At 42.3% G+C, this 576,716-nt stretch overlaps 2 protein-coding genes across 4 annotated transcripts; both read right to left on the bottom strand.

The window, feature by feature from the left end:
- Nucleotides 1–146,680: 146,680 nt before the first annotated feature.
- LYPD6B (LY6/PLAUR domain containing 6B) lies at nucleotides 146,681–384,685 on the bottom strand. 3 transcript variants are annotated; one of them, XM_032636481.1, is made up of 6 exons: nucleotides 384,616–384,685; nucleotides 185,600–185,658; nucleotides 166,224–166,376; nucleotides 163,097–163,195; nucleotides 159,400–159,530; nucleotides 146,681–147,396 (listed from the first exon to the last, which is right to left on the bottom strand). In XM_032636481.1, the coding sequence occupies exons 3-6, from the start codon at nucleotides 166,336–166,338 to the stop codon at nucleotides 147,232–147,234; spliced, it is 510 nt and encodes a 169-aa protein (XP_032492372.1). In that variant the 5' UTR covers nucleotides 166,339–166,376; nucleotides 185,600–185,658; nucleotides 384,616–384,685; the 3' UTR covers nucleotides 146,681–147,231. The 3 variants fall into 3 exon arrangements, with proteins under 3 accessions (XP_032492372.1, XP_032492373.1, XP_032492374.1); XM_032636482.1 differs by lacking the exon at nucleotides 384,616–384,685 and adding an exon at nucleotides 351,819–351,873; XM_032636483.1 differs by lacking the exon at nucleotides 163,097–163,195.
- An 8,914-nt stretch (nucleotides 384,686–393,599) lies between these two features.
- On the bottom strand, nucleotides 393,600–559,755 carry KIF5C (kinesin family member 5C). Its single transcript, XM_032638533.1, has 26 exons — nucleotides 559,211–559,755; nucleotides 505,257–505,347; nucleotides 496,969–497,042; nucleotides 490,095–490,199; nucleotides 484,115–484,163; nucleotides 483,792–483,847; nucleotides 482,816–482,903; nucleotides 478,320–478,444; nucleotides 475,579–475,683; nucleotides 475,059–475,207; nucleotides 460,930–461,078; nucleotides 450,006–450,181; nucleotides 444,438–444,506; nucleotides 442,059–442,265; nucleotides 439,734–439,880; nucleotides 433,224–433,412; nucleotides 429,371–429,488; nucleotides 426,925–427,001; nucleotides 425,858–425,967; nucleotides 423,711–423,812; nucleotides 423,267–423,327; nucleotides 418,235–418,306; nucleotides 414,979–415,083; nucleotides 412,840–413,056; nucleotides 411,571–411,684; nucleotides 393,600–397,443 (listed from the first exon to the last, which is right to left on the bottom strand). The coding sequence occupies exons 1-25, from the start codon at nucleotides 559,334–559,336 to the stop codon at nucleotides 411,578–411,580; spliced, it is 2,874 nt and encodes a 957-aa protein (XP_032494424.1). The 5' UTR covers nucleotides 559,337–559,755; the 3' UTR covers nucleotides 393,600–397,443; nucleotides 411,571–411,577.
- Nucleotides 559,756–576,716: the final 16,961 nt, after the last annotated feature.

A 576,716-nucleotide genomic window follows, 5' to 3' on the forward strand; every position in this document is an offset into this window, starting at 1 on the left:
GATTGACTTCCTTGCTTAGTTTCTCACTTTTCTTTAGGAGTCAAGGACAACTGTGCACACTGTCTCTGTCTCTGGCCTTGCTCGTCTACTAGAGGCAATGCCCTGGAGTAATTCGATAAGAGGTAGTGTTGGTTACACATACATTTTTTCCCAACCCCCAATAAATTCTGCACTAGTTCCCTAAGGTTTCATCAAAATAACCTGTCTAGGGCTTAGCTAAGCAAATGAGCCTTTCTTAAAGTTTTTTAAGGAGGGGAACTAGCATTTCCTGGGTACCTTCCACGTGGCTGTCATTAATACCATGTTACCTCACTGAAGTGTTGCAAACAGCCTCATGAGTTATGTACTGTTACCCCTGTTTTGCAAATAAGAAATCGAGCAACTCACAGGTGAAGTCTCTTTGCCCAAATTACACAGATGCTAAATAGCAGAGATGAAATTAGTGCCCAAGTCAGCTTGGCTTCAAAATAGCTCTTTTGTCTACAATACAGTACATCATTCTGTCTCTAGACAAATTCTACTCTTCCAAGAAACAGAAGAACAGGACCTACCGACCCACTATCTCTCCTGGCCAGAAGAATAAATATATAAAATTCACATTTTTTGTTAACGGTCCCTTGTATATTATTCCCAGGTGAGTGGAGGCAAGCAGGTCATTCCAGGAGTACTCATGATAGAAAGACATTATAAAATCATTTTTAATCTTTAATTCCTAAAGTTTATTTAAGGCTCTATCAAAAGTATCCTTACGATTTAGTATCACACTAACTAACCCTTGAATCTAGTCAAAATTTACTAGCTTGTTTTTGAATATTATTGACCCTGAGCATACATGGCATGTTTGAGTCTACAAAATAGCCATCAAGTATCAGAAAACAAAGAACATTTTTAAAATGTGGATGTATGGCTCATCTAACATAAGAACTGAATATGTAATTGGGAATATCTGTGTTTTCAACTACATGTCTCCCTCCCCTCCCAGCTGTTTAGCTTTGTGAATATAAATGCTGTCTGTCACCAATCTCTTGTTTGTTCTTCCTTCAAAGAATTCCTTGGTTTTGCCTCTTACTGTCCATTCTTATAAGCGTGGTCTGTGGCTTTTCATTCTTTTGTTGCTCTGAAACCTTCCTAAATGCAGTCTCTCTGCCTCCAATTCATCCAACATACCATAATAGCCAGACTAATGTTCTTAAAGCTTTGCTTTCATCCTTTTACCCCAGTGCACGAACATTTCCAACAGTTCTGCCCATTTCATCAAATATAAAATTGCTCTGTCTAACTGCTGAGGCTCTCTAAAATCAAGCCCTGTCCCCATTGGAGTCCTTTCTCACTATTCTGCAGTACAAACCCATTGCTCCCATCAGGACAGTTATTTCTTTGGGCTCCATGTGAGCTGCTGCCTGTGCTGCAGAGCCTGAGTCCCATCTCTGTGCCATGATTACATGGATGCCTTGATCTGGCGCCTTCTCCACACCCTACTCACGTTTCATAACTGAATGAGTGTGATGGAATGACCTCCCAGTGAACAGCCAGAAACTAAGGGCCAAGCAGACACCAGGTAACCTGAAGAAGACCCAGGAAAAGTCATGGAAACTGTGCTGCCACAGGAACTGAATTTCAGCAACTAACCTAGGAGGGACGAAGAGTGGACAGAAATGGGAAGAAAGGAAGAAACTGATGGAAAGAGTTAAACCAGTGTTACAGTTTCTGGCATAAGGGTCAGGGAGAAACTGGGTCTGGGAAAGCAGAGCATGAGCCCATTTCTGGAACTTTGGGAAGAAACTGGAGATCATTGAAAGTCATGAACCAAATGGGTAGGTTTCTGTTCTCCTCACGTGGACTCACGTTTACAGAGTCCAAAGACAGGCCTACCTGTAGTGGTGGGCAAAGTAACTAAAACCTGCGAACATGAGAAAAAGGTATTATCAGGGTGCCAACTAGAGCATCAAGGCATTGAAACTCCCGGGGGTGGTTCAGCAGCTTTCAAGAGCACCCAAACCTGAGATTCCCTTCTCCTTTCACAGAGGGCACATTTGCTTAATCTCACAATGCCCAGCATCTTTCTTGTAACTCCTGGAACTGTTTCGAAGATCAAGTGCAACTTATCTCTTTGCTTATGTGCATTTGTGGTCGAGGGTATGGGGAGGAGCCATTATTATAAATCCTAAAGATAGCACACCTGGACTAGAAAGATGTCTTTGGATTTTTTTTTTTTTTCTCTCTCTCTTACTTGAAACTCATGCATCTTTTCCAACTGTGTGCGAATCTGGAGATCTGTGGGTGAAAATTAATCTTCCTATGGCCTTCAGAGTGCCCAGGGGATTTTCCTTTTGGACTGGTTGGATGGTAGCAAGGTAATACTGGAGTTGCTATTCATATTACTACACAATATTTTCTCTGGTAGAGGGGAGTTGGGGTCAGAAATTTGGCAGCAAATACAAAATCCCTAACAAGAGACTTAACAATAGACTTAACAACAGACTTAGAATTTGGCCACATTCTAGTGGGACAGGATTTTTGAAGAGCCCCTTGACTGTGTAATGGGCACTGAGAATTCAGCAAAAGCTTATTTTCAATGTGATGATCCTGAGGAAATATATGGGCAGCAGTCAAATTAACCTCTTTAAGTTTCAAGTTCCTCAACTCTAAAATGTATGTACTTTTAGTACCAGAGTCTTACAGTATTAGTGTGAGAATTAAATAATACATGCAAAGTCCTAAGCATATGGCCTGGCAGCCAGCAGCTATATAACCATACTGACAATGCAAATAATAACTCCTTGTTTTGCAGCATTGTTTGGAAATGTGATGCATTTTGCAAGTAACTAAAGCATAATTCTGTATTAAACCTTTAAATTTTTGATCGTTTTAGTTGAAAATATTTCTGAAATGTGTTCAGTACATTTCTGTCTTACACTTCCTTAAACTGAGATAAGTTCTGTTCTAGGAAAAGAGCACAGGGGGCTCCGAAGGAAGGATGTTGTGCTTTCACTTTAATCCCTGGATTTTCTGTTACTATTTTAGTTTTTAGAAATTAGACCCAAAAGGGATTCTGACAGACTAAGAGTCTCAAGATTAATAGAAAATTTGTGTCAGTCTGAGTCTTTATTTCCATACCCCAAAACACCTTGCAACCCCTGGTGGGAAGGAATTAATTTGTCCATTTAGCAAATATCCATTGGGTGTCTACTGTGTTGCAGGATGCTGAATAAACAGTAGGACACAGACAAAAATTCCTGCTCTCATAGAGTTTACATTCCAGTTGCAGCTATATTCAGGCAATAAACAAAGAAAATAAATTTTATATAAGATATTAAAAGGTGATAAGTGCTGGGGAGGAATACGATTTTAAATTATTAGTCAGGTGAAACCTCACTGGTAAGGTGCAATTTGATCAAAGACATGAAGGAAATGAGGGAGGAAACCATGAAGAATTATGAGGAAAAAGCATTCCAGGCAAAGGAAACAGCAGCTGTTAAGATCCTGAGGTGGGACCCACCGGCCCTCAAGCACTGGGGCCCGGGAGGCTGTTGATGAGTTAGAGTAGAAGGGACTGGTAGGAGATGAGGCCAGGAAGGGTTTGGAGGATATGGATACCATTTTCAGGTCCTTGGCTTTTCTCCTGTGCAAAGGGAAAGTCCTTGGAATGTTTTGAGCAGAGAAGTGATTTGACTTAAGTTTTCAAAAGTTCTTGAAACTCCAGCTGTTTGAAAGTAGGCTCTAGGGGCAAGGGTGGGAGCAGAGATCAGTATTGTCATGATGGTGGCTACAGAAGTGGTCAGATTCTGGAGTTTTGTTTTGTTTTGTTTTGCGGTATGCGGGCCTCCCACTGTTGTGGCCTCTCTCGTTGTGGAGCACAGGCTCCGGACGTGCAGGCTCATCGGCCATGGCTCTCAGCCAGGGCCTAGCCGCTCTGCGGCATGTGGGATCTTCCCAGAATGTGGCACGAACCCCTGTCCCCTGCATTCATGTGTAAAGACTGTCAACCACCGCACCACCAGGGAAGCCCCAGAGATTCTGGAGTTTTTTGAAAGTAGATTTACATACTTTGGCAATATAAGGTGCAAGAGAGAGTATCCACCATAACGCCAAGATCTTTGGCCTGAATAATTAGAAGAATGGAATTATGACAAAGTGAGATGGTGAAGGCCACATGTAGAACAGGTTTGAAGGGGAAGAAGGAATTCAGTTTGGGGATATGAACTTGACATGTCTATTAGATATCCAAGTGGCACCGTCAAGTAAGGCATTTGGATATCTGAGTCTGGAGTTCTAGAGAGAGATCCAGAAACAGCCCCTCACATTAGCAATCAATTTTTACACAGGAACCAAAATAATTCAATCAGGAAATTGAAATAGTTTCAATAAATGCTGCTGGAAGTAGATATTTATGTGGAAAAACGTAAACCTGGATCCCTAACTCATACCATATGTATACATTAATCCGAGATGGATCATACATCTAGTCAAAACTAAAAGAAACATGAGGGAATATCACCTTGAAGTAGGCAAAGGTTCTTAGGCGACACACGCAAAAAGGATTAACTATGGGAGGGACTGAGAATTTAAATGTCATCAAAATGTTTAAGTTCTGTTCCTAAAATGGCCATTAAGAACATTTAAAACAAGTCTCAGAAGGAGGAAAATATTTGTAATATGTCTGATAAATGACATGTGTCCAGAATACATAAAGATTTCTCCTAAATCAACAATAAAATGACAGTCCAATCTTTTAAAAGGGCAGAAGTTTTGAATAGTCATTCCATAAAAGAAGACATAAAAATAAGCACCTGAAAATGTGCTCAACATCATTAGTCATCAAGAAAGTGCATTTATGGACTTCCCTGGTGGCGCAGTGGTTGGGAGTCCGCCTGCCGATGCAGGGGACACGCGTTCGTGCCCCTGTCCGGGAAGATCCCACATGCCGCGGAGTGGCTGGGCCCGTGAGCCATGGCCGCTGAACCTGCGCGTCCGGAGCCTGTGCTCCGCAGCGGGAGAGGCCACGGCAGTGAGAGGCCCGCGTACCGCAAATTTAAAAAAAAAAAGAAACTCCCATGAGACACTACTTCAAACCCGTTAGAATGGCTAAAATTAAATGAAATTTGACAATACCAAATGTTGGGAGGGATGTGCAAAACATGAATCCTCACACACTCCTGTTTAGACAGTAACGTGTTACAACAACTATGGGAAATCATGATGGCAGTTCATACATTTGCCCTTTGACCCAGAAAGTCTACTCTCAGATATTTACCCAAAAGAAATGAAAACACATGTCCACAAAAAAAAAGTACAACAATATTCATAGCAGCTTTATTGATAATAGCCTTTGGGCTAGAAACAACCCAAATGTGTATCAACATGTGAATGGATAAAACAATGGTGGTATAGTCATACAATGAACTACTACTCAGCAATAAACAGGAACAAATTATTGACACATGCAACCACATGGATGCATGTGGAAAACATTTGGCTGAGAGAAGCTAGACTGTCTTCCCCAAAAAGTACATACGATAGTATGATTGCATTTATGTGAATTATAAAAATAGGCAAAACTGATCTGTAATATTAGAAAATCAGAAGAGTGGTTGCCTGTCTAGTGAGAAAGGCTTGACTGGATATGACACAGGGAATTCTCTAGGGTGAGAGAAATGTTCTATATCTTGATCGGATGTTGGTTACACAGGTTACACATCTGTCAAAACTTATCACTCTGTCCGTGTAAGATCTGTGTATTTTATGGAATGAAAACTATTTTCCAATTTTAAAATAGAACTCTAGGGGCTTCCCTGGTGGCGCAGTGGTTGAGAGTCCGCCTGCCGATGCAGGGGACACGCGTTCGTGCCCCGGTCCGGGAAGATCCCACATGCCGCGGAGCGGCTGGGCCCGTGAGCCATGGCAGCTGAGGCTGCGCATCCGGAGCCTGTGCTCCGCGACGGGAGAGGCCACAACAGTGAGAGGCCCGCGTACTGCAAAAAAAATAAAATAAAATAAAATAGAACTCTAAAACTGTCCATGGCCTCTTCCTCTTCCACATGAACATTTTAGCCCACTGTTCTCTCAGTGCTATTACAAGATTTCTCCTCAGATAAATGAAAAAGTGCACAACTGTGAGTAAGAACATCTCAAGCTCTACCAGGTGTTGCTACTTATACTTATCCTTAGACCTTGCATTGATGGGAGAGAGACGAGGGAAGAATTTTTAGAAAAGGTAGAATTAGTTGTTATGGGCATGTCAAAGCTGAGTTATTTCTTCCAGGCTTCCAGCTGTCCCATTTGTACCCTAGGTTAAAATAACATGGTTTATTTAAGTAGTTATGCATTCTGTAGTGTTATCTTTTTTTTTTTTTTTTTTTTTGCGGTACGTGGGCCTCTCACTGTTGTGGCTTTTCCCGTTGCGGAGCGCAGGCTCCGGATGCGCAGGCTCAGTGGCCATGGCTCACGGGCCCAGCCGCTCCGTGGCATGCAGGATCTTCCCGGACCGGGGCACGAACCCGTGTCCCCTGCATCGGCAGGTGGACTCTCAATCACTGCACCACCAGGGAAGCCCTGTAGTGTTATCTTTACAAAAGTTGAATGTTCCCACAAGCAGTTTTCCAAAGAGAAAAATACACACTTGCCAAATAATGGATGCAACTATATTGTGAGCTGATTTAAATTTTGATTCCAGTTTACGTCTTCTATATTTTGTACTGATCATAAGTAAGGACTGAAATCTATTACATAAAATGCAGTTGGCAGAGCAGGGTCTGAGTTTTCCCCATTCTTCACTCTGACCCAGTTTAGTTGAAGAGAGTGGTTTTAAGTCTGTGAGTATGTGAAAAATAAAAATTTTGTTTTTGGCCGTGCTGCACAGCTTGCGGTATCTTAGTTCCCTGACCAGGGACTGAACCTGGGCTGCAGCACTGAAAGCGCAGAGACCTAACTACTAGGCCACCAGGGAACTCCCATGAATATTTTTTTATAACCTGAGTTCTTCATGAATATAAATCATTTAGTGAAAGTCTCAGAGGTGTTTAAGATCTTTAAAGAGTTTTGCCTTACATTAAGTAATCCCAAATAACTCTGATTGAATCTTCAAGACTACTTTGTAGTGTTTTCTGCCTCCCACCTTTCAGTCAGGCTGATCACAATCATTTCTTGACGTGCTCATGCTCCCTTTAAGAGCCTTGAGGTTGCTTTTTTTTTTTTTTTTGCGGTACGCGGGCCTCTCACTGTTGTGGCCTCTTCCGTTGCGGAGCACAGGCTCCGGATGCGCAGCCTCAGCTGCCATGGCTCACGGGCCCAGCCGCTCCGCGGCATGTGGGATCTTCCCGGACCGGGGCACGAACGCGTGTCCCCTGCATCGGCAGGCGGACTCTCAACCACTGCGCCACCAGGGAAGCCCGCGGTTGCTTCTTGTAATTGGCTAAGGACAAAGAAACTAGAAACCTAGTCCAGTATTGCATAAGTAAGTAAATTGAGTGTATACCCAACAATAATTGAAACTAGTATAACACCAATGAAGAAATGTATTGATGAAACACCATAGAAATTGCAGAAGCTGTTGTATAAATCAGAAATTAGAATATTTCAAATAAATAGAGAAGGGGTGGATCATTCACCAAATGGGTGGATTAAAAGACTAAAAATTTGGGAAAAATAGGGAAGTCTTTCCATTTTATACCAAACACCAAAAGCAATTCCAGTTTGATTAAAGTTTTAAAAGTACAAAAGAGATACTATAAAAACAATAGAAAAAAATATGTGTGAATATTAATATATTCTTAGGATGGGATTGTACCTTCTAGCATACTCAAAGAAGAAATAATAAATAAAAGGATTGATTGATTTCACTACAGAAAACTATAACAATTTCATGTGTAAAGAATGAATAAAATTATAAAGCAATCAACAGATAGAAAAATAGCTGTACATTTATGACAACCCAAGGATTAATAGGCTTAGTATATAAAGAGTTCCTGCAAACCAATTTAAGAATCACTCAAGTGAAAAATGACAAAGAACATGCAAAAGCAATTCATGAAGGAAATGTGCCTGCAAGAGTAAAGTATTAGATGGATTCTCCTAAACAAAGAGATGCAGGGACATAGGCTTTATGACTGCTATTTGTGTAATTTTATGGTCTCTCTAGTCCCCCTTCTTGCTTCCTGAATGGTTAAATTTGTCAGTTAAATGTGCAGGGGTAAAGAAGGATTTTCACTGTTGGAGCCATCTTGTCACTGGGCTTCCATTAAGCCATGACTACCCTCACAAGACAAGTAGCTTGGGCTAAGAATGCAGCCTATGGACAGGGAATAAATCAAAGTTTCTTGTTTTTTCCAGCCCGGAACACATGACTCTGCCTTTATTTACATAATTGTCCAAAGTTCCTGAGGTAAGCAGCCATAGACGCCAAACATTTTCTTCCATCTCTTTCGTGCAGGGATCAGGTGGTGGAGGCAGTTCCATGGAGGGGTCAAAGAGGAGAACCTGGGCTGGTCTAGAGTCATGGCTGCCTCATTGGGAATCTCCGCTCACAATTTACAACCTGAGTTCTTAAACTCTCTGAGCCTGACTTTCCCAGCTGTAAAATAGAGATAAAGATAGTACCTACCTTACAAAATCACTATTAATGTTTAATGAGATTATACATATAAAGCACTTAGCATTGTGACTATACATAGGAACTACTCAGTCATTGTTGGCTAGTATCTTTACTATGGGCAAAGAACCTTAATTATCAACCTTCTGAATAAAAATGCACTAAAACATCGAAGGATGATTTAGTTTCCTTTTATGTGGATATTCACGTGGTACATGGGGAAAAGTATAGTACAGTTGGCCCTCCATATCCATGGATGTGAAACTCATGGATATGAAGAGTCGACTGTTTTCATTGTACTATGCCATTTTATATAATGGACTTCTGGCATTCGAGGGGACTCCTGGAACCAATCCCCTGCAGATACCAAGGGACAATTGTACTGGCATTAGAAGATCTGATCATAGTCCTAACCTCGCCTCTAACGTTAGAAGTCACATGACCCCTCTGGGCCTCAAGTTCTGTATTTTTTTTTTTTTTTTTTTTTTTGCGGTACGCAGGCCTCTCACTGTTGTGGCCTCTCCCGTTGCAGAGCACAGGCTCTGGATGCGCAGGCTCAGCGGCCATGGCTCACGGGCCCAGCCGCTCCGCGGCATGTGGGATCTTCCCGGACCGGGACACGAACCCGTGTCCCCTGCATTGGCAGGCAGACTCTCAACCACTGCGCCACCAGGGAAGCCCTTTAGTTTACTCTTGATGTCTTCTTGCTATTCAGCTCCCTCTAAGCTTGTAAATTCACATAATTTGTGTGAAAGCACTAAAAAACATGAATTTCAGTATTAACCCAAGCAAAATGTAATTAAGGAAGTAAATCTATAACAGAAAAAAGCAGGGTAATTCTTTGCAATGTCCAAGAAAAATGGCTTTTGGATTATCTGCTATTAGGAAGTATTTTATTCATAAGCTCTTCTCTCCTCATTCATTTATTCACTCTGTAGTTACAGGGAACATGCTAAATACACAGGACTTGGACCCTTATTTGAGGCAGATCATGGTGCTGAATCGATGCTACTGAATTGATGTTGAGCAGCTGTTATCACCATTCACCTGTTGGTCTCCTTCCAGAGGTGTCCTTTGATCCTTAAGAAGAGCTGCAAAAAGTAAAAAAGAAAGAAAACAATGAGCACTGGCCACACTTAGGGCTTTGTCTTTTGGGCAGAGAGTTCAAGGTGGATTTACAGGTAAATCTTTCACAACCATATGCCAATTATACATCTGAGTCTCACCCTCCATGGATCTTGTCCTAATCTCCCCCAAAATACAGAGGTCACTTTGAAAGTGCCTCAAACATACTCTAAATTACCAGGATTTAAAAAGATAATCACCCTCTATCATTACTTGCATCTAGCAGCAGAGTAAAGAGGAAATTAAATTCTTCTTCATTCTTTCCTACAAAATGAACTAGAATCTCCCTCAATCTTCCCCACATTATATGTAGGAATGGAACACAACAAAATGCTTCTCTCTCTCTCTCTCTCTCTCTCTCTCTTTCAAAAAGGAAAAGGTAAAATACAGCCTGTTCTAAATCTTTCACAGTTGGAGAGAAATTCCAGGGAGAGTTCTATTTCTACCAGAGGTTTTGATATATTGTGAAGGTCTGAAAATATTTACAAGTTCATGAGAGGTTAGGTGTCTAGCAAATGAGATGTACCTTATGAAATATTCAACAAAAACTGTTGAAGTCTTTATAAGTATGTTACCCTACATATTTTATCATCAGTGTTCAGCAACTCCTTTATGTTTCTTTTTAATAAGGATACTCAATCCCAACATTTCCCTTCTATTTCAAACTTTTCCATAGGCTGGCCTGAATGTAAACTAGAAACCTTGTGTTTTACTAACGGCAGGGTGCTCAGCTTGAGCTCCGTGAATAAAATATGACTCTGATCATTAAAATGTAATAAAAGCCAGTGCTTTGAAACCTTAACCTAAACAAGCTTGCTCTCGGATCCTGGAGGCGAACTTCAGCTGTTCTCTAAGCAGGGGCTCCTCTGCAGAAAGCCCAGGCCTCATACAAACCATTGGAACCTGCTAATCTGACATGTGCTGCTAAGCACACAGTCAGAGCCATTGCCCCAGTAGCGATCTCCCGGTGGCTCTCAGCGCTTTGTCATTTGCAGGCCACCAGAGTCTTCCTACTCCCACTCTCCTCCCACAAAGATTAAATCAAGAGGTAAGAGTCAGGCTCAAAGGTTACATTTGTGGTTGAGTGTCCCTCACCTTGTCTCTCCAAAAATCTCCTTGCAGGAGAACAGACCAAGGAGACTTCGATCAGCTCATTCTTTAAGGGAAGTTTCAGTAAATGTTCACCAAGATTAGCCAATGGGATTGAGAGGAGAAGACCCTCAAGTAAGTAGTGTGGAAACAGCAGTCAAACTGTGCTCTTGGAATTTCTTTTTTACTGGTTCAAATGTAACCCGCACAGCAGTGGGTGGGAAATAGCCCTAAACTGCTACTCCCACCAGGATTCCGCAGAAAGGATGTTTAACTCCCAGAGTTAAACCTTAAGGCCTGTGTTTCTACGCTGGGGTGAAAAGGCCAATTTCAGCTCACACCCCAAGATGGAAGTCACTTTTTCTGCTCAAGAGAACATAGTTCAAGATTTCCCTCCTATTACCACAGAACAAACAAAATAGAACTGCCCAACTAGAGGGAAAAGAGATTTTATTGAAGAAAAAGGAAGTAAATAAATAAAAATTCCCATGTAATATGTAACTGATGTCAGATTTCTTTGCAGTGCTTAATTTTATACTTAAAGGGAGTTTGGGGCAGTCATGTAAAAATAATAACTTCCTGGTGGGGAAGAAAAAAGGACTGAAAGTCTAAATGCAAGATCCCAAATATCCTTGTGCTGGGGAGGTGTCACTACAACAAAAAGATGTGTTTTGATTCTACTGAAACACTGATCACTGTAAGTTTTTACTCATAAGACATGGCTAGCAGCAGAGGGAAAACTAGCTCTCATTTTTATTCTATGGAATGCCTTGACTCTCTCACTGTCTATCTCTTCCCCTTTCTCTTATACTTTGCTCTCTCCCTCAGCTTTTTTTTTTTTTCTGTTTTCTCTTTTCTGTTTCCCTTCGTATCACTTCTGTCCACTCCCACTTCTGTAATCTTCTAGAAGTATAATGATTTTTGTAGTGTTTTTCTGTAAGTCATTGGGGCTCAGTCTATTTAAGGGCCATATATGGAAGGAAATGTACACGTAAGGATGTAAAATGAAAAATAAGTCTTGTCTTCATTGTGTGCAGAAGAAGAAACATTTCAAAATGACATATTAAAATTCCCACTCTGCCGTCCTTGGATACATTGCCACAAGGCACCCTGTTCTTGACCTTCCCTAACCAACAAGCCAAGCTTGTTTCCGTAAATTACCTGATTGCTTGTTCAGCCAAAGCCATGTTTGGCCACTGGGTTGCTCCCTCCTCCTATGTCTTCCATCCACACTACCTACCCTAGTCCCAGATTTTCACAGCCTTGGACAAACCTTAGGACAGTCATATCCCTTCCAACTAATAGCAGCCTAATTCATGAAGCTGAGTCAGCAGATTTCAAGGGGCACTGCCAGGCCTAGCAGATGACATGCACAAAAACAGCAGAGATTTTCCAAATAAAGCAAAAGAGGATGGTTAGACTGCCCCACAGCACAGGTGTCCCAAGTATACCTTGCCCTCCTGGGCCTGTTTGTCTTAGATTGATTCCCTGCCCTTCCCCCACCCACTCTGCTCTGTTTCCCAGATCAGGTGGCTTCTGGATGGGTTCAGCCATTGGGAGACACTGACTGGAGGAAGGACGAAGCCAGTGTGTCTCTCCTCTTTCCTTCCTGCTCTGGACTATTTAGCCCCCACTTTTCTGCTTTAGACAGGACTCTGAGTTGACAATCTGTTCCTCGGTTGTTTTTTCAGCCTCTTCCATCTCCAGGGAAACCAGTTCCCTGAATTAAATTCCCTCTGTTTTCTGGGCATATACCCAGAGAAAACCATAACTCAAAAAGACACACCCCAATGTTCATTGCAGCACTATTTACAATAGCCAGGACATGGAAGCAACCTAAATGCCCATCAACAGACAAATGGATAAAGAAGATGTGGTACATACATATACAATGGAATATTACTCAGCCATAAAAAGGAACAAAATTGGGTCATTTGTAGAGATGTGGATGGACCTAGAGGCTGTCATACAGAGTGAAGTAAGTCAGAAAGAGAAAAACAAATATCATATATTAACGCATATTTGTGGAATCTAGAAAAATGGTACAGATGAACCTGTTTGCAAGGCAGAAATAGAGACACAGACGTGGAGAACAAATGTATGGACACCAAGGGGGGATGGGGGCGGGTGGGATGAATTGGGAGATTGGGATTGACATATATACACTAACTAAAATGTATGAAATAGATAACTAATGAGAACCTGCTGTATAGCACAGGGAACTCCACTTTGCTGTACAGTAGAAACTAACACAACATTGTAAAACAACTATACCCCAATTAAAACAAAACAAAACAAAACTCCCTCTGCTTTAAATGCTCGCAGTAGTTTCCATTTTTCTGGATGGACCTTGACTGATACATCTCCTTAGGAGCAACCACCTTTCTAAAAGGCAGCTCTACTCCTGTCTACCCCTGCTCCTAACATCCCCACGCCACACATGCACACGCATTTCAGCCACCACCTACACAAATGCGCACCTTCCATTCTGCCAGTCTAGTTAAATGCCTGTCACTGCAGGAACTGCAGATCTAATTTTCCTCCACTAGAGGAAATAGAAGGGACTAGCAGGTCAGGATTCAAATCACGGAATAGGAGCTGTCTCCCCAGCACCCAGCACCTGTCCCTAATCCCAGCCCAGTCATCATAAACTGAGCAGTCAAGTGACAAAAACTTCCCTGGAGCTTCCCAGATGGATGCCAGGGAATCAGAAAACCTCATGAGATGCTACATGAAACTTCATTTGAATACATACATATGTTTTGTTTTCCTTGGGAGACAGTCTATTTATTTCGTTGATTTCTCAAAGGGCCCACAAGTCTAAAACTGATTAAGAAGAATGTGACTACATCAAAATTTAAAACTTTGTACATCAAAGGACACAATCAACAGAGTGAAAAGGCAACCAACCCAATGGGAGAAGATAGTTCCAAATCATCTATTTGATAAGGAGTTATGTCCAGAATATATAAAGAACTCCTATATCGGGGCTTCCCTGGTGGCACAGTGGTTGGGAGTCCGCCTGCCGATGCAGGGGACACGGGTTCATGCCCCGGTCCGGGAGGATCCCACATGCCGCGGAGCGGCTGGGCCCGTGAGCCATGGCCACTGAGCCTGCGCGTCCGGAGCCTGTGCTCCGCAGTGGGAGAGGCCACAGCAGTGAGAGGCCCGCCTACCGCAAAAAACCCCACAAAAAACTCCTATAACTCAGCAAAAACATCAACAACAAAACCCAATTAAAAATGGGCAAAGGACTTGAGTAATACACTTCTCCGAAGGCCAAAAAACACATGAAAAGACTTCACTAATTATCAGGGAAAAGCAAATCAAAACCATGAGATACCGTTTCACCCCCATTGGGATGGTTACTGTAAAGAGAAAAAAAACAAACAAAAGCCAAAAAACAGAACATACCAAGTACTGGTGAGGATGTGGAGAAATTAGAACCCTTGTGCACTGCTGGTAGGACTGTAAAATGGTGCAAACTCTATGAAAAAGTGTTCGGTGGATCCTCAAAAAATTGAAAATAGAATTACTGTATGATCCAGTAATTCCACTTCTGGGTATATACCCAAAAGAATTGAAAGCAGGGTCTCAAAGAGATATTTGTACACCCATATTCATAACAGCAGTATTCACAATAGCAAAAAAGTGGAAGCAACCCAAGTGTCCATCAGGAGACAAATGGATAAGCAAAATGTGGTACATACAAACAATGGAATACTACTCAGCCTTAAGAAAGAAGGAAATTCTGACACGTTACAGTGGATGAGTTTTTTTGTTTTTTTTTTTTTTTGCGGTACGCGGGCCTCTCACTGTTGTGGCCTCTCCCGTTGTGGAGCACAGGCTCCGGACGCGCAGGCTCAGCGGCCATGGCTCACGGGCCCAGCCACTCCACGGCATGTGGGATCTTCCTGGACCGGGGCACGAACCCGTGTCCCCTGCATCGGCAGGCAGACTCTCAACCACTGTGCCACCAGGGAAGCCCACAGTGGGTGAGTTTTAAGGACATTAGGCTAAGTGAAATAACCAGTCCCCGAAAGACAAATACCCTATGATTCCACTTATATGAGGTACCTAGAATAGCCAGATTCATAGAGACAGAAAGTACAATGGTGGTCACTAGAGGCTGGGAGAGGGGAGACTGGAGATTGTTGTTTAATGGATATAGATTTTCAGTTTTGCAAAATGAAAAGAGTTCTGGAGATTAATTGCACAGCAAGGTAAATGTACTTAACACTACTGAACTGAACACTTAAAAATTATTAAGATGATAAATGTTATGTGTATTTTACTGCAATTAGAAAACTTTAAAACAATTTTTTTTAAATAAAGGTGAAACCTACCGTATACTTGAGATCCTATTTTTATTGCCCAAAAGGATGGATTAAGGAAGATTGGATTCAGGTCACATTATATCTTTTTATCTCCACAACTTATAGAATTTATTGAGTTGGGATATCGTTCACTTAGTTTAGAGGTATGAAACTGACCAGAATTTCTTAGATGAAGATGACTTTGAAGATGTGGTTCAGAAACGTCGATTTTAGATTTTAATGGACATCACATGATAAATGGACTTACTGCTGTGTAGCTAATCCTGGTAGCTCTGCCCTCTGGTGAAAGAAAGCAATGTGATATGATGAGAGGAAATTTAACCCGGAGTCAGGAAGTCTGGGCATGAATCTTTGTCCCATCACTGATGACCTAGGGCAAGTCAAACAACTTCTCTGAGCCTCAGATGCTCTGTCTGTAAAATGAGACAGATAATCCCTGTTTCTTATTTCCTAGTGTGTTATGAGGTTCAAATAGGAAAATAAATGCAAATACATTTAAAAACTGTAAAGTGTGATCCAGAAAAAAGGTATTTAGTCTAATTCTCACTTATTATCCTTGGTTATATTCGCCTTCAATTATTGTTACATCACTTTTCCAAGTCAATCTATTATTTACTAGTTCTATTGACTTAAGCAATGCAGGACACAACAAAGAATATAATAAACACTTAATAACAGCCTTATGAAAATTATCTTTTAATCTTTATTAATGTGCAGGCATATAACTCTATATTGGAATTAGCTGTTGTCTGCTACTTTATGTTCTGTTGTTTCCACTTAACATCATACCCCATACTCAGGTAATAAGAGGAATTATGAAAACATCTCTGTTACAGCAAATATTAACATGCTATAGTTTGTGGCATCATTCCTCAAGAGGCCCTAGTCTTAAAATATCAGCCAATAAACAGAAGCTTTTAGAGACAAACTGATGTACAGAATATGCCCTTGCACAAAAGTGCCAAACTATAATCTGACGGAATTGGGAACAGAAGGCTTGTCAACCTTTTTGGCTGAGAGAGTTCTGAGGCAATGCCCTAAGGAAGACAGAAATGATGAATGTGGTAAGTGACAGTCCTGGGAGAGAGAGACCTAAATTCTGCCAAGTTTTTAACTAGGAAGCAAGACTAGATTTATCACAGGTGAAAACCCAAAACCGTCCAGTAGGGAGCCAAGAGCAGGGAGACAATAGATAAAGTGGTTCACAATTTCAGTAGCAGTCCGTAAAACTTGGGTTTGAGTTCTGATTCTGCCACCAACTGATGCCACTTACTTATCATTGGGAAGGATACCTAACCTCTACGAGTCTCCATTGTCCCATCTAAGAGAAGAGAGACTAGTAGTATCTAACTCATAGGATTGCTTGGAAAATTGAATGAGATAATACATATGAAGCACTTCACACATGCTCAGAAATCACAGATGTAAGATTAAATTTGGCAATACATTTCTATATCTTAAACACTCACAATGTGAAGGCTAAATGAACTCTCTCTGGAGTGCTCAAGTCATATCAACCTTGCAGGAGTCAGATATACCCAACTGGAGGTGCCAACTCAGTCTGTTTTCAAGGATGTTAAATTTAAAAAGCAGCACTTCTGTTATTGATACATTCAGTCAGTGACAAGATGGCACCCATACCTCCTACTATAAACCCCTGATTGGGTGCAGGGTACAGTATGTACTATTTACAGATGTCTGATCATCTAGCATTAATAAGGCAGTGTGGCAGCCAACCCTACCTCAAGTCTCGGGTATTTGAAATTCATCCTTCATTAGATAGCAGTATCTGTTGGCAAAGAAAAAAGTATTGAAGTCCACTTCTCGACATTACAAATTCTGGATGCATAGAAAACATTTCTTAAGCTGCTAATGAGAAGTAGGTTTATCCAAGTATGAAAGCAAATCCTGTGATCTGAGGAAGGCAAGGGGCATGAAAGCAGCAAGCACTCCATGGAGTTACTAAATTCCAAGGGTCTGAAACTGCTCCACAAGCCACAACACCCAGCAGCTTCAAAACGTGTTTTTCTTCTTAGGATTGACCCGGGAGCAACAGTTAGCTCATATGGCAGAAAAGCTACACTTTCCAACATGTAGAAAACAAGGAGTTGATGTGGGGAAGGAGGCTTGTGCAATTTTCCTGTGTTTCCAGTATTTGACTTTTACAGGCATAACCTATGCCCCAGCAATTCCATTCCTAGGTATATGCTCAACAGACAGTCATCCATATGTGCACGTACAAAATAGCAATAGCAGCTTCGTTCATAACAGCCCCAAAGTAGAAACAACCCAAAGGTCCATAGTTGAAATGGATAATTAAATTGTGGTATATTCAAATAAATAAATAATAATCAGCAATGAAAATGAATACACTACCACTGCACGCAACAGTATGAATGAATCTCATGAGCATAACGTCAAGAAGCCAGATAGAAAACAACGATATGTGCCTTATGATTGCTGTTTTAAAAAGCTCAAAAACAGGCTGGCCTAATCTATGATGCTGAAGGTTTTGAGAGTGATCACCTTTGCGGAGGAGGAGGGGTTAGTGAGTGGGAAAGTGTCCACTGGGGCTTCTGGGATGCTCATAATGTTTTCTTTCTTTCTTTTTTTAAAAATTAATTAATTAATTTTTGGCTGCTTTGGGTCTTTGTTTCTGCGCGGGCGAGGGGGGGCTACTCTTTGTTGCGGTGCGCCGGGCTTCTCATTGCAGTGGCTTCTCTTGTTGCAGAGCGCAGCCTCTAGGCACCCGGGCATCAGTAGTTGTGGCATGTGGGCTCAGTAGTTGTGGCTCACGGGCTCTAGAGAGCAGGCTCAGTAGTTGTGGCGCACGGACTTAGTTGCTCCGCGGCATGTGGGATCTTCCCAGACCAGGGATCAAACCCGTGTCCCCTGCATTGGCAGGTGGATTCTTAACCACTGTGCCACGAGGTAAGTCCCATAAAGTTCTATTTTTTGACTTAGGAGGTAGTTAGTGAGTGTGTTAGCTTTGTACTAATTCATCCAACTGTCACTTTGATTTGTTCACTTTTCTATATGCATATGTACTTTAATTTTAAATTTTATTAAAATAGATTTTTACCAAATTGACTAATACAAAAAAATGGACAAATTGCCTTACTAGATCAGATTGATGGACAATTCAGTCTAACTTCCTTATAACGAAACCAAGAGACATGCATTAAGGTTGTTATCTGTACTGTCATCATTAAGTTAAACTTCTTTCTTTTGTCCAAATAACCTGCTCTGATGCTTTAATCTGATAATCCATTATTACCTTCATGAAGTTGATTATTTTTATTTATTTGATTTAACAAGTTCTATGTATTCATTATTGCTGTTAAAAACATTGCCTTCTATGTATTAAATGATCTATTTCAAGCCTCAAGGGGTATCCCTCCCATGCTAGTATGCCAAAATTTAATCAGTAAGTCCACTTTCATATTTTATAATTTTGTCAGTGTGTTTGGTATACTTTCTCCATATTCATATTTCCAGGTTCAACACTTCTAAGGTTTAGTCTCTGTTGGTAGAACCTCAGATTTGGAGTTCCTTTTTTATACATGACCTTCTGGCTTCCTGAGCATTTTAGCAGCCTTCTTTGAACCTGGTCTGCATTCATTAAGCCTTTTTTTTAATGTTTATTTATTTATTTTCTTATTAGTCATCCACTTTATACACATCAGTGTGTACATGTCAATCCCAATCTCCCAATTCATCCCACCACCCCCACCATCCCCCACCGCTTTCCCCCCTTGGTGTCCATATGTTTGTTCTCTACATCTGTGTTTCAATTTCTGCCCTGCAAACCGGTTCATCTGTACCATTTTCTAGGTTCCACATCTATGCCATAATATACGATTTTTTTTTCTCTTTCTGACTTACTTCACTCTGTATGACAGTCTCTAGATGCATCCAAGTCACTACAAATGACCCAATTTCATTCCTTTTTATGGCTGAGAAATATTCCTTTGCATATATGTACCACATCTTCTTTACCCATTTATCTGTCGATGGGCATTTAGGTTGCTTCCATGTCCTGGCTATTGTAAATAGTGCTGCAATGAACACTGGGGTGCATGAGTCTTCTTGAATTATGGTTTTCTCTGGGTATATGCCCAGTAGTGGGATTGCTGGGTCATATGGTAATTCTATTTTTAGTTCCTTAAGGAACCTCCATACTGTTCTCCATAGTGGCTGTATCAATTTACATTCCCACCAACAGTGCAAGAGGGTCCCCTTACTCCACACCCTCTCCAGCATTTGTTGTTTGTAGATTTTCTGATGATGCCCATTCTAACTGGTGTGAGGTGATACCTCATTGTAGTTTTGATTTGCATTTCTCTAATAATTAGTGATGCTGAGCATCTTTTCATGTGCTTCTTGGCCATCTGTATGTCTTCTGTGGAGAAATGTCTATTTAGGTCTTCTGCCCATTTTTGAATTGGGCTGTTTGTTTTTTTAATAGCGAGCTGCATGAGCTGTTTATATATTTTGGAGATTAATCCTTTCTCCATTGTTTCATTTGCAATATTTTCTCCCATTCTGAGGGTTGTCTTTTCATCTTGTTTATGGTTTCCTTTGCTGTGCAAAAGCTTTTAAGTTTCATTAGGTCGCATTTATTTATTTTTGTTTTTACTTGCGTACTCTAAGAGGTGGGTCAAAAAATATCTTGCTGTGATTTATGTCAAAGAGTGTTCTTCCTATGTTTTCCTCTAAGAGTTTTATAGTGTCCGGTCTTACATTTAGGTCTTGAATCCATTTTGAGTTTATTTTTGTGCATGGTGTTAGGGAGGGTTCTAATTTCATACTTTTACATGTAGCTGTCCAGTTTTCCCAGCACAACTTCTTGAAGAGACTGTCTTTTCTCCATTGTATATCCTTGACTCCTTTGTCAGAGATTAGTTGACCATGGGTGCATGGGTTTATCTCTGGGCTTTCTACCCTGTTCCATTGATCTATATTTCTGTTTTTGTGCCAGTACCATATTGTCTTGATTACTGTAGCTTTGTAGTATAGTCTGAAGTCAGGGAGTCTGATTCCTCCAGCTCCGTTTTTTTCCCTCAAGACTGCTTTGGCTATTTGGGGTCTTTTGTGTCTCCATACAAATTTTAAGATTTTTTTGTTCTAGTTCTGTAAAAAATGTCATTGGTAATTTGATAAGGATTGCATTGAATCTGTAGATTGATTTGGGTAGTACTCATTTTCACAATATTGATTCTTCCAATCCAAGAACATGGTATATCTCTCCATCTGTTGGTATCATCTTTAATTTCTTTCATCAGTGTCTTACAGTTTTCTGCATACAGGTCTTTTTTCTCCCTAGGTAGGTTTATTCCTAGGTATTTTATTCTTTTTGTTGCAGTGGTAAATGGGAGTGTTTCCTTAATTTCTCTTTCAGATTTTTCATCATTAGTGTATAGGAATGCAAGAGGTTTCAGTGTATTAATTTTGTATCCTGCAACTTTACCAAATTCATTGATTAGCTCTAGTAGTTTTCTGGTGGCATCTTTAGGATTCTCTATGTATAGTATCATGTCATCTGCAAACAGTGAAAGTTTTACTTCCTCTTTTCCAATTTGTATTCCTTTTACTTCTTTTTCTTCTCTGATTGCCATGGCTAGGACTTCCAAAACTATGTTGAATAATAGTGGTGAGAGTGGACATCCTTGTCTTCTTCCTGACCTTAGAGGAAATGCTTTCAATTTTTCACCATTGAGAATGGTGTTTGCTGTGGGTTTGTCGTATATGGCCTTTATTATGTTGAAGTAGGTTCTCTCTGTGCCCACTTTCTGGAGAGTTTTTATCTTAAATGGGTGTTAAATTTTGTCAAAAGCTTTTTATTCATCTATTGAGATGATCCTATGGTTTTTATTCTTCACTTTGTTAATATGGTGTATCACATTGATTGATTTGCATATACTGAAGAATCCTTGCATCTCGGGGATAAATCCCACTTGATCATGGTGTATGATCCTTTTAATGTGTTGTTGGATTCTGTTTGCTAGTATTTTGTTGAGGATTTTTTCATCGATGTTCATCAGTGATATTGGTCTGTAATTTTCTTTTTTTGTAGTATCTTTGTCTGGTTTTGGTATCAGGGTGATGGTGGCCTCATAGAATGAGTTTGGGAGTGTTCCTTCCTCTGCAATTTTTTGGAAGAGTTTGAGAAGGATGGGTGTTAACTCTTCTCTAAATGTTTCATAGAATTCACCTGTGAAGCCATCTGGTACTGGACTTCTGTTTGATGGAAGATTTTTAATCACAGTTTCAATTTCTTTACTTGTGATTGGTCTGTTCATCTTTCCTATTTCTTCCTGGTTCAGTCTTGGAAGGTTCTACCTTTCTAAGAATTTGTCCATTTCTTCCAGGTTGTCCATTTTATTGGCATAGAGTTGTTTGTAGTAGTCTCTTAGGATGCTTTGTATTTCTGCGGTGTCTCTTGTAACTTCTCCTTTTCATTTCTAATTTTATTGATCTGAGTCCTCTCCCTCTTTTTCTTGATGAGTCTGGCTAATGGTTTATCAATTTTGTTTATCTTCTCAAAGAACCAGCTTTTAGTTTTGTTGATCTTTGCTCTTGTTTTCTTTGTTTCTATTTCATTTATTTCTGCTCTGATCTTTATGATTTCTTTCCTTCTGCTAACTTTGGGTTTTGTTTGTTCTTCTTTCTCTAGTTCCTTTAGGTGTAAGGTTAGATTGTTTATTTGAGATTTTTCTTGTTTCTTGAGGTAGGCTTGTATAGCTATAAACTTCCCTATTAGAACTGCTTTTGCTGCATCCCATAGGTTTTGGATCGTCGTGTTTTCATTGTCATTTGTCTCTAGGTATTTTTTGATTTCCTCTTTGATTTCTTCAGTGATCTCTTGGTTATTTAGTAACGTATTGTTTAACCTCCATGTGTTTGTGTTTTTTACGTTTTTTCCCTGTAATTTATTTCTAATCTCACAGCACTGTGGTCACATGCTTGATATGATTTCAATTTTCTAAAATGTACTGAGACTTGATTTATGAACCAAGATGTGATATATACTGGAGAATGTTCCGTGTGCACTTGAGATGAAAGTGTAATCTGCTGTTTGGGGATGGAATATCCTAAAATATCTATCAAATCTATCTGGTCTTTTGTGTCATTTAAAGCTTGTGTTTCCTTAGTAATTTTCTGTTTGGATGATCCGTCCATTGGTGCAAGTGAGGTGTTAAAGTCCCCCACTATTATTGTGTTACTGTCGATTTCCTCTTTTATAGCTGTTAGCAGTTGCCTTATGTATTGAGGTGTTCCTCCTATGTTGGGTGCATATGTATTTATAATTGTTATATCTTTTTCTTGGATTGATCCCTTGATTATTATGTAGTGTCCTTCCTTGACTCTTGCAACATTCTTTATTTTAAAGTCTATTTTATCTGATATGAGTATTGCTGCTCCAGCTTTCTTTCGATTTCCATTTGCAAGGAATATCTTTTCCATCCCCTCACTTTCAGTCTGTATGTGTCCCTAGTTCTGAAGTGGGTCTCTTGCAGACAGCATATATATGTGTCTTGTTTTTGTATCCATTCAGCAAGCCTGTGTCTTTTGGTTGGAGCATTTAATCCATTCACATTTAAGGTAATTATCGATATGTATGTTCCTATTACCATTTTCTTAATTGTTTTGGGCTTGTTTTTGTAGGTCCTTTTCTTCTCTTGTGTTCTCCATTTAGAGAAGTTCCTTTAGCATTTGTTGTAGAACTGGTTTGCTGGTGCTGAATTCTCTTAGCTTTTGCTTGTCTGTAAAGGTTTTAATTTCTCCGTGCAATGTGAATGAGATCCCTGATGGGTAGAGTAATCTTGGTTGTAGGTTCTTCCCTTTCATCACTTTAAGTATATCATTCCACTCCCTTCTGGCTTGTAGGGTTTCTGCTGAGAAATCAGCTGTTAACCTTATGGGAGTTTCCCTTGTATGTTATTTGTCCTTTTTCCCTTGCTGCTTTCAGTAATTTTTCTTTGTCTCTAATTTTTGCCAATTTGATTACTATGTGTCTTGGCGTGTTTCTCCTTGGGTTTATCCTGTGTGGGACTCTCTGTGCTTCCTGGACTTGGGTGGCTATTTCCTTTCCCATGTTAGGGAAGTTTTCGACTATACTCTCTTCAAATATTTTCTTGGGTCCTTTCTCTCTCTCTTTTCCTTCTGGGACCCCTATAATGTAAATGTTGTTGAATTTAATGTCGTCCCAGAGGTCTCTTTGGCTGTCTTCATTTCTTTTCATTCTTTTTTCTTTATTCTGTTCTGCAGCAGTGGATTCCACCATTCTGTCTTCCAGGTCACTTATCCATTCTTCTGCTATTGATTCCTTCTCGTGTATTTCTCATTTCTGTTATTGTATTGTTCATCTCTGTTTGTTTGTTCTTTAATTCTTCTAAATGTTTGTTAAACATTTCTTGCATGTGCTTGATCTTTGCCTCCATTCTTTTTCCAAGGTCCTGGATCATCTTCACTATCATTATTCTGAATTATTTTTCTGGAAGATTGCCTATCTCCATTTCATTTAGCTGTTTTTCTGGGGTTTTATCTTGTTCCTTCATCTGGTACATAGCCCTCTGCCTTTCCATCTTGTCAGTGTTTCTGTGAATGTGGCTTTTGATCCACAGGCTGCAGGATTGTAGTTCTTCTTGCTTCTGCTGTCTGCCCTCTGGTAGATCTGTTCATTAAGTCTTTCTGAAAGTTTCAATTTGCAGTGATGCTACAGGAAGTGGGTTAGCTCTGCATTGCCTGAGCACCCTTCCCTTGCATAACCAGCCTCCTGGACAATTTTGGAAGCTTTCAGGAAGATGAAAATTGCCAGCCGGGCTGACCTGTATCCCAAGCTGTTAGCTCACCTTTTGTATATGTTACTGAGAAATGCGTTATTTGTATTTGTCACACTGAAGCTCATCTGTCTACCTCATTCTTGGAACACTCACAGAGCCTTCCATTCTCTTTCTGAAATAAATCTACTAGAGATCCCAAGCGTTTCTTGATTCTCTTTGTAAAGTTGACAACATCAGTGTGTATTCCTGCCTTCAACACAATTATAAAACAGTTAAAAATGTATGAGCTCAGCATCAACTCCTACATAACCCCACATTTAGCCTTGGTGATCCGGAGAAGTACTTATGTAATTTTTAGTTGACATTTCCTGGCATTAGTCTGGTTTTCTTATCCTTGATAATATATTTTGCAAAGTCTATAATAATGTTTTTTTTAAAGGAATTTGACATGAAGTCTAATCTATAACCTTTTGAAAAGTCATATATGCAGCAGTTGACACTTATCTGAATAATGACAACAGCAACAACTAACATTGGGATCTTACCATGTACTGAGGACCCTGATCAATGATTACATGCTTTTATCTCTTTTAATCCCTTCAGATATCCCGGGAGGTGAGTACTGTCACCATTCCAAGTTTAACAACCAGGCTGAGATAACCTGTCTCTCACTGGTAGAACCTAGCTGTGAATTCAGGTGTGCTTGATGCTGTCTACAGTGCTGGCACATCACTGCTGCCCACACTGCTGGCACATCACTGCTGCCCCTTCAGCATATGTAACTTCCTTAAACAATCTAACTAGATACACCACACTGTGTGAAATATTATGAATCTTAATTATCCTATATTAAAATTAAAATACCACAATGCCTTTCAAAGTGAAATTTAAGTTATTTTTGGATTATGAATGCTCTTAAGTTATCCACCGCCATTAGCATTGGTAATCAAGGTTTGAAAGCAAACAGTAACAATTTAAAGAGTGGTTGAAAAAAATACTTGGCTCAAAGTTTTGGTGCAAAGAAAAGAAAGGAACAGAAAAGAATCTCCCTTCTTGTCTGACTTTATTGCTGCAGGTTACTGTGATCCTGTTGCTCTGAAGATATTGCTGGTAACCAAATCTGTAGGCAGGAGGATTAGGTATCTTTAATTTTATTTTTTACTTTATTTTTTTCCTCATCCTTTATTCTCAAGTTAGGAGACAATGGGATTAGTGTGCCAGGCACATTTTTTTTGTTGTTGTTACACGGGCGTCTCACCGCTGTGGCCTCTCCCGTTGCGGAGCACAGGCTCCGGACGCACAGGCTCAGTGGCCATGGCTCACGGGCCCAGCCGCTCTGCGGCATGTGGGATCCTCCCAGACCGGGACACGAACCCGCGTCCCCTGCATCGGCAGGCAGACTCTCAACCACTGTGCCACCAGGGAAGCCCACATTTTTAATGTTAATAGTATGAATTGTACTTTGAAATTAAAGTACTATGACAAATGCCTAGATCCACTCTCCAGCAATCTCAAGAAAGTAGTGCTTAAACTTCCAGAGAAAAAGTGAGGAACCACACGGTCACTGAGGACATTATGCTAATGTATATAAATACAGATGAACAGAGCCCGCTGCACTGGCAGCTTTGAACTTCACAGGTAAGATAAGTGAGGGTCACTATGAAAGTATCGGTCTAAGATTGCTCCTTGAAAACAGGCTCAAGTGAGGAAGAGCAAATTTTAAAAAGCTGAGTTTAAGATGAGCTGCAAGGACTTCCCTGGTGGTGCAGTGGTTGAAAGTCCACCTGCTGATGCAGGGGACACGGGGTCGTGCCCCGGTCCGGGAAGATCCCACATGCCATGGAGCGGCTGGGCCCATGAGCCATGGCCGCTGAGCCTGCGCGTACAGAGCCTGTGCTCTGCAACGGGAGAGGCCACAGCAGTGAGAGGCCCGCGTACTGCAAAAAAAAAAAAAAAAAGGAGACGAGCCAGGCCAAGAAAAGTCTCGTTTGCTAAGTGTGTTAATGCAAAAGCTCTGAGATCACATCCTACTCAGTGCAAATCTCAGGCGCCTTTGGGAACTGAGCAACGAAGAAAGAAGGCTGATGACAGCGGAAAGATATTTGTTCAATGCAAGTATAAGCCAATTTCAACAGTGTTGAACTATCTCCTTGGAAGTGATAATAAAATACTTATCAGGCTTAAGCTTTTCCATGAAGAAAGAGAAAAAAATAACCCCAGCTCTCCTCACTGAGTCTGATGTATCTGTCCTAACTGCAGTTGCAAAGGGTGGAGGGAAGGAGGGAAGGAAGGAGGGAATGACAATTCTTTATCCTTTGTCCAAAAGGCAAAGATAATGTTCATGGTGAGGCTAAGGGCATAGTCTCTAAACTATCCCCACCGCTGTCCCACTGTATCCTCTTTTTCTGCTGTATTTTTCTTCATGGTGCTCATCTATACTGGACATAGCGTCTATCACTTGGCTATTTGCGGGTCGCATGTACTTTCTCCACTGCAATGTAGGCTGCAGGCGACGTGTCATCTCACTGCAGCTGTCCTCTAGCTCCCAGAACAGTGCCTAGAATGGTAGGTGCTCAATACATACTGGTGGAATAACAAATGGGTGAATTGATTCACTACTAGCTAATTAATTAATTTGCTTGGGGGTATCAGAATATCTTCCTTTTTCAAAATATTAATATCTGGGCTTCCTTTTCCCCTTTCCCCAGGCATGGGGAGATGCTGACATTACTCCCCCAAGCCTAAGCCCAGCTTAGGACCACAGTCTTATGAACACACACAAAATTTTGCTTATGCAAAGAAATTCAAACTAAAAAGAAAATATACTCTGATAGAAAGTGAGAAGACAGAACAGGCAATTCAAAAAAATGAAAAGAAATACAAAAATACACCCTCTGCAGTAACTGAAGAAGTAACTAAAACATTGATGAGAGACTAGTTTTTTAGAATCTTTGCCATTTAGATGCAAAAAAGCAATATCCATTTTTTTTACAATTGTACAGGGAAATGAACACTTTTATGTACTGTTAGTGAAGTGTCAAGGGTTAGACAGTCTCTTCACTCTCTGTAGTCTTACGTGGAGTGGGCTGTCAACTACAACGTCTGTCCTGCCACAGAGGTAAGCCCAAGATGGACCCAACGTAGGGGAGATAGGAAATTGCGCTGCGAAGACTAATTCTTTAGTTCCTGCAGATCACTACAGATGTTTAAGGATGTTGAACTCATTCAGACAACTCAATACCTAAGGACTGACCCACTACTCTTCAACTGACCATAAGTGCAGCATCTTCTGTGGACTTCCAGAGAAGCAGAAATTAAAAGAACCTTGTTCTCTTTAAGAGTCAAAATTAAGAAGATTGCATTGTCTAAAGCAAAGAAAACTATCCTGTAAGTATCCAGCTCTCACTAAGCCGAAACCCGTCAGAACTACATCATTATCTAATAACACAGTGAAGAGGAGAGTAAGAAAGGAAATGCCCCACTGAACTACATGCTGGGCATAGAGCTAGAGACTCTATACCTGTTAGTCCTCTCCCTATATGCTTCTCCCTTGGGAGTCAGTAGCTTTGCTTTCTAAGGTGTAATAGACATTTATCGATCTATATACTGGAGGATGCCTGGACAATTTTGCATTTGGTATTAATACAAGAACAGTCTTTTTAAATGGGTTTTAGTTTGATTTGCATGAACATAGGTTAGCTAGATAATGAGTCATTTTTCAATCAAAGCCATATGGAATTTTTCTGTTTCAGTCATCATTTTCCTAAAGTGATTTTAAATAAGTAAATGGAAATATGTTCTCTATTCTATACATTTTTAAAAGAATCAATAGCAGTTTTCATAGTTTTTCAACCAAATGTCTTCCTCTGAAGAATACCTACAAAGAAAATGTAAATTCTGAACATAGCTAATTTGGTGATGTAAAAGTCAAATTGTCAAGTCCCCAGAGCTAGCTGGTGATAACTGGGGCAGGGGTGGTGGTGGTTCAATTGTGTGAAGTGAGAACCTTTATCCCTAGACATACTGCCACCAATTTCCACTGGTCCCAAGAGGGGTCCACCATAGGGGGTGAGAAAATGTTACTCCTTTTCAATTTCCAAACTTCTTCACTGAGCAGGAGACCGTGATTCTTCTATTTTCTACCGTTGCCTCTCAAATTACAAATGTAATTTCCAGAATTTCTAAAGAGGGATGGAGAAAATAATACAAAATAAAACTCAGAAATCTTACCCAGAGCGATTCAAAATCCTTTCCATGGAAAGGCCTCATCCCTGTTTCTCCCTTCCTCCATACCCTTCCTTGCAAGTAACAGAATGTTCCCCTATGTGTCTTAAGAAAAACAAACCTTCACTTTTACTATCAAATCCAGAGGCACTACAGTTCCAGACTCAATTGGTTCTGGATCTGATTCTCTGATTCTCTCTTGGCTCTTATCCTCCTAGGCATAAAATGGCTGCCTTAGCCCCAAGCATCATGCTCTCATTTTACATTGCCAGAGACAGAACGGAAGGCAGAGCAGTGATTTCTCTCATATTCACAGGAAGACCGTAGAGTTTATCACTTGAATTAGAATTTTTTTCAAGTGAAAGAAAGTATTATTAGTAATTTTACCAGGACAATACACATAAACCAGCACTATCTCAGAAAAGTGAGATATGTGCTCGCCTTACTTATTAGAGACAAAAGCATTTCCCAGAAGCCCAGGGGGTTTGGAAGGGACTCCCCTTCCCTGAGCACACTGACACCCATACAGGCTTCGGTTAATAAGGAAGAAGGTGAGTTCGCTGTTGAGTAGGCAACAAACTGTATCTACCATCAATCCAGGTCCATGACAATAAAACTAAATTTCCTCTAAATGGAGAAGGAGACCTGCTTTTCTGAGAGCACAGCTGCAGAAGGAGGTAGAGCTGTCATGCTAGTAACCATCTTTCCTCCAGACTTAAATCCTCATAAACGCCATTATTAGACAAAAAACTTTCTATCGTCCCATTTGAGCTAGTATTCTCAAAGTGCATAGAGCAGTGCCCTACACTTGGGATGAGCTCACAGTCGGTCTTGCAGTGAGTGGGCATTCCACAGCTCAAAGCAGGAACATCTACCTGCAGGCAAGGATGCTGATGCCGGGAGATATATTTCAGTCTGAGTGTCGGGTTGAATGGCATTTATACTCTCAAAGTTGAGAATTCTAGAATAAATACCTTGAGACTTTATTCTAGCTTCATTCTCCAAGTCATAACAGTGAAGTATTGCCTCTTACACAATCTCTAACCATGCCATTTAAAAAATCATTTGATGTACCTTTAAACAAAAATGCCTCAAAGTCCTGAAAGGTTATTCAGAAGTTTGGCAAGCAATCAAACAGATGTGCAATCAAAACCTTTGTCATCCTTTTTTCATGGTATCTGAATCATCAGAAAACACAAAACTAATATTCTGTTCCAAGACTTTGTTTCTTATGGTGGGAACACACATGTAACATGCCTCAAAAACTGTAAATGCTGACGGTGCTGACTTAGTTCAAGTCCAGTATGTTCACAACCAAAGGGTAAATACTCACCTGTCAGATTTTGACTTTATATAGAGTATGATGGCTAAGGTCCAAAAACCAAGACTTGGACACTCAGCATGAAAAAATACTTTTAAATCCTTATTATATTTCTATTATTAAATCTTGATTTCTATCTGGAATAACTGACAGTGAAGAGTGGGGTCAAGAAAATTTTTTTTACACTTGCCTAAATCTGATGCCTGACTTAAGCTGCTGCAACAAATGGGCTTATGAACATGGTTGTAGGATGTATGTGCTTGTATGTCATGTTTCAGGGGACCATGCTGGTCACTCAGGGAGAATTAGACCCAACCTCCCCTCTTCCAGAAGTATCTTTCCAACGTCCCTGGGGACAGGAAATTAACCTACATGTCAACTGCCGATGCTCTCAGCTTGTGAAATACTGAAAACCCATAATTAAGTAGAAACCAATGGAAATCAGACAAGGTTCTGGGTTTTAGCATAATTATAACCCCATTATTCTAAAGTGAGAGGTTCTACTCAGTTTTTAGAATGTGTTGGGGAAGCGCCTCCCTTTCCATGAATGTATAATATGCCCAAGAAATAGAGACCCAACTATATTTTAGACTTTGGCTCCTGTGACAATTTATCAAGGAGGATTGGTACCCTTATGAATATTCTTCTCAAATGATAGTGTATGTACTCTAATCAATCTAGTCTCTTTTTAACCAGATCTTTAGTATTTCATTATTGTTTTGGTCCACATTGAATTGTTCAAAAACAAACTCAAAACTATCAACTTAAACATTAAAAAACATTCTATTCACCCAGGTAATGAACAAGGGCAATTCTGACGTTTCAGTGATTCCCCTCTATGGCAGACTTTTTTCATTCAACAAAAAAAGAAATGATGACATAGGCAAAGATATTAAAAAAGTGCTTTCCAGCAAAAGTCATTTCTGGACTTAAATCATTTCCAATGAGGAAAAACAAAGCAGTTTTGTACCTGTCTGACAAAAGGAACTTCATCTGGCACCTTGCAAAGTGAACTTGTCACAGTCTCCTGCTAAGTCTCAGATTGAACCCTGATGGCACCACGTCCGTGCATTGCAGTTCTGTGTGCAAAGCTCTCATATCAAAACATGTCATCTTAGGAAAGGCGCAGAAGTAAAATGCAGTCTTCGGATCCTGTCCAAGCGTATTAGAAGGTTGACAAACAGACTTGGAGGTAAAATTTTTCTTCTTCAACAATGGTCTCAAAAAGCCACAGAAACATGTTCTGCATGTGTGCTTTTAAACATGCCCCATTTATCTAGCCTACAATTGTGTATTGCTTGGCAAACGGGAGTATTATTTTAGGCTGAGGACAAATTTCATCAAACTGTGGATGATTTGCCTCAAGTTTCCCAGGCAGTGGTTAGCTCAACGGGGTTCTCAGTAAAGGCATGCCTAACTCAGGAAGGCCCCTGAGGAGGAAGGGATTAGAAAATAAAACAACTCCAATAATGAGGTTTTTGTTCCTGAACTGTCTCCACACTCTTGTATTGAAAACAAAACCCCCTAAATAAGTCCAGTTGTTCTCAGTACACGAGTTCACACTGTCTTCTCCGGGGTGGAAATCAAGTCTCCTCTATAGGATTAATGACTGAAACAGGCTGGGGTGGCTTGAGCCAGCAGTGCCAAAATTTAATAAAAGACCTTCGCAGCCAAGTCGCCCTTCAAACTCACAGTGCTGAAATAGTTTCTCTGCTTTATTGTGACACTTCTGTTCTAGAACTTGAGTTGTCTTTTCACCTCTACGTTATGTGTTGACTTAAAAAGATGCTCAACTTTTAAAAATTAAATGGAAAAATATACATAGGAATAATATTGTAAGACAGGAGTAGTTATTCTGGGGTGTAAATTAGGAGTCGTATTTATATTTTTATTTTTCAAGTATTCCTAGAACTCTTCAATGAGTATTTATTTGCATAAAGAAAAATAGATGCACAGAAAACTAATAGTCACAATACTTGTATTGCTGATATATTCTCTTTCTAAAATAAAGCTTCTAGATTTTTCTAAATGCAAATTTATGCAGTTCCCTTCAGTAGGTTTATTTTTACTCAACTTATTTCACCTTCTTCATTTCTTTAGAATTTCTAGATTTATTTTAGGTTGGAAAGAGCTGCCTCCTTGGTCCTGTTTAACAGACCTTTTAGACATTAGTTGAATACAAATGGATTATGTATACTGTGTTGCAACATATAAATACCTTCCAAGCATCTGCGTATTTCTCCTTCTCAGAGACACGTCTTAGGGTAGGGAAATTATGTATCTATGCATCGTGTGCAGCTGTAACTATGAGAGCTTAAGTGGAAAAATAATACAGGACCTAGTCTCTAACCTGAAAGTTTTATTTATTCATTATCTGTTCACATGTTCCCAAAACTAAACTAATCTGAAGCCCCAGAGTCCTGAATGATAAAGTGTGGAAGAGATGTGCTAGATCTGGGAGATTCTGAGGGCAGGGTTTATCAACTTTCTGCCTCTTACAAAATATAACTTTAATAGTGTTCCGGTAGAATACTTGATTTTTGAGGAAGCCTGCATACCAATGAGCCTGCCGGGTTGGTTAGCTGTAAAATGTACTCCCAGGTGAATCATTTAATGGTGCCTTCTGGTGCACTGCAAGAGCCCCTTTTAAATACAATTTCCACATTTATTTGAAATTATTCACGTGCATGTCTATCACTCCAGACAGGAGGGCAGAACATGTGCTTCTCCTTCCTCTTCAGTCCTACCAGAGCGCTGAGTACTTAGTTGACACTTATTAAATATTTATTCAGTGATTCACTTAACAGTGTATTGATTATTTGAACTTTTAGATGAATAACACTATATAGGAAGGAAATGCTGTTTTGAGAAGGCCTGTGCAATGACACAGGTTAGGCAAGGCATGACACTTCAGTAGCCTCCTCTGTCCAATACTGTTCCCCGCTCCCTTCTTTTCACGGGTGTTGATCCCTAATTAACATCATGCATCCCAAAGTCTGTTTCAGCGTCTTCTGCCAGAGAATCCAACCCATGAATAACTGGAATAAAATATAAGACAAAGCCTTCAAGGCAAAATACCTCAATGGCCTCTGCACAAATGGCACATCCTCAAAGAAGCCTTTGCTGACCCCGTCCCTAAAGTTCTTCCCCTCAATCACTCACGCCCATTCCACCACTCTTCATTTCCCTGTGTTGCTGTAGTTTCTTTCCTAGCAGTATCTCTTCCTGGATTGCTCAGTGTCTCCCTGCGCCAGAAGATAAATTCCGTAAAGCAAAGACTTTGACTTATTCATTGCTGTTGGCCCAGCCCTGAGAGCACTGCCTGCAATACAGTAGGCATTCAATAATGAATGAATGAATGAACCACTGGTAGATTTATTATCTTAGAAACATAAAGGGAAAACCTAGAAGCCAGGTTCTATATATTGAAATTTTAATAAGAGTTCCTTCCTATGGTTAACTTAAAAAAAAAAATCACTGAATATATCGAATAGCCTCAGCAGTTAATTGGATTCAGCAGTTCTAACTATAAGCCTTTGTGCAGTCATGGAAATAATTACTAATTCATAAATCCTGAACCAATAAAAATTGGAGGCAGACCTAAGAGGATCATCACCCATCTTCCCCCAACTATTGTATTTTGGCTTGGTTTCCATGTAACTTTTTTGTGTTTTGTTTTGTTTTGTTTTTAGAGAAAACTCCAAGGGTATTTGTTTCGTGAAGATCTCATTCTTTTATAGGCTACACAGGGAGATCACAATAGAGGAAAAAGCAACGGCCAGGGAGGGAAGGGTAGAACATTATTCAATACAGGTTCAGCCTATTCATTAATTTACTTTAAAAGCATGTATTTAAAAGGGTGTGTTGAAGGGCTCCTATGATCTGAGCGTAATGCTAGACCCCTTACCTCACATGGAGTGTATATAAGTAGGAAAGACAGATAATAGACAGGTGAACAGATAAGGAAACCAAATGATTATCACTGTGAAAACCCCTTAAAAGAAAAAAAAGAGTGCTATCCATGATAAAGAGTAAAGAGGTGCCAGGTGGGATTACGATAGGATGATCACCTTCCCTAAGGAAGTGTCATTTAGGCTGAGACATAAGGAAAAGAAGGAACCATCCATGCAGTGATCTGGTGGATGGTAGATTCCATGCGAAGGGAAACGAATGAGCAAAGATCATGAAGCAGGAATGACCCTGCTGGCTTGAGCAGGGTAGGAATTAGGAGGAGGCATTCATCTAGGTTGCAGAGTTCAAGGGGGTGCCAAAAAACTCAGAAAAATAATGCTTTAATGCAATATTTTCAAAATCAAAATTAATGCAAAGACCCATCTGTGATGAACAAAATATCAGTCTTTTAAATAAAGGCATGTTCAGTATCATTGACTTTTCTTTTTGCCTCAAGCTCCAGTATAGCTGGGCATAACACTGGTAATGATCCTATCTTAAAATTTTTTATGTTTTGTGAGTTATTCACCTCACATTGGCCCCAGCCCTATAGGAGTGAGAAACAGAAGCAGGGCAGAGGGGCTGGAGTGCAGTAAGTAAGAGGAGAGGGAAGCAGGGGCCATTCGGGCTGTGGTAGAAGCATGCATTTTATTCCTGGGGTCATGGGGAGTCAGTGATTTAAGCAAAGGTGTGTTAAGCCTCTGTTGACAGTTTTAAAAGATCATTCGCACTATGAGTGCTTGACCAGAAGTGGGGTGACTAGGGAGAAGCTTAGATGTGGGTTGCCCTAGATTGGTGTGGTGGTGGAAATATATTTTAGAAGTAGAAACAAGGCTTACTGATGTGAGGAAACCACAATGACCCCACCTTCCTGGTTTGAGCTGGATGGATGGTGGTATCATTTACTGAGATAGAAAAGACTGAAGAAGGGAGGAGTGGATTGGAGGAAAGGGAGTAAATCAAGAATTCCATCTCTGGGACTTCCCTTGTGGCCCAGTGGGTAAGACTCCGCGCTCCCAATGCAGGGGGCCTGGTTTCGATCCCTGGTTGGAGAGCTAGATCCTGCATGCATGCCAAAACTAAGAAGCCCACATGCTGCAAGTAAAAGATCCCGCATGCCGCAACAGAGATCCCGTGTGCCACAGCTAAGACCTGGCGCAGCCGAAAGAAAGAAGTATTAAAAAAAAAAAAAGAATTCCATTTTGGTTTGTTGATGTTTGAAATGCCATTGAGCCATATACTAGGTCAAATACACAACTGGAAATATGATTTTAGATTCTACAGGAGAGATCTGAAGTAGAGTTAGAAATCTGGGATGTACCAACATAGAGATGACTTTCAAAGCTTTGGAAACAGATCCAACCATCTAGGAGAGAGCTTACAACATGGCTTGTCAATCTTCACTTTTCATTAGAATTAGTATTGTATCATTTCACATTTCATCTCTCAAACTTCAATTTTTCCTTGTATTTCCTACTTCACACTTCCTACTTCCCACTCACAAATGTAAAACTTTGTAATGCTACACTTTTGTTTTTTTCCTGCCCCCTATTCATTTTTTTTTTTTTTTTTTTTTTTGCGGTATGCAGGCCTCTCACTGTTGTGGCCTCTCCCATTGCAGAGCATAGTCTCGGGACACGCAGGCCTAGCGGCCATGGCTCACGGGCCCAGCCGCTCCGCGGCACGTAGGATCTTCCCAGACCGGGGCACAAACCCACGTCCCCTGCATCGGCAAGCGGACTCTCAACCACTGCGCCACCAGGGAAGCCCCTGCCCTCTATTCTTTTGTGCCATTGTTGTCCCATCTTTTACTTCTACATTCATCATAAACTCCACCTTAAAATGTTATCATTTTTGTTTTAAAGAGTCAGATGTCCTTAGAAGGGAAAAACCATATTCATTTATATTTACACATTTACCATGTTTTGTAGTTCTCATTCCCTTCCTATAGATCCAAATTTCCTCATGGTTTCATTTCTCTCCAACCTGAAGCATTTAGTTTCTCTTACAATACAATTCTGCTGGCTAAATATTGTTACCCTTCATTTATCTGAAAATGTCTTTATTCCACCCTCATTTTTTAAAAAAATTCAGTATATAGAAAATACAGTGCAGAGACATTTGCTTTTTCTCTCACTTTCAAGGCGTCATTTGGTCTTCGTTGCCTTGATTTTTGTCATTGTCTTTTGGTTTCCATTGTTTTTGATAGGAAGTCCAGCCATCATTTGTAGCATCATTCTCCTCTGTAATGTGGCATCTTTCTCTGGCTGCTTTCAGGATTTTTCTTTTATCTTTGGATTTCAGCAGTTTGACCATGATGTGCCTAGGTGTGGTGTTTTTGTGTTTATACTGTTGGGGATCACTGAGTTTCTTGAATATCTAAGTTGATTTTTTTAAATCAGTTTGGGAAAGTTAGGCCAGTATTTCTTCAAATATTTGTCTGCCACATACTCTTCTTTTTCTTAGCCTCCAATTACACGTATACAAGACCATCTGATAGGCCCCCAAGGCTATGTTCACCTCTCCTCAATCTTTTTTCTCTATGTTCTCCAGATTGGATATTTTTTTATTGATCTTCAAGTTCACTGACTCTCTATTCTACCATCTTCAATCTGCTATTAAAACCACCCAGTGAATTTTTCATTTCCGTTATTGTATTTTTTAGTTCTAGATTTTTCAAAAATTTTATAGTATAGAAAGAGAGATGGAAGGTGCAGAAGAGAAGGGAAACGGGATCTAGTGAAAAAGATGAGAGATTTACTGTTAACAAATCCACAATGAAGGGGAGGAAGAAGACAGGTTCAGATGAAGATCAACTTTTAGATTCTATCGTGAGGAGATTTCAGAACTCCGTTCAACAGCTTTTGATTTCTCAGTGAAATATGAAGCATGTTGTCAACTGGAAAGTAAGAGAGGCTTAAGGAGACAGAAGATGGTAGTAAGCTGTTATTTTCAAAAGTAGTAAAGTTTCTTTATTAGGGAAATGAGCAGGGTTTGTTATATGAAGGCTATTTTTGTGATTTTCTCCCAAGATGAGATGACATGGATGAAGATAATAGGAAGTTTTGCAGACAGGTGTGACAGAGGTAGAGAGAGGGCACAGATTTGAGTGCACTTGTTATGCAGTATAGTGATGAACGAAAAGATGGATAGAGAGCAAAGTAAAGACACAAAGGAACTTGTGAGAAAGTGTTGGGATCACTTAAGTGAAGGTCACGATGAGTTTGAAGATCTGTGGCAGTGAGGGTAGAAGCATCAGTGAGCCTGTGTAGAGTTGGGTGTGATCAAAGGATGGGATGTTTAAAACTGAGAATTTTAATTTGGTACAGTTTCTAGTAAAAAAAAAAAAACAGCAAACATTTAGGATATGAATATGAGAGGAGTTTATGGTTAAGGAGATTCAGGGATTAAGACGCTAGGGTATAAGATTGATAATAGGGCTTGGGAAGGTGAGAAATTTTACAAACCCAAAGGTAAACTAGGTACAGAGGAAGGACTTTGGAGAGAAGAGAGAAATTAGGAGATGTATCAAGCAGTATGTAGAAAAAAGTCCAGGTGATGACAGATACTTGGGAAAGAGAGTGAGACTTTTGGAAGGATCAGAAATAAACAGGGATGAAACAGGGGTGGTAGAACAAGTTTTGAAGGTCTCTTAGAGGGTGAGAACTTACTTCTAAAGCTGTGGACCTGAATATTTAGCTCCTTCCAGCTCAAAAGCATTCTGGCAGCAAAATGATTTGTGAAAACTATGAGCAATTCTTCTGAAGGTCTCTGACACAGGCTTGGGCAAGCTGATGATGAACTCTACCTCAATGGCAATATCAAATCTGCCCAAAGATTTTTTTTTTTAAATGCATGTCATATATCTAGCTTTGAAGTTCCTCAACTATCCCTGAACCAAGTCAACATAATAAATTTAATAAAGGTACAGATGGAGATTTTGTTTTCAATTTAAAGGAGAAATAAGTCATAGAAGTATTTTAGTCAATTGGCATACATCTGAGTTTGTTCAGGAACAATGCAGCAACATGTACCCAGAGGCCCTTTTGAAATGAGATTATCACACTCAAATGTAGTTTATAAGTGTAGTCTGAAGAAACTTTCTGTTATCTTCATGTTATAGGCCAGATGAAGTAATATTAAAGAGGAGCGTATATGTTAGAACTTGAACTCAAGTGGTCCAGCATAGCTCCTTAAGCAAGCAGCCCAGACTCCTTCATGCTTGCAAGCTAAACAAGCAAACTACAGCATGGTTTCAAATTTTAAAACATCTTCATTACACATTCGTTGAAAAGGACCCTCTAAAGGTGAAGCCAGTCACATTTATAATAAGATAGGTGCCCCTTCCATGTACTCTGACTTTTTGGAAATTTGTATTTTGGTATCTGTATTCTTTTTTGGTCTTTCCTGCTGCTCTTAGAGTGGGACCTGTTGTTACAAAGACCAACACCCTCAGTGTTGGTTGAGTTGTTACACCCTCAGTGTCTGACGTATAGTAGGTACTCAAGAAGGATTTGTTGAGTGAATGGATGTAGACAGTCAAAAGAGAACAACTAATGTAGTCTGGTAAGGAAATAAAAGCTGTAACCTCTTGAATTCAGGATCTAAGACAGAATAATAGTTTATTTTCTCCATCTGTTTCTCATGAAAAGTAAGAGTTAAAATAATGACATGAGTAAGAAAAATTATCAGACCCACTCTTAAAACTAAGTTTTGAATAGCAGTGCCCTGAAAAAGAGAGTCTTAATGCTTCTAGGACAAAGAAAATGAAGAGAATTTACTGGCTTGCCAAAATGTGCCAAGGAGTTGACTAGACCAAATGGTTGTAGAAGATCCTGCAGCATTCATAGAAATATTGAGACATTTGATAGTTGGTCTCTGTCTGAGTTAGTTCGGGCTACTATATACAACAAAATGCAAGAGGCTGGGCAGTGTATGAACAACAGAAATTTATTTCTCACAGTTCTGAAGCCTGGAAATCTGAGATCAGGGTGCCAGTATGGTGATGGCCCTCTTCTGGCTTACAGGCTGCCAACTTCTCGCTGCATCCTTACATGGCAGAATGAGAGCAAGAGAGTTCTCTGGAGTCCCTTTTATAAGCGCACTAATTCCTTTCATGAGGACTCCACCCTCATGATCTAATCACCTCCCAAAGTCCCCACCTTCTAATACCATCACATTGGGGGTTGATATCTCAACATATGAATGGGGGGGGGCAAGAGGAACATTCAGTTCATAACAGCCTCTACCAACACTAAACTGAGCATAGCATTTCTTGGCATGTTGTAACAATTCACTCTAGGGCGACAAATAAAACAGGGATATCACAGTTGGCACTAGCTGCACCATTGGAAGTTTCTGGTTCAATCCTCTTCTCTTGTCTGCTACTTCGTATGGCTTCATGTACTATCACCTTTTCCAGTTACTTCAGTGGAAAACAGGAGTGGATAAACTGTATCTCAGTTCAAGGAAGAGGAAATTGGTATACAAACATACACTTTAAAAAGAAAAAAATATGGTGAATTGGCAGTATATTCAATATATAGTCATTGCAGTAGCAGAAATCTTAAAGGACAAAATCTAGATTTTGCCTCCAAAAATGATAAGCTAGATTTCTCAACAGTAGCAATGGTAATACACTTCCTGTGGCCCACGACGTACCTATGATCACTGAGCACTTCCCTGCATGGCTGTCTGCAGCCACAGTACTTTGCACTGATTCATGTATTTCCTTTGTGAATACAAACCCTGTTTTTCTCATTACAGTAAATATTTACAAAAGGACGTGTACTTCCTCTTTTTGTTCTTTTCTTCTGTGTCTCTGCCTTTTCTTCTGTCTTTGCGGCTTTCTTTCCAACTTTCTCTTTATTTAATCTCCAGAGGGGTTATCTCAATTCATACGTCTCTATCCTTATTTACTACCACATCCTCACCCTCACCCTTAACTCCTTGGCTCTCTCATAGTCTTGGAACTTGACTGAGTAAATGGAAAGTGTTCCATGCAGAAGGGTCAGAAAGAGTTAGTGTTGGGTAGGAGTTTACTTAAGTCCTACCTCTTCTTCGGTGCATCTCTTGGAGATGTAGAGCCCTGTGAGAAGATGGAGGCTTAGCTTTACAATCATGTCATTCACGCTGGGGCAGGAAAAGAATGTCCAGCCTTGGGACTGAAAAAAAAAGGGTCACCTCTGACCTCAAGGGCTGAAATATGGAGGTGGGGGGAGGACGACTCATTCTAGCTGTAGTGTGTAGCCAAGACTGGAAACTCCTCAGACCCATCTACCTGCTGTGGCACCATAGGAATGCCTGGGGGAATGTGTGTACTTAAAACCCAGAAGAGCTGGTAACTTTAGGAACCCAGTTCTGGGGAAGCTCAGAATGACATTAAATGAGCAAAACAACTGAAGACTTCTCATCTCTAACCCAGGACCTAGATCACCAAAACTCCCTTCTCTAGTGGACACATATCACCCCAGGCCCAGGTTATGGGACTTCAGTGCTGTGCCCATCGACACATCACTGTGGAGCTTCCAGCAATGGCTGGCATGGCGCCGGGTGGCCTGATCGTCAGTGATTCAATAGCATAAAGGCGGTGACAACTACTCCCAAAATAAGAGGACTGTTTGTGGACTGAGGTTGCCTGGATTTCTGTCAAGAGGAGATGATCAAATTCGTTCTAGATTCCTGGGCAGAGTGAACACTGTTGAAGTTCTTGGAGAAATCCTGGGAGGGGAAGCAGGAGGGAGAGAAGAATTAAACTATTTGTGATAGATGGAGGGAGAAACCATGACATTTAATGTTAAAAGTAATGAAATGCTGTTCTACGCCCAGAGGTCACATGCAGACAATTCCCGCACAACGAAGCACCAGGCAGCTCTCTCTGAAAGGAGCACAAGTTGTTCAGTCAATGCACAGGGCAGCCCAGCAGGGCTGCATGTCTGTACCAGGGATCGGTGGATAAATGCCTCAGCTTCCTCACCCCTCAAGGAGATGTTGCTGAGGTTTCTCACACAGTTTCTCACAAGGCCCCAGGGGGATTAAGTCTCAGTTGTCCATAGGTAATCTGCTCATTTGTGTTCTCCTAAGGGGTTTGCTCCCTTCCCTGTCCTACTTCCCCACTCCCTGAAGTGCTTCCTGGGACAAGCTCTCCTCCCCCTATAGGAGAGAGAGAGAGAGAGAGAGAGAGAGAGAGAGAGACTGAAACCAACACACAAGAAGGGCTGAGTGGGAGTGAACACCGTTGAACAACCAATGGTCCCACGTGGGTGAGACCCAGAGGGGCTCCTGAGCTCAGCCTCACCTGCTGGTGCAAGAAGCTGTCCCAAGGGCAGGCTTCTTCACAGCTCCACCCCGGGACACCAGCCTCCACACCACCATAGACGGAGTGCAGCTGGAGGAGGGCACACCTAGGTGGGGCAACCTCTGTGATTTTTTTCCAGGTTGGCCTTGCCCAGTGTGACGTGGTCAGCCAGGCAACACCACATCTTAAACACCCATCTGTGCAGGACTCACTGATGAAGGGGAATGGGGTCCAGGCCTTGAGAGTGTTAAGCCTATTGTTGGGGGAAGGGGTGGGCAGGCCACTTGGCCGTGCCTTCACCTTAACAGACAGCCTCCAGTTGTGGCTTCTGAGGTTCAATGTGCAGTCACTGGAGTGTACTGAAATGGTTCCAGGAAGGAATGGTCTCCATGCAACTTTAAAGTTGTACAGGGTTTCCTGTACTGGGCTTGGAATGGATTTCTTTAATGAGTCTTGAAATTAACATGTAAGTAGCAGCATCACACATCATCTGTGCGTGTGTGTGTGTGTTAAGACCATTCATTTGTTCAATGGAACACTTTAAAAAATATACCACATTCTTCCTATCCTATTCTGACACATCTTTGTTTTTGAAAGGGTCAGGGCCTCAGTAAATGCTAATGGCTCAGGTCACACCTGACCTCTGAGAGGCCTGGAAAGGCCATGGACTAGAGAACGCAGACCAAACCCAAGCCCCATTTCTGCAGAAGTTGAAAACTTCCCAGCCGTAGGTCCCAGCAGCCCTCCAGGGCCCCAGACTCAGCTCTGCTATCAGCTGTGGGATGTTGGGTCCGTCACTCAAAGTCTGGGCTCTCTGTCTGTGCAATGCAAGGCTGGCAGGACAGCATTATACATCTGAGTTCCTCTGCCTGTGACATCTTAAGAAGTTAAAGATTTGCTACACAGCTTCCAAAGGTGCCCTGGATGAGTAGACCTCCTACAAGCCAGCTTCTTGCCTGCCATTCGGAGGGGAAGTAAGCAGTACAGAGAGGAGGGGTGGCCTGGAAGCCAGGCACCCTGACTCTAGGCTCTTTGACAAAGTTTTGCTGGAGCAGACTCTGGCCTGGGGGGTCCAGCAGGAGGCTGGACTCAAAGGACTAGGTCACACCTGATTTGTTCATCAGGTATTAACTGTCCTGGCTTTGTTCACCTCTGGCGATTGAACATGGACAGGAGAGGTTCCTGCCCCGCCTGGGGCTTACAGTCTAGAAGTGGGGAGGACATCACTATCTGAAATGACCTTATTTATAGTTTAAAGCCATTATTTTAAAAAGGAGGAGAATCATGTGAGGGGTGTGTGAAGTGGGGATGGGGGAGGGTGGAATGGTCGGAAAAGGCCTTTCTGAGCTCTTCCAGTTCTGAACTAACTTGCCCCTGGCCCCATCATTTTCACCCTGAAGGTCTCGGTTCTCGGTTTCTACAGCCCACAACGAAAGGGGCTGGCCTCCCCTCTTCCTGCTCAGCGGGGCTCGACTCCCACGCTCTGCGATCCACTTCCCCAGCGGGCCAGGCTGTGTGGAAACAGGCCGGGCCCTGGCTTCCCGCCGCCCGCCAAGGACTAACCGTCCCAGGTGTCTCCTGTTAAGCGGCCGCCGGAGCCTCCCTTCCACCCCGCGGAGAATTCCCGAAGAGCCCGAGGCCCGGGCTGCTCGCGGCGGGCGGGGCCCACCTATCTTGGCGCTGTCACGCCCCTTCCCGGGCGTCCCAGGTGGCTCGGGGCGGGGAGGGGCCGCACCAACGCCAGCCAGCCGCCAGTGAGCTGCTAGCCGGGACGGGGTGCCGGGAACAGGGAGCCGGCCGGACGCGCGGACAGGCCCGGCGAGCGCGGCGGAGCTGGTGAGCCGGCGGGCACAGCGGGCTGGGGGCGGCGGTCGGCGAGGGACGGCGGGCTCCGCGCGCGGGTCCTGCGTGGCCGAGCGGCTGCGGCGGGCAGTGCGGGGCTCCCTTGCCTGGCGCACCGGGGGAGCGAGCGTGCCGGGGTCGCGGCACAGCGGAGGGGTCGGGGTCCCGTAGCTGCCTGGGGGCGAACAGCTGCGACCCTCTGCACCGGGCTGGAGCTGGGGGCGGGGGTGGGCGCGGGGACAGGGCCGGGGCTGCGTGGGTCTCTGGGCGGCGCGGAGGCGCTCTGTCCGCGGCGCTGGTGGGGAGAGGGGAGGCTGGGGCCCCACTGCTGCGGAGAGCGCGGAGCAGCGCGGGGGGCTCAGGCGCGCGGGGGGGACCCGAGCGAGCTCCCGCCTTTCTCTCTGCGGCGCTTCCCAGGGGCCGGCTCAGGTGCAGCTGCTCCCTCTGCCCGGCGCTTTACTTTTGCTGCTGGTGTTGAGTGTCCGACATACACCTGGGTTAGTTACCTGGGGCTTCCAAAAAACTGGGTATGCAGGGCTGCTCTGACTCCAGGGGCCTGCGCTTGTAAGGCTCCATTCCAGGTCTGTGTGTCCTGGGGCGCTGTTGGGGGTTGGGGTGGAGGCGGAGGGTGCGCTGCATCTCCCAGGCCCTGGCCATCGGTGTGATAAAGTGGAAGAAGTCTAGAATTTAAATTCTAGTTACTAGCTGTGTGACCTTGAGGAAGTTGCTTAACTTCGCTGATTCTCAGTTTGCTCAAAGGTAAAAAGGTTATTATAATCATTACAACGGCCTGAAGTTATACGATGTTCATAAAGCCCATAGCACGTTGCTTGATGAAAGTTCCCTTTGTATTAATGTAACACTTCATGCCTTCCAGAGGTCCCCACTCCTTCCTGAACAGAAGGGAGATCCAGGAGGCTCAGAGTACCCTCCTTTAGGAGGGAAGGTGGTGGTGTGTGGTTTGGGGGGTGGCATTTTTTCCATTCTAACTTGTTCATGGCTAGGCCTCCTCCAGGCAGTTTTACTTCCTGACACCATTCTAGAAGCCCGGTTTGAGAGGTGACAGTGCACAGGTCCTGAATATAGAAGGGATGTTATCGGCTTGCTTTCATCATTACTGACTGTATTTGTCAGAATTATTTTCTTCGGGTTGGGTTTGGTCATTTGAAAATTGCTTTATGCAGTATAGAAATTGATTGGGTCATATAAATGAAAAGGCTGAGGGTTTTAGCTTTAGGCATAGCTTGATCCAGGGGCTCACATAGGTTTGCCGGGCTTGTTCTCTCTTTTTCCCTCTGTGTTGACTGTTCTTAGTATTGAGTGATAAAAAGCACGGCATCTCAGGCTTATCTGTTCCTTTAGAGTGGGGGGGGGGGGATAGGAGGGATCTCTCTTCTTCTATCACCTCTATCCTTACAGCAAACGTTATTGATACACTAGACCAAAGCGGGGCCAAGCCATCTCAGTGGACAGGGAGTGGGTTTCCACCATAGCAGTGGGTACTTTGCTCAGGTGCCGCTGTGATAGCCAGTCCCACCCCAGGTGCTGGGGATTGGGCAGGGACAGTTCCCAATGAGAGGTCTGACTTCTGGGCAGATAAAATAGGACCTGTTCATTGCGCCGTCTCTGCCTTTGCTCAGCACCGCCTAAAGGAAGTCTTTAGTAGAGTGTAGACTGCCTGGGTGCCCTGTTCCATCTGTCAATTGTCAAGTCTTATCCCAGGCAAGGAAGGCATCCTGCATGTTCCTCCTTTGATTCCTTGTTTTGTTGTTTGCTTGTTGGTTGATTCATTCATTCAGCATTTAATAAATGCCCAGCATACACCAGGGCCTCTGCCAAGGGTGAACATGTTTGCTTTTGAGAAGCTCACGGTCTAGTTGGAGAGGCAGATGTGCAGAGAACAGAGTCTGGGACCGTGTAACCGTCTGGGGACAAGCAAAGACTTCCCAAGGAAACTGTACTTGAGCTCTAAATTGGAGATAGTAGGAGGAAAAGTTGCAGGGACTTCCCAGGCCAAGCGGTGTGGTGTGGTAGGGTACTTTCTGTTGTAAGTAACACTAGTTAGGTTACTTTACTGTCTTGCTTAAGAAGTCTAGAGGTAGGTGGTTCAAAGTGGCCACAGTTCTGGGTTGGCTTCTTGAAGATTCTCTGGGTTTTCCCTGCCCTGCCACAGGGTGACTGGAGCTCCATCATGCCTTCACGTGATAACACGTAGAGCAAAAAGGGAGGGAGACGGCTTGCTTCTCAGTGATTCTCTAGATAACAAAGGTCAGAATTTCCCAGAGGTTCCCTGTGCCACTGGCCAGAATGGTCATACGCCCGTGCTGAGCCAGTCACTGGCAAAGGAGGAGAGGGTGGCTGTGATTGTCGTGGCCCAGCCATGTTCTGGAGCTGGGGGAGGGGTCACCTTCCCTGAGCACGTTGGTGCCCCTATCTGAAAATCGGAATTCTGTTAGCAAGGCAGAAAGCGAGACTGGCTTGCCTGTCGGGCTGTTAGGTAGCCAGTCACCCGTGTCTCCTGCAGGTGGTGACAGATGATGAAAGACATGGCCTTACAGGAAGCAGGAGAAGCTCAGGATGGTAGGGAAAGGGTAGGGTGTGGCTGAGGGGAGGGAAGGAGCTGAGGTTGGAGGCGCAGTAGAGACAGGAAAACCCTGTGTTAGATGCCCTCTGGATATCACTAAGAAGCCTAAATCTCAGTCCCATTCCTCAAAGAGCTTACACTCAAAACCTGGGAAAGTTTTTCTGGGTCTGTCACACTCCCATGGTAACAGCAACAGTGGCTCACTCTGTGGAGGTAACTGTGCGGGGATTAGGGTGGAAGAGTTTAGGGAGGGGCCGTGTGCAGTTTGAAGAAGCCTCACAGCTGGTTCTGCTGTGCCTCCCACTCCCCAGTGCCCCCTTCACCTTCTCCCCTGCCCCTTATTGAGAACATTTGCTCTAAATCATGTCTTTGTTTCGGCATCCTTACCTGTCTTCAAGCTAACAGGCTGGGACTTGGAGAAGATGCAGTTAGTGGTAGATCCTGGACTAGAAAACAGTTCTCCTGATGATAGTCCAGCGGGTGAATACTATATAACCGTGTTCAGTAGGGAACCAGCCTCCACTGTCTACTGCTTTTCTGTTTTTTAAACAGCATTTATTTTTTATTTTTTGCGGTACGCGGGCCTGTCACTGTTGTGGCCTCTCCCGTTGCGGAGCACAGGCTTCGGACGCGCAGGCTCAGCGGCCATGGCTCACGGGCCTAGCCGCTCCGCAGCATGTGGGATCCTCCCAGACCAGGGCACGAACCCGCACCCTGTGCATCGGCAGCGGACTCTCAACCACTGCGCCACCAGGGAAGCCCATAAACAGCATTTTTAAAAAATTTTATTTATTTATTTTTTGTACAGCAGGTTCTTATTAGCTATATATTTTATACATATTAGTGTATATATGTCGATCCCAATCTCCCAATTCATCCCACCCATCCACCCTCGCTTCCCCCCCTTGGTGTCTCTACATTTGTTCTCTACATCTGTGTCTCGATTTCTGCCTTGCAAACTGGTTCATCTGTACCATTTTTCTAGATTCCACATATATGCATGATATATGTGGTATTTGTTTTTCTCTTTCTGACTTCACTCTGTATGACAGTCTCTGCGTCCAGCCACGTCTGTACAAATGACCCAATTTCATTCCGTTTCATGGCTGAGTAATATTCCAGCGTACCACATCTTCTTTAACCATTTGTCTGCTGATGGCATTTAGGTTGCTCCCGTGACCTGGCTATTGTAAATAGTGCAGCAATGAACATTGGGGTGCATGTGTCTTTTTGAATTATGGTTTTCTTTGGGTATATGTGCAGTAGTGGGATTGCTGGATCATACGGTAATTCTATTTTTAGTTTTTTAAGGTGCCTCCATACTGTTCTCCATAGTGGCTGTATAAATTTACATTCCCACCAACAGTGCAAGAGGGTTTCCTTTTCTCCACACCCTCTCCAACATTTGTTGTTTGTAGATTTTCTGATGATGCCCATTCCAGTTGGTGTGAGGTGGTACCTCATTGTAGTTTTGATTTGCATTTCTGTAATAATTAGTGATGTTGAGCAGCTTTTCATGTGCTTCTTGGCCATCTGTATGTCTTCTTTGGAGAAATGTCTAGTTAGGTCTGCCCATTTTTTGATTGGGTTGTTTGTTTAATATTGAGCTGCATGAGCTGTTTATATACTTTGGAGATTAATCCTTTGTTGATTTGTTTGCAAATATTTTCTCCCATTCTGAGGATTTTCGATTCATCTTTATAGTTTCCTTTCTTGTGCAAAAGCTTTTAAGTTTCATTAGGTCCCATTTGTTTATTTTTGTTTTTATTTCCATTACTCTGGGAGGTGGGTGAAAAAAGATCTTGCTGTGATTTATGTCGAAGAGTGTTCTTCCTATGTTTTCCTCTAAGAGTTTTATGGTGTCCAGTCTTACATTTAGGTCTTTAATCCATTTTGAGTTGATTTTTGTGTATGGTGTTAGGGAGTGTCTAATTTCATTCTTTTACATGTAGCTGTCCAGTTTTCCCAGCACCATTTATTGAAGAGACTGTCTTTTGTCCATTGTATAGTCTTGCCTTGTTTGTCATAGATTAATTGACCATAGATGCATGGGTGTATCTCTAAGCTTTCTATCCTGTTCCATTGATCTATATTTCTGTTTTTGTGCCAGTACCATATTGTCTTGATTACTGTAGATTGTAGTATAGTCTGAAGTCAGGGAGTCTGATTCCTCCAGCTCCGTATTTTCCCCTCAAGATTGCTTTGGCTATTCACTGTCTTTTGTGTCTCTGTACAAATTTTAAGATATTTTTGTTCTAGCTCTGTAAAAAAATGCCACTGGTAATTTGATAGGGATTGCACTGAATCTGTGGATTGCTTTGGGTGGTATAGTTATTTTCACAATATTGATTCTTCCAATTCAAGAACGTGGTATATCTCTTCATCTGTTTGTGTCATCTTTGATGTCTTTCATCAGTGTTTTATAGTTTTCTGAGTACAGGTCTTTTACTTCCTTAGGTAGGTTTATTCCTAGGTATTTTATTCTTTTTGTTGCAGAGGTGTATGGGAATGTTTCCTTAATTTTTCTTTCTGATCTTTTGTTGTTAGTATGTAGGAATGCAAGAGAATGTGCATTATTTTGTATCCTGAACCTACCAGATTCATTGATTAGCTCTAGTAGTTTTCTGGTGGCTTCTTTAGGATTAGCTATGTATGGTGTCATGTCATGTGCAAACGGTAACAGTTTTACTGCTTCTTTTCCAATATATATTCCTTTTATTTCTTTTTCTTCTCTGATTGCCATGGCTAGGACTTCCAAAACTGTATTGAATAATAGTGGTGAGCGTGGACATCCTTGTCTTGTTCCTGATCTTAGAGGAAATGCTTTCAGTTTTTCACTATTGAGAATGATGTTTGCTGTGGGTTTGTCATATATGGCCTTTATTATGTTGAGGTAGGTTCCTTTATGCCCACTTTCTGGAGAGTTTTTATCGTAAATGGGTGTTGAATTTTGTCAAAAGCTTTTCCTGCGTCTATTGAGATGATCCTATGGTTTTTATTCTTCACTTTGTTAATATGGTGTATCACACTGATTGATTTGCATATATTGAAGAATCCGTGCATCCCTGGGATAAATCCCACTTAATCATAGTGTATGATCCTTTTAATGTGTTGTTGGATTCTGTTTGCTAGTATTTTGTTGAGGATTTTTGCATCTATATTCATCAGTGATATTGGTCTGTAATTTTCTTTTCTTGTAGTATCTTTGTCTGGTTTTGGTATCAGGGTGATTTGTGGCCTCATAGAATGAGTTTGGGAGTGTTCCTTCTTCTGCAAATTTTGGAAGAGTTTGAGAAGGATGGGTTTTAGCTCTTCCCTAAATGTTTTATAGAATTCACCTGTGAAGCCATCTGGTCCTGGACTTTTGTTTGTTGGAAGATTTTTAATCACAGTTTCAATTTCATTACTTGTGATTGGTCTGTTCATATTTTCCATTTCTTCCTGGTTCAGTCTCAGAAGGTTGTGCTTTTCTAAGAATTTGTCCATTTCTTCCAGGTTGTCCATTTTATTGGCATAGAGTTGCTTGTAGTAGTCTCTTACAATGCTTTCTGCCGTGTCTACTGTAACTTCTCCTTTTTCATCTCTAATTTTATTGATTTGAATCCTCTCCCTCTTTTTCTTGATGAGTCTCGCTAAAGGTTTATCAATTTTGTTTATCTTCTCAAAGAACCAGCTGTTTAGTTTTATTGATCTTTACTATAGTTTTGTTTCTATTTCATTTATTTCTGGTCTGATCTTTATGATCTCTTTCCTTCTACTAACTTTGGATTTTGTTTGTTCTTCTTTCTCTAGTTCCTTTAGGTGTAAAGTTAGGTTGTTTATTTGAGAGTTTTCTTGTTTCTTGAGGTAGGATTATATTGCTATAAACTCCCTCTTAGAACTGCTTTTGTTGCATCCCATAGGTTTTGGATCATCGTGTTTTGTAGTCATTTGTCTCTAGGTAATTTTTTATTTCCTCTCTGATTTCTTCAGTGAAATCTTGGTATTTAGTAACATTTTGTTTAGCCTCCATTTGTTTGTGTTTTTTACGTTTTTCCCCCTGTCATTTATTTCTAATTTCATAGCATTGTGGTCAGAAAAGATGCTTGATATAATTTCAATTTTCTTAAGTTTACTGAGGCTTGATTTGTGACCCAAGATATGTTCTATCCTGCAGGATATTCCATGTGCATTTGAGAAGAAAATGTAATCTGATGTTTTCGGATGGAATGTCCTATAAATATCAATTAAATGTATCTGGCCCATTGTGTCATTTAAAGCTTGTGTTTCCTTATTAATTTTTTGACTGAATGATTTGTCCATTGGTGTAAGTGAGGTGTTAAAGTCCCCCACTATTATTGTGTTACTGTCGATTTCCTCTTTTAGAGCTGTTAATATTTGCCTCATGTATTGAGGTGCTCCTATGTTGGGTGCATACATATTTATAATTTTTATATCTTCTTTTTGCATTGATCCCTTTATCTTTGTGTAGTGTCCTTCCTTGTCCCTTGTAACATTCTTTATTTAAAGGTCTATTTTTCTTTTATGAGTATTGCTACTCCAGGTTTCTTTTGATTTCCATTTGCAAGGAATATCTTTTTCCATCCCCTCACTTTCAGTCTGTGTCCCTAGGTCTGAATTGGGTCTCTTGTGGACAGCATATATATGGGTCTTATTTTTTATCCATTCAGCGAGCCTGTGTCTTTTGGTTGGAGCATTTAACCCATTCACATTTAAAGTAATTATCGATATGTATGTTCCTATTACCATCTTCTTAATTGTTTTGGGTTTGTTTTTGTAGGTCCTTTTCTTCTCTTGTGTTTCCCATTTAGAGAAGTTCCTTTAGCATTTGTTGTAGAGCTGGTTTGGTGGTGCTGAATTCTCTTAGCTTTTGCTTGTCTGTAAAGCTTTTGATTTCTCCATTGAATCTGAATGAGATCCTTGCTGTGTAGAGTAATCTTGGTTGTAGTTTCTTCCCTTTCATCACTTTATATATATCATGCCACTTCCTTCTGGATTGTAGAGTTTCTGCTAATAAATCAGCTGTTAACCTTATGGGAGTTCCCTTGTGTGTTATTTGTCATTTATCCCTTATTGCTTTTAATAATTTTTCTTTGTCTTTGATTTTTGTCAGTTTGATTACTATGTGTCTCTGCATGTTTCTCCTTGGGTTTAGCCTGTGTGGGACTCTCTGTGGTTCCTGGACTTGGGTGGCTATTTCCTTTCCCATGTTAGGGAAGTTTTTGGCTATAATCTCTTTAAATATTTTCTCGGGTCCTTTCTCTCTCTTTTCTTCTTCTGGGTCCTCTATAATACAAATGTTGTTGCGTTTAATGTTGTCCCAGAGGTCTCTTAGGCTGTCTTCATTTCTTTTCATTCTTTTTTTTTTTTTATTGTATTCTGCAGCAGTGAATTCCATCATTCTGTCTTCCAGGTCACTTATCTGTTCTTCTGCCTCCATTATTCTGCTGTTGATTCCTTCTAGTGTTTTTTCATTTTAGTTATTGTATTGTTCATCTCTGTTCGTTTGTTCTTTAATTTTTCTAGGTGTTTGTTCTTTAATTCTTTTATGTTTTGTTAAACATTTCTTGCATCTTCTCAGTCTTTGCCTCCATTCTTTTTCCAAGGTCCTGGATCACCTTCACTATCATTATTATGAATTCTTTTTCTGGAAGGTTGCCTATCTCCACTTCATTTAGTTGTTTTTCTGGGGTTTTATCTTGTTCCTTCATCTGGTACATATTCCTCTGCTTTTTCATTTTGTCTGTCTTTCTGTGAATGTGGTTTTCGACTGTCTGCTGCTTTTAAAGCATTTAGCCTGTTTTCATTTGAAGTATGAGGTGAGAGCTGCTTTTTGTTTCCATTTGACATGGTGGACATTGGTGGGCATTTGGAGTTAGATTGGCAAGCAGGATGCTACTTCTTATGATCCACTGTCCTCAGTATCTACTTAGCACAGAAATTGGCAGAAAGATCTAGTCACTAATCCTGGAAGAAAGGAGGGAGTGTAGGGCAGCATATTTTGTTGTTTCCATCAGCAGTCCTGCCGAGGGCTGCCCAGGATCACTGGCAGAGTGTGAGGGAATGAGGTAGAGAGATGCATTGGGCAGTCATTCATTCACAAATATTTATTGAACACCTGCTGGGTGCAGACACTGCTCTGGGAATAAAAAGAGTATATAAGAAAGACAAAGTCTGTTCTCTGAGCTTACACTTTCCTGGAAGGAGACATATTTGTTTTGTCTCCTATGTCAGGTGATGAGAAGTACTATAATGAAAAATAAGGTAGGTTAAGTGAAGACTGCAGTAGTTTGAAACAAGCTGGATATAGTACTACAAATCATCAAAGTTTAGTCTCTCTCTGTTTTCCAGCAGAGAAATATGGCCAGAATTGGTATGGTATTGGGCAAAAAAAAGACGTTCATTTGGAGGAACGGGATTACATATTGAATAACTTGATCTTAAAGGATTTCTTTCATGCAGAATCTCTTTGTTATACTTCGCATAGTTCCCAGACATGATTTACAATGAGTTATAAAACATAGTACCAAGTGATGAGAAATAAATGAAGAAATACAAGCAAAGGGAAAATAAAGTTCATTTCTTTCATCATTGTTTTCCAGAATTGTTTAGGTTTGGTAGCAGGGGAAGAAGGAAGTATGGTGATAAAAAATGTGGTGATTCATGTGGTGATTCATGTGGTGATCCATTTCATTATTTAAAAGGTGACAAAATAGGGCTTCCCTGGTGGCACAGTGGTTGAGAGTCCTCCTGCCGATGCAGGGGACACGGGTTCGTGCCCTGGTCCAGGAAGATCCCACATGCTGTGGAGCGGCTGGGCCCGTGAGCCATGGCCGCTGAGCCTGCACATCCAGAGCCTGTGCTCCGCAATGGGAGAGGCCACAACAGTGAGAGGCCCGCGTACCGGAAAAAAAAAAAAGTGACAAAATAAATTTTTGATGCCTCAGAAAGTTATAACTTTTTTGGGTCTGTGTGTAAAGAATCAATTTTATTTTATAGGCAAAAATAGTCTCTATACTAAAGATGTATATGAAAATTATCTCCTGAGTTCAAAGAAATTTAATAGTATTTTTTAGGTCAGTATGAAGTGCATTAAATGTTAACAGAGACCAAAAGCCTAATTCCAGGGTCAAATAATATGGTATAAATAAAAATTGGTGAGAATTTAAGTTTGGACTTATAACTGGCTGGGAAAATATACAAATTCAGATTAAAATTTACAGCATACAAGTGTTATGCAGAGGTAATTTTGATTACCTATTTTTATTGGCTTGTTTTGTTATTGTTGAGTTTTGAGAGTTCTTTACATAATCTGGATATATGTCCTGTGTCAGAAATGTGATTTTCAAATAAATTCTCTCAGTCTGTGCCTTATCTTTTTATTCCCATAGCAGTGTCTTTCTCAGGGCAAAAGTTTTTTAGCTTTAGTAAACCAATGTATCAATTTTTCTATGGATTAGACTTTTGTTGTTGTATCTAAGATCCTTTGCCAAATTACAAGTCTTGAAACTTTTCTACATTTTCTTCTAGAAGTTTCATAGTTCTATGTTTTACACTTAGGTTTATGATCCATTTTGGGTTAAGTTTTATATAAGGTGTAAACTATGAGTCAAGAATTTTTTTTTTTTTTTGCATGTGGAATTCCAGTTTTTCCGGCACCATTTGTTGAAAAGACTATGCTTTCCCTAGAATTATATGGACATTTTTGTAGATAATCAGTTGGCCATAATTGTAAGGATTTTTTTCTGGATTCTCAATTTTATTACATTGATCTGTAAGCCTACTTTGTGCCAACACTACACTGGCTTGATGCTGTGACTTTATAATAAATTTTGAAAATAGGTAGTATAAATCCTCCAAGTTTATTTCTTTTCAAAATTGTTACGGCTCTCCTAGTTCCTTGGCCTTTTCATATAGGTTGTAGAGTCAGCTTGTCAATATCTGCAAAAAGTCCTGCTGGGATTTTGAATGGGCTTGCATTGAATCTATAGGTTCATTTAGGAAGAATTGATATCTTTACAATATTGAGTATTCCAGTCCATTAACACAATATTGTTTATCACTTTGTTTATTATTGCTGTTTTTATTTTTTTATCAGCATTTGGTACTTTTCAGGATATAGATCTTCCACATGTTTTGTTAGATTTATACTTTAGTATTTCATTTGGGGGCTCCTCTTGTTGCTAATATAAAGAAATACAATTGATTTTTGTATTTTGATATTGTATTCTGTTACCTCTCTGAAGTCACTTATTCTAGGAGGTTTATTTATAGATTTTTGGGGATTTTCTACACAGACAGTCATGTTATCTGTGAATAATGACAGTTTTATTTTTTCCCTTCCAATCTAGACGCCTTTTATTTCTTTTACTTGCCTTATTCTACTGGCTAAGTCTAGTAGTACAATGTTTAAAAGGAGTGGTGAGAGAGAACATCCTTGCCTTGTTTCCCATAATAGGGGAGAAGTAATTTTTCACTATGAAGTATGTTAGCTGAGGATTTTTATAGGTGCCCCATGAGGTTAAGGAATTTCACTTGTATCCCTAGTTTACTGAGAGTTTTTATTATGAATGGATTTTGAATTTTGTTGTATACTTTTTCTCTGTCTATTGACAGGGTCATGTGATTTATTCATATTTACTATGGTGAATGACATTGATTGATTTTCAGATGTTGAACCAGCTTTGTATTCCTGGGATAAACCCTACTTGGTTGTAATGTATTTTTGGAAGAGACTGTGTAAGATTGCTATTTTTTCCTCCTTCAGTATTTGGTAGAATTCATTAGTGAAACCATCTAGGCCTAGAGTTTTCTCTAATGGAAGGTTTTTAAACTACAAATTTAACTTCTTTAATAGATACAGGACAATTCAGGTTATCCAGTTTTTCTTGATAAGTTTTAATTGTTTATATCTTTCAAGGAATGGGTCTTCTTCACCTAAGTTGTCAAATTAATGGATATAGAATTGTTTGTGGTGTTCTCCTATTATTCATTTAATGTATTTGGGGTCTGTAGTGATGTTCCCCCTTTCATTCCTGATATTGGTAATTTGTGTCTTCAGTCATTTTCTTTGTCTAGAAGTTCAGCAACTTTATTAATCTTTCACAGATCCAGATTTTGATTTCATTAATTTTTTCTGTTTTTCTGTTTTCAATTTTATTGATTTATGCCCTTTTTATTTCCTTCACCTTGCTTTGGGTTTAATATGCTCCTATTTTCTTAAGGGGTAAGCTTATATTACTGATGTGAGATTTTAATTCTGTTTTAATATAAGCATTTAGTGCTATACATTTCCCTTTAACCACCGCTTTAGCCTGCATTTAACAATTTTGATATGTGCATATTCATTTTTATTTATTTAAAATTAAAATATTTAAAATTTCCCTTGAGACTTCCTCTTGACCCATGTGTTATTTCAAAGTATGTCATTTACTTTTCAAATACTTGGGAATTTTCCAGAAGTTTTCTTGTTATCAGTTTCTAGTTTAATTCTCTTATTGTCCCATAATATAATTTCTATTTCTTTATTTTTGGCTGTGTTGGGTCTTCGTGTCTGTACGTGGGCTTTCTCTGGTTGTGATGAGCAGGGCTACTCTTCGTTGCGGTGTGCAAGCTTCTCATTGTCGTGGCTTCTCGTTGCGGAGCACCGGCTCTGGGTGCACAGGCTTCAGTAGTTGTGGCACGTGAGCTCAGTAGTTGTGGCTTGCAGGCTCTAGAGGTCAGGCTTAGTAGTTGTGTGCACTGGCTTAGTTGCTCCATGGCATGTGGGATCTTCCCAGGCCAGGGCTCGAACCCGTGTCCCTTGCATTGGCAGGCAGATTCTTAACCATTGTGCCACAAGGGAAGCACCATCCCATAATATAATTTGCATGGTTTTTATTCTTTTAAATTTGTTCACATTTGTTTTATGGCCCAGAATATCTTGGTGAATGTTCAGTGTGCACTTGAAAAGAATGTGTATTCTGCTATTGTTGGGTAGAATGTTCTGGAAATATTAGGTGAAGTTGCCTGATACGTTTGTTCAGGTCTCCTGTGTCCTTGTTCATTATCTATCTACTTGTTTTATCAATAACAGAGAGGCATGTTAGAATCTTCAACTACAATTGTCAATTTTAAAATTTCTTGTTTCAGTTCTGTCACTTTTTGATTCATGTATTTTGACCATTTGTTCTGAAGTGCAACTTTAATAGTATAATAGCTAGTTATTTTACCAGTGAAAGCAAGTTTTTTCTGGACTAGCCAAAGGAATTGCAATTCAGGATATATGAACTATGGTATACCATAGGCAAATCCAAAAACAAGGAAGGGGAACTTTTATAGGAAAAAGCGAAACTTGGAAGAGCTGTAATAACCAAAGAGACCTGTTGCAGGAAACTGGGCGTCCAGTGTATGGAGGCTTCTCATTGGTTGGGCTGCTACAGTGTCTGATTGGCTGGACTGCCTTCCAGCAGAGAGAAGCAGCAGCAATACCTTCCTATTTGGAGTAATAGATAGTGCATGGTGGGCCCTGAGAGCTCCCCCTACAGGCCATCCCAACTCCAATTTTAGCGGAGGTTTTTAATTCCACAGTGCATACACATTTAGGATTGTTATGTCCTCTTGGAAAATTGATCCTGTGCTCATTATATAATATTCCTCTTTATCCTGGTTAATATTCCTTGTTCTGGGGTCTACTTTGGGTGTTAATAATATAGCTATTTCAGCTTTCTTTTGCTTAGTGTTTGCAGCCATATCTTTTCCTATTCTTTTCATTTTAACCTGTCTGTGTCTGTATATTTAAGGCACATTCCTTGTAAACCTCAGATAGTTGGGTCTTACCTTTTTTTTTTTTTTTTTTTTTTTGCGGTACACGGGCCTCTCACTGTTGTGGCCTCTCCCGTTGCAGAGCACAGGCTCTGGATGCGCAGGCTCAGCGGCCATGGCTCACAGGCCCAGCCGCTCTGTGGCATGTGGGACCTTCCCGGACTGGGGCACGAACCCGTGTCCCCTGCATCGGCAGGCAGACTCTCAACCACTGCACCACCAGGGATGTGTGGGTCTTACTTTTAAAATCAATCTAACAATATCTGTCTTTTAACTGGTGTATTAGACCATTCACATTTACTGTGGTGTTAATATGGCTTAATTAAAAGCTACCATCTTGCTAGTTATTTTCTCTCTGTTCCATTTTTCCCTATTACCTGAGCATTTCTTGATTCCCTTTTATCTCCACTTCTTATTTATGCTTCTTTAACATTTTTAGTGATTCCCCTAGAGTGTTTATTTATATCTATATATCTTTAATTAATCAGAGTCTACTTTCAAGTAATATTACACCATTTCATGTGTAGTCTAAGGAACTTTCAGCAGTATATTTCCAACCCTTCTCTTCCATTCTTTGTGTTATTGTTATTTTTTTTCTACATATGCTGTAAACAAAATGTTGTTACTGTTTTTGTTTTAGACCAAGGGTCAGCAAACCTTTTTTTTTGTAGAGGCCCAGAAAGTAAATATTTTGCTCTGAGGCCACATATGGTCTCTGCTGCATATTCTTTTTTTTCTGAAACAACACTTTAAGAATATAAAAACCATCCTTAGCTCACAGGTCATACAAAAACAGACTGCGGGCTGCATTTGGTTTGCAGGCCATAGTTTGCTGATTTTCTTTAAACATTCAGTTACCTTTTATAGCAATTAAATATCAGAAAAAGAAGAATTATATTTGACATTCATTTGTTCCATTTCTAACACTTTTCATTTGTGTAGATCCAGATTTCTGTCTGGCATCATATTCCTTCTGACTATAAAACCTCATGTAGTATTTCTTGTAGTGTAGGTCTTTTGGTAATGAATTTTTTCAGTTTTTGTTTGCCTATTGCAGTTATTTCTCCTTCATTTCTGAAGGATATTTTCACTAAGTATAGAATTCTGTGTTGACAGTTTATTTCTTTCAGTATGTTGAAGCTGTTGCTTCATTGTCTTACTTGCATGCCTTCTGACAAGGTGTCTTCTGAAATTTTTATCTTCGTTCCTTTGTATTTAATGTTTCATTTTTTCCCACTAGGTTTGAGACTTTCTTTCTTTTTTTTTTAGCTTTCAAAAACTTTTAAAAACATTATAAAGTTTTATAAAATGTCACAAAATACAAGTTAAATCAGTCAGATATTTTGAGTAACCTTGCAATTTACTACAAAAGTCAAGTATTACAAATGCTTGTGGATTTTTATTTATAGGAATTTCCTGAGGATTTCATTTCTACATATATAAAACCCCTTCACCATGTCCAATATGAACTATGTTTTTAAGTTCTCTCAAACATTTAAAATTGCTGTACCATTTAAATTGCTTCAATTTAAGTATTTAGTGATACTTCTTTATATAAAAATACAGATACATAAAACAAAATAGCACCTTTTAGATTTTGGAAAGAAATGCAGCTTTTTAGTTAGCATTGAGGCAAAGCAGGGCACCTGCTTCTTTCCAACTGCACTTGGGTCTCTGCAGATATACACTAGGCACTGAGAAACTTGCCTGTTCACCAGCGTGAGGAGTTCTGTGAATTCTAAGGAGGAGTTGAATTTTCCCAGCATCTCGCATAAATCTTGAATGTATCATGAGCCAGTCACAGTTTACCGATGAAAATAATAACCTTCTGCCACAAAGTAACACATGACAAAGTCTGCTCCAGCAGGAAGTGTATAAACTGAGGCTGAATCCACCTGGTTAGGTTGACGTCCAGCTTGTCTGTCTGATGATCCACTACATCCAAAGGGATGACTGGCACATCGCGCTGGTTTCCCCGACATGCCTGAATGTTAAATATCTTGGGTCTTCCAACCAGGCTCTGACACTTGTCTCCTTTGAACAAGCCAGTCAGTGTCTGAATTTCAGTTTTGGCATCATATGCATAGATGTGGTTGCCTTCACCATGACTCAGGAAAACACACAGAAAGTAATCGGCGTCTGCGTGGCTAGCGGTTGACGCCTTGTGGATTCTGAGCAGTAGTTCTTCTGCTTTAAGATCATCAAAGCATTTCACTTCAAATCCTAGATCTGAAAACCTGGGCTTAAGATTGTCTCTGTCGGTGCTGGTGCCCTGCTTGTGTGGCAGGGTTAAGTGCCAGAAGATCCTCTCATGATTGAAGATTAAAGCAATTCCTCTCCTCTTGTGGTCCCTTTTGTACGTTTCTGCCATATCAAACACTTCTCTGTTTATGAAAAGTTTAAAAAACAATCACTTAAGCCATATTAAATAATGAGCTCCTCCAAGCCCAAGGTCAACATATAGAGTAGATAGAGGTCTGCTGCATCCTCCTCCTCTTCCAGGCAGACAGACCACTGGTGTGCCCCAGGAAAGCCTCCCAGCCATACTGGCAAGGAAAGTCCTGAAATATTGGGTTGGCCAAAAAGTTCTTTTGCAATTTAAGTAAAAAGACACATTTTCCATTTTCACCAAGAACTTTATTGAACAACGTGTTCACCATTTTGTTCCATTACCTTCTGCCATTTTTCAGGCTACTTCAATTCCATCTTCCCAAAACTTTTTATCTTTTTGAGCAAAGAACTGTTCCAGGTGCCTTTTACAGTCTTCCAGGAAATTGACATTTTTTCCATTAAGAGAATTTTGTAAAGACCGAAATAAATGGAAATCCGAAGGTGCAATGTCTGGTGAATACGGCAGACGAATCAGAACTTCCCAGCCAAGCTGTAAGTTTTTGCCTGGTCATCAAAGAAACGTGCAGTCTTGCATTATCCTGATGCAAGATTATGCGTTTTCTGTTGACTAATTCCGGACACTTTTCGTCGAGTGCTGCTTTCAGTTGGTCTAATTGGGAGCAGTACTTGTTGGAATGAATCGTTTCATTTTCCAGAAGGAGCTCATAATAGAGGACTCCCTTCCAATCCCACCATATACACAACATCACCTTCTTTGGATGAAGACCGGCCTTTGGTGTGGTTAGTGGTGGTCCCTTTTGCTTGCCCCACAATCTCTTCTGTTCCACATTATTGTACAGTATCCACTTTTCATCTCCCGTCACAATTTGTTTTAAAAATGGAATGTTTTCATTACGTAAAGAATCACATGTGGAAATATGGTCAAGAAGGTTTTTTTCACTTATGTGGAACCCAAACGTCAAAGTGATTAACATTAACCAAGTTGGTGTAGATGATATTCAGCGCTTTATTTGGATATTTTGAGTATGTCAGCTATCGCCTGCGTGGTATAATGTTGATTGTCCTCAATTAATGTCTTGATTTGATCTCTCTCAACTTCAGCTGGTCTACATGGCCATGGAGCATTGTTCAGTGAGCAGTCTCCAGCGTGAAGTTTTGCAAACCACTTTTGACACGTTTGATCAGCCACAGCACCTTCTCCATACACTGCACAAATCTTTTTTTGCGTTTCGGTTGCGTTTTTACCCTTCTCATAGGGAAGGCATCTGTTTCTGTCATGTTTTGCTCACCTGCGCCGCGAGCCCCACGGAGCCCTGGTGCCGAGCTCATTGCAGCTGAGTGCACAGCACTGATGCCTAGGCGGCCTCCTCTTCCTGCAGCCGGGCCACAGCCCCCCAAGATTTTCTTTTTGTCTTTGATTTGCAGCCTCTGATATGCCTCTGTGTGTGTGTGTGCGTGCACACGCGCGCACATGCTTAGTTTTTATCCTCTAGCATTCTTGAGTTTTTGGTTCTGTGGTTTGGTATATGTCATTAATTTTAGAAAATTCTTAGCAGTTATTTCTTCAAATATTTCTTTTGCCCTATTCTCTTTCTTTTCTCCTTCTGAAATTTCAACTACACCTAGGTTAGGACTTTTGGTATTATTCCACGGCTATTGGACACTTTGGTTTTGCTTCATTCCTCTTTTTGTTTCTCCTTATTTTAGTTGGGGATCTCTGTTGACCTGTTTTCAATTCACTGATTCTTTCCTTGGATGTGTCACCTCTACTGAAGAATGCCTGTTGAGAGCATTTTTCATTTCTGTTATTGTGTTTAGCCTTTCCAGCATTTCCATTTGATTCTTTCTTATAGTTTCTATCTGTTTAAAAATATGCATTTGATCTTTCATGTTGCCCACCCTTTCTATTAGGGACTTTTACCATTAATTACGGTTATTTTAAATTCTGTGTCTGATAACTTCCCCATATGTGTCATATCTGAGTCTGGTTCTGTTAATGGCTGTGTCTTTTGGCAGTGTTGTTTTTCTTTTTGTACACCCTGTAATGTTTTGTCAGGATGTGGACCTCTTGTGCAGGCCATTAGAGGCTGAGATAAATAGATTTTATTCCTGGAAATGGAATGCCTTTCTATTTCTGCTAGCCCTTTTGTGTGGGGAATTGATCATTCTGGTCAGGAGTTGACTGGATTTGAGGTGTGTTGTTGGTGAGCCTATCCTCAGGGCACCACAGACTCAGATTCCTCTAGTGACACCTTGAGTTTAGAGTTGGGGCTGGTTTGCTGAAGGGCTTTTCTCATTGTTTCAGTGTCAGCCTTCGGTCTTCCTTCTGCACTGTGGCTCAGAGTGGTCGGTCTCCATGCTCTTTCAACTCTCCCAGCAGTGTTCCATTGTTATTTGTTACTTGATGCTTGTTAGCCAGTGTCCAAGTGCATCTACCTCAGGTAAACAAGTGCTCATGTCTTGTCTCTTCCTACAGATGCCTGGTTCTCCTCAGGTTCTGGGCTAGTTTGTTCCACTGAGACCTCAGCTGTCTAATGGATTCAAGAAAGATATGAACTTGTAGTTGATCTGACTTTTTATCTGTAAGCATGGGAGTGATGCTCTTTTCAGCTCTCTACACCCTGAGCAGAATTCAAAAGCCATGATTTGATGTTTTCCAGCTCTTTCTTTTTATTATATTCATGTAAAATTCTGGAGCTATTTTCCTTCCCTGTATGCTTTATAAAATGTCATTTTTTACATTTTATACATATAAATCAGGGGTTTGCAATTCTTACCTGGGAAACAGAAATAAAATACAAGTGTTGGGCCCCAGTGTTTTAATTGATATATGTTGGGATCCAGGCGTGGGTATCTTCTGCAGGTTCCGCAGATGATTCTGATGTATCCCTAGGTTGAGAACCCTTAGGCTAAGTATCACTTATAACTTTTCCTTTCACAGAGGTGCTGTTCCAGGATAAACGACCAAATGAAATTTCAGGCTGTATACATTCACCCCTGTAACTCTGTGGAGTTGTTTCCCTCCTAATTGTGCTTTCAGTGGCAGTTAAGTGCCTGTGATCTAGACCGACAGTCTCATAGAATGGGGAGGAAACTTGGAGTTCTTCCTATTTAACTTTCCACTAATGTGAATATCCTCCTTGACAATCTACGGCTTTGGTGCTGCTTGGGGTCTTTCAGGGGCTGGAAGCTGTCTGCCAATCACAATGATAAACCCCATTGTGAGACAGTTTCACTTGTTTGAGGTGTTTTCCTTCAATTGAATTGAAATTTGTCCTTCTATAAGCTACCAAATAATTTGTCTAATTCACAGCCTTGCAAACTGTTTTGAAAAAAATCCGTTTGCATGCCCCAGTGTGCATGCCTGTGCACATACACACACGCACTCATTTGCATGACGAGCATTTTATGAAACAGCACTTACTGTTAGTCTTCTACCTCTAGATTGGTTTCATGACCCACCTATGGGTGGCTTTTTGCAGTATGAAAAATGCTTATCCAGCCCATCTTCCCCTAGGCAAGCTTTCAAAGGTGTCACGACAGCTCTCCTGGCTCCTCAGAGTTTTCTTGTGCCTGGGGTAACGCTGCTTCCTTTGGCTGTGGTTCAGCTTCCTCACTGCCCTGGCCAGAGTCATGCACTAGGTGGGCTTCAGTGTGTGGAGTCTTCTGCAAATGAACGGCCTAGTTCAGAGGCCAGGGCTCTGCAAGTGGCAGGTCAGTTCAGAGTAGAGGGAGGTCTCTTGTCTTTTGCTAGACATCATTTCTAGTCCTGTGGCCCAAATTCAGTGGGATGTAAACTGAAGCCATCTCTTGAGGAACATAGTTGATGGCTTTTCTTTGCAGTTTTTATGTGTCCTCTCCCTTTTTTCATATTAATAACATGTTATTCTAATTAGCTACATATGCATCTTCAGTTTCCAAGAGACTGAACTCCTTAGACGTCAAGAAGAATATTTCCTTCTTTTTCTCCATTGTGAACAGCACAAAAAATTTAATTTGTTAAACTAACCTTAGAAAATGTGTTCCCAGTCAAGAAACTTTGGACTTTTATCACCGTTGCTTTGCTAACAGTTGTGCTACCAACCTTACCTATAACTTACCAAGGGGGCAGTGGACAACCTGGGAATTTAGATGAACTTGTCACCTTGGTACTCATGCACAAGACACTGTGGCCGGTGCTGGGTGAGATGCCCAGTATTTCACAGCCTACAGCCTGGTTGGGGACACATGCATGCAAGATGAGTGTCAGTGAGTTGTGTAGTGGGAATGTGTTCTTAGAGGTCAGAGATGAAACAAAGGTCACACAGCTTGTCAGGAAAGACTTGATTTCGGCCTTGAAGATAAGCATCAGACGTAAGGAATGGAAGGTATTTAGGGGTGGAGAGGACTTGGAAGGAGAAGAATGCTATTTTAATAGTCTCCCAAGTTCTACAAAGTCTTTGCTCTCTCTAGGAGTGGCTTCGATCTGAGAGAAACTGTAGGTAAGATACAGAGGGAAATATAATTTAAATTGTTTCTGTAGGAAGGATAGACATTAACCGAAGGTAATAGGCTCGGTTTTCCTCACCCCCGTCCCCAATGTCTGAGTCTTCAGGGACTCTGACTCTGACAGATTTAGTTTGGAAGTGACTTCTTGTCATGGTGAGGGTTCAGCTTGCCAGGGGCCACCTCAGGGCTGTTAGTTTACCTCTGCCTCTTTGTGGCTTCCATCAACTTTCAGAGCAACCATTCATAGCCATTGACTTAATTTTTTCTACTTTCTTTTCTTAGAGGGCTCTTAAAAGATGTATTATTTAGAATTTCTACTTTCTCTTCTTAGAGGGCTCTTAAAAGATGTATTATTAAGAAACTTACATTCTCAAAGTATGTCACATCTACCACTCCTCAAGATCCACTGCATCTGTGAGACAGTCTTCTGAGTATTCTTGTGAAACAGTGACACCATCAAAATATTGCATAAAAATCAGATATTGTATCATTGGTGTCTTACTGAAACCATCCCATTCATCTGGGGGCTGTTTTGCTATGGTAGGAAAATAGGGATGGAAGTACATTATGAAAAAAATACCAGGCACTGTGTGTGTGGTATTTGTCCCTCAGTGAGATATGGGGACCACAGCTCTTAAGCAGCTACAAGAGTAGTTAGAACAAAGATAAGGGCTGTGAGTAATCCCCCGATGTCTTGCTCTACAGGGTAGGTATTAGTGTTATCGAGAAAAGTACATCATACATTTCTCTTAGAATCTAGTGCCAGGATGGTAGTTTATCTTCTGGGAAGAACTGATAAATCAAACAGTGGAAACCTGTATAAGTCTTTATATTTCTTTGTGCCTTTGCAGCCAGGAAGCCTGGAGCCAACTGTAAAAATCCTCAACTATCATGATAATTTTGTTTCTAGTTCTAAGGACAGAGATTTCCTGTCTTAAATCAATATGATTTCATTTTTTTAAAAACAGTAACTTTTATTTTTTTCTTATTACCACAGTGATACATGTTCATTATAGAAAAGGTGGAAAATAATAGATTACCTCCTGCATCAGCTATTTTCCTGCCACATAGTAGGTGACACTGTTTATGTTTTAATCATTTTCACTTCTTCTAAGCATATGTGTGTATATACTTTTTCTTGGTACTTGTCACACTGTATTAAAACTTAAAAAAAAACCCTTAACCTTTATAAACATTTTCCATGTCATTAAATATTCCTGCACAGCATTATTTTTTAATGGCTAGTATAATATTCCACCATGAAGCCATATCTTGTACTTTTAGGTTGAATTCAGCCTTCTGCCCCTGTAAACAACTCTGTCATGTACATTCTTGTAGCTAAATCTCCGAGCACATCCTCGATTATTTCCTTAGAATAGAATTTCAAGAAGTGACACAGTTGCTTAAAGGGCTGTAATATTTTTAAGGCTTTAGATATATATTTCCATGCTGTCCTCCAGAAAGTATGAGCTAATCGCCTAAAGTTTGAGAGTGCCTCTTCCCCAAGCCTCTTGCAGTTCCAAAGTGATTATTGTTCAGAATCTCTATCAGCAGGAAGGACTTCAGGCTGTGGCCACTTGAGGAGGTTGCACATCCTCTTCCCCAGAAAGCAACTCTATATCTGGACAAAATGAGCAGAAACAGCTGTTCCATCACTCTGGTAATCCATCCATCACACAACGGTCTGTGAAGCTGCCCCTGCCCTGTGGGTGCAGAGGTGTTGTCTCAGCAGGGGAGGACCAGCCCCTTTGCTGCCCAGATCAGAGGGACTCCCTGCATTTGTGCTGGGCGATACCTGCACCCAGTGAGTGTTTTTCCAGATCCCTTCTCCCCTGTTTCAGTTTACTTTGAATCTTTAAAAAATAAAAATATTCTTCTATTATAAACATTTATATTTATTACAGGAAAAGTGAGAAATAAACATAAAGAGAAGAAAATTAAAAACACTGATAAGCCCTCTTAGTGTGTGTTCTTCTGTTTCAGCTCATTTCAGTAGAACTTTCACCATGATGGGAATGTTCTGTGCTGTCCAGTACAGTAGCCACTGTCTTCCTGTGTTTACTGAGCACTTGATGTGGCTAGTGTAACTGAGGAACGGAATTCTTAATTTTGGTTAATTCTTATTAATTTAAATTTAAATATCCACCTTGGCTAGTGGCTATAGTGTTGGGCTGCCTAGTTCTATTATTTCTATAACATGGAGGCATGAATACATACATATATAGTTTAAAAAAACAAAAGTAGGATCATACTGCCTATTGTATTTTGTATCCTCCTTTTTCTGGTTAACAGTATATCGTAAACATAATTTTAATAGGTGACGTATTAAACTGAATAGATGTACCATAAATGGTTTAACAAAATCTCTGTTGTGCCTTCAGGCTATTCCCAATAATTTGGTATTATAAATAATATTGCAGATAATCTTTAGAGCTAAAGTTGTGACATTATTTATAGAGGGTAAATTCTTATAATTTGATTTATCAGGTAAAATTTGATACCATTTTCCAGACCTCTCTTTCAAGAAGTTCTACTAGTGAATATTCTTACCAGCATGAAAATATATGAAAGTATCTCACCATTATTACTGTTAATTAATTGAGATAAATACATGTGCCATAAAATTCACCCTTTTAAAGTGTACAATCCAGTGGTTCTTAGTATGTTCACAAAATTGTGCAACCATCATCACTAATTCCAGAATGTTTTCATGACTCTACAAAGACACTCATACCATTGACAATCACTCCCCATTTCCTCCTTCCCTCATCCCCTGACGATCGCTAATCTGCTCCCTATTGTATGGGTTTGCCTATTCTGGACATTTCATATAAATGGAATCATTCAGTATGCAGCCTTTTGTGTCTAGCTTCTTTAGCATAATGTTTTCAAGATTTAAGGTTCAGAAACCAGTACTTCATTCCTTTTTATGGCTGAAAAGTATCCTTATTATATGGATATACCATATTCTGTATATCTATTCATCTTGATGGAAATTTGGGTTATTTTCACTTTTTGACTATTACAAATAATGCTTCTATGAACATACATGTATAAATTTTTGTGTGGACTATATGTTTTAATTTCTTTGGGGTATATACCTGGGGTGGAATTGCTGGATCATATGGTAAGTCTATGTTTAACTTTTTGAGGAACTTCCAAACTATATCCAAAGCAGCTGTGCAATTTTACATTCCCACCAGCAATGTGTGAGGGTTCCAGTTTCTCTACATCCTCACTGACACTTTTTTTTTTTTTTGTGGTACGCGAGCCTCTCACTGCTGTGGCCTCTCCTGTTGTGGAGCACAGGCTCCGGACGCGCAGGCTCAGCAGCCATGGCTCACGGGCCTAGCCGCTCTGCGGCATGTGTGATCTTCCCGGACCGGGACACGAACCTGCGTCCCCTGCATCGGCAGGCGGACTCTCAACCACTGTGCCACCAGGGAAGCCCCTCACTGACACTTTTTATTGTCCATCTTTTTGCTTATAGTCATCTTAGTAGGTATGAAGTAGTAGCTCTTTGTGGTTTGTATTTACATTTTCTGCTAACTAAAGATATTGATTATCTTTCATGTGCTTATTGACCATTTGTATATCTTCTTTGGAGAAACGTTTATTTAGATCCCTTGCCAATTTTTAATTGGGTTATGTGTCTTATTTTATTTATAAGAGTTCTTTATATATTCTGGGTACTAGACCCTTATCCAATATATGATTTATAAATATTTTCTCTCATTCTGTAGGTTGTCTTTTAACTTCCTTGCTAATATCCTTTGAAACATCAAAGTTTTAATTTTGATAACATCCTGTTTATCTAATTTTTTTCTTTTTTAAGTTGTGCTTTTTGGGTCATATCTAAGAAACTAGTGCCTAATCCAAAATCACAAAGATTTACTTCTAAGGGTATAGGTTTAGCTCTTCTATTTAGATATTTGATCTATTTTGAGTTAATTTTTGTATATGGTGTGAGTTAGGGATCCAAGTTTATTCTTTTGCATGTAACTGTCCAGTTGTCCTGGCACCATTTGTTGAAAAGAGTATTCTTTCTGCCATTGATTGTCATAGCACCCTTGTCAAAAAATCACTTGACCATAAAGATATACAATTACTTCTGTACTCTGAATTCTATTCCATTGATCTATATATCTGTCCTTATGCCACTACCACACAATCTTGATTGTTTTTATTTTGTAGTAGTTTTGAATTCTGGAGTGTTAAGTCTTCCAACTTTGTTCTTTTTTTTTTTCCAAGATTGCTTTGGCTATTCTGGGTCTCTTATATGTCCATGCAAATTTTAGGACTAGTTCGTTAATTTTTGAAAAAAAGCCAGCAGGGATTTTGATAAGGATTACACTGAATCTGGAGATCAATTTGAGGATTATTGCATTTTAACAATATTGTCTTCAAGTCATGAACACAGGATGTTTTTCCAGTTATTTAGGTCTTCTTTAATTTCTTTCAGTGATGTTTGATGGTTTTCCGTGTCCAAGTCTTGCACTTCTTAAATTAAATTTATTGCTGAGCATTTTATTATTTCAGAGGCAGTGTAAATGAAGTTGTCTCAATTTCATTCTTGGTTGTCTGTTTGTAGTACATAGAAATACAATTGATTCTTGTGTTTTGATGGCATATCCTGAAACCTTGCTGAACTCATTGATTGATTCTAATAGTTTTTTACTGAATTCATAAGGATTTTCTGTATACAAGATCATCTAAAAATGGAGATAGTTTAACTTCTCTCTTTCCAGTATGATACTTTTTTTTTCTTGCCTAATTGCCTTGGCTAGAAGTGACAGTACAATGTTGAATAGAAGGGATGAGAGCAGACATCATTGTCTTGTTCCTGTCTAATGTTCCTGATTAAAGAGATGGCCAAGATTATTCTATTTTTCAATGATTGTTTTTATACTCTGAGAATCTGAGAGATAGGGCAGGAGTTGCTGCTTGGTTCTTCCAAGGGAAGGAGGAATAATAGACAATCAAACAATAAAATCAAACAATAAAAATCCCCTTTGTGCTATGTATTGGGAAACTTATCATAGTAGTTACTAGAAAAGAAGTATTTTAGTTGAGGAATCTATTCATGTAACATCTAGGTACCAAGGATTTTGATTAACATCTAATATGTAAGCGTTCATTATTTAAAAATAAAACTTAAATTATCCCTACTAATTTTTCCGTTCTGTCTTTCAACATATTGGACTTCCCCCTATATGCTTCAGGTACTATGCTGGGATCACAAAGATGAATTAAATACAGGCCATGTCTTCAGGGTGCTTGTGGAGAAGGCTTTTGGGGGAGACAGGAAACAGGAAGTTTAATATTCTGGCAAGTGGTTCCCACCAAAGGGTAACCGGTCAGAAGAGGTGAGCTAAACCCTTGGAATTTGGGGATCTCAGTTTGCTGATGGAACATTCACTTCTACTCCACAGAATCAAAGAATTTTAGAATTGGAGGCTTGGAAATCTTTTTATCCAACCCCACATTTTTCAGCAGGAGGACTTCTTACCTTATTCAGTAATTCCTGCTGTCTCTCATCAGCAACTCTTCTTTCTCTGAAATGGTTTACCTCACAAACACATACACACAGACAACACACATGGACGTACACATGTACAGTATTTTCCGTATAGAGGCAATCTATGTTCAGTCCACATCCTGGCTCCATTTGTTGTGTCTGGTTGGGGTAATATAACACCAGCGCCCGTGTTCATCTTCAGTATGACTTGTCTAAGATTCCTGCTTTACCTCGAAGACTGCTTAGCATTGTCCTTCTGATAGGTGCTTCTGACGTGGAGCTGACAAGGACAGGGATGTTATCTGACTCCAAATCTGAGTGACCCAGAGGCTGTGGGAGGCTGCCTGTTCTGTTTAATTGTATGTTCAACTTTCTTTGTAAAGAGCATACTCCACCCATTTTAAACTTGTCAATTCAGAGGATTAACTAGGAGGCATATAAAGACATACCTGTGTGCTTACTGTAAAGTCATCTTTCTAGGAAGGAATGAAAGTAGTATTAACAGAAGCAATTAAACAGGTTCACACCTTGAAAATGTTTACAGAGCCTTTTTTTAATAAGTCAATTCAGAATTGTGTGGAACATGTGTTTTAAAAGAACCTCTTTATTCTAGCTTTATTATATATCATTTATTATTATGATTAAAATAACAGGTTACTTTTTATCATTCCACTAGTAAAATGGAATGTGAACCTTATGGTATTAAGCTACTAAAGGAAATGAATCGTCCCTACAAACCTTTCAAGTTTAATTAACTTTTAAACAAATATGAAGTTCTAGTTTCCCTTTTTCTTTTTTATTACAATGCATTTTTTCTTTTGATTATGTCAGGGGTGAGATAAGGATGCAAAAGTGCTTTCTGGTTCACACTGTTATGGCATATGATACAGCAGCCAATTCGATCAAAAGGGAAATAGGAAGATAACTACTCTATTTGTGCCTCGTAAGCAGCTTGTAAAGTCCCCTCCAGTCCCTACGATTAAATGTTGGCATCTCTCCTTGCAGGCTTCTAAAATGAAATTAAAAAGTGGAGCAAACAGCATTTTAAAATCAAACACATACTGTGTAGGGACAAACCCAGCAAATTGAAGAATCACAGCATTTCAGGCATTTGATTCAGTGCTGTAAGAAATGCTATAGAAAGGGAACGGGCCTGGGGCAGGGGATCCTGAGAAAGTTCCAAGTCATTGAAAGGCTCTGATGAGTTGCCCATGTTGGGGGTCAGTTGGGGTGGGGAGTGGAGGGGATGGGTTGGTAAAAAGCAGAGCTTTCCCTATTGTGTGTGATAAATGCATCAGTGAAACATACTGTCACTAAGTTACTCTTTACCTCAGTCTAAGCCCTGGGGTGGGCCTGGAACTTGCTCACGGGGAGGCAGGGTGTGGAGGGCTGTTACTAGAAAAGGGGGTGGCACCGTTTAGAGGAAAGCGTGTTTGGACCGGCAGTCAGGAACTTGAGTCCTGTTCTTGGTCCTTCTGACTGTGTGACCTTGGATGAGTCACCTTACCCTCCCTGGGCAGTGGTTTCCATACTGCAAAATGCAGGCTTGGGCTAAATGCATGATTTCCAAACCAAATTCCTAAGCCTCCATCAAACCAGCTCAGAGGTTGTCCCTGTATGGACAACTGGGATTCCTGGCTCCTGCCTGCCGAAGGGAGCAGCCTCAGTCTCCTCTCTGGTATTTATGCTTCTGCAAGCTGTTGTTTGAACAAAGCAGTCACTAGAAAGTGAAAATTATTAGGTGGCCTGATCTCAAAGACCTTCTGGTTCTTACGTTCCAGCTGTCTATAACTCTGACATCCCATCCAAGGGATCAGGAACACACGTTATCCCAGCCTCGCCCTGTCTTTCCCAGGAAGCACCGGGGACGAGCGTCTTTGGCATCAGAAACTGCTCATCAGTGGCCGTGAAGCTGCAGTGGGGAAAGGAACCTGCGTTTGTAGGTTTTCAGCCTCCAATTCTGGAACAGAGCATTTCACTCTCATGGGATATAGTTGCCCCTTTGCTCCAAGCTTGAGGCCCAGCTATTGGAAGTGGCCTGGAAGCCGTGTAATTTTGAGGGCTGCTGTAGCCTCCATCCCGTGGCCCTAGTCAGCTTTCCACACGTGCTGTCAGGCTGCTGAGTCCTGAACCTTTACTGGGTGTCTCTGAGGTTAAGGCAGTAATGACCACCTGTCAGCTGCAAGCTGGGATTCTGAGCGCTGGGCCTCTCCCAAGAGTCACTTGCTAGTTGGTGTTAAAGAAGCTTTTTCTGCCCCATGTCAAGGTATCACTTATCTGGTGCCTGTCTTGGGAATCTTTTCCTTTCACTCCTTAATAATGTGCCTTCTTGTGCCACAGATGTTCCTCCATCCCTTTTGAAATCATAGTACGTGTACTCTATTGTTGCCAGGAGTGAACGTTTAGGGAGTAGGCCTTCAGTTTCCCTGCTGCTTGAAGCAAATATAGTGCCTTTTGTTATGTGTCCCAAGACGCCCCGGTGAACACAGACGCCTGCGAGGAAGGTTTGGCAGAGGAAACCATCATGAAAGACCTATTTTAATTGAGGAATATATAGCTGGAGACCCAGAGGTGTTGAGCAGTTTAATTAATGTTGATGAGAAATGAAGACTTGCTGTTTAAAAATGAAAATGCAGACCTCCTGTCTCCATATCCATTTCTCCATCGTGTCGTTGTTCCTTTCACCTGCTTTGTGATTTAGCAAACTTCCCTGGAATGCCTACGATGAGACCAGGCACCTTGCTGAACACGGGGCTGCCAGAGGGGAACAAGCCCAGGCCTTGCCCTCAAGGGGCGTGTGGCCGGGCTCAGGAAGGAGCTAAGCAGTGACAGCCCGAAGTGGTCCATGCACGTTCAGGAAGGTCCTGGGAGTGGGGGACTCGGGGTGAGCAGCCACGTGTTCCTGGCTGGGGCCCGAAGTGTTCCTGCAGGAGGTACCCCAGGGGGATGACCTAGAGGTGCTCCAGAAAGTGGGGAGGGCGTTCCAGGGGGGGCGCGAGGGACTTGGTGGGTTTGGTCAAGTGTAGGAGCTCAGAGTCGCTCTTGGGCCTGACCTTGAGGGAGAGAGGAGGAGGGAGCGGGGGCCTGGACTGGATATGCAGGATCAGGCTGGGGAGGACCTGGAATACTTTACAGCTGTGCTTGTCAGTTTGGGTTTTACCCCGAGGGCGTGGGGACCCGCAGCAGAATTTGGGGCAGATTGGGAGGCATGGGAGGAGGTTTGCAAGGCTGCTGGGCATGGGGTTGATAAGCAAGGGCTCCGGGTGCAGGTGACTGGGGTTTGAATCCTGCCTTTACCGTCTTCCAGCTGTGGGCAGGTTACTTAACTGTGCCTCTGTTGCCTCATCTTTAAAATAGGGATGAAAATCCTCCTTATAGTGTTCTTGTGAGGAAAAAATACATCCACCTAAAGCTCTTACAAAAATGAGTCCAAGATAAGCACTTATTAAAATTTAGTTATCGTATTTTGGGCAAGGGGGCCTGTCGTATTTTCCATGAGCAGTCTCTTAGACTGTGTATCACTTAGCTGTTGGCATAATAACACTGGGTAAAAAATGCTCGAAAATGCAGCAGCTCGGAGCAGTGGTTTATGATCGCTTTTGCAGCTGTGGGCTGGCAGTGGGGCTCGGCTGCTCCACGTTGGGCTTAACTGAGCAGCGGAGCTTCAGGCAGTGGCCCTGGATGGGCCCGCAGGTTGGGTTCACGTCCGCTCCATGTGGGTCCAGGCTGAGGGCAGCAGCCGTCCCGGGGCAGCTCCTGCCAAGGCCGTGGCAGAGCTGGAAGGGGTAAGAGGAAACCTGCAAGGCTTCTTCAGGCCTGGGTTCCCTCCGGCCAAAGCAAGTCACAGGCCAGCAAGCCCGGGGTCAAGGGGCCAGGGGATGATTCTGATCCCCTTTAGTGGGAGGAGCTGCAGAGTCTCTTGGTAAAGGCCATGCACACAGGGAGGGGGACGGTTGGGGCCACCAGTGAGGTGCCATGGGCTGCGCTGGCATTTCCTCCAACTGCAGCCTCTAGAGGGGAGTTTCCACGAGGGGTGGAGCCAACACTCACCTGGCCAAGCGTGAGCCCAGGGTCTGGCTTCAGTTCGTGCCCTTCCTGTTTGTTCCCAGCCCCGACCTTTAGGCTTTGCAAATGCGTGCTTTCTCCTGCTTCTCGGAGGCTTAGGGGGAGACTGCACAATTTAGGGGAAAATGTCCTGGTGTGGGTTTGAATCTTTGAAGTGGGGACGAGAACAGACTCTAATGATCCTCACTGCAGAGATGGGAGAGTAGCCGAGGTGTTGCTCCAGGAATGCTCGGCAGCCTCTCGCAGACTCAACAGGCTACAGCGTCAGTGAGCGTGTCGGCAGATGTGAACTCCACGAGAAGACTTACTGTTTAAATCCAAGAATAAAATGTCTCTGCTTACATGTCTTTTTAGATGCCTTTCTCCCAGTACAGTTGAGGAATTGCATTTTTTTCTGGGCTCCCTGGCATTTGCTTTCTACTCCCTGGGAACGTCTTGTGAGACGTGCCAGGCTCTCGAGTGGCCACCCCTAGGCAAGTGCTGGGAGAGAGGTGAGGGAGAGGCAGCTTGGGTGGGATTTCTTAGTAGGTAACTCTGCCTCTCATCCTCCCAGCCTCCTCCGGGCTCGGGAGTAGGATGGGGACGGAGACGGGAGGAGTCGAACGCTACGGCTTTGCTTTGCCAGCACGTAAGATAATCTCTCTCCTCTTCCCTGGCCTCCTTTTGCTGCATGACAAATGTATCCATTCTTCTCCAACAGAAAAGAGAGAAGCAGGGAACGGGAGGGCATTCTTATAGGTTAGGCTTTTCTATTTTATGTACGAGACTATGCCGTGAGATGAAATATCACATTTCTTAACATGCTAGTCATGTATTCGATTAAAAAATTCAGCAAGATCTCTAAAACTACGCTTAATAATTAAGCATGATATTAAATTGAGCAATTGTTTCAGAGATGGGGAGGAAATACATTCTAGAATTTTTTTGGTAACAAAAACAGCATCAGGTATAACAAGTGAAACGTTTAGCAGTGTGATGGGCATACATAAGATGCTCAGTAAATTGTACCATTGATGGCGATGATGATGGTGCTCTCTCTGGTCTGTTTGTTGGTGGAGGGGATTAAAAGCAGAGAATACCAGGCTGAGCACTGCCATCCAGTGCCTTCGTCCAGAGGAACCTCTCTCAGCCATCCCCTCCTGCCCTGGAAAAGCAGCAGGAAAATGAACCAGAAAAGCTCAGATTCTCAAACCAAGCCATGTAGATACCTAAGAAGTTAAAAAAATTTTTGTCCTTACTTCTAAAAGACACAATTCAAAATAGTCACTCCAAGAATAGACGTGCTGAAACCCTAATGGTGCAATTGTATTCTGAGTCAAAAAAAAACACATAGGGCTAGAAAATGTTGAGTCATAGCTATGCAAATGAAAAGAAAGATCATAGGACTTCCCTGGTGGCGCAGTGGTTAAGAATCCGCCTGCCAATGCACAGGACACAGGTCCGATCCCTGCTCCGGGAAGATCCCACATGCTGCAAAGAAACTAAGCCCGTGCACCACAACTACTGAGCCCATGCGCTGCAACTACAGAAGCCCAAGCGCCTAGAGCCCATGCTGTGCAACAAGAGAAGCCACTGCAGCAAGAAGCCTGCGCATTGCAACGAAGAGTGGCCCCTGCTCGCCACAACTAGGGAAAGCCTGCGTGCAGCAACCAAGTCCCAACGCAGCCATACATACATACATATAAAGTTGAAGATGTAAAAAAAAGGAAGATCATGTCTTGTGCTTCAGGGTGTGAATTGATGGCATAAATCTGTCCATATTACTTAGTAGGGGGAATGAATTCAGATAAAAGTATTCAGTGATATATGTTTGGTTTTTTTTCTTTAAGCATCACTTATGGCTGAGATGCTAAAATAGTTCATCCATTGGCAGCCTTTCCTGAGTGACCACTGTGGGCAAGGCTCAGAAAGAGGTCACTGCAAGGATTGTACATGAGTCCCTCCTTCCTTCATTCTCTAATAGACGCAGCCTTTGCTTTCCAGGAGCTTATATCTTTATGGGAGTGGCAAGATGCAGACATTAGAAACCTAAAAAACAAGGGCAAATTTACATAGTACATACTGTCGATGGTAGGCTTCTAATAGATCTGGAGGAAAAACTCAATTGAGTGAAAATCAGCGTTCTAAATCTTGACCAAATTAAACAATGAATTCTTTGACTTTTTTTTTTTTTCAGGACAAGGAGTGTTATTTCCAGGTGTGTCAAGGTTAGAATAATATTGCCACCTAAGAAGTAGTCCTTCCCCATAAAATAAGCAGAGAATTCAAACAGTTGGTGACTCAGCTACCATATACTTATATACCCTACAATTACATTTTCAAAGCATTCTACTGAATAGGAAGAACTGATTTGAACAGGAATTATCTCTTAGTTGACTGCTGCCCCACTGAGGATGAAATGGCGTGATGATGATTTGATTTGCTGATAATCTCTAGCTGAGGTTTCTAATAAAACTACTATGTATATTTGGATTTTTACTTTGAGGTTCTTGTACTTTATATTAAAAAAAGTAAATTGGAATAGTTTTCTAACTATATATAAATCAAATGTGCTAAATTTTTAAAATAAAGCAATGAGGAAGGATTATTTAATAAATGGTTTGGACATAATAAGATATCAATTTGAACCCACACCAAATATACCCTGCCCCAAATATAAACTCCAGAGAGTTGAATATTGCAAATCAAATAATAGAAACACTAGCAGAAAATATAATATTTATTAGGTCTGCATAGGAATGACAATTTTCATGGCTTCAAACAAAAGAAGCAACCAGGGAAGAAAAAATGAGTAGATTTGAATATATTAAAATTGAAAACTTCTATACTAATGAAGAGACATACTGAGAAAATTTGCATTAAATTTGTGACACATAAATGATATGTGTTATAACCTTAATATATAGCTCATTCAAATGTATAAGAAATGAACTGGGGCCCTAATAGATAAATGTAAATGATAATCGTTCCCATTTATTAAATATTTTTCTATGCCCAAATAGATTTACAAAAAATCAGACGATACTGATCGTTTTGTACACAGAATGTTTTGTAACCAGCTTTTCTCACATGCCCAGACTGTGTTACTAACTAGTCTTCTAAATCACGGCTTCCAGGGGTTGCAAAGTATTTCACTGGCAAAGAAGTACAGCTCAATTTTATTTCACTAAGTTTTCAGTGCTGTATGTGAAGGTTACAGAAATCTAATTTAAGGTGATTTTTCTATAGTCTCTTCTACTTATGAAACCATGGTCTGCTGTTAAAATTATGGTAATGGAAAAATACACCACATTGTACCTTACAGAGAAGCACATTCAATATTGTTTTTATCAACAATTTTATAGGTAGCGTTTGCCACTGAAAGCTGTTTTAGGGAAAGAGGAAATATCATTTGAGATCCCATGCTTTTCACAACATGTCTTCAGTTACCTTTAGAGGCCTTAGTAAAAGGAACACGTTAATTCCCATCCCTGTGAGCATTTCTAGGGTAGTGATGACTGTAATGTTATGTTAGGGCACTTTTTCAAGCATGTCATTCCCTTATCTTGCTTTTATAGCAGAGGAAATAAAGGCACTAGAGAAATGTCTTTGAGGTCACACAACAAGTTAACGGTAGATAAACATTAGAACTGGCAGCTCCAGAATTCCCACTGTGTGTAATTAGTTCACTGCAGGCGGGAAATGGCAGCATGGGGGCTAAATGGCAAATGTGGCGTTTGGGGACCTAGAGGCTGGTGGGAATTCTCTGTGCTCTTGTGAATTGTTAATTAAGTTAGTTTCTTTCTGAGGTTCTCATTGCGTAGAACTTGGAGGCCTCTCAGCCAGGTACCTTATTCCTTAGGGTGAAAGGAAACACTACAGTCACCCTCCAGCGCCTTGATGGGCAAGCGAGGTGGAGGATATTGGCTGTGGGCCTCAGTATTTTCTTGGGCCTTGCAATCTCTTCCTGAGGTTTTTGGAGTTCGAGTGTGGTTCTGTACTTAGCTCCTGATGGGCCCAGGAGGTGGCTGGGGGGAGTGAAAGGGCAGGAACTGTTTGACTGTTTACAAGTTCACCCTCCTTCCCAGCAACTCCAGGGTCCAGAGTCACCTGATAAGCACTTGGTCAGCTCGTGGAGTGCGTGCTTGCCTTTTTTGTTTGTTTACTTTTTTTGGTCTCCTTATGAGTGATACATATGGAATTGGGGGACTGCCTTCTATTCTTAGGCATCTGACAGAATCATTGTAGGAAACAAGGTGGTATTTGAAAGCTACCATCAAGAGATTTGATTTGGAGAATTCTAGAGAGTACAGAGGCAGTCTGCCAAGTTGGAATCAAAGCCTGGCTCCATCTGATGCTCTAACAAGCTCATTAGATTCCGGAATCATGGTTATCTTAATTTCATTGGCCCCCGTTTAAGGACATGACTAAGTATTTAGTCACCAAGGGCTGATTGGAGAGAGAGGAATCTGCCTCTGCTTTAGAACTTTCAAAAGAAGGCGGGATTTGGAGTTCAGCTTCTCTTCTGTCCTCTCTCAAAGGAGCTTGGCAGACTTCACGAGGCTCTACTCACTTCCCCTTGCATCCATCCTGGCTACTCAAAGCGAGGTGCACTGATTGGCAGCATCAGTATCACCTGAGAGCTCGTTAGAACTGCTCAGGTCCCATCACTGTGCTCTCACACACCCTCCAGGTGGTTCTTCCACCTCCTCAAGTTTGAGAAGCACTGGTATGTAAGGTGTCAATTGTTTGACTCTGAAAGGCGGCTTGATCAGTGGCGAAAGCTTTCTTCCTGATTATATTTTGTGTTTATACATTTATGACCCTTAATAAATACTTTAGTCCTTTGACATTTTGATAATTTAAACAGCTTTTTAAAAGGTTGTTTTTCATTGTAAATTACTACATTCTCATTCTAAAAGCTTCAGAAAATACAGAAAAGTGAAAAGTAAAGAGCAACTTACCCCCCAAGTATACTTATTCATAACATTTTAAAGGTACATTTTCTTTCTGTCTTTTCTGTGCATAATTTTGAAAAACGTTACGTTTTGTCCTGCTTGTAGACATAATATATGATTCTTGTAGAAAATCAAGAAACTAGGAGAAAGCATAAAACAGAGAATGGAAACCATCCTATATATTTAGGTTTGGGGATTTTACCTAGTGTTATAAAGTGGTGCTTCAGAGTCTTTGCATCTTTCCTTTGGTTTTAGTTCTTATACTACTTAAAGGTCCTGTTTCTTATTTAAAATGATTTTAAAAGATTCTGGTGTAATCATCAATGTCTCAAATATTTTATTTTGGGGTCAGAATGGAGAATTTAGTATCTTTTTATGTGCAGCTGAGAAATTTAATTGACTCCTCACCAGTAGGGCACATTCTATATTACATATGAATCTTCTTTGACCAGAAACTTCCCAGAGGGTAGAAGGATGCATGACAACCACTGTTGAAGGATGCATGACAACACTTCCCTCCACTTGCCTGATAGGTTGTCTTCCGGAGGGGAAAAGAGGGACAGGTTAGATTGTTGCTCCCTAGAGAAAGTCCTTTTTTCTTAGGTCTACTGCTTAGAAACTTCCAGATGATTGGAGAACACCACTGCAAGGAAGCAGGTTTTTGTTACCTGGGCTCTTGGCTGAGACTGGAAAAATGGAAGACAATGAATCTTTGCCCAAATCTCTGGGTTTTTTAGGTAGTTTGAGAGAAATCTAGCATGGGATTTTGAACATCTGTAGAATGACTGGCTTCAGTGTTTGAGGCAGGTAGGGGACATCTGGTTGTGATTTTCCCTGTGACAACTTTGCCAGGCTTTGTTTTGGAATACGTCATTGCCCTCAATAATGCAGAATGCATTGCGTTAAGCGAAGAATTCACCGCATTTTTTTTTATGTCTGTGGATTAGACTCTGCTCAAGTCTAGTTGTTCCAAGAGTAGTTGATGCAGTTTACCATCCAGAGGAACACAGTTCAGAAACTGAATTAACAAGTATTTCCAAACTTCAAACTTTACTTGACTCTTCCAGAGAACATTAAAAAGAGATTCAATGTATATTTCTAAAAATTGTAAGTAACATCTCTAAAAGTTCTCTCCCTTCTCTCCTGACTCACACTTCTGGTTCACCTCTCCTCAAAACTCATTTTCACTCTTCTGATCCACACCTTTCTGAAGTTCTAGGCACTTCCTCCCCTGTAGTTCTTCACTCTATGGATCACTTTAGCCCCACTGACTTCTTTTAGTTTTCTTTTGATAACTTCCAACTAGGGAGAGTCAGCGATGGGAATTTGTCCAATCTGTGGGTGGGGCAGTGGGTGTGGCCTCAGCAGAACCTGATGGGGAAGGATTGTGGCTACTTAGTTATTAATAATAATAGCTCTTCTTGGTTTTTTTTGGTGTGTGTGTTACACAGGCTTCAGGTGTGCCCTGTAGTCCATGCTTGTTGCCTTAGTGACACTGTGTGTTCTTCGGAACGGTGGAGGCACTCCAGTGACTTGTGCAGAATTTGTTATGAGTGTTTGCTCATTGGAAAACTGAGTATATGATGCATGAAACTGGGCTGATCAGGACTGAATGGAATTGGCAGGTAGCAGATCCGAAGGTACCACACCCAGACACTGCTGTTGCAGATCTTGGCTGAGAGCATCTTACGAAGAAGCTGTTTGGGCAGGAAGGGCGTGTGGTCTGGATATTGCGTTAGCCAGCTTGGCATTTTAATTTGCCAAAGAGTTTGACATATTGCACCATTTACAAAAATGTCCCTATGGTAAATTTCAACGCTTCAGCCTCCTTTAATTCTGCATGTTATTCTTTTTAACCAGCTTGACATCTTTCTACAGCATCACTGCATGTCCAGTCACCCGCGGTGCTGAGCTGTGTTCTCTGTTGTGACGCCTGGTCCCAATCCTATAGAAGCTTACACTGAAAGCCACAGACTGTTCCATTTTTATTAATAGAAGCTTAGGATTTTTCCCCACGCAAATATCTTGGCTTGCTGTGTAATTTTTTTTTTTCTTTTTGTAGAGGGCAATTTGTTCTCTTGAATTAGAAGGAGAGGTTGTGAATAACTCTTCTACCTGTCATAATTGTCCTTGCCCACGTTTTAGACAACCCGGTATAAGCTAGCCCACTCCCTGCACAGAACAGTCTGTGATTTCGAGGTGCATCTGGAGGCTCCCTGTTCTGGCAGGCTTCCCAGTCGGTAACCATAGGAAGTAAACACTCATCGGTATTTGGTGTATAGAGACATGTACCATGACAATGTAAATGCCTCTCTCTCTACATGGTTCTACTATTTCATACATTTCCAAGAAGTCAACAGGTAGGAACAGATGCAACCTGATTGATTTCTGGGAGGGTAAAGACGGAGCATATTTGCTGTGGGATAGGTAAATGGAATCTTTGGCACTGGGATTCCTTTATCGTTTGTCCATGGATAAAACATGTATGACTGACTTATCATTTAATCCCACACCCAACATTAGCAGTGGTGCTAGGTGAGGGGTATGAGGAGAGGGACTTATAAAAAGTGATAAGATGGTGGGAATGTAAAACTCGGCTTGGCAGGGTCTGCCTGGGATTTTGCTGAGTCCATAGCAACACTTAATTAACTGTGCAAAGATTCTATTCAAGATAAGACTATAACAGTTGCCTGGGGGAAAATTCTTTTGAGTCAGTATTTTATCTTTTTTATAGTATTTTGGCTCTGCTGTTCAAACTCTAGCAAAGTTTCTATAATAAATGCCATTTCCAAGGATTTGCTGTATTTACACACAAGGTCAGTCCTGGAAGAGGTAAAGGATTGGAATCACTGTCTAAACAGAGGTTCTAAGGGGTCTCAAATGAATCTTTAAACGTGGAGATCCTTTATTTCAATCAGTTGACAAATAATTATTAAACATCTGTAGTAAGTACTCTGGGAGAAAATTCACAAATACAGGGTAAGATGTTTGCCCTCAATTCGCTTATAATTAGCTGTGGAAATGAAACTTTAATCAGTATATGTGATACAAGATACTTATACTAAATAACAGTAATAATGGCTCTGATTTATTGGCTAATAAACAACACCACACGGTCCTAGTACTTTCCTAAGCATGAGCTGACACGCTCCGTCCTCCCAGTTAGGCAGGTGCTGTTGGTTAGTGTGGAGTTCGCATGGAACAGACAATGCTGTGGGAGTTTGGAGAAAGGTGAGAGAGGGGAGCAGAAGAGACGTGAAGGTGAACCCTAAGGAAGAGGTCTCTCAATCCAGATCTTAAAGGCTGGGAAGCAGCAGGACCTACTGTATAGCACAGGGAACTATACTCAATATCTTGTATAACCTATAATGGAAAAGAATCTGAAAAAGAATGTATATGTGTGTGTGTATAAATAAACCACTTTGCTGTACACCTGAAACTAACACAACATTGTAAATGAAATATACTTCAATTAAAAAAGACACAGATAAAAAATAGTTACAAGTTTTGCTCTAAAAAAATATTTGGAAGCAGATGGCTGTGTCATGGGAAGAAGGAAAAGGGCATGATGGGCATTTGGTTTTTTTCCTTGTAATACTGATACCTTCTTTCACTTTGGAAAGTTGTTTTACCCTTCCTTGACTCTCAGCACATGTGCTTTTGGTGAAGGGGACAATAAATACAGAAGGAAAACATGGAATGTCAGTGTGATAAGTGTTGTGAAGAAGAAGAAATACAGGAAAAGGAAAGGATGCTGAGGTGGTGGAGGAGGGGATTTATGATTGAAAAGGGTGGTCACGGAAGGCTGATTAAGACACTTGGGTGAATATTGAAGGAGGAGAGAGAAAGAGCTATGAAGGTACCTATGGGAAGAGGCTTGTAGGCAGAGGGAACAGCAAGTGCAAAGGCCCTGAGGTGGCAACTTACCTAGTCTGTTCTAGGATCATCAAAGAGGCCAGAGAGGCAGGAGAATGGTAGCAGGTGATGTCTTTAGAGGCAGTGCCTGCCCAGTTGCTGCTAGTTTTGATGAGGGGGATGGTGGTGATGATGTAGGAGGAGCTCTTGAGAGTTTCTGAGTGAGGGGAATTGCAGTTGGGCAGCTGTACCTGCTTCCTCCAGCCCGGTGCGGCTGTGACTTCTCGTGGGCAGAGGCACTTTGGCAGCGTCACATCCATCGCCTGGCAGGTAGGAAACCGGCGATGTAGCTCAAGCCCCGGGCGAGAGCACCCGCGTGAGCCGAGCGACCCCCTCACCTCAATCCTCACGATGTTTTCTTGGCCTGCAATTCTGCGTTTTTCCTTTGGTTTCCTGCTTGGCAGCGACGTTCCTTCTGGAACAGCCACCCTGGCCTGAACTGCAGCCTCTTGGCTGGGTCCTTGGCTCCACCCGGTCCTACCCCGCCAAACCCACCGCCGTGTTGCCGGGGGTCAGTGCTGGTTCTGGGCCGTATCTGTAGTTATCTGGGGCTCTGTGCTGAGTGGAGAGTTAGGAAGATGCTCTGTGCCGCTGGGGCCTCCTTTTCCCTCACCGCGATGTTTTTGGTTATCTCCCCACCACTGCGTGTCTCCTTGGATAACAGACAGGGAAACTGGAATTAGCTCGGTGGCCGCTGCTTCTTTAGACACACGTGCTGGACGGTTGCCAGAGTCCTTGGGGCAGGGCTGTGACGCGTGGATTCCCTCCAGCCTGGGTTTGCCTGTCTCTGATCCTTTCCCTTTAGTCCCTGCAGCTGATCCACTCAGTCATAAGCATAGGCTGTAGCAGAGAGGATGGAGACCTGGGGTGGGGATGGGGACCCAGACCAGGCAGTGCGAATGGCAGACGTGGGGATTTGAAGAAGCCTCGACAACACGGTAAGGTCTGCTCTAAGGCGACATAGTAAAAAGCAGAACCGAAACAAGCATTTAAGGGTTTAGGGATGAATATTAATTCACAAGTTGCAAACGCAACAAGCACTTTCAGTCTTACAGGTGAGTCATGACCAAGTTATGTAAAGAAGAATGTGTCTGCCTTGGAGACCCTGTGAGGGTACAGGTGGGGTTGGGTCCATGTGGATTAAGTTCAGATCAGGCGGTTGAGCTAATATTTGCTCAGCCATAGGGTCACTTGTGTGAGGACACACCCATGCACACACACATACACGCACATTCTCACCCATTCCGTCATTTGGTTTCTGTTTTCAGTTGCTGTTACTTCTGTGTAGGTCTAAAACACCAGTGTGAATGCTGTTAATAGGAACAATTTCAGTGTCAAGGGGCCCCGTTTTGAAAACTACAGACAAGAGGCTGAGGTACTGGAAAGTTCTCTGCAGTGAGAACCTGACTCACTAGAGGTGCACGTAGAAGCGTTTTCGAATTTCCTGTGAATCAAGGCATGCTATTGGGTCCTTCTGGTGCTGGAGAAGAGTAATGGGGTTGAAAATATTATCATAATGAAAATATAAGATTGGCGTGATCCTAGGAGGTGGTTAAACTAAGGCATGTTCCCTCTGTGAAGAAAAATGCTAAGTAAAGTAACTTGTCTCCCTGGCCCGACCACTTACTTTCCTGGGAAATGGATTAATTTAACATTTAGTCAGCTTCCAGAATATCATATGAAATGGTTTAAAATTTTAAAATAAAGTTTATTTTCTGAATAAGTAATTGACTCACGTGATTCAACATTAAAAGCTGCAAAAGAATATTCAGTGAAAACCCTTCCTCTCCCTCCAAGTTGGCTGGTTCCTTCCTCAAGGCAACCCACCTTACCAGTTTCTGATCTATTTTGTTAAATACAATGGAATGTGCCCCACCTGTGTTAATATTAAGGAAAAACAAGGTGGCTTTTCTCTCTTTGAGGAACTTCTATTTAATAAAAGAAAGTGAGCCAATCATTGATACTGTAATTTGGAAACTTTTACTATAAATCCAGTAATTACAAAGTTCTTAGATGCTGAAGTCTATATTTGATACTCAGGTTTTCGGTCCTCAAACTAGCAGCAGTAACAAGCTCCTGGGAGCTTGTTAGAAAGCAGAATCTCTGGCCGACGCTGTGTCTCATTTTCACAGCATTGGCCTCAGGTGGCAGAGTAAGTGAAGGTTCACACAGAATGAAGGAAAGGAGACATGGTCTGAGGTAGAGGTCTACGCCTCACCTTATTCCACGGGCTCTGTTTTGTTACTAAAGTTATATGATGCTGATTTTTTCTTAATTTGCAAGCAGATGAAGGTACTGTGTAAACTTTTTGTGATTTTGATTTTTAAATTCAGAAGTCTTCCAACTTTTCTCCTTCCCTTCCTTATGAATTGTTCTTAAACCTTTGGCACTTACTGTTTGTTGCTTCCTTGTGGGGCTGTGCTGAGCTAAGTGAAATAAGTAATAAGCAAGTGTTAATGGGAAAATGTAGGAACAGCCAACCAGATATAGATTGACAGCTTCTGGTTTGATGGGTACATATGTATATGATTGTGGTTTTATATTATGTTTTGCAGTGTGTTTGTACATTGTGTTAATTTTCACCTTTCTGAGCAATTTAGACTTAATGTATATGTTTGTGCTAATCTCAGTGTGATGGAACTAAATAAATAGTTAATGGGATTCTGAAAAAAAAGATTTAAATTTCTTAAAAGTTGTCAAACTTGTCTTGGAGGAAGGAAACTTTTTTGTTTTGTGTAATTGGAGGAGTAGAGGGCAGAAATAATTGAAAGCCCGATGTTGGGTGAACATGTAAACTAGTGCAAATAATTTGAATTTAACAAGGAACTTGTGGAAAATTTACAAAAAGGAAATTAGATAGTAGATTATAGGACTATATTATGGTTTTTTTGATGTTGTTAAATGCTTAAAAAATGTTTCTAATCACTAAAGGTTTCACCTTCTATAAAACAGGTAAGATAAATATGTGATCCACATGATTTAAAAACTAATGCGAATGGAATACTCTTTTGAGTGTGCTGTGGCAGGGTTGGAGGATGAGTGAAACAGAAACAAAAGCAAATTCATAACAAAACCCTGCCTTCTTAAAAGTGAGACACTTAAGCCTAAGAAACTGGGGCGAGTTCTACTAGTGCTGGAGAAGGAGGCCTAAGGGAGGGAAGAGGCCAGTCCAGGAGAGAAGGCTCCAGAGAAGAGTGGTTTAGGGGAGAAAGGCTGCTGAGTACGGGAAAGTGAAATGTCAGGATTCAACACGGAAATGAGACCCCTTTCGCCAGTGGGACAGTGAAAACTTTAAAATTATTTGCACATTTGGGTAATTACTCACACCTGGGGTAATTCTAATGCTAGAAATCTATTTTCAAGGGAATGTATGAAATTTAAAAAAATCTTTGGCATAAAAATGTTCTTTAAAGTGAAATTTATAATAAAAATGGAAAGTGAGTTTTCTAACAAGAAGGGAATAGATAAGTAAATTGTAGTACATCCATAGGATGGGTCATTTTACAGCTAAAATAATATTTATGATATGTTTTAAATTAGGTATGAAGCAGGATAAAAATAGTTTGGAAAAATGACGGAAGGAATTTTGATGGTGGTTGTTGTATATGTGATGGGTTTTTAAATTTTTATTGGAGTATAGTTGCTTTACAATGTTCTGTTAGTTTCTGCTGTACAGCAAAGTGAATCAGTTATACATATACCTATACCCACTCTTTTTCAGATTCTTTTCCCATATAGGTCATTACAGAGTATTGAGTAGAGTCCCCTGTGCTATACAGTAGGTCCTTATTAGTTATCTGTTTTATATATAGTAGTGTGTATATGTCAGTCCCAATCTTCTAGTTTATCCCTCCCTTCCCTTACTCCTTGGTAACCATAGTTTGTTTTCTACATCTGTAACTCTATTTCTGTTTTATAGATAAGTTTATTTTTACCCTTTTTTAGATTGCACATATAAGTGACATCATATGGTATTTGTCTTTCTGTGTCTGACTTCACTCTGACAATCTCTAGGTCCACCCATGTCATTGCAAATGGCATTATTTCATTCTTTTTTTGTGGCTGAGTAATATTCCACTGTATATATGTACCACATCTTTATACATTCCTGTGTTGATGGGCATTTAGGTTGCTTCCATGTCCTGGCTATTGTAAATAGTGCTGCAATGAACATTGGGTTGCATGTATCTTTTCGAATTATGGTTTTCTCCGGATATAGGCCTAGGAGTGGGATCGCTGGATCATATGGTAGCTCTATTGTTAGTTTTTTAAGGAACCTCCATACTATTCTCCATAGTGGCTGCACCAGTTTACATTCCCACCAGCAGTGTAGGAGGGTTCCCTTTTCTCCACACCCTCTCCAGCGTTTACTGTTTGTAGACTTTTTTGATGATGGCCATTCTGACTGGTGTGAGGTGATACCTCATTGTAATTTTGATTTACATTTCTCTGATAATTAGTGATGTTGAGCATCTTTTCATGTGCTTTTTAGCCATCTTTATGTCTTCTTTGGATAAATATCTATCAAGATCTTCCCATTTTTTGATTGGGTTTTTTTTTTTTTTAATATTGGGCTGCATGATGAACTCTTTGTATATTTTGGAGATTAATCCCTTGTTGGTTGCTTCGTTTGCAAATATTTTCTCCCATTCTGAAGGTTGTCTTTTCATTTTGTTTATGGTTTACTTTGCTATGCAAAAGCTTTTGAGTTACATTAGGCCCAATTTGTTTATTTTTATTTTCATTACTCTAGGAGGTGGATTGAAAAAGATCTTGCTGCAATTTACGTCAAAGAGTGTTCTGCCTATGTTTTCCTCTAAGAGTTTTATAGTATCTGGCCTTACATTTAGGTCTTTAATTCATTTTGAGTTTATTTTTGTATATGGTGTTAGGGAGTGTTCTAATTTCATTCTTTTACATGTAGCTGTCCAGTTTTCCTAGCACCATTTATTGAAGAGACTGTCTTTTCTCCATTGTATATTCTTGCCTCCTTTGTCATAGATTAGGTGACCACAGGTGTGTGGGTTTATCTCTGGACTTTCTATCCTGTTCCACTGATCTATATTTCTGGGTTTTTTTGTGCAGTACCATACTGTTTTGATTACTGTAGCTTTGTAATATAGTCTGAAGTCAGGGAGTCTGATTCCTCCAGCTCAGTTTTTCTTTTTCTTTTTTTAAAATAAATTTATTTATTTTATTTTTGGCTGTGTTGGGTCTTCATTGCTACACGCAGGCTTTCTCTAGTTGCAGTGAGCAGGGGCTACTCTGTTGCGGTGCACGGGCTTACCATTGTGGTGGCTTCTCTTGTGGAGCATGGGCTCTAGGCACACGGGCTTCAGTAATTGTGGTACATGGGCTCAGTAGTTGTGGCTCATGGGATGTAGAGTGCAGGCTCAGTAGCTGTGGTGCACGGGCTTAGTTGCTCCACGGCATGTGGGATCTTCCTGGACCAGGGATCAAACCCATGTCCACTGCATTGGCAGGCTGATTCTTTTTTTTTTTTTTTGAGGTATGCGGGCCTCTCACTGTTGGGGCTTCTCCCGTTGCGGAGCACAGGCTCCAGACGCGCAGGCTCAGCGGCCATAGCTCACGGGCCCAGCCACTCCGCGGCATGTGGGATCTTCCCGGACCGGGGCACGAACCCGCGTCCCCTGCATCGGCAGGCAGACTCTCAACCACTGCACCACCAGGGAAGCCCCAGGTTGATTCTTAACCACCACGCCACCAGGGAAGCCCTCCAGCTCTGTTTTTCTTTCTCAAGATTGCTTTGGCTATTTGGGGTCTTTTGGGTTTCCATACAAATTGTGAAATTTTTTGTTCTAGTTCTGTGAAAAATGCCATTAGTAATTTGATAGGGATTGCATTGACTCTGTAGATTGCTTTGGGTAGTATAGTCATTTTCACAATAGTGATTCTTCCAATCCAAGAGCATGGTATCTCTCTCCATCTGTTTGTGTCATCTTTGATTTCCTTCATCAGTATCTTATAGTTTTCTGAGTACAGGTCTTTTGCCTCCTTAGGTAGATTTATTCCTAGATATTTTGTTCTTTTTGATGCAGTGGTAAATGGGATTTTTTCCTTGATTTCTCCTTCTGATCTTTTGTTGTTAGTATATAGGAATGCAAGAGATTTCTGTGTATTAATTTTGTATCCTGCAACTTTACCAAATTCATTGATGAGCTCTAGTAGTTTTCTGGTAGCATCTTTAGGGTTTTCTATATATAGTATCATGTCATCTGCAAACAGTGACAGTTTTACTACTTCTTTTTCAATTTGGATTCCTTTTATTTCTGTTTCTTCTCTGATTGCCGTGGCTGAGACTTCCAAAACTGTGTTGAATAAAAGTGGCGAGAGTGGACATCCTTTTCTTGTTCCTGATCTTAGAGAACATGCTTTCAGCTTTTCACTGTTGAGTATGATGTTAGCTGTGGGTTTGTCACATATAGCCTTGATTATGTTGAAGTAGGTTCCCTCTGTGCCAACTTTCTGGAGACTTTTTATCATAAATGCGTGGTGAATTTTGTCAAAAACTTTTTCTGCATATATTGAGATGATCATGTGGTTTTTATTCTTCAGTTTGTTGATGTGGTGTATCACACTGATTGATTTGCAGATGTTGAAAAATGCTTGCATGCCGGGGATAAATCCCACTTGATCATGGTGTATGATCCTTTTAATGTGTTGTTGGATTCTGTTCACTAGTATTTTGTTGTGGATTTTTGTGTCTATGTTCATCAGTGTTATTGGCCTGTAATTTTCTTTTTTGTGTGATATCCTTGTCTGGTTTTGGTATGAGGGTGATGGTGGTCTCGTATAATGAGCTTGGGAGTGTTCCTTCCTCTGCAGTTTTTGGAAGAGTTTTGGAAGAGTAGGTGTTAACTCTTCTCTAAATGTTTGATAGAATTTGACTTTGAAGGCATCCGGTCCTGGAATGTTGTTTGTTGAAAGATTTTTAATCACAGTTTCAATTTCAGTACTTGTGATTGGTCTGTTCGTATATTTTATTTCTTCCTAGTTCAGTCTTGGAAGGCTGTACCTCTCTAAGAATTTGTCCATTTCTTCTAGGTTGTCCATTTTATTGGCATAGACTTGCTTGTAGTAGTCTCTTATGATCCTTTGTATTTCTGTGGTGTCCATTGTAACTTCTCCTTTTTCATTTCTAATTTTATTGATTTGAGTCCTTTCCCTTTTTTCTTGACGAGTCTGGCTAAAGGTTTATCAATTTTATCTTCTCAGAGAACCAGCTTTTAGTTTCATTGATCTTTTCTATTGTTTTCGTTGTCTCTATTTCATTTATTTCTGGTCTTATCTTTATGATTTCTTTCCTTCTATTAACTTTGGGTTTTGTTTGCTCTTTCTCTTGTTGCTTTGGTTGTAAGGTTAGGTTGTTTATTCGAGACTTTTCTTGTTTCTTGAGGTAAGATTGTATTGCTGTAAACTTCCCTCTTAGAAATGCTTTTGCTGCTTCCCACAGGTTTTGGATAGCTGTTTTTTGTTGTTGTCATTTGTCTCTAGGTATTTTTTGATTTGCTCTTTGATTTCTTCAGTGATCCATTGGTTATTTAGTAATATATTGTTTAGCCTCCATGTGTTTGTGTTTTTTTAGGTTTTTTTCCTGTAATTGATTTCTAATCTCATAGCATTGCGGTTGGAAAAGATGCTTGTAATGATTTCAATATTCTTAAATTTACCAAGGTTCAATTTGTGACCCAAAATGTGACCTATCCTGGAGAACGTTCCTTGTGCACTTCAGAAGAATGTGTATTCTGCTGCTTTCGGATAGAATGTCCTATAAATATCAGTTAAGTCTATCTGGTCTTATAGGACATTCCATCTGAAAGCAGCATTTAAGGCTTGCGTTTCCTTATTAATTTTCTGTCTGGATGATCTGTCTATTGGTGTAAGTGAGGTGTTAAGATCCCCCACTCTTATTACATTACTGTCAATTTCCCCTTTTATGGCTGTTAGCATTTGCCTTATGTTTTGAGGTGCTCCTGTGTTAGGTGCATATATGTTTACAATTGTTATATCTTCTTCTTGGATTGATCCCTTGATCATTATGTAGTGCCCTCCTTGCCTCTTGTCACAGTCTTTAAAGTCTATTTTGTCTGATATGAGTATTGCTATTCCAGCTTTCTTTTGATTTCCATTTGCATGGAATATCTTTTTCTATCCCCACACTTTCAGTCTGTATGTGTCCCTAGGTCTGAAGTGGGTCTCTTGTAGACAGCATATACACAGGTCTTGTTTCTGTATCCATTCAGCCAGTCTGTCTTGGGTTGGAGCATTTAATCCATTTACATTTAAGATAATTATTGATATGTATGTTCCTATTGCCATTTTCTTAATTGTTTGGGGTTTGTTTTGTAGATCTTCTTTCTTCCCTTCCTCTTTTGTTCTCTTCTTCTGTGTTTCTCGCCTAGAGAAGTTCCTTTAACGTTTGTTGTAAAGTTGGTTTGGTGGTGCTGAATTCTCTTAGCTTTTGCTTGTCTGAGAAACTTTTGATTTCTGCGAATCTGAATGAGAGCCTTGCTGGGTAGCGTATTCTTGGTTGTGGGTTTTTCCCTTTCATCGCTTTAAATATATCATGCCATTCCCTTCTGGCTTGCAGAGCTTCTGCTGAAAAATCAACTGATGATCTGATGAGGATTCCCTTGTATTTTATTTGTTGCTTCCCCCTGTTTTTTTAAAAATGTTTTCTCTTTGTATTTAATTTTTGTTAGTTTGATTAATGTGTGCCTCAGCATGTTTGTGCTTCGGTTTATCCCATATGGGACTCTCTGTACTTCCTGGACTTGGGTGACTCTTTCCTTTCCCATGTTAGGGAAGTTTTCGACTATAATCTCTACAAATATTTTCTCAGGCCTTTTCTCTTTTTCTTCTTCTGGGACCCCTATAATTCAAATGTTGGTGCATTTAATGTTGTCCCAGAGGTCTCTGAGACTGTCCTTATTTCCTTTCATTCTTTTTTCTTTACTCTTTTCCGTGGCAGAGATTTCCACCATTCTGTCTTTCAAGTCACTTATCCATTCTTCCACCTCAGTTATTCTGCTACTGATTCAGTCTAGTATATTTTTCATTTCAGTGCTAGTATTGTTCATCTCTGTTTGTTCTTTTGTTCTTCTAGTTCTTTGTTAAACATTTCTTGTATCTTCTCAATCTGTGCCTCCATTTTTTTTTCTGAGATCTTGGATCATCTTTACTAGCATTACTCTGAATTCTTTGTCAGGTAGATTGCCTTTCTCCTCTTCGTTTAATTGTTCTTGTAGGTTTTTATATTGCTCTTTCATCTGCAGCATATTTCTTTGTCATCTCATTTTGTCAAACTTTCTGTGTTTGTGGTTTCCTTTCTGGAGGCTGTAGACTCGTAGTTCCTCTTCGTTTTAGTGTCTGCCCCCTGGTGGGTGATGTTGGTCCAGAGGCTTTTGCCATTATCCCATTGATAGGGGTTTGATTGGTGTTGTGACCAGAGCCTGCCCTGGATATTGAGCAGTGCCTCCTCTTTGCTTTGTGTCCAGGGCTGTTTCTGATTCTCCAGAGTGTTCTCCCAGATCCAGACTGAGAACTATTTAAGGTCAAGGGCTGTTACTTGCCATCTCTGCCTCTCCTGGGTACACCTTAGTATCTCCTGGGCCGTTTATGTTCCACCAGCCACAGGCACCTCCTCTGTGCAGCCCACCGGCTTCCTCCTGGGGCCCCGGCTCTTGGTCCCCCTGCCCAGACCATCTGAGGGGTGCAGTAGGCGCAGGGCTGAAGGGGCTGCGTGCCACCTGGGCAGGAGTCAGGGGGCCAAAGGAGGCAAAAGAGAGAGAGTGTGATGGGTTTTTTTTTAAAATAAACATTCTGGATCTAATAAATAGGCTGTGTAGCGAGGATATATTACCTGAAAAAGTAGCAGAGAAATCCTTACTCTAATTTAAAAAAAAAAAAAAAAAAAAACCAAAAGTTGAAATGGACAGAAATTTGGTTGCCTTTATTTAGTGGAGGATATTATCAGGAATGTTTTAAATCTGAGGTGTTCAAGGCATTTTTGTAAGTTGCTTGGCAATGTACTGTCAAGGCTAAGATGTACTGGGGTTGGAGATGGCTATATAGGGAGGGGAGGGGAGAAAGGAACTCTTAGTGGGGAGAAGTAAAACATTTCTAATCTGGAATTCACATAGTTTGTAGGCTCCCTCCACCATGTACGTGAGGCATTTGTAATTTGTGGAGATGACAACCAGTGCCTCTGGCTGTAGATGGCCAGGCTGCTGGATGCCTGTAATGGACGACAGCTACAGATATCTTAGTGACCAGTGTCCTGTTAGATGCCACAGGACTCCCTGGCAGCTCATTTTTAATTCCAGGACGTCCCTTGCAACTTTGAAAAGATAGGCAAGAAATCCTTGCCAGAGCATAAGCAGCCTCAGTGATGTCTGCAGGAGGCTCTGGAGACAGTGAAGCCTACCAGCTTTCCAGCAGCCCAGGGAGGTGAGGGCTTTGGTTTCTGGCTTGGTGCGCACACGGAAGGGGAACGCTCCTCCCATGCACTGTCCTGAGACCAGCCCAGAGCCCAGCCTCTGGACCTGATTTCAGTGATAGCCATGGAGGTCAGGCTAATTTTAAAACTGAGAGGAACAAATAGAAATAGCCATCTGGACATAATAGATTAACTCTGAAAAATATGTTCCGTATTAGGAAACTATTGTATTTCTATACATTTCGATTTTTCTTAAGGACAATGTGACATGTAGTAAGAAATGGTACCTATAATTAAAAAAAAAACTTTCCCTAGGACTGTGATGACGCAGCTCCTCAAAGGAGGTTTTTAAAGTGATTTGAAGGGAGTGGCTTTTAAGATTTTCGTCCTTTTCATGTATCTTATTCTTTAAAGTCAGTGAGTTGAGCACATCCATATGAACACATGCAATTATACTGCTCCATTTTTGAGCTCACCTGTGCCACTGTGAAAGATTAGCACAGTGTGTTAGCCTCTATTCTCAAAGTGCTGGGTGTCCTTTTAGTGGATAAAATGCAAACTTAATAATGTAAGACCTGAAGTTAATCATACTGGCATCTAGCTTTCAATTTGTCATTTGGCTGAAGGTGACTCGATTTCATTGAGAAAGAAGGTAAGTTGGAATGGCATCAAGTCCCAACAGGGTAGCTTTGGGCTAAAACTGAGTTGCTGCTCCTTGAAGCAAGTGCTGCTGCTTCAGGAGGAGCGGACGTTAAAGGGGCTGCTCTGCACTGCTTGGTCCTCAACAGCAAAGGACGGTCATGGAATTCACACAAGGATGTGACTGTCAGTGATATTAGTTTGCCTGGTAGGCTGAGACTGTCAGGTCACAGTGCCACAAGGTCAGGCCAGAGGAGGGTCCTTGAAGGCCTGAGGGCATCCCATATGTAGGGTGGTATGAATGCTCCTGGCACCCTTGCCTCCCCTTGGAAAGTGCCATGATGACTGGACGGAGGCCTGTTTCCTGCCATAACCAGATCTTCCTCTGTGTTGGCTTTGCTTCCCTCTCAGTTCATGAAATGCTTTACCCAGATCCCCTCTGAGTATGCTGGAGGGCATATTCCTTTCTATAAACCAATGATGTGAAATGTGGACTTGTCAGCCAAGATGATAAGTGCAGTTTCTTGAAGTTACCTGGTCCTATGAAGATTAAATCAGTGACCTTGGCTTTTTCAGGCTACCCATTGGTCCTCTTTTCAAGTTGGTGCGCACACGAAAGGGGAACGCTTCTCCCGTGCACTGTCCTGAGAGCAGCCCAGAGCCCAGCCTCTGGTACTGATTTCAGTGATAGTCATGGAGGTCTGGCTAATTTTATAACTGAGAAGAACAAATAGAAAATTCTAAGATAGTTGTCACTACCATTTCTCCTTTAAAGACCAGCAAATATTACAACCGTTTGTGTTACCTCTGGATTCCCATTTGAGAACTTCACTCTAAACTCCGTGAGGGCTTTTAGACAGGGCTGGTGTCTATTTTATTCACCCCTAGGTCTGACTTGCAGTGTGGTTTGGCATCTAGCACGTAGCAGGTGCTCAATTAATATTTTTGAAATGTGTGGCTCATTTCATAAAATCTAACTCTACCCATATTGTTCCAGCCAATATTAAATGTAATCTCGATATTACTGACGTTTACTGTAGTTTGGATTTTAGCCATAGCTGGCACACACCAGGGATCAATTCATAAAACCCACCCTAACATTGATTGCTTTTAGAGGTTCATTTGTATTTTCTGTGGCTTCATTTGAAATGGACACCATTGTGCAATTTCTTTGCTGGACTGACACTTTTGGAAGATGATGTAGATTAATTCTATGTTAAATTTCAGAAGTGACTCTGAACTTCTAGCTTCCCTTGAAGTCTCATTACTTATTAAAATGCCATTTCTATTCACATTCTCCTTTTTCTTGCCTCATTTTCAGTAACCACATTCTTTTTAGCAGAGTCAGGCCTTTGAAAAGTAATTCATTCCCGTAGTGGGAATTACAAGTCTTGGGGCAGGTGTGCTGTGTTGGCTTAGACTTGTAGGGGTGGAGGCACCATCGGGGACATACATTAGGTACCTTTCTCTGTAGACAGGGCCACCCCAGGCCCTCCCAGAGAGGAGTTAGCAGGCCTCCAGGAAAGGAGAGTTTGCCATTTCTTTCATGCTTTTACTTCTTATGACTTTTCGCAGCATATTTTTTCTTGATTCCTGAGTTCTAATCTTTGTCAGTGGGGGCTTTGTGACTTACAGCAGTATACTTTATTTCTCTGTACTTGTTTCTTTATCTCTAAGATAAGGATAGAAGTCCTTGTTCACCAACATTGCCACCAAATAAGGTCTCATTCTGAGGACTGGGGGCTAGGACTTCAGCATATGATTTTTCGGGGGACACAATTCAACCTATAACAGTAGGCAAGAAGGTCAAATAGAATTGGGAGGTTTGAAGTAACAGACTGTGCTATTTCTCTCAAGTTCTCTGTTCTTTCTTGCTTTTAAAGAATCTAATATATTAGGGAAAATGCCAACCTGGGACACATAGATTTGCTTTCTGATTGGGATCCTTCTCATAAGGACCAGACAGAAGTTAACTTATGTGGAGTTTTGACTTAATCATGTTTTTATATCAGGACATTAGTAACACGTAGGCCCTTTCTGAATTCAGCTGCTCCCATGCAGAGGTGCAGGATCTGGGGCTGGTGCTGTAAACAGATGAAGACACAGTGGCCTTTGTCAGTGCACTGCTGGGCCTTGTTTGTTTGCTGGCTTCTTTGAGATCCCAGATAGAAGATATAATAGAAGATCAAAGGCCTCTATAATTACTGCCCCCCGCCAGCAGTTCTTGCTAATGCCTGCAGAGTTATTTGTACAGCTATTGCAGGGACTGTGTCTAATTTCACTTTACACGTGGACTTAGGTGTTCTCAATGCCTTGAGCTCTCACTTTCTTGAAGTGGATGATTTTAGATAACACCACCATTTCTGAGGTTGTTTCGAAAGTAGAAGTCAGAGATCTCTTGGTATAGGAATATTAAATTGTCTTCGTATTTATTTATGAACACATGTAGTTGATGTACAATATTATATTAGCTTCAGGGGTACAACATGGTGATCCAGTATTTGTATATATTGCCAAACCGATCACCACCATAGTTAACATCTGTCCCCATACATAGTTGCAGAATTCTTCTTGTGATGAGAACTTTTAAGATTTTCTCCTTTAGCAACTTTCAAATGGACTATACAGTATTTTTAACTATAGTCACCGTGCTGTACATTACATCCACATGACTTACTGTATAACTGGAAGTTTGTACCTTTTGGCCTCCTTTACCCATTTCACCCACCCCCTGTAGAAGTCCCTAGCTGACTGTTCCAAGGCTCTGTGGGGACCTGGGCCATCTTCCTGTGGAGTGGGTTGAATTCCATGAGCCATCATGAGCCTCAGTTGAAACTGTTGGAGCCTCGAAGATAGAAGCTTAACCAAAAGGTTAAACAAACAAGGGCCCAAAAGAACAATAGCCACTAAAAGGGCCTAGAAAAGGGAAGGAACAGTGGAGGCAATATTGCCCCAGTCAGAATTCTGAAGCGATTCTGCTTGAGTGTATATTTTGTTAATCTCGGGGTTAAAGTTTAGCATGTTTCTCTATTTTTAAAATGGAAGGTCTGGTCCTGTTGGTCCCAGGTCTCTTTCTTGGACCAAAAAGTCTTAGTCACAGATTTATAGCAGACGGGAAGACAACGGAGCACTAGATGAAATATAAGATAAATCAGTATGACTGAAAAGAGAAGGGTTATAAGAAAATGAAAACCTCCTGCCAGAAAGTTTTTTACACCTTGTGGGATCCAAGAGAACAAACTAGAGAACCAGTTTTCAGTTTCCCCACACATATTGAATAGTAAGGATTGGTGGTTAATTGTAAACTGCTGTTGTCAGTAAACCATTCCTCCTCAGGGTTTTCTGTGGCCTGGTCTCTTAGATCAGGCCTACAGGCATAAACCTGGGCAAGGGTTTTGAGGCAGGAATATGTTAGTTTGGGGCTTTCAGCAGGCATCAGTGTAGCCGGAATGAACGTTTGGCATGTTTTCAGGTTACCTCTGGGGAGTCAAGGAGTAAAGCCTGGTATTTAGTAAGGTGGTCTCCAGTTAGCCAGTGGTGGCTTTAATCTCCAGAATCCCCTGTACTTGATGAAGGATCTGAACTTCCAGTGACTGTCCAAAGTTAAACTTGTTAGCTTTTTCCACCTTTTTCCAGAGGCAGCCAGGCCAACCTTGGGCCATGGAATTGAGTTGTTTGGAAAAATAGCCTATAGGCCGAGGAACTGCTCTTAGCTCCTGTATAAGGACCCCCCCCAGAGCTGTCCCCTGCTTTTCAGCTGCGTACAAGATGAATGGCTTTTTTAATCTGGGGCTACCCAGAGCAGGAACTCTGGTGAGGGCCTGTTTGATATTATTAAAAGCCTTTTCTTGTTCCCCAGTCCAAAGTAATGATTCTATATCTAGTCCTTTAGTGGCTTCATGTAGGGACTTAGCCATTAGCCCGAATCCTGGAATCCAAATTCAAAGATGTTTCTTTGTCTTTGGGCCACTTAGGCCTAATATAGCTTGTTTTCTATCTGGAGATAGCTGTCTACTTTCAGGGTTTACAATATATCCCAGATATTTAACTTGTTGCTTTGAGATTTGTGCCTTTTTCTGAGAGACTCTGTAACCCCGAGCTCCAAGGAAATTAAGGACTTCAATGGTATTTTGATCTGAGGCCTCCATGATGGGGCTACATATTAATATATCATCTACATACTGTAGAATAGTCCCTTCTTTTAGGTGTATTTCCCTTAGTTCTTTTCCTAGGGCCTGGGTGAACAAGTGTGGGCTGTCCTGAAACCCCTGAGGCAATACTGTCCAGGTATATTGTTGCATTTGGCCCAAGTAGGGGTTAGTTCACTTGAGGGCAAACAGATACTGAGATGAGGGATGAACTGGGATGCAAAAGAAGGCATCCTTGAGGTCAGAGGTCAAGCACAGTAAACCATTTGGCATCTCCTGGAACCTGGACTATATTATAAGGATTGGCCACAAGGGGATGTATAGGGACCACTGTATCATTTACTGCTCTAAGGTCTTGTACCATTTGATATTTCCCATTTGGCTTAACAACTGGCAGAATAGGGGTATTGCATGGAAACTGACAGGGCACCAAGAGGCCATGTATTAAGAATTTATCCATGAGGGGTTATAAACCCTTTTTTGTTTTTAACTTTATGGGGTATTGTCTCTTGTTAGAGTAAGTGGCTTCTGGCTTAAGGCTAATTTTTACAGGTTGGGCATTTATAGCCTTCCCAGGGATTCCCTTGTCCCAAACTGCAGGGTTTGCTGCATGTAGAATATGGCTGGGAATAGGCCCTTGTTCTTTCAGCTGATTTGTCTTAGAGTCAGGAAAAGGGGCTGCTTGGGGCCTCCTAATCATAATATAGCCCTGAGGGAGCCCAGAAGGTCTCTCACCAGTAGTGGGGTAGGTCACTCAGGCACAACTAAAAAGACATGTGAGATCAAATGCTGTTCACATTGGCAAATGAGAGGTCCAGTGAAGTAACGGGTGTGAGGCTTTCCGCCGACACCAGTCACTGTACAGCTTTTGAAAGAAAGAGGCCCAGCATGAGAGATCAGAACAGAGTAACTGGCTTCTGTAACAGTTTAAAAAATTGATTTTCTTATATGCCACATCAGGGACCACCCAGGGCTCCTTGATGGAGATAGACATCTCAGGAAGAGAATCCCTGGGCCACCTCAGTCATCTAGCATGGCCATCTCAGGAGCAGGGGCTCCCCTTCCCCTTTGGGGCTGGGGACTGTTCTACTTCCAGTGACCTGTTCATTTGCAGACTGGGCATGGACCAGGGGGCTCTCTCTGGCGTTCATGGGCCCAGTCACTAGTTGACTTGCATTTGAAGCATTCCCCCTTGCTGGTTTTACCTCCAGATAGATGGTTAAACCTTCTTGTCCCCCTTGCGTTGTCCTGCGATTGCAAGGCATGGCTGACAGCAGCGGCCATCAGTTTAGCATGATCCCTGGCCTGCCTGTTTTCCCATTAGGTCTCTCTTCCTCCTCAGCTTGATCTCGATTATTAAATACCCCAAAGGCCACCTCTAGGACTTGGGGCATAGGGGTCTGTGGGCCTAATTGTAACTTTTGGAGTTTCTGCCTAATATCAGGGGTGGACTGGCTGATAAAATGTTGTCCCAGCAGGGATTGAACCTTGGGAGGGGATGGGTCAATGTTAGCAAATTTTCTAAAAGCCTCCACAAGCCATCCTTGAAAGAGGACTAGATTTTCTTTTTCTTCTTGGGTCACTCCTTTAAGCTTTTTATAGTTAACTGGCTTCTTGATACACTTTCTCATTCCTTTTAATACACATTGGATCACGTGGTTCCTTTGGGGAATTATAATCCCAGTGGGGCTCCTGATTTGAGACTGCGTCTCCACCCATAACAAAATGTTCTGGTTTGTCCCTAGCAGGCTGGTTGCCATGCCCCTGGGCTGCTGCCCAAATTCTGTTTTCCTCAGGAGTACAGCAGGTAGATGGGATCATTTGGACATCCTTCCAAGTTAAATCAAAGGCCAGAGTTAAGGCCTGAAACCCTTCAGCAAACTTATACTGTCTTCAGAAAATCGGCCCAGTCTCTGTTTGCATTGGGCTAAATTGTTTAAAGAGAAGGGCACATATACTCTGTCCCTTTGCCACTTGTCACTTCCATAAGAGGGCATATTTTCCCTGAATCTGGGTGATAGGAAATTTCCCTACTGGTTACCCTGGAGGGACTAGTCTCTCCCTCCTGGGGTAATGGAAGATATAAAGGGACCTAGGGAGTCAGAGTTTGGGATCGGTCAGAGGGATCTGGAGAAGTAGGTGGCTCTGGAAAGGTAGGTGGCACCAGAAAAGCAGGGAAGGCTTGGTTTCCTCCCTGAGAGTTGGGAAAGGTTAGAAGGGGATTGTCTAAGATGTTGGGAGTGTTTTCTGATTCCCCAGGCCTTTGATTACTAAGGCCCCATAGGGTGGGATTTTGGTAAAGGACCATGAAAGCTTGAACATAGGGAATCTCAGTCCATTTTCTCATCTTGCAACAGTAAAGATCCATTTGCAAGATAGTATTATAATTTGGAGATCCATTTTCAGGCCATTTTTCTCCATCCCCCCAACTTGCATAAAGGCCATACAGTGTTACAGTAAAGTTTTTCCTTTTTCAGCCCATCTATTTTTAAAAATTTCCTATTTTTAAGGATATACTCCAGAGGTGTTTCTTCTGGCTTAGAAGGGGATCCTCACATGTTGAGCAATCTGCAACGAAGAACAAGAGAGCTCTCCTAGAAATGGAATCCAGTATCCCAGAAACATTTAGGAGGCTTTAACCTGAAGGGTCAGAGTGTCCTCCACATTCCCTTCGAACCTAATAGGGTTTAGAGCGTCCTCTACTCTCCCATTGACGAACCAGACATCTCTGGTTGACCCAGTCCCTTGCGCAAGGGGTCACTGGGTGGTGGGGACGGGGTGAGGAAAGTTTGAACCATTGTCGGTGCGTTGCCAGGACTCTCCTTGATGGGGATCTGTTGTCTATAAAGCTTATGTGTTATAATAAGTTTTCCTATGCTGGGTTGTATTCCTCACGATTGAGCATCTACAAAGTTTATAATATGGGTTTCTGGGCAGCGGCCAGCACAATAGGCTGTCTGTAGCAGTGTATAGGCTGCCAACGCTTGGAGTAAAGGGGGTCCAATAGATGTAAAGAGGAACCCTTGGAGAAGTTGGAGTTGGGCATTATGGAAGGCAGCATGGGGTTCAAGACCCAAGGGACAGGAGGCAAAAAAATTATTGGGGATTTCTGGAAATAGAGTGAGGTTGGAGATTAACAAAACTGAAAAATTATAACATATCCATCAGTTTACTCAATCCCATGTAATTATTAGTTTTATAAAAGCCCATCAGATTTACCCAGTTTAGTGGTATGATATAGAAGTTACCAGAAACCTGTACTTGTCAAAAGCTCTTTCTATGAATCTTCTTGAAGATGAGGCATTTTTGCAAAGTATCAGCTTAACTGTCTGTGAATGACTAGGCTTAAAGGCACAGTTAAATATCTGATCACAATGCAATTGACAAAGAATCCTGGTTATAATAACTATAATTATGACTGGTAACATTTTATCAGAACATATCAGATTTTTAGGAATTCCATATAAGTTCTAGAATATTTATATTAATAACATTTACCCATACGATACAACCTAAGAAGATTTAGTACTCATTCGACAATGCTTCCCATGTAATTTTTTTTTTTTTTTTTTTGTGGTATGCAAGCCTCTCACTGTTGTGGGTGGGCTCTCCCATTGCGGAGCACAGGCTCCGGACGTGCAGGCTCAGCGGCCATGGCTCACGGGCCCAGCCGCTCCGAACCATGTGGGGTCTTCCCGGACCGGGGCACGAACCCGTGTCCCCTGCATCCTCAGTCGGACTCGCAACCACTGCGCCACCAGGGAAGCCCCGCTTCCCATGTAATTTAACGTACCAAATGAACCTAATTAGTTTAGGGTCTGTCTTTGGGATGCTCCAGGGGCCCACAGTTAGCTGGAAGTCAAAAGAACTTTAATTAGAATTTGACATTCGGGAAGTCTGTCAGAAATTTCCAAGAGTTTTAAAACACCTGCTCAGATAGGATCATAGGTCGCTGTGAAACAATACTTATTGCTTGAGCTAAGGTGAAAAAAAGATTTCAAAAGTAAACACAGATCACTTAAAGGCACAGAAAGTCACATGATCGTTATCAAAAGCAGCATTCCAGAAGAATTTTGTCCTCTTAACAGAGAGAGAGAGAGAGAGAGAGCACCAAATTGAGTCTTGCACCAGCTTACTTTCAACAACAGATTTCATTTTTCTTAATTAAATTCAATCTAAACCTAGCCAATCCCAACCATGCACAAACCTTCCATCACTTTCTATATCCATATTAACTTGTCCCTCATTTTTTCCATCCAGAAACAACCTAAGACAAACCTACTTTCTTTTCCCTTAATAAAATGCAATTCCATTTCTCATACCTTCTTTACTGAAAACACACATCCTACTTTCCTTAAGCAACCATAAACTGTCTTATTGGTAGAGAACATCTCAGGGTGGCACCAAACATATTCATTAACAGTTCTATATACCTTTAGTTTCTCTGTTTAGTAACTGATGTCTAGATATTTTATTTGGGAATGACCTAGCTGTTCAACAAACTTCCATCATTTAACTTAATTTAGGTTCAAGTTACCAAAATCTGGAGAGACTATTTTATATGCATATTTCCAAAACATAATTATAGAGTTTACCAAAAAGCTCTTTTACATTTACATAAAAGTTTAATATCAGGTTATTTTCCTTGTTGACGAATTTCGTAACAAACAATATGCACTTACTGACTTTCAGTAACCCTAGGTACAATAAAAATCTTATACTTTATGTTGATGACTCTAAAGACAGGTCTGTATTAGTTAAACCCACAAGCTTAAGCTGGCTTTAATACCAGATATTCAATACTGAGTACTTCCCGGATCACATGAACCTGAAATGTATTCTGGTGAGTTTCTTTTATATTTCCAAGAATGTATATAAGTGCTCAATTTAAGCCAATTAAATACAGCTCATTTACAAGCTGATTTTTACATAAAGACAGACAGAACCAGAGATCTCATAGTTTTCCTGCCTGAGTTTAACAAGGCCTCTTTTTTTTCCTCACTCTGGGGGACTACAGATGGATCAGATAGTTCCTGAAAGCCCAGGCAGAATAGTTACATTACAAAGGCAGGGGAGAGAAATGCAAGATCCTCTTTTTTTTTTTTTTCATCTTTAAAATCCCACTAAGTAACCCAAGGCTGGAGTCTCAGGCAATGTGAGCTGTGTTTGTATTTCTAAGGCTTAAATGCTCCACTGTGCCCACAATCTTGGCAGAGACTTGTAGCAGCAGCTGGACAGACAAAACTGCATCAGACAAAGATCCTTTTACTCAACATGTACCAATGGCAGAAACTTAAAGACACAAACGAGGTTTTCAGGGTAAAGGGGTTGGGAAAAGGCATAAAAATCAAGGGAGAGGTAAAGCGAGGAGGGACAGAAAAGACTGAAAAAAGAGACAGCAGGAAAATAAGGGTGAGAATACTGGGACAATCAAGACTTTCAGCCACTACAAGATATGAAGTTTAAACCTCTATCACTCTCATAAATCTCCCATCAGGGAGAACCCACTGGACCAAGACCTGCATGGTGCAAGGTGAGCCTCTCCCACCTCTGCTTGTCACCCATCAAGGTGAGCCATTGCCAGCCAGAGGGAGTATATCCTCACAGGCTGAGAGGGATGATGCTGTAGCTGCCCGACGTCCACTCTCTCGGAAGGATAGGACGGAGAAGTAGGAGAGGACAAAGGAGAAGTAGATATCAGGAGAGCGAAAGGGACAAAGGGGAGGGGGAAACTGTTGTCTGAATGAGGGTACTGAGGCCCCCAGGGGCCAGGAAGGCAGACTTAGCAAATGTGGTGACACTGAAGCACGAGGTTCAGGTGGCCACTTGTCACCCATGGGGAAGCTGCATTCAGTGGTCCTTGGGGTGCCCAGATCCTCTCCCAAGAAGGGGAAAACTGCCTCATGTTGGGCGCCACAAAGTCTGTTAACAACCAGGGTTCTTGGCCTTCCTTAATCAATAGAAATCAATAACAGGCCAGACAGGAAATTCAGGCAAGGCTTTATTGGGGCTCCTGCTGCAGAAGCGGGGAGCGAGAACAAGTCGCAGGTTCCCTTGCTCCCTCCCTGAAGGGGGCAGGCGAGCTGGTTCCTTAGCTGGCGTGAGGGCAGGGACGGGTTCACGGGTCAGTCCAGAGGGGTGGCTTAGGTGTTCTGCTCACCTCCTTGGTGGTGCTGTGTGCAGGGGGCATGCGCAGTACCCTGCTTTTGCTCTCAGGTCCTCAGAAGTGGCAGTGGGGTTTTGGTCTTTTTTGTATCTTTTTGTTCCTAATTTGCCCCAACTGCACATGCATACAGCTATTTTTAGTCCCTTAGAGTTTCTTTGTATTTTGTGCAGGTGCAGGCACTGAAGCAGAGGGTCCCAGGTCCCAGCCTGTCTCACCCCTACCTCTGGCAACCACCAATCTGTTTTCTGTACCTGTGAACTTGCTTGTTTGTTTTTTAGATTCCACGTATACATGAGATCATATAATATTTGTCTTTCTCTGACTTACTTCACTAAGCATAATATCCTCAAGGTCCATCCATGTTGCAAACAGCAATATTTCATTCTTTTTAATGGCTGAATAATATTCCATTATATATATGTGTGTGTGTATATCTAAATCTATATATATGTATAGAGATTGTATATATATATATAATCCCACATTTTCTTTTTCCATTCATCCGTCAATGAACACAGGTTATTTTCGTATCTCGGCCATTGTTAATACTGCTGCATTTAACATGGGGGGATATAGGTATCTCTTGGAGATAGCTATTTAATTCCCTGTGGATATGAATATATACCCAGACTGGAATTGCTGAATCATATAGTAGTTCTATTTTTAATTTTTTGAGGAACCTCCATCCTGTTTTCCATAGTGGCTGCACCAATTTACATTACAACCAACAGTGAACGAGGGTTCCCTTTTCTCCAGATCTTCACCAACACTTGTTAATCTCATTTTTTTTATAATAGCCACTCTAACGGATGTGAGGTGATATCTCATTGTGGCTTTGATTGTTTTCACACGTTTTTAGTTAAATTTTTGTAGTGTAACATACATATGGAAAGTACACACAGAAGAATATACAGTTCAATGAATTTTCATGTGCAGAGAACACCTGTATAATCAGCACCCACATAAAGAAATAGAACCTCACCAGCCCCCAGAGACACTCCCTACCCGTGATGCCCCTTCCTAGTTACTACTCTCTTCAAAAGTAACCACTATTCTAAATTCTAATAGCATTAATCATTTTTGCCTTGTTTGAATTTTATTCCGTATACACATTTAAAATATTTTAAAAATTAAAAAAATTTAAATGAGTATATGATACAAAGTGATTGTATGTACTATTTAATGTCTGGCTCCTTTTGTTGAACATTATATGAGATTTCATCCATATTGTTGCCTGTAGTGATGCACATTTTTTCTGTAAGGGAGGAAGCATTTTCCCTCTACCCTTCTAAGTTCTTAGCTGAGACGCTTATAATAAAAGACTAACAAGAGAAAAACAAGTTAACATGCAAATCTCAGTATACATGGGTGATAGTGAAACGGAGCGTGACCCCCCCCCCATGTCCTCTGCCTGCCTTTTGTCTGTGGAAAAACTTTAGCCAAAGAATAAGTTTAATCAGAGAAGTGAGAAAATGCAGAAACAAAAGAAAACAGTCCAACAAGACTAAATAATAATAGTTCAGTCAATAAGCGTAGTCAAGGACCTTTAGTTCCTCTTCATGGGCTATAGATAATCTTCTGAGCCCTATCCTGTGAGCTGTCTGGTAGATACTGAAACCCCACCAGGTGGAAGAAGTTAACTACGTGATGACCAGACTGTAGCCATGACCTAAGCTGCCACAATTCTGAGAACTGGCCTCAAGGAAATGGGAACAAACCGACCCTGGCACTGAAGATTAACTGTACTTAAAACAATCAAGATGACACTGGTCAGACCACTGCATGCCCAATTTCAAGGTGACTGTCGAGCTGACTGTGCTGTTTCTGCATGTAGCCCCCTCCCTGCGTCTATAAAGCTCTTGCCCAGCGATTGTCGGGAGGTGGGGGAGGGGGGAGTCGCCCCCACCCCTCCCCCCACCAGTTGCTGGTGTCCAAAATAAAGCAAACTTTCCTTGCCATCAACCTTGCCTCTTTAATGCCTTTTGAGTGGGGAGCAGCCAGATCCCACTTTGTTACAATACCAGGGGAAAATTAGTAACTTCCCCAGGTGGCTGAGAATTCAGGATTGAAGACCACCTGAATAGAGAAAGGGGAAGTGGGTATAGCCCTCTTAGGGGAGAGTAAATGATTTTTAGGAAGGATGAATGGGCCCTTGAATAGATGGGAGGTATGAGAGTTTGTGACAAAGTTTGTGTTGACTTCTGTTCTGCTCTCTTGTGATAACAGTCAGTTTTCCCCAGTCGATGAAACTCCAGGGAGGGGATTTATGACAGATGTGTTGTTTTTGGAAGCTGTCTTTAGGGAGATTGGGGAGTTTGGAGGAAGCCTCTCCCTGCATTTGCTGTTTCTCAAGTGCCTACAGCTCAGAATAATCAATATTCCCAAGTGGCATGCTTTGGCGTGGCATGTCCTGAACTCCTGTGGTCTTATTTTGGGGGTGGCATATTCTGCTACCCTTCCTTTCCAATTGCTGTATGATATTCCAGTGTAGCCTTCCTATTGTATGAGTAAAAAGTTACTGTCTTCTGGATAGTTACCAGGTGGTTAAATACTGGAGTCAGTTGCTAAATGGTTGACGACACTTCTTTTTTTGTCCATGTTCATGTAATTCAGCTGCCGACCTCCAAGATTCAAATGCCTACCTGACTTCCTTGATGTTTGCAGGTGTTTTTTCCCCTTTATTCTATCCCCAAGGGATATTTGATGCTTCTTTTTCCCCACCCTTAATAACTGTCTGCAGTAACTTTGAGGAGGGAAACATCTGCTCTAGTCTTTAGAACTTTCTAACGCTATTGTGTGAAAAAAGTTGAGCAATGGCAAGTGGCCGATGAGTGATGGCCCAGGAGGAACAACTGGGTTAGGTGATATATCTTTGTTTCTCTTGCTTTGATTGCGGACGTCAGGAAGCAAGCTGTGATTTTTGATTGTGGTACATACTTTCCATAATAAATGGTTATAGATGCTGAGACTTGCAAGAGTTTGAGGGCTGATTTGTGTTAATGGTTTTTATTTTATTTTTTATTTGAAATTTATTTTTGTTTATTTATTTTTGGCTGTGTTGGGTCTTCATTGCTGCGCATGGGCTTTCTCTAGTTGCAGCGAGCTGGGGCTACTCTTCATTGTGGTGTGCGGGCTTCTCGTTGTGGTGGCTTCTCTTGTTGTGGAGCATGGGCTCTAGGTGCACGGGCTTCAGTAGTTGTGGCTTGCAGGCTCAGTAATTGTGGTGCACGGGCTTAGTTGCTCCACGGCACGTGGGATCTTCCCGGACAAGGGCTCGAACCCGTGTCCCCTGCATTGGCAGGAGGATTCTTAACCACTGCGCCACCAGGGAAGTCCTGCATTAATGGTTTTTAGAAAAGAAATACTGAACCTCCTCCCACCTCCAGTATCAATTCCCATTTTTTCAAGCTAAGGTGACTTAGCCTTCTGAATGTGAATATTATTCCAAATTACTTTTTAGCCTTTGCCTACAGTGAGGGTTTCAGTCAGTCCTGGATGGTAGTACTTAATGATAATACGGTAAAGCTTGACCGCTCCTGTAAATCCATACATTAGGATACATCAGGCACTTAGAATGGTGTCTGGTACTTAGTAAGTACTCAAGAACCATGGTTGTCGTTGCTGTTATTGGAAATTATTTGGAACTTTTCTTGTGCCAGCAGAGGGCCCAGGCCGGCTGGACTCCGTTGTGTGGTTAATAATTACCATATGCTGTTAGGCGGCCGGAAAAGCTTGTCAGCTGAACCTGGCTGGGTTCAGCCATAATTCAGGCCTCCCTTTCTACCTCATTGCGTGTAGGAAATAAGGAATTCAGGGTGTGGAACAGCCTTCTCACTGCCTGCCTGTGTGCTCCTAGCTGTGCCTCCATAAAGGAAAGCCAGCAACAGCACACAGAGCAGAGGCTCCTGCTGTCAGATGAGAAAGCCAGTGCAGAACCCCACGGCCCTGGGCTGGAGTCTGGAGACGCCGGACCAAGTACCCATGAACGGGAGTAGCATGGCACAGTAGGGCGTGACTGCAGAGCAGTTCTCTTACAAAAGGAAAGAGCTTCCTGTGTGCCCTGCCAGTACGCTGCACCAGCAAACAGTATTTCGCTATATCTGCTCTTAAGTTTCAGACATCAGAGCATTTCACCCCTAAATACTTCAGGATGCATCTCCTAACAATAAGGACATTTCCCCTTCATTACAGTAATACAGCAGTACCCCTAAGAAAATTAACAGTGGTGGTTTTTACCATCAAATATCCAGTATTTTCAAATTTCCATGCTTATTTGAGAAATGTCTTGTAGTGTTTTTTCAACATTAGGATTCAAGGTTCATGAATTGCATTTGGTTTTGTCTTTTTTAATCCGTTTCAACAGCCTCCACACCTCCTTTTAACTTTTTGGAGAGTCTAGGCTTGTTGTCTTGGAGGATGTCCCACATTATGGGTTTCTTGATGGTTTCCGCATGTATCATTTACTTATTCTTTAGTGTGTGTATTTCCTGTAAACTGGAAATTAGATTTAGAAGTGTGAGTAGATTCAGGTTAGATTATCTCAGTCCACTTAGGCTGCTGTAACAAAAATACTATAGACTGGGTGGCTTATAAACAACAAATTTATTTCTCACAGAACTGGAGGCTGCAAGTCTGAGATCAGGGTGCCTCTGTGGTTGGGTGAGGGCCCCCTTCTGGGCTGCAGATGGTCTCCTTGTACACTCACATGGCAAAAGGGGCAAGGGAACTCTGTAGGGTCTCTTTTATAAGGACACTAATCCCATTCATCAGGGGTATACCCTCATGACCTAATCATCTCCTGAGGCCTTACCTCCAAATACCATCATGCTGGGGATTAGGTCTCAACAGAGGAATTTTGGGTGCGGGGCACAGACATTTCAGCCTATAGCAACCATTTTTGCCAAAACTACTTCATAGGTGATGCTGTGAATTTCATATTACATAATGTCCTGCTGTCTCAGTATTACTGATGCAGAGCCAACGACTCCTGGGTCTTTCCACCAGAAAAGTACCTTTTCCTTTGCAATTAGTAAGAATTTGTGGAGTGATTTTTGGCCAAGTGCAAATATCCTGTTTTCAAACAACTTTTCAACCAAATTTTACCTTCCTTTGCTCCCTGCCTGAATCAGCTCTTACATTGGAAGTACTAAATGGAGATTCTGTGATTCTTTCATTGCTTCTATGTTGAGCTGCTGGCATTCATCTGTGAAGAGTTTCCTCACTCACCCTTTTCTGAGTATCACTATAGATTTGTGGATTTTTTATGGCCGTTATTCTTTTTGATCCTCTTGATGACCTTCTTGTTGAAGGATAATAGGAAACTGAGTTTGTTAGTTGATTAGCTCTGCTTGTATAAGAGTGATAGTGGTGCGATTTAAAGTAGTTTCTTAACTATAGGCAACTGGCTTAAAAGTTGGTTATGTTCAGAAGTATTTAGAATGCCCCACGATGGGGATGGATGTGTGAGGGGTTAGATCTTTGTAAGAATCAGCTTTGTTTCTGGCAGTTATAAAACTGTAAAACCTAAGAAGGGATTTGATGCTGAGTATTGCTATAGCAAGGAGGAGAGTGAGGAATTCATCTAGTAACTTTTGTGCTAAGGTAACAAGCTTTTCTTCTGAGTTGAAGCATTATCCTTTCTCTAAATTTTCTATCATTAATATGGAAGAATGATCAAAGACTAGTGAGAGGGGATAGGAAGGTAGCCCTGTCCAGAGGGCTCATCAGTGAGGACTGGAATCTCCCCAAATAGGAAGTTGGGCTATCGGTGTCTCTCGGTTACTGCAGGCAGTGGCAGAAAGGTCCGTTAAAAACAACTCCATCAAAATCCAAGACGTTAAAAAAAAAAAAAAAATCCAAGACGTTGCCAGGAAGTTGTTCTCAGATGGAGGGCCTGGGTCTTTTGAATGCACAGGTGCACCTTCGGGGAGGTGCTCTGGTGAGGGTGGATGAACATGAAACGTTTCCAGAATATACTCCCCCACCTCCGTACACAGAAACGCCTCTCCAGTGTTAAACAGCCTACCCGTCTATGCGTACATTTAATAATTGTAGAACCAGAGGAGGCGACATCTAGAAAATGGAGAGGAGGTATCAGTTCTCTCCCTGATAAGAAAGGCAAGGAGGGAGCTAGTTGGTTTGGGGTTTGTGGATATTGACCTTCTTTCCTCGCAGCCCTCACCTCCCCCGTCGGGGAGACCCAGGAGGGGAAGAGGAGCCACAGGAGATGAACAGCAGTGGTGCCATGAGCTTCAGGCATCACAAAGTGATAAGTTGTTGAACATCTGGTGCTTCATTCTCTCCTCCCTTTTTCTTAGAGTGTCAGCTCTGAGCACGGCCTGCCTCCTTTCAGAACTAGGACAAGTACACTGCCTAAGGAAGGTATTGGATGAGATAGGATTGCCTTGCTTTTTATACGAGTAGATGTGTTAGTTTGGGAAGCCTGCCATCACAGTGTACCGCAGACGGGGTGGACTAAACGACCACCCAGGTTTCTTCTGAGGCCTCTCTCCTTGGCTTGTAGATGGCCGCCTTCTCCCTATGTCTTTATGTCATCTTCCCTCTGTGTCTGTGTCCAAATTTCTTCCTCTTATAAGGACACCAGTCCTACTGGATTAAGGCCTACCCTACTGACCTCATTTTAATTTAATTACCTCTTTAAAGACCCTATTTCCAAATATAGTCACATTCTGAGGGACTGGGGGTTTGGACTTCAACATATGAATATGTATATGAATTTTATATCCCATAACAGAAGATATAGAAACACATCCTAGTATTTGATCTGAATATTAGAAATCATCAATATATTTGTAACTTAAAAGCAAGCTTCTGAGTGCTGCTTTGATGTGCAACTTGTCTTTTTCCCTTCCCCCAACAAAAAATACCGGCAGTCATCTATAATAATTGAGTTTAGTGGAAAAAAGTACTTAAGTGGTCCTTTCCTTTGTTTCTGCATCTCCTACTCTGTATTTAATTTTTAGGTGTGGAAGGAAAGGATAAATCAGTTACGATAGATAGTACTCTTTAATAGTTCTAATGTACTTCTCTGAGCAGATTGTATATTTGTTGTGCAGGTCCCCTGTACCTGTGGAAGCCTTGCCAGTGTCTTGCCTACCCACTAACAAGTTCTTGCAGTCACTTGGGGGCAGCTGTCAGAATTGGGAACTAGTGCCCAAAGGAAATTCTGTAGCCTCTCTATCTGGTACCACCTGCATCAGAATCACATGTGGTGCAGTGTTCATTGCAGCACTATTTACAATAGTCAGGACGTGGAAGCAACCTAAGTGTCCAATGACAGATGAATGGATAAAGAAGGTGTGGCACATATACACAATGGAGTATTACTCAGCCACAAAAAGAAATGAAATTGAGTTATTTGTAGTGAGGTGGATGGACCTAGAGTCTGTCATACAGAGTGAAGTAAGTCAGAAAGAGAAAAACAAATACCGTATGCTAACACATATATATGGAATCTAAGAAAAAATGGTTCTGATGAGCCTAGAGGCAGGACAGGAATAAAAACACAGACGTAGAGAATGGACTTGAGGACACGGGGAGGGGGAAGGGTAAGCTGGGACAAAGTGAGAGAGTAGCATTGACATATAAACACTACCAAATGTAAAATAGATAGCTAGTGGGAAGTAGCCACATAGCACAGGAAGATCAGCTCGGTGCTTTGTGACCACCTAGAGGGGTGGGATAGGTAGGGTGGGAGGGTGACACAAGAGGGAGGAGATATGGGAATATATGTATACATATAACTGATTCACTTTGTTATACAGCAGAAACTAGCACATTGTAAAGCAATTATACTCCAATAAAGATGTTAAATAAATAAAACTAAGAACGGGAAAAAATCACGTGTGGGGCTTTAAAAAATGCTCATCCGTGGGCACTACACCATATCTAGTGCATCAGTATCTTTGGAAATAGGGCCTAGAAATATGCATTTTAAATACACGCATCAGGAAATTCTCAGGCAGATAGAATTGGAGAACTACTGTGCTGTTGGCAGGACTTGCAAATCTGCACCGCCATGAAGTGTTGACAGTCATTTCACCTCTCAGAAGCCACTGTTTGTAGGCAAATAATTTAACGCTTTGTCTTCCGGCCCCTCTCATCTCCCCTCCACATTTGGTCTTCATTAGAACAAGTTTGATATCTCCTTGTCCCCACGTCCCCACTTTCTGCCTTTGGAATTATTATGTTTATTTGGTGCCAGGTGTCTCCTGGGTTCATACTTCTCTGTGATGGTGGGTAGCTTCTAGAACCTTCCATGACATCTAGAAAGCAGTCTAACCACGTAACACTTTCAGAGGTTTTCTTTGAAATTCTTAGGACCAAGGTTATTTGGAGACACATTTTCTAATTATTTGTTGCCTGTGTTCAGTGTGGGCTGGATTATACCATCCCAGAATATGGTTAACCTGGCAGGGCGAGTAAAATATGAACAGATAAATTAATAGATGTTCTTTTGTTGAGAGGTGATCTTTTAGTTTCCAATTTTAATTATGTGAGCATGTTGTCTTTTAGGTTTGATAATTTCTTCTTTGGATCATTGATTCTTTGGAAAATTCTGATGTCCAGGAGCAGATCCCAGCCACATTGCCTTCCCTCCTGCTTCTTGGTGGTGGCACCCATTCCCCTTTTGACAGCCTAAGGACATGATCACTATGGTCAGCTCTACCACACATGTCCCTCTAAAAAGTTTGTCTTCTAGGTGGAGGAATTTTTCTAAGCAGTATTCCATTTTGCACAGTGCATAAAGTAATAAGATTTAAAGCGAGACAGAGAGAATATGACTCACACCCAAATCCTGTTTTTAGGGTCTGCTTTTGGGAAAACAATGATAACAGTTATAAACTGCAAAGAGGGGTGTGTCTGTTAAATCACTTCGCACGTGTGACTCTCCACTAGACTCAGCTCTCTGGGGACAGGGAATGTGTTTATATTTCTGGCACCTTCCATATCCTGATTCTTTTCAGATTCTTAAATATTTGTTGATTAATGAGGTACTCAAACATGTCCATTTAAGCTATCACATTTTCTTTCTTAGAAGCAACATGCTCAGTTTATTGGGTAAAAGCAAAGTGACAACAGCTGGTGACAGCTATTGTAGCCAATGAAAAGAGGTCCCTACTTCATAAAAAGACATCCACTTAGCTTTTAGCATAATGAGGAGTAAAGAGGACCTCACAGTGTAAGCCTGCCAAGAGTTCGCAGAGGGATTACCCACCACACGCACAAAGTTGCATGACAACTCCACCCAGTGCTGTGCAAGGCAACACCAATACCAAACATCCAGGAAGGGACACGACACAACTAAGGCAAATTCCTTTCCACACAAAAACTCAACAGGGACTTCCCTGGTGGTGCAGTGGTTAAGAATCTGACTGCCAATGCAGGAGACACGGGTTCCATGCCTGGTCTGGGAAGATCCCACATGCCGCGGAGCAACTAAGCCCATGCACCACAACTACTGAGCCTGCATTCTAGAGTCCATGAGCCACAACTACTGAGCCCACACGCCACAACTACTGAAGCCTATGTGCCCTAGAGCCCATGCTCTGCAACAAGAGAATCCATTGCAATGAGAAGCCCGCACACCTCAACGTAGAGTAGGCCCTGCTCACAGCAACTGGAGAAAGCCTGCGTGCAGCAGTGAAGGCCCAACACAGCCAAAAATAAAATTTAAAAAAAGAAAACCTCAACAAATCCCATTCAGGCTGGTGACACAGTGTTTGAACACCACACAATCTAGCAGGACTGCCTTCTTAATCGACTGGCTGTTGCCAGAGTGGAGAAATATCCTGAGTCTCAGCGCTGAAAGACAATAAAAAGCTCCAAACATAATGATCATCCCTTCCTTCTCCACTAATTTTTGCATCTTCCTGTCTCTACCACTCCCCCAAATTAACTACGTCTGTCAAACTATGCCCCCATATCAATGTATTCTTGGTTTTTAAGTCTTAGCTAACACTACTTTTTATATAATTATTTTTTAGCTTAGTGGACCATAAGGTACCATAAGAGTCAGGGGTGGGGTCTCTTGAATGAAGTGGACATTCCTATTCAGTCATCCTGAGATGAGGCAGCTTCTGGGGCAGGCAGGAACGCAGGCCTGGGAGACAGACTAAACCACAAGGGGAAAGAAACGCCTGCCTTTCTCTGTACCAGGTACAGATGGATCCTCCAATAGCTAAAGCATTTAAGATGCCCGGTGGAGGTGTGGTGGCTACAGATGTTGTGGGCAAGGCAGGGAATGGCTGATGGTGGTGAGCTCGCTGCCCGCACAGGAAGACAGGCCCCATGGAGCGACCCTGGGCAGCCACTTCAAGTGTCAGCGTCAGTTGTCATGTGGCGTACTTCTGCTCCAAAATCACCTAACCTGCAATGAAGTTTTGTTCCAATTTGGCAGTATGGGCTCAGCTACGGAGGATTAAGGGAGAGGATTCATGTAGGGGAGGCCGTGCTCTGCCCTCTTAAGTACTGAATGGTGTGAAGAGGGGCAGGCAGTAGGAAAGCAGAAGGGAGTTCATCATGGGGTGTGTGTGTGTGTAATAGAGCAGGACTTGGAGAACCAGCTCCTACAGAAAATGGCACGTTGGGGAAGTTTTTAAGAACAACTAAAATTGCTCTTTTTTTTTTTTTTTTTGCGGTACGTGGGCCTCTCGCTGTTGTGGCCTCTCCCGTTGCGGAGCGGAGCACAGGCTCCGGACGCGCAGGCTCAGCGGCCATGGCTCACGGGCCCAGCCGCTCCGCGGCATGTGGGATCTTCCCGGACCGGGGCACGGACCCGCGTCCCCTGCATCGGCAGGCGGACTCTCAACCACTGCGCCACCAGGGAAGCCCTAAAACTGCTCTTTGATTGTTGTCCCCAAGTCTCCTCAAAGTGGGTATGCTGAGCATTTCATGGATGGCTTTGGTTACATGCAGTTATATCTGTTTGTTCTGCGTGGTGATATGGACGTCATCTTACCCAAGAGATCCCCTCTGTAGCAGACCAGCCAGAAGCAACTGCTCGCTCTCTCTTGAGTATCCACTGCAAACAGTGTCCAGACACTTCTCATCTCCTAATTATTTGGCAGGAAAAGACAAATATCATATATTGATTACAGTGCTGGGTCACTGCAAAGACTCAGGTTAATGATTTGTTCATTTAAACTAGCATGGTGTGTTTATATTAATCATTAGGGTCTAGGAGCAAATATTAAGGAATTTGAATTTTCAAACATCTACTTGAATTTCTCCTTGACCTTGGCATTTGAAAACATAATTCATCAATCTGTGAATTCTTTACTGCCATTTTGACATCAGCGTGTTGGACTTTGCCTTTTAATATAAATCTGTTAGGGTTAATCAATGGCTATTAAATTCTGATTCTCCACATCAATTTCTAGAGCTCCTTTCTCCACACCAACCAACACAAACCTTACACATAGATTATTGAAATGCATGGAAGTTTGAATATTGAATGAGACAATGTTTCTGAAAATTTGAACTTGGAGTACTTTCCTGAAACCAGCTCTTATACACTGATATTCAAAATCTCTTGACCTTCAGGGAACAGGAGAGACAACCTTTTAGCCAGCCCTTGGCCTAATTCAGTTGAGTCCCAGAGCTGACATTATTTATGGACACATAAGCAGTTGGTTGGATGAATGCCCAGGGCCCTTGGCATTGTAGGTACTTAAATAAATCAAATGATCCAGAAAACTGGTATTATGGGAGACCTCCACTTGAACTGCCACCTCCCCCCTACCCACTGGCAAATCCAAAGGGCAGGGAGGACCCTCATCCAGTATGAGGGGTGGGGACAGGCAGAATGAGGGGAGAGAGCCCAGTCAGGCATGCCCAGTGTTTAGTGATATGGAGACCTTGTAATATCGGGGTGGGGGGGCGGATAGAAAGAGATCATGCCCCCTAGAAATGAGAAACACTGCTTACATTGTTTCTGGTGCAGAAGTGGCTTCTAGAATCCAGGCTGTTCTTGGGACCTCTACGGAGGCTTTACTGAAGCGTAAACCACAGGGCCAGGCAGAAGCAAGAAATCACATTTTTAATCAGGTTCTAGTTTTCATTATTTCTATCATTTTACTAAACACCTTTATCCCTGTGGCTTGTTTTTCAAAAATCTGGTTATCTTACAGTGACAGACATTTCTCAGCAATTCCCCCCCAGGAAAATAAAATCCTCCTTGAGCATAATAAGGAAATGCAACCCCACCATCTAAGTATTCAGGATAAAGACAAAAAGGTTTAATTGAATATTGACCAAATAAAGCTACCTTGTTTATTCCTAACTTAAATGTTCTTTCTTGAAGCAAACCTCATCAGTCTGGCCTCTGGTCTGTCAGACAGACCAGCAAGATCAGCAGGAAATTGGAAAAGCTGCATCTAAGATATTTGGGTCATAAGTCTCCCAAAGTGGGACCACATCTACCTCCTGATTGAGTGTGGTTACTTGGAGAGATTGATGAATGTTACATCAATTATCACACCAGCAACACCAGCAAACATGTAGTGAGTTACAGCTTGAATGCATTCCAGATGGATTTCACCTTCATGAAATTTAATTAAATGCTATGTGTATAAATAATGTCATACGTTCTAATTCCCTATCCCAGTCAGAGTAGCCCTGGACTTGCAGCCTCTTTCTCTGCTGCATAACTACGTGTTGATTTGAAAACTCAGAGCAACTAATGAGAGGGTCAAGCCCATAGGAAAAGCAGGCGTTCTGGGCTGTCACCTCTATCACCTTCATTGTGTCACTGTGGATTTTATCCTTTTATAAACATAGCTCCAACTGCCCGGAACATTGGAACACAGAATGTACTTCTCTTCAAAATTTTAAGCCCCTGAAAATGTGATAGCTGGGCAGTCATGGCCTTATTAATTGAAATTCAAATGCTGAAGGAATAGATTTGATGTTGAGGAAGGTTGGGATGTGGAAGGGAGACGAGAGATCATGAGAGGAAGATGCCTCCATATTGTCACATTTAGCTTTAAAAGGACCCTCAAAGGTGTGTCCTACCTTATTATTTAGGGTCCTGATCAATTATAGTACCTAGCTGGCTCATCACCACTTAGAAGGTGCCCTGCGTGGCTGCCTTGCGGAGGGGAGAGTCAGGTCCTCCCCACTGTTGGACCGCACTCCCTGGACCAGGGGTTGGAAAAAGGCCTGGAGTGGAAATGACTTCCAAAGCAAGGAAGTGCTGAGCAGCTCAGACTGTGCAGCAGGAGTGAATGCAGAAAGGTCGGGAGGCAGAGAAGTGACAGGAGCCCAAGGAGCCAGAGTCAGGAAAGATTCAAATGCCTGAATAAGCAGAAGCTACACGACAGAGAGAGGGTCAGGGAGCCAGTTCTTAGGAGGCATAAAAAGAGAAGACATCAAAAAGAGGCGTAATTGGGAAGTCATGGTAAAGGCAATGCAGAAGAGAGACGATCCAGGCTCCTTTGCTTTTACAAGGGTCTTGAACCCCAGTGGGCCTGTAGTTCCAATCTTAGAACAGGCCAAATCAGGTTCTGTTCTGCCCAGGCCTGCTTCCTTCCCTGCCTTGTAGCTGAATCTCTCCCCTCCCCCCACCCCCACCCAGCATATAAAAACTAAGATGCAGATAAGCTGGGCTAATGCTTTTCTGGTGGGCATATTAAAGTCTCCTTATGTGACAAGCATCAAAGGCAGTGTGGGAAAACTGTGATGGATTTTCTTTTAACTGTCAAGTGCAATAGAATGTTACCTATCAGCATCTTGAGATGCAGGCAAAAAGAAAAAAAAAGGATAATTAAACCCAGCCTTTCAAATAAGCATTGTGGCAAAGGTTACAAAACACTGCAGTGTTGCCAAACTTCGTGAAATCAATTTCCATTTTGTTTCAGTGTATGTGTCATACAGAGATTGCTGAAACCAACAAAATGAAAAGCATTAATAATTGGTATTAATAGCTTGTATAAATTAATTTGCTTATTTGCCTAAAAGAAAATTAGGCAAACAATCCATTAAATGGAAGCTCTGCACTTTATGTAGTATAGAGCAGATCCCTCCTATTTTTTTTTAACATCTTTATTGGAGTAAAATTGCTTTACAATGGTGTGTTAGTTTCTGCTTTATAGCAAAGTGAATCAGATATACATATACATATACATACATCCCCATATCTCTTCGCTTTTGCGTCTCCCTTCCTCCCACCCTTCCTATCCCACCCCTATACGTGGTCACAAAGCACCGAGCTGATCTCCCTGTGCTATGTGACTGCTTCCCACTAGCTATCAGTTTTACATTTGGTAGTGTATATATGTCCATGTCACTCTCTCACTTTGTCCCAGCTTACCCTTCCCCCTTCCTGTGTCCTCAAGTCCATTCTCTGTGTCTCTATTCCCGTCCTGCCCCTTCATGACCTTTGGTTTTTTTTTTTTTTGATTCCATATATATGTGTTAACATACAGTATTTGTTTTTCTCTTTCTGACTTACTTCACTCTGTATGACAGACTCTAGGTCCATCCACCTCACTACAAATAACTCAATTTCGTTTCTTTTCATGGCTGAGCAATATTCCATTGCATATATGTGCCACATCTTCTTTATGCATTCATCTGTCGATGGACACTTACGTTGCTTCCATGTCCTGGCTATTGTAAATAGAGCTGCAATGAACATTGTGGTACATGACTCTTTTTGAATTATGGTTTTCTCAGGGTATATGCCCAGAAGTGGGATTGCTGGGTCATATGGTGGTACTATTTTTAGTACTCTAAGAAACCTCCGTACTGTTCTCCATAGTGGCTGTATCAATTTACATTCCCACCAACAGTGCAAGAGGGTTCCCTTTTCTCCACACCCTCTCCAGCATTTATTGTTTCTAGATTTTTTGAGAATGGCCATTCTGACTGGTGTGAGGTGATACCTCATTGTAGTTTTCATTTGCATTTCTCTAATGAATAATGATGTTGAGCATTCTTTCATGTGTTTGTTTGCAATTTGTATATCTTCCTTGGAGAAATGTCTATTTAGGTCTTCTGCCCATTTTTGGATTGGGTTGTTTGTTTTTTTGATATTGAGCTGCATGAGCTGCTGGTAAATTTTGGAGATTAATCCTTTGTCAGTTGCTTCACTTGCAAATATTTTCTCCCATTCTGAGGGTTGTCTTTTCGTCTTGTCTATGGTTTCCTTTGCTGTGCAAAAGATTTTAAGTTTCATTAGGTCCCATTTGTTTATTTTTGTTTTTATTTCCATTTCTCTAGGAGGTGGGTCAAAAACGATCTTGCTGTGATTTATGTCATAGAGTGTTCTACCTATGTTTTCCTCTAAGAGTTTGATAGTGTCTGGCCTTACATTTGGGTCATTTTGAGTTTATTTTGAGTTTATTTTTGTGTATGGTGTTAGGGAGGGTTCTAATTTCATTCTTTTACATGTAGCTGTCCAGTTTTCCCAGCACCACTTTATTGAAGAGGCTGTCTTTTCTCCATTGTATATTCTTGCCTCCTTTATCAAAAATAAGGTGACCATATGTACATGGGTTTACCTCTGGGTTTTCTATCCTGTTCCATTTATCTATATTTCTGTTTTTGGGCCAGTACTATACTGTCTTGATTACTGTAGCTTTGTAGTATAGTCTGAAGTCAGGGAGTCTGATTCCTCCAGCTCCATTTTTCTTTCTCAAGATTGCTTTGGCTATTTGGGGTCTTTTGTGTTTCCATACACATTGTGAAATTTTTTGTTCTAGTTCTGTGAAAAATGCCATTGGTAGTTTGATAGGGACTGCATTGAATCTGTAGATTGCTTTGGGTAGTATAGTCATATTCACAGTGTTGATTCTTCCAATCCAAGAACATGATATATCTCTCCATCTGTTTGTATCATTTTAAATTTCTTTCATCAGTGTCTTATAGTTTTCTGCATACAGGTCTTTTGTCTCCTTAGGTAGGTTTATTCCTAGGTATTTAATTCTTTTTGTTGCAGTGGTAAATGGGAGTGTTTCCTTAATTTCTCTTTCACATTTTTCATCATTAGTGTATAGGAATGCAAGAGATTTCTGTGCATTAATTTTGTATCCTCCAACTTTACCAAATTCACTGATAAGCTCTAGTCGCTTTCTGGTGGTATCTTTAGGATTCTCTATGTATAGTATCATGTCATCTGCAAACAGTGACAGCTTTACTTCTACCTTTCCGATTTGGAGTCCTTTTATTTCTTTTTCTTCTCTGATTGCTGTGGCTAAATCTTCCAAAACAATGTTGAATACGAGTGATGAGAGTGGGCAACCTTGTCTTGTTCCTGATCTTAGTGGAAAGGGTTTCACTTTTTCACCACTGAAGATGATGTTGGCTGTGGGTTTATCATATATGGCCTTTATCATGTTGGTGTAAGTTCCCTCTATGCCTACTTTCTGGAGGGTTTTTATCTTAAATGGTGTTGAATTTTGTCAACAGCTTTTTCTGCATCTATTGAGATGATCATATGGTTTTTCTTCTTCAGTTTGTTAATATGGTGTATCACATTGATTGATTTGCATATATTGAAGAATCCTTGCATTCTTGGGATAAACCCCACTTGATCATGGTGTATGATCCTTTTAATGTGCTGTTGGATTCTGTTTGCTAGTATTTTGTTGAGGATTTTTGCATCTATGTTCATCAGTGATATTGGCCTGTAGTTTTCTTTTTCTGTGACAGCTTTGTCTGGTTTTGGTATCAGGGTGATGGTGGCCTCTTGAATGAGTTTGGGCGTGTTCCTCCCTCTGCTATATTTTGGAATAGTTTCAGAAGGTTAGGTTTTAGCTCGTCTCTAAATGTTTGATAGAATTCATCTGTGAAGCCGTCTGGTCCTGGGCATGCCTTGGAAGATTTTTAATCACCGTTTCCATTTCAGTGCTTGTGATTGGTCTGTTTATATTTTCTGTTTCTTCCTGGTTCAGTCTCGGAAGGTTGTGCTTTTCTAAGAATTTGTCCATTTCTTCCAGGTTGTCCATTTTATTGGCATACAGTTGCTTGTAGTAATCTCTCATGATCCTTTGTATTTCTGCAGTGTCAGTTGTTACTTCTTTTTCGTTTCTAATTCTGTTGATTTGAGTCTTCTCCCTTTTGTTCTTGATGAGTCTGGCTATTTTGTTTATTGTCTCAAAAACCAGCTTTTAATTTTATTGATCTTTGCTATTGTTTCCTTCATTTCTTTTTCATTTATTTCTGATCTGATCTTTATGATTTCTTTCTTTCTGCTAACTTTGGGGTTTTTTCGTTCTTCTTTCTCAAATAGCTTTAGGTGTAAGGTTAGGTTGTTTATTTGAGATGTTCCTTGTTTCTGAAGGTAGGAGTTTATTGCTATAAACTTCCCTCTTAGAACTGCTTTTGCTGTATCCCATAGGTTTTGGGTCATCGTGTTTTCATTGTCATTTGTTTCTAGGTGTTTTTTGATTTCCTCTTTGATTTCTTCAGTGTCCTCTTGATTATTAAGTAGTGTATTGTTTAGCCTCCATGTGTTTGTATTTTTTACAGATTTTTTCCTGTAATGATCTAGTCTCATAGCATTGTGGTCGGAAAAGATACTTGATATGATTTCAATTTTCTTAAAATTTCCAGCGCTTGATTTGTGACCCAAGATATGATCTATCCTGGAGAATGTTCCATGAGCACTTGTGAAGAAAGTGTATTCTGTTGTTTTTGGATGGAATGTCCTATAAATATCAATTAAGTCCATCTTGTTTAATGTATAATTTAAAGCTTGTGTTTCTTTATTTTCATGTTGGATGATATGTTCATTGGTGAAAGCGCTAAAGTCCCCTGCTATGATTGTGTTACTGTCAATTTCCCCTTTTATGGCTGTTAGTATTTGCCTTATGTATAGAGGTGCTCCTATGTTGGGTGCATAAATATTTACAATTGTTATATCGTCTTCTTGGATCGATCCCTTGATCATTATGTAGTGTCCTTCTTTGTCTCTTGTAATAGTCTTTATTTTAAAGTCTATTTTGTCTGATATGAGAATTGCTACTCCAGCTTTCCTTAGATTTCAATTTGCATGCAATATCTTTTTCCATTCCCTCACTTTCAGTCTGTACTTGTCCCTAGGTCTGAAGTGGGTCTCTTGTAGACAACATATATACAGGACTTGTTTTTTTATTCATTCAGCCAATCTGTGTCTTTTGGTTGGAGCATTTAATCCATTTACGTTTAAGATAATTATTGATATGTATGTTGCTATTACCATTTTCTTAATTGTTTTGGGTTTGTTACTGTAGGTCTTTTTATTGTGTTTCCCGCCTAGGGAAATTCCTTTAGCATTTGTTTTAAAGCTGGTTTGATGGTGCTGAATTCTCTTAACTTTTGCTTGTCTGTAAAGGTTTTAATTTCTCTGTCAAATCTGAATGAGATCTTTGCTGGGTAGAGTAATCTTGGTTGTAGGTTTTTCCCTTTCATCACTTTAAATATGTCCTCCCACTCCCTTCTGGCTTGCAGAGTTTCTGCTGAAAGATCAGCTGTTAACCTTATGGGGTTCCCTTGTATGTTATTTGTTGTTTTTCCCTTGCTGCTTTTAATATTTTTTCTTTGTATTTAGTTTTTGATAGCTTGATTAATATATGTATTGGCGTGCTTCTCCTTGGATTTATCCTGTATGGGACTGTGTGCTTCCTGGACTTGATTGACTTTCCTTTCCCATATTAGGGAAGTTTTCAACTATAATCTCTTCAAATATTTTCTCATTCCCTTTCTTTTTCTCTTCTTTTTCTGGAACCCCTATAATTCACATGTTGGTGCATTTATTGTTGTCCCAGAGGCATCTGAGACTCTCCTCAATTCTTTTCATTCTTTTTTCTTTATTCTGCTCTGTGGTAGTTATTGCCACTGTTTTATCTTTCAGGTCACTTAACCATTCTTCTGCCTGTTATTCTGCTATTGATTCCTTCTAGAGAAGTTTTAATTTCATTTATTGTGTTGTTCATCATTGTTTCTTTGCTCTTTAGTTCTTCTACATCCTTGTTAAACGTTTCTTGTGTTTTCTCCATTCTATTTTGAAGATTTTGGATCATCTTTACTATCATTACTCTGAATTCTTTTTCAGATAGACTGCCTATGTCCTCTTCATATGTTTGGTCTTGTGGGTTTTCACCTTGCTTCTTTATCTGCTGTGTGTTTCTCTGTCTTCTCATTTTGCTTAATTTACTGTGTTTGGGGTCTCCTTTTTGCAGGCTGCAGGTTCGTAGTTCCCGTTGTTTTTGGTGTCTTCCCCCAGTGGCTAAGGTTGGTTCAGTGGGTTGTGTAGGCTTCCTTGTGGAGGGGACTGGTGCCTGTGTTCTGGTGGATGAGGCTGGATCTTATCTTTCTGGTGGACAGGTCCTCATTTGGTGGGTGATTTGGGGTGTTTTTGACCTTATTGTGATTTCATGAAGCCTCTCTGCTAATGGGTGGGCTTGTGTTCATGTCTTGCTTGTTGTTTGGCATAGGGTGTCTAGCACTGTAGCTTGCTGGACGTTGAGTGGAGCTGGGTCTTTGCAATGAGAAGGAGATCTCTGGGAGATGGTCGCCATTTGTTATTACGTGGAGCTGGGAGGTCTCTCGTGGACCAGTGTCCTGAACTTGGCTCTCCCACCTCAGAGGCGCAGGCTTGAGACCCAGCCAAAGCACCAAGACCCTGTCATCTACACAGCTCTGAATAAAAGGAAGAAAAAAAGAAAGAAGGAAGAAAGGAAGAACTGAAGGAAGGAAGGAAAAAAGGAAAATAGATTTAAAGTTATTAAAATAAAAAATAATTATTAAAAATTTTAAGTTATAAACAGAAAGAAAGAAGAGAGCAACCAAACCTAAAAACAAATCCACCAATGATAACAAGCGCTAAAAACTATACTAAAAATAAAAAAACAAAAACGGACAAACAGAACCCTAGGACAAATGGTGAAAGCTAAGCTTACAGACAAACTCACACACAGAAGCATATACATACACACTCACAAAAAGAAGAAAAGGAAAAAATATATAGATATATCGTTGCTCCCGAAGTCCACTGCCTCAATTTTGGGATGATTCATTGTCTATTCAGGTATTCCACACATGCAGGGTGCATCAAGTTGATTGTGGAGATTTAATCCTCTGCTCCTGAGGCTGCTGGGAGAAAGTTTCCTTTCTCTTCTTTGTTCTCATGGCTACTGGGGTTCACCTTTGTATTTGGCCCCGCCTCTGCGTGTAGGTCGCCTGAGGGCATCTGTTCTTCGCTCAGACAGGAAGGCGTTAAAGGAGCAGCTGATTTGGGGGCTCTGGCTCACTCAGGTCGGGGGAGGGAGGGGTACGGAATGCAGGGTGAGTCTGTGGGGGCAGGGGCCGGCGTGACGTTGCAGCAGCCTAAGGTGCGCCGTGTGTTCTCCCAGGGAAGTTGTCCCTGGATCACAGGACCCTGGCAGTGGCGGGCTGCACAGGCTCCCAGAAGGGGAGGTGTGACTAGTGACCTGTGCGTGCACACAGGCTTCTTGGAAGCTGCAGCAGCAGCTTTAGCGTCTCATGCCCGTCTCTGGGGTCCGCGCTGTTAGACGGGGGGGGGGGTCCGCCCGTCTCTGGACCTCATTTAGGCAGTGCTCTTAATCTCCTCTCCTCGAGCACCAGGAAACAAAGAGGGAAGAAAAAGTCTCTTGCCTCTTCAGCAGCTCTAGACCTTTTCCCGGACTCCCTCCCAGCTAGCTGTGGCACACCAGCTCCCTTCAGGCTGTGTTCACACAGCCAACCCCAGTCCTCTCCCTGGGATCCGACCGAAGCTGGAGCCTCAGCTCCCAGCCCCGCCCGCTCCGGCGGGTGAGCAGACAAGCCTCTCGGGCTGGTGAGTGCCGGTCGGCCCTGATCCTCTGTGCGGGAATCTCTCTGCTTTGCCCTCCGCATCCTTGTTGCTGTGCTCTCCTCCATGGCTCCGAAGCTTCCCCCCTCTGCCACCTGCAGCCTCCACCCGCGAAGGGGCTTCCTAGTGTGTGGAAACCTTTCCTCCTTCATAGCTCCCTCCCACTGGTGCAGGTCCCGTCCCTATTCTTTTGTCTCTGTTTTTTCTTTTCTTTTGCCCTACCCAGGTATGTGGGGAGTTTCTTGCCTTTTGGGAGGTCTGAGGTCTTCTGCCAGCGTTCAGTAGGTGTGCTGTAGGAGTTGTTCCACGTGTAGATGTATTTCTGATGTATTTGTGGGGAGGAAGGTGATCTCCACGTCTTACTCTTCTGCCATCTTGAAGCTCCTCCCCCTTCCTATTGTTTTAAAATATGTGGCATTTGAAGTTTGAGGAAATCTAACCTATTAATGAAAACTAAATGAGAATCCCTTTGTCAGTAAAATGAAGTCAATTCCATGGGTGCAGAAGGGCATCTTAATGACTTCAAAACCGCAGAAAATATAAAGGGTGGCACATAGCATATAACTGATCAACATGACATAAAATGGAGATAATTTAAGTTCATATAAGTTCATATTTGTTTGCAGCACTTGCTGACTACCAGTACCTAAGAGTAATTACTTGATTCTTCTGCAGTGTCTAGGAGGTGGATGGGGAATAAATAATAAACACAAATGGGACATCAAATGCTGGTGAGCTTAACAACTTTGTGAAAAATAATTCATGGGTTCATTTCAACAGGTACTCCTTGTCAGGCGAAGCCTTGGTTTACCTGCCATTGGCCCAATTACAGGAATCGATGTTGGGTGTGGTGGCACAGGGATTCCTCAACTTCCTGCCCCTCCCCAGTTTTTTGTTTATAATCATATCTCTTTTCACATTCAGCTCTTCAAGGGCTAAGTTACAAGCTTTGAAGACTGTTAGGATCGACTTTTCTCAATTCTTCCTCCCTTCTTGCCTATTCATTTTTAGTAAGCATCCCACCAGAGCTTGGTTTCTAACTGCTCCCTACAAAGGATGAATACATCAAAAGTTGTCTACAATTTTAGGGTTGTAGAAATTTATCATAAAAACGGGCAGGAGTTTACTCACATGGAGCAAAACAGGTTGGGAAGCATCTGAGTCTCAAATAGGATAATACATGATATTGCTAAGCCATTCCCTGATCCCATTTTACAAATAATTGCCTTCACACCTATTGACCTGCCAGTGTCATCCACCCATCCCCCATCCAATAGAACCGCAGAAAATAAGAGTCATCCTTATTCAACCAGCTGGTCCTGAGTGCCTTAGGATGTTAGGCTGTAAATCATTCAAATCCTGGCTGCTTATAAAGCTCAACTCTCAGAACAGAGCTGTAATGGCTGAAGCTCCCGTAGGGTAACCTGTTAGGCTTGCCCCCTGCTGCATTTAAGGTACCATTGAACCGCAGCAGATTCCAAGAGAGTAAGCACTGCAAAACCCCTCCACACATGTGGTTTTCCTACTCATCTGTGTGAATCTCAGATTACACTTCCCTGCAAGACACTGCAGGCTTCTCCGAGTAAAAAAAATTAAATGCTTATTAGGATTCTGCACGTGCTTCCTGTAAACTGCACCCCACATACTACGGTGCTGTCCTTGCCTCGTTAGCACAGACACTTACCCATGGCTGACTAGGGACATCAAACCACTTCAGGTAATTGCATTTCCAGAGCAGTTGATAGTGAAATGGGGAAGATTTGCCCTTGCCCTGATCAAAAAGTAGATAAGGTCTAGCATTCTTGATTTTTAAAAAATAATCAGTCAAAAAAGTTTTGCCTCAAACTATTTGATTGTTTCCTCCCTAACCATGAACTCTAAGCTTTTACCATGTCCTTTGTTTGCAATATGTGTTTCGTTATTTTATTTAATCATGGACTATCTTTCCACTTAATTAAACTCACTTCACTTTGAAACATTGCATTGAAAAGAAAAATACAGATGTCATGTAGAATTATTTCACTAGTCTATTTTCTCAGTCAAATAATTGCTCCCTGCCCCCAGGTAGTTAAAGATGACGCATTGTTGCAACTATGATCAAAATCTTTCTCTTTTCTTTTTTCAAAATTCCACAATTTTTAAGGCTAGGTAACTATAAAAGAGTCAGATCCTGAATACTGCCAAGAAAACATCTTCGAAAATCAGACATTTGGATTTCTGATTAGTTACAAAAAAAGATCCATGAAAAGAAATGGATTAGGGAAAATACTGTAGTGTTCAACTTAGTTATGTCTTCATTTTCTTTTTTTAATTTAATTTTTATTTTATATAGGGGTATAGTTGATTTACAATGCTGTGTTAGTTCAGGTATACAGCAAAGTGATTCAGTTATACATATACATATATCCATTCTTTATCAGATTCTTTTCCCATATAGGTTATTACAGAATATTGAGTGGAGTTCTCTGTGCTACACAGTAGGTCCTTGTTGGTTATCTATTTTATATACAGTAGTGTGTATATGTCAATCCCAATCTCCCAATTTATCCTTCCCCCACTTCCCTTTCTGTAACCATAAGCTTGTTTTCAAAGTCTGTGAGTCTATTTCTGTTTTGTAAATAAGTTCATTTGTATAATCTTTTTAGATTCCACATATAAGTGATATCATATGATATTTCTTCCACCGTCTGACTTACTTCCCTTAGTACGATGATCTCTAGGTCCATCCATGTTGCAAATGGCATTATTTCATTCTTCTGTTGGGCTGAGTAATATTCCATTGTATATATATATATATATATATATATATATATATATATACACCACATCTTCTTTATCCATTGCTCTGTTGATGGACATTTAGGTTGCTTCTGTGTCTTGGCTATCGTAAACAGCGCTGCAATGCATATTCAGGTGCATGTATCTTTTCGAATTATGGTTTTCTCTAGATATGTGCCCAGGAGTTGGGATTGCTGGATCATGTGTAGTTCTATGTTTAGTTTTTTAAGGAACCTCCATACTGTTCTCCACAGTGGCTGTACCAATTTACATCCCTACCAACAGTGTAGGAGGGTTCCCTTTTGCCATACCTACTCCAGCATTTATTGTCTACAACTTTTCGATGATGGCCATTCTGATCGGTGTGAGGAAATACCTCATTGTAGTTTTGATTTGCATTTCTCTAATAATGAGTGATGTTGAGCATCTTTTCATGTGCCTATTGGCCATATGTATGTCTTCTTTGGAGAAATGTCTGTTTAGGTCTTCTGCCCATTTTTTGATTGAGTTGTTTGGTTTTTTTTGCTATTGAGCTACATGAGCTGTTTGTAGATTTTGGAGATTAATCCTTTGTTGGTCGCATTGTTTGCAAATGTTTTCTCCCATTCTGTGAGTTGTCTTTTCGTTCAGTTTAGGGTTTCCTTTGATGTGCAAAAGCTTTTGAGTTTCATTAGGTCCCATTTGTTTATTTTTGTTTTTATTTTCTTTACTCTAGAAAGTAGATCCAGAAAGCTATTGCTGCAATTTATGTCAAAGAGTGTTCTGTCTGTGTTTTCCACTAAGACATATTCATAGTATCCAGTCTTACATCTAGGTCCTTAATCCATTTTCAGTTTGTGTATGGTGTTAGAGAATGTTCTACTTTCATTCTTTTACATGTAGCTGTCCAGTTTCCCCAGCACCACTTATTGAAGAGACTGTCTTTTGTCCATTGTATATTCTTGCCTCCTTTGTTGTAATTAATTGACCATGGATGCATGGGTTTATTTCTGGGCTCTCTATCCTATTCCATTAATCTATATTTCTGTTTTTGTGCCAGTACCATACTGCTTTGATTACCATAGCTTTGTCATATAGTTTGAAGTCAGGGAGCTTGATTCTTCCAGCTCTGTTTTTCTTTCTCAAGATTACTTTGGCTATTCGGGGTATTTTGTTTCCATATGAATTAAAAATGTTTTGTTCTAGTTCTGTGAAAAACGCCATCGGTAATTTGATAGGGATTGCATGGAATCTGTAGATTGCTTTGGGTAGTATAGTCATTTTGACAATAGTGATTCTTCCAATCCAGGAACATGGTGTATCTTTCCATTTGTGTCCTCTTCAATTTCTTTTATCACGTCCTATAGTTCTTAGAATACAGGTCTTTTGCCTCTTTAGGTAGCTTTATTCCAAGGTAGTTTATTCTTTTTAATGAGATGGTAAATGGGATTGTTTCTTTAATTTCTCTTTCTGATCTTTTGTTGTTCGTGTGTAGGAATGCAAGAGATTTCTGTGTATTAATTTTGTATCTTGCAACTTTACCAAATTCATTGATGAGCTCTAGTAGTTTTCTGGTAGCAGCTTTAGGATATTATATATATAGTATCGTGCCATCTGCAAACAGTGACAGTTTTACTTCTTCTTTTCCAATTTGGATTCCTTTTATTTCTTTTTCTTCTCTGATTGCCATGGCTGGGACTTACAAAACTATGTTGAATAAAAGTGGTGACAGTGGACATCCTTCTCTTCTTCCTCATATTAGAGGAAATGCTTTCAACTACTTACTGTTGAATATAATGTTAGATGGGTGTTTGTCATATATGTCCTTGATTATGTTGAGGACATAATCCCACTTTCTGGAGAGTTTTTATTATAATTGGGTATTGAAATTCATCAGAAGCGTTTTCTGCATTTATTGAGATGATCATATGGTTTTTATACTTCAGTTTATTGTCATGTATCACAATGATTGATTTGCAGATATTGAAAAATTCTTGCATCCCTGAGATAAATCCCACTTGATCATGGTGTATGATCCTTTTAGTGTATTGTTGGATGTGGTTTGCTTGTACTTTGTTGAGGATTTTTGCATCTATGTTCATCAGTGATATTGACCTGTAATTTTCCTTTTTTGTTGTATCTTTGTCTGGCTTTCGTATCAGGGTGATGGTGGCCTCGTATAATGAGTTTGGGAGTGTTCCTTTCTCTGCAATTTTTTGGAATAGTTTCAGAAGGATAGGTGTTAACTGTTCTCTAAATGTTTGATAGAATTCACCTGTGAAGCCATCTGTTCTGGACTTTGTTGGAAGTTTTTAAATCAAAGTTTCAATTTCAGTACTTGTGATTGGTCTGTTCATATTTTTTATTTATTCCTGGTTTAGTCTTGGAAGATTGTACCTAAGCATTTGTCCATTTCTTCTAGGTTGTCCATTTTTTTTGGCGTAAAGTTGCTTGTGGTAGTCACTTACGATCCTTTGTATTTCTGTGGTGTCAATTGTAACTTCTCCTTTTTCATTTTTAATTTTACTGATCTGAGCCCTCTCCCTTTTTTCTTGAAGAGTCTGGCTCAAGGTGTATCCATTTTGTTTATCTTCTCAAAGAACCAGCTTTTAGTTTCATTGATTTTTTTCTACTGTTTTGTCTCTATTTTATTTCAGCTCTGATCTTTATGATCAGAAAGTATTCTTTCCATCTACTACCCTTGGGTTTTGTTTGTTGTCCTTTCTCTAGCTGCTTTAGGTGTAAAGTTAGGTTGTTTGAGATTTTTCTTGTTTCCCGAGGTAAGATTGTATGACTGTATGCTTCCCGTGTAGAACTGCTTTGCGAAATCCCAAAGGTTTTGGATCGTTTTGTTTTCTTTTTCATGTCTCTAGGTATTATGAGGTTGTTTTAGTGCATTTTATTTTATTATTTTTTTAACATCTTTATTGGAGTATACTTGCTCTACAATGGCATGTTAGTTTCTGCTTTATAACAAAGTGAATCAGCTATACATATACATATATACCCATATCTCCTCCTCCTTGTGTCTCCCTCCCACCCCACCATCCCACCTCTCTAGGTGGTCACAAAGCACTGAGCTGATCTCCCTGTGCTATGCAGCTGCTTCCCACTAAGTATCTCTTTTACGTTTGGTAGTGTATATATGTCAATGCCACTCTCTCACTTTGTCCCAGCTTACCCTTCCCCCTCCATGTGTCCTCAAGTCCATTCTCTACAACTGTGGCTTTATTCCTGTCCTACCCCAAGGTTCTTCATGACCTTTTATTTTTTTTTTTTTTTAGATTCCATATACATGTGTTAGCATATGGTGTTTGTTTTTCTCTTTCTGACTTACTTCGCTCTGTATGACAGACTCTAGGTCCATCCACCTCACTACAAATGACTCAATTTTGTTTCTTTTTATGGCTGAGTAATATTCTATTCTATATATGTGCCACATCTTCTTTATCCATTCATCTGTTGATGGACACTTACGTTGCTTCCATGTCCTGGCTATTGTAAATAGAGCTGCAATGAATATTGTGATACATGACTTTTTGAATTATGGTTTTCTCAGGGTATATGCCCAGTACTGGGATAGCTGAGTCATATGGGAGTTCTATTTTTCGTTTTTTAAGGAACCTCCATACTGTTCTCCATAGTGGCTGTATCAGTTTACATTCCCACAAACAGTGCAAGAGGGTTCCCTTTTCTCCACACCCTCTCCAGCATTTATTGTTTGTAGATTTTTTTTTTTTCTTGCGGTATGCGGGACTCTCACTGTTGTGGACTCTCCCGTTATGGAGCACAGGCTCCAGACGTGCAGGCTTAGCGGCCATGGCTCATAGGCCCAGCTGCTCCGCAGCATGTGGGATCTTCCCAGACCGGGGCACAAACCCGTGTCCCCTGCATCGGCAGGTGGACTCTCAAACACTGCACCACTAGGGAAGTCCTGTAGATTTTTTGATCATGGCCATTCTGACTGGTGTGAGGTGATACCTCATTGTAGTTTGATTTGCATTAATGATTAGTGCTGTTGAGCATTCTTTCATGTGTTTGTTGGCAATCTGTATATCTTCTTTGGAGAAATGTCTGTTTAGGTCTTCTGCCCATTTTGCATTGGGTTGTTTGTTTTTTTGATATTGAGCTGCATGAGCTGCTGGTAAATTTTGGAGATTAATCCTTTGTTAGTTGCTACACTTGCAAATATTTTTTCCCATTCTGAGGATTATCTTTTCGTCTTGTTTATGGTTTCCTTTGCTGTACAAAAGATTTTAAGTTTCATTAGGTCCCATTTGTTTATTTTTGTTTTTATTTCCATTTCTCTAGGAGGTGGATCAAAAAGGCTCTTGCTGTGATTTATGTCATAGAGTGTTCTGCCTGTGTTTTCCTCTAAGAGTTTGATAGTATCTGGACTTACATTTGGGTCATTTTGAGTTTATTTTGAGTTTATTTTTGTGTATGGTATTAGGGAGGGTTCTAATTTCATTCTTTTACTTGTAGCTGTCCAATTTTCTCAGCACCACTTATTGAAGAGGCTGTCTTTTCTCCATTGTATATTCTTGCCTCCTTTATCAAAAATAAGGTGACCATATGTACATGGGTTTATCTCTGGGTTTTCTATCCTGTTCCATTGATCTATATTTCTGTTTTGGGGCCAGTACAATACTGTCTTGATTACTGTGGATTTGTAGTATAGCCTGAAGTCAGGGAGCCTGATTCCTCCAGCTCCATTTTTCTTTCTCAAGATTGCTTTGGCTATTAGGGGTCTTTTGTGTTTCCATACACATTGTGAAATTTTTTGTTCTAATTCTGTGAAAAATGCCATTGGTAGTTTGATCGGGATTGCATTGAATCTGCAGATTGCTTTGGGTAGTGTATTCATTTTCACAATGTTGATTCTTCCAATCCAAGAACATGGTATTTCTCTCCATCTGTTTGTATCATCATTATTTTCTTTCATCAGTGCCTTATAGTTTTCTGCATACAGGTCTTTTGTCTCCTTAGGTAGGTTTATTCCTAGGTATTTAATTCTTTTTGTTGCAGTGGTAAATGGGAGTGTTTCCTTAATTTCTCTTTCAGATTTTTCATCATTAGTGTATAGGAATGCAAGAGATTTCTGTGCATTAATTTTGCATCCTGCTACTTTACCAAATTCATTGATTAGCTCTAGGCATTTTTTGGTAGCATCTTTTTGATTCTCTATGTGTAATACCATGTCATCCGCAAACAATGACAGCTTTACTTCTTCTTTTCCTATTTGGATTCTTTTGATTTCTTTTTCTTCTCTGATTGCTGTGGCTAAAACTTCCAAAACTATGTTGAATAATAGTGGTGAGAGTAGACAACCTTGACTTGTTCCTGATCTGAGGAAATGGTTTCTGTTTTTCACCACTGAGAACGATGTGTGCTCTGGTTTTGTCATATATGGCCTTTATTATGTTGAGGTAAGTTTCCTCTGTGCCTACTTTCTGGAGGGTTTTTATCATAAACCAGTGTTGAACTTTGTTGCCAGCTTTTTCTGCATCTATTGCGGTGATCATACGGTTTTTCTCCTTCAGTTTGCTAATATGGTGTATCACATTGATTGGTTTGCGTATATTGAAGAATCCTTGCATTCCTGGGATAAACTCCAGTTGATCGTGGTGTATGATCCTTTTACTGTGCTGTTGGATTTGGTTTGCTAGTATTTTGTTGAGGATTTTTGCGTCTGTTCTTCAGTGATAATTGACCTGTAGTGTTCTTCGTGACATCTTTGTTTGGTTTTCGTATCAGGGTGATGGTGGCCTCATAGAATGAGTTTTGGAGTTTCCTCCCTCTGCTATATTTTGGAATAGTTTCAGAAGGTTAGGTGTTAGCTCTTCTCTAAATGTTTGATAGAATTTGCCTGTGAAGCCATCTGGTCCTGGGCGTGAGTTTGTTGGAAGATTTTTAATCACAGTTTCCATTTCAGTGCTTGCGATTGGTCTGTTTATATTTTCTATTTCTTCCTGGTTCAGTCTCAGAAGGTTGTGCTTTTCTAAGAATTTGTCCATTTCTTCCAGGTTGTCCATTTTATTGGCGTAGAGTTGCTTCTAGTAATGTCTCATGATCCTTTGTAGTAATATCTCATGATCCTCAGCAGTGTCAGTTGTTACTTCTCCTTTTTCATTTCTAATTCTATTGATTTGAGTGTTCCCCCTTTTTTCTTGAGGGGTCTGGCTAATCGTTTATCAATTTTGTTTATCTTCTCAAAGAACCAGCTTTTAGTTTTATTGATCTTTGCTATTGTTTCCTTCATTTCTTTTTCATTTATTTCTGATCTGATATTTATGATTTCTTTCCTTCTGCTATTTGGGGTTTTTTTGTTCTTCTTTCTCTAATAGCTTTAGGTTTAGGTTGTTTTTTGAGATGTTTCTTTATTTTATTTTATTTATTTATATTTTGCGGTATGTGGGCCTCTCACTATTGTGGTCTCTCCCGTTGTGGGGCACAGGCTCTGAACGTGCAGGCTCAGCAGCCATGGCTCACAGGCCCAGCCACTCCACGGCATGTGGGGTCTTCCCAGACCGGGGCACGAACCCATGTCCCCTGCATCCGCAGGTGGAGTCTCAACCACTGCACCACCAGGGAAGCCCTGTTTCTTGTTTCTTGAGGTAGGATTGTATTGCTGTAAACTTCCCTCTTAGAACTGCTTTTGCTGCATTCCATAGATCATTCTGTTTTCATTGTCACTTGTTTGTAGGTAATTTTTGATTTCCTCTTTGCTTTCTTCAGTGATCTCTTGGTTACTTAGCAGTGTATTCTTTAGCCTCCATGGGTTTGTATTTTTCAGATTTTTTCTTGTAATTGACCTCTAGTCTGATAGCCTTGTGGTCAGAAAAGATACTTGATACAATTTCAGTTTTCTTAAATTTACCAAGGCTTGATTTGTGATCCAAGATATGATCCATCCTGGAGAACGTTTCATGGGCACTTGAGAAAAAATTGTATTCTGTTGTTTTTGGATGGAATGTCCTCTAAATACCATTTAAGTCCATCTTGTTTAATATGTCATTTAAAGATTGTGTTTCTTTATTTTCATTTTGGATCATCTGTCCATTGGTGAAAGATGGGTGTTAATATCTCCTACAATAATTGTGTCACTGTCGATTTCCCCTTTTATGGCTGTTAGCATTTGCCTTATGTGTTGAGGTGCTCCTATGTTGGGTGCATAAATGTTTACAGTTGTTATATCTTCTTTTTGGATGGATCCCTTGATAATTATGAGTGTCCTTCTTTGCCTCTTGCAATAGTCTTTATTTTATTTTATTTATTTATTTATTTTGCGGTACACAGGCCTCTCACTGTTGTGGCCTCTCCTGTTGAGGAGCACAGGCTCCAGATGCGCAGACTCAGTGGCCATGGCTCACAGGCCCAGCTGCTCCGCGGCATGTGGGATCTTCCCGGACCGGGGCACAAACCCACGTCCCCTGCGTCAGCAGGCGGACTCTCAACCACTGTGCCACCAGGGAAGCCCCAGTAGTCTTTATTTTAACGTCTGTTTTGTTTAATATGAGAATTGCTACTCCAGCTTTCTTTTGGTTTCCATTTGCATGGAATATCTTTTTCCATCCCCTCACTTTCAGTCTGTACGTGTCCGTCAGTCTCTTGTAGACAGCATATATACGGGTCTTTTTTTTGTATCCACTCAGCCAGTCTATGTTTTTTGGTTGGAGCATTTAGTCCATTTACATTTAAGGTAGTTATCGATATGTATGTTCCTATTCCCATTTTCTAAATTGTTTTGGGTTTGTTATTGTAGGTCTTTTCCTCTCTTGTGTTTCCTGCCTAGAGAAGTTCCTTTAGCATTTGTTGTAAAGCTGGTTTGGTGGTGCTGAATTCTCTTAGCTTTTGCTTGTGTGTAAAGCTTTTAATTTCTCTGTTGAATCTGAATGAGATCTATGCTGGGTAGAGTAATCTTGGTTGTAGGTTTTTCCCTTTCATCACTTTAAATATGTCCTGCCACTCCCTTCTGGCTTGCAGAGTTTCTGCTGAAAGATCACCTGTTAACCTTATGGGGATTCCCTTGTATGTTATTTGTTGTTTTTCCCTTGCTGTTTTAATATTTTTTCTTTGTATTTAATTTTTGATCGATTGATTAATATATGTATTGGTGTGCTTCTCCTTGGATTTATCCTGTATGGGACTCTGCGCTTCCTGGACTTGATTGACTATTTCCTTTTCCAGTTTAGGGAAGTTTTCAACTATAATCTCTTCAAATATTTTCTCATTCCCTTTTTCTCTTCTTCTTCTAGGACCCCTATAATTCACATGTTGGTACGTTTATTATTGTCCCACAGGCGTCTGAGACTCTCCTCAATTCTTTTCATTCTTTTTCCTTTATCCTGCTCTGTGGTAGTTATTTCCACTATTTTATCTTCCAGGTCACTTATCTGTTCTTCTGCATCATCTATTCTGCTATTGATTCCTTCTAGAGAATTTTAAATTTCATTTATTGTATTGTTCATCATTGTTTGTTTGCTCTTTAGTTCTTCTACGTCCTTGTTAAACGTTTCTTGTATTTTCTCTATTCTATTTCGAAGATTTTGGATCATCTTTACTATAATTACTCTGTATTTTTTTTTCAGGTAGACTATTTCCTCTTCATTTGATTGGTCTGGTGGATTTTTACCTTGTTCCTTCATCTTCTGTGTGTTTTTCTGTCCTCTCATTTTTCTTAACTTACTGTGTTTGGGGTCTCCTTTTCGCAGGCTTCAGGTTCGTAGTTCCCATTGTTTTTGGTGTCTGCTCCCAGTGGCTAAGGTTGGTTCAGTGGGTTGTGTAGGCTTCCTTGTGGAGGGGACTGGTGCCTGTGTTCTGGTGGATGAGGCTGGATCTTGTCTTTCTGTTGAGCAGGAGTGTGTCTGGTAATGTTTTGGGTTGTGTGACCTTATTATGATTTTAGGCAGACTCTCTGCTAATGGGTGGGGTTGTGTTCATGTCTTGCTAGTTGTTTGGCCTATGGTGTCTAGCACTGTAGCTTGCTGGTCGTTGAGTGGAGCTGGGCCTTAGCACTGAGCTGGAGATCTCTGGGAGAGCTTTCGCTGTTTGATATTGCATGGAGCTGAGAGGTCTCTGGTGGACCAGTGTCCTGAACTCGGCTCTCCCACCTCAGAGGCACATGCCTCATACCCGGCTGGAGCACCAAGACCCTGTCAGCCACACAGCTCAGAAGAAAATGGAGAAAAAAAGAAAGAAAGAAAAATAAAATAAAGTTATTAAAATTTTAAAAATTATTAAAAGTAAAAAAATTAGAAAGTAATAAAAATGATAAAGAAAGAAGATAGCAACCAAACCAAAAAACATATCCACCAATGATAACACACACTAGAAACTATACTAAAAACAAAACAAACAAAAAAAACCAGACAGACAGAACCCAAGGACAAATGGTAAAAGCAAAGCTATACAGACTAACTCACACAAAGAAGCATACACATACACACTCAGAAAAATTGAAAAAGAAAAAACAAAAATATATATATATATTTTTAAAAAAGGAAGAGAACAGCCCAATCAGCAAACAAATCTACCAATGATAATAAACTCTAAATACTAAACTAAGATAAACATAAAACCAGAAACAAATTATTTGCAGAAAGCACACCCCAAGTCTACAGTTGCTCCCGAAGTCCACCACCTCAATCCTGGGATGATTCATTGTCTATTCAGGTATTCCATAGATGCAGGGTACATCAAGTTGATTGTGGAGATTTATCCACTGCTCCTGAGGCTGCTGGGAGGAATTTCCCTTTCTCTTCTTTGTTCGCACAGCTCCTGGGGATCAGCTTTGGATTTGGCCCTGCCTCTGTGTGTAGGTCACCTGAGGGTGTCTGTTCCCTGCCCAGACAGGACAGGGTTAAAGGAGCAGCTGATTAGGGGACTCTGGCTCACTCAGGCCGGGGGGAGGGAGGGGTACGGAATCCAAGGAAAGCCTGTGGTGGCAGAGGCTGCTGTGACATTGCAACTGCCTGAAGTGTGCCATGTGTTCTCCCGGGGAAGTTGTCCCTGGATCACGGACCCTGGCAGTGGTGGGCTGCACAGGCTCCTGCGAAGGGAGGTGTGGTTAGTGACCTGTGCTTGCACACAGGGTTCTTGGTGGCGGCAGCAGCAGCCTTAGTTTTTCATGCCCGTCTCTGGTTTCCGCACTGATAGCCACAGCTCGTGCCCATCTCTGGAGCTCATTTAGGCGGTGCTCTGAATCCCCTCACCTCACACACCCTGAAACTGTGGTCTCTTGCCTCTTAGGCAGTTCCAGACTTTTCCCCAGACTCACTCCCAGCTAGCTGTGGCGCACTAGCCCCCTTCAGGGTGTGTTCACACAGCCAACCCCAGTTATCCTCCTGGGGTCTGACCTCCAAAGCTGGAGCCTCAGCTCCCAGCCGCCCCCCACCCCAGTGGGCGAGCAGACAAGCCTCTCATGCTGGTGAGTGCTAGTTGGCACCAATCTCTGTGTGGGAATCTCTGTGCTTTGCCTTCTGCACCCCTGTTGCTGTGCCCCTCCATGGCTCCAAAGCTTCCCCCCTGCCCACTCCCTATCTCCGTCAGTGAAGGGGCTTCCTAGTGTGTGTAAACTTTTCCTCCTTCACAGCTCCCTCCCCAAGGTGCAGGTCCTGTCCCTATTCTTTTGTCTCTGTTTTTTCTTTTTTCTTTTGCCCTACCCAGGTACGTGGGGAGTTTCTTGCCTTTTGGGAAGTCTGAGGTCTTCTGTCAGCATTCAGTAGGTGTTCTGTAGGAGTTGTTCCACATGTAGATGTATTTCTGATGTACTTGTGGGGAAGATGAGGATCTCCACGTCTTACTCTTCTGCCATCTTAAAGTTCTCTCTCTAGGTATTTTTTGATTTTCTCTTTGATTTCTTTGGTGATTGGTTGTTTAGTAACATAGTAACATATTGTTTAGCCTCCATGAGTTTGTTTTTTACAGTTCTTTTCTTGTACTTGGTTTCTAGTCTCCTAGCATTGTGGTTGGAAATGATGCTTGATATGATTTCAGTGTTCTTAAATTTCCTGAGGTTTGCTTTGTGGCCCAGCATATGATCTACCCTGGAGAATGTTCCACGTGCACTTGAAAGAATGTGTATTTTGCTGCTTCCAGATGGAATGCTCTATAAATATCAATTAAGTCCATCTGGTCTAATGTGTCACTTAAGGCCTGTGTTTCCTTACTGATCTTCTGTCTGGATGATCTATCCATTGATGCAAGTGGGGTGCTAAAATCCCCTACTACTTTAGTGTTACTGTCAATATCTCCTTTTATGGTTACTAGCATTTGCCTTACGTATTGAAGTGCTCCTGTGTAGGGTGCATATATATTTATAATTGTTACATCTTCTTCTTGGGTTGATCCATTATGAAGTAGTGTCCGTCTTTGTCTCTTGCAACAGCCTTTATTTTGAAGTCTGTTTCGTCTGATATGAGCATTGCTACTCCAGCTTTCATTTGATTTCCATTTGCATTGAGTACCTTTTTCCATCCCTTCACTTTTAGTCTGTATGTGTTCCTAGATCTGAAGTGGGTCTCTTGTAGATAGCATATATACAAGTCTTGTTTTTGTATCCATTCAGCCAGTCTGTGTCTTTTGGTTGCAGCATTTAATCCATTTACAGTTAAGATAATTATTGATACGTATATTCTTACTGCCATTTTGTTAATTGTTAGGATTTGTTTTTGTAGGTCATTTTTCTTCCCTTTCTCTTTTGTTCTCTTGTGATTTGATGATTAACTTTAGAGTTGTGTTTGGCTTGCTTTTTCTTTTTTGCATGTGTATTTATTGTAGATTTTTGGTTTGTGGTTACCACGAGGTTTTTTTTTTTTTTTTTTTTTTTACGGTATGCGGGCCTCTCACTGTTGTGGCCTCTCCCGTTGCGGAGCACAGGCTCGGGACGCGCAGGCTCAGCAGCCATGGCTCACGGGCCCAGCCGCTCCGCAGCATGTGGGATCTTCCCGGACCGGGGTACGAACCCGCGTCCCCTGCAACGGCAGGCGGACTCTCAACCACTGCGCCACCAGGGAAGCCCTACCACGAGGTTTTGATATAGAAGTCTATACCTATATACACGATTGTTTTAAGTTGCTGGTCTCTCAATTTCAGATGAATTTCCAATAGCCTGCATTTTTAATTTCCTCAACAATTTCTAGTTTTGATATATTTGTTTGTGAATGAGTTCCTACCTTTATGTTTGCCTTTACTGGTGAGCTTTCTCATTTGTAGTTTTCTTGTTTCTAGTTGTGTCCTTTTCTTTTCCGCCTAGAGAAATTCCTTTAGCATTTGTTTCAAAGCTGGTTTGGTGGTGCTGAATTCTCTTAGCTTTTGCTTGTCTGTAAAGCTTTTGATTTCTCCATTAAATGCGAATAAGAGCCTTGCTGGGTAAAGTATTCTTGTTTGTAGGTTTTTCCCTTTCGTCACTTTAAATATATCATGCCACTCCCATCTGGCTTGCAGAGTTTCTGCTGAGAAATCAACTGATAACTGTATGGGGATTCTGTTGTATATTATTTGTTGCTTTTCCCTTGTGCTTTTTAATATTTTTTGTCTTAATTTTTGTCAGTTTGATTAATATGTGTCTTGGTGTCTTTCTTCTTGGGTTTATCCTGCATGGGACTCTCTGTGCTTCCTGGACTTGAGTGTTTCCTTTCCCATGTTAGGGAAGTTTTCAGCTATTATCTCTTCAAATGTTTTCTCAGGCCCTTTCTCTCTCTTCTTCTCCATGCAAATGTTGGTGCACTTAATGTTCTCCCAGAGATGTCTTAGACTGTCCTCATTTCTTTTCATTCATTTTTCTTTATTCTCTTATGCAGCAGTGATTTCCAGCAGTCTGTCTTCCAGCTCACTTATTCATTCTTCTGCCTCACTTATTCTGCTGTTGATTCCTTCTAGTGTGTTTTTCATTTCAGTTATTGTATTGTTCATCTCTGTTTGTTCTTTAGTTCTTTTGGGTCTTTGTTTAACATTTCTTGAATCTCCTTGATCTGTGTTTCCATTCTTTTTACAAGATCTTGGATCATCTTTATTATCATTACTCTAAATTCTTTTTCAGGCAGATTGCCTATCTCCACTTCACTTAGTTGTTCTTCTGGGATTTTATCTTGTTCCTTTATCTGGAATATACTTCTTTGCTGCCCCATTTTATCTAGCTTTCCGTGTTTGTGGTCTCTGTTTCTCAGGCTGCAGGTTTGTAGTCTGGTGTCTGCCCCTTCGTGGGTGAAGTTGGTCCAGGGGCTTGTGAAGGCTTCATGGTGGGAGAGACTGGCGCCTGCCTACTGATGGGTGGAGCTGGGTCCTGTCCCTCTGGTGGGCAGGGCCGTGTCAAGGGGTGTGTTTAGAAGTAGCTGTGTGCTCAGGATGACTTTAGGCAGCCTGTCTGCTCATGGGTTGGGCTGTATCCCACCCTGTTGGTTGTTTGGCCTGAGGCATTCCAGCACTGGAGCCTGCAGGCTGTTGGGTGGGGCCAGGTCTTGGTGCCACATTGGTGAACTCCAGGAGAGCTCACACTGATGGACATTCATTGGGGCCTCTGCCACCAGTGTCCTTGCCCACACAGTGAACTATAGCCAACCCTTTCTCCCCCAGAGACCCTCCAAGACCCACATGTATGTCTGTTCCAGGCTCCTATGGAGTCACTGCTTTGCCCTGGTCCCAGTGTCCCCCTCCAAGAGTGGAGTCTCTGTTTCCCCCAATCCTGTGGAGCTCCTGCACTCAAACCCTGCTGCCCTTCAAAGCCACATGTTCTGGGGGCTCCTCCTCCCAATACCAGACCCCCAGGCTGGGGAGCCTGATTTGGGGCTCAGAACTCCTATTCCTGTGAGAGAACCTCTGTGGTATCATTATTTTCCAGTCTGTGGGTCACCTACCTGGCAGGTATGGGATTTGATTATATTGTGAAAGCACCTCTCCTACCGTCTCTTTGTGGCTTCTTGTCTTTGGATGTAGAATATCTTTTTTGGTAGGTTACCGTCTTTTTTTGTCGATGGTTGTTTAGGAGTTGTGACTTTGGTGTTTTCATGAGAGGAGGTGAGCTCGAGTCCTTCTACTCCATCATCTTGTCTCCTCCCTTCACCTGAGCAAGTGGCCAGAGGTGCAAGTTAAGGCATCATAGTGGATGGACACCACTGTTGACATGTGGGCAGAGCTTTGTGGCCAGTGGGAAGCGGTTTATGGTAAAAGATGCTTAGGCAAGGCTGTGGGAAGGGGTGTGAGCTCCCTTGCCCTCTCTGAGCCTCCATGTGTTCACCAACCTGGAAGATCCTATCTTCATTTTCTTTTGTTAGATGAGATAAAGACTTTCCTTGAGAGTATGTCCACATCTCTGACAAAAAGGCATCTTCAGTCTATTAGTAAATTCTGACCTAAATTCATTAGTTAAAATAAGGATAAGTACTTAGTATTCAGGACCCATCTCTGACTAAAGATTAATTTCATAATCTAAAAATATTTAAAATAACAAGTGACTACTTCAGATAATTCTTCAAAGGGCATATGGAAAGAGAGGAATACATAATCCTCAGAAAACAGTGCCTTCCAGATTGATTTACAGTTGAGTCCTAAGGAGCAGTGGGCCCTTCAGAGCTAGACAAAAATGCCATGAGTGGGATCAGAATTAGTTCAGGACACTGATAGGTCAACAACATGAGAAAAGAATTTTTTTTAAAGCATTTTGCCCTTTTTTAAGGCAGTGTCTTAGTTTTCTGCCTTTGCTCACCTATGGATGATGGACACAAGTCTGTATAGAATGGAGCCTGAGCTCTTGGAGCAGTGAGTATTTCTGAAGGAGTCAAGGTTTGTGCACTCAGCATGTGTTCACCAACCACCTAGGATATGCCACTTATTTTAGGGGTCAGTTCCATACCCATCCCCCGAGTCCTGCAGCTTTCCCCCCATACTTCTCTACATTTGCAAAGTGGTGTTGGCTTAACAGAGTGTGTTCTATGGAACTCAGATACTTGAGAAAGAAAAGCTTCTCTTGCAGAATAGTTTGGGAAGTGCTGAATACTCTCTCCACTCCGTGCAGATTTACAACATACATTAATCAAAAGAGAACTTGGGGGCTTCCCTGGTGGCGCAGTGGTTGAGAGTCTGCCTGCCGATGCAGGGGACATGGGTTCGTGCCCCGTTCCAGGAGGATCCCACATGCCGCGGAGCGGCTGGGACCGTGAGCCATGGCCGCTGGGCCTGCGCGTCCGGAGCCTGTGCTCCGCAACGGGAGAGGCCACAACAGTGAGAGGCCCGCATACTGCAAAAAAAAAAAAAAAGAGAACTTGGTGGAAATTGCAGTAGGCAGCAGAGTTTCTCTGTCTGGGTCTGCTACCAACTAGCTGTGTGGTTAGGGCAAGTCCGTACAGCTTCAGAGGGCTTGGCTGGCTTATCTCTAACACGTGAGCACTTTCTCAGCCACCTTAACAACTGCTTCCTGACATGGCCTCAGACTGTGGGAATCTGGAGCAGACATTTCTGGCTGTCCTCCCAGATCCATTTCTTCCTTCCTCCTCTTTAATTCCTATTTTGCTCAGCTATCTACCCTCTGCCGTGCACCGCACATGCCTCAGGGGACAGAGATCTCCCTTCAGCTGTACTAAAGCCAAGGGTAACCACACTTGGCTTCCTTTGTGATTTGCTGGGAGCCTGGGTGAAGACTTTTACTTCCTGGCATGTGTCCGGTAGTATCCCTCTGTCTCTTCCCCGGATGTTGGCTGGGACATATGGGATAGCTGTGCCATCTCCTTACCAGAGGACGTGGGGGAGCTGGAGCCAAAAGAACAGCAGAGAACGGAGCTAGAACCACCGAGTTAAGTCCACCCTGAATCCCACTCTCCCTCTGGACTTCTAGTTGTGTGAGCCGCATATTTATTTATGCCAATTTGATTGGGCCTCTCTGTTATTTGTAGTTGAAGTCATCCGGATGGATACATCACTCTCTAAAAGGTACTCTCCTTGGGGACCCTCAACAACCTAGACAGAGTCTGTCTCCAGGACCTGCTTGCCCCTGTTGCTTATCCTCCTTTAGAGAATATTTGAGTTGGATCTGGTCTTTCGTCTCTGCTCAGCCTCTGTGGACAGGCTCCATTGCCCTTGGCTTTGTGTTGCTCCTGCTGCGGACACAGCCATGACTTGCAGGGAGTCTAGTCAGTGGTCAGAACCCTGGACATCCTGCTTGGCTAGATGAGGTACAGGTTTCCTGCAGGTCCCACTTGTCCAGGCCTCCCAGGACCATCCCCAACAGGGCAGCTCTGCCAAGCCACGGTGTCCTCCAGTTGCTCCTAGCCCGTTCACTGGGACCAATTTTCATAGACCAAAAAAGTACAGATACGGAGATTTAGGAGTTGCATGGTGGATGCTCTCAGTAAAGCCTCTACAGCCTTATACTGAGGCCCTGCATTATTGTTTGTAAAGATGATGCCCTAAGACTACCAGTATCAGAATCACCAGATTCATGACCAGATAGATGCTTGTTCAAAATGCAGGTTCCCAGACTCCTTGAATAGTATTCTTGGGATTGAGCTGTGAAAGCCCTATTTTTCACAGCCAACACTCTGAGTAACTCACATTCTGGATTACCCCCTAGATAGCTCAGCTCCTAGCCTCAGCATCTGATAAAAGAGGCCAAGGCAATGAGGGAGGGGGATGGGGGAGGAGACAGAACTATGAAGGCCAAAGGAGAAGTGGGAGGTGTGATAGGAAGATGCTAGACTCTTTCGGGGGCACAGCCGTGGAGCTATGCCTAAAGGCAGACTGAAATTACGACAGCCATTTTCTCTCCAGTTTCTACAACTTTCACCTTTGTGTATCCACTATTCACCCTTGTCCTCTGGCATGCTTTGTCCCGTGACATATCCAGCATCACAGTGAAACCCTCCACAAACCAAAGAGTCAGTGACCAAGATCTAGGTGAAAAATAAAATGTCCAAGATCCAAAGGTCAGAGCAAAGTTTCATAAGATGGCAATTGACGTCACAAAAATCGTGCATTAGAGTTAGTAATTTCTTACCTGTGAGATATTTCCCAGTTCCTAAGTCCGTGCCGGTTCATACTGCTTATTTCACGTTTTGCACAGCTTTATAAGTTTTCTCCCAGTGAGAAAGGGAAACTGACCCACCTCCTTCCCTTTTCTTATGAGATGTATTTTACACAGTGACTGACACAGCAGAATGCAGACTGTATGGAAAATAATACCTGTAATTTCTGGCTGCTAACTTCACTCAGAGTTGGATTTGGGGAGGGTTTAGACACAGCAAGGAAAAGATGTGTTCTGTACCTTTTTTTTTTTTTCTTTTTCAGAAAGTGATGGATGGGAATTCCGTTTATTCTAGAATGTAGATCTATTCAAAATGGACCTTTGACAGGTCATTCCCTCACACACTCCTCATATTCATAGCTAATCCCCTTGTCTCTTTTATAAGAACAAACCTACATACCCTCATGCCCTCACTACTCCAGTTTTCAATGGACATTTTGACAAAGTACTTTTCATCATCTTGCTCATTAGGAGCAAATGAAATTAATCTGAGGTCTGGAACACTTGGCCATTCTAAGTCACTATGCAGTGGACTAAAAAAATCCACACAATGGACTCTGATTAGATTTTTGGATTCTAGTTTTAAAACAGTTACATTGGAGACAGCACACAGAGTCCATTTATAATGCAGAGGGCTTTCAAGGTCAGGTGTTAAAAGTTTGGGCCTTCTGATCAGTAAGTCACCCCCATCTCTCATTCTCTAGTTTAGTGGCTCCCAAAATGGCTATGTATCAGAATCACTTGAGGAATTTATAAAAATACAGATTTTCTGACTCGGCCCCAACAAAAAGAATCTGACTTTCTGGATTTGGGGCCTGGGAGTCTGATTTTCTTTTCTTTTTTTTTTTTTTAAATATAAGTTCCCTGAGTGATTTTCATGCAGCCACCAAGGACCCGTTTACAGAAGACGTTTAGGAAGCACTTCTCTGGTCCAGTGGTTCTTGAACTTGTGTGTGCATCAGAAGCACCTGGAAACTTTATTAAAACACAGATTGAACCCTCAGAATTTCTGATTCAGTGGGCCTAGAATGGAGGCTGAGCATTTGCATTTCTAACAAGTTCCCAGGTGATGCTGACACTGCTGGTCCGGAGACCACAATGAGAACCACAGCTCCAACCCAGGTTACTTGTGAGCATATTTATTATTCATTAGCACTTCTATTATGTGGCCGAAGACTGGGCTTCAGAAAAAGGAATAAACCTCTCAGGTCAAGGGTAACACACCCGGCTGAGCATCATATCATCTGGGAGCTTTTTCTTTAACATTTAATTATTGGGGTTAGGCTTGGGCTTCCATCCCAGATCTACTGAGTCAGTGTCTCCAGGATGCCCTGGGAATTTGTATTGTTTTGAGGTTACCCAGAAGATTCTGATTACAGGGACTTGAAAACATTGCCTTAGATGAGCCACACTTATGAGTTCATGAATAACTTATACTAAAAAATTGTTGTTTATCTGAAATTCCAATTTAATGGGGCATCCCATGCTCTTAAATGTTTGTAAATCTGGCACCCCTACTCACTCAGCTGCCTTTGCAGGAGTTTGTTTCCTCTGTGTGTTCTCTCTTTTGCTCAGCATCGCCCTATCTTAAATGCTCAGTGGACTGGTGTTAAGGTAAGGAGGGCAATCCATGAAAACAAAATGTGTGGGGTGAAGAAGAGAAAATTAAGATGTTTCCTCAAGAAAGGAAAAAAAAGGAAAGATCATTAATCTAGAAAGCAGAAACAAAATCAGAAGAAAATACTGGCTGCTAATGGTTTTTTAACCAATTCGTCAACTACACAGACGAATAAAAAGACACCCACCAAAGGTGCTATTAAAATGTTCCAACTGAAGCCATATATAATTAATTTCAAACAAGCATAAATGATAAAAACTCAAATACTTCAAGGTGCTGAGTGAAAGGCAGGATAAATTTACATCAGGCTTCAAAACGGATGCTTCCAGGTGAGTCGGGGGTTTCAGCCAGAGACAGGGAGGTAACGATGTCTGCTTCCTCCCTGTTGTACTGGAAGCTAAAGAGCCTTAGGATGAGACTCTCTCAGTGTGTCAAGGATGAGAAGAAACAGACGGTTCGGCACCTTACAACAGCACGTAACTACTGAGAGGCTGAATCAAAGGAGTGGAACAAACAATCAAAACGAAGAAACATTCATGGATGCATCTAAGGAAAGTGATCTGGCAAAAACCACTGCAGAGGCTGAGGAACCCCCGTGAGCACCACGGTCCCTGTAAAGCAAGCAGCTTTCTCCCAATGCACTTCTGCCATTTCAGAGGTTAGGGGTCGGCACACTTTTCCTGTAGAAGGCAAAATAGTAAATCTTTTAGATTTCGTGGGCCAGATGCTCTTTGCTGCATCTACTCATCCTCGGTGTTGTAGCAGGAAAGAAGCTTGTAGACAATAGGTAAACGAATAGGCACGGCTGTGTTCCAATAAAACTGTGTTCACAGAAATAGGTAGTTGCTATAGAGTGAGCATCTGTCTCCCCCAAATTCATGTGTTGAAGCCTAAATCCCAGATGTGGTGGTATTTGGATGTGGGCCCTCTGGGAGATGGCTAGGTCATGCAGGTGGAGCCTCCTGAACGCGATTAGTACCCTTACGCTCACTCTGCACTCTGCCTTGAGAGGATATGAGAAAACCAGTCTGCAAACCTGGAAGAGGGCTCTCACCAGACAGTAGATCTGCTGGCACCTTGATCTTGCATTTCCCAGTCTCCAGAACTGTGAGGATGACATGTTTTAGTTTAAGCCACCTGGTCAACAGCCTATTTGCTACAGCAGACTGAGAGCAGTGAGATGTATTTGTCCCATGGCCCATAGTTTGCCAACCCCCATCGTAGATGAGCCCGTGTGGCAAGGACAGCATCATTAGTGGATTCTATGGAGCACTCAGTATTCTAATGGTAGATGCTCAACTCAAAAAAAACCAAACAATTCATTAACTCCTCACTATACATACAAGGGCAGAGTGTTTAAAGGTCACCCCAAAGTGTAAAGGCAGGAAATTAGGATTCTGGGACTGTGTTATAAGAAGGAAAGAGAAGACAAGGGGACCAGACATTTTAGCATGTGTTTAGAAATGTTCTCTTAGTGGCCCTGACATTCAGAGGCAAGTTGACTGGGAGAGGGACACTGGTGCCAGTTTCTCTGTCTTTAAGCTGCTACTTTTGGGGGTCCATCACATGATAAGGTATCCTCTTCCTTGATCAGGGAGGTTTCCTCACCTTCTCAATTCACTAGTTTTGCATTTAGCATCCTAAGAAGGGTCCTTCACCCAAAAGAAAAAACTAAGTCACAATGGCATAGAATTTTGTACTTTAAGCTAGAATATATCACCTGTAGTGCATGAACACGTAACTTCAATTAGCCTCCCTTATGACACTGGTTAATGTTTCACCTGAGGTCTCCACATCAGCCAAGAAACACATAAGCGTGCATTTTACATTGTATAATTTAAAAGTTTTATTTCCCCCCACAATAGCCAATGGGTTTCATATTAGTTCCACTGGAAGTTTTCTTCTTGTAGTTGCCCTTCTCATTGACTACACCGTTGGCGGGGAAATTGTTTTCTTATTGGGGAAGGGTTATATGTCATAGAGATGCTCTGAGCTAATCACAGAAAAGAGAGGGTCTGATCCAGCAGCCCCTGAAGGAGTTGATCAGTCAAGGAGTCCTTTCTGCTCCAGGCCTGGTCAGGTGGGGACAATACAGGCTACCGAACCTGCCCGTAGTAGATGCTGGCAAGACTCTCCTTGCAGTAGTGACCAGATGCAGCCCCTTTGATCAAGAAATATAAAATCCACATAATCCCTCAGTCCCTGCCAAGTCCCCTTCCTCAGTGGCCTCGTGCAGGAGCATTTCAGCTAAGCACCAACTGGCTTCTGCTTTGGGGTCCGATGAGCATTCTTCACCAAGTGCAAGATGGGTCTTCACTCCAAAGTTCACTGTTTACACAGTTGTTGGCTTGTGATTTAGAGGGCTGGTCTCTGCCTCGCCCAGGAATGGTGGTATCACATCAACAGCAGCATGAAGGCCCAGGCCAGCACTGGTAGGTGGAGCGCAGGGGCACGGCTGCCAGACGTCCTCTGAACATGTGTCACAGCAAAGACCGCATTAGTGTGGTTGGTGGGTAACTCAACATTGCAGATCATCCCTTCACAGCAAGACCTACACTCCTGTTACCAAAGGAAGAGGAGAAGGAAAGAGCAAGTGAATAAAGGGAAGAAGAGGGAAGGGTCAAATGAAGAAAAACAAAAGCCTTCTTCAGCTCTGAGGACAGAATTATTTTTTTATCTTTTATGAGTATATAAAATTTTATTTCAATTTAAAAATTTTCTAAAATATGGCATACAAGAGAAAAATGCTATCTTATTTTTTAAATGTTTGAGACTTAGTAAACATTATGAATTTGAAAATGTACCTTTTTCCTATCAAATTGACAAAGATTTCCAAAATGTACATGAGCCTGGGTCCGTGACATGGTAGTAATTTTGATATTCTCAAACACTGCTACTGAGAATATAATTGCTTCAGTTTTTCTGGGGAGAAATTTGGCAATCTTTATCAAGAGCTTCAAGATTATTTATATAAATCAATCCAGTAATATGCACCAAAATCACAAAGATTATGTGGGGCTTATTTTAGAATAAAGAAATATTAAAAGCTGTCTAGTATTTTTAATAAGGAATTAGATAAACAAATTATAGTACAAACACATATTTTAATATTATGTAGCCATTAAGAATATTTCTGAAGAATAGTTAATAGGTAAGTTTTCTTTAAAAATATTTTTATTTTATATTGGAGTATAGTTGATGTGTTAGTTTCAGGTGTCCAGCACCTGAACAGTTAGACATGTATCTATTCTTTTTCAAATTCTTTTCCCATATAAGTTATTGCAGGATATTGAGCAGAGTTCCCTGTGCTACACAGTAGGTCCTTGCTGGTTATCTATTTAAAATATAGTAGTGTGTAAATATCAACCCCAAACTCCCAATTTATCCCTCTCCCCCACCTTTCCCCTTTGGTAACCATAAGTTTGTTTTCAAAGTCTGTGAGTCTGTTTCTGTTTTGTAAATAAGTTCATTTATATCATTTCTTTTAAAGATTCAGCATATAACTGATACCATATATTTATAATACTAAGAAAGAGAAAGACAATCTCCAGGTCATCCATGTTGCTGCAAATGGCATTATTTCATTTTTTTTAATGGCTGAGTAATATTCCATTGTATATATGTCCCACATCTTCTTTATCCATTCATCCGATGATGGACACTTAGGTTGTTTCCATCTCCGGGCTATTGTAAATAGAGCTGCAATGAACATTTTGGTACATGACTCTTTTTGAATTTTGGTTTTCTCAGGGTATATGCCCAGTAGTGGGATTGCTGGGTCATATGGTAATTCTATTTGTAGTTTTTTAAGGAACCTCCATACTGTTCTCCATAGTGGCTGAACCAATTCACATTCCCACCAGCAGTGCAAGAGTGTTCCTTTTTCTCCACACCCTCTCCAGCGTTTATTGTTTCTAGATTTTTTGATGATGGCCATTCTGACTGGTGTGAGATGATATCTCATTGTAGTTTTGATTTGCATTTCTCTAATGATTAATGATGTTGAGCATTCTTTCATGTGTTTGTTGGCATTCTGTATATCTTCTTTGGAGAAATGTCTATTTAGGTCTTCTGCCCATTTTTGGATTGGGTTGTTTGTTTTTTTGTTATTGAGCTGCATGAGCTGCTGGTAAATTTTGGAGATTAATCCTTTGTCAGTTGCTTCATTTGCAAATATTTTCTCCCATTCTGAGGGTTGCCTTTTGGTCTTGTTTATGGTTTCCTTTGCTGTGCAAAAGCTTTGAAGTTCCATTAGGTCCCATTTGTTTATTTTTATTTCCATTACTCTAGGAGGTGGGTCAGAAAGGATCTTGCTGTGATTTTATGTCATAGAGTGTTCTGCCTATGTTTTCCTCTAAGAGTTTGATAGTTTCTGGCCTTACATTTAGGTCTTTAATCCATTTTGAGCTTATTTTTGTGTATGGTGTTAGGGAGTGATCTAATCTCATACTTTTACATGTACCTGTCCAGTTTTCCCAGCACCATTTATTGAAGAGGCTGTCCTTTCTCCACTGTACATTCCTGCCACCTTTATCAAAGATAAGGTGTTCATATGTGCGTGGGTTTATCTCTGGGCTTTCTATCCTGTTCCATTGATCTATCTTTCTGTTTTTGTGCCAGTACCATACTGTCTTGATTACTGTAGCTTTGTAGTATAGTCTGAAGTCAGGGAGCCTGATTCCTCCAGCTCCTTTTTTCGTTCTCAAGATTGCTTTGGCTATTCGGGGTCTTTTGTGTTTCCATACAAATTGCGAAATTTTTTGTTCTAGTTCTGTGAAAAATGCCAGTGGTAGTTTGATAGGGATTGCAGTGAATCTGTAGATTGCTTTGGGTAGTAGAGTCATTTTCACAATGTTGATTCTTCCCATCCAAGAACATGGTATATCTCTCCATCTATTTGTATCATCTTTCATTTCTTTCATCAGTGTCTTATAATTTTCTGCATATAGGTCTTTTGTCTCCTTAGGTAGGTTTATTCCTAGATATTTTATTCTTTTTGTTGCAATGGTAAATGAGAGTGTTTTCTTGATTTCACTTTCAGATTTTTCATCATTAGTATATAGGAATGCCAGAGATTTCTGTGCATTAATTTTGTATCCTGCTACTTTACCAAATTCATTGATTAGCTCTAGTAGTTTTCTGGTAGCATCTTTAGGATTCTCTATGTATAGTATCATGTCATCTGCAAACAGTGACAGCTTTACTTCTTCTTTTCTGATTTAGATTCCTTTTATTTCCTTTTCTTCTCTGATTGCTGTGGCTAAAACTTCCAAAACTATGTTGAATAAGAGTGGTGAGAGTGGACAACCTTGTCTTGTTCCTGATCTTAGTGGAAATGCCTTCAGTTTTTCACCATTGAGGATGATGTTTGCTGTGGGCTTGTCATATATGGCCTTTATTATGTTGAGGAAAGTTCCCTCTGTGCCTACTTTCTGCAGGGTTTTTATCATAAATGGGTGTTGAATTTTGTCGAAAGCGTTCTCTGCATCTATTGAGATAATCATATGGTTTTTCTCCTTCAATTTGTTAATATGGTTTATCACATTGATAGATTTGCGTATATTGAAGAATCATTGCATTCCTGGGATAAACCCCACTTGATCATGGTGTATGATCCTTTTAATGTGCTGTTGGATTCTGTTTGCTAGTATTTTGTTGAGGATTTTTGCATCTATGTTCATCAGTGATATTGGCCTGTAGTTTTCTTTCTTTGTGACATCCTTGTGTGGTTTTGGTATCAAGGTGATGGTGGCCTCCCAGAAGGAATTTGGGAGTGTTCCTCCCTCTGCTATATTTTGGAAGAGTTTGAGAAGGACAGGTGTTAGCTCTTCTCTAAACGTTTGACAGAATTCACCTGTGAAGCCATCTGGTCCTGGGCTTTTGTTTGTTGGAAGATTTTTAATCAGTTTCAATTGCAGTGCTTGCGATTGGTCTGCTCATATTTTCTATTTCTTCCTGATTCAGTCTTGGCAGGTTGTGCATTTCTAAGAATTTGTCCATTTCTTCCAGATTGTCCATTTTATTGGCATAGAGTTGCTTGTAGTAATCTCTCATGATTTTTTTTATTTCTGCAGTGTCAGTTGTTACTTCTCCTTTTTCATTTCTAATTCTATTGATTTGAGTCTTCTCCCTTTTTTTCTTGATGAGTCTGGCTAGTGGTTTAACTATTTTGTTTATCTTCTCAAAGAACCAGCTTTTAGTTTTATTGATCTTTGCTATCGTTTCCTTCATTTCTTTTTCATTTATTTCTGATCTGATTTTTATGATTTCTTTCCTTCTGCTAGCTTTGGGGGCTTTTTGTTCTTCTTTCTCTAACTGCTTTAGGTGCATGGTTAGGTTGTTTATTCGAGATGTTTCCTGCTTCTTAAGGTGGGCTTGTATTGCTATAAACTTCCCCCTTAGAACTGCTTTTGCTGCATCCCATAGGTTTTGGGTCGTTGTGTCTCCACTGTCATTTGTTTCTAGGTATGTTTTTATTTCCTCTTTGATTTCTTCAGTGATCACTTCATTATTAAGTAGTGTATTGTTTAGCCTCCATGTGTTTGTATTTTTTAGCCTCCATGTGTTTGTATTTTTTACAAATCTTTTCCTGTAATTGATATCTAGTCTCATGGCATTGTGGTCAGAAAAGATACTTGATACAATTTCAATTTTCTTAAATTTACCAAGGCTTGATTTGTGACCCAAGATATGATCTATCCTGGAGAATGTTCCATGAGCACCTGAGAAAAATGTGTATTCTGTTGTTTTTGTATGGAGTGTCCTATAAATATCAATTAAGTCCATCTTGTTTAATGTTATCATTTAAAGCTTGTGTTTATTTATTTATTTTCATTTTGGATGATCTGTCCATGGGTGAAAGTGGGGTGTTAAAGTCCCCTACTATGAATGTGTTACTGTCGATCTCCTCTTTTATGGCTGTTAGTATTTGCCTTATGTATTGAGGTGCTCCTATGTTGGGTGCGTAAATATTTACAATTGTTATATCTTCTTCTTGGATCGATCCCTTGATCATTATGTAGTGTCCTTCTTTGTCTCTTTTAATAGTCCTTATTTTAAAGTCTATTTTGTCTGATATGAGAATTGCTACTCCAGCTTTCTTTTGGTTTCCATTTGCATGGAATATCTTTTTCCATCCCCTTACTTTCAGTCTGTATGTGTCTCTAGGTCTGAAGTGGGTCTCTCGTAGACAGCATATATAAGGGTCTTGTTTTTGTATCCATTCAGCCAATCTGTGTCTTTTGGTGGGAGCATTTAGTCCATTTACATTTAAGGTAATTATTGATATGTATGTTCCTATTCCCATTTTCTAAATTGCTTTGGGTTTGTTATTATAGGTCTTTTCCTTCTCTTGTGTTTCTTGTCTAGAGAAGTTCCTTTAGCATTTGTTGTAAAGCTGGTTTGGTGGTGCTGAACTCTCTCAGCTTTTGCTTGTCTGTAAAGGTTTTAATTTCTCCATCAAATGTGAATGAGATCCTTGCTGGGTAGAGTAGTCTTGGTTGCAGGTTTTTCTCCTTCATCACTTTCAGTATGTCCTGCCACTCCCTTCTGGCTGGTAGGGTTTCTGCTGAGAGATCAGCTGTTAACCTTATGGGGGATTCCCTTATGTGTTATTTGTTGTTCTTCCCTTGCTGCTTTTAATATGCTTTCTTTGTATTTAATTTTTGACACTTTGATTAATATGTGTCTTGGCGTGTTTCTTGGATTTATCCTGTATGGGACTCTCTGTGCTTCCTGGACTTGATTAACTATTTCCTTTCCCATATTAGGGAAGTTTTCAGCTATAATCTCTTCAAATATTTTCTCAGTCCCTTTCTTCTTCTTCTGGAACCCCTATAATTCGAATGTTGGTGTGTTTGATGTTGTCCCAGAGGTCTGTGAGGCTGTCCTCAGTTGTTTTCATTCTTTTTTCTTTATTCTGCTCTGCAGTAGTTATTTCCACTACTTTATCTTCCAGGTCACTTATCCGTTCTTCTGCCTCAGTTATTCTGCTATTGATCCCTTCTAGAGTATTTTTAATTTCATTTATTGCATTGTTCATCGTTGCTTGTTTCATCTTTAGTTCTTGTAGGTCCTTGTTAACTGTTTCTTGCATTTTGTCCATTCTACTTCCAAGATTTTGGATCATCCTTACTATCATTATTCTGAATTCTTTTTCAGGTAGAGTGCCTATTTCCTCTTCATTTGTTAGGTCTGGTGCATTTTAATCTTGGTCCTTCATCTTCTGTGTGTTTCTCTGTCTTCTCATTTTGCTTATCTTACTGTGTTTGGGGTCTCCTTTTTGCAGGCTGCAGGTTCGTAGTTCCTGTTGTTTTTGATGTCTGTCTCCAGTGGCTAAGGTTGTTTCAGTGGGTTGTGTAGGCTTCCTGGTGGAGGGGACTAGTGCCTGTGTTGTGGTGGATGAGGCTGGATCTTGTCTCTCTAGTGGGCAGGGTCACGTCTGGTGGTGTGTTTTGGGGTGTCTGTGGCCTTATTATGATTTTAGGCCACCTCTCTGCTAATGGGTGGGGTTGTGTTCCTGTTTTGCTAGTTGTTTGGCATAGGTTGTCCAGCACTGTGGCTTGCTGGTCGTTGAGTGAAGCTGGGTGCTGGTTTTAAGATGGAGGTCTCTGGTAGATTTCTGCCGTTTAATATTATGTGGAGCTGGGAGGTCTCTTGTTGACCAGTGACCTGAAGTTGGCTCTCCTACCTCAGAGGCAGAGCCCTGACTCCTGGCTGGAGCACCAAGAGCCTTTCATCCACACGGCTCAGAATAAAAGGGAGAAAAAGTAGAGAGAATTAGTAGAAGTATGAGGAAAGAAAGAAGGAAAGGAGGAAAGGAAGGAAGGAAGAAAGAAGCAAAGAAGGAAAGAAAGGAGGGAGGGAGGAAGGAAGGAAGGAGGTAAAGAAGGAAAAAAGACAGAAAGAAAGAAGATACAGTAAAAATAAAATAAAGTATAATATAGTTATTGAATTAAAAAATATTTAGAAAAGAAAAAAAAAAAGGGACGATAGAACCTTAGGACAAATGTTGGAAGCAAAGCTATACAGAGAAAATCTTACACAGAAGCATACACATACACCCTCACAAAAAGAGGTAAAGGGGGAAAAATCATAAATCTTGCTCTCAGAGACCACCTCCTCAATTTGGGGTGATTCGTTGTCTAAAGGAGGGAAGGAAGGAAGGAAAGAAAGAGAAAGAATGAAGGTAAAGTATAATGAAGTTATTACAATTAAAATTATTAAGAAAAAAGTTTTTAAAAAAAACCATGGACGGATAGAGCCCTAGGACAAATGGTGGAAACAAGATTATACAGACAAGATCTCACACAGAAGCATACACGTACACATTCACAAAAAGAGGAAAAGGGAAAAAAATCATAGATCTCGCTCCTAAAGTCCACCTCTTCAATTTGGGATCGTTCCTTGTCTATTCAGGTATTCCACAGATGCAGGGTATATCAAGTTGATTGTGGAGCTTTAATCCGCTGCTTCTGAGGCTGCTGGGAGAGATTTCCCTTTCTCTTCTTTGTTCTCACAGCTCACAGGAGCTCAGCTTTGGATTTGGCCTTGCCTCTGCGTGTAGGTTGCTGGAGGGAGTCTGTTTTTTGCTCAGACAGGACGGGGTTAAAGGAGCCGCTGATTTGGGGGCTCCGACTCACTCAGGCCGGGGCGGTGGGGGGGGGGGGGGAGGGAGGGGCACTGCGTGCAGGGCCGGCCTGCGGCGGCAGAGGCCGGCGTGACGTTGCTCCAGCCTGAGGCCTGCTGTGCGTTCTCCCTGGGAAGTTGTCCCTGGATCCCGGGAACTTGGCAGTGGCGGGCTGCACAGGCTCCACGGAAGAGGGGTGTGGAGAGTGACCTGTGCTTGCACACAGGCCCCTTGGTGGCGGCAGCAGCAGCCTTAGCGTCTCCCACCCGTCTCTGGGGTCCGCGCTTTTAGCCGCGGCTCGCACCCGTCTCTGGAGCTCCTTTAAGCAGTGCTCTTAAACCCCTCTCCTTGCGCACCAGGAAACAAAGAGGGAAGAAAAAGTCTCTTGCCTCTTTGGCAGGTGCAGACTTTTCCCCGGACTCCCTCCCGGCTAGCCGTGGTGCACTAATCCCTTCAGGCGATGTTCAAGCCGCCAACCCCAGTCCTCTCCTTGCGCTCCGTCTGAAACCGAAACCGAGCCTCAGCTCGCAGCCCCGCCCGCCCTGGCGGGTGAGCAGACAAGCCTCTCGGGCTGGTGAGTGCCTGTCGGCACTCATCCTCTGTGCGGGAATCTCCCCGCTTTGCCCTCCACACCCGTCACTGTGCACTCCTCCGCGGTCCTGAAGCTCCCTGCTCCGCCTCCCGCAGTCTCCGCCCGCGAAGGGGCTTCCTAGTGTGTGGAAACTTTTCCTCCTTCACAGCTCCCTCCCACTGGTGCAGGTGCCGTCCTTATTCTTTTGTCTCTGTTTTTTCTTTTCTTCTTTTGCCCTACCCAGGTACGTGGGGAGTTTCTTCCCTTTAGGGAGGTCTGAGATCTTCTGCCAGCCTTCAGTAGGTGTTCTGTAGGAGTTGTTCCACGTGTAGTTGTATTTCTGGTGTATCCGTGGGGAGGAGGGCGATCTCCGTGTCTTACTCATCTGCCATCTTCCTATTTTTAGTTTTTTAAGGAAACTCCATACTGCTCTCCATAGTGGCTGTACCAATTTACATTCCCACCAACAGTGTAGGAGGTTCCTCTTTTCTCCACACCTTCTCCAGCATTTATTGTTTGTAGACTTTTTGATGATGGCCATTCTAACTGGTGTGAGGTGATATCTCGTTATAGTTTTGATTTGCATTTCTCTAATAATTAGTGATGTTGAGCAGCTTTTCATGTGCCTCTAGGCCATCTGTATGTCTTCTTTGGAGAAATGTCTATTTAGGTCTTCTGCCCATTTTTGGATTGGGTTGTTTGTTTTTCTGATATTGAGCTGCTTGTATATTTTGAAGATTAATCCCTTGTTGGTTGCTTCATTTGCAAATATTTTCTCCCATTCTGTGGGTTGTCTTTTTGTTTTGTTTATGGTTTCCTTTGCTGTACAAAAGCTCTTGAGTTTAATTAGGTCCTTTTTTGTTTTGTTTGCTTGTTTTATTTCCGTTATTCTAGGAGACGGATCAAAAAAGATACTGCTGTGATTTATGCCAGAGTGTTCTGCCTATGTTTTCCTCTAAGAGTTTTAGAGTATCAGGCCTTACATTTAGGTCTTTAATCCATTTTGAGTTGATTTTTGTGTATGGTGTTAGGGAGTGTCTAATTTCATTCTTTTACATGCTGTCCAGTTTTCCCAGCACCATTTATTGAAGAGACTGTCTTTTCTCCATTGTATAGTCTTGCCTTGTTTTGTCATAGATTAATTGACCATAGGTGTGTGGGTTTATCTCTGGGCTTTCTATCCTGTTCCATGGATCTATATTTCTGTTTTTGTGCCAGTACCATACTGTTTTGGTTACTGTAGCTCTTTGTAAGTGGTACAGTCTGAAGTCAGGGAGCCTGATTCTCCAACTCAGTTTTTCTTTCTCAGGATTGCTTTGGCTATTTGGGGTCTTTTGTGTCTCCATACAAATATTAAAACTTTTTGTTTTAGTTCTCTGAAAAATGCCACTGGTAATTTGATAGAGATTGCATTGAATCTGTAGATTGCTTTGGGTAGTATAGTCATTTTGACAACATTGATTCTTCCATTTCAAGAATATGGTATATCTCTCCATTTGTTTGTGTCACCTTTGATTTCTTTCATCAGCGTCTTAGTTTTCTGAGTACAGGTCTTTTGTCTCCTTAGGTAGGTTTATTCCTAGGTATTTTGTTCTTTTTGATGCAGTGGTAATTGGGATCATTTCTTTGATTTCTCTTTCTGATCTTTCATTGTTAGCATATAGGAATGCAAGAGATTTCTGCATCCCACAACTTTACCAAATTCATTGATGAGCTCTGGTTGTTTTCTGGTAGCATCTTTAGGGTTTTCTATTTATAGTATCATGTCATCTGCAAGCAGTAACAGTTTTACTTCTTTTTCAATTTGGATCCCTTTTCTTTTTCTTCTCTGATTGCCATGGCTAGGACTTCCAAACTATGTTGAATAACAGTGGTGAGAATGGACATCCTTGCCTTGTTCCTGATCTTACAGGAAATGCTTTCAGTTTTTCACCATTGAGAATGATGTTTGCTGTGGGTTTGTCATATATGGCCTTGATTACATTGGTTCCCTCTATGCCCACTTTCTGTAGGGTTATTATCATAAATGGGTGTTGAATTTTGTCAAAAGCTTTTTCTGCATCTATTGAGATGATCCTATGGTTTTTATTCTTCAAATTGTTGATGTGGTGTACCACGCTGATTGATCTGTGTATATCAAAGGAGGTTGGTCCAGGAGCTTAAGCAGGCTTTTCGGTGGGAGGGACTGGTTCCTACCCACTGGTGGGTGGAGCTGGGTCATGTCCCTCTGGTGGGCAGGGCCGTGTCAGGAGGTATATTTAGCTGGTAGCTGTGTGCTCAGGAAGACTTTAAGCAGCCTGCCTGTTGATGGGTGGGGCTGTGTTCCCACCCCGTTGGTTATTTGGCCTGAGGTGTCCCAGCACAGGAGCCTACAGGCTGTTGGGTGGGGCCAGGTGTTGGTGAGAAAATGGCGGGCTCCCAGAGGGCTCATACCAATGAGAACTTCCCAGAACTACCACTGCCAGTGTCTTTGTTCCTGCAGTAAGCCACACCCCGCCTTCACAGGAGACCCTCCAATACCAGCAGGTAGGTCTGGCCCAGACTCTTATGAGGTCCCTGCTTTTCTCCCTGGGTCCTAGTCACACGAGACCCTGTGTGCGCACTCTAAGAGTGGAGTTTGTTTCCTCCAGTCCTGTGGAGCTCCTGTGACAAACCCCAGTGGCCTCAAAGCCAGATTCTCTGGGGGCTCCTCCTCCCATTGCCAGACCCCCAGGCTGGGGAGCTTGATGTGGGGCTCAGAACTTTCACTCCTGTGGGTTAACTTCTGTGACAGAATTATTTTCCAGTTCGTGGGTTGCCCACTGGGCTGGTATGGGATTTGATTTTATCACAGTTGCACCCCTTCTACCATCTCCTTGTGGCTCTTTGTCTTTGGATGTAGGATATCTTTTTTGGTAGGTTTCAGCGTTTTTCTTGTCAATGGTTGTTCAGCAGTTAGCTGTGATTTTGGTGTTTCATAAGGGAAGATGAGCTCATGTCCTTCTACTCCACCATCTTTTCTCCAAGTTTTCATACTGTAATTTTTCTAAGTGGAAACGTTTCTTTGAGGTGGGAATTCAGGAAGGGCCTGGATGGGCAGTTCTGGCTTGGGGTCTCTTAAGTGGTTGCAGTGAGACAGTAACTGAAGTGCAAACATTTAGGAGGTTAAAGACCTCTCTGAGGACAGAATTGAGTTGGCTTTTAGTCTGTGAGTCATCCAGGCCCTTGGGCAGCCTTCCCCCCACTTACCTCAAAGTAAAAACCATCTTGAGAGTCTTTTCATTTTAAGTGTGATACCTGCACCAACCCAAGCATAAGCAAGAGAAAGGCAAACTGAATAAGACTGCTTAACTGAGTCAACAACTCTTCTGAAGGTTTGTAAGCAGAAACACTGAAACAAAAATAAAAGCTAGGAACCTTTTGGATTGGTCATTGATTTTCTTTCTCAGTACTACTTGTTAGGGGATAATTATCACTCTTGTTGTCTGTACTAACACTGATTCCTATCTTTACAGTGGCATGCTCCCTCACAGCACAAGGTGTTCTCAAGGGAAGCACTCCCTGTCATGATATCGGATACAACGCCTCAACCTGATAAACCTGGACATTCACAGAGGCTTTCAGGATAAAGTATCTATATCGAATGGCTTCCAGGATGGCCAGGTAAGATAAAGTATCTACCTCAGTGGTTCTCAATCCTGGCTGCACAATGTATCTATTGCTCATTTTTTTGTGTGTGTGGTACATGGGCCTCTCACTGTTGTGGCCTCTCCTGTTGCAGAGCCCAGGCTCCGCGGCCATGGCTCACGGGCCCAGCCGCTCCGCGGCATGTGGGATCTTCCCGGACCGGGGCACGAACCCGTGTCCCATGCATCAGCAGGCGGACCCCTAACCACTGTACCACCAGGGAAGCCCTCTATTGCTCATTTTAATAAGCTGGGGTTAACCTCTCAGATTCTCACTTCCTCGTCTAAGCAGAGGCAGTAAGTTAGCCACCATTTTCCTCTTTCTACCTTCTTGGTGCAGTGCTCTTGGTGATTTCTAGCCATAAACAAAATATGTAAGCTGGGCTCTGTAATGTTGGTCATCCTCCAGTGCATGGATTGTTTGCTTTTGGGGCTTCCAGAGTTGACTTCAGACAACTCACCCAAAGTCCAAGGTCTAGACCCTGGAATCTAAGAATTATCATTTGTGTTTAGTAATATTATTGTTTGATGGACAGAAAGGCTTCTTCTTTCATCTCCATTTTATCAGTGTAAGGGAGTCTCTCTCAAAGTGTACGTATGTTTGACATTATTTATCCTTCCTGCCTCTTTATATACAACCAGCCATCACCATCAAGAAACCACAGGACAATAACTTTACACACACATACGCTCCTTACCGTGTGTTCAGAATCTTGGCTGTGGTGGCAGCCAACAAAATGACATTCACTTGTGGAGGCACACTTTTTGGTGATGGATGTACTCCTTCCATGACTGGTAAAGTGATGTACTGTCAAACAGTACTGTGTATCTAGGCAGAAAAAAGCAACTTATTTTTTTTGCAATGTAGTAAGCAAACTTTCAACAGTCACTTCAGAAATGACTAAAATTCAGGATGATCCTTACGTTTCTAGGTGGTATTGTTGAACAGACATTAGCTTCTGAAGCACATGTCTATTTTTAAAATGAATATAAATGGGCACCATCAAAACCATAGGTCCAAGGAGTAGGGGATGTGGGGACATGTGTATACATATAGCTGATTCACTTTGTTGTACAACAGAAACTAACACAGTATTGTGAAGCAATTATACTCCAATAAAGGAGTATAACGCCAAAAAAATAGGTCTGCTCATTTCCTAAGAAAGTGTCAGTATGTCTGTGTTTCTCCCTCTGAAGCACATGTTCTGTAACTCTAAAGTAAAATGCAGTGGGTCATAGCACTTGTTGCATTATTCCACATATGTTTCTTTATATACTAATAGGCCATGTGGCAACCTGGACTGAGAAGCAGGTGCCTTAAATTACACACCAAGAGCACCTTGCTTACCTAATTCTTCTCCAGGCTCTAATCCTCCCGGCGTGTTTGATTTTTCCCCAAAGTATTTCCAGCTTTTCTCCTCCTCTTTAGATAACTCTTACCTTCTCTGCCCCCTCCCGCTCTGCAGGGCTAGTTCATTGCCACACAGATTACCCCTTTAACCATTCACATTTTATTCTCAGGGTTCTTTCAAGAAAGTGATTTCATTCACTAACCTAGGACATTCCACTTTAGTTCTGCGCCTCTTACTCTTTAGTTATCTCAGGCCAAGGCAATGCTTCTTAGTTTATTGAGAAGTGACTATGGCAGCAATGCCCTACAAGTGGGGGCAGGGAGCAGGAAAACGTAAGAGTTGAGAAGACGGGGCTTAGGGAACTGCCTGTGTCACAAGTGACGAAGCCACGTGAGAGCCTTTGAGCTCATGTTCGTTTGAGTAAAATTATAAGCGCACGGGTGGTTGACAGGGCTGTTGTAAGCTCTACGTAATGTTAACAATAGCAAATGCCCATTAAGTGCGTACCACCAACCAGGCACTCTTCTAACATGTATTCACTCATTCAGTCCTCACAGCAGGCCTTAAGTCATATTAACATCCTCATTTCACAGAGAAAAAAACCTGAGGCTTACGGTCACATAGGTAGAAAGCGGTGGAAGGTAAGACGCTGACGTAGGCAGTTTTCCAGGGTTTGTGCTCTTCACCAGCATACTATCGTGCCTCTTAGTACACTCAGCATTGAACTGGGCGTGAGCAGAGCGCCCTACAAGAGCAGCTGACTGGGACTCTGAAGGACAGGGAACCACTACATGTTCTGGAAGGCATTCCCATTTGTACTCCAGACAGAGAAGAATTGAGAACTGGTAGCTGCCTGTGTTCCTAGAGACCGTCACACATGCTAAAGCAGCCCTACAAAGTCAGAGTTAAACGCCGGGGTAAATAAAATAAGAAATGTCATTCTTGTCATATCCTGTTACCTAGAGAACCTCTTTTAACACCCCTGGCAGACCACAGAAGCAGAGCTATAAAGTGAGAAGGAAACCTGAGATGACAAAGAATAGCCACAGGCCTGTGTGCCCCAAGAAATGGTTGACCATCACCCCCCTCAATAATGACAAGGTGAAAAGTAAGCAATTACAGCCTCAATTCCAGATGGTTAGTATTTTGGGGGCTTGGCTGGTGTACAATCAAGAATGTACTGTTACGCATGCTGGAATGCGGGGGGCATTCCGAGTCCATCTCTCTCTGAGTCAGGCTTTTTCTTGTTGGCGAAAAGCTGCAGCATCCCCCTTTTGCTCCCATGTTTCAACAGAGATGAATTTCTAAAACCCAGAAATTTCCATGCATGTTCCCGTTAAAAGTGGCTTCGATTACCTAGTAGGAACAGCATTTGGTAAAATCCAAAAGAATAATGCCAGCCATAAAGATGAGGATAAGAAAAGTGCCAGACAGTGTCCATAAAGAGGCTGGACATCAATGCCCCAATCGACCACTGTTCCGAACCCTTCCCATCCAGTTCTTGGGAGAATTTAAAGCAAACGGTTAAAGAATGATACCCACCTTCTGACACAAGCTAGTTAAAGAGAGGCATCCACCAGCCTCAGAAACATTGAAATTAATGTTTGTGAAAAATGTAGAAACAAATCCCCAAAAGCATACATGCACTCACAAGCACAATTCAGTCAACCGCTCTTCAGAACTGTAAAATAACCTCAAGAAAAGAATATTTTGATAATTATTCTTGGAAAGACATGTAAATGTCACAGCCATCTGTGCTAATTTACAGCATAAGATTCTCAGGCCCAGTAGAGGTCTCCAGTGTATATACTATTTCTTGGTTCCACAGTTTGGCATCATCTGGAAGAGGTAAGGCTATTCCACTGCCATAATGTGATATAGAAATGTCCAAAAGATTCAAGGTAATAGTAGACCAAAACTGGTAGTCTCTAAGAGTTTGTTTTTGGTGGCTTTTTACATCTGAAAACTTAAAAAACAGTGCATCCTATAATCCAAATAGCCTGATCTCCTTATAGTTCTAAGTAGAGTTTTTCAATTACAAATCGTCCATCAGCACATGCTTTACCTCCAAGTTTAGTCCAAGTCATCATCTTCTCCTGCCCCAAAACAATGAAAGACCCCATTTGGTGTCCCCTTCTTCTCTTGTGCCCAACCATCCATTTGGCACTCAGCAGCGAGAGAAATATTTTAGAGCACACCTAGCATCTTGTACTCCATGGCTTAAACACCCTTCCCATCACATTTACAATGAAATCCAAACTTCTTATCAGAGCAAATAAGATGCTGCACATCCCAGTCCTTAAATCTCAATCAGATCCTTTCTCCATCTCCTACTATGCCTCACCAGCCAGCCTTCTTCCTGTTCACAGAGGAAGCCAAATCTTGCCTTTGCACCTGCTGTTCCTTCTTCCTGGCATGCTCTTCCTGCAGATGTCCACGCAGCTGACTTGTTTTGGTCATTTGGTTCTCAGTTCAAATGTACATTCCTCAGAGAAGATTTCCCGACTACCTAGTCAAAGGCATCCCTTCATTCTGTCAATATTTACCAAGCACCTAATATGGTCTAGGCACTGGATTAGGCACTGGGGATCTACCAGGGAACTAAACAGACTAAAAAGATGCTCAAATGTTTGTTGAATAAATGAATGAGTTTCTCAAGCATCAGTGTATCTCAAGAGTACAAAAACCTTCCTTTGCTTTAGCCAGTAAGTAGGACTTTTCTAGCAGTATCATCAAGCATTTCTGACATTCTCAGAATGCCCTAGTCAACATTGTGGTCTGTTTGTTCTCCGTGGTAAATATTAAGAAATTCTTCCTCAAAGCCCATACAACTACAAATGGAGGCCATGCATCAGTTTCCATGTACTCTCAGAGTAGTCTGATGTCTGGATAGTCTCGTCAAAAAAAATCTCTGATTTCTATAGAACATCATCAGCCTGCTGGTTTGCTAATCTCATCACATAAGATGCCTCTGCTCAGGGCCAGTTAAGAGAGATCTAAATGAGGTCTGATCACCAAAGAGTTCCAAACTCAGCACACTTACTTCGTGGGCACCATTTGTCTTCTGCCCATCGATTGCAGTTATAATTATCCCCTGCATTTTCACAGGTAAAACACTTGAAGCTGTTTGGAAATGGTGTCGCTTTAAAAAAAAAAAAAAAGGAAAGGGAAACAGTATGGTTAAAAATTTTTTTCAAACATCAAATATGGCATAAAGTTAGCAACTTTCACTAGATCAAATGAAAGTTACAAGTCATTATCCTTACAATTTCTGTTTCTATGGAGCTGGGCCACACTTTGCGGAATTTTCTTTATTCCCTTTTCTTTGAATATTTCATCTATGAATATCTACTACAGAGTAATGCAAATGATTCTATGAGCCACTTTGACATATCCATGGTATTGTTCGATTATAATTTATAACTTGGGGGTAAGTGAGGGTTGAGTGGACAGGCAAAGATGGTGGCAGTATTGGAACCAACCAATACTTTGATATAGTATCGGCCCTGAAAAGAACTGGAGTCACATTAACCTAAGCTTGAATTCTGCGCTTCTCACTAATTGTATGATTTTTTAACCTCTAAGAAATAATAATATTTACAATAATAGTGACAGTGAAGATCCCCAGGACTTGCAGAGATAAAGATTAAACAGCAGGTTGCAAGAAAAATATCTAGTAGAGTCCCTGGCACATCAAAAACCAGGTTGGTTTCCATCCATATGTACTTGCATTACAGCTACACTTAACTTCAAACAAGTAATCTCATTTGATATATGTCAGTTATCCCAACATTAGACCTCTTTCAGGAATGTAACATTTAATAGAAGGATGATAGTAATTCTCAGGCCCTCGTACTCAGGCAAGAGTGTTACTGAAAGGAGGAATTACAAGCCGCCGGAAGTCTGGATTGAGAACAACTAGTATGTTCTTTTTTTTCTTTATGCTTTCTTTTTCCTGGCTTGTATCTTGTTATTTTGTTGGGCGAGGAGTCAAAAGTGGAATAAATTTGACATTTCTCTATAGGCCAGAGTATAAAGCCCTGTATGAAACTTTCAGTTCTCCTATTTTTGGAGAATGAAACAGACACAGATCAAGGTAACCCAAACCATCCCTAAGTTGGGATGATAATTAGAAAGCAGTGCATAAAACAAGAGCAAAATATCAAAAGCTAAAGTTCAGAGGACATGAAATTAGTTCTTGCAATACATTTCATTTTTGCCTGTGCATAAAAGTGAATTAGGTAAGTAAATAAATAATGAAATCCATTTTCACCTATTAATTCAGCACACTTTAAAAAATACTAAAACTCAATGCTGGTAGGTAAATAGTTAATGTATAAACTGGCACAACCTTTTTGATTTAGTAATTCCAAGCATCTATTCTAAGGTCATTCGCCAACTGAAGAGGAAACTTCATTTAAAAAGATTTTCAATGAAGCGTTAACATTTAGCTTGCTTGTGAGAGTGTGTGTGCGTGCACTCCTGGGGGGCCAGTATAAAGCTTGGGGAAATAGTTTACGCACATAGCCAGCTATGTGAGTAAAAACATTTTTAATGTAAGACATTAAAATACTTTCAAAGTCATGGAAAAATATTCAAAACACAATGTAAACGAATAAAAGCTACTGCAAAATTAAATTTGTGTGATCTCTGTCACGAAGTTAAATACACATACAGAGTAAGAACAGTGGAAGGAAACACAGTTGACCCTTGAACAACGTGGAGGTCAGGGGCGCCAGCCCGCCATGCAGTTGAAAATCCTCATGTAATTTATAGTCGGCCCTGCATATGGCCCTCTGCAGATCATGTAGTACTAGAGTATGGACAATGGGGAAAAAATCCACATGTAAGTGGACCCAGGCAGTTCAAACCTGCGTTGTTCAAGGGTCAGCTGTATTCAAAAATGGAAAGAAGAGCTCACTCTGAATCTTGGGATTGTTTTCTTCTACACATTTCCTGTCTCTTTGGAATTTTCTATAGTAATCAAATATTACTTTTTTCTCTTTAATAATTTTTTCTTATAAAAGGTTACAAATTTGTCAGTAATGTAGATTTTATGAAAAGTATGTCTATGCTCTGCCATTAAGCTATCAGTATATGATCACTATCAATTTAGAAATTTGTAATAAATGATGATAGTTTAAGATGTGTGTGGGCTATTTTTCATATGTATATGGTTGTGTAGTATATACGTGCGTACACATACACCTACTAATGACTGAAGGTCCTTAAAAACAGAATGGTAATCATATAGGAGTATGGAGTATGAGTACTCCTCCTTTAGAAGTATAAAGACAGTGGTTCCCGAACCTGGCTGTGTGTCAACAGCATCAGGAGAACTTTTTTAAAAAGAAGAGGGGGAAAAGGGAAAACAAATATTCTGCATACCACCCTTCTGACTACTGAATCTCGGGAGAAGGGACCCAGGAATATGTAGTTTTAAACGCTTTTATTGCGATTCTGATACTCTTACAGATGTGGGAACCACTGGCATTCACATTTCCACGAAACAATTTTCATCTATAACCAATTCTCTGTAAAGTATATCAGAGAAGTTTTACTTGTCTGGAGAGAAAGGAGGTGAGATTATATATATGTTAATACTTCATTAAAAGTATTTTTAAATGCATTTTCCTCTTCAAATGGCTAATGACCTTAGAATCGATTCTTGGAATTACTAAATATATATATATATTATATATGTATATATAGTGACTGTGCGTAACATTAGTGAAAATCTAAGTAGTATTCCCCTCCAAATTTCAAACATGCTAATAATCTGTTTTCAAAATTGTTAATGGCCATTTGAAAGTATATATAATTTATGCAGAAGCTTCCTACAGTCAATATCCTTCTCCAAGGAAGATATCAACAAAGAACACTGAATTTCTCCTGCTGAGCCATTCTTATGGACAGTGTTCAGAAGATTAATTTAAACAAGAACCCTTTTGAGACTTCAGCAGGAAGCCAAACCATTTTAAAGAAATTGAGAAAATTTCTGTCACCATGTGTTACCCTTACTCATGGAAGTAGTAAAGACTTTCTGATTTATGCTGGGTATAAACCAAACGTTCCAGAAAAGGCAAAGTTACTATAGGGAAACAGGGACTTCAAACAGTTACTCTGACCCCCCCCCCCCATCATCAGTGATGGTGACAACCACTACTTACGGTCAAGAGGAGGCTGTACGTTATAGAAGTTGATGTTCTTGGCAAATGCCCGGTTTTCTGAGAAGATAAAGGTCTGGACCACAGCTACAGTGAGGGCATGACAGAGGAGTAGCATTCTGACCCTGGGTGTGGAGAAGTCCAAAACTCATACACCTGCAGCGAAAAGAGACTGGTTGAGTTTATTTGCATTTTATACATCACCAGGAGTACGTTTTGCTTCTGTTTGGAAAGCTTGATTATTCAAATATATTCAACAATCTACTTGTTCTGTAGGGCCAGCACCTGTGAGTAAACTGCATTCTTCCCCATCAGATGAGAGTTAAACAGTGCCTTTTACTGGGCAGGCCTCTGCACGCTGCAGGACGCCCAGTGGCCTGGGTTCCTGGAGATCAAGCAGCAGTCCTGGCCCGGCTGCGCCCCGTTCCACTGCTGCCTCAGTGGGCTGGTTTACTTCGTGCTGAACCACCTGATCTTTGAACAACCACAGATCGGGTCAGAGGCATGCTCAGCTGAAGTTACAGAACCACCTGTCTGAAATTCCATCCCCTGAGTTACATACCTATGGTTGACGAATTTTGCAACTCTTGCAAAACTTGGAAGAAACAATAAAAGTTGGAGCAGTAGGAAGGACACTGAGTAAAAGGGCAACCAGTTTGAGAAACAAAGTCTCTGCTGGATCCCAGAACACACAGACACTGAGAAGAGAAACTAGGGTAACCATGAAATGCCATCCCCACCTGTTTCCGTCACATCGGGAGCAAGGAGAAGCAGCCAGGTGGTTCTCAAGGAAACAGAATAACAGTTGTTTGAAAACCATACATATAACGTTAGTCCTGGCCCACAGATACTGTTCATCACTTTCAGCCACTTAATGACAGCAGGGCCAAAACCCAGTGAAACAACAGAGTAAACACAGCACTGAGTAAGGTGTTCCATCTTAAGCCCCTCAGGTTCCACCCTCTAGCAGCAGACCTGCTAGTAAGGAAATCTTCAGGAGACATGCTCGGAACCTGGAACATCACCACTAGCAGGTTCTCTTTGAGAAGGGGGAGGTGTGGGCCAGTAGAAAAAGTAACTAACTTGGAATCCAAAGACTTTGGTTCAGGTGCTAGCTCTGCTATTTATTAGTGGCCTGACCTTGGGCAAGCTCTTTAAACTCTATTAACCTCAATTTCTTCATCTGTAAAGTGGCTTAATAACACCCGCCCCGCCCACACAGTTGGGTAATTGTGAGCATCAAGTAGAGGCTTGGGTAGGATCACATAGAACTGCTTGCATAAGAGCACTTGTAATACAAGTTCTGTGAAAATTTTGGAATTTTAGGGTTCAAAAATATTGGCTAGGGGCTTCCCTGGTGGCGCAGTGGTTGGGAGTCCGCCTGCCGATGCGGGGGGGGGGGGGGGGGGGGCGCGGGTTCGTGCCCCGGTCCGGGAGGGTCCCGCATGCTGCGGGGCAGCTGGGCCTGTGAGCCGTGGCCGCTGGGCCTGCGCGTCCGGAGCCTGTGCTCCGCGGCGGGAGGGGCCACGGCAGTGGGGGGCCGGTGTACTGCAAAAAATATATATATATATTGGCTAGGGATTCCCCCTGGTGGTCCAGTGGCTAAAATTCCATGCTTCCACTGCAGGGGGCATGGGTTTGATCCCTGGTTGGGGAACTAGGATCCCACATGCCTCATGGCATGGCTAAAAATAAATATATAAATTGTTTTGAAAAAAAAAAAATATATATATATGTATATATATGCTGAACCTGTTTTATTCTTGCTGAATCAATAGGTCTCAGTGGGTTTAGGGAGTCTTCCAAAGAAAAAAAGTTTGACGTCCACAAATCCAACCATAATCCTTCACATGGATACTTTCTTTGAAGCCAGGGTAAGAATGCGTAAGTTCTAGGGATTTTATGCCCCCCGTCTTGTGTTGTGAGTATACTGGTTTTGTATGGGTGGTTAATAATGCCTACCTATAGAGAATGAGCTGAAAATCAGACAGAATGTACCCACGACATCATATCATCCCTACAGATGGCTTTGGCTTTTGCTACTGAGAGAACTGAGTCCCTAAGGAAGGACTCAGGGTGAAAAACCTGGTAAGTTTCACAAAACAATAGCGCTAAACTTTGTACACTGCATTTCAGTTCAGTACAGAATCGGACGTAGTGATACACCAATATATTTCTAATTCTGTCCTTGTTCATTTTAGAAACGAAAATTGACCTTTCACAGTTATCAAGTTTCTAAATCCTACTGTATGCTCTTTCTGAAGAAATGAACATTTAACCAACTCTATTATTCCTTACAGACCAGTGGTTATACTGACACAAATTCTGCTTCCCTATTCATTTCTCTGAGTTGGACTGTTCCGTATTCGCTATGAATCTGTAGCCAAGTAATTGATACCCCTTCTTGACACCAGTGGAGACCTTTTGAATGAGGGAGACTAATCCCTCTCTCACAAGCCTGAAAATGACTGTGTTCCAAGAGCCACCCACAAGTGCTCTTGTAACGTGGAGAGGATGCCTGAGATCACAGCATTCATATTACCTACATTCAAGTCCCTTTTGCATCACTAAGCGACTATGGAAATTGAGACAAGTTGCTTAAGCTTTCCAAGCCTCAGCTTCCCCATCTGCAGAACAGGCATAATGACAGTCCCTATTTCATAGTGTGGAGCTGAGGACTGAGTGACACCATGCATACAAAGCACTCAGCCAGTGCTGGGCACAAGGTCAAAGCTGTATTTATGGAGCACTCTCTGTTCTGTGGTAAAGAGTCTTCATTGACTCACGTACCTGCCTTCAAACCTACAATCTGTGTAGCTTCGTGCAAGTTCCTTAACTTCCCTGTACCACAATTTTTGCATCTACAAAATGGGAGTAATACCAATAATATCTACCTCATAGGGTTATAGGAATTAAATTAGTTAATACATATAAAGCACTTGAACTACCTAATTCGCTACGTGCTCGGCATTTTGCTAATTCTTATGTAAGCATTTACGTAAGCATTTATTATGATGAACAAATCCCCAAATACTTTGGGATCACAATTCAGAACGCCTGATTTTCCTCACATAGTCTCAGTGAGACAAAAGCCCATTCATTCATTCAACATACCATTATTGACCCCTCATACATAACAGATGTTTTTACCACTAGATCCCCAACAAGGTCTTTGCTCTCAAGCAATCTGCATTTTAGAGGGAGAAGACAGCCAGTAAATATGGAAAAGACCATAATTTCTGATCGTCGTAAACTCTGTGGAGGAAAAATAAGGTGATATGTTAGTGAATAGCAGGACCTGCTTTATATATATGGTGGGCCTGGTACATCTGAGTAGGTGACATGCACACAGGTGAATTAAATGTTGAGAAGAAAGCGTCCAAGCAAAGAATCAAGGGAAAAGAAACCAAGGTCCTCAGTTGGGAAGAAGTGTGCCTCGTCGGCGGATCTCAGAAAGCAGCCAGCGTGACGAGAGCATGAGAAAGGGGGAAAGAGACAAAGCCAAGCCAGTGGGGTCAGGCCACACACGCACTTAGCAAGCCGTGGCAAGGATTTCAGGTCCTGCAAAGTCAAAAAACGGTTCGAATTTACATTATCTAGTTTTGAAAAATACTCTTAAGAAAGCTTTGGAGAGTAGTAATTGGTCCCAAACACCTAGCCTTATTTCTAGCTCCTGGAAGAAAGGAAGGCAAGTAAGTGCATTCCTTTCTTCCAGGAGGAATATACAGAGCTCAGATACACCACAAAGGTTCTTCTGAATGGATGACAGAAGACTTAAAAAACGACCGATAGACTTATGTTTTGGTTTCTCCTTTCCTGGAAAGAGCACTGTAGGGAGGATAGTCTCATTACTGTTACATAACAGGACAGGGGGGTTCAGGGGCAGTACACGCCAAGATCCTTGCATGGTCTGAAACATAGCATCCCCTCAAAACATGTCCGCACAGCTTGTTCTAGCACAGAAGTTGAAAATAGTGAAAAACATACCACAAGAATATTGCTTCCATATAGACTAGATCTATTTTCATTTCCATTTTTAGTTAAAACAGCATAGCCTTATTCTATCAAAATCCTCCAAAACTGCAAAGGTTTTACCTGTCAAATGAAGAAAGCACTAAATAACAGTATCTCACATTTTCCAGAGCATGCTTTATAATCTATCACTACATACTGCTTTTCTCCCAAGCACCTATATTTATCTCTGTCTTTCAGTACATAGGTTTGTGTTAACATGACTGCTTTATTTTTTCACAACGAAAAGACATTAGGATAATGAAAAAGCAAATGACTATAGTATCTGAAAATTGTTTTACATTTGGAATCATTTCACGGAGACTCTGAACTAAAAATTATCTGCTGAAACTTTGCTGAGTAGGCTCTCGTTGCAATCTTTCTAGCAGAACAAGGTTATAGCAGAGCTTGTATTCTGCCCCAGAAGGAAAACAAATCTTTAATACAAGCTAGACTAAACCATTCTGGTACTTTCTCTAGGACCATCACATAGAGCAGAGTTCTTCATATGGGGGAGAGGGGACCTGTGAGCTTCTTAAGGTTATTTGCAAAATTGTGTCAATACGTATTTTCCCCCTGGGTTGAGTCTCTCAAAGGAATCTGAGACCTACATAATGGTTAAGAACAGCTGCTTGCTGACTCAGAATATGGCCGTTATGATTTGGCCTCCTGTAACTTAGATGTTTTCTTATATTGACACCAAGAAAGCTCCACATCCATGTTAGGTATCTGGTCCACACTTCTCAAACACAAGGGTACCTCAAAACGTTCCTCCCCAGACACAGCTCATTACCATCATCCATCTTTCCCAGAGAGTAGACCTTGTCAGAAACCCCTCACCTGTGGTGCTGGTCTTTATTTTATGAGTCCTCTCTTTGGAAAGTACATTAATTTTTGTTCTAGAATGCAGTGTGCTTCTTTGCCGAGAGGGAAGGGATTTTTGCAAGGCGCATTGGTAGGGATACAACAGGGGTAGGCAACTCTCAGGCATTCCAGGGAACAGCGGGTAGCCAGATTCGTAAATTTAGGAAACCCCAAGTGAGACTGGCCCGCTACTGCCCGGAGTCAAGGACCTACGTGGCCCTTGGTCCACAAGCATGACTATTTCCCAGGTCTGAGCCATGGCCATCATCTCTTCCTATATGTGGCATTTTTAAGCTTCCTTGGGGAATGTGCGGGCCTGAGGAAGGGACACATCCTTGACCTCAAACGCTTTTGAGGTAGGAAGAGGACTACATTACTTTTTATATTCCCTAGGCCCATACTCAGCACATGGTAGATATTCAATGAGTACGTCTGGGAATAGAACCAACATCATTAGCTATGACCTATATAAGGAGCACCTTTCTTAGCAAGTAAGACAAAGGCTGTGGGCAGTAAGGAGCTGCCAGAGCATCCAAAGATGATAAAGAAATGATGGAATCAAAAAGGAGATGTGAAACAGAAGAGGCCAAGCAGAGGTGGTAAATACTGGCACTTCTTGCACAACTGCTAATAATGAGTCAGCAAGCACCAGGCCAACCTCCACTGCCAATAAAACAAATGAAGTACAAAATTTAAGGGGAGCAGCTCTCCTAAGTCCAACATGCCTATCAACACTCGCATTCACACCTTCCTGCAAGCATCACTTATCCCGCAGCAAGACACTTTAATGACAAACCTAATAGGCCTGGCTACCCTGTAAAAAGAATAGAAGGCAAAGAGGAAATTCAACATAAGTGCTGGAATTTTACTCAGAAACAGTGGAAAAGATGAAAACACTCCTCTGAAAAGGAGAAATCTGACGGAAAACCTTACCGTCCATTCCAAGGGTGGTACTACTTGCTTCTGGCTATTAGGAGAGGTTGGCCAATGGAGATACGCTGGTTCTCATTAAATTTAGGAAGAACGTCACGGGATCTAAGCTGAGACTCTGCTCCAGCTCTCTTCCTTGAGGGGAACCTCGCCTGGGCACTGAGAGCCCAGCTCCTGTGGCTCAGCTTTTACCTTCTCTGACAGATTCTCTGCTCCGGTACATGAAGAGTTTCTTTTCCCCGCTAAGTTTAAATATTAATTTTAAAGATATTTAATTTAGCATCTCTACGTGCCTGAAGCAAAATACAAGAGAGAATTTTAGCTTATGCTCAGTCCATCATGTTTATCTGAAAATACAGAAATCTCCGTGGAGTACCATGGATTCTACTCTTGCATAATAACATTCAGGAGGGAAAAACAGAATCATGATTCAACCTCTCAGTACTGCTTGTCCAAATCTTGAAAGCAGCATGATCGTAAGTCATGCATTCATACTAGGTACTGTGCTGAGCACTTAGTATACAACACTGAATGAGAGAGACACAGTCCCTGTGCTGTCACACGTTATTGGAGCCCAAAAGTCAACGTGAACCACTAGTGAGCTGCGACTGTCAAGAGTTAATACAATCATCTTTGAGGGGGGAAAACAATGGACTTTTGATTCAAGTAGACCTAGGATAAAATTCTGGTTCTACATTTAGTAATCAGGCGACCGCAGAGTTAAGAAGTATTGTCCCCATTTGCCACTAAGACAAGCGAGGCTTAGAGTCGTGTAGGTAGAATTTCTAAACTGTGTGGATTGAGTGCAATTACATAAGTAAGGTACATTTTACTTAGACGATGTTGAAGACATGTTCTCCCCCTTCCCTCCCTCCCCCCGGGCTTTTTCAGGTAACATTAGCAGGAGAATAGAGATCAGATCAAGGGATATAACTGTCCAATTCCATTCCACACCAGCTGGACCAAATCTAGTAAACTGTGTTGAGTTCTCTGCACTCATTTCTTAAGAAGATTCAGAAGTTCCCTCTATTGCAACCAAGTGAGAAGTTGGAATGAATGACTGCCAAGGTTCCTTTCACTTCTAATATTCTATGATTTTAGGGGAAGGATATTAATGAAGACTTTAGTTATGCCATAAAAAGTCATAAATGTAATACAATATCATAATGTTTCAGATTTCTGCTATACTCTTTTAAAGTAAAACTTAAAAAAAAAAATCTCATAAAGCACAGGATCAAAGACTCACAGAACTGAGTATCTCATTTCTAAACATAAAGCTGTGCATTTTGCAGTGCTAAAGATGGGAGTTTTTCCCACTACATGCAACGTGATACAAGATAATGTCTAAAACCGTGCTATTATTAAAATAACTTCATTATGCAAATCAATCGTGAATTAATACAGGGCCCATAAGTGTGTAATTTGGGTGAAGAAATAGTCTAATCAATTTTAAAGACATCTTTTTAAACGTGATTCAAATTTTAAGAAAAAGCTAAAAGACACTTCCAAAGTAATAGCTTTTCAGCTGCATTTAAAAAAAATAAATTTAGGGCTTCCCTTGGTGGCGCAGTGGTTGAGAGTCCGCTTGCCAATGCAGGGGACGCGGGTTCGTGCCTCGGTCTGGGAAGATCCCACATGCCGCGGAGCGGCTGGGCCCGTGAGCCGTGGCCGCTGAGCCTGTGCGTCCCGAGCCGGTGCCCCGCAACGGGAGAGGCCACAACGGTGAGAGGCCCGCGTACCGCAAAAATAAATAAATAAATTTATTTTATTTACTTATTTTGGGCTGCGTTGGGTCTTCGTTGGTGTGCGCGGGCTTCCTCTAGTTGCGCGAGCGGCGGCTAATCTTCATGCGGTGCACAGGCTTCTTACTGCGGTGGCTTCTCTTGTTGCAGAGCACGGGCTCTAGGCGTGTGGGTTTCAGTAGTTGTGGCATGCGGGCCCAGTATTTGTGGCTTGCGGGCTCTAGAGTTCCGGCTCGATCGTTGTGGCACATGGACTTAGTTGCTCCACAGCATGTGGGATCTTTCTGGACCAGGGCTCAAACCCGTGTCCCCTGCATTGGCAGGCGGATTCTTAACCACTGCGCCACCAGGGAAGTCCTGCATTTTTGTCAAAGATACCATTTTACATCTTTTTGAGAAGGCTCTCATGACACAGGAGAATAAGAAGGTAAGAACTCCATGTGAACAAGATTAGATGTTTAGGAGTTAGAAACAGGACTCCTTTTAAAAAGAATCAAGATTGGTTTGTCATGTTGTATTGAACTATGTGGACAAATGGTAGGAATCTAATAAAACTATGTTAATTGATTATATTTGAGAGTATCCTTCACACAGGTGGAATAATTTTTACCCAGTTTGCTTCCATAAATGATTTTTAGGAGGCTGATGCCAAGTCACTTATGCATTAAACCTCTCAAAAGAGTCAAAACCATATTGGATGAGAGGAAAATAAAGATCCTAACCCCTTCTATGAATGGTGTTCCTCTGCTGTATGTCACGCTTTGCTCTGTACTTCCCAGGAGCCAAGAGAGACACACATGGAACACACATTCTCATTATTTGTAAAAAGAAAACTCCCCCTGATCCTTAATTCTCAAACTAGTGGTCCCTATGCATGTTTATACAGAGAGCAGCAAACAACATACGGATAATGCCCGAAATTTGTTTTGAAGAGCTCCAGATGCATCCCTCATTTGGCCGTTTCTTTAAAAAAGCCAAAGGCATAAATATTAAGAGGTAATTTTACAAAGATATTTGCACTGTCAGGCAGGCAAATGAGAGAGATTATTTTCTTTTCTGTGTGAGAGGGGTATTTTGAAATTTGAGAGGAAGATACAATAACTGGACAGAAGTTCTGCGGGAGAGCTGCAGGCACACAGGTGTTGGTGCTGTTAATGGGTGATTCTACCGGCAGAACTGCACGGATATAAACTGAGTGGCAACAGAGGCTGGGCACGGAAGACATCGTTTTTATGTTCCCTATCCTTGCTTGCTGTACTGAACTCATTTCTTTTAATAACCAATCAAAGTTCACATAATAGAAATCTAGGCTGAAATGTCCGACAGCTGGCTAAGGATCCATTATTCTATAATTGTTGAGTGGAGGAGAACCACCCCAAAGATGCATTCTCAAACACACGGCACTCGTGTGAAAATAGCACTCATGCGTGAAGATAGAACTCAACTGAGAAAACAGCTTTCAAGGTCACTAGACGTGCAGGTGATGGCTAGCACTTCTGACTTCATTTAGTCTCAGCTGAGGTAGAAAAATGACCATAAAACTAGAGTGTATACACACAGATGTGTCCCTCATTTGAATCTCTCTGTATATATTCTCTAATATGATGGAATATCTGTACCAAAGCAGAAATCTTAGATGACAGGTTCATCTGGATACGTGTGTGTGTGTATATGTATGTGTATGTGCATGTACACACGCATACATGTATCTTATTGAATGAATTCACTGCTCAAGCACTATGTGCCAGGTGATAAAGAATCCCTAGAACTCTGTTAAGAGACTGTATTACCAGTCACGTCCAATGCTTTCAGCACCTGCACCGTTATCTGTCATTTGGGAGAGCTTTAGGATGCAGAACTCTTAACTATGCATTCGTCCTGTTGTCCTTCTTCTGTGCTGAGGCTTTATGTCACTGACCACTGTTTATAACGCTAGCTCAAATTATTCCTGATTCTGCATCTAAAAGTGTATTATACAAGAACATGTTCATGGCTATCATTCTGAAACAGAAGGGCACTTGAAAACCAACAATAGACTACACGCAATGGCGAAAGACTATCGTGCTGACTTTTTTGCACAGTCACAAAATCCAGAACAGATTATTCAAAGAACTCTCTGGAAGCTGAGAGGCTTATAAAAGCAATCCTAATAAAAAAATTTCTGCATTCTACATATATAACAAAGTTACAGCATGTCACTTGCCCTATAAATTGTCACTATTACCACTTGGAGCAGAAGGAAACGTACACATATAAAGATATATATGTGCATAATTGTATATTCCCAGAGGAAACTGTAAAAGTATGTGCATTAAATAGTGTTTTAATTGCAACATGAAAAACGACGCTTAAGCAATGGTTCACAGTCCCACAAGGGTAAAGTCAAGTGTAAACGCTGCCTAGTATAATGGGGGGAGAATGGACGGGGCACTCAGGCATGGGAGCAAATTCTGATCCTGTCACTAGTTGGATCTATTACTTCTGGCTGATCCCTCTACAGCTCTGAGGTTCAGTTTCCTATCAGTAAAATAGAGATATTAAACATCTATTTTGCAGAGAGTTGTGGGAATTAAAGGACAAGGAATAAGTCCCTACCCATCGCTGCTTTTTCAAATTATTAAATAAATTTAAAAGCTAAAAATAGAGATTTATGGCTCCTCAGTGAATAACATACCAGCCAATATCGTTAAGATTACGCTGTATCTGGCTAGATTTAAGACTGAAATTCAATACACATATTTTCAGCTCTCAAATACTATGATTATCTGAGCATATATGAGAGAAGAATGTAAAACTCCTCTGAAGACAGATTTTAAGAAAACTATTCTAGAATATATGTGGGTACAATATTTAGGCCTCAGTGGAACATTTTCATTTATCTGCTTTCTGATAAATCTATATTCTTTGTCTACGCTCATAAATAAAAGGCAGTTCTCATAAAGTGTGCTCGAGAAAGCAACAGGCTCTGTGCTCTCACATGTGTCATTACCTTGTATTTCTCCACCCCATGGAATAGTCCCCACCCTGAAAAAAGCTTGGGGTTCATTTAGGGACACAAGACTGCCCTCCTTGCTGAGCACTGGGGTGGGCACGGCAGCTCCAGTCCTTGCTTAGAGATGGGCTAAAGGTCTCTAAAGGACTCACACACTTGCAGGCCTTACCTTTAAAAAAAAAAAAAAAAAAAGTAAAGCTTTTCCATCTTTTCCATTTCCATTTCCATGTTCACTGTTCATTTAGATTTTAGGTGAACGATGTGAAGATTGTGAGAACTCTGTTTTCAACAACTGAAGTTCTGCCCACCAATGGCCTATTCACATGTGGTTCAACACACACTAGGTTAGGCCTTAAATATGCTATGACCACACGATCTTCCCAAGCTATCCTAAAAGGGTGAAAGGAGGTGAACCCTGCTGGGCTTTCACCTCTTGCTCCTGTAGCCCCACCCTCCAACCTTGTCCACCCTGCTCTGTGCCCTGGGAAGCCAAGCTATGAAGACCAGGCACACAGCTCCCTTTTCCACCGGCTTTCAGCTTCGTCTGGCCAGTGGCAGAAACTGGCAGATCAGAGGGTGGGCAGAGAGTGAGACTGGGGAAGTTACTCCCCTGACCCACTCCCTGCCAGGCTATCGTCATGTCGCTCAGCTCCCATCAGGTCCCTGGCTCCACAGCTACCTTCTCCTGGGTTCTGGTAACCACTTATCTTATCCTTTAGGCCTATAGGATAGAAATGGCTTCTCTCTGTTGCCAGCTATGAAGACTAGGTGAACCCACACCACTGTAAACAGCCCCTTATTCATTCTCTTAAACAACACCAGTCTGAATATGCCATCTCATTCCTGCCAGGACCCTGACTAAGCCTTGAATCCAGTCTCAAAACACCAGGAAAAGAGCCACACTGAACCAGAGCATCAGGACTTGCTGTTACAGCAGGTATTGATACAAACAGCTGCAATGACTTTAGAAGAGCATAAGAACAGTTGTTACTCTTATGTCATAAGAAACCAACAACTGGATTTATGCTACAAACCAATCAAGGTGAGACTGAAGGCTTTAAAAAGAAAATATCAACAAGAAAAATCTAGCTGAAAATTATTCTTTAATCCCATGCAAATATCACAAGCCCACCAAAAATGCGGCTTTTTCTGCTGCTACCATCACTGAAGAACATCATTAAATAAGGAGAAGGGTGGGGGGGGCAGGGTTCCAGAACCTCAATAAAAGAGCTGAGAAAAATGAACACATAATTTTATGAACATAGCACTGAAGCCCACGGAAGCTTTAGTGTATTCAAGGCTGCACTCTTGCAGCATCATAGAACCTAACACATATCTACACAGAGGTGTAAGTTTATTTAAATATAAAAAATTCACAGAGGGGAGGGGCCAAGATGGGGGAGCAGAAAGACCCTGAGCTCACCCCCTCTCATGAGCACACCAAAACAACATCTGCAGAACCACCATCCATAAAAAAAAAAGACTAGAACCTACTAGAAAAGATCTTCTCCAACTAAAGACATAACGAAGGAACCACAAGACAAGTAGGAAGCGCAGACTCAAGATATAATCAAATCCCATCCCCCAGGGTGGGCGACCCACAAACGGGAGAATTCTATTGCAGAGGTTCTTCCACAGGCATGAGAGTTCTAGGCGCCCTGTCAGGCTCCCCAGCCTGGGGTTCCTGCATCAGGAAGATGATACCCTAGAGCATTTGGCTTTGAAGGCCAAGGGGTTAATTTCCGGAGCCTCGCAGAACTCAGGGAAATAGAGATTTCATTCTTAAAGGGCCTACCCGAAATGTCACACATACCAGGACCCAAGGCAAAAGCAGTAATTTGATAGGACCCTGGGCCAGACCTACCTGCTTGTCTGGGAGAGTCTCCTGGAGAGGTGAGGGATGGCTGCGGCTCACCCAGGGGACATAGACAATGGTGGCAGCCATACTGGGGAACATTCTACCCATGAACACTACTGATGGCAGCTGCCATCTTGGCTCAAGACCTGACCCCACCCAACAGCCTTTAGGCACCAGTACTGGGATGCCTCAGGCCAAACAACTAACTGGACAGAGACACATCCCTATCCATCAACAGATGACAGGCTGCCTTAAGATTTCCTGAGCTCACAGCTGCCTCTAAAAACACCCTAGATACAGCCCTGCCTACCAAAGGGCCAAGACACAGCTCCACTCACCAGTGGGCAGGCACTGGCCCTTCTCTCCAGGAAGCCTGCAAAAGCCTCTAGACCAGCCTCATCCACCAGGGGGCAGACACCAGAAGCAAGAAAACTACAATCCCACAGCCTGCGGCTCCTGCTCGCAGCAGGCCAGATCTTAACCTGGGAACAGCTGGGCCCGGGTCCTGGCCCTGTCCACGAGCAGGCCAGTGCAAACTTCAGGACGCCACAGACCCCATACCCAACTGTGTCAGGAACATCACCCCCCAAACAATCTGAAACAAGATCTGAGATCCCTGGGCCCTGCAGCCAGACTACAGGAAACAGCTCTGTCTACCAGTGGTCCAGCACTAACTCCAGGACCTGGCCTCACCCACCAGTGGGTGGCCAGCAGCCCCGGAGTCTTCAGGACCCTGACTCTGGCCATCAGTGAGCCAAAACTAGGCCTGGGACCCCTGGGGTTCTGCAGCCAGCCTCCTTGTGACCAGGCCCTGCTAACCAGCAGCCAGTAATCATGACGGCCTGCAGAGTACAAATGCAGAGTTTTAAAAATGCATTTGAAATTAAGAGATTGGCAACTTAAAACAATATATATGTAGGCTGCTATACAAAAACCTCATGATAACCGCAAACCAAAAATCCATAATAGATATACATACAAGAAAGAAAAAGGAATCCAAACTTAACACTAAAGATAGTCATCAAATCACAGGAGAATAAAAGAAGAAGAAAGGGAAAAAGACCTATAAAAAATACAAAACAGTTAACAAAAGGGCAATAAGAACATACATATCGATAATTACCTTAAATGTAGTCAGGTTAAATACTCCAACCAAAAGACATAGAGTGGCTGAATGGATACAAAAACAAGACTCATATATATGCTGCCTAGAGAGACTCACTTCAGATCTAGAGACACATATAGACGGAAAGTGAGGGGATGGAAAAAAGTATTCCATACAAATGGAAATCAAAGAAAGCCAGAGTAGCAATACATGTATCAGGCAAAATAGACTTTAAAATAAAGACTGTTACAAGAGACAAAGCAACACACTACATAATGATCAAAGGATCAATCCCAGAAGACATAACAATTGTAAATATATATATGAACCCAACACAGAAGCACCTAAATATTTAAGGCAAATATTAACAGACATAAAAGGAGAAATCAACAATAATACAATACGGTAGGGGACTTTAACACCCTACTTACATCAATGGACAGATCACCAAGACAGAAAATCAGTAAGGAAACACAGGCCTTAAAAACCACATTAGACTAAATGGAATCACTTGATATATAGAGAGCATTCCATCTGAAAGCAGCAGAGTATACATTCTTTTCAGGAGCACATTGAACATTCTCTAGGATAGATCACATGCTAGGCCACAAAACAAGCATTGGTAGATTTAAGAAAACTGAAATCAAATCACACACCTTTTTGACCACAATGTCATGAGATCAGAAATCAACTACAAGAAAAAAACCTGCAGAAAACACAAACATATGGAGGTTAAACATTATGCTACTAAACAACCGATGGATCATTGAAGAAATCAAAGAGGAAATCAAAAAATACCTAGAGACAAATGAAAACACAAAATCAAATACCCATGGGACACAGCAAAAGTTTCTAAGAAGGAAGTTTATAGCAATACAAGCATACCTCAGAGAACAAGAAAAATCTCATAAATACCCTAACCTTACATCTAAAGGAACTAGAAAAAGAAGAATGAACAAAACCCAAAGTTATCAGAAGGAAAGAAATCATAAAGATCAGAGCAGAAATCAATGAAATAGAGACCAAAAAAAAAAAAAAAGATCAATGAAACTAAGAGCTGGTTCTTTGAAAAGATAAACAAAAGTGATAAACCTTTGGCCACACTCATCAAGAAAAAATGAAGAGGGCCCAGGGCTTCCCTGGTGGCGCAGTGGTTGAGAGTCCGCCTGCCGATGCAGGGGACACGGGTTTGTGCCCCGGTCTGGGAGGATCCCACATGCCGTGGAGCCGCTGGGCCCATGAGCCATGGCTGCTGAGCCTGCGCATCCGGAGCCTGTGCTCCACAACGGGAGAGGCCACAACAGTGAGGGGCCTGTGTACCGCAAAAAAAAAAAAAAAAAAAAAAAGCCCAAATAAAAGTCAGAAATGAAAAAGGAGACGTTACAACTGACACCATAGAAATACAAAAGATCATAAGAGATTACTACAGGCTACTATATGCCAATAAAATGGACAACCTAGAAGAAATGGACATATTCTTAGAAAGGTACAATCTCCCAAAACTGAACCAGGAATAGAAAATATGAAAAGACCAGTTACCAGTAATGAAATTGAATCAGTAATTTAAAAACCTCAACAAACAAAAGTCCAGGACCAGATGACTTCACAGGTGAATTTCACCGAACATTTAGAGAAGAATTCATGCTTACCCTTCTGAAACTATTCCAAAAAACTGCAGAGGAAGGAACACTTCTGAACTCATTCTATGAGGCCACCATCACCAAAACCAAAAAGAGATATACCCCCCCCCAAAAAAAATTACAGGCCAGTATCACTGATGAACATAGACACAAAAATCCTCAACAAAATACTAGCAAACCAAATCCAACGATGCATTAAAAGGATCATACACCATGATCAAGTGGGATTTATCCCAGGGATGCAAGGAATTTTCAATACCGCAAATCAATTGGTGTGATACACCACATCAACAAATTGAAGAATTTGTTCTTCAAAAGCCATACGATCATCTCAAAAGATGTAGAAAAAGCTATAAAATTCATCATCCATTTATGATAAAAACTCTTCAGAAAGTGGACATAGAGGGAACCTACCTCAACATAATAAAGGCAAACCCACAGCTAAAATCATACTCAACAGTGAAAAGCTGAAAGCATTTCCTCTAAGATCAGGAACAAGACAAGGATGCCCACTCTCACCACTTTTATTCAACATAGTTTTGTAAGTCGTAGCCACAAGAATCAGTGAAGAAAAACAAAGTAACCAAATTAGAAAGGAAGACTTAAAACTGTCACTGTTTGCAGATGACATGACACTATACATAGAAAATCCTGAAGACACTACCAGAAGACTACTAGAGCTCATTAATGAATTCAATAATGTTGCAGGATACAAAATTAATATATAGAAATCTGCATTTCTCTACATTTATACTGAAGTATCAATATCGAAAGGGAAATTAAGGAAACAATCCCATTTACCACAGCATCAGAAAGAATAAAATACCTGGGAATAAATATACCTAAGGAGGCAAAAAGACCTGTACTCTGAAAACTGTAAGGCACTGATGAAATAAATTGAAGACTACACAAACAGGTAGAAAGATATATACCATGTTCTTGTATTGTAAGAACAAACAGTTTATATGACTATACTGCCCAAGGCATTCTACAGATTCAATGCAGTCCTTATCAAATTAGCAGAGGGAGGAATACTCCCAAACTCATTCTACGAGGCCACCATCACCCTGATACCAAAACCAGACAAAGACGTCACAAAAAAAGAAAACTACAGGCCAATATCACTGATGAACATAGATGCAAAAATCCTCAACAAAATACTAGCAAACAGAATCCAACAGCACATTAAAAGCATCATACACCATGATCAAGTGGGGTTTATCCCAGGGATGCAAGGATTCTTCAATATATGCAAATCAATCAATGTGATATACCATATTAACAAATTGAAGAATAAAAACCATATGATCATCTCAATAGATGCAGAGAAAGCTTTTGACAAAATTCAACACCCATTTATGATAAAAACCCTCCAAAAAGTAGGCATAGAGGGAACTTACCTCAACATAATAAAGGCCATATATGACAAACCCACAGCCAACATCATTCTCAATAGTGAAAAACTGAAACCATTTCCTCTAAGATCAGGAACAAGACAAGGTTGTCCAATCTCACCACTATTATTCAACATAGTTTTGGAAGTTTTAGCCACAGCAATCAGAGAAGAAAAAGAAATGAAAGGAGTTCAAATCGGAAAAGAAGAAGTAAAGCTGTCACTGTTTGCAGATAACATGATACTATACATAGAGAATGCTAAAGATGCTACCAGAAAACTACTAGAGCTAATCAAAGAATTTGGTAAAGTAGCAGGATACAAAATTAATGCACAGAAATCCCTTGCATTCTTATACACTAATGATGAAAAATCTGAAAGTGAAATTAAGGAAACACTCCCATTTACCACTGCAGCAAAAAGAATAAAATACCTAGGAATAAACCTACCTAAGGAGACAAAAGACCTGTATGCGGAAAACTATAAGACACTGATGAAAGAAATTAAAGATGATACAAACAGGTGGAGAGACAGACCATGTTCTTGGATTGGAAGAATCAACACTGTTAAAATGATCATACTACCCAAGGCAATCTACAGATTCAATGCAATCCCCATCAAACTACCAATGGCATTTTGCACAGAACTAGAACAAAAAAATTTACAATTTGTATGGAAACACAAAAGACCCTGAATAACAAAAACAATCTTGAGAAAGAAGAACAGAGCTGGAGGAATCACACTCCCTGACTTCAGGCTATACTACAAAGCTACAGTAATCAAAATAGTGTGGTACCGGCACAAAAACAGACACATAGATCAGAACAGGATAGAAAACCCAGAAATAAATCCACACTTATAGTCAAACTACGATAAAGGTGGCAAAAATATACAATGGAGAAAAAACAGTTTCTTCAGTAAGTGGTGCTGGGAAAACTGGACAGCTACATGTAAAACAATGAAATTAGAACATTCCCTCATACCATATACAAAAATAAACTCAAACTGGATTAAAGACCTAAAAGTAAGACCAAAACCATAAAACACTTAGAGGAAAACATAGGCAGAACATTCTTTGATATAAATTGCAGCGATATTTTTTTGGATCTCTCTCCTAAATTAAAGAAGATAAAAGCAAAAATAAACAAGTGGAACCTAATTAAACTTAAAAGATTTTGCACAGCAAAGGAACAACTGACGAAAAGACAACATATTGAATGGGAGAAAATATTTGCAAATGATATGACTGATAAGCGATTAATATCCAACATATATAAATAGCTCATAGAACTCAACATCAAAAAATAAACAACCAGATTAAAAAATGAGAAGAACTCGACAGACATTTTTCCAAAGAGGACATGCAGATGGCCAATAGGCACATGAAAAGAAGCTCCACATTGCTAATTATTAGAGAAATGCATATAAAAACCACAGTTAGATGTCATCTCACACCTGTCAAAATGACTATCATCAATAAGAACACAAATAACAAATGTTGGCAAGGATGTGGAGAAAAAGGAACCCTTGTACACTGTTGGTGAGAATGTAAATTGGTGCAGCCACTGTGGAAAAGAGTATTAAGGTTTCTCAAAAGCTAAAAATAGAGCTACCATATGACCCACAATTCCACTCCTGGGTATATATCAGAAGAAAGCAAAAACACTAATTCAATAAGATGCACGCACCCCAATGTTCACATCAGCATTATTTACAATTGCCAAGATATGGAAGCAATCTAAGTGTCCATCAGCAGATGAACAGATAAAGAAAAAGTGGTACAGATATACAATGGAATACTACTCAGCCATAAAAAATAATGAAATTTTGCCATTTTTAGCAACATGGATGGACTTGGAGGGCATTATGCTAAGTGAAATATGTCAGAAAAAGAAAGCAATACTGCATGATATCACTTATATGTTGGAGGTTAAAAAATAAACTAGTGAATGTAACAAAAAAGAAGCAGACTCACAGATGTAGAGAATAAACTAGTGGTTACCAGTGGGGGTTGGATGGGAGGGGCAATATAGGGGTGGAGGAGTGGGAGGTACAAACTCTTGTGTTTAAAATAGGCTCAAGAGACTTCCCTGGTGGTGCAGTGGTTAGGAATCTGCCTGCCAATGCAGGGGACATGGGTTTGAGCCCTGGCCCGGGAAGATCCCACATGCCGCAGAGCAACTAAGCCTATGTGCCACAACTACTGAGCCTGTGCTCTAGAGCCCGTGAGCCACAACTACTGAGCCCATGTGCCACAACTACTAAAGCTCGTGTGCCTAGAGCCCATGCTCTGCAACAGAGAAGCCACCACAATGAGAAACCTATGCATTGCAACGAAGAGTAGCCCCCGCTTGCTGCAACTAGAGAAAGCCCACGTGCAGCAACAAAGACCCCACGCAGCCAAAAAATAAATTGATTAAAAAAAATAATAAATAAAGTGGTAAATTTTTAATAAATAAATTAGGCTCAAGGATGTATTGTACAACACAGGAAATATAGCCAATATTTTGTAATAACTATAAATGCAAAGTAACCTTTAAAAATTGTATAATTTTTTTAATAAAATAAAAAAGTCACTGAAAACCAGAATTTCATATTAACACAATGGTGCTTTGCCCTATTCTCCTTTCTTAAAATCTTGTATTTCAAGAAACAACACTATTTTTACATGACAATGGGTTTGTCATTTAACTTAAGGACCTTTTTCCTAATCTGCCTCTGATGATTCTCTGGTTACCTCTCACCTTCCACAGTCCCAAACCTTCCTATTGGGATAATGGTCTTAGCAGCCTCATTTGCCCAGAGAAGCCCTTTACTTCACCTTCCAAATTTACTCATACTCACCTTTCTTAATTTTCTTTTCTCCTCCTCTTTTACTCCCTGCTACCCTCACTCAAGGACACCTGAAAGGAAAAAAAAAAAAAGAAAGAGTTCAGCTTGAAATGTACATTGAGATCTCATCCATATTCTGTACCAATTTCCAGACCATAAAACTCCTTATTGGCAAAGAAAGTGTTCTGTGATAATGCCTGAAATAGTCCCTTTTACCTTGTGCTTAAAATAAAACACACCTTGAACGTACTCTGTAAAGCAGCAGCATGCAATAACAGAAGACAAAGAGGCCAAAAGAGGGGTCTCTTTTCTCTTCCCCTTTTGTTAATGAACACAAAGATTCTTTTCACTGCAAACACCTAGGAGAGAAGACTAGCTTAGGGATTTGATAAGGTTGGCATCTGGAAAGTGAGGGGACTGAGGGAGCGCTGATCACCCTTCTTATTCTTCAGAGTACGCCGGAATGTGGAGCCGACTACAACTGACGCCCAGCTCACATCGTTGATGGCAAAGATGACTTCTCGTCCCCAGAGTCACAATTCTAGGCTACGGTCTTCCACTGTGACTAACAGCCGCCCCAGCAATGCCTGCACCTCAGGGCCATCACTCCTCCTGCCCCCATCATGGCTGCCCGTTACCACTTGCACAGGGTAGACACTGAGTAAGAAATCGTTGAATATGCCCGAACAAGGCTGACTTCACCCATTCATTCAGTCTGCAAAGCCCACTCCCCTGACTCTGATGACGACCAATTTCCATTTACCCTTTGCGGCCTGCATTTGGGCAGCAGGCAACTCCTGGCTGTGCAGCCTCAAATTAGCACGCTCACTACACCACATGACTCCGCAGCCAAGAACTTTCCCATCTGAAACTAATTAATCTTCCCCACATCCCTGTGCGGTAAGCCGGTGTGTTCACCTGCAGGTTATAAGGAGGAAATTGGGGATGAGGAGGTTAGGAGCTGTGCCATGGGTTATTAAGGGTGTCTGCCGGGGATGAAGTCATTCTGTAGTCATCCCCGTTCAGTCTCCACCCGCTCCGGGGACACACACACACACACACACACACACACACACACACACACACACACAGACACACCCCCGCTTTGACCACCTTATCATTCTCTGGGCTTTTGTGAAGCCGCAGAGTCCCAGCAGATACATGCATTTCAAAAGGATAAAAGGTATTATGATTTGCCCCTGCTAAATACTTTAGATGTCTCTCCCACGATAACTCGTACCAGAAGTCCTCTCTCTCAGACCTTTTCCAGTAAAGGTATCTTGTTAGCCAGAACTAATACTGTCTCCTGGAAAGAGGGCTCAGAATAATACAGCTTCATCCTTTGCCTGGGAAAGGCCTCGTAAGGTTCACTCTCGCACCTTCAGAGGCACAAACCAGCACCCAGGCAGCCCTGGAGTTCAGGGTTATTGGCTGCCCAGGCCTGTGAACTGCCCAGAGCACAGTGACGGCACAGCCGCCTCCACACGCTTCATCCGGGCCCTCTGGGCTCTGCAGGATGATTTGCATCTCTGATTGGTTCCCTAGGGCAGGTACACAGCCAATGCTGCAACTTTCTCTACTGTAGGCCTTTCTGACTTTGCCAAAGAGAACCAGGATTGGCTACTTCCAAGGGAGAAGCACGCTTCAACCACCAAAACTATGTCCTTTATCCTTTGCTGGTTCTGCTTTCTCCTCCCACCTCCACATGAGGACCTGCCCCAGGTTTCAAACTTTTATGTTATTACTATTTACTTTCCTATAGTGTTATTACTCTTACTTTCCTTAGGGACCACATTTATGCTCACACATTCTACTCCCACTCCTTGCTGATTTCTAAATCACCAGATCTGACGAGGCTGGACTATAAACTATAATTTTCTGCCATTTTTAAATAGCATAAATTGGAGTAGATGACTTACTATTTCATTTAGGGAATGACTAGTCCTGAAAGACATTAAAACATTCTCTAATGCCACAGTAAATAAAACAGTATAGTAGTAACATTTGAGTAGACTCAAATACACATGGGAATTTATTATACGGTAAAGGTGGCATCTCAAACCAGTAAGGTAAGAATACACTTTAAGAAGCTGAGTTGGGACAACTGGGTAGCCAGGAAAAAAATAAGGTTAGTACACACCTCATACTATACGCATAGAAAACAAAGCCATAAAAGTTGCAGAAAAGAAAATGTGAACACAGAATAGTATTGGATAATCTTAAGGAATTATTGGTATAATAATGTTATAGAAGTTATGTTCTAAAAAGTTCTTACATGTTATTGATATATATTGATATACTTATAAAGAAAATATAATGTCTCGGGTTTGCTTCAGATATTCTCAAAATGGATGGGAGGATAAGATAAAACAAGATTGGCAAAATACCCCTAATTGTTGAAGATGGATGACATATAATTGAGGTTTATTATACTATTTTCTAATTTGTGTATGCTTAAAATTTTCTGTAATAAAATGGGTTCTTAAAAATACAAGAAAATTCCCGTGCCACAACTACTGAGCCTGCGCTCTAGAGCCCGTAAGCCACAACTACTGAAGACTGCATGCCTAGAGCCTGTGCTCCGCAACAAGAAAAGCCACCGCAATGAGAAGCCCGTGCACCGCAATGAGAAGCCCGTGCACCGCAATGAAGAGTAGCCCCCGCTCGCCGCAACTAGAGAAAGCCCGTGTGCAGCAACAAAGACCCAACGCAGCCAAAAATGAAATTAAAAAAACAAAGTCCTACTGTATAGCACAGAGAACTATATTCAATATCCTGTGATGATAAACCCATAATGGAAAAGAATATGAAAAAGAATGTATATATATGTATAACTGAATCACTTTGCTGTACAGCAGAAATTAACACAACATTGTAAATCAACTATACTTCAACAAAATAAATTTAAAAAAAAAAGAAAATAAAACACAAGAAAATATGAGTGACTTCCTGGGAGTGGGGAAGGGCCATTCTGACTATGATTAAAAACCCAGAAAGGGCTTCCCTGGTGTCGTACTGGTTGAGAGTCCGCCTGCTGATGCAGGGGACATGGGTTCGTGCCCCAGTCCAGGAAGATCCCACGGGCCGCGGAGCGGCTGGGCCTGTGAGCCATGGCCGCTGAGCCTGCACGTCTGGAGCCTGTGCTCCGCGACGGGAGAGGCCACAGCAGTGAGAGGCCCGCGTACAGCAAAAAAAAATAAAAAGACCCAGAAAGTATAAAATTAAAGTTTGATTAATTCAATTACATCAAACAACAATACCTTCTGTATGCCAAAAAAAAAATTATAAGCAAAGTAAAAAAAAACAAATAACCTGGGGGAAATATTTTCAACTCATGTCACAGACAAAACAATGGATAATCTCGCTAATATGGAAAGAGCTACTAAAAATCGGTAAGAAAATTATCAGTAACCCAACAGAAAAAGTAGCAAAGAACATTAATAGACATTTCATAGAAAAATGAACAAAATGGCCTTTAAACAACATGAGAAAAGTTGAGCATCTTTTCAAACAGGAGAAATGTAAATTAAAAGTATACTTCATAAATTCCAGATTTTGACTAGTCTGATAGATAAAAATGTTTTCTAATATTCTTTTGAGGAGGCCATGGGAAATCAGTCATTTTCATATATTGCTGGTGGGAATGTGACTCCAAAGAGCAATTTGGTAACATTATTAAAATTTCAAATGTATTTACCCTTGACCCAAAATCTCACTTCTGGGAATTTTTTCTACAGATGGTCTGCTTTCATGCAAAATAATATATTGCCATGACAGTCACTGCAGCACTGTTTACAATAGCAAATGATTGGAAAATCCCAAGTGTCCATCAAAAGAGTATGTGTGTGTGTGTGTGTGTGTGTGTGTGTGTGTGTGTGTGTGTACACATATATATATACACACACCTACGTATACACAACGGAATCTGATGCAGCCATTAAAAAAACGGAATTTCCCTGGTGGTCCAGTGGTTAAGACTCCGCATTTCCACTGCAGGGGGCACGGGTCCGATCCCTGGTCGGGGAACTAAGATCCCGCATGCTGTGTGGCAAGGCCAAAAAAAAAAAAATGAGGATGCTCCTTATATTCTGCTGTGAAAAAAGTCCTAGGACATATATATATATATATATATATATAATATACATATATGTAATATACATATTTATATTATATATATTATATATGCCTATTTATATTATATATATAAATGGAGATAGCTATAAATATAGGAGTATCATGTCTTTGTGTTAAGGAAGGAAAAGATACTATATGTATTTACTTATATGCATAAATACACTCAGGAACAGTATACAGGAAACTAATAAAAGTGATGACCTGTAGGTGGAGGGACAGGGGTAAATAATACACTATAAGGGGACAGAAGTGGGAAGGAAACTTCTCAGAATATACCTCATTTCATTGTTTTGATTTTTGATCCGTATGAATGCATAACTTATTCAAAAGTTAAAAGAGCTTGATTGGCTCTATAGTTTATGGTTAAGCACCTACTATATAGCTAAAGCTCAACAGTTCTCTCTAAATGGACCAGGGGCTTGGAAAATCCAAAGAGTAGATGATACAAAATAGCATTTTTATTTGGCTTTAAAATGTATCTTTTGGTGGTAGGGATGGGAGTCCCAGACGATTCACCATCCTAATTACATTTTGCAAATTCCATTGGTAAAGCCCCTGAGAGCTTAGTAAGAACATAGTCACAGCTCTCTGCAATACAACAGTGGATTAAGAATTCAGGTAAGGAAGATAACAGCCAGGAAGCACTGCCTTCCTGCAGGATAGGGGTGTTCTATCCATTTGAGTATACTGTGATTGTTGACTATTAGTAACATATCCCTCTCTCACGGCAGGTCAATAGGTGCTAATTTTTTCATCCCTAAGGTCCAGACCCCAGATTCCATATTTAGAAGGATTTCTCTAAACTGTATGTAGAAGATAATTAGTTACCCATTTTTAAGACGAAAAGCAAAAGGCACAAGTGCCATGAAAAGTGTCTGACCCACACAAAATAAACTATTACATTAACATGATATATATAATTTGACAAACACACGCAAAAATGTTTTTATACACATTAGCCCACACTGTTTTACTGCCCCTAAATGAGCAATTTCCTGTAGGCTCTTTGAAATATGACAAACAGCTCATCTCCCAGGACTCCATTTGAGGTTCTGAAATCCCAGATTTCAAGCTTTTAAACAGACAAGAGGAAGTGGCCTGGGAAGCCTTTCTGTTTGCCCCTAGCATGCAGGCTTCATAGGTAACAGCTATAACCCACTCCCACAGGAAAGGATGCAATGGTTCCTTGTGCACATAGAGTAAGGGGGGAAATTGCTATTTAGCTGAGTGACGAGCTGAATATTTTGCCACACATGGGCGATTTCTCAGCATTTCAGTTTCCTTACATGTTGAATCAAGTGCTAAGAGTTAGTGCTAACATTGGGCAAGTCACTTAACCTCCCTGTGCCTCAGTTTCCTCATTGTAAAAGATAATAAACAATAACGACCTCAAGGGAGTGAGTTAATATGTCACAATCACTTAGAATAATGTCTGAAGACAGCACAAACTAAATCAGTATTAGCTACCCACATGTAACATCTTAGAGTTGAGTATGTTGAAAACTCTGTCTTTGGAGTCAGACTTCCAGGGCTGCCTGAGATGTTACAGAATACATCTTCTGTCACCATTTTCCTTAGAGCAATTAGCTCTGGTACAGATGGAAATTATTTACTTTCATAACTTCAACTTTACTAGTGTTGAGTGATTTACACAATCCTGTAGCTATGAGGTCCCAGAACTGTATTCCCTTCTTGGGCCAATTTGTACGTCTTCCTTCAAAGGCAGTATTTGTTCATCACGTCTGAGAAATGACTGCAGGGGAGGGTTAGGCAGAGAATGTCAGTCCCTTTCCCCACCCTCTGTTTGTTCGAGGCCTGGAACACAGGGAGCAGAGGAAGGCGCTGTACACAGACAAGGGCAGAACCCACCAGCCCACGGCTTCCCCGGGGAGTTCAGAAGAGACCCCAGGTGGGGCCAGTTTACAAATGGGAGAACAGAGATGCAGCTGGACTCCGGCATCTGGCACTCCCAAGCTTCTCTTTTCCATCACAAGGGGAAGTTAAATTGTCATGATTTGGAAGCAAATAGGAGAAAAGAATGTTTTTAATCAGTCATTTAAACGTGTGCTTGTCTCTCCCCTACAGTGTCTCTTCTTAACATCACGCAAGCAGGACAGGACAGGAGCTGGGAATGCTGCAGCCAGGAGGACCCCATCCAGATCGTTACAAACAGCACCCCCAAATCATTTGATCTTAGGGAAGAAAAGGGAATCAAACCCTGTGCCCCTGACGGGAAATGACAGGATGAACATTTTCCTGGCTAAAAGTTTGAAATATACACCTCTGCCACACACAAAATTTTCACCCATTATTTCTTTCCTTATACTTTCCTCATTTAAAATGTACAATTTCATAGAATAATCCAGTTTATACACCCTAAATGCATGACACCCATTTTTTCAGTTATTCAGTCAGTATTTACGGAGCACCTACCACATGCCAGGCATCGTTTCGTTCACTGCCAAAGCTTCAGTCCCTAAAACAAAGTTGCTGCTCTCAGAGTTCTGACTTCCCCATGCTTTGCTAATGGTTTCCTGCATGAGCCCTCACATACAACACCGTCCTTTTTTAAGATAACATTTTTTGAGGGTTTATGCGTGTCAGGCACTGAACACCATTAATTCATTTAATTCTCACAGCACTCCTGTGAGGTGGTACGATTTCTATCCCCTCTTTAAGGATGAAGAATTTGAAATTTAAAGACAGGATAAGTAACTTACCCAAGGCTACAAAGCTAGTAAATCACAGATAGGATTAAAGTGCAGGTCCAGTTCCAAACTCCTCCATCTTAATCCCTATGCTAAACTGCCTTCGAAACTTCTTAAATATAGTTGGCTATGATGGACATATTTGGTTTAGAGTGGTCTCTTCTGCGTTTTCTTTGTTTGGTTTGCTGTGATTCTCATCTTCTGTACAATGCCTTTCTAGCATCTACAAAATGATCATTTAAAAAGCAATTGTATCAAGTCATGGGACCATGGCAGAGCAGGCTAAAAATCGACAGCCATTTGTACATAAATATTTAAATATATGCACTACACTCCATTTAGTGCATTATTCAAACTCTGGGCTTACATTAAAAAGGTTTCCAGAACTTACCAGCTGCTTCCTTTTGTGATCTCAATAATTCTCACCCAAACAAGACTCAAAGGACCCATTGTCCAAATCGGCTTCCTTATATTTACACCTGTCACTGATGTCATCTGCTTTCTTTTCTGCCAACCCCAAACTGACTAGGGAGGAGGATCAATTTGAATTCTTTCGGACTGCTTCCTTTCCCTTTCCCCAAACCTTGCATTTCTTCCCTAAAACCCCCTAAAGCCAAAACCATAGTTCAGTGAAGTAAGTGTGATTAAGCAAATTATGAACCAGCTCAGGGAGTTGCTCTAGTTGCTCTAATCAGGGCTACTTTCCTGGCTCGGCTGGCAGGAGGCCCGGCCAGCCTAGAGCACCCCCTCCCCGTCGGTGGGCGGTGTGTCAGCCGATGGCAATCACTGCTGCTATTTTTCCAGGTAATGTGAGATTACAGTCTGAAGCCTCAAACTTGAACAATTATTCTCCTCAATGATTTCTTTATTCGTTCCACTGATAAACCTTGCCTTTAATCCCTGAATGGCCCAGCAGCAACCATTCATCAGATGTCAGATTCTTCAATGGGAAGAAGAAGGTGTGCACACAGGCAGGGGTCTGTTTCCCTCTCTCATCATATTCAAGGCCCCTGAAGGTACAGTAGTCTTTCGTCTCCAGCAATGGGACTGGTACAGAGCAGGGGCCCAAATGTTTGCTGAATACTGTGGGATGAAGAAAGGAGATATAAAAGTGCAGTCACATTTTCTTTTAAAGAGCACTTAATGGGACAATGGATTTAATAACAAAATACGTGCATAGGAGATATGCATATCACATATAACACTTAAAGGAGGATGTTTTCCTTAAAGAACTAAAAATAGAGCTACCACATGATCCAGCAATCCCACTCCTGGGCATATATCCGGAAAAGACGAAAACTGTCATTTGAAAAGGTACATGCACCCAATATTCTTAGCAATACTATTTACAATAGCCAAGACATGGAAGCAACCAAAGTGTCTGTTGACAGACGAATGGATAAAGAAGGTGTGGGAGATATACACAATGGAATATTACTCAGCCCTAAAAAAAGAATGAAATAATGCTATCTGCAGCAACATGGATGGACCTAGAGATCATCATACTAAGTAAGCCAGAAAGAGAAAGACAATTATATGATACGATTTATATGTGGAATCTAAAAAAAAATGATACAAATTAAGCGAATTATAGAACAGAAACAGACTGACAGACATAGAAAACAAACAGGGTTGTCAAGGGGGAAAGGGGTGGGAGAGATGAATCGGGTATTTGGGATTAACAGATACTGTGTAAAACAGATAAACAACAAGGACCTACCATATAGCACAGGGGACTATATTCAATATCTTGTAATGACCTATAATGGAAAAGAATCGGAAAAAGTATATATATACATATATATATATGTATATATATAAAACATTGAAAAGACATGGCTAGTTCTTAGTGCATATTTTACAGCAAAGATTAGCTGATTTCTCACCATTAAAACAGTTAAAGGTTGCAAGTCTGTATAAGAAAGAGAGGTTGAAGTACAGAAGAAAAGTATCAAATGGACATCAAATCAGGAACTTCCACTGGGAAAACAGCAGCAGTAGCAATAATCAGTACTCTAACAAGCTTGATGTGGTTATGAAATCCTTCAAGGAAAATTCCAGAGCCTTAGGAACTTAATACCTTACTGAGGCCTACGAGGTGGTTGTACATTAAAATACTGCCAGCCCTGCTTAGGCTTTTACTTAACTGTGTGTACCTTTTGGCAATGGTAGTTCATGAAGGGGAGTTGAGAGAGCACTGTCACTAGAATTCCTCTGGGTCTGGGCTCACTGGGTCCTGCAGGACACATCCAAGAAGACTTGCCAATGTCCTGCAGCTGCCGCATAGCCATACCATGTAGTTCATGGATTTTGGCTTCCTTTTGGGTGGGTGATTTTGTCGAGCACTGCATTAGAAATGTCATGTTCAACAACATCCATCCAAATTTACCTCTGGCGTCTTTTTCTAGCTAAGTAGTAATAAACTTCTTTTTTTTTTTTTTTGCGGTACGCGGGTCTCTCACCGCTGTGGCCTCTCCCTTTGCAGGGCACAGGCTCCGGACGCGCAGGCTCCGCGGCCATGGCTCACGGGCCCAGCCGCTCCACGGCATGTGGGATCTTCCCGGACAGTGGCACGAACCCGTGTCCCCTGCATCGGCAGGCGGACTCCCAACCACTGCACCACCAGGGAAGCCCAGTAATAAACTTTTAAATTGGAAAATGCATACATACACACACACACACACACACACACACACACACACATATATATACCTCTTTTTCATTTAGTAAGCATTCTTGAACATCTACTATGTACTATATGAGGAACTAGAAATAAAAATTTAAGTAAGACATGGTCCATGCCCTACAGTAGATACACTGGATTGTGGAGTGTTACTAACTCTGCTCCACTTACTTTTCTAAAACGCTAGTGACTCCTGTAGCTTGTAGTAGGTAGGGAAGGGTATTATTTATGCTGAAATCATGTAGGGAGGTGCCTAGAAATAAGCAAATCTGCAAAGAACAAATTTATACACATTTAGTTTGGCTAAATAGAAGAAATGTCTCAAGAAACAAATTTTTTTCTTAAAAAGGAGAAAGAAGCATGCTGGCTGAGACTTTCCACAGATAATAATCACCAGGATAAATGCATGGGGGTAGACACACTTAGATCTGTAGCACTGACCAGGATCGTGTGGAGGCTGTGTAGCCTGAACTAGGGATTGGGTAGTCTGGTACACTGATGATTTTCAGCAAAATTCATAGCTCCCATGTCCCCATTCTTGGTTCAGAAATTTCACCCTTCCAACAAAGTTCAATTCTTCCAGAAGCAGAAGGTACACTAGACACGTCAAGCTTGGAGGGGGGGAAATCAAGTTTTACTGATTACCAGCTTACTCATTGCAAATTAAACCTCCAGGGTAGTAAGAGGTACCCAGCATGCCCCTGCCACCCAAAGGAGAGTCCATCACAACAGGTTTACCTTATTTTCCTGAAGGTTCACCTTATTTTAGATAACTTTTAAAAAATGGTATATTTCTGTATGATTTAAAACAAATTTTCACTTACATGAAGTATTTGCCTTCCCCTTACTGAGGCACTAAGAGCACTGACTCTTACAATGGACATAATACAAGAACCTATTTCCTATTTCGACTAGGAGAAAGTTGGAAGCAAATTCATGTGGACTGCTAAAATGTGTCATCAGCTGAAGCCAGCAAAGGGTCTTCTGCTATTTCAGACTGAAGCAGCCTTCTCAGTGAAACCTGGTGTAGTTCTGATAGTCTGGGTGGCATCCTCACTTACTGGGACTTTCTCCCTGTCCAATGTGAGCATCCAGAGAGTCTTTTGGTGGTTTTTTTTTTGTTTTTTTTTTTTTTCGGTACGCGGGCCTCTCACTGCTGCGGCCCCTCCCGCTGCGGAGCACAGGCTCCGGACACGCAGGCTCAGCAGCCATGGCTCACGGGCCCAGCCGCTCCGCGGCATGTGGGATCCTCCCGGACCGGGTCACAAACCCGTGTCCCCTGCATCAGCAGGTGGACTCCCAACCACTGCGCCACCCGGGAAGCCCTTGGTGGTTTTTTTGTTTGTTCGTTTTTCATATGATGTCACTTATATGTGGAATCTAAAAGAATGATACAAATGAACTTATCTACAAAACAGAAATAGACTCACAGACATAGAAAACAAACTTAGGGTTACCAAAGGGGAAAGGGGGTAGGGGGTAGGGGAGGGATAAATTAGGAGTTTGGGATTAACATATACATACTACTTATATAAAATACATAACCAACAAGGACCTACCGCATAGCACAGGGAACTGTAGTAACATCCACAGAGTTGTACAAGGCTACAGTGAGGATGGACTACCAGACTCATGACGACTGATCCAAGAACTGAGTTCTGCCTTTAGTTCATTTTCAAGAGAATAACTCACCCAAACAACTTATTTACCCTGCTTCTAAGGTCTCCCACATCCATTTTATATCCTTAGAATTTCAATCTTGCTTTGGGAAAGTGCCAGAAATTCAAGTATCTATCTGATAATTAACCAACCACCACTGCAGCACAACCAAAACGGGAGGTTCTTGGGAAATATCAGAGATCAAAATTCTATTAAATCCACATGAGGTACCTGCTGTGTGGTCGGCACTGTGATGACCACTGCAGAGTTGTACTTGAGTTACACTTTAAATATATGAAAAATCTTTGACCTAAAGAACTAGTGAGACTAGATATCACACATGAAATGACTGCGGTGAGTACAGGGTAGAGTAGGATTAACAATGAAAACAAGTGCTTTAGGGCACAGTAAGTGATAATAGAGTGCATCCACACGCAATAGTTCTCGTGATTCTTACGACCACATGGCGAGGTCGGCAAGGGAGATACGGTATTATTAACCTCATTTTACAGATGAGGAAACTGTGAGGTCGAAGGCAGCCAAGGGCACCTTGCAAATAAGTGGCAGAATTTGAGGACAGTAGTACTAGCGTTGTCTCCCTGTTCTGTAATCTTGCTGCCACATCACGCTGCCTCCTTGCTAAGTACCACGGAAGATGAAGAGGGAGCATGAAAGGATGTGAAGGGTGAGCTGTAAAGGATACTGCTAGGCAACAAAAAGGATGGGGGTCTTCATGGGGAAAGGTAGAGACAGAAATGGGCAAAGAGCATGACCATGGGCTTGGAGGCAGAGAACTGGGAGGGAATGACTTCCTGAAGTGGGATGTGTGTTAGAAGGAAGAGGGAAATAGGGTTTGACAGAAACATTAAATAATCATGGAACTTGCAGACAAAGTCAGGAGACGAGTTTTGATCTTTCAAGCGATGAGACTAGTTTTTGCCAGGAGACTGACACAATCAATAAGAAAGGTGATATAGTATTCCAGCAGCAGTGGGGTTAGAGGGGTGGGGGTGGGGCAAAGAGTCTGAGTTTCTGGAAGCCAGGAGCGCCTGGCATAGTTCTGAAATGTCGATGTGGGTATGCTTTACAGAATTCATCACCCAATTCATTTGCATATCACTGGAACAACAGCAAAGCTTTAAAAAATACTCTGGTTACAAGAACAGGGCATATAAAAGGATAATTTTTTAGTGCTTAGAAATTTTTGATGGATTAAGCCATTTTAGGTTGGTTGACTTAAAACTGTAAAATATGCTGTCTCCAGGATTCAGGGTTGACAAAGGTAAAATCATCTGCATTTTCAGGCTTTGGTTTGACTTCCTGACAACCAGCCAGCTTGCTATCAGGCTGAACTGATAACAAGCTGTTGGAGTTCCAACAGATGAAGGGGATTTGAGTGGGGTGGGAGGTATTCTGGATCCCTTGTCCACACTTAAATGAGAATAGGTCTGATTTTATAAAACTGCTTGTATTAGGATATTTCACAAAATTTCCTTTGGGTAAAGAGTTCCATAGCTTAAAACATCTGAAAAGCCACTGATCTAGTCCAATCCTAGCCACAGACATATGAGGAAGCAGGACAGAGAGGTACAGGGCCTGGTCCACGGTCACAGGGTAAGTGAGGCCACTTGAGAGGCATTTACAACTACTTTAAATTGGGAACTAAAAAGGCTTTTGTACAGCAAGGGAAGCAATCAACAAAATGAAAAGGCAACCTACGGAATAGGAGAAAATATTTGCAAACCAATATCTGATAAGGGATTAATATCTAAAATATATAAGGAACATATACAACTCAATAGCAAAAAACCAAATAATCCAATTTAAAAATGGACAAAGTGGGGGCTTCCCTGGTGGCGCAGTGGTTAAGAATCTGCCTGCCAATGTAGGGGACACGGGTTCGATCCCTGGCCCAGGAAGATCCCACATGCTGCGGAGCAACTGGGCCCATGCACCGCAACTACTGAGCCTGCGCTCTAGAGCCCGTGAGCCACAACTACTGAAGTCTGTGTGCCTAGAGCCCGTGCTCCGCAAGAGGAGATGCCACTGCAATGAGAAGCCCGTGCACCACAACGAGGAGTGGCCCCCGCTCACCGCAACTAGAGAAAGCCAGCGCACAGCAACAAAGACCCAACACAGCCAATAAATAAATAGACAGATATATAGATAAATAAAATGGACAAAGGACCCAAATAGACATTTTTCCAAAGAAGACGTACAAATGGCCAACAGGTACATGAAAAGATGCTAAGTAACACTGATCATCAGGGAAATGCAAATCAAAACTACAATGAGATATCACCTCACACCTGTCAGAATGGCTATCAATCAAAAAGACAAGAGATAAAAAGCGTTGGTGAGGATGTGAAGAAAAAGGAACCCTGTCCACTGTTGGTGGGAACGTAAACTGGTGCAACTACTATGGAAAACAGTATGGAGGTTCCTCAGAAAGTAACAATAGAACTCCCATATAATGCAGCAATCTTACTTCTGGGTTTGTATTCAAAGGAAATAAAATCAGTATCCCTAAGACATGTCTGCACCCCAATGTTCACTGCAGCATTATTCACAATAGCCAAGATACGAAAACAATCTAAGTGTCCATCAACAGATGAATGAATTCTTTCTAAATGTGGTATATGTTTTCTTGGTACATGTGTGAGGAATATTATTCAGACATAAAAAAAAAGAAGAAAATCCTGCCATTTGTGACAACATGGATGAAGCTGTTATACTAAGTGAAATGAGCCAGACAAAGAAAGACAAGTAGTGTATTACTATCACATAAAAGTGGGCTCTAAAAAAAGTCAAAATCATAAACCAGAGAGTAGAATGGTGGTTGCCAGGGGCTGGGGGTGGAAGAAATGGGAGGTGCTGGTCAAAGGACACAAACTTTTAGTTATAAGATGAATAAGCTCTGGGGATCTAATGGTCAGCATGGTGACTACAGTTAATAATACTGTACTGCATACTTGACATTATCTAAGAAAGCAAATTTTAAGTGTTTTCACCATTAAAAAAAAACGGTAACTATGTGAGGTAATGGACGTGTTAATTAATTGTGGTAATCATTTCACATTGTATATGCGTATCAAATCACATGCTATACACCTTAACACAATTTTGTCAATTTGATACACAATTTTGTCAATTTTACCTCAATAAAGCTCGGAGTGGCTGGTGGAGGGATTGGGCAACTGAGAGCTCAGAAAACAAAAATCATTTAACATCCGTTGAAGGCCAGGATCCCTACAGGCCCTTTACTGTGCCTGTGGCCTAAGCTGACTCCCTAAGCCAATGCCCTAAGCCGAGCAACAGAGGTGGCAGGGAATGTCATACAGCCCCTGAGCACACACGCTCAGCCAGGCTGGGCCTCAGAACAGCAGGAGTGGTGCCCACTTGAGCTTGTTTCCATGTGAAGCCTCCTGCCAACACATAAAACTTAGGGAGCTTCTAATGAGGAGAGGCTCTGGTTAATGCTTTTCTCTGACTCATTCATATTTCAACACTTGCTTATTTCTTTTTTTCCTCATTATAGTCTTTTTGGAGACGAAGGCAAAACAAAACAGAACCCCACCTTACGAAAAGAAATGTGTGTGCCCTGGGGAAGATGAAGGAGTACTGCAGGTTTGAGATTCTCGCTGTTACCAAAGAATTATGACCCAGAAGCAGGGAATCATTAAATCTGTTGGTTTCACTTGTGTAACAGCATATAACATTGTACCTGCTCCTGCATCACCCGCTAAATCAGGAAGTTTAGGGAGAAAAGCCCAGCAGACCCCCTAGTAAATCTGTCTTTTGGTATCCCAATCATAAAAAAGTATTCCCCTCACTTTTTTCACACAGGGCCTACTGTCACCTTAACCGTGTTTATCGAGACAGAGAAAGTGCCTTTGCCAAAGCTAGACATTTCTCTTCTTTGACAGCAAACACTGATTAAATCTACCCAGAGAAAAGTTAGGCAGACCAGAACCCACCTTCTTGCCAGTTACTAAGGGACAGACTTTCAATTCTGGTATTTCCTTTCCTCATTGTCAAGAAAAATAAACAAAAGTGATAGAATGTTACAGAGAATTTCTACTGAAGATACAGCTGTTTCCATTTTAACTTAGGTTGAAAGATTCCTTACCAGTTTTGTGAGTTATCTCATCTAACTAAAAAAATCTCCTAAACTAACTAGGCTACTGACTGTAAATTTAGGAAAACTGGAGCAAATACAGATGTTATACAAACCAACAGCGCAAGCTGAGCTCTCCCCTGGCAGGACTGGACGTGACCATTTCAGGATGAAGGATTCTGAGGGGACTGTAACTTTGCTTGCAATGACATTAGTGGCAAGAGACACTTCCAAAAGGGACTGTAAGTTACAAATTAATGACAGCTCCCTGTGAACTAACTCCTCCATATTCAGAATGCCCAGTCTACAAAATAACAAATCAAAATGACCTCTCCAGCACTCACCAACACTGCAAACAGAAATATATCTCAGTTAGAAATCTGCGGGGTAAAGTTATGCCTGTGGTCTATGTGCTGATCTGAGCAACAGAGCCTGTCTTTTAATCACCCCTGTCAGAAATATAAAAGCTCCTTAAAATAGGTTACCCAGCTCTCTGTGCTTCACGAGCAATTCACCAACACAAAAGCTCCCGATTTTACAACAGCATTGGCACTGCCCGCTAGCCGCTGGGTTACTGAGATAGCTGGACTTGGTTTGAGCGGTGAAATATCTCACGTTGCCTTTGAAAGTCATCGGCATGATTGCAGAGCTTTCTAATCCCCATAGAAGACCCATAACTACGTCAAGAGAAATTGAGGCTCTCTGATCCCCTATCTGGTAACTGGATGCACAAACTTCCCTTTTGATTATTCCTGAACGATGGCACTTAAGCATCGTTGTGGGAAAGGAAAGCAGGCCTCCCAGGATGCACTTCTCTCTCTTGCCTGCCCCCACTAGTCAGTGATTCTGAGATCACAGAGTACAGCTGGAACTTTCCTTCCTCGCCCCTGAACTTGGGTATTTACAAGTTGGCTAATGAAGGAACAATAAGTCATCTCCTGACCACTGTAGTAGGCAGGCGAGAATGAAAACTGATAGATGTACACTTTTATTCTTGAGCTCGATAAGATAAGGAATTTCCGCCCTACCGAGCTCTGAAAAGTTGCCTTTCATCCCGTTGGGGAAGGTGTAAAACATGCTTTGTGCAGACCGGCCTGGCCTTTGGCAGATTTATTGACAAGACCTACTGGCTAGAGTAAGTGCAGGGATACACCATTTGTTGAGAAAGAGGATGAATACAATCAACAGGCTTGCAAGGTCTCATAAAACAGTTGTTTGGCTTAGAAGATCATGTCTGCAATGCATTCTTATCAGGAGGAAAGCATTAAAGGCATTTCTCAAGTTTAAAGGAAAACAAAATTTGAAAAGCATGGTGAGTCAGCTGCCAGTGTCTGTCTGAAGTTGTTGGAAATTCAGAGCTCTTTAATTTTGACAGACTCTGCTCTGTGAACAGGGCATAGCTTCTGCATAGTTTCAGTCACTTCTTTTGTTTGTCACGGACTAAAAGGACAGGACATCCAGCTTGCACTACTTGGATTCATTTGGGAAGGGTGGGAGAGGGTAGAGTGATAGAAAACTGAGCTACTCTTACACTGACCTCTAGATCACAGCAGTGACAAGATTCTGTCATTATAATATCTTACAATTTCAATAAAGCTCTGACATTACTGGATGGCAATAAAAGAAAGAATATGTCATTGTCTATATGTCACATTCTATATCAAAAAGCTGTGCTGGAAGCTCAGTTGCTTCTCAGTCTGACTTGGTTTCTAGCCACCCTCAGAACACAAGTTTTTCTCGAGGTTTAGTGTCCTGGATTTAACTGGAGTCAGTGAAACCTTGTTTAGATCCTGAACTCAGGCTCTGATCATCACTGCCAGGAAATGATTAACTTGCGCAAGTTGCTTAACTTCTTTGAGTCTCAGTTTCCTCATCTATAAGTCAGGACAGTAAAATTTCAATTTCAGGACCATGGTGAGAAGTAAATAAGAAACGGTGAGAATTCAGTGAAATAACTATAAAGTATGTTTCGCAACGCCTGGCATACACTAAGTACTCAATAAATGTTAGTCCCCTTTCAGGTTTTGTAACTTTCGATTGTAGCAAAGGAACAGGGCTGGATAGTGTAAGAAGTTGACCCTGTGTGAGCTGTCTGGTTCGGGCAGCAGATTTAGCTAAACCACTATCAGTCCTGTAAGCAGGCTTTGAGTACCACCTGCTGGAGCAGGTCGTTGCAGGGAAGTAACAAAGTGCCCCACAGGCATGAGATTTGTTCACAGAGCATTTGCCTGCTCTCCCAAACCCCTGCAGACCTCACGGCAAAGCTTCCTGCTGTTGACCCTCAAAACGTCAGCCCTTTAAGCCAAAAAGTAATTCATGAGCTGTCTCACGGCCCTTGGTCATGTATGTCCCTCTTCTATATAAAAAGCAACACTACGGGCTCCCAGAGAAACAAGGTGAAGGGGAGTAAGAATCAGGAGGAAATGGCCACATGGAAGAACAGCTAAGGCTCCCAATTATAACAAACATCTCTTTCCTGCCAGGACACTAAAAACAGAATCCCAACCAGCTTTTCGAATTGCTATCTTAGCCAATTGGCTACATGTCTGATCGAAACAGAGGTCCAACATGGAAAAATAAAAGCTCTTCCTTAGCAAATGAGGAATGATTGGAAATGCATTTGAAGAAAACCCCATTGTGGTGTTTCAGGTTTACTCTCTCTGTGCAGCATGAACTGAATTTATCCAGCTCCTGTGCTTGGGGGCAGTTTCTCTAACTACCGATGTTGCCAATTCCACCTGCACTCTAAAAAACTGGGCTGTACAATTGGTTCCTCGATTGCCGCATGTAATCACTGAAACACGATTTTTTTTTTTTTTTTTTTTGGCTGAGTTGGGTCTTCATTGCTGCGCACGGGTTTTCTCCAGTTGCAGCGAGCAGGGGCTACTCTTCCTTGCGGTGCGTGGGCTCCTCCTTGCAGTTGCTTCTCTTGTTGTGGAGCACGGGCTCTAGGCACGCGGTCTTCAGCGGTTGCAGCACGCGGGCCCTAGAGCATCCGGGCTTCAGTAGTTGTGGGCTTAGTTGCTCCGCGGCATGTGGGATCTTCCCGGACCAGGGCTCAAAACCGTGTCCCCTGCGTTGGCAGGCAGATTCTTAGCCACTGTGCCACCAGGCAAGTGCTGAAACACCATTTTTCATGCTCTAGAAAATGCAAACACAGCTGAATCGATCCACTTCAAATCTTCTCAAACAATTCAACTAAGGATGAAAGGAGATGAGACATTTCAAAGTAAAGGTGGTTGGATGTCCTGAGGCAGGAGGATAGTGGGTGTGTGTATGGGAGAAGGTCTCTTTTCAGTGGAATTACTGGTTTAAAACATAGGTGCTACCCTAATTTTAAAGTCTGTCAGTCTATATGGTTGCATGTGACATCTTTTAGGGTCATAACACCACTGCTTTCCATAGTATCTATGGGGTGGCTGTCGTACTAGGATGTAGGTGGCTATGAGACATGTCCTGTAGTCATCGGTCTGTAGTCATCTGATTATTGATTATCCTGAATGCCTCATCAAAAACACAGACTTCATTTAGAAGTCTGTAAGTCAAATAGTTAAGGAAAGAGCAAAAAAACCCAGTAGTTAACATGACCAAGTGCAAGCCACAGGTCGGGAGTCTGGAGGTCACAGTGGCAGGCAGAAGGGCCTAGGCAGGCCAGAGTCTGGAATCTAGGCACAGGCCACTTATCCTTGGAGGCCTTATTCCTTTCTTTGAATGCCTTCCCTCCTTTCCAAAACTAATCATCAACTCCTTATTCTGCAGTCCCAGCTCAAATCGTACTTGTCCATTACCTCACAACCAGACAGGGTCAGCTCTCTTAAACATACCTTTACTAAGTGTTATTTACTGTACTGTGTTTATAAAACTCCATCTTTATTATACAAGTAATATAAATACCATACACACATGTGTATATTACCAACAGAGTACTATAACTATATATCTCTTTCTTCACCAGACTATAAACTTTCTGAAGGCAAGAACCATGTCCCATATACTGAGTGCTATACTAGACACTGAAGATTCACAAATAAACATCTCTCTGAAGCTGAATAAATGAAGGTGCAGATTAGTAAACAGTTGGTTTGTGAACAAGTCGAAAAGAAAAAAGTGATTAGTAAGATCTAGGATGGTAATCTAACGTAAAATATAGCCAAACAAATCTCTCTTCTTTCATGATATGGTTACCAGGCTATTAAATCAGTAAAATTCCAGACATGATTTGAATTTTGGCAAGTCAGTACATAAAATCTTTTATCCTTGTGGGAAGAAGAGCAAATCACAAGCTGCCAAATAATTTTTTTGAACATCTTTATTGGAGTATAATTGCTTTACAATGTTGTGTTAGGTGCTGCTGTACAACAAAGTGAATCAGCTATACGTATACATATATCCCCAAATTTCCTCCCTCTTGCGTCTCCCTCCCACCCTCCCTATCCCACCCCTCTAGGTGATCACAAAGCACCGAGCTGATCTCCCTGTGCTATGCAGCTGCTTCCCACTAGCTATCTATTTTACATTTGGTAGTGTATATATGTCCATGCCATTCTCTCACTTCGTCCCAGCTTACCCTTCCCCCTCCCCGTGTCCTCAAGTCCATTCTCTACGTCTGCGTCTTTATTCCTGTCCTGCCCCTAGGTTCTTCAGAACCTTTTTTTTTAGATTCCATATATGCGTTAACGTATGGTATTTCTTTTTCTCGTTCTGACTTACTTCACTCTGTATGACAGACTCTAGGTCCATCCAGCTCACTACAAATACCTCAATTTCGTTTCTTTTTATGGCTGAGTAATATTCCATTGTATATATGTGCCACGTCTTCTTTATCCATTCATCTGTCAATGGACACTTAGGTTGGTTCCATGTCCTGGCTATTGTAAATAGAGCTGCAGTGAACATTGTGGTACATGATTCTTTTTGAATTATGGTTTTCTCAGGGTATATGCCCAGTAATGGGATTGCTGGATCATACGGTAATTCTATGTTTAGTTTTAAAAGGAACCTCCATACTGTTCTCCATAGTGGCTGTATCAATTTACATTCCCACCAACAGTGCAAGAGGGTTCCCTTTTCTCCACACCCTCTCCAGCATTTATTGTTTGTAGATTTTTTGTTGATGGCCATTCTGACTGCTGTGAGGTGATACCTCACTGTAGTCTTGATTTGCATTTCTCTAATGACTAGTGATGTTGAGTATCCTTTCATGTGTTTGTTGGCAATCTGTATGTCTTCTTTGGAGAAATGTCTGTTTAGGTCTTCTGCCCATTTTTGGATTGGGTTGTTTGTTTTTTTGATACTGAGGTGTATGAGCTGCTTGTATATTTTGGAGATTAATCCTTTGTCAGTTGCTTCGTTTGCAAATATTTTCTCCCATTCTGAGGGTGGTCTTTTCATCTTGTTTATGGTTTCCTTTACTGTGCAAAAGTTTTACGTTTCATTAGGTCCTATTTGTTTATTTTTGTTTTTATTTCCATTTCTCTAGGAGGTGGGTCAAAAAGGATCTTGCAGCCGAATAGCACAGGGAGATCAGCTCGGTGCTTTGTGATGACCTAGAGGGGTGAGATAGGGACGGTGGGAGGAAGTCGCAAGAGGGAAGAGATATGGGGATATATGTGTATGTATAGCTGATTCACTTTGTTATAAAGCAGAAACTAACACACCATAGTATAGCAATTATACTCCAATAAAGATGTTTAGAAAAAAAAAAGGATCTTGCTGTGATTTATGTCATAGAGTGTTCTCCTCTAAGAGTTTTATAGTGTCTGGCCTTACATTTAGGTCTTTAATCCATTTTAGTTTATTTTTGTGTATGGTGTTAGGGAGTGTTCTAATTTCATACTTTTACATGTACCTGTCCAGTTTTCCCAGCACCACTTATTGAAGAGACTGTCTTTTCTCCACTGTATATTCTTGCCTCCTTTATCAAAGATAAGGTGACCATATGTGCGTGGGTGTATCTCTGGGCTTTCTATCGTGTTCCATTGATCTCTATTTCTGTTTTTGTGCCAGTACAATAATGTCTTGATTACTGTAGCTTTGTAGTATAGTCTGAAGTCAGGGAGCCTGATTCCTCCAGCTCCGTTTTTCTTTCTCAAGATTGCTTTGGCTATTTAGGGTCTTTTGTGTTTCCATACACATTGTGAAATTTTTTGTTCTAGTTCTGTGAAAAATGCCAGTGGTAGTTTGATAGGGATTGCATTGAATCTGTAGATTGCTTTGGGTAGTAGAGTCATTTTCACAATGTTGATTCTTCCAATCCAAGAACATGACATATCTCTCCATCTGTTTGTATCATCTTTAATTTCTTTCATCAGTGTCTTACAGTTTTCTGCATACAGGTCTTTTGTCTCCCTAGGTAGGTAATTCCTAGGTATTTTATTCTTTTTGTTGCAGTGGTAAATGGGAGTGTTTCCATAACTTCTCTTTCAGATTTTTCATCATTAGTGTATAGGAATGCAAGAGATTTCTGTGCATTAATTTTGTATCCTGCTACTTTACCAAATTCATTGATTAGCTCTAGTAGTTTTCTGGTAGCATCTTTAGGATTCTCTATGTATAGTATCATGTCATCTGCAAACAGTGACAGTTTTACTTCCTCTTTTATGATTTGGATTCCTTTTATTTCTTTTTCTTCTCTCATTGCTGTGGCTAAAACTTCCAAAACTATGTTCAGTAATAGCAGTGAGAGTGGGCAATCTCGTCTTGTTCCTCATCTTAGTGGAAATGGTTTGTTTTTCACCGCTGAGCGCAATGTTGGCTGTGGGTTTGTCATATATGGCCTTTATTATGTTGAAGGAAGTTCCCTCTCTGCCTGCTTCCTGGAGGGTTTTTTATCATAAATGGGTGTTGAATTTTGTCAAAAGCTTTCTCTGCATCTATTGAGATGATCATATGGTTTTTCTCCTTCAATTTGTTAATATGGTTTATCACACTGATTGATTTTCAAATATAGAAGAATACTTGCATTCCTGGGATAAACCCACTTGACCATGATATATGGTCCTTTTAATGTGCTGTTGGATTCTGTTTGCTAGTATTTTGTTGAGGATCTTTGGATCTATGTTCATCAATGATATTGGCCTGTAGTTTTCCTTCTTTGTGACATCTCTGTCTGGTTTTGGTATCAGGGTGATGGTGGCCTCATAGAATGAGTTTGGGAGTGTTCCTCCCTCTGCTATATTTTGGAAGAGTTTGAGAAGGATAGGTGTTAGCTCTTCTCTAAATGTTTGATAGAATTCGCCTCTGAAGCCATCTGGTCCTGGGCTTTTGTTTGTTGGAAGATTTTTAATCACAGTTTCAATTTCGGTGCTTGTGAATGGTCTGCTTATATTTTCTATTTCTTCCTGGTTCAGTCTCAGAAGGTATGCTTTTCTAAGAATTTGTCCATTTCTTCCAGGTTGTCCATTTTATTGGCATACAGTTGCTTGTAGTGATCTCTCATAATCCTTTGTATTTCTGCAGTGCCAGTTGTCACTTCTCCTTTTTCATTTCTAATTCTATTGATTTGAGTCTTCTCCCTTTTTTTCTTCATGAGTCTGGCTAATGGTTTATCAAGTTTGTTTATTTTCTCAAAGAACCAGCTTTTAGTTTTAATGATCTTTGCTATTGTTTCCTTCATTTCTTTTTCATTTATTTCTGACCTGATCTTTATGATTTCTTTCTTTCTTCTAACTTTGGGGTTTTTTTGTTCTTCTTTAATTGCTTTAGTTGTAAGGTTAGATTGTTTATTTGAGATATTTCTTGTTTCTTGAGGTAGGATTATATTGCTGTAAAGTTCCCTCTTAGAACTGCTTTTGCTTCATCCCGTAGGTTTTGGGTCATTCTGTTTTCATTGTCACTTGTTTCTAGGTAACTTTTTATTTTCTCTTTGATTTCTTCTGTGATCTCTTGGTTATTTAGTAGTGTATTGTTTAGCCTCCATGTGTTTGTATTTTTTACAGATTTTTTCCTGTAATTGATATCCAATCTCGTAGCATTGTGGTCAGAAAAGATACTTGATACAATTTCAATTTTCTTAAATTTACCAAGGCTTGATTTGTGACCCAAGATATGATGTATCCTGGAGAATGTTCCATGAGCACTTGAGAAGAAAGTGTATTCTGTTATTTTTGGATGGAATGTCCTATAAACATTAATTAAGTCCATCTTGTTTAATGTATCATTTAAAGCTTGTGTTTCCTTATCCAAGTAATATTTTTTAATAGACGAGCCTCAACTCTAAACATTCTAGTAGGATGCTGCAGAATTCTGTCTTTATTTATGCCATTTAAAATTTTTATCAACTACTTGAATGAAGATAAGAAGATTTCCTATGAAACCTACTGAGGGCACAGAGCCAAGAAAGACAGCTACTATGATTCATAAGAGAAAAAAAGACTTGACAGATTATAGCATCAAGCTGAATCATACAAGATGCTAAATATAAAGTTATGTATTTTGGTTCAGATTTTCAACAGCACAGGCACAGAATTACCAAAACCTTACTAGACAGAAAGTATTTTATATGAACTTTATAGTAATTAAAAACACCATGTCATCTATATATATACATACAGACACAATTATATATTTCTGCTGCCTAAAGAAGCTAGCGCAACAGAGCCTCATCTTTAGACCAAAACGTCTGGGTCAAGCAAAATTCCTCTTCAGGAATCTCAATCACCTCTGGAACACAACAACCACTTCTAATTAGGAGGCCTGCAGAACCAGATATCCAGGATGGTGAGAGGTCTACAAATTCTGCCTAAATTATAGTGTTTGAGAGAGCTACACTTGTTTGCCCAGAGAAATGAAAACTTTGGTGGAGGGAGGGGGAGACTGAGAGTTAATCCTTGACTCATAACTTTTCAAATCGTTGGAGAAGAGAAAGTTACTTCAGAAGATGACTTCATAAAAGATGCAGGTAGACCCATTTGGGGTCAAGTTTTGCAATGCCTGACAAGGGAACGGGCTGCCTAAGAGTGAGGAGCGCCCTGCCAATGGAATTATTCAAGTAGAGGACGGAGGAGCAGCCATCAATGGGGATGCTGTCGAATGCACTTCTGTACTTGGAGATCAGGATCCTTAAGGGAAAAGACCTCCAACACCCTTTCAATTCTATGGTCTTCATTAAAGCTGATGGTGAAGGGACCAGAGGGGCAGAAGACAGACATCTCAGCTCACTGAGTTGCACCACTGACCTTGACACAATCTCATACTGCATCAACTCGGCTGACAATCACCTGAGCATAGCTTTGTCCTGCTAAATGCACACAGGTGTCCGAGTAGCTTCTGTGGCTCACGATGACTGGGCTGAGTGAGTGCCCTGCAGTTGACACCTTAATAGAAGGAGGCATATGGAAAATGAGGCAGAAATGAGCAAAAAAAAAAAAGACAAAGAGCAGAAAAAACACTGAGCCTATGTGAGCTCTAAAGCAGGAAGCTGGGGGTGAAGACATACAATTCAGAATGGAGAGGGGTAATCACAATGCTGTGGGTTCATCAGTTTTTATTGTGGATCCTGGGAAAGAAACCACAGAGAAAATCTCAGGAGTATTTTCCTCCTAAGCCAGCACAACCACTTCTTCAGCACCAAAGGCTCCAATGTTCCCATAGTGGAGAACGGCACTGAAAAAAATCTCTCTTCTTATTCAAAACCTCTCCCTGCCATCCATGTGTCCCTGCAAACACGTGGCCTTCAGTCCTCCTCTCCCTATTCCCCTGCACCTCACACCACATACAACAGCAACAACAGGCTGGGGATATAGGACCAAAAAAAAACAACAACCCTCAGACTGGAAAAAAAAAAATCTTTACATAAAGAAGGAGAAAAACAGAATTCCTATCCCTGCATTATAAAAACTGAAAGGTAAGGGGAATTTTATAGACCCAGAACATGATGAAATGAAGAGAAAGACATCAAGTCTACCCAAAAGGTGATAAAATATTTTATTTGTTTTTTGGTTGTGAAAAGAAAATAAACCATTGAAATGACTGTCCGAAGGGCTCCAGGATAAGGACACTGAATAGGGCTTGGCTATAAATGTTGGAGAGGGTAATAAAAGAGTTGGCTTTGTTTCCTCAGCATTTGTGTGGGCTGAGCCCTCCTACTTCAATACAGGAATCATGGGCAATGGTAAAAGCCAACCTGCCACGGGGCCTACATTAATGCCTTCCTTGCAGGCCCGTCCAAGAGTCCCAGAGTAGCTGCTCCCCTCATGCACCCAGGTTTCTATCCAACGCTGACCCTACAGGGAATGCCATCAAACCACTGGGGCTTCAGGATCGCAATGTGTCTTATTTCCATGGTTACTAGTTCATATATACCTGCTTATAAAACAGGCGTTTTTTTTTTCAGTCCTTATTTTTCTCAGTCCTAGGAATTTAAGATGAAGAAGGCAAGGTTCCTGCCCCAAGCAGCTCAGTCTACAGTCTAAAGGGCCTTGGATTAATTCTGATGTTGTTTAGTGATATATTTCAAGTTCCTGAAGATAGAGAAAGGTGACAGAATCGCTGTTGTAAAAGCAACTGCTGATTTTATTTAAACCCAGGAAGGATTAGTTAAGAATCTATGAAAGAGGCAGGATTTTCAACTAACCCACAAACTTGCATCCAGCATTTGCCTTCTTCTTTTCTACGTGTCAAGCTCTCCCATGAACATGTGATACCTCAACTAAGTCTTGAAAGACAGCTCCCCCTCAAAACTAAGTTTCTCTAGGTCTGTGATGAACATAAAAATTAAGAACTTGGAAATAAACTGAACTTTGGAATGAACTGGAACTAAACACATGTGCCAATCAGTACTGATCTCTACAATTACATGTAAATCCAAATTTGACCCGAGACAATTTACTCTCAGATTTGTCATCCAAATCATATACAACAGGACCCAAGAATAGTACTGAGGACAGTGGCATGACAAGGGACAGGTAGTAAAATGGAAACCAGCTTCCTTGCAGTGTACCTATATCTCTTAGCACCATCACAAGGACAAGGCCTTCAAGGGGCTTTACTAAGATCCCCACTGAATACTCAGTGGTCAACCTGCAGCACTTCTGAGAAGGTACAGGCTCGAGGTGCTCCCAAATCACCATTCATTTTCATAGCCGTATCTTTGCCCTTTAGATCATCACCAGGCAGGCCGGAGGGTCTGGCTGCTCATACGATCATTCTACGCTGACCACAAAGATGGCCACTTAGACCATACCAGACAACACAATTCCTCAAATAGACACATAGTTAAAGACCTGAGTCTATACAGTATCTTGCCAGAATGAGCCATGGCTCCGTGTCCAAGGCGTGTTTCTGTAATTCATATTACTAAACAGGTACCTTGGCCTTAGTGTCCACGGCCTGAAGATTCTTATTCGGTTGAAACCAACAGGAGCCAGCCGGGATGACTCAGGGGGAATGGTAATGATGGGATGAGTAATCCCTCTCTTGAAATCACCAGTTAGGATAAAAGCAGTTGTTGACTACCTGACGGGACAGGTTTCTCAGGCTGGCTGAGAACAGAACAAATAAATCAATGTCACTTTCCTCCCTAACATCTTAAAACTCTATGTTTAAAGCCTGTATTTCAGCTCACAATTCAAGGAAAGCTGTCCACAGAACTATCCATTAGGCCTCTGGCGAACACAGGGATGGAGGAGATAGGGGAGAAATGGCAGTAAGAACATTTGTAACCTCAGTGGAGAGAAATCCTATAGGAACGCTACCTGGCTCTCTGCTTGTGGTCACTGCCTTGGCTATTTTGGGAATCCTGTATATAAAACTAATCCAATGTCTTTTTTTGTTTGTTTGTTTGTTTTGCGGTACGCGGGCCTCTTACCGCTGTGGTAGGCTCCGGACGCGCAGGCCCTGCGGCCACGGCTCACGGGCCCAGCCGCTCCGTGGCATGTGGGATCCTCCCGGACCGGGGCACGAACCCGTGTCCCCTGCATCGGCAGGTGGACTCTCAACCACTGCGCCACCAGGGAGGCCCCCAATGTCTTATTCTAATAGGGTAAACACATGCGGACAAGTCAGGGCAAAAGCCTCTAACGTGACAGTTCATTTTAAAGACTGGAAAACTGAAAACCTTTCCCTTTCAGAGTTATAACCAATCTCAGAAGAAAATCCATGAATGCATGAGGGATTCTCATTTCCTAATTAATCTCAATCTCCCCACTATTTTCCGTATTGCTTTACTCGAATTTACCCTTTTGGGGGAGATATGTTAAAATACGGTTTACTTGAAACTAGTAGACAAATAAGCACAGTATAGTGAATAAAGACAACAATACTGTATTATAATCATCAAACTTGCTAAGAGACTAGATCTTAATTATTCCAACCACTAAAAAGGGTTGATAATTTTGTGACATGATAGAGGTGCTATAGCTACAATGGCAATCATGTTACAATATATAAATGTATCAAATCAGCATGTTGTACACCTTAAATTTACAGTTATATGTCAAATACATTTCAATTAAAATTCTGAAATATAGTTTAATTACAAATGAGGTGCTACTAAAAATATATAGAAAAGAATTCAATAGATGGCCAAGTAACCACCTACATTACTGCCTCATATTAAAAGCCAGATAGGTTTATACCATATGTGATTTTGGCAACAATCGGATTGGATACATTGCTGAGGCTCCAAAGTAAACTTAAGCGAAAAGGCTTGACCACGTACTTGATCAAAGTATACCTGAAGTTTAAGTGCAAAAGAGAAGCTAGGCCCCTGTGATCGGAGTGTGTGCTTCAGGTGACATCACTGTCCACACACATTTATTCAACATCCACCTGGCGGCACTACCCGGGGTGGTTAGCACAGATCTGCCATCCCAGAGTAACCAGCTTTGCCCTTTTTATCCTAGCACGGATCCACATTCAGCGAACGGGAGAAACACAGCTACTAAGTAGACAGGACTCAATGTTCCCGGGTTAAATATGGAAAGCGACTGTGGTGAGTACAGAATCGTGCACCGGTTTGTCATGTGCAGACCCAGAGGAAGTTTTCATCTCTATCATAGAAAGACTTCCTGCAGATGAAATTTCAAGAGCCACTTAAGGTTAAATTTGAAATGCTGCCCTTTGGTTGGATTACTGATAACCACCTTTCAAGAAAGAGCCACTGAGGATGGTAAGAAAGTTGCTAAACACAGGGATATCAGCTCAGTGCTTTGTGACCGCCTGGAGGGGTGGGATAGGGAAGGTGGGAGGGAGGGAGCCGCAGGAGGGAAGAGATATGGTAACATATGTATATGTATAACTGATTCACTTTGTTATAAAGCAGAAACTAACACACCATTGTAAAGCAATTATACCCCAATAAAGATGTTAAAAAAAATTTTAATTACCATTAACTGAAAAAAAAAAAAAAAAGAAAGTTGCAAAGGAGCCCATGACCGTGGGGTGTATAAGTATGCATCCTAACTACTTAGAAACTGCCTTTCCCAGCTCAGCTTTCCTGCCAAGAGCCAGCCTAAAGTTTTTTCTTTTAACTCCCTTTCTGTGTTTACTGTTGAGCAATCATCTTCACTGCTAGGAAAAAAAAAAAAAAAAAAGGAGGGGCTTACACAAACTTTCAGGGGTTACCTTCGTACAACATTGGTCATAAAACCGACCAGAAAGGGGAATGATGAAACCTGGCAATCCCAGGGTGAGTCAAAGCTGCAGTAAATTCAAGGAAGTACCACACCTGAAGTGTCTTCTACGGGTATAAGGTGAATAACCTCCCCTTCTGGAGGATGAGGACTTCTGCGTGCACTCAAGAGCACCGCGACGGACGCTGGTTTGCTAAGCGCACTGTCTCGTCCTGCTCATCACTGTGCCAGGCGGCCCAGCTGCCTCTCACCTGCCTCCCCTCACACACATGCTCACATCCTTCTCCTGGGTACCACCAGTCCCCAAAACAGGCAATGTCAGCAAGAGCCACAGGCATCCAATGTTACTCCACCCAGCCCACTGACAAAGGTGCAGGCTTTGGTAGTCCAGACTGACCAGACAGGAGGGAGCTAAAGGAACACCGCTCTGTTGGACAGATCCACCCAGGAAGCAATTAGGTTTATGGTCAGGAAAGAACAGCCCCAAAGGCCTCAGAAACAAAAGCAGCTTCCTGCCTGTGTTCTGTTCTCTCATTCCATGTGCTGTCGTAAAGGTAGGCTGAGCTATTCGGCTGCAATCTCTGACAGTCAGGCACTGTTTGGAGAATCTCTCCTGTAGAGACCTGCCTGTCAGGGTTTCACTTCTGTGCTAGGGCATCAACTGTCTCAGCTAGTTTGAATAACAAAAAAGGGATGTAAGCTTCCAAAAGGGAAAAATACTTAATGCAAAACAAGATTATACACTCTCCCAGATCAGCTGAAGGAAAAGATTATAAAGAGGTTCCACTACTATGGGGAAGGCATCCCTAGGATTTTGAACTTGACAATCATCAACGAGTTCTTGGGGTGGGAAGGTGAGAGGTGCTGGAAGAGGAGGGGCAGCCAGCAGCGCAGGTCTCCCCAGTCCGACCCCATGTCCTCCCCACTCTGGTGGGCTGTGCACATCCAGATAGGCTAGCTTCCCACTCAGATTCTCCTCGAGTCCATTAGGGTGAACAGGCAGGTTCTCATGTGTGCAGAAGATGCAGCAAATACCTCTCAGGAGTGGGAACAGTCACTGATGCTAACCTGAGTCAAGGTAGGAGGAACAGGAGGACAGCAGAAGGAGGAGGCTGGTTGTGGAGTCAAGAGACAGCAATGGGATTTGATGAAGAGGAGATGCTAGAAGGCTGAAATGACTGCGCTTAAGTCTTAGACTGGTGGTCTCGCCCCCATTCTAGTGCTCAACGCAAAGTGAGAAATGACCCTTTTGAGACTCAAGTCTAATCCTGTCTCTAAAACCTGCCCCACACCTACACCTCTCACACCAAGGAGGCTGCAGGCCCTTTACTAAGATATGGGTGCTGTGGACCACTTAATCCATGGCTTCGAGGACGGTCTTAGAAATTCAGCAAAAGGTGTCATTCTCCTTAGATAAACCACCTGGTACCACCTGGAGATGGACAAAATCTGTATAAAAAAAAGGTTGTTCACCCACCCTCTCCCTGGGGTAGTCCTCAAACAAAAAGCTAAACACAATGTTCTTTTCTTTGGAGCTGAGGCTTTCTGATTACCTGAATCTAAGAACAAGAGGGTATCCAAAAAGCTAACAAGGACATTATTAAATATTCTCATTCTTCAATCACTTTCCCAGCAACAGAGCAGAGTGACACCGTGACCAGACACCCCACACATACACACCTAGGAGAATTACTCTCTGTTCCATGGGGTCTAGTGTCTTTATTATCTCCAGTTAGGGTCTCCTACAATGTGACTAGACCCATTTCTGGCCAGATGGGTAAACCCAGAAAGACCTAGTGCCCCTCTCCAAATAGCCAATCCCCCTGTCTCCAGAAAAACTACATGGTCCAGGAAAGAATTCTAAGAGTCAGGAAGGTTTAGTTTCCATTAACTTGAGAGGTACTCTGGAACCAGACCACCTGGGGTAAAATCCCAGTTCTGCCACTTAGTAGCCTTATGACATTGGGAGAGGTTAACTTCTCTGTGCCTCAGCTTTCTTGCCTATAAAATGGGGATAAAGTAATACCCACTCTTGAGATTCTCTAATGACCAAATGTGTTATAATATGTGAAGGACTTAAAACAGTGCTTGGCATATAGTAATAACAATATTAATGTTTGCTGTTATTATCATTATCTTTGTTGTTATACTCTTGGGTATGTTACAGAAGACCTCTGTTTTCCAGATGTCTCTCCTCTCAGATGGGCTGATGACACCAACCCTACTCCAGGATGATTTAAAGTCAAATAAAATAATTTTAATTTCAGAATGCTTTCATATCAAAATTAAGAGCCTAGATAAAACTTAAACGGCCATGAATTCTTTGCAGCCATTCCCACGAAGGGGTAGAGTCTATTTTCAACACCTTCCCCTTGACTCCGGGCTGGCCCTGTGACTTTCTTTGACCAAAAGAATGTGCAGCTTCAGTGCTTACCCTCTTACCAGACACTTCTGTCATGTGAAGGAGGCTGGGCTAGCCTGCTGGAGGATGACACCCCATGAGAGAGATGAATCATCCCAGCTGAGGCCCCCATATCAACCCCCTCCCGGCACCAGCTGGAGTATGTGGCATGAGTGACCCCGGGGGAGACTAGCAGGCCCACCACCCAGCTGAGCCCAGCCCAACTTGCTGGCCCACAGAATCATGAGCAAATAAGACGGTTGTTGTTTTAAGCCACTGAGTTTGGGGTGGTTTATTACTACGCCATAGACGACAGATACAAAGGCCTAAACAGATGAGGCTTTGTTATCAATGACATTTCAAACACAAACACACACATGAAGCCATGCCACTTGTCTATTTGTCAGCAGATTTACCAACCACCACGTGGTGCTTCCAAGCTCTCATCCCACCCACGTGAGGCCAGTGAGGCCACTGCAGTCAGCACATTAGCTTGGGAAAAGCTAAGACCAATTAATGATCATATCTGGGGAGATGAAGGCAAGCTTTCTGCACCAAGGTAGACACCAAATGAGGTCTTTTCGTGGAGGGTGGTAGGAACTCAAACTTTTGTTCCTTTTAGTCTGTGATAGGATATAGGGCCGGAAATGGCAAGATTTGGCTTCCTTGGAAGCATCTTTATTCCAGGAGTCTTGGCTATTGTATGATGATGTGGATAGATGCCTTCAAGGCATGAGCAAACCAATTCAAGGTTAGTATCACCAGGTGAGAATCAGGGGGAGCCTGTCAAAACAAACCATGTAATCCCCATGGGTCCAGACATACGGCTCTAAGGAAAGCAGGAAGCCCTAAATGCCCTTATTTTTCCTGCTGGTCAAAATGAGAGAATGATTACATTCTAGGCTATGATTTTGCTGTGATCTAAACAAAAATCTATCTCACCCTACAATACAGGGGAAAACATACAAAGTCCCACAAATCATTGTTCTTTCTTCTGTAACGTGAGGGAAGCACAGACAATCAACTTTGTAGGGAAATTGTTCTGAAAGATGCTCTGTAAGCTTAAGTCCCTATGTATTACAAATAAAACCATCACATCTAAACGAAACAATCTTACTCATTAATTTGATAAAGTAAGGCAGCCATTGGGCTAAAGATTCTTAAACAAACACTAATAGCATTTGTACGGACATATATTCATTTGCTCGACCTCTATTTGTTGAGCACAGACTTTGTACTGTCTATTCTGGGGGTGTGTAGGCCTGGGGAAAAAGTTGGCAGGGTTGGGGCACAGAAGTGGGAACGGCAAGAATTAAACTGAAGGAGCTAAGACATTTCACCTTCTAAGAGCCCACAGGTCTGGTCATCTCGAAAAACAAAATTTCCTGCTCGAAGCAACTCAGCATAACCCAGCTAAGTCCTACCAGAATTGCCGCAGCAATTGGAGCTGACTGGGTTATAAATCAAGAGCGTTCAGAGAACTCCTGATTTCGTGCAGTTACAGCACTGACTCGATGTAAGTGGTCCACAGATGAAGACGCTAAGATGAAGTAATTTACCCAAAGGACTTGCAGCTAGTTTCAATGCAGAGCCTAATCTGGGTGTCTTGAGCTACAGGCCAGCAGGACTCCTGCCAAACCCCATAGAGACCCCTTTCAAGATACAAGGTATTTACAATGTGAGGGGGCATAGACACCTCACAATTCCAGCCCTACTGTCAGCAGACAGAAATGAGCTATCAATATGGTGACGAGTGGCCTGCACCTGTCACATGCGAGCAACTCAAACAAACAACTTCCCGTGGCATAGACTTAAGAGCCCTCTAACCATATGCACTTAATAGAGGGCTCAGCAGCCATTAAAATAGGCTTTGAGAACAAAGGCACAAGAAAATACTTACGTTAAACTTAAAATTCAAAACTTAAATACAGAATAACTATGTGAACAAACTATTCACAAGAGGAAAAGCCATAGCAAAACACACTAACATGTCTGTGACTACAGAGTGAGGATCTTTTAAAACTGGGTGGGTTTTTTTTCAAATTTCATTTTATTTACTTTTTTTTAATAGAGCAGGTTCTTATTAGTTATCTATTTTATACATAGTAGTGTATATATATGTCAATCCCAATCTCCCAGTTCATCAAAACTAGGTGATTTTTATTCTTCATTCTTTCTGCTGTTCCCTATAGGCTGAATATTCTTTAAGAATCTTGAACTATTTATATATTTTTGAATGTTTTGGCTACCTCAGTGCAGAAGACACAACATGTCAACGGTAGGTGGAGGTCAGAGGGCAAAGGGCAGGTGAGCAGGGGCAAGTGTGAAAGCCGAGAGGAGTGCCGGCCACAACACCTGCACGCGGGTCAAAGCTGCAGCGAGGCTGGACCCCGCTCTGTGCTGTCCGGAGGGTTACATCCTGTTCTTTGAGGCTTGGCTGCCTAACTTTGGGCCACTTATCTCTTTAAACCCCACTTTCCTCAACTATAAAAAGCAGATGTTAAGAGGACCTTCCTCATAGGAATACTGTGCAGATGGAGAGAATGCAAATCAAATGCTTAGCCTAGGGCCTGGTAGAAAGTAGGAGCCAACAAATGTTAGCTGTCGTGATGGTAGTGATGGATAGCTAATATTAGAGTTATTTTTTATTGCCATTATAATCATTATTATAATGTTCCTAACACTGTGTGGAACCTGTGACTCTAAAGAGATTAAGTTTTCTAAGTTTTCTTGCTTTGGGAGATAACCCCATAGTCTCTGTTTGTCTCATTGCTGGACCATCACTTCTCTGATCTCCATATTCTTCAGATTAATAGCAGACTCTTAAGTTCAGGTAACAGCTTGCACACCACCCAATATGCCCTGGGGGAAACAGTGATGATGATATGCAGATTCCTACTTGTCTTCTTGAACTTAATTAGGGTAGTATAATGTCATTCTTTTAAAAAGACAAGGAGTAAAGCACCTTAGTAGATATTCGACAGAATTTTGCTTTGTACTCCAAACACGTAATTATCATTAACAAACACGAGCACTAATAATTCAATATGCTCTTTAGACAAGAAACAGGAAGGTACACATGGCCCTGGCCCATCAGTTCACAATCTCAGACAACTCCCTTTGGAGGCTGCCTCCCTCACCCATCGGATGCAAGGTGGGGAAGTCTGGTTGCAAGGCAGAGGGCCTCTGGGCTGGGAGCTGACAGCCCAACCAGGCAGATGACTACTTTAGCGGGCCAGGCTCAGGTCCCTGAAGCCTCAAGAAGATACTCCTTGGCCTCGGCAGCCTGACCTCAGAAAACCAGACATCAGATTCAGCTTTTTCCACTAAGAAAATGGAGACAGGCCTAACAATCAATACTGGTTGGCCTGTGTATTAAGCACCACACCTAAAACCAAAAGGGCCAAATGAATGAGATAAAGAGCAACCATCAGTAAAACACACAGCTTTCAACATGCTCACATGGATGCTGCCACCTTTTCTTGGTTGGGGAAACACTCTCATCCTGTTTTGGATCAGGAAATATCTTCTAACCCTGAACATATAAATGTCCTATAATTACAAATGCTCAAGAATGGTCAGCGAGGACCCTTAGTAAGTAGAGTTAGCAATGTACTTCACTTGATGTGAACACTTTTGAGCATTGCTCCTACCCCCCACATGTTCCCACCCCCATCCCTGGGATAGTTACTCTGGAAGGGTCTCTTTTAATTGACCAAATTAGTCCATCATGTGGGAAGCAGAGAAGTCTCACCACTAACCCCTCCCTAGGCATGGGCACTCCCTCCTTGGGTTCATCAGAAATATAATTAACTTAAGCCAAAACCAGGCTTCTGAATCCCAGGACAGCAGTGAGAAGCAAAGGATTAGGATGGAAAAGAAAACCTGGCAAACTGCTGAGGAGATGGACGAAGACAGAGGCCCAAGATACTCAGGGGTCCATGAGGATCCTGACCTAACCCAGTGCTCCCAAACAAGAAGCCGACGGTTGTCCAGCATCACTTGATTCTTACCTTAAGAGAGCAAGCGAGGTTGTCAGGCTCCTCTCTCCGACAGTGAAGAGGTCTGCACCCAAACAGAGTAACCAGCCTCCCAAAGATAAAGAGATAATAAGATCCACCCCTGAGGATGAGTTACATTCCTGAACAACTGGAATGTTTCCTAACAAAAGGCAGGTCCCTGGATGTCTGAAGACTTTTCAGAATAGAATAGCAGCAATATAATCAATTGAACAATATCAAATGCATGAAAGCCCTGGAATCAAGTTAGGTGGGGCTGTTAAAGTTAGAGAGGGTGAGCTAAGGTCTTATTCACACACACCTGGGCCCCGGCTAATTGGAAATGGTAATAATTGGTGAAATCATACACTTCATCAGGTCCCTCCACAAAAACGGCTGTTTACCAAGGAGCTAGCAGAACTCCGTATAACACCGACATGTATCAGGGTATGTTGGCAGGTCAGAGCATTCACACATCCATACACAATGAAGACTCTATGCCATTTAACCAATGCTGCTTTGGAAGAGAGCCCTGGCAGCTGATGAAATAATGACATGAGACTTGAACTTAGATGAGATGGGAGGGAGTCAGAATATTTTTCTACATGCACTCAAATAAGCGAGTATAAAAGACAAATAACAATTATGTCAAATTTTAAAGAAATTCTATTATATATTTATATCCCTATCTGTGATGGTTAATTTTATGTGTTTAACCAACTTGGCTGGGCTATGATGTCAAACACCAGTCTCCATATTGCTGCGAAGGTATGTTTTAGATACGATTAACATTTAAATGAAGGAGATCAGCCAAGATGGCTGAGTCGAAAGACACTGAACTCACCTCCTCTTGCGAGCACACCAAAATCACAGCTATCTGCAGAACAACCATCAGTGAAAAAAATCAGAACCTACCAGAAAAGATCTTCTACAACTAAAGAAACAAAGAAGGAATCATAAGGAGATGGGTAAGGAGGTGAAACAGGAGGGAAGGGGGCAGGGCACAACCTTTGAAAGAATGACATAGCCCAAGGACATGACATAAATGGATTAGAACCAAATGGGTCCAAGATAATGGACAAGTCACTTCCACTAGACCTTGAGCCTCAGCATTCGCTCATTGTAACACATCAGTAAGCTAAATGACACACCCACAGGTGCCATGACAGTTCTAAGGCCAACCAACCATAAGGATCAAAAAGTGGGCAGTGGCCCAATTCCTGGAAATCCCCGCCCCTTCCCGAAATAGCTGGAATACTCCTCCCACTCATTAGCCTATGAAATTACCCACCACTATAAAAACTGACAACCCCATACTCTGGTGCCTTTTCTCGCCTTCTGAGATGGCCCACACTCTGTGGAGTGTGTTTCTCTCTAAATAAATCCACTTCTTACCTCTCACTTTGTCTCTCACTGAATTCTTTCTGCGATGAGACATCAAGAACCTCAGCTTCATTAAGTCCTGAAACCAGGTGTGTGATCTCAGCTGGGAGACTGTGGGTTTTGGCCGGGTTCAAGTCCCAGCCGAGTGGGTTCAAGTCCCAGCTGCATGGGTTCAAGTTCCAATCAGGGTTTTGGCCAGGTTCGAGTCCCAGCCTCGTGGGTTTAAGTCCCAATCTGAGTTTTGGCCAGGTTCAAGTCCCAGCTGCATGGGTTTGAGTCCCAATCAGGGTTTAGGCTGGGTTCAAGTCCTGGCACATGGGTTCAAGTCCCGGCACATGGGTTCAAGTCCCAAGCTGAGGTGCACGGTTTCACTTCTACCACATGGACACTGGTGCTGGTGGGCAGCATTTTGGAATCCTCCCTATAGCTTATTATTCCCAGAACCCAGCCCTCCCTGACTCAACAGCCTCTAGGCACCAGTGTTGGGATGCCTCAGGCCAAGCAACTAACTGGGTGGGGATGCAGACCCACCCATCAGCAGACAGGCTGCCTTAAGACTCCCTGAGCCCACAGCTGTCTCTGGACACAGCCCTGACCACCAGAGGGCCCAGGACCCAGCTCCGCCCACCAGTGAGCAGGCACCAGCCCCAGAATCCACTGGGCCCTGGCCCCACTCTCCAGGAAGCTGGCTCTAGCCTCTGGACCAGCCTCATCCACCAGAGGGCAGACACCAAATGCAAGAAAACACAATCCCGCAGCCTGCAGACTCAGCTTGTCCACCAGTTGGCCAGACCCTGCCCTGGGACCAGATGGGCCATGGCCCTGCCCACTAGCAGGCCAAAACAAGCTTCAGAACACTCTGGACTCTGTATGCAACTGTGTCAGGAACTGCGCCCCCCTCCCACCCCCCAGCAATGTGACACCAGCTCTGGGATCCCTGGCTCTGCAACCAGATTCCAGAACCTGGCTCTACCAGCCAGTAGTCCAGCACTAACCCCAGGACCGGGCTTTACCCAACAGTGGCCAAGCAATAGCACCAGAGTCTTCTGGACCCTGACTTCGCCCACCAGTAAGCCAGCACTAGCCCCAGGGTCCCCCCAACCCCTAGTTCCACAGTCATCCGCCTCATGACCTAGTCCAGCCAACCAGAAGCCAACAGCCTCTGCACAAGGCAGGGCATGGCAAGTTTCTGGGCCGGGGGCCAACCAAGCCTACCAGACTGCCCACAGAGTCAGCCCACTACAACTGAAGAACTCATGCAGCCCTCATAGGGGGAACTCCTAGAGCATACAGCCTGGGTGACAAGAGTAGAGTATGCATCTGGGATGCATAGGACATCTCCTACAAAAGGCCACTTCTTCAAGGTCAGGAAACATAACTAACCTAAGAGATATATAAAAATACAAACAGCAACTTAGGCAAAATGAGGTGACAGAGGAACATGCTCCAGATGAGGGAACAAGATAAAGCCCCAGGAGAAGAGCTAAGTGAAGTGGCGACAGGCAAACCACCCAAGCATGAGTTCAGGGTAGTGATTGTAAAGATGATCAAAGAACTCGGGAGGAGAATGGACGCACAGAGTGAGAAGTTAGAAATCTTAAATATAAAGAACCACCAAACAGAGATGAAGAATACAATAACAAATGAAAAATACACTAGAAGCAATCAACAGTAGACTAAATGATACAGAGGAATGGATCAGTGAGCTGAAAGGCAGAGGAGTGGAAATCTTTGAGACTGAACAGACAAAAGAATGAAAAGAAATGAGGACCATTTAAGAGGCTATTAGGACAACATCAAGCACACTGATATTTGCATTATAGGGGTCCCAGAAGAAAAGAGAGAGAAAGGGGCTGAGAACATATCTGAAGACATAATAGCTGAAAACTTCCCTAACTTGGGAAAGGGAACAGTCACCCGAGTGCAGAAAGCACAGAGTCCCATACAGGATTAACCCAAAGAGGAACAAACTAAGACACACTGTAATTAAAATGGCAAAAATTAAAGAAAAAGAGAGAATATTAAAAGCAGCAAGGGAAAAGCAACAAATTACAAGGGAACACCCATAATGCTATCAGCTGACTTCTCAGCAGAAACTCTATAGGCCAGAAGGGACTAGGATGATATATTTAAAGTGATGAAAGGGAAAAACCTATAACTAAGACTACTCTACACAGCAAGACTCTCAACTAGATTTGGTGGAGAGATCAAAAGCTTTACAGACAAGTAAAAGCTTAAAGAGTTCAGCACCACCAAACCAGATTTACAAGAAATGTTAAAGGATCTTCTGTAAGTGAAAAAGAAAAGGCCACAACTAGAAACATGAAAATTACAAAATGAAAAAGTTCATCAGTTAAGGTAAACATACAGTAAAGGTAGAAAATCATCCACACCCAAAGCTAGTAGGAAGGTTAAAAGACAAAAGTAGTAAAATCATCTATAACCACAGTAACCAGTAAAGGCATATGCAAAACAATTAGATGTAAAATATTCTATCAAAAACAGTAATCATGAGGAGAGTACAAATGCAGGGTTTTTAAAATGCATTTGAAATCAAGAGATCAATAACTCATAACAATCACATATGTATATAGACTGCTATACAAAAACCTCACAGTAACCACATCCCAAAAATCTGTAATAGGTGCACATACAAAAAGAAAAAAGGAATCCAAATTTAACACTAAAGATAGTCATAAAATCAAGAGAATAAAAGAAGAAGGAAGGGGGGAAAAAAGACCTACAGAAACAAATCCAAAACAACTAACAAAATGGCAATAAAAACACACATATCAATAATTACCTTAAATGTAATTGGGCTAATTACTCCAACCAAAAGACACAGACTGGCTGAATGGATACAAAAACAAGACTCATATTTATGCTGCCTACAAGAGACTCACTTCAGAGTTAACAACATATACAGACACAAAGTAAGAGGATGGAAAAAGATATTCCATGCAAATGGAAATCAAAAGAAAGCTCAGGTAGCAATACTTATATCAGACAAAATAGACCTTAAAATAAAGACTGTTATAAGAGACAAAAAAGGACACTACATAATGACCAAGGGATCAATCCAAGAAGAAGATCTAACAATTTTAAATATATAAGTAACCAACATAAAAGCACCTAAATAGATAAAGCAAATATTAAGGGAATAAAGGGAGAAACCAACAGTAACACAATAATAGTAGGGGTCTTTAACACTCCACTTACATCAACGGACAGATCACCCAGACAGAAAAAAAAAAAACAAAAAAAACTGGCCTGAAACAGCACATTAGACCAATGGACTTAATACATATATAGAGCATTCTAACCAAAAGCAGTACAATACGCATTCTTTTCAGGAGCACATTGAATATTCTCCAGGATAGATCCCATGTTAGGCCACAAAACAAGCTTAGGTAATTTTAAGAAAACTGAAATCATATCAAGCATCTTTTCTGACCACAATGCTATGAGGCTAGAAAGCATCCTCAAGAATAAAACTACAAAAAATACAAGCCCACAGAGGCTAAACAATAGGCTACTAAGCAACCCATGGATCATGGAAGAAATCAAAAAGGAAATCGAAAAATAACTACAAACAAATGAAAATAAAAACAAGATGATCCAAAACCTATGGGATGCAGAAAAAGCAGTTCTAAGAGGGAAGTTTATAATGATACAAGCTTACCTCAGGAAACAAGAAAAATCTCAAATAAATAACCTAACCCTACACCTAAAGCAACTACAGAAAGAAGAACAAACAAAACCCAAAGTTAGTAGCAGGAAAGAAATCATAAAGATCAGAGCAGAAATATAGACAAAAAAAAAAAAAAAAGGAAGAAAGGATCAATGAAACTAAAACCTGGTTCTTTGAAAAGATAAACAAAATTGATAAACCTTTAGCCAGACTCATCAAGAATAAGAGAGTGCCCAAATCAATAAAATCAGAAATGAAAAAGGAGAAGTTACAACTGACATCACAGAAATACAAAGGATCATAAGAGACTACTATGAACAACTACATGCCAATAAAATGGAAAACCTAGAAGAAATGAACAAAATCTTAGAAAGGTACGATCTCCCAAGACTGAACCAGGAATAAATAGAAAATATGAACAGATGAATTGCCATTAATGAAATTGAATCAGTAATTTTAAAACTCTCAACAAACAAAAGTCCAGGATCAGATGGCTTCACAGGCAAATTCTACCAGACATTTAGAGAAGAGTTAATGCCCACCCTTCTGAAACTACTCCAAAAAATTGCAGAGGAAGGAACACTCCCAAACCCTTTCTATGAGACCACCATCATTCTGATACTGAAACCAGACAAAGACACCACAAAAAAAGAAAATTACAGGTCAAAATCACTGATGAATGCAGATGCAAAAAATCCTCAACAGGGCTTCCCTGGTGGCGCAGTGGTTGAGAGCCTGCCTGCCGATGCAGGGGACACAGGTTCATGCCCTGGTCCGGGAAGATCCTACATGCCACAGAGTGGCTGGGCCCGTGAGCCATGGCCACTAAGCTTGCGCGTCCAGAGCCTGTGCTCCACAATGGGAGAGGCCACAACAGTGAGAGGCCTGCATACTGCAAAAAAAAAAAAAAAAAAAAAAAAAAAAATCCTCAACAGAATACTAGCAAACCAAATCCAATAATATATTTAAAGGATCATACACCATGATCAAGTGGGATTTATCGCAAGGATGCAAGGATTTTTTCAATATCTGCAAATCAACATGATACACATTAACAAACTAAAGAATAAAAACCATGTGATCATCTCAAAAGATTGAGAAAAAGCTTTAGACAAAATTCAACATCCATTTATGGTTTAAAAAAAAAAAACCCTCCAGGAAGTGGGCATAGAGGGAACATAGTTCAACATAATAAAAGCCATATAGGACAACTCACAGGTAACATCATACACAATGATGAAAAGCTGAAAGCATTCCCTCTAAGGTTAGGAACAATACAAGGATGCCCATGCTGGCCACTTTTATTCAACACAGTATTGGAAGTCCTAGCCACAGCAATCAGAGAAGAAAAGAAATAAAAGGAATCCAAATTGGAAAGGAAGAGGTAAAACTGTCACAATTTGCAGATGACATGATACTACATAGAGAATCCTAAAGACGTCACCAGAAAACCACTAGAGCTCATCAATGAATTCAGTAAAGTTGAAGGATACAAAATTAACATACAGAAATCTGGTGCATTTCTATATATTAACAACTAAGATCAGAAAGAGAAATTAAGGAAACAATCCCATTTACCACTCCATCAAAAAAAACAAACAAACAAAAAAAAAAACTAGGAATAAACCTACCTAAGGAGGCAAAAGACCTGTACTCCAAAAACTATATGACATTGATAAAAGAAACTGAAGATCACACAAACAGATGGAAAGATACACCATGTTCTTGGACTGGAAGAATTAATATCATTCAAATGACCACATTACCCAAGGCAATCTACAGATTCAGTGCAATCTCTATCAAAATACCAATGCCATTTTTCACAGAATGAGAACAATAATTTTAAATCTGATGGAAACACAAAAGACCCCGAATATAAAAAAAAAAAAAAAAAAAAAAGACCCCGAATAGCCAAAACAATCTGGAGAAAGAACAGAGCTGGAGGAATCATGCTTCATGACTTCACCCATACTACAAAGATACAGTAATCAAAACAGTATGGTACTGACACAAAAACAGACACATAGATCGATGAAACAGAAAAGAGAGCCCAGAAATAAACACAGGCACTTGTGGTCAATTAATCTACAACAAAGGAGGCAAGAATATAGAGTTGAAAAAAGACAGTCTCTTCAGTAAGTGGTGCTGGGAACTGGACAGCATTCTCCAACACCATATACGAAAATAAACTTAAAATGGATCAAACACCTAAATGTAAGACCAGAAACCATAAAACTCCTAGAGGAAAACATAGGCAGAACACTTTTTGACATAAATTGTAGCAATATTTTTTGGATCTGTCTCCTAAAGCAAAGGAAATAAAAGCAAAGATAAACAAATTGGACCTAATTAAAATCTTTTACACAGCAAAGGAAACCACTGACCAAATGAAAAGACAACCTACTGAATGGGAGGCAATATTTGCAAATGATATGATTGGTAAAGGGTTAATATCAAAAAATATATAAACAGCGAATATAACGCAACATCAAAAAACTAACAACCTGATTAAAAAATCGTCAGAAAAACCGAATAGACATTTTCCCAAAGAGGACATGGAGAAGGCCAACAGGCACTTGAAAAGATGCTCAACATCACTAAGCATTGGGAGAAATGCAAATCAAAACCACAGTGAGCTATCACCTCATGCCTGTCAGAATGATTCGTCAAAAAGAACACAAATAACAAATGCTGGTGAGGATACAGAAAAAAGAGAACCCTCCTGTACTGTTCGTAGGAGTGTAAACTGGTGCAGCCACTGTGGAAAACAGCATACAGGCTAATCAAAGAACTTTAAACTACCATATGACCCACCAATTCCACTCCTGGGTATACATCCAATAAAAACCAAAACAATAATTCAAAAAGACATACGCACCACAATGTTCATTGCAGCATTATTTACAATTGCCAGGATATGGAATCAACCTAAGTGTCCATCAACAGATGGACAGATAAAGAAGATGTGGTATACACATACATGCGTGCGAGCGTGCACACACACGCACACACACACACACACACACACATACCAGAATACTACTCAGCCATAAAAAAAGAATAAAAATTTGCCATTTACAACAACGTGGATAACTTGGAGGGTATTATACTAAGTGAAGTAAGTCAGACAGAGAAAGACAAATACTTTATGATGTCATTTATTTGGAATCTAAAACAAACTAGTGAGTACAACAAAAAGAAACAGACTCACAGATGTAGGGAACTAGTGGTTATCAGTGGGGAGAAGGAAGTAGGGAGGGGCAATATAGGGGTAGGGAATTAAGAGGTACAAACTATTATGTACAAAATAAGCTACAAGGATAGACTGTACCACACAGGGAATATAGCCAATATTTTATAGTAACTATAAATGGAGTATAACCTTTAAAAATTGTGACTCACTATGTTGTACACCTGTAACTTATATAATATTGTATACAGCCTACACTTTAATCAAAATTAAATCAGTGGGCTTTTAGTAAAGCAGATTACCTTCCATAATGTGGGAGGGCCTCATCCAATCAGTTCAGGACTTAAGAGAAAAGCCTTAGGTCCCACAAGGAAGAAGGAATTCTGCCTCTAGACAGCCTGTGGACTCAAGACTGTGACATCAACTCTTCCCTGGGTCTTCAGTCTGCTGGCCTGTCCTGCTCTCCACAGTCATGTGAGTCAATTCCTTAAAAATCAATCAATCAATCAATATGTCTCTCTCTTTTCTTCTCCACATGCACACACATCCTCCTATTGGTCACGGTTCTCTGCAGAACCCCAAGAAACCATCTAATGTCAACAAAGGATGAAATGACTTATAAAATATGTTCACTATGTTAAGAAGACAACATAAAAAGAGGCTTGAAGAGCATGAGGGAAAGTTAGTCCACAGAAACATATTTTTGTAAAGTACTAAACTATTACTTGGGGTGGTTCATATATTAGGTCCTGAGCATCCTAGTGGCCAAAGCAAAGAAGAAAACAGGTACAAGATAATCACATTGATTCTAAGGGAAAATACAGCGTACATGCCTCCAGAGTGTTAGTTTTTCTCATCATTGAGGAATTTCTCCCAAGGTGTTAACCTTCCCCTCCTTGGGTAAATTCTTATAATGTATCTTTTATCATCCACACTGGGGGGTTGGGGAAGCAAAGTAATCAATTAATAGTGACTCTAGGTATATACGGTAGGGGGTCTCCTTTAATGCTTCCTATTGCATCGCTCAATGCAAGAGAGGAGACCAAAGCACAATTCACCGTACTGACCTGGCAAAGCCAAAAGGGAGTCCAAGCAGACAGCCATCTGATCATCTGGCTTGAGCTAAGGAGAAAAACTAGAATTGCTGGAGGAGTTAATGGACTCCATATCCTCTGAGATAGTTCCCAGAAATAATATTAATTCTCCCAACAAAAAGCTGGATGGGAACTGGGCTACAACTGTCAGAGGCTGTGGTCTCTGCCAAGAGCCGGGAGTAAAGGTTTTCTCTATTGCTGATTTAGGGCAGAACCACAGCAAAACCCTCCTCAGATAGGTTTATAAGCTCAGGTAATATATCTCTGCCTCTATCTTTACATGTCCTTTCCCTTGTATCTCTGTGTCAAATCTCCCTCTCCTTTCTCTTATAAGACCACCAGTCATTGCATCTAAGGCCCACCCTAAACCTAAGATGAACTCATCCCTAGATCCTTAATTACATTTACAAAGACCCTATGTCCAAATAAGGTCACAATCACAGGCACTAGGGATTAGGACTTAAATATATCTAGTTTGGGAGATACTATTCAATCTACTACAATGTCCAAAACCAGGCACGTCATCTTTACCACAAAACCGCATCCTCTTCCCAATGCTCTTCTTCTTATTAATGGAACCACTTCCTGGTCAGGGTTCAGGCTAAATTCCTTGAGTCATCTTCAAGGACTCTCACCCACCTGCTCCCCGATACCAATCCATAATCCACAGTCAGAAAGTATAGCAAATCAATTCTACCCTACAAAACTGCTCACGCCTGACCTCTCTCTTCCATGCCTGCTTCTTCCTACCTGCTCTGCCAGCTCCTTTTACTGACCAAGCCAGGTGTTGCTACCTTAAACAAAGCCCGATGATGCCACAACCCTGCCCACAAACTTTCAGTGGCATCTAACCAAATGAAGCCCCATCTCTTTATAGCCTAGCATCTGGGTCCACTAGAATGAGTCCCAAACCCTTCTCCCAGCCTCATTTTCCACTGTTCCCCTCCATTTGGTTCAGGCTTTGGTTGAAGTAAATTATTGACTATTCTTAAAAAAGGCCTCTGAGGTCTTTCCTGGTGGCACAGTGGTTGAGAGTCTGCCTGCCAATGCAGGGGACACGGGTTCGTGCCCCAGTCCAGGAAGATCCCACATGCCGTGGAGCGGCTGGGCCTGTGAGCCATGGCCACTGAGCCTGCACGTCCGGAGCCTGTGCTCCGCAACGGGAGAGGCCACAAAAGTGAGAGGCCCGCGTACCGCAAAAGAAAAAAAAAAAAAACGGTAAAAAAGGCCTCTGAGACTTGAGGTCCCTCCGCCTGGGATTTATCCATCACTTCAACAAGCTTCTATCTTGACTATGTCTCCTGTTAATATCTTACACAGAACAGCCCAGCTCAAAAGACAACTTATCCATAAGTCTTTGTCCAACTTCACCAACCACATTGGATTCCCCCTTCTTTTAAAATGTCACAGCCTGCCAGACAGATAAGGCATCCTTGTTCTCTCCTCCACTTGGAGACTTCAACACATGTCATAAACTTCATGAGAGAATCTGAATGGAATTCTGCTTTACTCACATACCTCTCCCCCATAATTTTGCACAATACCTTACATATAACATGTGCTCAGAAACATATGATCAATAAAAGATATACTGAGTAAGTGAATAACACAGCCCTTGCCTTCAAGCAGTTTACATGTGAGGACAGGGGAGGATGGGATAGGACAAAGGTGAATAACAACGACCCACATTATAAGTACCATAAAAGTATAAATGAAATCCTGTAGGAAGCACAGAAAAAGCTTTTGAAAAGGGGGAAAGTTTCCTAGAGAAAGTAGAACTTAAAACAGATCTTGAAGGACAGACAGTATTCTGATGAGCAAAAGGTGGGGAGTCAGGGAAGAGAATTCAGTACAGAAAAAAGAGGGACTTCCCTGGTAGCGCAGTAGTTAAGAATCCGCCTGCCAATGCAGGGGACACAGATTCGAGCCCTTGTCCAGGAAGGCCCCACGTGCCGCGGAGCAACTAAGCCCATGCGCCACAACTACTGAAGCGGGTGAGCCTAGAGCCCGTGTTCCGCAACAAGAGAAGCCACCGCAGTTAGAAGCCTGCGCACCGCAACGAAGAGTAGCCCCTGCTCTCTGCAACTAGAGAAAGCCTGCACGCAGCAACGAAGACCCAACACAGCCATAAATAAATAAACAAATAAATAAATAAAAATTTTAAAACAGCATCTGCAAGCAAAAGACACAGAGCCAAGTGAAAGCAAAAGACATTTTCCAGGCTCCGTGAAGAGCAGAGGTTTCTGGCGCACTGAATAGATGGCGAGAATGAAAGGCAAGGATAAAAGGTAGGCCAGCATCTCAAATGCCATGCCAAGGACCTTGAAATTGACTCTGCAGGAGATGGGAGTCACGGGAGCCTTTCAGACAGGTGTGATGTGGTCACGGGTGCATTTTCTGCAGAACCTAAACCTAGGTAGGCATCAGAATCATCTGGAGAGTTTCAAAACCGCTTTCTATAGACAGGAAAGTACAGAAAACAATACAACAATTCTCCATTCACAATAAAATCATGTCAATGTTTTGCCATTTTGGCTTTAGAATTTTTTAAGAGAAATAAACCATACCTCTCCTTGAGCGAGCTCCCCTTTGTTCCCTTCCTCAGAAATAAACACTTCTCTTCGATGAGTATCCTTCTGGTCCATGTTTATACAGCTGACCCTTCAACATGGGTTTGGTTCAAACTGTGAAGGTCCACTTACAGGTGGATTTTTTTCCATAGTAAACACTACAGTATTACATGATTACGGTTGGTTATCCGAAGATGCAGAACCACAGATATGGAGGAACTGCATATACTGAAGGCTGACTATAAGTTAAGCAGATTTTTGACTGTGCAGAGGGTAGACACCCCTACCCCTGCATTGTTCAAGAGTCAAATGTATACAGATATATGTATAGATTCATAAAAACTATACAGCATTGCTTTTGTCCTAAAATTACATAAGTGATACATTGAGTAAACATTGTTCTAAATTTGCTTTACTCACTGTGAAGCATCTTTAAAAGTTCAGAGGCCTGCATCCCACCCAGACCTAATTAACCATAATCATTGAATGGAGATATCCAAAAATATTCAGTTTTTTAAATCACAGTTCATTTTGATGTTACTAGATCTGCATTTGGGAGTCACTGGTATAGAAGATGAATTGGAGGGAAGATGAAATACAGGTAGGAACAGCAGTAAGAAGGTTTTGCAATAATTCAAGCAAAAGGTGATACAGTCCTCAGCAAGGGCAGTGGAAATGGAAACGAAAGATAAAGACAGGTTCTGAGGCCCTGTGAGGATAAAAGCAATAGAACTTTGTAACTAATTAGATTCTGGGGTGAGAAAAAGTAGTAGCTGAGAAATGGCTCTGAGGATCTGAAGTAAATGGAGGACAGTGACACCATTAACAGAAATGAAAAGCACAGGAGGAAGAACAGGCTATGGGAGATAAAACTGATTTGGTTTCAGATGTGTGAATTTGAGGTCTCAGCAGGACTTCTCTGTAAGTATCTTCAACAGGCATTTATACTTGCTAGACTAGGTCAAGAGAGAAGGTCAGGGCTCAGGATGCAGACCCAGGAGTCCCTACTTAAAGGTAACAGCTGTGCATATGGAAATGGCTATGTTTGTTTCAGAAGGGAGCCTTGGGCAGGTCCTTGGGGGATGCATATATTTAGGGGAGAGCAGATGAAGGAGAGCTAACTCACGACACTGAGTGGTGGCCAGAAGTAGGAGAAGGGTAGCTGGGATCAGGAAGCCACAGGAAAGATCAAGGGTCAAGAACCCACAGTAATCTGAGTGTGAGACTGAAGATGAGGCCAGAGAGAGATCATTAAACTGGAGAATCAGTGACCTTTCAAAGGTGAGAAAATACAAGGCTAAAGGAAGTAAGGTGGAATTGGATCAGGAAGCAGGAAGACATCCTGTTAAAAACGGCAGACTGATAATACAAATCCCTGTGCTTCCCTTCCAAGATCCCCACTAAAAAGATATCCCATGCTCTTAGATTAGAAGAAGAAATGTTAAAATGGCCATACTACTCAAAGCAATCTATAGATTTAATGCAATCCCTGTCAAAATACCCATGACCTTTTTCACAGAACTAGAACAACTAATCCTAAAATGTACATGGAACCACAAAGACCCAGAATTGCCAAAGCAATCCAAAGGGAAATAAAACAAAGCTGGAGGCATAACCCTCCCAGACTCCAGACAATACTACAAAGCTACAGTAATCAAATCAGCATGGTATTGGCACAAAAACAGACATATAAATCAATGGAAAAGAATAGAGAGCCCAGAAATAAATGACACACCTATGGTCAATTAATCTTTGACAAAGGAGGCAAGAATACATAATGGAGAAAAGACAGTCTCTTCAGCAAGTAGTGTCGGGAAAGCTGGACAGTTGCATGTAAACCAGTGAAGTTAGAACACTCCCTCACACAATACACAAAAATAAACTCAAAATGGCTTAAAGACTTAAAGACATGACACCATAAAACTCCTAGAAGAGAACATAGGCAAAACATTCTGACATAAATCATAGCAATATTTTCTTAGGTCATCCTCCCAAAGCAAGAGAAATAAAAGCAAAAATAAGTAAATGGGACCTAATCAAATTTATAAGCTTTTGCATAGCAAAAGAGATCATCAACAAAACAAAAAGACAGCCTACAGAATGGGAGAAAATATTTGCAAATGATGTGACCGACGAGGGGTTAATATCCAAGATATTCAAACAGCTCATACAACTAAATATCAAGAAAACGAACAATCCAATCAAAAAATGGGCAGAGACCTCAATAGACATTTTTTCAAAGACTACATACAGATGGCCAACCAGCACATGAGAAGATGCTCAACATTGCAACTCTAAACCACAGTGAGCTATCACCTCACACCAGTCAGAATGGCAATCATCAAAAAAGACAACAAATAAGTGTTGTCAAAGAAGTGGAGAAAAGAGAACCCTTGTGCTGTTGGTGGGAATGTAAATTGATGCAGCCACTATGGAAACTTTATGGAGGTTCCTTAAAGACCTAAAAATAAAGCTACCACATGATCCAGCAATCCCATTCCTGAGTACATATGGGGAAAAAATGAAAACTCTAATTCGAAAAGATATATGCACTGCAACATTCATAGCAGCCCTATCTACAATAGCCAAGACATGGAAACAACCCAAGTGCCCACCAAGAGGCAACTGGCTTCAGAAGATGTGGTGTTTATATATATACATATATACAATGGAATATTCCTCAGCTATTAAAAAAAGAATAAAATATTTCCATTTGTAGCAACATGCATGGACCTAGAGAATATTATACTTAGTGAAGTAAGTCAGAGAGAGAAACACAAATATTAGGCAATTATCACTTATATGTGGATTCTAAAAATAACACAAATGAATCTATATACAAAACAGAAACAGACTCACAGACATAAAAAACAAATTTATGGTTACCAAAGGGGAGAGGGAGGGAAATTAGGAGTATGGAATTAACAGATACAAACTACTCTACATAAACTAGATAAGCAACAAAGATTTACTGTATAGCACAGGGAACTATAGTCAATAACATGTAATAACTTATAATGGAATATAATCAGAAAAAAATAACTGAATCACTTTGCTGTACGCCTTAAACACAATATTGTAAATCAACTATGCTTCAAATTTTTTTAAATGGCAGACTGTAATACACGTTTCTGTCTTTCCCTTCCCAAATCCCCACTAAAAAGACTGTTGGTTAAAATGATTAAATGTTTCTTTACTAAAGTAAAGAACTAGAAGCAGCTAACTGCAGAAGAGAGATTTTGGAAAATAGAAGGACAAATGGTAACTAATTTAGCTTATGGTATTCTTTGCCCTGCCAATAGCCTGCCAAGTAGGATACCAACAAGAAACTAACTTGTTCTGTAGAATCCCTGAGAGGCTCAGCACCTGAAGAGCAGATAGCAAAAGGGCAGGGGTGGATCTTAGGTTGAAAACCGAGAGACTATTTAAAAGCAGTCAGAATAACTTAGACCTCCAGAGCCTCTCCCCAGCTCTGCACAGCAAGGCATCTAACCGTACAAAAAACCAAGGCTTCATCCTTTGGGAAAAATTAAGAGGAGGATTCTCTGGCTTCAAAGGCATCAGGCACAGCGGAGCAGTAGGATGAAGTGTAAAACTGACAACTAGAGGATTAGCAGTAATCAGCATACTCAAACGCCTGCTCCTACAACAGCAGCATCCAGGTACAGAACCACAGACCTTCTCCCTCCCTGGTCCCCCTTCATACCCCACCTTACTCCTCACGCTCTTGGGAGACTGGACAATCTTCTGGAAAAACTAAGCGCCCCAGAGAAACACCCATCTATACTCACCATCCATCACCTACAGGAGAGCCCCACCCACTTACAGCCAAGGATGACCAGAACTTTGGGGAAAGCCTCCCTACGTGAAAAACTGGAGCCAACCAAATGGACAAACAAATACAAGGAACTCAGAGACAATAAGGAAGATGAAGATGTTGTGGCAACCTAGAGGCTACAATGGCCCAGAATGCTATTTAATTTGGTTAGTACAGTTTCTTTACATGGAAAAATTCACATAAAAAACATAAAAATCTGTATTTCTAATTTGTCTTGAAAAAAATTAAAAGCTCTGGCAATTCCAGACTCATTTGGTAACTCCTCATGTCTAGAGCCAAGAACAAGAGCAAGAAACAGACACACCAAGCATGTGTGAGCTCGGGAGTTCTTCTGAGGAGAGGTTCTGAGCTATTACTGGATTCGCAAAAGGGTCCATGACCCCAAAAGAGGTAAAGAGCCTTGAAACAGCCCCTCTTCCTTTCCCAACATTTCACCATCCTCTAAGTGTTCTGCCCTCTGCTGCTCCCACATCTGTAGTTTGGCCAAGACATGCATTTCACTCCTTTAATGTCTTTTCAGTCACTCCCTCCAGCCCTTAATCACTTTTATGACTCTTTCTAAGTTCCTCCAGTTTGTTCAAATCCAACCACGAAGTCCTGCATTTCTTTTTCCTGGGAAGACGTAACACAGTTTAGAATTACTACGCAAAAGTAAAAGCTTTTACAAGGAATAAACAAGATTTGACATGTCAAATCAACTTCTCACAGGCAGCCAGCCAGTTTAGAAAGGAAAAATGCCGAGCATACCAGGGAATACGAAGACTTGGATTTTTGTATCTAGATATTCCCTTATTATTTCTTCTGCATTAAAATTACATAGATAAATGGGTCAAGAGAGGTCTGTTCTTGCAGTTATCTTGAAATATTCTGAAAAAAAGGAAGAATCAAAACGACCCACAGCTTAGAACACAAGACTACAACCATCTCTGATTTGAAAAATACACACACACACACACACACACACACACACACACACACACACACACACGTTGGCTCATATGAATAAATTTGTAATCAGCCAAGCCTGCTCTACCCAAACCCAAGGCTTCTTGAAATCACATCAGACAATTTAATCTGACTGGAGGTAATCACAATACATAAATTCCTGCCAAATGAGAATACATTTAAATTCCTCTTAAAGATTTTCAAGATACAAAAAGCCTGCCCTTCAGAAATACTTTCTCCTGGGTTAATGAGTTGGATTATTCTGTTTATCGCAAGCCAGAAGTAACCTGGTAGCTGGATCAATAAAAGTTCTTTCTCAAATAGCTTCACTGTGGGGTTCCTGCTTTCTTTTGTGTTTTGTTTTAAATGTGCAGAGTTATGGGCCATACAACTATCTACGAAGTCCCTGGAAGCCCAGTGGATATTGGGGCCTTGGGCACAGTAAGGTTCCAAGAGAACTTGAGTCAATGCCCCTGCGCAGACACTGAGGGCCTGGGATTGTGCACCCTCCTATGTAGAGTCCTGGCCCAGGACTGTGTGGAGGGCCCTTTGTCTGACCGGCACCCAGCACCGCACTTGTGGGATGGAACCTCAGGAGGAGGCCTGTGTTCTAGGTTCAGTTCTGGAACTTGCCATGCAGGCACCTTGAGTTTCATGACTTGACACATTTTCTAGGAAATCTGAAAAGATAATAGTCTGGAAAAAGCTCTGCAACATTTAAAAAATGTTCCTAGGGCCAGCAAGTATGAGGAGGGTCTCCCACAGCTGCCAGCCCTAAAGCCTCCGATGCCTTTTGTTTGTTGCTGCAGGGATTTTCCTGGAGTTGCTTTTCCTTCATATATCCTTGGGGTTGTTCATATTTGGGGTTTTCCAGGAAGGGATCCAACAGCCACAGTTCTGGCATGAAAGTCTGAAGCTGAGAGCGTCTTCAGTATCTGGGTGTCCTCTAGCCTGAACCTTCCAAGTTACCTCTAACCTGATTATAACAGTTCTCTACTTAAAGTCCTCCAAGTATCTTCTATTGCTTCCCAGGGAAAGGTGAAACTCATTTAACCAGGCCTGGCCCCTTACACCTACCTGCTGTCCGCGTGCTCTAGCTGCTCCGGTCACATGGGCTTTGTTTCTGACATTCATTTGTGCGGGGCTCCATCCTACCAGAGAGCCTTTGGACGTGGTGTCCTCCAACCTAGAGAGCTTTCCCCTCTCTTCCTCTTGCCCTTAACACCCACCAGTCCTTTCTATTTCAGGTCATGAGCCACTTGACCTGGAAAGCCTTATCTGACCACTCTCACTGTGTTTAACTCCATCTAACAAAGGCTCTCAGTGCAGTCTACTGGGAGCACTTAACACACCTGCAATTTTACATTTGCTAGTATGATGATGTGCTTAATATCTGTCTCCCACATTGGATTTAAGCCCCCTGAGAGACAAGGCCATGTCTGGTTTTGTTTACCCATTGTATCACCACTGGCACAGAACAGAGGCTGCATAAGTATCGGATGGATACAAAGAAAGGGTGAATACACAGTCTCAGGGGGACAATTCTCTCCTCCCTATTCTCCCTATGTCCACCTTTGGTCAGGTGTTTTCTCTGCCCCCACCTGACACCTGTTGTTCCTTCAGAGGTCTGTCTCCTATTGACAGGAACAAACCTTCTGCACCTTCTGATTCCTTAACACACTTTTCTAATTTCGTTTTCTTTTGATGGTCATCCCCACTTCCACTGGGTCGCCCCTCTGCTTCTGGATCGATCAGGCTCCCACCTTATGGACCATGGGACCCAGCTCCCTGAGCAGTCCCTGCGGGCTAGGGGAGGCCACCATGAAGGGAGGTAGAGGTAGGGCCTCGTGGGATAAAGTTTTACTGACAGGACAAGAAGACGCGAGTGCGGCTGGCACATAAATCCCTCCTTCCTGTCTCCTAGGGACCACTGCGAGGTGTGGCCCCCTCCTTGTAACACTGCTGGAGAAGTGCGGAACCAAGGGTACGATGCTGAGGGCCAGATGTGGCCCCTCACAGCTGCTGAAAGGCGTCAGCTTCCTCCTCATTCCGTGTCTCCTCTTCCTTCCCTTCATCACCCTGGGCTCGCAGCTTCCAAATAAATTGTTGGCCTCTCAGTCCTGCTCTCAGACCCCATTCTCTTGAGCATCCAGGCTGATATCCTCTGATATCCCCCAATGTCCCTAAATGCTCCCGTAGCCCAAGCACAGAGAACTCTGAGAGGAGCCACTCACTAAATGTCTTCTAAGTGCATAAGGCTATGAGGATCTTGTCCTGGACTAATAGAAGGGAACTCATAATCCCTCTGCTTAATTCTGCACTGGTCAGAAACCCACCATCAGCAGTCCTGATTTTAGTTTAAAGAAACCCACTTTAAAACCGTGGACCTCTTAGAGGATGTGATGAAAGCCATTTTCCCAGAAAAATGCACATGTGCATCAGTTTATGGGGTCCTCAGAAGCCCTGAAGCCCCACCTACAGGGAACACAATCAATGGACGACGAGAAGTATAACAACCAAAGCCATGTTCTATAAGGAGCAGATGAAGAACTAAATCTTAAAAGAAAAAATCAAGGATGGACAACGTGAAAGCTGGTGTGTGAAGGCACAGCAAGGGGAATCAGAAGTTTGTTCCCATAGTATCTCCTCTTCTGGGGGTGACTTCTCTGGTCTCCCCAGTCATATTCAGCTGTCCCTCCTCTGTTTCTGTAGCCCCTTGGGTATGCTATGATTCTAACCTATAAAACATTAGGCCTTTGTCTAAAGGGCCAGGTATGGGCTCCACTTTGGTTAGAAATGTCCAAAGAAGCAGTGCTGGGAAACCCCATACCCATTCCCTGCTTCCTCTTTGCTTTGTAAAACTCACTGTCAGTTGGGCTTCTCTGTTGGCACAGTTGTTGGGAGTCCACCTGCTGGTGCAAGGGACGCGGGTTCGTGCCCCGGTCCGGGAAGATCCCACATGCCGCGGAGCGGCTGGGCCCGTGAGCCATGGCCGCTGAGCCTGTGCATCCGGAGCTTGTGCTCCACAACGGGAGAGGCCACAACAGTGAGAGGCCCGCGTACCGCAAAGGAAAAAAAAAAAAATCACTGTCAGCTCCTGGGTCATACAAAAACAAGTGACAGGCTGGCTTTGGCCTGTTTGCCATCCCCTGCACGAGACTGTAACCACTGATGAATCAATCAGTCCGTCCCCACTCCCCAGCCTGCTATGAGCTCCCCAGAGGCAAAAGTCATAACTTGTTTCACCCTGGGGTCCGAGTTCTAACACAGTGACGGGTACACAGTTGAAGCTTGATATACGCATGTTGAATGAAAGGATCCTGCTCATCTTTCAAAACTGAGCTCGGAGGGCACCTCCAAGAAGACTTCCCTCATTGTCCAATTTGAACTGATCTCATCTCACCTAGCAGTGCCCACTGACCACGCTCAGGCACCTAGGCCATGTATTGTGGCTGTCCACCGGCTGAAGCAACCGACAACGAGCAGCTCACGTAGCAAAAAACAGAATCCATTTCTTGCTAATTTTCAGGTTTGGTTTTTCACTGTCTTACGGAAAAGATAAAATAACCACTCACTATGTACTCCCATAAGCTAGGCTTTTCAAAAGGCATATCAAAAGTGGGGATGACTCCCAGAAATCTGTTAAATATTCTTGTGCAGCTGTTCACATCCTAGCATGTAATTAGTTATAATTGCAATTTTAAAAACAACTTAACTCTGCTAGTGTTCTTTACTGCATCTCATGATGATTCTGTCTTTATGCTCCCCAAAAGAGAGACAACTGGATGGAGATATCTGGGTCTAGAAACCACTGAGATTGAAACAAGTTTTTGCCACCCACGGTCAATTTTCTTTGCCATTCTTTTGGGGTGAAGGTGGAGTGATTTGAGAAAAACATCATTCTGCAATTTCAGATGACAAATTTCTAAAATCATCAACTGGATAGCCAAAACTTGGTTGTGTAGACCTATGGTTTTCACCGATGTCCTCAGCACAGGAAAACCAAGAACAGCCATTTCTCACTGAATGTCTTTGCCATGATTATAAACTCATTGGCATTTATAGTCCTAAGAAAAGTTGGAACCAAAATTTACATAACACTAGCCAAGAAGCCGGGGTGCAAAAACAAAGGGGAATTAAAGTATGTTAATATTCTTGTCTCATAAGAGAGAAAGCTACCAATTAACAAACTTTGCTGGAAAATAAACTGATTCATGAATACAAAAAAAAAAAGGATAGTCTGTAAATGTAATGGGATATCCTAGATGGGCCCCTAGAACAGAGAAAAGACATTAGGTCAAAACTAAGGAAATGTGAATGAATATGGACTTTAGTTAATTATAATTTGTCGTTACTGGATCATTAATTGTGACAAATATGCCACACTAATGTAAGATGGTAATAATAGTAGGAACGTAAATTGGTGCAGCCACTATGGAGAACAGTATGGAGGTTCCTTAAATAATAGAGTTACCATATGATCCAACAATCCCATTCCTGGGCATATATCCAAAAAAAGACAAAAACTCTAGTTTGGCAAAATACATACACCTCAATGTTCATAGCAGCACTATTTACAATAGCCAAGACATGGAAGCAACCTATGTGCCCATCAACAGAGAACTGGCTTAAGAAGATGTGATATATATATATATATAGATATCTATCTATCTACCTATCTATCTATATGTATACATACAATGGAATATTACTCAGCCATACAAAATGAAATATTGCCATCTGCAGCAACATGGATAGACCTAGAGAATATTATACTTGGTGAAGTCAGACAGAGAAAGACAAATATTATATGATCACTTTTATGTGGAATCTAAAAAATAATAAAAATGAATCTATATATACAAAATAGAAACAGACTCACAGACATAGAAAACAAACTTATGGTTACCAAAGAGAAAAGGGAGGGAGGGAGAGAGGGATAAAACAGAAGTATGGGATTAACATATATCAATATAAACTACCATACATAAAACAGGTAAGCAACAAGGATCTACTGTATAGCACAGGGAACTATACTTAATATATAATGGAAAATAATCTAAATATACATATGTGTGAGTGTATGTGTGTATATATACACACACACATAACTGAATCACTTTGCTGTATACCTGAAACTAATACAATATTATAACTCAACTATACTTCAATAAAAAAATTAAAATTTAAAACAAAATATATTATTTATTTTAAAGAAAGAGTTAAGGATACAAGGAAGGGACAGTGGGGTCACATAACCACCATGGTCTATTGATTGACTGGTCAGGTAATTAATGATCCTTATGAATTCAGAAAATATTTTGGTCTTCAAAGAGGAAGGATGCATTCTGAGAAGAAAGATGTTAAGAAATGCATTGCCTTCTCTCGACAATTAATAGAACAACTAGACAGAATATCAGCAAGGTTATAGAAGAATATACGACAAAAATACCATCAACCAACAGAACCTAATAGATATTTATGCAACACTCCAGCCCCAAACAGAAACACATTCTTTCCAAATGCCCATGGAACACTGACCAAAAGAGACATCATGGGCTATAAAACCAACCTCCACAAATTTAAAAGAATTTATGTCAGCCAGAGTATATTCTCCAACCACAATGAATCAATTAGAAATTAGTAACAGAAGGGTAACAGGTAAAACTCCAAACACTTGGAAACTACACTTCTAAATGGGTCAAAGCCAAAGTCTTAAAGGAAATTTAAAAATATATTTAACTGAATGAAAATGAAAATACAATAGGTCAAAATAAGTGGAACACAGTTAAAGTAGTGTTGAGAGGGAAATTTAAAGCACTAAATGCAAACATTAAAAAAGCAATGTCTCGGGCTTCCCCAGTGGCGCAGGGGTTGAGAGTCTGCCTGCCGATGCAGGGGACACGGGTTCGTGCCCCGGTCAGGGAAGATCGCACATGCCGTGGAGCGGGCTCGCTGAGCCTATGCTCTGCAATGGGAGAGGCCACAACAGTGAGGGGCCCACGTACTGCAAAAAAAAAAAAAAAAGCAATGTCTCAAAGCAATAATCTAGCTCCCACCTCAAGAATCTAGAAAAAGTAGAGTAATATAAACCCAAAGCAAGCAGACAGAAGGAAATAATAAAGCTAAGAGCAGAAACCCCACAGAGACCTTTGGAAGATTGTGTGATCAGGATGGCAGGGGTTAGAGTGATGTAAGGGCCAACCAAGGAATGCCAAATACTGTCAGCAACCACCAGACGTTAAGATGATGCAAGGAAGGATTCCCTACAGGTTTCAGAGGAGCATGGCCTTGCAGACACCTTGACTTCAGACTTCTAGCCTCCAGAGCTGTGAGAGAATACATTTCTGTGGTTTTGAGCCACCCAGCAGGTGGCACTTTGTTCCAGCAGCCTTAGAAAACTAAATCAGCTTCCAATTAGGCAAAGGGGAAAAGGAAGAATAAGGGAAAATTTGATTAGGGACTTCCCGCGTGGTCCAGTGGTTAAGACTCCACGCTCCCAATGAAGGGGGCCCAGGTTCGATCAGGCCTGGGTCCCCTGCAGGGAACTAGATCCTGCATGCCGCAACGAAGATCCCGCAGGCCACAACTAAAGATCCCGCACGCGGCAATGAATATCCAGTGTGCCATAACTAAGACCCGTCGCAGCCAAATATTTTAAAAAAAAGAAAAAGAAAATTTGATTAATCCAACAGAAGACAGGAACTATTTTTTAATAGAAAAAAAGGTTTTACAGCAGGCGGCCCGGGTTGGATCCCTGGTCAGGGAACTAGATCCCACATGCATGCAGCAACTAAGAGTTCACATGCCACAACTAAGGGGCTAGCGAGCCACAACTAAGGAGCCCTTGAGCCGCAAATAAGGAGTCCGCCTGCTGCAACTAAGGAGCCCACGTACTGCAACTAAGGAGCTGGTGCTCCATAACTAAGAGCCTGAGAGCTGCAACTAAGGAGCCCGCCAGCCGCAACTAAGACCCAGGGCAACCAAATAAATAAATATATATTTTTAAAAGGCTTTACATAACACAAAATAACATACCAGAAATAAATTCAAATATATCAGTAATTCAAAAAGTATGAACATATGAACTTCATTTATTAGAATACAAAATGCTGAATGGTTGGAGATTATTAATAAACTTGTGCATTAAAAAAACAAAAAAAATGCTGAATGGGTTTACAAATCTGATTCATTTATACAGTTTTCAAGTGACATTTCTAGAACAGAACAAAATGATAGAAATGTAGAAAGAATACAGAAAATGAAAGATATACCAAACACCACCTAAAAAGAGAAGAAGCTGGTGTAGCAATATTAATATCAGAGACAAAAAGGAAAAATTCATGTGTGCAGTACACCAAGAAGAAATAACTATAATGTTCCTAAACAATAATCGTCTACAAAAATGTCAAGTGAAAGCTGACAACTATAAGGACAAATGGAAAAACCCAGAGTGGGAGATGTTCTCTTCTGAAAGAAGTGATCTGAGAACAGATGCAGGAGAAAACCAGTAGGGCTACAGAAAATGTGAACAACTTAACCAGCGAGATTAATACAAAAATACTCTTAAAACCCTGCTCCCAACAAACAGAATTCACATTCTTTATTTTTTTCCAGCACATGGGACCATTTATAAAATTATCCAGGTACTCAGTTTCCAAGAAGTCCCCACATACTTCAAAGGATCATAGTCACACACATAATACCCCCTTGACCAAAATACAATATTGTTTATCTCTGAATTCAACTTCATTCTAAGAGAAATAAAAGTACAATAAACAGCATTTTTTGCCTACGTTGCAAACACAGAAGAAGGGTAATACAAGGTGGTTGGTTAGGATGTGGGAAAGCATGGACTCCCGGCCAAGGTGGGAGTGTAAATTGTTATAATTTGGCAAATCTATCGAAACTTAAAATACACATTTCCCCCTTGTCTACCAATCCTTTCCTGGAATTTTTGCTACAGATACGCTTAGAAATGTGCAAAGCCAAGAGTGTACAAGGATTTTCATCACAGTATTGACTGTTACAGCAAAAGATACAAAAACCTTAATGTCCATCAATGTGGGAATGATTAAACTGTGGTCTTCTCAGGTAACTGAAGAGCACCAAGAATGAGACAATGCCACATTTACGATATCGAAGAGCTCCAAGATCTTTAAGATGTGAAACAATGCGTATAGCCGTGACCATTCATTTTTTATAGAGGAAAAGGGTATTTATTTTCATTCTAGGAACATACCCTGCTAACAGAATCTGCTAACGGTGGTTGCTTCTCTAAGAAATGGGAGACAGGGAAGCCTTATTTTAACCAAAGGAAATTATCTGCATTTTTACCATGCTCGTGTATTACTACTGAAATAATAAACAGGCAAAAAGCCTCGTCATTTTATTCGTTCATTTAAAATACAGTATCTAAATAAAATGAAGTCTCTAGTGATAAGCCTAACAAACTGCAGCTATTCCAAATTCCTTTGCACATTCCCTTTAAACTCCTTTATTGATGAACTGTCAGGGCTAACAAACATGTCTGTGCAATTAAGCCAGCAAACACGTTCAACAAGGTTTTCAAGAGGTTCATTACCTGACTGGTACGCGGAAGCGTGTTCAGTCAAAAACTGCAGGGCAAAAACAGTGCAAACAAATGGAAGACTGCCTCCTTTCATGGCAAACCAGCTTGATGAATCCTGGCGACCTCTCTGATCTCTCTCCTCTTCCTACTCCCAAAGGACATACCAAGCAAATTCTAGCCCTACCTCAAGACCTTGGCAGGTGCTGTTCCTGTTTCCTGGAATGGTCCCAGCGCCACCACCACAGCAGCGCTCCCACTCTCTCAGGCAGTCACATGACTTACTCCAAGGACTCACTCAGCTCTCCTTACCCTTATCTCTTTTCCCATCACTTATCACTACCTAACATGATTTTCACTGCCTGTTTGCTTCCCGCACTAGAAGGTGAGGCCCATGAGGACAGTGTTTACTGCTGTCCACCAGCACCTAGTAGTACACGGTACGTATGTAACATTTAATTTACATATGGGACATAAATTAAATAAAATTTGCAGATGGAACATCTATAGCATAGCTTTACGTTTTGGCCAAACCCCATCTAACGTAAGTTTATTTTTTCACACTGCAGCTTTTTCTAGTCTTTTAGCCTAGCCAATCTTCAAAGATAGGGCAAATGGAGAAAAGTTCTCTCTGGAGAAAGAGCAGACTCAATAGGGAGAAAGAACTTGTACCTCAATGCTGGATTTTGTTGAAATTCACCAAGCTAACACGTTACACGTTCAGAATCAGCATTTATTTTCTTGGTCATCCAACTGTAAAAGTTAGGGAAGACCCTTTCAAACAGTATGAGGAATAAAATCCCAAAACTATACAGAAGCGTTCTAAAAGCAAGGATAAGTTCAATGAAGTTATTTGAATCTAAGCATCTCGGAGGGACCTCGGCCCTCATGACCCGGCAGGTATATCAGATCTAGCTAAGTCCCTGAGGATCAAGGATTCATCTGCCCATCCCCTGGAGGGACACCCTGGACCCCTATCAAATTCAGCTCTCTATTGGACTTCTCCCATTTACCTTCTCTGGGCTTCACTTACCAAAGAAATTGTGCTATCCTATGTCAGAGAATCACAGGGACAGAAAGTAGTCTCTCCACTTTGATGCTTCCAGACGGTTCTGCTTTGAAGGCATCCCTCCCCCATTTTGGTTCTTTAGGGGAGCCCCACATCCTGGGAAGCATTGAGTCCCAAGCTCACCCATCGCTCTAGTTTCCCAGGTCTGACCCACAGAGAAGATGGTATCAGTTGGCATTGAGCCAGATGCTCCATTGTCCCCAGCCCTTCTCCCACTGCATCCTTGTAACCCACTAAATATAGAATGATCTGTCCAGTTCCTGCCACATCTGCATGGTTCTCTGGGGGCAGGTTGTACACCTTTGTGAATTAGTGCACAGCCTAGCATCAGCCCAACCGTTTCTGGAATCCATTTCCAATAAAGAAAATAAGTGCCTACTATTAAAAGACTACACACACACACACACACACACACACACACATATGTATGTATTAAAGGTGGGAACTTACTCCACTCCCGCACCCATGGGCTTTTCCAGTCTCTAGCCAGCAAATTCTTCTTATAGTCTAAGCTAATTACTCCTTGAATCATTAATAAGACATAATCTGTTTTCACTGGAAAAGAAGAGTTCATAAATATTGTCCATCTTGTATATATCTTCAAACACTTAAGGGCCCCTCTCTGCCTTCTCTTCTCTAAAATAAATGAACCCTTCTGTAAGCCCATGGCAATCAGCCAATTTACTGAACTGTCCCCTCAATCTTGAAAACCTGCAAGTTTGAATCAGAGATAAAAGGTTAGCCTCAAATGCTGCTCCTCTAATATTTAAATCTGCATGATTATTAGATCTCTTGCCCTGTTATATTTTAACCAGAGCCGGGAATGAGAAAACAACTGCTTTTTCGAGCATCTGTCACCGCTGACCTTGGGTTACCTCTGCAGTGTATGCTTCCAGCACTTACCTAGATTACTAAGTGCTCCAGTGACATTATTACAAGAGGGGGCAGGAACAGTGTCAACCTAATGAGGCGGCAGATTATATCTGATAGTCTCCATCTGAAAATCAGCACAGGCCAGGCTGTGTGCTAATCAAGTCACCAAAGGCCCTTCACCTGGGACAAGAGCAGCCTTTGTCTCTACCTGAGAGGAAAATGAGCCACCTCCTTTCTAGTGCTAATAAGCTTAGTGGAGACGGGTTATGTTCCATGGGAAAAGCTGGGCTCTCCCCTTCCAGAGCAAGCATCCAGAGCACGGGGCTCAAGGAGGCAAGAAACCATTCCTTCCCGAGCAGCAACCTGAACCCACCAGTACTTTCACGGTACTTGACAAGGAATAGGAGCTCCATGTATGTTTTTACTGAAGCAATGATGAATGGGTTATTAGAATTTACCTTTGGTTCTGAACTTCCTGGTAGCCTATGCAAAAAGAGGAAAAAGGAGGTTGGGGTGCCAACCCTCTGTACAGTCGAAAATCTGCGTATAACTTATAGTTGGTCCTCTGTGTCTATGATTCTGCAGCCACAGGTTCAACCAACCGTGGATTCAACCAACAGATCACGTAGTATTGTGTTATTTACTACTGAAAAAAATTCTCCTATAAGTGGAGCCATGCAGTTCAAACCCAGGTTGTTCAAGGGTCAACTCTATACTTGTTTACACAGTTTTCTTGTGTAAGACAGAACACTAATTACTTCAGAAGATACAGACTGCTAACTTTGTTTTGGAGAATGCCGGGCACATGCTTCTGAGGTCTTTACAATCCTCTGCTGAAAACCTGTGCAAAGCAAAGACCAGCAACAAGTCAGTGCCTTTTACGTTCCTTGCTAGGAAATGAGACAGGCTGGGACCAGGGACCCTTTGCTGCAGTGCTTGCACCTGGACAAACATATCCTTGAGCAACAAGAATACGAAGAAACTGTAAGGGACTAAAAATAACTGCGTGCATGAGCAGTTGGGGCAAATTATGTCACAAGATACAAAAAGACCAAAAAAAACCCCAACTGCCACTTCTGAACAGCCAGGAGCAAAAGCAGGGTACTGCACATGCCTCCTGCACTGAACACCACCAAAGGGGTGGGCAAATCACCTAAGCCACCCCTCCAGCCTGACCCTTGGACCCGCCCCTACCCTCACCCCACATAAGGAAACAGCTCACCCCCTCCTCGGTGAGCAAGCAAGCGAACCTGTTACTTGCTTTTGTTCCCCCCTGCTGCAGCAGGGGCCCCAATAAAGCCTTGCCTGAATTTCTTGCCTGGCCTCTGATCAATTTCTATTGATTAAGGAAGCCAAGAACCCCGGTTGGTAACAGAAAGACCTGTTGGTCACACATGGTTTTTCCCATCCACACCTGCTGTTGGGGCAAAGATCAAGGTCTTTGCAGCTGCTTCTCTGCATCCTTAACAGCCAATAGGAACATACTATAGACTCTCATGCATTTACATTGCTGGCTGGGCCAAAACAAGAGACCCCACATTCCCAATGACCGATCATTCCCACAGTGGTTAAATCTGGTCTAGAAATGCATCCATGGTTTCTCACCAAGTGGTCCAATCCACTTGCTAATGATATACAACCAATTCTAGACCTTTTTCCTCTTTAGGCACATAGTTGCCAATGACAAGAGAGAATCCATATATTCAAATAGGGGTGCAGAGAGTAGGAAAGAGAACATAACTTGGGTTTAAAAAATACTTCATTGAATAATATCATCATACATACTCTCTCAACACAGGAGGAAAGAAGCCACACTATACTGTCCTAGCTTCTAAGAAGGATAAATAGAAACTTAGAGGAAGCAGTAAGCCTACCAAATTTTGGGATTTAGTGATAGTTTAAGAGAGAGAAAAGCCTGAAAACTCCTCATGTCAGCCGGATTGAGGTGAAACACACAATCTCACATGCTATTAGAGTTAATGTCATTGATAAATTGTGCCAAACCGCTCACAGGAAGGTTGTATCAAAATCTAAAATACGTATTCCTTTCACCCAGCAATTCCATTTCCAGGAATCTATTACAATGAAATAATAGGATATTTCTTTATAAAGTGCAAAGATATATGTATAAGAACGTATTTGTAGCCTGTATAAGTATTGTTTATAAAAGAAAAAAGTGGAAACAGTCTAAATTTCTATTAATAGAATTAAAGCATGGCTTATTTAAAGAACTAGAATGACTTTCATTCTTGGTGTGCACAAACACCTACTGAGCAATCTGCTATGCCAATGCCATTCTAGGCACTTTGTTACATCACAGAAAATATACCAAAAGGTCTCTTGGTCTTGCTGAATTTATATTCTAGACATAATGCTTTCAAATACATTAACTGGAATCTCAAAATGGCTACACATTCTTGAAATATAGACATACATATATCTGTAAGACATTTTTGTATTACAGATAATGCCAGATGTGCTCTTGAACAAAGCCCTTGTAAAGCTCTGAAGCCCCTGTGGGTCCCTTACATGCAAATGGGAAGCCACTGGAGCAGGTTTAAAATAAAAAATTAACACCAGGGTGAGCTTTGGAAAACACTTAAGTGGCTTTCAGTCCTGGCTTTGATGTATACACTAACTGCACAGTCTCAACAATTTACTTAACGTCGACAGTCCAGTTTCCCCTTCTTTGACTAATAGAATTACCACAAGAGTTCAGAGGAAAAGAAAAATATCTAAAAACTCTTTATAGCTGCCTGGAAAAAAAGTAGATGCTCAATAAATATCTGTTTCTGGTCCTTTCTCCTCTGACTGTCTCGAGATACAAAACCCTTAACCACTCAATGTCTTTCTCCACTAATTGATTATCCAACTTAAAAGAAAATACACCCTTTAAAGACATTCAAATAATAATTATGTTGCTGAATCAAAGGATTTTTAATTGTCCTCTCTGTCTCAGCCCATACCTCACCAAAAAAACCTTCTTTCCTTCAGCAAGTGTATCTTTGTACTTCTTGGCACTATTCTGTCTTCATCAAAGAAGCCGATTTAAAAATATTTTTTAATTAAGCAGGTACCCATTAGCTTATTCTCACCTGTATTCTGATATCCACATTTGTTTCCAAAAAATAATCTTTTTCTCATAAAGCCTACAAGTCAGCAGGGCAGATTTTTCTGCAGAATTTGAAGAACCCACTCGTGTTAGGGTATAGGTTAGGGCATGCTGAAGTCCTAAATAAACTGGGGCATCCTCACCATTTGTTTTCTATTGGATGTTTTCCCTTAATTCATACACTCCACTTAATGCCTACGCCTGCGAGCACAATAAAATCTCAGTAGATATCTATCAGATAGTTGCAATCACGAAAATAAAATCCAGTGGCATAAAATAAGCTGTCTCATGGACCCACTGCCATCTGGGAAAGTGATGCTCTAACAGGTAATCTGCTAGGAAGCTAATGAAGACCCAGATTCTCCAGGTGCTAGAGTTGGCCTTCAGCTGCCAGGCTCTATCAAAGTAATTCTTTCATTTAGTCCAGGGCAAGAGTAGCTGATTAATTATTGAAAAATCACATTTCTCAAAACTTTTTTTTGCGGTACGCGGGCCTCTCACTGTTGTGGCCTCTCCCGTTGCGGGGCACAGGCTCCGGACGCGCAGGCTCAGCGGCCATGGCTCACGGGCCCAGCCGCTCCGCGGCATGTGGGATCTTCCCGGACCGGGGCACGAACCCGTGTCCCCTGCATCGGCAGGCGGACTCTCAAGCACTGCGCCACCAGGGAAGCCTTTACTATCTTATCTTTATATCATGCTTCATCAGATACTTTCAGGAACTTAGCACCAAGGAAAAAAATAATGTAAAAATAATGCTCTGTTTACTCTTATATGCCTATGAGAACTGAGTAATCAATACATTTTTCTTCTTGCTTTGGCTACCAAGAAGTTCAAACCAGATATAAATCTTAGTAACTCCTTTATTCATCATCTACTCAAGAAACATACACGGTGCCTCTATTACATGTCACGCACCAAGCAAAGGGCTGATGATTCTGAGCTCAAGGACACAGTCAGGTTTTCAGAAAGCCATAGACAGATACTGAATTAAGAAGAAGCCACTTCTGTGACTGGGATACACATAGGATACTCTGAGAGCTCAGAGGAAAGGCATCTCACCCAGCCTGGGGGGTTAGAGGGGTGAGCAGGGAGAATCAAGGAAAAGTGCCCCCAAAAGTGATGTAACATATCACCTCTGGTTCTTGGTAAATTATCTCTCATTTGCTTTCTGATGTTTCTAATTCTTTTTTTTTTTTTTTTTTCCTTTGGCTGCACCAGGTCTTAGTTGCGGCGAACGGGATCTTCGTTGCCACATGCGGGATCTACTGTTTAGTTGTAGCACACGGAATCTTTAGTTGCTGCATGTGGGATCTAGTTCCCTGACCAGGGATCGAACCCAGGACCCCTGCATTGGGAGCACGGGGTCTTAGCCACTGGACCACCAGGGAAGTCTCTCTAACTCTGTCTTTTAAAATATTTTAAACCTTCACAGAGAGAGACTGGGAAAAATACATATTTATTTATTCATACATATGCATATGTAAACATACACATAAAACTGATTAAATATCCTTTTTTTAACATCTTTATTGGAGTATAATTGCTCTACAATGTTGTGTTAGTTTCTGCTGCTGTATAACAAAGTGAATCAGCTATATGCATACATATATCCCCATATCCCCTCCCTCTTGTGTCTCCCTCCCACCCTCCATATCCCACCCCTCTAGGTGGTCACAAAGCACCAAGCTGATCTCTGTGCTATGCAGCTGCTTCCCACTAGCTATCTATTTTACATTTGGTAGCGTATATATGTCAATGCTACGCTTTCAATTCGTCCCAGCTTACGCTTCCCCCTCTCTGTGTCCTTAAGTTCATTCTCTACGTCTTTGTCTTTATTCCTGTCCTGCCCCTAGGTTCATCAGAACCTTTTTTTTTTTTTAGATTCCATATATATGTGTTAGCATACGGTAGTTGTTTTTCTCTTTCTGACTTACTTCACTCTGTATGACAGACTCTAGGTCCATCCACCTCACTACAAATAACTCAATTTCGTTTCTTTTTATGGCTGCGTAATATTCCACTGTATACACGTGCCACATCTTCTTTATCCATTCATCTGTCGATGGACACTTAGGTTGCTTCCATGTCCTGACTATTGTAAATAGTGCTGCAATGAACATCGTGGTACATGACTTTTTTTGAATTATGGAACCCTCAAGATTTACAAAACACAGCTGACACCGGGGTATTACAAGGTCCCTGGGAAAACCAGACCTAACTGGGAGTAATCTGCTTTGAAGAGTTCATTCTTGCCATGAATATTTTCCATGATTCCCAAGTAACTTTGGTTTAAAAATATGAAGGTATCCTCTTACTAATTAAGCACATTCTTAGCCTTGTCTGCTTCACTGTTTACTCCAGCACGCCAACCCCAAAGGCCCTGATCCAGTAGCTCTGGGCTGGTAGACAGTGATTGACAACACAGATTGACTATATGGTTTCTAGATGGATTCTGGCTTACTTCCAGGTCTGCCTAATGCAAAGCCAATGCATTCCTTTGCCTCCTCCTCCTCCTCCAACTTTCCCCTCTGCCACATCATACACTGTGAGAGAATGGGGTTGCTGGCATCATTTCAAGTTCTGTCATTGATTCAAATCTATCCCTAAGCAAACCTGCTTGTATTTCAGAGGAAAACACTCTCTAGTGATCTGAACTGCAAGGGCAGTAAAACAATTCTACATTTATGTAGCATTCCCATCCCCAAAGGAATGGTTTTCTATGCCTACAAATACCTCAGAAGCAATAAAGAGCTTGGTGGGCTGGAGTCTTTTTTGTGACTTTGTAAAAAGTCAGAATACCATGTAATAGATAATGCTTAATAACAACAACTACCATAACAAATACTTTATATCCATAACTCTCATTTTATAGTAACTGCTTCGTAAACCTATGGTAAGAATGATAATATCTAGCTTATGAATCCAAAACAGCAAGGGAAGTAAGTTGTGCCTTCCGGGAAGTGCGGCAGGGAGGGGTGGACTCCACTTCTCGGCCCAGATCATTCCCCGGCTGGCATTCAGCAGCTTCCTCCCTTCCTTCAGACAGATCTCTGCCCAAAGTCTCCTCATCAGAGAGGTCTTTCCTGACCACGCTTCTTTAAAATAGCACCCCAGCATGCCCTAGCCCCCTCCCCTGCTTGCTTTTCCTTTCCTCTTTTCTTATTCCTTTACTTTTTTCTTTTTTCTCTTTTCTTTTCTCTCTTCTCTCTTTCCCTCTCCCTATTTTTGCATAGCACTTATCACCACAGACACACTTGTTTGTTTTCCCTCCTTCCTCAATATAACGTATGCCCTAGAAAAAGTTCACTACTGTATCTCCAACTCCTGGCACCAAGCAGGCAATTCAATAAATACTTGTTGAATAAATAAACTATGTTTTTAAAAATCATTTAGCTCCTTCACATTCCATCCATGCATCTCAATACTGAAAACCAAGGCACAGTGAAGGTAGAAAGGACAATTCCCCAACCTCCTCTTTTCCTTTATTCTAGCAAAGAGCAGCACCCTACAAAAAGTCAGAGCCTTTTTTTTTTTTTTTTTTTTTTTTGCGGTACGCGGGCCTCTCACTGTTGTGGACTCTCCCGTTGCGGAGCACAGGCTCCGGACGTGCAGGCTCAGCGGCCATGGCTTACGGGCCCAGCCGCTCCGCGGCATGTGGGATCCTCCCAGACCGGGGCACGAACCCACGTCCCCTACATTGGCAGGCGGACGCTCAACCACTGCGCCACCAGGGAAGCCCTCAAAGCCTCTTAGAACAAATGCCCCAATAAGTTCTGATAATCTTGCAGCGATACATATAGAACTATACCATATCGACCAACAATTAAACGTATTTTGACTCAGTGGTTCTGACACCTTTGAAACCTGCCCATTCTGCAGGGTTCCCAAAAATGTTCTCAAAGGGAAGAGCAATCAATGAAAATGTCTAGTTCTGTCCTCGAAACGAAACATGTTTAGACTGGTTACAGTGACTCCCTTTCCAACATCTTAAATCAAAAGGGGGCAAAAAGTGTGCTAACACCATTGACTATCAATGATACTGTGCAGCATTCATGAACCTCGTTACATTGACTGCACAGCCCCAGAGGACCACGAGTACCAAGGCTACTTTGCACTTCAGAATCTCTCTAGCCAAAATATTCACCTTCCCAAATATGGGTCTGTAAACCCCTTAAAGCCTTACTGAGTTTAGCTAAAGAGGAAGCAACCCAGATATGCACAGAAGTAAGTGGCCGTGAGTCACTTAAATCACAGGAGATCTAGAAACCAATAAAAAGAGAATCATAAAATATAACTAAATAAGCAGTAAACTGATCCACAGTTGCTCTTGGTTCTGTCACTACAGGGGATATACCATAGGAAAAAAATTTAAGAGTAAGTAAATAAACAAAAGTAACAGCCCACAGAAGCTAAGGAGGTTTAAGCAGGCCATAATTCTAAGCCTCAGTATTCTGTCTTGACATTTGCTACCAAAGTGTTCTACTAAACTGCCTGCCAAGAAGCAATGAAGCAGAGCCCTAGCAATTCTTTCAACAAGCTACCGAGAGTGAAAGGCTCATTTAATGGGGCAGGGCCAAGTGCATTTAACAAAATGCACACCTGTAAGATGGAAATAAGCCATCCTCGTCTTCAACAGTACCTCTCGTCACTAAGTAGCTCCGAAAGAGTTTTGAAGCCTTTCTCATTCTCGGTGTGTAGCTGCCAATGAACTCATTTCCATCTGCAGAAAAGAAGAGGCTGCCAAAATGTGGGGCTCTGCCCGGCACCCACTGGAGCCACCATGAATTGAGAAACTCAAGCTGCATCTGATCCCCTCCCTGGAGAAAGGACACACGGAATCACATCTACTTGTTCTTCACCTACGTACCTTTTCCAAATTCCTTTCCCCTTGCCCCAACGGAAATCAAATCATGGTACATGGAAGGTGAGTCCATTTCCACATCGACCTTTTGAGTGTAAGTCTGTACCAGGCAGCCTGGACTCCATCTAGAATGTTGCTTTTATTTGCTGCCCCCAGGGAGTCTGGCTCAGTCTGGAAAAGGACAAGACCTCAAAAAGATGAAATCCATTTCAGACATGGCTCTTCTCTTGATGCAATGAATCAAACTCTCGGCTATCCTGTTTTATTTGATTCTATGCAGCATGGCTGATAGCCCATGATTCCCTTTCTAGACAAGGCAGCCTAACAGTATGGAAAGGACCCTGTGATACACAGCTTTGCTCAGCCACTTACTGTGTAGCTTGGGGCATGTCACTTCCTCTCCTGGCCTCGGTTTCCCCACCTACAAAGCACACAGATGAGGCTAGAATGACACCTGGGAGTGCTGTCACTCTAGGATTCTCCGCTTCCGTGGATTTTTCTGAGATGTTTCTCTCTTTGAAAGAATTATTTCCATCAGCAATTCTTTCTGGCTTTTCTTTCTGTTTTTAGCTTTTACTTATACCCAAAGACTTTACTAGTCAGATGTCCTTTATCTTATGCTGGAAAATTTTCTGTGTGACTCTTCAAGTCACTTAAGAGACAGACTTAAGACTCAGGAATCCCCAGCTCTCTGTTTCCCTCAGCCCTGACAACTCTCCTATCCTTGGACCATCAAACTTAGGGAGAAGAGAAGTGGCACTGACCAGCCACATGGCCCCCACACACACTTTCTTTTGGGGCCTGCAGACGGGCCCTTTCTAATCCTCGGCTCATAAACTATTATGCAGGAGACTGACAGCCCTCGAGTGATTAGTGGCCTACATCACCTTCCCAAAATGCTGCTATCTTTCCCCTCTCCCTTCTTAATCTCATACTTTACCAGTCTGTCTTTTTTTTTTTCCCTCCCTCTTTCTCATCTTTTCTCACTTAGTCCTGACAGCACAACTAAGGGAGTTGTTTAGACCCACTGATAACTGATAGGAAAACAAAATAAGAAATTGCAGCTTGCCATATGTAAGTCAATGAAATTAGAACACTCCCTCACACTATACACAAAAATAAACTCAAAATGGCTTAAAAAGTTAAATATAAGACAAAACACCATAAAACTCCTAGAAGAGAACATAGGCAAAACATTCTGACAAAAATCATAGCAATGTTTTCAATGTTTTCTATTGCCTTAGTCTCCCAAGGCAATAGAAATAAAAGCAAAAAATAAACAAATGAGACCTAATCAAACTTGTAAGTTTTTGCAAGCAAAGGAAACCATCAACAAAATGAAAAGACAACCTATAGAATGGGAGAAAATATTGATATTTGCAAATGATGCGACTGACAAAGGCTTAATTTCCAAAATACACAAACAGTTCATGCAGCTCAATAACAAAAACAAAAAAACCCAACCCAGTCAAAAACCGAAAAAATGGGCAGAAGACTTAAATAGACCTTTCTCCAAAGAAGACATAACAGATGGCCAATAACAGATGAAAAGATGCTCAACTTCACTATTAGAGAAATGCAAATCAAAACTACAATGAGTTATCACCTTGCATCAGAATGGCCATCATCAAAAAATCTACAAACAATAAATGCTGGAGAGGGTATGGAGAAAGGGGAACCCTCCTGCACTGTTGGTGGGAATGTAAATTGATACAGCCACTATGGAGAACAGTATGCAAGTTCTTCAAAAAACAAAAAATAGAGTTTCCATATGATCTAACAATCCCACTCCTGGGCATATATCCAGAGAAAACTCTAATTTGAAAAGATACGTACATACTAATGTTCATAGCAGCACTATGTACAATAGCCCAGACATGAAAGCAACATAAATGTCCATCAACAGATGAATGGATAAAGAATGTATGTGTGTGTGTGTGTAAACACACACACACACACACACACACACACACATATATATATACACACACACACACACACACACACACACACACACACAGTGGAATATTACTCAGCCCTAAAAAAGAATGAAATAATGCCATTTGCAGCAATGTGGAGGGACCTAGAGATTATCATACTAAGTGAAGTAAGAAAGAGAAAAACAAATATCACATGATATCACTTATATGTAGAATCTAAAATATGATACAAATGAACATATTTACAAAACAGAAACAGACTCACAGACATAGGAAACAAACTATGGTTACCAAAGAGGAAAGGAGGGGGAGAGATAAATGAGGAGTTTGGGATTAGCAGATACAGACTACTATATATAAGATAGATAGGGACTTCCCTGGTGGCACAGTGGTTAAGAATCCACCTGCCAATGCAGGGGACATGCGTTTGAGCCCTGGTCCAGGAAGATCTCACATGCCACGGAGCAACTAAGCCCCTGCGCCACAACTACTGAAGCCTGCGCGCCTAGAGCCCATGCTCCTCAACAAGAGAAGCCACGGCAATGAGAAGCCCGTGCACCGCAAGGAAGAGGAGCCCCTGCTCGCTGCAACTAGAGAAAGCACGTGTGCAGCAGTGAAGACCCAACACAGCCAAAACAATAAGTAAACAATTGCTTTTAAATAAATTAAGTAATTAAATAAAATAGATAAACAACATCTTACTGTATAGCACAGGGAACTATATTCAATATCCTGTAATAAACCATAATGGAAAAGAATATGAAATATATATGTGTATATACTGCATATAAGTATAAAAAACTAAATCACTTTGCTGTACACCAGAAACTAACACAACACTGATTGTAAATCAACTATACTTCAATTTAAAAAAAGCAACTTATGCTTATCTTCAGTGAACAGAAGCACAAGATGAGGACTGAGAGCCCTCTGAAGTGCATTCCTGTTGACAACATTAAGGAAGCTATAACATAAAAGCACGTGAGATGAAATGAATTCAGCACCTCAGATTAAGATCAACAACTACCTCTACGTTGCAACATTACAGAACACAGCTTAGTATCAAAATTTCTTTCAGAAAAAGTCGATGTGATCAAGGGAAGATATAGAAACCACAGCATGTAACTGAAGTGCAAGCAGCTTAATCCCCGAGATTAATGAAACTCCAGATCACAACTGCTTAATATCTTTTTTGCTAAGCATGAGTAGCTCGTGTGGTGAGAATCTGGAGTTCAATCAAAATATCTTCTCTACATCCACCTGTGAACACAATACTCACAACATCCATGTGATTAACAAAAGCAGCCTAGTCCCAGGAGGGTTGCCAAAGGCAAGCAGAAGTGTGGCGTATCTAAGCAAATGAACATGGAACGGTATCATTATGACTGATGGTGTAGACATTCAGGATAAAAGGCTGGTAAAGTAAGTAGGAGGCTTTTGGCAGGGGACAGATCTTAAAGAGGTCCTTAGGCTCAATAACCTTTCCCAGCCACAAACCAGGTGCAAGAAAGACCCAGAATTCATACAGTGTCCTCTTGTCCCCAGGTAGAAAAATCCAGGGAATTGTAGATGGAGTGGATGCAAATTTTCAGCAGTGGCAGGAATAGGGAAGAAGACAGGCAACACTCCTCCCCCCAATCACGGACAGTCACTTACTGCAGTCCTGCTGTACCTCAGTGGGACCAGGCCACCCTCCCTTTTTCACAAGGTGGAAACCTTTGGGTTTTTTTTTTTTAATAAATGTATTTATTTATTTTTTGGCTGTGTTGGGTCTTTATTGCTGCGCACAGGCTTTCTCTACTTGCGGTGTGCAGGCTTCTCATTGTGGTGGCTTCTCTTGTTGTGGAGCATGGACTCTAGAGCGCCGTCTCAGTAGTTGTGGTGTGCAGGCTTACTTGCTCCGTGGCATGTGGGATCTTCCCGGACCAGGGCTCGAACCTGTGTCCCCTGCACTGGCAGGCAGATTCTTAACCGCCGCGCCACCAGGGAAGTCCCAAACCTTTGGTTTTTGAGCAAGCACCTTGAACGTATTACCTCCAGGTGTAAAAAAGAACTTGCCAGGTACCTAGGATGGATGAATAACTTTCGTCCCTCCTTGATTAACCACTCCGTGGATGTTTGCCTAAATAAAGACTCCTTATGGAATGGCTACAGGACACAAGCCAAACCACTCTGATGTCCAAATTACAACACTTGGGAAGGAAATCCCAAAAAGAGGGGATACATGTATATGTATAGCTGATTCACTCTACTGCAGGAGAAACTAACACAACGTTGTAAAGCAGCTACACTCCAATAAAATTTATTTTTAAAACAGTTGGCTTTTCCTCCTTCTCCTCATCTTAAGAAGGTACTTAAAGGTTTTCTCCTCCCCCCCCCCAGAACAATACAAATGCAATACATCAGGAAATTTGCCATTTTAGAAGCAGGAGCTGGAGAAAAGATCAGCACAGCGGCACAAACTAAGTCTCCAGCAGGAGTCTCACAGATGGAGCAAAGTTCCTGGCTATGTCTTAGGTAAACCCAAAGCAAAGAAAGGCAAGGCTTGTCTTCAAATGTGGAGGGAGAAGCGTTTCTGTTCGGGGTCCTGGTCCAATAGGCTTTTTCAAAGGAATACAGAGAAGAGGGGGATGCATTCACTATATCTGTGCACAAGGCCCACAGCACCCAGGCTCCTAGATCAAAGGTGATGGCCTGGGATGGAGCAGGAGCAGAAGCAGAATTCCAGGGGAGTAAAAAACAAACCAGAACAAAAAGCCACTTTGTTCACAAAAGGAAAAACCATGTCAAGAAGGACTGGGACCACGGCAAAAGAAAGAGCAAGGAGGGAACAGAGCAAGGAGCAAATACAATGTTGGTATTCAGCATGCTAGCCCTCTGAGTCGGGTACCTGTCTGAATACCTCTTTCTTCCTCCCTCCCAGATACCCTAGCCGCCTGGTAGGTCCCGAGCTGACATTCATTTAACAGTCAATATTTATAGAGCTCCTACCCTGCACCAGGAATTGAATGAGAAATGAAGGCTGCAGAGAAGTATTCTACAGGTTCTCTGCTCTGGAGATGCAAAGCTCCATCAAAGAACCTGGATGAAGTCTACCATGAGTCTCACCTATTTCATCATGAGGACCACCAGCTGCAGAAGCTGCCAACATCACAGGAAAAGCCTTGCAACTCTATAAAGCACTTCATACTCCCCATTTCTCCTTCAAAAGGTAATCTCCCCCGCCCAGTGGATACACAGGCTCTCACACAATTGGAGCTGCATTCCCTTGACTGAAATATTAGCTCCAGTTAAAAACCAGGAGGAGGAAACCCATGGAATTTATTAGTGATTTATAGCTCTACATGAAGGAGTTAACTGCATCCACCCCACAGAGAACACTTCAGATAGAGAGTCTGAGAGTTGGTTCCCTAAAAGAAGTACAAAGTAGACGTATATACAGAGGGTAGCCCAGGCCTGGCACCTGTCCTGATTCCTTCAGGACACGCTCCCATAAAACACCCTGCTTGCTATTTTTTATATATTCTCAAGCTTAGAAAGTCATTCATGCTCTAAGTAATTTCACATGCTACAACTCTTAGATTTTTTTTTCTTTTCTTAGTAGTGTCTTAGAAGTCTAGAGGAGATGTCTTTTTCAAGAACCTTCTCAAACATATGGATTTTGGACATTCTTGTCTTGCATGTCCCCAGCAGGTAACCAAGAGGCTTCCATGTGTTTGAAGGGTATATGCTGAGTTTCAGGAAGCATGCAATAGACCCCAGAATCCCATATGCTATTCACTCAGCATTACATTTCAACCAATCACAAATTAGTCATTTTTCATCAGAAAAGAGATGAGATTCCCCAGGTGAGTTCTCCCTTCCTCCCATTTGTGAGGTTCAGGCAGGTGGCCTATACAATTCTCATCAGATTTTCTTCTGGTATACAATCAAGGGGATTAGAAAACTAAGCAACATTAAAAGTCAAGCCATCTCAAGAGAAAATAAAAGGCAAGTGATGTGTCCTTCACTGGCACGTCCATAGCATCTGAGCATGAACAGATCCTTAACTTTCTACAACACATCCTATTGCTCTTTTGTTAGTGCAAATGGCTCTGTTTCTGACTTATTTTGAAATGAGAAAATTTAGGAAATGTTTCACATGCAAAGACCCTCTTACCACTGTTCACTGGAAACACTGAGTACCTTACCTATTTCTTTCAAACCATCCAGATGACGCAAGACACTAAAGACACACGCAAGACACTGAATAAAATCCATTTCTACCTCCACTCTCCACCCTGGGAGACTCATGTAGTTACAGCAGCTGCTCAACAACAGGAAGGGGGATGCGGTACCAATGATGATAACCAGGATAAGGAATCAGTTTTCAGAGAATATCCCTGAAGTCCATGATGTGGATCTATAAGGTGAACCGAATAACTTGCTCTGCTAATTAAGACTCACCTTTCAGGAGATTTCCAATGTTATCCGAAGGTACATCCCTAAATGCCATACCTACCCAGATCTCTGTCAAGTCATCTGGAAAATGTAATTCAATTCCAGAAAAGTTTATCACGTGGTAAATGTAGCCAGGTATAAAAAGAAAAATAAACTGCCTGGGAGATCCAGATGGCAGAATAGAAGGATATGGAACTCACCTCTTCCCACAAATACATCCAAATTACATCTACATCTTGAACAGTTCTCACAGAGTATCTACCGAAAGCTGCCAAAAGATCTCATGCAACCAAAGCTGCAAGAAAGATCTCTGTAACCAGGTAGAATGAAAGGGATTAAAAAGGAGGAATTGGGGTGGGACCTGCGCCTGTGGGAAGGAGCTGTGAAGAAGGAAAGGTTCCCTCACACTGGGAACCCTCTTCACCAGCTGGGAGATCAGCCGCGACAGACAGGGAGCTTCAGAGGCTTGGAGGGGAGTGCACCAGCTGGCTTGCCGCAGGCAGAACAGAGAGACACCAGCACAGACAGTCCTGGCTCCCTTGCTGCACTTACCAGCAGAGACATACACCTGCCGACGTGGCCTGGCAGCCGGATGCTGAAGCTCAGGCTTCAGCAGACAGACCCAGAGAAAGGACTCAGTTTGGATGCATGGAGACAACCCAAAGGACCTGGAGTATGGTCCGGGCTGCAACTGGGGGTGGGCGCAGGATGGAGCCGAGGTCCACCAAAGGAGCCCCATTGTCAATGCACACATGAAAGAGGGGCATTGCCCCACCACAGCAGCCTCATTCTTGGTGTGCTCACACCACACATGGCTCTGCCTATACGAGCTCTGGGAGCACGCACACACTAACAGATCGACCACATGCAGAGGTGGGGCTGAAATCTGAGCCGATTCCCAGCAGCTGCACGACGTCTGCAGATTTACGTCACCAGCAGCTTTGTGAGTGCAGAACCTGCTGGACATCCAAGTGGATTATCGGCCCTCCTGTGCCTGGAGCAGGTTCGGCAACAGCAGGCTTTCTGGGCTCAGGCATGCAGAGGCAGGGCTGGAGTCGGGACTGATCCTGACTGAGCACTGATCCTCAGTGCTTCCACAGAGGGTCCAGGTGGCGACCATGGCAGGTCCAGGTGCTGGACTTCAGCAGATTTGTGCCCATGGCTTTGTGGGCATAGTGTCTGAGGGACATCAGACCAACTGCCACCATTCTGCTGGCTGAGACAGGGTCAAGGGCAGTGCCAACCACAGTGTACTTTGTGACCATGAACAATGGGTGACAGGTGACACCACAGAGCTGTCCCAGGGGATAGCTCCTGCGTGGGAATACTCAGTTGCTCCTTTCCTAACGGAAGCACTCCACTCCTGCCTACCTCAAACCACAGCTTAGTACCAGATCTGGGGGCTTTTATTCCAAAAACTGGGAAGCAGACCCTGCCCCCAACAGGGCAGTGACAAACAAAGAGGAGGTCCCACTCAACATCCTGTCCAGGTTCTGGTCACCACAACACCAATCACACCCCCTATGAAGGGGATAGCAGCCAGCACACCCTGAGGAAAGACAGGGCAAGCATCCATATCAAAAACAGCCCATGCACCAAAAATATTGGACTCAAGTAGGTAACACAGGGACATTCCCACATAAAAACAGCCCTTCAAACCCAAAGTAGATAACTATTTTTCCTAAACTCATATAGCCAGAGAAATATGAGAAAAATGAAAAAGCAGAGGAACCACTCCCAATTCAAAGAACAAGAGAATTCCCTGAAAGAAAAAACAAAGAAACAGACCTCTCCGCTCTACTAGACCTTGAATTCAAAAAGGAGGTAATAAAAATACTGAAAAAATTAAGAAACTCTATCAACAGAAACACGGGTCACTGTAACAAGGAATTAGAAACTGGAAAGAGGAGCTAACCAATATTAGACAACTCAATTGCTGAGATGAAAACCAAGCTAAAGGCAATAAACAGCCAACTAAATACTGCAGAAGAATGAATAAGTGATCTGGAAGACAGAATAATGGAAATCACCCAATCAGAAGAGCAGAGAGAAAAACTAATTTTAAAAAATGAAAGCAATATACAAGAACTCTGGGATAATATAAAGCATTCTAGTCTATGCATAATAGGGATCGCAGGAGGAGAAGAAAGAGAAAAGGGGATCAGAAATACATTTGAAGAAGTTATGGCTGAAAACGTCTCAAAACTAAAGAAGGAAACAGGTATCCAGGTACAGGAAGTACAGAGGGTCCCAAACAAGATTAACCCAAACAGACCTACACCAAGACGTATTATAACTAAATGGCAAAAGTTAAAGACAGGATTCTAAAGGCAGCAAGAAAAAAAAATAGTTACAAGTGAACCCCCATAAGGCTATCAGCTGAATTCTCTACAGAAACATAGCAGGCCAGAAGGGAGTGGCAAGATATATTCAAAGCCCTTAAAGGGAAAAACCTACAACCTAGGATACTCTACCCTGCAAGATTATCATTTAAAATAGGACAGATAAAAAAAAAAATAGGACAGATAAAAAATTTTTCAAACAAGCAAAAGCTAAAAGAATACAGCAACAGTAAACCTATCCTAAAAGAAATATTGAGAGGTCTTCACTAAAGAGAAAAGCAAGAATCTATAGAAAAGACAAAATCACAAAAGGAAAAGCAAAAATATAAAAGAATTGTAGATCACTTCAATAAACCAGTACACAGATTTTTTTTTAAATCAAAAACGTTTGTAAAAATGACTATAACTACAGTTAACAGCAAAAGGATAAATACAAAGATGTAAAACTGAACATGAAAATCACAAAATGTGGGGCAAGGGAGTAAGGGTCACAAGGATGGTTCAACATGTGCAAATCAAAATGGCCATGCTACTCAAAGCAATCTACAGATTTAATGAAATCCCTATCAAATTAACCATGACATTTTTCACAGAACTAGAACAAATAATCTTAAATTTTATATGGAACCGAAAAAGACCCAGAACTGCCAAAGCAATCCTGAGGAAAAAGAACAAAGCTTGGAGGCATAACCCTCCCTGACCTCAGACAATACTACAAACCTACAGTAATCAAAACAGTGTGGTATTGGCACAAATACAGACATATGGATCAATAGAACAGAATAGAGAGCCCAGAAACCCAGAAATACACTCACACACCTACAGTCAATTAAACTTCAACAAAGGAGGCAAGAATAGACAATGAAGAAAAGGCTGTCTCTTCAGCAAATGGTGTTGGGAAAGCTGGACAGCCACATGTAAATCAATGAAGTTAGAACACTCCCTCACACTATACACAAAAATAAACTCAAAATGGCTTAAACACTCAAGTATAAGAAATGACACCATAAAACTCCTGGAAGAGAACATAGGCAAAACATTCTCTGACATAAATCATATCAATATTTTCTTAGGTCAGTCTCCCAAGGCAAAAGAAATAAATACAAAAAGAAAAAAAAACGCAAGTGGGACCTAAACAAACTTATAAGCTTTTGCACTGCAAAGGAAACCATAAAGAAAATGAAAAGACAACCTACGGAATGGGAGAAAATATTTGCAAACGATGTGACCAACAAGGGATTAGTTTCCAAAATATATAAATAGCTCATACAACTCAATAATGAAAAAATAAGCAACCCAGTCAGAAAATGGGCAAAAGACCTAAACAGACATTTCTCCAAAGAAGACATACAGTTGGCCAATAGGCACATGTAAAATGCTCAACATCGCTAATTATTAGAGAAATGCAAATCAAAACTACAATGAGGTGTCACCTCACACCAGTCAGAATGGCCATCATCAAAGAGTCTACAAATAGGAAATGCCGGAGAAGGTGTGGATGTAAGTTGGTGCAGCCACTGTGGAAAACAGTATGGAGGTTACTCAGAAAACTAAAAAAGAACTACCATATGATCCAGGAATCCCACTCCTGGGCACATAACCAGACAAAACTATAATTCAAAAAGATACATGCACCCCTATGTTCATATTATTGAACACCTGGCACTACTCACAATAGCCAAGACATGGAAACAGCCTAAATTCCCATCGACAGATGAATGGATAAAGAAGATGTGGTACATGAATACAATGCAATGCTACTCAGCCATTAAAAAAATGAAATAACGCCACTTGCAGCAATATGGATGCAACTAGAGAGTTATCATACTAAGTGAAGTAAGTCAGAAAGAGAAAGACAAACACCCTATGATATCACTTATATGTGGAATCTAAAATATGGCATGAATGAACCTATCTACAAAACAGAAACAGACTCACAGACATAAAGAACTGACTTGTGGGGCTTCCCTGGTGGCGCAGTGGTTGAGAGTCCGCCTGCCGATGCAGGGGACACGGGTTTGTGCCCCGGTCCGGGAAGATCTCACATGCTGCGGAGCGGCTGGGCCCATGAGCCATGGCTGCTGAGCCTGGGCGTCCGGAGCCTGTGCTCTGCAACGGGAGAGGCCACAGCAGAGAGAGGCCTGCGTACCGCAAAAAAAAAAAAAAAAAAAAAAAAAAGAACTGACTTGTGGTTGCCAAGGTGGGGGGGATGGACTGGGAGTCTGAGGTTAGTAGGTACAAACTATTACATTTAGAATGGATAAACAACAGGGTCCTACTGTATAGCACAGGGAACTAAATCCAATCTCCTGGGATAAAACATAATGGAAAAGAATATAAAAAAAGAATGTATATATGTGTATAACTGAGTCACTGTGCTGTACTGCAGAAATTAGCAAAACGCTATTAGTGTAAATTAGTAAATCAACTATACTTCAATTTTTTTAAAGTCTACAAATAATAAATGCTGGAGAGGGTGTGGATAAAAGGAACTTTTCTCCACTGTTGGTAGGAATGTAAACTGGTGCAGCCACTATGGAGAACAGTATGGAGGTTCCTTAAAAAGCTAACAATAAATATGATCCAGCCATCCCACTCCTGGGCATATATCTGGAGAAAACTAATTCGAAAAGATACATGCACCCTGATGGTCATAGCAGCACTATTTACAATAGCCCAAACATGGAAGGCACCTAAGTGTCCATCGACAGATGAATGGATAAGGAAAATGTGATATATATGTATATACAATGGAATATTATTCCACCATAAAAAAGAATGAAATAATGCCATTTGCAGCAACATGGATGGACCTAGAGATTATCACACTAACTGAAGTCAGACAGAGAAAGACAAATATCATAAGTATCACTTATAGGTGGAATTTAACAGAACAATACAAAAAGACTTACTTACAAAACAGAAACAATACTCACAGATATAAAAAACAAACTTGTGGTTACCAAAAGGGAAAGAGGAGGGAGGGATAAATTTGGAGCGTGGGATCAATTAGGAGCTTGTAGGACCTACAAGGTCCTACTGCATAGCACAGGGAACTATATTCAATATCATGTAACAATCTATAATGGAAAAGAATCTGAAAATATATATAAATACCTGAAATATATCTATATCTATATATCTGTATCTACATCTACATCTGAATCACTTTGCTGTACACCAGAAACTAACACAACATTGTAAATCAACTATACTTCAATAAAAAATAAATAAAAATTTAAAAAGAAAAGAAAAATAAGATACAAACCTCACTGCAAGAAGCAAATGATGGTAGTATCATATCCAAGTGGAAAGAGTCACTTGGAAAATGGGTTATGTCTTTTTCTTTTAAATTAACAAATTAATTGAATGCATATGTTAGATGAACATATAGCTCTTAAAGGAATTAAATACTCAAATAAAAGGTATTACTTTTTTCTTAAAAAATAGTCATTTGCCTATGCAGTACTGTATTTTGGAAGACACACCCGACCAATGACCTCAGGGTGATCGGTACAGTAAAAAAGATCATAAGTTAGTGTGTGAAAAACTAGGTGATTAGGGCACCATTATACCTCATAAGCCAAAAGTAGTTCCATGGCTAAGCCTATACTTAGGCACATGTTAGCTGTAACTGAGAGGAGACAAGGAACTGGGGCATCCTCTGAAAAGACTGGACAAATTTTCTACTTCTAGCCCATATATTTTTTTAACATCTTATTGGAGTATAATTGCTTTACAATGGTGTTAATTTCTGCTGTATAACAAAGTGAATCAGTTATATGTATACATATATCCCCATATCCCCTCCCTCTTGTGTCTCCCTCCCACTCTCCCTATCCCACGTCACTAGGTGGTCACAAAGCACGAAGCTGATCTCCCTGTGCTATGCGGCTGCTTCCCACTAGCTATCTATTTTACGTTTGGTAGTGTATATATGTACATGCTACTCTCTCACTTCACCCCAGCTTACCCTTCCCCTCCCCGTGTCTTCAAGTCCATTCTCTACATCTGCATCTTTATTCCTGTCCTGCCCCTAGGTTCATCAGAACCATTTTTTTTTTAGATTCCATATATATGAGTTAGCATACGGTATTTGTTTTTCCCTTTCTGACTTACTTCACTCTGTATGACAGACTCTAGGTCCATCCACCTCACTACAAATAGTTCAATTTTGTTTCTTTTTATGGCTAAGTAATATTCCATCGTATATGTGTGCCACGTCTTCTTTAACCATTCATCTGTCGATGGACACCTATGTTGCTTCCATGTCCTGGCTATTGTAAATAGTGCTGCAATGAACATTGTGGTACATGTCTCCTTCTGAATTATGGTTTTCTCAGGATATATGCCCAGTAGTGGGATTGCTGGGTCATACGTTAGTTCTCTTTTTAGTTTTTTAAGGAACCTCCATACTGTTCTCCATAGTGGCTGTATCAATTTACATTCCCACCAACAGTGCAAGAGGGTTCCCTTTTCTCCACACCCTCTACAGCATTTTTTTTCTTCTTTATTAGAGTATAACTGCTTTACAATGGTGTGTTAGTTTCTGCTTTATAACAAAGTGAATCAGTTATTCATATACATATGTTCCCATATCTATTCCCTCTTGCGTCTCCCTCCCTCCCACCTGCCCTATCCCACCCTCCAGGCGGTCACAAAGCACCAAGCTGATCTCCCTGTATTATGAGGCTGCTTCCCGCTATCTATTTTACATTTGGTAGTGTATATATGTCCATGCCTCTCTCTCGCTTTGTCACATGTTTGTATATTTTTTGATGATGGCCATTCTGACCAGTGTAGGGTGATACCTCATTATGTTTTTGATTTGCATTTCTCTAATGATTAGTGATGTTGAGCATCCTTTCATGTGTTTGTCAGCAATCTGTATGTCTTCTTTGGAGAAATGTCTATTTAAGTCTTCTGCCCATTTTTGGATTGGGTTGTTTGCTTTTCTGATATTGAGCTGCATGAGCTGCTTGTATATTTTGGAGATTAATCCTTTGTCAGTTGCTTCACTTGCAAATACCTTCTCACATTCTGAGGGTTGTCTTTTCGTCTTGTTTATGGTTTCCTTTGCTGTGCAAAAGCTTTGAAGTTTCATTAAGTCCCATTTGTTTATGTTTGTTTTTATTTCCATTTCTCTAGGAGGTGGTTCAAAAAGGATCTTGCTGTGATTTATGTCATAGAGTGTTCTGCCTATGTTTTCCTCTGAGAGTTTTATAGTGTCTGGCCTCACATTTAGGTCTTTGATCCATTTTGAGTTTATTTTTGTGTATGGTGTTAGGCAGTGTTCTAATTTCATTCTTTTCCATGTAGCTGTCCAGTTTTCCCAGCACCACTTATGGAAGAGGCTGTCTTTTCTCCACTGTATATTCTTGCCTCCTTTTTCAAGGATAAGGTGACCATATGTGCATGGGTTTATCTCTGGCTAGCCCATATTTTGAGAGGCCTTCCTGCTACAATATAACAAGATCCTAGATAAATGGAAAAAGCAAACTTTATAATGCACCTTGACCATGAAATAGAAGTAGAGAAAATATTCGAAGGGAGTAAAAAGAAAAGGAAGAGAGGGAGGAAGGAGGAAGAAATTTAAGATAACTTCAAAAACGTAAGTGGCAAGCACATATATCAGTCAAGGCTGCTCTGGGAGCAGATGCTGCTCAGTCTCTGGCATCAGAGACTGAACTCTGTCTGCGTCATTCACCTGATGGGGTAGCTGAACCTGAGGCTCATGCATTAAGCTGGAACCCTTGAAGGTTGCTAATGTAGTACCAGGTCAGTCCTGTCCCCAAGTTCCAGGACACTAGAAATGCACATCTCTGGAGAAAAGCTGTTAATTTAAGCCCTTAATACTATTATAAATTAAATTTAATCAAAATATAAGCTCTCAAAAAAAATCCTCAAAACACAATGCAAAAGACAAAGCAACATAAATAAGAGGTGCTAGAAACAATAAACAACAGAATTATACCCTCTATTACCAAATATTTAGCATTCTTAGATACAGAATAATTCTCTATATAAAATATTTCATGTCATAAGATATGGAGTAAAAAATATTCCACATCTAGATAACTGAAGTAATAGTGTAGAGTGCCAAAGACAATAACAATATTATAAAAAACAGCCACACACAAAAAAGTCAACAATTAGACTGAAAGCAGATCGCTAAATAGTGACAACTGAAGTCAGAGGACAGAAGTTATCTTCCAAGTGCTAGGAGAAAATAACTAGAAGACACAGTGAAGCTATTGTTTAAGAATGAGAATGAAATAAATACATTTTCTTATAAATAAAAACTGAGAGACTTTACTATCAACATAACTTCACTAAAGAAATATCTAAAGGATGTTCTTTTGGGAAGAAGAAAATGAACCCAGAGGAATAGCTGAAATTAAAGAAATGATGAGCAGAAAAGTTGGTAAATACGTAGGTAATTTTATTCAGGTATTTTTAGCTGTCTCTGTAAAATAATGATAAAACTAAAGTATATCTTGTGGCGGTAAAAGAAGTCAGAACTAAAGTATTACACAACAATAGCATATAATTTGTAAGAGGATAAAAACAGAACTACCACATGATCTAGCAATTCCACTTTTGGGTAGTGTTTATCTGAAGAAAATGAAAAAACTAACTCAAAAAAATATATGCATCCCTATGTTCATTGCAGCATTATTTACAATAGCCAAGACATGGGAGCAACCTAAGTGTCTATCAGTGGACAAATGAAAAAAGAATTTGTGGTGTATATATATACAATGGAATATTATTCGGCCATAAAAAAAGAAGGAAATCCTGCCATTTGTGATGACATGGATGGATCTTGAGGGCATTATGCCAAGTGAAATGAGTCGAAAAGAGAAAGACAAATACCACATGATCTCACTTATATGTGGGGTGGGGGGTGGGAAACCAAACTCACAGATACAGAGAGCAGATTGGTGGTTACCAGAGGTGCAGGGTGAGGGGATGGCAGAATTGGATGAAGGTGGTTAAAAGGTACAAACTTCCAGTTATAAAACAAATAAGTCCTGGGAATGTCATGTACAGTATGGTGACTACAGTTAACCATACCATATTGCATATTTGTAAGTTGCTGACAGAGTAGACCTTAAAAGTTCTCATCACAGGGGAAAAAAAATTTATAACTATGTATGGGGACTAGACTTACTTACGGTGACTTACTTACTAGACTTACGGTGATGATTTCACAATATATACAAATATCCAATCATTATGTTGTACACTTGAAACTAATACAGTGTTATATGTCAATTATATCTCAAAAAAAAAAAGAGAGAGGCTGATAAGTTACAATACTCCAAGGTGCTGTGTCGTTTGGAGAACAGGTCATGATACCAATTAACTCCATTCTCAGTGGGGGAAATGGCGGCATAACCCTAATCCACCTGAACTGCACCTGGACTCACCACTTTCCCTCCCACTCCAGACCCACCCTTCCTAGCTGTAATCCAGGCCAGAAGGGGGCGTGGATGAGACCACCAGATCTGATGCATTTCCTGACAGAATGGGATTCTGGGTGGGTTCCCTGAGACAGGAGGAAGAGCCCTGAGCAAAGAAAAGGCTTGGAGGAGAATGAAAGGCAGAGTTTTGGCAGCCAAACTTTCAGCTGCGTCTAGAAAGTAATCTACTTATCCTAACTTGCAGGCTAGGTGTGGCTATGTTTGAGGAGGGCTTTGTTGGGGCTAGGCATTGTTTGACTTTAGCAAACAGGCTTGGAGATTAGTGCTTTGTAAAGTCACTGCATGGACTGGTAGGTGAGGATGCATTTGAGTTTCTGGGTCTTGCCAATCAAGAGGTATGGGGTGGCCAAGAAGATATGAAATGAAAACTTTGTTTGGGAAAGTCCAGTTTCCTCCTGGAATGTTTCTGTTAGATGCAGTCTGACCTCATCATCAACCCCCATCAACTTTCCTCATAGGAAAATAAAAATCATCGCCAAGACCTTCCTTCTTCAAAAAAAAATTTAAAAAGACCTTCCTTCTTCAAAGGCTTCCTTGCAACTTGGTTACTGAGTCCAGGTCTTCTTCAGTATTAGGGTTGGCCTCCAGGAAAATGACCCAAGGAAGCTTCCTGCAGTCATTTTTTCATCACTTTTCTTGATAACTTGGGCATTGGGGTTTGAATGGGGAGAAGGAGGTGGTGGGAAGACAACTGGGGAGGAAACAGCACTGCAAGTGGAACTCTAACTTGTAGAATGCAGGTTCCCTTTCACATACTCCTAAAGCAAACAGGAGAAAGGTCAACACACAAGGAAGAAACTGCAGGACTCATTTCAATGCCAGTTCCAAATTAGTTATGAACTATCTATTATTCAGATTATCTCTCCCTCTGATGAACTCCATTAGAAGAATTAGTGAGTGGTGACAATAGTTAATAACTGCCCGGTTACCACAACTTCAGAAGCATGAGAAGTGATTCTACTCCCGAGAGTTGCAAAGGACAAAAGGTGTTGCCTAGCTGAGACTAGCGGGCTACTCCAGCATACGCACCTGTTCATGGTATCATATGATCCCTCAGTTACACAATGTGTTTTATAACCCCTGCCTAAAGGACAGACCTATGTACTTAATACCAAACGTACCATTTCCTGGTTTTCCCACTCGCATGTAGTTGCCTTGAGTGTTAATATAAATCATCTGCTATGCTCACAGAGAAGACAACGCCCAGTGAAAATACTGTCACTGAAATTACAAGGTATTTCTCCCAGCCCCAAAGAGGACTATGTACTGGTATCCCCCAAAAAGTGCTGCATTCAAACCCCACATTATTGAAGTGGCAGCTCAGTGAGGAATTAAAGAGATATTCTTTAATATTTTCAACCAATGAAATCAATACTTTAGAAAATCAGTCAGCATATATTTACAAGATTTCACCATGCTACTTGGTTACAGCAGAAACATGAACAACTGCCTTCTTCTTAAAGAAAAGTGTTTCCTCAAATCCCCTGGTGTTAACGATTGTTTTTAGTGTGTTTTTTAGTAAACAACCAAAATAAAACCACGCACAAAATCCTTAGATGTATCACTCTTAACCTATACAAACCAAAGCACATGTGTAACTAAATACAATCCGAACTATAAAACCAATAGCACCCAAGCACTATTTATAATAGCCAAGACAAGGAAGCTACCTAAATGCCCGTTGACAGATGGAGAAAGATGTGATATATATGTTGGAATATTACTCAGCCATAAAAAAGAATGAAATAATGCCATTTGCAGCAACATGGATGAACCCAGAGATTATCATACTAAGTGAAGCAAGTCAGGCAAAGACACATATGATAACGCTTATACGTGGAATCTAAAACAATGATATAAATGAACTTATTTACAAAACAGAGAGACTCACAGAAAACAAACTTATGGTTACCAAAGGGGAAAGGATGGTGGTAGGGATAAATCAGGAGTTTGGGATTAACAGATACACACTACTATATATAAAATAGACAAACAACGAAGACCTACTGTATAGCACAGGGAACTATATTCAGTATCTTGTAATAAACTATAATGGAAAAGAATATGAAAACTAATTTTATATATATATATATATATATATATATATATACATATTTGAATTACTTTGCTGTACACCAGAAACTAACATAACATTGTAAATCAACTACACTTCAATAAAAATAAATAAATAACTAAAACAAATAGCAACCAAATAACATGAATAAAATCTGCTACGTGATGTTCTGCTGAAACCACATTGCTGCCCAAATGAAGACTTATATGGTACTGGTCACTGATTGCTATGGCATGGGGCCCTTTTGAGATCAGCAAGCATTTACTTCCACATTCAATGTAAGGACTGGAATCTCCCACCACTTTCCCTACTGGAACTACTGTGAAATCTTTCTTCATCAGCCTGCTTTGTCAGCATTTGGTCTTTAAAAGTAAATACTGCTTTGGCATCAAATTAATTCTACTCTGATTTTTCTTAAGAACCCTCCACATTTAAACTGGTTTGACTTGACACTAATTTGAACACAAACCACAAACCTAAATGCAGGTACAGACACAAATCATGTCACAGTGCTCGGTTATAAGACAGTTATCCAAAGATCCAGAATATGTCTAGATTAAATTTTTACTGCCATCCAAATGAAAGCAACATTTAAAAATTCCTAAAGAAGAATCACAAACCCCCAAAGTCCACAAATGCTCAGACTCACCTCCCAGTGTGAGAAACTGCCCTGCGGAATGCTGTGGCCAGGTTCTTACAAATAATCTGCTGTCAATGTGTCCTTGAAACTAAGAACATACTTGGATCAGAACCCTGTGGAGTGAGGTTAGGAGCTAGAGGCGATGTGGAACAGCTAGGACATAGGATAAAATCAGAGCTGACATAAGATAACTACGAAGATTGCCAAGAAGCAAATACACAGCCCAGCAGACATGTGACTTGTTCTCACCAGTGCTGAGTGCCCTTTCTGAGTCCGCTGCTCTCTCGCTGTGACCTAGTTTTCATAATAAAGGAAATGCAGTATCTAAGGTCTTTCTCAGAGACTACAGAGAGATATGAAATACCATCCAAACTTGAGATTCTACAAAACAGGTCCTGTACTGCCATTGAAACAAACTTCCCATTTTTGTGTTAGTTTTTAGTCACTTGCACCTTCACCTCCACCAGCCCGAGATCTACCATCTGTGCTGTTCTGTGGCCTGGGAGGGAGACCCCTGTAGACTGCATCACCCAGGTCCCTGCGCCAGCTGACTTCTGGTTGGGTCTGGTCAATGGAGGCCCTGATAGGAGATTAGAGCAAGGGGGGAAAGGGAAGTTGGGGTGTTTTCTCCCACTCCCCACATGCTTCAGCTCATCATCGCTGGTGGAAGCTGCATCCGTCCACAGACCCAGCAGGCATTTGCTTCCTCCACTGCAGCTCTAAGTGCTCACAAAACACTATTTCCTTCCCTTGTCCCTTCAGTCCAGGGCTGGCCATGGCTTCCCACTGTTGTAGTTCCTTGTTTGTTCTCTCACCTCACACACACTTCTGTGGGTAGCCCTTCACTTAATTCTCTTCATTCAAACCAACGAGGTGAATTCTGTGTGTCCTGCTGGGACCATTACTGATACAATCATCAAATTTGGTCAGACAAATCAGTACTATATGAACTCCTAGGTGAAGATTAGACTCTCAAAAGTCAACAATGCAAAGAAAAATCACACCATCTATGAGAGAAGCACTCACCATCTATCAGGAAGATAATCACATAAACAGTACAACTGGCCTTCAACGTCTAAGTCCACTGTAAAAATTTCAGCTTAAGAAAAACAATAATTTAGGGGGAAAGAAGATATATTCAAGACAAAGTTTATTACACTGTTATCTATAGCGAAGGAAATTTTGGAAACAACACTAGATGTCTAACAGTAATGGAATAGTTAAATTATGACATATGAACATGATGGATTATGATGTTACCATGAAATATTATTATAGTTAAGGTTTGGGGGCTTCCCTGGTGGCGCACTGGTTAAGAATCCGCCTGCCAATGCAGGGGACATGGGTTTGATCCCTGGTCCGGGAAGATCCCACGTGCTGTGGAGCAACTAAGCCCGCAAACCGCAACTACCGAGTCTGCGCCGTATGCCTAGAGTCCATGCTCTGCAGCAAGAGAAGCCACTGCAATGAGAGGCCCGCACACCGCTACGAAGAGTAGCCCCGCTCACCACAACTAGAGAAAGCCTGTGCACAGCAACAGAGATACAATGCAGCCAAAAATAAATAAAACAAATTTTTAAAAAATTGAAGAAAAAAGTTATTAAAAGATTTTGTAGTAGCAAATAATAATAGTAAGTAAAACATATTTGAACATATTTTGAACATACATTAGAATTTTAATTATGTAAGAACAAATATACATGCACCTAAACATCAGATAAAAGTTCACAAAAACTAGATCCCATATTGGATGACTCAAATTCGAATTGCTATTTATTTCTTTTCTAAAATATCCTTAAAAATAAAACAAAAGAAATAAAACAAAGGGCATAATATTCAGAGACTCATGGCTATAGCCAGTGATAGGAGAGGTGCATTCTGGGAGATTAAGGCTCCTCCAGACTATATCCTGCCCTCCAATCGATAAGCAGCCTTAAGCAGGACATTTAACTTCAGTCTCCATTTTTTCCCTCTGCAGTAGGATTGACTACTGACCCACTCACAAGAATGTAAAGTTAATGAAACCTAACAGAACTGAAAAATCTTTTTTTGCTTTCCTGTACCTGCCTCCCTGTATATAGTGACTGTATATGCTGACTCTAGCTGGGACAATTTAAAATGAAGGCATTTTCTTAGACAAATTTTGTGGTGCAGGGCTTGTGAGCTCTGTTTCAGAGACTGAGCAGTTTCATTAGAAAGTGATGAGATGAACATCGTCATCTGGGGCCCTTCACTGGAGGTTTTAAAATATGTTTCATGCTCCTCCTTAAAGAGATTCTATCTAGCAGAGTGATAACAGATTGATGGCTGTGACCTTCTTCACATTCTTCTAACTTCTTTCACAATGAAGTCAGGGCTCTTGCTGCTGGTATCTGTGGGCAGGGTGCCAAGGTGCTGTAATGAGGGCTGCATATCATCCCCCACCCTGAAGACTATCATCTCAGCTCACTGTTAATGTGTTCACACCACCAACAAACATGTCGAAAGAGGGGAAATCCAAGAGAAACATGCTTTCCCCATTCCCAAGGCTTATTTTCATTAAACAGTGGTTGTCAAAAAGACAATGTCTTTGTACTGGAGAAAAATATGACACCATATCAACATTACAACAAAATGCTTTTACAGGCGTAAAGCTCTTTATGCTTTAATTTTAAGCTGATGATTTGACATCTTCCTAAATTATACATTTTCGCGGAGTTTCCTAATCTAAAACATTTATCAGTGTAGAATATATATTAACTTGAAATATTGCCATTCCTATTTCATAGCCGAGTGGATGATAATTTTCTTTAATTACACATTAATTCCAATGTATTACCTGCACAGGCAGTTATTGTTTTAACAGGGCAAGGATTAATGGGCGGGTGTTCTGCTATAATTTCACTGAAGAAAAAATAGAGAAATTATACATGATTCGTTTTCTTATTTCTCTGAGCTGAATAATATTAATAACACTGTCACCTTACATTTATAAAGCGCTTTTCATTTCCTAAGTGCTTTTGTATCTGGAATTACATTTTCCTAGATCTTTTACCTTTGACAAATCCTTCCAGATAACACACAACTCTAGAGTTTTTCAACTCTCTCATACCCAAACATTTTATGTACGTATGTGTTTATGTCAATGGATACGGTGAGAGGCAGTAAAATAACCACAGCCTTTACAGAGAGATAGACCTGGGTTCAAGTCTCAGCTTAATCACCTACTACATGACCTTGGATGAATTACTATGAGCATCAGTTTTGTCATATTTAAAATGGGGATAATATCACCTTCCATCAATGGCTATTGGAAGGACTAAATAAGATGTAATTTACAAGAAGAGTCTGACATACAGCAGGCACTCAATAAATAAAAGTTGCTGCTTAATTATTAGCAGCGATTCTACTCTGTCAAACATTTTCTTGCCCCTGATTTATTTTCTTCAAAATATTTGGATTCAGAGAAATACAGAGGAAGTAGAAAATTAAGAATAACAAAGCAGTCCCAGAAAGTATACCAGAAGTACTACATCAGTGCAATCTCGGACACTTTCTGTATGGAGGGCTCTATCCCAGCCAACAGTCTGCAAAAACTCATCCATCTCTTTTCTATTTGAGTGTAAGGTTAACAGTACTTTGGATAAACCCCAGTACTAATCAGTTGGCATTCCAGTATTCTAAGTTTAAAAGTATATACTTGAGTACAGGACTTCCCTGATGGTCCAGAGGTTAAGACTTCTCCTTCCAGTGCAAGGGGTGCAGGTTTGATCCCTGCTCAGGGAGCTAAGATCCCACATGCCTTGTGGCCAAAAAACCAAAACATAAAACAGAAGCAATATTGTAACAAATTCAATAAAGACTTAAAAAAAAATTTTTAATAAATAAATAAAAGTATATGCTCAAATAAAAAATGCTCTTTGGTTCTATGGGAGCCAGCCTCCACAATGGCCCCTGATGATCTCACCTCCTGGTAGTCATACCCTTAGCAGTGCCCCCCCCACCCCCAACACACACACACACACACACACACACACACACACACACACTGAACCAGGGCTGGTTTATTATACAACCAGTAGAATTAGGTGAAAATGATGATATATGACTCCTAAGGCTATGTCATAAAAAACACTGGAGTTTCTGCCTTGGTCTCTAGGATCACTTGCTCTGGGCAAAGCCAAGCACTGTGTTGTGAGGACACTTAAGTCGTCCCATGAGAGACCCACATGGAAAGGGACCAATTTGCCAGCACCAACTGTCCGCCATGTGAGTTGCCTTAGACATAAATCCTCCAGCACCAGTCAAGCCTTCAGATGACTGCAGCCCTGGCCAACATCAGACTACACCGTCCTGAGAAACTCTGATCCAGAATCACCCAGCCAAGCCACCTCTGAATTCCTGAAGCACAGAAACCATGAGAGATAATAAATGATTGTTGGTGTTTTAAGTAACTAATTTTTGGAGTGCTTTGTTACACTGCCGTAGATTATTATTACACTGACAAGGGTAACTTGGCAAGGATATGGATTGGCATAACATGACCCCTTCACCGTATAGCTACATAATCCAGAGATCATGTAGATGAACAACACGGTCCTGCCATGCAGGGGAAAGTGGCTTTAAAACAGACACCACTTTCACATTTTAAGAATCATCACATCACACACATCATTAGCTAATCCCCAAAATCTCACACTAACTTCAAAAGCCTCAAAAAAATGACCCAGTTGATTACATAAAAATGTAAAATGCCTATATGGAAAAACTAAGTAAAATTTAATGACAAATGAGGAAAATTATCAGCAATGTAGGACAAACAGAGGGTTAATACTCTCTCTAGAAAAGATAATACACAAAACAATAAAAAGAAATCACTCAAAGGAACAGAAAGCAGGTACGACTGAGAAGATTCAAATAAAAGAGAAGAGGTCCAAAGACGGACCTCAAAGGCACTCCAGTATTTAGATATAGGGAAGAAGAGGATTCAGCAAAGGAGTGGCCACTAGGACAGGAGGAAAACCTTCTAGAAGATTCCGGTGTCCAAGAAGCCAGGATCAAAAAGGATTTCAAGAAAGAAAGTGATCAAGTGTGCCAACCCTACTTGTGAGGTCAAGTAAGATGAGAGCTGAAGGTTGACTACTAGATTTTGCCACATGAGTCACTGGTAACAGCCACATCACCGAATTTCTCTTCCTACTGTCAGTAAATGTTTGTGGAGTACCCATTACACGCCAGATACAGTACTACTTCTTGAACTTAACTCCTTTTGTGTTGTAACTGCCAGTACGTTATGACTGCCAACACAGTTTGTCCCTTCAGGTTACATTCAAAAGGGCATTAAGAGATTCTTGGGGGTAGGGGAATGGGAAGAGATTCAAATCCATTAAACTGTCAGAAAATGGCACACCAGCAAACTAGTGGTAAATCTTAGGAGATATCTGGGAGACCTCTGACTATTAATAACAGTAATAATTTAACTTCTTTACATCTAGAGCAGTCCGGATAGGCTAAGTTATGCTGCCATAACAAACAACCCCTCAATCTCAGTGATCTGATACAGTATAAGTCTATTTCTTGCTGACTCAAAGCCCACTATGGGTCCAGGCACCTCTCTCGGATAACTATTTTCCATGTGTTGTCTTAGCATTCCAGATAACTCTAAATGTGGAAACAAATTTCCACAGCAGGGGAAGAGAGCCCTAAAGGATCTCATGCCAGCAATTAAATAGCCTGGCCGGGGATTGACTCATGTTCAACTACAACACATTGGCCAGAAAGAGCCACAGGACCTGCCGAATTGCAAGGGGAGCCAGGAAAAGGAATTTTTTTCATGAAGATGACCTAGATATAGGTGATATTATTTGTTATACCATTATAAGCGATATAAGCATTGTACCACAATCAGAATTCTAGTTTCTCAAAGGATTTGACATCTAATCATCCTTTTGACCATGAAAACATCCCAACAAAGTAGAGAGAGAAGTTATTGGAAGCTCCATTTACAGATGTGAAAATTGGGACAATAAAATTTTGAACAACTTGGGACTTCCCTGGTGGTGCAGTGGTTAAGACTTCACCTTCCAATGCAGGGGGTGCAGTTCAATCCCTGGTCGGGGAGCTAAGATCCCACATGCCTCGTGGCCAAAAAACCAAAAACATAAAAAAAAAAACAGAAGCAATACTGTAACAAATAAAGACTTTAAAAATGGTCCACATCAAAAAAAAATAGTAAAATAAAGTAACAGTTTAAACAACTTATCTAATTAGTGGTAATATATAATTTAAATCATTGTAGTAGGACTGCCTCCCAGCAAAATGAGCTTTCTTTCCACAAGTCCATGCTTAATTTGGGGGAAAAAAATCATTAGCATCACTGATATTTGTGGTCATTACGGTATATGTAAAATATACCACAGAGTACAACACTACATGATTCTCTAAGTACCTTACACAAAAGATGGCCCGTGAAATAGCTGGGATCAGCCCCTTCAGACATGTTCTTGACTGACACCTAAAGTGCACGTCAACAGAGCTTACTTAGGATGGAAGGCTCGGGTTTTCCTAATAACACTTCAGGCTCCTTTCTCTGCATTTATCAGTAAAGATTAGCCCTCAGAATAGCACTGTGTGAACTCCCTTCATGTTAAACATAAACTTTAAATTTCAACATTCCCTATAGTCCTAATTTCCAGGCTGCTGACAGCTGAACTTTAACAGAGAACAGCCTTGATGACTTCTGTGTTAAGCCTTAAGGTACAGTTGCCTTCTCTCAGCTATGTGGGGTCTTGAGATGGTTTTAGGACAGCAGGGAAGAGCTATTTTGGGGTTTTTCTTTATCCTTAAGTAGTTACTTAATTCAGCAGCACAAAATGCTAACATTTTTCAAAAAGAAACACATAGCCAAACCCTGGATTCCTAGATCAAAATGAAATATCACCTGGCATTAAGATAAAAGAATTACTCATAATAAGACTTTTCTCCAAAGACTGTATATTCAGAAAAAGAGTTGAAAGAGCAATTAGCCATAAGCTGTTATTTTTTTCTTTCAATTCTTAAGTTCCATACTGTAATCCTTCATTCAGAAGTTGGTATGTGAGTGAAGTACTAAGCAAGAGCCTCAAATGCTATCAGGCCAGCCCCTTGAAGCTCTTTTAACTGTTCTGTCCACAGTTTTCCTTCCCTTTGCTTTACTGGACTTTCTGAGGGAAAGAGAAAGGAATCAAATTTCCAACATCGAGAAAAATGGCACATATCCAAATCTGACAGTAGTCAACCAGTTACTATTCCATCTTGAAAATGGACAAGGATTTTTTAGTCCAAAACTCTACATCTTCTCAATACCTTATGTAGCAACAACACCTTATATAGTAAAGCTAACTTGGTCTCCTAAAAAAGTAACCATGCAGTTCACTCCAGGAAGCCACCTAAACTCACTTTTTGTCCTAGTCAGAAAAATCCCTACCCCAAGAGTGGAGAAGACTCCCAGATGTGTGTCATAATGTAAAGAGCATGAGGAGATAGTTTTATTCCCAGATCAGTTACTAGCTATTTCCCTATGTATTAAAAAAAAAACAAACACTGGAGAGTATGTTGAGATTCAAATGGGACAATACACATGAAAGGACTCTATACTTGAATAGAGTCTTAGAGTTTGCAACATATTTTACTTAATATTGCTCCCCTTGGCCTATACTTACACTGCCCACCTATCCAGGACAGAAAACTTCACTGTGGGGGTCTGTCTTTCCATCCCAAATGTTATTTATCTTAACTTCATGGCAGAATTTAAATCTGGAAGTTGACCTTGATATCCTTTTAATCTCATTGGACCACCATCCTACTCCCCAACCTAATATAAATATTTATGCAAAACTACCCAAGAGCACTATAGAGTCCTGTGAAAACACTGAAAGGTTCCATATCCCTCAAATACGGGGATCATATAATTTATCGTCCACACTGGGACACTTCTGAAAGTGAAAGGGGACTCTGGTCTGTTGCTCCAGTCTGTTTCCAGCAGTCCTAACTTTTAATGACACAAGTAATATGTGAATATTTCGTCCACTTTAAAACACTGGAAAACATGGAAAGTTAAGAGGAATAATAATAATGGACTAAGAACCTACTAATTTCAGGCACTTAACATACGCTATTCCATTGAAGTTTCACACTAACACTTGTAGTATTTTTTTTTTTTTTTTTTTGGCTGCGTTGGGTCTCGTTGCTGCATGCAGATTTCCTCTAGTTGCAGCAAGCAGGAGCTACTCTTCGTTGTGATGCGCGGGCTTCTCACTGCGGTGGCTTCTCTTGTTTCAGAGCACAGACTCTAGGGCACGCAGGCTTCAGTAGTTGTGGCATGTGGGCTCAGTAGTTGTGGCTCGAGGGTTCCAGAGCACTGGCTCAGTAGTTGTGGCACATGGGCTTAGCTGCTCCAAGGCATGTGGGATCTTCCCAGACCAGGGATTCAACCCGTGTCCCCTGCACTGGCAGGCAGATTCTTAACCACTGCGCCACCAGGGAAGTCCCACAGTAATGTTTTTCTTCCAGTTTTATTGAGATATAATTGACATACAGCACTGCCTTAATTTTAAGGTGTACAGCGTAATGATATGACTTACATCGTGAAATGATTATCACAATAAGTTTAGTGGACATCCATCATTTCATATACATAGAAATAGAATACATTTTTTTCTTGTGAAGAGAACTCTTAGGATTTATTCTCAACTTACATATCATAGAGCAGTGTTAATTATACTTATCATGTTGTACATAACATCCCTGGTACTTATCTTATAACTGCAAGTTGTTACCTTTTGACCACCTTCATCCACTTCTCCCTCCTCCCACCCCCTCCCTCTGGTAACCACAAATCTGATCTCTTTTTCTATGGGTTTGTTTGTTTTTGAAGTGTAATTGACCAACAAAACTAGGTTAGTTCCTGGTACACAACAAAGTGATATGATACTTCTCTACATTTCAAAATGATCACCAAGATAAGTCTAGTTGTCATCTGTCACCATATAAAGATGTTACATAATTACTGACTATATTCCCCACATTGTACATTTCATAACTGTGACTCATTTATTTTGTAACTCAAATTTTATAACTCTTAATCTCAGATATTTCTCTCTTCCCCCTACCTCCCTTCTCTCTGGCAACTACTTGTTTGTTCAATGTATCTGTAACTCTGTTTATGTTTAGTTATGTTTCTTCATTGTTTTCTTTTTTAGATTCTACACGAGTCAAATCACACAATATTTGTCTTTTTCTGTCTGACTTATTTCACTTAGCATTAAACCCCAGGTCCATCCATGTTGCAAATGGCAAGATATCACTCTTTATGGCTGAATAATACTTCATTGTGTGTGTATACATACACACACCACATACATATATATACATGTGTGTATGTGTGTATATATACACACATATATATATATATATACACACATACACATACATACACCACAACTTCTTCATTCATCTATCAATGGACACTTCGGTTGCTTCTATTTCTTGGCTATTGTAAATAAGGCTGAACATAGGGGTGCATATATCTTCTCTAACTAGTGTTTTTGTTTTCTTTGGATAAATACCCAGGAGTGGGCTTGCTGGATCATATGCAGTTCTATTTATAATTTGTAAAGGAATCTTCATACTGTTTTCCATAGAAGCTGCGCCATGTATTTCCCCACCAACAGCACATGAGGGTTCCCTTTTCTACATATCTTCACCAACACTTGTTACTTGTTGTTTTTTTAATGACAGCCATTTTAACAGGTGTAAAGTGATATCTCATTGTGGTTTTGATTTGCATTTCCCTGATGATTAGTGATGAAAAGCATCTTCTCTCGGGCTTCCCTGGTGGCGCAATGGTTAAGAATCCACCTGCCAGTGCAGGGGACACGGGTTCGTGCCCCGGTCCAGGAGGATCCCACATGCCGTGGAGTGGCTAGGCCCGTGAGCCACAACTACTGAGCCTGCATGTCTGGAGCCTGTGCTCCACAACGGTAGAGGCCGTGACAGTAAGAGGCCCGCGCACCGCGATGAAGAATGGCCCCCACTCGCCGCAACGGGAGAAAGCCCATGCACAGAAACGACGACCCAACACAGCCAAAAATAAATAAATTAATTAATTAATTATTTTTAAAAAAGCATCTTCTCATGTGCCTGTTGGCCGTCTGTAGGTCTTCTTTGGAAAAATGTCTATTCAGGTAGTCTGCCCATGATTCAATAGGTTTGTTTTTTTTTTCTTGATGTTGAGTTGTATGAGTTTTTTGTATATTTTGTATATTAATTCTTTATTGGATATATCATTTGCAAAAATCTTCTCTCATTCAGTAGAAAGCCTTTCATTTTGTTGACAGATTCCTTCGCTGTGCAAAAGTTTTTGAGTTTGATGTAGCCCCATTCACTTAATTTTGATTTTATTTCCCTTGCCTAAGGAGATGTGTATAAAAATATATTGTTAAGACTGATGTCAAAGAGTGTACTACCTATGTTTTCTTTGAGAACTTTTATGATTGCAGGCTTTATATTAGTTAATCCATTTTGAGTTTATTTTTGTTTATGGTGTAAGAAAGTAGTATAGTTTGATTCCTTTTCATGTAGTGTCCAGTTTCCCCAACAAAATTTATTAAAGAGGCTATCTTTTCAATATTGTATATTCTTGCTGCCTTTATCATATATTGCCCATATAAATGAGGGTTCATTTCTGGGCTCTCTATTCTGTTCCACTGATCTATAAGTTTATTTCTGTGGCAGTATCATACTGTTTGGATTATTGTAGCTTTGTAGTATAGTCTGAAATCAGAGAGTGTGAAATCTCCAATTTTGTTCTTTTTAAAGATTGCTTTGGCTATCTGGGGTGTTTTGTGTTTCCATGCAAATTGCAGAATTATTTGTTCAAGTTCTATAAAAAATGCCATTGGTATTTTGATATGAATTGCATTAAATCTGTAAATTGCCTTGGGTAATGTGGTCATTTTAACAATATTAATTTTTCCAATCCATGAACACAGTATATCTTTCCATCTGTTTGTGTTGTCTTCAGTTTCTTTCATCAGTGTCTTACAGTTTTCTGAGTATAGGTCTTTTATTTCCTTAGAGTTATTCCTAGGCATTTTATTATTTTTGATGCAATGGTAAATGGAATTGCTTTCTTACTTTCTCTTTCTAATAGTTTGTTGTTAGTGTATAGAAATTCAACATGTTTCTGTATATTAATTTTGTATCCTGCAACTTTACTGAATTTTTTGATGACTTCCAGTAGTTTTTTCGTGGCATCTTTAGGATTTTCTATGTGTAGTACCATATCATCCACAAACAGTGACAGTTTCACTTCTTCCTTTCCAATCTGTATTTCTTTTCTTTTTCTTGTCTAATTGCTATACCTACGACTTCCAGTACTATGTTGAATAAAAGTGGCGAGACCAGGTATCCTTGTCTTCTTCCTGATCTTAGAGAAAATGCTTTCAGCTTTTTACCATTCAGTATGATGTTACTTGTGGGTCTATCATAAATGGCCTTTATTATGTGAGATAGGTCTCCTCTTATACCCACTTTGTTGACAGTTTTTATCATAAATGGATGTTGAATTTGTCAAAAGTTTTTCTGCATCTATTGAGATGATATGATTTTTATTCTTGTATTTGTTAATGTGGGGTATCACATTGATTTGGAATACTGAACCATCCTATATATAACAGCAGTAGGTCCTTGCTGTTTATCTATTTTATATATAGTAGTGTGTATCCAAACTCCTAACTTATCCCTACACCCCTTTCCACTTTGGTAACCATAACTTTGTTTTCTATGTCTGTGAGTTTATTTCTGTTTTGTAAATAAGTTCATTTGTATCATATTTTGGATTCCACATAAGTGACATCATGATATTTGTCTTTCTCTGACTTCACTTAATATGATAATCTCTAAGTCCCTTCATGTTGCTGCAAATGGCATATTTCATTCTTCTTTATGGCTCAGTAATATGCCATGGTATATATATACCACATCTTTATCAATTCATCTGTTGATGAACATTTAGGTTGCTTCCATGTCTGGGCTACTGTAAATAGTGCTGCTATGAACACTGGGGTGCATGTATCCTAAAGCTTTCATATTTTCTGGACATATGCCCAGGAATGGAATTACTGGATCATATGGTAACTCTATTTTTAGTTTTTAAAGGAAACTCCATAATGTTTTCCATAGTGGCTGCACCAGTTTACATTCTCACCAACAGTGCAGGAGGATTCCCTTTTCTCCATACTCTTGTCAGCATTTATTATTTGTAGACTTTTTGATTATGGCCACTCTGACTAGCATGGGGTGATTTGATTTGCATTTCTTCAATAATTAAAATTGTTGAGCATCTATTCAAGTGACTTTTGGCCATCTCTATGTCATATTGGAGAAATGTCTATTTAGGTCTTCTGTCCATTTTGTGATTGGGTTGTTTGCTTTTTGACATTGAGCTGTATGAGCTGTTTGTATATTTTACAAATTAAGTCCTTATCAGTCACATCATTTGCAAAGATTTTCTCCCATTCAGTAGGTTATCTTTTCATTTTGTTTACAGTTTCCTTTGCTGTGAAAAAGCTTTTAAGTATAGTTCAGTCCCATTTATTTTTGTTTTTACCTCTTTAATTTTGGAGACAGACCCAAAAGAATATTGCTGCAATTTATGTCAAAGACTGTTCTGCCTATGTTTTCCTCTAGGAGTTTTATAGTATCTGGTCTTATATTTAGGTCTTTAATGCATTTTGAGTTTATTTTTGTATATGGTGTTAGAGAATGTTCTAATTTCATTCTTTTACATGTAGTTGTCCAGTTTTCCCAGCACCATTTATTGATGAGACTGTCTTTTCTCCATTGTATATTCTTGCCTCCTTTGTCATAGATTAATTGACCATGGGTGCATGGGTTTATTTCTGGGCTCTCTATCCTGTTCCATTGATCTATATTTCTGTTTTTGTGCCAGAACCATACTGTTTGGATTACTATAGCTCTGTAGTATAGTCCAAAGTCAAGGAGCGTGATTCTTCCAGCTCCATTCTTCTTTCTCAAAACTGTTTTAGCTATTCAGGGTCTTTTGTGTTTCCATACAAATTTTAATATATTTTGTTCTAGTTCTGTTAGAAATGCCACTGGTAATTTGATAAGGATTGCATTGAGTCTGTAGAGTGCCTTGGGCAGTATAGTCATATAAACAATATTTATTCTTCCAATCCAAGAACATAGTATATCTTTCCATCTGTTTGTGTGGTCTTCAATTTCTTTCATAGAGTACTATTGTTTTTGGAGTACAGGTCCCTTGGCTCCTTAGGCAGGTTTATTCCTAGGTATTTTATTCTTTTTGATGGGATGGTAAATGGGATTGTTTCCTTAATTTCCCATTCTGATAGTTTGTTGTTAGTGTATATAAATGCAACAGATTTTGTATTTTGTAATTTTGTATCCTGCAAGCTTACTGAATTCATTCATTAACTGTAGTAGTTTTCTGGTGGCATCATTAGGATTTTCTATGTACAGTATCATGCCGTCTGCACACAGTGACAGTTTTACTTCTTCCTTTCCAATTTGGATTCCTTTGGATTCTTCTTTGACTGCTGTGGATAGGACATCCAAAACTATGTTAAATAAAAGTGGCAAGAGTGGGCATCTTTGTATTGTTCCTGATCTTAAAGGAAATGCTTTCAGCTTTTCACCACTGAGTATGATGTTCATTGTGGGTTTGTCATATTTGTCCTTTATTATGTTGAGGTATGTTCCCTCTATCCCCACTTTCTGGAGAGTTTTTATCATAAATGGATGTTGAATTTTATGAAAAGCTTTTTCTGCATCTACTGAGATGATCATATGGTTTTTATTCTTCCATTTTTTAATATGGCATATCACACGGATAGATTTGCAGTTATTGAAAAATCCTTGCATCCCTGGGTGTTCATGAGCAGTGTTCATGAGGCTGAATATTCCTAAATCTGTCTGCTACCAATGTCTATGTCCCCATGGTGAGCTACAGCTGCCCCTGCCCCCATTTCTCCAGGAGACTCTCCAAGACTAGCAAAGTAGGTCTGGCCCAGGATTCTATCAAATTACTGCTTTTATCCTGGGTCCCAATGTTTATGAGATTTTGTATGCACCCCTTAAGAGTGAAGTCTTTATCTCCCCCAGTTTTGTGAGGCTCCTAAAATTAAGCCCTACTGGCCTCCAAAGCTGAATGCTCTGGGGGCTCATCTTCCCAGTGCTGGAACCCTAGGCTGAGAAGCCTGACATGGGGCCCAGAGCTCTCACTCTTGTGGGAGAAATCGTTGCAATAGAACTATTCTCCGGCTTGTGGGTTGCCTACTGGTGGGGGTGGGTATGGGAGTTGATTATATTGTGAGTCCTCCCCTCCTACCCATCTGGTTGTGGTTCCTTCTTTATGTCTTTAGTTGTAGAAGATCTTTTCTGGTAGGTTCCAGTCTTTTTCATCAATGGTTGTCCTGCAGATAGCTGTGATTTTGGTGTGCTTGTGAGAGGAGGTGAGCTCCGGGTCTTTCTACTCCACTATATTGGCTGCTCTCTCCCAATGTAGCTCCTGAGTCTTCAATGAAATTATAAACATTTGGTTCAGCTGCTCAGGCAGCAGTGGCAGCCTGTATAATCCTTCTAACACATTGTTGAACTCTGTTAACTAATATTTTGTTGAGAATTTTTTCATCTATGTTCATCAGCGATATTGGCCTGTAATTTTCCTTTTTTGTGACAACATTATCTGGTTTTGGTATTAGGGTGATGCTGGCCTCACAGAATGAGTTGGAAATGTTCCTTCCTCTGCAATTTTTTTGGAATAGTTTCAGAAGGATAGGTGTTAACACTTTTCTATGTTTGGTAGAATTCACCTGTGAAGCTGCCGGGTCCTATACATTGGTTTGTTGGGAGTTTTTTTTTACTACTGATTAAATTTCATTAGAGATGGTTAATTGGTCTGTTCATATGTTCTAGTTACTTCTGATTCAGTCTTGGAAGATTGTACGTTTCTAGGAATTTCTCCATTTCTTCTAAGCTGTCCATGTTATTGGCATATAAGTGCTCATAGTAATTCCTTATGATCCTTTAGTCTCTATTTCATTTATTTCTGCTCTGATCTTTATTTCTATCCTTCTACTAACTTTGGGCTGTTTGTTCTTCTTTTTCTAGTTCCTTTATGGGTAAGCTTAGGTTGAGATCTTTCTTTCTGGAGGTCGGTTTATTATCACTATAAACTTCCTTCTTGATGATGGTAGTATTTTTATACACATATTACAAATAAGAAAATCAAGGCTGAGAGACATTAAGCGATTTGTATGGGAGGCAGATTTCAATCCCAAGTACTTCCAGATTCCAAAGTTCATTCAATTTGTACTATATAATATTATTAATACTTTATGCTTTTTCTTGTTTTTTTCTCTGCAGTTTTCTGTTTAACCTAACTGTATTATATATACCATATTTTATACGTATTTTTACATATTAACATACACCTTGTGAAGACTGCTTCTTAATAAGAGCAACACAAGCTTGACGGGTGGAAAATATTAAACAGTAATAGAATTATAAAGGAGAAAGCAAAATTTTTCTCTATCTCCTCTATACCCAGGTCCACTCAATCTCTCAGAGGTAACCATAGGAAACTCTCCTTTAAAACATGTTTCTCCTTTAAAACATCTCATCATGTCAGGCATATGTATCTGCTTACACTCCATTCCTGTGTTCCATTTTACAACATGACTACAAAGACCATCCACGTTCGTGGTTGCCACTTACTCTCCTCCAATCTCTTGAGATACCTCCAATCAGACTTTCATTCACACTGCTTCAGCAAGACTGAACTTATCAAAATCACTGATGTCCTCCACACTGCCAAATCCCAAAGTCAATTCTAAGGCTTCGTTTTTCTCAACTTTGAATACAGATTAATAGAGTATACTGTGTTCTCTTTCTTGAAACACTTTCTTCTCATGGCTCCTAGGATTTCACTCTCCCAGACAACATCCTGCCACTTTGGCCATTCCTTCTCAATCTCCTTTAATGGCTCGTCATCTTCCTGACATCTAAATGTTGGATAACCCCAGTCTTCAGCCCTCCTTCACTCTCCATCTATACTTACTCCCTAGATGATCTCACCCAGGGTATTTTTTAAATGCTTTCTAGGAGAAGTCAGAGGCCTGTGATGTGAGTCACACGAGAGTCTAGAATGGGCTTTCCACTGAGATGGAAGTAGGCTCTATGCAGCAGTCCCAAAAAAACTGCATAAGAAGAGTTTCAGACAACAGAAAATAATCCTAAGCAACTGTGCAGTGGGTTTCCACTGAAATTGATTTTTGCTGGACTTGGAGGATGTAAAGTTGTAAGCAAGGAAACTGTGAATGAAACTGATCCATCTGAAGATGGCAGAGGAATAAGACGTGGAGATCACCTTCCTCCCCACAAATACATCAAAAATACGTCTACATGTGGAACAACTACAGAACACCAACTGAACACTGGCAGAAAACCTCAGACTTCCCAAAAGGCAAGAAAATCCCCACATACCTGGCTGTGTGGCTGACAGGGTCTTGGTGCTCTGAGCAGATGTCAGGCCTGAGCCTCCGAGATGGGAGAGCTGAGTTCAAACAACTGGCCCACCAGAGAACTCCCAGCCCCTCATAATATCAATCGGTGACAGCTCTCACAGAGATCTCCGTCTCAACGCTAAGACCCAGCTCCACTCAACGACCAGCAAGCTCCAGTGCTGGACACCCCATGTCAAACAACCAGCAAGACAGGAACACAACCCAACCCATTAGCAGAGAGGCTGCCTGAAATCATAAGTTCACAGACACCCCAAAACACACCACCAGACATGGTGCGGCCCACCAGAAAGACAAGATCCAGCCTCATCCATCAGAACACAGGGACCACTCCCCTCCACCAGGAGGCACAATCCAGTGAACCAACATTACCAACTTGGGGTGGACACCAAAAACAATGGGAACTACGAACCTGCAGCCTGTGAAAAGAAGACCCCAAACACAGTAAATTAAGCAAATTGAGAAGACATAAAAATACGCAGCAGATGAAGGAGCAAGGTAAAAACCCACCAGACCAAACCAAACAAATGAAGAATAGGCAGTCTACCTGAAAAAGAATTCAGAGTAATGATAGTAAAGATAATCCAAAATCTTGGAAATACAATGTAGAAAATACAAGAAATGTTTAACAAGGACCAAGAAGAACTAAACAGCAAACAAACAATGATGAACAACACAATAAACGAAATTAAAAATTCTCTAGAAGGAATCAATAGCACAAAAACTGAGGCAGAAGAATGGATAAGTGGCCAAGAAGATAAAAGAGTGGAAATAACTACTGCAGAGCAGAATAAAGAATGAAGAATGAAAAGAATTGAGGACAGTCTCAGAGACCTCTGGGACAACATTAAAGGCACAAACATTCGAATTAATAGCGGTCCCAGTAAAAGAAGAGAAAAAGAAACGGAATGAGAAAATATTTGAAGGGATTATAGTTGAAAACTTCCCTAATATGGGAAAGGATATAGTCAATCAAGTACAGGAAGCGCCGAGAGTCCCATCCAGGATAAATCCAAGGAGAAACACGCCAAGACATATATTAATCAAACTATCAAAAATTAAATACAAGGAAAAAATATTTAAAGCAGCAAGGAAAAAGCAACACATAACATACAAGGGAATCCCCATAAGGTTAACAGCTGATCTTTCAGGAGAAACTCTGCAAGCCAGAAGGGAGTGGCAGGACATATTTAAAGTGATAAAAGGGAAAAACCTACAACCAAGATTACTCTACCAAGCATAGATCTCATTCAGATTAAACGGAGAAATTAAAAGCTTTACAGACAAGCAAAAGTTAAGAGAATTCAGCACCACCAAACGAGCTTTACAACAAATGCTAAAGGAACTTCTCTAGGCAGGAAACACAAGAGAAGGAAAAGACTTACAGTAACAAACCCAAAACAATTAAGAAAATGGTAATAGGAACATACATACTGATGATTACCTCAAATGTATATGGATTAAATGCTTCAACCAAAAGACACAGACTGGCTGAGCAAATACAAAAACAAGACCAGTATATATGCTGCCGACAAGACACCACTTCAGACCAAGAGACATGTACAAAATGAAAGTGAGGGGATGGAAAAAGATATCCCATGCAAATGGAAATCAAAAGAAAGCTGGAGTAGCAATTCGAAGACAGAACAGACTTTAAAATAAAGACTATTACAAGAGACAAAGAAAGACACTACATAATGATCAAGGGATCAATCCAAGGAGAAGATATAACAATTGTAAATAATCATGCACCCAACATGGGAGCACCTCAATACATAACGCAAATGCTAACAGCCATAAAAGGGGAAATCAACAATAACACAATCATAGTAGGGAAATTTAACACCCCACTTTCACCAATGGACACAGCATCCAAAACGAAAATAAATAAACACAAGCTTTAAATGACACGTTAAACAAGATGGACTTAATTGATAGTTACAGGACATTCCAACCAAAAACAACAGAATACACTTCCTTCTCAAGTGCTCAAGGAACATTCTCCAGGATAGATAATATCTTGGGTCACAAATCAAGCCATGGTAAATTTAAGAAAATTGAAACCATATCAAATATCTTTTCAAGCACAATGCTATAAGACTAGATATCAATTACAAGAAAAAAGAACTGCAAAATATACAGACACATGGAGGCTAAACAATACACTACTGAATAACCAAGAGATCACTGGAGAAATCAAAGAGGAAATCAAAAAATACCTAGACACAAGTGACAATGAAAACATGACAACCCAAAACCTATGGGATTCAACAAAAGCAGTTCTAAGAGGGAACATTATAGCAATACAAGCTTACCTCAAGAAACAAGAAAAATCTCAATACAGCAGACAGCAGAAGCAAGAAGAACTACAATCCTGCAGCATGTGGAACAAAAACCACAATCACAGAAAGATAAGACAAGGCGAAAAGGCAGAGGGCTATGTACCAGATGAGGGAACAAGATAAAAACCCCAAAAAACAACTAAATGAAGTGGAGATAGGAAACCTTCCAGATAAAGAACTCAGAATAATGATAGTGAAGATGATCCAAGACCTTGGAAAAAGAATGGAGGCAAAGATCGAGAAGATGTGAGAAATATTTAACAAAGATCTAGAAGAATTAACGAACAAACCTATGGAAATGAACAACACAATAACTGAAATGAAAAATACACTAGAAGGAATCAGTAGCAGAATAACTGAGGCAGAAGAATGGATACGTGACCTGGAAGACAGAATGGCAGAATTCAATGCTGCGGAACAGAATAAAGAATGAAAAGAAATGAAGACAGCCTACGAGAATTCTGGGACAACATTAAATGCAACAACATTCACATTACAGTAATCACAGAAGGAGAAGAGAGAGAGAGAAAGGACCCGAGAAAATATTAGAAAAGATTATAGTCGAAAACTTCCCTAACACGGGAAAGGAAATAGCCACCCAAGTCCAGGAAGTGCAGAGAGTCCCATACAGGATAAACCCAAGGAGAAACACACCGAGACACAGAGTAATCAAATTGGCAAACATTAAAAACAAAGAAAAATTACAGAAAGCAGCAAGGGAAAAACAACAAATTACAAGGGAAACTCCCATAAGGTTAACAGCTGATTTCTCAGCAGAAACTCTACAAGGCAGAAGGGAGTGGCATGACATACTTAAAGTGATGAAAGGGAAGAACCTACAAGCAAGATTACACTACCCGGCAAGGATCTCATTCAGATTCGATGGAGAAATCAAAAGCTTTACAGACAAGCAAAAGCCAAGAGAATTCAGCACCAACAAACCAGCTCTACAAGAAATGCGGAAGGAACTTTTCTAAGCGGGAAACACAAGAGAAGAAAAGGACCTACAAAAACAAACCCAAAACAATTAAGAAAACAGTAATAGGAACATACATATCGATAACTACATTAAATGTGAATGGATTAAATGCTCCAACCAAAAGACACAGGCTTGCTGAATGGATACAAAAACAATATCCATATATATGCTGCCTGCAAGAGACCCACTTCAGACCTAGGTACACATTCAGACTGAAAGTGAGGGGATGGAAAAAAATATTATATTCAAATGGAAATCACAAAAAAGCTGCAGTAGCAATACTCATATCAGGTGAAATAGACTTTAAAATAAAGTTTGTTACAAGAGAAAAGGAAGGACAATACATCATGATCAAGGGATCAATCCAAGAAGAAGATATAACAATTACAAATATATATGCACCCAACGTAGGAGCACCTCAATACATAAGGCAACTGCTAATAACTATAAAACAGGAAATCGACAGTAACACAATAATAGCGAGGGACTGAAACCAATGGACAGATCATCCAAACAGAAAATTAATAAGGAAACAGAAGCTTTAAATGACACAATAGACCACACAGATTTAATTGATGTTTATAGGACATTCCATCTAAAAACAGGAGATTACAATTTGTCCTCAAGTGCACACGGAACATTCTCCAGGATAGATCACATCTTGGGTCACAAATGAAGCCCCAGTAAATTTAAGAAAACTGAAATCATATCAAGCATCTTTTCTGACCACAACACTATGACATTAGAAATCAACTACAGAGAAAAAAACGTAAAAAACACAAACACATGGAGGATAAACAATACATTACTAAAAAACCAAGAGATCACTGAAGAAATAAAAAAATACCTACAGACAAATGATAATGAAAACACAGTGATCCAAAACCTATGGGATGCTGCAAAAACAGTTCTAAGAGGGAAGTTTATAGCTATACAAGTCTACCTCAAGAAACAAGAAAATTCTCAAATAAACAATCTAAATATACACCTAAAGGACCTAGAGAAAGAAGAACAAACAAAACCCAAAGTGAGCAGAAGGAAAGAAATCATAAAGATCAGAACAGAAACAAATGAAATAGAAACAAAGAAAAGAGGAGCAAAGATCAATAAAACTAAAAGCTGGTTCTTTGAGAAGATAAACAAAACTGATAAACCATTAGCCAGACTCATCAAGAAAAAGAGGGAGGGGACTCAAATCAATAAAATTAGAAATGAAAAAGGAGAAGTTATAACACCACAAAATATACAAAACACCACAAAAAAGGGAAGACACCACAAAAAAAAAAACACAAAGCATCCTAAGAGACTACTACGAGCAACTCTAGGCCAATAAAATGGACAACCTGGAAGAAACAGCCAATTTCTTAGAAAAGCACAACCTTCCAAGACTGAACGAGCAAGAAATAGAAAATACAAACAGACCAATCACAAGCACTGAAATTGAAATTGTGATTAAAAACCTTCCAACAAACAAAAGCCCAGGACCAGATGGCTTCACAGGCGAATTCTATCAAACATTTAGAGAAGAGCTAACAACTATCCTTCTCCATCTCTTCCAAATATAGCAGAGGGAGGAACACTCCCAAACTCATTCTATGAGGCCACCATCATCCTGATACCAAAACCAGACAAAGACGTCACAAAAAAAGAAAACTACAGGCCACTATCTCTGATGAACATAGAGGCAAAAATCCTCAACAAAATACTAGCAAACAGAATCCAACAGCACACTAAAAGGATCATACAACATGATCAAATGGGGTTTATCCCAGGAATGCAAGGAATCTTCAATATATGCAAATCAATCAATGTGATAAACCATATTAACAAACTGAAGGATAAAAACCATATTATCATCTCAATAGATGCAGGAAAGTTTTGACAAAATTCAACACTCATGTATGATAAAAACCCTCCAGAAGGTGGGCTTAGAGGGAACCTACCTCAACATAATAAAGGCCATATATGACAAACCCACAGCCAACATCATTCTCAATGGTGAAAAACTGAAACGATTTCCTCTAAGATCAGGAACAAGACAAGGTTGTCCACTCTCACCACTATTATTCAACATAGTTTTGGAAGTTTTAGCCCCAGCAATCAGAGAAGAAAAAGAAAACAAAGGAATCCAAATCAGAAAAGAAGAAGTAAAACTGTCACTGTTTGCAGATGACATGATACTATACATAGAGAATCCTAATGATGCTACCAGAAAACTACTAAAGCTAAACAATGAATTTAGTACAGTACCAGGATACAAAATTAATGCACAGAAACCTCTCGCATTCCTATACACTAATGATAAAAATTTGAAAGAGAAATTAAGGAAACACTCCCATTTACCACTGCAACAAAAAGAATAAAATACCTAGGAATAAACCTACCTAAGGAGACAAAAGACCTGTATGCAGAAAACTATAAGACAATCATGAAAGAAATTAAAGATGATACAAACAAATGGAGAGATATACCATGTTTTTGGATTGGAAGAGTTGACATTGTGAAAATGACTATAAAACCCAAAGCAACCTACAGATTAAATGCAATCCCTATCAAACTACCAATGGCATTTTTCACAGAACTAGAACAAAAAATTTCAGAATTTGCATGGAAACACAAAAGACCCCAAATAGCCAAAGCAATCTTGAGAAAGTAAAAATGAGCTGGAGGAATCAGGCTCCCTGATATCAGACTATACTACAAAGCTAAAGTAATCAAGACATTATGGTACTGCCACAAAAACAGAAATATAGATCAATGGAGCAGGATAGAAATCCCATAGATAAACCCACGCACCTATGGTCATCTTATCTTTGATAAAGGAGGCAAGAATATACAATGGAGAAAAGGCAGCCTCTTCAATAAGTGGTGCTGGGGAAACTGGACAGCTACATATAAAAGAATGTAATCAGAACACTCCCTAACACCATACACAAAAATAAACTCAAAATGGATTAAAGACCTAAATGTAAGGCCAGACACCATAAAACTCTTAGAGGAAAACAGAGGCAGAACACTCTATGACATAAATCACAGCAAGAGTCTTTTTGAACCACCTCCTAGAGAAAGGGAAATAAAAACAAAAATCAACAAATAGGATCAAATGAAGCTTAAAAGCATTTGCACAGCAAAGGAAACCATAAACAAGACGAAAGAGACAATCCTCAGAATGGGAGAAAATATTTGCAAATGAAGCAACTGACAATGGATTAATCTCCAAAATATACAAGCAGCTCATGCAGCTCAATATCAAAAAAACAAACAACCCAATCCAAAAATGGGCAGAAGACCTAAATAGACATTTCTCCAAAGAAGAAACACACATTGCAAACAAACACATGAAAGGATGCTCAACATCACTGATCATTAGAGAAATGCAAATCAAAACTACAATGAGGTATCACCTCACACCAGTCAGAATGGCCATCATCAAAAAGTCTACAAACAACAAATGCTGGAGAGGGTGTGGAGAAAAGGGAACACTCTTGCACTGTTGGTGGGAATGTAAATTGATACAGCCACTATGGAGAACAGTATGGAGGTTCCTTAAAAAACTAAAAATAGAACCACCACACGACCCAGCAATCCCACTACTGGGCATATACCCTGGGAAAACAATAATTCAAAAAGAGTCACGTACCACAATGTTCACTGCAGCACTATTTACAACAGCCAGGACATGGAAGCAACCTAAGTGTCCATCAACAGATGAATGGATAATGAAGATGTGGGACATATATACAATGGAATGTTACTCAGCCATAAAAAGAAACAAAATTGAGTTATTTGTAGTGAGGTGGAGGGACTTAGAGTCTGTCATACAGTCAAGTAAGTCAGAAAGAGAAAAACAAATCCTGTATGCTAACACATATATATGGAATCTAAGGGGAAAAAAAAGGTTCTGAAGAACCTTGGGGCAGGACAGGAATAAAGATGCACACGTCAAGAATGGACTTGAGGACACGGGGAGGGGTAAGGGAAAGCTGGGATGAAGTGAGAGAGTTGCATGGACATATACACATTACCAAACGTAAAATAGCTTGTGGGAAGCAGCCGCATAGCACAGGGAGATCAGCTCTGTGCTTTGTGACCACCTAGAGGGGTGGCATAGGGAGGGTGGGAGCGAGATGCAAGAGGGAGGGTATATGGGGATATATGTATACATATAGCTGATTCACTTTCTGATATCGCAGAAACTAACACACCATTGTAAAGCAATTATACTCCAATAAAGATGTTAAAAAAATAAATGAAAATAAATGCTTTCTGTATGTTGATGACTCTCAACCTAGACTCCAGCCCAGACTTCTCCCTTGAACTCCACACCTATATGTCCAACTGTCTCCTGGATATCTTATAGAGAATCTCAAACTCTCAAAATTGAACTCTTGATTCTCCTTCCCCAGTCTTTTCCATTCCAATAAATGACTTTATTTTTCTTATGGGGGAGGGGGGAGGGAGGGGCAAATACTAGCCCCCCACCCCCGGAAAAACCTTGATGCCATTGTTAATTTCATCTTCGCCTGCCCCCCCACCCCCCCCCCCGCCCCGAGGGTTCAGCTTTGACGAGTTGAATTACCTCATAGGTAATTAGGGAACTTGACAACACAGTAACTAAAACTACCCAAAATGAAACAAAGTAAGAAAAAATAATTTTTTTAAATGGAAAGACCATTGATAAACTGAAAAACAACTTTGTTGACTAAGATACATGTAACTGGAGTTCCCTTAAGAAATGAGGGTAGGGGACAGAGAAAATATTCGAAGAAATACAGCCTAAAAATTTTCCAATTTTGATGCAAACTCTAAACTGACAGATCTAAGACACTCAATGAGCCCCAAATACAGGAAACATGAACACTAACTATAGCAAGGTACATAATGATCAAACTCCTCAAAATGAGTGATAGAAGAAAACCTTAAAAGTAGCCAGAGAATAAAGGCACATTATGTACAGAGGAACAAAGGTCAGGACAGCAGATTTCCCATGAGGAACAATGCAAGTGAGAAGATAACTGAACATCTTTAAAGTTCTGAAAGGAAAAATTATCAACCTAGAAATTTTTACACACAGCAATTATATATTTCAAAAACAAAGGTGAAATAAAAACTTTTTCAGACATACAAAAACTTTAAGACCTGCACTACAAAAACTGTCAAAGGAAGTCTTTCAAACAGAAGGAAAATACAAACAAGTAGAAGTATAGATCTACACAGAGGTATGAAAGATACCAGAAATAAGTGCATGGATAAATACATAAGATTTTTTTTAAACTGAAATATATTTGATATATAGCACTGTGTAAATTTAAGGTATACAACATGTAGTCTGATACATTTGTATATTGTAATATGATTGCCACTGTAGCAGTAATTAGTACCTCTATCGTATTACATAATTATCATTTTTTAGTGGTTGGAATAATTAAGTTCTTGTCTCTTACCAAGTTTCATGATTATAATACAGCACTGTTGTCTACATTTTTTCTTACTATTTAAATCTCTTTAATAAATAACGGTTTAAACAATAACAACAATGTACTGTGGGGTTTCTTACATATGTATAAGTAAAATGCATGAAAAAGTAGCATAGGGCTTCCCTGGTGGCGCAGTGGTTGAGAGTCTGCCTGCCAATACAGGGGACACGGGTTCGTGCCCCAGTCTGGGAAGATCCCACATGCCGCGGAGCGGCTGGGCCCATGGGCCATGGCCACTGAGCCTGCGTGTCTGGAGCCTGTGCTCCGCAGCGGGAGAGGCCACAACAGTGAGAGGCCCGCATAACACAAAAACAAAACAAAACAAAGCATAAAAGCTCAGGAGAGGAGAAGAAATGAAAGTATACTACTGTGAGATTCTTATACTGTGAGTGAAGTGAAATAATATCACTGTAAAGTAGACTAAGTTAAAGATGTATACTAAACTCTAAAGCAACCATTAAAATAAAACAAACAGGGACTTCCCTGGTGGTCCAGTGGTTAAGAATCTGCCTTCCAATGCAAGGGACACGGGTTTGATCCCTGGTTGGGGAGTTAATATCTCACATGGCACGGGGCAACTAAGCCTGCACACTCCAACTACTGAGCATGCAAGCCACAACTACAGAGCCCACAAGCTCTGGAGCCTCTGCACCACAACTACACAGTCCACGCCCTCTGGAGACTGCGCACAACTAGACCGAAGTCCGTATGCCACAATCAAAGATCCCTTATGCCACAGTGAAGATCCCACGTGTCGCAACTAAGACCTGATGCAGTCAAAAATAAAATACATAAATATTTTTTTAATGTTTAAAAATAAAACAAACAGATATAGCTAATGAGCCAAAAAGTAGCTAAAATGCAATGATTTTTAAAAACTTCAAAAGAATCCAGAAAAATAAGGAAAGGAGAACAAGGAACAAAGGAACTACTAGAAAACAAACAGCAAGATCAAAGACTTAAACTTACTCATATCAATAATCACATTCAATATAAGTAGTCTAAATTAAAGTCAAAGGTTGTCAGGTGGATGAAAAAGACAGACCCAACAACATGCTACTTACAAGAAACACACTTTACATACAAAAACATAAATAGATTAAAGACAAAATAACAGGAAAAGATATACCATGCCAGCACTAGTTTAAAAAAGGAAACTGGCTTGACAATATTAACATCAAACACTGTATATTTAACAGCAAAGAAATATTTCCAGGAGTAAAAGTAGCCACTTGATAAAGTGGCCACTTGTCAAGATGACATAACAGTCCTAAATGTTTATGAACCTATTAAGAGAGCTACAAAATATAACATATGAAACAAAAACTCATTGGAATTCAACGGGAAATAGACAAATCTATACTTATAACTGGAGATTTCAATACTCCGCTCTCATTAATTGATAGAACAAGTAGACAGAAAATCAGTAAGGATATACAACCAAATAATTTGACCTAATTGGCAATTATAGAATACTCCACCCATCGAAAGTAGAATACACACTTTTTCACACGCTCATGGAACATTTACCAAGAGAGAACATATTCTGGGCCATAAAAAAAGTCTAAATAGGTTTAAAATATTTCAAGTCATAATTCTCACTACAACGGAATTAAATTAGAAATCAGTAACAGATCTCTGGGAAATCCCCAAATATTTGTAAACTAAACAAATATTTGTAAACTAAACACTTATACCTAAACCATGGATCAAGAAGAACTTACAAATAAAATTACCAAGTATTCTGAATTAGATGAACATGAAAATGATATATCACAGTTGGTAGACTACTTAGGAAAAAATTTATAACACTGAATGCCTATACCAGAATAGAAAAAAAGGCCTCAAATCAATGACCTAAGCTTCCATCTTCAGAAACTAGAAAAGAGAGGAAATTAACCCCCAAAATGAGCAGAAGAAAGGAAGTAAAAACAGAGCAGAAATTAAATAGCATAAAAACAAGAGAAAATAAAAACTTGGTCTTTGAGATAACAAATTTCATAATCCTCTATACAGATTGATTAGGAAGAGAAAAGGCACAAATTATTAATATCAGGAAGAAAAGAGTTGACATCACAACACATTCTACAGATTGTTTTTTAGAGATTTATTTATTTTTTTATTTTTTGGCTGCGTCGGGTCTGAGTTGCAGCACATGGGATCTTCACTGAGGCATGCAGGATCTTTCATTGCAGCACACAGGCTACTCGTTGCAGCGTGTGGGCTTCTCCCTAGTTGTGCCATGCGGGTTTTCTCTTCTCTAGTTGTGGCGCACAGTCTCCAGGGTGTGTGGGCTCTGTAGTTTGCGGCATGCAGGCTCTCTAGTTGAGGTGCACGAGCTTACTTGCCCCACAGCATGTGGGATCTTAGTTCCCTGAGCAGGGATGGAACCTGCATCCCCTGCGTTGGAAGGTAGATTCTTTACCACTGGACCACAGGGAAGTCCCCATATGCTACAGATATTAAAAGTATAATGAGGGGTTACCATGAACAATCTTATGGCAATAATTTCACAGATTAAATAGAAAAATCTTTGAAAGACACAAACTACTAAAGTAACTCAGGAAGAAATTGATAACCTGAATAGCTCTATATCTATTCAAAAACTTGAATTTGTAGTTAAAAACATTCCCACAAAGACAACACCTAGATGCCTTCACTGGTGAATTCTACCAAACATTAAGAATAATACAAATTCTACACAAACTCTTCCAGAAAAACTGAAAAGGAGAGAATAATTTCCAACTCATTCCATAAAACCAGCATTACTCTGATACAAAAAGCAGAAAAAGACATTACAAGAAAACTGCAAACCGATATCCTTCATGAACTTAGATGCACAAATTCTAAATAAAATTTTTGGAAATTGAATCTAACAATATATAAAATGACAATACATTATGACCACATAGATTTTACTGCAGGAATGCAAGGTTGGTTGTAAATTCACCCCCCTTAAAAAAATTAAATATAATTTACTATATTAACAAACTTAAAAAGCAAAACCATACAATTATCTTGAGACACAGAAAAATCATTTAACAAAATCTAACATCTATTCCTGACTTTAAAAAAGTCTCAAACAAGTAACAGAAAGGAACTTCCTGAACCAAATAAAGGGTTTCTATGAAAAACCTACAGTTAACGTCATACTTAATAGTGAAAGACTGAATTCTTTCCTCTATGATAGAGTATCCTCTCACCTATTCTGTTCAACACTGTACAGAAGAATACAGCCAGTAGAGTAAGTCAACACAAAGAAATAAAAGGCATCTAGACAGAAGTATTGAATAAAACCATCTTGTTGGAAGATATCACAATTATATATTTAGAAAACCTAACAGAGTCCTCAAAACAGCTACTCATACTACTGATTTTAGTAAGTTTGCAGGATACATCAATATACAAATATCAATTGTATTTCTAGTTACTAGCAACAATAAGAAATTGAAATCTTTTAAAAAATCATTTACAATACCATTTAAGAAAACTCTGAGGGATAAGTCTAAGAAAAATGTGAAAGAACTGTTTACTGAAAACTACAAAACACTGCTGGAAAAGAGTAAAGAAACACTAAATAAATGGAGAGCTATAGCCTTGTTCATAGATCAGAAGACACATATTAAGTTTGCAATTATCCAGTAATCAGTCTATAGATTTAATGCCATCCAATCAAAACCCCAACAGCCTTGTTATAGAAATTGACAGGCTGATTCTAAAGTTCACATGGAAATGAAAAGAACCCAGAATAACAAAAACAACTACTTGATTTCAAGATTTAATATACAATTGCAGTAATCACATCAGGATAGGCACCTAGATCAATGAAACAAAACAGAGTTCAGAAATAGACATATTGACAAATACATGAAAAACTAATTTTTGACAAATGTTCAATGTCTATTCCATGGACAAAAGGATAGACTTTTTAGCAAATGATACTGTAATAAACTGATACATATTTGCAAAAAGTTGAACTCTGATCCATATCATGCACCATATGAGAAAAATGAACCCAACATAGATCTTAGACCAAAATATAAAACTTGAAATTATAAAAGAAGAAAATATAGGAAAAAATATTGTGACTTTGGGTTAAGCAAAGACTTCTTAGGTGTGACACCTAAAGCAAAAAAGTAATTGATAAATTGGATTTCATCAAAATTTAAAACTTTAGTTCTTCAAAAGACATTGTTAGAATAAAAACACAAGCCATAGGACTTGCATTCAAAATATGTAAGAATACTCAAATATGAATGAGAGGGCTTCCCTGGTGGCACAGTGGTTAAGAATCAACCTGCCAATTCAAGGGAGATGGGTTCAAGCCCTGGTCCAGGAAGATCCCACATGCCACAGAGCAACTAAGCCCGTGTCCCACAACTACTGAGCCTGAGCTCTAGAGACCACAAACCACAACTACTGAGCCCGCACTCCACAACTGCTGAGTTGTACGTATCCACAGCCCATGCTCTGTAACAAGAGAAGCCACTGCAATGAGAAGCCCACTCACCGCAACAAAGAGTAGCCCCCACTCGCGCCATGCACAGCAACGAAGACCCAACGCAGCCAAAAATAACTTTAAAAAGAAAAAAGGACAAGCCTCTTAGATAGCCTCATCCACCAGAGGGCAGACAGAAGGAAGAACTGCAATCCTGTAGCCTGTGAAACAAAAACCACATTGACAGAAAGAGAGACAAGATGAAACGGCAGACGGCTAGGTACCAGATGAAGGAACAAGATAAAACCTCCAAAAAACAACTCAATGAAGTGGAGACAGGAAACCTTCCAGAAAAAGAATTCAGAAAAATGATAGTGAAGATGATCCAGGACCTCAGATAAAGAATGGAGGCAAAGATCAAAAAGATGCAAGAATGTTTCACAAAGATCTAGAAGAATTAAAGAACAAACAGAGATGAACAATACAATAACTGAAATGAAAACTACACTAGAAGGAATCAGTAGCAGAATAACTCAGGCAGAACAGATAAGTGCCCTGGAAGACAGAAGGCTGGAATTCACTGCTGCGGAACAGAATAAAGAAAAAAGAATTAAAAGAAATGAAGACAGCCTAAGAGACTTCTGGGACAACATTAAACACAACAACATTTGCATTACAGGGGTCCCAGAAGGAGAAGAGAGAGAGAAAGGACCCGAGGAAATATTTGAGGAGATTATAGTCAAAAACTTCCCTAAATTGGGAAAGGAAACAGCCACCAAGTCCAGGAAGTGCAGAGAGTCCCATACAGGATAAACCCAAGGAGAAACACACCAAGACACATAGTAATCAAATTGGCAAAAATTAAAGACAAAGAAATATTACTGAAAGCAGCAAGGGAAAAATGACAAATAACATACAAGGGAACTCCCATAAGGTTAACAGCTGATTTCTCAGCAGAAACTCTACAAGCCAGAAAGGAGTGGCATGATATACTTAAGTGATGAAAGGGAAGAACCTACAACCAAAATTACTCTACCCGGCAAGGATCTCATTCAGATTCGATGGAGAAATCAGAAGCTTTACAGACAAGCAAAAGCCAAGAGAATTCAGCACCACCAAAGCAGCTCTACAACAAATGCTGAAGGAACTTTTCTAAGTGGGAAACACAAGAGAAGAAAAGGACCTACAAAAAAACAAACCCAAAACAATTAAGAAAATGGTCATAGGAACATACATATCAATAATTACCTTAAACGTGAATGGATTAAATTCTCTAACCAAAAGACACAGGCTGCTGAATGGATACAAAAAAAAGACCCATATATATGCTGTCTACAAGAGACCCACTTCAGACCTAGGTACACATTCAGACTGAAAGTGAGGGGATGGAAACAGATATTCCATGCCAATGGAAATCAAAAGAAAGCTGGAGTAGCAATACTCAGATAAAAATAGACTTTAAAATAAAGAATGTTACAAGAGACAAGGAAGGACACTACATAGTGATCAAGGGATCAATCCAAGAAGAAGATATAACAATTATAAATATATATGCACACAACATAGGAGCACCTCAATACATAAGGCAACTGTTAACAGCTATAAAACAGGAAATAGACAGTAACACAATAATAGTGGGGTATTTTAACACCTCACTTACACCAATGGACAGATCATCCAAAATGAAAATAAATAAGGAAACAGAAGCTTTAAATGACACAACAGACCAGATAGATTTAATTGATATTTTTAGGACATTCCATCCCAAAACAGCAGATTACACTATCTTCTCAAGTGCGCACGGAACATTCTCCAGGATAGATCACACCTTGGGTCACAAATCAAGCCTCAGTAAATTTAAGAAAATTGAAATCATATCAAGCATCTTTTCTGACCACACGCTATGAGATTAGAAATGAATTACAGGGAAAAAACCGTAAAAAACACAAACACATGGAGGCTAAACAATACGCTACTAAATAACCAAGAGATCACTGAACAAATCAAAGAGGTAATCAAAAAATACCTAGAGACAAATGACAATGAAAATATGACGATCCAAAACCTATGGGATGCAGCAAAAGCAGTTCTAAGAGGGAAGTTTATAGCTATACAAGCCTACCTCAAGAAACAAGAAAAATCTCAAATAAACAATCTAACCTTACACCTAAGGGACCTAGAGAAAGAAGAACAATCAAAACCCAAAGCCAGCAGAAGGAAAGAAATCATAAACATCAGAGCAGAAATTAATGAAATAGAAACAAAGAAAACAATAGTAAAGATCAATAAAACTAAAAGCTTGTTCTCTGAGAAGATAAACAAAATTGATAAACCATTAGACAGACTCATCAAGAAAAAGAGGGAGAGGACTCAAATCAATAAAATTAGAAACAAAAAAGGAGAGGTTAAAAAAGACACCGCAGAAATACAAAGCATACTAAGAGACTACTATGAGCAAATCTATGCCAATAAAATGGACAACCTGGAAGAAATGGACAAATTCTTAGACAGGTATATAACCTTCCAAGACTGAACCAAGAATAGAAAATGTGAACTGACCAATCACAAGTAATGAAATTGCAACTGTGATTAAAAATCTTCCAACAAACAAAACTCCAGGACCAGATGGCTTCACAGGTGAATTCTATCAAACATTTAGACAAGAGCTAACAACCATCCTTCTCAAACTCTTCCAAAAAATTGCAGGGGAAGGAACACTCCCAAACACATTCTATGAAGCCACCATCACCGTGATACCAAAATGAGACAAAGATACTACAAAAAAAAGAAAATTACAGACCCATATCACTGATGAATATAGGTGCAAAAATCCTCAATACTAGCAAACAGAATCCAACAACACATTAAAAGGATCATACACCATGATCAAGTGGGATTTATCCTAGGGATGCAAGGATTCTTCAATATACGGAAATCAATCAATATGATACACCATATTAACAAACTGAAGAATAAAAACCATATGATCATCTCAATAGATGCAGAAAAAGCTTTTGACAAAATTCAACACCCATTTATGATAAAAACTCTCCAGAAGGTGGGCTTAGAGGGAACCTACCTCAACATAATAAAGGCCATATACGACAAACCCACAGGAAATACCGTTCTCAATGGTGAAAAACTGAAAGCATTTCCTGTAAGATCAGGAACAAGACAAGGCTGTCCACTCTCACCACTATTATTCAATATAGTTTTGGAAGTCCTAGCCACAGCAATCAGAGAATAAAAAGAAATAAAAGGAATACAAACTGGAAAAGAAGAAGTAAAACTGTCACTGCTTGCAGATAACATGATACTATACATAGAGAATCCTAAAGATGCCACCAGAAAACTACTAGAGCTAATCAATGAATTTGGTAAAGTTGCAGGATACAAAATTAATGCATAGAAATCTCTTGCGTTCCTATACACTAATGATGAAAAATCTGAAACAGAAATTAAGGAAACACTCCCATTTACCATTGCAAAAAAGAGAATATAATACCTAGGAATAAACCTACCTAGGGAGACAAAAGACCTGTATGCAGAAAACTAAGACACTGATGAAAGAAATTAAAGATGATACCAACAGATGGAGAGATATACCATGTTCTTGGATTGGAAGAATCAATATTGTGAAAATGACTATATGACCCAAAGCAATCTACAGATTCAGTGCAATCCCTATCAAATTACCAATGGCATTTTTTACGGAACTAGAACAAAAAATCTTACAATTTGTATGGAGACACAAAAGATCTCGAATAGCCAAAGCAGTCTTGAGGGAAAAAAATGGAGCTGGAGCAATCAGGCTCCCTGACTTCAGACTATACTACAAAGCTACAGTAATCAAGACAATATGGTACTGGCAGAAAAACAGAAACATAGATCAATGGAACAAGATAGAAAGCCCACAAATAAGCCCACACACCTACGGTCAACTAATCTATGACAAAGGAGGGAAGGATATACAATGGAGAAAAGACAGCCTCTTCAATGAGTGGTGCTGGGAAAACTGGACAGCTACATGTAAAAGAATGAAATTAGGACACTCCCAACACCATACAGAAAAATAAACGCAAAATGGATTAGAGACCTAAATATAAGACCGGACACTATAAAACTCTTAGAGGAACACATAGGAAGAACACTCTTTGACATAAATCACAGCAAGGTCTTTTTTGATCCACCTCCTAGAGTAATGGAAATAAAAACAAAAATAAACAAATGGGACCTAATGAAACTTCAAAGCTTTTGCACAGCAAAGGAAACCATAAACAAGACGAAAAGACAACCCTCAGAATGGGCGAAAGTATTTGCAAGTGAAGCAACTGACAAGGGATTAATCTCCAAAATATATAAACAGCTCATGCAGCTCAGTATCTAAAACACAAACAACCCAATCCAAAAATGGGCAGAAGACCTAAATAGACATTTCTCCAAAGAAGATATACAGATGGCCAAGAAGCACATGAAAAGCTGCTCAACATCACTAATTATTAGAGAAATACAAATCAAACTACAATGAGGTATCACCTCACACCAGTTAGAATGGGCATCATCAGAAAATCTACAAACAACAAATGCTGGAGAGGGTGTGGAGAAAAGGAAACCCTATTGCACTGTTGGTGGTAATGTAAATTGATAGAGCCACTATGGAGAACAGTATGGAGGTTCCTTTTAAAACTAAACACAGAATTACCGTATGATCCAGCAATCCCACTACTGGGCATATACCCAGAGAAAACCAGAATTCAATAAGACACATGCACCTCAGTGTTCACTGCAGCACTATTTACAATAGCCAGGCCATGGAAGCAACCTAAATGCCCATTGACAGACGAATGGATAACAAAGATGTGGTACATTTATACAATGGAATATTACTCAGCCATAAAAAGGAAGGAAATTGGGTCATTTGTTGAGACGTGGATGGATCTAGAGACTGTCATACCGAGTGAAGTAAGTCAGAAAGAGAAAAAGAAATATCGTATATTAACGCATGTATGTGGAACCTAGAAAACTGGTACAGATGAACTGGTTTGCAGAGCAGAAGTTGAGACACAGATGTAGAGAACAAACGTATGGACACCAAGGGGGGAAAGCGGCGGGGGGTACAGGTGGTGGTGTGATGAACTGGGCGATTGGGATTGACATGTATACAACAATGTGTATAAAACTGATGACTAATAACCTGCTGTATAAAAAAATAAATAAAATTTTTAAATTTTTTAAAAAATGAATGAGAAAACAGCCCAATTTTTTAAAATATGCAGACACTTCATCAAAGAAGATACACAAATGGTAAATAGTACACAAGGGATACTCAATATCATTACTCAGTTAGAAAATGCAAATTTAAACCTCAAAGAGATAAAATAGCTAACATGCCAAGTGTTCATGAGGATGCAGAGGAATTGGAACTCTCATACACAGGAAATAGAACTCTCGTTTTGGTGAGGACAAAAAATGGTGTAACTCTTTGGAAAACACTGTGATAGTTTATTCGTTAGCCATACAACTACCACGTGATCCAGCCACTACACTTCTAGCTTTACACGTAAAGAAAATATATATCCAAAGACTTGTACACACATGTTCACAGTAGCTTTATTTGTAATAGCCCAAAGCTACAAACAACCCAAAGGGCCATCAACAGGTGAATGGATAAACAGATTGTGGCATAACCATACAATGGAATGTTATTCAGTAGTAAAATGGAATGAACTAATGATACGCAATACAATGTATATGAATCTCAAAATAATTACGCTGAAAGAAGCCAGATAAAAATTAGTATATACTGTACTCAATATAAAATTCTAGAAAGTGCAAGGTAATCTACAGTGACAGAGGCACTTCCCTGCCTGTGAAGGGGGTGCACAGAGCAGGGGTGCGAGGTGGGGATTACCAAGGGGCACAGGAAAGCATTTGGGGGTGATTAATGTGTTCATCTTCTTGATTATGGTGATTGTTTCATGATATATACATGTCAAATGGAGCAAACTGTATACTTTAAATATGTGCAGTTTATTTTAGGTCAATTATATCTCAAAAAAGCTGGGTTTTTTTAAAAAGGATGAGACTGCCTATTCGAGGTTGCTCTTTTGCCAACCTAAATTTTGACCTCATTGCAAAAATTTTCTTGAAGAGCATTTAGGAATGGACTAACATTGTTAAGCTTAATGCTCTGTGAAATAGTCTAATCGTTTCAAAAGCCTGTGGCGGCAGTTCTCTGAGATTATATCAGAGGACACTCTTTCTTCTTTATGTTAACATAAATTACGGGTGCCACTGGATGCAAAACAATACTTTTACTGCAGTCACCTCAACCATGTTCACGCCAAGAGCTCAATGTTTTTTTCACCTGAAGAGGTCTAAGAACATGCTTTTATAGTTCCCCATGTCATGCCTGTTACTTTACATTGTGGCTTCTACAGGAAATTCTCCTACAAGGGAGACGGCAGATTTGAATCCCTGGTGGATTGGGTGTGTGTATATGTATGAGTGCACTCGTATGTGAGAAAGACTGACAGAGAATGAAGGAGACAGACACAGGAAGGGAGATCTTGAGTCAAATATCAATTAATAGCTGTGCTTCCCTTCTGGAACTTTCTGGCTTTCTCGCCTCCATAAAAATGTGGGGTCAGCTGCTTGACTTCTAAAGAGCTCCAGCCTATCCCACATATTCTAGTCCCACCCTCAGAAAGTCAGTCTACAATCTGTCAGCTTTCCTTTATGGAACAAGTACACACAAACACACGTTGCACATTTGAACCCAAATCTCTCCAACAACAGTAAAAATGCTTCCTTCTACTCTCTTGTTAGCAGAAATTGTCAGAAACCTGTATCACTGTGAAGGCCTCTCTTCTTCACACCCAAATAATTCCCTCTCACATTTCGTCTCTTCACACTTAATCTATGTTTCCTAAATTCAGTCCATGCCAGTGACGACTTGGATTTGACTAAAATAATGAAGAAACCAATTCATTTCTTTTATATATTTACTTATATTTTAAATGTTACGTCACTTCTTTAAGTAGAAAACCAGTATCCCTTGGCATAGATAGAAGAATATTCTAAACGTAAATATGACAAATGCTAAAGCCATGAGTGAAGGTCTCTGGGTCTCAGTTCAGCTCTCACGGGGCTGGGTAGCTAACCTGGCATCTGTAGCACTGGCTGACAGTGCTTTTTAACACTCCGATACCTTCTTCCTGACTAGTGAGCAGGACTGAGAGAGTTACACGTGCTGTCACTGCACCCTGAAATCATCTTGCCCCATGGAGCTCCTGCCCTCTAGGATCTCTGAGCCCATCTCCTCAGGAGAGCCACGAGGCCAGGATGGACTCAGAATTCGCATACAGGTCTGACCTACTCTAAGGACTGTGGATAAGTATTAAGGCTTCTACTAGCCCATCTAGCACCTTTAAGGAAGTTAGGGAAAGGCGCCCACCCTGAGCAGATGAGTCGAGCCCTAGGCTGGTGCGTGGCGTGGTAAGAGGACGTTGTCTGTGCGAGCGTTGGAAAAAGGCCTCCTTTTCTCCAGGCCAACAATGACTTTCTGTCAGACAGAGCAAGGGTTGGACGTTGACCCCACTTAACCCTCTGGCTCAGTGCCCTTGTGCAATGAACAACAGGCACAACTACACTTGATGGTTTGCCAAGCATTACTTAAGCCTCAGCATTGCCACCAGTTACTACTAAATTCATAGTTCAGTGGCTGACTTTCCAGGGCTCTCTGATGTCCCTCCCCCTACTCTATCCCAGTTCCTTTTAATTTCCAGCCTTTGGGCTGTGCAGTGGCTCACCAGTACTTCCACGGGGATGTGGAAGGGGAATATATTGGAAAAAGAAAAAAAAAGGAGGCACTGGCAGTTCCCTTGAAAGTTCCACATTTCCTCTGGTTTGGGTTCATCAGTGCTAGCTCTGTCCCTGCCACCTGCTACATTCGAGGCTGGCTCTGGCAGAGAAGCACCCCCTTGAGGAGATGGCCAGGCTCTTTTCAGTCACGCTGCTACTGAATAGCGGAGTAATTAGCCGAGTTTGGAGGTAGGCTCTTTTGCCAACGGCACACACTAATGAACATCAAGTCAAGGTAAATTCTTGAAAGCAACAGAACTGACAAGAGGGTCTATTGTTTGAGCAAGTGGGTTTTGTCTGAAGATACAGCTCTGCTCTGCAATATCACAACACCGACAAGCGCTGGTTCAAGCAATAAGAGTGCTGACTAAAAACGCCACAAAGAGCTAGGAGGCAAGAGGGGTCTGGGTTAGTGCGGGCACAGACAGGAAGCGGATTTATATTCGTTTCGTTGTTTACACTCCAAATTCTGGGTAACTCACAGCCCAGCCTGCGAGGTCATTTTGAAAGGAAGATTCTAAAATGTTAAGCTCAAAGATGGATTCATTTAGCCTTTTACGACAGTTTACACAAAGCCACCCTTTCTAAAGTATAAATAAGGGTCCATCGAGTATTATGGTATCACAAATTGTTTATCTGTTCACCTGTTGATGGAAATTTGAGTTGTTTTCAGTTTCTGACTGTCATGAATAAGGCCCCCACGAACATTTGAATATAGGTCTCTATGTGGACATATATTCTCATTTCTCTTGGGTAATTGTCTAAGGAGTGGAAACGCCGGGTCATAGGGTGGGTGTATGTTTACCTTTATAAGAAATTTCCAAGCTGTTTTGTAAAGTGGCTGTACCAGTTTTCATTTTCACTAGCAAATGTGTGAGATATCCATTTGCTTCTCATTTTTCCAGCTCTGGTATTGGCAGTCTCTTTAGTTTTAGCCATTCTAGTAGGTGTGTAGCAGTATATATTGTGACCTTAATTTGCATTTCTCTAGTGACATATGACGTTGTGCATTTTTCATGTCATCTTCTTGGTGAAGTGTCTTTTCAAATATCTTGTCCATTTAAAAAACTGAGTTTTTTTTTAAAAGATTATTGATTTCTAAGGATTATTTATATTTTCTGGATTCAAGTCCTTTATAATATATGGTTTTTTAAAATGCTTCACCCCATCCTTCAAAAAAAAAATAATAATAATAAGGGTCCATAAAGCCCCATGAGAGAGGGTAGTGAGAAGGAATTAAACTTGTCCAAGAAGAAGACATATTGACCAGTTTGATCTCCTTGAAGGTAGGTCTCCTAAGAAGTCCTCTAGCCTAGTCCAAGGACCCACTGCCCTTTGGTGACAGGGCAGGGGGACTTAAGGGGAAAAAGCAAGGGTTCCTATGCCCAACCCCTATCAAAATCCCTGCTGTCTCCAGCCCTGGCCCTTTTTTTCTGCCAAGGCACACCAACCTAAGACCTGCTTTTAAAAGACCCAAAGAGCTGCTTTTGAATACAAATTTCTAGAGAAGGAAACAGAGAAAATAATCCACCTAAAACAGAAGTGGCAAACTGGCATCACCTCATGAATCAAAGCCAACTGAGTAGCAGTGACTGCTTGGAACACTAAGTTGAGAAGCACTCCGGGATCACACGTGGGCCCCAAGGAGAAGAGGCTATAACTTCAGGGTAACTTTAAAATATGGCATGATCCAGTTTAGACTGTGACTTACTCCGCCACACCCCATCCCTCTCCAGCAGCCCCTGGCAAACATCAGTAACCAATTTTTTCCTAACAGGAAACAAACGGGTATAAATGGTTCTCTTTAGAGAAAAGATGTGAAATTCCTCACACTGAACAGAATGAGGACAAACCCTCATTCAGAACAACAGCACTAAAACTGTAGAGGGACCACTGGTGAGAATGGTTCTAGACAGCCAGCATGAATCTAAGAAGTAGCCCCTGACCAAAGCCCCTGGCCACCTATCTATTAAATATCACGCTTCTGTGCTAACAAGCTTTACAAGTGGTCTAGCTCTAATGCTGGGCCATGGTAGGTGGGTGGGGGGGTCTCACCTTGAATGCTAGCTTTCCTTTCAGTCTTTGGGAAAATAAAGTTTTACAAGTGCGTGGGTTTAAGACTTGTATTCCTGAAGATCAGCCACAATAAAAGAAAGCATTTGATTCTAGACTAGGCATTGCCCCTGGTGCCACACACAGAGCTTTGGAGAACTGTGGGAAGCCTGAAATGGGCCCCGCTACATCCAGGTTACCAGAGCTCATATCATTATTCAGAGATAATGGTATCTAACAGTCTTAGGGTTCTACTGGGTTCGAAGCCTGGGGGGGAATCTTAGAACATGGCTTGTCTCCTGCTGGCACTGGTGTGATCCTCCCATGAGAGTCATCAGGCAGTTCAGAGACCCATTCTGGTCTCAGAAGAAACAGATATAAAAGAAGTGCTTCTGTCCCTCTGAAGGGCTTTACTTGCCCTCCCTAGTCCAATGGACCACAATAGCAAAGCTTCTTCATAGATTTCCCTAAAGTATAGGCAGTACACCTTCAAAATCTCAGCTCATAACCAGTCGGATATGGGGGGCATTAATGGTCACTGGACACCAGGAAACATTTACTTCAGCACTTGTTTTGGCAACTGGTCAGGAACTCAGGAGGCTTCCTAAGCCACTGATCATTGCTGTGACAGTTCAGTATGTGGGAAAGGCATTTGGGAACCTTCTAAAAGTGCAGGATGTGGCAGTGCATCAAAGTCCCATCAGCTCATTTGTCTTAAACTTTCCACTCTTAAAGCAGCATGATTAAAAAATAATCTATATATCTATAGCTAGATATATGTATATCTATATACGTATCAATGATCGAGAGATAACTCAAAGTTTCATGTACTTATGATAGATAAGCTTAATTTACAAAAGCAATGCAAGAAATCAAACTTATTTTTTAAATTTCCTTGGTCATGTCCCATACAACTCATGCAAGGAAAACACCTTTCAGCAACATGGATCCACATCAGGTTGAGAACATAAAAGTTAGGGAAACCTCAGGAAATTTAAGTCTCAGGAATTCAGAATGAAACTCAGCATGTATACTCACTAGTACCTGCTCACAAAGGAAATAATTCAGAGAGAGCACCGAGACTAGGTCTCTTAACTCCCAAGATTTTCCACCACTCTATGCTAACACCCTCAAAAAGCAAACAAAAGGCAAAGTTATAACAAGTAAGCAGTTACTCACAATTTTTATTGGCAAGATCTTTAAATGATACTGCTTCAAAGTAATCAAAAATGCAGTATTTGACTTAACGACTTTTTTAAAAAATTAGACTCCCTCCTATTTCCTCATTAAATAAATCTTGCGTCTATGCATTAAAAATCATGTAGGGTACATGATGAAATGACCAAATAATCCAAGAAAACTGCTGATGTTTAGATTCAAGCTCACTTGTATTTCTTACTGATGGATCAACAGCCATTGACTTTTCCCAAAGTCAGTAAAACAGCCTAATTTATATAAGAGGCTTGTTTTATTGCCTACTCTAACTTTTATAAATCTCTGATGATGGGTGATCCAAAAACTCTGCCTGCTTCCTTTTACAATTATTCCCAGTTAAATCTACGCTAGCTTCTGGAAGAAGGCACAAGAATCTTAGAACAGATGAACGCATTACAGCCCTGGGAATTAACAGGCTCGATCACTGCCCAGCTGGGGTTGTTAGGGTCCAACACCCCCCAACAGAGGTGATGCAAGCAACCTGGGTTGCCAGTTCAGCAAATAAAAACACAGGCGGCTGAAATTTGAATTTCAGATAAACAATGAATACAACATTATTCGTTGGTTATCTGAAACTCAAGTGTAACTGGGCGTCCTGTATTTTACCTGGCAACCCTACCTCCCTCCACTGTGAGTTCCTCTGTATGGTGTGCACATGAAGAGCCTCCTTTCTAACATCCTGCTGAGACTGCAGCTTTCACATATGTAAAGCTAAAGAATAGTGCCTGCATCTACACCATAAACCTCCATATTTTAAGGACTTCTGAAGTGGCTTTGCCCAGCTCTTCCAGCAGGAGAGGTTCTCTTTTGGGGGGAGGGAGGAGAGAACAGGTGGCAATGGGGCCTGGTGCCACCAGAGCAGCGTGTCTACAAGTCTTACAGCCTCCACTTCTGTAATAATGCTCAGCCCCCATGGCACTTTGTGGATGCTGATAATAATTATTATGTGTTGCCATTTTTTAGCACCTGCTTACTAAATGCCAAAAACTGAAACTGGCAAGCATTTCTGGTTGGCTCCCACTGAAGATGGAGATCTAGCTCCACGTTTTGGGATCTGACTCAAAAATACTCCTATGAAAACACCTGAGTTTTAAAGGTTCTGTTCACACTTTTTCAAAAATTCTTTCTTTGGGGCCAGAAGAAAGCAGATATCCTTTTTCTTTTCTGCAGCTTTAAGGTATCCTGTTCATTCCCTCCTTCTCTTGATAAAACCTTTACTTAAACTAATGAATCCCTCATTCGGCAGCAACTCGTTATCCTTTCCCACCTGCAGAAACTAAGTTTAGGGGGAAAAAATAACTAGAAGAAAAAAAATCAACCCCCGAGGATAGCTGAGAGGTTTAATTACTGCTTGGAAAGCAAGACCCTTTCACAGCATCTTTAAGACTAGTTTTCATAATTACTTACTGATTGAAACTGGGACTTGCAACAGGGTAACCTCATTTCCATAAAAATATTAAGTAATGATTAACACAGCTCAGGACCCAAGTTCAGGATCTGAAAGCATGGACTTAGTGGAAACCAAAGAAATTTAACCCATAGGGGTAAGCTTGCTACTTGTCTCTCAAGTGATTTTCCGTTTATTAAATGGCATACGATAAACTTATATTTGTTCCACAATCACTCACCAAGAGGGAATTCAGGAAGTCACCAAAGGTCACAACAAACAAGACCTCTCAGACTTGACTCCCAACCTTCCATTATCTCTCTCTCCATTCCCTCCCTCCCTGGTGCTTGTTTTTGCATATTCTCTTTCTCTCTTTCCCTCCCTTCCTCTCCCTGTGTCTGTGTGTGTCTCTCTCTCTCCTCTTGACACCCCCCACTGATCACTTTCTCACCCCCTCACTGTCGCACTGTCTTCTCCCTTTCACTTCCCTGACATCCCTTCCCTTGCTCTGACTTGTGCTCTCTCGCACGGCCCCGTTCATTTTTTTTTTTCCCCTTTGCGGTACGCGGGCCTCTCACCGCTGCGGCCCCTCCCGTTGAGGAGCACAGGCTCCGGACGCGCAGGCTCAGCGGCCATGGCTCACAGGCCCAGCCGCTCCGCGGCATGTGGGATCCTCCCGGACCGGGGCACGAACCCGTGTCCCCTGCATCGGCAGGCGGACTCTCAACCACTGCTCCACCAGGGAAGCCCCCGTTCATGTTTTTGCTCTCAGTCCCTCTCTCCCACCTCACAGAATCTAAAGTCTGAAACATCAAACACAGAGCAATAATCAACCAGATTAGCTAAGAGTAAACCATTTTCATTGTTCAACCCAAGTGCATACAAATCACTCAGCACGACTGAGCTTAACCATACTCCCATTTGGGGGGAAAAAGCCCAGCTAGACACACACACACTCACTAATTTTCACTGTGAGAATGAAATCCCTTCAACTGTATTTATCTGGGAGCATGGGATCATATGGGATGACATAAAAAAGAAAAAGGTCCGTTCAACTATTCTTTATCTTAACATATCAGCTATGGTGTCACATCATAATCTTCTAAAACAAAAAATCTTGAGCATTAAAAATCACACCAGCAGCCAGAATAATGACATAAGATATTCATAATTTCTCATTGTCTGGTAGGTATTTTTGGAGTTGCTAACTTGATAATCCCCATCCTCCTTAAAAGTCCTTTGACAAGTGGCTAAGCAATGCCAAACGAACAAAGCAACCACGATACGGTAGTGGTTTGAAGCCCCCTCATTACAACTAAGTTCAGTCTGTCTACTGGCAAGGATCAGACATGAAAATAGGGAATGCAAATGGTGCTTATGTCCTTATTGTCTATAAATGTTTCATTTAAAATAATTTAAAGTAAAATCTAATTTTATTCATTCTGAGTTCAAAGAAGAATCTGAGACTTAACGAGTACTCTCTAAGAATTTTCAAAGAAGAATCTGAGACTTAACTAGTACTCTCTAAGAATTCCGAAATGTGTAATTACTCTTCTGTTCTTATAGGCAGCATATGCAAAACTTACTCCCTAAGTGGTTAACCCCAGGATGGCAGTCTCCTAACGATTCCTTTCTTCCTGCCTGAGGTTCAGGAGTATTTTTCAGACAATCTTTTGGATAGTTGGTTCAGGAAATCTAATTATGATCTTTACAGACAAAATATGTCTCCCAGATTATATTACGTGCCTGGCATTCCAGAAGTGAAGTTACAAGGCTTTATTCAATTTTTCCTCATGGGAGCCAGAGTCCAATCATTCCTTTGTCCAAACGTCATTCACATATATTTAGTGAAATTGCATGCTGGTATTCAAATCTTTGCTTGAGCATTTAAAATGGAAGACAAAAAAAGATCTGACCTATGTACTATTTATTATGTCTACTCATTTATACACAGGGACTAAAAATAATTAAATCAGATAATTAAGTAGATAATTATTTTCTTATTTGCTAGAGGAAATCTTATTCATTATACATGTTTATATTACCCATTTATTGCTCAACTTTATATCAACTCCTTGATACCAAAGTAATATTCCATTAGAATACAACAGGAGCAAAAAAAAGTCCAGAAAACTCTTGTTTTAATATAACTAGAAAGACAAAGTTGATGTAAAGGAGTCTCAAAGTGATAAGAGTCACAACTGAAGGAGCAAACAGATCACCAAACTAGTGTAGCTGAGAGTAAATGTGAAAAAATAGTAACCATCAGAAGTTGGGAAAAAACAAATTATTCACAGACAAGAGCTGAAGAAGTAAAACAAAATGCAGATTCATAATAAATGCAAGAAATGTAAAAATGTTCTAGGGGAAAGAGAAAATCACAAATTGTAAGAGCCTTGGATAATGAAGAAAATGTGATGTTAGAACATACATGTAGAAAAAGAGATCCAGCCTTGACTAGATTATGAATCCTCACTAGCCATGTGTAGCTCAAAATATCAAATCCAAGGAAAAGTGCTTGAACTTGATCTTTAAAGAGATGACCCGCTAGCACTTAAAGAGTAGGGATCATCAGGAACCACCAGGGATTGTCCCAGAATGACAGACAGTACACCTTAACTTCCTTTCTAAAAAAAAATTTTATTGAAATATAGTTGATTTACAATGTTGTGTTAGTTTCTGGTGTACAACAAAGTGATTCAGTTATACATACATATATATTCTTTTACAGAATCTTTTCCATTAGAGGTTATTACAAGATACTGAACATAGCTCCTTGTGCTATACAGTAAATCCTTGTTGTTTATCTAATTTATATATGATAGTGTACACCTGTTAATCCCATACTCCCAGTATATATCCTCCCCCTCCTTTGGTAACCATGTCTTCTGTGTCTGTCTCTTTGTTTTGTAAATAAGTTCATTTGTGTCTTTTTTTTTAGATTCCATGTATAAGTGATATCATATGTCTTTCTGTCTTACTTCACTTAGTATGATAATCTCTAGGTCCATCCATGTTGCTGCAAATGGCATTATTTCATTCTTTTTTACAGCTAAGATTCCATTGTATGTATGTATGTATGTATGTGTGTGTGTGTGTATGTGTGTGTGTGTGTATATATATATATATATATATATATATATATATATATATATACACACACACTACATCTTCTTTATCCATTCATGTTGATGGACACTTAGGTTGCTTCCATGTCTTGGCTATTGTAAATAGTGCCACTATGAACACTGAGGTGCATGTATCTTTTCTAATTATAGCTTTTGTCTTTTCTGGATACATGCCCAGTAGTGGGATTGCTGGATCATATGGTAACTCCATTTTTAGCTTTTAAGGAACCTCCATACTGTTCTCCATAGTGGCTGCACCTATTTATTCAATACATTCCAACCAACAGTGTAGGATTCCTTTTTCTCCACACCCTCTCTAGCATTTATTATTTGTAGACTTCTTGATGATGGCCAGTCTGACCAGTGTGAGATGATATCTCATTGTAGTTTTGATTTGCATTCTCTAATAATTAATGATGTTGAGAATCTTTTCATGTGCCTCTTGGTCATCTGTATGTCTTCTTTGCAGAAATTTCTATTTAGGTCTTCTGCCCATTTTCTGATTGGATTTTCTTGTTGTTTTTGAGCTGTATGAGCTGTTTGTATATTTTGGAAATTAAGCCTTTGTCAGTTACATCATTTGCAAATATTTTCTCCCATTCCTTAGGTTGTTTTTTTGTTTTGTTGATGGTTTCCTTTGCTGTGCAAAAGCTTGTAAATTTGACTAGGTCCCATTTGTTTATTATTGCTTTTATTTCTATTGCCTTGGGAGAATGAGCTAAGAAAACACTGCTACAATTTATGTCAGAGAATGTTTTGCCTATGTTCTCTTCTAGGAGTTTTATGGTGTCATGTCTTTTATTTAAATCTTTAAGCCATTTTGAGTTTATTTTTGTGTATGGTGTGAGGGAGTGTTCTAACTTCATTGATTTACATGTGGCTGTCCAGCTTTCCCAACATTACTTGCTAAAGAAACTGTCTTTTCTTCATTGTCTATTCTTGGCTCCTTTGTTGAAGATTAATTGACCATAGGTGTGTGGGTATACTTCTGGGCACTCTATTCTGTTCCATTGATCCATATATCTGTATTTGTGCCAATACCACACTGTTTTGATTACTGTAGTTTTGTAGTATTGTCTGAGGTCAGGGAGGGTTGTTCCTCCAGCTTTGTTGTTTTTCCTCAGGATTGCTTTGGCAATTCTGGATCTTTTGTGGTTCCATATAAAATTTAAGATTATTTGTTCCGGTTCTGTGAAAAATATCATGGGTAATTTGATAGGGATTGCATTAAATGTGTAGATTACTTTGGGTAGTATGGCCATTTTAACTATATTAACTCTTCTAATCCAAGAGCATGGGATGTCTTTCCATTTCTTTGAATATCTTCAATTTCCTTTATTAATGTTTTATAGTTCTCAGCATGTAAGTCTTTCACCTCCTTGGTCAGGTTTATTCCTAAGTATTTTTTTATGTGATTTTAAGCAGGATTTTTTTTTTTGCTTTCTCATTTTGATATTTCATTTATAGTGTAAAGAAATGCAACAGATTGCTGTATGTTAATCTTGTATCCTGCTACCTCGCTGAATTCATTTATCATTTCTAGTAGTTTTATGTGCAGTCTTTAGGGTTTTTATGTGCAGTCCTTAGGGTTTTCTATGTACAGTATCATGTCATCCGCATATAATGACAACTCTACCTCCTCCCTTCCAATCTGGATACCTTTTATTTCTTTTTCTTGTCCAATTGCTGTGGCTAGGACTTCCAAAACTATGTTGAATATAAGTGGTGAGAGTGGGCATCCTTGTCTTGTTCCTGAATTTAGCAAGAAGGTTTGTAGCTTTTCATCATTATGTATTATGTTGGCTGGAGGGGGGGGTCATCATAAATGGCTTTTATTATGTTGAGATATGTTCCTTCTATACCCACTTTAGTGAGAGTTTTTATGATGAATAGATGTTAAATTTCATCAAACGATTTTTCTGCATCTATTGAGATGATCATGTGGTTTTTGTCTTTTTTTTTTTTTTTTTTGCGGTACATGGGCTTCTCACTGTTGTGGCCTCTCCCGTTGCGGAGCACAGGCTCCGGACGTGCAGGCTCAGCAGCCATGGCTCACGGGCCCAGCTGCTCCGCGGCATGTGGGATCTTCCCAGACCGAGGCACGAACCCGTGTCCCCTGCATCGGCAGGCGGACTCTCAACCACTGCGCCACCAGGGAAGCCCAGTTTTTGTCTTTTTATTATTATTTTTGTTGATGTGGTGTATCACATTGATTGATTTGCATATATTAAACCATTCATGTGATCCTGGAATGAATCCAACTTGATCATGGTGTGTGATCCTTTTTATGTGTTGTTGGGTTTGGTTTGCTAATATTTTGTTGTGGATTTTTGCATCTATACTCAAAGATATTGGTCTGTAATTTTCTTTTTTGGTAGTGTCTTTGTCTGGTTTGGTATCAGGATAATGGTGGCTTCTAGAAAGACTTCAGGAGTGTTCCTTCCTTTTCAGTCTTTTGTAAGAGTTTGAGGAGGATAGGTGTAAGTTCCTCTTTGATGTTTGGTAGAATTCCTCAGTGAAGTCATCTGGTCCTGGACTTTTGTTTGCAGGAAGCTTTTTTTAAATTACAGATTTCATTTCACTTCTAGTGACTGGTCTGTTCAAATTATCTGTTTTTTCTTGATTCAGTTTTAGCAGGCTGTATATTCCTAAAATTTGTCCATTTCTTCTAGCTTGTTCATTTTGTTGGCGTATAACTTTTCATAATGTTTTCTTATGACATTTTGTATTTCTGTAGTATAGGTTGTTAATTATCCTTTCATTTCTTACTTTATTTGGATCCTCTCTCTTCTTCTTGGTGAGCCTGTCCAGAGGTTTGTCGGCTTGGGTTATCCTTTCAAGAAACCAACTCTTAGTTTAATTTTTTTCTATTTTTTTAATCTCTATTTTATTTCCTCTCTGATCTTTATTATTTCTTCCCTTCTGCTAACTTTAGGTTTTGTTTATTCTTCTTTTTCTAATTCTTTAGGTGGTAGGTTAGGTTGTTTCTTTGAGATTTTTTGTTTGGGGGGGAAGGCCTGTATCACTATGAACTTCCCTCTTAGAACTGCTTTTGCTGCATCCCATAGATTTTGTATGGTTGTGTTTTCATTGTCATTTGTCTCAAGGTACTTTTTAACTTCCTCTTTGATTTCACTGTTGACCCATTGGTTTCTTAGTAGCATGTGGTTAGGTCTCCATGTAATCATTTTTTTCTCATTTCTCTTTCTGTGTTTGATTTCTAGTTTCATGCCATTGTGGTCAGAAAAGATGCTCGAAATAATTTCTATCCTCTTAAATTTGTTGAGGATTGTTTTGTGTCCTAGCGTGTGGTCAATCCTGGAGAATGTTCCATGTGCACTTGAAAAGAATGTATATTCTGGCTTTTTAGGATGCAGTGTCCTGTAGGTATCAATTAAGTCTAACTGTTCTATTGTGTCATTCAGAATCTCTGTTGCCTTATTGATTTTCTGTCTGGAAGATTTGTCCATTGATGTCAGTGGAGTATCCCCTACTATTATTTTATTCCCATCAATTTCTCCCTTTATGTTTGTCAGTATTTGTTTTATGTATTTAGGTGCTCCCACATTGGGTGCATATATGTTAACAAGTGCGATATTCTTTTCTTGCATTGGTCCTTTTATTATGATATAATATCCTTCTTTATCTTTCCTTATGGTCTTTGTTTTAAAGTATTTTGTCTGATATGAGTATTGCTACCTTTGCTTTCTTGCCATTTCCATTTGCATGAAATATCTTTTTCCAGCCCCTCACTTTTAATCTATAAGTGTCTTTTACCCTAAAGTGGGTCTCCTGTAGGCAGCATATTGTAGATTCTTGTTTTACTAACCAATCTGCCACTCTGTGTCTTCTGGTTACAGCATTTAGTCCATTGACATTTAAAGAAATTATTGATATTCCTTTTATTGGTTTATTGCCATTTTTAAACTTTGTTTTCCAGTTGATTTTGCACTTCTTCTTTGTTCCTTTCTTCTTTTTGTTTTTCCTTTTGTGGTTTGATGGCTTTCTTTTGTATTATGCTTGTGTTCCTTTCTTTTCAGTTTTTGTCAATCTATTAAATGTTTTTCATTTGTGGTTACCCTGGTTTTCAAGCAAGTTAACCTATAACTATATCTAGTTGCTTTAGACTAGCAGTCATATGAGCTAAAACACATTCTAAAAGATCTACATGTTTATACTCTCCTCCCCCACATTTGGTGATTCTGATGTCCTATTTTACATCTTCACATTTATCCTTTTGCTGTTATCATAATTATAATCACTTTCACAGAATTTTTATTGTTTTTTAATCTATGTACTGACTTAGTTAAATGATCCTCAATCCTTCTATATATTTAACTTTCCTACTATGATTTGCCCATTCCTACAGATTCTTGCTTCTTTTCTATTTAGAGAAGACCATTCAATATTTGTTTTTGGATACGTTCACTATTGCTTGTCTGAGAATTTCTTTATCTTTCCTTCTATTCTAAATGATAACCTTGCTGGGTAGAGTAACCTAGGTTGCATGTTTTTCCCTTTACAGACTTTGAATACATCTTGCCACTCCCTTCTGGCCTGCAACATTTCTGTAGAGAAGAGAAATCAACTGATAGCTTTATGGGGGTTCACTTGTAACTGTTTTTTTCTTGTTGCCTTTAGAATCCTCTCTTTATCTTTAACTTTTGCCATTTAGTTATGTCTTGGTGTACGTCTGTTTGGGTTTGTCTTGTTTGCGACTCTCTGTGCTTCCTGTACCTGGATATCTGTTTCCTTCTTTAGGTTTGGTAAGTTTTCAGCCATAATTTCTTCAAATACACTTTTGATCCCCCTTTCTTCTCCTTCTGGGACCCCTATTATGCATAGATTGGCACACTTTACATTATCCCATAGATCTCACATGTTGCTTTCATTTTTTTTCATCTGTCTTTGCCTGCTGTTCTGATTGGGTGATTTCCATTATTCTATCTTTCAGATCATTTGTTTTTCTGCATTGTTTAGCTAGCTATTTATTACCTTTTGCTCAATTTTCATCACAGCAGTTGAGTTGTCTAATTTTGACTGAATCCTTTTTATAGTTTCTAGTTCCTTGTTACAGTGATCTGCATTTCTATCAATAGCCTTTCTTAATCCCTTCAGTATTTTTACTACCTCCTTTTTGAACTTGGGATCTGGTAGACTGGAGAGGCCTGTTTCATTGCTTGTTCTTTCAGGGGATTTCTCTTGTTCTTGTAATTGCGAGTGGTTCCTCTACTTTTTCATTTTTCTTTTATTCCTCTGACTATGAATTTAGGAGAAACAGTTATCTGCTCTGGCCTTGAAGGGCTGTTTCTATGTAGGAGCATCCCTACATAGCCTGCTTGAGTCCAATATTTTTGGTGCATGGGCTGTTTTGGGTATGGATGCATGCCACGTCTTCCCTCAGGGTGTGTTGGCCATTATCCCCTTGATAAGGGGTATGGATTGGTGTTGTGGTGACCAAAGCCTGCACTGGATGTTGGGCAGGGCCTTTCTCTTTGCTCTCTAGTTATTGTCTCCCTGTCAGGGACAGGGTCTGCTCTCCAGTTGTTGGAGTAGAAGCCCCACATCTGATTCTAAGCTGCAGTGTGAGGTACGCAGGACTGGAGGGCCCCCACTGGGAAAGGAGCCACTGTATGTTCTTCCCCAGGAGCTGTCTGCTGGGGCGTGCAATTCTGTGACACTGCCTGCCACCTGGTGTGCATGCCCACAAAGATCACTGTTGGTAGCACCACCCTTGGTGGTGACCTCTGCTTGCAGGCTCTTGTAATTGACTAGGAGGTCCCTTAAGCATACACGCACACTCACAAAGCCACTGGCATGTAAAGCCACAGGAGCCACGTCCCAAGCCTGTAGATAATTGGATCAGAAGAGCCTTAGGCACGCCTGTGCAGTCCCAGTCCCCAAATCCACCAGAGTGAGAACGCACTGGGAGCCACATCCTGGCACCTGCAGTGGGATTGCCAGCAATTGGTTCAGATTTCAGCCCCCCTTCAACATGTGTGAGCCTATGAATTTCACGGAACCCTCAGGTCCATAGCCATGCCCCACTGTGAGCACACCAACAAGGCTATGGCAGACGCACGCCTCTCCCCTCCCACGCTGACAATGGGACTCCTATGGCAGACCCATACTCCATCCTTCAGTTGCGGCCTGGGCCACACTCTAGGCCCAGTGGACTGTCTCTGCACTGCCAAACTGAGTCCGGTCCCCTTCCTGGGTCTGTCCACTGAAGCCCAAGTTTCAGCTCCCCATCGCTGCACACACCAGCAAGCGAGCATCTCATGCTGGGAAGTGCAGTGATGTGGCCAGGACCATCAGTGTTGGTGTTTCTCTACCCTGCCAGGCTGCAGGTCAGCTTCCACACTCCCTTCTCCAGCCTCTGAAGCTCCCTATGCTGCGTGCTGGAAGACCTCCCAGCCAGTAAAGAAGGTTCCCAGGGTGAGGGAACCTTTCCTCTTTCACAGCTCCCTCCCAAGAGTACAGCTTCCCTCCCAGTACCTCCTCTTCTCCCTTTTCCCTTCATCCTACTGGTAATATGGGGATGTTTTTGCAGCACTGGTCATATGCGATCTTCTGCAAGCTTTCAGTAGGTATTCTGTGAGAATTGGTCTACATGTAGATGTATTTTTGAGATATTTGTGAGAGGAAGTGAACTCCACACCCCTCTACTCTGCCATCTTGATCTCCTCTATGTAAGTCTTACATATAGAATTTAAGTCTGGTTTAATATGAACAAATCCTGCATGAAGAAGCACTAACAATATCGATAAGGATCATTTCCACGCCTAATATTCTGTAAATACCTCTGACTTCTGGCTTGAGGAAAAAAGTCTAAAATGAAAAGGAATGATCCAGAAAAACTGGTTTAATCATGTTACTTAAGCCCACATTGATTTCATTTGCGATGTAAGTCATTATGACCCACTGGGAAGTTGGAAATTATATCTGAATTATACTGTTCTCAGAAAACCAGTCCATTTGCTAAAAAACCTATTTAATTGCATGTGAGTCTATGTTATATTAGTACCTTAGGCTGGATGTACAAATTCACCCTTTGAAGGACATAAATCTCTGAAATATAAAGTCCTTTTTTGCAGGATATCACCTGTTATTATTAATTCAACATCTTATAATGACACAAAACCCTCATCACAATGGAACAATGAGAATATATGCAGAGAAGAACCACATAATTCCCTGGCCCTTCCAATATACACATCAATGCAGACTCACAGATTTTGTGTTCCCAGAATAGGTCGTCTCCATCCCTACCACACACTACTAGATGCATTTTGTGGAGGAATAAAGTGAGGTAGCATATAAGCACAAAGGGCTAAGATTTCTACCCCAGCTATGAAAGATAAACATGATTGGCTGCAGCAATAGTGTTCCAAATACACACCCACCCAGCCTCTGCACAATTAAGCAATTTTCATTTTTAAATAGATTTACTTTTTCATTGTTCTATTAAACCACTTAAATATTTGAAATACATATTTTAAAACTCTAAGAAGCTACAGGACAGGCAAGACTGCACAGCAACAACTAAAACCAACCACCTAACAAACAAACAAAAAAAACAGGAATGGTTAATAAACAGCAGAAGTTAATTTACTTCCTCTACTTATGCAAAATGATACTTTCCTTAAATTTTCTAGTACATCCACTGAAGCATAATATATCCAAACCATAAATACATAAATACATATAGTATGGATGATCATAGGGGAAAAATATTAACATCAGATTTAAATATTTTAATTATCTTATAAAACCAGTTGTTCCTACTAAGTATAAAAAGGAATAGAAGAAAACATTACTGATCAAAGAGCTTAGCTATGAGTTAGAGGACTGGCAAACCCATGGCATGCATGTCTCCAATATTCTCTCTAGAACCTGTACAGGCACCCCAGCACTTCCCATGGCATCCAGATACAGCCTCACCATCCTCAACCCAGCTTGACAATCAGCCCCTTTCAACCTGTAATAAAATATATTAGCCAACTCCAAATTGGATTCATAATAGATTTACATACAACTGAAGGTAAACTAGAATGTTCTCTACCCACATTTGTTATGCCACATGCCAAATAACTATCTCAATATTAAAAATAACATTCATAGGATCTCAAAATGCACACAAATGGACTTACAATATGCTGGGCACTATACTACATGCATTGTATCTTGATCCTCACTATGTTAGGTACTGTTGTTATTGCCATTTTAAAGAGTGGAAACAGCCTTTGAGAGTAAAACAGCTCCTCTAAGTACACCCAGGAAGTATGTGGGAGGTCTGTTCAATTCTCATCTCCAAAATTGCTCTTAGCCACCACACTATACTGTCTCTCCTTTTCTTCGCAAAGGCTCAGACTGTCTATTTGATGCAACTACTGCCCTTCAACAGGAGACTGTCACAGTCTTCATCCTAGCGTGTTGGCCCTGACAAAGTTAATGACAACTGTGAAAATCCCCTAAACTGTCAACTCTACCACACTTCGTTTAACCACTGCACATGGTCCTAAACATTAAATGTTCAATTCATGTATTATTAATATTACTTCATGCACTGTGCAAAATGGACTACTGCTTAGAAAAATTCCTCCACCTAGAAGACAAACTTTTTAGAGGGACATGTGTGGTAGAGCTGACCATAGTGATCATGTCCTTAGGCTGTTAAAAGGTGAATGGGTGCCACCACCAAGAAGCAGGAGGGAAGGCAGTGTGGCTGGGATCTGCTCCTGGACATCAGAATTTTCCAAAGAATCAATGATCCAAAGAAGAAATTATCAAACCTAAAAGACAACATGCTCACATAATTAAAATTGGAAACTAAAAGATCACCTCTCAACAAAAGAACATCTATTAATTTATCTGTTCATATTTTACTCGCCCTGCCAGGTTAACCATATTCTGGGATGGTATAATCCAGCCCACACTGAACACAGGCAACAAATAATTAGAAAATGTGTCTCCAAATAACCTTGGTCCTAAGAATTTCAAAGAAAACCTCTGAAAGTGTTACGTGGTTAGACTGCTTTCTAGATGTCATGGAAGGTTCTAGAAGCTACCCACCATCACAGAGAAGTATGAACCCAGGAGACACCTGGCACCAAATAAACATAATAATTCCAAAGGCAGAAAGTGGGGATGTGGGGACAAGGAGATATCAACCCTGTTCTAATGAAGACCAAATGTGGAGGGGAGATGAGAAGGGCCGGAAGACAAAGCGTTAAATTATTTCCCTATAAACAGTGGCTTCTGAGAGGTGAAATGACTGTCACCACTTCATGGCGGTGCAGACCTGCAAGTCCTGCCAACAGCACAGTAATTCCCCAATTCTATCTGCCTGAGAATTTCCCAATTCATGTGTTAAAATGCATATTCCTAGGCCCTGTTTGCAAAGACACTGATGCACTAGGGATGGTGTAGTGCCCACAGATGAGCATTTTAAAAAGCATCACATGTGATTCTGATGCAGGTGGTACTATATCAAGAAGCTATAGAAATTCCTTTGGGCACTAGGTCCCAATTTTAAAAGATGCCACCATGTGACTGTGAAGACTTCTTAGTGGGTGAGTTAGACCTCGGCAAGGCTTCCACAGGTACAGGGAGCCTGCACAACAAATATACAATCTGCTCAGAGAAGTACATTAGAACTATTGAAGAGTACTATCATAACTGATTTCTCCTTTCCTTACACACCTAAAAACCGAATACACAGTAAGAGATGCAGAAATAAAGAAAAGCATCAGTTAAGTACTTTTTTCACTAAACTCCATTATAGATGACTGTGTTCTTGTTCTTATTTCTGGTACTTTTTGTTGGGGGAAGGGAAAAGGACAAGTTGCACACTAAAGCAGCACTCAGGAAGCTTGCCTTTAAGTTACAAATATATTGATGATTTTTAATATTCAAATCAAAAACTAGGATGTGTTTCTATATCTCCCTTTATGGGATATAAAATTTATATACATATTCATATGTTGAAGTCCAAACCCCTAGTCCCTCAGAATGTGACTATATTTGGAAATAGGGTCTTTAAAGAGGTAATGAAATTAAAATGAGGTCAGTCGGGGAGGCCTTAATCCAGTAGGACTGGTGTCCTTATAAGAGGATGAAATTCGGACACAGACACAGAGGGAAGATGACATAAAGACATAGGGAGAAGGCGGCCATCTATAAGCCAAGGAGAGAGGCCTCAGAAGAAACCGGGGTGGTCGTTTAGTCCACCCCGTCTGCGGTACACTGTGATGGCAGGCTTCCCAAACTAACACATCTACTCGTATAAAAAGCAAGGCAATCCTATCTCATCCAATACCTTCCTTAGGCAGTGTACTTGTCCTAGTTCTGAAAGGAGGCAGGCCGTGCTCAGAGCTGACACTCTAAGAAAAAGGGAGGAGAGAATGAAGCACCAGATGTTCAACAACTTATCACTTTGTGATGCCTGAAGCTCATGGCACCACTGCTGTTCATCTCCTGTGGCTCCTCTTCCCCTCCTGGGTCTCCCCGACGGGGGAGGTGAGGGCTGCGAGGAAAGAAGGTCAATATCCACAAACCCCAAACCAACTAGCTCCCTCCTTGCCTTTCTTATCAGGGAGAGAACTGATACCTCCTCTCCATTTTCTAGATGTCGCCTCCTCTGGTTCTACAATTATTAAATGTACGCATAGACGGGTAGGCTGTTTAACGCTGGAGAGGCGTTTCTGTGTACGGAGGTGGGGGAGTATATTCTGGAAACGTTTCATGTTCATCCACCCTCACCAGAGCACCTCCCCGAAGGTGCACCTGTGCATTCAAAAGGCCCAGGCCCTCGATCTGAGAACAACTTCCTGGCAACGTCTTGGATTTTGATGGAGTTGTTTTTAACGGACCTTTCTCCTGCTTTCTGCAGTAACGGAGAGGCACCGATAGCCCAACTTCCTCTTTGCGGAGATTCCAGTCCTCACTGATGAGCCCTCTGGACAGGGCTACCTTCCTGTCCTCTCTCACTAGTCTTTGATCATTCTTCTCCCATATTAGTAACAGAAAAGTTGGATAAAGGAAAATGCTTCAAATCAGAAAAAAAAAGCTTAAGTTACCTTAGCATAGAAGTTACTAGATGAATTCCTCACTTTCCTCCTTGCTATAGCAATACTCAGCATCAAATCCTTTCTTAGGTTCTACAGTTTTATAATTGTCTCAAATGAAGCTGGTTGTTAAAGAGAACTAACCCCCCACAAATCAACCCCCATTGCTGGAGCATTCTAAATACTTCTGAACATAACCAACTTTTAAGCCAGTTGCCTACAGTTAAACTACTTTAAACCACCCCACTATCACTCTTACACAAGCAGAACTTGTCAACTAACTCAGTTTCCTATTATCCTTCAACATGAAGGTCATCCACAGGATCAAAAAGAATAACGGCCATAAAAAATCCACAAATCTATAGTGATACTCAGAAAAGGGTGAGTGAGGAAACTCTTTACAGGTGAATGCCAGCAGCTCAACACAGAAGCAATGAAAGAATCACAGAATCTCCATTTAGTACTTCCAATGTAAGAGCTGATTCAGGCAGTGAGCAAAGGAAGGCAAAAACTTGGTTGAAAAGTTGTTAGGAAACAGGATATTTGCACTCTGCCAAAAATCAGCCCACAAATTCTTATTAATTACAAAGGAAAATGTACTTTTCTGGTGGAAAGAGCCAGCAGTCATCAGCTCTGCATCAGTAATACTGAGACAGCTGGACATTGTGCGATATGAAATTCATAGCATCACCTATGAAGTAGTTTGGGCAAAAATGTTTGTTTGAGACTGAAATGTCTGTGCCCCGCACCCAAAACTCCTATGCTGAGACCTAATCCCCAGCGTGATGGTATTTGGAGGTAAGGCCTTTGGGAGATGATTTGTTCATGAGAGCATAACCCTCATGAATGGGATTAGGGCTCTTATGAAAGAGTTCCCTTGCCCCTTCTGCCATGTGAGGGTACAAGGAGGCCTAGTACAACCCAGAAGGGGGACCTCACCCAGCCACAGGGCACCCTGATCTCAGACTTCAGCCTCCAAAACTGTGAGAAATACATTTCTGTTGTTTATAAGCCACCCAGTCTATAGTATTTGTGTTACAGCAGCCTAAGTGGACTGAGATAATCTAACCTGAATCTACTCGCACTTCTAAACCTAACTTCCAGTTTACAGGAAATACACACACTAAAGAATAAGTAAATGATACATGCGGAAACCATCAAGAAACCCATAATGTGGGACATCCTCCAAGACAACAAGCCTAGACTCTCCAAAAAGTTAAAAGGAGGTGTGGAGGCTGTTGAAACGGATTAAAAAAGACAAAACCAAATGCAATTCATGAACCTTGAATCCTAATGTTGAAAAAACACTACAAGACATTTCTCAAATAAGCACGGAAATTTGAAAATACTGGATATTTGATGGTAAAAACCACCACTGTTAATTTTCTTAGGGGTACTGCTGTATTACTGTAATGAAGGGGAAATGTCCTTATTGTTAGGAGATGCATCCTGAAGTATTTAGGGGTGAAATGCTCTGATGTCTGAAACTTAGCAGATATAGCGAAATACTGTTTGCTGGTGCAGCGTACTGGCAGGGCACACAGGAAGCTCTTTCCTTTTGTAAGAGAACTGCTCTGCAGTCACGCCCTACTGTGCCATGCTACTCCCGTTCATGGGTACTTGGTCCGGCGTCTCCAGACTCCAGCCCAGGGACGTGGGGTTCTGCACTGGCTTTCTCATCTGACAGCAGGAGCCTCTGCTCTGTGTGCTGATGCTGGCTTTCCTTTATGGAGGCACAGCTAGGAGCACACAGGCAGGCAGTGAGAAGGCTGTTCCACACCCTGAATTCCTTATTTCCTACATGCAATGAGGTAGAAAGGGAGGCCTGAATTATGGCTGAACCCAGCCAGGTTCAGCTGACAAGCTTTTCCGGCCGCCTAACAGCATATGGTAATTATTAACCACACAACGGAGTCCAGCGGGCCTGGGCCCTCTGCTGGCACAAGAAAAGTTCCAAATAATTTCCAATAACAGCAACAACAACCATGGTTCTTGAGTACTTACTAAGTACCAGACACCATTCTAAGTGCCTGATGTATCCTAATGTATGGATTTACAGGAGCGGTCAAGCTTTACCGTATTATCATTATGTACTACCATCCAGGACTGACTGAAACCCTCATTGTAGGCAAAGGCTAAAAAGTAATTTGGAATAATATTCACATTCAGAAGGCTAAGTCACCTTAGCTTGAAAAAATGGGAATTGATACTGGAGGTGGGAGGAGGTTCAGTATTTCTTTCCTAAAAACCATTAATGCTAATCACCCTTCAAACTCTTGCAAGTCTCGACATCTATAACCACTTATTATGGAAAGAATGTACCACAATCAAAAATCACAGCTCGCTTCCTGACGTCCGCAATCAAAGTAAGAGAAGCAAAGATATATCACCTAACCCAGTTGTTCCTCCCGGGCCATCACTCATCGGCCACTTGCCATTGCTCACAACTCTTTTCACACATTAGCGTTAGAAAGTTCTAAAGACTAGAGCAGATGTTTCCCTCCTCAAAGTTACCGCAGACAGTTATTAAGGGTGGGGAAAATGAAGCTTCAAATATCCCTTGGGGATAGAATAAAGGGGAAAAAACACCTGCAAACATCAAGGAAGTCAGGCAGGCATTCAAATCTTGGGAGTCGGCAGCTAAATTACATGAACACAGACAAAAATACAAGTGTGGCCAACCATTTAGCAACTGACTCCAGTATTTAACTACCTGGTAACTATCCAGAAGACAGTAACTTTTTACTCATACAATAGGAAGGCTACACTGGAATATCATACAGCAATTGGAATTGAAGGGTAGCAGAATACGCCACCCCCAAAATAAGACCACAGGAGTTCGGGACATGCCACTCCAAAGCATGCCACTTGGGAATATTGATTATTTTGAGTTGTAGGCACTTGAAAAACAGCAAAAGTGGGGAAAGGCTTCCTCCAAACTCCCCTATATGCTTAAAGACAGAGCTTCCAAAAACAACTCAACTGTCATAAATCCCCTCCCTGGGAGTTTCATCAACTGGGGAAGACTGACCGTTATCACAAGAGAGGAGACCGGAAGTCGACACGTTCTTCAAGGGCCCATTCATCCTTCCTAAAAATCATTCACTCTCCCCTTTCCCTATTAAGATGCCCTTTAATCCTGAATTCTCAGCCACCTGGGGGAGTTACTAATTCTTCCTTGGTATCACTCATGTATATATGAGGTATGCATGTTAAAAACCTTGTTTTTCTCTTGTTAATCTTTTATTACAGGGGTCTCAGCTAAGAACTCAGAAGGGTAGAGGGAAAATCCTTCTTCCTCCCCTACAGAATAAATGGGCAACACTACAAGCAACAATATGGATCAAATCTCACATAATGTTGAACAAAAGAAACCAGACACTAAAAAGTACATACTATGATGATATATAACTTATTTGTATAATTTATTCATTAAAAATTTTTTATAATAAATTTTAAATATGTTTAAAGAATAAAATTTAAACCAAGCAAAAATGATTAATGCTGTGAGAATTCAGGATAGTGGTAACTTCTGAAGAGAGTAGTAACTAGGAAGGGGCCCCACGGGTAGGGAGTGTCTCTGGGGGCTGGTGAGGTTCTATTTCTTCACGTCCGTGTTGGTTACACAGGTCTGCTCTGCACATGAAAATTCATTAAACTGTACTCTTCTTCATTAAACTGTACTCTTCTTTGTGTACCTTCCCCATATGTTACACTTCAAAAATTTAATTTAAAATGTGAAAACAATCAACCACAAGGAGATATCACCTCACATCTGTTAGAGTGGTTATTAAAAAAAAAAAAAAAGATTTAACAAATGTTGGTGAAGATTTGGAGAAAAGGGAACCCTTACGCACTGTTTTTTTTTTATTTTTTATTTTATAGTTGAGTATAGCCAATTAACAATGTTGTGATAGTTTCAGGTGCACAGCAAAGCTGTGACTGAAATGTAAATTGGTGCAGCCACTGTGGAAAACAGGATGGCGGGTCCTCAAAAAAGTAAAACTAGAACTACTGTATGATTCAGCAATTCCACACTGGGTATGTATTCACATCCACAGGAAATGAAATCACTTCTTGAAGAGATACCTACAACCGCCCCCATATTAAATAAAGCATTATTAACAATAGCCAAGATATGAAAATAATCTATGTATTCACTGATGGATGACTGAATAAAGAAAATGTGAGATTTTATACACACACACACACACACACACACACACACACACACACACACACATATAATGGAATATTATTCAGCCATTAAAAAGAATGAAACCTTGCCATTGGCGACATGGATGGACCTTGAGGGCATTATGCTAAGTAAAGTAACTCAGACAGAAAGACAAATACTATATGATCTCACTTATATGTGGAATCTAAAAAACAAACAAGCAAGCTCACAGATACAGAAAACAGACTGGCAGTTGCTTTAGGTAGGGGTGAGGGAAATGGGTTAAAGGGAGTCAAAAGGTACAAACTTCCAGTTATAAATAAGTCTTGGGGATGTAATGTACAGCATGGTGACTATAGTTAATAATACTATATTGTATATTTGAAAGTTGCTGAAAGTAAATCTTAAAAGTTTCTTATCACAAGAAAAAATTCTGTAACTATGTATGGGGACAGATGTTAACTATGGTGGTGATCAGTTTGGCAATATATACAAATACTGGATCACCATGTTGTACCCCTGAAGCTAATATTGTACGTCAATTACATGTTTTCATAAATAAATATGAAGACAATTTAATATTCCTATACCAAGAGATCTGACTTCTACTTTCGAAACAACCTCAGAAATGGTGGTGTTATCTAAAATCATCCACTTCAAGAAAGTGAGAGCTCAAGGTAATTAGGAATCAACATCTAAGTCCATATGTAAAGTGAAATTAGACACAGTCCCTGCAATAGCTGTACAAATAACTCTGCAGGCATTAGCAAGAACTGCTGGGGGGCAGTAATTACAGAGGCCTTTGATCTTCTATTATATCATCTATCTGGGATCTCAAAGAAGCCAGCAAAGAAACAAGGTCCAGCAGTGCACTGACAAAGGCCACTGTGTCTTCATCTGTTTACAGCACCAGCCCCAGATCCTGCACCTCTGCATGGGAGCAGCTGAAATCAGGAAAAGGCCTACGTGTTACTAATGCCCTGATATAAAAACATGATTAAGTCAAAACTCCACATAAGTTAACTTCTGTCTGGTCTTTATAAGCAGGATCCCAATCTGATAGCAAATCTGTATGTCCCAGGTTGGCATTTTCCCTAATATATTAGATTCTTTAAAAGCAAAGAAGAACAGAGAACTTGAGAGAAATAGCACAGCCTGTAACTTCAAACCTCCCAATTCTATTTGACCTTCTGGCCTACTATTATGGGTTGTGTCCCCCCAAAATTTGTATGCTGAAGTCCTAGCCCCCAGTCCTCAGATTCACTTTATTTGGAAATAGCGTGATTGTAGATGTGATCAGTTAAGGTGAGGTCATACTGGAGTAGGGTGGGCCCGAGTCCAACATGACTGGTCCTTATAAGAAGAAAAATTTGGGTGCACGTACATGCACACACACACACACACCATGTGAAGACTGGAGTCCCACTGCCATAAGGAAGTACCAGAAGCTGGAGAGAGACCTGGAACCCATTCTTCCTTAGTGCCTTCCAAGGGAGCATGGACCTGCTGACCCCTGCCCATCTCAGACTCTCAGCCTCCAGAACTGTGAGAAGATACATTTCTGCTGTTTAAGGCCCTCAGTTTGGGCTAGTGCTTTGTCATGGCAGCCTGAGCAAACTAATACATCTACATAGCCCAGGTCTGGCAATGTTGGTGAACAAGGACTTCTATCCTTATCTTAGAGATGAAGAAACAAGTACAGAGAAATAAGGTATACTGCTGTAAGTCACAAAGCCCCCACTGACCAAAATTAAAACTCAGGGATCAAGAAAAAAAATTGCTGCAAAAAGCTGTAAGAAGTAAAAGCATTAAAGAAATGGCAAACTCCCCTTTCCTGGAGGCCTGCTAACTCCTGTCTGGGAGAGCCTGGGGTGGCCCTGTCTATAAAGAAGGTGCTTCCACCACTACAAATCTAAGCCAGCAGCACACCTGCCCCAAGACCTATAATTCCCACTACGGGAATGCATTACTTTTCAAAGGCCTGAATCTGCTAAAAAGAATGTAGCTACTAAAAATGAGGCAAGAAAAAAGGAGTGAATACAAATGGCATTTTAATAAGTAATAAGACTTCAAGGGAAGCTAGAAGTTCAGAGTCACTTCTGAAATTTAACATAGAATTAATCTACATCATCTTCCAAAAGCATCAGTCCAGAAAAGAGCCTGCACAAGGGTGTCCATTTCAAATGCAGCCACAGAAAATACAAATGAACCTCTAAAAGCAATCAATGTTAGGGTGGGTTTTATGAATTGATCTCTGGCGTGTGCCAGCTATGGCTAAAATCCAAACTGCAGCAAACGTCAGTTATATCTAGATTACATTTAATATTAGGTGGAACAGTATAGCAAGAATTAGATTTTATGAAATGGAAAGTCACACATTAAGAAATATTAATCGAGCTACACGCTGGATGCCAGTCCACACACTGAAAGTCAGATCCAGGGGTGAATAAAATAGACACCAGCCCTGTCTAAAAGCCCTCACGGAGTTTAGAGTGAAGTTCTCAAATGGGAATCCAGAGGTAACACAAACGGTTGTAATATTTGCTGGTCTTTAAAGGAGAAATGGTAGTGACAACTATCTTAGAATTTTCTATTTGTTCTTCTCAGTTTTAAAATTAGCCTGACCTCCATGACTATCACTGATATCAGTACCAGAGGCTGGGCTCTGGGCTGCTCTAAGGACAGTGCATGGGAGGAGCGTTCCCCTTTCGTGTGCGCACCAACTTGAAAAGAGGACCAATGGGTAGCCTGAAAAAGCCAAGGTCACTGATTTAATCTTCACAGGACCAGGTAACTTCAAGAAACTGCACTTATCATCTTGGCTGACAAGTCCACATTTCACATCATTGGTTTATAGAAAGGAATATGCCCTCCAGCATACTCAGAGGGGATCTGGGTAAAGCATTTCATGAACTGAGAGGGAAGCAAAGCCAACACAGAGGAAGATCTGGTTATGGCAGGAAACAGGCCTCCGTCCAGTCATCATGGCACTTTCCAAGGGGAGGCAAGGGTGCCAGGAGCATTCATACCACCCTACATATGGGATGCCCTCAGGCCTTCAAGGACCCTCCTCTGGCCTGACCTTGTGGCACTGTGACCTGACAGTCTCAGCCTACCAGGCAAACTAATATCACTGACAGTCACATCCTTGTGTGAATTCCATGACCGTCCTTTGCTGTTGAGGACCAAGCAGTGCAGAGCAGCCCCTTTAACGTCCGCTCCTCCTGAAGCAGCAGCACTTGCTTCAGGGAGCAGCAACTCAGTTTTAGCCCAAAGCTACCCTGTTGGGACTTGATGCCATTCCAACTTACCTTCTTTCTCAATGAAATGTGGATCTTTCACTGTGGCAAAGGTGAGCTCAAAATTATAATTGCATGCGTTCATGTGGATGGACTCAACTCACCGACTTTAAAGAATAAGATTCATGAAAAGGACAAAAACCTTGAAAGCCACTCCCTTCAAATCACTTTAAAAACCTCCTTTGAGGAGCTGCTCCAGCACATTCCTAGGGAAATTTTGTTTTAATTGTAACCACTTCTTACTACATGTCACATTGTTTTTTAAAAAAAAATCAAAATGTATAGAAATACAATAGTTTCCAAATACAAAGGGAACATATTGTTCAGAGTTAATCTATTATGTCCAGATGGCTATTTAAACCATGCTAAAAACCAAAGCCCTCACCTCCCTGGGCTGCTGGAAAGCTGGTAAGTTTCACTGTCTCCAGAGCTTCCTGCAGACATCACTGAGGCTGCTTATGCTCTGGGTGCACCCCCAGTAGGATTTCTTGCCTTATCTTTTCAAAGTTTCAAGGGACTTCCCGGGAATTAGATACGAGCTACCAGGGCGTCCTGTGGCATTTAACACAACACTGGTCACTAAGTCATCCGTGGCCATCCGTTCATTCCAGGCAGCCAGCAGCTTGGCCATGTATAGCCAGAGGCACTGATTGTCATCTCCACAAATTACAAATGCCTCACATACATGGTGGGGGAAACCTGTAAACTATGTGAATTCCAGGTTAGGAACGTCTTACTTCTCCCTACTGAGAGTTCCTTCCTCCCCTCTCCTCCCTATAAAGCCAACTCCAACCCCAGTGCATCTTAGCCTTGACAGTATCCACAATGGTTTTGTTTTGTTTTGTTTTGTTTTGTTTTGCGGTACGCAGGCCTCTCACTGCTGTGGCCTCTCCTGCTGTGGAGCACAGGCTCCGGACGCGCAGGCCCAGCAGCCATGGCTCACGGGCCCAGCTGCTCCGCGGCACGCGGGATCTTCCCAGACCGGGGCACGAACCCGCATCCCCTGCATCGGCAGGCGGACTCCCAACCACTGCGCCACCAGGGAAGCCCCTCCACAATGGTTTTTTTAACAACCCCGTCACATATACACAACCACCATCGAAATTCCTTCCTGTCATTTTTCCAAACTATTTTTATCCTGCTTCATACCTAATTTAGAACATATCATAAATATTATCTTAGCTGTAAAATGACCCATCCTATGGATGTACTACAATTTACTTATCTATTCCCTTCTTGTTAGAAAACTAACTCACTTTCCATTTTTATTATAAATTTTACTTTAAAGAACATTTTTACACCAAAGATTTTTTTTTAATTTCAGACATTCCCTTGAAAATAGATTTCTAGCATTAGAATTACTCCAGGTGTGAGTAATTACCCAAATGTGCAAATAATTTTAAAGTTTTCACTGTCCCACTGGCAAAGGGGTCTCATTTCCGTGTTGAATCCTGACATTTCACTTTCCCGTACTCAGCAGCCTTTCTCCCCTAAACCACTCTTCTCTGGAGCCTTCTCTCCTGGACTGGCCTCTTCCCTCCCTTAGGCCTCCTTCTCCAGCACTAGTAGAACTCGCCCCAGTTTCTTAGGCTTAAGTGTCTCACTTTTAAGAAGGCAGGGTTTTGTTATGAATTTGCTTTTGTTTCTGTTTCACTCATCCTCCAACCCTGCCACAGCACACTCAAAAGAATATTCCATTCGCATTAGTTTTTAAATCATGTGGATCACAAATTTATCTTACCTGTTTTATAGAAGGTGAAACCTTTAGTGATTAGAAACATTTTTTAAGCATTTAACATCAAAAAAACCACAATATAGTCCTATAATCTACTATCTAATTTCCTTTTTGTAAATTTTCCACAAATTCCTTGTTAAATTCAAATTATTTGCACTAGTTTACATGTTCACCCAACATCGGGTTTTCAATAATTTCTGCTTTCTACTCCTCCATTTACATAAAACAAAAAAGTTTCCCCAAGACAAGTTGGACAACTTTTATGAAATTTACATCTTTTTTTTCAGAATCCCATTAACTATTTATTTAGTTCCATCACACTGATGTTAGCACAAACATATACATTAAGTCTAACTTGCTGAGAAATGTGAAATTTAATAAGCTGTACAAACACACCGCCAAACATAATATAAAACCATAAACATATGTATCCATAAAACCAGAAAATATTGATCTATATCTGATTGGCTATTTCTGCATTTTCCTATTAACATTTGCTTTTTACTGATTCACTTAGCTCAGCACAGCCCCATAAGGAAGCAACAAACACCAAGTGCCAAAGGCTTAAGAAAAATTCATAAGGAAGGGAAGGAGAAAAGGAGGAAGATTTCTGAATTTAAAAATCAAAATCTGGGAATTCCCTTGAAGTCCAGTGGTTAGGACTCTGTGCTTTCACTGCTGAGGGCCGGGGTTCAATCCCTGATTGGGGAACTAAGATCTCACAAGCTGCGCAGCACAGCCAAAACATCAAAATAAATGACAAAATAAATAAGAAATAAAATTTTAAGTCAGAATCACAGTTTACCTAGCACCTTCTGGTTGCAAATTAAGAAAAGATCAGCATCATGTAACTTTAGCAACAAACAAGAGCCCTCGGAATAAGGTGAGGAGCAGAGCTCTAATTCAGGACCATCTCTCACTTTCTTCGTTCCATACAGACCTTTTCTTCCTCTGGAACCTGAGGCCGATGCTGTGAAAATGAGACACAGCAGTGCCTTCCCAAACCTTCAGATGCCTCAGCATCACCTGTGCATGCATGAAATGCTGACTCTGATCGAGGAGGTTTGGGGTGGGACCGGAGAGTATATCAATACTTTCTAACAAGCTACCAGGAGCTTGTTACTACTGCTAGTCTGAGGACCAGAAAACTGAGTAGCAAATATACAGACTCCAATACCTAAGAACTTTGAAACTACTGGACTTAAAACAAAAGTTTCCAGAACACAGCTATAAATGATTGATTGGCTCACTTTGTTTTATTACATAGAAGTTTCTTAAAGAGAGAAAAGCCACCTTATTCTTCCTTAATATTAACACAGGGAGAGCACAGTCTACTGTATATTAAGAAAATAGATCAGAAACTGGTAAGGTGGGTTGCCTTGAGGAAGGAACCAGCCAACCTGGAGGAGGGAGAGGAAGGGTTGTCACTGAATATTCTTCTGCAGTTTTTAAATATTGAATCATGTGAGTCAATTACCTATTCAAAAAATAAATTGTATTTTAACATTTTAAAACATTTTATAGGATATACTGGAAGCTGACTAAATGTTAAATTAATCCATTTCCCAGGAAAGTAAGTGGTCGGGCCGGGGAGACCACTTACTTTAAGTTAGCATTTTTCTTCACACAGGGAACATGCCTTAGTTTAACCACCTTCTAGGATCACGCCAATATCATATTTTTATTATAATAACATTTTCAACCCCATTACTCTTCTCCAGCACCAGAAGGACCCAACAGCATGCCTTGATTCATAGAAAATTCGAAAAAGCTTCTACATGCACCCCTAGTGAGTCAGGTTCTCACTGCAGAGAACTTTCCAGTACCTCAGCCTCTTGTCTGTAGTTTTCAAAACGGGGCCCCTTGACACTGAAATTGTTCCTATTAACAGCATTCACACTGGTGTTTTAGACCTACACAGAAGTAACAGCAACTGAAAACAGAAACCAAATGACGGAATGGGTGAGAATGTGCGTGTATGTGTGTGTGCATGGGTGTGTCCTCACACAAGTGACCCTATGGCTGAGCAAATATTAGCTCAACCGTCTGATCTGAACTTAACCCATATGGACCCAACCCCACCTGTACCCTCACAGGGTCTCCAAGGCAGACACATTCCTCTTTACATAACTTGGTCATGACTCACCTATAAGACTCTGTGAAAGTGCTTGTCGCGTTTGCAACTTGTGAATTAACATTCATCCCTAAACCCTTAAGTGCTTGTTTCGGTTCTGCTTTTCACCACGTTGCCTTAGAGCAGACCTTACCGTGTTGTCGAGGCTTCTTCAAATCCCCACTTCCGCCCTCCTCCTCCATTCGCACCGCTTGGTCTGGGTCCCCATCCCCACCCCAGGTCTCCAACCTCTCTGCTACAGCCTATGCTTATGACTGAGTGGATCAGCTGCAGGGACTAAAGGGAAAGGATCAGAGACAGGCAAACCCAGGCTGGAGGGAATCCACGCGTCACAGCCCTGCCCCAAGGACTCTGGCAACCGTCCAGCACGTGTGTCTAAAGAAGCAGCGGCCACCGAGCTAATTCCAGTTTTCCTGTCTGTTATCCAAGGAGACACGCAGTGGTGGGGAGATAACCAAAAATATCGCGGTGAGGGAAAAGGAGGCCCCAGCGGCACAGAGCATCTTGCTAACTCTCCACTCAGCACAGAGCCCCAGATAACTACAGATACGGCCCAGAACCAGCACTGACCCCCGGCAACATGGCGGTGGGTTTGGCGGGGTAGGACCGGGTGGAGCCAAGGACCCAGCCAAGAGGCTGCAGTTCAGGCCAGGGTGGCTGTTCCAGAAGGAACGTCGGTGCCAAGCAGGAAACCAAAGGAAAAACGCAGAATTGCAGGCCAAGAAAACATCGTGAGGATTGAGGTGAGGGGGTCGCTCGGCTCACGCGGGTGCTCTCGCCCGGGGCTTGAGCTATATCGCCGGTTTCCTACCTGCCAGGCGATGGATGTGACGCTGCCGAAGTGCCTCTGCCCACGAGAAGTCACAGCCGCACCGGGCTGGAGGAAGCAGGTACAGCTGCCCAACTGCAATTCCCCTCACTCAGAAACTCTCAAGAGCTCCTCCTACATCATCACCACCATCCCCCTCATCAAAACTAGCAGCAACTGGGCAGGCACTGCCTCTAAAGACATCACCTGCTACCATTCTCCTGCCTCTCTGGCCTCTTTGATGATCCTAGAACAGACTAGGTAAGTTGCCACCTCAGGGCCTTTGCACTTGCTGTTCCCTCTGCCTACAAGCCTCTTCCCATAGGTACCTTCATAGCTCTTTCTCTCTCCTCCTTCAATATTCACCCAAGTGTCTTAATCAGCCTTCCGTGACCACCCTTTTCAATCATAAATCCCCTCCTCCACCACCTCAGCATCCTTTCCTTTTCCTGTATTTCTTCTTCTTCACAACACTTATCACACTGACATTCCATGTTTTCCTTCTGTATTTATTGTCCCCTTCACCAAAAGCACATGTGCTGAGAGTCAAGGAAGGGTAAAACAACTTTCCAAAGTGAAAGAAGGTATCAGTATTACAAGGAAAAAAACCAAATGCCCATCATGCCCTTTTCCTTCTTCCCATGACACAGCCATCTGCTTCCAAATATTTTTTTAGAGCAAAACTTGTAACTATTTTTTATCTGTGTCTTTTTTAATTGAAGTATATTTCATTTACAATGTTGTGTTAGTTTCAGGTGTACAGCAAAGTGGTTTATTTATACACACACACATATACATTCTTTTTCAGATTCTTTTCCATTATAGGTTATACAAGATATTGAGTATAGTTCCCTGTGCTATACAGTAGGTCCTGCTGCTTCCCAGCCTTTAAGATCTGGATTGAGAGACCTCTTCCTTAGGGTTCACCTTCACGTCTCTTCTGCTCCCCTCTCTCACCTTTCTCCAAACTCCCACAGCATTGTCTGTTCCATGCGAACTCCACACTAACCAACAGCACCTGCCTAACTGGGAGGACGGAGCGTGTCAGCTCATGCTTAGGAAAGTACTAGGACCGTGTGGTGTTGTTTATTAGCCAATAAATCAGAGCCATTATTACTGTTATTTAGTATAAGTATCTTGTATCACATATACAAGATATTAAAGTCTCATTTCCACAACTAGATTACAAGCAAATTGAGGGCAAACATCTTACCCTGTTTATTTGAATTTTCCCCCAGAGTACTTACCACAGATGTTTAATAATTATTTGTCAACTGATTGAAACAAAGGACTTCCACGTTTAAAGATTCATTTGAGACCCCTTAGAACATCTGTTTAGACAGTGATTCCAATCCTTTACCTCTTCCAGGACTGTCCTTGTGTGTAAATACAGCAAATCCCTGGAAATGGCATTTATTATAGAAACTTTGCTAAAGCTTGAACAGCAGAGCCAAAATACTATATAACAGATCAAACAAATATTGACTCAAAAGAATTTTCCCCCAGGCAACCGTTACAGTCTTATCTTGAATGTTTGCACAGTTAGTTAAGTATTGCTATGGACTCAGCAAAATCCCAGGCAGACCCTGCCAAGCCGAGTTTTACATTCCCACCATCTTATCACTTTTTATAAGTCCCTCTCCTCATACCCCTCACCTAGCACCACTGCTAATGCTGGGTGTGGGATTAAATGATAAGTAAGTCATACACTTTTTATCCATGGACAAATGATAAAGGAATCCCAGTGCCAAAGATTCCATTTACCTATCCCACAGCAAATATGCTCTGTCTTTACCTTCCCAGAAATCAATCAGGCTGCATCTGTTCATACCTGTTGGCTTCTTAGAAATGTATGAAATAGTAGGACCATGTAGAGAGAGAGGCATTTACAGTGTCACGGGACATGTCTGTACACACCAAATACTAATAAGTGTTTACTTCCTATGGTTACCGACTGGAAAGCCTGCCAGAACAGGGAGCCTCCAGATGCACCTCGAAATCACAGACTGTTCTGTGCAGGGAGTGGGCTAGCTTACACTGGGTTGTCTGAAACATGGGCGAGGACAATTATGACAGGTAGAAGCCAACAAGAGTTATTCACAACCTCTGTTCCTTCCCGCCGTCTATCAGCCATTATTTGTTGAGCACTTTATATGATGACACCATATTTATATGATGACATCATATTTATATGATGGTGCAGACACTGATCTAAGCACCTGAATGCCAGAGGGAAAACACCCTACCATGCCCTCAGGAAGGTTATTCAAGTGACAGAGACACAGAGATCAACAAGAGAAATAAGCAACATGTATACTGTATTAGGTATTGACAAGTGCTAAGGAGAAGATGGGGGGGACACAAAAAACAAAACAGGGAGGTTGGCTATGAACTGTCGAAGGGCTGAAGGGAGGGGGTGAAATTACAGATGGGTGGCCAATGATGTCCTCGGTGAGACGCTCATATTTGAATCTAAAGGGAGTAAGGGAGCCGGGCTAGCACATCAATGGAGAAGAGCACTTCCGGCAAAGGTGATGCAAATGCCAGGTTCTGTGGCAAAGCGTGGTTCTGGGGGGGCAGCACGGAGGCCAGTGTGGCTGCAGCCTAACGTTCACAGGGAGAGACGGAAGAAAGTAAGATCCTAGGGGGGCAGGGAACAGGAGCAAACAGAACCTTGCTTTCAAAACATATGCCTTCTTACCAGTCATAGAAAGACCACCCATCTACCTAATTTTCACTTACTCAAATCTCTCTAGTGGTTATTTTTCCAAGAATTTCTATCTCCATAATTCAAGAGAACAACCTGCCCTCCACAAAAAGGAAAACAATTATACAGCAAGCCAAGATATTTGCCTGGGGAAAAATCCTAAGCTTCTATTAGTAAAAATGGAACAGTCTGTGGCTTTCAGTGTAAGCTTCTATAAGATTGGGACCAGGCGTCGCAACAGAGAACACAGCTCAGCACCACGGGTGACTGGACATGCAATGATGCTGTAGAAAGATGTCAAGCTGGTTAAAAAGAATAACATGCAGAATTAAAGGAGGCTGAAGCGTTGAAATTTACCACAGGGACATTTTTGTAAATGGTGCAATATGTCAAACTCTTTGGCAAATTTAAATGCCAAGCTGGCTAATGCAATATCCAGACCACACGCCCTTCCTGCCCAAACAGCTTCTTCGTAAGATGCTCTCAGCCAAGATCTGCAACAGCAGTGTCTGGGTGTGGTACCTTCGGATCTGCTACCTGCCAATTCCATTCAGTCCTGATCAGCCCAGTTTCATGCATCATATACTCAGTTTTCCAATGAGCAAACGCTCATAACAAATTCTGCACAACTCACTGGAGTGCCTCCACCGTTCCGAAGAACACACAGCATCACCAAGGCAACAAGCATGGACTACAGGGCACACCTGAAGCCTGTGTAACACACACACCAAAAAAAACCAAGAAGAGCTATTATTATTAATAACTAAGTAGCCACAATCCCTCCCCATCAGGTTCTGCTGAGGCCACACCCACAAAATGGACAAATTCCTGTTGCTGGCTTATTTCATGATTCTCCTTGGTTAGAAGTTTTCAAAAGAACTTCTTTCAAAGAAAGGAAGTCAGTGGGGCTAAAGTGATCCATAGAGTGAAGAGCTACAAGGGAAGAAGTGACTAGAACTTCAAACAGGTGTGGATCAGAGGAATGAAAATGAGTTTTGAGGAGAGGTGAACCAGAAGTGTGAGGCAGGAGAGAAGGGAGAGAACTTTTAGAGATGTTACTTAGAATTTTTAGAAATATACATTGAATCTCTTCTTAATGTTCTCTGGAAGAGTCAAGTAAAGTCTGAAGTTTGGAAATACTTGTTAATTCAGTTTCTGAACTGTGTTCCTCTGGATGGTAAACTGCATCAACTACTCTTGGAACAACTAGACTTGAGCAAAGAGTCTAATCCACAGACATAAAAAAAAATGCGGTGAATTCTTCGCTTAACGCAATGCATTCTGCATTATTGAGGGCAATGACGTATTCCAAAACAAAGCCTGGCAAAGTTGTCACAGGGAAAATCACAACCAGATGTCCCCTACCTGCCTCAAACACTGAAGCCAGTTTATTCTACAGATGTTCAAAATCACATGCTTAGATTTCTCTCAAACTACCTTAAAAAACCCAGAGATTTGGGCAAAGATTCATTCTCTTGCATTTTTCAAGTCTCAACCCAAAGCCCAGGTAACAAAAACCTGCTTCCTTGCAGTGGTGTTCTCCAATCATCCGGAAGTTTCTAAGCAGTAGACCTAAGAAAAAAGGACTTTCTCTAGGGAGCAGCAATCTAACCTGTCCCTCTTTTCCCCTCCGGAAGACAACCTATCAGGCAAGTGGAGAGAAGTGTTGTCATGCATCCTTCAACAGTGAAGTCTTTTCTACCCTCTGGGAAGTTTCTGGTCAAAGCAGATTCATACATAATATAGAATGTGCCCTACTGGTGAGGAGTCAATTAAATTTCTCAGCTGCACATAAAAAGATACTAAATTCTCCATTCTGACCCCAAAATAAAATATTTGAGACACTGATGATTACACCAGAATCTTTTAAAATCGTATCAAATTTAAATAAGAAACAGGGTCTTCAAGTAGTGTAAGAACTAAAAACAAATGTTTTTATATGAGAGGATCCTCTAAAACCGAAGACTATGAAGTACCACTTTATAACATTAGGTAAAATCCCAGAACCTAAATATACAGGATGGTTTCCATTCTCTGTTTTATGCTTTCTCCTAGTCTCTTGATTTTCTACAAGAATCGTATAGTATTTCTACAATCAGGAAAAAACGTAAAGTTTTTCAAAATTATGCACAGAAAAGACAGAAAGAAAATGTACACTTAAAATGTTATGAATAAGTATACTTGAGGGGTAAGTTGCTCTTTACTTTTCACTTTTCTGTATTTTCTGAAGCTTTTAGAATAAGAATGTAGTAATTTACAATGAAAAACAACCTTTTAGGGCTTCCCTGGTGGCACAGTGGTTGAGAGTCCGTCTGCTGATGCAGGAGACACGGGTTCCTGCCCCGGTCCGGGAAGATCCCACATGCCGCGGAGCGGCTGGGCCCATGAGCCGTGGCCGCTGAGCCTGCGCGTCCGGAGCCTGTGCTCCGCAACGGGAGAGGCCACAACAGTGAGAGGCCCGCATACGGCAAAAAAAAAAAAAAAAAAAAAAAAAAAAAAGAAAAACAACCTTTTAAAAAGCTGTTTAAATTATCAAAATGTCAAAGGACTAAAGTATTTATTAAGGGTCATAAATGTATAAACACAAAATATAATCAGGAAGAAAGCTTTCGCCACTGATCAAGCCGCCTTTCAGAGTCAAAACAATTGACACCTTACATACCAGTGCTTCTCAAACTTGAGGAGGTGGAAGAACCACCTGGAGGGTGTGTGAGAGCACAGTGATGGGACCTGAGCAGTTCTAACGAGCTCTCAGGTGATACTGATGCTGCCAATCAGTGCACCTCGCTTTGAGTAGCCAGGATGGATGCAAGGGGAAGTGAGTAGAGCCTCGTGAAGCCTGCCAAGCTCCTTTGAGAGAGGACAGAAGAGAAGCTGAACTCCAAATCCCGCCTTCTTTTGAAAGTTCTAAAGCAGAGGCAGATTCCTCTCTCTCCAATCAGCCCTTGGTGACTAAATACTTAGTCATGTCCTTAAACGGGGGCCAATGAAATTAAGATAACCATGATTCCAGAATCTAATGAGCTTGTTAGAGCATCAGATGGAGCCAGGCTTTGATTCCAACTTGGCAGACTGCCTCTGTACTCTCTAGAATTCTCCAAATCAAATCTCTTGATGGTAGCTTTCAAATACCACCTTGTTTCCTACAATGATTCTGTCAGATGCCTAAGAATAGAAGGCAGTCCCCCAATTCCATATGTATCACTCATAAGGAGACCAAAAAAAGTAAACAAACAAAAAAGGCAAGCACGCACTCCACGAGCTGACCAAGTGCTTGTCAGGTGACTCTGGACCCTGGAGTTGCTGGGAAGGAGGGTGAACTTGTAAACAGTCAAACAGTTCCTGCCCTTTCACTCCCCCCAGCCACCTCCAGGGCCCATCAGGAGCTAAGTACAGAACCACACTCGAACTCCAAAAACCTCAGGAAAAGATTGCAAGGCCCAAGAAAATACTGAGGCCCACAGCCAATATCCTCCACCTCGCTTGCCCATCAAGGCGCTAGAGGGTGACTGTAGTGTTTCCTTTCACCCTAAGGAATAAGGTACCTGGCTGAGAGGCCTCCAAGTTCTACGCAATGAGAACCTCAGAAAGAAACTAACTTAATTAACAATTCACAAGAGCACAGAGAATTCCCACCAGCCTCTAGGTCCCCAAACGCCACATTTGCCATTTAGCCCCCATGCTGCCATTTCCCGCCTGCAGTGAACTAATTACACACAGTGGGAATTCTGGAGCTGCCAGTTCTAATGTTTATCTACCGTTAACTTGCTGTGTGACCTCAAAGGCATTTCTCTAGTGCCTTTATTTCCTCTGCTATAAAAGCAAGATAAGGGAATGACATGCTTGAAAAAGTGCCCTAACATAACATTACAGTCATCACTACCCTAGAAATGCTCACAGGGATGGGAATTAATGTGTTCCTTTTACTAAGGGTAACTGATGACATGTTGTGAAAAGCATGGGATCTCAAATGATATTTCCTCTTTCCCTAAAACAGCTTTCAGTGGCAAACGCTACCTATAATTATTGATAAAAACAATATTGAATGTGCTTCTTTGTGAAGTACAATATAATGTATTTTTCCATAACCATAATTTTAACAGCAGACCACGGTTTCATAAGTAGAAGAGACAGTAGAAAAATCACCTTAGATTTCTGTAACCTGCACATACAGCACGGAAAACTTAGTGAAGTAATATTTAGCTGTATTTCCTAACCAATGAAATACTTTGCAAGCCCTGGAAACTGTGATTTAGAAAACTAGTTAGTAATAACAGTCTGGGCATGTCAGTAACGCTGGTTACAAAACATTCTGTGTACAGAACAATCAGTATCACCTGATTTTTTGTAAATCTATGTGGACATAGAAAAATATTCAATAAATGGGAGCGACTGTACTGTATTTTTTACATTTATCTATTAGGGCTCCAGTTCTTTTCTAATACATTTGCATGAGCTATATATTAAAGTTATAACACATATTAATCAGTTATGTGTCACAAATTTAATGCTATTTTCCCAGTATGCTGTCTCTTCATTTGCATAAAAGTTTAAAATTTTTCATATTATCAAATCTACTCATTTTTCTTCATTGGTTGCTTCTCTTGCTTTAAAGTCATGAAAACTGTCATTTCTATGCAGACCTAATAAATATTATGTTTTCTGCTAGTATTTCTATGATTTGGTTTGCAATATTCAACTCTCTGGAGTTTATATTTGGGGCATGGTATGTTTGGTGTGGGTCCAAATTGGTATATTATGTCCAAACCATTTATAAAATAATCTATTAAATAATCCTTCCTCATGGTCTTATTTTGAAAATTTAGCATGTTATAGTTATGAAATTATTCCAATTTACTTTTTTAATATAAACTACAAGAACCTCAAAGTAAAAATCCAAATATACATAATAGTTCTATAAGAAATCTCAGTAAGAGATTATGAGCAAATCCAATCATCATCACCCCATTTCATCCTCAGTGGGGCAGCAGTCAACTAAGCGATAATTCCTGTTCACAAACAGTTCTTCCTATTCAGCAGAAGCCTTTGAGAATGTAATTGTAGGGTATATAAGTGTATGGTAGCTGAGTCACCAACAGTTTGAATTATCTACTTATTTTATGGGGAGAGACTACTTCTTAGGTGGCAATGTTATTCTAACCTTGACACACCTGGAAATGACACTCCTTGCCCTGAAAAAAAAAAAAAATGAAAGAAGTCAAAGAATTCATTGTTTAATTTGGTCAAGATTTAGAACGCTGATTTTCACTCAATTGAGTTTTTCCTCCAGATCTATTAGAAGCCTACCATCGACAGTATGTACTATGTAAATTTGCCCTTGTTTTTTAGGTTTCTAATGTCTGCATCTTGCCACTCCCATAAAGATGTAAGCTCCTGGAAAGCAAAGGCTGTGTCTATTAGAGAATGAAGGAAGGAGGAACTCACGTACAATCCTTGCAGTGACCTCTTTCTGAGCCTTGCCCACAGTAGTCACTCAGGAAAGGCTGCCAATGGACCAACTATTTTAGCATCTCAGCCGTAAGTGATGCTTAAAGAAAAAAAGAACATATATCACTGAATGCTTTCATCGAAACTCATCTCCCCTACTAAGTAATATGGACGGATTTTTGCCATCAATTCACACCCTGAAGCACAAGACATGATGATCTTTCTTTTCATTTGCATAGCTATGACTCATCATTATCCAGCCCTATATCTTTGACTCAACAAAATCGAATTGCACCATTAGGGTTTCAGCACGTCTATTCTTGGAGTGACTATTTTGAATTGTGTCTTTTAGAAGTAAGGAAAAAAATTTTTTTAACTTCTTAGGTATCTACATGGCTTGGTTTGAGAATCTGAGCTTTTCTGGTTCATTTTCCTGCTGCTTTTCCAGGGCAGGAGGGGATGGCTGAGAGAGGTTCCTCTGGACGAAGGCACTGGATGGCAGTGCTCAGCCTGGTATTCTCTGCTTTTAATCCCCTCCACCAACAAACGGACCAGAGAGAGCACCATCATCATCGCCATCAATGGTACAATTTACTGAGCATCTTATGTATGCCAGTCACACTGCTAAACGTTTCACTTGTTATATGTGATGCTGTTTTTGTTACCAAAAAAATTCTAGAATGTATTTCCTCCCCATCTCTGAAAAAATTGCTCAATTTAATATCATGCTTAATTATTAAGCGCAGTTTTAGAGATCTTGCTGAATTTTTTAATCGAATACATGACTAGCATGTTAAGAAATGTGATATTTCATCTCACGGCATAGTCTCGTACATAAAATAGAAAAGCCTAACCTATAAGAATGCCCTCCTGTTCCCTGCTTCTCTCTTTTCTGTTGAAGAAGAATGGATACATTTGTCATGCAGCATAAGGAGGCCAGGGAAGAGGAGAGAGATTATCTTACGTGCTGGCAAAGCAAAGCCGTAGTGTTCGACTCCTCCCGTCTCCGTCCCCATCCTACTCCCGAGCCCCGAGGAGGCTGGGAGGATGAGAGGCAGAGTTACCTACTAAGAAATCCCACCCAAGCTGCCTCTCCCTCACCTCTCTCCTAGCACTTGCCTAGGGGTGGCCACTCGAGAGCCTGGCACGTCTCACAAGACGTTCCCAGGGAGTAGAAAGCAAATGCCAGGGAGCCCAGAAAAAAATGCAATTCCTCAACTGTACTGGGAGAAAGGCATCTAAAAAGACATGTAAGCAGAGACATTTTATTCTTGGATTTAAACAGTAAGTCTTCTCGTGGAGTTCACATCTGCCGACACGTTCACTGACGCTGCAGCCTGTTGAGTCTGCGAGAGGCTGCCGAGCATTCCTGGAGCAACACCTCGGCTACTCTCCCATCTCTGCAGTGAGGATCATTAGAGTCTGTTCTCGTCCCCACTTCAAAGATTCAAACCCACACCAGTACATTTTCCCCTAAAATGTGCAGTCTCCCCCTAAGCCTCCGAGAAGCAGGAGAAAGCACGCATTTGCAAAGCCTAAAGGTCGGCGCTGGGACCAACCAGGAAGGGCACGAACTGAAGCCAGACCCTGGGCTCACGCTTGGCCAGGTGAGTGTTGGCTCCACCCCTCGTGGAAACTCCCCTCTAGAGGCTGCAGTTGGAGCAAATGCCAGCGCAGCCCATGGCACCTCACTGGTGGCCCCAACCGTCCCCCTCCCTGTGTGCATGGCCTTTACCAAGAGACTCTGCAGCTCCTCCCACTAAAGGGGATCAGAATCATCCCCTGGCCCCTTGACCCCGGGCTTGCTGGCCTGTGACTTGCTTTGGCCGGAGGGAACCCAGGCCTGAAGAAGCCTTGCAAGTTTCCTCTTACCCCTTCCAGCTCTGCCACGGCCTTGGCAGGAGCTGCCCCGGAATGGCTGCTGCCCTCAGCCTGGACCCACATGGAGCGGACGTGAACCCAACCCGCGGGCCCATCCAGGGCCACTGCCTGAAGCTCGGCTGCTCAGTTAAGCCCAACGTGGAGCAGCCGAGCCCCACTGCCAGCCCACAGCTGCAAAAGAGATCATAAACCACTGCTCCGAGCTGCTGCATTTTCGACTATTTTTTACCCAGTGTTATTATGCCAACAGCTAAGTGATACACAGTCTAAGAGACTGCTCATGGAAAATACGACAGGCCCCCTTGCCCAAAATACGATAACTAAATTTTAATAAGTGCTTATCTTGGACTCATTTTTGTAAGAGCTTTAGGTGGATGTATTTTTTCCTCACAAGAACACTATAAGGAGGATTTTCATCCCTATTTTAAAGATGAGGCAACAGAGGCACAGTTAAGTAACCTGCCCACAGCTGGAAGACGGTAAAGGCAGGATTCAAACCCCAGTCACCTGCACCCGGAGCCCTTGCTTATCAACCCCATGCCCAGCAGCCTTGCAAACCTCCTCCCATGCCTCCCAATCTGCCCCAAATTCTGCTGCGGGTCCCCACGCCCTCGGGGTAAAACCCAAACTGACAAGCGCAGCTGTAAAGTATTCCAGGTCCTCCCCAGCCTGATCCTGCATATCTAGTCCAGGCCCCCGCTCCCTCCTCCTCTCTCCCTCAAGGTCAGGCCCAAGAGCGACTCTGAGCTCCTACACTTGACCACACCCACCAAGTCCCTCGCGCCCCCCCTGGAACGCCCTCCCCACTTTCTGGAGCACCTCTAGGTCATCCCCCTGGGGTACCTCCTGCAGGAACACTTCGGGCCCCAGCCAGGAACACGTGGCTGCTCACCCCGAGTCCCCCACTCCCAGGACCTTCCTGAACGTGCATGGACCACTTCGGGCTGTCACTGCTTAGCTCCTTCCTGAGCCCGGCCACACGCCCCTTGAGGGCAAGGCCTGGGCTTGTTCCCCTCTGGCAGCCCCGTGTTCAGCAAGGTGCCTCGTCTCATCGTGGGCATTCCAGGAAAGTTTGCTAAATCACAAAGCAGGTGAAAGGAACAACGACATGATGGAGAAATGGATATGGAGACAGAAGGTCTGAATTTTCATTTTTAAACAGCAAGTCTTCATTTCTCATCAACATTAATTAAACTGCTCAACATCCCTGGGTCTCCAGCTATATATTCCTCAATTAAAATAGGTCTTTCAGGGCTTCCCTGGTGGCGCAGTGGTTGAGAGTCTGCCTGCTGATTGAGGGGACACGGGTTCGTGCCCCAGTCCGGGAAGATCCCACATGCCGCAGAGCAGCTGGGCCCGTGAGCCATGGCCACTGACCCTGCGCATCCGGAGCCTGTGCTCCGCAACGGGAGAGGCCACAACAGTGAGAGGCCCGCGTACCGCAAAAAAAAAAAAAAAAAAAAAAATAGGTCTTTCATGATGGTTTCCTCTGCCAAACCTTCCTCGCAGGCGTCTGTGTTCACCAGGGCATCTTGGGACACGTAACAAAAGGCACTATATTTGCTTCAAGCAGCAGGGAAACTGAAGGCCTACTCCCTAAACGTCCACTCCTGGCAACACTAGAGTACACGTACTATGATTTCTAAAGGGATGGAGGAACGTCTGTGGCACAAGAAGGCACATTATTAAGGAGTAAGAGGAAAAGATTCCCAAGACAGGCACCAGATAAGTGATACCTTGACACGGGGCAGCAAAAACTTCTTTAACACCAACTAGCAAGTGACTCTTGGGAGAGGCCCAGCGCTCAGAATCCCAGCTTGCCGCTGACAGGTGGTCATTACTGCCTTAACCTCAGAGACACCCAGTAAAGGTTCAGGACTCAGCAGTCTGACAGCACGTGTGGAAAGCTGACTAGGACCACAGGATGGAGGCTACAGCAGCCCTCAATTACACGGCTTCCAGGCCACTTCCAATAGCTGGGCCCCAAGCTTGGAGCAAAGGGGCAACTATATCCCATGAGAGTGAAATGCTCTGTTCCAGAACTGGAGGCTGAAACCCTACAAACGCAGGTTCCTTTCCCCACTGCAGCTTCACGGCCACTGATGAGCAGTTTCTGATGCCAAAGACGCTCGTCGCCGGTGCTTCCTGGGAAAGACAGGGCGAGGCTGGGATAACGTGTGTTCCTGATCCCTTGGATGGGATGTCAGAGTTATAGACAGCTGGAATGTAAGAACCAGAAGGTCTTTGACATCAGGCCACCTAATAATTTTCACTTTCTAGTGACTGCTTTGTTCAAACAACAGCTTGCAGAAGCATAAATACCAGAGAGGAGACTGAGGCTGCTCCCTTCGGCAGGCAGGAGCCAGGAACCCCAATTGTCGGTACAGGGACAACCTCTGAGCTGGTTTGATGGAGGCTTGTGAATTTGGTTTGGAAATCATGTATTTAGCCCAAGCCTGCATTTTGCAGTATGGAAACCACAGCCCAGGGAGGGTAAGGTGACTCATCCAAGGTCACACAGTCAGGAGGCAGAAGGACCAAGAACAGGACTCAAGTTCCTGACTGCCGGTCCAAACACGCTTTCCCCTAAACGGTGCCACCCACTTTTGTAGAAACAGCCCTCCACACCCTCCCTCCCCGTGAGCAAGTTCCAGGCCCACCCCAGGGCTTAGACTGAGGTAAAGAGTAACTTAGTGACAGTATGTTTCACTGATGCATTTATCACACACAATAGGGAAAGCTCTGCTTTTTACCAACCCATCCCCTCCACTCCCCACCCCAACTGACCCCCAACATAGGCAACTCATCAGAGCCTTTCAATGACTTGGAACTTTCTCAGGATCTCCTGCCTCAGGCCCGTTCCCTTTCTGTAGCATTTCTTGCAGCACTGAATCAAACGATTGCCTGCAATGCTGTGATTCTTCAATTTGCTGGGTTTGTCCCTACACAGTATATGTGTTTGATTTTAAAATGCTGTTTGCTCCACTTTTTAATTTCATTTTAGTAGCCTGCAAGGAGAGATGCCAACATTTAATCGTAGGGACTGGAGGGGACTTTACAAACTGCTTACGAGGCACAAATAGAGTAGTTATCTTCCTATTTCCCTTTTGATCGAATTGGCTGCTGTATCATATGCCGTAACAGTGTGAACCAGAAAGCACTTTTGCATCCTTATCTCACCCCTGACATAATCAAAAGAAAAAACGCATTGTAATAAAAAAGAAAAAGGGAAACTAGAACTTCATATTTGTTTAAAAGTTAATTAAACTTGAAAGGTTTGTAGGGACGATTCATTTCCTTTTGTAGCTTAATTCCATAAGGTTTGCATTCCATTTTACTAGTGGGATGATAAAAAGTAACCTGATGTTATTTTAATGGTAATAATAAATAATACATAACAAAGCTAGAATAAAGGGTTTCTTTTAAATAGCAAAGTAAAAATGGAAACACATGTTCCATACAATTCTGAATTGACTTATTTTTTAAAAGCCTCTGTAAACATTTTTAAGGCGTGTATCTATCTAACTGCTTTTGTTAATACCACTTTCGTTCTTTTCTAGAAAGACAACTTTACAATAGGCACACAGGTATGTCTTTATATGCCTCCTAGTTAATCCTCCGAATTGACCAGTTTAAAATGGATGGAGTATGCTCTTTACAAAGAAAGTTGAACATACAATTAAACAGAACAGGCAGCCTCCCACAGCCTCTGGGTCACTCAGATTTGGAGTCAGATAACGTCCCTGTCCTTGTCAGCTCCACGTCAGAAGCACCTATCAGAAGGACAACACTGAGTAGTCGTCAAGGGTGAGGTAAAGCAGGAATCCTAGACAAGTCATACTGAAGATGAACACGGGGGCTGGTGTTATATTACCCCAACCAGACATAACAAATGCAGCCGGGATGTGGACTGAACATGGATTGCCTCTCTATGGAAAACATTGTACATGTGAACGTCCATGCGTGTTGTCTGTGTCCGTGTTTGTGTGTGTGATAAAACATTTCAGAGAAAGAAGAGTTGCTGATGAGAGACAACAGGAATTGTTGAATAAGGTAAGAGGCTCCTCCTATGAAAAATGTGGGGTTGGATAAAAGGATTTCCAAGCCTCTAGTTCTAAAATTCTTTGATTCTATGGGGGTAAAAAATGAATGTTCCATCAGCAGACTGAGATTCAAAAACTCTAAGGGTGAAGCCCATCCCTTCTGACAGGCTACCCTTCGATTGCCAGAATATTAAACCTTCTGTTTCCTATCTCCCTTAAAAGACTTTTCAACAAGCACCCTAAGGGCATACCCTGTGTTTAATTCATCTCTGTGATCCCACATGGTACCTGGAAGCACACAGTGGGAAATCAAAAATGTAGAAAGACAGGGTGGAAAAATTAGTAAGGACAGTTTGTTTTATTTTTAAATAATGAACACCTGCATATTAGAAGATGTTAAACTCCTTGGTACCTAGATGTTACACGAATAGATCCCTCCATTACAATGTTTCTTTTCTAGTAACTATTACACAAAGCCTCCAATGCATAGGACAAAGGGAATTTTTATTGTTTGATTGTCTATTATTACTCCTTCCCTTGGAAGAATCAAGCAGCAACTCCTGCCCCATCATTCAGATTCTTAGAGTATAAAAGCAGTCATCAAAAAATAGCATAGGGCTTCCCTGGTGGCACAGTGGTTGGAAGTCCACCTGCCGATGCAGAGGACACAGGTTCGTGCCCCGGTCCGGGAAGATCCCACATGCCGCGGAGCGGCTGGGCCCGTGAGCCGTGGCCGCTGAGCCTGCGCGTCCGGAGCCTGTGCTCCACAAAGGAGAGGCCACAACAGTGAGAGGCCTGTGTACTGGGAAAAAAAAAAAAAAATTTAGAGAAGAGCTAACACCTATCCTTCTCAAACTCTTCCAAAATACAGCAGAGGGAGGAACACTCCAAAACTCCTATGAGGGCACCATAACCCTGATACCAAAGATGATACAAAGATGTCACAAAGAAAGAAAAGAAAGAAAACTATAGGCCAATATCACTGATGAACATAGATGCAAAAATCCTCAACAAAATACTAGCAAACAGAACCCAACAGCACATCAAAAGGATCATACACCATGATTCGAGTGGGATTTATTCCAGGAATGCAAGGATTTCTCAATATATGCAAATCAATCAACGTGATACACCATATTAACAAATTGAAGGAGAAAAACCATATGATCATCTCAATAGATGCAGAGAAAGCTTTTGACAAAATTCAACACCCATTTATGATAAAAACCCTGCAGAAAGTAGGCACAGAGGGAACTTTCCTCAACATAATAAAGGCCATATATGGCAAACCCACAGCCAACATCGTCCTCAATGGTGAAATACTGAAATCATTTCCACTAAGATCAGGAACAACACAAGGTTGCCCACTCTCACCACTTTTATTCAACATAATTTTGGAAGTTCTAGCCACAGCAATAAGAGAAGAAAAAGAAATAAAAGGAAACCAAATCGGAGAAGAAGAAGTAAAGCTGTCACTGTTTGCAGATGACATGATACTATACATAGACAATCCTAAAGATGCTACTAGAAAACTACTAGAGCTAATCAATGAATTTGGTAAAGTAGCAGGATACAAAATTAATGCACAGAAATCTCTGGCATTCTTATACACTAATGATGAAAAATCTGAAAGTGAAATTAAGGGAACACTCCCATTTACCATTGCAACAAAAAGAATAAAATACCTAGGAATAAACCTACCTAGGGAGACAAAAGACCTGTATGCAGAAAATTATAAGACACTGATGAAAGAAATTAAAGATTATACAAATAGATGGAGAGATATACCATGTTCTTGGATTGGAAGAATCAATATTGTGAAAATGGCTCTACTACCCAAAGCAATCTACAGATTCAATGCAATTCCTATCAAACTACCACTGGCATTTTTCACAGAACTAGAACAAAAAATTTCACAATGTGTATGGAAACACAAAAGACCCTGAATAGCCAAAGCAATCTTGAGAACGAAAAATGGAGCTGGAGGAATCAGGCTCCCTGACTTCAGACTATACTACAAAGCTGCAGTAATGAAGACATTATGGTACTGGCACAAAAACAGAAATATACATCAATGGAACAGGATAGAAAGCCCAGAGATAAACCCATGCACATATGGTCACCTTATCTTTGATAAAGGAGGCACGAATATACAGTGGAGAAAAGACAGCCTCTTCAATAAGTGGTGCTGGGAAAACTGGACAGCTACGTGTAAAAGAATGAAATTAGAACACTCCCTAACACCATACACAAAAATAAACTAAAATGGATTAAAGACCTAAATGTAAGGCCAGACACTATAAAACTCTTAGAGGAAAACATAGGCAGAACACTCTATGGCATAAATCACAGCAAGATCCTTTTTGACCCACCTCCTAGAGAAATGGAAATAAAAATAAACAAATGGGACCTAATGAAACTTAAATGCTTTTGCACAGCAAAGGAAACCATAAACAAGACCAAAAGACAACCCTCAGAATGGGTAAAATATTTGCAAATGAAGCAACTGACAAAGGATTAATCTCTAAAATTTACAAGCAGCTCATGCAGCTCAATAACAAAAAAACAAACAACCCAATCCAAAAATGGGCAGAAGACCTAAATAGACATTTCTCCAAAGAAGATATACAGATTGCCAACAAACACATGAAAGAATGCTCAACATCATTAATTATTAGAGAAATGCAAATCAAAACTACAATGAGGTATCATCTCACACCGTTCAGAAGGGCCATCAACCAAAAATCTAAAAACAATAAATGCTGGAGAGGATGTGGAGAAAAGGGAACCCTCTTGCACTGTTGGTGGGCATGTAAATTGATACAGCCACTATGGAAAACAGTATGGAGGTTCCTTTAAAAACTGCAAATAGAACTACCATACGACCCAGCAATCCCACTACTGGGCATATACCCTGAGAAAACCATAGTTCAAAAAGAGTCATGGGGCTTCCCTGGTGGCGCAGTGGTTGAGAGTCCGCCTGCCGATGCAGGGGACACGGGTTCGTGCCCCGGTGTGGGAGGATCCCACATGCCGCGGAGCGGCTGGGCCCGTGAGCCATGGCCACTGAGCCTGCGCGTCCGGAGCCTGTGCTCTGCAACGGGAGAGGCCACAACAGTGAGAGGCCCGCGTACCGCAAAAAAAAAAAAAAAAAAAAAAAAAAAAAAGAGTCATGTACCAAAATGTTCATTGCAGCTCTATTTACAATAGCCAGGACATGGAAGCAACCTAAGTGTCCATCAACAGATGAATGGATAAAGAAGATGTGGCACATGTATACAATGGAATATTACTCAGCCATAAAAAGAAACAAAACTGAGTTATTTGTAGTGAGGTGGATGGACCTGGAGTTTGTCATACAGAGTGAAGTAAGTCAGAAGGAGAAAAACAAATACTGTGTGCTAACACATATATATGGAATCTAAGAAAAAAAAATGTCATGAAGAGCCTAGGGGTAGGACGGGAATAAAGACACAGACCTACTACAGCATGGACTTGAGGATATGGCGGGGGTGGGGGGAGATGGGTAAGCTGTGATGAAGTGAGAGAGTGGCATGGACAAATATACACTACCAAACGTAGGGTGGATAGCTAGTGGGAAGCAGCCACATGGCACAGGGATATCAGCTAGGAGGTTTGGGACCACCTAGAGGGGTGGGATAGGAAGGGTGGGAGGGAGGAAGACACAAGAATGAAGAGATATGGGAACATATGTATATGTATAACTGATTCACTTTGTTGTAAAGCAGAAACTAACACACCATTGTAAAGTAATTTTACTCCAATAAAGATGTTTAAAAAAAAATTGGCAAAGTATTTTAATAGACATTTCTCCAAAGAAGAGATATAAATAGCCAATAGGTACATGAAAGATACTCAACAACATTAGTTAGTAGAAAAATGCAAATCGAAACCACAAAGAGATACTACTTCATACCGACTAAGATAGCTATAAGCAAAAAGATGGACAATAAAAGGTGTCAGTGGGCTTCCCTGGTGGCGCAGTGGTTGAGAGTCCGCCTGCCGATGCAGGGGACACGGGTTCGTGCCCCGGTCCGGGAAGATCCCACATGCTGCGGAGCGGCTGGGCCCGTGAGCCATGGCCGCTGAGCCTGCGCGTCCGGAGCCTGTGCTCCACAACGGGAGAGGCCACGACAGTGAGAGGCCCGCGTACCGCAGGAAAAAAAAAAAAAAAAAAAAAAAAAGGTGTCAGTGAGGATCTGGAGGAACTGAAACCCTCACAGATTGCTGGTGGGAATGTAAAATGACAGAGCTGCTTTTGGATAAAGTTTGACAGTTCATCAAAAAGTTAAACACAGACTTACCATATGATCCAGCAATTCCACTCCTAGGTATATACCCAACAGAAATGGAAATATAATGTCCACGCAAAAACTTGTACATAGATGTTCACAGAAGCATTATTCATAATAGTCAAAAAATGAAAAAAACCCAAATCTCCATCAAGATGAATGGAGATGAATGGAGACACAGAATATGGTATATCCATATAATACAGTATTTTTCAGCCATTAAAAGGAATGAAGTACTGATTTATGAAACTTAAATCTTGAAAACATTATACTAAAAGAGCTAGGCACAAAAGGCTGCATATTGAATGATTCCATTTATATGAAATGTCCAGAACAGGCAAATCCATATAATAGAGAATAGAGATTGTCAGGGAATAAGGGAAGGAGGGAACGGGGAGTGATTGTTAATGGTATGAGATGTCTTTGTGGAGTCATGAAAACATTCTGGAATTAGATAGTGATGATGGTTGCACAACTTTATGAATATACTAAAAACCACTGAATTGTGTACTTCAAAAGGGTGAATTTTATGGCACATGTATTTATCTCAATTAATTAACAGTAATAATGGTGAGATACTTTCATATATTTTCATGCTGGTAAGAATGTTCACTAATAGAACTTCTTGAAAGAGAGGTCTGGAAAATGGTATCAACTTTTACCTGAAAATCAAATTATAAGAATTTATCCTCAATAAATAATGTCACAACTGTAGCTCTAAAGATTATCTTCAATGTTGTTTATAATACCAAATTATTGGGAATAGCCTGAAGGCACAACAGAGATTTTGTTAAACCATTTATGGTACATCTATTCAATTTAATACGTCACCTATTAAAATTATGTTTACGATATACTGTTAACCAGAAAAAGGAGGATACAAAATACAATAGGCAGTATGATCCTATTTTTGTTTTTTTAAACTATATATGTATGTATTCATGCCTCCATGTTACAGAAATAATAGAACCAGGCAGCCCAACACTATAGCCACTAGCCAAGGAGGATATTTAAATTTAAATTAGTAAGAATTAACCAAAATTAAGATTTCACTACCTCAGTTACACTAGCCACATCAAGTGCTCAGGAAACACAGAAACACAGGCTACTGTACTGGACAACACAGAACATTTCTGAAATTGCAGAAAGTCCTACTGAAATGAGTTGATATAGAATACACACTAAGAGGGCTTATAGATGTTTTTAATTTTCTTCTCTTTATGTTTATTTCTCACTTTTCCTGTAATAAATATAAATGTTTATAATAGAAGAATATTTTTATTTTTTAAAGATTCAAAGTAAACTGAAACAGGGGAGAAGGGATCTGGAAAAACACTCACTGGGTGCAGGTATCGCCCAGCACAAATGCAGGGAGTCCCTCTGATCTGGGCAGCAAAGGGGCTGGTCCTCCCCTGCTGAGACAACACCTCTGCACCCACAGGGCAGGGGCAGCTTCACAGACCGTTGTGTGATGGATGGATTACCAGAGTGATGGAACAGCTGTTTCTGCTCATTTTGTCCAGATATAGAGTTGCTTTCTGGGGAAGAGGATGTGCAACCTCCTCAAGTGGCCACAGCCTGAAGTCCTTCCTGCTGATAGAGATTCTGAACAATAATCACTTTGGAACTGCAAGAGGCTTGGGGAAGAGGCACTCTCAAACTTTAGGCGATTAGCTCATACTTTCTGGAGGACAACATGGAAATATATATCTAAAGCCTTAAAAATATTACAGCCCTTTAAGCAATCGTGTCACTTCTTGAAACTCTATTCTAAGGAAATAATCATGGATGTGCTGAGACTTGGCTACAAGAATGTACATGACAGAGTTGTTTATAGGAGCAGAAGGCTGAATCAAGCTAACAAGATACAGCCTCAGGATGGAATATTATACTAGCCATTAAAAAAGACTGCTGTGCAGGAATATTTAAAGACATGGAAAATGTTTATAAAGATTAAGGTTTTTAAATAAAGTTTTAACATAGTGTGAAAGGTATCATTTCATTTTTTAAGAAAAAAATATATATACACACATATGCTTATAAGTGAAAACGATTAAAACATAACAGTGCCGACGACTGTGCGGCAGGAAAATATCTGATGGGGAAGGTAATCTATTATTTTCCACCTTTTCTATAATGAACATGTACCACTGTGGTAATACGAAAAAAAATAAGAGTTACTGTTTTTTAAAAGATGAGGGGCTTCCCTAGTGGCGCAGTGGTTGAGAGTCCGCCTGCCAATGCAGGCGACACGGGTTCGTGCCCCGGTCCGGGAAAATCCCACATGCTGCGGAGCGGCTGGGCCCGTGAGCCATGGCCGCTGAGCCTGCGCATCCGGAGCCTGTGCTCCGCAAAGGGAGAGGCCACAGCAGTGGGAGGCCTGCGTACTGCAAAAAAAAAAAAAATTTGAAATCATATTAAGACAGGAAATCTTTGTCCTTACAACTTGAAATAAAATTATCACGACAGTTGAGGATTTTTACATTTAGCTCCAGGCTTCCTGGCTGCAAAGGCACAAAGAAATATAAAGACTTATACAGGTTTCCACTGTTTATCAGTTCTTCCCAGAAGATAAACTACCACCCTGGCACTAGATTCTAAGAGGAATGTATGATGTACTTTTCTCGATAACACTAATATCTACCCTGCAGAGCAAGACATCGGGGGATTACTCATGGCCCTCATCTTCCTTCTAACTACTCTTGTAGTTGCTTAGGAGCTGTGGTCCCCATACCTCGCTGAGGGACAAATACTACACACAGCGCCTATTTTTTTTCATAATGTACTTCCATCCCTATTTTCCTACCACAGCAAAATAGTCCCAAAATGAATGAGATGTTTTCAATATGACACCAATGATCCAATATCTGATTTTCATGCAATATTTTGATGGTGTCACTGTTTCACAAGAATACTCAGAAGACTGTCTCACAGATGCAGTGGATCTTGAGGAGTGGTAGATATGACATACTTTGCGAATGTATGTTTCTTATTAATACATCTGTTTAAGAGCCCTCTGAGAGAAAGTAGAAAAAATTAGTCAATAGCTGTGAATGCTGCTCTAAAAGGTGATGGAAACCACAAAGAGGCAGAGCTAAAATGAACAGCCCTGAGGTGGCCCCTGGTAAGCTGAACCCTCACCATAACAAGAAGTCACTCCCATACTACAACTGTCAGAGTCAGAGTCCATGAAGACTCAGACATGGGGGAAGGGGGTGAGGAAAATAGAGCCTATTACCTTTGGTTAATGTCTATCCTTCCTACAGAAACAATTCAAATTATATTTCCCTCTGTATCTTACTTACGGTTTCTCTCAGATCCTATAGATCCAAGCCACTCCCAGAGAAAACAAAGATTTTGTAGAGCTTGGGAGACTATTAAAATAGCATTCTTCTCCTTCCAAATCCTCTCCAACCCTAAATACCTTCCATTGCATATGTCTAATGCTAACCTTCAAGGCCAAAATCAAGTCTTACCTGACCAGTTGTGTGACCTTTCTTTCATCTGTGACCTCTAAGAGCACATGCCCATCCACTACACAACCCACTGACACTCATCCTACGTGGCATGTGTCCCCAACCAGGCCGTAGGCTGTGAAATACTGGGCGTCTCACCCAGCACCGGCCACAGTGTCTTGTGCATGAGTACCAAGGTGACAAGTTCATCTAAATTGCCGGGTTGTCCACTGCCCCCTTGTTAAGTTATAGATAAGGTTGGTAGCACAACTGTGGGCAAGGCAATGGTGCTCAAAGTTCAAAGTTTCTTGACTGGGAACACAGTTTTCTAAGATTAATTCAACAAATTAAAATTTTTTTGTACTCGTCACTATGGAGAAAAAGAAGGAAATAATCTTCTTGACGTCTAAGGAGTTCAGTCTCTTGAAAAATAAGGATGCATATGTAGCTAATTAGAATAATGTGTTATTAATGTGAAAAAAGTGGAAGGACACGTAAAAATTACAAAGAAAAGCCATCAACAATGTTCCTCAGGAGATGGCTTCAGTTTACATCCCACTGAATTTGGGCCACAGGACTAGAAATGATGTCTAGCAAAAGACAAGAGACCTTCCTCTACTCTGAACTGACCTGCCACTTGCAGAGCCCTGGCCTCTGAACGAGGCCGTTCATTTGCAGAAGACTCCACACACTGAAGCCCACCTAGTGCATGACTCTGGCCAGGGCAGTGAGGAAGCTGAACCACAGCCAAAGGAAGCAGCGTTACCCCAGGCACAAGAAAACTCTGAGGAGCCAGGAGAGCTGTCGTGACACCTTTGAAAGCTTGTCTAGGGGAAGATGGGCTGGATAAGCATTTTTCATACTGCAAAGAGCCACCCACAGGTGGGTCATGAAACCAATCTAGAGGTAGAAGACTAACAGTAAGTGCTGTTTCATAAAATGCTCGTCATGCAAATGAGTGTGTGTGTATGTGCACAGGCATGCGCACTGGGGCATGCGAACGGATTTTTTTCAAAACAGTTTGCAAGGCTGTGAATTAGACAAATTATTTGGTAGCTTATAAAAGGACAAATTTCAATTCAATTGAAGGAAAACACCTCAAACAAGTGAAACTGTCTCACAATGGGGTTTATTATTGTGAATGGCAGACAGCTTCCAGCCCCTGAAAGACCCCAAGCAGCACCAAAGCCGTAGATTGTCAAGGAGGATATTCACATTAGTGGAAAGTTAAATAGGAAGAACTCCAAGTTTCCTCCCCATTCTATGAGACTGTCGGTCTAGATCACAGGCACTTAACTGCCACTGAAAGAACAATTAGGAGGGAAACAACTCCACAGAGTTACAGGGGTGAATGTATACAGCCTGAAATTTCATTTGGTCGTTTATACTGGAACAGCACCTCTGTGAAAGGAAAAGTTATGTCATATTTAGACAGAGGGTTCTCAACCTAGACATACATCAGAATCACCTGGGGAACTTGTAGAAGATACCCATGCCTGGATCCCAACATATATCAATTAAAACAAGACTTGTATTTTATTTCTGTTTCCGAGGTAAGAATTGCAAACCCCTGATTTATATGTATAAAATGTAAAAATGACATTTTATAAAGCATAGAGGAAAGGAAAATAGCTCCAGGATTTTACATGAAGGTAATAAAAAGAGCGAGCTGGAAAACATCAAATCATAGCTTTTGGATTCTGCTCAGGGTGTAGAGAGCCGAAAAGAACATCACTCCCATGCTTACAAATAAGACAGATAAACTGAAAGTTCATAACTCTCTTGAATCTATCAGGCAGCTGAGGTCACAGGGTAAGAAACCAGCCCAGAATCTAAGGAGAACCAGGCACCTGCAGGAAGAAACAAGACATGAGCACTTGTTTACCTGAGGTAGATGCACCTGGACACTGGCTAACAAGCATCAAGTAACAAATAACAATGGAACACTGCTGGGAGAGTTGAAAGAGCATGGAGACCGACCACTCTGAGCCACAGTGCAGAAGGAAGACCGAAGGCTGACACTGAAACAATGAGAAAAGCCCTTCAGCAAACCAGCCCCAACTCTAAACTCAAGGTGTCACTAGAGGAATCTGAAGTCTGTGGTGCCCTGAGGATAGGCTCACCAACAACACACCTCAAATCCAGTCAACTCCTGACCAGAATGATCAATTCCCCACACTAAAGGGCTAGCAGAAATAGAAAGGCATTCCATTTCCAGGAATAAAATCTATTTATCTCAGCCTCTAATGTCCTACACAAGATGTCCACATCTTGACAAAACATTACAGGGTGTACAAAAAGCAAGAAAAAACAACACTGCCAAGAGACACAGCCATTAACAGAACCAGACTCAGATATGACACATATGGGGAAGCTAACAGACACAGAATTTAAACCATAATTAACAGTAAAAAAAAATAAAAATAAAAAACCCTAATGGAGAGAAGTGTGGACAACATGAAAGATCAAATAGATAATTTTAAACAGAAACAATAAGAAAGAATCAAATGGAAATGCTGGAAAGGCTAAACACAGTAATAGACATGAAGAATGCTCTCAACAGGCATTCTTCAGTAGCTTCCACACATCCAAGGAAAGAATCAGTGAACCTGAAAGTAGGTCAACAGAAATCCCCAACTAAAACAAGGAAAAACAAAAAGAAGAATGAAACAAAAACAAAGTGTCCAATAGCTGTGGAATAATACCAAAAGTCCTAACCTAGGTGTAACTGAAATTTCAGAAGGAGAAAAGAAAGAGAAGAGAGTAGAAGAAATAATTGCTGAAATTTTCTAAAATTAATAACAGATACCAAACCACAGAACCAGGAAGCTCCAAAACACTACGGAGGATAAATACCAAGCACATTCACATGCAAACACACAGAGAGGCATATCACATTAAAGCAGCTGAGAACCAAAGACAAAAACAAAATCCCAAATGCAGTGGGAGAAAATGAAGCATTATATACAAAGGAACAAAGATAAGAATTTCAGAAGACACCTTGTCAGAAGGCATGCATGTAAGAAAATGAAGCAACATCTTCAAAGTGCTGAAAGATAAATAAATTGTCAACCCAGAATTCCACACCTACTGAATATTATCTTTCAAAAATGAAGGAGAAATAACCGCAATAGGCAAACAAAAACTGAGAGAATTCACTGCTAGGAGACCTACACCACAAGAAATGCTGAATGAGGTTTTATAGGCAGAAGGAATATGATGCCAAACAAAAACTCGGATCTACACAAAGAAATGAAAAGTGCTAGAACTGAAAATGTCAAATACAATTCTTCTTTTTCTTATTTTTAATTGCTATAAAAGGTAACTGCATGTTTAAAGCAAGAGTCAGCAAACTGTGACCTGCAAACCAAATCCAGCCCGCAGTCTATTTTAGTATGACCTATGAGCTAAGAATGGTTTGTATATTTTTAAAGTGTTGTTTAGGAAGAAAAGAAGAATGTGCAATAGAGACCATATATGGCCTCAGAGCAAAATTTTTACTTTCTGGGACTTCACAAAAAAGGGTTTGCTGACCCTTGATCTAAAGCAAAAACAGTAACAATGTTTTGTTTACAGCATATGTAGAAGAAAAATGATGACAACAACAGCACAAAGGATGGAAAAGAAGGATTGGGAATATACTGCTCTAAGGTCCTTAGTCTACACATGAAACTGTAATATTACTTGAAAGTAGATTCTAATTAAAGATATATAGATATAGATAAACACTCTAGGGCAATCAATAAGAATGTTAAAGAAGCATAAATAAGTAGAAATAAAAGGGAATCATAAGAAATGCTCAAAGGGAAAAATGAAACAAATAGAAAAATAATTAAAAACCTACCATCTTTCTAGTTAAGCCATATTAACACCATAGTAAATGTGAATGGTCTAACACACCAATTAAAACACAGATATTGTCAGATTGGTTTAAAAAGTAAGATCCAACTCTCTGAGGTCTACAAGGAACCTGCCTTAAATATACAGACATAGGTTAAAATTAAAAGCACATGTAAAGATATGTATACAAACACTAAGCAAAAGAAAGTTGTTGTAACTATATGATTAACACCCAAAGTAGACCCCAGAACAAGGAATATTAACAAGAATAAAGAGGAATAGTATATAATGAGAACAGGATCAATTTTCCAACAGGACATATTCCTAAGCGTGTATGCATTGTGGAATTCAAACCTCAGCTAAAACTGGAGTTGCAACAGGTCCAAAGGGGGAGCTCTCACACCCCACCATGCACCATCAATTACTACAAACAGGAAGGTGCTGCCTACCTTACTATCCAGCAGAGAGAAGAAAACTTCTGTCTGCTGGAGGACAGCCCAGCCAGAGACTATAGCAGCTCAACCGATGAGAAGCCTCCACACACTGGACTCCCAGCTTACTGCAACAGGACTCTTTGGTTATCACAGCCCCTCCCAACTTTCCACTTTTCCCTATAAGCAAGTTCCCCTTCCTTGTTCTTTGGATTTGCCTATGGTCCTCCATAGTTCACATACCTGAATTGCAATTCTTTTGGCTATTCTGGAATAAACTCACTTTCACTGGTAAAATAACTAGCTATTATATTATTACAGTCAACACCACTTAAGAACAGATGGTCAAAACACATGAATCAAAAAGTGATAGAACTGAAAGAAGACATTTTTAAATCCACAACTGTAGTTGGAGATTCTAACATGCCGCTCTTAGTGATAAAACAAGTAGAGAATAAGGACACAAGAGACCTGAACAACCCTATAAGGCAACTTGACTTAGTATTTCCAGAATATTCTACCCAACAAAAGCAGAATACACATTCTTTTCAAGTGAACACTGAACATTCGCCATAAACCATATTCTGGGCCACAAAACAAATGTGAACAAATTTAAAAGAATAAAAACCATGCAAATTATATTATGGGATAATAAGAGGATTAAACTAGAAATCAATAACAAGAAGACTTCTGGAAAATTCCCAAGTACTTGAAAATTAAATGACATACTTTGAAATAACACATGGGTCAAGAGGAAGTTTCAAGGGAAATTTTTAAATATTTTAATTTTAAATAAACAAAGATGAAAATACACATAGCAAAATTGTAGAATGCAGCTAAAGCAGTGGTTGAAGGGAAATTTATAGAAGAAAAATCTCAGCTCAGTAATATAAGCTTACCCCTTAAGAAAATAGGAGTGTAAATTAAACCCAAAGCAAGGTGAAGGAAGGAAATAAGAGAGCAGAAATCAATAAAATTGAAAACAGAAAAATAGACAAAACTAATGAAATCGAAATCTGGATCTTTGAAAGATCAATCAAGTTGATAAACTTCTAGACAGAAAACAAATGAAGACACAAATTACCAATATCAGGAATGAAAGGGGGAACATCACTACAGACCCCAAAGACATAAAATGAATAATAGGTGAACACTGCAAACAATTCTATATCCATATAGTTTAAATGCAAATAAACAAATAAATAAAAAAACTGCAACTCCATACTAACTGCTTTGGTAGTAAATTGTGATTTTCTTAAACTAAGATTTAAGCCAGGATTATGACACATTTTAAGAGTTAATCAGCAAAACAAATTCAAATAATACTAAACACCCAAAAAAGAGAGTAAAAGTTTATGTTAAAAAAAAGACAATTCTATATCCATAAATTTGACAACTTAGGTGAAGAACACCAATTCCTTGAAAGATACAAACTATCAAAACTTATCAAGAAAAACTGAGTACCCTGAATTATCCTGTATCTACTAAAGAAGTTAAATTTGTAGTTTAAAAACCTTCCATCAAAGAAAACTCTAGGCCTAGATGGTTTCACTAATGAATTCTACCAAACACTGAAGGAAGAAATAACAGCAATCCTACACAGTCTCTCCCAAAAATACATCACAAACAAGTAGGGTTTATCCCAGGAATACAAAGCTGGTTCAGCATTTGAAAATCAATCAGTGTAATTCACCATAGTAAACAGGAAGAAAAATCACATGACCCTGTCAATAGATGGACAAAAAGCATTCAACAAAATTCAAAATCCATCCATAATAAAAACTCTCAGTAAACTAGGAATACCAGGGAAATTCCTTAACCTCATGGGGCACCTACACAAAACCTCAGCAAACACCATACTACACTGTGAAAAATTATTTCTCCCCTATTATAAGAAACAAGGCAAGGATGTTGTCTCTCACCACTCTTATTCAAAACTGTACTAGAATGCTTAGCCAGTTGAATAAGGCAAGAAAAAGAAATAAAAGGCATCCAGGAGACCTTCAAGATGGTGGAAGAGTAAGACATGGAGATCACCTTCCTCCCCACAAATACATCAGAAATATATCTACATGTGGAACAACTCCTACAGAACACCTACTGAATGCTGGCAGAAGACCTCAGACCTCCCAAAGGGCAAGAAACTCCCCATGTGCCTGGGTAGGGCAAAGGAAAAAATAGAGACAAAAGAATAGGGATGGGACCTGCACCTCTGGGAGGGAGCTGTGAAGGAGGAAAAGTTTCCACACACCAGGAAGCCCCTTCACTGGCAGAGACAGGGGAGGCGGAAAGCTGTGGAGCCACGGAGGAGAGCTCAGCAACAGGGGTGCAGAGGGCAAAGTGGAGAGATTCCCACACAGAAGATCGGTGCCGACCAGCACTCACCAGCCCGAGAGGCTTGTCTGCTCACCCACCGGGGCGCGTGGGGGTTGGGAGCTGAGGCTCTGACTTCAGAGGTCACACCCCAGGGAGAGGACTGGGGTTGGCTGCGTGAACACAGACTGAAGGGGGTTAGTGTGCCACAGCCAGCCAGGAGTCCGGGAAAAAGTCTGAAACCGCCAAAGAAGCAAGAGACTTTTTCTTGCCTCTTTGTTTCGCGGTGGGCGAAGAGAGGGGATTCAGAGCACCACCTAAACGAGCTCCAGAGATGGGTGCAAGCCATGGCTATCAGCAGGGACACCAGAGGTGGGCAAGAGATGTTAAGGCTGCTGCTGCAGCCACCAAGAAGCCTTTGTGCAAGCACAGGTCACTATCCATACTTCCCCTCCTGGGAGCCGGTGCAGCCCGCCGCTGCCGGGGTCCCGCGATCCAGGGACAACTACAACAGAAGAACACATGGCGCACCTCAGGCTGGTGCAATGTCACAACGGCCTCTGCTGCCACATGCCCGCCCTGCATTCCGTACCCCTCCCTCCCCCTGGCCTGAGTGAGCCAGAGCCCCCTAATCAGCTGCTACCTTAACCCCGTCCTGTCTGAGCGAAGAACAGACACCCCTCAGGTGACCTACATGCAGAGGCAGGGCCAAGTCCAAAGCTGAACCCTAGGAGCTGTGCGAACAAAGAAGAGGAAGGGAAATTTCTCCCAGCAGCCTCAGGAGCAGCAGATTAAATCTCCACAATCAACTTGATATACCCTGCATCTGTGGAATACCTGAAGAGACAACAAATCATCCCAAATTGAGGTGGTGGACTTTGGGAGCAACGATAAATATATTTTTTTCCTTTTTCTCTTTTTGTGAGTGTGTATGTATATGCTTATGTGTGTAATTTTGTCTGTATAGCTTGCTTTTAGCACTTGTCCTAGGGTTCTGGCTGCCCTTTTTTTTTTTTTAAGAGTGGTTTTTAGCACTTCTTATCATTGGTGGATTTGTTTCTTGGTTTCGTTGCTCTCTTCTTTCTTTCTTTTTTATTAAGTTTTAATTTTTTTAATTCTTAATAATTATTTTTAATTTTTTATTTTAATAACTATTTTACTATATTTTTTCTTTCTTTTTTCTGCCTTTTATTCTGAGCTGTATGGATGACAGGATCTTGGTGCCATGGCCGGGTGTCAGGCCTGTGCCTCTGAGGTGGGAGAGCCGAGTACAGGACGTTGGTCCAGCAGGGGCCTCCCAGCTCCACGTAATATCAAACGGCAAAAGTCTCCCAGAGATCTCCATCTCAATGCCAAGACCCAGCTCCACTCAACGACAAGCAAGTTACAGTGCTGGACACCCTATGCCAAAAAACTAGCAAGACAGAAACACAACCCCACCCACTAGCAGAAAGGCTGTCTAAAATCACAATAAGGTCACAGACACCCCAAAACACACCACTGGATGCAGACCAGCCCACCAGAAAGACAAGATCCAGCCTCATCCACCAGAACACAGGCACCAGTCCCCTCCACCAGGAAGCCTACACAACCCAATGAACCAACCTTAGCCACCGGGGGCAGACACCAAAAAAAACGGGAACTATGAACCTGCACCCTGCAAAAAGGAGACCCCAAAGACAGTAAATTAAGCAAAATGAGAAGACAGAGAAACACACAGCAGATGAAGGAGAAAGGTGAAAACCCACCAGACCTAACAAATGAAGAGGAAATAGGCAGTCTACCTGAAAAAGAATTCAGAGTAATGATAGTAAAGATGATCCAAAATCTTCGAAATAGAATGGAGAAAATACAAGAAACATTTAACAAGGACCTAGAAAAACTAAAGAGCAACCAAACAATGATGACCAACAAATGAAATTAAAAATTCTCTACAAGGAATCAATAGCAGAATGAGGCAGAAGAATGGATAAGAGACCTGGAAGATAAAATAGTGGAAATAACTACCACAGAGCAGAATAAAGGAAAAAGAACAAAAAGAATTCAGCACAGTCTCAGAGACCTCTGGGACAACATTAACACACCAACATTCGGATTATAGGGGTCCCAGAAGAAGGGAAAAAGAAAGGGACTGAGAAAATATTTGAAGAGATAATAGTTGAAAACTTCCCTAATATGGGAAAGGAAATAGTTAATCAAATCCAAGAAGTGCAGAGAGTCCCATACAGGATAAATCCAAGGAGAAATATGCCAAAACACATATTAATCAAACTGTCAAAAATTAAATACAAAGAAAAATTATTAAAAGCAGCAAGGGAAAAACAACAAATAACATAAAAGGGAATCTCCATAAGCTTAACAGCTGACCTTTCAGCAGAAACTCTGCAAGCCAGAAGGGAGTGGCAGGACATATTTAAAGTGATAAAAGGGAAAAACCTACAACCAAGATTACTCTACCCAGCAAGGATCTCATTCAGATTTGACGGAAAAATTAAAACCTTTACAAACAAGCAAAAGCTAAGAGAATTCAGCACCACCAAACCAGCTTTACAACAAGTGCTAAAGGAACTTCTCTAGGCAGGAAACAAAAAAGAAGGAAAAGACCTACAATAACAAACCCAAAACAATTAACAGAATGGTAATACGAACATACATATCAATACCTTAAATGTAAATGGATTAAGTGATCCAACCAAAAGGCATAGACAGGCTGAATGGATACAAAAACAAGACCCATACATATGCTGTCTACAAGAGACCCACTTCAGACCTAGGGACACATACAGACTGAAAGTGAGGGGATGGAAAAAGATATTCCATGCAAATGGAAATCAAAAGAAAGCTGGAGTAGCAACTCTTATATCAGACAAAATAGACTTTAAAATAAAGACTATTACAAGAGGCAAAGAAGGACACTACATAATGATCAAGGAATCAATCCAAGGAGAAGATATAACAATTGTAAATATTTATGCACCCAACATAGGGGCACTTCAATACATAAGGCAAATGCTAACAGCCATAAAAGGGGAAATCGACAGTAACACAGTCATAGTAGGGTACTTTAACATGCCACTTTCACCAATGGACAGATCATCCAAAATAAAAACAAATACGGAAACACAAGCTTTAAATGCTACATTAAAATACACTTAATTGATATTTATAGGACATTCGATCCAAAAACAACAGAATACACTTTCTTCTCAAGTGCTCATGGAACAATCTCCAGGATACATCATAGCTTAGGTCACAAATCAAGCCTTGGAAAATTTAAGAAAACTGAAATAGTATCAAGTATCTTTTCCAACCACAACGCTATGAGACTAGATATCAATTACAGGAAAAAAAATCTGTAAAAAATACAAACACATGGAGGCTAAGCAATACACTCCTAAATAACCAAGAGATCACTGAAGAAATCAAAGATGAAATCAAACAATACCTACAGACAAATGACAATAAAAACACGACGATCCAAAACCAATGGGATGCAGCAAAAGCAGTTCTAAGAGGGAAGTTTATAGCAATACAATTCTACCTTAAGAAACAAGAAACATCTCAAATAAACAACCTAACCTTACACCTAAAGCAATTAAAGAAAGAAGAACAAACACTCCCAAAAGTTAGCAGAAGGAAAGAAATCATAAAGATCATATCAGAAATAAATGAAAAAGAAATGAAGGAAACAGTAGCAAAGATCAATAAAACTAAAAGTTGGTTCTTTGAGAAGATAAACAAAATTGATAAACCATTAGCCAGACTCATCAAGAAAAAAAGGGAGAAGACTCAAATCAATAGAATTAGAAATGAAAAAGGAAAAGTAACAACTGACACTGCAGAAATACAAAGGTCATGAGAGATTACTACAAGCAACTATATGCCAATAAAATGGACATCCTGGAAGAAATGGACAAATTCTTAGAAAAGCACAACCTTCCAAGACGGAACCAGGAAGAAACAGAAAATATAAACAGACCAATCACAAGCACTGAAATTGAAACTGTGATGAAAAATCTTCCAACAACGGCTTCCCTGATGGCCCAGTGGTTGAGAGTCTGCCTGCCGGTGCTGGGGACACGGGTTCGTGCCCCAGTCCGGGAGGATCCCTCATGCTGTGGAGCGGCTGGGCCTGTGAGCCATGGCACTGATGAGCCTGCACGTCCGGAGCCCGTGCTCCGTGACGGGAGATGCCACAGCAGTGAGAGGCCCGTGTGCTGCAAAAAAAAAAAAAAAAATCTTCCAACAAACAAAAGCTCAGGACCAGATGGCTTCACAGGCGAATTCTATCAAAAATTTAGAGAAGAGCTAACACCTAGCCTTCTCAAACACTTCCAAAATATAGCAGACAGAGGAATACTCTCAAACTCATTCTATAAGGCCACCATCACCCTGATACCCAAACCAGACAAAGATGTCACAAAGAAAGAAAACTACAGGGCAGTATCACTGATGAACACAGATGCAAAAATCCACAACAAAATACTAGCAAACAGAATCCAACAGCACATTAAAAGGCTCATACACCATGATCAAGAGGGATTTATCCCAGCGATTCAAGGATTCTTCAATATACGCAAATCAATGTGTTAAATCATATTAACAAATAGAAGAATAAAAATCATATGATCATCTCAAAAGATGCAGAAAAAGCTTCTGACAAAATTCAACACCTATTTATGATAAAAACCCTCCTGAAAGTAGGCATAGAGGGAACTTTTCTCAACATAATAAAGGCCATATATGACAAACCCACAGCCAACATCATCCTCAATGGTGAAAAACTGAAACCATTTCCACTAAGATCAGGAACAAGACAAGGTTGCCCACTCTCACCACTACTATTCAACATTGTTTTGGAACTTTTAGCCAGAGCAATCAGTGAAGAAAAAGAAATAAAAGGAATCCAAACTGGAAAAGAAGTAGTAAACCTGTCACTGTTTGCAGATGACATGATACTATACACAGACAATCCTAAAGACGCTACCAGAAAACTACCAGAGCTAATCACTGGATTTGGTAAAGTAGCAGGATACAAAATTAATGCATAGAAATCTCTTGCATTCCTATACACTAATGATGAAAAATCTGAAATAGAAATTAAGGAAACACTCCCATTTACCACTGCAGCAAAAAGAATAAAATACCTAGGAATAAACCTACCTGAGGAGACAAATGACCTACATGCAGAAAATTATAAGACACTGATGAAAGAAATTAAAGATGATACAAACAGATAGAGAGATATACTATGTTCTTGGATTGGAAGAATCAACATTGTGAAAATGACTACACTACCCAAAGCAATCTACAGATTCAATGCGATCCCTATCAAACTACCATTGGCATTTTTCACAGAACTAGAACAAAAAGTTTCACAATGTGTATGGAAACACAAAAGACCCCAAATAGCCAAAGCATTCTTGAGAAAGAAAAATGGAGCTGGAATAATCAGGCTTCTGGACTTCAGACTACAAAGCTGAACTACAAAGCTACAGTAATCAAGACAGTATGGTACTGGCACAAAAACAGAAATATAGATCAATGGAACAAGATAGAAAGCCCAGAGATAAACCCACGCATATACGGTCACCTTATTTTTGATAAAGGAGGCAAGAATATACAATGGAGAAAAGACAGCCTCTTCAATAAGTGGTGCTGGGAAAACTGGACAGCTACATAGAAAAGAATGAAATTAGAACCCTCCCTAACACCATACACAAACATAAACTCAAAATGGATTAAAGCCCTAAATGTAAGACCAGACACTATAAAACTCTTAGAGGAAAACATAGGCAGAACACTCTGTAACATAAATCACAGCAAGATCCTTTTTGACCCACCTCCTAGAGAAATGGAAATAAAAACAAAAATAAACAAATGGGACCTAACGAAACTTAAAAGCTTTTCAACAGCAAAGGAAACCATAAACAAGACGAAAAGACAACCCTCAGAATGGGAGAAAATATTTGCAAGTGAAGCAACTGACAAAGGATTAATCTCCAAAATTTACAAGCAGCTCATGCAGCTCAATATCAAAAAAACAAACAACCCAATCCAAAAATGAGCAGAAGACCTAAATAGACATTTCTCCAAAGAAGCTATACAGATTGCCAACAAACACATGAAAGGATGCTCAACATCACTAATCATTAGAGAAATGCAAATCAAAACTACAATGAAGCATCACCTCACACCAGTCAGAATGGCCATCATCAAAAAGTCTACAAACAATAAATGCTGGAGAGGGTGTGGAGAAAAGGGAACCCTCTTGCATTGCTGGTGGGAATGTAAATTGATACAGCCACTATGGAGAACAGTATGGAGGTTCCTTAAAAAACTACAAACAGAACTACCATACGACCCAGCAGTCCCACTACTGGGCATATACCCTGAGAAAACCAGAATTCAGAAACAGTCATGTACCACAATGTTCATTGCAGCTCTATTTACAATAGCCAGGACATGGAAGCAACCTAACTGTCCATCGACAGATGAATGGATAAAGAAGATGTGGCACGTATATACAATGGAATATTACTCAGCCATAAAAAGAAACGAAACTGAGTTATTTGCAGTAAGGTGGATGTACCTAGAGTCTGTCATACAGAGTGACGTAAATCAGAAAGAGAAATACAAATACTGTATGCTAACACATATATATGGAATCTAAAAAAAAAATGGTTATGAAAAACCTAGGCGCAGGACGGGAATAAAGACGCAAACCTACTAGAGAATGGACTTGAGGACACGGCGGGGGGTGGGGGAAGGGTAAGCTGGGACAAAGTGAGAGAGTGGCATGGACATATATACACTACTAAATATAAAATCGATAGCTAGTGGGAAGCAGCTGCATAGCACAGGGAGATGAGCTCGATGCTTTGAGACCACCTAGAGGGGTGGGATAGGGAGGGTGGGACAGAGGGAGACTCAAGAGGGAAGAGATATGGGGATATATGTATAGCTGATTCACTTTATTATAAAACAAACTAACACACCATTGTAAAGCAATTATACTCCAATAAAGGTGTTAAAAAAAATAAAAATGCATCCCATTGGAAAGAAAGAAATAAAGCTGTCTTTATTCACAGATGACATGACTATGTAGAAAATTCCAAAGAATCTATAAATAAACCTCCTAGAACAATAATTGACTTTAGCAAGGTAACAGAATACAATGTCAATATACAAAAATCAATTGTATTTCTATATACGAGCAACAATAGCAACCCCCAAAATGAAATACTTAAGTATAAATATAACAAAACATGTGGAAGATCTATATCCTGAAAACAAATGCTGATAGAAAAATGAAAACAGAAATAAAGAGATAAGCCATATTGTGTTCATGGATTGGAATACTCAGTATTGTAAAGATGTCAATTCTTCCTAAACAAATCTATAGATTCAATGCAATCCATTCAAAATCCCAGCAGAATTTTTCACAGATATTGACAAGCTGACTCTACAATTTATATCAAAAGGCAAAGGAACTAGGAGAGCCATAACGAGTTTGAAAAGGAATAAAATTGGGAGATTTATACTACTTGCTTTCAAAATTTATTATAAAGTCACAGTATCAAGAGAGTGTAGTGTTGGCATAAAGTAGGCCTCTAGATCAATGGAATAAAATTGAGAATCCAAAAATAAACCCTTACAATTATGGCCAATTGATTTTCAACAAAAATGTCAAGATAAATCAACAAGGAAAGGATAGTCTTCTCAACAAATGGTGCTGAAACAACTGGAATTCCACATGCCAAAAACAAAAAATCCTTGACTCAGAGTTTACACCTTACATAAGAATTAACCCAAAATGAATCATAAACCTAAGTGTAAAACATAGAACTATGAAACTTCTCGAAGAGAATGTAGAAAAATTTCAAGACTTTTTGGTAGGCAAAGAATTCTCAGGTACAACAACAAAATTCTGATCCATAAGTAGTTTGATAAATTGGTTTACCCAAGTTAAAAATCTTTTGCCCTGAGAAAGACACTGCTATGGGAATAAAAAGCTAAGGCACAGACTGAGAGAACTGATTTGAAAATCACATTTCTGACACAGGACATATATCCAGGTTATGTAAAGAGCTGTCAAAACTCAACAATAAGAAAACAAACAACCCAATAAAAACAGGTAATCAAAATTACCTTTGTGTAACCCATTTATGCTGTAAATTTTTATTTGAAATTTGTGTATTTTTCCCAGCCAGTTATGAGTCAAAACTCACCTTCTCACTAATTTTTTATTTATACCGTATTATTTTGACTCTGGAATCAGGCTTTTGATCTCTGTGAACCTTTGGTGCACTTTGTACTGACCTGAAGAAACAATACTAGTAGTTTTCTTTGAACTCAGACTATTTTTTCCCATCAAATAAAACTGGCTCTTCACACATACCCAAATAAGTTATAAACTTCTGAGACATCAAAACTTTACACTGTCACCTTTTAAATAATGGACCCTGAGCATGAATCACCACATTTTTAATCACCATACTTCCTTCTTCCCCTGCTACCAAATCTAAACAATTCTGGAATACAATGATGAAAGAAACGGCCCTTATTTTCCCTTTGCTCGTATTTCTTCATTTATTTCTCATCACCTGGTACCATGTTTCGTAAGTCATTGTAAATCACGTTTGGTAACAATGTGAGGGACAGTAGAACAAACAAACCAAGAGATTCCACATGAAAGAAATTCTTTAAGATCAAGTTATTTAATATGTGATCCTCTTCCTCCAAGGGAACGCCTTTTTTGGCCAGTACCATACCTGCTTAGGCCATATTTCTCTGCTGGAAACCAGAGACAGACTAAACCTTGATGATTTCTAGCACTATGCCCAGACTGTTTCCAACTACTGCAGGCTTCTCTTAACCTGCCTTATTTTTCATTATAGTACTTCTCATCACCTCACATAGGAGACAAAACATAAATAGGTCCCCTTCCAGCAGACTGTAAGCTCCATGAGAACAGAGATTTTAACGTTCTTATATACTCCTTTCAACCCCAGGGCAGTGTCCGCCATCCAGTAGGTGTTCAATAAACATTTGTGAATTAATGACTGCCCAAGGCAATTCTCTCCCTCATTCCCCCACGCTCTGCCTGGGCAGCCCTGGGCAGGGCTGTTGAGGGAAACAACAAGATATGTTGGCATCCTCTCCCTCCTTTCTTCCAGGATTAGTAACTAGATCTTTCTGCCAATTTCTGTGCTAATTAGACACTGAGGATGGAGGAATATGAGAAGTAGTATCCTGGTTGCCCAATCTAACACCAAATGCCCACCCATGTCCACCACGTCACATGGAAACAAAAGGCAGCTCTCACTTCATACTTCAAATGAAAACAGGCTAAACGCTTTAAAAGCAGTAGACAGTGGAGGCTGGTTCCCTACTGAACACGATTATATAGTATTCACCTGCTGGACTATCATCAGGAGAACTGTTTCCTAGTCCAGGATCTACCACTAACTGCATCTTCTCCAAGTCCCAGCCTGTTAGCTTGAAGACAGGTAAGGATGCCGAAACAAAGACATGATTTAGAGCAAATGTTCTCAATAAGGGGCAGGGGAGAAGGTGAAGGGGGCACTGGGGAGTGGGAGGCACGGCAGAACCAGCTGTGAGGCTTCTTCAAACTGCTCACGGCCCCTCCCTAAACTCCTCCACCCTAATCCCCGCACAGTTACCCGCATAGAGTGAGCCACTGTTGCTGCTACTATGGGAGTGTGACAGACCCAGAAAAACTTTCCCAGGTTTTGAGTGTAAGCTCTTTGAGGAATGGGACTGAGATTTAGGCTTCTTAGTGATATCCAGAGGGCATCTAACACAGGGTTTTCCTGTCTCTACTGCGCCTCCAACCTCAGCTCCTTCCCTCCTCTCAGCCACACCCTACCCTTTCCCTACCATCCTGAGCTTCTCCTGCTTCCTGTAAGGCCATGTCTTTCATCATCTGTCACCACCTGCAGAGACACGGGTGACTGGCTACCTAACAGCCGACAGGCAAGCCAGTCTCGCTTTCTGCCTTGCTAACAGAATTCCGATTTTCAGATAGGGGCACCAACGTGCTCAGGGAAGGTGACCCCTCCCCCAGCTCCAGAACATGGCTGGGCCACGACAATCACAGCCACCCTCTCCTCCTTTGCCAGTGACTGGCTCAGCACGGGCGTATGACCATTCTGGCCAGTGGCACAGGGAACCTCTGGGAAATTCTGACCTTTGTTATCTAGAGAATCACTGAGAAGCAAGCCGTCTCCCTCCCTTTTTGCTCTACATGTTATCACGTGAAGGCGTGATGGAGCTCCAGTCACCCTGTGGCAGAGCAGGGAAAACCCAGAGAATCTTCAAGAAGCCAACCCAGAACTGTGGCCACTTTGAACCACCTACCTCTAGACTTCTTAAGCAAGACAGTAAAGTAACCTAACTAGTGTTACTTACAACAGAAAGTACCCTACCACACCACACCGCTTGGCCTGGGAAGTCCCTGCAACTTTTCCTCCTACTATCCCCTACTATCTCCAATTTAGAGCTCAAGTACAGTTCCCTTGGGAAGTCTTTGCTTGTCCCCAGACGGTTACACAGTCCCAGACTCTGTTCTCTGCACATCTGCCTCTCCAACTAGACCGTGAGCTTCTCAAAAGCAAACATGTTCACCCTTGGCAGAAGCCCTGGTGTATGCTGGGCATTTATTAAATGCTGAATGAATGAATCAACCAACAAGCAAACAACAAAACAAGGAATCAAAGAAGGAACATGCAGGATGCCTTCCTTGCCTGGGATAAGACTTGACAATTGACAGATGGAACATGGCACCCAGGCAGTCTACACTCTACTAAAGACTTCCTTTAAGCAGTGGTGAGCAAAGGCAGAGATAGTGCAATGAACAGGTCCTATTTTATCTGCCCAGAAGTCAGACCTCTCATTGGGAACTGTCCCTGCCCAATCCCCGGCACCTGGGGTGGGACTGACTATCACAGTGGCACCTGAGCAAAGTACCCACTGCTATGGTGGAAACCCACTCCCTGTCCACTGAGATGGCTTGGCCCCGCTTTGGTCTAGTGTATCAATAACGTTTGCTATAAGGATGGAGGTGATGGAAGAAAAGAGAGACATCCTCCTATCCCCCCTCTCTCTAAAGGAACAGATAAGCCTGAGATGCCGTGCTTTTTATCACTCCATACTAAGAACAGTCAACACAGAGGGAAAAAGAGAGAACAAGCCCGGCAACCCCATGTGAGCCCCTGGATCAAGCTATGCCTAAAGCTAAACCCTCAGCCTTTTCCTTTATGTGACCCAATCAATTTCTATACTGCATAAAGCAATTTTCAAGTGACCAAACCCAACCCAAAGAAAAGAATTCTGACAAATACAGTCAGTAATGATGAAAGCAAGCCAATAACATCCCTTCTATATTCAGGACCTGTGCACTGTCACCTCTCAAACCGGGCTTCTAGAATGGTGTCAGGAAGTAAAACTGCCTGGAGGAGGCCTAGCCATGAACAAGTTAGCATGGAAAAAATGCCACCCCCCAAACCACACACCACCACCTTCCCTCCTAAAGGAGGGTACTCTGAGCCTCCTGGATCTCCCTTCTGTTCAGGAAGGAGTGGGGACCTCTGGAAGGCATGAAGTGTTACATTAATACAAAGGGAACTTTCATCAAGCAACGTGCTATGGGCTTTATGAACATCGTATAACTTCAGGCCGTTGTAATGATTATAATAACCTTTTTACCTTTGAGCAAACTGAGAATCAGCGAAGTTAAGCAACTTCCTCAAGGTCACACAGCTAGTAACTAGAATTTAAATTCTAGACTTTTTCCACTTTATCACACCGATGGCCAGGGCCTGGGAGATGCAGCGCACCCTCCGCCTCCACCCCAACCCCCGACAGCGCCCCAGGACACACAGACCTGGATGGAGCCTTACAAGCGCAGGCCCCTGGAGTCACAGCAGCCTTGCACACCCAGTTTTTTGGAAGCCCCAGGTAACTAACCCAGGTGTATGTCGGACACTCAACACCAGCAACAAAAGTAAAGCGCCGGGAAGAAGGAGCAGTGACACCTGAGCGGGCCCCTGGCAAGCGCCGCAGAGGGAGAGGCGGGAGCTCGCTCGGGTCTCCCCCGCTGGCCTGAGCCCCCCGCGCAGCTCCGCGCTCTCCGCAGCAGTAGGGCCCCCAGCCTCCCCTCTCCCCACCAGCGCCGCGGACAGAGCGCCTCTGTGCCGTCAGGGCCGCTCAGAGACCCACGGAGCCCCAGCCCTATCCCTGCGCCCGCTCCCGCCCCCAGCTCCAGCCCGGTGCAAAGGGTCGCAGCTGTTCGCCCGCAGGCAGCTACAGGGCCCCGACCCCTCCGCTGTGCTGCGACCCCGGCGCGCCCGCTCCCCCGACGCGCCCGCTCCCCCGACGCGCCAGGCAGGCGAGCCCTGCACTGCCCGCCGCAGCCGCTCGGCCCCGCAGGACCCGGGCGCGGAGCCCGCCGTCCCCCGCCGACCGCCGCCCCAAGCCCGCTGTGCCCGCCCGGCTCACCAGCTCCGCCGCGCTCGCCGGGCCTGTCCGCGCGTCCGGCCGGCTCCCTGCTCCCGGCCCCGGTCCCGGCTAGCAGCTCACTAGTGGCTGGCTGGCGTGGTGCGGCCCCTCCCCGCCCCGAGCCACCTGGGACGCCCGGGGAGGGGGCGGGGCCGAGACAGGTGGGCCCCGCCCGCCGCGAGCAGCCCGGGCCTCGGGCTCTTCGGGAATTCTCCGCGGGGTGGAAGGGAGGCTCCGGCGACCGCTTAACAGGAGACACCTGGGACGGTTAGTCCTTGGCGGGCGGCGGGAAGCCAGGGCCCGGCCTGTTTCCACACAGCCTGGCCCGCTGGGGAAGTGGATCGCAGAGCGTGAGAGTCAAACCCCGCTGAGCAGGAAGAGGGGAGGCCAGCCCCTTTCTTTGTGGGTTGTAGAAACCGAGACCCTCAGGGTGAAAATGATGGGGCCAGGGGCAAGTTAGTTCAGAACTGGAAGAGCTCAGAAAGGCCTTTTCCGACCATTCCACCCTCCCCCATCCCCACTTTACACACCCCACTTTATTAGGTAACCCAGAATTTTAAGTTCACTGGTTCTGGAATCAGATCATTTAGGTTAAAATCCATTCCCCACTTACAAGGTATGTTTATCTCTCTACACCCCAGTTTCCTCATCTAAAAAATGAAGATAATACTAGTATATCATAGGAAAAAGGTGGGAGACATAAAAAGAATAACCTACCTTTAGTGAGCAGTTACTTTGTGCTATCCACGATTCCAGGTGCTTAGGTTCTCTTTTGAGTTGACTTTAGAGTAGGAATTCTTCATCAAGGATCACAAACCTTGAAACTGGATTCCGCATTCTGCCTACAGACATTTTTTTCCTGAAGAGAGCGTCCACAGCTGTCCTTAGATTTGCAAAAAGCCTTGGGTCTCAAGACTAGTTAGGAATCACTGCCTTCCAGACTTAGCCAACAGTTTTAGAGCTGACAGACTTGTGAGAGATCACACAGGCCAAACATCCTTGAGAATGAAGATCACCGGATGCCTGCCCAACCCACAGATCACTGCTCCCGAGAATTCCGATTCTGGAGAGCGGAGTGGTTTGGGAATAAGCACTTCAGGTGCAGTTCACTGACAGGTGAGCCTAGGAAACCGATTTCATCCAAACTTCTCATTTCTCAGGCGAGGTAACAGGCCTAGGGATCGGTTCACTTGGAATCACCTTCCAGCCCGCACCTGCCAAGGAGCCTCCCTTCCAAGTGAAGCCCTCACCCCACCTGAACCAAGGGAAAGAAATGTTTCTCTCTCCACAACGCAGCTTCACACAAGGAGCACTTAGCAAACAAAACAGGCTTCTTTCAAGAAGAAAATAAAATGCGCAGCTACCTCTGGGTTAGCCCTTTAAATCTCAAAGAAGCCTGGACCGTTCTTGCCAGGACTACGGATACCTCCCTCCAGTACCCACGCCCCTCAGCCCGGCCCATCCCCCTCCACATACCCCACTGTATCTAGCTCTACTATTTGAACAGCTGAGGCTATTCAGCTAACACTTTCAAGTGACATCCTACAAAAATGTAGATGTTTTGTTCCACTTCCTAAAGCTACAGGCTAATTAGACCCTGAAACAGAGGACTTCGGTCTGATGCCATTTCACTGTGTGAGGCCCACAGTGGGAAACACTTCTTTCTAGGCAGATCTTGGCAAGTACTGAGTCTGAAGCGATAACAGCCTGGGCAGCAGCTGCAGCAAGAGTGGTTGTTTCAGGGATGCCCAAAAATGTCAACCCAAGAATTATCAGGCAAAATCCAGGATATTCCCTTTTTGACTGGTGAGATTCTCTCCGTGCTTACCAAGGGCAGACAAGGATGCATGTGTGTCTTTGGCGTTTTGGTGTTCACCGTTCACAAAGTCCTGATGCAGCAGAAAGTTGAAATAACCTTCCCAAAGTGAGTTGAGCAAACCTCTCCCAAGGCAAGCAGGAAAAATTTCCAAGGTGGCATGCTGTAGCAGTACCATTTCCCTGAGAAGAAGAGTATAAAAAGATGCAGCTGGCCCCCTCAGCCCTGTGCTTGACCCTGAGGATGGGCAGCAAATCAGCTTTTCCATATTTATCCCTCAGTATTATCTTTTACCCTCACGAGGACTGTGGATCAGTGTGAATTTGCTTGGCTGTCTAAAACACATCAGCCAGGGATGGGCTTGCCCTCTTTTGCTTGGTTTCAGAGCACAGAAGCATGGACTACAAATGCATGGGTCTGCTTACAAAGTTGTTGGCTACAAAAATGCCCAAAGGCCTTTGTTGCTATATTTGTAAATCCAGGAAGAAGCTCTTGGTTATTCCAAATTTACTCTTACTTTCGAAGGCAACACAAACATATTTATCATCTTTTTAATTTGCTAAGTCAATGAGGAACTGAAATACCAGTGTGGAGAAAATTCTTTGTGTAAAATCAGAGTTCTAGTATCATGAACACACCAAGCAAAATCTGCCTCAGGACTTTTGCACTTACTGTTCCTTCTGCTTGGAACTCTCTCCAGATCTTTGCAAGCCTGCCTCCTTCAATCATTCACAGAGGCCTTCCCTGACCACCCAAGCCATGTAGTATCACAGCAGCCTGTTCTGTTTTCTTCATAGCACTTAAATGTACTGAATCATTTTAGAAAGTGTTGGTCACTAGTTTATAATCTGCGTCTAAGAAAATGAAGACTTTATCTTGTTTACCACCTCTCCCCAGCTCAAAAATCAATGCTGAGTACAAAGCAGGTGCTCAAATCTTTGTGGGAATCTTGATGAATGCTCACATTTTTGTAGCAGGCTCTGAGTGCAACACATGGAGATGTCAGCTGCTCCTGTACATTGCTTAGGCCTGGGAATAAGCTCTGGTCTAGGAGTAAAGCAGGATCTCAACTCAGTCTCTCTATGTTCCTCAGCAGCCATGTGACCCTGGGAGAGTTTAGCTTGGTTAAGATCGTGGGCTCTGTGGACTTCCCTGGCAGTCGAGTGGTTAAGACTCCATGCTCCCAACGCAGGGGACACAGGTTCGATCCCTGGTCGGGTAACTAAGATCCCAAATGCCTCACAGCGTGGCCAAAAAAATAAAAATGAAGAAAAACCCAAAAAGAACATGGCTCTGGAGCAGCTCCACCACTTCCTAGCTCTGTGATGTTGGACAACTCACTTCACCTGTCCACACCTCACCACATCTGCCTGTGGGGAGGATGAGAGCAGCACCTCATCCATCGCTGGTGAAGAGATCCCATAATGCACATGCAGGACAGGCTATCACCGTGAGCCAGGCATGGTGCCAAGCGCTTCGCACAGAGAGGTTAGGTAACTCGTGCGAGGCACTCAGGTAACCCAGGGAAGAGTGGGAGCTACTGGAACTCTGGTCCAGAAGCTGCTGAAGTTCACTCTTTTTTTTCCTTTTCTTTTTTTTTTTTTTTTTGCCGTACGCAGGCCTCTCACTGTTGTGGCCTCTCCCGTTGCGGAGCACAGGCTCCGGACGCGCAGGCTTGGCGGCCATGACTCACGCGCCCAGCCGCTCCGCGGCATGTGGGATCTTCCCGGACCGGGGCACAAACCCGTGTCCTCTGCATCAGCAGACGGACCCTCAACCACTGCGCTACCAGGGAAGCACTGCTGAAGTCCACTCTTGATCACCAGGGTCCTCGTACATAGTACAAACACAACAAATGACTGTGGCAAAACATTTCCACACAACTGACCTCAAGCCAGGCTTGACCTCATGTCAGAGAGGCGTCCGCTGCCATCAGAGTGGTTGTGACTAGCTTCGTCTTTGCGGGCCAGCGGTTGGTGCAGCAGAGTGAACCCTGAGTAGAGTGAGGTGCTTTGGGCTCGGGCTCTCCAAGTGTGAGGTGAGGGGAGTCATGTAACCTCTCTGGGTAGAGCCAAATGTGTCCCAACGTCCTTCATAGGCTTCTCTTCCACTCTATTAGTGGTGGATCTGTATTTCTTCCAAGAACAGCCCAACTTTTTGGCCCAATATAGTAAAGTGTAATCCACTTTAAAAGGCACTAACAACAAGGTCCTAATGTATAGCACGGGGCAACAATTTTCAGTATCCTGTGATAAACCATAATGGAAAGGAATATAAAAAAAGAATGTCTCTATGTGTGTAACTGAGTCACTTTGCTGTACAGCAGAGATGGGCACTACAATGTAAATCAACTATACTTCAATTTTTTAAAAAGGCACTATTCATTTACAACAGCTCACAAGGAAAATTGGGAATGGCAGAAACTTTTTTTTTTTACATAAATTTGTTTATTTTTGGCTGCGTTGGGTCTTTGTTGCTGCGCACAGGCTTTCTCTAGTTGTGACGAGCAGGGGCTGCTCTTTCATTGTGGTGCGCAGGCTTCTCGTTGCGGTGGCTTCTCTCGTTGAGGAGCATGGGCTGTAAGCACGTGGGCTTCAGTAGTCGTGGCACACAGCCTCAGTAGTTGTGGCTCACAGGGTTAGTTGCTCCGCGGCATGTGGGATCTTCGCGGACCAGGGCTCGAACCCGTGTCCCCTGCATTGGCATGCAGAGGACTGAAATAGAGTGGAATCGGAGCTCTAGAGCCCAAACAAACCATGTGACCTGCTGGGCTGTAGGCTTTCAGCACTAGCTGTAATTATTGGGAATCTGAATAGACTTGATTCATGATCTAGCGTCAGGGCGTTGAGTGGGGAGCATTTGCGGGAGCCCTCAGTATGAACAGCCACCAGGCACAGAGGTGGAAACTAGCCCTAAACACTGCTCACTGCAGTTCTCAGGAGGGAGAGCATTTTCTCTCCCCATGAAACAGCCTAAGAGCAGACTTTCCCCCAAAGAAGAGGGTGGAGCAGTGGGAAGAGGGAGGACCCTAAATGGAGAGGTCCAGTGAAATTCCATTTCACTGGTAGAATTAGATGACTCCTGGGGTCTCCTCACAGCCTTCTCTCTTACTCTAAGTATCTGTGATGCTAAGTGAAGGTATAGCTGGGGTCCAAGGCAAAAACACCTGCTCCTGGGCAGTATTTGATAATAACTATTAAAAACAGGGCAACAGGGCTTCCCTGGTGGCGCAGTGGTTGAGGGTCCGTCTGCCGATGCAGGGGACACGGGTTCGTGCCCTGGTCCGGGAAGATCCCACATGCCGCGGAGCGGCTGGGCCCGTGAGCCATGGCCTCTGTGCCTGCGCGTCCGGAGCCTGTGCTCCACAACGGGAGAGGCCACAACAGTGAGAGGCCCGCGTACCGCAAGAAACAAACAAACAAAAAAAACAAGGCAACAGGCCCCAAATGGAGTCACTTATGCTAAGCCCCATGTCACCAAACCGAGACGAGACTGAATCACAGTTTCGGCTCTCCCAGAAATGGAATCTTAAACCAGGCAATAAGGAATTGCCTGATAGGCGCTGGTTAGGTCATCTGCCTTAGAGACCCCTGACATTCCCTAAAGGAAACTGATCTTGCAATAACCAACCTGCTTTTTGCCTCTTTGTTCCTGCCTATAAAAGTCTTTCATTTTGTACAGCTCCTTGGAGCTTCTTTCTATCTGCTAGATTGGATGCTGCCCAATTCATGAATCACTGAATAAAGCCAAATAAAATCTTTAAGATTTACTCCGTTGAATTTTATTTTTCAACCTAACAATCCCTTACATTTGAGTAGCACTTTTATAAGATGCTTGCATACAATTTCTCATCTGATCCTAACAAACCAAAGAGTGGAGGACAGTGGGCTACAAATCTCCATAATTCAGGTATGGAGATGAGGTCATTGAGATGCTACACATTTAAACAACTTGACCACATCCCACAGTTGGTCCACGGGAAGTAAGAAGAGTCAGATCCAGGTCACAAGTCCATCATTCTTTCCATTTAGGATGACTGAGTAGCATCACTGCTTGATGGCCAGTGCTCCAGGGGTATTTTGCCGCTGTGTACATGTCCCAGAAGGGGGCATTGCAGGGCAGCAAGGACGCCTGGGCTGCTGGTTGGGGTCTGGCTTGCAGGCAGCCAGGTTGCCACTAGCTGAAGGAATTAGCATCCCGTGACCTAGACACACCTACCACCAGCCTGTCCCTCCCAACCCTGCAGTAGCCCATCAGAAGCATCCTCAGACAGGTGAAGCACAGGTAATGGGAGTCTGCGGTAAAGTGGGGGGCTCAGGGCGAACCCCACTTGTGCTGTTCCTGCCCCTTTCTGTAGTTGGACGCGCACATGTATGTGTGGTATGATTGGCATGTTTACTTTTTCTAAAATTTGAAGCACTAAAGTGAGATCCTATTAATCATTATGACAGGGCTGGAGGTTAGGTACGGGGCAGCTATTGTCAGCACAGCTCCCTGAGAGTCTTCTCCGAGGCCTCACACAGATCTGGGTGGGATAAGGGAACCCACCCAGTGCCCCCTCAGACTCTCCCTTAGAGCCGGCTCAGCTGGGACAAGAGAACCCTGCTTTATTTTTAGCTTGAGAAGCTGAGAAATATAGGTTATACATTTTAAAATGCAAGCAGAGAAAATTCGTGTCCTAAAGAGAAAAAAAGTCAACATGGATAAGTGAAATTCTTACTACACAGTTTGAAAACCGTGACACAAGTGATTGCTACACTTTCTAAGTGTCCACTATGTATGAAAGATTCTAAGCACTGCGCTCCTGCAGGCAGCCTTCCTCCAGAAGCCCTGCAGTTGTATGTTGTCAGGCCCCCCTGCTGTGAGGCATCTCTTATTATTTCGATGATTCTTTCCTAGATGCTTTTGATTGCTTAAAGTAATTCAAAAAACAAGAAGGTCTCGGATTCCTATGAAAGGAGAAAACACAGAAAAGTTGCAAAGGAAGAACGCTTTGTATGAATTCTTTACAAAAGGATTTTTGAGGCTGCTTGCTGGTTATCACTACACACACACACACACACACACACACACACACACACACACGCAGCACTGTTCTGAGCAGCAGTGTTACTAGCTGTGGAGAGCACACACCTTAGGACCAGTCTTCCCGGGTTTCAATCTTGGCTTCTCCTCCCAGCTGTGAGACCTTGGGCAAGTTAACTAACCTCTCTGTGCCCGTTTACTCCCTGCTAAAGTGGAGATAATGGTGCCTACCTCATGGAGTTATTAGGAGGATTAGATGGACTAATACATGTAAAGCACGTAACACAGTGTCTGGCACACCGCCAGGATAGTCTCTCACCTTAACGCACTGCCTACTGCAGCTTTCCAAGCATTAATTACGAGGTTCTGGTGCTGGTACACGTCATCGGGAGCAAGTCTGCCAATTTCTCTCATTTCGGGTATGCATTCTGAAGGAGTAAATTATCTTTTTAGGTGAATTTTTTGAAAAGCTATCGTACGAGAATGATTTGCAGTCTGGTCACGTGGAGGAGCGAGGGTCTGAAGGGTCCCAGAAAGAGAGAGGAGCTCCAAACAGATCCTCCGTCAGCGCTGGGGAAGCAAAGCAGGTGGAGGAGTCCAGCCTTTGCATCCATGGTGCATCACAAGTGGAAAGGTCCACAGGGATTAACCTGCAAGTCTTTTATTTGGAGCCCAGCTAACCACACAGAAATCGGTGTTTTCTCTGCAGATTGGCTGAAGAACCACCAAATGCCAAAGGGAAAGTAAAAATCCCATGGCTTAGGATGCATTTGTCAGGTGAGCCCACATATGTTCATCTGATGTGTCACCCGAGAGATCCCTCCCACTCCTGTTCAATTTATTATGTACATGAGACAAATCACAAGATATAACCTGTCACAAATGCTAGAATTAAACCTGCAGATACACACATCACCGGTAATTGCCTCGGCAGATTATAGCTTCCATTCCACATTCTACCACAGTTGCTCTAGCTCTGTAGTACTTCCAAGGCATAGCCCGAGCACCGTTCAGAGCTCAACACAACAGGAAACCTCGGGAAAGGCTCACAGGAACCCGGGGAACAGTGGGTGTTAGTGCAGACCTACTGCACTGCAGAGCTGCTTGCCCTGGAACCTCTAGGGTCACTTCTCAGTGATACTGAAATGTGCTTTGTCATCAGGTCCTTTCAAAAGACTGCTTTCGCATCTTAAATAAACAGGCTTCAGCCTGAATATTCATCCACTTTGAAGTTTTACTACCTAAGTCACCTTTAACAATCTGATATTTGGTAACTGCCTCTTCCAAGTTTTTTGGAGAATAACAAATTCAAGGAGATGGATAAGACATCATAAACGCACATGATCTGCAGTGTCCCCAATTCCACTTATAAAATCTTTATTTGGCATCCATCTTTCCACTTTTAATTGATGCCGGCAGTCTACTGTCTGGCTCCCATGCAACATTAACCAAACCAAGAACGAGAATGAGGGTGTTTTACATACACAAGGCCGTGCGTGGCCACAGGATTTCAGTGACCTGAGGCAGGGAAGTCTCCTTGCTAAGAGAGCAGATAAAAGTAATCCTGTGTCCCGCCATTTGTTATTCTCCAACGGCTTCACACTCTGGCATCCTCTCACAAGATCTCAGACCTGTACGTTAATAGTAATAATCAGTAAAGCTAAACAGGAATACAAACACCCCAACACTTCTCAAAAGATGCCAATAACCTTTCAATATACGCAGAGGTCCAAGGCATTAGTTGAAGAATGCCAACGAGCTAAAACATATTATTAGAATGAGTGCCTTTCTTGGACAAGAAGAAATTCAGAAATTCAGCTCATACACTGGTCTATTGTACCTTAACTCGATCCTACTTTTTAAAAAGTTAAGACACTTATTGACATAGGCGGCTGTCTTTTCAGGGCCGAAGGAACAAATGTCAGGTTTTCTTGGGTCCTCAATGAAGGAAAAATTTAAATACAGATATTCAAGCAAAGTAAAAGACAGAAAGGTCACGGTTGACCTTGCTTGGGCTTTGAATTCAAGCAGCTGCTCACTGAAAGGAACTCCTTCAAGGCCAGAAAAAGGCCCATCCTCACAATGGCATTGAGGCCTCCAAGGAGAGTGTCTTTAAGATGACTCTAAGAAAAAACAGACCAGCCAAAGTTTAATTCAATTTTATTTTCCACTTTTAGTATTTTTCAAATTATACAACATGCAGTCCGCCAGAGTATCCATACATCTTCATTTCAGAATCTAGAAGATAACCAAAATTTTCCATGGGCCACGGAAGGGTTACTCCAGATCTTTTGTTACATGTACTATATTACAGCATCGTTACTTGGTATAAACTGCCCTTCTCCCCCTCACACCACCAAAACAAGTTAGTCCACAATTTTGTTTTAATGAAAGCTACTGTACAGATACACAGAGCCCAGAGAACATACACCTGCAGTACACACGACATACTTTACAAACTAGACATGTATAATTCTACAGAGTGCCCTATTCCCCTTATATCTGCACACGGTGAAAAGTATTTTAAACTGATGGACAATTTGTAAATGTGTAAGCAGACTTCACGGAGCGGTACTGCCTTCGGCTGTCCCCTGACCCTTATTCAATACTTTCTAAAAAGTCTATAAACTGTTATTGTTCAATGAAGGCATTTTAGACTGGGATGGTTCCTTTAGCTTGCTCACAGTATGCGGGTGAGACAATCTATAAGTGAAATCCTCCGGGTCCCCCGCCTCCTGCCCCCTGCCAACAAACAACTTCCCTAATGTGTCATAAAGCCAGAGTCTAAATGTTTTCCACCTTGCTTAAAAAATACACTTCAAAGAGGGGACTGTTAAGCATTTTTATTTGCTTTCGGTTATTCCTCTAGGAAAGGAGAGGTAATAATCCCCCCATGCGTCTTGCTGATGGCTTAGTCTGGCTTTGGATAGGAATATCACGCCCTCATGTGAAGGTAGGGCTTCCAAAAACTCTCTAGATGCTACATTCTAGACAGACATTTTTATTTCTTCACTTATCCCAATATTTCTACGAATTCTAATTTTCTTAATCATATGATACTATTTCCTTTAAAAGTCTTAATCCACACTTATTTTCTCCCTACTACCTGCCATTCCACATGGCAAACTGTAAAACATTGGAAAAGATGATGCATTTAAACAGAATTCTCCAGTTATGGACCAAAACACACTTGGCGTTAATATATTTTAGTCTCTGACCATACATGTTGATATAGCAAACAGCATTCCTCTAATTTAACAAGCCACCATCCTGCAGGGAGACATTATTTTTAGAAATCATCTGGTTATTCCCTTTTAGCATCAAAGAGTAAACTTTCAAGAAGTAGCATGAAATATAAAATTATTCAGAGAGGAGAAACACACACACACACAAGCACACACACACTAGCAAAAAGCAGCATACAACCGAAAGTATAATCATAGGCTCAGCCATTCACAAATGTGGTTTTTACACCTGGAGTACAAATGTAAAGGAAGAAGAGCCTAAAAAAGTGAAAATTGCATAAATGTGGCTTTTAACAAAAGAGGCCTACAGAATATGTGGTCCTGATATTACCTTATTAAACAAAGTAATATTAGGGATCCATTTGAATATACTGTATAATCCATTCCCATGATCTGCCTACCTTTTAGTCACAGTGTAGGAAAATTAGTTTAGAGGTCCTATAAAGATTGAAGCTAGGTGAACTGACTGGCTGATCAGCAGCTAGCAGAATTATCTTTAAGAGACATCAAAGCCAACTTTCTCTGTGAATAAAAGTAAACTGAATTTTGTGAGTCTTTTATAGAGATCAAGAAATATGGAACTACAAGTGAATGTTTCTTTTTGAAACATGAAAGGGCCAAACACTTCTTTAGAATTAGAAAAGGGGTGCCCAGGGAAAACTTACTTCGGAAAAAATCTAAAATAATCTGTTAACAAGAGAGCCCGAAGGAAAGAATTCCTAACCTTTGTTCAATTTCCAACTATGGAGTTATTACACAGTTGCATAACAGACAGCAGTGGTATGACCATTTATTATTTGGCGATCCTCTCAAAGGCCGGTTTTAACTTCTAATATAAGAGGCAAACATCTTAACAGCAAGGTTATAATCTATGGTATATGTTATTACCTGATAAGGTTTGCAAAGCCTGCCCTACAAGGATCCTTCTGTCAGACGGCAAATAGCATTGGAGCAGTTATGTTGGGCAAGCATTAGCAACAATGTAAAAGAAATCAGACAGAATTTTTAAAACGTAAATGAATGCAAAATTGTCATTTTTACTAAATAAATACGTCAGTAGAATCCGTCCTCTTCTCTCTACTTACTAGCTGCCCCCCCCCCCAAAAAAACCCACACATAAACAAAGTGCAACATTTAACAAATAAATTAAGTCAAAGCAGCTTTGCCTGGTTCGGGAAATTTTATACAAGAAAAGTCTAGAAGTCAATTCAGTCTTTAGTGCTTTATCCACAGACACACAAACGCACAGACACACACACACACACTTGAACTATCTTTCACCCACCAGCAATGAGAAAGCGCAACGTCTCTTCTGGCAAAATTTCATTCCAGTGGTGACAGCAGCAGGGACAGTACCAGCTCACTCATCCTGGGCTGACACAACCATAGGATGGGTGCTTTCACTGAGACTGGTTTGGTTATCACTGACTTAACCCTCAAACTTATCAAAACAAGTAGTTAACCCTCAAATTTATCAAAACAAGTAGCAGCACACAAGACTAACTTAATTGAATCCTTGTCAGTTTCCCTGAAAACTTTACTACTTGGAATTCGATCATTTTAATATGCACAACTGGAAATAAGAGTTGATTCAGCTTTAGATTCATGTATTTGAATAAAACAATAGCCGAGTGTAAAAAATCCGTCCACACTGATTTCTTCTAATTCTGCCTAAGAGGAAACCTATCTATTTGATGCCAAGGAGAGAACTCAACTAAGTGGTAAGCAAGGATGGGTTAATGTAACAAATTATTCATGGCAACTTATTCATAGGCACAAAGATATGTCAATTGCTTTCCCCCTAGGGCTTCCTTTTTCAACTGCTGGAATGATCCTGGATTTCGTCAGCAATACCCCCACCAGGCTCAAGATGGTTCCGTAGAGAAAGAGGCCATCCCTGATTCAAGCTCCAGTAGGATGAGGGAAGAGGAAGCAAGGAGGGGGGGCAGCCGCACTTCCACTCAGCCAACTTTGCAGCATTTTCAACACTTCTGAAGGAATGATGTTCTACCTGGGCCGGCTGAGACTAGTCACTGCGGCTTCAACAGCAAGCAGCTCAGAGGTGAATGCTATCACTTTTCGCATTTACACAGATGTGTCTGAGTGAACAATTTCTACATTGCTACTGTCAGATTGTTTTTCTGCCTTGAAGAAATTTGCTTTGCATTTTAACGGGTGCCATACCAAAAGGTGTATTTTACAGATCCAAAGATGCGACCAGGATATTCAAAATGCGTCTTTGGGGTGATTTGTATTGGAAAAGCGTCCAGAATGAAAATTTTGCGCCCTATAGCAGCACTTTTGTGTTCCCTAAAAATATAAAGTAAGGTGTTTATTTTACAGGAAACCAGACAGTTGCGGCGGCGAAGCAGAAGCTGCTGCCTCCACGGCACTTGGTTGTTCCCCTCCAGGGAATGGTATTTGCTGGGACGTGGCTGCAGAGAAGGAGTCTCCAAGGACCACCCAGGGACCACCCAATGCCCCGGGCCCGGGGCCACAGCAACAGATCCCAGGAGTAAGTGGATCTTCTGTAATCGCCCCCTTCAGATTTCTCGGGACGAGAAAAGTCCAAGCACACATCTGTACACAGAAACTCTACACAGCTCAAATATCTGAAACTGGTGTACTGCAGACGGCTGGGGTGAGCAAGTGTAAAAGAAAATGGAAATTGTGTAGGAGGGAAAAAAAGTAAAGGAATTGGTGATTAATGTAGTCCTTGACATGCTACGTGGAGAGTCGTATCTGTTGAAAGAGAACCAAAGAGAGAACACAGGAGTTAGAGAACACAATGGAAATTCACTCCTCAGGAAGAAAAACAAAAAAAACTTTAAATTTTAGAAATTTAGACCAGAGCTGTCCCCATAGAAATACCATGTGAGCCACACATTTAATTTTCAATGTTCAAGTGGCCACATTAAGCAGTGAAAAGCAACGGGTAAGATTAACTTTAATAATACATTTTATTTAACCCAATATACTCAATATTATCATTTCAACACGCAATCAAGTAGTAGGGATTGAGATATTTTCCATTACAATATTGCTACTAAGACAGTTCACAGTCTTTTTCTCCCCCAGCGTTTGCCATCTGGTGTGTATTCTGCAGATCCCACACATCTTACTGTGGACTTGGCCACACTTCAAGTGCTCAGTGGTCACATGTGGCTAGTGGTTAGCCTACTGGACAGTACAGCCTCCTATTTACTGCTTTTGCTCTAAGTATTTAGCCCTGACAACTGTCTCTTCCCAGAGCCATGCCTATTGAAACTATAGATATTTGGAGAAACATAACACATTTTCTCATTCCTCCAGGGAACCCAAACATCCTTTCTCACTTGCCAGCACTTTAAGATACCCAGGCAGGTCAGACACACCCCCTCAGCCAGGCTCTCTCAAGAAGGAGGCTCCCAGTCCTGAAAGGTGTGTTTCACCTCCCCAGTGTGATGACGTTACTCAGTAGGGCACCCCCTATGATTTCACTCCACGTCCCACCAGATGTTCACCTGATCACCGTCAAGTCTCCAGGATGAAAGGCGACTAGTCCTGACTCAGAGGCCAGCCCTTTATCAGCCTTTGGACCAACTCTAATGAACTCAACTTTCAAGAAGAAACGGAAAGGCTCAACTTCCTCACATCAGCTGGAAGCCCTGGGTCTGTCTGTGATCCTGCCTGTGGGTTATGTGCAGAGCTCATGGTGCTTCTGGGGTGGGGAGTGGGTGACAAGAGAGCTAGGTGGAGGCTCATCCTTGAGAAATACATGGGGACTGCTGGCACAGGAAATGTGACAGACACGAAGAAAAACCCACCTGCTCTTCTGATTTTAAAAAGAACTCCATACAGATATATAACGGAATACCACTCAGCCACAAACAAGAATGAAATTTTGCCATTTGCAACAACATGGATGGACTTGGAGGGCATTATGCTAAGTGAAACAATTCAGGCAGAGAAAGACAGATACTGTATGCTACCACTTATATGTGGAATCTAAAAAGATAAAACAAACTAGTGAATATAACAAAAGAGAAACACACTCATGGATATAGAGAACAAACTAGTGGTTATCGATGGCAGGGGAGGGAAGGGGAGAGTGGCAAGACAGGGGTAGGGGATTAAGAGGTACAAACTACTATGTATAAAGTAAATAAGCTACAAGGATACATTGCACAGCACAGGGAATACAGCCAATATTTTATAAGAACAATAAATGGAGTATAATCTAGAAAAATTTTAAATAACTATGTTGTACACCTGAAACTAATGTCATATTGTAAATCAACTACACCTCAATAAAGAAAAGAACTCCAACTCAACACCTCATGCCGTTTTTGCCCCTAGAAGGCTTACATCCAAATTTAGTGCTTGACTGTGGTTCCTGCTACAGTGCTCCCCGAGCCCACCCCCTGGACTCAGGTTCCTGCTACAGTGCTCTCTCCCTCTCTAATTTTTTTTTGGCTTCACTCTCCTGATTTATGTGTTATAATACTGTAAACAATCTCACATATTTTTGTATAAATAAGCAGGGTATAAATTATAAAAGAAAAATTTCAGAGTGTGGAAAGGGATTTTAAAAGTAGATAAAAGCAAAGTGGGTGAGGGAAAAAAAAGGAATAAAGAACAAAAATTGAGTAGAAAAAAAAAAGAACACATTCCTTTTTAGAATACTACCTCTTCATGGAGCTCAGTATCAAAAAAACAAACAACCTAATCCAAAAATGGGCAGAAGACCTAAATAGACATTTCTCCAAAGAAGACATACAGATTACCAACAAACACATGAAAGAATGCTCAACATCATTAATCATTAGAGAAATGCAAATCAAAACTACAATGAAATATCATCTCACACCAGTCAGAATGGCCATCATCCAAAAATGTACAAACAATAAATGCTGGACAGGGTGTGGAGAAAAGGGAACCCTCTTGCACTGCTGGTGGGAATGTAAATTGATACAGCCACTATGGAGAACAGTATGGAGGTTCCTTAAGAAACTACAATAGAACTACCACACGACCCAGCAATCCCACTACTGGGAATATACCCTGAGAAAACCAGAATTCAAAAAGAGGCATGTACCAAAATGTTCACTGCAGCTCTATTTACAATAGCCAGGACATGGAAGCAACCTAAGTGTCCATCGATAGATAAATGGATAAAGAAGATGTGACACATGTATACAATGGAATATTAGTCAGCCATAAAAAGAAACAAAATTGAGTTATTTGTAGTGAGGTGGATGGACCTAGAGTTTGTCATACAGAGTGAAGTAAGTCAGAAAGAGAAAAACAAATACCGTATGCTAACACATATATATGGAATCTAAGAAAAAAAATGGTTATGAAAAACCTAGGGGTAAGACGGGAATAAAGACACAGACCTACTAGAGAATGGACCTGAGGATATGGGGAGGGGGAAGGGTAAGCTGTAACAAAGTGAGAGAGTGGCATGGACATATATACACTACCAAACGTAAAATAGATAGCTAGTGGGAAGCAGCCGCACAGCACAGGGAGATCAGCTCGGTGCTTTGTGACCACCTGGAGGGGTGGGATAGGGATGGTGGGAGGGAGGGAGACGCAAGAGGGAAGAGATATGGGAACGTATGTGTATGTATAACTGATTCACTTTGTTATAAAGCAGAAACTAACACACTATTGTAAAGCAATTATATTCCAATAAAGATGTAAAAAAAAAAAAAAAAAAAATACTACCTTTTCCCCAACTCAAAAAATACATATTCGGGGAGCTCATCTGATGACTACCATTTCTTGCTCCAGTAGTGCAATCACTTGCAATTACAAAGCTGCTCAATTAAAAATGGTAAAGCAACCTTATATTCCTGTCATTTTTAGGAGTCCCAGAGAGAGAGGGAGAGAGAGAGAGATTTGCCTTTGGGAGGAGCCTCTGTACTGTTTAGACTTTCTGGTGAGATTTTGTACTTATTATTAGGACCAGAAATGAAAAACCTAAGAAAGCATAGTTCCAGTTGTCATTCAAATCCATTTTGAGCTGAAAACCAAGAGGCTCAGGAATGCTTTCTGCATACTCCCTTTGAAATGCCCATTTCACTGTCCTTCCAGGTTCATTTTTCCAAGCACAGGATCTCAGAATCACTTATGGCTCACCCTGGTCAGAGGACAGCCGTCCTACACACCTGGAGGCAGGGAGGTGCGAGCCCCTACCTTAAATCGTAGGGTTATGGCCTGACGTGATAACCACAGCCAACCCATGCTGACAGCCAAGCGCTAGGCACACAGACTCAACAGGGTAGCCTCAACAGCTCCAGCCAACCACAAAGTGACACGATTTCCACAGAAGGCCTTTCATTGAAATCCCCCCTTCCCCCAACGTGTAAGATTCTGCACGTATTAGCTAATAGTTTGGAACAAACAGGGGGCCACAAAGGAGGCCCAATCTGCTTAGTTTAACCACCTCCAGGAGCGCAAGAGAGAACTGAGACTTTGTGAGGGGCTCTGAAAGGAAAACACAGGAACTCCACCAAGAAAATGTCCCTTATTATCTAGAGGTGCTTCTTTTTCATCCTGAGTTAAAGATCTTTACAGACATGTCTGCCAAAGCAGTCTTTCCAGCAGGCCCAAGAATGGATTTAACTAGGATATTCCATCCATCCCCCAACCTTCTGGAAGTTCACCTCCTTTGACAAATTCTGGGGAGAAAATGGATATAATGTATAGAGGTAAATGGGTGAGCCCCAAGAAAAAACATTTCTGACTGTTCCAATCAAATAGACTGACCATCCAGAGAGGCTGGTGCATCTCAAGAACATTTAAAACCCAGTTCTGTTGACCTCCTTAGATGGTTTACAGGAGCCGCTCACTCTCCCAAAAGCAGGGTACTGAAACCAAGTGACCCGCTACTGGACTGTCCCTGGGCCTCTACCCAACTGGAGATGGTAATGCAGAGTGGCAATGTGTGACTGACTGAGAAGGAAAGAAAATCACCTTTCTTTAGAAGGGATGGGGAAGGTTGAAGAAAGAAGCTAATTTTATGTGGGTTTTGCAAGTAGTAGTCAGAGATGTTTTCCCCCCAACCTTGGCTTTTGCAATTGCCTGCAGTGGATTTACGCTTAATCCAAACAGTACATAGTTTTATCTTTCCTTTGCCTTTCTACAATTCAATCCCCACATTATAAGAATTACCAACTGTACTGGACATATCATTGCTGAACAGAAGTGGATTTATCCTACGGGGGCATTCGTGCAATCTACTGTAGAGAGACAATTTTACTTGCTCTGAATTCATAACTCTGAGAACCATGCCATTAAGGTGAATTAGGTCCAGCAGCTGACTGCGCTGGAAATGAAGTAAGGGTCCCTCTGTGATCCCTCCCGTTGAATTCACAATGCCAGTTTCTAAGTCCCATCCCAGGTCCCACCAGTGCCTGTCTGCAGTCATTTCTTTCCTCTCTTCCTGAGGTCCTGCTTCGTCTACTCCTTTTAGGCCTGTCCCCATGAAACCACCATAACACTGGAGAATATTTGTCAGGGCCAGATTTTTGCCAGGCATTCTTCTATGACTTTTCATTCTCCTTTCACACTGTCTTGTTCAATTCCCAGCACAAACCTGTGATGAAGGTACTATGATCAGAACTTCTCCATGCCACAGTTTTCTTAGCTGTTAAATGGCCAAGAACCTTTTCTGGAGGGAAGAGGTTGGGTTTGCTCCATATACTTGAACTAAAACAACCCACTGCAGCAGATAGAAGGCAGCAGCAGATATGAGAATCCAGTTGTCGTTTATCAAGCTAAATAGTAAAGAGATTTGTGAAACCATAAGAGTGCCATTCTAAGTTTTTTGTTTTGTAAAATAATTATGTTTCATTAAAAATGGCATTTAAAAAAAATTAATTAGTTAATTTAGTTTTGGCTGCGTTGGGTCTTCATTGCCGCGCGTGGGCCTTTAGTTGTGGCGAGCGGGGGCAACTCTTCATTGCGGTGGCTTCTCTTGTTGCAGAGCATGGGCTCTAGGCGTGCGGGCTTCAGTAGTTGTGGCACGCAGGCTCAGTAGTTGTGGCTCACGGTCTCTAGAGCGCAGGCTCAGTAGTTGTGGCGCATGGGCTTAGTTGCTCTGCAGCATGTGGGATCTTCCCGGGCCAGGGTTCGAACCCTTGTCCCCTGCGTTGGCAGGCGGATTCTTAACAACTGCACCACCAGGGAAGTCCAAAAATGGCACTTGTTAATAGAATTACTATTTTAAATGTTTCAATTTCTAACATAATACCTATCATAGATACAACCGAGAAATAGAAAAGCTCTTTGATGTTGATACTTTTTAAGAATGTCAAAGGTCCCAAGGTCAGGAACCCTGAGAACTGCTGCAGAGCAGATCAGAGCTCTTAGACCAGGACCCACCACTAGCAAGTTGTTAAGATCTTGACAGTTCACTCTGCCTCTGTGTAGCATGCTGAGTGAAGCTGGACTCCATCACGACCACACCAGCGATCACTGAGAGCTTGCTCTGTGCCAGACACTCATCTAAGCCCTAAGATACTCATGTATCTAATCCTCACAGCCACCCTGTGAGTAGGGGCTATCTGGCCACGTTTTACAGAGGAGGACACTGAGGCCCAGAGAAATGAGGTAATTATCCCAGGACATGTCCAAGCTGGGATTCAACCCCAGGAAGTCCAGCTCCAGATCCTGAGCCCACAACCATCCAGCTACCCTGCCTGTAGCAAAGGGTCCCTCTCTGCATGCACATACTTGCTACTCATTTAATTGCTAGGATTTTCCAACAGCAGCAGCAAGTTGAACAGCCCAGTGGCTTTGATGCAGACCACACGTGCGGCTTCATGACCTACTGTAAATGAAGCTTTTCGGCTTCAAAGGGCTAAATCCCAAAGCAGCAGTTCTCCCACCCTCCACGTGTGGAGTGAACCCATTTCTGCTCTGGCCAGAAGTCAACCTGTGCGTCTTATGCCGCTATATTTTTTATTTGTGATTAGGGTATCAAGAACAGGAGAAAGGTCAAGATGAACCCCCAAAATGGTGCAAGATAGGCTGGATGCAGGAATTCAGGACAGAGAGAAAGGTAATAAGAAGGAAAGACACAAGAGGGAGGGGATATGCAGATACATGTATACATATTGCCGATTCACTCTGTTATACAGCAGAAACTAACACAACATTGTAAAGCAACTATACTCCAATAAAGATGTTAAAAAAGAAAAGAAAAGAAGGAAAGACAGAGTGTGTCAGAAAAGCAAAGAGAGTATAAATGAGCAGATGCCATTTTGAGCAGCTCAGCCTGAACCTAAGGATATACCAAGGACCAGCCAGAAACAGCCTTGTTGTTCCAATAGGCAAAAGCTTAGAGAGAAAACTCCATTCTGCCTGGGGTGGGTGAAGAAAGCAGTTAAGGGAGAAGGGTGAGGTGGGGCTGCAGAGAAGGTGGAACTTTCTCAGTTCAAAGAAAAAAGAACCAGCAGCCCAAGTGGACTTTACGTTTAGGGCTTCCACTGAGAGTGGTGAATGTGAGGAAATGGCATGGGGCATTTAAAGTGAAGGAGATCTGAGGTTTATGTGCGAGGCTAGAGGGTTTCCTGTCTTTAATGCACACTTGGAATTTCCCTGTTTGGATGTAGCTTACTGTGAGAAGACTGCTTGCAAAAGAAAGTCATTTGTGCGTTCTCAGTGTCTGGGCCAAGTATGACAGGCTGAAAAGATCCTGACAGCAGCAGGCACACAGGTAACATGGGGTCCAGGAATTCAGACCCTCAGTCACAGATGACCGTCATGGCAGCAAAAGGAAAGGGTGGTGAAAGCCCATAAATCTTTGTTATGCGTGTGCCTCCATCCCACCATTTAAGGAGTTAAAGATATTATTTTTATTAATATATGGGAAAAGAATCTGAAAAAGAATGGATATAGGTATATGTATAACTGAATCACTTTGCTGTGCACCTAACACAACCATTGTAAATCAACTCTACTCCAATATAAAATAAAAATTAAATTAAAAAAACCTAAAACACTTAGACATAAACTTAAAAAAAGAAGAAAACAATTAGCAAATATAGTCACAATAAGCTCCTGAGGTAGTAAAACCAGAAAGAGACAGAGCCATCCTACAATGATTGTTAGTGACCCACTGAATGTCACATAAATCATGACACAGGGGTCATGACAGACTCCTGGGCTCCTTTGATGGCTTCCTGTAGTTACGTTCACCTGGGTGACCCTGCTATGAACTGCAGAAGTGCTTCATGTATCAAAACTTTATTAAATAGAATATGATTTCTAGACTTGATATATATGGTTTCTAATAAAAGTACAGTCCTCAAAATATCAGTCTTCATCTATATCAACAAAGCGAAAGGCATTCTCAGTCTTTGGTTCATTTCACAATATTTTCAATTTTATGCCTTTCTTGCCATGAAAATCTGAAGCGTTAACATGTGCGTATTCTAGGATTTTTTTTTTTTTTTTTTTTTTTTTACGCGGGCCTCTCACTGCTGTGGCCTCTCCCGTGGCGGAGCACAGGCTCCGGACGCGCAGTCCCAGCGGCTATGGCTCACGGGCCCAGCCACCCCGCAGCATGTGGGATCTTCCCGGACCGGGGCACGAACCCGTGTCCCCTGCATCGGCAGGCGAACTCTCAACCACTGTGGCACCAGGGAAGCCCAACATGTGCATATTCTAGATTATCTAGCTGACCACCTGTAACCAACTTCAGCACCACACCTGCTTTATGCCAACACCGAGTTGGTGCTTCTCCTCACAACTTTCATCATCTTCAGGCTAAAGCTGGGCAATGGGAAAATGATGCGTTCCAGCCACAAGAAGACAAAATGACCTGAAAGCATGCTGTGACTCTGCAGTGGTTTTTAACAGAGAAAGAGGGTGAAAGAACTGTCATGTCTTGACACATGAGCCAAACTTGACCAGAAGCAATGCATACCAGAGTCACACTGCACACAGCTCTTTATTTTCAGCAAAAGATTGTCATTCGTTAAATTAGTAAAGCTTAGTAAAGGTTGGTGATTTGGATTTTTGACTTTTTAAATCTATTTTCTAAATTTGTTTCAACTTGATAGTTATGGAAGATCCGTTAAGTTTAGGGAGCGTACACTGTTTTTAATGTGCAAATACTTGAGTATTAAAATAATTGAAATATTTTATAATTGTTTTATGATTTAAACTCCAGGAATCTGTGAGAATTTTATTTCCCTAAAAGTACTCTATTTACTACTCAAGCTTGAGAAGTAACAGTCTACAGATAGGAAAACGAAGAGAACACAATTCTGCCCCAAAGCCGGTCAGAAAATAGGTTTCAGCAATGCCCCACTGGCGCCATCTGGTGGGCAATTCGAACTAGTGCCCACTGGCACCGCCGTACTCCAGGGCCCTCAGAACCAGGGAGCTGAACACGTATTTAAATGCTGTCTACCTTCAATATGGGGCCTCAAGTAAGCACTCAGCACTGCCTGAGGCCTATTTCACGCCTTCTCTCTTCAGCCTGCAACACGGTCTCCCCCACCCTCTCGGCTGGTAACCTGGCTTCTTACTTGCATGAGAAAACAAGCGCTAAGATGGGATCCATCTTACTGGATGGATCTACCAGCACCCCCATCTACCAGCCACCAGCATCCGTACTTTTCTGCTCTGCCTTCCTGTCACCTTGGGTGCAGTGTTGCCTCTGCTTATGCTCTGGATCACAGCACCTCTCAGAAAGCCAATACTCTCTACCGTAATCCTCCTGTCTCCTAAGTTATCAATTTCCCTTCCCAGCTGGATCACTACCATCAGCGTACAAATAAGCTGTAATGGCTCCTACCTTAAAAAAGAAAAGCAAATCCCATCTTAACCCCACATTCCTCCATTCCTCTGCTCCTTCAAACGAAACTTCAAGCTGCATGCAGTGGCTGGCTCTATTTCCCCACCCCCATGCTCTGGTCCATGCTTCCCCGTCGTGTTGAAGCTGACATCACTGCCCTCAGTCTCTGTGGTTATCCTCCTGGAGGAGCTCTGAGCACCCTTTGGCACAGCTGAGGACCTCCCCTTAGGAAGGAGGGCTCCACTTCACCTCCTCAAACATCACATTCTTGCCCCCTCAGACCCCTTTACTGGTGCTACCTCCTTTTTCTGACCTTTCCATTGGCCAGTCCCCAGGCCTGGCCTAACTCTCCCCACCCTCTGCCTCTATCCACCTTTCTGCAGGTCATCTCCTCCACCCCATGGCCTTAAACACAATCTACGGGCTACAATTCTCTATGATCTCAGCCCTCAGCTTTCTCCCGAGCTTATGGGTCCCACTGCCTACTCAACATACCCGCTGGGATGGTGAGCTAGGTTGGATTGTCTAAGAGGCATCTCATAATCAACCAAACTCTGTTTTTCCATAAAATCTGTTCATTGCCCAATTTTCCCAGTCATGGCTAAAAGGTACCAGTATTGACCTGGTTGCTAGGGCCCCAACCTAGGAATCACCTTTGATTCCCACCCACCCCTCCTTCTCTCCCCTCCACCCTCAGCTCTCCAACACAGGCCGACTCTGACCAGTTGCTGCTGCCACCCTGGCTCAATGCTACTCCCCGCAAAGTGGACACCCGCAATAGCCCCCAAGGGAGCCCCCTGCTCTTACGCTCACCCCACCCCCCTCCTTCCTCCAGAGTCCAGCCCAGGCAGACCTCTCCTAATATGAACTGAGTTCCAGCACTCCCATGCCCAAAGCCCCCACTGGCCCTACACGCCTAGCTGACACTCTAAACTGCTCACCTCGGCCTCAAAGCCCTCATTTATCTGGTCCCATCTCCCTCCCCAACATTCCTAGTTTTAATGGTCTCCCCTGTCCTCCAGCCTTATCAGCCTTCCTGTGGTTCCTCAAATATGCCACAGTCTGGACCCACCTTCCAGCGAGTGTCTGTGCCCATGTCATTGCGGGGCTGGCATTTCTCATCATTTAGTTCTCAGCTCAGATGTCACCCCCTCTTCTAAATAAGTGTCCCTCATCTCTATTTCATTAACCTGTTCTTATTTTCTTCAGAACACTTAACACTATTTGCAGTTACCGTCTTTATTTGCTGTCTGTCTCCCTCTGACAAGCGTGTCAGTACACAAGAACAGAGCCTTCTTTGTCTCTTTACTGTTAAACCAAGTACAGAGCAAGTACAAAATGCCTGATCCCATTTGGCGGATGAAGAAACTGAGGCTAAAAATAATCAAGCGATTTGCCCAATGTCACACAGGAATAGAGCCAAGGCCACATCTGGCCAACCCCATATCCCGTGTCGTCAGCTTACTACACTGTACTGCCCCATGTCCAGCTTTGGGGGGTTGAAAAAGATGGGCCCCTCCTCCTGACGCAGCCCACGCCCCCAGATTTGAATGAGATGAGATAAAAGCTGGCATTGTCCTGGGTTCTTTTGATTTCTATATGTTGGCATCTTCGGTTGCTCTGAAACTTTGAACATAAACCGAAAGACTCATTGTGACTATATTCCTTGAATCCTAAATGAAGCAGAAAGAAATCCCAAAGGTACCCAGATGCTGCCCAAGTATGAATGTGCCGCTCTGGCTCCAAAAGGAGGGCTGGGAGGAGTCAGCAGTTGAGATCATTTCTACAGGACAGACACACTTCAGAACGAGAATCCAAAGAGCAGGAAAGATCATCTCAAAAGGCTTTTGGTCTCATCTAAGCAATTAATTCCATATTTCCAATTTTTTAAATAAGCTTATATTTTAATAAGCATTTCCTCACTTCCAATTATAATTCCCTACTCCGTTGGTTATCATGCTTTGTTTAACCTCCACTGACCAATGCCCAGTTATTTTCATAAAAATAGTCAATGTTGCTGTTCATAACTTTTGGATAAATAAATGATAGTATCTTTAAAACCCCTTATATCTGGTCATAGCACCAAATAGGATACTCAGACATGGGCCTCCCCTGCTGTGGTTATGATCAATTGCTACAGACTAAAAACTATTTTGTAACAACTACGAGAATTAGAAGAGAATATAAACCAACATTCATGGACCACCTACTGTGTGCCAAGCTTGCAGTGTTAGCCTCTCCTACAGCTAACATTTTCTTGAGCACTTGTTATGTGCCAAGCAGCTCAGAAGTATGACCTCATTTAGTCCTCAAATCAATGCCCGTGGCCCAGTGAAAGGATTCTCCCTATTTCACAGACAAGGAAACTGACCGTGAGGGTAAGTAACTCGAAGGCAGTGGAAGACCTGACACCTGACCTGGGTCGCTCGTCCAAAGTCAGGCCCTTCGACCCTACCACCATCCCGACACCTGGATGGGGTCTGTTTGTTTGGTGACACTGTGAGGAAAACATGCAGTTACAGGAGTCATTTGAATAGATAAGGTGGGTGGTGGAGGTTCCAATTTCAGATAAAATCATCAAAACCACTCATAACACTTTGAGTTAGAGAAAGAAACGAATGGCCATGACAGGTGAGGGTGGTTCTATACGTTGAAGGTCTTCAAAGTCTCACCAGACCTATTGATTTTCAGTCTTCAGAGTGAGAAGGGGATATATGGGTGAGGCCTGGCCAACATCTGGTTGTACTCACCCTCCACAGAACGTGGGTCTGATAGGCATTTATGGGCATGCACGAGGAGAGGGACTGTCCACTGCACAGTCCCTGGGCCGGTATAGTCATTAAAAGCTTGCTGGGAGCCAAGTGCACACACTAACCCGGTACTTCCGTCAAATGGGGTGATGTAGGTATTACGTCTAGCACAGTGCCGCTGCAGATCAGGTGTTCAACAAGTAGAGTGCTGGCTGCCCACCCAACCTCCACCTCCTTGTCCTAGGCAACAGAACACCACTCTTGTTTGGGGCGGCGATGTGCCCAGCTAAAGACTACCTTCTCCGGCCTCCCTTGAAGCTAGATGTGGCCGCGTGTTTCAACTCTGGCCAGAGGGATGCAGGCATCAGAGTTGGATGGGACTTCTGGGGAGGCTACTTAAAGGAAGCTCATTCAACTGTAAGAGCTGCTTTTGCCTCTCCCCAGCCTCCTCTCTGCTTGCTGAACACACAACGCACAGGCACGATAGCTAGAACTGCAGAAGTCATTTAGGCGAGCTTGAGGAAGTCATTTAGGAGACCAGCAAGGAAGGTACTTGCTGAGGACAGCGAGTCCAAATTTAAGAGGCTATAGCTTTCTGTTGTCACTGTTGAGTTTTTCTACCAGCCCCTGACAGACCACCCTCAAATGTCCTTTACGTGACAAAGAAATAAACGTCCATCCTGTATCAGCCACTCTAGGATATTTTAGGCTAGCAGGTCTCAAACTTAGGTGGCTAGCAAAATCACCTGGGGTACTTGGTAAAAATACAAAGGCTCTGGGCCTGTGCTACTTCAAGGAGCCTGGGTGTCTGGGTGTGCTAGGTGATGCTGACACCCGCCAAAGTTCGAGAACCACTGCTTTAGGCTTTCTGTTCTAAGCGGCCCGATTTGTTCTTACGGTTCCCTTCAAGTGTCATCCCCGACACTGATAACGTGCAGTCAGAAGCAATTTTGTAACATCCAGCTTTACTTTATTTCTGATTGAAAGCAGAGACCGCATCTGAATAGGGTGGCCCACAGCCAAGATAATTCTGCATCCACCCTCCCAGGACACGGCAGAAGGTGGTGGGCATGCTGCCCGCCCGTGGCCTGCCTCGACCTGTCCCGCTCCTTGACATGCTGCCTGGAGCAGGGCAGGTGAAAGTCATCTGGGTGCAGCCGCCAAGCTTCCTCCGTGGAAGTTTTAGTCTGAGCCTTAGCAATATTGTCGTACCCCCTGAGTGGAGTCTCCAGCCCCTCATATTCACTTTCCTTACCGTGATGCAAAAAGGACTGGGTGAGGAACCACCGCTCTCCTGAGTTGCCCCTGATTGCTGCGGCTTTGCTGTCAAGCTCACAAGCTTTCCTAGTGAGGACGAAGACTCCAAGGTCAACGTTAGGATCCACCTCCTCCCATCTACAGGTTACTGGCCCGAAGTCAGAGTTTCTCTAAACAGAGTTTTCTGGCCACCTAGCTGTCTGCCCTGCCCAACCAGTAAACTCTTTATCTCAAGTACAAGAGGACAGGCTTGTGCTCTCTCCTTCTCTTTTCTAAAAGGACATCACTTTTTCCCTTGTGCTGGTATAGCAATGTCAGGCATGTGGAGTGTGGGAAGAGAAGTTTTCAGACCGCCATCTCAAAGCAAAGAGTGGTCTGGACCCACCTAGACATAAATCTGCACAATTCTTAAAGACTCCATTTGCTGCGTTCAGATAGTAATTATAAAAATGTGACTTTCTAGGGCTTCCCTGGTGGCACAGCGGTTGAGAGTCCGCCGGCCGAAGCAGGGGACACGGGTTCGTGCCCCGGAGCAGCTGGGCCCGTGAGCCATGGCCGCTGAGCCTGCGCGTCCGGAGCCTGTGCTCCACAACGGGAGAGGCCACAACAGTGAGAGGCCCGCGTACCGCAAAAAAAAAAAAAAGTGACTGTCTATTATCTGGCTCTTTCTTTATATTCAGTTCCTGAGACTTAAAGCAGGCATCCACACCTGCCTGCTCTGAGTAAAAGCAGTTGACAAACAGGTAATGCCCTTCTGGATGCTAGCTACAGAGGGGAGTCCCGCAGACAAAAGAAAGCTCGGATGAATCATTCACCGCACCCTGCCCGTCCCTGGAGGGTCCCTGGCACCAGGTGACCTTAGCTGGAAGACCCTGAGGTCCTACACTGAGTTGAAGGTAGACCCAGGCCCCTGATAACCTGAAGCCCCAGGGCCTGTGCTGGGGTAGAGCTGCACCCTTTCCTCTCCACTGCAGGTCCACACACACATGGCTGAGAGCCAGGCAGAAGCAGGGAGAACCCCAGGGCTGCCCCGGACGGAAGCCACCCCTGACACTAAGGACTCACTTCGTGTTTATTTCTGGTAGTGAGTGGAGTTTGAAGAGCTGCCTCCTCCCCCTCGGATGGCGTGGACGGCCGTTGGAGACGATGCTGGGTAGTGTCCAGGGCGGATGGGCTTGGCTGTATCCAACCGACAGAAAAGAGAGAAAAGACATTTGGAAAGGACTTAAACAGCCGTGCCGAGATACCTCCAGGTCACGTGCGAAAACCAAGAGGCACACTTTTTATCGACATTACAATTCGTATCAATCACCAGACCTTTCTGAAAGTGGGGCGTTTGCCCTCCAATTAGTACAGTTAGTTAATGCAAGGCACCCAATGTTTAGGGGACAGAGAGACCTTGTGTATCAATTATTCCAATTCTTATCAAGGAAAATTAGAAACAGAGCACTTTCAGTTTTATCTGAGACAGATCCGTGGGTCCCAATGGGTTCCGACAGTATCTCCCTGAAACTGGATGCAGAATTCTGTCTGTGATGCATTTTAGGGGGAGAGGGTTCACAGTTTTCAGTAAGATAGTCCAAGGGTATAAGACCCAATAAACGCAATGAACCACTAATGTAAGTTATGATCTTAAAACTAGAAACATGAAGTTGCTGGTTTACATAACATCTGCACAGCAATATCTGATGAGAAATAATATTACATGTTATTGGAGATGTTTCAATTTAAAAAATAAAAAGAAAAGAAAAGAAAAGAAAGAAAGAAAGAAGCGCTCTAGAGAACATCCTTAAATCCCTTCTACTCTCACAGCATTATCCCAAGAACTATGACTCAACAGGCCCACTCTCATTCTTTGCATGGGTCCGAATCCAGGTCTTGAAGGGGCTGGATGTCCAGGCCCCCTGCACTCACTGATGTCAGGCCTGGCTCTCTCCAGAGTATTTCCAAGGCTGCGCTTGCAAGCAGCTCTCCCTGAGGCTTCTGGCTACACGTAGCTCCTTCATGGTTCCGCCGGGTGCAGAACAGAAGGGGCCTTCGGGCTTTCCTGAGCAAGCCATATATCCCGGTATTCCAGAGAAAGTATACCTCTGTCTGTTTACAGCCAAACACCTCTGCCTGCAGCCAGGGCTGGCCGCCTTCTCTGCTCAGCTCAATAGCTTTGACGATCACAAGGTCCCCCAGAATCTCTCAGTGTAAAGAAGCGCACGCCTGGCCACCCCATCCTCCCAGCATGGACCCTGGGCGCCGGGAGGAGCCGGGCCGCCCCGCCCAGAGCTTCCAGCCAGAGGAGCCCTCGCCTTCTGTCAAGGGCCCGGGTGCGGGCACACGTACCGATCTGGGCCGAGTGGGCCCTCCTGGCCATGTTCTTGGCTCGCACAGCCTCCTTGATGCGGTCCACCTCCTGCTGGTAGCGCTTGCGGTCCCGCATGGCGTTCTCCTTGGCCTCCTTCAGTGCGCTCTCCAGTGCCTTGACGCGCTCGGCCGTGGCACGCAGGCGCTTCTCCAGCTTGGGCAGCTCACAGCGCAGGTCTGCGTTGTCCCGGACCAGCTGCGGCGGGAGGGGGAGGTGGGGAGTTACGGGGCGGGGGGGCTAGGCAGACGCACTGCGGGGGCTGAGAAGGTAACAGGAGAGCAGCTAGAACCACCACCCGCGCACCCCACCAGGGCCGTCTTGGAGAGTCCGTAAGACCATAAACGGTGGGACCAACGGGAATAAAAATCCCATACCCTGAGGCTCCAATTTGCCAAACACAGGATTCACGGGTACGAGAAAGCGGGGAGGGGTGTGCGATAGAATCAAAAGCCATTTCCAGCTGTAGGAAACTTTCAGGCGTGGGTGGGATTTACTGCCTCTTTTGTTTGAGGGGTGAGGGGGGGACTTGCCAGAGAAAATGGACTACTTGGACATTCACATGTGAAAGATAAGAAATGTGAAGCCAGTTCAGACAGGCTCAGTGAAAGGCATTCATGTTCTACAGCTCTCTGAAGGCCTCCTTCCAAGCCAGGACACATTGTCTACACCAGCACCGGGTTTGGACCCCACTTTGCAACATATCCAGAGGCTAACGGGTAACTCAGGGATACTGCTCATTCTTTCATTACCTAAGACGCTCAGTTAAGGAGGAACAAGCTCGCCCTGGGTTAAGAATGGGCTCAAGAGCCATATCTGTTACTGCCTGGCCATCTGACCAGGTGTGAGTCACTCAACCGCTCTAAGTCTACAGGCTACATAAATAGGATCACTGTGGGAATCCAAATGGATCAGGAAAAGTTTTGAGAATCTTAAGTGCTAAACAAAGGTTGAACTACTGCTGGGTCTACACCTGTTTTCTTTACTCCTGTGTCCCCCCCGCACCCAGCACCAGCTCCAGTGCCCAGCAGAGAGTAGGTTTTTAATAAATATTCATTGAATTCATGAATAAAATAATGAATGAATTTCAGAGCTCTATTTCAAGTTCCCCGGTAGTTTCTGCTTTTCTATTTCTCATCAACAATTTGCTTGAATGACTTCAACCATGTTGAATCTGTCATCCTCCCTTTGGGGAAAAATGCCATCATCAGTAATGTTGAAGAGGATGTAACAAGTCAAAGAGAAATAACATCCCCTGGGCCACGGGGTCCAAAATGTTGGACCATTTTTATCAGATCCCAAATCTTGAGGATTTAGGGAAAACCGTCATGAACCTTCCAGCATTTAAACAGAAAGGAGACAAATAACCTGCCTACGTCACCGGTAGGTTTGGACACTGTCACTCTGTCACTCTAGACAAACTCCAGGGTGTTGCAGGAACCTGAGAGGATGCCCAAGAAATAGGGCGACAGTGCAGAGAGGGAGCTGGTTCCGGCCCCAGTGCTCCCACGTGTGGGATGAAGCCAGTGGCTTCCTCGCCCAGTCTGTTTCCTCATCTATAAAAAGAGGGAGCCTGACCCAGCTCGGTGGCATCCACTTTGCGTTCTGTGGAGTCTTTGGGTCCACAGAGGGTCCTGAAAAGCATCACGGGAGACACTGAGGCCAGCTGGGGTTGGAGGCTGGGATGGGAGGCAGGATGAAAAGACACGACTGAACACCCTGCTCCCCAAGCCCCAGAGAGCTCACACTCAATTCCTTATATTTGGCTTCCATCAGGAAAGCATTTTAGGACTTCCCTGGTGGTCCAGTGGTTAAGACTCTGCGTTTCCACTGCAGGGGGTGCGGGTTCAATCCTTGGTTGGGAAACTAAGATCCTGTGTACCAGGCGGCACGACCAAAAAATAAAATTAAAAAAAAAAAAAAAAAAGGTATTTTCTATACAAGGGAAGTCGCTGAAGACTAAAAGAGTGCCAGGTCCCTTCCAGCACTGATGTTCCCTAGTGATGTACTGTCCTTTTACCTTCTGTATCAGAGTCGCCTCCCTCATTAGGGCCGAATCCAGCGGGGCTTCTCTCCAGGAGAGAAAGAGAAGCAGGAGGAAGATGACGCAACCCTCCTACCTGTTTGTGGACCTTAGTGAGCTGCTCCAGGTTATTCTCCAGGAAGGAAATTTTCTGCTTCTGGGCAGCACTGCCTCCTCCCTCGTCGCTGTCCAGCTCTACACTCTGCATCAACACCAAGGGGTCAGCGGGACAGGCCTCCACACTGCCCACCCCCAGTCCCAAGATCACGTGGATGAGCCATTCGAAAGAAAACCCCCAATCTTACTAAAGGTTATTCTGAAAGTGAAAATGAAGAGTGGTTCTAAAAGTTTAGACTCGACCTTCTTCCCAATTAATTTCCTTGATCGGTATCAAAAGTGTTCTTTCTTTGGACTGCTGACAAAAAAACTTCAAATCTTTTTTTGAGGGATTCAGCTCTCTTTGTGAAATATACCTCTCCTTTGCATGCAGGTAGAGGCTTTTCTTTTCAAAAGGAAGTGTTCCAAAACTCATTAAGAAGAACTAGTGTGAAAACATAAGCCCAACAGGACAGGAATAAAGACACAGATGTAGAGAATGGACTTGAGGACATGGGGAGGGGGAAGGGGAAGCTGGGATGAAGTGAAAGAGTGGCATGGACATATATACACTACCAAATGTAAAACAGATAGCTAGTGGGAAGCAGCCGCATAGCACAGGGAGATCAGCTCTGTGCTTTGTGACCACCTAGAGGGGCGGGGTAGAGAGGGTGGGAGGGAGGGAGATGCAAGAGGGAGGGGATATGGGGATATATGTATACGTATAGCTGATTCACTTTGTTATACAGCAGCGACTAACACAACAACGTAAAGCAATTATACTCCAATAAAGATGTTAAAAAAAGAAACAACATAAGCCCAAGACCCAAGTTTCATTTCAAACATCACACGTGAGATAACAAGTCATCAAGCTGTGGGAAAGTGTCTGTGGTCCCAACTGGGAGGTCTCAATGGCCTCTGCTTGTCCCTTCAGCTTCCAATTCCATGAAATTACTTAATGAATCCATCTCAGACAAGTCACGGCATCTGCTCGCTGTGCTGAATCAACTCTCGAAATTTATCAGGTCTTGAGATTGATAAAAACACTGTTCTCCCAGCACTGCCACACTGAGTGGCCAGATAAGTTGGGAAATACATGTAGAAACACATCCTGGGGCTTCCCTGGTGGTGCAGTGGTTGAGAGTCTGCCTGCCGATGCAGGGGACACGGGTTCGTGCCCCGGTCCGGGAGGATCCCACATGCCGCGGAGCGGCTGGGCCCGTGAGCCATGGCCGCTGAGCCTGCGCGTCCGGAGCCTGTGCTCCGCAACGGGAGAGGCCACAGCAGTGAGAGGCCCGCGTACCGCAAAAAAAAAAAAAAAAAAAAAAAAAAGAAACACATCCTGGAGTCCCAAAATGGCAAAGCACGCTTGCTTTGTCTCATTAGAGAAGAGATCATCACCCTTCTCTTTCTGAGACGGGATGTCTATATGAGCATCTCAAACCTGTCTCTTTGATCTAAATCCGGGGTTCTCAAACCCAGAAGAGGATTTGTTAAAACTCAGATTGCTGGGCCCTACCCTCGTCTCTGAGTCAGTGGATCCAGGGTGGGTCTGAGAATTTGCACCTCTAGCAAGTTCCCAGGTGACGTTAGTGCTGCTAGCCAGGTGGCCACACTTTGAGAACCACTGGTCTAGGAATAGGCTCTTCCTAGAGAGTTTTATAATGTGAAGTCAGGGAAGTCTAATCTCAAGCTCTGCACCCTCCTCGGAGCACGTCCTCCCTCCAACTGAGCCTTTTTGGTTCTTGTCATAACCTCTCTAGTCTCTGTCTCCATCACCTCTGCTCTGGCCTCTCTCTCCTCCCTGGTCCAGGTCCTCCAGTCCTTTCTATTTTGGTGACGGTGATCACTACCTACCTGCCTGACCAGTGCCACCTTGAAACCTCCCATCATTCTCCACCCTCTTTCCTTGTTTTTATTTCCAGGCCTCCAAGCTCACTAGAATCGTGCTGTCAGGTGCCACGACAAATCCGTGCTCTGACCCTCAGCTGGACACTCCCACACTGCTCAGCATCCTTTTGTTCGTCCCCCACAGCTGCCTGAGCCGCCTCTAGTCTCTGTGGGCTTCCCATTCTCTTCCTTCTTCTCCACTGAGCACCTTCTTCTCCACATTAACTGAGAAGGTCCAAGTCTTCAGATGCATCTCTTCCCAGTGTCATATATTTCCCTACGAATGTCTCCATCTTGGCTTCTCCACGTCTCCTCTCTGGGAAAGTGGGCTCTTTCCATCTACCAAGCCTAATACATTCCCCTATACCATCAATTCTGTCTTCTCAGATCCGACTCCATCAGTCACCTCCTCTTTTTTTTTTTTATAATATATTTCATCCCTTTTCCTTGGCTCCTTCACACAGACCCCCATGCACACACTTTTCTTAAATATACCCTCCGTCCATCCTGTCACACCTCTGGGCATGCCCACTGCCCCTCATCCATCACTTTCAAATATCTTTAAAGCATAGTCCCCTTGCTGTTTCCCCCTCCCCCTCCCCCCTCCCAAAACCTCTGCTAGCTGCTCTGAGGGTTCACCGTTCAGTGACTCCCAAGATCACCGTCACTGTGTGTGGCACAAGGACCAAAGAAGCTCAGACTCTGGAGTCACACAGACCTGGATTACAATCCCATCTCTGGCTCTCCCCAGCTGCGTGATCTCGGGAGGTCACGTAACCTCTGAGCCCACCTCCACAGCTGCAAAACAGAACACTAAGAACCACTTACATGGCTCCTGGGGAGAGCAAACAAGACGCCGGATGTTAAAGTGCTTCGTACACTCTGACCTGGCCCCTCATGGCCTCTTAACAAGCAAAGATGAGGCTCTAGCCCCTGACTTCCACGTTCCTGACATCGTTCACCAGGCTTCAGGGCCACGCTGTCTGATGAGACCCCTCTGGGTTTTCCCTGCAACACTCAGAGGTTTTCACACTGTGGCCAGATAAATATGTGCTCGTTTGAAAGGATATTGGGTTGGCCCAAAAAGTTCGCTCGGGTTTTTCCATAAAATGTTACGGGAAAAACCCTAACGAACTTCTCTGGCCAACCCAATAACTTCCTTGTACTAAGAAGGAAAAATCAGATGGAAAAATGTTCCCAAGTATTTTTCCCCCTCCAGCACATTCTTTGAATCACATTCTCTGGCACGAAGCAATTAATTTTTAAGCATAACCAGCCCCGATTTTAAGCAAGTGATACTTCAACTGAAAATGATTCGTTCTGGCCAACTTTTCTTCTCAGTCCCATTCACACAAACTAGAACTCACTTTTTTAACCCGGGCGGTCAGATCCTGGACGAAGAGTTTACGGAGGTTGTGCAGAGTCTGTAGCTCTCGAGACTGGAAGAGAAGATTGTTAAAATGCCACTTAAATGAGGGAACACGCTGAATTTATGACACAGCTGGCACCAGACCATCAACCCCAGACACCTCCATAAAGCTCTGTAAGCCAACCATCGAGGCCATGGGGTTCACCACTTCCTCTGACCTGCCCACCACTCATATCCTCCCCCACCTGGCATCTTCCCACGGGCACCCCAAGGTTCAGAGACTGGGAACTCAAACAATGAAGTGTAAACTAGAACAAAGCCTGTTCATTTGCTGTGTTTTAAATAGAACCTTTTTTCCCCTTCAACCACAAAAATTCAAAAGTTTTCTCATAAAAATTCCTGGAGGGCTGTGTTGTACCAGAATGGACTCTTTTTTCCCTCTAACCTATTGTGTACATGTTATACAAAATGCTAACAAATTTAAATGAAAAGTTAGCCACCGTGTCTCTCACCCTAACTGACCGACATTTTTCATGTTTCCACACCCCTCTGGCCGTGGTCCATACGCTCCTTTGCTTTACATCACTGAGCTTATGGACTTTCCACCTGGGTGACCCTGGGCAACTTATCTAACCTTTCTGTGCCTCAGCTTTCTTATTTGTAACATGAGGATAAAAATAGTAGTTGCTCATAGTTGCTGTTATCAAGCTTCAGTGAGATGATCCTTATAAAACTCTTACAACCATTTCTGGCACATAGTAAGCAGTCAATAAATATTCGCTAGTATTAATGTACTGATGCATCGGACTTGACAGACATTTCTTCATTAGACTTTTATTGCTTCCTTTGGTTGCTGTTATAACTTCCACAAAATTAACTTCTTGGGAGCATTTTTTTTCTTCATTTTGGAGTCTTTTCTACTAATGAACGCTTAGGAATTAGATTGCTAAGACAAAGGTCTAAGTCAAATCTGGTGATCTCTGTTTAACAAAATCAGAAAACCAAAATATTTCCTTCCATTTAAGTCTCTGTGTATTTACCACAGGACGTACGACTAGTTCCCTTCAAAATATTTTCCCATAAGGAGAGAAATACACTCGCGTTTGTTTTTTCAGTTTGTCTAAATTGACCTACTCTAACACAGAATGTCAAGGGATGGAGCTCACACAAGCTCACAGAAAAAAGGAAGAAACAGGCTCTAAAGCCATGGAAATAATAAGTTTCTTGAATAAAGGTTCTATGTTAATTTAAGGTCAAATTACTGGGTCCAATTCCATAATTGAGTTGAAATAAAAAGCACCTGAAGTCAATTGATTCCTCAGATGAGGCAAATTACTTTCTGCAGGAGGCCAAGCGGGCCTGCTGTTAGGAACGCCGTGCCTGCGGTGCGTGCCCAGAGCTGAGCCACTGGCTGGCAGGTCCGGGGGGGCTGCTCCGAGCTCTCAGTGATGTAGCTGTGCTGCCTGTGCCCCTGCCCGAGGGAGCTCGGCCTCGGCCCCCTGCTCTGCGAGCTCTCTCTCCCGCTTCAGGGATTTCATTACTGATTGAACTATAATCACAGTAAATACTTTCCATGAAAAACGCCACCACCCTGCAGGGACATGAGAAGAGAAGACCCGGGTGTCTTGTCAAAGGGCCAGGCGATTCTTCCAGGCCGAACACCAAATAATCCAGAGTCCGGAGTTTGGCGACTTTCTCTCATTACTGTTTGTTTTTAGGTAACTTCAAGGAACAGTTTAGGAGGGGCTGTTCAAGACCTTAGAACAGTTGACAAGTTGCACATGAATGCCTGCGTAACCCCATTTTGGCCTCCTGGGGCAATGAATTTTCCTCCATCGTATCCATTATCATTCCTTCACCCACCCCGATTCCCTTCCCTTGTGAAGTAAGTCACAAGCCTTTCCTGGCACGGACGCTGCCCTCTGTGTAAAAGCTCAGGGCTCAGCTTCCTGTCACAGGGGACAGTGAGGGTGTGACCAGAGAGGTGGGGACACAAGGCCCATCAACGCAGCAGGAGGAGAGGTCCAGCCCCAGAGCCCACACAAAGTGTCCTATTAAAGCCAGATGGCTTCCTGGGACCCCAGAGACGTCCCCACTGGCTGGTTGGCCTTTCCCAACATCGCCCCCTGGAGTGGGCTTCACAGACCCCAACCCCTGGGTGGCAGGTCCCACCCGGGCCCTGTCCAGACAGTCCAGGAGGCAGCGCAGGCCTAGGGCTAAAGGGGGCTCAGGAAGGGTCAGCCAAGGACAGCAGGCCTGCCCCTGAGGAACACTGACAGCTTGGGGAGGATGTGATGGAAGGATAAGTAAAAACACCCACGTCTGGAATGGTACAGACCGTGGGGTTCCAGTTTGGGAATTGAAAGCGTGTGTGTGCGTGATGTGTGTGGATGGGCAGTGAGGGCTGCAGAGGGAACGTGGGAGGCTGTGTTAGTGGGTCCGTCCACGTGTGAGGGACCAAGTGTGTTGTGTGAGCATGTATGTGTGGTAGGGGGGCCGGGGAGAATGGATGTGAGGGTGGGAACATAGGTGAGTGGGCTGGGTGGGGAGGCGGGGGAAGGAGAACCAGTGGAGGAGGCTAGTGAGGAAAATGTGTTGTTAAAAATGTATTCAGTGGACTTCCCTGGTGGCGCAGCGGTTAAGAATCTGCCTGCCAGTGCAGGGGACACGGGTTCAAGCCCTGGTCCGGGAAAATCCCACATGCCGTGGAGCAACTAGGTCTGTGAGCCACAACTACTGAGCCTGCACCCTAGAGCCTGTGTGCCACAACTGCTGAAGCCTGTGTGCCTGGAGCCCGTGTTCCGCAACAAGAGAGGCACTGCAACGAGAAGCCTGTGCACTGCGGCGAGGAGTGGCCCCCGCTCGCTGCAACTAGAGAAATCCGCGTGCAGCAACGAAGACCCAACACAGCCAAAAGTATAAATAAATAAATAAATAAATAAACATGTATTCAGTGGACTTCCCTGAAGGTCCAGTGATTAGGGCTCCGTGCTTCCACTGCAGGGGGCATGGGTTCGATCCCTGGTCAGGGAACTAAGATACCACAAGCCGCTCAGTGAGGCCAAAACAAAACAAAACAAAACAAAACATTCAAAAGGGCAAAAGAACATGCTCATGAGTGAGTGTGAAAGACAGAAAGCTTGTGAGTCTGGGAGAGAGTCAGCACGTGGGGTGAGTGTGTGTGAGTGGACGTGAGGGAGGGTGTGAGAGTGAATGAGCAAAAGTGTGAGTGTGCCAGTGAGAAAGTGTGGATGGTCACTAATGAGTGTGAATGTGTGTGTCAGCATGTTATGGGGTGTGCTGGGTGAGTGTGTAAGAATTTGTGAGTGGATGAACACAGGCGTGAGACTGTGAATGTGAGGGCCTGTGGGTGTGAGCGTGTGTGAAGATGTGTGTGTGAGAAAGAATAAGTGATTGTGCCCGAGCGTGGGTGAGGCCGTGAGAGAGAGAGGGGTGAAGAGTGAGCTTCTGGGTGTGGGCATGGAAGGTGTGTGTGCTGCGTGAGTGTGCATGAAAGAGGGCGAGGGTGTAAAGGAAGAAAGGATACTGAAATACTGATCTCGGGCTGGTGGGAATTTTAACGTGCAACATACTTCTGAATTGTTATAATTATCTATGATTATGGGTACCACTTCTCCAGGTGAACAGATGTGGAGGAAGCAACTTCATGGCTTCATTTCCATTTCCCCTCCAGCCGCCCTGTCCACCGTCTTCTCCAACAGGCTCAAAAGGCCCAACTTCCTGTGAACAGTCATCCTACTTCTGTCCTGAACGGCTTGTGCCCTCCGAGCCCACACCTGGCTTTGAGGAGCAGCTAACACTGGCCCAGCGGCCAGAGTGCAGCCTCGGGTCCAGCCCTGATCAACCACTTGCCTCCAGTCTAGGGTCACCGAGTTCTTGGATTCAGGCTCAGTCCCACATAAATTCCCATGACGTGGGAATGAAATCAAAATGCATGACTGTATCTAAACAACAGTTTCTCTCTGTTGTCATGTCATGTGAAATGACTCGACATGTTTTCACCAAATTGAGACTATTTGGGGTGTCTGTCTTCAAACACAGGCTGCGTGGCATTTTGAAGGGCTCTTGAGAGCCCTCGGGGCCAGGCAGCTACCCCCCAGGGCAACTGAGACAGAAGTTGACCAGAGGAGACAAACCCAATGAAAGCACAGAGAAAACTAACCAGGATCTCAGATGGTGAGCCCTTCTTCCAAAGGGAAGTAGATCTGTCACTCTTCTGCCCCAAACCCTGCAGGTCCCAAGGCTCTACCTGGCCTGCACCTCCTCTGGCCTTGACCTCTCTGTGCCTACCTCCTGCCCTCCCCCCTTCTCTTGGTCACATACACATTGATCTCCCTGTTGTACCCCAACATGCCTGCCATGGGCTAACCTCAGGGCCTTGGCACTGGCTGTTGCCTCTCCTGGAAGGCTCCTCCCCCGGACATCCCCATGGCTCCTTCTTTTACCTGCTTCAAGTTCCTGCTCAAATGTCACCTCCCAGTGGGGCCACCCCAAACCAGTACCCCTGCACTTTCTATAACCATCTAATGGAGGTCATGATCTACATCCTTATTTCTTACTGTCTAGGTGAAAGACAGCTTCACAAGGGCCAGCATCTTAACTCTGTTTTGTACTGATGCAACTCAAGCACCTAAAAGCATGCCAGCCCTCAGTAGGTGATCAATAAATATCCATTGATTGTTGCACGGAAGTAAGTCACAACATACAGAGGTTGTAAAATTGCAGGCACTGATTTGAGTTTAAATCTCAGTCAGGGCTCCATGGTTACAGTCTTAAGGATGGATGGATGGATGGATGGATGGATGGATGGATGGATGGATGGTTAGTCACTCTGTTAAGACCAGGGGAATAAATTCTACAGCTTTCATGTTTCCATAGGAAGTTTTATGTTTAAAATGATATTCAAGAAAGGCATGGACAAATAAAATTTTAGAAGAAACAAATTCAAAAGATCATAAACCAATCTGGTCTTTTGAGACTAAAATGAGTTGGGAAACACATCAACATACCACTGTCTCCTCCAGCCCTTTGAGGTCCTCTCTGGCTTGTTCTCTTTTATCATTGAGCAATCTAAAAAACAGAAAGGAACTGTGAACCACCAAAGGGGCATCAGAGATTCTCACAGATACCATTTGCATCTGCAGATAAGTCAACAAAACAAACCAACTCACCCAAATGGCCACGGTCTGTTTTTAAATTGGCCTGACCTAACCTGAATATTTGGGTATCTGAATCACCAAAGTAGACTTTTTAAGACTTTGCAGGGTGGTGGTGGGACTTCCCTGGCAGTCCAGTGGTTAAGACTCTGCGCTTCCACTGCAGGGGGCATGGGTCCGGTCCCTGGTCCCTGGTCAGGGAACTAAGATCCCGCGTGCCGTGCAGTTGGCAAAAAAAAAAAAAAAAAACTTCGAAAGGATGAGAGAAAACAGAGGAAATATTTAAAGCACACTCACAAGAGCTTTTCCAGTTTCATTTCTCTCTCTTGGTCCTCTATTTTCAGCTTGTTATAATCAGAACTGAGCTTCTCCTGTTCCAGTTGCAGTTTCTGATTCAAACTGAAATGGAGAGGAAAAAGCAATACATTCCACATCAGCCTGAAATTCTGAGTCATGCTGCTAAAGATGTGGTTCTGTTCTAACCCCATTAGCCCTATGCAATAAAGGCGGCAACTCTGGAAGATTTGGAGGGATCAGAGAACAACCTCACAGCTTCCTCCCTGCCCAAGTGAGAATGAAATTTCTGGGAACATCTAAGAGGCATGAAACATAAGGTTTTAATAATGTATTTATAGTTGGCTTGCGCAAGACCTTTGGGAGGGAAAATAATGAGATGGGAAAGGGGCCGATATTTTAAAACAGAAAAACAGAGCCCAGTAAGAATTCTGCTTTTCTGCCCTACAGATGGTACATACGCATTCCCAGAACCTTATTTGGCCACTTTGACCTTCCCTTCCTCTCTGGCCTGATGCTCCAAAAACATCCCCTAAATCCAAATCCCTAGCTGACACAGGGACAGTTCTGTTCTGTGAAGTCTTGGGGGCGAAAGGGGGCAGTGGGCAGAGAGGGGAAACACAAAGAAAGTCCAGGGGCTGTTGCAAAAAAGAAACTCACCATCCAGTTGTGGGTATTTGGTCACCATTTATATCAGCCCGGTCCTTATAAAACCTTTCCTACGGCCATGCCTACATGACTGTAGACAACAGATTATACACTCTCTGAAGGAAAACCCATGTGAAACGCAAAGGCCAAGGAAATGTCCCCACTTGTCAACTCACTCAGAGACCCTCCACCCCTCTCACCTTCCTTCCCTCCCCTCCCCTTCCAGGTGAACAATCTGAGGGTCATTCATCAACATAACAAATAAGAGTCACACTTAAAGGGGAAAGCTCGGCATAAGTGGGAGCACAGGGGTGGACCAAAAGAAGGGGAGAGGCGATGCTAAGTGCTTTCCTAGGTAGACTGTGCACAGAGCCCCATCACATCATTTACATTTTTGCTTTTAAAATGCAAATGTGCTGTGTGAGTAGCTCACAGGACATTGAGAGAGAATTAAACTCCAACTCCAGTTTGATTCTTGTTTAGCAGTGTGACCCTAAGTAAATCATTTAATCTTGCTTCCCATCTAGAAATGTTTCTTCATCTATAGAAACAGAGAGGAGGGAACCTTTAGTCTAGACCTGGGGTGGCGGGGAAGAGGAAGACAGGGGAGGAGGGTGTCAGTGGGTGGAAGTGTATTTCAATATAAGTGGTTTTCTTATGTCTTTAATTTGGGGCATTTAAACACAGCCTGGGGGCTTCCCTGGTGGCGCGGTGGTTGAGAGTCCGCCTGCCGATGCAGGGGACACGGGTTCGTGCCCCGGTCTGGGAAGATCCCACATGCCGCGGAGCGGCTGGGCCCGTGAGCCATGGCCGCTGAGCCTGCGCGTCCGGAGCCTGTCCTCCGCAACGGGAGAGGCCACAACAGTGAGAGGCCCGCGTAACGCATAAAAAAAAAAAAAAAAAAAAAAAAAAAAAAAAAAACACAGCCTGGGGACTTGTGTTGATGAGGCGGGAAAGTGAGAGGAGTGGGGAGGGATAATTACTGAGCAGGGGGCTCTTCAGCAGCTACAACAGGAGAATGGCCTTGAGCCCAGCTGCAATGCCCTCGAGCACAGACAGACACACAACAGCACGGGTCCCTAAGGAGTGTGCCCCTGTGAGCAGGTGTCTCTGGGGCGTGCAGTGTTCAGGTATGTGTTGGGCTGAGACAGCGGAAGCTGACTGTCTTCTCAGAACCAATTCAGGGTTTTTGGGGGTCTCTTTCATCCTCTCATAGGAACAGCATCCCCACCTTCTGAGGTATGTGTCTGCCCAGCTGAATCACCAACGTGCCCCTGCTCCGCGGGGACCAGGCAGGGCAGCTGGACCCGCCTGCCACCTGCCCACCAGAGCCCCCGGAGGCTCGGCTCCAGGTGGGGAACAGACCGCAGAAGCATCACGTCCAGCTCGCTGAGGCACCAGGGCAGAGCCCAGGGTCCATGGGGCGGGGAAAGCAGAGACCTCCAGGCTGGCCCAGGGGCCGTGTCTGCCCCAACGCCCCACGAGCCCCCAGGCCAACTCACTCCCGAATCTCATCGATGATTTTCTGCTTCTCCTCGATTTCATCTCGGAGTCTGGACAGCTGCTTCTGATGAGCTTCCCGGTGGCTCTCCATCTGCTGCTCCAGCGCCTTCTGCAACCCAGGCCGGGAGAAATGTATCAGCCGCACGTTGGCTCTCAGCCGGCTCTGTGACAAAGCCCTTGTTCGCCATCTCCTACCCCATATCCCTCAGCTGTCAGATCCCCAAACCGGGGCCCTCAGAACCCACCATGCTTTACAGGGATAACAAAACTCAAGGATCTGTTAGAAAACTGAGTGGTCCCTACGGGCAAATTAGCCCATTCCATGAGTAAAGGGTCTCCCCCTGACCTTCTATAGCTCATCTGAGCCACACGGCTTCTCTCGCCAGGTCAGTCAGAGAGCACGGACCTCTTACCACCTGGGTGACCTCAGACAAGCCACGGAACCTGTGGGAGTTGCACTTCCTCACCGTAAAATGTAGATAATTTCCCGGCCCTGCCCACAGCATGGATTTACAGTGATAGTCAAAGGAGACCTTTCCACCAAAGTGATGCAGACCCAGGAGAGGGGTTTGCCTAAAGCTAATCAAAAGTTCCACATTTTCTCCTATTTCATTGTATCCACCTAAAAATCTTACTTCCCAATCATCTTTCCCGCTTTTCCTTTTCTGTTTAAAATGTGACCAAAAATAAAGATCTCTATGTTTAAGATGAAAACTCAAATTTGGGCTGTTTCGGGCAACCATTCATTCCTGCAGAAGTTCTGCCGAGTGGCCCCATGCAGTGACTGGAAGGTGTGCTCTCTCCTTCCTGGTCATGAACGGGAAGAGAAATGTACCAACACAACATAACTACTATCTACAGACACCTCGGGATTCCTGGACACCTCCACCTCCATCTCATTGCTAAGCCCAGCCACACTCTGCGAGCAGCTCTGATGCCCAGCCCCAGTCCCAACCCGCCTCCCTCCTACCCTGCCACACACATCTCCGAAGGAGTTGGATTTTCCTAGATCAAGCAAATCCAGTCCAAACATGGGCTGGGCTTCTGGAAGGGGCTGCACACACACCTTCATTTCCTCAGCGTCCTGCAGCCGTGTCAGATGTTCCTTTTCTTTATCCTGGAAGCTGACTTCATGCATTTTTTCTGTTTTGAATTTTAAACGATGATTTAAGATTTAACTGGCAGGACTCACATCCAAAAGTAAAAATTAGAAAACGAAAAAAGAATGGGGTGAAACATCAGCTTATCTAACCAATTACAACCGTGGTATAAAGGAACGTGCCTCTGAAGGAGGACTCCTGGCTTTTTAAATCAAGGCTGATCTCTCCTGGGAGATTATCAAAGTCCTTCGGGGACAGTGGCCATTGGAGGGGAAGTGCTAACTTGGACTGGTTACGCTGCAGCTGACCTAGCTGTCACCTCACGCCTCGGAGGACTGGTTCCCCGCCAGGCCTGGTGAGCTACTCCTGGGCAGCACATGTAAACGTGCTTTGTCCATGATAATGCACTCTGCTGATATTAGTGGTGTTTGGATTCGCGCCACTATTAGAGTTTCGGAAAGAGCTGATTTACCTCCCATGGTATTCTCTAAGAATCTGGAGCAGGAAAACAACCTAAGGATAGGCACAAAGAAGACAGAAATATAAAATAACACTCTCCAGACTAAACAGGAAGGCCACGCCTCGTACTGGGGGCAGGGCTGTTATGTGGCACACCTCTGGGAGGGAGGGACCAGTCCCATCTTATTCTTGGTCAGTGGCCCTCCCTGAGCACAGCTGGCAATGCGCAGCCCAAGGTGGAGGGAGCAAAAGCATTTCGGACAGTGACATTCAAGTCATTAAGTGTTCTCTCTAGCCTGTTTCACTTTATTTCAGCTCTTCTTGCTTTGATTCCATTTCCACTCAGTGGCACCACTGCAGAAGCCATTTACCAGAGGGGAAAGTTCTTTTCCACGTCAAGTTTTGGGTGGAGCATTCTGTTCCTAACACCCCTTATGACATAAAGAAAACCTTACAAGGTCAAAGCGGGGGTGAGTGTGCTCTCTCTCATCGTTAATTTACTTTGGCATTTGAAGCAAAATGTATTTACTGGGCAAATGACTCTACAGCAATAAAGGACATTAAAAAGGATAGCATCATCGCCAATCCTATTAACCTATCAAAACCATTTCCTTTCAAATATTAATTTACAGGCCTTGGAACATAAGCATCTATTGATTTTTAAATGTTACAACCACAGTAAAGATGAAATTACATATTATGATGTTTAATCTAATGCATTATAAGCACTGCTGCATGGCCTTCATGTACTTCATCTCCAAGATGAAAAAAACTGTTCTTTTAAACAACATACCATAGTTCACTTAACTCTTGGACATTTAGGTGGCTTCCTTTCCTTTTTTTTTTCACTAATATAAATAATTCTGCAATGAGTATATGAGATTTGAGGAGCAAAAGGTATGAGAAGTGTTAGAATTATTAATATGTATTTTCAAAATGCTTTCCAAAAGGACTCTACCAGTTTTCATTGCAACTCATAATATGATCTGTGTGTTTCCGTTTCACCACAACACCTACATTCTTAATCCTGTTCTGATTTCTACATTTCTAGTCATTTCTCTCAAATCTCTTCTATTTATTCACATTTATTGAGTGCTTCCTATGTGTTGGGCACTTCCCTCAACAAAGGGGGTCAGGAGACTGCCTGGCAAAGGAAGAGCTTGTTCAAAGGATGAGGGATGGGGCTTCCCTGCTGGCGCAGTGGTTGAGGGTCTGCCTGCCGATGCAGGGGACACGGGTTCGTGCCCCGGTCCGGGAAGATCCCACATGCCGCGGAGTGGCTGGGCCCGTGAGCCATGGCCGCTGGGCCTGCACGTCCGGAGCCTGTGCTCCGCAACGGGAGAGGCCACAACAGTGAGAGGCCCGCGTACAGCAAAAAAAAAAAATAAAATAAAAAAGGATGGGGGATGCAGGTAAGCCATGGGTGCAAGTTCAGGCTTTATATTAAGAGCAACAGGACACCAGGGAAGGGTCGAGGCCTGGGGTTGGACACGAGGTAGAACTTGATTTTGGAATCCTCCTTTGGAATACAGCACAGTGGTCAGCCTAGAGCAGGCTGGAGATGAGCTCCTCGGTAGATGGATATGGCCACAATTCTTAACTAGGATTAAGGACAGCGACAGTGAAGACGGAGAAGAGCAGAACCAGAGAAGCCCCTGGCAGGTCGAATGGACAGGACTTGGGGACAGACTGGACGCAGGAGGTAAAGAAGGGAGAGGATTCTGACTTGGGCAGCAGGGTGGACTGAGGGAAAATGGCAAGAGGAGCAGATATGGGGTGGGGGCAGTCTTCTAGATGTTTCTCCCCCCTCCCCCCCTGCCCAATTATGCCATTGTTTTCAGTAGACCTAGAAATGCTTTAATTGAGCAAAATTAAACATCATGAGTCCAGCCAACCAGAGAGTGTCTGATTTAGGCTGAGAGTCAGACACCTGCAAAGTGGTCAGTTACTCACCTTGGGCTCGGAGCTTGGCCAGCTCTTCACTGAGCGAGTCTTGGGACTCTTCCAGCTGCCTCCTCTTCTGCTCCATGTTCTGCATGTAGTCTGTCAGGGATTTGATCTTGGCTTCATGCTTTAAACAAGCGAACAGATAAAAGGGAGCAGTGAATGACTACCAAGTGGCCATCCAGGCTCGCCCGGGACTGTCTGATGGGACAACGCAAGAGAGAAGGAGTTCTTGAGTCCTTTTTCTGAGCCCCAGCACCCAAATGGTGCATATTCTAACCTTTGTTTGGGATCTGTCCTTTTCCTTCCATGTGCTTCTCTGCTTCGTTCCCCACAGACCCACTCATGGCCGTGCCCTTCCTCACTGTCCTCTTAAGTGAGATACCAAAGACCAAGCTGCTTTTCCTCCTTACAGAAAACAGAGTGTGCTGGAGAGAAAGGGACTGGGAAAACGTCAAGGCTGAGGGCTTCGTTCTTTGAAACTGCACCTCTAGATTTCTTCTTTGGAACTCAAATATTATGTCTTTTCTTTTTCTGTCCCTCAAACACACCAATTCCTGTCTCGGGGACTTTGCATTTACATTTTCCTCTCCCTAGGAAGCTCTCCCCAGCACCCTCCCAGACATGGTCCTGGCTGGATCCTTATCACTCAGGCCCCAATATTTTCTTATAGCACCTAACTTCTGCTTGATTTATCTATTTTTTTTTCTACTTGTTAGCTCCATGAAAATAGAGAGTTAATAAATAATAATGGTGTGAATGAATGAATGAGAGCTCGTGACTGACTAGGGACAGTAGTCACTTCTAGGCAGATGGAAATATGCAAACACTCACCCCTCCAGATCTACAGGGTTCATATTTAGGCAGGAACACTCTGGAGACTGAGCTCTAATCGAACGAAATAACCTCTGGGAAATGGGACCCTGTTGGAGCAGTTGTTTTATAAGCATAGCTTTTGGTGACAAGGATGAGTGTAAACAAAGGAGATAACCAGCATTTTAGCTGGAAATATTTTGTCAGATTCCTTAGATCATGTCAGATAATAAACAGCCAAGATTTCTCTTACTTTTGAACCCCAGGCAATTATGACTGAATCTTTGGCTTTATGTAAATTGTAGCAGAGTACAAAATAGCACCTCATGGAAAACTGTATTTGTTGCTAATGCAGAAAGCACTGTCTAACTAAAACCGTCCTAATATCCTTGACTCCGATCTCATATACCCTGAGTGAGTGTCACTCTAAGATCTGGGCAACTGTCCTGGGCCCTACACTTTAGAGCACCCCACTTGGGCGGTCCTCTGGCTGCATCCCACTCCACTGAGCAAAGTTCATATGCCAAGGGAGCGTGCCCACCTGGAGCCCACATCCTCTTCTAGACCACAGTGAGTCTGGGGAACTAGAAACTCCTTACTCCAATGGCCCTAAGGCCACTCCCAGGACCAGCAGTGCGGCTCCCATCATCCGTTTACACAGATTACAGCTGACACAGTTACACACTTCCATCAGTTCACAGAACGTGCAGAAGGGACTCGACTTGGACATGGAGGCTGGTACATCCAGATGGAAGGAGAGACACTGGGCTGCAGGCCGCAGGGCCTCTGTCTGTGCTCTTGCCTTGGCCTCCAAATATTAGGGGCTTCCAGAAGCACATGCTCTCAGTGTAACAGATGATCTGGAAATCAGACTTGAGGTGTACTATGTCCTAATGTTTAGTGTTTTTCCTCTCAACTTTCACAAATTATAAAAATGTCAAACAGTAAAGCAAATACAGAAAAAGTAGTATAAATTTCACCCATTAACCACTCTAATTTATTAACCATTTCCCCCTATATTCCTGGTCTTATCTATATGAATGCATATTTTGCCAAGTTGCAAGGCATAGCATAGATCTGTAACTCAGCATTTTCATTTTTACTTAACTTTGTATAATTATACTTTCCAAATGACTGGTTTTTATCAATTTTTTGTAAGAGCTGCATAAATCCTTCCATGTCACTTTATGTTATTAGTCTCTCAATAGATAGTTGCGTATTTTATTTAATTAAAATGAAAGTAATACTGCACTAAACATCTTCCATATAAACGCTAATATTTTTAATCAGGGAATGAGAATACCATATGAAATGAAAAATTCTCATTTTCATTATCAATGAAAAATGCTATAAGCGAAATTACTGGACCAAAGTATACTTACATTTTTATGGTTTTTGATTCCCAAGGTCCTTTCCAAAAGGACTGACCAAATTATACTTTTCTCAATAAATTTCACTAGCACGCACCAGCACTGAATAATCTCTTAAATATTAATACATCTTTGCTTATTATGTTATTTATAAAATGGAAACTTGATGTTTTAATTTGCATCCCTTAGATGATTATGGTAGGAGACAAGGAGATGGTTCTATGATGACACATCCCTATGTTTAAAAGCATACAGGATGAAGTGTGCTTTTGTCTGTTTCTCAGCACTGTCAGATGCGCCATTCCATACTGGCATCTGTTTACCCCAAATGACTTTAGTTGTTTTAATGCCTGGGCTAAGGCAGTGAGTAGCACACACTGGACCACTCACAGAAGCCTCAAGCCCAAACACCAAGCTCAGGTGTCAGTGGCAAGTCAGAAACGAGGCTGCTATTTTCTGAAACCACCTTACTAAAATGAAAATACCCTTCTAATGGAAGAAGAGTAGCCTTACTCATTGAGGGAATGACATATGCCCCAGGAGCTTGAAGATTCCTTCAAGGCTTTGAGTTCACACAGTTTGGTTTGAGTCCCAGCTCCGCCTTTCACTGGCTATATGAGTTTGGACAGTATATTTAATCTTTCAAGTCTCATTTTCCTTATTTAAAAAAAACAGGAACAATAATAAAACCTGCGGGCTTCCCTGGTGGTGCAGTGGTTGGGAGTCCGCCTGCCGATGAAGGGGGCACGGGTTCGTGCCCCAGTCTGGGGGGATCCCGCATGCCACGGAGCGGCTGGGCCTGTGAGCCATGGCTGCTGGGCCTGCACGTCCAGAGCCTGTGCTCTGCGATGGGAGAGGCCACAGCAGTGAGAGGCCCACGTACAGCAAATAAATAAATAAATAAATAAATAAAACCTGCCCATCCAGAATTTTTTAAAGATCAAGTGAGAGGGGTTTCCCTGGTGGCGCAGTGGTTGAGAGTCCGTCTGCCGATGCAGGGGACACGGGTTCGTGCCCCGGTCCCGGAGGATCCCACGTGCCGCGGAGCGGCTGGGCCCGTGAGCCGTGGCCGCTGAGTCTGCGCATCCGGAGCCTGTGCTCCACAACGGGAGAGGCCACAACAGTGAGAGGCCCGCGTACCGCAAAAAAAAAAAAAAAAAAAAAAAAAAAAAAAGATCAAGTGAGAGAATGCACGTAAAGTGCTTAACATAGTATATGGTGCGTTGTAAGCACTCAGTAAAAGGTTAACTGCTGCTACTATTAATAATAGTAGTAGTGATGGTAGTTTCTGTTGTCCCATATTAAATTGGACCTGTGGTAGAGATTAAAAGACGAAAGAATGTTGCCTTAGCTGATAGGAGTTTTAGATGCCACCCAGTCTTGTCCATTCATTACATATCTCTATCTATCCTACCTACCTACCTACTTAGCTAGATAAAGATATATAGACACATCCTTTAAACAGGGACTGAAGGTAATCCATGTAATTCACACAACTAAACCTAGCCTTAAGAAATAAGCCTGGGCTGTCATTGCCTAGGAGGCCATGGACAAGTCTTACGTAAAGCAAAGTCCATCAACTATCCCTGTTATGCACCACCGGGCCCCAGTAAGAGCACGGAGGAAGCAGATTTTCCAGAGCACAAGGGTGTGAAACGAGGAAGAAAGGCGTGGCCTACCTGGGAGATGAGCAGCTGGCAGGCTGCCAGCTCCCGCTCACTGGCGTTCATCTTCCTGTTGGAGTCCATCTGGGCGCTCTCGAGCTGTTTACTGCGGTTCACCAGAGATTTAACCTCCGACTTCATCTTGCTGATGTACAGCCGGGCCATGGTGAATTCCTCCTCAATGACTCCATTCACATCTGCCAACTGAGCACAGGAGGGAACACACTCAACTATGCCTACAATTTCCAGAGGTTCATGGGGGCCCTGAAACCTGTCCATGGGAACTCAAGATGTCTGTGGATTTCTGGTTAAGAAACCCTAATTGGAGGACCACAAGCTGAGAATTTTTCTCTAAAAAGTACTATACGTTTAACCCCAAGTTCTCTGAAACCTCGGGTAAAACTTTCAGTTAAAAACCTCTACTGGGGGCTTCCCTGGTGGTGCAGTTGTTAAGAATCCGCCTGTCAACGCAGGGGACACAGGTTCGAGCCCTCGTCCAGGAAGATCCCAAAAGCCACACAGCAACCAAGCCCATGCGCCACAACTACTGAGCCTGCGCTCTAGAGCCCATGAGCCACAACTACTGAAGCCCACGCGCCTAGAGCCCGTGCTCCGCGACAAAGAGAAGCCTCTGCGATGAGAAGCCCATGCACCACAACCAAGAGTAGCCCCCCGCTCGCCACAACTAGAGAAAGCCCGCGCACAGCAACGAAGACCCAATGCAGCCAAAAATAAATAAATCCTCTACTAACATAATCTTCAATTAACCAGGTTTTTCATTACAACTGATTTTTAGGATAAAAGAGATGATAGAAGAAAAAGACACTGAAATTTTAGAAAGAGATAACTCTGAAGAGATGTTCCATTCAATGTCTTACACCTTACATTTCTGGAACAGCAGCAAAGCCCAGTGTTCCTAAGGTGACTCTGAGTCCCCATAAGAAGTCAAATCAAAATTTCAATTATGTTCTCTATAATCTGCTATCCAGAGAGGCAAGCAGTGTAATAGCTTGAATATGTTTCCATAAGCAAGGGTTGAAATAAAAAGGATTTTCTATGTAGTCTTCGATTAAATAAAAAATCTAATGACTAAGAATGTGCTATTACCAAAAGTACCTCTGGATGAAAATTTTCCTGCATAACTTCTCAGTACTACCCATCTGTTTCCCTGCCCCTACCCAACTGTCCCTTCCAAGCACACAGGAATCTAGATCACCTAAGAATAACAATGTAAATCCACCTTTAGAAGAAAAGATTCTGACAACCAGCATTCCTGTACCATCTCATGTTTGTTGTCTAATTTTCAGAGTTCTACTGGAAACAAACACTGCAGCAAGCTACTTGGGATAAAAACCCATTTGCTGAGAAGCAGAGATGATGGTCTTGAAGGGCAACTGACCACATGAGCAAAGCAACTGTGTGAATATTTTGTTTAACCACCAGAGGGCATCCTAGCACCTCAGGAGAAAACAAGAGCCCTGTCCAGTACCCAGCCCGTGAACAGAGGCTTCAGTTGGTTCTAAGACAATGATTCCAACTATGGTTTTTTGATGTTCCACAGTTCGCTGCCCACTTTTGTCGTTATTACCGTCATTAACTCATCGTATGACTATTTTTTCAGTAAACATTTAAGAGTTAGGAATATGGAATCGTGTATCAACCGGAAAATTGGTAGCAGATAGGAAATACGCTAGACAGCGCTGAGTGCCTGTAATTTGGTGTCAACCTTCCCCTAAAAACTCCACAACAGTATTTGTTAAATGACTCCAGTGTCCATCAACGCAATGCAGAATCTATGTTAACAGCAAGAAAATCCACGAGCATCAATATCTGACTCCATCTTACTTTGATCACCAGTTAGATGGTCATTCTTGCTAATCAGTTAGTTACATTTCTGACTGCCAACGATTTGCCTACCAACACCACTCCTCATTACATTCCTTTTATAATCCAATACTATGGAGGTAACGGGTGAGAAAATCCCTCCCTCTTTAAGTTCAGTTTTGTCCTTCTGCCTTTGTGACTGGTCCAACGTGGAACAGAGATGAGAAGCTCATTCTTTAGCCCGACCAGGTGTGCCTGCATGTTGTCTTTCTGTATAAAGGTAAGGGGACATCCATCTCTTTCATGTGGAATTCACAACCTACACCATCTCCTGGTGGGAAAACATTGCTGAACCAAGAGGTAGAGCGTCATGAGAAGGGAACAAACACCTCCTCCTCTAAGGCTCTCCTTAGATGAGGACACTTTGCATGCTATGCCCAGGTGCCATGTGAATCGGGGAAGAGTGAAAAAAATGTACAACAATGGGCTCCCTCCAAAATGAGAGCTGGATATTTCTTCCCCCAAACCAGAACCATAACTTCTGAAGCCTACACTTGTCCTAGGAGGTCTAAAAGGAGATTTTGAATCCACACCTGATGGAAAAAAACAATACTCCAAACAAATGGTCTTAACTGTACGGTTTCCTGCCACTTATGAGTTCAAATATTTAGTCATGTTTAGTTCAGAGTTTTCAGTAATTCCAGTATATACTGTTATTTCAAAAAGAAGAATCAGAGTTTGCTGCTGCACTATTATTTCATAACTCTCCCCTGGGTCTGACAATGACTCCACTGTACGTACTGGACTGTGCGATCCGGTATGGATGAGTAATCCAGCAGAAGAGGCTGCCTCTCCTTCCATCTGGCCTGTATGGAAGGAGTCACCCCCCACGCCCACCCCATGACTCTAGAGCATGGAGCAGCTGAGCAAGGTGCCATTTCTAGGTCAAGTAAAAGGTAAGTGAGGTGACTGTTCACACGCTAAGACCTAAAAGTCATAATGGGACTTTAAAAACTCCTTTTTAAAAAAAAGTGCTCAGAATTGTCAGGTTTATTTATAAGTGCAGTACAGAGCTAAGGTATGATACAGTTGCTTCCGAGAGCTTGAGGGGCAAGAGGGGACTGAAGAAGCAAGCTGTCCTGGGGGTGGGGACCGGACCTCGGACCCCAGCCCCAGGAGACCCCAGGCTGTGTTGAAGAAGTTGGTGGAAAGGGAGCTGTCGGTGATGAAGACTGACTTCAGACCCAGGATCTGGAGCAGTTTTATCTGCATCTCTGGTCCACCCATAGTCAGGTCCCTGATGGAGCCGGGGCCCAGGGTCTGTGTCACCTGCTTGAACTTCTTCACCTCCACCTCAGCCAGACCTGAGGTCGAAAGAAAATTAGGCAGCTAATCCAATCCATCTCGTTCACTCTACCTCAACCTGCTATTCTGCCTGTGGCTAGGAATCTGGAAATCTTCGTTTTAAAGAAAGACCGGTGACATCGGAACATGAAAGGAAGGGGAGGCTCGCTAATAAACCCGAATAAAGTCAACCCCAGGCTCGTCTTGTCATCAGCTGCTCTCATCTTGTTTTGTTGACTTAAAGTATTGCCTGGGCTCTGAAAATGTTTCCAGATGTGACTGAGCTGGAGAAACATGGGTTCTTCTGTTTCCTTGCTGTTTAGGCCCGTCATATCCTGGAACTGAGGACTGAGGGAGACTCCAACACCTATCTTTCCCTCTCACCCCAGAGCACTATTAGGAGGGACCTTGTGGGGACCGAACGACATGTTAGGAATCAAAATACAAGATCACCGAAAAAGATTTCCTTGATCTCGTTTTTTAGATCAAAAGAATTATATCAGTTGAATACTCATAATCAGTAAGAAAAGTATCTGTACCCACAATGACAGATCTAAGAAATATACACATAACTCATGCAATTCCTGAGCTGACAACCTTCAAGATAATCTGGACTCATCTTGCCTTTTTTTTTTAATTTTTATTTATTTGTTTGTTTTTATTTTTGGCTGCGTTGGGTCTTCGTTGCTGTGCATGGGCTACTCTTCGTTGCGGTACGCAGGCTTCTCATTGTCATGGCTTCTCTTGTTGCGGAGCACGGGCTCTAGGCACGCAGGCTTCAGTAGTTGTGGCACGTGGGCTCAGTAGTTGTGGCTTGCGGGCTCTTGAGCACAGGCTCAGAAGTTGTGGCACACGGACTTAGTTGCTCCACGGCATGTGGGATCTTCTCGGACTAGGGCTCGAACCCGTGTCCCTTGCATTGGCAGGCAGATTCCTAACCACTGCACCACCAGGGAAGCCCCTCATCTTGTCATTTTACAAATTAGGAAAATGAAACCCAGAGAAGTAAAGTAACTTGCCCAAAGTCACATAATTCCTCCCCTTTAGCTCTCATTGCCCTAATGATTAAATCATAATTGTAAGAAAAAAAAACAGAACAATTAAGAATATGATGCTATATAAGTGAAAGTTATCAATGAACTTAGTTACCAACGAAATTAACTAGGGCATCCAATTTCTGGAATCCAAAACTAACTTAAAAACATTGAAAGTATTTAAAAATAATCTCAATCATACTTCATATCCCAAAGGTAAGGACTCTTTTTTTTTTTTTAATTCCAAAGCACCCGGACACTCCTTGATTTCATTAGCATTTTTCATCAGCTCTATTTTAGAACTTAGCATAAAAATATCTTCCTTTATCATTATCAGCAGCAGGAACCAACTTCCCATAAATCAACTGTACCTTCACATTGCAAGGGCCATGTAATCACCCCAACCTCAGAAGCTTATAGCTCAACACCAATACATGCTTCTAAAAATAAGTCCTCAAATACAAAATCACTAAACTGGAAAGGATTAATCTTATAGTACCTAAGAATTCTACGCTAAAATTAGACTCATTTGCAAAGATTCATGAAATATTCAGTTACAATACAGGTTCCATGAAAGAATGACTGGGTTTACAAGAAGCCATATACTCTAAACCTAGATCTGTTATACCATCGAAGGAGGACTTTCAATGTTTCCCAGAAATGTCAATAAACGAAAGTAATTTGGGGAGGCTTCTCTAGTATTTAACAAACTCAACTCAAAACCTGAGTGTTCCCACAGAGCAGACTGATGTAGAATTTGGCCTTTTAAAGGCTGAAGGGCTAAACTCTAAAAATTTGGTTTTAGGGACCTGTGACGAAGCTGAATACTATAACACTATTCCCTGGCTTGATAAAATCCACACACGTTTAATCAATGGATACTCCCCAGAAGGCGCTGAGTTCATATAAAGCTATGGTAATCAAAACAGTGTGGTACAGCGTAAAGATTAGATCACCGAAATAGACTAGAGAGACCAGAAATAGCCCTACACGCTTCTGGAGGTGGCAGACATGCTCATTATCTTATTGTGGGGATGGTTTCATGAGTGTATACATATGTCAAAACTTCTCAAACTGTACACTTTAAATATGTGCAGCTTACTTTACGTCAATTATACCTCAATAAAGCTATTTTGTTTAATGTCACTTTCTTATTTTCCAATGTCCTCTCTATATTGTGGTAAATTGTTAATTGTTCTCAGATGATAACATCGTTTATTCTCTTTTCTCTCTATTCCTAACTCATAGACAACGTTATACCACCCTCTTTCTCCCCATCTCCCTTACATCCTTGCTACACCAAGGTGCACCACCCAAGGGGTTAATCATGGTTAGTTTAAGCCCATTATAGTAATACTATTTCTCTTTGCTTTCCCAGCTTCCCTTGAAGTTTGAGGTGACCGTGTGACCCAATTCCGGCCTTTATAATGTATAAGGGGATGTCTATTGGGGATTTCCAGGATTATAGTTCCCTCCTGGATGAAAGCTGGCTGCCTTTGCAGCCCATCCTGCCCTGGATGTGGTCATGTGGGGATGTGATGATTGGTGCTATAGAAGCTATCTTGTTACCTTGAGATAAAAATCTATAGATGTGAAAAGGCAATAGGCTGAGGAAAGCAGAAAGAAAATAAAGAAAAGGCCTGGATGCCCAACATTGTTGAGATACTGCAACAAACCAAATTTTGCTTCTAAAACTTCATGAAGCGTAAGAATGACCTGGGGAATCTTGTTAAAATGAAAATTCTAATTCAGTAGGTCTGAGGTGGGTCTGAGAGTCTATAGCTCAAACAAGTTCTCAGGTGAATGCAGATCACAACCTGAATAACAAGATTCTAGACTTCTCATATTGTGAATAATTAAATGTGGCTTTATTTTTTTAAGCCACTGTTAGAATCCTATTACTTCCAGCTGAAAGCTCTCCTAATTCATACTGATTGGTTGGCGATTTTCACTCCGTTGGATTCTCATAGAAAAGGAGAAACGTTTCTGAGGGTAGAGAACTTTTGCTTAACGTATCCAGTCCCAAACCTCTGTGACACTGGTATGCAACTTTGAGGAATAAGCCAACTTACGTAAGGCCAACCAAGATTCGAGGACATTTCCTATAATTGAAAGGTAAATGTTTTTCTCCTCCTTAACCAATCATTTACTTAGTCATTCAATCAGCCCTTCGTTTGTTCATTCAAATATTATCAAGCACATAGCAGATGCAAAACACTGTGCTAAGCACTGGATACTTAGGGGAATAAAACACAGCCCCGGCTTGCTTAGAATCATGCCATTGTAAGAGCAGGTAGAGAGGATAAAAGAAGGGCTGGCTTACAGTCTTCACATCATTGGTGCCAATAATTCCTCCTATCTCCCCCAGATCCTTCAGCAGCAAATTCAGGATCTCGGTAGCCCTCTTTTTCTGGTGATTGCTAAGCTCTTGCAGCTGGCTCAGCTCTCTTTGCGTGGTTGTCAATGTAGTCTGCAAAACACATTTTAACAACAAATTACAAGGGACACTCATCAATTTCATACACATGGCATTGCAAAGAATAACAACATAACGTAGGATAGCGTTCTTTTATCATTTCATGTGATTTCAACACAAGAGCCCTTTTAAGTCAGACTATAGCATAGCACTGCATTCTCTGATAAGAAAAGGAATTTGTCTTGGCCTGATATGTCATTTGTCTGCATATCAGACAACAACTTCCAGGTCAGTTATTAAATAAGTTATTAAAAATAAGTTATTAAAAATAAATAAAGCCCAAAAGGAATCCTTACGTTTATTATGTGTAATCATATCGTCCTACCTACCAAATGTTCTGTTTCAGTCCACATTCTCCAGGGTCTAAGCATACCTGCAAGCATCCCCACCTCCACTTCCAAACAAAACCTGCTCCCTGGGACCACTTCCAAATTCCCATCTGGCTTCAAAACAGATGGGTCTGGAAGGCCCAAAGGGACATCAGTGAGTCTCGAAAACAACCTAGAAAAAGTCTTTTAATCTTCACGGTGAAGCTGAATTGAACACTTCACCTCGTTTCAAAATTGGTCTGGTTCAACTGGAGATGGCTTCTTAATATATAGCAGACGCTCCATTTTACTACCAAACACGAACAAATCCACCTTTCCCATCCTTCATGTATGTTACCCAAATGTATATATTTTTAATTAACAAATTCTCAACACCAACAGAACAGCCATCTTTTGGTGTCTTGGTACTAACTCAGCCAACAAAGAAAATAATTTCCCCAAATTATGGAGTTGTAGAGGTTAATGCGAAGCCATTCATGTAATTCTTCCATATGCAGCTATTTTTACTAGAGCATTTTTACTAGAGGACTTTTAATGATACGACTAAAAATAGCACTCTAAACCAGTCTAGCAGTACTTTGGTTTGACAGAAAATAAAACCTGTATCATGGAAAACATTTCATTGTTTTGGGAAGCAACTAATACCAAGGACTAGTTAAAGAATCTGGCAGAAAACCATAAGCAGAGAAAATCTAAGTCTCCTTCTTTCCTACGTGACTTCTGCTTTGTTTCTCTGGTTCTTGTTTTTGTTTTTATTTTGGCATTGCCACTGCTTCTTTCATTTTGTTTTTAAAATCCACAGAAGCGGTAGTTCCCATCTTGGAAAACATTAAAAAGTCTTCCTTCGTGCAGCTGAATGTATGGAGTAAGGAGCATTTTCTATCAGCTCTACGGTCAGCAGATCAGAGCTTTCCTGCACCATCTGCTACTTCCCCTTGCCTGGGAGGACTGGCTGTTTTCCACAAAGCAGGCTGGGCACAATCCCATGACACCAGGCCACCAGGCCAAAGTGCCAAGGGCAGCCAGTTACAGCCACTCGGCTTCCCACCGCCCATCTTCCAAGTAGAAAAACACAAAATGGACACATCCCACCACCAGCCACCTCACCAAATGTTCACTGGCCCTCTGCCACTAGCTCACTGAGCAGAACCTTCTCGCTGGGAGAATCTGAAAATTAGGAAATGTGAAGACTGAAACACTGGCTGAAAAGGGCAACAGACAAACCAGGACAGCTTGGTCCTAGGCGAGGATAAGCAGCTCTGGGGAAGGAATGAACTGCATTCAGGAGGGTGTAGACAAGGAGAGTGAAATCCAGACCTTCCACAGGTCAGCCACTCTCCCCTGTTAATCTAATATTTTGAGACTTATTTGCTAAGACTGTAGCATATGCACAGGTCCGTGCTAAGGGCTTTATGTAAACTGTCACTAATTCTCACGCCCTGAAAGGAACATGTTATTATCGCCATTTTTACAGATAAGGAAATGAATACTCAAGTTTAAATGTCTCGACGAAGGCCTAATAGTTGTAAAGTCAAATTTTTAGCTAGGGTTTTTCTGGCTCCAAAGTCTGTGCTCTCTTGACTGTCCTACAAGGCATCCCTGCTGGTGTTACAAATCCCCTAGATATAAAACAGTTCTGACATGCAGTTCCGGGGGGAATGGACAAGTCACTTACACAAAGTATTTCAATAATTGGAGGATTTCAAAGAATGCATCTATGCCTAACACCGAAGAACCACTCAGCCAAATGCCTTGCTATATACAGTGTCTGTCAGCAAACATTAATATAAGTACACGACTGGCTGCTGAGGAAGTCCTGCCCCCTACACACAAATGCTCCAACCGTTTTCTGGGCCAGCTCATCTGTCAGCTGTTCATTGGCCCTGGTCTTGTCCTCCACTTCCTGTGACTTCTGGTCGTAATTGACAGCCAGCTCCTCCAAGGCCTGGAGAACTTCTTTCACCTCATCTTTGGCTGCCTCATTTTCAATCTGGAGACGTGTCAGCTCCTCCTGAATCTTCTCATAGTCTCTTCTTGTAGAAGCTAAAAGCTGGGGAAATTAGATGGCATGGAACTGGTGAATCGAATGTTCAAGAGTTTATGCTCTGTGCTCTATCCAAAATAAAGTAATTTTTTAAAAAAACAGATAAAAGAAAATAAGTTGAAAAGCTCAGGATAACTAGAAATGCTACTATATATCCAGATGCTAAATGAAAATATAGCATATTGTTTTGAAAATCTGTTTCTCTTTCTTTCTAATTTTTCTTTCTTTCTTTCTTATTTAAAGCTACATAGGCTTAACTCCAAGAATTGATTACACATCAAAAATCACCACACACACACACCCACACACACACACACACACACACACACACACACACACACACACACAAAACACAGGGCTTCCCTGGTGGCACAGTGGTTGAGAGACCGCCTGCCGATGCAAGGAACACGGGTTCGTGCCCCGGTCCGGGAAGATCCCACATGCTGTGGAGCGGCTGGGCCCGTGAGCCATGGCCGCTGAGCCTGCGCGTCCGGAGCCTGTGCTCCGCAACGGGAGAGGCCACAGCAGTGAGAGGCCCGCGTACCGCAAAAATACATATAAATAAATCACCACACTTTGTAGCTGGCTGGCTATTCCACAAGTTGAACAGAGGACGAGGAGGAATAATTTCCAAGGACTATAATAATACTTACATGGCTTTTTACTATTATCATTATTTCACATTGTAAACAGGTCGATTTTAGAGTCAACCAAAACAGTATAAAAGGGCAGTCACTAATTTTTCTTTTTTTTTTTTGGCGCTATGCGGGCCTCTCACTGCTGTGGCCTCTCCCGTTGCGGAGCACAGGCTCCGGACGCGCAGGCCCAGCAGCCATGGGTCACGGGCCAGCCACTCCGCGGCATGTGGGATCCTCCTGGACCGGGGCACGAACCCGCGTCCCCTGCATCGGCAGGCGGACTCCCAACCACTGCGCCACCAGGGAAGCCCACTAATTTTTCTTAATATTCATCATGGATTATAGAAGAATATACCCCAAATATTAACACTAGTTAAAAGTGAATGACTGAGCTTATGGATACTCTCATTATTTTTGTGCTTACTATATTTTCTGATTTTCCTGTAATGAACAGATATTGTCTTGATAGTAGAGAAAAAAAATATTAAGAGTTTTAACTGTAACAAAAAGGAAAGGTTATCACAGGCAGTTGTACCAAGTTGGAGATGAAAAGCAACAGAATGGGAGGAAGATGGCAGGAAACACAAAGCAAATGAAGACTCTAGTTAAAAGTGGAATCAGTTAAATATGGTTCCTGCCAAGGGAAGTGTTTGGGCAGAGGGCATAATCATTGTCCTGGAGAGATGAAGGATAACAAAGAGGAAGAGAAAAAGATCGTTAGAGAGAGAGTTATGTCTACGAGAGGGCTGGGACTGGAGCCATGAACTTAAGCCACTTGCTATAATTGCATCATATGATCCAACTCACAGCATTTTAGCAACAAAGCAGAAAGCACCCTAAAGCACAAAAAGAGAAAACATACTTAGATGTCCTCAGTAAGAGAATTACGAATCATCTGTGTTTGATAGATTGGCTATCTGTTCTTTGCTTAGGTTCCTATTTGTAAAGTGCTTGGCAAAACACAATACAATAGAGACATTTACTGGAGAATTGAATGCCATCCAGGAAGAGACTGAAAAAAATTTCCCTCCTCGTTACCGTATCACATATATTCTAACGCAACACTTGGACCCCTATCTTCTTTGCTTTCCTCTCCTCTACCTTCTACTTTTGTTTTTGGGCTATTTTTTTTCCTACAAGACAGCACAAGAACATGGTGCATATCAAAGACCTGAGCTGTCTGATTTGCAAAGCCGAAGAAAGGCAGAAATGGCACAAACCAGGAGCGCTGGGCCCTGAGTATGAGGAAGCAGAATCATCCTTGCCCGACCTCCAAGCTCCTCTATTTCTGCCCTTCATAGACTGTGTAGCAGCCAGCTATGTACTCTCAAAACCCTAGAGTTCTAGGAAGTCACATTTATTTTCTAAATTCCCCTAAAATCAGCTTTCAGCAGGCACTGAAAGGAAATCTTCCAAGAAATTTTCACATGATGCAGTGATTTTAAAAAAAAACACTTTGCGAGTTAAATTTCTGGAACAAACATCAACAACAGAGTCATAAAAGAACTGTGTAAAAAAATTTTCTTATTGCATTCTTTACCTCATCCTGATCCAACATCTGTTGCTTTAGCTTTTCAGCCAGCTGGCTCTGCTGGTTAATTTCATCATCCTGAAACGAAATACCATATTTAATTTTTTGTGGTCGGTTATGTCATTTTTGCTATCCTGGTTTCTCGACGGATGACCGTTGGATACCAGGATGCCAGCTATAAGCTGGCTGATAAGATGAAGGAGATGGTGTGGTGCTTCCCCGCAGAAGAGAGACTGGTTAAAATACCACTTTGCCCACCTTGCTCAGCCAATGAAACATCTGGATATTCTGGGAAATACAATATCCTACACATTCAACTCAATTCCCGCTCATCCAGAAATCGGCGGTGAAGGGCTTGGGAACCGAAAGGAACTTTGGAGCTATCCCTCCAGCTTAAAGATGTTAACAGTGAACTCCTAGCTCAAAAAATAAGGGAGTGAATTTCTAGCCACCTGCAGTGTAATACATACATGTCCCAAACCTTGTTAACACATCTGTGACCAGGAACACTGCCATTTGATCGGTAGAAGAGACCAGTATTTCCACTTAAAACCTCTTACGTGGAGAAACTGGAAAACATTCACTAGAGAATTAATCTTTGGCATTACAGAGCTCCCTTTGATTAGGAGCTAATTTTCTTACCAGTCTGAAAAAACCTCAAGGAAGCTGGTGTGCAGAAACGTGATTGCTTCCTTTCTGGCCTGTCATTGAAGTGGGAAAGGATCTCCCCACAGGCAAGTTCACACTTCTCACTCTCAACTTCTGCCACTAGGTGTTGCTGCCACAAAGGCCAGAATCGCGGCCTCTCGCGGCCCCGTGCAGGCACCTCTGCCTCTCCCCTCCTTAGATGCGGTCCACCCGGTGTGGAAAGCAGCAGGCACCCAGCAGGCCTAACCGCACGAGACTCGGTCTTGGTTACGAAGATTTTCACGAGTTCAAACGGAATTGGGAAGCACAGCCTGTGAAGAAAGACAGCTTGGCTTCACATGTGCCTCTCCCTTAGGAACAGGAGGAAATGCTCTGTGGTGACGCTTCTGGGGTCTAAACCCCAAGCAGAGTCGGATCCAGTTCAGTGTTACTGTGTCCGTCCTTGTGCCAGGAGCTGCCCAGGTGTTTCCATGTGCAGCCCACAAGAAACCTGCACTGTGCTTTCTGCCTTTTCCAGGGTCGGGGAGGGAAGAGGGTAAACCCAAGGGCCTACGTGGCAGAACCTCAGTTTCCCACGGGATATTTTCCTGCCTGTTTGGTCGTGTTTGTGCATCCATTTAAATCAGATTAAATGTAAAAATCTATTAAATCACAACTGGATGCTTTCCATGGAGCAAGTAAATGCTAACACCAATATTATGAGATCTGCATCTCCTTTTCCTTTGTGTAGAACATCTTTGGGGCTTATTTCTCTGCTCAGGGAGATCCTGTTTCTACTGAACTTTTTACACCAACTCACCTATTTTATGTATAAGAAAATTCAAATACCAGAATATTTTCCAAAAAGTGCTCGGAAACCTATTATCCACGGACTAGATCTTAACAGCTGGCATCAAGCCCGTGTAAACATGTTCTAAGAGATGCGCTTGAATGTACAGATATAGACTGCACAGCACATCTTACTCTGAAGTTCTGAAAATTGTTTTACAATTTAAAATTCTTTAATGCTTCTAAAAAATACTTCAAGTCAGATTTCTGGCAGGAGAATTAGGGAAGTTATATCAGAGTGAAACCTCCCCCCAAAAATGGTACTTCCACAGTGAGAAGACTATATGTTGGGCATATTTTCTCTTCTACTTTATAAACTTAGAATGTCATTTACCAGGAATGATTCTGTGCTTATGTCCCTCCGCACATAAATATTAAACATCTTAACATGAAAGACTCAAGAAGTTTAACATGGGGGAGCTACCATCTCTTCCCCTGGGACGTATGAGCAACAGCTACAAGTGACATAAATCACAAGAGAAGCAAAACGGTAGTGCACGTGCTTTGTTCTTATACTGTGTTCATTCCAAAGCCTGAGACGCAGGCTTGCTCCTGACAGGTGAAGGGCTGCGATGCAGTGATTTTTGAGGTACTGTGAGAATCTAAGGGCCCTTAGCCCATCTGGGAAGGATGAAGAACAAGGATTACATTATAAGGACACGAATCACTTACATCAGAGACATTACCAAAACTACACTTACCCTTTCTTAAGGAAACTTCTCTAAGGAATTAGCATAGTCTACTGCGATTCTTTTTTAATTTTCAAAACTTTCAGAGTAAGATGTGCTGTGCAGTCTATATCTGTACATTCAAGCGCATCTCTTAGAACATGTTTACACAGGTTCACTCTGATGCCAACTGTTACGATCTGTCTATGGATAATGGTTTTCCAGGAACCTTTCAAAAAATATTCTGGTATTTGAAATAAAATAAGTGAGCCGTCAACAGGTCACTGGTCACCTTTAATTATAAAGATGTTTTTGTTGCAATGGTAATCAGTGAAATGAGGTTCAACTTCTACTTCTACTTACACTTAATTCCTCTCTTACAACTCCAACAGTACAGAAGCTCTGGAGAGGTGATGGGGAATAAGAGAGACAGTGGCAGTGCTGAGCTGCCTATCTTACAACTCTGCTTTCAGCCCACCTCTGCACCACCACCCCTCTGATACCATATATAATGTGGCTTCTCCCTTAAGCAAACAAAGGGAGGAGACAGAAAAGAAAGAAAGAAACCAATATTTATTGAGCATCTGCTATGTCTTAGAAACTTTTACTCCCCAATGAAACCTTTTAAAGTAACAGATGCGAACTCCATGTTGCAGACGAGAAAAACATCTTCAGTAGGTGGGTCATCGGCCCAGGTCTCTGCATTGTTAACTCACAGGTCTGACTCTAAAGTACATGATTTTTGGAAACAACCTAAATGTCCATCAACAGATGAATGGATAAAGAAGATGTGGTACGTATATATGCAGTGGAATACTACTCAGCCATTAAAAAGAATGAAATAACGCCATTTGCAGCAACGTGGATGCACCTAGAGATTATCATACTAAGTGAAGTAAGCCAGAAAGAGAAAGACAAATACCATATGATATCACTTGTACGTGGAATCTAAAATATGGCACAGATAAACCTATCTATAAAACAGAAATAGACTCACAGACATAGAGAACAGACTTGTGGTTGCCAAGGTGGGGGTGGGGGAAGGACTGGAAGTTTGGGATTAGCAGATGTAAACTATTATATAGGATGGATAAACAACAAGGTCCTACTGTATAGCACAGGGAACTATATTCAATATCCTGTGATAAACCATAATGGAAAAGGATATAAAAAAAGAACGTCTATACGTGTATAACTGAGTCACTTTGCTGTAAGCAGAGATTGGCACTACACTGTAAATCAGCTATACTTCCATAAAAAAAAAATTAAGTATTAAAAAATAATAATAAAGTGCATGCTTTTCCATCACACAGAGATGCCCTGGAAGAGCACCTGTCCTTAGACCCCTGGAGGGGCAGCACAGAGGGACAGAGCAGGCAGCAGGGAGGAGACCGCATAGTCTTTCTCCCACTGCATTCTTGACAAATTCATTAGGGCGGAAAAGTTCCTCATTTCAAGGGCTAAGGCCAAAATGGGATGAGCACCGGACTGGGAGTCAGAAGATGTGTAATCTCACTGCAGCTCTGCCCCCTACAGGTGATGTAAGTCATCTGACCACCCTGGGCTAGCCTTTCATCTAGACTTAGATACTTTCAGCACTGCCACTAATAATCTATGAAGGTGCCCTGTACCGACCCATGCATTCTCAAAAGTATCACACCACCTACCTCATCAGAAGCATGAAATAGCTCCTAGAACTGTTAAGAGGAGGACAAATAAGAATGACAGCTGACAAGTCATAATCAGGCCATCCATGGGTAGAGATATGAAGGTCAAACCACTAGCTTTGGTGCCCCCCTCCCCAGGCTGAGGCTCTGGGGCTCAGTCCTCTCCCAGATCTCTCAGCATCACCCTGTGATGGACCACACATGCTAATCTCAAAATGTGTGCTTAACAGGGTTTTCAAAACACACGCTAAAGGAAAATGATATAACAGAAAATGTCCTAGGTTGGTCATTAGGTGGCCGAGGCTCTAGGGTCAGCTCTGCCAGCTACCAACTGAGAACTGCCAAGGCCTGGCATTTCCTACACTTCAGGAGCTGGAGTCAAGACTCTGAAGTCTCCCTCAGAGCAAAGAGAAATCCTCATGCTGCCAAGGTAAAAGATCCCAATTCCAATCACTGCGGGCTTCTATTCACAGAGAATAGAGAGCGGAATCAGGTTATCACCCCGCATCCAGGATTCTTTGGGGATACTAAAAATGAACCATCAATTCTAAATGCTATTAAACAATAGCATTTCTTTGGAGAAATCGAGAAATCCACAGACACTATTCACTAACTTACTGATCTCCCTTTTCTCTCATTTTGTTTGAGGTTTTACATAAAACACCTGGGTAGAAATGGAAGGGTAACTATGTCTAGTGCCTAAAGAGTAATTAACCCAGCTCTCACGGTGTGAATATCTTATTAAATGTTACCCAAAGGGTAGGGTGACCCCAGTTTAACACTGCAGTTATAATGCAAACCCCCCCGAGTCGTAAGCACAAAGAGAACCAGCTTCCTTATGGCAACCAGTTACGTTTCCCTTGTGAAGGTGATACCAGACTCTGAGCTTTACTCAGAAGAGACAGGCCTGTAAGATTAATGACAACGTTAACATAACAAAGCTGTTTCATCCAAGCCAGAGGTGTCCCCGAGCACTCTGCGCTGAACCACAGCAGAAAAGATTAAATCAGACTAAAAATATCGGCAACCTTGATGAAATGCACTGAAAGGATTTAGATATTCCAAGGGCAATATGCCAAGATCACATGAAACATCAATTTTATTTCCTTTGCCTCTGGGATTCCTAACCCGACCTTCTTTGGGAATGAATGATACAGTGTTCTCCAAGATCTCTTTTCCTTTATTCCAGTTTGTGCACTGACATGGCTCTTTGAGTCCCAAAAGTTTGCCATGAAATTAGACATCCCAGCATGTCCAAACTACTTTGTTCAAGAGGATGCCCCTGAAAACAGCCTTACTGATGCTGCTACTACTGGCTCCTCATTCCAGGGTCTTAGAGCTACATAATTAAAGTACACACCTGAGTTTTGGGAGCTACCACCTTTGCCCCTATAGCTGGGACACTGCTGGAATTTCCAAGAGGTGATGGACAGGCCCAGAGAAGAAAACAAGGGACAATTCAAGAAAGATCACACAGCCTCCACTCTCATGCAGTGATAAGGCCCCATCCAATTTCTAGAGGTGAAGACGCTGTCTACCCAGGTCAACACTCCACTCTTCCGATCAAGTATCCATTCCACATGAATCCAATTCCCTGAGTCTGCCCAATGAAGAGCTAGGGTAAATACTAGGAAGACAGGCACAAACAGCAGTCTGCAGCCCTACATCAGTTCCGGGGGGCTTGAGCTGCTTCCAGCCAATAAATCTAGGACCTGCTGCTTTTAGTTTTTGTACCAGTGTGAGGTCTATAATCTCTGACTACAGACCTTATCATCCAGTTGTCGGTAGAGACTGGAGATCTCCTCATCATACTTCTCCTTCTCCTCTGCAGAGATGCCAGCAACCACAGGAACAATGTTGTCTATGATGGGGGTGTTATCACAGGGCTCCAGGGACTTCTGGTCCTTAGCACTGATCTGTTCATCCTCAGGCACAGCTTCTCCTGCAAAGCACAGCCAAGAGGAGTTAGGGATTGAAGAATTTCAGCGTGCAGCCCTCCAGGAAGAGGTCCAAAAATAGTCACTCCCGTGAAAAAGACACAGAGGACAGAATAAGGAGCTGTTGCATAGAGTTATAGCTTGTGTTCTTTCTATTTGACCAGAAAGGTCACAGTGAATTGACCAAAATGGGTCTAAGGAAGAAGGAGACTATGTAACACTCCCTCCCCCATGATGCATCACTGAAGTAAACTGGTTCCATCAACCACACAAGCTCTCCAACTTTGCAGTGATACCCAGAAATTTTGCATACAATTTTATTTGTTGAGGAATATGCTAGGGCTTTACTAGAATCATATTCTCTCTAGCGATTGATTCAAAGAGAAACAGACCTCTGAGGCATCCTAATTACAATTAATTAGGTTACTGTTTCATTAATAGAAACAGCCAAATCAAGGAACAAATTCGCCATTGTTAATAGAACACCGTAGGGCCCCAATCCTCAGACTCTGAGAATCTCTCACTCTGAAACAGGAAGTCAGGGTAGCCCCGGACCCGGGAACTCTGACTGACATCGCACAAACACACGTCCCACTACCACTCTCTCCCCCAGGAAGTCAGAATTAATTGTCTCAACTGGAGAGGTTCAAATAGAATAATTTCTTGTGATATCAGGTAATCCCAGGAAAGAAAAAGCAGCCCATCTAGAATATCATGCAGACACTCTGCAGACCGCTTCTTGGTCTGCAGAGGAGCATTTATGGGGCCTTCGAAGGAAGTAGTACCAAATGTGACCATGCAAATTGAGGGAAAAGGTGAAGTTCTCAAGCTGGTCAACGGCTATCCCCAACAAGAAAACCACCTTGCAAAGACAGACTGCATAAAAAGGAGTCGATGAAAACCACGTGGCTCAACTGTGTCTTTTAAATATCTTCTTGGAAAGCAAACCAAAACCAAACATACTTTTCCATCACAATGTTTACCATCAGTTTCACACTCAGTTTGCTACAATCAGTGAGTGTCTGCAACGTTCCAAGCCTCACCCAGTTCTCAGCCCGTAAAATGCGTTCTGTGGAATTCCCCAGGAAAACTGTCCTGAGCCAGAGGGAATTTCTCACAGAAAAAAAAAAAAAAAAAAAAAAAGACACCCCAAAACAAAGGAGAGAAGAACTGAACTAATCCATGGCTTCATGAACAGTATATATCAAGTCTCAAGAAACCCACCTGAACACTGATTGTGTACATTTATCTCAATATAAACAAAGCACTGTGATGGGTTAGCTTTGCTGCTTAAGACTCCATTATCTCACTTGATAATCACAAAACGGTACCATAGGCCTCCACGTCAAATAAAATTAACACTCAATGATCTCACCTTGGTATCACAGTTCCATTTGAAGCAGCAACTTGAAGCAAAGCCTGGAATAAATGATTACTTTGCTGAATACAAAACTGAGCCAACTTGTTTTTCTTCTGAAGCTCAACTACACTGTACTGTACCTAAGCCTTTTTCTAAAATTATTGACCTGAAACAAAACCAGAATATCTGAGTAGCCTTTGAGTTGAATCTGAACCAAATCATTATTTCATTCAGTTCCAATTCCTGGTTTGAAGCATCCATCAACAACCTTAGTGCGCAGACCGGATTTCATCCAATTAAAGGATCTATATTATCTAGAGCTTGCTATGTCCATGGGCTATAAAAGCAATACCGTGTTCTAGTTCCTAAGGATTTGTGTGTGTGTGCTTCAAAACATTATATATATATAAAATTATAAAAATATATATGTAAATATCTTTTTTTAACCATAGAGGATATACTAAAACTTTCGCCCTCCTTCTCCTCTACCTCCCAACTCTGTTCCTTCTCTAGAGAATTTCACCACTAACACTTTGGTAAATGTCCTTCCCCCACTCGGATCATGACTGTATCTCTCTCTAATTTTTCAATCCTAGCTTCTGAAATTTGTGAACAGGGCAATCCAGTGCAGTATGAATTGATCTTCCAGCTAAAGCATATTGAAGATGAAATTCTTAACTGCACTAGACCAGAAACCAGCCAGAATATAGTCATATTGTCCACAGGCCAATTCAGCCCAAGTCCAGAGGTAAGATACAAAAACATCTGAAAAGGACATATTCCCTGCATTCTTTGGTTCCAAATGGCCACAGAGGCAGTGATATCGTGAGGTTGGGGTGAGCTAAGGAGTTGCCCAGTGTGTATTTCCGTTTGTCTGGGTGGGCAGGAGTCAGGGATGAATCCCACAACCTAGCAGTGGGTGACCTGCTCTAACCAAAAGTCACAGGCTTGACTACCCCTAAAACTGCCCTCGTCTTCCACTGAGAAGTTATAGCATTACAAAGTTCCAGACTTGTCCCAGTTTAGAGAGGTTCAACAAGCTAGCCAACACTGCTCTGAGGCACCTGAAAGTGACCAACAGACACTGCATAAACATGGTCAGTGGGACACTAAGCCACCTATCAAGCCATTTCCTGCTTAACCTCTCGCTTTTTGTAAAGGTGAAGAAATAACAATGCCTTTAACACAGCACTGTTCTAAAGATTAATTAAACTAGTATATGTAAAAAACACAAAAGTCCATCTCTTATCCCCTCCTCTTCCTGACGAATTGTCAACTTTTTAGGTTTTGCAGATAAAATATCATTTTTACTTATCCTGAGATTAGTGTTTCTGGGGTCTTCACAATACCTTTGGTAGTTAGAGCTCAGTTCCCCCCAAAAATACAATACAGCCATACGAGTAGTGCCTTTAGGGTTTATTTATTTTTAACATCTTTATTGGAGTATAATTGCTTTACAATGTTGTGTTAGCGTCTGCTGCATAACAAAGTGAGTCAGCTATACGTACACATATATCCCCATATCCCCTCCCTCTTGCATCTCCCTCCCACCCTCCCTATCCCACCCCTCTAGGTGGTCACAAAGCACCAAGCTGATCTCCGGGCGCTATGCCGCTGCTTCCCACTAGCCTGGGTTATTTTTATTATTGTGAAAACAATATTTGAAACCTATAGCAGGTTTTCTGGTTTCCCTTGAACAATTCTCTGAATCGAAGCATCAACATGTCCCCCACAAAACTACATCTAAACAGCGAGCCCATCCCAGTTTTTATTCTAAAGGTCAGGCAGTCAGTATTATTTTTTGCAGCAGCCGTTCAGGCCGAGAAGAACAAAGCAACACACAGGAACAAAAGCAGAGGGTGTCTGGGGGAGAGCACAGCTCTTGCCCAGAGAGGAACCAAGAACAGGTTTTCCCAAACACCGCTGCCCTTCAAAGGACCGAGCAAATGACTTCCAGAAGCGTCCCTGGTAACTACACTGTCCAGCTCACAGACGCGTCTGGGGATTGTAAATTCCCAGCACTATGCAGGACCTGACACTAGGCAATCTGTCTCCATGGCAATCTCACAGCATTAATGGAGAATATTCCCTGCAATGCAGTGGATAGGGTCTCCGGAGAAGCCCCCGTGAGGTGATTATGGAATAACTGATTGTAACACAGAAGATAGCTGCAAACAAACCCTGGAGAAATAATGCCCTAAAATCTGGAGGTAGGAGAACAAGAAAAGGATCACAAATGAAGATTAGCATCTATTTTTATTCTCCTTTACATGAAAAGCAAATTTCTCTTAGTTTATCCCTTGAGGATTTATAAGGAAAGAGCTTATAATATTGTAAAGCATCTGCTATTTTAGAATGAAAACTCCGCCTCCCACCCCCCCCCAAGAAACATTTCCCTTTTTTACATAAGCATTCTGGCATTTCCTAATTTCCTATTGTCAGATGTAATTACCTTTAAGGACTAAAACCATTTGTGTGTACACAGGAGCATTCAGTTGGAGCATACCTATAAGGTTGCAGAGCACTTTAATTATAAAATGAAAACCCCCCAGAGGGCATAAATAACATTTCCACAAGAAGTAGAAATCCATCAATTGCAATAAACAAGAATGACAGACTAATCAAAAATTCTTGTTAGTGCTATTAGTTAAAAAATGCTAAAACAGGCTTTTGGGGGTTTTGTTTTTTTCAAAAAAAAAAAAAGAAAGAAAGAAAACCATTAGGCTGCCAGTAATTCATTAAAATTTCACACATGAAGTAGCAACAAGCTAGTTATCCTTTTCATAAGTTGAGTCCCTACAGCCTCTGGAGAACATAGTAAGGTAATTGGCTTCTCTCTGCAGCTCCAGGGCAAAGATTGGCTGGTCACTCACAGCTTCCGCCAGAAACCAGATCAGATCTGGCAAAGGAGGCACTCTCTTTTAATACCAATTAAACAGGCCCAGTGGCAGACCTAATGGCAGGTAATTTCTATATCAAAGAAACGAAAAGGAAACCTTTAAGTTGCCAGATGGGCAGCTGGATACAAGATGTCATTATATAAATGGGAGGTTTAAAAAAAATCATTCCTTTATGGGATTATTTTGCACTCAAAGAGCAGCTTTTACCCTATTTCCTCAAGATATTGTAAGAAGTTTAAGACATTCTCTAATCCTTTCTACAGTAATTTTCTAATAAACTGGTCACCCAGGACTCAGCATCCTCTTTACATTCTTCTTAAACAGGCCACACGATTCTCCTAGCGATCAGTATTCCTATTAGTGTTTCGTTGTGCTCTCAAAAGAAGGAAGAGGGCCTAACAAATTAGACCTCTCAAATGAAATGCTAACTTCTGGAGTTCTACAATAATCATGAGTATGAGAGGGGGGCCAGCATCTTCTACATATTTAATGCCAAAAAAAGCAAATTTGGTCCGAACTACGGAGGCTGCACAGTTCCACAGAGCCCCCATCAGCCTCGAGGTTACAGATTTAGCTACTTGGAGAAACAAGCCTACTGGCCTGGCAGGTTTTAAGTCTGGAGAACAAATCTGCTCTAGAGATTACTGATTTTTCCACACCTTCTCAGATTGTGATGAAATAATTTCTTTGCAGGACTTCAGCAGATGGGGTAAATCTACATCCACTCTGTTAGAAAATATTATATTATGCAAGAGATGCTGCAGATATGCAGTTTCATCAGGTCATTTCCCTGCACTTCTGACACCTGGATATTCAGGGCCTCTTTTTCTGACTGAAGCCCTTGTAAAAAGTTATCATTTTTTTTAAGAACAAAATTCAAAGAAGTACCAGAGAAGAGGGCATGTGTAATGACTGACCTGGCAGAGACTGGGAACTATGGACTCAACCCCTCTCTAAGCATCATGCCCCTGGGCCTTCAGCCCTCCTTCCCCATCCTCTTGTCTAGAGTCTTTTTGACGGATTGAGGAGGAGGGGGCAGCGGTGAACTGGAAGCTGAACTACCTAAATCTATCCCCACTTACAGGATGGTTCAAATCCTTTCTGTACATCCGATCAACAAGCAACAGAGCTGGAAAAAAAGAAAGATCCTATTTCTGACAGCTGCCCACTCCCTCTATCTGTCCTTAAGCAAGTAGGCTGAACAAATTTTCATGAGGCTAAAGTTGCCAGCAGAGCCTCCAGATTTGCAGAAAGACTGCCCGTCGATTTTAGCCCACAAGATGTCACTAGGAGATTGTGGTGGGCATGTGTTGTTTTTCAGACACTCAACAGCCACTCTCACAACAGCACCTTGACTGCCTTGTGAGGAATTACCCTCTCCAGTGCATGTAGTTTTGGTCAGACAACACATCAGGGTGTCCTGTCGTTCCCCAGACAAAGCACACCACCCAGCGCAGTATCCTCTAACTCTCCAGGGCCTCTGGGTCTCCAACGCACGAGACGAGGATGGAAACACATTTAGAGGGGATCCACTCCAGGTGTGGCCCCTTATAAGCCCAGTTCCTCAGCTGTTCTTTCGGTTCTGTGAGTTACTCATAGCCTTCTTTTTTTTTTTAACTGAAGAAGAGCTGATTTACAAAGTTGTGTTAGTTTCAGGCATACACCAAAGTGATTCAGTTATACATACACGTCTATTCTTTCTCAGATTCTTATCCGTTATAGGTTATTACAAGATACTGAATGTAGTTCCCTGCTTTCTCTTTTTGTTTAAGCTGGCAGGACCTTCACTGGCCCAGTGGGGAATGGAGCCAGGAGAGTGGAGGGTTCTCCCCACTCCTGCTTTGTAAAAACAAGGTGTGAGGGCTTCCCTGGTGGCGCAGTGGTTGAGAGTCCGCCTGCCAATGCAGGGGACACGGGTTTGTGCCCCAGTCCGGGAAGATCCCACATGCCGCGGAGCGGCTGGGCCCGTGAACCATGGCCCCCGAGCCTGTGCGTCCGGAGCCTGTGCTCCGCAACGGGAGAGGCCACAACAGTGAGACGCCCACGTACCGCAAAACAAACCAAAATAAAAAAAACAAGGTATGACTCCCCCCCGCCCCTTAAGCTCCCACGCACATGCCCTGGGCCACGCTGCCTGAACGGCAGTGGCAGAAATGAATTAAGGCTTGGTGTGGTATGTGCATTACTACGAGTCCCAGGCCATGTTCTGAGAATCAATGTTCTACTACACCCAGTGGAGAAAACCGCCAGCCTTGCATCGGAAGTAGCCCATTACGCTATAAGAATATAGGTGGGGATGGGGTGAGGACCAGCCTACAGGCACGTAATAGGATAGTATTTCATGGCTTTTGAATGACTTTGGGCAGGGAATGCTCTCTCCTGTGGCCAACTGTATCAGACGTACTGCTCTTCACTTATTTACAGTATCTGCCTGGGCCCAACTGGCCGCTGAGACATCATATTATTTTGCCTCTCCTACTCCTTTGTATTCCTACCTCATTCTGTGTAACAACAAACAGGCAAAAGCACAGGCATGCACACATATGCATGCTTTTCCCTGCTACACTCCTCCTCTCCTGCTCTCCTACCGCTGGAGTGGGGCAGCCAAATTTTTAAATGATAAACACTGTGCGGAAAGGAACCTTTTTCCCTAGGGAGGGTGCACACAGCTGAACAACGCTCCTTTATCACATTCTGACTGCAACCCGGGAATATCCATGTGTAGCCGTCACTGCAGTGAACTCAGCGGCTGCCCTCCCACACGTTTAGAACCAAGGTGCGTACCAGATTTCAGAAGCAAGTTGGAAATATCCTGCCACTTGGGTTGTAGTGGAGGGCACTGCCTCTTCTCTCCACTCCACCTTTCAAAATCCCTGCTCTCTAGTTGACACATCCCAGCCGTGCCCTCGTGACCATGAGGAATCAGGGTGCACGGGGCACCACGGAAGGAATTCCAGTCCCTTTTTTTCACACTCACCTCCGTGGCCTAAACACAAACCAGCAGGGCGGCACGCAGGCTGCACCCACAAGGGAAAGAGAATGAATTCAGGAGTCAAGCGCCCCGTGGAGTCACCTTGGGCGAGTCTCCTATCCTGCCTCAAGGGCTGCCGGAGGATTAAACACCTAGTCTCTCAGAACAGGACAGAAAGCCTCCGGGTTTTGTTGGATGTGCAGTTAATCCTTAAAATAGTTCTTCATTCATACCTGGTAAAAGGACCACTCCACCATGCGTCCACCTGTCTCCTTTCCTGCCTGACATTTTTATACCACTACAGTAGGTTCTCTACATTTGAAAACTTTTGCTTCCAGAAGAAAAAAGTGTTAGCTTGCCGGACAGGAGAGCTGCATCGATCTCCCTACTCTTAATCACTCAGTGATTACATGGTAATGGTGGGGGTGAGTGGAGGGGTCTCTCAAGACCCTTCCTCTTCTCTTCCCTCTCCTCTCTTCGGGAGTCTATACAGGACCTCACCCCTACCTATGCCTTCAATTACCTCCAGAAGATCCATGGCAGATCCCCTGAGCTCCAGACCTAACTTCTTATCTGGCATTTTCACCTGGATGTTACATGGGCACTTCAAACTCCCTTCTCACCTCCCTCGCCTCCCTTCTGGTTCTCCCCCTGTGTTTCTTGTCTCAGGGAGCACTTCTGCCCTCCATCCGACTCAGCAAGCTAGAAAACTTGACACTCTCTCTCCCTACGGCTTACTCCTCACCAAGCATTGCTGATTTCACCTCCTAAATACGTCTCCGGTCCGTCCATCTCTCTCCCTTTCCACTGCCCTGTCTCTCAACTCAACGACTATAATGTCATCTCTGGAAGACCACCCCAGGTCCTAGCCCTCCTCCCACACCCTCCAGTCCATCCTCCAACACAACCAATGGATCTTCAAAAATGTAAATCTCATCATACCATCTGCAGCTGAATAACCTTGAATGGCTTCTCACTGCTCCCAAGATAATGGCCACAATCCTGAACGAGGACTACATAGCCCTGTACGGGCCTGCCTGTCCCTCTCTCACCCATCTCAGTCCGTCTCGCCCAGCCCCAGATCTCCACACTGGCCTTCGCTCCCGTCCCATCAGGGTCATCGTAAACCTGGCTCCTCCCACCCTATCCGCACTTCCACCCTCACCTATTTTGCTCAGCTAACTGCTCTGTTTCACTCAGATCTTATTCCCTAGGTCGCTTATTGGGGAAATCTTTGCTGACTTGAGTCAAGCTCAGGGCCCTCTGCTGTAATAACTCCTAGCACCTTATACTTTCCCTTCTTGATGAACAGCACAGACTAGCATCGCATGGTTATTCGTCGCGGTTGGAGACTATCTCCCCCACCAGCCTGTAAGCTCCGTGAGGGCAGAGACCATGCCTGACTGCTCACCCTTTAACCTCCGGCACTGCATTAAACACATGCTTACTTAACAGACATTTATGAAAGTCTATCACGTGTCAGAAACCATACATTAGTTCTCCTGAATTATGTAAGTTAAGGGCTTAGGTAGGATCTCACCCTATAGGGCATGGAAAACAGTAAATTTCTGAGTGGATCTGCGGGGTGGGACAAAGAATTAAAATGATGTCAAGTGAGCAATCCAAGAGCAGGGGACAGCACCCAAAAGAGATGCAAGGCATGAGCGTGGGTTAGGCAAACAGGGCAGTGGGCAGACCCCAGAGGACAGCTGACTAAGGGATGGAGAACTGGAGGGTTGGAGCTTGGCAAAGGACAGGAAAGAAAAGAAAAACACAAGGTTAGTTGCCCACAGCACAGTGTTTCTAAGGCCAGTTCCCCCTCCCCTTGTCGGTTCCAGTTGCCCAGCAGAGAAGTGACCCAAGAGAATCCCAGAAATAGAACAAAATTTCATACAGCCACTCCCTGCCTTGCCAAGCACTCCTCCCTACTCTCCTACTCCTGCCAAATTGCAAGGAATCATCCACCAGCTGCAGGTGCTGAATTATTCAGTAATTCCAGCAGCCTTCAAAACACTTATGCAGCTAGAAAATCTCCCCAAAAGAAAAGAATTGTGTTATTTAGGCTACTAGGTCATTTCTTGAACCTCTCTAGAATCCTGGTTGCCCACGTAATTGTTTTTTCAATTGAACAGCAGCTCATGGACACCCCACCCTTCCTAGCAAAAACAGTGGCAAACATATAATCACAAGACGATGTGCTGCTAACTCCGCAGTTATAAGCAGGCAGGTTACCTGCCAAACCTGCACAGCCATCCCTAGGCTCCTGCACTTACCCAAGACTGAGATCTGATGCAGCACCTGCAATAAGTACCAAACGTGGCAGCAGAGAATCTGAAGGACAACCTCCAACTACCCACTATTCCCCTACACACGCACCAAGCTGCCTTGTTTCAGTGAAAAAAAAAGGGGGGGGGGACTGCTACCTTCTAACCTCCGTCACCAAGCGAAAACCATTAAAATAATCTGTCTGAGCCTGGATCTGGGAACCCTTCTTCAGCACCTCTCCCACAACCCACCCACCACTGCATGTCAGCCCTCTGAGCTGTTTTCTTTGAGCAGAACAAACCAAAGAGAATGTTTCAGGGAAAAAGAAAAATGAGTCACGAAACAAGCCTTTAAGCCTCCATTTTAGGACAGAGTTTCTTCAGGAATCCCCTATTTCTGGCTCTGAAGAAGCAGAGCATGACGATGAATTGGGCAAATAAAAATGCAAATATTTGCCAGTGGTGACTTTTAACCCCAAATCGATTACAAGACTCACATAGGAGAGAATGATATTTTTCATTTAATCAAAAGCAATCAGAGCCCCCAAAGTCCTGGGCACTGCCCTCTAAACCTCAAATATGGCTACCAGGGAGTGAATTACAGTGATAGACAGAGGGCATCTCATTGCAAAAAGATTAAGGGAACCTTGTAAACAAACAGTCACTTGCCCACACTAAGCATGTATGTCAGGCGCTTCCCTGGTGGTGCAGTGGTTAAGAATCCGCCTGCCAATGCACGGGACACGGGTTCGAGCCCTGGTCCGGGAAGATCCCACATGCCATGGAGCAACTAAGCCCACGTGCCACGACTACTGAGCCTGCGCTCTAGAGCCCGCGAGCCACAACTACTGAAGCCTGCACACCTAGAGCCTGTGCTCTGCAACAAGAGAAGCCACCACAATGAGCAGCCCACGCTCCACAACAAAGAGTAGACCCCGCTCACCGCAACTAGAGAAAGCCCACGCACAGCAACAAAGACCCAACGCAGCCCAAAAATAAATTTAAAAAAATTTAAAAACCCTTCCCCCAAAAGACATCGGGGAGTTTGGGTCAAAAAAAAAAGAATATACATCAGCCAAGTGATGGGGTGGGGCGGGAGTGACTGACTGCTAGGGAATAAGACAATATCTGCTTGTTCACATGGGCGGTTGCAAGGCAGGACCAAGCTCCACCGTCATCCACTCTTTCCCAAGTGCCCCAGGATGCCAACAGCTGTAGGGGGAAAAAGAGCACACGCTCATGCCTCATTCCTCCTTACCATTTCTCCACCTGTTTAGCTCCATCTCCAGATGCTGGAGAACATTCTTCAAAGTCTTGTTTTTCTCTTTCTCTTTTTCATATTTCTTCTTCCATTCTTCCGCTGTCAGCTCCAGGTTCACAGAGACTGTATTCTTGATGGTCTTAGCCCTGGGGTGAAAAACATAAGGGAAAAATTCTGAGCATAGCTACTAGCATTTGCTAAATCATGAATATAATTAAGCCTCAAATTCCTTTCACGCCAGAAGATTGGGACTTGGGGAGCACGAGGGACCCTGGAACTTTTACCTATCACCCTCCTAGCTGTATTAATGGCACCATTATTCCTAAGGCTCTAAACTCACCTTTCCGTTTTTATTTCTCGTTTACTTCCTGCCCGTCTCTAGATCCAATGGGATTTTCTTTCCTTTTTTTTAATGAATTTATTTATTTATTTATGGTTACGTTGGGTCTTTGTTGCTGCGCATGGGCTTTCTCTACTTGCGGCACCCGGGCTTTCTCTAGTTGCGGCGAGCGGGGGCTACTCTTTGTTACGGTGCACGGGCTTCTCATTGCGGTGGTTTCTCTTGTTGTGGAGCACGGGCTCTAGGTGCACGGGCTTCAGTAGTTGTGTTGCACGGGTTTCAGTAGTTGTGGTGCACGGGCTTAGCTGCTCTGCGGCATGTGGGATCTTCCGGGACCAAGGCTCGAACCCGTGTCCCCTGCACTGGCAGGCGGATTCTTAACCACTGCGCCACCAGGGAAGCCCCAGGATTTTCATTCGAATTATCTCTTGGGGTCTTTCTCTATTCCCTCTGCCACCACCTTGGTCTATGTTCTCAGTTACAACTTACGGTTATAGCGTTTTTCAAACATTCAGCATCCTCCTTTAAGCATCTTACATACCACTACCAGATTCATCTGCCCAAGTAGAGCTTTCTTTCAATTCAGTTAACTATGAAACACTGGGGATATACCAAGACAAACGAGACAAGGTCTCTGGCCTTGGAGCTTACAGTTTCTCATACCAATAAATACACAGACAAATCAGCTGTTTCTCTTACCCACATTTGGTACCTAGAATCATCCCTGATGTGTTTAACACATGCCAACACATGACACCCGAGACAGGTGGGTCACTTTATGAACTCAGCCTGGCCAGGTGAGACCGTGGCTCCCTGCCGGGCACATCCTTCCCCACCACCCAGGCAACTGTCACCAAGTACGAGTGGAGGGCCCACTTTTCTCAAGAAAAGTCAGAAATTAAGATTTTTATTTGTATCTCCCAGCTTAAGACAATTCTTCAGAATGATGTGTGGGACAAACAAACATGTCTAATGGACACCATTTTGCTACTTGGGGTATAAGAGATGGAGTGGCCTCCTAGGATGGATGGCCTGGGATGGAGTGTGATGCCACAGTGGATTTTTGGACAGTATCTCAAGGGAGCAAGAAGTGAGAGTTAAGTCACTGGGGGCTCCAGCCAGTGATGAAAACCAAATACATGATTCACTGACTTATGCACAGAAATGAACACATAAGCAGATCTGTCCAATTAAAAAGTAAATTGATGGAGGGAGATGCAAGAAGGAAGAGGTATGGGGACATATGTATAACTGATTCACTTTGTTATAAAGCAGAAACTAACACACCATTGTAAGGTAATTATACTCCAATAAAGATGTTTAAAAAAAAAAAAGTAGGGCTTCCCTGGTGGCCCAGTGGTTGAGAGTCTGTCTGCCGATGCAGGGGACACGGGTTTGTGCCCTGGTCCGGGAAGATCCCACATGCCGCGGAACGGCTGGGCCCGTGAGCCATGGCCGCTGAGCCTGCGCGTCCGGAGCCTGTGCTCCGCAACGGGAGAGGCCACAACAGTGAGAGGCCCGCGTACCACAAAAAAAAAAAAAAAGTAAATTGACGATGGCAGAATTCCACTTATTGCATACTTCTGAAGAAGTACAAACTTCATTTAAAAATATGTGATATCCTGTTTTATTTGCTATTGACTTTTTCATTTTAAACTCCCACCAGTTCTTGTCCTGTCACATTTGCTGGCACTATCTGATGTGTGATTCGGGTTAATTGCTGTTGTCATGAAATGACATTTTGGACATGATTTCTATTTCAGTGAAAGAAATTCAGCAGTCCTCACCAGTGCTGCAGACGTCATTCCAAAAATTAATTCCTAAAGCAGACAACTAAATCACCCAACTGTCAAAAGAGGAGTTAAATGATTTCAATGTAATCATTTCAGTGTAATTCTCCCTCACTCACTGTAGCTTAAGGTTGCTGTCCCCAGAAGTGCTTCAACTCTAATTTTTCAAATAACAGCAATCTTATTGCTACTTTAAAGTCTATGCAGATTTGACACTTTCACCTCACCTTCTAACATCCTCAGGCAGTGTCGTGGGTGTTTCTCAGATATAAGCACAAACACTGCAGCATCCATTACCAACTTAGGTTAGTAAGAAAGTGAACAATAACCTATGGCTGAAATGCTTGTGGACATTTAAGGGTATACTTTGAGGATACTAATCTTTTTTTTTTTTTTAACATTTCTTCCTTCCTTCCTTCCTTCCTTCCTCCCTCCCTCCCTCCCTTCCTTCATTTCTGCGTTGGGTCTTTGTTGCTGCACACGGGCTTTCTCTAGTTGTGGCGAGCAGGGGCTGCTCTTTGTTGTGGTGTGCAGGCTTCTCACTGTGGTGGCTTCTCTTGTTGTGGAGCATGGGCTCCAGGTGTGTGGGCTTCAGCAGTTGTGGCACACAGGCTCAGCAGTTGTGGCTTGCGGGATCTAGAGCACAGGCTCAGTAGTTGTGGCGCATGGGCTTAGTTGCTCTGCGGCATGTGGGATCTTCCCAGATCAGGGCTCGAACCCGTGTTCCCTGCATTAGCAGGCTGATTCTTTTTCTTGTTTGTTTTTTGTTTTGTTTTGTTTTTGCGGTACGCGGGCCTCTCACTGTTGTGGCCTCTCCCGTTGTGGAGCACAGGCTCCGGACGCGCAGGCTCAGCGGCCATGGCTCACGGGCCCAGCCGCTCCGTGGCATGTGGGATCTTCCTGGACCGGGGCACGAACCCGTGTCCCCTGCATTTGCAGGCGGACTCTCAACCACTGCGCCACCAGGGAAGCCCGGCAGGCAGATTCTCAACCACTGCACCACCAGGGAAGTCCAAGGCTACTAATCTTACTTTTTACATCATAAAGAGTCTCTTGATTTCCAGTGATACTAGAAAGAGAAGAGTAGAGCCTTTATGCTATACTCAGGCAGGTTTAGCCAGAAGTCCAATTTTGTGAGCGGACCCAACAAGGTTATCCCTCGTATAGCTGAACCTCATTCTCAAAGTTCTTTTAAGTTGTTGAGAAAATTCTTTTTCTCCCACTTCTGTAATAATTTGAGTCCTGGCAAGAGACAGTCTACTCAAATTGGGAAGAGCTTAACAAAGGTATGGGAAGGGTGATGGGAAATAACAAGGGATAATGGGTACCCCACATTAGTGATGGAGGTGCCGTTACCACCCTTAGGCTAAAGGGGTCCCAGAGGGAGGGAGCTATAAGAAGAAGGCTGTCCATACTCACAGATACAGAGAACGAACTAGTGGTTACCAGTGGGGAGAGGGAAGTGGGGAGGGGCAAGATAGGGGTAGGGGATTAAGAGGTACAAACCACAATGCATAAAATAAATATGCTACAAGGATATATTGTATAGCACAGGGAATATAGCCCATATTTTATAATAACTATAAATGGAGTATAACCTTTAAAAATTGTGAATCACTGTTTTGTACACCTGTAATTATATAATATTGTACATCAACTGTACTTCAATTTTTAAAAAAGAGAACAAATTAAAAAAAATTTTTAACCCTTAAAAAAAAAGAAGGCGGCTTCCCAGTAGAAGCTGTAACAGCCTTTGGTCTAAGAACACAGCCAACTCAAAGTGACCCTTCAGGGAAGGAGTCAAGAAATTAATACCCTGACCTCACTCTCTCCTCTCCTTATGACTGCCTGCCCATGTTCCTTCCCCATTGGTGGAAACTAACTGGAAGCCAGAGGCAAGGGAGCCCATTGTAGCTGTCCAGACTGGTCACTGTCCCAGGGCACAGAGCAGAGCAGAGATGGTACAGAAACAATCCAGTGGAGCAGATGGAAGATACACAACCCAACTCCCATTTGGAACTGAGAACAATGGTGGGAAACCATGTCTCCTGCTGCTGTCCTAGACAGACTCCATTCAGTCCCAAATGAGGCAAAAACATCATGCCTCTCCATCCACTAAAGGTAGAACATGAAGAAATCAGCTAACACTGATTGGGAGAGAGATTAATTATCCCAGAAGTGTTCTACAGATTTAAAAGAATCTGAAATAAAATCTCAGGAGTTTTGCATGTGTCTGTAGAAATTGACAACCTAATTCTAAGATTTATAATAAAAATAAAGAGGGCCAAGAATAGCAAAGACAGTTTTGAAGGACAAAGCTAGAGGATGGAATATCAACATATTATAAAGCCACAGTAATTGAAACTGATTAAATAGTCCAGAAACTTTAGAATAGAAACAGAATAGATTATCCAGAAACAGACACTCAGCTATGTAGCCATTTGATTTACAACAAAGGTGCGTATACAGCACAGACGGAAGGGATGGTCCTTTCAGTACACAGTGCTGGGGCAGGGGTGGAGGTGACGATCTTTATCAACTCCCCCAATAACATATAAAAAATTCTATTACAGATGAATCATATGCATAAACATGAAAGGTAAAACAATAAAGCTGCTAGAAGAAAACAGGAGAGTATCTTTAAGACCTTGGGGTAGGCAAAGATTAATTTCTTAAATAGAATAGAAAAAAAGATAAATTTGACTTCATAAAAATTTAAAACCCTCTCTTCATTAAAAGTCACCATTAAAAGAATTAAAACATATGCTGCAAAGTGAGAGAAGATATAAACAATCCATATATCTGCCAAAGGACTTATCCAGAATAACCCCTATAAATCAATCAGAAAAAAAGCAGACAACTGGTGAAAACACTGGGCAAAGATCTGAATAGGAACTTCACAAAAGAAGTGCCAATAAATACCACCCACAAAGGGCGCCGAACAACATTAGCCTTCAGGGAAATGCAAAATAAAATGACAGTAAGATACTTTTACACACCCAATAGGATGGTTAAAAAATTTTAAACTGATAATACCAAGTGTTGATGAGGATGTGCAGTGACTATAATACTCAATTGCTACTAGAGGGAGTATAAGCTATTCCAATCATTTTAGAAAACTCTTTGGTACTATCTATTAAAACTAAATATCTTATATCCTGTGAGCTAGCAATTCCACTCATAGGTATATAACAGACAGAAATGAGGACATATGTTCACCTAAAGACATGACAACGAATGTCATAGCAACTTCATTTATGATAGCCACAAGCTGAAAACAATACAAATAACTATCAACAGTAGCATGGATACATACATACCATATTCATAACAAAATATTATATAACTCTGAAAACTAAACTACTCCTACACCTAACAATGTAGTGTACTTCAAAGATACAATGTTGCATAAAAGAAGCCAGATACAAAATAATACTGCATGTTTTTATTTGTATCAAGTTCAAAGACAGCAAACAGTAATCTAAGTTGACAGAAGTCAGAATGCCACTTACCCTTGAGAGTTGGGTACTGACTGGGAGGGTTCAAAGAGAGGCTTCTAAGATGCCAGGTGGTGGTTACATGTGAATATACATGTATATTTAAATTTTTACTGAGTTGCATACTTAAATATATTTTACTATATGTATGCTATATTCAACAAAAATGAGTTAAGAAAAATAAACTGATGTGGAAAGAAATCAAGTCAGATACAAATATTTCAAAATTGTGGAAGAAACAAGAATTACTAAGAGAGATACTGAACTTCTGTGCCTGGATTTATTTCTTTTTAATAGAACAAATATTCTCCTATCTAGGAGGTTGAAACCAACCTTGCAAAATGAAATAAAGAGTGTCTTGGTCCCTTGCTCTCACAAGAGACCTAGAATAAAAGGATGATGAACATCTATAATCTCTTGTTGCTTCTTACCATGAACTTTAGGAAAATCTACAGAGTAAAAGGGCCTAATGATTAGGTTCTATCTAATTTTGCCGCCAGTGTGGATTAGCTAGTGGTCTGATGAGTTTTGTTTTGTTTTGTTTTGTTTTTGCCTTGTTCACCGTAGAGCATGTCCAAGTGTCTTCCAGCTCTCATACTCATTGCTCTTTTATTTTGGTATTTTCCACATACGTGCTAGCTGTCAATCACACTAAGCAGTGTTACATCTGGACCCTCTGTTCAAACACAGTGAATAAACATGGATCCTGGGCACTCAGGACACAGTGCCAGGACCCATGAGCATTTCCTGCTCAGCCTGGTTTGCAAAAGGATTTCAGGTAGCTAACAAGGAAACATAAAATTGATGGGATAGCAGAAATTAAGAAATGCTCTTAAGGCAGCTTTTATCATTTTTTCTAGCTGAAGCTATATAGCAATAGCAATACCACCCAGCCCTATAGTTTTGAGACATCACCTCCTTGATACGGGAAAAAAACCCCAATAATCCATGGGAGCCTTACCATAGCCATGAACTGACTACTCATTCATCACCTTTATGGGTCAATCTCACTCTGCTAACATATGATTAATCCAGTGTGACCTCATCACTCACAAGGGAGCACAAAGTATCTTGGGTCTTCACTTTCAGAGATCCTCAGTTTGGTTTTTCAACCAGATCCCCTAAGCTGTATACAGAAATAAACGCCTGTTCCACAAGCTATGACCACAGCAGACACTGAGCAAAATCCTAACCAAAGGCTAGTTAGGGGAAGAACCTTAATTGATATTAGGTTTACAGCTTAATAGCAAGACCTACTTGGCAGGAATGAGTCAAATCTTAAAGGTACAATGATCAGGGTTTCTGTTTTGCAGTTTTTCTTTGTTTCAGCTTTCTTTAGAGATAAGCACCACTTAAATAATATGATCTAGGCCTGCACCAGATATAATATCTCTTCTCCCCATAGGGAGGGAACAAGGATACGCAGTTTTTAAAAGATCTCAAAGCTAATGAATGTTAACCAATTTTGGAGAAGGCAGACCAAGCATAGCAGACAGAGAGCAGAGGCCACAGTACATACGCCACCTAGATCTCCGTACAAACACAGTTACGTCAGAAAAGGATACACTGACATATTCCACTGAAGGATGGAAAGAGGAAGACTCTACCCCTCTGTCCTCGCATCTCTATGTCCTGATAAATCCCATCCCCACCTACTTCCTGAATAATTGCCTATATTTGTACTTTCTGGCCAAGATCAGTTCTAAATGATATAGAAACTACATACTGTTGGAGTTTCTTCAAATTACCTTGGCCTCCCCTGGAACAGCCAGGAAGATGTTTGTTCTTGGTACTTCCTATCTCTTGTTTTCAGCATTTTCTTATCCTCTCCAGGATAGTAGTGGCATTTGAACAAGGAGCTCTAGACAAACCCACACCTTCAATGCATAGAATAAATCTGTAATGTATGATTCCACATGGCGAATGGTGTGCATGAGAGAGAGATAAAGAGACTGAGATCTCTTGTGGGGTGGAAGAGGGTAGCCCAGCATCCCTCTCTATCAGTCAGGGTTCTCCAGAGAAACAGAACCAAAAGGAGGGAGGGATGGAGGGAGGGAGGGATGGAGGGAGGGAGGGAGGGAGAGAGAGAGAGAGAGAGAGATCTTATATATATCTGATATCTTATATATCAGAGAGGATATCTATCTATCTATCTATCTATCTATCTATCTATTGAAATTGTCTCACTGGAAACTCAGGCAGAAATCGATGCTACAGTCTTGAGGCAGTTTCTTCTCCAGAAAACCTCAGTTTTTGCTCTTAATGTCTTCATCTGATTGGATGAGCCTCACCCCTATTATGGAGGATAATGTGCTTTACTTAAAGTCAACTAATGGTAGATGGTATCCACAAAAAAATTTCAGACCTAGGTTAGTGTTTGATTAAATAATTGGCTACTACATCCTAGTCAAGTTAACACATAAAACCATCACACCTTCTAATCTGCTCTGGGTCCTCGTTCCCATATAAAACACCTAACCTTCTTCTGGACACATGACTGCCGCAAAGCACCTTTCCATTTCCCGGTAAGGCCATTTCCCTGCCCATGAGTCAGGGATGTAGGGAAGGAGAAATTAAAAGCTTTAAATTTTGTCTTTTGAAAAATTTTAATCTCCGGAGAGACATTAAGAAATGACCAGCTTGGATAAAGATTTGACATCTGGTTAAACTAACTGTCATCCACAGCGTTTCCTCCTCCAAGAGCAAAAATTAACCCTATTGGTGTTTGGCAACAGGCCCTCCAACAGGGGGTGATTTGATTCTTTCTCCATCCTATGTCAAACCTGCAGCCAAGCATCTCCCTTGGCCAAAGTGCTTGCTCTAGTCCCGCAGGGAACTTGTTCTTATGCTCTGGGGACATGCATTTTGCACACACACCACCCAGGCTCTGCCTAATCCAGCTGCCATTAAACCGAGCATGAAATGGCACAATTTTTTTTCAAAAAGTGCATATCGGAAAAAGAGAAAAGAATATTACTTTTCCTAAACTATCCATTCTCCTTTCACATTTAACATATAAATAAAGCCTTTGAATTATTCATGCTGGATCAATCAAACTCTTGGTGTCAACAATGTGCTGATTCAGGCTTTTTCTAAACTGACTGGTCTGCCCCCTGGGGACCCACCTTTCCCTAATTACCATCACAAATCAAGGTACATTAAATAGGCTTCCATGATTGGGTGATCTGATAATTGTGAACTGGGTGATTTTCATACTTCTAAAACTTAAAAATAACCTTTTTGAATAGTACTATAAAAGTACTTTGGGGACTTCCCTGGTGGTGCAGTGGTTAAGAATCCGCCTGCCAATGCAGGGGATACAGGTTCAAGCCCTGATCCGGGAAGATCCCACGTGCCGTGGAGCAACTAATCCCGTGCCCCACGACTACTGAGCCTGTGCTCTAGAGCCTGTGAGCCACAACTACTGAGCCCGTGTGCCACAACTACTGAAGCCCACGTGCCTAGAGCCCGTGCTCCGCAACAAGAGACACCACTACAATGAGAAGCCCGCACACCACAACTAGAGAAAGCCTGAGTGCAGCGATGAAGACCCAATGCAGCAATTAAATAAATAAATTTATTAAGATAAAAAAAAAAAAAGAATGCATTACCTTTCCTCCAAAGGTTTCAGTATGCCTGACAGCACTTCATTTAAAAAAAAAAAACGTGGCGGGGGGTGGGGGGCTTCCCTGGTGGTGCAGTGGTTGAGAATCTGCCTGTCAATGCAGGGGACACGGGTTCGAGCCCTGGTCTGGGAAGATCCCACATGCCGCGGAGCAACTGGGCCCGTGAGCCACAACTACTGAGCCTGCGCATCTGGAGCCTGTGCTCCGCAACAAGAGAGGCCGCAACAGTGAGAGGCCCACGCACCGCAAGGAAGAGTGGACCCCACTTGCCGCAACTAGAGAAAGCCCTCGCACAGAAACGAAGACCCAACACAAATAAAAATAAATAAATAAATTTATTTAAAAAACAAACAAAAAAAGTATGTCGGAAGACTAATTAAAGACTAAGAAATGAAACTCTGGGAGCCAGATGAAAAAGAAAAATTGGTGAAAGTGCTCTAATTTGAGTCCCCATCCCTTAAAGCAGGAAGTGTTCCGCTTCCTAACAGAGGACGGCTTTTTGACTCTGCTGCCCTCAGGCATCTGTATACTCTGTCATGTTTCTACTGTATCAAAGGACCTACTACTGTTTCATTCAGAACATCAATACAGTATAGCCTAGCAACAAACATGGCCTTTCTTCGTGTCCTTGAAAGAACCACGTGGCAAGAACTAGGGAACTTCATGCTGCCCTTAGGTTTGGCCACCCCTGCAACAAGAATATCATGAACACTCGTTACACTGAATTTGGGAGATGCCCGGCAGTCTTTTCTGAGTTCATAGTGCTTAATCTCATTAGCTATCAGATACATGTCTAATCTGATGTTCAGACTCATGTCTGCGTGTAATTGGGTTCAATGTGTGTAGTTAACAATAAAGCGGGTACTGGTCCCACAGAGAAGTTAGATGTCTTTGAAGAATCCATTAACTAACACGAAGATGGAGGAAAGGGAACAAAATTTCACACATTTCTAATTAAGGGCAGGAAAACAAACCAGATCGAAACCCAACCAAATTTCTGGACCTAATGGTGTAATAGTTCAGCAACCACTCTAATGTTCTAGGGATTCCTACATAATAAGCATTAGGTTCATCTGTTTATTCATTTTGATAACATTTGTCTGCTGACCAACTACGGTGTCCTAGTTGTCCTAGGTGCTTGTTGGGACAACTGAGGCTGGTAATAAACTAGTCCCTGTCTTCATGGAGCCTAGTATCCAGATGACTCTGACTAAAGATTATAGACCAACCTATTTCATTTGAAAATATAATTGACATACTATTTATTTCCTGGAATCCTAAATTATCAGCAGGATTTCTGTTTTTCTTTAACATGCATCTTGCGTCTCCCTCCCACCCTCCCTATCCCACCCCTCTAGGTGGTCACAAAGCACCGAGCTAATCTCCCTGTGCTACGCGGCTGCTTCCCACTAGCTATCTATTTTACATTTGGTAGTGTATATATGTCAATGCTACTCTCTCACTTCGTCCCAGCTTACCCTTCCCCCTCCCTGTGTCCTCAAGTCCATTCTCTACGCCTGCGTCTTTATTCCTGTCGTGCCCCTAGGTTCTTCAGAACCTTTTCTCTTTTTTCTTAGATTCCATATATCTATATATAGATTCCATAAATACGGTATTTATTTTTCTCTTTCTGACTTACTTCAGTCTGTATGACAGTCTCTAGGTCCATCCACCTCACTACAAATAACTCAGTTTAGTTTCTTTTATTGTATATATGTGTCACATCTTTTTTCTTTCTTTTTTTTTTTTGTTGCGGTACGCAGGCCTCTCACTGCTGTGGCCTCTCCCGTTGCGGAGCACAGGCTCCGAACGTGCAGGCTCAGCGGCCATGGCTCACGGATCTAGCCACCCCACAGCATGTGGGGTCTTCCCGAACCGGGGCACGAACCCACGTCCCCTGCATCGGCAGGCGGACTCTCAACCACTGCGCCACTAGGGAAGCCCTGTGCCACATCTTTTTGATCCATTCATCTGTCGATGGACGCTTAGGTTGCTTCCATGTCCTGGCTATTGTAAATAGTGCTGCAGTGAACATTGTAGCACATGACTCTTTTTGAATGATGGTTTTCTCAGGGTATATGCCCAGTAGTGGGATTGCTGGGTCGTATGGTAGTTCTATTTTTAGTTTTTTAAGGAATCTGTTCTCCATAATGGCTGTATCAGTTTACATTACCACCAACAGTGCAAGAGGGTTCCCTTTTCTCCACACCCTCTCCAGCATTTATTGTTTGTAGATTTTTTGATGATGGCCATTCTGACTGGTGTGAGGTGATACCTCATTGTAGTTTTGATTTGCATTTCTCTAATGATTAGTGATGTTGAGCATCCTTTCATGTGTTTGTTGGCCATCTGTGTATCTTCTTTGGAGAAATGTCGATTTAAGTCTTCTTCAGCAGGATTTCTTTAATCATTCACTCCAGAAATTTAATTCTACTCCTACTTCATTCAGTCCTGATCCTTATATTACACCCATATCCTTGTACATTATGTCATGTTCAGTCCAGTCCCATACATGACCATGACTTTCCCAAGCCTGTTGAAAGATGGAGGAAAGGGGGGACTTGCAATCACTGGACACCTTATTCTGTGCCAGCCCTTGTGCTACGTAAAAACTGAAGCAACTCATTTAATCCTCCCAATAATTATCAGAAGTAGGTGTTATTATATTTCTTCATATAGGCAAGGAGATTCAGGCTCCAAGAGAAGGAAATGAGAGAAAAAAATGGGTGAGAAGCAGAGCTTAGCTTCAAAGCTGGAGTAACTGACCCCAGAGGGCTGTGCTCATCAAGGTCCCTGATCAAGCAGCCCACATGGAAGAGGCTGTGGGTCAAATGATATAGTCTCGGTCCTATAACATCCTGCACATTTAGATATTTACTGGCTGTGTGGTCTCAGGGGCAGGACCTAATGGCTTGGAGCCAAAGCCTCAATTTCATCCTCTGCACAAAGGGGAGAGATGCCTACCTGATAGAATTTCTATGAGGATTTTGACATGCCTGGCACACACCAGTTCCTTTAAAAAACTGCTAGTGGGCTTCCCTGGTGGCGCAGTGGTTGAGGGTCCGCCTGCCGATGCAGGGGACACGGGTTCGTGCCCCGGTCCGGGAAGATCCCACATGCCGCGGAGCGGCTGGGCCCGTGAGCCATGGCCGCTGAGCCTGCGCGTCCGGAGCCTGTGCTCCGCAACGGGAGAGCCCACAACAGTGAGAGGCCCGCGTACCGCAAAAACAAAAAACGAACAAAAAAAGAAACCAGGAGAGATGGGGCAGGCAGGATGATCCCCACAGTACTCTATGTTTCCCATAAACAGATACAGGTTTATAGGTATTCTGTGACTCTTAAGAAAAAGTAGGTGTTATCCTACTGCAATCCATTGACCTAAGTATTGTACTAATCAAGGAAGTGATCTGAGAGGAAGTAAAGGACCCAAATCCAATTTAAAAGATATACTAGTTCTACAACCATTCAGTGTAATTATTATTTATTTAGACATCCCACAGGTGCCATGACTGGGTAATTCTATGTTCTGTTGAGGGTTCAGGAAATGACTGGGGTTTAATGCAGTTTAAACAAGCCGTAACAATCTCCCATTCAGAAAGCCGACCACCATCTGGCCTTTCGCTAGGCATCTTAAACGATTTCTCAGGCATAACCACACAACACACTCCCAGGAGGAAGGCAGAGGGAGTGCTCCGTGCATAAGGCAGCTGGAGCCCGCAGAGAACTGGTAACTTGTCTAAAGATCACACAGTTGTTTGAAGGGAATGACAGCAGTAGAATCCACAACTCCCAACCTCAGGTTCAGGCTCAGCCCATTGAGCATGGAAGATGCTCAGATGGCCCCAAGCCACAGCACCCCAGCACTCTGGGAACTAGCACCTGAGGCAGCCATGCAGGGAGGATGGGGCTCAACACCTGGAACTGACAGACCATGACTGAAGATCAAGAAAGGAAGGAATGAACTAATCCATACCCATGAATGTTGTTGTAGGATTACTTTTTTTTTTTTTTTTTTGCGGTACGCGGGCCTCTCACTGTCGTGGCCTCTCCCGTTGCGGAACACAGGCTCCGGACGCGCAGGCTCAGCGGCCATGGCTCACGGGCCCAGCCGCTCCGCGGCATGTGGGATCTTCCCGGACCGGGGCACGAACCCGTGTCCCCTGCAACGGCAGGCGGACTCTCAACCACTGCGCCACCAGGGAAGCCCTGTTGTAGGATTACTGTCTGCCCTTGCTGCCTACCTCGTAAAATTCTCAGACATCTAGGAAATCTCCTTCGGACATTTCTGAAGGTGAGAAGAGGGTGGCCACCCTGCCCTTTCCTCAGCATACATGCTGCATCTCCTACCCCCAGGGTAAGTATCAGTATTTCTTCTCCCCACCCTTTTATATTTATGCAACTACTCTACAATCACCTAAGTTTCAGTTATTCTATCAAGCAAATTTGCAATGGATCCCAAATACTGACGTCCTTACTGGTAGTAGTGGAACCGCTAATCATACTACCAGGACTGGCAGTTACCAGTCGAGTTATATACACTTGAAATCCTGTGAACCTGAGAGACTTAACTGCGTGACGAACAAAAGTAACACTCCACGGAATAACCAACAATCACATCTATAATAAGCTTGAGTTGTCTTTTTTTCAGCATCATACCTTTGAGAGGCATATTCCTACCCATTATTTTAAAACATAATTGTTCCTTTGGCCTCAATAAATGATGTCTCAAGTTTACAGGTCACCTGCTAGATGCAATTTACTAACAGGCTGCTTGCTTCCCCACTCTGTTCCCTCTCTGACCCTAGCCCCTCGCCACTCACTCCTAACACCTAAGACCCAGCTCAGAGCATAGGTTACGAGAGGCCACGCCCACCTTTGTCCAAACATTAGCGTTGACTTAGTCTCAGCTTCATTGAATACCGAGGGAGAACAGCAAATAACGATGGTGGTTCTACAGTTCCCGCCCAGAGAGTCCTGAAGAATCCTAGTCATCTTGCTGTCCCGGTATGGCACGTGTGTTTTCTGTTTAGGAAAAGAAAAAAGATTGGTTGTTACAGCCCATTCAAAGAGAAAATACAGAGGCAAGCAAGTTAGTGATGGGAGCTGGGCTTAGAAACATGTGAAAGAAAAACCTGTTGCCTGGTCTTTGGATCTTGCCAAAGTTTACAATGCCCATTCCGGGACCACCCGGGTCATACGAAATTAGCATCACCATTCACACATTTTAATGGGCTAGATTTCCCAGCAAGCAGGGCATCCACAGCCAGGATTTCCCCCTGTCCCTTTCTGAACAAAAACAAATGAATCTCTGGGGTGTGTGGCAAAGAGAGTACACGAACTCAAAAGGTGACTTCTCATAATATCATTGAATAGATGGGGACAGGATCACTTACTGTCCCTTCTGCCAAGGCAGAGATCACGTTTCCAAGAGCAGACAAAGACTTATTGATATTTTTAGCTTCGTCGAGAACAGCTCCCTCGGCACCAGTTTTGCTGACCTACCAGAGAGAAGAGAAAACAGTGAGTTGTACAGGACAGCAAAAGCACAGAGGAGAAAATTCCAATTCACAGGAGGGCAAGCGGGGAGGAAGGGACTGACGTGAATCCTCCTGGAATGCAGGGGAAAATAAAGGTAAGTAAGAATCACGCTGATAAAACCTTCCCTTGTACCTGAGGCTGGGGATTTGTTCTCTCCTTGTCATTTTCCTCTCAACTAGGTTTTAGGGGGAACAGCTGAGATGCCTCAAGTGTAGAGCTGCGGATGCTTCCCAGGGGACATTTGTCCAGGGACACCAGGCTCCAAAAGTGTTGTCACTACAGAAAGGCTGGGGTCCTGCGAGACTGAACCACAGTCTACATGCCCAGGAAGCATTAAGAGAAAACACGGTCCCAGCCACAATGAATGCACTATTGGGAAAACGTAGATTACAAGCTCCAACTTCAAGCAAAGGACAAGAAGTGGTAGGGATGGTTATCCGGACTCTCTGCTCCTTCCCTACTTATTCCCATAGCAAGAAAAAAAAAGGAACAATCATCCAAAAGGAAAAATACTCGACAAGACATGTAAGGCAAGAAAATGTACGTTACATAGTGAATTTGTCTTTTTTCCTCTGCAGTTAGAGGGACCATGCACCATTCCTCCTCGGCTGTGTTATTACTGGTAATTTCCTATTTACAGCATTTGCTCTAGGTAGAAAGCAGTTCACAGATGCTAGAAAAAAGGGAACTCAACATGACTCATAGCTCTGCTGACTGGACAAACGACACGGCGGGGAGCGGCTGCACTCTGAAGAAAGAAAGAAAAGCAGGGAAATGATTTTAAACTGTGCGAAGATGGATCTCAATTCTGTATAAAGGAGAAACTCCCAACGATAGAGATGAATGCATGTCCAAGGGGAGATTTTTTTCCCAAAGAAAAATTCAAAGATTTCTCTGGAAATCATGTGTGGGTCCCCTGCTTACAGATGAAGAAATCACAGAGCTGCTGTGTCACAAGTATTAATAGTAATAGCCTATTCACAAGGTGTTGTTTAAGGTGCTTTCACACTTGAGCATCTTAGCTCCATGAAATATGCGAGACAAGTACAATCACCTTCCTTTCACAGACAAGAAAATTTTGAGCTCCAGGGATGTCAAATTGCCCACCCAAGGGAAGAACACCATTTAAGAAAGACAGGACTAAGACCCAGAGCTCTGTTCTACTAGATCACACTGCTACATTCACGTGGACACATCTAAAGCAAGGAAAACAGATGTTAGCACAGGAAATGACGTGCAGGACCACAACTTTAAAATGCCTCATAAATATCATAAGTAATAACCACTGACACTGTGCAGGCCTCCACTCTCAACTGCCTGCATTAAGCACTTTTCAGCTGCATTTAGGCCTTAAGTACTCATCTCTGTGCTCTAAAGGGAAAGGGGGCGAGCTTGGGAAGAGGGAAGGGGTCACTGGGAGCTTTGTCTGGACCCATACAACAGGTGCGGCAGCAAAGCAGATGCTAGTTGCTAATGGCCGGTCTAGAAGTGAGCAATGCTGCTCTCTACTCCCGTTTTGGTGGGCATCTGTTTAAAGTTACAAGCCTGGACCAGTTCGATTTTCGACTGCCAACTAGGAGGATACGTGTGATCTGCTCAAGGCTGTACAAACGCGGACAGGAGGACAATCCAAGTAGCCATTACTCACACGGACGTTAGTGCCCATAACCTGGCGTCCAGCAACTCAGCGGTGGGAGCAATAAGTGGGGATCAATGACACAGTTTGGGAGACTGACTGAGCTTCAGGGCCGGCCCTGATGGGGACAGTTAGCACAACATCAGAGATGAGGGAGGCCACATGGTATTGTGCACAGAGACTTCCTCTGTGATGTTGTCCGAGGTGGGCAGTGCCCCCAGCCGGGGTGTGGCAGCAGGAGCCTCTGGTGGTGCTATGGAAGTGAGGCTGGGAGGGCAGAGGGGAGTTTCTGGGAAGCCTATTCGGTCTGGAGTATGGCCTCAGCCAGTGCCTGGGAGAGCATGGACAGGGTATAGATGCCAAAAGAAAACCCTCACAAAATCAGAGAAGGGTCAGGGCTTGTGACTAAAACACTGGCTCCAGGCCCCGTAGACTGAAGGGAGTGAGGCTGCCCACATAGAACACGGTCAGTTCACGCCTCCTGCAGAGAGAAGCCGGGAAGGCAGGGAGAGCCCCACTTTCCAGATCTTCTATCAGCAAACAAACCTGCAGAGGCAGGTCTGCCACATTCCAGCGTCAAAGCCCCTTCCTGGCCTATTTGAATCTGTTAAAACACAGAGATCTTTCCTGTTCTCAGAAGTTCACGTCCCTCCAGCATTTGTGCCGCTGCCTTTGCCAGGCTAAGTTCACACCAACACTCGCCTCATGTCATCATCAGGGTCTATTAGGCATAAATCAGGTTGGCATTCAAAACACCTCCTGTGACATGAATAGGGGACTTCAGGACCAGAAAAGAAAGAGCAGAGAAATGAAGGTTAAATTTAATAACATCTTAGCACAACATCGGAAACTTTAAAAGCTCTTTAAAACCAGGGAATAGAAAGACATACAAATTATCCCATTGCACATTGAAGCAAATAACGGGGAAACTGTGGATAATACAAATAAAGAACCAATTACCTTTTCGCTCCCAGCCAAATCAACTAGATAAAGCTTCCCACTGAGTTTTTTTTCAGTCTCTACATTCTCTTGTTTAATATTAATCAGGAAGATACTGTGACTTCTAGAGCTGTGTTCATTCATGTCTGAAAAGGAAAACAGTTTACTGGTCTACAAAGAACATATAAATTTAGGTAGCAAGCATCTCAATAAAAAACACAACAAATCATGCCTAATAGCTCCATTTTTTGTAAGTCCACTCAATTTAAAAAATTACCTGAGACCATTTCTCCTGCAAAACAACGCTCACTCTAGAAATGAAAGATTTAAAATATTTTCACGTGGCAAAGAAATTAATCTAAAAATCGTGGTCAGTGGTTTAAGACAACAGAGTCTCGAGCTCTGCCTGAAGCCGCTATCCTCCAACACGCCAATCCAGCCTACCTCTCTCCTTGAAGAGCTCAAGTCTTCTTCCCCTGCCTCATTTTAAGTCCCTCAGCCTTTATCATTCTGACTGGTACCTGATGTATTCCATCTTCTTCATGTGTGTAAGCCTTGCCTTATCAGTGATATCATAAGCTTTCTTAAGGAAGAATTATGACTTTCTTAAGGAAGGATTAAGACATACATTTCTTCTATAACCCATGCTAGGCACATAGAAGGCCTCAAAGATGAAATAGGCTTCATTAGGACCAAGTACCAAAAATAAAAATCTTCTTGGACCCTGGTCTTTGCTCACCAGGCAGGCAGAGACCCCAGTGACTGTTTTACTCAACCCCACTAGCAATTATTTCTCAAAACTATCTAACCAGGGGCTTCCCTGGTGGCACAGTGGTTGAGAGTCCACCTGCCGATGCAGGGGACACGGGTTCGTGCCCCAGTCCGGGAAGATCCCACATGCTGCGGAGCGGCTGGGCCCGTGAGCCATGGCTGCTGAGCCTGCGCGTCCAGAGCCTGTGCTCCGCCATGGGTGAGGCCACAACAGTGAGAGGCCCACGTACCGCAAAAAAAAAAAAAAATCAGTTGCATTATATATAACAATAATGAACAATCCAAAAAGGAAATTAAGAAAACAATTCCATTTAAAATTAGAACAAAAAGAATAAGATACTTAGGAATAAACTTAACCAAGGAAGTGAGAGGCATACACTGAAAACTATAAAATGTTGCTAAAAAAAATTAAAGAATACACAAATAAATGGAAGGATAATCCTTGTTCTTGGATTAAAAGACTTAATATTATTAAGATATCCATACTACCAACAGATTCAATGCCATCTCTATCAAAATCACAATTATGTTTTTTGCAGAAACAGAAAAGTCCATCCTAAAATTCAGATGAATCTCAAGGGTCCCTGAATAGCCAAAACAATCCTTAAAAAGAGCAGAGTTGAAGGTCTCACACTTGCTGATTTCAAAACTTACTACAAAGCTATGGTAATCAAAACAGTGTGATATTGTCATAAAGGTAGACATATAGACCAATGAAATAGACAGCCTAAAAATAAACCCTCACATAATATGGTCAAATAATTTTCAACACGAGTGTCAAGAGTGACCATTCCATGGGGAAAGGACAGTCTCTTCACCAAACTGAAAACTGGATATCCACATGCAAAAATGAAGTTGGACTCTTCCTTTAAGTCACATACAAAAGTTAACTCAAAAAGGATCAAAGACCTAAATGTAAAAACTAAAACTATAAAACCTTAGAAGAAAACATAGGGGAAAAGGTTCATGACATGAGATTTGGCAATGATTTCTTGGATATGACACCAAAAAACACAAGCAACAACAGCAACAAAAAAGATAAATTTAACTTCATCAAAATTAAAAACTTTTGGGCAGGCTGAGCCTGCACATCCGGAGCCTGTGCTCCGCAACGGGAGAGGCCACAACACTGAGAGGCCTGCGTACCACAAAAAAAAAAAATAAATAAATAAAAACTTTTGTGTGTGAAAGGACACTATCAACAGTGAAAAGGTAACCCCCAGAATAGAAAATATTTGTACATCATATATCAGATAAGGGATTGAGATCCAGAATATGTAAAGAACTACTACAAATAAACAACAGCAAAAAGTCAAACAACCCAATTTTTAAAACATGGCCCAAGGACTTGAATAGCACTTCTACAAAGAAGATGTACAAATGGCCAATAAGCATATGAAAAAATGCTAAAGATCACTAATCATTAGGGAAATGCAAATCAAAATCTCAATGAGATAGCACTTCACACCCATTAGGACGATGATTAAAAAGAAAAGAAAAAAAAAACAGAAAATAAGAAGTGTTGGCAAGGATATGGAGATATTAAAAGTCTTGCACACTGTTGGTGGGAATATAAAATGGTGCACCTGCTATGGAAAACAGTATGGATGTTCCTTAAAAAATTAAAAGGAGAATTACCGTATGATCCAGCAATTCTACTTCTGGGTATTTACCCAAAAGAACTGAAAGCAGGAAATTGAACAGATATTTATAAATACCTCCATGTTCATAGCAACATCATTCACAATAGCCAAAAGGTAGGAGCAACACAATGTCTATCTGTGGATGAATGGAAAACAAAATGTGGTCTGTGCATACAATGGAACATTATTTAGCCTTAAAAAGGAAGGAAATTCTGACACATGCTACATGGATGAATCTTGAGGACATTATGCTGAGTGAAACATGCACGTCACAAAAGAACTTGTATCATTCCACTTATATGAAGTACCTAGAGTTGTCAAATTCACTGAGACAGGAAGTAGGGTGGTGGTTACCAGAGGTTGGGAGGAAGGAGTATAGAGGGTTATTATTCAATGGATATGGAGTTTCACTTTGGGATAATTAAAAATTCTGGGAAAAAAATTCTGGAAATAGGAAGTGGTGATGGTTGCAAATATTGTGAATATAGTTAATGCCACTAAATTGTACACTTAAAAGTGGTTAAAATGGTAACTTTTATGTTATGCATAATATAACAAAATAAAAAACAACTTACCAGAATGATAAGAAAAATAGTAATGTTCTGGATGAACAGTTCTGAACCAGGGGGCCAAGATGGACTGTCAGGTATATCATGAATAATTCATAACTAACAATAACTTAAGAAACAGTGAAAAACTTCTTTACAAATGAGAGATGCTATTAGTATAAGAATATCAGTCTTACATTCTTTCCTATATGCGTATAAGCAGAAGAGAAAGAAGTAGAGTTTAACCTACACTGTATACAGGTCTAGGCTCACCTATGAAACTTGCCATGTATAGGAATATCATCTGATACATTTGTGGGGGTAGGGAAACAGTTGAGAATTACAGTTCTGGACCAAAGGATCATAGCACCAGTCAACCAAGCAAAGCTTGACTCTCTTCTACACCATGCAGGGAACTCACTACCTCTCCAGGTAGGCTTTACTTGGGGCAGCATTAAGGACTAGAGTTCTTCTTGTGATAGGTTAAAATCTGCCTCCGTGTAGCTTCAACAATTCTGGGTGGTCTACTCATTCAGATCAAACAAAGCAAGCTGACTCTCTTTCTTAATGTCAGCACCTTGAAGGTATTATGAAGAATATGTTCAGAAACACTGCATTGCCCATATGCCCTCCCCAGATATTTTTCTCTCTTCAAAGCTAGAAATCCTTCAGGGACTTCCCTCGTGGTCCAGTGGCTAAGACTCCATGCTCCCAATGCAGGGGGCCTGGGTTCGATCCCTGGTCAGGGAACTAGATCCTGCGTGCCGTGCCGCAACTGAGAGCCTGCATGCCGCAACTAAAAGATCTCACCTGCCGCAACTAAGACCCGGCACAGACAAATAAATAAATATTTAAAAAAAAAAGTTAGAAATCCTTCATTCTTTCAAGTCCTCTTCACATGAACTCACTCTCATCTGTGCACACCTCATCTGAATAAGACAGACAGCCCCCATCTTTTCATGGAAACTCTGCTGCTCTAAACACCACGTGACCTGCTTCCCTGAGACGGGCCGAGGAAGGCATCGCAAGGTAAACCAGCTGACCTGACTATGTTTGTTACCAACAAGGCATCACAAAGTTTACAGTCAAGCTCCCGTTCCTCCATGTCTTTCTTTTCCTTGTTTACAAAGGGCAGAAATCTAACATGGTTTCTTTCCATGCGTATGACTGGCCTATAGAATCTGTTGGTTTGGATTTTTTTTAAACAATAACAGAGTTAAAATAAATGAACTTAGAAGCTTACTTTCTTCCCCCTTTAGTTGGTTGGTTGGTTGTTTACCCCAGTGTTCAGGCTTAGGCTGTTACCAGGGCCCAGAGAGTGAGTGTCACCCGACATTTCCAACAGGCCCCTGGACAGCAGGAGGCGCTGTTTCCCAGGACCTGCCCAGGCCCGCTGGTACTGCTTACACCCCTGTGTTTTGAGTGCCTGTTACTGCTTTACAACCGCCTTCCCCTTCATTATTCCATTTGGACCTCATTACCCCCACCCAACCTGGTTGGTAGGCAGACGTTTGTGTCCTAAGTTAGAGGGGAGGAAACACCACCCCAGGCTTACTCGTTACAGCCACGTGGCGGTTTGCTTTGCCTTCATCTATCACGTCCATGACCTCCTCGGGGCTTGACACAAACCGCTCGGTGCACCCCTGCAAGACAGCCAGATCAGGTTGGTCATGGAAAAACTGAAAAGCAACATGACTTTGAAACAACTAAACATTTTCCCACTTCTCTTCTAGAGCTGCCAATCCAGAGAAAGGCTGCACTGTCGACCCAACAACTTTTCCTCCTCGCCTAGGGCTTGCAGTGTACATTAAAAAGAAGTCTGGGGCTTCCCTGGTGGCGCACTGTTTGAGAGTCTGCCTGCCGACGCAGGGGACACGCGTTTGTGCCCCGGTCCGGGAGGATCCCACATGCCGCGGAGCGGCTGGGCCCGTGAACCATGGCCGCTGAGCCTGCGCGTCCGGAGCCTGTGCTCCGCAAGAGGAGAGGCCACAACAGTGAGAGGCCCGCATTCCGCAAAAAAAAAAAAAAAAAAAAAGTCCGAGCAAACGCTAGGAAACCCAGAAGTAAACCACAAAATAAATGCCAGATTTTAGGTACATATCCATACTCATCAGCAGTGGAGACAGAAAATAAAGAAGGAAACAAATGACGGAAAAAGAAATCTTGCTTTGCCTTTCAATCTAGCCACCAACTTTAATTAGATACTGAAGTTGTAGACATAATGCTATGACAGGCTTCTCCTAAGTGCAAAGCATGAGCAATTGTACTCAGTACCAAAGCCTCTTTAAATGTGAATAATGTTCAGTTCTCCAGTTCTTACCTCATGTGATTTGACATCTGTGATATACTTACATAGAAACAACTGAAGAAATGGAAAGTCAGTTTTTTTAACCAGATGAATATTAAATATAAGGAACATGATTAAATATCTATATGCAGTTTATAAGGTAATATTCTGGGCATCTCACGTAATAATTATGACAGTGATTGGAGGGAAATCAATTGCATCATCAATCAAGTTTTCCTCATACCTTTACGTACGGGACTCTGTTTTTATCTTCATGAACAGCCAAGTTTGTCTTGGATACTACAGAGATGATAATGATGACATGCAAAGAAGAAAACAAAAGTTAAAGACCCTGTATTGGAGAAAAAATCGAAATTGTTACAGAAGATAGGTAAATCTAATCACTTTGCAATGACTCAAGTTAAAGCTTTGGCTGAGAATAAGCAGATAGCCTGAAGGCGATAGAACATCTCTATAAATTCCTTAAGCAGAAGTGCTGTACATCATGCCAACCTTTCTGGACTTCAGTTACAGAACAAACAAAATACAAGAATTCGGGTTACTCACCATCGAGTAAGTCCCTGATTTTGTCCAGGTAGATTTCAAAATAGGAAACCTGATTAAAAACAAATTGATTTTGAAACAGAAATGCCACCCTGTATTTCAAAAACATCATTATTAGAACTCGTAAAAGCTTTTTGTTATGCCACGAAGGGTAAGAAGAGCTCTACAAAGTGAAGATTCAGAGTCTAGAGGGCGGAGCCTCAGCCCACTCCCCTGGCCTCCTGCTTCCTGCTTGTCAGCTAGCTCTACAAGTCCCTGCTCAATGGGCCACTCTCCATCCCCACATCAGAGTTCCCTTCACTTCCGGCCAGGTGTTATTTACATCCTGTGCTAGACAGCCTTATAGGAGGACTCTACCTTTTCACCTTAGATGAGCACCAAGCAAACTTCTAGGTATGACAACAGCTAGAACAGAACATGTCCTTTGCAAGTAACTGTCAAAAATCAGTAGACCTGGGCTTCCCTGGTGGCGCAGTGGTTGAGAGTCCGCCTGCCGACGCAGGGAACACGGGTTCGTGCCCCGGTCCGGGAAGATCCCACATGCCACGGAGCGGCTGGGCCCGTGAGCCATGGCCGCTGAGCTTGCGCGTCCGGAGCCTGTGCTCCACAACGGGAGAGGCCACAACAGTGAGAGAGGCCCGCGTACCGCAAAAAAAAAAAAAAAATCAGTAGACCTCACCTCAGGCATGACATTAACAGCCTCTTCAGACCAGGGAGGGAGCATGTTCCAAACATTCACATGAAGAAGGTGGGGAGGGGGATAAGGGCAGTTTGCTTGGAACTACAGAACAGTAGCAGGGAGAGAGCTGGTGATAGTGGCCAGCTTTGGGGAGCCCAGGAAGGATCTGAGCAAAGTGCAATTTAATGAAACACAACGAGCCTGTGAGGGGAAAGGACGCCTTCCAATGAGCTATTCTCAAACTTCAGTCCCAGCACTGCCTATATCAGCATCTCCCACGGCGTCTGTTTAAACTGCCCTGAACCCTACTGCAATCCTGAATCAGAATCTCCAAGAACAGGATTCAGGAATCCACTCCTAAACTCCCCAGGTGATTCTTAGGCGAATTTTGATATCTGAGAACAACTTTAACTGGATACGTGATCTTGGAGATTTAATTCACAAGTAACCAAGACCCTAGACCTCAGTGTTCCCATCTGTCAAATGAAGCCATTCGACGGGATGATATCAAAACTTCTCTCTAGGATTCTGTACTGTCTACACTTGCCATCGGCAGACCAGATCAACTGTCCTCTCCCTCAAGTTCATGGGGTTTTTTTCTTGAAATCTAAACAGAGGACTGAGCCAAAAAGGTGTTTTAAAAGTTGAAAAGTAGTTGTAAAGTTGGGATGTAACTCTACCTGTGAAATCTCACCCCTATAGCCCAGCTCTGGACCGGTCCTGCCTCGAGGCAGGGGAAAGTGAAAACTCCCTAACCCAGCACTAGTCCCAACCCAGCTCAGCCCTGGTTCATTATCTTTTGTCCGTGTCTCAGGCTGGAACCTCCTGATGCCTCGTTTCTCTGAGATCTGGGGTCCTGGCTTCAAACGCTGGAATCTGTAGCTGAGCATCCTCTCCCTAACAACCTCTGCCTGCTTGAATGTCTGTCAAACAGCCCTGTCACTGACCCTCTCTGTCACAGAGACAACTACCTGACCTTTGAAAGACCTACTGCTCTGGAAACCTCTCCCTGTGGCTGGAATCCTGGGGTCTGCTTGGCCTCTAACCTTAGACATTTCTAACCCAGCCCTTCTGCAGCCCACTCAATCCTGGTTCCAAACCATTTTATGTATTTCAGAATTGTCTGGTCTTCATTAAGACTTTTCTGTTATCTTTGAGATCCTAAGCTTGTGCCCTTACTTCCATAGGTTACAGAGAAAATTAATGACATCCAAAGACCAACTGTGAACTACATATTAGGAAATCTGGCAATTAGAATCTTGTTCATTTAATATAAGTAGAAAGAGAATCCTGATTTATTAGTTTCTTTTTACCATAGCAGATAGTGGCTGCTTTGGGGTGGGGGGTTGAATTTTCTTATTTTTGTCACCTCAAGTACTTTGTAAAACCAGATGGAAGAAAAACAAATAAGCACTGTTTGGCACTAGGAGAAAGCATGTTCAGAAATAATGTTTAAAACCTCTGTGAGACCAGTCAGAATGGCCATCATCAAAAAATCTACAAACAACAAACTCTGGAGAGGGTGTGGAGAAAAGGGAACCCTCTTGCACTGTTGGTGGGAATGTAAATTGATACAGCCACTATGGAGAACAGTATGGAGGTTCCTTAAAAAACTAAAAATAGAGCCACCATATAACCCAGCAATCCCATTCTTGGGGCATATACCCTGAGAATACCATAATTCAAAGAGTCATGTACCACAGTGTTCACTGAAGCACTATTTACAATAGCCAGGACATGGAAGCAACCTAAGTGTCCATCGACAGATGAATGGATAAAGAAGATGTGGCACATATATACAATGGAATATTACTCAGCCATAAAAAGGAATGAAATTAAGTTATTTATAGTGAGATGGATGGACCTAGAGACTGTCATACAGAGAGAAGTAAGTCAGAAAGAGAAAAACAAATACTGTATGCTAACACATATATATGGAACCTTAAAAAAAAATGGTTATGAAGAACCTAGGGGCAGGACAGGAATAAAGACACAGACATAGAGAATGGACCTGAGAACACGGCGGGGCGGTGGGAGGTGGGACGGCGCAGGGGGAAGGGCGGGGGAAAGGGTAAGCTGGGACGAAGTGAAGGAGTGGCATGGACATATATACACTACCAAACGTAAAATAGATAGCTAGTGGGAAGCAGCCGCATAGCACAGGGAGATCAGCTCGGTGCTTTGAGACCACCTAGAGGGGTGGGATAGGGAGGGTGGGAGGGAGGCTCAAGAAGGAGGGGATGTGGGGATATATGTATAGCTGATTCACTTTGTTATACAGCAGAAACTAACACAACATTGTAAAGCAATTATACTCCAATAAAGATGTAAAAATAAATAAATAAATAAAACCTCTGTGGGACTCACTTTAAGGAAGAGATTTTCAATATTGCCTTAATCAAGCCTCTTTTTCTTGTTTAAGCCTGTCACTACTCAGTTCAAAATAAGAAGCAGTCAATAACGAACCTGCTCATTTACAATTATTATTTGTGAAATAAGACAGCCTAACTACAAATGCAGGACAGGAAGCTGGACTGTAAAATTCAGCCCTAGACGTGAGTGTTCTTCCTCCTCTTCTTCCCCTTCATGCTGGGGCTATTTTTATCTTAATAAGATTCTAATATGAGACCTTATTTTGAGGGCAATAATTGGTTTAACATCTTACTCCAGGATTATCCCATAAGAGCCCTATAGTGGTTTAAGGTAATTTAAACGCAAACAGCCTTAAAGATGCACTAAGCTCCCAAATCTTGATCCCATCAAAGCAACAAGTGTCTGTATCCTCAGATATAAAGAAGTCTAGCAAGGAGGAGAAGCTGGCTTCAGCCAACAAAAGGAGCTGTAAAGAAAAAGATATGCCGGATGTACTTTATAATTGGGCAAACAGTTTCTGACTTGTTTAAATATAATTTGGGGAAGGTACACAGCAGAAATAAGTAAAGGTGGAAATTTAATACAATGGAACAGGTACTGCATGTGGGGTTGGTCAGATCAAGAATCTAAATCTCAACTCTGGGGCTTCCCTGGTGGCGCAGTGGTTAAGAATCCGCCTGCCGGGCTTCCCTGGTGGCACAGTGATTGGGAGTCCGCCTGCCGTGCAGGGGACGCGGGTTCGTGCCCCGGTCTGGGAGGATCCCACATGCCACGGAGCGGCTGGGCTCGTGGGCCCGTGGGCCATGGCCGCTGAGCCTGCGCGTCCGGAGCCTGTCCTCCGCAACGCGAGAGGCCACAACAGCGGGAGGCCACAACAGTGAGAGGCCCGCGTACCACAAAAAAAAAAAAAAAAAAAAAAAAAAAAAGAATCCGCCTGCCAATGCAGGGGACACGGGTTCAAGCCCTGGTCCGGGAAGATCCCACATGTCACAGAGCAACTCAGCCCACGTGCCACAGCTACTGAGCCTGCGCTCTAGAGCCCGCGAGCCACAACTACTGAAGCCCGTGCACTTAGAGCCCGTGCTCTGCAACAAGAGAAGCCACTGCAGTGAGAAGCCCGCACACCCCAACAAAGAGTAGCCCCCGCTCACCACAACTAGAGACAGCCTGCGTGTAGCAACGAAGACCCAATGCAGCCAAAAATAAATAAATTAAATAAATTAATTAAATCAATAAATCTCAACTCTGCCGAGGACTTGATATGTCACTCTGGCCATCTGGCTCTATATCTTTTTTTTTTTTTTTTTGCGGTACGCGGGCCTCTCACTGTTGTGGCCTCTCCATTGCGAAGCACAGGCTCGGGACGCGCAGGCTCAGCGGCCGTGGCTCACGGGCCCAGCCGCTCCGCGGCATGTGGGATCTTCCCAGACCGGGGCACGAACCCGCGTCCCCTGCCTCGGCAGGCGGACTCAACCACTGCGCCACCAGGGAAGCCCCTGGCTCTGTATCTTTGAACTTCAGTTTCTCACCTCTAAAATGATGGGCCTAGGCACCTGGGTCCCAGCCTTCAAGGATGATCAGCCTCTTGGTTGATCTGCTCACCTCCAAGTCTGCTAACTGCCCCTTTCTCCTCCACCCCCTTGTCAAACCTGTCCCCAGTCACTGTGGCAGGGACCCTACCAGCCATGTGCATCCTGGACACAGCTGATCGGAGTCGGGAGCAGGGGGTACCTACTGGAGGCTGGGCCAATGGGCACCTCCCCAGGGGAATGATGAATTGGAAATAAGGGAATGTAGAGCAGGAGCTGCCATGCACCCTCTTTCCCATACACAGAAAAGAGAAAGATGGTCTGAAACACGGGAAAGAAATTAAGCAAGAGGGTGGGGATTAAAGAAATTAAGAAACGTGGGGACTGTGATGGAGATGGAGTTACTTTTGGGGGTAATGAAAATGTTCTGGAAGTAAACAGTGATCATGGTTGTACAATTTTGAAGATATCCTAAAAACCATCAAACTGTACACTTTAAAAAGGTTAAATGTATGGTATGTGAACTATATTGCAATTTTTTTTAAGTTAAAAAAAAAAATAGGAAAAGCAGAGCCTGGATTTCTTACTTCTCCACAACTCCCCGCCCCCATGCCTGCTGTCAGATTCTGTATCTTACAACAACTTCCTCTATTTGCTTAAACAAGTAGCTTTCAGTCACTTGCAAACAAAGGCGTTCCAATGAATATACCCCTTCTACCAAATGTTATGAATTCACAGCTATAGTTGAGAGTAGAAATCTCTCTTTCAATTCAAATTTAAGCCAGAACATAGGTTTGAAAAACAAAAACAAAAACAAGGAGGAAAAGAATTCCCTTTCCTAACATTTCTCAGAAAGTGCTCCTCAAAATACTAGTCTGTCATCCTCCAAGGAGGGTAAAGTATGTCCACAGTCAAATAACATAGTAAATATAATATAGTACATGTCCACTTTGCAGAACTGCATCACACGTTAGCATATTTAAGCTTGGGGTAAGTTTAACATTGTTCAAGAAAGCATTTTCCCAGCTAATTTGACCACATACGCCTTTTCCATCGTAGCCCACTGAGTAATAACATGAGGGATTGTATTCCATGGAACACACTTTGGGAAATGCTGTCCTCACCCAATCATGGACACAGGCCAGTCAGATCTACAGAAATCCACAGGGTAAAGGGTAGAATTCAGACAACTACCAAGATGATTCCATCCTAGAAAGGGCTTTGACTTTATCTCAGGATCTCCTCAGTATTAGCCTGAGTCATTAACTAATAAATATGGTTCTGCTGATCACAGGAATGTCACTTAAATTAGATAAAATCTTCTATGTATACATAAAAGAAAAGCAAAGAAACACAATCTGGGACTCAGTTTCTTCTCTTGGGACTCAATAATAGCACTTACCTTGATGTGGAACTCCAGGTTCTCGTCCATGGAATAGATGTGGTCAAAGATGTCGTGTGCGATCCTTGGGATGATGCCCATGAGTTGAGGGTCGTGTAGCTTCCCCTAGGGAGTGAAAAAGACAAACACAGGGAGCTAAAGAGTGCTGGGCGACATGTGAGAGGGAGAGAAGGGACCGAACCTGGGCTTCTTAAACAGGACTCCGTGGAACAGGGAGCACCACGCAGGACTGCCTGCTCCCTAGGAGATCCACCCGACCTACCAACAGACCGACAGTTAGCGGGGTAACTCAACCGGGCAGGGGAGAGCATGTCCTGCTGGCCTTGAAGGCCCCCAATATCCCCTCGTGCCGTCACTGCGGGCAGCAGATCAGTGTGTATGTGGGTGAGCGTGTGGGTAGGAAGGAGGGAAAGGGAGAAAGAAAGAGGTTACCTGTGTGACTGTAACATACTAAACGTGGGCTGTGTTTCGGAAATTTTACAAACTGACCAGAACCTGCAAATCCAAGTTAATCTGCCTTAATGAAATCACCTTGCGAGCTGATAGATACAGTTTCATTCACATCATCGTTGCTCAAAAATTTCTAAGAAACTTATGCTGGAAATACCTTCAGTAGCACTTGACACACCAATCAAGAAGATCCATTTTATCGATTTCTTTTTAAAATCTGTAATTCCCAGCCCGAGCTGTTCCAAATAATTTTTGGCTGTTTCTAATACATAAATCTGCTTATAAAATATTCTCTTATTATTTCCCGGCCTTTTTCCATTTCTATTCATTTTACCTAAGGTGTGGATGGATCGGTGAATGTTTCTGTTATTTGGACTATCACTAAATCCATTTTCAAGATCCAGAATTTGCCACCTCTGAAGAGTTTCAAAAAGAGACAGCATAGGACCTGAAAGCAATTCCTAAAGAAGAGTTCTAGAAGTGTTTCAAGCAACAGGCTTAGCAAGGACCTCGGTGCACAACTCCCAGAGAGCCTTCTTCATGCCCACACCAAAGGAACACTTAAAAGTTCTGTCACGGGTTAAACAACCCGTCGGCAAACACACGTCTAAAGTGATTGCCAGCAACTGTCTTCCCAGAGAATCACACATGCCTTTGAGAAGTTCTAAAACTCTAGGAAGAAACGGAACTGGAAGCAAAGCCAGTCTGCTCTTTAGTTTTCCAGGGATGCTCAACAGCCTTTACAACTTTGATGAATACATCTTTGTTCAAAATCTGCCCAATACCTGCCAGATCTGCTTTGTTTTCCTCAATCAAGTCCTCTTTTTCTTTCAGAGGTTCACTGCCTAGTGCTTCTCTAACAAGATGACTTCCGAGCCAACATTTGAATTACCAAAAGCAAGAAGTTGCATGAACCCTGGCACTGACTACAGGCCACAAAGCACTTTCCATTATGAGTCCTCCTTCACGCACCTGATTCCCGACCTTCCACTCTGTTCAAAGGAAGAGAAAAGCCAAATTCAGACACATCTGGCCTCTGGCTCTTACTCGGAAAACAGGTACTCTTCTGGAATGCCTCATCTGCTAAGGACCCTAAATCATTTGATGTGTTTCTATTGTTTTTTAGTTTAACTGTACACTCCCTAAAGGCAGGGTGGCCAGTGCATATGTATTTCCTCCCACTGCTTATGATACTTGGTATAGTATCTACTGCATAGAATTACTGTAGAATTTAAATTAAACAGGGTTTCCCTGGTGGCGCAGTGGTTGAGAGTCCACCTGCCGATGCAGGGGACGCAGGTTCGTGCCCCGGTCCGGGAGGATCCCACATGCCGCGGAGTGGCTGGGCCCGTGAGCCATGGCCGGTGAGCCTGCACGTCCGGAGCCTGTGCTCCGCAACGGGAGAGGCCACAACAGTGAGAGGCCCGCGTACCGCAAAAAATATAAATAAATTTAAAAAAATTAACTTAAACGGTATATATAATGTACTTAGTGACAATAAATGTTGTTATTCGCTCATGATACATTCTCTCAAGAAGTTGCTGGGGTTTACTTGACTTGAAGAGTCTGAAAACATGTTTCCACCCCAAACCATTCATATATATATCTAATGAAAACAAAACCAAATCACTGGTTTTGTTTTATGATGGCCTTTTGTTTTATGTTTTATGATGGTCTCCTAGATCATCATAAAACATGTAACAAATCAAATATTGGACCCCACCTGCTCTGGAGTATGGAATTCCCTGGCAGAAATGGTACCTACAGTGAAAACACAGTCAAATGCGACACCACTGGGCCAATCTGACTCAAGAGGGTCCAAAGAGTGCCCTCCACGCTGCCACCCAGAGCTCTTTAATAATTCATCATAATCCTTTAGCTTCTCTTCAGTGGCCCACAGCCAAAGAAGAATTATCAATAATCCAAAAATCATTTATAATTGACTCAAATCTGTTTCCCTAGATGCTTTCCCTTTCAACGGATTTATCTTCCAATCGATTCCGGGTGCACACAAGTATTGACATCCCTTGTTGGCCTTTGGCAGGGTAAGAATCAAGGCAGAGCCAGGATGAGTCTGGACACTTCCTGTTTTGTTGCCCTGAAGACCCAACGCGAAAATCACATGACAAGGAGCACACGTTCATTTGGAGAACACCTAATAATACCCCCATCCCCACAGTGACACAGGGATGTCCAAGTCTACCACAGGTTTGGGGGCTGGGATGCTTGCTCTAGCTCATAAACCCAGGAGTGGTGAGGGCCTTTATACTCAGTACACTAAGGCTGCCCAAACAATCTGTGTGTGTGTGTGTGTGTGTGTGTGTGTGTGTGGTGTTAATGTACATGGTGTGTAGTGTGTGTATGTGTGGTATGTGTGCGTGTGGGTGTGGTGTTAATGTACATGGTGTGTAGTGTGGGTGTGGGTGTGGGTGTGCGGTATGTGTGGTGTGGGTGTGTGTAGTGCTGACTTCTGTGGTGGTGATGTATGTAGTTTGCGTGTGCTGTGGCTGTGTGTTCATGTAGTGTGTGTGTCTGCAGTATATGTGGTGTGTGCAGTGTGTGGGTGTGAGTGGCATGTGGATGTGTGTGCAGGGCTATCGATGGGTGGTGGGTGTGTGGCATGGAGGGGTGTGGGGTATGTGCGTGGCGAGGACGGATGTGTGTGGTGTGTGTATGAGACAGAGAGGTGTTCCAGAAAGGTCTTCACTGCATCTATGTTGACTGCTTTGCAAATGAAATGCACATGTACACATACAATAAACAGTCACCTCAGGCAATAAAAGGTGGTCAGGAGGCAAAGAGCTATAGAAACTCAGAGAACAGAAAAGTCCCTTCCAGCTGGGGTGATATGGATGGCTTCCTTGAGAGACACCAAATCCTGAGGGATGAGTAAGATTAAGGACGGACAAAGAGGATGTGGGCAGAGGAGAGGAGATGGGAGTAAGAGAACAAAGGTAGGAACTGAGAGAACAACGACAAGTTTAGTCGGCTGGAGCATCAGGGATGGACTCGAGGGGAATGTCCCACTCTGTCTTCTCGTTTCTCCCAGAAAGCAAAAAGAAGAGACATTTTAATGCTTGCATCCTGTATAATCCTCTTCAAAAACTTCCCACTTCTGAAGGTGGCCTTCTCGGAGCACACGTGAAAGCAGAAAGCAGACCCAGGCCACTGGCCACAGAACAAGACTTCCTTTGTTCCAGCCCCAGTGGCCGCCTCAGCCTCCCAAGCAGGACAGAGTTTCCTGAAACACTTAAGATGGGAGAGCAGGGGGCCTGTCAGCGCAAGGGCACCAATGCACTCAGATAGGCTCATTAAAAATCACTTGGCAACTCCTCACAGCAGGGCAGCCCGCACCCTTCCAGGGCCTCCAGGTGTCCCTTTGGGCAGAAGGAAAAACACTGTGTGTCTCCATCCATCTAAATCCGTGTGCAGAACAGGGCCACAAAGTGAGGCACGGGGCCGAGAGAAGCCCTTCCCAGCCTCCCGCGCTGAACAAAGGCCCAGCCCTCTCTTCCCCGGGCAGCCGGCACCCAGGGACCTCTCTTCCAACCCTCCCCTGAGCGCTGCCTGCCAGAGCCCAGCCAGGGCCCAGTGCACCAAGGGTCCTATGGAGCTTAGCACCAACACTGCCAAGTATTTCCTCTTTGCACTGAAAATCCGCCTGAAACGCGCCATTTTCAGAAGCTAATCTTTCCAATTTTATGTCGGCTCATCTGTTTGTTCCCCTCAGGAGAAGGTATGGAATCACCATTGGATGTCAGACCCAAAATGGAGGGGATTAAAATGAAAAACAGCTTTTATATGTGACACTTTCTGTCCATTCAGGGAGTTAACAGCCCCTTGCAAAAGCCTTTAAAGGATCACAATGTGTAATGCTGAATACATAAAATCCTCCTTTCAGATGGTGAGAGCCCTGCGGGGTTTTTTTAAAATTTAATTGCATTCCAGGATCTTGGGTTTCCTGGTCTCCTACAGTCTCTGGATTTCAGCTTGGGGTTCCTCCTTTCCTCTGTTTTCCTCTAAAATATCCCCTACCTTTTCTCCGACCTAAAATCACCCAACAGAAAGAGACAGATGAAGCGTGTGTAGGGAGTGAGAAGGTGCTCGGAAAGGACCCACAGCCACCCCTCTCCTTCCTCCTGTGGGCCTAAGCATGTGATCCTTCAAAGTCACGATGAAGAAAAGCAGCTCATTACTAGCAACCTTTTAAAACTGGCAAGGATGGAAAGGAGACAGAATTTAGGCAACTGTTAGAGTGGCCCGCACAGAATCCCATTCCCTTTAGGTCCCGTGGCTCCCTCTGGACCCACAGCACTGCTCCAGGAGTTGCGTGGCTGACACCGTGAGTCACAGAGGGCTGGCGATGCCCTCGTTTAATAAGACGTCTCCAATTTTAGTGTGAAAGAGCTGGCATACCTCTTTGCCATCTCCTCACACCCACCTACCCCTGCCATACACACAAAACACAAACTAAGGTTTTACTCTGGGGACAGGTCTCTCCTTTGATAGTTTACAATTTAAATTTCTGACATTTAGCAAACACCTTGTATTTCCCAAAGACGAATTAATCCCAAAGCTTAAAAGGTCACTCATAGAGGCATTTTTGTAAGATGTGGGGGGATTTTAAATATAGCATTTTTTGTATTGTATATTGTGTGGTAACTTTCCAAAGAACTAAGGAATGATTCCCTCATGAGAAGCCATCTCTTAATCAATCAATCAATCTCTCTCTCTCTCTCATGCCTTATGAACCATGAAGAAGGTTCTGTCCATGGTTACGTGGAACTTAGGAAATGTATGTCACTGCGGCTTTTCTAGCACCTAGAAGGTTAAGGGTCTGGGGCCCAGGAGGAGAGACAGGCGAGGGGCCAGAGCCGGAGAGTGGGGACAGCCGTGCCTGTACCACCATTTCCAAGGAGTACTGCAGTAGGATGTGAGATGCAGAGAAGAGAGACAGAAAGGCTCAGGTGTCAGGAAACAGTCCTGCTCCGTCTAGAAAAGGTGGCAAATAAACCTCGTGCTTCCTTTAATCCGTACAATCTCTGAACCACTCTGTCTCCAGCAAAATGGGGGGGAAGCGAGTCAACACAACAGGAATGAGATCCCCAGAGGCACACCCCACACTTGAAGTTGGTGTGAACAGAACATCAGAGCCCTGAGGATTTTAGCCTCGAGCCTTTGAAATCTCTTCTTCAATAGCAATGATTCATAAGCTAAACCCATTCTGCAGCAGCGTCTCAGTGACATTCCCAAGAGTAAATGAAAAACATAAGCTTGAAGGATTAAGGATTCATCTTACCCTGTTGCTTGTAAGCTGAATTCCCCAAACTTCCTCTGTGTCGTTTCTTATAATAACTGCTCTTCACCTCTCCTCACCTGTCAGGTGGGCCCAGCCTTTAGAAGAATTATCCAGCCCCAAAGGCCACATAGGAGTCCAATCCATGGCAAAAAGCAGGAAAAGAAGAGGTAAAGGGGACCAATTTTGTCTGCAGGCGCGCCTTGTCTGGAAGACAGCCTGGAGCCACAGAGCTCCAGGGCTAACAGTTAGAGCTGGTGTCACACCCTCAAGTGCACAGAGAGGCCAGGTGTGTAAGTCTGCGGGGAAGGATGCTGAACACTTGCTCACAATGTGCGTGGAGGGCCCAGCCCCACAAACGTGGGTCAGCCAGGGCCACCATGAGGCTATCATTTTCACAAATACTTTATCGAAGCCTTCCTAGGTGACCACCATGGTCCCACACAATAGCAATGTGAGTAAAAAGGTGAACAAGACATTGCAGAGCACTGCTCCAGTGAAGCTTACACTTTATATTATGGTGAAATTTCACCCAGAGTTGCTAAATCTTCAGCATTTTCAACCAAAGTTGGACACTTAGAATTATTTGAAACCATCCCATTTTAAACACTGCCTGCGATTAAAAACAAACAAAAAAAAAAACCACAAAAAACACTGTGCAGGTCAAACAAAAATATGTCTGTGGGCTGCATTTGGTCCACAAGCCAACTTCTCTCAACCTCTGACCTACCATTTTTCATTTATTCAGAAGAGACTCACCTCCCCAGAGGCCCTTCTTAGACTAAATGATTTTCACAGCAGACTTTCTCAGTAAGATTGGGGCAGCAGTCCACAGGGATACTCACACCACTGTTTAGCTTATCGATGATTATTTTAAATAGAATTTATTATTCCTATTTTGACAGAGCTATCAACAAAGGATTTTCTAAAATACTGAACTCCTGAGATTTTATTACTCAACAATATTTTTAAAACTCCTCAAAGACACAAAAAATTGTGACACAAACATAACCATCCCTTAACCATCTACTGCCCAGTCAAAAAGCCGCATGCATCTCGCATTTTGCTGGAAGCACCACTTCCGTTCAGTCATCTCAGAGACGACATAACAGCACGCTGCAACCTTACCTCCATGGTGTGCGTTTTTCCTGATGATGTCTGTCCATACGCAAAAATTGTCCCATTATAACCCTCAAGGACATCTGTGAGCAAGAAAAAAAATTAACTCATTACTTTGATTGCATGCTAGTGCTGGTTGCCTGTTTTAAAATTGCATTTTCCAAATGGCCCATCTCATTTTTCACACAAATGATGTATTTCAACTCCATGTGCATTTTAAGTAGAATTGTGAGATAAAAGCAGGAACGAGGGCCTCCACTGCTCCACAAAATAAAAATAAATGGACTCACATGGCTACAGAATATATTAATGAAGAAGGAGGCAGACACACTTTCTCCTGGTAACATCAAAATCGAAACAGGTATCGAGCAGTGTATTTTCTTTTTAGTAGAAAGGTATTTGAGTTTTCTTCTCCACGTTGATCTCTTGAGATCAGTTGAGGTGGGAAAAAAAACCCCAAAACATTATCGTGACCTGAGTGTCTGGAGTGAGGTGTAGAATAGGATTTCTCTCCTGAAGATCTGATTTGGGTCGGTTTAAACCCTGGCCCCGGCGGGCTCCTTGGGGAGGTTTCTTGAGAAGGCCATGCTAAGCCCCTTCAGAGCAGAGCTACTCCACAGCTGGGGGGACAGGGTCCCACTCTGTAAACTGAGACACACGGTGACAATCCGATCAGCCCGGAAACCAACTGGGTCCTGACTCAAATTTAGGGACTCTGTTTTTTCAGTGACTGTGCTAGCAAGATGACCCTGGCCCAAGAGCATCGGGAATTTCTTTTAGTTACACAAGAAGCAGACTGTGCCACACGCTGCAGGCTGCTTCCCTCTCTCTCATCCAGGGACGAGGGGAGGCGTGCGGACAGATGGACTGACGCTGCTATGAGCTGATGATTATCTGTAGGAATTCTTTCAAAGCAGCAAAGGTGATTAAAATATATTTAGTGCTCATTTCCCTCGATCCTACTTCATCCACAAAAACATCACTGAAAGCGGAATGATGCATAATTAATATTCCCTGACCCACCATCTCTATATAAAGGGAGGAAGTCCTCATTCCTAAAAGCACGGAGGGGTGGGGACAGGAGCCCCATAAGGGGGTGTCCTCTCCAAGGCCATTTACAGAAAAATCAAGCCAGCCAATCAGCTCCATCTACTTCAGGCCCTGATTAAGTTGGTTTGTTTGCTTTTTTGGTCTCTCTCAATTTTATGATGCTGGTTAGTTTCTGTTGTTTTGTTGGGTCTTTTTTTTTTTTTGCGGTACGTGGGCCTCTCACTGCTGCGGCCCCTCCCGTTGCGGAGCACAGGCTCCGGACACGCAGGCTCAGTGGCCATGGCTCAGGGGCCCAGCCTCTCGGCGTCATGTGGGATCCTCCCGGACCGGGGCACGAACCCGTGTCCCCTGCATCGGCAGGCAGACTCTCAACCACTGTGCCACCAGGGAAGCCCCTGTTGGGTCTTTTAAAAAAAATTTTTAATACACATTGTACTGGTCTGAGGTTTTGCAGTGTGAACTGGGATCAGAAAAGAAAGCAGGATTTTTCCTCGGGTAGTTAAAAAAAGAAAAATTAAGTGGCAGTTTTTTTTTAATCCTGGCAGCCCTCAAGAGTTTGTGTCAAGCTATATTGAGAGAGAGAAAATGTTCGCACGTATCCAACTTCTGGTAATGGTTTCCCTGGTAACGGGGGAAGCAAAAACGTGAAGACTACAGTGTAAGGGTTGGAGGTTCAAGCTTCAGTTTTCTCAAAAATGCCAACTTGCCCAGAGAAAAGATTTCTACAGTCTGAAAATGGTGGCCGGAGTGGAGAGCTTCTACACAACCACAAATGTGACAGGCTTTCAGGGACCAAAGAAAGTGGTCTCCACCCTTGGTCGTTGTTTTCAAATTCTACATATCCATGGCACAAACAACTCCAGACAATGAGAATGCCAGCCACAAATCCAGCGCTAAAGCTCCTGTTTATTAGAGACTAAACCTCTCCCCCCACACTGAAAGGGCTTTCTTTCTTCTCTTAAGTCCCTGTGGAGGAAGTAGCCTGGGATGACCCCTTACCTCAGGTGTTGGGGCAGGAAGACGGCAGCCAAGGCCAGGGGTCCAGCTCCCTGGGTTCCTCATCGCAGCCGCTGGCCACCCTACTCATTCGCCAGCACACAGAGGCGGCCCTGAACAACTGCCCCACGCTGAAGAAATCTCAGCTCAGAACCCAGCTCTGCAGATGGGAGAAAACCCAGCACCTGCTTCTTCCTCCGCCAGGAAGCAATGGGACCAAGGCATCTGAATTTTGCCCCGCAGACAACCCCCAGGCTCAGTCCACCCCTCTAAATCCACCCTCACTAAGAGAATGCACCATCCTCCTAACTCCTAGTGAGTCACTGCTCGACAGACTCCCTCAGGTTAAGGACTGGGGCACATATATGCAAACAAGAGCTCATGGACAGCATCGCTTGTTTGGGGTAGAGAGTTGAGAGGCACATGAGACTCTTACTTGGAGAATCCCTGATTCTTTGCTGTGGCTATTTCAACACTGCGGGCAATTTCTTAGGTTTTTTTTTTTTTTTTTTTTTTTTTTTGAGAAAAAGAGAACACATAAGAGAAGCCCATTAGGACAAACTCCATGTGGCCTTCTTTTTTAACATCTTTATTGGAGTATAATTGCTTTAGAATGTTGTGTTAGTTTCTGCTGTATAACAAAGTGAATCAGCTCTCACCCTCCCTATCCCAGGGATACCACCCTGCATTTTGCAGCCCTCTAGGTGGTCACAAAGCACCGAGCTGATCTCCGAGCTGATCTCCCTGTGCTATGCCGCTGCTTCCCACTAGCTATCTATTTTACGTTTGGTAGTGCATATATGTCCATGCCACTCTCTCACTTTGTCACAGCTTAACTTCCCCATCCCCCGTGTGGCCTTTAAAGTGTTCAGAATCATGTTACAATTAATTTGTTGTTGGAGAACCTACCTCTGGTGCTCAAGGTTGAACAGGGCTGATGCCGCCCTCTATCAACTGGATTCCGAATCAGAAGGTAATTTTAAAAGAAAACAGAAAACTCTTCAAACCCAGTGTTCTCTACTTTCTTCCAAACTCCAGGTCTGGGGGAGTTTGTTTGTTGTTGAGGCTGTATTTGCTTATGAGAGGAGAGGAGAGGCTGGGAGGGGGGCGCAGCCTAAAAGTGCACCTGGGCCTGGACCACTGAGATACGGAGAGATGGACACCCGCCAAGCACAGAGAGATGAGGGAACAGGCCTGTGCTCGGTGCCACTGAGCCACACAACCAACCCGCCTGCCTCTCGCTGAAACAGCCCACAGAAAGGCACTTTCATCACGCTGAGGGACAGGTCCTGGGGCCGAGGAGAGCATTTGTTTCAGAGTCTCCGCCATAACATAATGACTGTTTCTATACACCAGCCACAGAGCCAGGAACCAGCCCAGCTGGACAGAACCTTTCTTTGTGATGGAGTCTGGCGTGATGTGACCTCAGCTCACACCACACAGCCAGCGGCGCCCCACGAGCACAGCACACGTCCATCGAGCGGCCAAGCAAACCCAAAAGAGAGTCCACAGCGGGTGGGAAGAGCCCTGGGAGGGAGGAGTGGAACGGAGTCCTTGAAAATACTTGCTGCTTCCCGGTGCAGCCTTTAGAGCCAAGCTTTCCATCCTAGGTTTTATTAGTTCTGAGTCCAGGTCTTGCTGAAGCAGAAGAGTTAGTTCCATTATCAGGTAAGAATCTGGGGAAGACATAATCATACCTACGCACCAGGGTGCCTGAGGAGGCTGCTGTGGCCTCCTATCGACTCTCCAGGTGAAACAGTGGCCTGGTCGTGGCACCAGAGCCCCTGGCAATAGTGGCTGCAACTCATCCCTGGCTTGGAATCCTAAGGCTTTTGCCAGCCAACCACACTACTCAGGCAGGCGGTGCCCAGAGAACGCAGAGACCGTTCTGCCAAATGCCAGAGGCCAACCAGGATACTGGCCCCACCAGTCCGAGGGCAGGCACTGTGCCCAGGTGAGGGCGTGCAGCGTCTTCAGAATGGAAGTGTGTCTCACTATCGGCAGACAGCCAGGGCCACCCTTCAGCTCTGGAACCCAGTCTCCGTTCTCCGTTCTCTCCCCCTCCCCTTCCCCACCGCCATTCCTACCCCTGTCTTTTTGCAATGTGGTCCATATGGCCTGATGGAAAAGGAACAACTCATAAAATAATTATCAAATGCTCATTATGGGCCCACCAGAAAAGTGGGGGCAGGATAGTAAAATTCAAGTAAGTCAGATGAACTCAGGTTCAAGGCCCAGCCTCGCTTCACTACTCCCTCAATGACCTGGCCAAGTTACTTCACCTCAATTTCCTCTTTAGTACAAAGGGAATAATAATGCTCACACCTCATAAAGTTGTAAAGATTTAAAATGCAATAACATATGTAAAATGCATACAGGGTGCCTGACAGATAACAGCAGCTAAATAAATATAATTCTTCTTAAGAGTCATATATAATAAAATAATAAAATAGATCTGATAATATCCTAAGCTTGTGACTCTTCAATGGGTCCACATCACCTATAAGATAAAGCCCTTCAATTTCTATCAAATTCTGGTCCAGTCTAACTTTTCAGGTCTCATAACCATGCACCCTGTACCATTCTAAGCTGCCCATATAATTTGGGTCTTTATGCTTTTGCTTTTGCTATTTCTTCTGCTTGTACCACCCTGCATTTTCTATGCTCCTCAGAAACCCAACCTTTCCAAGAAGTCTTAATTCTCCAGTCCTCCTCTCTACCCACCAAAACCAGTAGTGACTTTCTTCTGTGCTCCCATAGCATTTTGCACACACCCATTCTAAAGCACATAATCCCCACGTGTATGATAATTGTGCATGCGTCTGTCTCTTTCCCTATACTTAAAGATTCTTGCAGTCTTATGTATCTTGGTGACTCCAGTCCCTAGCAGTACTTACCACATGGCAAATACCTAATATACTTTCATAAAAATATGAATGAAACAACTAAATGAATGCAATTTAGAGAAATTAGAACTGGAAAACAAGAAACCATCTTCTCTAGCACTGGATGGTCTACATCCAGTTAATTTGGAAGGCAAATGCCAGGGGTGGCTTCTGTAGGCTGGGACGCAGTTATTCTTATTTCAGTAATAGTGTCCGGTAACCATGGTTTTTAATTCCTACGGCATCCATAGGAACCTTTCTATTTACCATGCTGGTACTCACAAACCCTATAACCTCTTCTAGAAGAACTGGAAGAGATTCTACAGACTCTTTCAGAAGATGTTTTGAGAAATACACACCAGATAAAAAGGGGAGTGTGGGAGGTGCCAGGATTCTACAATCAAATGTTCGAAATATTTTTTTTTAACTCAGTGAAGTTGAAGGGAATGCAAAGACTGAGAGAGAATAAAGCTGTCCAGTTAAAAGGAGTCTTCCTGATCTCAAAAACATTAAGGGTTTAGATAGACTTGAAAAGAAAGCTCACCAGTCCACTACATTACCACGAATCACAGAGACCACGATTTAAACTTCCTTTAGAAGTCATTTGATTCAATTCTTGGCCTCTAGAAAAAAAAGACCTCCACTTCACCACCTTCCATACTTGATGTAAATAGGGCTTGTCATGGCCACAGATGCCTCAGCTGTACCTAGTAATCTATTCCAAGCAGTTCTTTCTTATATGCCTACATTTTATCTTGCTGATGCAGAAATACACAGCCACTTCCCTTCACACTAGCCTCAGTGGATATTAAAAAAAGTTAAACTTGGTCTTCATTATGCCCCTAATAATTTTCTTTCAAGGGAAAATAAGATACTCTTTATTGCTACAAAATGAGTATGTTCGTGTTATATGTATGGTGCCCAAGAAATGTCTGTTTACTATATCATGTCAGAGCCTGATTTTATTCTATTATTATTATTTTAATTAATTAGTTAATTAATTATTGGCTGCGTTGGGTCTTCATTGCTGCGCGCGGGCTGTCTCTAGCTGCAGAGTGTGGGGTCCATTCCTCACTGCGGAGCATGGGCCTCTCACTGCGGTGGCCTCTCTTGTTGCAGAGCATGGGCTCCAGGCATGCAGGCTTCAGTAGTTGTGGCACACGGGCTCAGCAGTTGTGGCACACAGGCTCCAGAGCGCAGGCGCAGCAGTTGTGGCACGCGGGCCCAGTTGCTCCGTGGCATGTGGGATCCGATCCTCCCGGACCAGGGATCGAACCTGTGTCCCCTGCATTGGCAGGCAGATTCCCAATCACTGCGCCACCAGGGAAGTCCCGATTTTATTCTAAATAGTTTTCTTTGTGGCTCACTATATATTGGGGCCTCAAGTTATCCATAGTTAGGGTGTCCACAGGAACCCCCCAGGGATTGCCCATTTCTGACATTTCATATATTATAGAGAATTCCAAGTGCTGAAAGGACCCAAACTTATCTAGTAAATAAAGACTCAAAGATTATTATTGTTGTTTGTTAATCACAGGATTTTTAAAAAACAGAGTGTATCCATCTCTAATTACAATGTCAACTTAGAGAGGGCAGGTATGTGTTTAAATGGCCCTAACGCTTAGCATAGCACATAGTAAATACTATTTAGATCTGATAATGAAGGAGGAGAGAAAAACAAGGAAATTCTGGCTCATATGTGATTAATCTTACTTTAATAAAAATATGAAAGAGTCTGACAATAGAGGGGAAGGAGGGCTGACTAGAAGCAAACTAGAACTATATATTCCAGAAAGAAAGAGCAAATATGTTTAGATAGAAAGAGAAGCAAAAGAGTAGAAGTAGAGAGAAGACAAAACTTACCACCAGATACAGGCCCAAACAATTAATTCAAAAAAAGCTCATATTCAGGCATATTTTTTTCTCTTCAATTTTCTATAATAATCTTACTGTGAACACCGTCTAATTTAAGTGATGTCTGCAACAAGAATGTGACTAACCATGCACCTCAGCAAGGAACATTACATTCTGATGGGCGTCTCCCACGCACGTGTCCAGGGTCAGAATTAATCTAACAGATGTACCCAGGGCTGATTTTCACGCATTTCAAGTAGTTAGGTTAGTCAGCTCGGCTTCTAAAAATAAGTGAATCTAATATGACAAGGTGTTTGGGGTTTTTTGGTTGGTTTGTTTGTTTTACTTTTCACTCTTTGAATCTAGCACTGCCTATAAAAGTGGTAGCATCAAGACATTTGAAAGCACAATTGCTGCAGCATTCAAATTTGAAGGCAAGGATTTAATGATGAAAAGCAAAGTATGAAAGGCAAAGATGCCCCTCAGCTCTGTCCAGATGGTGAGCTCCCCAAAGGCAAGCTCCATCCTGCCCCTGATTTAAAAGGGCAAGGTAGAGCAACGTGTAAATTGCTTTGTCTCCCTGCTGTTATTTTGACACGGATCCTTCAGGACCAAGGCCAGTCCCAGAGAATAGGACTGATCTCTAAGACACAAATTCAGGCTTCAGGCTACCTATGTGGAAGAACAAATGTCAGGATCTGGGCGGCATGCTTGAAAGTGGGTTAGATGAAAGTACAATTGAGGAATGCTGACTAGCAAGAACAACTCACTAACCAGCAAGGTAATGTGATCTTAGGATGCTGCAGAAAATTCCTTGACGCCCAAGAATTTTCCACATTTAAAGCTTCTTCCTGAAGACTATACTTTCAGGGATCATTTCTATTGACACATACATACTACTATATATAAATAGACAACTGTATAGCACAGAGAACTCTACTCAGTACTCTGTAATAGCTTATATGGGAAAAGAAGATAAAAAAGAGTAGATACATATAGGTATAACAGATTCACTTTGCTGTACACCTGAAACTAACACAATATTGTAAATCAATTATACCCCAATAAAAAAATTTTAAATTAAAAAAGAAAAAAAAGCTTCTTTCTGAAGAGACAGATGCACAAAACAAATCAACCAAAAATACACAACTGGAGTCTCAGAATAGATATTTTTCTCCTGAGGAGGTACTATACCTTCAGCAGTATTTTAGAACCATTACAGGAATAGCGTGACTATGGCTTACCTTGCTTTTAAACTTCTGGGTGAGAGAATAACTCTGCCCAAAAGGTGGCAAAAGAAATAAAGAAATCTCCTTGGAAAGGAGGTATTGAGGAGTTAAATAACTTGCCTGACATCACAGCACATCAGGGCCAGAACTCGCTATAATTCAGTGTTTCCAATTAGCAGGCCTCTGCTTATGGTCAAAGGGTATTGATTCCTAGGCTGTGAATACCACTTACTGTCTTCCATTACTTTGAAGCGCCCCGAAGAAATGAAGAGTTAGCACTTACCTTTGACAATTTGCTTTGCACACGCGTTGTAAACCTGCTCTTGGGTCGTGGTGGGAGGCAGCACTCTGTCGAAGACATATGGCTTTCCTTGCTAGAAGGAAACGGCAAAGCACATTAGACGCTTAGGAAGAAAAGGCACTAATGGCACTAGTCAGACCACAGGCACTAAGTCACCAAGCCCACTCTTTAAGGCAGTTCCTTACCAAGACTAGGGAAATTTTCTTTCTTTTTTTTAAAATAAATTTATTTATTTATTTTTATTTTTGGCTGCGTTGGGTCTTCGTTGCTGTGCACGGGCTAAGTGCGGTGAGCGGGGGCTACTCTTCGTTGCAGTGCGCAGGTTTCTCATTCCGGTGGCTTCTCTTGTTGCGGAGCACGGGCTCTAGGCACGCGGGCTTCAGTAGTTGTGGCACTCGGGCTCAGTAGTTGTGGCGCATGCACTTAGTTGCTCCGCAGCATGTGGGATCTTCCCGGACCAGGGCTCGAACTCATGTCCCCTGCATTGGTAGGCGGATTCTTAACCACTGTACCACCAGGGAAGCCCAAGGCTAGGGAAATTTTCTAACATGAACAACATGTTTGTGTGTGTGTACTGTATGTTGAGAATCGGAAAGGAGAAAGAAGAAAAACATTTTTTTTTTCTACTTGAAGCACCTTTTCTGATGAAATGTAGGTTGACACGTCATTCACACATTTAAACAAATATTTAGTCACTGAGAGTTTCTTCTGATCCAGCCATAGACTAGTTGCTAACCAATCAGAAGACAGTCCTGCCTGGAGAACATTCAATCAAGTGTGACAGCTATAATGAACAAGAAAGCAAACACACAGGAAAATGCAACGTGCCTAGGAATAACGTATAGGGACGGAGGGGATGAGAGAAGGCCAAAGAAGACCTCCGTGAAGCAGTACCAGTTAAGTGGATCTTTAAAAGATCAGAAAAGTTGAGGCATGTGAAGAACCGTGGAAGAACATTCCAGGCAAAGGGTGGAGCAGACAGGAAGGGGCCAGGGGTGCTCAAGGAACTAGAGGGTGTACAAGAGGAGATGGGAAAGGAAATTAGCCAAGGTAACGCACTTGGATTTTATTCAGTGGGAAGATGCCATGATCTGACTTAAGAAGCTGCTCTTAGTAGCCAGATATTATTGCTCTGTGTCCTAGATTACTCTAGTGTTTTCTTCACATGCATAAGTGGTGTCTTAACTGGGTGGAGGCTTTGGAGATAAAGGGGGGCCTCTACATAAATATATTTATAAATATATAAGTCAAGTGCTCTCCCCAGGTGTGGGCTCTGGGGATTTGGCCCAACAGGGCTGTGTGCGATTGGAGGAGGGAACTGCCGGAGGGAAGGGAAGAGGTTCTGCTGAGGTGCTACTGACTCCGGAGGTGCAGAGCCCTGACACTCCACCACTCAGCGTTCAACAAGCAGTTACTGGGCGTTTCCACGCCCGGTGCTGCACACTGGGGAAGCAGGTAGGGAGGAAAGACACAGCCTCTTCCCCGGGAGAACCCCCCATCACAGCACTCCTTCCCCACCAATTACCACCCAGGCAAGGGGTGGTCCTCCCCCGGCCCCTTCACCTTCATTTTCCCCAAGTGCAGAAGGGAGGGCAGGAGAAGAGAAGGGAGGAGAGGAGAGAGCCAAGAGCCTCCTTCACTCCCACCCTGCACCTCCTACACGTGGCTCTGGACACGGGGAACCACTCAAGGACAAGTCTGACACCCTGAAAAGATAACCGCTCATGGGGGATCCAAGGACAAGGCTTGTTACATCCTATAACCTTCACACAAAAGGAAGCACACAGCTGTCAGACCGGCTTAATATTCCACTCCTCTATGTCTATGGTAAAGCCACACGTAGATGAGGCTACACGTTAGGGCTGTGCTCTCGAGCTTTAGTCTTTAAAAAAACAAGATTGCGCCAACCAGGTAAACGAGCTACTTCCAGCTTGGTTTTAGAAAAAAATGGAGAATTTTCAGGCACGATCACATTTTGTTTTTATACAAAGCAGCAGAACCATTCATTCTGTTAAAATTCTGGAAGGGGATTATTTCCTGATGTTTTGTTCCCAGCAAGTCTCATTCAATCAGTGAATCTAGTATTTGGCTGAATAACCACGATTATATCCTCACTGCAATCTATTGCCAATGATCAGCCCACCATATTCTTAGCAGCTTTATCTATTTGTAAAATTCAACTAAATGTCAGTAGTGTAAAAGGTTAGAATAAACATTTACAGAGTTTGCCTAAGTATCTGTCGTCCGCTGAACCTTCTGGAAAGAAAATGCAGCTTTGCTTAATTTAAAACAAATCCATCATTTCTCCAAACTTGATGAGAATCACCAAAATAAACCGTCTTGCGTACAGCATGATCCTGCTTTAGGTTTTGGAGAAAATGCACTTGACACAGCAGGGGAAAGGACCTATTAAATTATAGTATATGATACAAAAAATAGGACTCCCCAATTTTGCCCTTTAATTGAAAATGTTTATTGGAGTGTGCTATGCTTTCACTTTAAAAGACGTAGAAAGCAAGAAATCTCTACTCTTCATTTCAATAATATCACATTTACCAAGTGACAAATGCATAATATAACAATTTTCCATAAGCTGAAGTTAATTCCCAAACAGAAACTGCCTTCGAGAAAAGAGAAAATTTAGAAAATGGTTTGTTATGAGACTTATCTTGTCAGGATTAGAACATAAATTAGTTAAAAATGTAAGCATTTTTATGTGTCTTTTCGTGCACTGAGGCGGTCATCGGCTTTTATTTTCAAGAACTGACTTGTGGCACGGTGTGCCAGCTGTATATACAACGGCCATTTAAGCAAAAATAACAACAACGAACTCATCACTCTCTGCTGTTTTGGTAAAGAAATGAAAATCTCACAAATCCTGGTTGAGACCGCAGCAAAGACCCCCAGGAGACAGGAGTCTCCCTGTTTCTGATCCCACTGTGGCCGAGGGTTTCTGTGGGCAGGCAACGGGCCCAGCTTGCTCTAGTTGTCACTACATTTGCAGCTGCAGAATAAATTTTTGGATTTACATCTTAATATGGGTGCTGGGTGCTAACACTTGAAACTGAATGATGAGGTCACCAGTTACTCCTTCTGGAGACACTTTCCTTTCCAGGCACCTATTCAGCACATGGTCCTCTGAGACTTCTCTGGCCACTCTGTCCGTGACCTTTGCTGATGTCTCTTCCAGACTTCTGTGTGACAGTGTGCCCTGGACCCAGACCTCAGCCTCCTCTCTGTAATTCAAATGAACATGTCAGCCTTCAAATCTCACCCAAGCTCCGGATTCATATACTCAATCTCCTGCTAGACATTTCCACTTGGATGTTCATTAGCCATCTCAAACTTGACTGGACAAAAAAGAACCATCAAGCCCTCTATGTCTGAGTAAGAACTGCACCACCAATCACCTAGTACTCAGGCCAAAATCATCCATCATGTCCCATAGATTCCAAATCCAAAATATATCCCAAATTGTATCACTTCTCACCATCTACACCACATAACCCCAGTCCAAGCCACCATCGTTTCTCATCAAGACAACAGCTACAGTCTCCTGACTGGTCTCCCTGCCTCCATTCTTGGTCCTAACAATCCAATCTTCACTTAGCAGTCAGAGTGGGCTTTCTAGAACTATAAATCAAATGATATCATCCCTCTTAAAATTCTCCAGTGGCTCCTATTATACTTAGACTAGACCCTCTCCACCCTCAGCTCCCTGCATTCTCCTCCATCTTACTACAGCGTAGCCCACTGGACTTCCTTCAGTACTGTACTTATTCCTCAGCTCAGAGCCTTTGCTCTTAACGCTTCCACCTTCTTGGAATTCTCTCACTGCAGATCTTCACTTGGCTCACCACAGATCTTCATTTGGCTGTCTCTTCATCCCCTGTCAGATGTCAACTCCAACTTCTCCTCCTTTGAGGGCTTCTGTGACCCTAAACTAAAGCAGCCCCACCCCACCCTGACATCACTTTCTGTTACATTACCCTATTTGGTTTGCTCCACAGAAATTACTATGTGACCCATTCTCAACCAATCAAATGGACCACTACTATTAAAGCATCTAACCAGCTAAGACAGAAGCCATATAAATGCCAAGACCTAATTGCATGTTATGCAAACCTGCTGCAATTTATGAAAGGAATCTGGATGGGACACACACTCCACATACATTACAACTGAAAATAAGGCAACCCAGCTTTGCCATGGAAGTCTCTCGCAGAGCAGTGCTAATTGCATGGGAGCGGTGTAGCTAAATAACTTACCAGGATCACATACAAAAAAATAACAGCAGATGGTTCTTACGTTTTTATAGTTAAAATTAAAAAACAAAAAAGTCGGGCTTCCCTGGTGGCGCAGTGGTTGAGGGTCCGCCTGCCGATGCAGGGGACACGGGTTCGTGCCCCGGTCCGGGAAGATCCCACATGCCGCGGAGCGGCTGGGCCCGTGAGCCATGGCCGCTGAGCCTGCGCGTCTGGAGCCTGTGCTCCGCAACGGGAGAGGCCACAACAGTGAGAGGCCTGCGTACCACAAAAAAAAAAAAAAAAAAAAAGTCAAACCACCAGAATTCCTATCAAGTTATTGAGAGCAAAGTGTCTGTGAACTATATGGCCTGTCTGTTAACCCATTTGACCCATTACCCAACAACTGTTCCCCATCCTGGAAGGAATATTACTCTGGGAGACAGAAGAAAGCAAAAGACGCACTTAAAGTTTTAGAAAATGGGCACCAGGAGAGAGGTTAAGGAAACTGAAATTAATTATGCCCAAGAAGAGATAATCAAGAGGTAATCTAATAACAATCTCTGAGACCAACCAAGAGTTGTGACCAAAGGGGGCCAATGATTTAAATGATTTTTCTTCTATCTTTATTAAGAAAGAAAGAAACAGGAAAAAAAAGACTTAAATTTCCACAAGATTTAAACTCACTCTGTGGGATTATCTTCAGACACTGAGTAGAGGAAGTGATTACTGAGAATATCACTAACCTCTCCATCCCAGGTGTTTGTGCGATTTCACTCCTGAAAGTACAGAATATGACAGGTTCTTCCTGTGCTGACCACCTTCTCACTACCGTCCACCAACACCATCACCAACCACTGTGATCCAAATCCTTTAATATTTTATCTCTTTTAATTCTCACAGTAACTCCATGAGGTAGGTATTATTATCTCCATTTCACAAACTGGAAAACTAAGGCCCAGTCACATCACCAGCTCTATTACTTTGGGGAAATTACTTTAAGTCTCTAATTTCAAGCGTTCCTCCTTTACATCATGCTGTTTTCCTAGGTAGCTAATGATTTATTGGAAAAGTAGGAGACACATGGAACAGCAGATGTTAGGACTAACATGAAAGATGGAAGCAAAGCGATTAATGAGGCAACAAAAGACAGAGAGCCCTACCATAGCCTACAGGAGTCGAGACAGTGTTAACCATGAAGTTGGGATTGACAGGTACCCAATGAGGAAAGAAGGGCTTAAGATCAGGAAAGAAGGACAAGACTGGCAAGAAACACGGTGGGCACGCACGTGGCAAGGCTTCCTTGCAACAGAAGGAATTAAAAACAGGTGAAAGCCAACCAGAGGCAAGGAAAAGGCAGATGTAAGACCTGTTATGAAAAGAAGGAGTTATTAAGAAAAATTCTAAAATTTTTCAGAGCCAAAACGTCCTTGGTCCAAACCCAGCACTGTGCTTTACAAACAAACAAACGAGACTGGGAGAGGGTAGATGACCTGCAGAAAGTCACCCAGCCAATTAGGTGGCCAGCAGGTCTCTGCCTAGAATCCAGACCTCCTGGTTCCCTGTCTCATGCTCTGAGAGTTCTGGCTTTAGAATCAGTTGCTCTCTCTGAACATCAAGGAAACAAGCATGAGCCTCTGGTACTTTTTTCCCCTGCTTTCTTCCCCATCAATTCTAAATTACTTCCAAATATACAATTGATTAGTTCAACAAAGAGTTCTTGCTATGAGAGCTGGAGCAGTACAGCAGGAGAATTAGAATCATGGCCTCCCAGAGTTAACAGGAACTTGAGAGTCAGCCCATCCGATGCCCTCTCAATGCACAGCTCTCATCTCCGCAGCCCTGCGAGGCAGCAGGGAACCTGCTCGAAACTCAACTAGCTCCAATTGTTAGAAAGTTGTGTTCTTGTATTGATTTAAAATCGGCATCCCTGAAGCATTAGACCTGGCGCTGTCCTCCAGAACAAGACAGACCAAGGGGGCTTCCCTGGTGGTGCAGTGGTTGAGAGTCCGCCTGCCGATGCAGGGGACACGGGATCGTGCCCCGGTCCGGGAAGATCCCACATGCCGCAGAGCGGCTGGGCCCATGAGCCATGGCCGCTGAGCCTGCACGTCCGGAGCCTGTGCTCCGCAACGGGAGAGGCCACAGCAGTGAGAGGCCCGCGTACCGCAAAAAAAAAAAAGACAGACCAAGGCTCTTGGCCTACATTTACATGGCAGTTTTTTTTCACTTTGGGAGCTACGTGTTCAACATCCAAATCTCTTTTCTCTGAGAGAGAAAGGCACATGTGCTTCCTTCCAGAAAGGTGTATGGATTTGTCTTGAATTGAAGGACTCCAAAGACGTCCAAGGTTAAGACATCAATAAAACATTATATTAGTTTGCACAAGAATAAATCAAATAAGATAAACTCATAAACTGTCCAGGGCTTGGCAAACAATCAGAAAGAATGTTTCTAAAACACTAACTAAAAAGCAGGAAGCCTTTGGGTTAATGTTGATACTCATTTTTTTATTGACACAAATATTCTGCCAGAATAAGTTTTGTTTTGTGTTGTTTATTGACATACAGCTCACATACCATGAAATTCACCCCTTTAATAAGAAAGTACAATTCAGTGGTTGTCAGAACATCCACTAGGTTGTGCAACCATCACCTCTGTCTAATTCCAGAGCATTTTCGTCCCCCTAAAGAGAAACTCTGCACACATTAGCAGTCACTCCCCAGCCTCTCAATTCCCCCTGCCCTGGGAAACCACTAAGCTACTTCCTGTCTTTACAGATTTGCCTGTCCTGGAATCATATGATATGTAGCTTTTTGTGACAGGTTTCTTTTACTTATAATGTTTTCGAGGTTCATCCATGTTGTAGAATGAACCACTTCATTCACTTTCATGACTGAATAAAATTCCACTGTATGCATTTACCACATTTCATGTGTCCATTCACCAACTGATGGACATTTGGGTTGTTTCCAGTTTTGGGCTATTATGAGTCCTGCTATGAACATTCATGTAGAAGTTTTTATGTAGACATATATTTTCATTTCTCCTGGTTATGTAACTAGGAGTAGAATTTCTCTACGTTTAACTTTTTGAAGAACTGACAAATTGTTTTCCAAAGTGGCTATACCATTTTACATTCCCACCAGCAGCATATCAGGGTTCTAATTTCTCCACATCCTTGTCAACACTTGTAATTATCTGTTTTCTTTATTATGGCCATCCTAGTGGGCACGCAGTGGTATTTCTTGCTGATATCGGGAGAAGTTTTTAAACTGACACTTACATAATAAAATCTATATTAATGTATATCATGGACACAGAGGTGTTCCCAGGCATTGTAACACATTGTTGTGCTGTTACGTTAACATTTATAAAATGGCCCGGAATGAATCATCTTATGAAAACTATAAGTTATACACATCCACATGCTTTAAGAAAGAGAACAGTGGACCAGGAGGAGGGGACTTATAAAAGGATTTAGAACAGTGTTTCTGTACTCCTCACTCCAGTAGCCAATACTTAATGTTGCCCAAAGAAGGCTGCCTACCAAATACACTTGGGTATAATTCCCATTTCTCTGAGGCTCAGTTTCCTTGTCTGTAAAACAGAGTCAATATTATCCACAATTCAGGCCTCCTGTGAGGATCAGATGTGCTCATGCAAGTAAAGGATCTAGGGCAGTGCCTGGTGTTACAGAAGATGCTCAAGACATGGTCAGTGTTATGCTGTTATGAAAAATTTGAGCCAATTTTCACCGGGCATTTGTATTGCAAACTTACTCAGCAGTGACCCTTTAAAGGAAGGGATGCTAATAAGTGATAATCATTCATAATGTACCAGCTCCGAGACTTGGCATGCTGGTGCCCGTACCACACCCAAGTGCCAAATCACACCTCAGGCATCTAGGCCCCCCGGTCTGTGACTCGTGAGGTCTGCTCCACAGAGCATGGGGGCCACTTAATTTCCAGGGGTCCTCGAAAAAGGTACTCTGTTCTAAGGCCATCTCCTACACTCTTTAAAAATAAATAGAATTTCCATGTTCAGTCATAAAGCTTGTTCAGGAAAGCAGAGGAGCTGTGTCTGGTACAGGCACTTGTAGACTCACCAGCTTTGCTATTACAGATTCGGACCCTCCTGGAAACATCTGTGATTATACCAACTGCAACCTAAAGCAGATGCTTCCAGGGTCCTGACCATATCCCCTCAATCTTCACCATTTCCACGCACACTGGCCTGACCTCCAGCATCTGCATGTCTGCCTGAGGGCTCTTCTGGCGCCGGAGCCCTCTCCGTCACCCGCAGCAGGCCAGAAGGACCTCCCCAGCACCAGCCCAGTGGTCTTCAACCAATGACTGACAGGAGTTGGGGTAAACACTTCAGCTCCCTCACCCAGGGGTGGAAGGGGAGGGGAGAGTGACTCTGAGGCAGGTATTCCAAACTGGCTCCCAGGGTTCCCCACTGGGATGGAACTCCCATTGCACGTGGTGGTAACCTGGCGTGATGACACGCTCTCTGTTGGTTTCCTTCTCTTCCCTGTCTCACTTCTCCACTCTTCATCAGTGTGTCCAGGAACCACTTCCCAAAGAAACTTGAATTTGAATCCGTTCCAGTGTCTGCTTCTGGGAAGGTTCAAAGTAAGGCAAAATCCCAGACATTTTTGCTCTTTCAATCAGTAAGTAGGTCCTAAGAGATTCGGGGTTTGTTGAATCACTGTCAAATATGGAGCCATCACATTTGGTTGATGTCCAGACCAGGGACGGGGGGTGGGTGAGTGGAAATTGAAATCCTTATTAAAATTTAACAGGGTGTGGGTTTGGGATGCTGTCCTAGAAAAAGAGGTGACTTTTTCTTCATCAAAAGGTGCTGGTCACTTGCCAAGCCTTGGGTCCATGGGGCCACATCTGCCCAGAGGATTACCAATTTCTCGCCTACACAAATGAGGGCTCCAGGCTCCCAAAGATCCTGACCTAGCAGAGTGTCTTGTACATAGCGGTACAGGGTAGGTGCTCAATAAAATTCTGCTGCTGCTGATGATGACTAATGCCTGCAGACGAGCATGCAGGGTGCCAGGACGCCATGAAATGGTGCTGGGGTGCTGGAGGGAGGGACGGAATCCATACTCATTGTCTCTCTCCAGAGTATCAGAAACATCAGTTGTTACTGACCATACTCGTCCCCCACCTCCAAGATTTTAGCAGTCATGGAGTTGCCCTATCTTTTTCTGCATTCCTTTACTCCTCTCTACCCCATCACCTACCTTCCCGTGTATCTGGAACTGGCCTGCAAATTCCCAAAGCAGAAAGAAACCTCACTGTGCCAAAGCATCCCATACCCAGCAGTGACCAGCTCTTTCCCATCACTGTTACATCCTCTGCTGGGTCCACCAATCTGCAAATGTAGCCTCACAAGGAAACCCTGAGGCCGATCAGCCTGATTGTTCCCATCAGCTGAACCCTCCAGCTCCATCTTCTCGTCACTCCACTGCCTGTCCCCATCTACGCTGGGATGACTCTGTGACGGGGGATAGAAATGCTAAGCCAGAGCTGGGCGCAAACATTCCCATCTCCCTCCCCACACTGGCTCTGTGCCCCAGGGAAGGAGCTTGGTGCCAGTTCTGGCCAAAGCCAAGGCTGTTCCCAGGAGAGGCTGCAATAAAACTGATGTCCGTGAAGCCAGTGGAAGCAATTGGCTTCCACTGGAGTTGCCAAGGAAGTGCCAACCTCTGCACGTCTTGAGAATGAACAAAGGCAACACACAAGCATGAATCTTGTAAGCCTTCTTCCTGTAGGGAACCAGCCTCAAATTCTTTCCTTCCTGCCAAAAGTCCTGTGCATGGACACACAAGCACTGTCAACATCGCAGACAGCTATGAAAAAACACTCTGGGAAGGCAAACTGCCCAAGTGACAATGAAGAAATTCCGAATTATTGCCTGGCTAATGGACAAAATGAAGACAGAAGCGTTACTTTTGTTAGAGAAATTAATGGGATCTGTGTTTCAAAAATAAGGTTCTTATTTGTATGTGATTTTCTCTTATCAAAATACAATAAACTCCCCTCAGTCTTTGCCCTTCAGCTGTTCTGTACCCTAATCTACCAAGACGTAGAGATTAGGAGAGAGTCAGAGGAATTGATTCTACTCTAGGACCTCGTCCCACACATACTTTGTGACCTTAAACAATTTACCTATATTTTCTGGGTCTCTTCCTCTCTGACAAGTGAAAGATTGGCTGTTTCCAGCTCTAACATGTTGTTAATAGTAATGAGGACCACAGGGGTTCTGGAATTTTTCCCTATAAGAGTGGCTTCTGTCTTGACCACATAGGGCATGAGAGGATGTAATCTTTAAACTGGAGTGAGCTCAATGTTCTATATACTTGGAGAAATGAGTAAAAGTTGCTGCTGTAGTTGTTTCAGGAGATCTGATTTTCTGCCAAGTCAATTCGTGGGGAATAAAAAAACCAAACCTTCTCACTGGAGAGAAGGTGAAAAGCTATTTCATTGAAGGGAGGGTTTATTTTGCCAAATGAAAGAGAGCAAAAACGACTCTGAGTCTTCTTTCTGGGGCACGCCACCCTGGTGGCAGCTTCCTCGTGAGGCACTGGGCAATCCAGTCCAACTGCCTCTCTGCAAATCTCTCCCAGTGATGCCAAGACTCCCGGTGGCATCTCCAACAACACGGAAGCCACATGGTTAACACATACATGTTCTCGTCCCTTTAGTTAAACAATGAAATATAAAAAGTTTTCCCCAGACCTGAACTTGACTAGGTGTGGGGCGCACAGAGACTTCTGATAAACGCGCACTGCAAATATTCACTACAAATAGAACTAATATTCTACTAATTTTTTCACTCTTCAGAAACAGCTTACATAATTGTAATTTTCCCATGCATTGGACAGCAATTTTGCTTTTATGGTATATTCAGGTCCCTCATCTCCATTTCTTCCACATGATTTTGGTGGCTGGGCAGGAATATCAGCTTCCCTTTCCGAAGAATAACTTCCCATGACCATATGCAAAGCAACAATTTGAGCTGAGACTGGGATCCAGAATTCCTGGTTCCCAGCCAAGCCTTCTACCCATAACACCATATTGCATCTTGTCATTGATCCTCCAAGAACATAGTCTCCAACTACAGATTTTCTAAGAATTCCACACATTTGAGTTTAGAACACAGTATAGCTTCGCTTTTAAGGTTTTAACCTTGCTTTTAATGCAGTATAAGGCTTGCTTTTACATATTACTGAAAAGACGACTCCCATACATTACAGAAAAGAATGTCCCACAAAACAGAATGCTTCCATTAACCCAAACCAGCACCAGTTGTTAAGTTTGGGGTAGCTATGTTATAGTGGGCATCTAGGGCGCCAGCCCCATTGAATTAGAGAGCATTAGCACTATAAAGGGAAGCTGCTCCATGCAAGCGCATTAGATCTTCCACATCCAGCGAAGCCTAGAATGGACGGGCTGGAACTCCGGATGCATAAGGCTCATGCATCCCAGTCTAATGAAACTATATCATCATCTACGAGAACAGAAGTTTGACCCATGAAAGCAGACTTACCCAGTTAGCAAATGAGGTACTTGGGACACAACAACAATAACCAAAAAATAATGTTTTGTTGTTGTTTTAAAGATTCAGTGTTACTGAATTCAGCCACAATTTTGTATTCAGCAAGCCTAAAAAAAGCCGTTTTAAGTGCAGTGGACACAGAAGGCTTGCATCTTTTAAAAAATTTAAATTTTACTTGGAGGATAGGGCACCATATTTGTCAGCACTTAAGGCACTGGAAGGTCTGGGCGACCACAAACAAGTTGGGATTTAAAGAGCAAAGTCTCCCAACACTTCCTTCTGCCTGCCCACGCCGCTCCTCCAGACCTGAAGTTCCACCATGTGAACCATTAACAGATCAGACAACAAGAGAAACTAGTATGGTTCCAGAAGGCTGTTAGAAATAGCTTTCTAGGGGCTTCCCTGGTGGCGCAGTGGTTGAGAGTCCGCCTGCCGATGCAGGGGACACGGTTTCGCGCCCCGGTCCGGGAAGATCCCACATGCCACAGAGCAGCTGGGCCCGTGAGCCATGGCCGCTGAGCCTGCGTGTCCGGAGCCTGTGCTCCGCAACGGGAGAGGCCACGACAGTGAGAGGCCCGCGTACCGCAAAAACAAAAAGAATGTCCCCAGCTCTCTCACTGGACCTCTTCTCTTCTCCTTTGCACCCTCCTCTTCCGTACTCTCTCCCATGGGAGAGCTCAATCACTTCCATAGTTTCAACCATAAGTTGTGTACAAAAGGCTCACAAAAGTCCCCTCCTAACTCTGAGCCTCTCACCCATGTTACTGTTTGATTAAAACCTCCAACTAGATGTCCCCAAATACCCTATACAATGGATGCTGACGAGAGAATCCACTGCCTTCTTCATCCTCATCTTCTCCCCCCCACCTTTTTCTACCACTGTCCCCAATTATCTAAACTGAAAAGCTCAGAGTCATCTTGCCCACAGCCCTCCCTCACCACTGTCACCCAGACCATTGCCACAGAACAGTGGTTCATTTCTTTAGCCTATCTCTTGCTTTGCATCTCAGCTATCCTTATTAGTTTTTGCCTACACTTGTGCAAGAGCCTTCTAGGTGGTCTACTTGTCTCGCCTCCCTCCAGTGCATTCTACATCCTTTGCCAAATCCATCTACCTTTGGTCCTGCTCCTAAATGATGGCACTCAATTACTTGCTAGGATGACCTACTATACCTAAGTTTGATGCTTTCCACAATGCGGGACCAACTCAGAGGTGGGTCCTTCCCTACCCAACACCCCAGTGACGTGCTCACAGCAACTTCCCTGCATCCACCTCACTGCTGCAACTGTTCCCTCTAACTGGAATAACAACCTGATACCTTTACCTTGTTATCTGTCAAAGCACTACCTGTTCTCTAAGATTCAAATGTTATCTCTCCCACAATAAAGCCTTTTCTTGAGCCTCTCAAATAGATGCGTGCTCTCTCTCTCACACTTCATATCTCTCCTTTTCCGTCCCTCTCTCTCTCTCTTTCTCTCTCCTTTGAACTTCCATGGCACTTTCATATGCTTCCAGGAGGACTCTGATCTCAGATCACAAGCTACTTCATATTACAGTCACCCAGAAGCACCATGTTATAAGAAAGCAGGATCCAGGGTCAGAGATTAGGGTGAGAGAGAGAGAACTTATTTCAGTGACTCTCACCTGCCAAACCCTATGCTTTGCCTAGGTCATCACATAGATTTCTCACAATTACTCTCTAATATAACTATCACTCCTTGCATTTTACAAGTGACGAGGTCAAGTTCAGAGAGGTCCCTGACTTGCACAGGGTCACAAAGCCTGTATTATATTTGCTTCACACGGCATCAGTAAGAACCAACTAACAAAAAGCATACAAAATCACTTTACAAATTGCAAAGTATTGTACACATATTTGTTATTAGTGTTATAACCTATATTACCCTTCTATAGACTTTTAATTATTTAAGGACATGTTTTCTACCTTACCCGTCTTTGGATCCCTGGAAGTATTTATAATAATTATTAAAAGTGCTTAAATAGTTGCTTAATTAAGTTGGATTTCAGGTGCCATGTCTTGAATTAACAGTATTTTGAAAGTTTTCACTCCAAAATAAAAGTTGCCATTTATTGAGCAGGTGTGGGTGCCAGACATAGACCATCTCTAATCTCCAAAGCAAGACTGGAAGGCTGGTATTACTGTCCCATTTTACAGGTGGGAAAATCCGATTTCAGAGCCAATCAGGAACAATCACACAACTAGCAAGGAGCAGAAGAAGGAGGGTCGGATTTCAAAGCTCATGATTCCCCCCATTCTAGACTCCCAATCACAAAGATCCAGTTCACCTAAACACCAACACAATCCAACGATGTTTCTGCATCAGAGATGATTCCCATCCCTTAGCAGCACAGAGACATTATTTTCTCTCTTATACCCACAAGCACTGAGAGCCCCCTCTCAGATTCCCCTCAATATTATCACACAGCTGGACGTATTTCATACATTTTTACAGATTCAGAGTTTCTCTTCTCACTGCTTTATTCAACAAATATTAACAGACTCCTTCATGCGCCAGGCACTGTTCTAGACACTGGGAATGTAGTGGTGATGAGATATGAGTTCCCTGCTTTTATGGGGCTTTTATTTGAATGGAGTGGGAGGAGACAGGCAATAAGCAATGAAGTCATAACAGAGATCCTTTCTGCTAGTGTTCTGACATGATGGAAATACAGAGGGTCAGGAGGACGGCTCAGAGCATGTGACATCAGAGTGGAGGCTTGGAGGCTTGTGAGCCACGGGAAGGATGAGGGGCAAAGTACTCCAGATAGAGGCAACCAAGACAGTGCGGCCTTGAGTTAGCAGGCACTCAGTTTGCTGGAAAGTGGGCTGGTGTGTTTGGAGAGCAAGGAGCAGGGTGGTATGAGATGATAGGGGAAGAGCCAGGTGGAAGCTTGGTGCTAGAAAGCCCTGTAGTACCTCCTTGTAATGTACTCTTTTTTTTTGAAGTATAGTTAATTCACAATGTTGTGCTAATTTCTGCTGTACAGCAAAGTGACTCAGTTATACACATATATATTTTCTTAATATTCTTTTCCATTATGGTTTAATTCAAACCTATGTTCACAGCAGCATTATTCACAATAGCCAAACATGGAAACAACCTAAAAGTCCACTGACAGATGAATGGATAAAGAAGATGTGGTACATATATACAATGGAATATTACTCAGCCATAAAAAAGAACAAAATCATGCCATTTGTAGTAACATGAATGCAACTAGAGATTATCATACCTTGTAATGTACTCTTAAGCAAAGGAATGGCCTGATTTGGCTTCTGCTTTTAAAAATATTACTCTGGGTTCCCTGGTGGCGCAGTGGTTGAGAGTCCGCCTGCCGATGCAGGGGACATGGGTTCGTGCCCCGGTCTGGGAGGGTCCCACATGCCACGGAGCGGCTGGGCCCGTGAGCCATGACCGCTGAGCCTGCGCGTCCGGAGCCTGTGCTCCGTAACGGGAGAGGCCACAACAATGAGAGGCCCGCGTAACGCAAAAAAAAAAAAATGCAAAGTCTCAGACAAAGCAACTCTTTTCTATTTTAAGCAGCCTTCAGAATGATAGCAGGGCTAACAGCACCTCACCAGACAGGTGAGCACAATGCTGGGAAGGGTAGTAAGACAGACTGCTTGTCAGCTGCTGGAACCAGGCACCATGGGGAGCAGAAATCATCTCCTTGGATCCCAAGACAGCCCCAACGGAGTACAGAATATTAGAATGCCTGATTTACAGTTAGAGAAACTGAGGCTTAGGGAGGGAAGGACTTGCACAAGGTTGCCCAGTAAGTAAGTGTGGGATGGAACATGGGCCGTGTTCTCAACCCATCTTCTGTTCTGCTAAGGCCAGGGTGGGACTTTGCAATGACTAAGGGATTAGAAATATGAGACTGGGCTGATGGACCTAGCTTTATTTTGTCTGGAGGAGAGAAATCTTGGAGGGTGATTCAAGATAGCAAATTCAGGTTAGCTTTTAAACGAATTGAGACAGCTGCTCTCCATCTCCTGTGAGGGTAAAAGAAAAGACTCTCATGCTCAGCCTGACAGGTGAAGTAGATAAAGAACGTCCAGACAGTGGGGTCCTGCTGGACCCTGACAAGCTCTGGTGTCCCCTCTAATTGTTTGCCAAACCACAAATGCTTCCTCTTAATCCCACTCTTTCTTCAAGGACCATTTCACATCCCACCTGCTGAGAAGTCTTTTTCTCTGGTTATTTTCTTTTTCTTTCGAGAATATATGTCTTCTCCCTAATTGAGTGGCAACTCTCTGGAGGGAAGGAGCCAGGCCTTACCCAACCCCCTAGGTCTCTGATGCATTTCTCTGGAAAAGGCAAATGGGGATAGTGGTTCTAAAAGTTACCATCTGAGCTGTCTGGAAAGGTCTACTTTCCACGCTGGTGATGCCCTTTCTACATCAATTCCATATCTGGGATTGAGGGCAATGCTGTAATGAAAGAAAAGCCAGGCCAGCCAAAACTTTCGATGTAAACGATAGCAACAGCATTTGAGTAGGTTGGAAAGATCTGAGACGGGGAAGGCACTTCCGGCCTGGAGTCTATGGGCTGAATCTCCAGATGACCCAAACGACAGGAAATCATTGCTTTTACTCTCAGAGAGCCCGCTGAGAGGCCCCAGTTGGACAAACGTCCCAGGACTCTCTACCGAGCTCCCTTAATTCAAGAAGCCTCACAAGACGCGGCACCAGAGGGCCGCAAAGGGCTGACTTTTCGATTAATCCCCCTTTGATGGGTCTGGAAAGCAGCTGCAACGTTCTTTGCCCTCAGGTTTCTAGCAACATCATGCCCTGAGCTCCAAGATCGGTCTCCACTTTCACAGCCACCTGCTTCCCTTTAGGCACTCCTGCTTGCTCTCCTCCCTCCTAGGTAAACCCATCGTCCTGCATCCCTGGTCCTGGCTCCATCTATCCCCTCCCACGTGCGTCTCTGCCGGCTCCTCCTTCATTAGCTAAGAACATGCCCATGTCTTTACTATTCGAAAACAAACACTCCCATCCACCTTGTTTCTACCTTAACTTTCTGTGCCATCATCACACACCAAGCTTCTTAGAAAAAAGTAGAAAACCCTGCCTGCTTCCTGCCTCTAACTCACTCCTCAGTCTATGACGGTCCCTGTGCTAAACGGGAACCAGCAAAGGCCTCTCAGTGGTCCCATCAGCAAACCCAGCTGCATCTCCTCTGTCATCACTGTAGAGCCCTCTCTGTGACGTCTGCCCCCGTGCCCACCTCCTGCTTCCAAAAGGATTTCTCCTGCAGCTCTGCATTCTCTTGGCACTCCTCTGACTTCTCTCATTTCTCTTCTTTCACATCATTGGCCTTCCCTAGGATAAGGTTTTTGTCTCCCTTCCCTCTCTAAACCATCTTTCCCCAACTCAGAGATCTGCGTGCTACCGTCACAATTTTTGCTGCAGCCATGTACCACCCACTCACTTTTAATTTAGCGTTTTTCTTTAAATCAAGTCATCTTTCCTTAAATACACTTTCAATGAAACTCTCATATTACTATTATAAGTGAAACATTAGTATTAAGTGCTGTAAATAAAAGGCAGTAAAAAATACAATGTCATATTAATGAATTCTAGCCAGATACCAATCCCTCCCAAGGGCTCCAAACCTAAGACCTGCTCTTTCCTTTCTTTAAAAGGGAAACTCCAAAGTATTCTAGATTAAAGGCTAGCACAACACTGAGGCTTTCTCACTGACAGAATCAGGATTAAAAGATGAATGAAAAGGAAATAACTTCCCACCATGTGATTCAATGTCATCTAAGGCCATGTCTGCGTACTGTTTAAAATTATCAACTACCAAGATAATACCCCTACTCAATACTAGGATTAGCTCTTATTCCCCCATGGTTCTCTCCAGGGGACTTACAAGTGTGACTTCTTCAACGGTTGACCATATTTCTTAGCTCCATTCTGCATGTCCTTAGAAAATGAAGCTACAGACATAAAATGGAAACAAGATAGAGAGCAAACACCTGAAATGTCAGAACTGGTGCAGAACAGCAGCAATCCATCCAGGCTAGAGCCCAGATCCACCCCAGACGGGGCCATCCATCAGCGCTGGAGGCTGGAATGTGTCCAGAGACTGCCCGTCATCAACATCTAATCAATCCATAAGAAACAATACTACAGCCAGCATCTGAAAGGTTTACATGCCAAATGCTGCACCATGCACCTCATATATATGTTCTTTGATATTCACAACACCCTTATGAAGCTGATGCCATTATTAGTCCCAATGGACTAATATGAGGAAAGCAACATTTAAAGAAGTTAACGAACTTGCCAAAGATTTCCAGTAAGTGGCAGATCCAACTTGCACCAAGTGTGTCTATAACTCCAGAGCCCTGGCTCTTAACTCTTCTGCTGCCCTGATGCTCAGACACAAAGCGATTTTAAACCTCACAAACCTCAAAATAATAGCCTGCTGCTCTTAAGCACAATTAAGACAATGGGTTGACACAACAGGAAAACTGTTCAATATGTAATTAAACATAATTACTGGTGTCCTCTAATTGTTTGGGAAAATAAATTTCTCGCAGTTGACACGCTATAATTCTGGTGTGTGCTGAGATAATGTTCAAGTCTTTGCTTCGATCTGTGAATCTCCACCACATGCACAGATCGTTGGTCAGATTTCACGGTGAGTACTAGAGCGGCTCAACGATACCTTCAATATGTAACTTAGAATCAGATAAGGTAGGGCTTGGAGGGATCTTAGCCATCCCATCCAACCCTGCATTTTATACATGGGGACATCAGGGCCCAGAGAAAAGAACTTCCCAAGAACATGCAGGTCTCTGCCTCCTGCTCAAGTGCTCAGCACACCTCACTGATTAGACAGGTTTATGTCAGACCGCCTAAAGCTGAAAACCTGACTTCACTTAGCAGCTGTGTGACCTTGAGCAAGTTACTTAACCTCTCTGAGCTCGAGTTGGGAAGATAATAAGAGTAACTGTCTCATAGGGTTTTGTGAGGATTAAATGAGCTAATATATATGTAAATACTTGGAATGCTACCTGGGCACATGACATCTGATCAATACCTTTAGCCATTCATACTACTGCTTTAAACAGTAAGCTACATGGGGATGACAGGCCTTGGAAATACTTTAAAGTTCTCATCAGGGCTGCTATGAACAGCAATAAGTATGCATTATGTGCTGAGGAGCTCTTAGAGGAGATGGCCAACATCTACTACACGGAGCTCAAACTATGAAGCAAAGGAGTTTAGCCAAGGTTCATTTAAGGAGGGAGAAGGGCACGGGAACCAGACCTTCGTGTCTTGTATTATGCTACTTAAACTCTGCAGGAATGAGCATCAGTGTCAGTTGCCATGATCTCGTGGGTAGACTTGTTTATTTGGGTGATCATGTTTCTAGAAGAGCAAACTCAAAAAAAAAGTAATATGAGCAAATATTTATTGAACATATACTTAGTAAAAAAGCACTAGGCACTATATAAGATACAAAAAAAATTAGGATAGGGCCATCTAAGGCAAGCTTGGCAAATACAGGCGTACCTCAGAGATACTACAGGTTGGGTTCCACACCACTGCAATAAAGCAAATATCACAATTAAGTGAGTCACACGAATTTTTTGGTTTCTCAGTGCATGTAAAAGTTATGTTTACGCTACCATAAAGTCTTCCAACTGTGCAGTAACATTGTGTCTAAAAATGCCAATGTATATACCTTAATTAAAAAACGCTTTATTGCTAAAAATGCTAACCATCAACTGAGCCTTCGATGAGTCATAATCTTTTTGCAATAGTAACATCAAAGATCACTGATCACAGGTCACCATAACAAATATAATAATAATGAAAAAGCTTGAAATATTAGAAGTACCAAAATGTAACAGAGACAAATGCTGTTGGAAAAATGGCACTGATAGACTTGCTTGACACAGGGTTGCCACAAACCTTCAATCTGCAAGAAACGCAATGGTGTGAAGTGCTTTATCGCAAAGCACAGTATTAGGAGGTATGCCTGTCCCTAGGCTTATGCCCCATTTCTTTCTCATGTCCCACGGCAGACATCACTAATCAATCACAGCACACTTGGCCACAGAGTCCAATACAGCTCAAGTACAGCCTTACAATTCTTCTCAAACCAGTGCTCCACTGCCAGTCCATAAGCGTCGAGTTTTAGGGGATGACAGTATAAGCAGGCAACCCAAGAATGAGGCATGGGACTAAAACTCAGCAGGGTCCAAGGATTATTTTTACTTGGGTTCTTTGGATAAGACATTTACATTTAAAACAGCTAAGAATACAAAATTCATCTTGTATGTGTTTCAGGGAAAAGGTGCAGAGCATCCAAACAATAATAGGTATAATCAATATGAGATGCTCTTTTTTATAAGGCTTTTGTAGGAATACACAAGCACTCCAGAAATGTTTTCATTCTCCCCAACCTCCCAGAAGAAGACCTAGCAGCATCTTCATTTGAAAGGTAAGAAACGTGAAGGAAGAGACTGCAAGGTTCTTGTTAAAGATATCCTGGCAGTTAGCAGCCATCTGGGCCTTGTCCCCTGTAGGAACAGTGGGGGGAGAGCTCAGGACCCAGAGAAAGGAAACAAACCAGAGGAGGGGGAATCCAGGAATGTGAGTGGCGCTTCCGCTGGCCTGTCAACCAAAGAAGGTGTTGCACAGGCTCCACATATAGAAAGGAAGCACTGAAGTGAGAGGAAAGAGGGAAAGGATTTTTGTTCTGTCCGGGTCCAATCCTGACTGTTAGAAAGAGCCAGTGAGCTCAGTGAAGAGGCTGCCTCCATGCACAGCCCCCCCACAAGAGGCAAGAAGTACAGACCCTACCTAATTCAAGCCAGAAACCTTGTTTAAAAAGTATACCTTGCTTACATTTGTTCGAAGTAGAAATGGAATATTGCAGAGCATACTGACTCTGTAAATGTTAAAAAAAAAAAAGGCTGTAACTGAGGCCATGTCTCACATAAGCCATTATCCAGATGGCAAATAATGTTTCCTCTTTAGTGCCAAAGAGATTGATGGGGAGAGGTTCCTGGGACCGCAGAGCTGGGATGGAGTGCTATGCAGATAGGAGCCTGCTACGGGTGTGCCTGGCATGGGGGTGGCATATGTGCCCCAGCTACTTGCCAAAGCAGTGCTGAGAGAAAGTTGCTTTAAAACATTCAACTGGTAAATAACCTGCTATAAAGAATAAGAAAACCAGACTCCCTCATGCGAGAGCACCAAAATCACAACTGCTGAACAATCATCGACAGGAAGACACTGGAACTCACCAAAAAGGATACCCCACATCCAAAGACAAAGGAGAATCCACAACGAGACAGTAGGAGGGGGGGCACAATCACAGTAAAATCAAATCCCAAAAACACTGGATGGGTCACTCACAAACTGGAGAACACTTATACCACAGAAGTCCACCCAGTGGAGTGAAGGTTCTGAGCCCCACGTCAGGCTTCCCAAACTGGGGGTCCGGCAACAGGAGAAGGAATTGCTAGAGAATCAGACTTTGAAGGTTAGCAGGATTTGATTGCAGGACTTCGACAGGACTGGGGGAAACAGAGACTCCACTCTTGGAGGACACACACAAAGTAGTGTGTGCATCAGGACCCAGGGGAAGGAGCAGTGACCCCATAGGAGACTGAACCAGATCTGCCTGCTGGTGTTGGAGGGTCTCCTGTAGAGGCAGGGGGTGGCTGTGGCTCACCATGAGAACAAGGACACTGACAGCAGAAGTTCTGGGAAGTACTCCTTGACATGAGCCCTACCAGAGTCCACCATTAGCCCCACCAAAGAGCCTGTAGTCTCCAGTGCTCTGTCGCCTAAGACCAAACAACCAACAGGGAGGGAACCCAGCCCCACCCATCAGTAGAGAAGTGGATTAAAGTTTTACAGAGCTCTGCCCACCACAGCAACACCCACCTCTACCCACCACCAGTCCATCCCATCAGGAAGCTTGCACAAGCCTCTTAGGTAGTCTCTTCCATGAGAGGGCAGACAGCAGAAGCAAGAACTATAATCCTGCAGCCTGTGGAACAAAAACCACATTCGCAGAAAGATAGACAGGATGAAAAGGCAGAGGGCTATGTAACAGATGAAGGAACAAGATAAAACCCCAGAAAAACAACTAAATGAAGTAGAGATAGGAAACCTTCCAGAAAAAGAATTCAGAATAATGATAGCAAAGGTGATCCAGGACCTCGGAAAAAGAATGGAGGCAAAGATGGAGAAGATGCAAGAAATGTTTAACAAAGACCTAGAAGAAATAAAGAACAAACAGAGAAGAACAATACAAAAACTGAAATGAAAAATACACTAGAAGAAATCAATAGCAGAGTAACTGAAGCAGAAGAATGGATAAGTGACCTGGAAGACAGAATGGTGGAATTCACTGCTGTGGAACAGATTAAGAAAAAAGAATGAAAAGAAATGAAGGGCTTCCCTGGTGGCGCAGTGGTTGAGAGTCCGCCTGCCGATGCAGGGGACACGGGTTTGTGCCCCGGTCTGGGAGGATCCCACATGCAGCGGAGCGGCTGGGCCAGTGAGCCATGGCCGCTGAGCCTGCGCGTCCGGAGCCTATGCTCCACAACGGGAGAGGCCACAACAGTGAGAGGCCCGTGTACCGCAAAAAAAAAAAAAAAAAAGAAAGAAAGAAAGAAAAGAAATGAAGACAGCCTAAGAGACCTCTGGGACAACATTAAACACAACAACATTCGCATTATAGGGGTCCCAGAAAAAGAGAGAGAGGAAGGACCCAAAAAAATATTTGAAGAGATTATAGTCAAAAACTTGCCTAACATGGGAAAGGAAATAGCCACCCAAGTCCAAAAAGCACAAAGAGTCCCATACAGGATAAACCCAAGGAGAAACACACAGATACACACAGTAATCAAATTGGCAAAAATTAAGGACAGAGAAAAATTATTGAAAGCAGCAAGGGATAAAATGACAAATAACATACAAGGGAACTCCCGTAAAGTTAACAGCTGATTTCTCAGCAGAAACTCTACAAGCCAGAAGGGAGTGGCATGACATATTTAAACTGATGAAAGGGAAGAACCTATGACCAAGATCACTCTACCAGGCAAGAATCTCCTTCAGATTCGATGGAGAAATCAAAAGCTTTACAGACAAGCAAAAGCTAAGAGAATTCAGCACCACCAACCCAGCTCTACAACAAATGTTAAAGGACCTTCTCTAACTGGGAAACACAGAAGAAGAAAAGGATGTGCAAAAACAAACCCAAAACAATTAAGAAAATGGTAATAGGAACATACATATCGATAATTACCTTAAACGTGAATGGATTAAACGCTCCAACCAAAAGACACAGGCTTGCTGAATGGATACAAAAACAAGACCCATCTATATGCTGTCTACAAGAGACCCACTTCAGACGTAGGGACACATTCAGACTGAAAGTGAGGGAATGGAAAAAGATATTCCATACAAATGGAAATCAAAAGAAAGCTGGAGTAGCAATACTCATATCAGATAAAATAGACTTTAAAATAAAGAATGTTACAAGAGACAAGGAAGGACACTACACAATGACCAAGGGATCAATCCAAGAAGAAGATATAACAATTATAAATATATATGCACCCAACATAGGAGCACCTCAATACATAAGGCAACTGCTAACAGCTATAAAAGAGGAAATCGACAGTAACACAATAATAGTGGGGGACTTTAACACCTCATTCACACCAATGGACAGATCATCCAAACAGAAAATTACTAAGGAAACACAAACTTTAAACGACACAACAGACCAGATAGATTTAATTGATACTTTTAGGACATTCCATCCAAAAACAGCAGATTACACTTTCTTCTCAAGTGCATACGGAACATTCTCCAGGATAGATCACATCTTGGGTCACAAATCAAGCCTCAGTATTTAAGAAAATTTAAGAAAATTGAAATCATATCAACCATGTTTTCAGACCACAATGCTATGAGATTAGAAATGAATTACAGGGAAAGAAACGTAAAAAACACAAACACATGGAGGCTAAACAATATGTTACTAAATAACCAAGAGATCACTGAAGAAATCAAAGAGGAAATCAAAAAATACCTGAGACAAATGACAATGAAAACACCATGATCCAAAACCTATGGGATGCAGCAAAAGCAGTTCTAAGAGAGAAGTTTACAGCTATACAAACCTACCTCAAGAAACAAGAAAAATCTCAAATAAACAAACTAACCTTACACCTAAAGGAACTAGAGAAAGAAGAACAAACAAAACCCAAAGTTAGCAGAAGGAAAGAAATCATAAAGATCAAAGCAGAAATAAATGAAATAGAAACAAAGGAAACAATAGCAAAGATCAACAAAACAAAAAGCTGGTTCTTTGAGAAGGTAAGCAAAATTGATAAACCATTAGCCAGACTCATCAAGAAAAAGAGGGTGAAGACTCAAATCAATAAAATTAGAAACGAAAAAGGAGAAGTTACAACAGACACCACAGAAAAACAAAGCATCCTAAGAGACTACTACAAGCAACTCTGCCAATAAAATGGACAACCTGGAAGAAATGGACAAATTCTTAGAAAGGTATAACCTTCCAAGACTGAACCAGGAAGAAACAGAAAATATGAACAGACCAATCTCAAGTAAGGAAATTGAAACTGTGATTAAAAATCTTCCAACAAACAAAACTCCAGGACCAGATGGCTTCACAGGCGAATTCTATCAAACATTTAACACCCATCCTTCTTAAATGCTTCCAAAAAGCTGCAGAGGAAGGAACACTCCGAAACACATTCTATGAGGCCACCATCACCCTGATAACCAAAACCAGACAAAGCTACTACAAAAAAAAAAAAAAACATTACAGACCAATATCACTGATGAACATAGATGCAAAATCCTCAACAAAATACTAGCAAAGAGAATCCAACAACACATGAAAAGGATCATAAACCATGATCAAGTGGGATTTATCCCATGGATGCAGGATTCTTCAATATACACAAATCAATCAATGTGATACACTATATTAACAAATTGAAGAACAAAAACCATATGATCACCTCAATAGATGCAGAAAAAGCTTTTGACAAAATTCAACACCATTTATGATAAAAATTCTCCAGAAAGTGGGCATAGAGGGAACCTACCTAAACATAACAAAGGCCATATACGACAAACCCACAGCAAACATCATTCTCAATGGTGAAAAACTGTAAGCGTTTCCTCTAAGATCAGGAAGAAGACAAGGATGTCCACTCTCACCACTATTATTCAACACAGTTTTGGAAGTCCTAGCCATGGCGATCAGAGAAGAAAAAGAATTAAAAGGAATACAAATTGGAAAAGAAGTAGTAAAACTGTCACTGTTTGCAGATGACATGATACTATAGAGAGAAACCTAAAGATGCCACCAGAAAACTACTAGAGTTAATCAATGAATTTGGTAAAGTTGCAGGATACAAAATTAATGCACAGAAATCTCTGGCATCCCTATACACTAATGATGAAAAATCTGAAAGAGAAATTAAGGAAAAACTCCCATTTACCATTGCAACAGAAAGAATAAAATATCTAGGAATAAACCTACCTAGGGAGACAAAAGACCTGTATGCAGAAAACTATAAGACACTGATGAAAGAAATTAAAGATGATACAAACAGATGGAGAGATACACCATATTCTTGGATTGGAAGAATCAATATTGTGAAAATGACTATATTACCCAAAGCAATCTACAGATTCAGTGCAATCCCTATCAAATTACCAGTGGCATTTTTTACAGAACTAGAACAAAAAATCTTAAAATTTGTATGGAGACACAAAAGACCCTGAATAGCCAAAGGAGTCTTGAGGGAAAAAAACCGGAGCTGGAGGAATCAGACTCCCTGACTTCAGACTATACTACAAAGCTACAGTAATCAAGACAATACGGTACTGCCACAAAACAGAAATATCGCTCAATGGAACAGGATAGAAAGCCCAGAGATAAACCCATGCAACTATGGTCAACTAATCTATGACAAAGGAGGCAAAGATCTACAATGGATAAAAGACATTCTTTTCAATAAGTGGTGCTGGGAAAACTGGACAGCTACATGAAAAAGAATGACATTAGAACACTCCCTAACACCATACACAAAAATAAACTCAAAATTGATTAGAGACCTCAATGTAAGACCAGACATATAAACTCTTAAGAGAAAAACATAGGAAGAACACTGACATAAATCACAGCAAGTCTTTTTGATCCACCTCCTAGAGTAATGTAAATAAAAACAAAAATAAACAAATGGGACCTAATGAAACTTAAAAGCTTTTGCAAAGCAAAGGAAACTACAAACAAGTCGAAAAGACAACCCTCAGAATGGGAGAAAATATTTGCAAACGAATCAATGGACAAAGGATTAATCTCCAAAATATATAAGCAGCTCGTGCAGCTCAATATTAAAAAACAGACAACCTAATCGAAAAATGGGCAGAAGACCTAAATAGACATTTCTCCAAAGAAGATATACAGATGGCCAAGAAGCACATGAAAAGCTGCTCAACATCACTAATTATTAGAGAAATGCAAATCAAAACTACAATGAGGTATCACCTCACACCAGTTAGAATGGGCATCATCAGAAAATCTACAGGGTTTCCCTGGTGGCACAGTGGTTGAGAGTCCACCTGCCGATGCAGGGGACACGGGTTCATGCCCTGGTCCAGGAGGATCCCACATGTCACGGAGTGGCTGGGCCCGTGAGCCATGGCTGCTGAGCCTGTGGGTCCAGAACCTGTGCTCCGCAACGGGAGAGGTCACAGCAGCAAGAGGCCCGCGTACCGCAAAAAAAAAAGAAAAAAAAGAAAATCTACAAACAACTAATGCTGGAGAGGATGTGGAGAAAAGGGAACCCTCTTGCACTGTTGGTGGGAATATAAATTGATACAGCCACTATGGAGAACAGTATGGAGGTTCCTTAAAAAACTAAAAATAGAATTACCATATGACCCAGTAATCCCACTACTGGGCATACAGCCAGAGAAAACCATAATTAAAAAAGACACATGCACCCCAATGTTTATTGTAGCACTATTTACAATAGCCAGGTCATGGAAGCAACCTAAATGCCCATCAACAGACAAACGGATAAAGAAGATGTGGTACATATATAGAATGGAATATTACTCAGCCATAAATAGGAATGAAATTGGGTCATTTGTAGAGACGTGGACGGACCTAGAGACTGTCATACAGAGTGAAGTAAGTCAGAAAAAGAAAAACAAATCTCATATATTAACGCATATATGTGAAACTTAGAAAAATGGTACAGATAAACCGGTTTGCAGGGCAGAAATAGAGACACAAATGTAGAGAACAAACGTATGGGCACCAAGGGGGGAAAGCAGCAGGGGGTGGTGGTGTGATGAACTGGGCAATTGGGATTGACATGTATACACTGATGTGTATAAAATGGATAACTAATAAGAATCTGCTGTATAAAAAAATAAATAAAATAAAATTCAAGACAGAAAAAAAATAAAACCATTTATATCTCAGTTTAAAACCTCCTTAGTTCCGTTTTGATGTGCTTTCTTTTTAATTTTTCGAATAAGAAAAATGTTTACGTGGTTCCAACACCAAAAAGCATAAAAAAAGGTATACAGTGAGAATCTCCCTCACATCCCTGCCCTCCATCCCCTCAGATGCCAGCTGCTCCCCACCTCCCAGGCCAGCCACTGCTACGGGCTCCCCACCTGGCTTCCTGAGTTCTCTGTTCATACAGAAGCAGACAAACATGGATTCTTAGTTTTCCCTCTTTATGCCCTAAAAGGTGGTAAGGTGGTGTGTGATCTACACCTGTCTCCACCTTGCTTATTTTTTTAAAAATTTATGGCCATGTTTATACCCTCCAGGTGTCATAAAATGTACTGGTCCACCTTGCTTTTTTCACTTAGTATATATTGAAGATCTTTCCATATATTAGTACATAGACAGCTTTTTTGCAATAAATTTTATTTTTAATTTCCATATAATAAATGCATAGATCTGAAGTATTCCACTATTGATTCTGACAATCATGTACCCTTGTGTAATCATCACCTAAAACAAAACAATAGAACATATGCATTGTGTTCCTTTTTAGTCAACCCCACCTCAAAACCACCAGTTTTGATTTCTGTTGCCATGATGCAATGTTTTTTTATGCGTGTCATAATGATCATAAGATATCCTGTTCCTGTTAGAGACCAGAAATGAATGTCATGAGCTAGTTCACCCCTCTGTGAAGGCTCCTCTAACACAGCTCCCTGCCCCGCACACCTGCCCCAGTCTAGACCAGGTGCCCTCCTCGTGCTCCCACACCTGTACTTGCCCTCCAACTCTGCACCATCATAGCCTCTAAAATGATCTTTTCTCCCCCTGGTCTGTAAGCGCAAGCTCCATTCTTTGTCACCAATGCGTCTCCAGTGTCTACTAAGAAAGCACCAACTAGATATTTGTTAAACCCTTTCCCCAAGGCAGGTTATAATTACAAAGTAAAAATATCGATTCCCCGACCAGTGTTGCTATGGAAATGGCTAAATGCAAACTTCACTTCACAATTAAGGTAACTGTCAGAGAGGAGGCAGGAAGCTTGTAAAGAGGCAACAGTGGGTCAGCCCTGTGATGGGGAAGGGCCACTCACAGGATTCTGCAGGCAGACAGGGAGGGGCCTCTGTGTCAGCTGTCTGCTTTACTGATGATGGAAAGAATGACGGACATTTCAGAGTTGATTTCCAAGGTGTTGAAAACAAATCAGAGGCTTTTCTTGGGCTGAGCATGGAACATGCACAGATGAGGCATTCCCTGCATCACTAAATCACTGGACTGTAAACTTTAAATAGAAAACGGAGAATCTAGGCAGGTTATCGGACAGAGTGTCCACAATGATGTGGGTTTAAGAATGAGGGGAGATAAATTGTCAGGAAAACAATCTGCTTTGAGGTCTGGGAAGTAGAAGGTATTGTCAAAATAGAGACATCTTTGGAGAATACTGAAAATTGAGCTGCAGAGAAGGCAAATGGGAAAACCCACAAAATCAGCAGAATAGCTTTCCAAGGAATAATCAAACAAGGAACCTGAAGAGTAGAAAAATGGTTCAATAAAGCTGACTGTGCAGCCAGATTCTAGGGCAGCTACCATCCGTAATTGTTTCTGTATTGGTTTGAGCAAAGCTTGAAGCAGGGCAGGATGAAGTGGCTGTGAGCCCACTTGTTCTCCATGGGATCTGAAGTCATCCTGCTGCCTCAATGCCCCAGGACAGTCCTACGTTTAGCCATGAAAGCAGGAGCTGTCCATGAGGCTACAGGGGAGATGGGGAGACCCAACCTCAAGGAATTCAGGAAGAAGAAATTCCAAGACCTGGCTGAGGAAATCTGTTGAACTAGCTTTTAAGGAACCTGTAGGTAAGTGGAGTGATAATTATACATTTTTTTAATGCCAAGCCCAAGCGTGTCTAGGATGTTCTCATTTAAGAGAATAAAAGAAATCCCTTTTAATTTGCTTTACTTCAGCTGGTTTCCATTTTTAATTACCCAAAAGCTGAAACTGCCAAGAGTTTTTAACAATAAAAGTAGCAACTAGGGCTTCCCCGGTGGCACAGTGGTTGAGAGCCGCCTGCCGATGCAGGGGACACGGGTTCGTGCCCGGGTCCGGGAAGATTCCACATGCCGCGGAGCGGCTGGGCCCGTGAGCCATGGCCGCTGAGCCTGCGCGTCTGGAGTCTCTGCTCTGCAGCGGGAGAGGCCACAACGGTGAGAGGCCCGCGTACCGCCAAAAAAAAAAAAAAAAAAAAAAGCAGCAACTAGTTTTGAAACATAAATAAAAGGAAACAGTAGGCTATAGCTATACATGCTTTGTCACTGAATGGTTTTTTTTAATCTTTTTTAAAAAGATTAAAAAGTCTTCTCTGCCAAAAGAATTATATAGGTCAATAATTGTGAATTCTGAAAAATATACTATTTAACTAATACTGTGTACAGCAAGCACCTAAAACAATTCTTTTATTTTAGAAGCAAGGATTGTACACATCTCCATTTCATATAAAATTTCCTTCTGAATATTGAACATTTTGTTGTAAATATGAAAATGGGCCCTTCAAATATTACTGTTTTTCTCATCTTAACTCATTTCTGGCAAATATACATAAGTTTTCTTTGTAAAAAATTAAATAATCATGGGATGGTGTATTAGTTTCCTATTGCTGCTGTAACAAATCACCACACATTTAGTGGCTTAAAACAACACAGCTTTATCATCTTAACAACTCTGTGGGTCAGAAGTCTGCAGTGGGCCTCACTGGGCGAACGTGAAGGTTAGTGCTGCATTTCTTTCCTAGAGGCTCTGGGAGAGAATCCGTGTTCTTGCCTTTTCTAGGTTTTAGAGGCCACCCGCATTCCTTGGCTCATGCCCTCCTTCCATCTTCAAAGCAGCCACGACCAGCCGAGTCCAGTCCTGTCTTTCTCAAGATGTCATCATCTGTCTGGTTCTGACTCATCTGTACCCTTCTTCCCCATTTAAGGACCCTTGTGGTTAGACTGGGCTCACAGGGAAAATCCAGGACAACCTCCTTATCTTAAGGTCAACTGATTAGCAACCTCAATTCCATCTGCAACCTTACCCCCCCCTTGTCATATAACATAACAGATTTAGGTTCCAGGGATTGGGAAATGGACACCTGTGGGGGCCATTATTCTGCCTTCCTCAGATGGGATGGGAATTGTCTCAGGAGATACTTATTTCAAGGTCCTGGGACCTTGTGCATCTAATAAATGGTTTGGTGGTGATCTTAACGACACTCACTAAAGTCACCGCAGAAACAGGGACATTCAAGGTGAGCCTGCCTACTCACTGCAGGGGAACTGACAAACTTTGGCTGCTTCTGAATGGAAAGAGCTGCTCAGTCTAGGACTTTCCACCGCCTAGATGCCTGAAGGTCTCCATTCCTATGTGGACTGGACAGGATGTCTGGTAGGAAGAGAGGTCTAGGAAAGAGGCGGGACTTCACACAATGGGCCACATGCAGAAGGTGCTGGGAGCGGGTGCTGCCAGTACATTGTGCAAACTCCTTTCACTTACAAGATCAGTTCTTCTTCACTCACATCCGCCAGGTTTCTCAGCATCTCCATTTCACTGCAGACATGTTAAATTGGTCGATTTGCCCGAGATGATGCCCTCAGAGAAATAAAGCCAGGGCCCAGTTCATCTCTACTGACCCAAACCCCAGGTTTTCCCCACCAGCCACACCACTCCCTGGAGCACCGGGACAGCAGGCCTAACGGTGACTTACAGGGCACCAAGGTCGGACATCACAGAGTTAACCTAAGTTAAAAACAGCAATTTTAAATTGCATTCTGTAACTCTTAACAAACATGCCACCAGTCTGGAAAATTTATTTCACTAGTTCCTCACATAGTGTCTGGCCCAGAGCCGGGGCTCGAAAAATACCTGTTGCACAAATAATCACATACTTTTGTAATACCTGTCAGGTGGAGTGTTGAGCTGATCAGGACATGAAAATGGTGAAGAGTAAAATTTTGATGTCCTCCAGCCTTTCCAAAGTAACACAAGGAATTTGATTTGGGGACTGTAAACTCGTTAAAAAAAAAAAAAAAAAAACTCCTCAGTAGGGAAACACTAGTCTACTATGTGCTGGTTCAGAATCTCATTTATCAGATCATAACTAGCATCTAAAAACGCAAAAGGAGATAGAGTAGAATAGAAAAGGTCAGAGTACAGCACACATACCAATAGTATTGTTTCATAAAACTATTATTTCAGATGTGTGCTTTTGTGTCTGTGTGCTAAGCTGTAACATCAAACGTACTTCTGGATTTCCTGGTAAAATGGATCATGGTCTATTGATCAAAAATTTGAAAACCGCTGCTCTAGTCATCACAAAATTTTAGAATAGGCCAGCCTTTCATAGAATGAGAATTAACAATAACTCAGTCCCAAATGGCTGTTAATTTTTAGCTTCTCAAGTTCCTATTGTCTTTTCTCCTGGCCATACGCACGCACCCAGAGTCCCAGACAGTTCCAGCAAGACAAGATAACAAATGATGCTAAGAGAATCACCTCCTTATTCTCTCCTCCAAGGCACTCTCAATCCCTTACCAAAACATTTGTCCAGGATTCTCCTTTATCATCAACTAAAACAGGAGAGTCGTCAGTATTATGAGGCTCCCAAAGGGAAGAAGTCTATAAAAATGGTCTGACTGCTGCAGAAGACTTTTTCTTACGCAGTCATCGACCCCATTATGACACCAGCATCTGGCTTTCAGGGAAGCCGCTTCCAATGCTCAGGGTTCAAACTGCAGTCATGCACCCCATCGGGGAAGCTGGCATGCCTCTTACTTGGCCCCTCTATTCTCTTGTTTGGAGGCTCATCTCAGCACAGTTTTCATGCTCACATAAGTCACTCTCTGGGAGGGCTCCCCAAGAGTTCTCCTCTGGGGAACCTTAGCTGTTTTATTAGGAAAAAGCCAGGAAACCCCCCATAGGCTATAACCTCTAGAGGAAATGCTTGAGTTTTATCATCTCTGAACCCCCTGTGGGATGTCACAGAGCCGTAGTGTGTACCACCTGTACAGACTAAACTGTGTCCCCACTGAATTCGTATGTTGAAGCACTAATGTCCAGTGTGACTGTGTTTGGAGACAGGGCCTTTAAGGAGGTAATTAAGGTTAAATGAGGTCATAAGGGTGGGACCCTAATCCAAGAGGACTGGTGTCCATATAAGAAGAAGAGAGACAACAGAGATCTCTCTCTTTCCGTACACACACAGGGAAGAGGCCATGTGAGGACACAGCGAGAAGGTGTCACCTTCACCAGGAAGATAGATCTCCCCAGAAACCAACTCTGCTGGCACCTTGATCTTGGACTTCCAGCCTCCAGACTGTGATAAAATAAATTTCTGTTGTTTAAACCACCCAGACTGTGGTATTATATGATGGCAGCGCAAGCAGACTATTATCACCTAGACTGAACTGGATTTGAACAGGCTATGTTTTCCTACCATCGGAATTCATGGTGACTTTAAGTAGCTATCTTGAAACGTAAATGTTAAGAGAAAAAAGCAAGTCACAGAAAAATATACACAGTAGTAAATAGTTTACACTAGAAGGCCAAGCAAAGGTAAATAACATATCATTTAGGGCTTTAAAACATGTTTGCCATAAAACCATAAAGAATATTATGGAGGTGATAAAAGCAAAATTCAGCAGAGTGGTTGCTTCTGGGATGAGGGGATAACAGCTAGGACCTAGGGAGAGTCACACATTGGTAACATGCTATTAAGTACACAGTGACCTCAAGGGTGTTAACTTTATTCGAATGTTTCATAGTTCATTTTTGTTATTTTTTATACATATTAAATATTTTACAATTGAATTTATAAAAGTAAGATGTTGGAATAATATAACACCCATCATTTAACAGTAATTATTCTGGAGAGGGGGAATAGGGGGCATTTCTACCTTACAAATTTTACCTCCCTGAAATCTCTTCAATTGTCCTGAAATATTTATATTATATTTATATTTGGAATAAAGAGTCAAGAAAATTAAAAGAAGTAAAAAGGAACTACTGAACACTTGTAATTACTTTCATAGTTTCTTTAATCTTCCCTCTCCCGCTTCCATTTTCCCGATAAATATGCTAGGATGAACAACTGATCATCTTTAAGAAAAATGCCTTGGTTGATCTCAAGTAATTCTGATCCCCAGACCATATGGCTCATATTGATTTATTAAATATGTTACACACACACTTACTTGAAAGGTAAGCTTCAGCTAGAATTAACCCATACTCTTTTGAAATGAAAATAACAGCTATGGGATTATAATAATAATTCAATCACTCTATAGGTTGGTTATTAGGAAAATGCCAGGAAACAGACATCCAAGGAAGGAAGTCTCATTTCTTTTTCTTTCAAGCCAATTTAGGTAAACTAGATATTTCCCTTTCAGAGCTGAGGACTATCGACAGAATTTTAAGTATGGCTCATTTATATTAATGTCTTCAATTTACAATTTCCTGGACGCTTCTTTCTTTATGATGCTAGTTTTCAGTTCGTATTAAAATAATTTTGTAAGACTAGTTAAGTCGCAAGTCAAGAGAAGAGTGTTTTGTGTGTGGCTTCTACGTTTTAGAAGAAGAGGAAATCATTTGAAAGCAAATCATTTTCTGTACTTAATGAATCTCTAATTTCTTTCCTTTTTGGCTCTGCCAACTGAATAGAACGTAAAGGAGTTTGGATATTCAATACAAAACAACTTTTTCCTTTGGAAAATGGAACCACTTTGCAAAATTTACCCCAACTTTAAAGGCGTTTCATAAACCTTGAGTACTATTCAATCACTTATCAGTCTCATTGCCATTACGTGTGTGTGTGTGTGTGCGTGCGTCTGTCTGTCTGTCTATCTCTCTTACTAGACAGAGTTGGTTGCCAGTGGGATGAATGGATCGTGCACCCTAAGGAATGCCTGCATGTTCTCAGTTTGGCCCAATTATGGTGAATTCCACAAAAGAAACATGTGGGCATGTTTAGTCCTCAGGTAGGACTGATGGAGAGAGGAAGAGAGGCATAATGAAACAAAAAATAATCAAAACAATGAGCATTAACATCACAAGAAATACTTTTTCAGTTAGTCATTCATACATCCCATTGTGTATTACACACTCATTATGAATCATATGCTGAGAGTATGAAAATAAATCAAACAATATATATCAATCATACCTCAATAAAACTGTTTTTAAAAAAAAAGAAAGAAAGAAAGAAAATTAATCATAGAAACCCTAACCTGGAGAGGAGCTCTCATCTAAGTGGGGTAATTCCAAGAAGGGAGAGACTAAGGACAAGAGAAATGCCTCCTGTGAGTTTCTAGTGTGAGAAAGAAGTTCAGGAGGACAGAAGGATGGGAATGGCACTCCACGTGATGGGAACCTCATCAACAAAGGCCTGAAAGAGTGAAAGCCCAGACTGAGTGTGGCATAGAGCGTACAGTTAGGTTTGAGAAAGGCTGAAGGGAACATATTGTGGAGGGTTTTGCTGAATAGCAGGAACAAGTTGAGGAGTTCACATTTATTTTAGTAAGCCAAGGAGAGTCCTTAAATGTTTTGAGCAGAGAATTGACATATTCTGGATGGAACTTCAGAAAGATTTTAGCAACAATATTCAAGAGACTAGAGAAAGTGAAGAGCAAGCAGGGGATTGTTTTCCAAGACTATCACAATCCAAGTAAGAAGCAATCAAGGTCTTCAAGACCTGTTCATGACTAAAAACAAAACAAAACAAACTAGGAATAGGTGGTACTTCCTTACCTTGATAATGGACATCTACTAAAAACCTACATCAAACATTGCTTTAAGATCAAGACCGAGACAAGGAGTCCTGCTATTATTGTTTTTTATTTCAGACTGTCCAGGAGGTCCTATCCAATGCAGTAAGACAAGAAAAAAGAACTTAAAAGTACATGTTTTGGAAAGAAAGAAAAAAACTGACATTATTTGAAGATGACAAAAAATTATCTTCATGATATATCTTTTTAAATTTACTGACAATTTTTAAAAGAGAGTTTAGTAATATGGTTGAACACAGATGGACTTAGAAGCCCAAGAAGCAGTCACAAATCTCTCCACTTTTAAGACACAGAAGAGAAGGGTGAACACATGTTTTTATAAGAAAAGCATCATAATTCTTTTCTCTGTGGACAGATCCATGTAGATTAATAGCAGACTGAAATATTCAGAAGTCTAGCTTACAAGGCTTCCTAACAAATATACCACACCCTGAGAACAGTGGCATTGTATTCTATGGAATGCCCTAAACAGCCTTTCAGATGGAAATCACAGCATTAACAGAGAAGCTGATTCTGACCATCATATATAATTTGATATCAATGCAAAGACAAGACAGAGAGAGAAAAAAAATCCTCCATTTTCAAGGGTAGCCCTAGTTTACAGCTACCTTCTCCTACAGCAGTCCCAAACTTATGCCTCAGCTCAGAAACACCAAGTTAAACAAAGCTAAGCGTGCTGATTTATGGCAGGACTGCTTGAGGGGGCTGGGGGGCTCGGGTCTCCAAGAGGCAGAGAATGTGGGTAGCTCTTCCTACATTTAATTGATATCAAACCCTTTTATCAGGGAATAACTCAAGGAACTAGGGACCTAGAGAAACTCGAATTTAGAAAATGCTGTGCAACCAAACATTCTCAATTCCTGGTATGAACCAAAATAGCAAAATCAACATAGCAAACAGTTTAAAGCAAGGACTCTGAGGCCAGTGTGCCTGGGTTTGAATTCCAGATCCACAACTTACTCTTGTGTGACCTTAGGCAAGTTACTTAACCTGTGTCCCAAATTTCTCATCTGTGGAAATGAGGAGATGGGTTAGGACAATAGTGGCTACCTCACAGAGTGGTACTGAGGATTAAAATAAATGGCTGAATAAACGTAAAGCATTTACGTGTTTGTTAAGTCAAGCAGATTTTGTGATACGCTGTCACTACTCTGTTAGAATTACAATATTTCACAAGCAAGCAGGGAAGTATATAACCTCATTGGTGTAAGAAGAAAATTACTGGTCATCAAACAGGTTCATAAAGGTCTCTGAGAAGAGCAGTTAACACACAGATTGTCTGTAGTTCTGCTAATGAGACACTTATCAACTGATATTTATACTGAACACTAGAGTTGTGTTTGGGGTGGGGTGAGGCAAATAGAAAATTTAAAAAAAGGCTATTCTTAACTTTTAAAAGATTGAGGAGTTTTCTCTAAATATGGTTCTCCCAAGCATCCAAGTTGAAAGGCACTTTCTCTCTGACCTCCCACACTCACTTTCCAGAGTAAGCTCCATCTACTGAAATGCAATTTAGTGCTGAAGAAATTCTGCCAGAATTAAGCCACTTTAGAGGGTTGTTTTCTATCATCTCTTCCCTTAAAATAGCAAGATCAACAGACAGCAACAGACATGAAACTACTGTTGTACAATGAGGAGCCTTTGACATATACAATATCCCAAATTAGACCATTCTTACCAACAATGCAAAATTCTTCCAGGAAGTGTCTAGATCATCAGAAAAACATTATGCTAAATGTGGCTTAAGCTATGTGTACTTTACTGCGTGTCAATTCCTTGCAATTTGGTGATCCACACATGAAAAAAACCTTCATCTCCTAACTATTGGGGTTAAACAAGATATATTAATCCTTTTAGATGACAGATCAAGGGACCATAACTGTTGAACTTCGCCTGGGATAGATGAGAACATGCATGTTTTGCATTGTACCACCAGGCATAAAGCTGTGAAGAGCAAACTTCAACAGTACCCGCCTTCGTGGGAACCTGAAAAGGTTGTTTGAGGCCAAGGGATACATGATTTAAGGAGAAATGTTTCGTGGGTGTATTTCTGAGCCAGCTACAGGCTAGAGTAGAGTTACCAGTCAACCAAACCAAGTTTCAATTCCTCTAGCCCCCTTTCAAGACCCTCCACATCTCTTTCCTTCCTGTTTATTCTAATCTGACCACCTTGCTGCTCCTCTGTCCTCAAGCCTCTTGAATGTGGCTTGCAGGCTTCCTCCAGTCCTTGAACACACAGTGATCACATTGAATAACTTTCCTCCCCTGTAAAAATTCTTACCTCATCCTTCCTTTTCTCTTTATCTCCTTCTGTGTTCTTTGAGCTTTATACCATGAGTATGCCTTAATTTATCACTTCTATAAAACCTAAAATTTAATCAGAGTAATAGGTAAAATTTTCACAAATGAAATAAGTTTCTTAAATAAGTGGTATTTGACACGATAATCAAGGCACCCCAAAAAAGTGACTAAACCTATTCAATAGAGAGCAATACTTTGTATTCAAAGTCATTTTCTAAGAAAAGGAATGTGTCCTGTCTTCTCTAGTAAGATCAGAGAATAGAGACACGCAGGAAGGGGGCCCACAGCACTCTTTTCCTCTCATTTTCAGCCTGGCCCGAGTTCCTATTCATCTTGCTTTTCTTTTTGTTTACCTTACCTGGGTTCTCGTGTCCCAGCGCTGGGTTTGCCCGTGATGCCCACAGGACGATGAGCCTGGTTGGTGGGCTACCCCAGAACTAAAGAGCATGCTGGTGCCTGGATGTATAGAACCACTAAAGCATGAAGTCATGCGTTTTGCATGGTGCCACCATACCTCCTGGAAGGATGGACTCCTACAAGATGCCCCAGATCATCCAGCAAGATGTATCCCTACGTGAGCTGCTGTTAGGTTAGAGAAGGTCTGAAGTTCATCCAATGTCACAGCATGAATAATTATATCTGTGAGCATGTGAGAAGTGCCTTGAGTTAAAAACATAAGTGTAGATCACCATCTCCGAGCAATTCCTCTGATGAACGTTGGGAAGTGGACCAACACTTCCAAGTCCTTCCTTTGTCTTTAAAGCCCAGGAGGCTCCCCATTCACCAGCCTGACCCCAGAAGTGCCCGATGCCAACAACATTCCAAAGTAAAACAGATCACTGAATAGTTATACTTTTAGTTTAAAATTCATATAAAATCAGAGGAAACGCCTGGAACAAAACCCAAGACACATGAATCCCAGACCACTGCTCTATAAATTACCCTCTCAAATGATTATCTCCTTTACCTTAAAAGTTAATTCCCTGCCAGATGGGATACTCATATATCCCCAGAGGCCATAGGGATGGGTAGACCCCTATAGAAAGCAACAGGATAATACTGAATAGGATCAATTTAAATATTCACAGCATTGGGTCCAGTAAATCAACTTCTGGAGAATGTATCGTCTAGAAATAACTCAGCAAAAGAAAACAGCTCTGTGCATACATATGATCACTAAAGCATCACCCAGAGCAAGGGGAGACGAGATCTGAATGAGCAAACCGTGATCTATCAGCCCAAAGCACACTTAAATCATCACTGAAAATTATAACCATGAAGATATTATACAACATGGAAAACCATTTATGGAGTAGGATTTGGTTTTTTCAAAAAAGGCAGAATTGTATATCTATGGTATACATTTATTTTCCAAGATGTTAAGTGTCAACCGAGAGAGGAAAAAGGAGGATACAAAATAATTAACGTGGATGATGTACGGTGGTAAGTTTATGGCTGATTTTGCCGTTGCTGTTCTTTCATGTTACCATCATGTGAATGAGCCTTTCTGCCATTTACAAAGGAGGAAAAATCAATTCTGTGCCAACCCACACAAACAGGGACATAAGTAGGGGTGGAAAAGCTGTGTGGCCTTCACCTGCAAGGTGACCTCTCTCCCAGATGCCAGGACAAAGAAGAGGCACCTGTGAGCGACAAAGGCGGCGTTGCCTAGGTTTCCCACAGCAGCGCGGCCTCCCCCTGACGAACTCCTAATGGGAGCTTTTGTTCCGCTGCGGGGAGGGACCTCATTAGAAGGTGCCTGCGCTGAAGGGGAATGTATTTTCAGGACAAGAGGTCTCATCATTCCCAGCATTAGCGACAGAATGGAGACAAGGTAAGCAGCAAATTTGCCATCACCCTGGCGCTCCTTGCCTGGAAATTAAAATCCGCCGGCTGGGGAGGTCGACCCAGCACCCAGCGAAGGGTAGGGCGAGGCCCGCCGCCCCCGGGGCGGCTGCGGCTGGAGCCTGACGGCAGGACGGCATTTCCAAGACGAGGCCCCCTGTCACCTTTTGGTGTTCTCAATGTCACCCACGCAAAGGTATCACAAATCCGCATCACAAACCCGCTGCAAATGGCTGGTACTTAATTACAGGATGCGGGGTGGAGCACAATCCTGGCGGAGGGTGGGGGGGGGCGGGGTAGAGGAGAGTGACGCCCAACTACAGCACACATCCCTTATCAGGTCTTTTTCTCAACCATATTTAAAACAGAAATCTCTAAAGCGGCTATGCAGAACTGCAAAGTAACTGAGGATAAAGAAGCAAATTTTACATTTGCAGAGCAGATTCCTACCCCAGCTTCGAGGTAAGGATCAAACGGTCCCCCTGCCTGAGGTTTCCCAGAACACCACTGGATGTGCTCTCTCTCTCTTTTTAACTCCGTCAAGGTTGTGCTTCCTCTTCTCTTCGGACACTCATAGCACACTATTTTTTTTTTTCACTTGCTTCCGCCCATTGAGTTAATTATATGCACGGTTATTGATGGCAGGGATCTTTTACTTATCACAGGAAGTCCACAGTGCCTAGCACTGACCTTCGCATACAATAAGCCCTCAATATGCCAAACTGGAACCAAAATTAATAAATGCAAAAACAATCAGAATGCTAGCATCTAAATGCCAATAGAAATATAGTGCCAGGACTTCCCTGGCGGTCCAGTGGTTAAGACTCCTCACTTCCAATGCAGGGGGCGGGCGGGGTTCGATCCCTCCTCAGGGAACTAGGATCCCACATGCCTCATGCCACCACCAAAGAATAAGAAGAGAAGAAAAAGATATATATATATATGTATGTATGTATATACACAATGTCAGACAAAAATGCAAGCCACACATGTAACTTTAAATTTTCTAGTAGTCACATTTTAAAAAGTGAAAAGAAAAGCGGGGGATTTATTTCATCAATGTTATTTAACCCGATACATCCAAAATGTTATCATTTCAACATGAAATGAATACCAAAAGAATTAATGAATAAATTAATATTTTTACATTCCTGTGTTTTTTTTGGTACAGAGCCTTGGAAAGCCAGTTTACATTTTACATCTCCTACGCACCCCAAGTTGGACAACCACGCTGCAAGTGCTTCATAGTCACACGAGGCTGGTGGCTACCGTTTTGGACAGCACGGTATTACAGTGAAGCTCCAAAAAGTCCACAGTGCAGAAAAACACCTCCTTAGAAAGGGAAACATTTTCCATAGTAATAAAGAACTCATTTAAAGTTTTACATTAACCTATATGTCACCCCTTTATATTTGTTTTTAATAGAACAAAGGCAGTGAGTATTAGATGGGTGTGTGTTTTCCCCTTTCCAAACTTGTTTAGATAAACGTCTAGAGCAGAAAATATTGTTTAAAATACATCCTCCACAGGAAACGATATTCAGTATCCTGTGATAAACCATAATGGAAAAGAATATAAAAAAGAATGTCTATACGTGTATAACTGAATCACTTTGCTGTACAGCAGAGATTAACACAACATTGTAAATCAACTAGACTTCAAAAAAAAAAAATTCTCAAGCCAGTCTTTCCCAAGAGGCATATTCATTAAGGAAAAGTTAACACACGTGAGCAAGCGTTACTCTAGGATACAGTACTTCAGGTGGGGTTTTTTCTCCCACGTGTTTGAGCAGATAATTAGTGGGTTGTGTTGTTTAGTAATCATTACTGAAGAGCTAAACACTTCTCTTCTAAAGTCTACTTTCACAAATATTAGATAAACAAACTATTAGTAGTTTGAAGACGGTTTCGATGCTGTCGTGATGACATTAGTACCAGGGGCCCTGGAATGCCAGAAGCCTCCCCTAACAGTCAGCCGCCTTCTCCCCCTGGGTGGGCGAGTTTGCGCTACACAGGAACAGGAATACAGCAGGTGTCCAAGCACCACCTGGGTAGGGCACTAGCACCCATTATCCCAATATCAAAATTGGCCAAGGCTTGGGCAAGGAGGCTTGTGTGGTCTTCCTGTTTTCTTCACCTCACCACCCCACCGTCTCACAGCCCAGCCTGTTCTGAACCTTAAGACCAGCCCACAGGGGCCCAAATCTGTGGGCCCAGACGAACTTATCCACTCAGCAGTGGATGATGCTGAGATGGAAAAACAGCCAGCCCCCGGGAGCCAGCCCAGGAAGCCAGACCCTGCAGGGGTCAGCTTACCACAGAGACCAGATAGAGGAAGGAACTGACCGCCTCCCAAGGGATCCTGCCCACCAGTAACCAGGACCAATAGAGGTTTGGACACTGACCAATCAGATTGGCATTTGTTCCTCTCTATGGAGCAAGAGGTGCCATGAAAGAGGAGCAGAAGTCCGTTCCCCCAAGGCTACCCCAAGTTTCCGATGTCAGACGGAGCTGTTGTCTACCCAGGCTCCCAGATGAACATCAGTAATCTCTGTGGAGTGAGGGACCCGATCATTCATTCAGTAAAAAACTATGATATAACCTCCTCAGAGAACTGCAGCAGGCTGTTCTTCGTTTCCCCTTGAGAACAAATGAGACCTGGGAGTGGGGAGACGGCTCTGTGAGAGAGCCTGGGAGGAGTCCCTGAGATTTGCTAGCCCGGAACTGTGTGACCAAGCTCTTCAAACAAAATGCTCCTAAAATCACATTACTGATCAGCAGCTCTCACGACCATACTCTGCAGTCAAAGGAGTTAAAGCATGGATCATGTGGGATTTGGTTTTTATTTGCACTTTTTCTCTAACCTCAATTCCCTTCCAAGGTTTCTTTTTTTTTTTTTTTTCCGCGGTACGCAGGCCTCTCACTGTTGCGGAGCACAGGCTCCGGACGCGCAGGCTCAGCCGCTCCGCGGTATGTGGGATCTTCCCAGACCGGGGCACGAACCCGTGTCCCCAGCATCGGCAGGCAGACTCTCAACCACTGTGCCACCAGGGAAGCCCCAAGGTTTCTTTTTTTATGAGAAAATGCGTAAAAAGAGAACTACAAACCTTTTTCCTTAAAGTATTGTGTTACACTGAATTCTCTCCTCACCTGCTCACCTGCATGTTTTCCCTTCAGCTCTGTGGATTTATTTTCCAGTATTCAGTTCACATCAAGGATGAGTATGCACTGACTGAAAAGATAATAAATACTAACACACCAAGACACACCTAAAAGAACTGCTCTAAACGTAGTTGGTACCGATTTTATAAGGGTGGGTACTGAGCTTAGAAGACAAATGAGTGACGTGTCCTGCTTTGCTGACGTTTATGCAAGCCAACTAAAGCAAGGGGAGATGCAGCAGTGAGGGAAGCTATAAAGCATGTTGCTCTTTAAATAGGTTTTGTGGGTGATTCTGCAATGCTGGCATTCGTTTATTAAAAAGGATAACTAGGACATTACTACTGTTAAGGGAGATGCGCTGGACATCTCGATTAGCCCTGATTGCTCTGTGTGTGTTTCTACTGCCACACATGACTCTATAGCAAAAGCCTCCCTCCCTCTCGTTTCAAGGTTGGTACGTATGAGCATTTCTCTTCCTCCACACTTGTAATCAATAGTACCTAGTATTCTGATCTGAGCAAACCAACTGTAGAAGAAACTTATAAGGCAATGGGAGGAATTTGTCTGGGCATTTGACATTAAGGAATTGTGCACATGTTAGCTGTGATAATGTTATTGTGGTTTTAAGAGTCCTGATCTTGTAGAGATATCTATTAAAGTTTAGGGATAGAGTAATGTGAGACATCAGATTTCACTTTAAAATAATTGAGTGATTTGGGGAGATAAGGTTAGGGGTGTATAGAAAAAATAAGATTAGCCCATTTGTTGATGATAGCTAAAACTGGTTGATAGATTCATGGGGGTATATTTTGATATTCTTTCCACTTTGGTGTATGCTTGAAATTTTATATAAGTTTTTTTTAAGAGTACCTAGTAATCAAAGGAAAAGGAAAAAAAAAAAAGCTCTTTCTAGGGCTTTTTTGGGAGGGCTATTATATCCCTTCTCAACTTACCATTGCCTGGAAGATATCACAGGCCATTCACTGTTAGCTCCAAGAAGAAAGGACACATCCATCCTAGTTTTAAGACTACAATCTTGACCTCTATCTCTCGCTGTCTCAAGGGACAGATTTTGCTTTTGATCACCTCCAAGGAACAACATCCTTTAGGATACTGAAACTGACAAGAGACAGCCAACAAAATCCTATGGTTTACATTAAAAATCTGAAGACACTGCCGTGTTCTGGATCTATGGGTTAACAGTGCATGACGAAGCACACGCTCTTGGTAAGAATTTAATTTAGCTGAGGTATGAAGGGATGTCTTATGAGACAAATTGGCACCAACCCCATGGAGTTTGCCATGGGGCAAAGAAGTGAGAATATAAAACAGAAGACAATTCACCATCTCTAAATTGCTTCCCCTCAAAAACTGTGGATACCTTAAAATCATCTATATCCTTTTACCCAGCAATCCCAATTCTAGGAACGTATTCTAACAAAAAATTGGGCAAGAGCACAAAGAGATGCATACACCGATGTTTATCACACCTTTGTTTATAACTGAAAAATAAAACAGAAGAAAAACAAATGTCCATCAGTAGAAAATGGTTAAAGTACTGATTAGACACATATGGAATTATATACAACCTTTAAAAATGCTGATGTCTGAGGTATACCGTTAAGTAAAATGCTGGGTTTCAAAACAGATTTTATAAAATCGTATCTTCATTTTAAAACAAAGTATGTTTCCTATAGAATAGAAAAGAGCTGGAATAAACAATAAGATGTTAACAATGATGTTTTCTGGTTCATAAAATTAACAGTGATTTTAACCTTCTCCTTCATGTTTTTCTGCACGGTCTAAGGTCTTTTCAGTGAGCATATATCAGGACGCCTGAAAAAGCCATTTCTTTTAAGACAACAACAACAAAACCATGAAGATATCCAAAGCAGGAAAGAAGTTACCAGAGCTAGACAGAGGTCAAAGGTAAAAATCCAAGCAAATAACCCCAGGCTTGGACATCTGACAGCCCAGGAGGGTCTGCATTCTTTCACTTCTTTCAAATGACATCTTGTACCGAGCAACTACTCTATTCCAGCTACTAGTCCAGGACTTGCAGATGGAAACGAATGGCACACCCTTCCTGCCCTCCAAGGGGTTTAGTCTAATTGGGGGAAAGGACACTTATACCCAAATAAATGAAATGCAGTAGTGGGGGAGGCCTGACAGGAGTCCTGCGTGGTATGAGGGGTGCAGGGAAGAAGCATCTAACCTGGCCAGGGTGGCGGGGGGGAGGGGGAGAGGAGCTGGTCACAAAAGTGTTCAGAAAACGCACCATGGGATGAGATTCTAAAGGCGAGTGGATGTTGCCATGCAGGTACACTTTGAGGACGGTCATCCCAGGCATGTGGGATGCGGGCAGCTGTGGCGGCGAAGGGCAGACATTGAGAAGCCTAATATTTTAGGGGAACAGAAGCCCAGATGTAACATGGGGTCGGGGGTGAGGTTAGGAAGGTAGGTAGGGCTGGGGGATGGAGGTCTCGAATGCCCCCACTGAAGCATCTGGGTTCCAAATGAACAAGACTCTCTCCCCTTTTTTTTGGCCGTGCCACGTGGCATGCAGGATCTTAGTTCCCCAACCAGGGACTGAACCCTGCAGTGGAAGCGTGGAGTCTTAACCGCTGGACCACCAGGGAAGTCCCAAGACTCTCTCCTTGATCGAACTTTAGTCAGGCTCCGCTGAGCCCTCTTCTCAACTGGGCCTTGACCTTGGACTCCCATGTCTGTCCCTGCAGAGTCCAATTTGAGCAAGACTCCTGCTAAGGCAGTTTAGAGAGAATCCCCACCACCGTCAATATCTAATCACCCTCAATACTGCAATACGTGTATCTTAAAACGTTGATATCTGGCCTGCCTGCAGCAAGAATCCTATTAGGTCAGTTCAGCAAGAATCCCCCTTACCTTTCATGTCCCCTCTTAGTGACTGTCCATCCACCTATCCCCCCACCAACCTGCTCCACTTGTACTTGAGCCTGATTTCTCTTCCCTATTGCAGTACTATAGACCCCCTACTACAATAGTCTTCCTTACTATCTTTTACAAGTGTGAGAATAATTTTTTCTTTAACACAACCTGAAGGTACCAGCGCACCTGTGAAGGGTCTAAGGCTTTCCCCAGATTATTCCGTCTGACAGGTGTGCAGAGAAATAACCATTGTGGGTCTTACAACAGTGTACATTTTCTGAACCAGGCACCGTACTTGGCAATCTACACACATTAGCTCATGTAACTGTCACAAGGTGGAGAGTGTTATTATCCCCATTTCACAGGCCGGGAAACTGAAACAGCATAGTGTAGCAATTTGTCCAAGTTCTTAAAGCTAAGAAGTCGCAGAGCTGGGAAATGATGGTCCTGGGCTGTCTGCCTCACGTCCAAATTTGGTGCTGGGGACAGTAAGATGAATCTAAAACTCTATCTCACAAGCTCTGCAATATTTGCAAATAACCACAAACTCAACATCTCTCTTCCTACTAAAAGGAACTTGGTTGATGTGCAGGAAATGGGTTAAGGGAGGAGCTTTCTCAGCCACAAAAATAGGACTCTATGGAAAACCTGAGAGAAATCAAGTGAAATTGGATCTGTCAGGGAGCTTTTTTTTTTTTTTTAACTCAAGAGAAACCATTAGGGAGGATGTAGTTTTGTTTTTGCTTGTGTAACAAGTAGACACGGGTGAGAAACCTGAGGCCGGTACTAAAGAGAACCCAAAGGTGGGGGAGGTTTCGTATTCTGAAGGGAGCAGAAAAGCCAAGGATGCAAAAACACTGTCATTTAACAGGGGAGTTAGGCCAGACGAGCACAGGTGGAAGCAGAGGGAAATCCCCAGTGATGCCCAAGTTATTTAAGGAAATGCAGAAATTGGCATTTAGGGAGACTTGATTCCAGGCAGGGAAAAGGGGAAGACAGAACTGTCAATCAAGATACACTTACTAAGCAACAAGGAAATGACAGAAAAGGGGACAAAGACGTAAAAAAAAAACAGCTCCTGCTTCTCAGAAGCTTGCAATTTACATGAGGAGGATATACACACGCATGCGTGTGCACACACCTATGTGTGATCATTGCAGATAATAGGAACAGCTGATATAGTCTATGAGTAAATGGAACCTGAGCTCTGCCTTCCAATGGTTAGGAATTCCACAGGTAAGAGGAAAAGAGTGGCTATTCCAAGCAGGAGAATGGGGTGAACCAGTTCCTAGGAAATGGGGATGCAAGAAGGGCTTTCAGGGGCTAGCCAGAGTTAAGGGCAGTAATTTTGGGGGACAAGGCTAATTCTGAAAATGAGGAAAATTAAAAGGGGAATAGGAAATGTGGGAGATAATTAGCATTTATTGAGCATTTTCTCTGTGCTAGACCCTGTTTTGACCACTTCATTTCATCCCAACGACCCTGTGAGATAAGTAATTATCTCCACCGTAAATATGACCAAACTGAGGCCCAGGAAAGCTAAGCAACTTGAAAAATGCTCCACAGAGAGCTAGTGAATCCACACTCCGTTCTCTCTGACCCTCGCCGCTGCTTCTACCAACCCCAGTCATTTACATAGCATCGACTGTGTGCTCACCACCAACATGAGTGGCCTCCAGTGACACATGCCAGGTTATAGCTACTCTCCCGTGTTCACTCATTCCAGGGTTTCAGAGGGTAGGTTTACAGGAAACCACTAAGTCATCTAAACATGTGACATCTCATGTAAACATCCCTGAAGTTAGGGCACAAGAGAATGAAGGACTGATATATCTTGACACTACTAAACACTACTGTTAGTATTCACTAGACACAGTGACTGAATACATTCTTTAAAAGTCTGGCTTAAAATGTTACCGCTTTTAGGTGGGAACACAAAATGGTGCAACCACTTTGGAAAACTGGCAATTTCTTAGAGTTAAACATATAGTTACAATATGATCTATTGTAGTAATCCCACTCCTGGGTGTTTACCCAAGAGAAATTAAAAATTTATACTCACACTAGAACCTATGTTCAAAGGTTCATAACAGCTTTTTTCAGAATCATGCCAGATTGGAAACAACACAAATGTCCTTCAACAGGTGAATGGATAAACAAACTGTGACAAACTTGTATAAAGGAATACCACTAAGCAATAAAAAGGAATGAACTACTGATACATGCAACAACAACAACCTAAACCTCAAAGGACCCAAGCTCAAAAAGATACTTAAATTTATGATTCCTTTTTTTTTTTTTTTTTTTTTTTGCGGTACGCGGGCCTCTCACTGTTGTGGCCTCTCCCGTTGCGGAGCACAGGCTCCGGACGCGCAGGCTCAACGGCCATGGCTCACGGGCCTAGCCGCTCCGCGGCATGTGGGATCTTCCCGGACCGGGGCACGAACCCGTGTCCCCTGCATCAGCAGGCGGACTCCCAACCACTGCGCCACCAGGGAAGCCCTATGATTCCATTTTTATATATACAATTTGGAAAAGGCAAAAAGTATACAAAGGAAGAACAGATAAATGGTTGCCAGGGGTTAAGAGAGGGGAGAAGGTTTGATTACGGGTGGGGGGTGGGGCGGGGCATGAGAACTTTTTTTTTTTTTTGAGTGATGAAATTTCTTTGTATCTTTTTTTTTTGCTTTGTATCTTGAGTATGGCATGTGGAGGCAGAATAATGGCTCAAAAGATGTCCACACTAATCCCTGGAAGCTGTGAATATGTGAAAGTTACAGGATAAAAGGAACTTTGCAGATGCAATTAAGATTGCTAATCAGCCGCCCTTATATCAGGGAGATTATCCCCGATTATCTGACTGGGCTCACTGTAACCAGGTGGGCCCTGAGAAAGTGAAAGAGGGAGGCACAGGAGTCAGTGAGAGAGACAAGCCATGGAAGAAGAGGCAGGAGAAATTTGAAGCATGAGAGGGAATCAACCCACTGCTGGCTCCTAAGGTAGAGGAAGGGGGCCATGTGGCCAGGACCTGCGAGTGGCCTCTAGAAGCTAAGAACAGCCCAGGCTGACAGCCAGCAAGGGGATGGGGACCTCAGTCCTACAACCACAAGGAACTGAATTCTGCCAACAACCTGAATGAGCAAAGAAATGAATTTTCTCCCAGACCCTCCAGAAAAGAACATGGCCCTGCCAACACCTTGCTCTTGCCCTTGTGAGACTCTAAACAGAGAAACCAGCTGACTTGATGGGCTTCTGATTGTCGACTGAAAAAAAAAAAAGCACAACCTAAAAGCTGAGAAATATGTTTTATTTAGGACATTTACTGAGGACTATAGCCCGGGATGGCAGCCTCTCAGATAGCTCTGAGGGACTGTTCCAAAGTGGTAAAGGAGGAGTCGGGATATACAGGAGTTTTTGCAGGGGAAAACAAAACAAAACTATGTAGTGGAACATCAAAAGATTACTGCTAATCACAACAAACAGACATCTCAAGTTAATGATTTTAGTGCTTTTCTATGTATGGGAAGATGAAAGAGTCTGGGCTAAGGAAACCATTCCTTCCATATGCATCTTAACTATCTAGGGCCAGTATTCTGTTTTTCTATGTCCTGAATTCCCCTCAGGGGGCACCATCAATGGCAGGCGACATCCTTTGTCCACATGACCTATGGAAGCTGTGTGATAATAAACTTGTATCATTTTAAGCCTTTAAATTTGTTGTAATTTGTTACAGCAGCAACAGGAAACTAATACAGCATAGCTACACAACTCTGTGTATGTTTCACACCCCTACAATAGAACGATACACCAAAAAAAGTGACTTTACTCTGTATAAATTTTAAAAGAAAATACTCTTGCTTTAAAAGACCATTGCTACGGACAAAAGGAAAAGTTCTAGCCATATTTCTTCACATCTTCAGCCCATAATCTCCACAAAGATAACTCAGGCTTGGAATTTGGTCTCTGTCCTGGCTCCTGCCTTCCCTGCCCATCCACTGCCCAGAACTAATCTAAGCTCCTACAGCCTGAGGCCACTTTCCACCCGAAGGCCAGCTCAGGGTTTATAGCTAATATTTTGCTTTGGCTTTCAAACAAGTCAGAACTTACATTGTCCCAGGGAAAGCACCCATGGTTAACAACACCTGCTTTCCCAGGATTGCAAACAAGAGGAAAACCCAAAACTGAAGGGTATAAGTCCATTTCAAAGAACCTCACTGAGAACTCTCTAAAAGAGTTCCAACAATACAGATGCATCAAAACCAATAGGCAGAGCTCAAAGTAATGAATGACTCACGCGGAATTTTAGCAGCTAATGGAGGAGTATTCTGAGAAATGCTGTAAATCCAATATTTTTCTCTGAAGAATTAATGTGGAGTCCCTAGCCCCGCCCTCCACTTCTAGCTCACCACGAGTATCATTAGCACTCCTAATTTTTAACAAGGCTGGATACAGTTCTTTCCCAATTTTCTTATAACATTTAAGTGTATTATATGCTCTCTTACCAGGCCTGCTCAAAGGAATAGCACATCTCTTTAAACTTATATTTTAACTACCCCCGACAGCCTACAGTCAATTAAAAGTCCATGAAATCAGCTAAATACATCAGAGTTAAGATTTCTAGGCTCAACAAAGAGATCAATAAATATTTATTAAGTGCCTTCTATGGGCAAGGCCCTGGGAAGTACAAAGAAGCAAAACATGGATGGGCCTCGTCTCTACACATGCCTTACGATGTCATTAAACATATGATCAAAATTAATAATAATCTAAGGCAAAAAAATCAGGAGATCATATACAGAATAAATGCTACAAGAGTTCATAGTGGGAAGAGACTGTGGCTGGAGCAGTCAGGGAAAGAAAACTCTGCACAGGATGGTGGGGGGGCGGGGTGGAGCAAGAATGGTAGAGATAATCCCTCCAAGACAGGACATTTCTTAAAAAAGAAAAATCTAGGAACTCCACCTGCAAAATCTCCCGCTTAGCATACATCTCCATAAGAAATGAACAAGATGTTAAAGGAAATAAAATCACCCCAGTTTCAAAAACAAATAGAATGTCTGGGATTCTGAATTTGGACTCACAGATAACTGCACAGAAATTCATTCTTCACTCATCTCTCTTGGGAGTGAAGGTGACATTTCTGGATGGCTCTGGGCTTCTTTGGTCATCCCCACAATCTCTGTCCCTGCAAGCAAGGAAGGGAATGCCCACCTAAGGCAGTTTCCACCTGCAACTGAGCCATGTGGGATGGTTCCTACTGAATTGACTTGGGAGCCATTCTACTTGGTGTACAACGTCGGATACAGCCGGCCAGAAATGTCACTTCCTTTAGTTACACATTATTAATTAGGAATGGGAAGGGTCCTAGCACATGCCAACAGAAGTCCCAGCACCCTTCAGCATCTGGCAGTCTTCTGTTCTGTACCACACTCACTGAAAGATGTGTAAAACCGTGTTCATAGCAGCTCCATCCATAAGAGCCCCGAAGTGGAAACTATCCAAACAGTTACCACCAGTTACTAGATAACTAAATTGTGGTATATTCATATGAGATACTACAGAACAATGAGGATGAACAAACTGCAGCTACACACCACAACACGGATGAATCTGACAAGAGTCATGTTCAGCGCAAGAACTCACACACAGAAGTGAACATACGGTATGGTTCTATGTAGATAAGGCTTAAAAAAAAACTAAACTAAACTAATCTATGGCATTAGAAGTCAGAATAGTAGTTACCCTGAGGTAGAGGGAGTCAGTGACTGGGAGGGATGCTAGGGAGAATTCTGCAGTCCTGAAAATGTCTGTTTCTTAGTCTAAGAGGTGGTTACAAGGGAGTGTTTATAAAAAAAAAATCATCAAGCTGTACACTTATGAAAACACTTTTCTATATGAATGCTTTATTTCAAAGAAAAATTTACCTTAAAGAAAACTGAAAACTCTCTGTTGTATTAAAGGATTATAGTAAGGGACTTCCCTGGTGGTGCAGTGGTTAAGCATCTGCCTGCCAATGCAGGGAACACAGGTTCGAACCCTGGTCTGGGAAGATCCCACATGCCGCGGAGCAACTAAGCCCATGTGCCACAACTACTGAAGCCCGTGCACCTAGAGCCCGTGCTCCACAACAAGAGAAGCCACCGCAATGAGAAGCCTGCGCACCGCAACGAAGAGTAGCCCCTGCTCGCCACAACCAGAGAAAGCCTGTGTGCAGCAACGAAGACCCAATGCAGCCAAAGATAAATAAATTTTTTTAAAAAAAGGATTATAGTAAGATGATCATAAATGTTAATTTACAGTTGAAGAGCTACATGTGTATTCACATCCACAATCTTTTGTTTAATATACTTATTTTATATGGTGACTTTGTTTTTACTTTATTCACTCAATAACATGAATATGTAGACGGGAATTAAATATATACTCATAGTAGTGTCAAAATGAAAGAATAACTGTAAGATTAAGGATCTCTGCCTTGCACACAGATCAAAGGGATGATTTAGTACTCCACCTCATTAGTCCTGGTATATCACCCTTAGAAGATGGAGGAAGAGGAGGAAGAGGAAGAAGGAAAAGGAGAAGGAGGAGGAAAAGGGGAAGAAACAACTTCAGCTTTTCTTTAAAACCTCTGAAAAACTAGGGTCATCAGACCATGTTCTAGGGCTACACAATTACTTGTTAAAAAATTGTTACAAGACAAGAGGCAGCGACTAGATGTCCCCAGTAACTCCCACTCTACCTAAACCATAGCGAGGCTCAGGAAATAGCAAGTCAGACTATAGGCTGACCCTAGCTTAGAGGTGTATCCCAACACCTCTGCCCCATCTGCCCCATGTACCGGCCATAGATATGTCACTATCCCATGTCTGCCATTAAGTATAGAATCTTCCTCATCAATAATTGTAGCATACATCTTTTCTTCAATTTAACACTAAGCAGACAGAAAACCCCTCTTTCCTGCCCTCTTAGGTCAGCTCTCAGGGTGAACTACCATCCCCATAGCATTTGGAGGTCACGGTTTTCTGATGGCTGTGAAAACTGGGAGGAGAGAAGAGGGCGTCGAGAGGAGCTGCCTTCCTAAGGGAGGTACAAGATGAAGCCCTGAGGCCAGAGCCTTGCCTCTGTTCCCTTCGCGCGGAGAGCGCCTGTCTTCCGGTTCAGCCAGCATCTGCCAGTGCTCAGGTCCCTAACCAGGGACGGCGGCACAACCTTGGCGAAGATGCTGGGACTGCTTGGGCCGGCAAATGTCGGCCTCTGGTGCCTAAGAAAGGCCGGGCTGACTCGGGCAGAGACCCTAAGTAAATTGTCACTTGTCAATCACTTGACCTAAATACACCAGCCACAGGGTGAAATAGGAGGGAGGGGGTTAGTCGGAGCATGCTCAGTAAACGGGATGACATCACTTAATCAATGCTGAGGCCGGGAAGGCTGCATCAGCAGCCTCGAGCAGGCTGCCAGGAACGTGTCAGCAGGGATCGGGAGGCTCCCATTAACTCGGTCCCTCCCCACGCGACTCGCATACAAAGAGGGCACCATCAGCTACACACGCTGAGGACAGCGGAGGGGGAAGGGCGGTGGAGCGGGGGGAGGCTGGCTTATTTCATTTGACATATTCCTTTAAGAACTAAAACCCAATGGTATCCCTCCCCCCCCACCAGCAGCCCCGCTGCAGAAAGAGCCAAGTCTGCGGAGGTGAGGGAAGGGGGGAGGGGTAACGTGGGAAGGGAGACCAAGAGGGAGGGGGACCCCAGCCACACAAAGTAACTTCTTTGGGCACAGAGGCTATTTGGTTGCGCTCCGGACCCCCAGCCCCACAGACGTGGGCGCACAGCCTCCTCTCCACCCAGCGTGAAGCACACCCGAGGATCTGCGGACACCAGGTGGGGGTCGCCCTATTGCGGAAGGGTCAGAACCGAGGCCCAAGTCAGGGCAGCCTGGGTTGAGAGGAAGCAGGAGACACCAAGGCCACCAGTGTTCCCCCATCCCCCGCCTTCCGCGTGCAGAGCAAGGAGGAACGCCGCGGGGAGCCAATTCTGCACAGCTGTGGGAGCTCCGCGCCGAGGCTAGGATTTTTCCAGTACCTTGTTTCTTTCACCAATCTCGTGAGAAGAGGCAAAGTGTTCGATAAATTGAACCAATGCCTGGAATCATTTGTGGGTTACACGTGGGCTTGAGGGTAACCTGAACACACTACCCACGCGGTGTGGCCAGGGCGGGGAACAATGGGCCCACTCGGGCCCGCACCCCAATAACAATGGCGGCGCCGAACACTTCCTCGCCCCCCACCCCGACCCCCGCCGCCTGGGGCCCGCCCCATGGTCCCCAGTCGACCCTCCACCGGCCCAGGGGGGAACTACGGGGGGGGGAGGGGATTTCTCGTTAAGTCCACCCTAGAGGGCAGCCCCGAGGGGATGTCCGAAGGGGTAGCCCGAGCATCTCTGCCTGATCTGGGGCGTCAGGGCTGCGGCGCGAAGCAGCAGGGGAGGCCAGACTTCCCAGCCACTTACCCCGATCACCACGGTCTCATCGCCTTTAAATTTGGGGATGAATTTGTCCCCGCGGAGGATCTCGGCTTCGTTGAGTGGCCGGAACCGGCACATCACTTTGATGCTGCATTCGGCTGGATCCGCCATCTCTGCCGGCGGCAGAGAGAAGGGGCGCGGGGATGGGCGGGGGGACGGGGTTCCGCACAACTAGGGAGGTGGTCGAGAACCGCACCGCCCGCAACGAGGCCGCCTCCCGCAGCCTCCGACGAAGCTTCTCAGCAGGTCATCGCGAACTCGGCGGGCTGGGCAGCTCTGGCCGCTCCGAGACCTGGTAGGTGGGCAGTCTATCAACCTTTGGCCCGTCCGGCTGCACACCTGCCTTCCCTGGCCCTGCCCTGGCCCTGCGCTGCGTCCCGGGACCACCTGCCCAGGACCACGCGGCGGGCGGACGAGGTGATGCGCAGGGAGCAAGCCTCTCCCGGCTCAGACCTCCCGGGCTCCTGCGAGCTCAGCCATCCTGCATCAGCACCAGCGCGCTCCGGCGCCTCCCCGACCCGCCCCTTCGCCCCGCCCTCCCTCGGTCCGCCCCGGGACGGTGACGTCACTGCGGAGATCCGCCCCACCCTCGCCCAGGCTCCGCGAGCGAAGCGTCCTGGGACTTGTAGTCGTTGCACCTGCGGGTGGAAAAGGACAAGGATGCTTGGAGTTGGCTTTCAGAGACTGGTCACCCGCTGGTACCCCGGGTGACACCTCCGAGAGCCTGCAGGTCTTGGCTGGCTGCCCAAGTCAATAACAGGATGGATGTCACATCCAATATTCCCGGTTAAAATCTCTATAAATAACCAGGTCTATATCATCTCTTTACATCGTTTCATGATCCCAAAGGAAAATCCCCTCTTAAGACAGTGTCCAACCAAACAGTTATGAAGCATTTTCTCTGTGCCCAACAGTTTTTAAGCATCGTGAGGAAATCGGAGGGAGGGGGGCAATGAGATTTGCATGAATATTTGAAGTCAGTAACTCCTGAAAATGCCTGTACATAGATAGCAGTTCATACATATTTTGGGTCAGGGACTCCTTTAATATCTGATGAAAGTTAGGGACCTCTTCCATAACAAAAACAAAGACAAATAAACCTGTACACACCCACAGATTTTTCATGCTATTTGAGAGGGATTGGAGACAGCTGAAGCCTGTCTGTGACTCCCAGGTTAAGGGCCTCTTAATTACTACTAATTATTGTACAGTTTACAGAACCTCTGCCTAATGCCTACTTATAACCCTGTAGAATGAACAGAATGTATACCGGATCAAGTCCAAAGTACTTTGCAAAATATATCCAGGTCTCATGATCAGATTCTGTCTACTTATTAGCCTCATCTCTTGCCACTTCTTGTCTTGATGTTTACACTCTGACAAACACCAAACTACTTGCGGCTTCCTGCGTTTAAATTCACCTCTTGCTCTGCTTGCTTCTGGTATTTTGTTTAAGCGTTTACTCTCCCAGAGTCAAGCATTCATGCCTATTAGTAAGTACGTATATTAGGGCTCTTACCGTGGAAAGTGATAGAAATCCACCTGGAGCCACTGAGTTAAAGGAGGGTGGGAGGGAGACTCAAGAGGGAGGGCGTGTGGGGATATATGTATGCATATGGCTGATTCACTTTGTTGTACAACAGAAACTAACACAGTATTGTGAAGCAATTATACTCCAATAAAGATGAATTAAAAAAATAAACAAACAGAAAAAAAAGAAGAAGACAGATTGATCTGGCTTATTAAAGGAATGATGAAAAACCAAGCCAGGGAACAGGCAGACTACCAAGGCTCTCTCTCTACCACCGGTCCCTGTTCTTTTTATTGGCCTTACTCTCCCTCTAGATCATCCCTTCAACATGTCAAGAAACCCAGCTGCCAACAGCCCCTGCGTTCATTCTTCAATTTCTACCATTAGATAAGGATAGATGTTTGTTCAGAGATTTGGTTTGAAAACCCCTAGGGCAAGTCTGTGATTGGCCTGGGCTTCGGTTGGTGTCTACCTCTAGACAACTCGATCAGAGTCAAGGACGTTGTGAGATCCTGCAGGAATCTCACGGTCAGAAGCTACACGAAAGAAGAGGGACATCAGTCCCAGAAGAAGAGCGTTCTGCAGGACTGGCAGAACAATTAGATGTCCACTCTCCCTTTCCAGTGCTATCTTTTCCTCTAAGACTCAGCTCAGCCCTCCCTCCTTAGGAAGGAGCCCTAAGTGAGCCCTCCATCCTTAGGAAGCCTTCCCTGACTCACTAAACACTGACAGAGAGTAGGTGGTCCTCCTTGTTGTCTCATTATCTCCTGTGTCCACCTCTGTCACTGCAATTCCACGGGCAATGATATCTGCCTCATCTTTATGTCTCTAGCATTTAGCACATAATAAACAGCACAGATGTAGGACCCGTGGCAAGGTATTTAATTTCCTTAAGACTCAGTTTCCTTATCTCTATCATTGGAGTAATGATACCATCTCATAGAGTTTTGAGGGAATTAGAAGAAATAATACTTTTAAAGCACCTAGCATGCTGCCTGACACACGTATGATATAAACCTTTGAAAGTCAGATATGATGATGATGATGAAGTTATGAACAAATGAGTGTAAAACAAGTAATCTACTCAGTTAATTTTAGGAACACATCTGTTGATTAAATGCAGGTGTACCTGGGAATAGAGCTTCTCCACCTAGCTGAGAAGACACACCTACTGAAATAAACTTTTGTCAGCTATTGTGAGCAGTACCAATTTTATTTCCTGTCCTCAGATACAGTGAAAGTAGGTTTTAAAAGGCCCAAATGCTACATGTTCATCTATTTTCACCTTAGTAGTTCTCTGGCTCAGACACCCACAATCTTCAGTTGTCAACTTCACAATATACTGGAGAGGGCAGTCCAATCCCCAGTTTCCCTGAGCCCACCATACGATGCCTAGAAGCTCACACACACTGGTTTGTCTGAAAAGGTCAGAACATGGATAACCTGGGGTGGTAAGAGAGAACTGACTGTGTGTCCCTGGGTTCACTCTTCATTTATTCATCCACCTATCCATCCATCAACTACTGATTGAACAAATGACATTTGCTGCCACTATATACGTTTAGGTTTATTAAGTGAACTCAAGGGGACTATGGTCCCCCACTTGAGGGGAAATTGCAAAATAAGTCATCACCCTCAGGCAATTTAGAAACAAGTCAGTACTGAGGTACAATGCTCAGTGGTGCTGAGAAGGCTTAATCAAGGAGACGGACTAGGTAGGATTTAAAAAAATTAAAAAGAAACACCAAAGCACAGACAACAAAAGAGAAAGTAGATAAACTGAACAATATCAAAATGATAAACTTTTATGCATCAAACAATACTGTCCACAGAGTGAAAAGGCAACTCACAGGATGGGAGAAAATATTTTCAGATCATATATCTGATAAGAGATTGATATCCAGAATATATAAAAACTCCTACAAATCAACAATATTTTAAAATATGATTTAAAAATGGGCAAAAGACATGAAAAGAACTTTCTTTGAAAAAGATGCACAAATGGCCAATAAGCACATGAAAAGATACTAAACATCACTCATCATTAGGGAAATGAAAATCAAAATCACAATGAGAGGGGACTTCCCTGGTGGTGCAATGGTTAAGAATCCGCCTGCCAATGCAGGGGAAATGGGTTCGAGCCCTGGTCCGGGAAGATCCCACATGCCGTGGAGCAACTAAGCCCGTGCTCCACAACTACTGAGCCTGCACTCTAGAGCCCGCAAGCCACAACTACTGGGCCCATGCGCTACAACTACTGAAGCCCGCGCACCTAGAGCCCATGCTCCGCAATGAGAGAAGCCACCTCAATGAGAAGCCCGTGCATTGCAACGAAGAGCAGCCCCCGCTCGCTGCAACTAGAGAAAGCCCGCGCGCAGCAACGAAAACCCAACACTGCCAAAAATAAATAAATAATAAAATAAATTAATTTAAAAAAAAAATCACAATGAGATACTACTTCATACCCATTAGGAAGGATTTTATCAAAAAAAAGAAAATAAGTGTTCAGGAAGATATGGAAAAATTGAAACTATTGTACACTGTTGGTTGGAATGTAAAATGGTGTGGCTGCCATGGAAAACAATACGGCCATCCCTCAAAAAGTCAGAAATAGATTGCCATATGATCCAGCAATTCCATTTCTGGGTATATACCTCAAACAATTGAAATCAGAGGCTCAAACACATATGTGTATACCCATGTTCATAGCAGCATTATTCTCAATAGCTGAAACGTGGAAGCAACCCAAGTGTCCAAGTCATCTATGGGGAATGCGTAAACAAAATGTGGTATATACATACAATGAAATATTATTCAGCTTTAAAAAGGAAGGAAATTTAGACACGAGCTACAACATGTATGAAACTTGGGGACATTAAGTGAGATAAGCGAATCACAAGAGGACAAATACAGTATCAATTCCATCTATATGAGGTGCTTAGAGTAGTCAAATTCCTAAAGACAGAAAGTAGAATGGTAGTTGCCAGTGGCTTGGGGGAGGGGAGAATGGGGAGTTATTATTTAATAGGTATGGAGTTTTAGTTTGTGAAGATGAAAAATGGAGATAGATGGTGGTGATGATTGCACAACAATGTGAATTTACTTAATACCACTGAACTGTACCCTGAAATAATGGTTTAAATAGTAAATTTTATGCTATAAAATGTAATATGAATTTTATGTTGTTATAGTATATTTTACCACAATTTTTTAAAAGTGATTCCTATATTTGGGGTATGTTTCTGACATCACGGGTTGGCACACTCAGCTCCATTTGTTTTGGGGTTTTTTTTGTTTTCTGTTTTTTGGACCACGCCACATGTGGGATCTTAGTTCCCCAACAGGGATTGAACCCGTGCCCCCTGCAGTGGAAGCACGGAGTCTTAACCACTGGACCGCCAGGGAAGTTCCTATTTTACCACAGTTTTTAAAAGAAACCTTTGAGGGCTTCCCTGGTGGCGCAGTGGTTGAGAGTCCGCCTGCCGATGCAGGGGACACGGGTTCGTGCCCCGGTCCGGGAAGATCCCACATGCCGCAGAGCGGCTGAGCCCATGAGTCATGGCCGCTGAGCCTGCGCGTCCAGAGCCTGCACATCCGGAGCCTGTGCTCCGCAACGGGAGAGGCCACAACAGTGAGAGGCCCGCGTACCGCAAAAAAAAAAAAAAAAAAAAAAAAAAAAGAAACCTTTGAGCACTGTTGGTAGGGATGTAAATTCGTGCACCCACTATTTAAAAAAGAAAAAAAAATCAGCATGCAGTTTCCTCAAAAAATTAAAAACAGAACTATCATATGATCTAGCAATTCCACTTCTGAATAGTTACCCTAAGGAAACAAAATCCCTGTCTTGAAAAGATATTTGTACCCTGTGTTCACTGTAGCATTATTTACAATAGCGAAGACAGGGAAAAAATTTTGTCCATCTGCAGACAAATGGATAAAGAAGATGTGGTATATATACAATAGGGTATCATTAAGCCATAATAAAGAAGGAAATCCTGCATCTGCAGCAACATGGATGGAGCTTGAGGACATTATGCTAAGTGAAATAAGTCAGAAAAAGACAGATACTGTATTACCTCACTTATACGTAGAATCTGAAAGAAAGCAAACTCATAGATATAGAGACCAGATTTGTGGTTACTAGAGGCAGGGGGTGGGGGAGTGGAGACTGGATGAAGGTGGTCAAAGGTACAAACTTCTAGTTATAAGATAAATAAGTCCTGGAGATGTCATGTACAGCATGATGACTATAGTTAACACTACCATACTGCATATCTGTAAGTTGCTAAGAGAGTAGACCTTAAAAGTTCTCATCACTGTGTACAGTGATGGATGTTAACCAAACTTATCCTGGTAATCATTTCACAACATACATATATCAAATCATAATGTGGTACACTTAAAACTGATACAGTGTCATATGTCAATTTTATCTCAATTTTTTAAAAGATAAAGAAAAATAGAATAGAATTACCAGGGGGGCTGGTGGTTGGGGGGAATGGCGGATGTTGGTCAAGGAGTACAAACTTCCACTTACAGAACGAATAAGTCCTGGGGATGTAATGTACATCTATAGTACATCTAATAATACAACTATAGTGACTATAGTTAACGATACTGTACCAAGTACTTAAAAGTTGCTCAGAGAATAGATCTTAAATGTTCTCACCACCAAAAAGAAATGGTAATTATGTGACATGATGCAGGTGTTGGCTATCACTATAGTGATAATCATCTTGCGAAATATAAGTGTATCAAATTAACAAGTTTCTATACCTTAAACTTATACAACATTATAGGTCAATTATATCGCAATAAAGCTGGAGAAACAAACAAATTAATAATAGATTTCCCCGGGGGGTGGAAGGAGTAAAAAGGGAAAGGGAGGTGATTGGGTCATTGGGGTTAATTCCTTGACATCCAGCCCACCACTCCCTACTGTGAAGCTAGAACATGCTGTGGAGAACCATCCCCAACTCCGGAGATGGGCTTTGGTTAGTCTCAGACAAACGGTATCATCCCATCCTCAGGGGTGGGCACGATGAAGCCAAGGAGATAAAAGTTTGCCAAGTTTTTGGAAAGAGATTCTATTTCCCAACCGTTTCCTCCTCGGCTAAAGGATGACATTCAACACCAATTGTTACTGACACATCCTGTGACTGCATGGAGAACAAGGCTTAGGATGAAGCCAAGCTGTGGGCAACAGAGCCAAGAGACCAAAACTCCTGGGTCTTTGATCACATGATTGAGCCACTGAGATTCAACAACCCAAAACCCACCCTTCTCTAGATTTCTTTCTTGAGCCAGTAAACTTGTCTATTCTTCAAGTCAACTTTCTGTGACTTGCAGCTGAAAAGGTATTTAGTGATACCAGAAGATATCTAGGGAGCAAGAGAGCAAGAGACACAGTCTGGAGGTCAGATGAAGCTTACATACCCAGGACAGCGAGAAAACCTATGCGACCAGAGTGAAATTAATGAGAGATTATGTCAAGAGGCTAAGTGAAACAAGCCAGAGAAAGATTACACCGCATGATCTCACTTATATGTGGAATCTAAGAAAAACAAACCGAACTCGTAGATACAGAGAACAGATTGGTGGTTGCCAGAGTAGGGGGTGAGGGAGAGGGGTGTCAAATGGTACACACTTCTAGTTATAGGATAAATAAGTCCTGGAGATGTCATGTACAGCAATGGTGACTATAGTAAATAATACCGCATTGCATATTTGAAAGTTGCTAAGAGAAAATCTCAAAAGTTCTCGTCATGAAAAAAGAAACGGTAACTATGTATGGGGATAGATGTTAACTAAACTTACTGTGGCGATCATTTCACAATATACATATATATGAATACAATGCTATATATCAATTATATCTCAGTTTTTTAAAATATATTAACAGTGAAGGAAAAAGAAATTGATCTTTAGAAAACCTTCCTGAACAGCTCTAGCCCACAGAGCTCTCTGCTGTCTCAGGCCGTCGGTCCCCTTGATTTGGCACTTGAGCACTTGCTGTCTTGCAGTGACATTCCCAGCATTGTCTGGTTCTGTTCTCTAGTTCTTTCCTCTTCACAGTATTTTTCTTTCTGTTAAATGTCTTGTGTGTACGTCTTGCTCCCTTATCTATGTTGCGGGGATCATGTATCATTTACGTGCTTGATAAAAATATTTTCTGGATGATCAGCCCGTGTCCATCATGATCATGATAATGGCAAGGACAAATGAATGAATACATGAACCTGGAAATGATGATCTTGCATTGTAGATGGAGCCTTGGGCTCAGGACATGCATTTTTAAATAGAATGTTATAGTTCATTTTATTTATTTTTTTTTGCCCGCACCATGCAGCATGTGGGATCTTAGTTACCTGACCAGGGATAGAACCCCTGTCCCCTGCATTGGAAGTGTGGAGTCCTAACCACTGGACCTGCATTTTTCATTCATTCTGCTGCTAGGAAGTTCTGCGACTTTAGAAAATATATTCAACTTCTCTGAATGATTTTTTTACACCGTCTGTTGAAATGGTGCTAAAAATATTATCTCTTCTGGATAAGTGAGAATTGAGAGAGAAATACGTGCCAAAATGCCTGGAAATAAGGTCTGGGAGAGGCTGTGAGGAGATTGAGGGAATCACCCCTTCCAAGAAAGCATGAGAGGAAAGAAAAGCATGTAATAATATGAAGTGAACTATTCCAAGGCCTGGCATAATGCCAGACACAAAGTAGCGACTCAATAAATGTCTTTCATGTGTTCATGCATCACTCATTCATCCAACAAATGTGCATTTCCCATTGCAGCGATGAATCCCCGAGTGCCCTAGTAAAGGAGTCATCTGCTTCAGGGATTGGTCAAGTCCTGCTGCCCTGATTTTTGCTCATGGTTAAGTGAAGAGGTGTGCTATGCTCTTCCAGGACAGCGCCTACTCCACTCCCCTCCTTCCTGAGCCAGCAAAGCCTTCTTGAAGCTGGAATTTATAGGTCCTTTGAGGGCAATTAAGGAACTGAGGAATTCACCCACTAGCACAGGGTAAGGGCCTCAAACAGCCTCCGAGTTCCCCAGCCACAGTTTCTTCCGACGCCTCCACCAGCAACACCTGCTTGGCCCAAAAAATTCACTGTTGAGATGGGACAGAAAATAAGTAAGGAATTATCTGGGTCATTCAGGCAACAATGAACAGTCTCCCTTTGACTAGGCTGAGCCTAATAGAAATCAAGGCATGTGAATCCCACCCCATCCCCCCTTCTCTCTGGAGTGATCAGAATCATCTTCTGAGCACTCTGCTTCTCTATTCAGCTCAGTCCTGGAGAACCGTTTCTATCCCAGTCTCTAGTGCTAGTGAGAAGTGTAAATTGCAGCAATTATCTGGATTGTTCAAGGAAAAGAAGGCTCAGAAATCCTTCTGCCTGAGTGATCTAGGTAATTGCTTCAATTTTCACATCAGCTCCCCATCTTTGGCAGTCACTGGGATAGTCGTTTAACTCAAACCCTGGGGTCTGCAGGTTCCCGTGTGGGTTTAATCATTTCTGATGGTCTGGGCCCAGCTCCATTCCTATAAGTACAAAGAATATCTGGCCCTAGTGAAGATTAAAAACCAAATGAACAGGTGAAAATGTTTTTTAAAGTGTCGAAAAATCCCTTTAAAACTTGCAAAAAAACTTGCAAAAATAGCCTATTGCCATGGAATGGAAAACCAGGGTGTCTTTTAAAATTTATCACCTCAAGAGGCCCAGATAACCCAACTCAGTGGGGAAGAAGCAAAGACTATCACTTCCTTTTAACATGACATTAGCTGATCTGAAGGAGAAAGCCTGTTCTCTCTAGGGGAGTTGACACATCTACTGAGATTCATTTTACTAGATTAAATCTTTAGAAATCTTTAGTATTAATTCTTGCAGAAAAAAATCCAGGACTCTGGACAAATACAATGGAGAACCACTGAGTCTAAGGAGGGAGAGCAGAGGAGAGAGAAAAGCCAAACTCTTGTGTCCTGGGGGTAGAGGTAGGGGCCCACCTGTGAATGAGCTCTGGCAACCAGGTACCAGGCACCAGGCCCAGTTAGGAGCTGAGATGCAGGAGGTGAGAGGCATGGGCACCTCTGCCCTACCCCGGGCTGACAGCACAATCCTGGTGTGACCTGAATGTCAACGACTCCCTCATCTTTCAACAACTATGCCTAACTTCATTCAGGCCCTACTTGGAGACAGAATTCAGCACTGTTAGTTCCTCTAAAAATCCACTCTCAGGAAAGCTTAGGAAGTAATGTAAACTTTGCTAAAAATGTAACAGGAATCCCAGATGAGGGATTTCTATTGCACACCCCACAGTGAACTATTAAAAAACCACTACTAGACAGACTTCATGTCTCTAAATTCCCATCTCCATCATGCACCACAGAGGGTCCTTTTCCATCCCAACACCCTATGTGACTCCTCTCTCCAGGTCCTGAAATTTCCTGCACTGTTCTTCCCTGATGCAGAGTCAGTCTGTGTTGTTCCACCTGCGTCCCAGGCTTGCAGCCTCTAACTTATCCCTGTGCTCAGCAAAACACAGGGGGCTCCTCTACTCAGCAGCTCCATCCTCCTCAGACACTGTGGGAAAGAATAATAAATAAAAACACGTTTCCTATTGCCCACAGTGGAGAAATACAGCAGCATCCTTGGCAAATCAATTCATTGTAAATATGTTAAATAAAGACTGTGAATTCCAAGGTTGATGTGGCTCCCTTTAGAGATTCTCCTTTACTTTTTGAAACAGTAAATAAGATGAGGTTTTGTCCAACAGAGGTCAGAGAAAAGTATACAAAGACTAGAGCATTTTGTTTTCAACAATGGTATTAGTTATCTACTGCTGCGTAACAAATTACCCCCACACCTAGTGGCTTAAAACAACATTTGTTATATCACAGTGGGTCAGGAATTGGGCATCACTTAGCTGAGTCCTGTGGCCCAAGTTTCCTCTCTCATGCAGCCAGGGATGCAACCATCTCAAGGCTCAGACTGGGGAAGGATCCATTTCCTGCTCAGTCTTGTGTTTTTTGGCAGGATCCCACTCCTCACTGGTTGTTGGCCAGAGGCTACCCTCAGTTCTTCGTCATGTGAGCCTCTCAAGAGCAGTAGACATCATCAGAGCAAGTGAGAGAGAGGAAACAAGACCGAAATGACAGTCTTTCATAGCTTAATCTCATCCAATCATTTTTCCATACTTCCTTGATTAGAAGTAAGTCACTAGGTTCTGCATGCTTTCAAAAGGAGGGAATTACACTTAGGTGTGAATATCAGGAGGCACGGATCATTGGGGACCATCTTAGAAGGCTGCCTGTCACAACAGTGAATGAATTAACTGTCACTTATTTGTCACTTACACTGAAACAGGGCAGAGAGTAGAGTCAAGGAGTACAACTTTGGAAAGAGACCCTTCTCTCAAAGAGCTTCAGTCTAATTGGGAGACAAGATATAAAGAGATTAAAAGAGAAATAGTCATTCTAAACAAACAACAAAAAAACCCTTAAGATGGCTACTATCAAAGGAAAAAAGAAACATATTAAACTTCATAAGATATAAAATCTTATACATCAAAAATCATATGCAATAATAAAATAACACAACCTGCTAAGGAAGGTTTTTGCAACATATATGACAAAGAGTCGATATCCTTAATAAAGAATTCTTACAAATCAATATGACAGTTGTAATGCATAATAGAAAAACTAGCCGAGAGCATAAAAACTCACTAAACAAAAGAATTACAAATTACCCTTAAATACATGAAAAACTCTTCAGCCTTATTAGTAACCAAAGGAATGCCTACTAAACTGGCAACGATTACAAAGAACGATAACACCCAATGCTGTAATGCATACAAAGAAGCCAACCTTCTCTTATCCTACTGGCAGGAGGGTAGATGTGTATAATTTTTCTGGGAGGGCAACATAAATCAAACCCTGAAATGTGTACAGAGGTAGACTTTCTACTGAAAGTGACAGAAATACCAGGCATGCAAGCACTTGTACCTTCAGGGAACAAGAAGTGCAAACCTGAATGGACACATCTGGGGACTAAAATTGGAAAAGTGTGTTTATGCCAGATTACTGAGAGCCTTGGACCACAGGTGGTGGTGTCTGGGTGGCATTCAGCTGACAGTGGGAAATCACTGGAAGTTTTTAAGTGGGGAGTGATCAGATGAAAGAAGAGTTCCAAGCCCAGTTAGAAACACCAGTGAGATACAAATCCAGGGATAGAATGGGAGAGACTCATCACTCTCTCCATGGGCTCTCTGTTCCTCCCCCTTTGGCTTCACTGTATAGCAGAGCCGAACAGATAGCCTTTCTTACAGAATGGAGATTGTATGGATGGTTTCAGCCTTTGGGTCTCATTTGCAGTGGCCTGAAATAACAACTGTAGATTATGTCTCTCCAGTCTATGAGTCTCTGGACAGTTCTGCTGACTTGGCTGGGCTCTCCCCCATTTTGGGAGATCAGCTGGCTGTCGGTGTGTTCTAAGATGGTCGAGGCTTCCCTCCACTTCTCTCCGTCACTCCAGGAAGCCAGCCCGGGCATGTTCTCACGGCGAGGTACCGTGAGCAAGCCCAGCTATGTAAGAGATTAGGTGCAAACGTGCGTGTACTTTTCAAGCCTCTGCTTGCCTCACACTTCAAGTCAAGCCACATGACTGAGACCACAGTGAGAGAGGACTGCAAAGCTGCAGGGCAAGGCTGTAAATATGGACTGAATCGTGTCCCCCTAAATTCATATATTGAAACCTTAACCTCCAATGTGACCATATCTGGAGACAGAATCTTTGGGAAGGTAATTAAGGTTAAATGAGGTGGGGTCCTAATCTGATAGGACTGTGGCCTTGTAAGAAGAGGAAGAGAGAAATCTCTCTCTCTACCATGTGAGGACACAGTGACCATCTGCAGCCAGAAAGAGAGCTCTGACCACAACCGGACCCTGACGGAACCTTGATCTTAGACGCCCCCCAGCCTCCAGAACTGTGAGAATGTCAGTTTCTGTTGTTTAAGCCCCCAAGTCTGTGGCGTTTGGTTATGGCAGCCCGAGCTGACTAAGGTATGGACACATGGAGGCCATTTACTATCACGATGAGGGAGGGAAGGAGACAGGAAGCAGGGAGGAAGGGAGGGAAGGAGGGAGGGAGGTTTACTTATTTTTAAATAGTGTATAGTTGAACAAATGAATACGTTCCACTCTCTTTCATCTGAAAGTGCGTCACGCGCTCTGTGCCTATCTGCAGTCTCCATCTGTGAGCAGAAGGCAGTCAGAAGGTAAGGAGGATCAGAACCAGAGAGAGAGAGAGAAGCGCCCTGAGACTGGCTCACTTTATTCCAAAAAGAAATAGAAATAGGTTTGGGGATTTTCCATGCGTCGGACAAAACAAATTGCTGTATGAAAGGTTCTCATTCTGCCTGGAGGACTCTCATCACAGCCTACTCTCTTCCTATTTTCAAAATGTCAAGTAAGCCTGAGGAATCAACTTAAAAAACAAAAGACAGGGCTTCCCTGGTGGCGCAGTGGTTGAGAGTCCGCCTGCTGATGCAGAGGACACGGGTTCGTGCCCCGGTCCGGGAGGATCCCACATGCCGTGGAGGGTTGGAGGGACTCCCCTGGCGGTCCAGTGGTTACGAAGCCTTCTAATGAGGGGGTGGCAGGTGAGGGTTCCATCCCTGGTTGGGGAGCTAAGATCCCACATACCTCAGGGTCAAGAATTCAAAACATGAAACAAAAGCAATACTGTAACAAATTCAAGAAGGACTTTAAAAATGGTCCACATGAATGAAAAAAAAAAAAACTAAAAAAATAAATAAGTAATTAAAAGAGTGAAGACACCTATAGGCCTCCCTGCCCTAAAATATAAATAAAAATTGGCCTTAACTAGCAAATCTACCTTAATATACTTTTGGTTTTTTGGCCACACCATGAGGCATGCAGAACTTCCCCAATCAGGGATTGACCCCACACCCCCTGCAGTGGACTTAACCACTGGACCACCAGGGAAGTCCTACTGTAATATACTTTTGGTTGAGTTATTGGAATACCCTAATCAAAGGAAAATATTTATTCCCTCATTTAATGAGATTGATCACAAGACTCTGTCCTAGGAAACGATACCATGTAACTCTAAGAACGCTTTCAACTCAAAAATAACATTTATATTCTTGCTACCACAGGAGCTACTAAGATAAGCAAGGCACGGTGCCTGCCTTCCTGGAGTTTGCCATCTAGGAGAGAAACAGAGACCTGGAAAATAACTGAATTGGGGGCTTCAGAGGAGTGGCATTGCAGTGTTCACAGAGTAAAGCCATGTCCCTGTGGGAGAGGCGTGGGGTCTCCACTGACAGCACCCCCAGGAGGGAGGCAGGCCTCAGGCAGGTTGGAGAAGGCTCCAGCTTCTCGCTGGGTCTCTCTGTTTGGAATCTTGGACATCAAGGGGTCCAGTGGTGGTAGGGCTCAAGATAGCAGGGCTGCACGAATGCAAGCTCCTGTGTATAACCCACTCCCCTTCCTCCATGTTCAGGCATTAGGAGTGAGGGAAGGGGGGCTGAGGAGCGGGTATTGCTTCTCTCCCACCAGGGGGGCCAACTCACCGTGCACCTCAGTGACACAGGGAAGGTCCTTCCTGGCTTCCTCATCCCTGGACACTGGCAGGGTGGCTTCCAGAAATGCAGACTCTGTAGAGATCCCGCCACACCTGCTAGCCTGCTGGGACCACCCGGTGCTTGGGTGTAGCCTCTCTGAGGACCACGCTGCCTGCATTCACCTGTTTTACCACCTCCAGGCAGAAGAAGGTTGTCTCTGGTGGAAATGCTTTGTAGGATGAACAGAGGTGTGTAAGGTGGACAAGGCAGCTGTGTCTTTTTTTTTAATATTTATTTGGTTGTACAGCGTCTTAGTTGTGGCAGGTGGGCTCCTAAGTTGCAGCACATGGGCTCCTTAGTTGCAGCTCCAGGGCTCCTTAGTTGTGGCATGCAAACTCTAGTTGCAGCATGCATGTGGGATCTAGTTCCCTGACCATGGATCGAACCCAGGCCCCCTGCATTGGGAGCATGGAGTCTTATCCACTGCCACCAGGCAAGTCCAAGGCAGTTGTGTCTTGATTTGGGCTCCCCAGAAGCAAAGTCTGAGATGGGCAGTCCCATGGCAGTGGTTTCTGAAAGAGTGAGGGGAGCAGGGGAGTGAGGCATGGTGAGGCCGCAGGAGACCAGCTCCAGCCTGGCCCCACCAGGAAACTCTGGCATATAACTGCACCCCTTTGAGGAAGGGGGTAGCCTTTTGTACCCCCGTGTCTGTCAGTCACTGGATGTGTGGGTTTCTCTCTCAGGTTAGGAGGAAGGCAACTCTCTAGAGAGGAGCTGACACTCCCAGCGCTGGGAGAGGGGAGCACAAACTGGTAGAGGGGGTTTGGGTGGGGCACAATGGCGTCCACAATGGGCGGACGTGCTCAGCAGAGAGAAGGACCTGTGTGTGTCAAGAGTATACTGTGGGGGACTTCCCTGGCGGTCCAGTGGTTAGGAGTCAGCGCTTTCACTGCTGAGGGCCCAGGTTCAATCCCTGGGTGGGGAACTAAGATCCCGCAAGCCATGCAGCACGGCCAAAAAATCCCCAAACAAAAATTATGTTGCATTCAGAGCACAGTTCTGCTGGTGTGTAAATGATGAGGATATAAGTGAGCACGGAATGAGATGATGCAGGTGAAATACAGTCCACCTGTAAGGTGCTGGCTAAATGTCCCATGTCTCACAGGGTTGGTGTGAAGACCAGATGGTGCACAACAGACAGAATGTCACTCTAGAAACTTGAAAAGCTCTACACAAGGGCAAATTATTTAAGATATGTTTTTGATGGGCTTCCCTGGTGGCGCAGTGAGTCCACCTGCCGATGCAGGGGACACGGCTTCGTGCCCCGGTCCGGGAGGATCCCACGTGCCGCAGAGTGGCTGGGCCCATGAGCCATGGCCGCTGAGCCTGCGCATCCGGAGCCTGTGCTCCGCAACGGGAGAGGCCACGACAGTGAGAGGCCCGCGTACCACAAAAAAAAAAAAAAGATATGTTTTTGATAGTCATAAATCCATGCAAGAGGATTATGGATTATGAACTATATTCCAGGCACTGTGCTGGGCACTAGGGATTTGGCCGGAACAAATATAGCCTTGGTGCATGCCTTCACGGAGCTTACGGTCTAGTGAGGGCAACAGATTTCACAGTCACACAAATACCTATTGAACTGCAATCGTGGCAAGTACTTTGGAAAGAAAAGTGCAGGATGTGTGGTGGTATTGGCTGGAGGGCTGGGGCGATCAGGGCAGGGCTCCTGCAGCAGGTGCCATTTAAACTAAGATGGGAGGAAGGATAGGGAATACAGTGTGTGGAAGACATGAGGGGGAAGGATGCTGGTGGTTCTGGAGCAGTCAGACAAGCAATGGGGCTGGATAGTTCAGGGACTGAAGACTGAACCACAGAGATCTGATTTTTTAAAATTAGATAGATTGATAGGTGGATGGATCCATAGATAAATGGATGGATGGATGGATGGATAGATAAAGATAGAATAGAATCTCTCTCTCTCTCTCTCTCTCTCTGCTAATGCTGTCATAAACTGAGACTTGTGATTCACTCCCTTCCTCTTACCCCTTTTAGATGACCAGACATATGTTTTCAATCGATACCAACATCTATTACAGATGGTCACCATCAGGTAGAGTACTAGATTTCAGGTAGGATGTGTTTATTTAATTGCTCGGCCACATCACTAAGGCCAGTAAATTCTTTGTCTAAAAGATCGTGCCCGTATAGCCTTCCTTATACGTCCCTAGCAACTGTCCTAGACTAAGGTATAATGACGTCACACCTAAACTACTGCAGGAGCTTCTTAACTGCTCGCTCTGCACCATACACTCTGATCTCATATTTATCCTTCCAGTAGCCCCTCTACAACTTAATCCCATTCTTACTGTTCCATGAATTACACTCAGTGTGGTAAGGCAACAAACAGAAATGGGAGTCATAGCTGTAGAAAAAGGGGAAGCAAAATGATACACAATCGCAGGAAAGATGTTCACGACCACCACCACCTCCAAATAGTAAGAGTTAGCTAAAAAGCTAATTGACCTAATACGTAAGGTCAGTCAAGTGGTCAGATGAAAAATACGTGGATGAAATCACCCGTTTTTTTCTTTTCATCAGGAATATACAGCTTCATAACGAAGATGGAATGCCATTAACAAGAGCTCAGGATTTCATGTAGCGGTGGAAAGAAACAGACACTTTCCTTGTGTGGACAGTAAATTGAGAAGGTCCCAGGCTCTGGAGCTGGACTGCGTGGGCTTCAATCCCAACTCCACTTCTTCAGAGCTGAGTGATCTGGGGCACGCTACCTAACCTACTATGCCTCAATGTACTCATCCGTAAAATAGGGATGATACTCGTTCTACCTCAAAGGTTACCATGAGGATTAATAAAGTAATACAAATCAAGTATTATGTGTTAGAGCAATGCCTGGCATAGAATAAGCACTACAGAAGTATTTGCTATTATTGTTTTTATTTTTTATTATTAGCTCTCAGCTACCTGTCACCTGCCCTGAAGTTCTGCCTTAAGCCCTGAGTCTCACAAATTCTTCTTTGAAAACAGTTCTGTTATTGCCTAACCTCCATCCCTTTGATTAATATAGGGGTTCAGTGCAAGTCCAAGACTCAGGTACCATGCTAGCTCTTCCATCATTATTGTCCCCCTTTATTTATTTAAATTTATTTATTTATTTATGGCTGCGTTGGGTCTTCGTTGCTGCGCACAGGCTTTCTCTAGTTGCGGCAAGCGGGGGCTACTCTTCTTTGCGGTGTGCAGGTTTCTCATTGCGCTGGCTTTTCTTGTTGCGGAGTACGGGCTCTAGGCACATGGGTTTCAGTACCTGTGGCACGTGGGCTCAGTAGTTGTAGCTCACGGGCTCT

This window comes from Phocoena sinus, chromosome 7 (assembly GCF_008692025.1).
Source record: "Phocoena sinus isolate mPhoSin1 chromosome 7, mPhoSin1.pri, whole genome shotgun sequence".
Lineage (NCBI taxonomy): Eukaryota > Metazoa > Chordata > Mammalia > Artiodactyla > Phocoenidae > Phocoena > Phocoena sinus.

What these genes read in the sequence shown, in the direction of transcription:
- KIF5C (XM_032638533.1), bottom strand. Translation starts at nt 559,336, where the DNA reads ATGGCGGATCCAGCCGAATGCAGCATCAAAGTGATGTGCCGGTTCCGG. An exon ending in ATGAAACTGGAAAAGCTCTT is followed by an intron (nt 423,328 to 423,710) that starts GTGAGTGTGCTT and finishes TCTGTTTTTTAG; the next exon opens with ATTGCTCAATGATAAAAGAG. An exon ending in AAGGGCTGGAGGAGACAGTG is followed by an intron (nt 418,307 to 423,266) that starts GTATGTTGATGT and finishes CTTCTCTTCCAG; the next exon opens with TCTCGAGAGCTACAGACTCT.
- LYPD6B (XM_032636481.1), bottom strand. Translation starts at nt 166,338, where the DNA reads ATGCTACTCCTCTGTCATGCCCTCACTGTAGCTGTGGTCCAGACCTTT. An exon ending in CGTACAGCCTCCTCTTGACC is followed by an intron (nt 163,196 to 166,223) that starts GTAAGTAGTGGT and finishes TTTTTTTTAAAG; the next exon opens with CGACACCATTTCCAAACAGC. An exon ending in GCCAAGATTCTGAACACACG is followed by an intron (nt 147,397 to 159,399) that starts GTAAGGAGCGTA and finishes CTTTGGTAACAG; the next exon opens with GAGTGTAGGTCTTGCTGTGA.